The sequence below is a fragment of the Caloenas nicobarica genome, chromosome 3 (assembly GCF_036013445.1).
Source record: "Caloenas nicobarica isolate bCalNic1 chromosome 3, bCalNic1.hap1, whole genome shotgun sequence".
Classification (NCBI taxonomy): Eukaryota; Metazoa; Chordata; class Aves; order Columbiformes; family Columbidae; genus Caloenas; species Caloenas nicobarica.
The window spans coordinates 607911-1123183 of record NC_088247.1 but is presented as its reverse complement, the minus strand read 5'-3'; the positions used below and the strand labels follow the sequence as shown (position 1 = coordinate 1123183).

The 515273-nt window shown below is 56.9% G+C and overlaps 16 protein-coding genes, 2 non-coding genes and 1 pseudogene across 38 annotated transcripts; 5 read left to right on the top strand and 14 right to left on the bottom strand.

Moving 5' to 3' along the window:
- Positions 1–6965: 6965 nt before the first annotated feature.
- Positions 6966–8775, bottom strand: LOC135987242 (interferon-induced very large GTPase 1-like; annotated as a pseudogene).
- On the bottom strand, positions 8688–15982 carry LOC135987241 (interferon-induced very large GTPase 1-like). The gene is made up of 2 exons (XM_065632016.1): positions 15875–15982; positions 8688–14804 (listed from the first exon to the last, which is right to left on the bottom strand). The coding sequence occupies exon 2, from the start codon at positions 14800–14802 to the stop codon at positions 8908–8910; it is 5895 nt and encodes a 1964-aa protein (XP_065488088.1). The 5' UTR covers positions 14803–14804; positions 15875–15982; the 3' UTR covers positions 8688–8907.
- A 7004-nt stretch (positions 15983–22986) lies between these two features.
- Positions 22987–25220, bottom strand: LOC135987133 (interferon-induced very large GTPase 1-like). The gene has a single exon (XM_065631838.1). The coding sequence runs from the start codon at positions 25175–25177 to the stop codon at positions 23921–23923; it is 1257 nt and encodes a 418-aa protein (XP_065487910.1). The 5' UTR covers positions 25178–25220; the 3' UTR covers positions 22987–23920.
- Positions 25221–25237: 17 nt separating this feature from the next.
- On the bottom strand, positions 25238–32510 carry LOC135987132 (interferon-induced very large GTPase 1-like). The gene is made up of 2 exons (XM_065631837.1): positions 32313–32510; positions 25238–31242 (listed from the first exon to the last, which is right to left on the bottom strand). The coding sequence occupies exon 2, from the start codon at positions 31238–31240 to the stop codon at positions 25346–25348; it is 5895 nt and encodes a 1964-aa protein (XP_065487909.1). The 5' UTR covers positions 31241–31242; positions 32313–32510; the 3' UTR covers positions 25238–25345.
- Positions 32511–36965: 4455 nt separating this feature from the next.
- On the top strand, positions 36966–48122 carry GTF3C2 (general transcription factor IIIC subunit 2). 2 transcript variants are annotated; one of them, XM_065630937.1, is made up of 18 exons: positions 36966–37147; positions 37940–38321; positions 39058–39367; positions 39890–39984; positions 40629–40706; positions 41052–41150; positions 41323–41550; positions 41777–41888; positions 42028–42145; positions 43951–43982; positions 44196–44325; positions 44853–44997; positions 45236–45397; positions 45842–45929; positions 46186–46314; positions 46507–46638; positions 47217–47349; positions 47449–48122. In XM_065630937.1, exons 1-18 carry the CDS (start codon positions 37015–37017, stop codon positions 47997–47999), a joined length of 3057 nt encoding a protein of 1018 aa, XP_065487009.1. In that variant the 5' UTR covers positions 36966–37014; the 3' UTR covers positions 48000–48122. The 2 variants fall into 2 exon arrangements, with proteins under 2 accessions (XP_065487009.1, XP_065487010.1); XM_065630938.1 differs by having other exon boundaries at positions 47242–47349; positions 47449–47754.
- An 800-nt stretch (positions 48123–48922) lies between these two features.
- On the bottom strand, positions 48923–53338 carry SLC30A3 (solute carrier family 30 member 3). The gene is given in 9 exon segments (XM_065631625.1): positions 48923–49068; positions 49178–49312; positions 49614–49719; positions 49863–50067; positions 50629–50782; positions 50853–50999; positions 51070–51225; positions 53058–53235; positions 53237–53338. Coding segments are annotated over 9 exon segments (1329 nt in total).
- Positions 53339–55064: 1726 nt separating this feature from the next.
- LOC135987004 (uridine-cytidine kinase-like 1) lies at positions 55065–66990 on the top strand. Its single transcript, XM_065631624.1, has 14 exons — positions 55065–55462; positions 55790–55896; positions 56032–56202; positions 56740–56811; positions 57099–57288; positions 57397–57458; positions 57938–57954; positions 58714–58812; positions 64855–64948; positions 65048–65110; positions 65319–65441; positions 65518–65625; positions 65712–65868; positions 65997–66990. The coding sequence occupies exons 1-14, from the start codon at positions 55210–55212 to the stop codon at positions 66068–66070; spliced, it is 1590 nt and encodes a 529-aa protein (XP_065487696.1). The 5' UTR covers positions 55065–55209; the 3' UTR covers positions 66071–66990.
- A 644-nt stretch (positions 66991–67634) lies between these two features.
- DNAJC5G (DnaJ heat shock protein family (Hsp40) member C5 gamma) lies at positions 67635–69765 on the top strand. Its single transcript, XM_065631737.1, has 4 exons — positions 67635–67913; positions 68002–68215; positions 68316–68469; positions 69059–69765. The coding sequence occupies exons 1-4, from the start codon at positions 67801–67803 to the stop codon at positions 69133–69135; spliced, it is 558 nt and encodes a 185-aa protein (XP_065487809.1). The 5' UTR covers positions 67635–67800; the 3' UTR covers positions 69136–69765.
- A 1861-nt stretch (positions 69766–71626) lies between these two features.
- On the top strand, positions 71627–75106 carry TRIM54 (tripartite motif containing 54). Its single transcript, XM_065632415.1, has 10 exons — positions 71627–71910; positions 72204–72376; positions 72739–72910; positions 72984–73079; positions 73188–73421; positions 73741–73763; positions 73879–74003; positions 74309–74410; positions 74728–74766; positions 74968–75106. Exons 1-10 carry the CDS (start codon positions 71743–71745, stop codon positions 74976–74978), a joined length of 1143 nt encoding a protein of 380 aa, XP_065488487.1. The 5' UTR covers positions 71627–71742; the 3' UTR covers positions 74979–75106.
- A 4919-nt stretch (positions 75107–80025) lies between these two features.
- On the bottom strand, positions 80026–80325 carry UCN (urocortin). Its single transcript, XM_065633008.1, has one exon. It carries the CDS (start codon positions 80323–80325, stop codon positions 80026–80028), a length of 300 nt encoding a protein of 99 aa, XP_065489080.1.
- A 3022-nt stretch (positions 80326–83347) lies between these two features.
- On the bottom strand, positions 83348–92791 carry MPV17 (mitochondrial inner membrane protein MPV17). Of its 2 annotated transcripts, none has more exons than XM_065633079.1 (7): positions 92707–92791; positions 87608–87723; positions 86864–86956; positions 86406–86501; positions 84378–84410; positions 84105–84157; positions 83348–84029 (listed from the first exon to the last, which is right to left on the bottom strand). In XM_065633079.1, the coding sequence occupies exons 1-7, from the start codon at positions 92768–92770 to the stop codon at positions 83960–83962; spliced, it is 525 nt and encodes a 174-aa protein (XP_065489151.1). In that variant the 5' UTR covers positions 92771–92791; the 3' UTR covers positions 83348–83959. The 2 variants fall into 2 exon arrangements, with proteins under 2 accessions (XP_065489151.1, XP_065489152.1); XM_065633080.1 differs by lacking the exon at positions 92707–92791 and adding an exon at positions 92575–92639.
- A 36-nt stretch (positions 92792–92827) lies between these two features.
- On the bottom strand, positions 92828–107367 carry CAD (carbamoyl-phosphate synthetase 2, aspartate transcarbamylase, and dihydroorotase). Of its 2 annotated transcripts, XM_065633075.1 has the most exons (45): positions 107233–107367; positions 106831–106970; positions 105567–105696; positions 105208–105350; positions 104892–105033; positions 104231–104402; positions 103965–104150; positions 103782–103894; positions 103529–103674; positions 103314–103445; positions 102938–103171; positions 102616–102837; positions 102082–102270; positions 101549–101673; positions 101323–101456; positions 101136–101248; positions 100786–101036; positions 100468–100714; positions 100245–100343; positions 99935–100159; positions 99672–99854; positions 99380–99598; positions 99117–99284; positions 98864–99046; positions 98688–98792; positions 98364–98612; positions 98060–98141; positions 97703–97869; positions 97401–97565; positions 97187–97318; positions 96914–97115; positions 96639–96829; positions 96426–96566; positions 96240–96335; positions 96030–96171; positions 95853–95900; positions 95341–95385; positions 95102–95256; positions 94902–94976; positions 94602–94814; positions 94261–94386; positions 94019–94174; positions 93849–93950; positions 93650–93744; positions 92828–92951 (listed from the first exon to the last, which is right to left on the bottom strand). In XM_065633075.1, the coding sequence occupies exons 1-45, from the start codon at positions 107318–107320 to the stop codon at positions 92849–92851; spliced, it is 6774 nt and encodes a 2257-aa protein (XP_065489147.1). In that variant the 5' UTR covers positions 107321–107367; the 3' UTR covers positions 92828–92848. The 2 variants fall into 2 exon arrangements, with proteins under 2 accessions (XP_065489147.1, XP_065489148.1); XM_065633076.1 differs by lacking the exon at positions 95853–95900.
- A 367-nt stretch (positions 107368–107734) lies between these two features.
- On the bottom strand, positions 107735–107898 carry LOC135987829 (U1 spliceosomal RNA). Its single transcript, XR_010606064.1, has one exon. It is a non-coding gene; the product is annotated as a U1 spliceosomal RNA (small nuclear RNA).
- Positions 107899–109519: 1621 nt separating this feature from the next.
- On the top strand, positions 109520–109683 carry LOC135987828 (U1 spliceosomal RNA). Its single transcript, XR_010606063.1, has one exon. It is a non-coding gene; the product is annotated as a U1 spliceosomal RNA (small nuclear RNA).
- Positions 109684–110155: 472 nt separating this feature from the next.
- Positions 110156–118637, bottom strand: MAPRE3 (microtubule associated protein RP/EB family member 3). 4 transcript variants are annotated; one of them, XM_065632324.1, is made up of 8 exons: positions 118542–118561; positions 116408–116596; positions 113019–113146; positions 112783–112928; positions 112499–112700; positions 111708–111859; positions 111435–111587; positions 110156–111182 (listed from the first exon to the last, which is right to left on the bottom strand). In XM_065632324.1, exons 2-8 carry the CDS (start codon positions 116413–116415, stop codon positions 111114–111116), a joined length of 858 nt encoding a protein of 285 aa, XP_065488396.1. In that variant the 5' UTR covers positions 116416–116596; positions 118542–118561; the 3' UTR covers positions 110156–111113. The 4 variants fall into 4 exon arrangements, with proteins under 4 accessions (XP_065488396.1, XP_065488398.1, XP_065488395.1 ...); XM_065632326.1 differs by lacking the exon at positions 116408–116596 and having other exon boundaries at positions 118542–118637; XM_065632323.1 differs by lacking the exon at positions 118542–118561 and having other exon boundaries at positions 116408–116795.
- A 2427-nt stretch (positions 118638–121064) lies between these two features.
- Positions 121065–130428, bottom strand: DPYSL5 (dihydropyrimidinase like 5). The gene is made up of 12 exons (XM_065630818.1): positions 130168–130428; positions 128395–128553; positions 127393–127572; positions 127234–127302; positions 126830–126874; positions 126602–126677; positions 125280–125436; positions 124493–124634; positions 123967–124109; positions 123675–123882; positions 122109–122277; positions 121065–121150 (listed from the first exon to the last, which is right to left on the bottom strand). Exons 1-12 carry the CDS (start codon positions 130426–130428, stop codon positions 121065–121067), a joined length of 1695 nt encoding a protein of 564 aa, XP_065486890.1.
- Positions 130429–138871: 8443 nt separating this feature from the next.
- On the bottom strand, positions 138872–186849 carry DNMT3A (DNA methyltransferase 3 alpha). Its single transcript, XM_065632398.1, has 23 exons — positions 186738–186849; positions 178215–178446; positions 173535–173639; positions 162325–162664; positions 158066–158112; positions 157351–157497; positions 150428–150640; positions 150157–150315; positions 149973–150080; positions 149354–149510; positions 149032–149181; positions 148738–148782; positions 148073–148152; positions 147786–147898; positions 146721–146904; positions 146043–146127; positions 145607–145752; positions 145237–145327; positions 144981–145129; positions 144790–144875; positions 143704–143773; positions 143399–143517; positions 138872–143297 (listed from the first exon to the last, which is right to left on the bottom strand). Exons 2-23 carry the CDS (start codon positions 178281–178283, stop codon positions 143156–143158), a joined length of 2805 nt encoding a protein of 934 aa, XP_065488470.1. The 5' UTR covers positions 178284–178446; positions 186738–186849; the 3' UTR covers positions 138872–143155.
- A 10407-nt stretch (positions 186850–197256) lies between these two features.
- On the bottom strand, positions 197257–378972 carry DTNB (dystrobrevin beta). 13 transcript variants are annotated; one of them, XM_065632399.1, is made up of 22 exons: positions 378777–378972; positions 378111–378189; positions 367940–368007; positions 363257–363337; positions 360544–360757; positions 355675–355760; positions 346619–346773; positions 340967–341072; positions 333279–333445; positions 325684–325808; positions 303920–303997; positions 288470–288583; positions 281183–281270; positions 266190–266275; positions 264011–264124; positions 259697–259793; positions 252155–252175; positions 214717–214876; positions 209479–209568; positions 206832–206885; positions 202150–202185; positions 197257–200244 (listed from the first exon to the last, which is right to left on the bottom strand). In XM_065632399.1, the coding sequence occupies exons 3-21, from the start codon at positions 368004–368006 to the stop codon at positions 202181–202183; spliced, it is 1908 nt and encodes a 635-aa protein (XP_065488471.1). In that variant the 5' UTR covers position 368007; positions 378111–378189; positions 378777–378972; the 3' UTR covers positions 197257–200244; positions 202150–202180. The 13 variants fall into 13 exon arrangements, with proteins under 13 accessions (XP_065488471.1, XP_065488472.1, XP_065488477.1 ...); XM_065632400.1 differs by having other exon boundaries at positions 206832–206882; XM_065632405.1 differs by lacking the exon at positions 367940–368007 and adding an exon at positions 362049–362151.
- Positions 378973–391143: 12171 nt separating this feature from the next.
- Positions 391144–501390, bottom strand: ASXL2 (ASXL transcriptional regulator 2). 3 transcript variants are annotated; one of them, XM_065632394.1, is made up of 12 exons: positions 501151–501390; positions 476225–476307; positions 460663–460771; positions 455576–455726; positions 428301–428416; positions 418846–419011; positions 410348–410488; positions 408792–408955; positions 404585–404681; positions 403018–403123; positions 401035–401740; positions 391144–399287 (listed from the first exon to the last, which is right to left on the bottom strand). In XM_065632394.1, exons 1-12 carry the CDS (start codon positions 501388–501390, stop codon positions 396942–396944), a joined length of 4425 nt encoding a protein of 1474 aa, XP_065488466.1. In that variant the 3' UTR covers positions 391144–396941. The 3 variants fall into 3 exon arrangements, with proteins under 3 accessions (XP_065488466.1, XP_065488467.1, XP_065488468.1); XM_065632395.1 differs by lacking the exons at positions 428301–428416; positions 476225–476307; positions 501151–501390 and having other exon boundaries at positions 460663–460749; XM_065632396.1 differs by lacking the exons at positions 428301–428416; positions 460663–460771; positions 476225–476307; positions 501151–501390 and adding an exon at positions 456371–456422.
- Between the last annotated feature and the right edge of the window lie 13883 nt (positions 501391–515273).

The following is a 515273-nucleotide window of genomic DNA, read 5'->3' as shown; positions in this document are numbered from 1 at the left end:
GAAATCCAGGCGGGCTCAGCAGGCGCAGTGATCTTCCAGCAGGGCTGAACTGACCAGCGCCTGCGTCCCCCTTGTGTCACCTCTGCCTGGGAGCTCAGGTGTGACTTCAGAGATCCCCCGGTAGAGAGGTAACTAACATAAAATTTCCTCTTTGCAAATGCATTCGTGGCCTCTGGCTATTCTTGTGACGTGCCTGCGTATGTGTACACACACCCCTTCTCCACCAATAATGATTCCCAGCCAGCAAGGACTCATCAGAGCCTTTCTGGGGTGCTCACCAGACGAGGGTTTCACCTGGGACCTTGTGCTGGTTTGCACTAGGACAGAGTTAATTTTTGTCTTAGTAGCTGGTGCAGTGAGGTGGTTTGGATTTAGGAGGAGAATAATCTTGATAACACCACGATGTTTTAGTCTCTGCTGAGCAGGGCTCACACAGAGTCAAGCCCTTTCCTGCTCCTCACATTACCCCACCAGCAAACAGGTACACAAGAAGCGGGGAGGGGACACAGCTGGGACAGCTGACCCCGGCTGACCCCAAATGACCCAAGGGATATTCCACACCATGTGACGTCATGCTCAGCATGTCAACTAGGAGAAAGCTGGTAGGCTCATTTCTCAGGGAAGGGCTGGGCATCAATCAGTGGGTGGTGAGCGATTGCATTGTGCATCACTTGTTCTGTACGTTATATATTAATATTGTGACCATCATTATTACTTTCTCCTTCTTTCTCTCCTTTTAAACTGTCTTTATCTCAATCCACAAGATTTACCCTTTTGTGCCCAATTCTCTCCCTCATCTCATGCAGGAAGGAGAGCAAGGGAACGGCCACGTGGTGTTGAGCTGCCTGTAGGGTTAAACCGGAATATTCTAAGCCCACATACCCATTGTGTACATTAGCCCAGGGACAGAGGCAAAGTAGGAATCTCCTGATGCAGAGTCTCTTCTACACATAGCTAAAGATACCCAGGAGCAAATCAGGACAGGGCTGAACGCTTGTGCACCACAGAGCAGCCACCAGCAAGCGAGGGACCATGGCCCACACCGGCTTTCTCAAGGGGAGAATCACAGAATCCTTTTGGTTGGAAAAGACCCTCAAGATCATCAAGTCCAACCATTAACCTCACACTGCCAAGTCAACCACTAACCCACTTCCCTAAGAAACTTATCTCCATGTCTGTTAAACCCCTCCCCTTCCAGTGATGGTGACTCCAGCACTGCCCTGGGCAGCCTGTTCCAATGCCCCACAGCCCTTTGGGGAAGAAATTGTTCCCTAGATCCAACCTCAACCTCCCCTGGCGCAACTTGAGGCCGTTTCCTCTGCTCCTGGCGCTTGTTCCTGGGGAGCAGAGCCCGACCCCCCCTGGCTCCAAGCTCCTTTCAGGCAGGTCAGAGATCAGAAGGTCTCCCCTCAGCTCCTGTTCTCCAGCTGAACCCCCAGCTCCCTCAGCCGCTCCCATCACCCTTGTGCTCCAGCCCCTCACCAGCTCCGTTCCCTTCTCTCAACTCGCTCCAGCACCTCAAGGCCTTTCTGGGCGTGAGGGGCCCAGAACTGCCCCCAGGATTGGACGTTTGGCCTCCTCAGTGCCCAGCACAGGACGGTCACTGCCCTGGGCCTGCTGGCCACACCAGTGCTGGCACAAAGAAGCAGCTGTGGAAGGATGGAGAGCAGGCTGAAGGATGCAGAGCCGGCTGATCTGTGAGAGCAGAGCCTGGACACCAGCTCCAGGCAGGAGGACTCAGGCTGCCCAGTTAATGTCTGTGCTCTGCACTCAGGCTCAGGCTGCCCAGGCAAAGTTTGGGGGAACAGCACTGACAATGGCGCAGCACGTGCCCCATCCCACCACTGGCCAGATCATCTGCTGCTGTGGGTGAAGCTGCAGCCCCCAGAGAGAGGGGGAGAAGCACCACGGGGGGTTAGTCCCCACCAGCGACTAAGCCCCCACCAGCAGCTCGTGCACTCCTGCCAGTGGAATAAGGGTGAGAAGTGGAAAAGCAAAAGCAAGAAACACTCCTGGGTCGGAACAAGGAGAGCTGAGGAAGCAGCAAAGGCTGCGCACGCTCACAAAGCAAAGTAGGGTGTTTGTTCCCCACTGCCCATGGTCGGGCAGGTGTCCAGCCGCTCCCTGGGAAGCAGAGCCCCAGCGCGGGACGGCTGCTTGGGAAGGGAAACGCCGCAGCCACCAGCAGCTCCCCTTCCTCCTCCTCCAGCACAATGCTGCTCGTTACCCCAGTGCTGCCACGCTCTCTAACGAGCGGCACAGCAGACAGACACACCACCCAAGCTGCCCGCGCTGCCAGCCCGAGGACGGCACCCCAGCACCCACTGCTTCTGCACCCCCGTTAACGCTGACAGAGAGCACGCCACAGAAGAGGTTTTTACCGATGATGTTCCCCAAACTATCCGTTCAGCTCCCGAGCCCACGGGCTGCCGTCCCACCTGCCCTTGGCCCTGAGTCTCGCTCGGACACGTCCCAGCCCCGGCCCTGTCTCCAGAGCGGGGAAGCAAATGGCAGCAGGGTGCAGGAGCGTGCAGAGCTCCCGGCCCCCGGCACGGCTGGGCTTCAGGCCGGCGCACCCTCCCAGTTCAGCCCCCGCAGCACACACTGCTGCCCACAGCTCCTCAAACGGGACGGCGAGCAAAGGCTGCTTCCTCCAGCCACACTCACAGCACAGACCACCCACCTCCTGCCCAAAACCCCTTTTGTCCTTCCCTGGCATCTCTCAATCGACAGGAAAACATGTGAACTACAAAGCAGAAGACAAATGAGACCCCTGCTCTGTGCTGATCCCCGGCTCCCCCTCCCACAGCTCATCCCCGAGGTCCTACCGTCTCCCTCGGGTGCTCGGCAGCTCTCAGGCTGATACCAGCCCCAACCCTCTTTTATAGCCCCCAGTCTCTTGGGTAGGTCATGGTTTCCTGTCAATAGATGCAGCAAGAAGAGCTCCAGTCTTCCTGGGAATCACACCATTGGCCAGGGCAGTGTATGAGTATCAATATCTATGATTTTATGGTTATATGATTCTACGAAAGTGAAAACTGCAAGTTGCTGGGGCTTAGCCAGGCAGGTCAGAAGGCAGCAGCACCTCCAGGCGCCCCACAACAGACTCCCAAATGCTGCCCTGGGCTCTGCATAGGGGTGCCCACTGCACCCATCCAGCACTGGTAGGGTGCTGGCAAAGCTGCTGCCCATGACTGGGGAGAAAGGCAGCAGGGGCTGGGCAGCACTTAGAGGTCTCAGCTGGGAACACTCCCAACCTGCTCATCACACCCCCAAATCAGCGAGTCACAGAATGGCTTCGGTTGGGAAGGGACCTTCCCAGCTCCCCCAGTGCCCCCCCTGCCATGGGCAGGGACATCTGCACCAGCTCAGGTTGCTCAGAGCCCCGTCCAGCCTGGCCTGGGATGTCTCCAGGGATGCTTCAGCCACCACCTCTCTGGCCAACCTGGGCCAGGCTCTCACCACCCTCAGCACAAACAATTTCTTCCTCATGTCTGGCCTGAATCTCCCTCCTTGAGTTTAAAACCATCACCCCTTGTCCTGTCACTACAGGAGCAGAGGGGCAGAATCCCCCTCAAACCTGCTGCTCGCTCTGCTGGGGATGCAGCCCAGGACACGGGTGGTTTCTGGGCTGCCAGCACACATGGCCGGGTCATGGCCATTCTCTCACCCCAGCACCCAAGTCCTTCTCCTGGGGGCTGCTCTCCACTCCTCCAGTCTACCAGTCCATGGGGCTGCATCCTCCTGCTGCCCCACAAGAGATGCTCCAGACCTGCAGGTACCTGTCCCAGGGGCTCTGGGAGCACTGAGAGCACCCACCTGGCTGGTTCCTGACAAGAAGGCACCTCTCAGCTCCCTCCATCCTTGGGAAGGGTTTGGAGGATAAACTCTTGACCTGAGATGAGAGAAATGAGGGGTTTTACCTGAAAGCACATGAACCTGAGGAGCAGTTTCAGTTCCGTGGACTACCTGAGCCTTCTCCAAGAAAGGCTGTGATTTCTGGGGAACACAGTGACAGCTGAGCCAAGCACCAGCCAGGAGAAACAATCACAATGATCTTTGAACCTGCCCAGAGTCTGTGCAAGGAGCAGCAGCCCGGGAGAGCAGACGGCAAACTGCTGCTTGTCTGTTCACAAGGTCATGGCTCTAGACCCACAGCCTTCCCCATCCAAAATTAACAGAGATGGGGGCACTGCGATTAGTTTCTCCCTTCGCTTTTGATTCCCTCCCCTAGTCGGGGTGGGGTGGGGAGTGAGTGAGCAGCTATCATGGTTATATCGCTAGCTCAGGTTAAACCATGGAAGTAAAAACTCTTGATCTGAAAAGACAGAATTGAGGGGTTTTGCCTGGAAGCACGTCAGCCTGAGGAGCAGTTTCAGTTCTGAGCCTTCTCCAAGAAGGGCTGTGATTTCTGGGAAACACAGTGACAGCTGAGCCAAGCACCAGCCAGGAGAAACAATCAAAATGATCTTTGAACCTGCCCAGAGACTCTGCAAGGAGCAGCAGCCCGGGAGAGCAGAGGGCAAACTGCTGTTTGTCTGTCCACAAGGTCACATCTGCAGACCCATGGCCTCCCCCGTCCAGAGTTCACAGGGATGGGGGGTCATTACCATCACGAGGGGGCTCTGGAAGCCTTCCTGTAAATGTGTGTTGGCCTTTTCTCTGGCCCAGGGGCAGTCAGCCAGGGCCTTGTTATTTGATGGAATGGCACAAGGGGAGCCCTGTCAACACCCCAAGGCAGGAGGAGGAACAAGGGGAACAAGTTGCTGGAGAGCAGCTCTGCAGAGAGGGATCTGGGATTCCTGGTCATCAGCAAATTGAACATGACCCACCAGTGCCCCTGGAGCCAAGAGGGACCCGTGTCCTGGTGCACCCAGCACAGCACGGCCAGCCGGGCAGGGAGGGGATGGTCCCGCTCTGCTCTGCGCTGGGGCGGCCTCCCCAGGGCTGGGGACACAGGGTAAAAGGAGATAAAGCTACTGCAAAGGGTGCAGACGAGGCTACGAAGCTGGTGAAGGGTTTGGAGGGGAAGCCGTGTGAGGAGCGGCTGAAGTCCCTGGGTTTGTTCAGCTGGAGCAGAGCAGACTGAGGGCAGAGCTCATGGGGCTGCAGCTTCAGCAGGGGAGCAGGAGGGGCAGGGCTGAGCTCTTCTCTCTGTGACAGGGACAGAACCCAGGGAATGGCAGCAAGATGTGCCAGGGAGGGTCAGCTGGACATGAGGAAAAGGTTCTTCACCCAGAGGTGCTGGACACTGGAACAGGCTCCCCAGGGAGGTGTCCCGGCCCCAACCTGACCGTGTTCAAGAAGAGACTGGACAACGTCCTCAGACACACGGGGTGACCTGTGGGGTGTCCTGTGCAGGGACAGGAGTTGGGCTCCATGATCCTGTGGGTCCTTCCAGCTCAGGACACTCTATGACCCACCACCCGCCTGACACCTCAGTCTGGACCTGAGACCCCCAACTCGCCCGCTGGTCCAGCTGGAAGTTTGCTGGTGGGTTCCACACACACCCCACGCCCCCCGGTTTGGGGGACACAGACACTCGCTCCCCCCCAGCAGCCGGGACCAGCACGTGGGCTGTGACCCACGGTCCTGCCCCAGCTGCCGGTGCTCAGCCCGGCGGGTGCCTCCCTCAGCGCCAGTCACTTGCCCCAGTTGCTGCACTGGGACCCCAGTCACTCCAGTAGCTGCATTAGGACCCCAATCACTTGCCCCAGTTGCTCTACTGGGACCCCACTCACTCCAGCGGCTGCACTGGGATGCCATTCACTTGCCCCAGTTGCTGTATTGGGACCCCAGTCACTCCAGTAGCTGCACTGGGACCCCCCTCACTCCAGTGGCTGCACTGGGACCCCCCTCACTCCAGTGGCTGCACTGGGACCCCCCTCACTCCAGCAGCTGCACTGGGACCCCCCTCACTCCAGTGGCTGCACTGGGACCCCCCTCACTCCAGTGGCTGCACTGGGACCCCCCTCACTCCAGCAGCTGCACTGGGACCCCCCTCACTCCAGCAGCTCACACCACAGGCCAGGGGCACCCAGAGCCCCAGTCTGACTCCAGTACCTGCCCCAAACCCACTCACACACCCACAGGCCTCACCGGTCCCTGGCCCTCAGCCCTTGCAGCTCACACTCACAACGCCCAGGTTTGGTTCCTGCCCTTGTCTCCATGGACGCTTTGTCGGGATCCTTGGGTTTGGTTCCCCTTTTTCCCTCAGTTTCCCAGCTGACCAGCTCCCCGCTCAGATAACCTCGCTGGAATAAACCTTCTCAGCCTCCCACCCACCATCAGTGGGACTGACCAGGCTGGGTTCCCACCACCGCCTCCCTTCTCATTTGTGGGGCAGATCTGCCTAACTCCCTGTTCTTGTTTGTGGCTTCCTCCCCTTCTTATTATCCCTTGAGACGCTGAAGAAGGTCCTGGAGCAGACACCCTGAAAGGAGCAGACGCTCCTTCCACACACCTTTCCACAGACCATGGCCCAGCTGCCACCTGCCTGTCTTCACAGCCCAGACGCTGAAGTCACACACAACCGGGGCTCACCTGAAAACAGAGGACACAGAGACCAGCCCTGTCCAGCTCGACTACTTTATGAGCAAAGACTACGGGGGATTACACTGAACCACCACTTTGGGCAGCTCTCCAGGAGGGCTCGGGCCTTGGCTTTGCAGCGGCGTTGCAGGAACTGAGCAGCAAAAGCCTCCGACCACCCCACGGGTGCAGTCCAGCTGGTTACACGTTCTCCAGACCGCGGCTCCGTTGCCACCAGCCTGTCTTGGCAGCACAAACACTCACGTCACACACTGCCGATGGCTGCTGGGGAAGCTGCAGAGGAACGTAATTCTCCACGTTGGTCAGACAAAGGCTTTTGCTCAACAGCAAAGCCAACGGCAAGAGCAGTTGCTGTCCCGGCGGGGAGCTGGAGGAAAGCTCCCCAGGTCCAGGCACCTGTGTAGGAGCCCCAGCACATGAAGTATAGCTCATAAACCCTTAGACACACGGTGTGAACTGTGGGGGTGTCCTGTGCAGGGACAGGAGTTGGACTCCATGATCCTGGTGGGTCTCTTCCAACTCAGGATGTTCTGGGATTCTATGATTCTGTCCCACAGCCCTTTCTTTAAGTGCGACAAGTACTCTCTGCAGGAAAACTATTGTTTTGCCAGTGTCACTTATCTTTGCTCTTCGTCTGGCTCTTGGTCTTAATCTTGGCCGTACGACTGCTCGCTGCAGGAAGGTTTTTCTATTTTGCTCTAAGGCACAGCAGAGGTAAATATTTACAGCAAGAAGGGAAGAGGATTCTGAATTTATATTGAAGCAAGGGAATTTCTGAGCAATGGCAGGAGTAGCACACCTTATTTCACTCATCTTTGGGAGCAGCTAGATATAGTTTTCTTAATGTGGCTTGAGGTCATAGTCATTATAACAATATTTTGTGGACAGGCTTGTATTATGTTTTTCTAAAATGCAAAGCAGTTGTGATTCTTCACATCGACTTGGCCTAAACCTTCTCCAGTTCATCAAGCGCTTCCTGCTTTGTAATTCTCTGCCACGACGCAGGGATTTCTCCTGTGCCATGAAAATTCTTTTTGTGTTGTTCTTCTATCTCTGTCCTGAAATGACACACAAACCATTTCCAGTATGCTTGCACGGATGGATTGGGAGGAATGCTCCAAGAGGAAAAAGGACGTCCTGCATCCCAGTATCTCTTGTAGGGGATCCATGTGTCTACAACAATCCTGAATCGACAGTCACTTGCAACACTATTAGAACAAGTATCAATGGCCGGATTGTCTGTATGATGCCACCACCATCCCTTCAAACCTTCTGGACGATGGTAGACAACCCGATGGTCTCCATCGTGATTCGGCATGGTGTTTGTGCAAACCGCCCCACAGAAGGGACACTGCTCCCAGCACCCTGCAAACTGCTCAGCCAGGATCGTGTGGGGCTGCCTTTCAAACCGGCTCATATCAGTTCTAACAAACTCTTCCCTGAGCTGATCGTTCAGAGGAGCCAGTGCTTCTGCCATGGCATTATTCAGGAACTCTATGTCTGTTACCTCCTGATGCTCAATGCCCTTCAGGTCCCTTCTGGGCAAGCTCAGCACCTCTCCAAGTGCCCTGCAAAATTCATCCAGCCAAAGAGAGGTTTGGTCTTTTCTGTCTTTTCTGTCTTTGACAACATTGGTTGACGCAGAAACAGCTGACTGGATGCTCTCATAGCAGCGAGTAAGGGAGTCATCTAAAAACTTCTCCAGCCTCCTGTTCTTGTCTAAACAGTAGGTCTCAACATGTGTCTTAATGTAACTGTGGAAAAAGTCTCTTGGGAAATAAAGGTATGCTTGAAATTCTCAAACTTTTCTTCTTCTGCCAGGTATCTCAGGATGCAAACTTCCAGAGAGGATCTATTGCCATTGAAATCTGGGATTGTACCCTTCATGTCTCGAGCTATGGCCAGAGCTGTCCTCTCATAGACCGCCTGGCGAAGAGCTGGGCCAATCTTTTCACACAGGAAAGCAGCAAATGTTGTGACAGAAGTGGCTCCTTGGCAGGAAATCTGGAAACATGTGAGGAAATCTTCTTTCTTGCTCTCCAGGTAGACGGCTGGATCGTTTGCTCTTTGGAACGCTTCGTGCATGGCTTTAAACCTTCCTGCTGCCATTCTGCACAGATACAGTGATAAATCTATTCGGTAATCTTTATTAAAACTGTATTTTGCATAGCTATGGACAGAGTCCATGCCTTTCTCTACTGCACGCAGTATTTTATGAATAAAACTCGGACATTAATCCCTTTTCTCCTTTTCCTTTTTCTCAATATTTGCCTGCACACGCGCTATGATGTTATCTGTAATGCGGTGTATGCTGTTCTCATCAGCATTATCCAAACTCACAGTCCGGAGTCCTCTCTATTTTTTTTTCTTAGCGACATGTTTCTCCAAGTCAACAGAAAACTTTGGATGTTTGGGAAATTTCCTGATTCGTTCATGGAGGTGAGGCTCCTTAAAGCGATCTAGAAGGACATTTTCTATTTCCACATCGATATCAACCTGTTCTGGAGGGGGAGTAGCAGAGGAGACTTCAGCAATCCACTTTGCCCATAGAGACATGAAGTTGTCTCTCAGTTCTCTCTCACTCAGGCTCTTGCCTTTCAGATGCAGAGCCAACTGCCTGCTCCTTGACAGGAGCTCGTTTTCATATTCTGACCTCCTTTCCTCCAGTTTACCCTGGCTCTTCTTCAGTTCTATAAGGTGCTGACACTTCTTTCTAGTCTCAAGAAGAAGAGATTCTTTTAGGTCTTTCAGCTTCAGTTCCGTGTTGCCTTTCCACTGGACCAGAATCTCACAGTCTCTGTCTTCACTGAAAAACTTTTCCATGTCTTTAGTAATGGCATCACTTGTCTCTTGCACTTGATTTTCAAGGTGTTCTCTGCCGACCTCCTGCAAGTCCCCGTTCCGAATTTTATTGTCCAGCTTCATTTGCAGGTCTAAGAAGTGACTCCTCAGCTGCCAGGCCCACTGACTAAATGCGGTTTCCAGTTTCTTGTAGGCAGCAATCTCCACTGAATTCTTGAAGCTGAAAAGAAAGTTTTCGTTCAGCAAAGCATTCCAGAGGTCACTAATTCGAACTTTCAAGCCCGAGAGCCTCAAAATGCTGCCCTGTGCCTCCTTCTCGGCTGCTTGGAGAATTTTGCTCTTTAATTCCTGCACGTTCTGGCTGTAGGTGGGATTGGGTGCTGCCATTGGGGGGTTTCCTTCCCACAGGTGGGCAAAGTAATGGATGTGGGTGTTCACGTCAAAGCGGATGACATCGCTGAAGGAGGAGACATCACAGAATTCCTGCTGGGCAGCTGTCTGGGTCATTTCATCCAGCTTTTCCTGCAGATGTCTTTGTCCTTCCATGTTCTGCTCCCTGGCAGTTATTTCTCCCACATTTTGGTGCACAAACAGGCAGCCTGGAGAAAGTTCTACTTGCTTCATCCTCAGAAAAGCCTGCACAGCAATCTGAAGGACATCTTGCATTTCTGAAGGATTTTCTCCAAAGATATTGATCAGAGTCATGTTGCCGATGCCAATGACAAAGGTGGCCAGCTCGTTGTCATGATTGAGGGACTGTTTATTGGCCCCCTCTATGGCACGGAGTCCCTCCGTGTCAACAACAAGCATGTAATCAAAGCCCAAATCCTGTTGCAGCGCCTTGTCCAATTTAATTAGCTGCATGAACGCTCCCCGGGTGCATCTCCCTGCACTGACGTTAAACTGAAGACCAAACATGGCATTCAACAGGGTTGACTTCCCTGTGCTCTGGATGCCAAGCACTGAAAGAACAAATACTCGTTTGTCCCCCAGCTTCTCAATTAATCTGTCAAAGATTGCTCCGACCCATCGTAATGGTACGTAAGAAGCATCACCATCCATCAGCTCGATGGGATACCCGGAAACCATCAGATCAGCTGCAATTTCAGGTAGTTTGACAACATATTTATCCTTTGAGTTCATTGATTCCAGAGCTTCATAAATCTGCCCGACCTCTCTCAAAATATGCTCAAGGCCAATGGATGAATCATTAATTTTAGTGGAGAGGGCCTCTAAATCTCTCTCCAACTGTTGTTTCAGATCATTTTTTTCATTGCTCTTCTTTATCGCCAGGACTTGAGACCATAACTGATGATATTGTCTCTTCAGGTCGTCAAGGCGATCGGAGGACAGCTCATCCATAAAGACCTTCATCCACTGCAGGAAGTATTTCTTGGTATCTGCTGGCTGTGACTGGAGAAAGACAAGGACTGATTTCATCAGAAGATTGAGGGGGAATGCTTTCTCTAGTTGCTTTCTTCTTATCGACAACTTCTTTGATTCAATTTGGCTCCGATGATGCTCTATGCTCTTGTTCCCCTCTTCCTGCAAGCGAGTGAGTTCTTTGTCACTTTTGCACCACTCATACCACAGTTTTCCTTGAAGAGGGAGTAGCCGGGACTTGATCTCAAACAACCGTTCTTTCTTCAGAAGCTTCACCAGCGCCATTGCCTCTTCTTTGGCTGTCACACACGCCTCTGCATCTTCATCGACCAAGAACCCACGCTTGCGAGCTTTGTCCAGGCAGGCGTGGAGGCTGAAAAGTGTGTTAGACCCTGCCAGGAGATCCCTGATTGTTCTCGTCAGCTCACCTATTAAGTCGGTTTCATTTCTGTTCTTGATACCAATTCTTATGTTCTGGCTAGATCGGCCAGCTGCAACATTCTCCTTTTCAGTGAAAAGACAAACCAAAGGCCTTTGCGACTGCCACAGCTCACGTAAAATTTTCATCCCTTTCTTGTCACTCTGATCAGACTCAGATACGAGAGCCACGGTCACAGCAGATATCTCCTGTAAAAACTGTAGCTGTTCTTCGTGATCCCTTGCGTCTCCATGCAGGTTACAGAAAGCAACACAGCGGTCAAAGCTGTCATCATCACTACCCCAGGGACAGTACCAGGAGATCTCCACAACACCTTTCATCAGCAAACAGGCTTTGGTGCTGCCTTTGCAATGTCGGTGGAAAAAAGTGTCGTGTTTTTGTTTGTTCAGCAAAGCATTCAGGATCTGAGACTTGGAAGAGCAGGGAGAACTGCCGATCCGTAGGAAGGACACGATGGGGGTCTCGGCCTGATAAATGAATTTGTCATTGTAACTGTTACTCCGGACCTGCTTTCCAAACTTCGTGACTTCTTTCCAGCTCCTTTTGATTTGGCTGAGGGACCAGAGGGGGAACTCTATCTGTGAAGTGCACGGGTTTGGGACCAGGAGGGGCAGTGCAAACTGGCAGAAGGCAAGCTTTGTTGCAATGTACTGTCTCATGAAATCATCAGCGCAATGGAAAATGGCCATCTGGAGGTCCATGGGGTGCACGTGACTCTCTCTACTGGCAGATTCAGGGGCTTCTCTCTCCAAATCCATGAAAAAGTCATCAAAGGAATCCAAGGGTTCATGCTCTTGCTCTGCGGGTTTTGGCACGGGTGTGAGTCCTGGGTCGCTCTCATCCTTGCAAGTCAGGTACCTCACCCGATAATCCACAGTTAATAGCTTTTGTAAGAAGTAAAATGGTAGTTCATTGTCCTTGCTGGGCTGGCTGTCATGTAAAGATGTCTTGTATATGACATGGAAATCTTCTGTCCCCATTTTTCTTGGATAGCGACTTTCTAGTCCAAGGCGCTTAAGTAAGCGGAGGAACTCTTGGTTTGCAATGGCTTGATTTCCTCCAGATTCGCTGCTGTCTGACTTGGATTTGGACTGACTAGAAGGCTCTATTCTCTGAAAAATGTCTTCCATGTCTTTGGTTATATTCTGTTTCTTCAGATCGTCACATGTGTCTTCCACGCGCCCGTCGATGAAGGAACGCAAGTCCCTTTCCAGCATCTCCCAATCTTTGCATGAACTGTGCTTTTCAAGGAGAGTTTTTACCTCTGTGGTCCATAAGGTTTTCATGTGATCTTCCATGAAAACTAGACGCTCAGTCTTCTCCTCAGGGGACACCCCTTTGTAGTTGGGTGTTACAGTCAGGCCCGTCAGCAGCAGGAAGGCCTGAGCTCTGTAAACATCCTGCTCCTTCAGACTCAGATACTCTTTCTGCCCATTTTCCATTTCATTTATCATGAAGTTCAGTTCTGGATATCCAAGGAGGGGCTGAAAAGTGCCCCTTTCCACCTGGTATCCTGTGCTGGTTGTAATTAAGAGCACCAACACTTCCATGTCTTTCTGTGCCCTGTCCCGGAGAAACTGGAGTAAGGAATAAACAGCTAGGCTTGCAGTCACGGTGGCTTTTATCTTGGCTTCATGAATGGCAGATGCAGAGGTTTCTGGCGCGTAGGTGACTTGCTGGATGTGGTCCTTCATTTGCAGCAGTGTCTTGGTGAGATCTTCAGGCTCAGACACACTGGCAGTTTCAGGAAGCGTGTGCTCGGTATGGAAGATCCATTGCATAATGACGGAAGACTTGGGGAAGTCCTTGACAGAATAGCTGTGAGGATCCAGGAGGCACCGCAACAGAGACTTGATGTAGATGGTGTTTTCTGGAGGTGACTTCTGGCAAAACTGAACAGTATTCAGCAGGAACTCCTGCAGCGCTTTGTCTGACAGGCACACGTTGATCCAGACACTGTGGCTTTTGGTTTTTTCGTTCAGACTCCGTTTGAAATCTATCAGCATGAGCAGTTTGCTTTCATCCCCCGTCACCTCCCAGGCCTTCACGTGCTCCATGAACGCTCTGGCCTCGTCCACCGCACTGACCAGTTCCTCCCCAAACATGGTGCCGACACGGAGATTCGTCAGCGCTTCGTACGCGGCCCTGAGGCTGCTGCTCACTTGATAGCTGGACTTAAAATCACTGCTGTGATTGGACAGGATTATATCCCACACCGGGATGAGCTGAAACCCTCGGTTGATAACAGACCAGGTTCTGTTGTTACTTTCAAGTCCCGCTTTCCACTGAGCAAGAGAATCCGTCTCAGATGGGCCCCCTGTGTTGGTCACATAGAGCTGAACATCTGTCTGGACATTTCCTCTGTCTCTTCCCTCACAAGAAGCCTGTGAGCTGGATTTTGAGACACCCACACTGCCACCGAAGGTGCCGTAACTGGCCCCAACGTAGGAATCGAGTGCTTCAGATACTTGTTGCTTCATCTCTTCCCGATGCTCAGCTCTGAATCCTTCCGTAGATGCTTTCCACCAGAATATTCCCCCAAAGTGGAGGGGACCCTGGTTTACGTGGGACCCAAACCTCTCGAAGAAGCTCCCACACCTGCTCTTCAGCATGTCGGGCCGGTCCGCTTCCTCAGTGATGCTCAAAAGATGCTCGAAGTTTTGCAGCTCCCGCAGCGCCCCATCCGAGAGGTGAAGCTGATGCTTTTGGAAGTAGCAGGAGGCCAGAGGGATGTACTGGTACTTGGTTTTGCAAATGTAGCTCTGCTCAGAGTGGGACTGATGGGTGTCCTCCGACTGTGAGGACTTTCTGTGATCTGCACCCGTTTCAAAATTAAACCCCCAGAATCTACCCTTGGCAGAAACGCTGAAGCTGAACCCCAGCTGCTCCATGGACTTGGTGAAAGCGGCTTCTGCTGCAGAGGAGGAGAATTCCTTCCTCTCAAGCAGCGACCCTTGCTCCGGACCAGCGAGCTTGAATCCACTGGGAACCCTGATGAGCTGCTCTCGCTTTGCCAGCACATCTGCAGCTCTGCTGGTTTTGTAAATTCCCTGCAGGGCCAGTCCCCCCGACGCCCGCATCAGGACCTCCACGTCCGAGATGTTCTCAGCCCTGCCCACTGACGACTCCTGCTGCTCCAGCTGCCTCTGGATGTTCCCCAGCACCTCCATCATTGACTTCTCCGGTGGGGCCCAGTACTCTTTGGGAATCTCCATGGCTTTCCACAGAGCCTCCTCTTTCTGTCTTAGAGCGTCCTTGCTGTGGCTGCGGCTGGCGTGCATTTCTTTCAGCTCCTTCAGGAGCAGCTTGGCCGCTTCTTGTCTCTCCTTCATCATCTCCAAGCGCTTCTTCTGCAGCTCCTCAGAAGCTGCTTTTTTGTCTGTTAGTTCCAGGAGTTTTTCGAGTGCCTTTGCTTCCCAGGGGTACCGCAATTTGCTCTCCAACATAAGGTAGTCTTCATATTGCAGATGTTTCAGGGCTTCTCTGGAGTTCACTCCCAGTATCTCCGACAGTTTGGGCAGCCAGTATCCAGCATCCAGTCCTTCCTTCTCACATGCTTCTGCCAGCAGTTTCTTAGCAAGACGTGCCTTTTCCTCATCTTTGTGTGTGTCCTCCTGTGAAGCCATGGCTGTGGAAGAGGAAAACAGACTGTCTTTAAGGTATGTTACGAGAGGCCATGGCCTCTTACAAGAGGGCTCTCCAGCTGCAGGCCCAGGGGATTCCTCCTACCCGGCTGCTGGAGCCCAGCCGGGGGCACCCCAAGACCTGGGGGTCCCCATCCCCAGACTATGCATGTTCCTGCTGCTTTCCCATTTGCAGGTTCAACCCGTAATGGAGCTGAGTGTGTATCCCAGAGACAACACACGCACACACAGACTTGGCCACACAATGTGTCATGGGCAAGGTGCCGCCTTCAGCAGCCCCCACACGTACCCAGCAGGACTCATGAATACGTGGGTCCAGACAGCCGGAGCAGCCCTGGAGCCCTCGAGCACCAGCACAGCCCCTCTGCCCACCCCACGGCCCTGCCTGCATCGCGCACCCTCTCACCAGCCCCACGGGTCTCCTCCTGGCTGGCTGGCCCAGCTTGCTGCTGGCCAGCAGAGCCACACGCTCACGCACTCGTCTCACGGGCACCCCACACTCGCAGGACACACTGCCCCGAACACCCGGCCCCGGGCACACGGGCTGTGCCCTGCGGTCCCGTTCCCGCTGCCGGCGCGGAGCTCCTCACTCACCTCACTCACGCCCGTTCCCCCAGGAGCGGGTTCTCAGGACACACATCGTTCCCACCCCGGCGGATGGGAAAAATCCAAGTTGTCCCTGTCCAGAGCTGTGCCTGGAGCATCCTCTTGGCCCCTCATCTGTGACTGGAGACTTCGGTTCTTTGACCTTGTCTGCTGATGCTCTCACTCTACATGTGCCTTTACTCCTTTTTTTTGTATTATAATACAAACCTACTAGTTGTCTCTGTCTCAATTCAGATGGATACTGAAGAGATTCCTTCAGTGCACAAAGCCTTCCCATGCATTCAGCTCTTGTCCCATCAACAACACGAGACTCTTACTCAGCCTTTCCAACACTGATATTGAGCCAGGGGGCTTGAGACCCTTTCAGAGAGAGCCTTTAGTTTCAGCTTTTCCTTAAAAGCCATCGAAGATTTAGGCAATAACTCCAGGGCTGTGGGGTCTGACTCACCTCACCTCACGGCAGATACTCCGTTTGGTCAGGCGCTTGACTTTCCAGCGCACACAGGCAGCCAAGGTCCCCAGCTCAGCTGGCACAGCGCACCGTCACCTGGCAGGCCTGGGGGACACGGCTGGGGTCTTCAGGAGAAGATGGGGACCACCTCAAGAACTCGGGAGGAAAAACAGCAGGAGGGAAAGGCCCAAAATCCTAAAGGAGAAGACCAGAGAGTCAGGAGGTGGCTGTTGCAGAACAAGGTTAATCAAATGAACTCTTACATTGTATTTGATTCCTTTAGCTCTGTTCCTTCTCACATGAGTAGGCAAACTGAGCATGATTGGCCGGGCTTGCTGGAATTCCAGGCAGCACGTTGTGAACCTGTCATGACCTGGTCACTTGGTGATGGAAGCGTGAAGACCAGGACCTGCAGATAGAGAGGAAACCCTGTCAGCAGAGGCTGCAAACCATCAAGGTAAGAACAGTAAAAAAGCTGCAGAGAAACAGAATCTAAAAAGAAACACAGAAGCCCCAGACCCAGAATTACCCTTGGACCAAAAGGTGCATGGACAGTGCATGAAGGACACGTGAAAAGCAGGTGCAGAGATTGTGCGGGTTGAAAAGCCCAAACCTCCTTTGCCTTGGGGTCCTTCCCCTTGACAGGCACCCAGTCCAACTGTTTCTTGGTTGTACCGTTCCATTTATTTTTTATCATCTTTGGATTAAATTACTTTTTTAAGCACAGACAACTGAGACTCTGCTACAGGAAACCTGGGGTGAAAGGCATTTCTTTAACAATGACGACCCATCCATGGGGAGGATTCACTCCAGGGAGCAGTGGAGGCCACCCCTTCTCCACCAGTGATGATTCCCAGCCAGCAAGGACTCATCAGAGCCTTTCTGGGGTGCTCACCAGATGAGGGTTTCACCTGGGACCTTGTGCTGGTTTGCGCTAGGACAGAGTTAATTTTTGTCTTAGTAGCTGGTGCAGTGAGGTGGTTTGGATTTAGGAGGAGAATAATCTTGATAACACCACGATGTTTTAGTCTCTGCTGAGCAGGGCTCACACAGAGTCAAGGCCTTTCCTGCTCCTCACATCACCCCACCAGCAAACAGGTACACAAGAAGCTGGGAGGGGACACAGCTGGGACAGCTGACCCCGGCTGACCCCAAATGACCCAACGGATATTCCACACCATGTGACGTCATGCTCAGCATGTCAACTAGGAGAAAGCTGGTGGGCTCATTTCTCAGGGAAGGGTTGGGCATCAATCAGTGGGTGGTGAGCGATTGCATTGTGCATCACTTGTTCTGTACGTTATATATTAATATTGTTACCATCATTATTACTTTCTCCTTCTTTCTCTCCTTTTAAACTGTCTTTATCTCAATCCACAAGATTTACCCTTTTGTGCCCAATTCTCTCCCCCATCTCATGCAGGAAGGAGAGCAAGGGAACGGCCACGTGGTGTTGAGCTGCCTGTAGGGTTAAACCGGAATATTCTAAACCCACATACCCATTGTGTACATTAGCCCAGGGACAGAGGCAAAGTACGAATCTCCTGATGCAGAGTCTCTTCTGCACACAGCTAAAGATACCCAGGAGCAAATCAGGACAGGGCTGAACGCTTGTGCACCACAGAGCAGCCACCAGCAAGCGAGGGACCATGGCCCACACCGGCTTTCTCAAGGGGAGAATCACAGAATCCTTTTGGTTGGAAAAGACCCTCAAGATCATCAAGTCCAACCATTAACCTCACACTGCCAAGTCAACCACTAATCCATGTCCCTGAGAACCTCATGTCCGTCTGTCCAACCCCTCCCCCTCCAGGGATGGTGACTCCAGCACTGCCCTGGGCAGCCTGTTCCAATGCCCCACAGCCCTTTGGGGAAGAAATTGTTCCCCACATCCAACCTCAACCTCCCCTGGCGCAACTCGAGGCCGTTTCCTCTGCTCCTGGCGCTTGTTCCTGGGGAGCAGAGCCCGACCCCCCCTGGCTCCAAGCTCCTTTCAGGCAGGTCAGAGATCAGAAGGTCTCCCCTCAGCTCCTGTTCTCCAGCTGAACCCCCAGCCCCCTCAGCCGCTCCCATCACCCTTGTGCTCCAGCCCCTCACCAGCTCCATTCCCTTCTCTCAACTCGCTCCAGCACCTCAAGGCCTTTCTTGGCGTGAGGGGCCCCGAACTGTACCCAGGATTGGACGTTTGGCCTCCCCAGTGCCCAGCACAGGACGGTCACTGCCCTGGGCCTGCTGGCCACACCAGTGCTGGCACAAAGAAGCAGCTGTGGAAGGATGGAGAGCAGGCTGAAGGATGCAGAGCCGGCTGATCTGTGAGAGCAGAGCCTGGACACCAGCTCCAGGCAGGAGGACTCAGGCTGCCCAGTTAATGTCTGGGCTCTGCACTCAGGCTCAGGCTGCCCAGGCAAAGTTTGGGGGAACAGCACTGACAATGGCGCAGCACGTGCCCCATCCCACCACTGGCCAGATCATCTGCTGCTGTGGGTGAAGCTGCAGCCCCCAGAGAGAGGGGGAGAAGCACCACGGGGGGTTAGTCCCCACCAGCGACTAGGCCCCCACCAGCAGCTCGTGCACTCCTGCCAGTGGGACAGGGGAGAGAAGTGGAAAAGCAAAAGCAAGAAACACTCCTGGGTCGGAACAAGGAGAGCTGAGGAAGCAGCAAAGGCTGCGCACGCTCACAAAGCAAAGTAGGGTGTTTGTTCCCCACTGCCCATGGTCGGGCAGGTGTCCAGCCGCTCCCTGGGAAGCAGAGCCCCAGCGCGGGACGGCTGCTTGGGAAGGGAAACGCCGCAGCCACCAGCAGCTCCCCTTCCTCCTCCTCCAGCACAACGCTGCTCGTTACCCCAGTGCTGCCACGCTCTCTAACGAGCGGCACAGCAGAGACACCACCCAAGCTGCCCGCGCTGCCAGCCCGAGGACGGCACCCCAGCACCCACTGCTTCTGCACCCCCGTTAACGCTGACAGAGAGCACGCCACAGAAGAGGTTTTTGCCAATGATGTTCCCCAAACTATCCGTTCAGCTCCCGAGCCCACGGGCTGCCGTCCCACCTGCCCTTGGCCCTGAGTCTCGCTCGGACACGTCCCAGCCCCGGCCCTGTCTCCAGAGCGGGGAAGCAAATGGCAGCAGGGTGCAGGAGCGTGCAGAGCTCCCGGCCCCCGGCACGGCTGGGCTTCAGGCCGGCGCACCCTCCCAGTTCAGCCCCCGCAGCACACACTGCTGCCCACAGCTCCTCAAACGGGACGGCGAGCAAAGGCTGCTTCCTCCAGCCACACTCACAGCACAGACCACCCACCTCCTGCCCAAAACCCCTTTTGTCCTTCCCTGGCATCTCTCAATCGACAGGAAAACATGTGAACTACAAAGCAGAAGACAAATGAGACCCCTGCTCTGTGCTGATCCCCGGCTCCCCCTCCCACAGCTCATCCCCGAGTCCTACCGTCTCCCTCGGGTGCTCGGCAGCTCTCAGGCTGATACCAGCCCCAACCCTCTTTTATAGCCCCCAGTCTCTTGGGTAGGTCATGGTTTCCTGTCAATAGATGCAGCAAGAAGAGCTCCAGTCTTCCTGGGAATCACACCATTGGCCAGGGCAGTGTATGAGTATCAATATCTATGATTTTATGGTTATATGATTCTACGAAAGTGAAAACTGCAAGTTGCTGGGGCTTAGCCAGGCAGGTCAGAAGGCAGCAGCACCTCCAGGCGCCCCACAACAGACTCCCAAATGCTGCCCTGGGCTCTGCATAGGGGTGCCCACTGCACCCATCCAGCACTGGTAGGGTGCTGGCAAAGCTGCTGCCCATGACTGGGGAGAAAGGCAGCAGGGGCTGGGCAGCACTTAGAGGTCTCAGCTGGGAACACTCCCAACCTGCTCATCACACCCCCAAATCAGCGAGTCACAGAATGGCTTCGGTTGGGAAGGGACCATTAAAGCTCCCCCAGTGCCCCCCTGCCATGGGCAGGGACATCTGCACCAGCTCAGGTTGCTCAGAGCCCCATCCAGCCTGGCCTGGGATGTCTCCAGGGATGCTTCAGCCACCACCTCTCTGGCCAACCTGGGCCAGGCTCTCACCACCCTCAGCACAAACAATTTCTTCCTCATGTCTGGCCTGAATCTCCCTCCTTGAGTTTCAAACCATCACCCCTTGTCCTGTCACTACAGGAGCAGAGGGGCAGAATCCCCCTCAAACCTGCTGCTCGCTCTGCTGGGGATGCAGCCCAGGACACGGGTGGTTTTTGGGCTGCCAGCACACATGGCCGGGTCATGGCCATTCTCTCACCCCAGCACCCAAGTCCTTCTCCTGGGGGCTGCTCTCCACCCCTCTAGTCTACCAGTCCATGGGGCTGCATCCTCCTGCTGCCCCACAAGAGATGCTCCAGACCTGCAGGTACCTGTCCCAGGGGCTCTGGGAGCACTGAGAGCACCCACCTGGCTGGTTCCTGACAAGAAGGCACCTCTCAGCTCCCTCCATCCTTGGGAAGGGTTTGGAGGATAAACTCTTGACCTGAGATGAGAGAAATGAGGGGTTTTACCTGAAAGCACATGAACCTGAGGAGCAGTTTCAGTTCCGTGGACTACCTGAGCCTTCTCCAAGAAAGGCTGTGATTTCTGGGGAACACAGTGACAGCTGAGCCAAGCACCAGCCAGGAGAAACAATCACAATGATCTTTGAACCTGCCCAGAGTCTGTGCAAGGAGCAGCAGCCCGGGAGAGCAGACGGCAAACTGCTGCTTGTCTGTTCACAAGGTCATGGCTCTAGACCCACAGCCTTCCCCATCCAAAATTAACAGAGATGGGGGCACTGCGATTAGTTTCTCCCTTCGCTTTTGATTCCCTCCCCTAGTCGGGGTGGGGTGGGGAGTGAGTGAGCAGCTATCATGGTTATATCGCTAGCTCAGGTTAAACCATGGAAGTAAAAACTCTTGATCTGAAAAGACAGTATTGAGGGGTTTTGCCTGGAAGCACGTCAGCCTGAGGAGCAGTTTCAGTTCTGAGCCTTCTCCAAGAAGGGCTGTGATTTCTGGGAAACACAGTGACAGCTGAGCCAAGCACCAGCCAGGAGAAACAATCAAAATGATCTTTGAACCTGCCCAGAGACTCTGCAAGGAGCAGCAGCCCGGGAGAGCAGAGGGCAAACTGCTGTTTGTCTGTCCACAAGGTCACATCTGCAGACCCATGGCCTCCCCCGTCCAGAGTTCACAGGGATGGGGGGTCATTACCATCACGAGGGGGCTCTGGAAGCCTTCCTGTAAATGTGTGTTGGCCTTTTCTCTGGCCCAGGGGCAGTCAGCCAGGGCCTTGTTATTTGATGGAATGGCACAAGGGGAGCCCTGTCAACACCCCAAGGCAGGAGGAGGAACAAGGGGAACAAGTTGCTGGAGAGCAGCTCTGCAGAGAGGGATCTGGGATTCCTGGTCATCGGCAAATTGAACATGACCCACCAGTGCCCCTGGAGCCAAGAGGGACCCGTGTCCTGGTGCACCCAGCACAGCACGGCCAGCCGGGCAGGGAGGGGATGGTCCCGCTCTGCTCTGCGCTGGGGCGGCCTCCCCTGGAGCATTCACTGTGTGCAGGGCTGGGGACACAGGAGAAAAGGAGATAAAGCTACTGGAGAGTGTCCAGAAGAGCCTATGAAGCTGGTGAAGGGTTTTGAGGCGAAGCCGTGTGAGGAGCGGCTGAAGTCCCTGGGTTTGTTCAGCTGGAGCAGAGCAGACTGAGGGCAGAGCTCATGGGGCTGCAGCTTCAGCAGGGGAGCAGGAGGGGCAGGGCTGAGCTCTTCTCTCTGTGACAGGGACAGAACCCAGGGAACGGCAGAAGATGTGCCAGGGAGGGTCAGCCGGACATGAGGAAAAGGTTCTTCACCCAGAGGTGCTGGACACTGGAACAGGCTCCCCAGGGAGGTGTCACGGCCCCAACCTGACCGTGTTCAAGAAGAGACTGGACAACGTCCTCAGACACACGGTGTGACCTGTGGGGTGTCCTGTGCAGGGACAGGAGTTGGGCTCCATGATCCTGTGGGTCCTTCCAGCTCAGGACACTCTATGACCCACCACCCGCCTGACACCTCAGTCTGGACCTGAGACCCCCAACTCGCCCGCTGGTCCAGCTGGAAGTTTGCTGGTGGGTTCCACACACGCCCCACGCCCCCCGGTTTGGGGGACACAGACACTCGCTCCCCCCCAGCAGCCGGGACCAGCACGTGGGCTGTGACCCACGGTCCTGCCCCAGCTGCCGGTGCTCAGCCCGGCACCCGCCTCCCTCAGCGCTGCCCAGGGAGCTCACGGGCAGGAGAACATCCCCAGCCCGGGGGTGAAGAGCCCACTCGCTCCAGTGGCTGCACTGGGATCCCCCTCACTCCAGTGGCTGCACTGGGACCCCCCTCACTCCAGTAGCTGCACTGGGACCCCCCTCACTCCAGTGGCTGCACTGGGACCCCCCTCACTCCAGTGGCTGCACTGGGACCCCCCTCACTCCAGCAGCTGCACTGGGACCCCCCTCACTCCAGCAGCTGCACTGGGACCCCCCTCACTCCAGCAGCTCACACCACAGGCCAGGGGCACCCAGAGCCCCAGTCTGACTCCAGTACCTGCCCCAAACCCACTCACACACCCACAGGCCTCACCGGTCCCTGGCCCTCAGCCCTTGCAGCTCACACTCACAACACCCAGGTTTGGTTCCTGCCCTTGTCTCCATGGACGCTTTGTCGGGATCCTTGGGTTTGGTTCCCCTTTTTCCCTCAGTTTCCCAGCTGACCAGCTCCCCGCTCAGATAACCTCGCTGGAATAAACCTTCTCAGCCTCCCACCCACCATCAGTGGGACTGACCAGGCTGGGTTCCCACCACCGCCTCCCTTCTCATTTGTGGGGCAGATCTGCCTAACTCCCTGTTCTTGTTTGTGGCTTCCTCCCCTTCTTATTATCCCTTGAGACGCTGAAGAAGGTCCTGGAGCAGACACCCTGAAAGGAGCAGACGCTCCTTCCACACACCTTTCCACAGACCACGGCCCAGCTGCCACCTGCCTGTCTTCACAGCCCAGACGCTGAAGTCACACACAACCGGGGCTCACCTGAAAACAGAGGACACAGAGACCAGCCCTGTCCAGCTCGACTACTTTATGAGCAAAGACTACGGGGGATTACACTGAACCACCACTTTGGGCAGCTCTCCAGGAGGGCTCGGGCCTTGGCTTTGCAGCGGCGTTGCAGGAACTGAGCAGCAAAAGCCTCCGACCACCCCACGGGTGCAGTCCAGCTGGTTACACGTTCTCCAGACCGCGGCTCCGTTGCCACCAGCCTGTCTTGGCAGCACAAACACTCACGTCACACACTGCCGATGGCTGCTGGGGAAGCTGCAGAGGAACGTAATTCTCCACGTTGGTCAGACAAAGGCTTTTGCTCAACAGCAAAGCCAACGGCAAGAGCAGTTGCTGTCCCGGCGGGGAGCTGGAGGAAAGCTCCCCAGGTCCAGGCACCTGTGTAGGAACCCCAGCACATGAAGTGTAGCTCATAAACCCTTAGACACACGGTGTGAACTGTGGGGGTGTCCTGTGCAGGGACAGGAGTTGGACTCCATGATCCTGGTGGGTCTCTTCCAACTCAGGACGTTCTGGGATTCTATGATTCTGTCCCACAGCCCTTTCTTTAAGTGCGACAAGTACTCACTGCAGGAAAACTATTGTTTTGCTGTGTCACTTATTTTCTCGCAGCAGCTGATAAAACTGGTACTTTCTAATGCTGCCTTTGCTCTTCGTCTGGCTCTTGGTCTTAATCTTGGCCATACGACTGCTCGCTGCAGGAAGGTTTTCCTCTTTTGCTCTAAGGCACAGCGGAGGTAAATATTTACGGCAAGAAGGGAAGAGGATTCTGAATTTATATTGAAGCAAGGGAATTTCTGAGCAACGGCAGGAGTAGCATTATTTCACTCATCTTTGGGAGCAGCTAGATAAAGTTTTCTTAATGTGGCTTGAGGTCATAGTCATTATAACAGTATATTGTGGACAGGCTTGTACTAGGTTCTTCTAAAATACAAAGCAGCTGTGGTTCTTCATATCGACTTGGCCTTAACCTTCTCCGGTTCATCAAGCGCTTCCTGCTTTGTAATTCTCTGCCACAACTCAGGGATTTCTCCTTTTCCATGAAATTTCTTTTTGTATTGTTCTTCTATCTCTGTCCTGAAATGACACACAAACCATTTCCAGTATGCTTGCACGGATGGATCGGGAGGAATGCTCCAAGAGGAATAAGGACGTCCTGCATCCCGGTATCTCTTGTAGGGGGTCCATTTGTGTCCATCGGTGCTAAATGAACAGTCACTTGCAACACTACTAGAACAAATATCAATGGACAGATTGTCTGTATGATGCCACCACCATCCCTTCAAACCTTCTGGACGATGGTAGACAACCTGATGGTCTCCATCGTGATTCGGCATGGTGTTTGTGCAAACCGCCCCACAGAAGGGACACTGCTCCCAGCACCCTGCAAACTGCTCAGCCAGGATCGTGTGGGGCTGCCTTTCAAACCGGCTCATATCAGCTCTAGCAAACTCTTCCCTGAGCTGATCGTTCAGAGGAGCCAGTGCTTCTGCCATGGCATTATTCAGGAACTCTATGTCTGTTACCTCCTGATGCTCAATGCCCTTCAGGTCCCTTCTGGGCAAGCTCAGCACTGCTCCAAGTGCCCTGCAAAATTCATCCAGCCAAAGAGAGATTTGGTCTTTTCTGTCTTTTCTGTCTTTGACAACATTGGTTGACGCAGAAACAGCTGACTGGATGCTCTCATAGCAGTGAGTAAGGGAGTCATCTAAAAACTTCTCCAGCCTCCTGTTCTTGTCTAAACAGTAGGTCTCAACACGTGTCTTAATGTAACTCTGGAAAAAGTCTCTTGGGAAACGAAGGTACTCCTTGAACTTCTCAAACTTTTCTTCTTCTGCCAGGTATCTCAGGATGCAAACTTCCAGAGAGGATCTATTGCCATTGAAATCTGGGATTGTACCCTTCATGTCTCGAGCTATGGCCAGAGCTGTCCTCTCATAGACCGCCTCGCGAAGAGCTGGGCCAATCTTTTCACACAGGAAAGCAGCAAATGTTGTGACAGAAGTGGCTCCTTGGCAGGAAACCTGGAAACATGTGAAGAAATCTTCTTTCTTGCTCTCCAGGTAGACGGCTGGATCGTTTGCTCTTTGGAACGCTTCGTGCATGGCTTTAAACCTTCCTGCTGCCATTCTGCACAGATACAGTGATAAATCTATTCTGTAATCTTTATTAAAACTGTATTTTGCATAGCTATGGACAGAGTCCATGCCTTTCTCTACTGCACGCAGTATTTTATGAATAGAACTCGGACATTAATCCCTTTTCTCCTTTTCCTTTTTCTCAATGTTTGCCAGCACACGTGCTATGATGTTATCTGTAATGCGGTGTATGCTGTTCTCATCAGTATTATCCAAACTCACAGTCCGGAGTCCTCTCTATTTTTTTTTCTTAGCGACATGTTTCTCCAAGTCAACAGAAAACTTTGGATGTTTGGGAAATTTCCTGATTCGTTCATGGAGGTGAGGCTCCTTAAAGCGATCTAGAAGGACATTTTCTATTTCCACATCGATATCAACCTGTTCTGGAGGGGGAGTAGCAGAGGAGACTTCAGCAATCCACTTTGCCCATAGAGACATGAAGTTGTCTCTCAGTTCTCTCTCACTCAGGCTCTTGCCTTTCAGATGCAGAGCCAACTGCCTGCTCCTTGACAGGAGCTCGTTTTCATATTCTGACCTCCTTTCCTCCAGTTTACCCTGGCTCTTCTTTAGTTCTATAAGGTTCTGACACTTCTTTCTAGTCTCAAGAAGAAGAGATTCTTTTAGGTCTTTCAGCTTCAGTTCCGTGTTGCCTTTCCACTGGACCAGAATCTCACAGTCTCTGTCTTCACTGAAAAACTTTTCCATGTCTTTAGTAATGGCATCACTTGTCTCTTGCACTTGATTTTCAAGGTGTTCTCTGCCGACCTCCTGCAAGTCCCCGTTCCGAATTTTATTGTCCAGCTTCATTTGCAGGTCTAAGAAGTGACTCCTCAGCTGCCAGGCCCACTGACTAAATGTGGTTTCCAGTTTCTTGTAGGCAGCAATCTCCACTGAATTCTTGAAGCTGAAAACAAAGTTTTCGTTCAGCAAAGCATTCCAGAGGTCACTAATTCGAACTTTCAAGCCCGAGAGCCTCAAAATGCTGCCCTGTGCCTCCTTCTCGGCTGCTTGGAGAATTTTGCTCTTTAATTCCTGCACGTTCTGGCTGTAGGTGGGATTGGGTGGTGCCATTGGGGGGTTTCCTTCCCACAGGTGGGCAAAGTAATGGATGTGGGTGTTCACGTCAAAGCGGATGACATCGCTGAAGGAGGAGACATCACAGAATTCCTGCTGGGCAGCTGTCTGGGTCATTTCATCCAGCTTTTCCTGCAGACGTCTTTGTCCTTCCATGTTCTGCTCCCTGGCAGTTATTTCTCCCACATTTTGGTGCACAAACAGGCAGCCTGGAGAAAGTTCTACTTGCTTCATCCTCAGAAAAGCCTGCACAGCAATCTGAAGGACATCTTGCATTTCTGAAGGATTTTCTCCAAAGATATTGATCAGAGTCATGTTGCCGATGCCAATGACAAAGGTGGCCAGCTCGTTGTTGTGATTGAGGGACTGTTTATTGGCCCCCTCTATGGCACGGAGTCCCTCCGTGTCAACAACAAGCATGTAATCAAAGCCCAAATCCTGTTGCAGCGCCTTGTCCAATTTAATTAGCTGCATGAACGCTCCCCGGGTGCATCTCCCTGCACTGACGTTAAACTGAAGACCAAACATGGCATTCAACAGGGTTGACTTCCCTGTGCTCTGGATGCCAAGCACTGAAAGAACAAATACTCGTTTGTCCCCCAGCTTCTCAATTAATCTGTCAAAGATTGCTCCGACCCATCGTAATGGTACGTAAGAAGCATCACCATCCATCAGCTCGATGGGATACCCGGAAACCATCAGATCAGCTGCAATTTCAGGTAGTTTGACAACATATTTATCCTTTGAGTTCATTGATTCCAGAGCTTCATAAATCTGCCCGACCTCTCTCAAAATATGCTCAAGGCCAATGGATGAATCATTAATTTTAGTGGAGAGGGCCTCTAAATCTCTCTCCAACTGTTGTTTCAGATCATTTTTTTCATTGCTCTTCTTTATCGCCAGGACTTGAGACCATAACTGGTGGTATTGTCTCTTCAGGTCGTCAAGGCGATCGGAGGACAGCTCATCCATAAAGACCTTCATCCACTGCAGGAAGTATTTCTTGGTATCTGCTGGCTGTGACTGGAGAAAGACAAGGACTGATTTCATCAGAAGATTGAGGGGGAATGCTTTCTCTAGTTGCTTTCTTCTTATCGACAACTTCTTTGATTCAATTTGGCTCCGATGATGCTCTATGCTCTTGTTCCCCTCTTCCTGCAAGCGAGTGAGTTCTTTGTCACTTTTGCACCACTGGTACCACAGTTTTCCTTGAAGAGGGAGTAGCCGGGACTTGATCTCAAACAACCGTTCTTTCTTCAGAAGCTTCACCAGCGCCATTGCCTCTTCTTTGGCTGTCACACACGCCTCTGCATCTTCATCGACCAAGAACCCACGCTTGCGAGCTTTGTCCAGGCAGGCGTGGAGGCTGAAAAGTGTGTTAGACCCTGCCAGGAGATCCCTGATTGTTCTCGTCAGCTCACCTATTAAGTCGGTTTCATTTCTGTTCTTGATACCAATTCTTATGTTCTGGCTAGATCGGCCAGCTGCAACATTCTCCTTTTCAGTGAAAAGACAAACCAAAGGCCTTTGCGACTGCCACAGCTCACGTAAAATTTTCATCCCTTTCTTGTCACTCTGATCAGACTCAGATACGAGAGCCACGGTCACAGCAGATATCTCCTGTAAAAACTGTAGCTGTTCTTCGTGATCCCTTGCGTCTCCATGCAGGTTACAGAAAGCAACACAGCGGTCAAAGCTGTCATCATCACTACCCCAGGGACAGTACCAGGAGATCTCCACAACACCTTTCATCAGCAAACAGGCTTTGGTGCTGCCTTTGCAATGTCGGTGGAAAAAAGTGTCGTGTTTTTGTTTGTTCAGCAAAGCATTCAGGATCTGAGACTTGGAAGAGCAGGGAGAACTGCCGATCCGTAGGAAGGACACGATGGGGGTCTCGGCCTGATAAATGAATTTGTCATTGTAACTGTTACTCCGGACCTGCTTTCCAAACTTCGTGACTTCTTTCCAGCTCCTTTTGATTTGGCTGAGGGACCAGAGGGGGAACTCTATCTGTGAAGTGCACGGGTTTGGGACCAGGAGGGGCAGTGCAAACTGGCAGAAGGCAAGCTTTGTTGCAATGTACTGTCTCATGAAATCATCAGCGCAATGGAAAATGGCCATCTGGAGGTCCATGGGGTGCACGTGACTCTCTCTACTGGCAGATTCAGGGGCTTCTCTCTCCAAATCCATGAAAAAGTCATCAAAGGAATCCAAGGGTTCATGCTCTTGCTCTGCGGGTTTTGGCACGGGTGTGAGTCCTGGGTCGCTCTCATCCTTGCAAGTCAGGTACCTCACCCGATAATCCACAGTTAATAGCTTTTGTAAGAAGTAAAATGGTAGTTCATTGTCCTTGCTGGGCTGGCTGTCATGTAAAGATGTCTTGTATATGACATGGAAATCTTCTGTCCCCATTTTTCTTGGATAGCGACTTTCTAGTCCAAGGCGCTTAAGTAAGCGGAGGAACTCTTGGTTTGCAATGGCTTGATTTCCTCCGGATTCGCTGCTGTCTGACTTGGATTTGGACTGACTAGAAGGCTCTATTCTCTGAAAAATGTCTTCCATGTCTTTGGTTATATTCTGTTTCTTCAGATCGTCACATGTGTCTTCCACGCGCCCGTCGATGAAGGAACGCAAGTCCCTTTCCAGCATCTCCCAGTCTTTGCATGAACTGTGCTTTTCAAGGAGAGTTTTTACCTCTGTGGTCCATAAGGTTTTCATGTGATCTTCCATGAAAACTAGACGCTCAGTCTTCTCCTCAGGGGACACCCCTTTGTAGTTGGGTGTTACAGTCAGGCCCGTCAGCAGCAGGAAGGCCTGAGCTCTGTAAACATCCTGCTCCTTCAGACTCAGATACTCTTTCTGCCCATTTTCCATTTCATTTATCATGAAGTTCAGTTCTGGATATCCAAGGAGGGGCTGAAAAGTGCCCCTTTCCACCTGGTATCCTGTGCTGGTTGTAATTAAGAGCACCAATACTTCCATGTCTTTCTGTGCCCTGTCCCAGAGAAACTGGAGTAAGGAATAAACAGCTAGGCTTGCAGTCACGGTGGCTTTTATCTTGGCTTCATGAATGGCAGATGCAGAGGTTTCTGGCGCGTAGGTGACTTGCTGGATGTGGTCCTTCATTTGCAGCAGTGTCTTGGTGAGATCTTCAGGCTCAGACACACTGGCAGTTTCAGGAAGCGTGTGCTCGGTATGGAAGATCCATTGCATAATGACGGAAGACTTGGGGAAGTCCTTGACAGAATAGCTGTGAGGATCCAGGAGGCACCTCAACAGAGACTTGATGTAGATGGTGTTTTCTGGAGGTGACTTCTGGCAAAACTGAACAGTATTCAGCAGGAACTCCTGCAGCGCTTTGTCCGACAGGCACACGTTGATCCAGACACTGTGGCTTTTGGTTTTTTCGTTCAGACTCCGTTTGAAATCTATCAGCATGAGCAGTTTGCTTTCATCCCCCGTCACCTCCCAGGCCTTCACGTGCTCCATGAACGCTCTGGCCTCGTCCACCGCACTGACCAGTTCCTCCCCAAACATGGTGCCGACACGGAGATTCGTCAGCGCTTCGTACGCGGCCCTGAGGCTGCTGCTCACTTGATAGCTGGACTTAAAATCACTGCTGTGATTGGACAGGACTATATCCCACACCGGGATGAGCTGAAACCCTCGGTTGATAACAGACCAGGTTCTGTTGTTACTTTCAAGTCCCGCTTTCCACTGAGCAAGAGAATCTGTCTCTGATGGGCCCCCTGTGTTGGTCACATACAGCTGAACATCTGTCTGGACATTTCCTCTGTCTCTTCCCTCACAAGAAGCCTGTGAGCTGGATTTTGAGACACCCACACTGCCACCGAAGGTGCCGTAACTGGCCCCAACGTAGGAATCGAGTGCTTCAGATACTTGTTGCTTCATCTCTTCCCGATGCTCAGCTCTGAATCCTTCCGTAGATGCTTTCCACCAGAATATTCCCCCAAAGTGGAGGGGACCCTGGTTTACGTGGGACCCAAACCTCTCGAAGAAGCTCCCACACCTGCTCTTCAGCATGTCGGGCCGGTCCGCTTCCTCAGTGATGCTCAAAAGATGCTCGAAGTTTTGCAGCTCCCGCAGCGCCCCATCCGAGAGGTGAAGCTGATGCTTTTGGAAGTAGCAGGAGGCCAGAGGGATGTACTGGTACTTGGTTTTGCAAATGTAGCTCTGCTCAGAGTGGGACTGATGGGTGTCCTCCGACTGTGAGGACTTTCTGTGATCTGCACCCGTTTCAAAATTAAACCCCCAGAATCTACCCTTGGCAGAAACGCTGAAGCTGAACCCCAGCTGCTCCATGGACTTGGTGAAAGCGGCTTCTGCTGCAGAGGAGGAGAATTCCTTCCTCTCAAGCAGCGACCCTTGCTCCGGACCAGCGAGCTTGAATCCACTGGGAACCCTGATGAGCTGCTCTCGCTTTGCCAGCACATCTGCAGCTCTGCTGGTTTTGTAAATTCCCTGCAGGGCCAGTCCCCCCGACGCCCGCATCAGGACCTCCACGTCCGAGATGTTCTCAGCCCTGCCCACTGACGACTCCTGCTGCTCCAGCTGCCTCTGGATGTTCCCCAGCACCTCCATCATTGACTTCTCCGGTGGGGCCCAGTACTCTTTGGGAATCTCCATGGCTTTCCACAGAGCCTCCTCTTTCTGTCTTAGAGCGTCCTTGCTGTGGCTGCGGCTGGCGTGCATTTCTTTCAGCTCCTTCAGGAGCAGCTTGGCCGCTTCTTGTCTCTCCTTCATCATCTCCAAGCGCTTCTTCTGCAGCTCCTCAGAAGCTGCTTTTTTGTCTGTTAGTTCCAGGAGTTTTTCGAGTGCCTTTGCTTCCCAGGGGTACCGCAATTTGCTCTCCAACATAAGGTAGTCTTCATATTGCAGATGTTTCAGGGCTTCTCTGGAGTTCACTCCCAGTATCTCCGACAGTTTGGGCAGCCAGTATCCAGCATCCAGTCCTTCCTTCTCACATGCTTCTGCCAGCAGTTTCTTAGCAAGACGTGCCTTTTCCTCATCTTTGTATGTGTCCTCCTGTGAAGCCATGGCTGTGGAAGAGGAAAACAGACTGTCTTTAAGGTATGTTACGAGAGGCCATGGCCTCTTACAAGAGGGCTCTCCAGCTGCAGGCCCAGGGGATTCCTCCTACCCGGCTGCTGGAGCCCAGCCAGGGGCACCCCAAGACCTGGGGGTCCCCATCCCCGGACTATGCATGTTCCTGCTGCTTTCCCATTTGCAGGTTCAACCCGTAATGGAGCTGAGTGTGTATCCCAGAGACAACACACGCACACACAGACTTGGCCACACAATGTGTCATGGGCAAGGTGCCGCCTTCAGCAGCCCCCACACGTACCCAGCAGGACTCATGAATACGTGGGTCCAGACAGCCGGAGCAGCCCTGGAGCCCTCGAGCACCAGCACAGCCCCTCTGCCCACCCCACGGCCCTGCCTGCATCGCGCACCCTCTCACCAGCCCCACGGGTCTCCTCCTGGCTGGCTGGCCCAGCTTGCTGCTGGCCAGCAGAGCCACACGCTCACGCACTCGTCTCACGGGCACCCCACACTCGCAGGACACACTGCCCCGAACACCCGGCCCCGGGCACACGGGCTGTGCCCTGCGGTCCCGTTCCCGCTGCCGGCGCGGAGCTCCTCACTCACCTCACTCACGCCCGTTCCCCCAGGAGTGGATTCTCAGGACACACATCGTTCCCATCCCGGCGGATGGGAAAAATCCAAGTTGTCCCTGTCCAGAGCTGTGCCTGGAGCATCCTCTTGGCCCCTCATCTGTGACTGGAGACTTTGGCTCTTTGACCTTGTCTGATGATGCTCTCACTCTACATGTGCCTTTACTCCTTTTTTTTGTATTATAATACAAACCTACTAGTTGTCTCTGTCTCAATTCAGATGGATACTGAAGAGATTCCTTCAGCGCACAAAGCCTTCCCGTGCATTCAGCTCTTGTCCCATCAACAACACGAGACTCTTACTCAGCCTTTCCAACACTGATATTGAGCCAGGGGGCTTGAGACCCTTTCAGAGAGAGCCTTTAGCGTCAGCTTTTCCTTAAAAGCCATCGAAGATTTAGGCAATAACTCCAGGGCTGTGGGGTCTGACTCACCTCACCTCACGGCAGATACTCCGTTTGCTCAGGCGCTTGACTTTCCAGCGCACACAGGCAGCCAAGGTCCCCAGCTCAGCTGGCACAGCGCACCGTCACCTGGCAGGCCTGGGGGACACGGCTGGGGTCTTCAGGAGAAGATGGGGACCACCTCAAGAACTCGGGAGGAAAAACAGCAGGAGGGAAAGGCCCAAAATCCTAAAGGAGAAGACCAGAGAGTCAGGAGGTGGCTGTTGCAGAACAAGGTTAATCAAATGAACTCTTACATTGTATTTGATTCCTTTAGCTCTGTTCCTTCTCACATGAGTAGGCAAACTGAGCATGATTGGCCGGGCTTGCTGGAATTCCAGGCAGCACGTTGTGAACCTGTCATGACCTGGTCACTTGGTGATGGAAGCGTGAAGACCAGGACCTGCAGATAGAGAGGAAACCCTGTCAGCAGAGGCTGCAAACCATCAAGGTAAGAACAGTAAAAAAGCTGCAGAGAAACAGAATCTAAAAAGAAACACAGAAGCCCCAGACCCAGAATTACCCTTGGACCAAAAGGTGCATGGACAGTGCATGAAGGACACGTGAAAAGCAGGTGCAGAGATTGTGCGGGTTGAAAAGCCCAAACCTCCTTTGCCTTGGGGTCCTTCCCCTTGACAGGCACCCAGTCCAACTGTTTCTTGGTTGTACCGTTCCATTTATTTTTTATCATCTTTGGATTAAATTACTTTTTTAAGCACAGACAACTGAGACTCTGCTACAGGAAACCTGGGGTGAAAGGCATTTCTTTAACAATGACGACCCATCCATGGGGAGGATTCACTCCAGGGAGCAGTGGAGGCCACCCCTTCTCCACCAGTGATGATTCCCAGCCAGCAAGGACTCATCAGAGCCTTTCTGGGGTGCTCACCAGATGAGGGTTTCACCTGGGACCTTGTGCTGGTTTGCGCTAGGACAGAGTTAATTTTTGTCTTAGTAGCTGGTGCAGTGAGGTGGTTTGGATTTAGGAGGAGAATAATCTTGATAACACCACGATGTTTTAGTCTCTGCTGAGCAGGGCTCACACAGAGTCAAGCCCTTTCCTGCTCCTCACATCACCCCACCAGCAAACAGGTACACAAGAAGCTGGGAGGGGACACAGCTGGGACAGCTGACCCCGGCTGACCCCAAATGACCCAACGGATATTCCACACCATGTGACGTCATGCTCAGCATGTCAACTAGGAGAAAGCTGGTGGGCTCATTTCTCAGGGAAGGGTTGGGCATCAATCAGTGGGTGGTGAGCGATTGCATTGTGCATCACTTGTTCTGTACGTTATATATTAATATTGTTACCATCATTATTACTTTCTCCTTCTTTCTCTCCTTTTAAACTGTCTTTATCTCAATCCACAAGATTTACCCTTTTGTGCCCAATTCTCTCCCCCATCTCATGCAGGAAGGAGAGCAAGGGAACGGCCACGTGGTGTTGAGCTGCCTGTAGGGTTAAACCGGAATATTCTAAACCCACATACCCATTGTGTACATTAGCCCAGGGACAGAGGCAAAGTACGAATCTCCTGATGCAGAGTCTCTTCTGCACACAGCTAAAGATACCCAGGAGCAAATCAGGACAGGGCTGAACGCTTGTGCACCACAGAGCAGCCACCAGCAAGCGAGGGACCATGGCCCACACCGGCTTTCTCAAGGGGAGAATCACAGAATCCTTTTGGTTGGAAAAGACCCTCAAGATCATCAAGTCCAACCATTAACCTCACACTGCCAAGTCAACCACTAACCCACTTCCCTAAGAAACTTATCTCCATGTCTGTTAAACCCCTCCCCTTCCAGTGATGGTGACTCCAGCACTGCCCTGGGCAGCCTGTTCCAATGCCCCACAGCCCTTTGGGGAAGAAATTGTTCCCCACATCCAACCTCAACCTCCCCTGGCGCAACTTGAGGCCGTTTCCTCTGCTCCTGGCGCTTGTTCCTGGGGAGCAGAGCCCGACCCCCCCTGGCTCCAAGCTCCTTTCAGGCAGGTCAGAGATCAGAAGGTCTCCCCTCAGCTCCTGTTCTCCAGCTGAACCCCCAGCCCCCTCAGCCGCTCCCATCACCCTTGTGCTCCAGCCCCTCACCAGCTCCATTCCCTTCTCTCAACTCGCTCCAGCACCTCAAGGCCTTTCTTGGCGTGAGGGGCCCCGAACTGTACCCAGGATTGGACGTTTGGCCTCCCCAGTGCCCAGCACAGGACGGTCACTGCCCTGGGCCTGCTGGCCACACCAGTGCTGGCACAAAGAAGCAGCTGTGGAAGGATGGAGAGCAGGCTGAAGGATGCAGAGCCGGCTGATCTGTGAGAGCAGAGCCTGGACACCAGCTCCAGGCAGGAGGACTCAGGCTGCCCAGTTAATGTCTGGGCTCTGCACTCAGGCTCAGGCTGCCCAGGCAAAGTTTGGGGGAACAGCACTGACAATGGCGCAGCACGTGCCCCATCCCACCACTGGCCAGATCATCTGCTGCTGTGGGTGAAGCTCCAGCCCCCAGAGAGAGGGGGAGAAGCACCACGGGGGGTTAGTCCCCACCAGCGACTAGGCCCCCACCAGCAGCTCGTGCGCTCCTGCCAGTGGGACAGGGGAGAGAAGTGGAAAAGCAAAAGCAAGAAACACTCCTGGGTCGGAACAAGGAGAGCTGAGGAAGCAGCAAAGGCTGCGCACGCTCACAAAGCAAAGTAGGGTGTTTGTTCCCCACTGCCCATGGTCGGGCAGGTGTCCAGCCGCTCCCTGGGAAGCAGAGCCCCAGCGCGGGACGGCTGCTTGGGAAGGGAAACGCCGCAGCCACCAGCAGCTCCCCTTCCTCCTCCTCCAGCACAATGCTGCTCGTTACCCCAGTGCTGCCACGCTCTCTAACGAGCGGCACAGCAGACAGACACACCACCCAAGCTGCCCGCGCTGCCAGCCCGAGGACGGCACCCCAGCACCCACTGCTTCTGCACCCCCGTTAACGCTGACAGAGAGCACGCCACAGAAGAGGTTTTTACCGATGATGTTCCCCAAACTATCCGTTCAGCTCCCGAGCCCACGGGCTGCCGTCCCACCTGCCCTTGGCCCTGAGTCTCGCTCGGACACGTCCCAGCCCCGGCCCTGTCTCCAGAGCGGGGAAGCAAATGGCAGCAGGGTGCAGGAGCGTGCAGAGCTCCCGGCCCCCGGCACGGCTGGGCTTCAGGCCGGCGCACCCTCCCAGTTCAGCCCCCGCAGCACACACTGCTGCCCACAGCTCCTCAAACGGGACGGCGAGCAAAGGCTGCTTCGTCCAGCCACACTCACAGCACAGACCACCCACCTCCTGCCCAAAACCCCTTTTGTCCTTCCCTGGCATCTCTCAATCGACAGGAAAACATGTGAACTACAAAGCAGAAGACAAATGAGACCCCTGCTCTGTGCTGATCCCCGGCTCCCCCCCCCACAGCTCATCCCCGAGTCCTACCGTCTCCCTTGGGTGCTCGGCAGCTCCCCGGCTGATATCAGTCCCAACCCTCTTTTATAGCTTATGGTCTCTTGGGTGGGTCATGGTTTCCCATTAATAGACGCAGCAAGGAGAGCTCCAGCCTTCCTGGGAATCACACCATTGGCCAGGGCAGTGTATGAGTATCAATATCTATGATTTTATGGTTATATGATTCTACGAAAGTGAAAACTGCAAGTTGCTGGGGCTTAGCCAGGCAGGTCAGAAGGCAGCAGCACCTCCAGGTGCCCCACAACAGACTCCCAAATGCTGCCCTGGGCTCTGCATAGGGGTGCCCACTGCACCCATCCAGCACTGGTAGGGTGCTGGCAAAGCTGCTGCCCATGACTGGGGAGAAAGGCAGCAGGGGCTGGGCAGCGCTTGGGGGTCTCAGCTGGGAACGTCCCAGACCTGCTCCTCACACTCCCAAATCAGTGAGTCACAGAACGGTTTCGGTTCGGAAGGGCCCTTCCCAGCTCCCCAGTGCCCCCCTGCCATGGGCAGGGACATCTGCACCAGCTCAGGTTGCTCAGAGCCCCGTCCAGCCTGGCCTGGGATGTCTCCAGGGATGGTTCAGCCACCACCTCTCTGGCCAACCTGGGCCAGGCTCTCACCGCCCTCAGCACAAACAATTTCTTCCTCATGTCCAGCCTGAATCTCCCTCCTTTAGTTTAAAACCATCACCCCTTGTCCTGTCACTACAGGAGCAGAGGGGCAGGATCCCCCCAAACCTGCTGCTCACGGGGCTGGGGACACAGCCCAGGACACGGGTGGTTTCTGGGCTGCCAGCGCACATGGCCGGGTCATGGCCAATGTCTCACCCCAGCACCCAAGTCCTTCTCCTGGGGCTGCTCTCCATCCCTCCAGCCCCAGCCTGGACCGATACCGGGGTTGCCCTGACCCAGGTCGCGGTTCATCCGCTCTCACTCCCCACCGGGTGCCCCCTCGCTCTGGGGGTCCCTCCCGCACTGTCCTGCTCACACCCTCATGCTCACGCGTGGACGTGCCCGGTTTTGCCGGGACGGTTCCGCCTCTCCGTGCCCCGCCCGCTGCGGGCCGCGGAGCCGCGCGCGCTCACGGACCGCTAGGGGGCGGTAGAGCATGGGAACAGTGTCGCTACCGGCGCTTCGTCATCTCCCAGCGCCGCCGCCGCTTCCGTATCCGCCTCGCTCCTTGCGGCGCGGCCCCGCAGCGGGGAGGCGGCGGCGGCACCGGGAGCTCGGCTGGAGCCACGCGGATGGCGTCCAGCTCCTCCCGCGGGCCGCGCTGCCGGGAACGGAGCCGCCGGGGCCGTGCGGGACGGGGCTCGGTGCCCAGCGGCCGCAGCCGGAGCCGCAGCCCGGTGCGGGACGGGGAATCCCGAGCGTTCCGTACGTACCGAGGGACGGGCGGGGACCGGGACCGCTGCGGGAGGGAGCCGCTCACCGCATCGTGCCCCTTGGGGACGGCGGGATTCGAACCCCTGACATCGCATCGTGCCTCGGGGGGACCGGCGGGTGCTGAGGGGCCCGGGCGATGCTGGGTTGGGGGTTCGAATCCCGCCGGAGGCACCGCATCGTACCTCGGAGGGACGGCGGGATTCGAACCCCTGGCACCGCATTGCACCCAGGGAGGACGGCGGGATTCGAACCCCCCGCACCGCAGTGTGTCCCGTGGGGACGGCGGGATTCGAACCCCCGGCACTGCATCGTGCCCCGTGGGGACGGCGGGATTCGAACCCCCGGCGCTGCATCGTGCCCCCGGGTGGACAGCGAGATTCGAACCCCGGGCACTGCATTGTGCCCCCGGGTGGACAGCGAGATTCGAACCCCCGGCGCTGCATCGTGCCCCCGGGTGGACAGCGAGATTCGAACCCCCGGCGCTGCATTGTGCCCCCGGGGGGACAGCAAGATTCGAACTCCCGGCGCTGCATTGTGCCCCCGGGGGGACAGCGAGATTCGAACTCCCGGCACTGCATCGTGCCCCGTGGGGGGCGGTGGGATTCGAACCTCTGGGACCGCAGTGTGTCCCGGGGGGACCGGCGGGTGCTGAGGGGCCCGGGCGATGCTGGGTAGGGGGTTCGAATCCCACTGGAGGCACCACGTCGTGCCCCAGGGGGACCAGCAGGTGCTGAGGGGCCCTGGAGTGTTTTTATGCGATTTCTGGCTTTTATTTTTGGGCAGGGGAGCTATCACCGCTGGGAGAACCGGACAGTTTGAGTCATTCTGAAGATGGAGGAGAAGGTACAAAATCTCAGCTGAAAACCACCCAAAAGCCCAAAGACCAAAATGATCCTTGTGGTGCCAACGGCCAAGCCCCCGCAGGGACCGAGGCGCAGGGTGAGCCCTCGGTGACGTCGGAGAACGGGTCGGTGCCGCCCCGCAAGGCGCCTGGGAAGCGCGGTCGCAAGCCCAAGGCAGAGATGCTGCTGCTGAAGCTATCACAGGACCTGGAGTGCCCGGCCCCACAGCCCCTCTGCCTGCAGAAGGTGCTGGGGAGCAGCGAGGCGGAGGACGGTCCAGAGACACCCCCCGGCGGGCGCCCCAAGAGACGGGCAGCCAAAGTGTGAGCAGGGGCAGCAGGTTGGGAGGGCCAGGGTCACAGAGGAGTTTGGGTGGCCGGGCGGACGCCGCTCTTGGAGCGGTTCCTTGAGACCTCTGCCTTGCCTGAGGGGACTCGGTGTCCTTCTTGAAGGACTTGGTCTCACATTGGTGGGACAAACTGATTCCTCATGCAATGACCTTTTCTTGCTTTGAGAGAAAGTGTTTGGGTCCAGGAGGAGGGGATGGGAGGACAGCAGGGACCGTGGATGGGCTCGCGGGGGCTGCGATGGGCTCACAGGCAGTGCTGTCTGGCCGCAGTGGTCTGTCTGCAGTGGGGAAGAGGTTTCCCTGGTTGCCGGCAAAGCCAGGAGAAGGCTTATCCAGGGGGGAGCAGGACACATGGTTGGGGTCGCGGTGCCCCGGTCCCCTCGTGCTGCTGCTCAGAGGGAGATGCAGCACCGGCAGCGGGTGCCTGGGGCAGGAGTTCCCTGTGCTGAGGGCACTCGCAGGAAGATCTCTGGTTTTCTTGCTTTCTGGCTGGCAGAGGGCTGCAGCTGCCTTGCCTGCTGGGTGCGTTCACCGGGGAGGGGCAGGGGACGCTGGCTGACCCCCTGGCTGGCCTGGAGGCTGGCAGTGCATCCAGGTGGGCTCTGCCGCAGCCCAGCAAATTGCTTGCCCAGACCTGGAGCCAGAGGGGGGCCTGGCTGGCCCTGCACGGTCCCTCTGTTCACCTCCGGGCGATGCCTTCGGTGTCCCAGGGCTCTGCTGTACCTGCAGCAGCTGGCGGAGGAGCTGTCGTCTGTGTGCCAGCCTCCAGCTGCCACCGAGGGTGCCCAGGAGCCGGTGCCAGAGCTTGAGCGTGTCCAGAAGAAGCGTCGGGGCCGGAGGAAGAAGGAGAAGGAGGAAACAGATAGCGATGATCCTGCAGGAGATGCTGATTTTGTGCCCTCGAAGGAGGTGTTGCTGCAGGCGGAGGAGGACGAGGGGAGCGATGCGCCGCTCAGTGAGGTGTCGGAGCCAGAGCTGGAGGTGCTGCGAGGACAGGGAGGGAAGATGTCACCCACAGGGGTAAGGGCAGGGTCCCTGCCATGGCTGCTTCCTCCCTTTGGCCTGGCAGGAACAACACAAAGTGTCTGAGCTGTCATGCGGTGTCCCCACCCTGGCTGTTCAGGGCAGGACAGCCCTGAAGCAGGACTTGGGGACAGCACAGTCCCCGTCAACCGCGGTCCAGGCGTGAGCTCTCTGGGCTGAACTGCATGCAGAGGTGGGATGGGGACAGCAACAGGTACTCCTGGGAGAGACATGTGGGGGTCTTGGGCTCTGCTGGAGCCCGTGGGAGGTGAAGGCGGGATCCTGGGTGCTGTCCTGTAGGTTGTGCAAGTCCCCAGAGTGGGACTTTGTGTCTTTAGCCCAGCACAACATGGCCTTGGTGAGGGCTGTGGCTGGGGAGAGCTCTGTGCCGGTGGGCTGTGTCGGTGCCGTTTAGGACAGGCGGGTCCCCGAGGGGCTCGTGGGAACATCTGGGCAGGCAGAGGCGGCCGGGCCGGGCCCTCGGGCCAGGTACCGCTCTCAGTCTGCTCTTGTACCCAGAGATCCAAGCCCCTCTGCCGCGGCCTCGCTCCCAACGGCTTCCACAACTCCGTCATGGCCCCGGTGGAGAAGTGCTCCAGCCTCACCTGCAGCCTGTGAGTGGGGCTTGGGGGGCTGGGGGGAGCAGTGGCTGCTGGTGCCCTGGGTGCCATCGCTGTCACAGTGTCCCCGTGCCATCGGGAATGTCGGCATTCCACCGGCAGCTGCTGTGGATGGGCTCTGTCACCTGCGGGGGGCCGCCTGTGCCAGGGGCAGGGTGCGGGGGGCCGCCTGTACCGTGAGCAGGGTGCAGGGGGCCGCCTGTGCCAGGGGCAGGGTGCAGGGGCCACCTGTACCATGAGCAGGGTGCGGGGGGCCGCCTGTGCCAGGGGCAGGGTGCAGGGGCCACCTGTGCCAGGGGCAGGGTGCGGGGGGCCGCCTGTGCCAGGGGCAGGGTGCAGGGGCCACCTGTGCCAGGGGCAGGGTGCAGGGGCCACCTGTGCCAGGGGCAGGGTGCGGGGGGCCGCCTGTACCGTGAGCAGGGTGCGGGGGGCCGCCTGTGCCAGGGGCAGGGTGCAGGGGCCACCTGTGCCAGGGGCAGGGTGCGGGGGGCCGCCTGTGCCAGGGGCAGGGTGCAGGGGCCACCTGTACCGTGAGCAGGGTGCGGGGGGCTGCCTGTGCCAGGGGCAGGGTGCGGGGGGCCGCCTGTGCGCGGGCAGACGGGGAGTGGGGCTGTCGCTGAGGTTTGGCACGGCTGCAGGCGGGACCAGCAGCACTCGCGGTGGGAGTTTCCCGACTGGATCCCACTGGCGCACAAGTGGACGTGTCTCTCTGACAGGTACGCAGGGAGGGGCTGGGGGCACACGTGGCACAGGCGCTGCCTGCGCGCGGGCTGCGCGATGGGGCAGGACCTGGCGATGCTGGGGGCGAGCTGGGGGAACGAGGGCACGGTGGGTGCTGAACCCCCTGTCCCGCTGATGGGATCAGACCCCAGCATGGCGCTTTCTTGTCATGGGCTTCGGGGGTCTTGTGGATTTGGCCATGGAGTTTCAGCAGCCCTGAGGGTGGGCAGTGGGGGGCAGCTGGGCTGTGCGGGGCTGGGACGGGTGCTGGGACATGGCGCTATGCTGGGGGGTGACAGGGTGGGGGTGGGGAGGTGTCCCCTCACCTGCTGCCCCCCCAGCGAAGCTGCCCCGTACCTGCCAGCAGAGGAGAAGTCTCCCCTCTTCTCCATCCAGCGGGAGGGCATTGAAGACAACGGTGTCCTGTACCGGGTGAACAGGTTGGTGACGGCTGTGCAGGGACTGCAGGGCGGTGGCCGTTGTGCTGGGACAGGCCGTAGCCCCCAGGGCGGCGGGACCAAGGGCAGTGGGGGGCCTGAGCAGCCACCCTGCAGCCTGCCCGGGTCCCACCGGCCCCCACGCACCCCACAGTTCTCACCCACCCTCCGGCAGGTTCAACTCGCTGCAGCCCCACGCTGAGCGCCTGGACGTCTCTTTCTTCGTGGGCGGCCCCGTGTGGGCCATGGAGTGGTGCCCGTCCCCGGAGGGCTCGGCGGCCGCGCAGTACGTGGCCGTCTACTGCCACAGGAGCATGGAGGAGACGCACAGCGTGGCCGGGCTGCACGGCGGCCCCGTGCTCCTGCAGCTCTGGGGCCTGGGCGCGCTGCAGCAGGAGCAGGGGTGAGTAGCCTGGCTGGGGACGGGCTCCTGGGGCCGGGGCAGGGTCCTGCTCTTCTTCCTCCATGGCCAAGCGGGTTCATCCTCTGCTAGTGCCACCAACCACAGCCTGAGCCCCGCGGGGGCCTGTGCTGGTGGCCAGCTTCGCTTCTGGTGTATACTGGAGCTGCTGGTGTATACTGGAGCTGCTGGGCTCCCACGTTCATCACGGCTCAACCCGTGCCTGCAGCTCTGCCGACAAAGCCGCGCTGGCCTACGCCATCGCCGCCGACCACGGCTGCGTCTGGGACATGAAGTTCTGCCCCAGCGGTGCCTGGGAGCCGCCCGACGCTGCCAGGCAGGTGGGTGGGCTGCAGCGGGACCCCCGGCCCTGGGGGCTGCCCTTGGTTTCCCTCGGGGTTCCTACGTGTCCTCGCTGAAGCCCGGCCTGCCCAGGCAAGGGGCAGTGGCCCCGGGCTGAGCCCCCGTGTCGTCCTGCAGCACCCGCAGATGAGCCGGCTGGGCCTGCTGGCCGTGGCCTTCTCGGACGGGAAGGTGGTGCTGTACGCGCTGCCGCACCCCGGAGCCCTGCACCGCGCCAAGAGAGCCCAGGTAAAAGGTAGGAAGAGCCGCGGCGCCGGGCAGGGCCGTCCCGGCCCCCTCCCACCGTGCTGGGGGGCAGCAGGCGAGCCCGGGGCCAGGGCCCTCTACCCGTGCTGGGGGGAGGCTGTTGTGCCGAAGGGCCGAGCTGGGGCATGGCCATGGGGCACGGCTGTGGGGCAGCCCGCAACCACCCAGTGCAGCGGGACAGCAGCCCTGGCACGCTGGGCTGGGACCAGTAGCTGCTGCCTCTGGCACAGGCACGGTGGCAGGGGGAGTGGGGCTGCGTTTTGATGTCAAAGGACGTCAAAGCGCTGCTGACACAGAGGCAAGCTTGGTGTCCAGGGGACACTGCCACAGCCCAGCTGGGGACAGCCCTGGGGACAGCCCTGGGGACAGCCCTGGTGAGGCTGGGCCCTGGAGTTGGGGGGGGCTCTGGGCAGCATTGCTGTGCCTGCAGCGGGGTCGCAGCGCGAGGCGTCGCTGCCGTGGCGTGTTCTCCAGCCTTTCCCCGCCGACCCGCTTGCTGCTGGGAGCACGTCTTCTCATGGCAGAGCTGCTCGTACCAGCCCGGCTTGAGCTGTTTGTCATGGCAGGGACCTGGGGCTCGGCGCGCTCGGCTGCTCGGGCTAATGGCGCTTGTAACGGTCTCATCTGCTGGGCGCCGGGCGAGATTGATGGCCTGTGCGTGCTGCCCGTGGTCAATCAGCCGCGGCCGACAGCCCGCACGTCCATGGCTGACAATGGAAATGGGTTCTCTGCACCAAGCGTGGCTGCTGACCCCCGTCGCCACGTCGTGCCGCTCTCAGCGCGGCTCTGGATGGTTCGTGCCGGCTGCCGCAGGCCCCACGTGGGCAGCTTGCGGCAGGCGCGGATCCTTCCCAGCCCGCGCAGCTCCTGCGGCTGGGCCGGGTCTGGTCACGTCGCGTCTCCCGGCTGCGGCTGCACGTCCTGTCCCTGTCCCTGTGCCTCACCGGGCTGTGGGTTTGCAGGATCGGTGCCAGGCTGCGGCGCTGGGTCCTGCGGGAGCTCCCGGCTCGGCTGTGCCGGCATCACCGGGGCTCCCCATACCGCAGCGGGGGATTGTGCCTGGCAGCACCGGGGCTGCTCTCCGTGTCGAGCCCCAGCTGCGGTGGAGGTGCCGGGAAGATGCACGGCTGCTGCATCTCAGTGTGACACCGCGGCTGCCGTGCTGCGGGTGCGGACGTGCCGCACTGGTGCTCGCTGTGCCTGAGGACAGCCCCACACAGGGGGACGGGGGTCAGACCCAGAGGTGTCTCTGGCAGACAAAGCTGGTGCCTGTGGTCCCACAGACACCTCGTCCTGGGCACGGGGGTCTCAGCACAGTCTGTCACCCCCGGGAGCAGCTGCCCGGGCTGCTCCAGCCTGTCACCGCTGCCCTGGCCGCCCTTAGCAGATCCGTCCATCCCACACGGCTGCTCCTTCGCTCCCGGGGCAGCCGTGGTCGGGTCTGGCCCTGTGTGCCACTGGGTCCCCTCAAGATTGGTGAAGGATCTTCCATCAAGGCAGCTGGGTGTGGTGGGGGAAGATCTCTGGGGTGGGGAGAACATCAGCCCTGCCCCGTCTCTGCCCGGGGCACCTTTCGGGGTGTCGCTGCCTCTGGCGCAGGCAGCTCTGGCTGCGGGAGCTCCTGCTGCCACCTGCTCTTGGTTTTCCTGCTCCCTGCACTGTTTTCTGCTTGTGGTGGGGATGCTGGTCGGACGGGTGGCAAGACAGGGCCGCCGAGCGCTGAGCCACGCTCCTGCCACAGGGAGCTTCTGGGAGAGCTGGCACCTGTCCTGACCGTCCTCTGCTCTCTTCTAGATGGGCCCTTCCACAAGCACGTTATCTGCAAGGTCAGTGTCCCCCACCAGCGCGGTCCCAGCGGTGCTGGCGCCCAGCGAGTCTCCAGCTGGGAGAGCTGGGGGAGCGTGAGGCTGCGGAGCCCGCTGGCCCCAGGGTGTTCGGGGTGGCAGAGCAGAGCTGTGCCCCAAACCTGGGTGTCCCTGGCTCTTGGGACGCGGTGGCACCAGCATGGGCTGCGGGTGATGCGTGTCCCTCGGCCGCAGGTGCAGTGCATCGCCACGCTCCAGGTGGGCTCCATCCAGGCCGGGAACGTGTCCGAGTGTGGGCAGTGCTTCAGCCTCTCCTGGATGCCGTCCAAGCCCCATCATCACCTCGCAGCGGGTTTTTATGACGGTGAGTCCTGCATGAGAGGGACGGCGTCCCACGGCAGAGCCGCTGGGGATTGATTGGCCCTCGCCCTGTGGCCGGCAGAGATCGAGCGGAGCTTTGTGCTCCTGCAGCCTCGCCCGGGGGAATGGGGGGGAAGAAGATGAGGAGGGGGAAAGCATCAGGGTGAGCAGCAGCCAGGGGCAGGCACCGCACAGGAACCTCTGCCCGCTCCCGGGACAGGAGAAACACTTATCATGGGCAGGCCATGAGCAACCTCACATACCTGTCGGCTCCAGGACGTGGCTCTGGCTTGAGCCCCATCTGTCTGATTTGTTTGTGTCTGGCTTGGGGCGACCTGCAGCTCCGTGCGGGACCTGCTGTACCTGAGCCAGCCTGTCCTGCTCTAAACCCTGGCCCTGGCTCAGCTGCTGCCTCGCAGCTCCTGCAGCCCCTGCCCGTCCCGCTGCCCCGGATCCCGCAGCACTGGGCACCCCCGCAGCACCGGCACAGCTGCGGGGCAGCTCCTGACGGCCGCGGGTCTCGTCCTGCAGGCACCGTGGCCATCTGGAACCTGCTCACCAAGTCCCTGCTGCAGTGCATGCGCCAGCCCGACGGCTCCCTCAAGCTCTACCCGTTCCGGTGCTTCCCGGCACACGACCACGCGGTGCGGAGCATCGAGTGGTGCAAGGCCGACAGGTGCGGGCGCTGCCTGGGGGATGAGGCTCCGTTGCTGGGGTGGGCTCCAAGCACTCGATGTTGGTGGCATGGGACACTTTGAGGCACCGAAGAGGTTGAGTTGGGCTTTGTGGGGTGAGGAGGGTTGAGCCTGTGGAGCAGCGTGGTGCTGTGGGACCACGGCCACCGTGTCCCTGCAGCGAGGACGGGGCACGGCTCTGCACTGGGGTCTCAGCGCTGCTTTTCTCCTGGTTCTCAGCAACGTCCTGGTCACGGCAGGGAACGACCGCAAGATCAAGTTCTGGGACCTGCGTCGGCTCTACGAGCCCATCAACAGCATCAAGCGGTTCCTCATCACCGAGGTGGCCTGGCTGCTGCCCTACAACGGCGTCACGGTGGCCCAGGACAACTGCTGCGCCTCGTGAGTGCCGGGGCCACCGTGCTGCCCACTCTGCGCCCAGGGCCAGCGCTGATGCTGGGGGCTGGTTGTGCCTTGTCCCACGTGTCCCCAGTGTCCTTGGGGCTCCCTGTGGTCTCTCCTTCCCCGGGAGCGTTGGGCTGTGCCGAGGGCTCTGCCCACGCTGGGTCATGGCACGTTGTCGGTGTGGCCGGGGGGACGCTGTCCTGCGGCTCCTGCATGGCCTCGGGCTGACATGAATTGGCGGAAGGGTTCTGGGGTCTCAGTGTGTTCTCAGCCTCCAGGAGCTGCCCTGAGCTGCCTCGTGATGCTGTGACACAGTACTAGAGTGAGGGGGGGCCTCCCAAAACACCCAGGGTCTCTGGGGAGGGGGGCTGCTGCCTGGCTCACTCTGTCTTGGGGCGGCAGCACGGAGCTCCGTCCTCATCCCTTCCCCTTCTGCTGCAGCTACGGGCTCTGCGGGATCCACTACATTGACGCCGGGTACTTGGGCTTCAAGGCATATTTTGTGGCCCCTCGCAAGGGGACCGTGTGGGTAAGAGGCTGCTGCAGGGTGGTTCTGTCCCGGGGGTTGCGGTGGAGGGGTTGGTGCCTGTTCCAAACCCAGCTCGCGGGGCAGGTGAGGCCCTTGGGGTCACCCTCTGCCCCCAGACAAGGGACGCTGGCACCTGAGTGAGGTGGTGTCCCCACCCACATACGAGCTGGCTGCACCCACAGGCCCGTCCCTGCCCGGGGTTGGTGTTTGTGGTGCTGGGGAGGGACCCCATGCCCTAAACCCTGCGTTCCTGCAGAGCATTTCTGGCTCAGACTGGCTGAACACGGTGGCTGCGGGGGACATCACCGGCGAGCTGGTGGCTGCGGTGCTGCCCGACCTGGCTGTCAACCCCCGCAACGTCAAGCGCTCCTCGGACCGCAGATTTGTAAGGGGAGGTCGTGTCAGTGACACGCGTGGTGCCCTGTTTGTCCCCTGCCCCTACAGCAGCACCTCCTCCCTCTCCCCCACCCCAACCCCGCCATGCTGTGGGGCAGGACAGGGCTCCCGGGCCCCCAGCCCCGCTCTGCGGGGAGCACTGGGACCCCCCGCCCTCCCCTGAGCCCCGTCTCCCCCACAGCCGGTCTACAAAGCCGACCTGCTGCCCTGCAGCCCTGCTGGGCCGGAGGGCGCCGAGCAGGCGCTGCCCAAGACCAGGCGCTACAGCGAGATGGTCACCAAGAGCTACATCAAGTTCCGCGACACAGACCTGGTAGGAAGGCAGGGGTTGGGGGTCCTGACCAGGGGCAGGACTGTGGGGTGGTCACAGAGTGGTGGGAGCAGGGCCGGAGACTGTGGGGCTGTGGCGGGGGGGTGGGAGCGACAGGGGCAGGGGAGCTCAGGTGCTGGAGCAGCCCCCCACTCCGATGGAGCCCAGGCTGGCAGCCCTGAGAGCAGGGGATGGGCTGCGCTGCCACTCGGCCTCTGCGGAGACCCTCACCAGTGCGGGCTGGGGTCCCTGTGGGCAGGCAGCCCCAGTCACTGGGCAGTGGGGACCACGGCTGTGGGACAGAGTTGGGGGTCTCAGCTCCCCCTGTGCCAGGCTAGGCTGTGCCCAAGGCCCCAGGAGTGGGGTCCCGAGTCTGGGTCCGAGCTGCTTGGGGCCACAGGGGGATGGGGTGGGCTCTGCCACGCTCCAGCCGCCCTGCCCAGGGCCTGGCTCTGCTGCCCTTTGCTGCGGGTGACCCTGAGGGCGAAACGTGTCCCCTGGGCGAGCAGCACCCACCCGTGCCATGGTGCCGGCGCTGCCAGGGCCGCTGTGCGAGCAGCGCTCCTGCCCCGCGCACACAGCCATGGCGGTGCCGCCGCTCCACAGCGCAGCTTCAGGAACCTCCCCAGCCGGGAGCCCATGCGCAGGATGCACCGGCAGGAGGGGACGGCGGAGCTCAACCTCGACCGCCTGCAGCTGGAGTCCCTGCACAAGGTGAGGGCGGCGTGTCCCCACAACCTGCAGCCCGGGGCGACCACGGCGCAGGGTCCCGGCACCACAACCCCCTCCCTCGCACCCCCTCTCCCCCCACAGGTGCGCTTCAGCCCCAACCTGGACTCACAGGGCTGGCTGGTGTCGGGGGGACAGGCGGGCATCGTGCGGGTGCACTGCCTGGCGGGACTGTCCTCCGGCGTTGGCCACGAGCTGCTCCTGGAGCGCCGGGCCCGCTTCAGCGCCCTGCACGGGGCCGAGCCCGGCAGCCCCCGACCCACCGAGTGCTCCCCGCTGCCGGCAGAGTAGCGCCGCGGGTCCCTGCTGCCGCCACACACGCCCCGAGCAGGAGCTCGGGGCCGGCTGTGCTGTCCGGGGGGGCTGTGCACCCCTTCTCGGTGCTTCTCACCCTCTGGGCCCCCCCATTGGGAGAGGGACGGCTGCTCCCAGCCGTTACCTGGAACGCTCAGGACACTCGTGCTCTGGGCCCAGAAAGTTCCTTTTGCGCTGTTTCGTCTGAGCTGGTTGCAGGGAGGGCGGTGGGACCAATGCGTGTCCCTGGGTTGAGCTGCGGGTCTTGGGGCCCGATGCCGGGGAAGCCCCCGTGGGCCCCCCCGTGGGGCTGTGCTTGCTCTTGCCCTCGTGCCCCCTGAGCCCCCGTGCGGGCACAGGCAGGGGCCGGGGACCACCCTGTCCTGGGCAGGGTGCCGGGAGCTCGGGAGTTGCTCACATTGAGCCTGTGTTCAGCTGTGCAGTAAACGTGGTTTGTTTTTTAAGGGCTGGTTGTGGTGCTTGCACGGGGCGGCCGTGGCTGCGGCACTCATGGGGGGCCAGGGCCGTCCCCCGTCCCCCTTCCCCGTCCCCTCCTGGCTGCCTGTGCCGCTGCTGCTGCTCTCCAAAAAGTTTATTGGCGCCATGGGCTCGCCGCTACCCACGGGGCTCCTTGCACAAAGAGACAGACAGACAGACAGACACTCCATGGGGGCAACAAACACAGACTCACAGCACTGGGGATGGGTCAGGCCAAGATGGGGGGGCGGGATGGGGGCAGCCACGCTCGGGTTGAGCCCCATGTCCCTGCACCCCCCTGGGGCAGCAGCAGCTCCCTCGGCCCACAGCCCATGGCCATGGGGCAGCCCCTGCTGCCATGGGGCACAGGAGCATCTGGGGCCACGGCTAAGGCTGGGATCCCCCCCAGGGGACGTCCACTCCCTTCCTTGGGCCCTTCGGCAGCTGCTCCCTCCTGTCCCCTCTCCTGCAGGGGACAACAGGGCTCTGCGGGGGGACGTGTTGTGGGGCTGGTCCCCCTCTCCTTTGGGGCTGGTGCCCTCCCGGCACAGCTGGGGGTGCAGGTTCCCAGGGGAGCCCCTGTGCTGCAGGGACCAGGCAGTGTGTCCCTCTGCCCCGGGCCCCTGCACCCTCGGGGGCACTGTCCCCCGCCCGGTGGGTGCAGCACAGGGACACCCCGTGGCCATCCCCACTCCTGCGCTGCACCCCCTGCTCCAGGGGCAGTTCCACTCGCCCACGGGGTGGGGACCGGGCCAGGCCTGACCTGGCTGTGCGGCGAGTGGGGGGCTCAGGCGCGGGGGTCCTGGCAGTGCCGGCAGGCTGCCATCTCCTCCTGGTACCGCTCCACCTGCACCGTGCACGCAGCAAAGCCGAACTTGCTCTGCAGCTGGCTGGTGGCTTCCCGCAGCACCGTCTCGGGGTCAGTGCTGGCGTCTGGGGACAGCAGGGCAGCGCGGCTCAGCCCTGGTGTGTGGGCAGCCGGCGGGTCCCCCCGGCTGTGCCCGGGCCTGTGGGAGCTGGGGGGCTGCGTGCGGGCACTCACCGACAGCCACGTGCACCGACACGGCGTGGTGGCTCAGCGTCAGCGCCCAGAGGTGCAGGTCGTGGGTGCTCTTCACCCCGCGCACCCCCAGCAGCGCTTCCTTCACCGTGTCAAACTCGATGCCCCTCGGTGTCCCTGCCAGCAGCGCCTGGTCACGGAGGGACCAGACCCAGCCCCAGCCACCAGCGGGGTCACCAAGGTGGGGGCTTCCCCAGGCTGGGGACGGTGGCTCCAGGGTGAGGCAGCTTCTCACTACAGGGCCGTTTGCCTGGGCTGGGGGGTCTCGGGTGGCCGGGGTAGGACAGAGGGGAGCACTGGGTGGTGAGGGGCTGTAGCAGCTGCAGCCCTGAGGAGCTCCTGTGCCCCCCACCAGCTCCCTGCACGGCCGCCGGCCCCTTGCACCCATGGCCCCACGCCGTCCTTGCCCACCGCTCACCTTCCATGAGGACTCTGAAGACATCCCTGAGGATGGTGAAGGTGGAGCCGAGGACAAAGACCGAGAAGAAGAGGGTGCTGATGGGGTCTGCGATCTTGCACTGGGGCTGGAGGAAGCAGGGGCTGTGTGAGGCTGAGCACAGTGTGGGGTCGGGGGGCAGAGGCTTGGGCTGCCAGTGCCCCCCAGCACCCTGCATGGGGCTGGGGGAGGTGTTCCAGCAGGCAGTGCAGGGGAGTCCTGCCCGGGCACCTTGAAGTAGATGATGGTGGCAGCCACAAGGACACCGAGGCTCTGCAGCAGGTCCCCCACCACGTGGACAAAGGCCGCACGGACGCTGGTGCTGCCAGGCAGGGGGGCATGGCTGGGCAGGCAGCCCCCAGCGCTCTCCAGCTGCTCGTAGCCCCCCGCGCCGTGGCCGTGGCCGGCGGGGGACTGGTGCAGGATATGGGCCATGCTGGGGAGAGCAGGGCTGGCTCAGCGCCGCGGTGCTGGCCCTGCCTCCACCCACACGCAGGCAGCAGTGCCCACACAGCACAGGCAGAGGGGACACGGGCAGGGACACCTGCGCCCCAGGAGGGTGGAGAGGTGTGGGGCAGAGTCCTACCGTGGGGCAGGGCTGGAGGGGCAGCAGGGACAGGGCAGCCGCAGCACCCAGTGGAGGTTCGTGGGGCCAGGGCAGGGATTCTGACCTGCGGCATGTGCCGGGGCTCCGGCTGGGCATGGGGCAGGGTGGGGGGTGTTGCTTTCGGGGGTCCGGGGGACGTGTGGCTGGAGGATGTATGGACACAGGCTGGGAGCATATGGCAGATAGGGAATAGGGGAAGGCAGTGCTTGGGGACACAAGGCTGCTGCACAGGGACAGAAGGTGACCTGAGAGCCAGGGCTGGAGGTCTTGGGGTACCAAGGGCACAAGTGGGACAGGGCTGTGGGAGGGGAGGCCAGGGCCAAGGCCGGGGGTGTGCGGGGGAACACGTGCGTGCACAGCCGTGTGTGCACAGCCCTGTGTGGGACATACACCAGGTTGACGCCGACGGCGCAGGCGGATGTAGCCAGCATGGCTCGCGCCTCAATCTCGTAATCGTTGCTGACAATGCGGGCAGCCGCCAGGTAGACAAGGGCCCCGGTCACGACCCAGATGGAGAGGACAGAGGCCAGCGCGCCCAGCGTCTCTGTGGGATGGGAGACATCAGCACCCACCCCAGCGGTGGGGGTCCCACAGAGTCATGCCCCCCGGCTCACCCGAGCGGTGCCAGCCGAAGCTCATGGTCTTGGTGGGCGGGCGGGTGGAGACCCAGAGGGAGAAGAGGCTGACGGACATGCTGCCCACATCCGTCAGCAGGTGGGCTGCGTCCGTCATGATGGCCAGGCTGTGGGCCAGGTATCCGCCTGTGGGCGCAGAGCAGCTGGCACCCTGTGCCCCGGCAGCCCCCCGTCCACATCCCTGTCCCGCCGTTACCTATCACCTCCCCGACCATGAAGACGCAGCAGAGGGTGCAGGCGATGCTCAGCTGCCGGCGGGCCTGGAGCCTGCCCTGGCCGGGGCTGGGGTTGAGGGGGCTGCAGCAGCAGTGGGGAGCCGGGGGGCGCGGCGGTGCCAGGGTCTCTGGGGAGCCTGCAAAGAGACTGGGGGCGAGGGTCACAGCTGCCCGCACCAGCTCCCGGTGCCCCTGCCCGGGACTCCCAGTAGCCACAGTCTGGCCCGGGGCTCCCGCTGGCCGGGCCGCTGCCGAGCTCCGGGCACACGGCACCGCCTCTACCGGTACCCTGGCCCGGCTCGTGCGACCCCGGCGGAGGTCCCCCGGTGCCCGGGCCGGTCGCGCGGGGCCGCGCCGTGTGCCCGCCCGAGCCCCGCCGCAGCCGGTAATAACGGCGGCGGCTGCGGTCCCCGCGGGCTGCGCCCCCGCCCCGGCCCACCGGCGGGCCCCGCTGCCGCACCGGGCTCTGCGGCCGGGCCTCCGGCGGGGCACCGGGAACGTACGGGGGAGCCGGGCCCGCGGCGGACGAGCGCCCGGTCGGGACGGGCAGCCACGGGGCCACCGGTGGCGGTGGAGAGTCGGCGCGGGGCTCCCGGGGGGTCGGGGCCATGCTCGGGGGACGGTCCGGCCCCGGCCCCCATTGCTGGAGCTGCCCGCCTCAGCCCGGTTGTGCGGCGGCTCCGCGGGGAGCCCGGACGGGGCCGGGGATGGCGGGGCCGGGGCCGGTAGCGCTGTGGGAGCGAGTGCCTGCGGCGGAGGTGCCGGTGGGACCGGGATGTCTGGGGCCGGGCTGCTGGACGGGGCGGCGGGGCGGGGACGTGAGGCGTGGGAAGCGGGGGGCGAGCGGGGGCCGGGGCTCAGGGCGCTGATGGACTGTGTGCCCGTGTAGGGAGGCGGCGAATGGAAGGTACCGGTGCGGGGAGGTGATGGATGGACGGTACCGGTGCGGGGAGGTGATGGATGAACGGTACTGGTGCGGGCGGGTGACGTTTGGGTGCCGGTACCAGCCGGCCGGACACCCGAGGAGGATTCACGGGGGGATGCTGGTTCCGCTGGGATGGAGTTGCCGGTACCGGGGAAGGGGTGGGTGCCGGTGCAGGGGGTGCGGGTGCCGGTGTGGGCTGGCAGGAGGTGCCGGTGCACAGACGGTCACGGCTGGCTCGGAGTCTGCGGAGGTGCGGGTGTCCGCGACAGATGGATGAGGGTGCGGGGGCTGGCGGGGACGGACGTGTCGGGGGTGCCGGTGTCGGGGGGTGGGAGGCGTGGGAGCTGGGCAGTGCTGGACGTGCCGGGGGCTTGCGGGTCCCGGGGTGTGGGAGCTGGCGCTGCCGGGGGTGCCGGGAGTGCGGGGACCGAGGAGACCGGGAGGATGGGGGAACCGGGGGTGAAGTGGGAGCCGGTGCCGGCAGTGCGGGTGCGGGGGTATTGAGGGTTACAGATGCAGGGGATGGTTGAGGTGGCTGTGCCAGGGGTTGTGGGGGCACTGGGGGTAGTGGCGCTAGCAAGGGGGTGATGGGGTGCCGGGGATGGTAGTACCAGACTGATGGGGGTGGTGGTGCGGGGGTTATGGAGGTGCCGTGATGGAGGTGCTGCGGGTGTCGGGACGATGGCGGTGCCGGGATGCGAGTGATGAAGCTGCGGGTGCCGGGCGTGATGGGGGTGCTGAGGGTGCTGGGGGTGCCGGGGCGACGGGGTGCCGAGGGTGGTGGGGGTGATGGGGGTGCTGGAGGTGCGGTGCCAGGGCTCACGGAGGTGCCGGCAATGGGTTGCCGGTGCCGGGAATGATGTGGGTGCCTGTGATGCAGGTGCCGGGGCGATGGGTGCCGGGGGTGACGGAGGTGTCGGGGAGATGGGTGCCGGGGGTGATGGGGGTGCTGGAAGCGCTGGTGAAGGAGGTGCCGGAGCGATGGGGTGCCGGTGCCGGGGGTGATGGAGGTGCTGGGGCGATGGGTGCCGGTGCCGGCGGTACCTCTTGAGGCGCAGGCTGCTGTCGGCGCGGTCGCCCCGCGGGCTGACCAGGCGGGCGCTCTCGGTGCCGGTCGGTGGCTCCATGCCGGGAGCGGGCAGCACCACGGGCACCCGCCGCCGGGACGGCCGCGGCCCCGCCCCCTGCCGCGGCCACGCCCCCTGCCGCGGCCACGCCCCCCCTGCCGCGGCCACGCCCCCTGCTGTAGCACCGGGCACACAGACCCACACGACAGAGGGAGAGCGGGGCCGGGGGCGGGGCCACACCCGTGGCCACGCCCCCATGGCCACGCCCCTCTCCGGGGTGGGCGGGACAAGCGGGGCGGCCCCGGGGGGCGGGAGGAGCCGGGACCCCCCGGGCTCCCCAGGGCAGGGGGTCCCACCCGGCCGTGCCGCCGCCCCGGGCACCGGGGTGGGGTGGCGGGGAGAGCCCAGCCCGTGGTCCCACAGAGACACCAGCCGAGGGCACGGGGGGGCGCGGGGGGTGACCCCGCGGGGCGCTGCAGCGGGCGGCAGCACCAGCCCTGCCGGGGGTGCCGGCGGCCAGGGCAGTGTGGGGGGCTCTGGTTGACTTGTACCGGGGGGTTGGTGGGGCTGCTCGGGCACGGGAGGGCTGCCTGGACATGTGGGAAGTGTTTGTGTAGGGGGGGCTGCTTTCATGTGGGGGCTGTTTGGGTGCAAGGGGACTGCTCAGATATGGGGGGACAGTGCAGGTACAGGGGTGTCCCCCTCACCTCTGTCCGTGGGAAGGAGGTGGTGGGACAACTAACCTCAGGAACCATTTCTAAGCACAAGAAGGCCATCAGGAGAAGTCAGCCTGGCTTCAGCAGGGGGAGGTCACGCCTGGCAACCCGAGCACCTTCCGTGGTGAAACGACAGGGCTGGCAGACGTGGGGAGCACAGTGGACATTGTCTACCCAGACTTCAGGAAGGCTTTTAACACTGTCCCATGAGATCCTCCTGCAGAAGCCATGGCCGTGGGGCTGCATGAGTGAGGTGCATTGAGAACTGGCTGCACGGCCGGGCCCAGAGCCTGGGGATCAGCAGCACTAAGTCCAGTTGGAGGCCAGTAACCACCAGTGTACCCCGGGGTCAGTACTGGGTCCAGTATCATTCAACATTTCCATTAATGATCTGGAGAATGAGGCAGAGCGTACCCCCAGGAAGTTTGGAGGTGACACGGAGCCGGGACAGGGGGTCGTGCTGCTCGGCAGTGCAGACGGGTCTGAAGAGGCTGGAGAAATGGGGGGGCAGGAACCTCGTGAGGCTCAGTGAGGGGAAGCACAAAGTCCTGTCCGTGGGGAGGAACAACCCCAGAGCACCTGTACGTGCTGGGGGCTGCCCAGTTGAAAAGCTGCTCAGCAGAAAAGGCGCCCGGGCTGCTGGTGGGCACCAAGTTGACCGTGAACCAGCCTTGTGCCCTTGCTGCAAAGGTGGCGAATGGTGTCCTGGGCTGCACGAGCAGTGCTATCAGGAGGGGGAAACAGGGGATGGTCCTTCCCTCTGCTCAGTGCTGGGCCCAGCGCTGGGCTCCCCAGTACAGGAGGGTCACGGACAGACTGGAGAGAGCCCAGTGAGGGGCCACCGAGGGGCTGGAGGGGCTGGGGCTGCTCAGCCTGGAGCTGGGATGGGATGGGATGGGATGGGCTGGATGGAGTGGGATGGGGTGGGGTGGGGTGGGGTGGGGTGGGACGGGACGGGACGGGATGGGGTGGGGTGGGGTGGGGTGGGGTGGGATCCAGGTGTGGAAGCACCTGCCGGGATGGAGGGCAGAGGGAGCCGGGCTCTGCCTGGGGTGCCCAGAGACGGGACCAGAGGCCACGGGCACAAACTGCACCCCGGGCGGGTCCCTCTGAGCACGGGGACACGCTCCTTGGTGGGGGTGACACGGGCACAGGGAGGTGCTGGGGGCTCTGTCCCGGAGCCCCATGCCGTGGTCCTGGGCAGCGGCCGGTGCGGGGGGCTGGCCGGGGGGTCCCCAGCGGGGCTCGGCTCCACCGGCCGCGGGCGGGGCGGGGCCGCGGTGACCTCGGCGGGGGTCCCGGTCCGGCTGTCCCGGCCGCGGGCGGGGCGGGGCCGCGGGGGCCGCCGGGAGCCGCGTTCGGCCGCGTCCCGTCCCGGCAGCCCCCGCGAACCGGCCCGCCCGGCGCGGGGAGATGGCGGCGGCGGCGGCGGGCGCGGAGGAGCGGCGCGGAGCCTGGGGCGCGGCGGGCGCCGAGCGCGGCCCCGGCCCGCTGGGCTCGCTGCTCAGCCGGCTGCCCCTGGGCCCGGCCCCGCGGCGCCGAACCGCCAGCCAGTGCCAGCCCGAGCCGCCGCTGCTGCGCACCAGCAAGCGGACCATCTACACCGCCGGGCGGCCGCCCTGGTACAGCGAGACCGGCGCGCCCGTGGACGAGGCCTTCGTCATCGGTGAGCGGCGGGGCCGGGAGCGATGGAGCCGGGGAGGGGAGGGATGGAGCCGGGAATGGTGCCCGGGCCGGGATGGATGGAGCCGGGGAGGGGATGGGGCCGGGGAGGGGATGGGGCCGGGGCCGGGAAGGGGATGAAGCCCGGGGAGGGGATGGAGCCGGACCCCGGGGAGGGATGGAGCCCGGGCCAGGGAGGGATGGAGCTGGGGCCGGGGGAAGGGCCGGAGCCAGGGCCGGGCTGGGAAAGGGCCGGAGCCAGGGCCGGGCTAGGAACGTGAAGCCGAGGCTGGGCCATGGCCGCCGCGGTGCCACCACCCGCTCCCCCCAGGCCTGTGCGGCGGCAGCGCCTCTGGCAAGACGACAGTGGCGACACGGATCATCGAGGCGCTGGACGTGCCTTGGGTCGTGCTGCTCTCCATGGACTCCTTCTACAAGGTGAGGACGGGGTGGGGGCAGCGTGGTGCTGGCGGCGATGGGGGCCATGAGCTGGGGGGCTGGCACGGTGCTGAGCAGTGGCGGTGCCCGTGGGTTGGGGTCCGGTGTGGCGCTGAGCGGTGCCGGTGCCCACAGGTGCTGGACGAGGGGCAGCAGGCGCTGGCCGCCCGCAGCGACTACAACTTCGACCACCCTGACGCCTTCGACTTTGAGCTGCTCGTCAGCGTTCTCCGCAAGCTCAAGAAGGGCAAGAGCGTGAAGGTGCCGGTGTACGACTTCACCACGCACAGCCGCCGCCGCGAGTGGGTGGGTGCCGCAGGGGAGCCGGGCCGGGCGCCGGGCGGGCTGGACGCTGTGGGGACAGCCCCTGGCAAGGGACAGGGGGGACACACTCGTGGGGCAGGAGCAGGGAGTGTGGGCGCTGTGGGGCCTAGCGGGGCAAAGGGAGGGAGGGGCTGGGGGCCATTGGGTGTGGGGGTAACTCTGGGGGAATTGGGGGTGTGGGGATGGGGAGGGAACACGGGGACATGGGGATGGACGTGGAAGCAGGGGGCAGTGCGGGGTTTGGGGACAGGCTGCAGAGTGGAGGAGGAGCACGGGGAGACGCGGGCTGGGGGAGGGCGCTGGGCAGACATTTGGGGTTCTGGAGCAAAACTCAGGGTTCTGGGTCGGTGCCGGGCTGGGGTGCCAAGTGCAGGGTGAGGGTTAAGGGCCCTTAAAGGTTGGGTGAGGTAGGACGGTTATGGGGAGTCCCACCCATGGGGGGCTGTGCGTGCCAAGCATTGGCGTTGCTGCAGTGTGTGCGAGGCGGGCAGGACGAGTTCTGCTCTTATCTGCCCGCAGAAAACGGTGTATGGAGCCAATGTCATCGTGTTTGAAGGGATACTGGCTTTTGCAAACAAGGAGTTGCTGAAGGTATTGCTGCCTGATGCGGCCAGTGGCCCATCTCGGCGCATGGCGTGGGAGGAGGTGCATGGAGCTGCGCTGTGGGTGGTGAGGACACTGTCCTGGCCCAGCCCTCGCCACTGCTGGGGGCTGCGGAGGGGAGGTCACCTGCTGCTTGCTGGCAGAGCACCTCGGTGTCAGAGGATTCGGGGTCAGCACTGGATGCCATCGCTGCAACGGTCAGAGCTGGCTGGACTGTGGGCGTGGGGAGTGAGGTGGGGCTGCCGAGGGGGTGCTCACCCCTCCCAGTTTTCCAGCTCCTGGACATGAAAGTGTTTGTGGACACGGACTCCGACATCCGGCTGGTGCGGCGGCTGCAACGCGACATCATGGAGCGTGGGCGTGACATCGTGGGCGTCATCAAGCAGTACCAGAAGTTTGTGAAGCCGGCCTTCGAGCAGTACATCGAGCCCACCGTGCAGGTGGCCGACATCGTGGTGCCCCGAGGTGAGGCTGCGCCGGGTTTGCCGCGCCTGATTTGAGCATTGGGAGCGGGTGTCCTGGGACGGGCTCGGCTCGGCACGTGTCTGACCCGGCTTCTCCGCTCTCGCTCAGGTGGGGAGAACTCGGTGGCCCTGGACCTCATCGTGCAGCACGTGCACAGCCAGCTGGAGAAGGTGAGAGGGGCTGGCTGGCTGCTGCTGGCCGGGTGAGGAGGAGGAGGGTTCTGTGCGCGGAGGGGAGGGTGCAGCTGCTTGCAGCCCCGTGCTCCTGGGGCACCCCGAGGGTCTCATTGTCACCTCTATCTTTACAAAAAGCCTCAGCGCAGCTCTCGGGGCAGGCAGAGCCATGACACGGGGTGTGGGGAAACGGGGACGAGTCTGGGCGCAGTGCCCGCCCCTGCAGTGACGCCTGGCCTTGTTCTCCTGCTGTCCCCTCGGTCCCACTCAGCTCTCCCGATCCCAACTGTCCCCACCCCGCTCGCTGCTGGCTGCCCCCCAGCAGCCCACCCTGGCTGCGCCCAGCCATGGTTTAGCCCCAAGAGAAGGGGTGGGAGCTGGCCGGGGTTGCCGGTGGCTGTGCCAGGCCGGTGCAGTGACTGCGTGTCCTCTCTTTCCCCTTGTGCTGCGCGGGATGACTCTGCTCTGCCGCCCAGCGTGAGATCACCGTCAGGTACGTGGGGACGTGCCGGTGCAGAGGGGCCAGTGCCGGGCTTGGCGGGGCTGCCAGCACCCGCTCCTGCCCGCATCCTGCCAGCACCCACTTCTCCCCAAGTCCTGCTTCTCTGTCCCTGTCAGCCAGAGCTTTGCAGGGACACCTCGGTGTAGTTTCTCCTCCTTGGCTGCTGTGGTGGCTGCTCCTCCATGCAGCTCCTTGGGGGTTGTCTCGCCATGCCCTGTCCCACCGCAGCTCGTGTGACTGGCTCCCTGCGCTGCTCCTGTCCCTTTCTGAGCACAGTTACTGCCCTGAATGTGGAGTCCCTCAGGCTGCTCCTTTCTGTGGGAGCAGTGCCCTGGACAGCCCAGCCTCCATTCTTGGGAACACTATGCAAGCAGCCCCGCTGGGACAGTCCTCATGCCCCAGTGTGACCCAGTAGCCCAGTCCCAGGGCACATAGCCGGATCTTCCCTGTGCAGAGCTGCTGCTCCTGGTGCTGGCAGCAGCTGGTGTGTGCAGGGGCTGTTGCGGTTTGTGGTCGGGGGAGGTTTGCCCCAGTTTCACAGAGTGCTCCTGCTTTGGGATCTCATACCTGGTACCAGACGTGGGGCATTCCCAGGGACTGGGGCGGGAAGGCCAGGCGCTTTCTGGTGTCCAGCCCATGCAGTGGGTTCTCCAGGAGGAGGTCAGGGGACACATCCTGCTCTGGGGGGTCCAGCGTGGTGGCTCTGTGGCCATGTGCTGTGCTGCTCTGACTGCTGCTTCCTCGTTGCAGGGCAGCTCTGGCCTCTGCCCACCAAGGGCAGCCGCTGCCAAAGACACTGAGTGTGCTGGAGAACACGCCGCAGGTGCGAGGCATGCACACCATCATCAGGTGGGTCCCGGCCTCCCTCGGGGTTTCTTCTGTGTCCCTCACAGAGGGGCTGGTTTGTAGGACTGTGCTACAAATCCCAGTGTGGGTTTTCCCTACTCTGCCTTTAGGGCTTCAGGCGCAGGTGTTTCCTCAGAGCAGAACTGCTCTGGCCTACAGATGCTTTTTTGGTGACAAGACCTTGGCACATCTGCCCCAGCATGACTTTTGAGCCACAGGAAGGCTTTCTTCACGATGAGAAGAGGCTGTTTAGCCTCTCCGAGCTGGAGCACAGCCCAGGAGCTGGTGGCACGGGGTGAGGTGGCCTTGCTGTCCCCCTCCCGAGGCTCTTGGCTTTACAGCCAGCTGGCAGGAGGGATCAAGGCTGCTGCATCCTGGCTTTGCCGCTCACTTTGTCTTTTCATTCCCAGCAGTGCTTCCTTTTTCCCGGTGACAGCAGTGTTAGCGTAGGGTCAACTTTGGAGGAGATTTGACAACATCCCTCCAGTGTCTTCTTGCTCCAGTGCTTTGGCAGCAGCTTCTTCACGGCCTGAGCAGATTTCTTGTTGTTTGCTCACAAAGGAGCAGTTTTCCCTTACTGGGGTCATGCAGGGGGAGAAGAATGTGAGTCTTTGTGCACAACCTGCCCCGTCTGAGCCATCCTGTTACCTGCGGCTGCTCCCGTTCCCTCGGCAGAACCAGCACCGTGACGCTGCCGTACGCGGCTCTCGGGGGAACGTGAGCTGGATCCATCTTCCTCCTTGAAGTCTGCGTCCCTTTGCTGGCCAGGAATAGCCTGTTGTGCCTTCGTCTTTATACCACAAGCATCCAATAACCTTAATCTGCTTAGACTTAGGAGTTTGTTCCGGGGGCGGGAGGGGATGACCCCGCGCAGGCTGTGCCGGAGCCCAGCGGTGCCGCTGAGCTGGGTCGCTGTAAGGACGCTGCGCGTCCCGCGCCGGCACAAGTGGCAGGGCTGGGGAGGGCGGACTTTGCCTCTTCCAGATGGTAAACGAAAAATACCACATTTATGAGGGGGTGTTGACTTGGCCTGTCAGCCACCCCCTCAAATCCTGCCACAGCCCGGGAAAGCACGGGAACTGCAGCAGCGCTGTCACCGACGTCTCTGAGCTGAGGAGCTCTCCCAGTAGAAAGTTTCTGTGTTTGGTGACAGCAAGGCAGCTGGTATTTCTGGTGCCTGTAGGTGATACTTGACAGCGCCCGTGATTTCGGTGTGGTGTGGAATTGTTAATGCTCCTCATGTGTGACCCTCTGGGCTTCCTCTGCTCCAGAGACGCTGCTCCCTGCCTGGGGGGATAAAATACACGCCCTTTGCCAAGCTTCCTGCAGCCCCGTACGTGAAGTTACTGTGTCCTGGCAAATCTGATCTCTCATCTTCATCCCTTGCGGAGGGCTGTGTTCCCCCCAGCACTGCCTTTCGGGTGCCCTGGCACACCAAACCTTGTGGCTGTGCCAGAGCAATGAGCCAGCTTCCCGCCCCGCTTCCCTCTGTCCGTCCTGCCGTTCCCAGCGCAGCCTGTCACCCTCACTTGCCAACGGTGTTTCCCTGTTGCTTAATACACTGGAGGCTCCTCCGCGCTCCAGCCGTCTGTCCGCGAGGGCCCTGCTGGAACATGACGTTGTGGCAGCAGATGAGCATCTCGCTGAGTGTAGTCGTGGCAGATCCAGACTTGGCATCTCGGGGAGAAGTGGTTTCCAGAGGGATTTTCTGTTATTGCGGAGAGGCGGAAACTGAAAAATAGTCCTGCACTAGAGCGGCTGAATGATTTTATTCATAGTCAGCCTGAGGATGGGCAGGCTAATAAGGGTATGGATCATATCTTCCAACTTACAAGATGCTTTGGTATCAGGTATAGATCTCCAGAGTCAGTAGGAGCAGATCACGGAATCACAGAATGTCAGGGATTGGAAGGGACCTCGAAAGCTCATCCAGTGCAATCTCCCCGCCGGAGCAGGAACACCCAGATGAGGTTACACAGAAGGTGTCCAGGCGGGTTGGAATGTCTGCAGAGGAGACTCCACAACCTCCCTGGGCAGCCTGGGCCAGGCTCTGGCACCCTCACTGGGAAGAAGTTTCTTCTCATATTGAAGTGGAACCTCCTGTGTTCCAGTTTGCACCCATTGCCCCTTGTCCTATCACTGGTTGTCACCCAGAAGAGCCTGGCTCCATCCTCCTGACACTCCCCCTTTCCATATTGATCCCCATGAATGAGGTCACCCCTCAGTCTCCTCTTCTCCAGCTCAGAGCCCCAGCTCCTCAGCCTTTCCTCACACAGGAGATGCTCCACTCCCTTCAGCATCTTCGTGGCTGCGCTGGACTCTCTCCAGCAGTTCCCTGTCCTGCTGGAACTGAGGGGCCCAGAACTGGACACAATATTCCAGATGCGGCCTCACCAGGGCAGAGCAGAGGGGCAGGAGAACCTCTCTGACCTACTGACCACCCCCTTCTAATCCCCCCAGGTCCCATTGGCCTTCCCGGCCACAAGGGCCCAGTGCTGGCTCATGGTCACCCTGCTGTCCCCAGGACCCCCAGCTCCCTTTCCCCTACACTGCTCTCTAATAGGTCATTCCCCAACCTATACTGGAATCTGGGGTTGTTCCTGCCCAGATGTAAGACTCTACACTTGCCCTTGTTATATTTCATTAAATTTCTCCCCGCCCAACTCTCCAGCCTGTCCAGGTCTCTGGATGGCAGCACAGCCTCCCAGTGTCAGCCACTCCTCCCGGTTTGGTGCCAACAGCAAACTGGCTGATAGTACACTCAATTCCCTCATCCAAGTCGTTGATAAATATATTGAACAATACTGGTCCCAGAACTGACCCCTGAGGCACTCCACTAGATACAGGCCTCCAACTGGACTCTGCCCCATTGACCACGACTCTCTGGCTTCTCTCCTTCAGCCAGTTTGCAGTCCACCTCACTACCCGATCATCCAGTCCACACTTCTTCAGTTTAGCTGTGAGGATGCTGTGGGAGACGGTGTCAAATGCTTTGCTGAAGTCAAGCATGTGCCAGGGAGGGTCAGCTGGACATGAGGAAAAGGTTCTTCACCCAGAGGTGCTGGACACTGGAACAGGCTCCCCAGGGAGGTGTCACGGCCCCAACCTGACAGTGTTCAAGAAGAGACTGGACAACGTCCTCAGACACACGGGGTGACCTGTGGGGTGTCCTGTGCAGGGACAGGAGTTGGACTCGATGATCCTGTAGGTCCTTCGCACTCAGGACATTCTGTCATTATGTGCCACATGTCAGGACCCTGCAGCACCCAAACAGCCCTTCCTGCCTGCAACAGCCCTGAGGCACCTTGGGCTCCCTTTGCGGCAGGGGACAGCAGTTCCTTTCCACTGCTGGCTCTGGGTACCCACCCGCTGGGGGAAGGTCGTGGGCCGTCCCCTGGGCCACCCGCCTCTCCTGGCGACTCAGCTCTGGCTGAGCCATTGGACTTTGTGCTCTGGCAGGACGTGTCGTGTGGCTGTTGGTGCCTCAGCCAGGGGCAGAGCGACGTGTTCCCTGTAGGCAGGGACATTGTCAGCCCAGGGGCCACGGTTCAGACATGAAACCTGTCCGAGCTCAAGTGTCCCGGGGTCTGAAAGCGATGGCTGCTTCCAGCTGTGGGTGCTGTGTCCGCGAGCTGAGCCGACACCGTGTTCCGGCTCCAGCCCGACGCGTGCTGGTCCCTGCCGGGCCACCCCATAGTTTCCTGCCATTGTCCCCTGCCCAGTGTCGGGGACAGCGAGGTGCTGGCAGCGGCTGCTGCAGCTCTGCCGTGCCCAGTGCCGGGGTCCCGGCTCGGCGGTGTGCACAGTGGGGGCGCGAGCCCTCGGGCTGGGCCGGGGCCATGCAGGAGGGTCCGAGCCCTCGCCGTGACAGGGGTTGAGTGGGCCCGTCCCCTCTGGACCGCTCTGCCAGCTGAAGAGACAGGAGGATGCTCGACGCGGGGACACGGCTGGAACAATCCTGTGCTCTGGGCACCGTGGGGAGGGTCCTCAGCTGCTGCAGGGCGGTGAGGGCTGCCCTGCTGTGCAGCCCCCCCCTTCCCTTTGCATTGCTTGCTTGTCCCCTGGGTGAGAAGTTCCTAGGCATCTTCACCCCCTGCACAAAAAGGGAGGCACTCTGGGGCCTTCGGTGCAGGGACCGAGGATGTTCCTCCATCCCCAGGATGGCTACAGGGGAACCTGCCCCTGCGGCAGCACCCATGGGCCCGTCCCCCCCGGTGACCGATGGCCGGTCTGGCAGAGCAGCCCCGGGGCTGACGGCTGGTGCGCGGCTTGTCACCGGTGTCACTGCGAGAGGCCACTCGTGACGCCGGGCTGCGCGCCTGGAGCTCAGCCCTGGCTTCCCCGAGCCGTGGGGGAGCATGAGGGTGAATCCCACCTGTGGGGGAATCCCACCCGCGGGGGAGCATGGGGGTGAATCCCACCCCTGGCAGAGTGTGTGGGTGAATCCCACCCGTGGGTGAATCCCCCCGTGGGTGAGTGTGCATGCTGACAGCCCACGCTGAAGAGCTCATCAGCCGGGCGCCTGCTTCTTCCAGACCAGAACTGATTTTCTGACTTCTCCAGGGGTTCCCCGCTGTCCCCAGGCTTGCTGGAGATGTCCCCGTTAGCCGGGTGTTCTGCTCGCTGCAGAGCTCGCGGGCGCGAGCTGCCCGGCTCTGGCTGCACAAATATCTCGGGATAGTATTGACTGTTTATCCTTCTCCCGAGCGCTGTTGCCGGGGCTGTCTGTCATCGTGGCGTGATGTGAGAAGTGGCAGATGATATCCTAAAATACAGAGTAAAAATATTCAGTATCCTTCTGCCTCTTCTGGACTCTTGCCAGTCCCACCTCTTCCATTTGGCAACTGGCAAATGTCTGTAGGGTTCCTTTGTTCCTTACGCTCTCCGGAAAACACCGAGGGTATGCGCAGGCCACACTGCTTCAGACACTGGTCACAGGCAAGAAAACAGATTTCTGCCCCGTCTTGTTAAGCACAGTCCTTCGGTGTCCGGCTGCATCCTGGTTATTGCTTGGCCAGGCAGCCAGAAGCTTGTTCTTGATGGTTGTCCGGTAAAATGGCACTTAAATTACAACGCGCTGCTTATTCTTTTGCCAAAGCAGCCACAGATTGCGCGGGGTATAGTGAGACATTGGTGAATTCATTGGTGATAACACCAGGTATTTCAGACTCTGCCTGGTTCCTGGCAGTAGTTTGTTTCTACCTCGGTACATAAACAGAGAGGAGGTGAGAACATGTGAGATGTTTTCCGTTACGGGTGTCAGGTCGCCCAGCTGCTCTTGGCCGTGGTGCGGTCTGGTCTCTTCCACCTCGCGGTGCTGCCGGAGCTGGTAGTCTGTCCCACCGGGGTCTGTCCCACCGTGTCGGTGTCTGTCCGGCCATGCCGGGGTCTGTCCTGGGTGTGCTCACATTCCTCCCCATGCTCCCCTGATGGGGCCCATGCAAAACGCTGCTCACTCCTGAGTTGCTGTTGCCCCAAGAACCGATGGTGCTGCCTGACATTGTGCCGCTCCCGCCCCCGTTCTGCTCCGGGCTCTTTCCGTGCAGTCAGCAGTTACATCCTAAACCTCCAGCCCTGCAAATCTTCCCGCAGAGGTTCAGCGGTGATTAGCGGTGGTGCTCAGGGCGAGGACGCGGGGCCTCCGTGCTCGCTTCTCTCTGCTCAGGGTCAGGCTGCGCTTCTCCGCAGGCTGTGGATGTTTTGCTCACCCCTCCTTTTTGCAGCCGGCTTTATTCACTTTGCCAGCCTGCAGAGGCAGCTCTGAACTGTCCTGTGTCCCCAGGAGGATGGAGCAGCCTCGCATGGCACCCTTTCACTATCCCATCCCAGTGACCTGCTGCAGGCTTCGTGTCCCCCTTGCAGGGGACCCCAACGCATTTCTTGACCATGTGGTCCCTTCTAGGCAACGCCCCAGCTCTGTGTTGCACTAATGATCAGTAATTGTTCACACAGGCTGCTCCGTCCATGCCGGGCGGTCTCTGGAGCCCCGTTTGCAGGGTGGCGCGGGGGCTCTGCTCTCGTCTCACACGTGTCCTCCCTCAACAGGAACAAGGACACGACCAGGGACGAATTCATCTTCTACTCCAAGCGCCTGATGAGGCTGTTGATTGAACACGCCCTCTCCTTCCTGCCGCTGAAGGTGAGTGACCGCACCTCGGGTACGGCCCCGTGCCCCCCCCCGGCCCCGGGACAGGCAGGGCCTGGTCCATCCGCCCCCCTTCACCTCCCCTTTCTGCAGTCGGTCACAGTGGAGACGCCGCAGGGGACAACGTATGAAGGGAAGCGGTTCCACAGGCAGAGGGTGAGATGTTGTGCTGGTCCCTTTCTCCCCACAAGCACGTGGCTGCCCCATCTCAGGCTGCACGGCGTGGGAAAACCCGGTGGCTCCCGGGGTCTGTCCCTGTGCAGACGAGCTGCTCGGCGGGGCTTGTTCCCCCTCCCGCGGCACAAGGGCAAACGCCGCCAGGCCTTGCCCCAGAGAGGCAAACGTGTCCCCATCCCTTCCCCAGATCACAGGCGTGTCCATCCTGCGCGCAGGGGAGACCATGGAGCAGGCGCTCACGGCCGTGTGCAAGGACATCCGCCTGGGCAAGATCCTCATCCAGACCAACCTGGACACGGGGGAGCCCGAGGTGAGCGGCCCCTCCTGCCCCAGCACGGAGCTCCGGGAGCCACGCGATGGGTGACCAGCTCTCCTTCCCTCCGCAGCTCCACTACCTGCGCCTGCCCAAGGAGATCAGCGAGGACTACGTCATCCTCATGGACAGCACCGTGTCCACCGGCGCCGCGGCCATGATGGCCGTACGCGTGCTGCTGGTGAGGGCGGGGGGCTGCGGGCACCGGGGCGGGGGTATGCGGCTCTGCCGGCACTGGCCGGGCTCTCACGGCTCAGCATCCTGCAGGACCACGACGTGCAGGAGGACAGGATCTTCCTCCTGTCGCTGCTGATGGCGGAGATGGGGGTGCATTCCGTGGCCTATGCCTTTCCCCGCGTCCGCATCATCACCACCGCCGTGGACAAGAGGATCAATGAGGAGTTCCACATCATCCCGGGCATCGGTGAGGGCGGACGAGGGCACCCGCTGGGCCACCAGCCCCTCACCCCGGGGTGCCCCCCGGCCATGCTGGGGGGGAACCACAGTGGGGCCGGCGCTGCCATCGCCTCACTCTGTCCCCTCATCCTACAGGTAACTTTGGGGACAGATACTTTGGCACTGACGGCCCCTCAGCCTGGTGTGAGAGCGATGGCATGGACTGCTGAGCTGGCTGGCCACGGAGCCGCCCGCCGGGCTGGCCCTGGGGCCGGCCCCTGCCCCCAGGAGGGGCTCCCCGTGCCTGCCCCCCGGCACGGTCCTGCCTGCAGGATGAGCCCCTTGCTGCCACCCTCTGCCTCACAGGAACAGCCACCGGCGGGGCCATCGTCCCCTCCAAGGAGGGATGGCAGCCTACCGGAGTGGGGGGTGTTCTCGCCCCCCGAGACCCCTCTCTGCACCCCAGCTGGCTGTGCCTGCGGGATGGGGGGGTTGGTCTCCCCGAGGCATGTGCCTGAGGGGCCGGTCACCCTCGTCCCTGGGGAGGAGGGGACGGGGTCCTGTGCCCTCGACGCTTCCTGCGGGCCCTGGCTGGGGGGCCAGGCAGGCTCCCTTGCTGGAATCTGTATTTATTTGTATTTATTTTGAGCAGCTGCCCACCTGGCTCTCCGGCGGGGCAGCCCAGCTACTTGAAAAACATCAGGGATTGGGGATCTCCTCAAGGAACCACCTTGTCCCCACCGATCTGACACTCCATCCCCTCCCTGTCCGCATGGGGGCCCCGAGCAGGCTCCGGGCTGGCACAGGGAGGGCAGGGGCTGCCTTGGACCGCCCCCCGTGCCGGCAGGGGGGTTTGATATTCAAACGTTCTCCCGCTGCTGTCCCAGCCCTGCGGGGGCCATCCCCAGTGCCCAGCATCCCTGGGGGGGTGAGGGGGCCGGGGCTGCCCCCCCACTGCTGCCCCTGTTGCTCAGGTTCTTTGAAGGGGCAGCAGCAGCTTCGCCTCCCGCTCGGGGAACGGGAGCAGCAGCGGCTCCGGAGCGGGTGGGGGTCCAGGGCCTGGCCCGTGCCCCCCCTTGCTGGCTGCAGAGGATCCGCTGCCCCGTCCCCGCTGCCCCCGCTGCCTTGTTTTGTACCCAATAAAGGAGCAGCGTGAGCCCGGGCTGCTGCCTCTGGTTGGGGGCATGGATGGGGGGGACACTGCACACCTGTGGGGGTGTCACCTTGCGCTGAGGGTGTCACTGTGTGGGAGTGGTAAGCATGACACTTCATACTGGGGGTGTGTGCTGGGGGTTGTCACCATGTGCCAGGGGGTGTGATGGGGATGTCAGCACAGACTGGGGGTGCTGGGCTGTGTGCTGGGGGTGTCACCGTACATATGGTGGTGTTTGCTGGGGTGTCACTGTGTGCGGGGTTGTGTGATAGGGGTGTCACCATGTGCGTGTGGGAGTGGTATGGGTGATGCTTCATGCTGGGGGTGTCACCGTGTACCGTTCAGGGTGCGTGGTTGGGATGTCGCCATGTGGGGGAGGGTGTCCCCGTGCCGGGGGTGTCCCCGTGCCGGGGGTGTCCCTGTGCCGGGGGTGTCACCGTACCGGGGGTGTCCCCGTGCTGGGGGTGTCCCTGTGCCATGCTGTCCCCGTGCCGGGGTGTCCCCGTACCAGGGCTGTCCCTGTGCCGGGCTGTCCCTGTGCTGCTGTCCCCGTGTGGCACTGTGACACCGCTGCCACCGCGTCCGGTGCCGCGGGGGGGCCGTTCGTGCGGGCGCGTGCGCAGAGCGGCGGGCAGGGCCGGGCTGTGCCGGGCCGAGCTGTGCCGGGCCGGGCTGTGCCGGGCCGGGCTGTGCTGTGCCGGGCCGGCCTGTGCTGGGCCGGGCCGGGGCGGTCGGTGCCGTCGGTGCTGCAGGGCCGGGCCGGGGCGGTCGGTGCCGTCGGTGCCGCCGTCCCGGGGCGCGGGCGCCATGGCGGAGGCCGGGAAGCCGCAGCGGAAGCTGTCCCGGGTCGGGGAGAGCCTGTACCGCGTCCTGGGGCTGCAGAAGGGCAGCTCCCCCGAGGAGATCAAGAAGGCCTATCGGTGCGGAGGGGCGCGGGGCCGGGGCGGGGGGCGGCACGGCCGGGGCGGGGGGCGCCGAGCGGCCCGTCCCACGGCCCGTGTCCCGCAGGAAGCTGGCGCTCCGGTACCACCCGGACAAGAACCCCGATGACCCGGAGGCGGCCGAGCGCTTCAAGGAGATCAACAGCGCCCACGCCACGCTGAGCGACCAGGAGAAGCGCCGGCTCTACGACCAGTACGGCTCGCTGGGGCTCTACGTGGCCGAGCAGTTCGGGGACGACGCCGTCAAGCACTATTTCCTCCTGTCCAAGTGGTGGTTCCGGGTGAGCTGAGCCCTGCCCGGGCATTGCGGGGGCTGCGGGGCGGGGGTCCGGCCGGCTGGGACTCAGCGGGCTCACCGGGGCCGCCGTGCCGTCCCCGCAGGCCCTGGCTCTGTGCTGCGGTGCCCTCACCTGCTGCTGCTGCTGCTGCTGCTGCTGCTTCTGCTGCGGGGCGTGCGGCCCGCCCAAGGAGGACGAGCCCTACAAGTACGTCGACCCCAAGGACCTGGAGGCGCAGATGCGCGCGGAGGACAGCGGTGAGTCGGGATGAGGCCACCTGGCTTTGTGTGGGGCTCCCACCGTCTTGTCTTGCGTGGGGTTGAAGCTCTGGCTGAGGGCTCAGACCTGACTTAGCTGCATCTGTTGCTTAACAGCCAGCCCTCGGTGCTTCCCATCCCGACTGGGGCTGGTGGAGGGAACCACCGCGCAGACCATGGGGATACCTTCTCCTTCCTCGTTTTCCCTTGGGCAAGGGCTCCCTGAAGCCCCTGCAAGAGTCTATGACCGAGAGACACTTGGGCCCGTGCCCTCTGGGGCATGGATTATGTGACAGCAGCGTGCTCCAGGCTGGCTTCATTCCCTGGGTACTGGCCATACTACTGCCTGTGGGGACTGCCACTGGGTGGCTTTTCACAGAATCACAGAATTTTAGGGATTGGAAGGGACCTCAAAAGATCATCAGGTTTCTGGGTGGGGGGACACACTGCTGCATGGCTGTGCGCTGGCAAGAGGTTTGGGAGCTTTGGTCTGGGGGAGCCTTCATGGGGTGTTGGGATGTGCCAGATCCCTGCTCGTCGGCATGGTGGGACAGGACTGAGCCGCTCACCTGCAGCTCTTCTTTTGCAGATCCACCCATTGTGGCGCAGCCTCCGCCAGCCGGCGCGGAGCCCTTGCCGTCTGCCAGCGCCAGGACCGATGCCTGAGGCTGGCCTCAGTCCCTGCGGCTCCCTCAGGTCACTGGGCAGGGATCCTCCTTTGGGACTGTCACTTTCCGGGACCCCCGTCATGCCGCCCATGGTGGCTCTCCAGCCTCAGGGTGGCTAGAATCTCAGGTTAATTTGGCCAGCATCACTGCAGAGGCTCTTCTGCCTCTGCTCGAGCAGCTCCAGGGCGATGCCCTTGTCCCCCAGCACTGGTGGTGGGGGTGGCCTGAACCCCCCACTGCTGCGCCCCGTCCCCAGTGCCAGGCCCGCTGCTGTGCCCCCGCGTGGCACCAGCAGCCAGCCCGAGCAGGGACCTCTCTGGGCCAAGCTCCACGTCTCCCGAGAGGGAGCCGAGCGTTTCCAAGACCGTTAGCACTGTAACCTCCGGGGCTGGGCTGAGCCCGCTGCCCGCCCTCACGGGGATCCTCCTGATGGGTGCTGGGTGCCAAACACTACTCATGGGATGGGGGTGACACCTGCTGTGCCCCATCCCTCTCTGCCCTGCCACGGCCCTGGGGCACTGGCTGCACCCCACACTCACTGCTGGCAGGTTTCCTGCAGGGCTGCGCCCAGGACAGGCACTTTCCTTGGGTTTGTATAGGTTTTATGGGCACCATTAAAGGATGAGAGGAGGGGAGCGCGTTTCTGTGTGGTCTCTGTCTCAGCAGGGGCTGTCCAAACACTCCGCAGCCTGTGCCTCGTGCTGCCCTGTGCTGGGGGCTGTGGCTGTGGGTCCTGTGCGGGTGGTGGGCTGAGTGGAATGTGGAGTAGAGAATCACAGAATCATTTCAGTTGGAAGAGACTCTCAGGATCATCCAGTCCAACCATAACCTAACCAACTCTAGCACTAACTCATGTCCCTGAAAACCTCATCTCCATCTGTCCAACCCCTCCAGGGATGGTGACTCCAGCACTGCCCTGGGCAGCCTGTTCCAATGCCCCACAGCCCTTTGGGGAAGAAATTGTTCCCCAGATCCAACCTCAACCTCCCCTGGCGCAACTTGAGGCCGTTTCCTCTGGTCCTGGTGCTTGTTCCTGGGGAGCAGAGCCCGACCCCCCCTGGCTCCAAGCTCCTTTCAGGCAGGTCAGAGATCAGGTCTCCCCTCAGCTCCTGTTCTCCAGCTGAACCCCCAGCTCCCTCAGCCGCTCCTCATAAGACCTGTGCTCCAGTGGGGCCTCACTCACACCCCGCACCAGTGGGTTGTGACTGGTCAGGGGTTGCTTCCTCGAAGAGGTGAACATCACTCTGTCTCCTATCACGTTCCTGGGACAGTGCTGGCTCCCACGGGGCTGTGCTTCCCCCCATCACTACCACAGTGCATGGGGCAGCAGCAGCCTGGCTGAGCACCCTGGTCCTGCTGGGGTGTCTGCAGGGCCTGTCCCTGCTCCTGCTGCTGACGTGCTGTGCAGCCCTGTCCTTGTCGCTCTGCTCTGTGCACTGCACCCGCAGGGAGCAGCTCGCCTGGCCCTGGGGCTCTTCCCGCGCTGTGTGCTGGCTGATGGCGCGGTGTGATGGTCCTGCTGTGATGTGCTGCCCCTGAGCCCTGCTCCCCGCTCAGCCACACTGTCTGCCTCCTGCCCTGCTCTCTCGGGAGATGTGGCAGGGTTGGATGGTGCCACCGCCTCGCAGGGGGCAGAGGCACAAAGGGGACGCAGTGATCCCTTGGCCCTTCCGTCCCGCTGCCCCAGGCAGCAGCCTTTGTTTGCAGCTGCACAGGCTCTGTCTCACTCCCTAAATATAGCCAGAGTGTCGGGGTGAGCGGCAGGATGGGGATGTTCCTGGCACTGTCCCTCCCGGGCACCCTTCCACGCTGCTGTTTGGGGGGCTGGCGCTGGACGGGGTCCGTGGAGCCTGGGTGACCCTGGCCTGTGCCTGCTGCCTGCGGGAGAGCCCGGCAGCTCTGCCCTGCCAGGCCTTGCTCCATCCCGGCTCTGCAGACCCCGCACCCACCTGCCCCGGCCACCCAGGGTCCGGTGGGATGGGGTCCCAGCCCCTCATCCTCCCCAGGCAGGAGGTGGCGGAGGAGCCCTGTGGAGCCCCGGGAGCAGCGCTGCTCGTCCCGGGGGAACGGGGCTCTGCCCAGGCCGAGGGCTCAGGGGTGGTTTGGGATGGGATGGGCACGAGGAGAAGGTCCCCCGGTGGGGGTGGTGCGTGCCTCAGCCCCTCCTGCCCCGGCCGCCTCCTGAGCCCACTTGGGCTGCTGGTCCCGGGGATCAGCCAGTCCCCAGGGGTCAACTGGTCCCAGGGGTTCAGCCAGTCCCACGGGGTCGGCCAGCCTCCGGGGGTCAGCCAGGCTCGGGGGGTCAGCCGGTTCCGGGGGGTCAGCTGGTCTTAAGGGGTCAGCCAGTCCCGGGGGTCAGCGAAGCCGGGTCGTGGGGCCGGGGGCGCCGGTGGGGCCCCGCTGAGCGCGGCACCGTGACTCAGTGTCACCCGACGCCGCCGACAGCTGCGGCGGCCCCGGCGGGGCGGGGGCGGCTAAAATTAGCGCGGCGCTCAGCGGGGCCGAGGCCGGGGCCGGGGCAGAGCGGGCACCGGGCGGCCGGGGCCGGAGCCGGAGCGGGGCCGTGCTGGGCAGAGCCGGGCCGGGCCGGGCCGGGACCGCGGCGATGAACTTCGCGGTGGGGCTGAAGCCGCTGCTGGCGGAGGCGCGGAGCATGGAGAGCCTGGAGAAGCAGCTCATCTGCCCCATCTGCCTGGAGATGTTCACCAAGCCCGTGGTCATCCTGCCCTGCCAGCACAACCTCTGCCGCAAGTGCGCCAACGACGTCTTCCAGGTGCGTCCGGACCAGCCCCCGGCCGGCGGGGGGGCTGGAGCCGGTCCCGGCCCCAGGACGAGCCGCCGAGACCCCGAGACGAGCCGCTCCCGGCCGGTGGGGACTGCCCGGTTGCGTCGAGCGGGGGGGGTCGTGTCCGTGTCCGTGTCCGTGTCCGTGCCCGCACGGGGGATACGGGGCACACGGCCGGGGCGGGGAGGGCCCCGCGGGGTGTCGGTCCCGGCGGCAGAGCCCTGGAGGGGGCTCCTGGGGGGCTGCGGGGGTTCCGCGGCCGTGACCCGCCGCCCCCCCAGGCCTCCAACCCGCTGTGGCAGTCGCGGGGCTCCAGCGCGGTCCCGTCGGGCGGCCGGTTCCGCTGCCCGTCGTGCCGCCACGAGGTGGTGCTGGACCGGCACGGGGTGTACGGGCTGCAGCGGAACCTGCTGGTGGAGAACATCATCGACATCTACAAGCAGGAGTCGGCCAGGTGCGGGGACCCCACGGGGGCGCCGGGGAGCCCACAGGGGAGCGAGCCCCGGGGGTGACAGGGATCCCACGACGGGGAAGGGGAGGGGGGCTGCAGGCGCAGAGCTGGGGCGGGGGCCCACCTGGAGCATGGGGGTAACAGGGACCACGCAGGGCTGGGGGTGTCCCAGGGGTCAGGGGTGTCCCAGGAGGACGGGGGTGTCCCTGGGGACTACAGTGTCTCTGGGGCCAGGAGTGTCCCTGAGGCCAGGGGTGTCTCTGGGGTCAAGGGTGTCCCTGGGGGACCGCAGGTGTTGCTGGGGCCAGGGGTGACCCTAGGGGGCTAGATCCACCAGTGGACAGCGCTGCCCGGCCCCCCCACAGGCCCCTGCACGCCAAGGCCGAGCAGCACCTCATGTGCGAGGAGCACGAGGACGAGCGGATCAACATCTACTGCCTGCGCTGCGAGGCGCCCACCTGCTCCCTCTGCAAGGTCTTCGGGGCGCACAAGGACTGCGAAGTCGCGCCGCTGCCCGCCGTCTACCAGCGCCAGAAGGTGGGTGGCCTTGGGGGGGCTGGCAGGGGCCGCCCACCCAACTGGCCCTCACACCCATCCCATCCCCTCCCAGAGCGAGCTCAGTGATGGCATCGCCATGCTGGTGGCGGGGAACGACCGCATCCAGGCCATCATCACGCAGATGGAGGAGATCTGCCACACCATTGAGGTGGGGGCCAGGGGTTGTCCCTGGGGACTGCGTAGAGCCCCGGGGCCACGTGCCTGTGGTGGGGACACAGCAGGACCGTGGCAGCCCCTGAGCCCGGTGGTCCTGCAGGACAACGGCCGGCGGCAGAAGCAGCACCTGGGGCTGCGCTTCGACTCACTGTACAGCATCCTGGAGGAGCGGAAAAAGGAGCTGCTGCAGAGCATCGCACGGGAGCAGGAGGAGAAGGTGCAGCACGTGCGGGGCCTCATTCGCCAGTACGGAGACCACCTGGAGGCCTCCTCCAAGCTGGTGGAGTCAGCCATCCAGGCCATGGAAGAGCCCCAGATGGCAGTGTACCTGCAGGTCTGTGCTGGTGGGGGCCACGGGGGTGCAGGGCTCAGGACTCTCTGGGGAAATGGGGCTGTCCCCAGGCTGTCATGGGGCACCAAGGGAGGGGCAGGTCCCTCCGGGGGTCTGTGACAGCCCCAGGGCTGTGTGGTGGGGCCGTGGGTCCCTCTGAGGGCTGGGGCTGCCCCTCAGGGCTGGGGGAGGAGACTGTGGTCACTTCGAAGGATGTGGAGCTGCCCCCGGGTTGTGCTGTGATGAGGGTGATGTCTGGTTGATGAGGTCTCAGGTCCCATTGCTCCAGGGTGACATTGACCTTCCCCACTTTCCTCCACAGCACTCCAAGGAGCTACTGAAAAAGTGAGTGGGACCAGGGGGCAGAGGGCTGGGACATGGGGGGCAGAGGGCTGGGGGCGCAGGAGCCACGTGGGTGCTGGACCCTGGCAGCTCCCGGGGGGGGTCTGCCTGCCCGCAGGATCATGGACATGTCCAAGGTGACGATGAGCAGCCGCCCAGAGCCTGGCTACGAGAACATGGACCACTTCTCCATCAACGTGGACTATGTGGCCGAGATGCTGAGGACGATCGAGTTCCAGACAGGTGCGGCACTGGGACAAGTGCTGTTGTGCCCTGGGGGGTGCCAGGCCCGCTCGGGGTGCCCGGCCCTCGCACGGGCAGAGCCCCACCACTACTTCATGCCTGCATGGATGTGCGTCCCCTTGTGCACAGGAATGGGACATGTGGCCCCGCGTCCGCTGCCCAGGGACCCTGTGGGCTCAGGCCTGCCCCATGTCCCCTCTGGCTCACGTCCTGCTGTGTCACATGTGCCCCCACCCTGCGGGGTGTCCCCAGGCTGCCCACGCTGGGGAGGGAGAGCCCTGGCTGACCTGTCCCCTGGTCCGCAGAGCCGCTGGGCGAGGATGACGGGGACGGACCCGGGGACGGCAGTGAGGCCGCGGGAGATGAGGACCGGCTGGACAGCCTGGAGGCACCCGAAGCTGTGGAAGGTGAGACCCACCGTGCCGTGCCATGCCGTGCTGTGCTGTGCCATGCCGTGCTGTGCTGTGCCTTGCCATGCCGGGCCATGCTGTGCCATGCTCTGCCATGCTGTGCCATGCTCTGCCATGCTGTGCCTGGCTGCTGTGCTTGTCCCCAGGGCTTCAATTGCAGCACAGGGCACAGGGGCTGCCATGCCCATGGTGGGGGCATGCTGTGCCGTGGCCAGCCCTGTGTGGCTGTGCCATGGTCGGCCTGTGGCTGCACAGGTCCTGCAGCATGCCGGGGTGTCCCTGTCTCCAGCTTGTCACTTGCTTTCCCCCTGCAGATGTGGGGACGAGGCAGAAGCCAGCGAGCTCCCCCCATGGTGAGACCCTCAGCAGGATGGGGGATATGGGGCTGGGGCCAGGCCATGGGGCAGAGGAGGCAACTCCTGGGGACAGATGGGGGAGTGGATGGGGATGTTTGGGGAGTCACACCTCGGAGCACCCAGGCCCTCCCTGTCCCCCAGCCTGCAGGGCCTGGGGGGGTCTGCGCCACACGGTGCTGAGGCCACTTTCCCACACAGGTCAGCACTGAGCCGGCGCCGTGGGGCAGCATTGGACCCCTGCCTCATCGCTGTCCTTGGCACCCCCAGCGAGCCTCTGCCCCTGTGATTCCCCAAACACCGGATCTGCTTCTGTTGGACATTAAACCCTGTGTGAGGATGTCATCTCCAGTGTAGTGTGTGGGCTGGGGTGGGCATGGGGGCTGCCCCACCACAGCTCTGTGCCCATTCCATGTGGTCCAGCTGAGGTGCAGGCCCAGCCCCCCCACCCCAGCAGTGCCCCGGACCCCCCGTGAGTGGTGGGTCCCCAGGGAGCCTTGGTGCAGCTCAGCTCTGGCAGCCAGGGCAGCATCCCTGCCTGCATCCCTGCCTGCATCCCTGCCTGCACCTGCCCCCCAAGCCCCGCCAGCCCCCCTGCGGTGCTGGACACTGTCTGGGCAGCACTGTCCCCTGGGCACACCGAGCAAACAGTGCTGGATGAGCTGGCTGAGTACACAGCCGGGAGCCGCCATCGGCGCCGTGTCGGGGCCTGCGCCCCCCACCCCGCTGGCCGAGCCCCCCGGGAGCGCCGTGGCAGTGCCAGCTGCGTCACCCGCCTCGTCCCGCGCCACCGTGGCGTCAGGGCTGATGCAGCAGATGATGCACATGGTGAGGGGCTCCTCGTGGGGCCAAGGCTGGGGGTGTGCAGGTCCCCTGGGGTGTCCCCAGCTGCCACCTCTGCTGTCCCTGCTGAGGGGCAGCAAGGGCCCCCCAGTACCCAGAAGACCCGAGCACCCTGCACCCAGCTGGCCGGGGTCTGGGGTGCAGGACGGGCCCACAGGGGCACCAGCATGTGGTAGGTCCTGGTGATCCCAAAGCCGGGCCAGCAGCTGGGCCTCAGCAGGGTGTCCAGGAGGCTGGGGGTGCCCCAGCAGCCAAGGAGCCCCCCGTGCCTGGGCTGTGCCAGCAGGACCCTTCCCCTGCTGCCGGCTGGTTCCTGGCTCAGTCTGGGTCCCCGGGAGCAGACAGGCAGGGACACCTGGCCAGGCAAGGGACACAGTGGGGACAGGAGCTGGGGGAGAGGAGACCCCACAGCTGCCTTACGGCGTGTGGGGATGTGGGGCCGGCCTCCCGTGCAGGGTACAGGGACAGTGTAGGAGCTGGTGACACAAGTTGCAGCAAAGGAAATTCCCATCAAGTACGAGGAAAAACTCCTCCCAGGAGCAGGGCACCCATTAAAAAGGGGCTGGGGGGGCCACAGCAGCTCCCCAGTGTGACCCTGCCTGGGGAGGGAGGGGGGACAAGAGGGACCAGTGCATCAGCTGAGCCCACCACGGTGTGGCACCGCAGGTGCCAGGGATCAGGACATGGCACCCATGGGACACAGCGCCATATGTCCCCCGCAGGGGACATGGCCCAGCGCTGGTCCCTCCCCATGGCCCCATGCTGGGCTCGCTGTGTCTGTGGGTCGGGCTCTGACTGCTCAGGCTGGGCTTTGCCTTAGTCCTTGTAATGTCCCCACTGGAGGCAGCTCTGCCCTCCAGCAGAGTGACTGGTCTCTGCGGATTTGGTGGTATCTGTGAGCTTGAGGATTTGGTGTTATCTGTGATCGTGAGCGAGTGCCACCCCAGTGCCCCGACAGCAGGTGACCCCAGCGCGGTGCCCTGCGGCGCTCGCTGGCCACCTGCCCCCAGCACAGCACTGCACCCACCCGTGTCCACCGGCCAGACCCCACGGCCCAACACGGGGACATGTGCTCAGCCCTGGTTGGGGACAGGCTAAGGGACATCGCTGCTCTCCCGTGTCCCTGAGCCAATGCTGCTGGGTGGGGATGGACCCTGTGGCCCAGCCTGGCTGCTCCCAGTCATCGTCGGCTCCTTCACGTGCCAGAAATGCACCCTGGAAGGGCTCGCGTGGTGCCTGGGGTCCGAGGTGAGGCTGGGTGGCCTCTTCATCTCTGCCCCTGCCCTTTGGGGCCATTTGAGGGTGCAACATTTGCCCTTCTCCACGACTCAGGGACGTTCCCCTCCCTCCATCATGTTCCAGAGATGATGATGAGCGGCTCACAGGGACCTCAGCAGCCTCTGGGCACCCTTGGCCACCACTCTTGGGGGCTGAGGTGTCTCAGGAGAGCCCCAGCTTGGTTCCCCTCTATTTTGAGTAGTTTTCTTCCTTGAGTCCCATCTCCACACGCTGGCCACCTGTCCCTGCCATCCCCAGCCCCAGCCTGTCCCTTGGGCAGCCCCTGACCACACGGGGTGGGGTGGACGCTCCCCTTGACCTCATACACCCCAGCCGATCTCTGGCCGCCTGACATCCTCCATGCACACCCAGACAAGGTTTGAAAATTCCTCCTTTGTTTGTCCTTCCACGCGGTCATGTCCCTTCTCTCCCTGTGCTGGATCCCCACCATGGGTTCCCAATGTCTCCAGGCCACCCCCCAAGTACATCTGTGTCTCTCCCAGTCCTGGTAGGCAGCTCTGCCTTCCATCCCTGCAGTGCCCCTGGGCTCTGGGGACCCATCTGGAGCAGAACCTGCTGAGGGATGTGAAGGGCAACAGCTACAAACAGCTCTGGTGACACCGAGCTGGGGAGGAGGCAGCACTGTGCTCTCCCAGTGGAGGAGCCAGTGGCACCGCGGGCTGTGCAGGGGAGCACTGGTAGTGTGGGGAGGTTGTGCCCGCAGAGCCCGGGTCGAAGGCAAGTGTAGAGTCTTACACCTGGGCAGGAACAACCCCAGGTTCCAGTATAAGTTGGGGAACAACCTATTGGAGAGCAGTGTAAGGGAAAGGGACCTGGGGGTCCTGGGGACAGCAGGGTGACCATGAGCCAGCACTGGGCCCTTGTGGCCAGGAAGGGCAATGGGATGTGGGGGGGATTAGAAGGGGGGTGGTCAGTAGGTCAGAGAGGTTCTCCTGCCCCTCTGCTCTGCCCTGGTGAGACCTCATCTGGAATATTGTGTCCAGTTCTGGGCCCCTCAGTTCCAGAAGGACAGGGAACTGCTGGAGAGAGTCCAGCGCAGCCACCAAGATGCTGAAGGGAGTGGAGCATCTCCCGGGTGAGGAAAGGCTGAGGAGCTGGGGCTCTGAGCTGGAGAAGAGGAGACTGAGGGGTGACTCATTCATGGTTATCAATATGGAAAGGGGGAGTGTCAGGAGGATGGAGCCAGGCTCTTCTGGGTGACAGCCAGTGATAGGACAAGGGGCGATGAGTACAAACTGGGACACAAGAGGTTCCATTTAAATTTGAGAAGAAACTTCTTCCCGGTGAGGGTGCCAGAGCCTGGCCCAGGCTGCCCAGGGAGGTTGTGGAGTCTCCTTCTCTGCAGACATTCCAACCTGCCTGGACACCTTCCTGTGTAACCTCATCCGGGTGTTCCTGCTCCGGCGGGGGGATTGCACTGGATGAGCTTTCGAGGTCCCTTCCAACCCCTGACATTCTGTGATTCTGTGTGATTCTGTGAGGATGTGCCCCTGCTGGAGTCCAGGGAAGGGTCACAGCCATGACGAAGGAGCTGGAGCATCTGCCGCATGAGGGGAACTGGGTCTGCTCAGCCTGGAGCAGAGACAGCTCGGGGGGGTCTGGAGCCGTGTGTGTATGTGTCTGATGGGAGGGAAGGCAGACAGAGCCTGGCTCTTCCCAGTGCTGCCCAGTGACAGCACCAGAGACAATGAGCACAAACTGAAACAGAGGAGATTCCACTGAAACTTTTTTCCAAAGTCTTTTTTTGTTTCAGTTTGGATTTGTGTTCTGTTATTTTCTCAAAGAAACCCCATACTTTTTTTACAGTGATGCTGATCAAACAGGTTGCCTTGGGAAGCTGTGGCCCCCCACTCAGGAAGGCATCCAGACACACCGAGGGGGGGACCGGCCTCTGGAGCTCCCCCAGTCCCAGCTCAGGCAGGGCCAGCTGGAGCAGGTTGTCCAGGTCTGTGTCCAGTCTGGTTTTGAATATCTTCTAGCGGGGAGATGCTCTGGGAAACCTCTTTTATTATGGTCTTTCTTGCCAGTACAGTCTTCCAGTTCCAAGTTTCTCGTGTCCAGATGGACTTTCCTCTTTCAAAGCCGGGATGGACACAGCTCTGAGCAAGTGGCTCCAGCTGCCCCTGCCCTGAGCAGGCGTTGGAGCAGGAGATCTCCTGAGGCCCTTTCCACCCTCAGCCATCCTGGCATCCTGTGACCGCTCTGGAGCTCATCCTCACAGGCCTCCTGGCTTTCCTCAGCTCCTTTGTCCTTTGTCGCTGCCTCCAGCCACCTACCAGCTCACTGAAATCAGCTCACATGAAATACGGGGGCTGCACCCTGCTGCCTGCATCCCTGCCTGCCCACGCGTGCTGCCCTCCTCCGCTCCTGCACAGGCAGCCATGTCCCCCCAAAGGGCCTGTGTCTGTCCCCACAGCCCCGGGGGCTCTGACAGCAGCTCTGAGGGTTGTCACATGCAGAGCTCTGGTTTCCCTCCTGCCACGTCCCTGGCTGCCCACATGTGGGTGCAGCGCCCCTTTGCCCTGCTCCTCTGTGGCGAGGCACCCACTGCTCCCATCGCTCTGGACCCCTCGCTTCCCACCGCGCCCACGGCTGCCTCACCTCAGGGGCTGGGAGCCCCTTCCGCCACGGAGACCACGGTGTGTGCCCCACCAGGGACACACGCAGCCCTGTCCCCCACTGGTGTGCTCGGTGCTGCCTGTCCAGCTGCTCCCGCATGGGCCCGCCCGAGCTCTGCTCAGCCCGGCCCCTGTCCCCGGTGCGGCTGTCCTGCCGTTCTTGATGAGCCTGTCCCGTTCCCGGTGATCCTGTGCCCTGTTCCCGGTGAGCCCGGCGCCCCGGCAGCCCCGGCCGCCCCCCGCGCCCCGCACTCGCTCACACCTCGGGCTTCCACCACGTTTTATTACAAAAGGAGAGCGGGCTCGTCCCGGGGCTGTGCCGGGGCCGGTACCGCGGCTACTTGCCCCAGCGCCGAGGATGAGGCGGGTGCGGCGGGTGCAGCCGGTCCCGGTGCCGCTGCCGGTGAGTTTGCCGGTGCAGCTCACGGCGTGGAGGCCGAGGCGGTGGCCGGAGCCCGGCGCAGCCCCGGCGGGGCCCCGGCACGGCCCGGGACGGCGCTCAGCGCCCGACGGCGTCGAGGATGAGGCGGTTGCTGTCGGCGCGGGCGCGCTGGCTCTGGGCGCGGGCGAGCAGCAGGAGGTGCCGCAGGAGGTGGAAGGTGAGGTCGATGGAGAGCGGCGGCTCGTCCCGCCGCGCCCGCCACGGTTCCGGGGGCGACGGCGCCAGCGGCGGCCAGAGCGGACGATCCCCCGCCTCGGCCGCGGCCGCCGGGACGGAGCCGTCGGGGCCCGCGGGGCGGGGGGCGGCGGGCGGCGGGCGGGCCAGCAGCAGCAGGAGGGTGAGCAGCGCCCGCCGCATCGTCGGCTCCGTCCGCATCTACGGGGCGGGGGGCTCAGTGCAAGGGGGAGAGACGGGGGTACCGGTGCGGCTGAAGGGAGCGGGGAACCCGAGGCGACGGTGTACGCGGCAGCGCGGGGACCGACCCACCGTGGGGCCGCCCGGGCGCGGTGCCGCCTCCTCGGCAGCCTGCACCGTCCCGTACGCTCTGCGCCCTGCCCGGTCCCCTGCACCGGCGCCTGCTCGGTGCGCTGCCCCCGTCTCGTGCATGTCCCCGTACCCACGCGCCGTCCCGTACCCGGTGCGCTGTCCCCTGGCCCCTCCGGTGCGCTGGCGGTGGAGCGCAGCGCCGTCCGTCCCGCGGGAGCTGAGCCGGCGGCTCGGCCGGTGCTTATATAGGTCCGGGAGCTCGGGCTGACGTCAGCGCCCGGCACGCACCGACCGGCGGGGGGCGGGGGCGGGAGGGGCACCGGGACGGCGGCGGGGAGCGGGGTACCGGCAACGGGGCAATGAGGCGACGGCGTTGGCCCTGCTCTCCCCGGTCTCGGGGACCGCGACCCCCGTTCCGTTCCGGCGCCCACTCAGAGGGGCGCGGCGGGGCCGGTACCGGCAGGTCCCCGGGGCCGGGAGCCGCTGGTTCTGCTGCCTCCCGGTCCCCGGCTGCTTCCGACGCCCCCGCTCGCCCCGCACCTGTCCCGGGCCCGGTGCCGCTGTCCGCGGTGCTGAAGCGCCGGGACCCGCCGGACGGTGGGGATCGGGGCACCGGGGGCGGGCGGGCAGGTCCCCGCGGCGGGCAGGACCCCGGGGCCGGCCCGAGCCCCGAGCACGGGCGAGCGGTGCCGGTCCGGCGGAGCGGGCTGAGCGGCGGCTGCTCGGCATGAGACCCTCCGGGTGGCCTGGGCCAAGTGGCCGCGTCGAGCAGCAACGGACCGGGCAGGCACCGAGCGCAGGGCCTGTCCCGGGGTGGAGGGTCACACAGGACGGGCACGGGTGGGGCACACACTCGTGGCTGTGGCGGAGCCTGGCGGCACTGCGCCCCGGGCAGAGCTCGGGGTGCTGAGGTCAAAGCACCAGGAGCTGCAAACAGCGTGAGCGGTGAAAGCACCACCAGCCAAATTCCGTGACTCATAGAGTGAAGCTCCGGAGCCGGCAGCGCTGTGCTGCATGCAGGATGTTCCAGCCCAGGGCACCAGCCACCACTGCCAAAAGGTGAGGTAGCTGTGGGTGCACCAAACCACTGCCAGCAGAGCCCCCTCCCCAGCAGTGCTGCGGCCCTGCCTGCCAGCCCCGTGCCGCTGCCTGCGGGCAGGGAGAACTGCGCTGACACCCCACGTTGGTACTGCTGCTGGTGCCCAGGTGGGCCTGGAGCAGCCGTGTCCACGGTGCCAGCGTTAGGCAGAGCCAGGGCAGGGAGGTTCAGCTGGTCCCTCACACAGCGCATCCCACTCCAGGCACAGCCCTGCCCGCAGTGAGGCAGCACACGGTGCCATGCACCCGTGACGTGGATCCGGCGTGAAGGCTGGCACCCGGCACCACCTCCCCGCGGCTCTGGGGCAGAGCCCTCAGCAGGGGCTGGGATCAACCCCCCGTGCCCTGGCAGCCCTGGCACCATCAGGCTGGCGGCTCCCGGGGACAAGCACCCGGTTTGTGCCATGCTCACAGCTCGCTTGCTGCTGACACCCCAGCGCCTTCCGCACCCCTGGACAGAGCTGCGAGAGGCTCAGCGCATTGGGGCTACGACCTCCTGTCATCCGCAGCCTCTGACCAGCAGCTCCCACTCCACAGGCTGTGGGCTGAGCCCCACAGCTCCACATGGTGCCTGAGGCCAGGCTGGGCCTGGCCCCCAGAGCCCTGGTGCCATCCCTGCACAGCCCCAGCACACGGCCTCAGCCCTGCAGCCAAGTGCTCCATGGTGCTGTCTGGTGGCTTCAGCTGCAGCCTCTTCCCACCCCTTGGGCACTGAGAGCCAGGCAGGATCTGCAGCTCCATCCCGTCTAGGTGCACCAGGGTCCTGTGCAGGTTTCGGCTCCCCCGTGCTTTGGGTTGCACCCATCTGCCTGGAACTGGACCCACACCGGGGCTGGAGCAGGGCCAGCTCTGTACCCTCTGGTACGAGCCGGCACAGGCGGATGCACAAAGGCAGCGCGGAGCAGGAGGAAGGACGGTGCATCCCCTCAGGCGAGTGCCACGGCTGCAGCTGGTCAGCAGCGCCCAGCACGGTGCTGGCAGTGCGCAGGGATGGCTCAGTCCAGCTGCCCCGGGCTGTGGTGGCGCTGCCAAGTGGGCTGGGGCTCTGGGCCCTGGGCGAGATCAACCACCGTGGTTCCACCAGCCCCGTTCCGAGCAGGACACTGTGTGAGCCGGACCGCGTCTGCTCACTGCCCGCGTAGGACGAGGCTGGGTGCCCGTCTCCAGGACCAGCAATGCAGGCAGGCGGCAGCCTTGTGGGACTCCTCGCAGGCAGCATGGGCAGGCTTGTCTTGGACAAGGCACAGGTAGATGTGGCCTTGTCAAAGCCCCATCTCCAACCGCCACCCAGACCCTTCCCACATCCCCTTTGATGCGCAGCCCCGCACCGAGCACGCCGTGAACCCCGGGAGGATCCTGCACCCAGCGCCTGTGTCCCGTGGGTGCAGCTCACCCTGTCCCACTGCCCAGCACTAGTGGAGACACCATCACACCCCATGAAACAGCCACAGTGGGACCTGGTGACCCCCTAAGGCTCCATCCAGCCCCTGCCAGACCCCCTCCCTGCACTGACCCAGCCGGGGTAGCCCACACCCAGCAGCCCGCACCACTCAGCACTGCGGTGCCGCAGCCCCTTGCCACATCGGCACCACAGCCACGCACTCGGGGAACAGAGAGCAGAGCTGCTGTTCTGCCCCACAGCCCTGCTTGCCTGCCTGCGCCTGAGACAGCAGCTCGGGCCCCCCACCCCACCGAGGGACAGAGGGCTGCCAGCAGCTCTGCAAGCACAGGAATGATTGGCCTGAAACCACAGCCCCTGGCACAGGATGGAGAGCCACAAGCATCTAGAGGGAAAAACAGCATTTATTGGGTGCTCTCACTGTCCACAGCAGAGCTACAGAGAAACCCGTTTTCAGGAGCAGCGCACCTGAGCTGCGGCAGCAGGAGCTCAGGACAGGCAGCCCGGGATGGGACAGGCAGCCCAGGAAGGGACAGGCACCACCAACCCCAGCTCCGAGCAGGGCAGTGTCTGACACATGGCACCGCCAGCCCAGGGCCTGCACCAGCACCTGCCGCTCCGGCTTCTCACCCTCCCTGGGATGTGCCACTTGGGAAGAACAGACCAGTTCTCGGGGCAGGAACACCCCTTGTGTGAGGCCAAGGGCCGAGAAGTGAGCACAGAAGCACATCGAGGGCCAGAGCTGCCCCACGGCACAGCAGGACTCGGAGCAGCCCCGCGACCGACCTATCAAACCAGATCCGTCACCATCGTCTCCTCTGCGTGTCCCTGCAAGCAGCAAGGGCCGTAGCTGCAGGCGATGGGGTTCCCGAGGACAGAGCAGGACGAGTGCTGCCAGCACCCGCGTATCCTGGCCCCATCCGTGGCCACAGGCGCCTCTTCCAAGGGCTCCAGCGGTGGGGCAGAGTCAGGCGGCTGGGGGGACAGGGAGGGGACGTGGCTTCTCCCTCACATCCGATTTGCTTTCCAGGAGAGGTAGCAGTTCCACACGATGGCAACGCACTGGACGACAGCCAGCCTGGGGACAGAGGGCACAGGTCCACAGCCACGGGCTCTGGGAGCCAAGAAGCCAGGGCCACGGCCGTGGTACTACCTGTGCTTCAGCGGCACGAAGTAGAAGTTTGCGATTTGCACTGGTGGCCAGATCTAGGCAGAGAAGGAGACAATGGTGAAGGGGCCCTGCTGGCACCCCCATCCCATGCCCACCTTTGCCCAGGCGTTCAGGGTGTTCAGCCAAGCCTGCGGCAGCACCCAAGGTAGGGGACATGGGTGCAGAGGAGCCTGGCGCAGCCGCCCTGCCATGGACACTGCCAGCACAGCACCAGGGCAGGGGGTGCACCTGCCCACGGCCGCCACCAGCACTTACACAGTAATTGGTCATCAGGGCGTCTGTGTAGTCCTAGGGGAGAAGGGAGGTCGTGAGCACCCAGAGAAACCTGCTGCCAGCCCCGGCTCCAGCAGGGCAGGCCACGGTGCTGAGGGCGGCTCCAGCAGCCGAGCCCACAGCTGGCACTGGCAGAAACAGCACAGCAGCATCGCCAAAGACACCGTGACTCGAGGTGGCAGCAGGCTGGGCTGCAGGCAGGGGCTGGGAGCACAGAGAGCTGCTGTCCCCTGCTGCCATCCCCCCATTCCACAGCCACTCCAGCTGGGCATGGGACCCCGCAGCCCCTGCCTGCTGCCTGCCTGCCTGCACCCTTCCCAGCACCGCGCCTGCGTGGGGTGAGCGTGGGCTGGCAGAGGGAGGGCGGCCACCAAGAGCCCATTCTGCCAACACCACCATGCGGTGCCACCACATGCCACCCTGCCTAGGCAAGCCCAGGAGCGGAGCAGGGGCAGGCGTGGGGCAGGATAAGGTGCTGGGAGGACAGGCAGTGAGCTGTGGTGCCTGCAGCAGACTGGTGCAGAGTGGGGAAGGCAGGGGCCATCAGTTCCTCTCCTTGGCACTGGTTGTGAGCCCCCATCCAGCCCCGTGTCCCCTGAGCCACCCCAGCACCGCGGGGCAGGGACAGAGGGCACCAAGCTGGGGAGCCTGATGCGCTGCCCTGTCCCCGTGCCGCAGCCCTGCCCAGGCAGCAGGATGAGTCCCCATCCAGCCTGGCCGTGACTCAGCCGGGGCCCGGCCGCCCGCGCTGGCTGGCAGCCCAGGACAAGAGAGCGGGCGCAGGGGTGACGGATGTTCTGCTGACGCTTCCTCCGCGTGGGGAGGGATGGAGGCACCCTAAGCCGGGGGTGAAGGTGGCTGTGGTCCCTGCTGCTGGCCCCCACCCAGCCCAGCCCCCTCCCAGCAGCCACAGCTGCAGGAATCTATGATTCTGTGATTCTAATCACCCACCACCGTGCCCAGGTCCTGGTGGGGAAGGCAAGGCAAGGTGCACAGCACGACCTGGTCAAGTGCCGCTGGGGCGGATGGGAGCACTCAGGAATGCCGAGGACCAGCCTACGAGTCCCTCTGGGGTGTCTCAAAACACCTCGTACCCAAATGCTGCTCTCGCAAAGGCAAGAGAAGGATGAAGTAGCTCAGTCCTCCCCCAGGGTTTGCTCCCAATGCTCCAGGGCAGGACGAGGGGCAGGAACGGTCTCTGCCGGCACGTATCCGCAGCCCAGCGGCAGCTGGCCGGTGCCTGGTGGGTGCTCCCAGACTGAGCTCTGGGTGATGCACCCAGCAGAGCTCTGGCCGGGGGCAGCCGACAGCCCAGCTGGGGAACACCCCAGCTCACAGCCTGGGGCACAGGGCCCGGCTGGGCCGGAGCCCTTCACGCAGCCCCGGCAGCATCGGTGTGCGAGTGCCGGTGCTGTGCACGACCCCCGGCAGCCACACGACCACCCCCGTGTGCCTCATCCCAGTGACTCATGCTCCGGACACGCTGACTCAGCTTTTGCACTGATTTCCAGCAACTGCTGCTAACAGGAGCCATCTCAGTAATGGCTCTGGAGAGGCAGCCAGGAGCCTGCACAGCACAGGGAGCCACGGGCCACCCTGGCACCCCAGAGAGCCCCGCCAGACAGCAGCCCTGACACCAGCACTACGGCACCAGCAGCACCAGCCACCCGGTGCCCCCAGAGCCCTGGGACCCAGTGCTGAGCCCATACACCCCAGACAGGCAGAGGGGCCCTGTGCCCCACAGCCAAGGGGCAGACACCTCCCCACTCGGGTGTGGGGCACCCACGGAGCCGGCTCTGTGCGTGGGGTCTCATGGCACAGCGGAGCTGCAAGCCGGGCTGGGACAGGATGGCGATGGCAGAGCCGGGGATGAAGAGGTGGTATTGGAGAGGGGTGGGTCTGGGCACGACCACAGATGGGAGCAGCTGGCAGCGCCGGAGCACCGGGAGGAGCTGCCGAGACACCGCGGCTGCCGTCAGCCCCATGCTGCCCCAGGGACGCAAGACATACCTGCTGGATCTTGGACCAGTTCTCCTCCACCGACAGCCCGTTCATGGTCCCCGTGATGGCGAGGAAGCAGCCGAGGAAACACGGTGCAAAGGCTCCCTGTGAGAGAGGAGCCGGGGCTGGGGACGCCGCGGTGCTGGGAGCCGGACCAGCAGCGCGGGGCGAGGGGACAGCACTTGCCCGATGCCCTGGGGGTATTTGCTCGCTGCTCCCCAGCACAGAGATACATGGAGGGACAGGCACCGCCATGGGGCCAGTGGAAGGGTCCAGGGCCAGGCCAAATGCAGCTACTCTGCCACTCTGGCCCCCCGCAGCCCCACACCGCATCAGGACTGGCCCTGGCCATAGGAGCTGGGGCTCTCTGAGCAGAATAGATACTTGTTCACGGATGTGCAGCTGCACCCACCGCCCATCCTGCTGCCCCTGCCCCACACAGGGACCCCCACCCACACGGCACCGACCTGGTCCAGGACCATCTTCTTCACGGCCACAACTTTCGAGGTCCCCGGGATGAGCCGATCCAGGATCCTGTACCAGCCGCCCACGACGGGGCCCTGCAGGAGCCAGGTGGTGAGAGCAGCGTCCGTCCGCCGGGACACGGGATGTCAGGGCTTGGGGGTCCCCAGAGCTGGTTACATGGCCCTGCCCTGGGACAGAGGGACCAGGGCCTGGCCTGCCTTCCCTCCCGGGCTGTGACGCCATGGGGCAGCCCCCCTGCATGGGGTGGATGCAGGGATGCCCACAGTCCCCTGCACCTCCTGGAGCACTCTGCAGGCAGCACTGGCACTGGGCAGCACCAGCACTGGCACTGGGGCCCAACACCCCCCCGGAGCGCAGGAGCTGACGGGCAGGATCCAGCCTTACCACACACAGCAGAGCAAAGCGCGTTTGCACCCCTGAGTGTGGAGTCACCCTCCTGCCAAGGGACACCTCCCCAGGGGCCGGCAGGGGCAGCAGGGCCGGGCACGGGCGCCCTGGCTGCACGGACAGAGGCTGCTGGGCCCGGCTCACCCACAGCAGAGCCAGGGGTGCCCAGAGCACGGTTGGGACAGGGACAGGACGCAGGGCGAAGGGACAGGGCGCGGGGGACCCCAGTCTGCCCACAGCTGCAGAAGATGGCACGAGGGGCTCAGCCTGCTGACCCAGCCCTCCCGCCCACCCCACCACGCGCCGCAGAGCCCGGGTGTCGCTGTGCTGGCACTCACCACGAAGCAGAAGCCGATCGCCATCATCTTCAGCGTCCGTGGCCCCTGGTGCCCGTGCAGCCCCCGCCGCTCCACCAGCTGCTGTGCGATCACGTCACCAGCTCCCATGAGGGCCCCTGTGACCAGCACGGCCAGCTCAGGTGGCCGCGGTGTCCTGTCGACAGCTGGGCCCTCCTGCCTGTGCCTGCCCGCGGCCCCGGGATGGCCCAAACCCGCCCCGCCCCCGCAGGTCCACCCCGGTGCGCAGCTCCCCCAGCACCCATGCCAAGCCTGCCCGCTCCCGCCCCACGGCACAGGACCCCACAGCAGCCAAGCGCCTCGGGCTGCTCTGAGAACAACATAGCATCTCTGGCTGAAACAGAGATGTGCCACCTCCCCATGGCCTGACACGATCTGTCACCCAGGGCCACAGTGCCTTGGGCTTTTGGGGCAGAGCCCACGCGCACGGTGCCTCTCCTGCGCCCAGGCTTTGCGCTGCCCAAAACCCTTCCCTGAGCACCGTGCAAACTCTCGACTGCAATCCCCATCCTTGGAAAGCCGCTCTCCCGCTGCGCTGATCCTGTCCGGCAGCATCGCCGGCACTGGGAACAGGCAGGTGAGGCCACCGGGTGCCGGCCCCGCTGGCACAGCCCCTCGCCTTGTTTCCATGTCAGTGTGAGGGACGTTCTGCTGTGCAGGTCCCCGCGGGTGCCGCTCAGCTGGGCCTTTGGCAGCTCCCGCTCCATCCTGCACCCCTGACCTCTCCGACGCAACTCGGCTGGCCCAGCGCTCCTGCCCCGGGCTCCGGGGGCTTCCTGCGTCCCCCCCGCACCTCTCAGGACAGTTCCCAGGCAGGTCTCCAGCCCCACTACTGTTCTGCTCCATTCTTGGAAACCCTGAACCCAGCAAGCCCTCATCTCGGGGAGTGGTGTCCCCAGCGTCCCCGCAGCCCCACCAGCTTGGAGCCAGCCCTGCCCAGAGGGTTGGCACCAGTGGTTCCTCACTGTGTGGTGGGATGAGGATGCTCAGGGCAGCAGAGCCCCGGGTGTGCCCAGCAGTGCCAGCCCCTGTCCCCCGCTCCCTCCCCAGAGCTACCAGTCTCTGTGACAGCCCCAGCATTACCACGGGGTGCAGCTCCCAGCCCAGGGGGACAGACCCCAGCCAAGGGGGACAGACCAAAGCTGTGCCAGGGGACCATGGCTGCCACCTCCCCAGTGCCCACAGCTGGATCGCACCTTCCCGCAGGCACCATCACCATCCAGCACGCACCAGGGCAGGGGTGCAGCCCTGGCCCCCCAGCCCCTCACCCCAGCCATGCAGCCCAGGGCACACCGTGGCCCCCCGGACCCCGCAGGCAGGGGCAGGACCCGGCCCAGTGCGGCTGCCGTGGCTGGCAGAGCCTGGAGGTGGCCCAGGAGGCCAGGCGGAGTCGGGGCCGCAGCCAAGGCTGGGTGGCTGGATGTGCCCCAGCAGGGCTGGCCCCGTCCCTGCAGCCCCATGGAGCTGCTGTGTTCCTGGCAGCACCTCCTGCCACCACGTCACCAGCTCCACCTCTCACCCCGGTCCAGCGCAGCCCCCAGGGGCTGAGGGTCTGGTCCTGAGAGCCACTGCACCCCATTGCACAGCAGAGTGGCCCCCACCAGCCCACGGGGCCGCAGCAGCGAAGGGCAGGGGGTGTCGGCAGGAAAAAGACCCCCGGCTGGCATGACTGATCGCTGGCTCCTGCGTCCAGCGGGCAGCGATCCCGCTCAGCACAGCCAGGCTCCCCCACACCGCACTCATTGAGAACTCAGCCAGCGTTACTCAGTGCTGGGGGCTCTGGGCACAGTGCCCAGTGGTGACAAAGCAACGCCAGGGCTGCCAGGGGACGGGACAGGACAGGCCAGTCTGTGCACCCTGGCCTGGGCATGCAGATCAAGCCCCTCACAGCGCCTTTGCTCGCCTAGGGTGACACGGCACGAGCCTCACGCCATGAACATGCAAACCAGCTCCCAGGTGACTCCCGTAGACCTGCTGCTGCTGCTGCTGCAACACCCTGCACTGGGCTGGGAGAGCCGGGTTGCACGGCAGCACCGTGGCAGTACGGGAAGGCTGGACACACCGGCGATGGCGAGGGCTGCCCGGAGCTGTGGGGATGCACTTTTGGTCTCGGTGCAGAGCAGTGCCTGGAGGCAGCACACAGCCCCCAGCCCAGCCGGTCCCACAGGCTGCTGCTCCCGCCAACAGCGGACTTGGAAACCGGCCCAAGCCTAAGTAGGCCAAACCGTCTGCGTCCCCGCAGGCCGGCAGCTGGAGGCTGCATCGGCACCACGGGAGCAGGGGCTGCTCTCCGCAGAGCAGGGACAGCGAGGTCACGGCCAAGGGCACGTGCTGCTGCCCGCTGTGCCCAGCCCCGCTGGCATCCTGGCCCCGGGAGGCAGGAGGCAAAGCCCTGCGTGACCCCGCGGCTTTCACCGCCCAGCGGGACCGAGATTCAGCAGGCGAGCGCGGCTGGATGCGCCCGGCACAGCCGGCTGCCGGCAAACCTCCCTGGCCCGGCCCCAGCTGGCAGCTCTGCCCAGCCCGGGGGACGGCAGCACCAGGGGATGGCAGCGCCAGGGAAACAGCAGCACTGGCAGCACTGTGAGCAGTGAGTGAAGGCAGAGCTGGAACCAGCACAGCCCTCCCGTGGTTCCCAGCGCAGGGCACAGCGCCAGGGCAGCCTCCCCAGCATGGACCGTGGCACAGCCAGCAGGGTGGGGCCGAGCCTGGCCTCAGGCAGAGGAATCATTGCTGAAGCTGCATGGAAAGCAGGATGGCTCAGCCTCTAGCAGCGCTGCCCCTGCCCCGCAGAACAGCCATGCTCCTGCCGTCCCAGCCCCACACCGTGGCACAGGGCTGGACTCCCCGCAGGCAGGGAGACCCAGGCCCACGGCTGAACCTCTTCTCAACCGCAGGAACCACATCCAGTGCCGGGCGGCTCTGCACTGCACCCCCCAGGCACGCCACTGCACTCCAATGGCCTCCAGGGACCGGGGGGCTGTGATGTGAAGAAGCGACAGGTAGAGCTGGAACCCGGAGCTGCAGCTGCACAGAGGCTGCCAGTGCAATGGGCAGGGGCTGGTGCTGGGGAGCTCCCCCGGCTCCACCTCGGCCTCCCTCCAGGAACCAGGGAGGGATGCGCAGCACTGTGCGGCGGAGAAGGTGCCAGGTAACAGACTCCATCAGACCAGATAAAAATAACAGCAGGAACAGCAAGGTGGCCTGACCCGACTCCAGTGGGCAGCAGGGCCAGCGGCTGCACAGTGAGTGGACCTGCCCTGGAACCCCCCTGCACAGCAGGGCATTCCCAGGGGTGGTCAGTAGGTCAGAGAGGTTCTCCTCCCCCTCTACTCTGCCCTGGTGAGACTACATCTGGAATATTGTGTCCGGTTCTGGGCCCCTCAGTTCCAGAAGGACAGGGAACTGCTGGAGAGAGTCCAGCGCAGCCACCAAGATGCTGCAGGGAGTGGAGCATCTCCCGTGTGAGGAAAGGCTGAGGAGCTGGGGCTCTGAGCTGGAGAAGAGGAGACTGAGGGGTGACCTCATTCATGGTGATCAATATGGAAAGGGGGAGTGTCAGGAGGATGGAGCCAGGCTCTTCTGGGTGACAACCAGTGATGGGACAAGGGGCAATGGGTGCAAACTGGAACACAGGAGGTTCCACTTCAATATGAGAAGAAACTTCTTCCCAGTGAGGGTGCCAGAGCCTGGCCCAGGCTGCCCAGGGAGGTTGTGGAGTCTCCTTCTCTGCAGACATTCCAACCCGCCTGGACACCTTCTGTGTAACCTCATCTGGGTGTTCCTGCTCCGGCGGGGGGATTGGACTGGATGAGCTTTCGAGGTCCCTTCCAATCCCTGACACTCTGTGATTCTGTGACAGGTTGATAGCACCTCTCAACCCCAAACCAGCGATGTGTTAGGGAAATTAAATCACCCGGGCCAGGCTCTGGGAGCTTTTTGGGGATGGGGGCTCCCCCAGCAGCTCCTCAAACCCGTCTCATGCCAAGGCCTTGGCAGCTCGGCTGGGGGAGACTCAGCCCACTGACCTCCCCGTGCCATGTCCCAGCACCCATCCCTGCCCAGGGGGGTGCAGGTCTCCCACGCAGCTTCCAGCATGGGTTTTGGGGTGAGCCCTCGAGCTGTGGGAGGTCTCCTCCCAGCCCCACATTACCCTCCTGGCTCCAGCACAGGCCCCCAACGCAGATCTCCTGAGCCCAAAATGCGTCAGGGCCCTTCACGCACTGGGACGCGTGGCGGTTGCCCAGTCCCTGCTGAGCCGGGGGAACGGCAGCACCTCCTCCCCCTATGGCACCGGGAACCCTCCCGGCTGTGTGGCTCCTGCTCTGCTTCCCACGGGGGTGACAGTGCCCACAGCAGCGGGGCAACAGGGGCCTGTGTTACGGTGGTTAGGGGCTAGGGGTGGGGGGGGGAAGGAGGGGTGGGAGGAGGAGGGGTGGGGGGATGAGGGGGGATGGGATACGGGGGGATACGGAGGGATACGGAGGGATGGGGGAGAAGAAATATGGGGGGATATGAGGGGAATGGGATGAAGAAGGGGGAAGATGGGGGGATACGAGGTGAACTGAGGATGTGGGGGGATGTGGGGGGAGAGATGTGGGGGGATATGTGCGGAGGGACACGGGAGAGGGGAACGGGACATGGGAGAGGGGAACAGAGGGATCTGAGAGTACATGGGGGGAATATGGAAGGGGGAATGGGGGGAATATGGAGGGGGGAATGGGGGGAATGGGGGGAATATGGAGGATATGGAGGGGGGAATGGGGGGAATGGGGGGAACGGGGGGAACGGGGGGAATGGGGGGAACGGGGGTACACGTGGGGCTGGGCGCAGGAGGCGGGGGCAGACGGGGTGACAGCGTGTGCCCAGCGGCAGGGGAGGGGCCAGGCCCGGCGCGGCCCTTACCGGCCGTGAGCGCCGGTTCACCCCCAGCCCGGCGCGGCCCTTACCGGCGGTGAGCGCCGGCCCCAGCCCGGCCCGGCGCGGCCCTTACCGGCGGTGAGCGCCGGCCCCAGCCCGGCCCGGCGCGGCCCTTACCGGCGGTGAGCGCCGGCCCCAGCCCGGCCCGGCGCGGCCCTTACCGGCGGTGAGCGCCGGCCCCAGCCGCGGCCGCAGCCGCGCGCAGCCGCTCCGCAGCGCCGCCATGGCCCGCGCGCCGCGATGACGCGCTGACGCGCTGACGCGGGCGGCGGCAGTGACGCGTTTATTGGCGGTGAGCCGCGGTCAGTAGCGGCCCAGCACCGTGGCCAGCAGCGCCATCCGCATGTACATCCCGTTCTCCGCCTGCCGGAAGTACGCGGCGCGCGGGTCCGAGTCCACCTCCACGCTGCGGATGTGACGTCAGCCCAGGGCACCGCCCCCCGGGCCCCAGACACCGCCCGAGCCCAGCGGGGACCCCGGCACAGACACCCCCCTCTTCCCCTAGCACAGACCCCAACACCCCCAGCACAGACATTCCAAACTGCCCCCCCAGATCCCAACTGGGACCCTCAGCCCAGATACTCCCCACCCCAGGACCCCCAGCACAGACACCCCCCAAACCCCCCGACACCCCCAGCACAGACACCCCCCAAACCCCCCGACACCCCCAGCACAGACACCTCCTGAACCCCCGAACCCCCCGACACCCCCAGCACAGACACCCCCCAAACCCTCCGACACCCCCAGCACAGACCCCCCCCGCCCAGGACCGACAGCACAGACACCAACACTCCCCTGTCCCCCCGGGACCCCCGTGAGGCTGAGACACCCTGAACCTCCCCATCCCTGCCCAGCACCCCCAGCCCCCCGAACCCCCTTGTCCAGCATCCCTCAGCCCCCCAAGTCCCCAGAGCCTCCCTTCCCAGCCCCCCATATCCCCTAGAGTCCACATCGCCACCCAGCACCCCCTAACCCCTCAAACCCCCCAGAGTCCCCCTTCCCAGCACCCCTGAACCCCCCCCCGAGCCCCCCCCCCCCCCACCCAGCACCCCTGAACCCGCATCCCTGCCCAGCACCTCCCACTCCTGTCCCCCCCGTCCCCACCTGATCTCGTTGACGCGCGGCAGCGGGTGCATTACCACCATCTTCTCCTTGGCCCGGGTCATGATGTGGGGTGTGAGGATGAACTGCCCAAAGCACTGCGGGGGGGACACAGCGCTGAGCCCCCATCCCACGCAGGGCAGAGGCTGCTGCCCCCCCAGCCGGAGCCAGGCCCGGGGTCCCTCCCGCCCCCCACACTCACGGCCTCGTACTCCTCGGCGCAGGAGAACCGCTCCTTCTGGATGCGCGTCATGTAGAGCACGTCGGTGTCGGGCAGCGCCTCCTCAATGCTCCCAAACTCCTCCTGTGGTGGCACCGTCAGCGGGGCCGGGGCGGGGGGCCCAGACCCTGCCCCCCGCCCCACCTGCTCACCTGCTTGATGCCCTTGGAGGCCACGAAGCCGGTGATGTCGGGGGGCATGCGGAGGCCGGGGGGGGTGACGTAGCGCAGGTTGACGCGATACAGGGTGAGCAGGCGGGCCAGGGAGTGCACTGTGCGCCCATGTTTCAGGTCGCCCACCATGGTGATCTGGGGAGAGCGGTTAGCGCAACCCCCCAGAATCCCCCAGCACCGTGGTGGGGGTGGTCACAGCCCCCCAGCCCCTAGTGCCTCACTGTCATGCCGTTGACGGTGCCCAGCTCCTCGCGGATGGTGAAGATGTCCAGCAACGCCTGCGTTGGATGCTCTCCCACCCCGTCCCCGGCGTTGATCACCGGCTTGCGGCAGTGCTTGGCGGCCAGCTGGGAGCACAGGCAGGGCTGAGCGCGGGCAGCACCCAGCGCGGGCAGCACGTGGCCCCCGCCAGCCCCCCGGGGCAGGACCTGCCCCCCCCCCACCTTGAATTATAATCCCTTGGCATTTTGGTTGCCTTAATTTTGCACTTTGAGATCAAGGTAAATGAACCATCACGAGTCCGTCACCGAATGGACCGTGACACCTCCCAAGCCCCTCTCACCTCCACGGCGCCGGGCTGGGGGTGCCGCAGCACCAGCACGTCGGCGTAACAGCACATGGTCTGCACGGAGTCGGCCAGCGACTCGCCCTTCTGCACCGAGGAGGTGGCCTCCGAGAAGGCCAGGACGGAGCCGCCCAGCCGGCTCATGGCTGCGGCGAAGGAGCTGCTGGTCCGCGTGCTGGCCTCGTAGAACATGGATGCCATCACCTTGCCCTGCGGGGGCCGTGCCGTCACCTCAGGGAGCGCCAGGGGACTCGCGCCAGCATGGGGCTCCCGGGCAGCCACCCCTGCCCTGCTCACCTTGAGGATGTCCAGGCTCCGCTCCTTCTGCACCAGCATGCGCAGGGTGTGAGCCACGTTGAACAGATGCGACAGCTACGGGGAGAGGTGGCTCAGCCAGGGCACACGGGGCACAGAACGGGGACAGGGCGCATGAGGCACCGTGCCCCCACACTCATCCAGGTGCCCATGGCCCCAGTGTCCACCACCAGCCCGGGCACCTGCTCCTTGGAGAACTGCCGGACGGAGAGGACGTGCTGCCCGACAAGGGGGTGCAGCAGCGGGGAGGTCTGGAAGTGGGGGACACCCTGGGGGGATGCCTGGCGCGGGAGGGGACCCGCTGGGTAGAAGTAGCCGTCCTGGATCACAGCCGGATCTGCGGCACCAAGAGCAGCCGGTCAGGCTGTGGGGTGGTCCTGGGGAGCCCAGCCCACCCACCACAGCCCCCCGGGGCACTCACCCGCCTCCGCCGCCTTCCTGCCGGCCTTTTCGCGGGCATCCTCGGCTGGGAGAGGGGAGCGGTGGTGTTAGAGGGTGCGGATGGCTGCGGCACCCCAGGCCCCGCTCCCCTGGGGTTCTGCCAGTGCAGCACAGCCCTCCAGCAGTCACAGCACCGGGTGAAAGCACTGCAGCACCCAGTGCTGGGGCCATGGCCACCTTGACACCGGGCCAAGCCCCAGCGCGGTGCTGCTCCCTTCTTCTCCCCACGCACCCCACAAAACCCGATCGGACGCAACCCGAATCACACTGGCAGGCGAGGGGTCCCCGAGGTGCCGCACGGGCTGGGCGGGGGGAGCAGGCGCAGCTGTGCCCTGTCCCAGCACCCGGCGGGGAAAGGGGCCCGTGCCGGGGCGGCACGGGGAGCCTGGGGCCAGCGCGGCACCTGGGGGAGGGGATGCACTCATGGGCTGCGGTTAGTGCCATTAGTACGGCCGCGTCTCATTGTCTGAGTGAGTCCCCCCCCGACATTACCGGTGCCTCGGGCGCCCGGGCGGTGCACGGCTCCCAGCCTCCGGAACGCTGAACGGGACACAAGGGCCGGCGTCAGCGGGGCCGCCCAGCCACGGCCCCAGACCCGGCCCTGGGCAGCACACTGGCTGCCCACCATCCGCCCACTGTGCTGGCCCTGCTGCACCACCGCCCCCCTACCTGGCAGCCCAGGGTCGGAGGCGCGGTGGATGCGGGGCGGGAGGTGGAAGCGCCCGTCACCCCCAGGGCCGGCGCGGCGAGGGCTGGAGGCTCGGCTGCGCAGTGTCTCGGTGGCCACCACGTGCCGGGGCCGCTCAGGGGTCTGCAACAAGAGGCTGAGCTGGAGCCAGGGGGCGGCAGCGAACCCCACAGCCCCATGCACCCCAGTACCTTCGTGCTGTCCTTGGTGGGGGCTGCATGTGGTGCCAGCACAGCTCCTGAGGGCCATTTCTTCACGTCCTGCCCGTAGCCAGGGGGCACCAGCACCTACAGATGCGGAGGTGATGGGGTTGGTGATCAGAGACCCCTGGGCTGGGGGAGCCCCTGATGCAGAGGGAAGGGGACCTGGGGCCTCACCTGCCCGTCGATGTAGGCGACCTCCCCACGCAGGACCACCCTCCGCACCGTCCCCTTCACCTTCATGCCCTCGAAGGGCGTCCAGCGCGCCTTGGAGAAGGCCGTGTGGCTGGGGACGATCCACTCATGCTCCAGGTCCACCTGCCAGGAGGGCAAGTCAGAGAGGGGGGACCAGGATAGGGCTGCATCCCGAGTGGACATGCAGGAACTCACCTCCACGTAGGTGTCCTCCTGGGCAGGGAGCCCGAAGATCTTGCGCGGGTTCTCGTAGAGGCGCTGGACGATGTCCTCCACGGTGAGCCGCCCCTCAGAAACAGCCGTCAGCAGCAGCGGCAGCATCGTCTCCAGGCCAGGGTAACCAGGGGGCGGCTCCTGCCCCTGCTTCTCCTCCAGCGTGTGGGGGGCTGCGGGAGGGGCTGGTCACCGGGGGACCCGCTGCCGTCCCCACCCTGTGCTCCCACCCCACAGCGCAATCCCCCAGGGCTCACCGTGGTCCGTGGCGAAGCAGTCGATGGTGTCCATGTTCTCCCAGAGAGCCTCCAGGTCCTGGCGGGTGCCCAGTGCCGGCCGCACGGCTGCCCGGCCCTCCCCGAGGCGCCCCAGGTCATCCCGGCACAGGAAGAGGTGGTGTGGGGCCACCTCGCACGTCACCAGGATCCCCTTCTGCTTCGCTGCCTTGATGAGGAGGATCTGGGGGAGCCACAGTGAGGGGCTGCCCCAAATGGCTCCGCGGCCCACTGCCCGCAGTGCCCCCCGCTCACCTCCTCCCTGCGGGCCACGTGGCAGATGTGCACGGGGCGCTGGTACAGCTGGGCCACCATCAGGACAGCGGCCACCGTCTGCCGCTCCGCATGCGCCACTATAGGCAGGTGCTGCGGCCACTGCTCGAAGTGCTGGGGGGACAATGCGGCTGGTGGGTGCCAGCACCAGGAGCCGGGTCCAGCTCTGCGCCAGCCCCTGCCCACCACAGCTCACCTCCATCCACAGTGACACGTCATCCATCCGCAGGCTGGAGAAGGTGTCGTTCAGGTACATCTTGAGGCCAGCGGCTGCCCCAGCCAGGGCGCCCAGCGAGCCAGCGTTCTCCGAGGACGCCCCCAAAAAGAGGGCGAAGTCGCAGCGGGCACCGGCCTCAGCCAGCTGGGGGGGGACAGGCGGTGGGTGCCGAGGCGGTGGGTGCCGGGCCAGGGCCAGCCCTGCCATGGGCAAGCGCACCGCAGCCGGCACCTGGGAGGGGACATGGGCAGAGGGGCAGGTGGTGGCAGCCCCCACCTCACCTTCTGTGCCAGGGCAAAGGAGGCGGCATCAGTGACAGCAGGGCTGGTGTTGGGCATAGCGCACACCAGGGTGACCCCCCCAGCCAGGGCAGCTGCTGTGCCTGACGCAAAGTCCTCCTTGTGGGTGCCGCCCGGCTCGCGAAGGTGGACGTGGACATCGATCAGGCCTGGGGAGCAGGGCAGCGTCAGCACATGCAGCCCTCGGCCACGGGGGACACAAGACAGCCCGCAGCGCAGGGAAATGTCTCGTCTCACCGCAGCAATCCCAGAGCCCCTGACCTGGCTCCCACCACTGCCCCAGCTCTGTGCTGCACTCTCGGAGCCCCTGGTCCCTGCTGTGGCCCCTGTCCCACCTACCTGGCAGGCGGATGAGTTTCTGGGACGTCATGCAGTCCACGTGCATCTTCAGCGGGGGGGCTGCCCCGATCTGGCCCAGCGCCTGTGGAGACAGAGCAGTGAGGCAGGACCCGTCTCACAGGGGCATGTGGGGCCAGAGCTCAGCAACAGGGCCAGGGCGATGATATCTCCCCAGGCTGCACCCCAAAACTGACCCTACCGCAGCAATGCCCACATATATCACCCCACAGCATCCAACACAAGACTGTCCTACACCAGTTGCCCCTTCGCTTCCTCACTTGCACCCCAGCGCGCCCCAGCCCACCTCCACAAAGAGCTTGGTGCACTTGATGTCAATGATGAGCGGCACGGAGTAGTCAACGGCCAGGCGGCGGGTGCGGTAGCCCTTGGTGACGAAGGAGGAGAGCCGGCGGCCGCCCGAGTTGCGCATAGAGAGGTTGATGACCATCTCGAAGTGGTTCTCGGCCAGGTAGTCCAGGATGCTGCGCTGGGTCTCCCGGGCGCCAGCCTCGCTGCCGTCCGTCTCCTCGAAGTGCCAGTCCACGGCCATCACCTGCCGCAGCGACACCCGTCAGGGCCCCGCGCCTCCCCCGAGGGCACCCCCAGCCCTGCAGACCCCCAGCCCCACCTTGATGCCGTGCTCGGTGTAGAAGTCGGCAGTGCCCAGGCTGGCGTACAGGTTGTAGCCAAGGCTCTCCAGGGTCCGCACCGTGGGCAGCAGCTCGCTCTTGTTCTGCAATGACCCCGTGGGCTGGTCAGAGGGTGGTAGAGAGGACCCCCGGCCCCTGCCCCGGCCCCACGCACCTTGTAGCTGCCGATGGTGAGCAGGATGTTCTTCTTGGGGATCTTGAAGCCGGTGCTGAGCATGGCCTTCAGGTAGGCCTCGCAGCGGTTCTCCCCGAAGCAGGCCACCTCTCCGGTGCTGGTCATCTCCACCCCCAGCACCACGTCAGCGCCCGCCAGGCGCGAGAAGGAGAACTGGGGCACCTGGGGGCACCGGGGGGCTCAGAGGCTGCCCGGCCACTATCCCCGCCTGGTCCCTGGGACCCCCACTCACCTTGACACCAACGATGCCCGTGCCCGTCATCAGCCCCACGGGCTCCACGTCCTCGCCCATGATCACCTGGCTGGCCAGAGCCACCAGGTCCACCCCCAGGGTCTTGGAGACGAAGGGGAAGGAGCGGGAGACACGGACATTGCACTCAATCACCTTCAGCTGGTCGTCCTGGGGGAGAGGGGACGGCGTGAGGCTCATCTGGGGCACAGGGTTTCCCCCCACCGGCACCGTGCCAGCCCGGTGCGGCATTCCTGGCTGGGTACCTTGGCGATGAGCTGCAGGTTGAAGGGCCCGGTGACCTGCAGCTCCTGCCCCACAGCGTGGACGATAGCCTTGATGCGCTCCAGTGTCTTGGGGGTGATGTCCTGAGGGGGTGTCACCAGCGTGGCATCGCCCGAGTGCACCCCGGCATTCTCCACGTGCTCTGATATGGCGATGGCCACCACCACACCGTCGCAGGCCACCGCGTCCACATCGATCTCCTGTGAGCACGGACACGGTCACAGCCCAGCACTGGCATGGGGGACGGTGCTCTCGTGGGGAGCGGGGACAGACCTTGGCCTCCTGGATGAACTTGGAGATGACAACGGGCTGCTCCTTGGACACGGCCACGGCGTTGCTCAGGAACTTCTCCAGGTCACTATCCGAGTAGGCCACGTTCATGGCGGCACCGCTCAGCACATAGGAGGGGCGCACGACACAGGGGTACCCCACCTTGCCGCAGAACTGCTTGGCCGACTGCAGGAGAGCCAGCACCCTCAGGGGACAGGTCCCCCTGGGTCAGTCCCATCATCCCCACCGACCTCCTGTGCCCCCACCTCCATGTCAGAGAGCTCCTTCCAGAGGGGCTGGCTGATGCCGATGGAGTCGAGCAGGCGGGAGAACTTGAAGCGGTTCTCGGCTGAGTCGATGGCCTCCGGGGAGGTGCCCAGGATGTGGCACTGCTGCCGGTGCAGGGCCATGGCGATGTTGTTGGGCAGCTGCCCCCCCATGGACAGGATCACACCTTCGGGGTTCTCTAGCTCGTAGATGTCCATCACCACCTGTGGCACGGCATGGGGCAGGGGGTGGCTGGGACAGGGGACACAGGGGCCACGGCAGCCCCCCCCCAGCCCCAGCCCCACTCACCTCGAAGGAGATCTCATCGAAGTAGAGGCGGTCGCACATGTCGTAGTCAGTGCTCACCGTCTCAGGGTTGTAGTTCACCATGATCGTCTTGAAGCCCATCTGTGGGGTGGGAGGGATGGGGTGAGGCCAAGGTCTCCCCGGGACACCCCGCTCCTCCACAGCCCCGGCCCCTGACCGGAGACACCCGTCTCCGCAAGCCCGCGGGGTGCTGGGCCCAGCCGACCTTGCGGAGCTCCTGGATGCAGCCGACAGCGCACCAGTCGAACTCAACGCTGCTGCCGATGCGGTAGACGCCAGAGCCGATGACCATGACGTGGGGCTCGTGGAAGGCCAGGTCGTGCTCGGTGCCGTTGTAGGTCAGGTACAGGTAGTTGGTTTGGGCCGGCCACTCCGCCGCCACCGTGTCAATCTGCTTCACCACCGGCAGGATCTTCAGGTCCTGCCGCATCTTCCGCACGGCCAGCTCGGTGCTGCGAGGAGCAGGGTGAGTGCCGGGACGTGGGTTGGGGGGCAGACCGGGGCCGCCCCCTCCCCGTGTTACCTGAGCACGGCCAGGGCCACCTGCTTGTCCGAGAAGCCGAGCTGCTTGGCCCGCTTGAGCACGGCCGGCGGCATGGTGCTCTGCTCCTCACGGTATGACTCCAGCAGCACCGCGTGGTCCGTGATGTTCTTCATCTTGTGCAGGAACCAGCGGTCGATCTTGGTCAGCTCGTAGAGCCGCTCGATGGAGTAGCCAGCTCGCAGCGCGGCCGCCAGCACAAAGATCCGCTTGTCTGTCGGCGTCTCCAGCTCCTGCCGGGCCGGGGGGTGAGCGGGGCTGGGAGGGAGCACAGCCGCCTCCCCCAGACTGCACTGGCAGCCTGACCCCCACCCCAGACCCCCAGTGCTCACCACGTCTGAGGCTGGCTTCACGGTGTGGTCAAAGCCCATGCAGTTCTCGTCCACCATCCTCAGTGCCTTCTGGAACGCCTCCTCGAAGTTCCTCCCGATGGCCATGACCTCCCCTGGGGACAGGGCTGTGAGCAGCCGGACCCTGCGCCCACCAGGCTGCCCGGCCCCTCGCCCACCCTGTGCTCACCCACGCTCTTCATGGAGCTGCCGATCTTGGTGCTGACACGCAGGAACTTGCTGAGGTCCCAGCGTGGGATCTTCACCACGCAGTAGTCCAGGCTGGGCTCGAAGTTGGCCGTGGTGGAGTTGGTGACGGAGTTCCTGGGGAGGGGACGGGGTCAGTGGCGGGGCTGTCCTGCTGAGGGGGCGGGAGGCCGGCCAGGGCAGCCCCCATCCCATGCCGCTGCTGTTACCTGAGGAGGGGCAGGGGGATGCCCAGGGCCAGCTTGGCAGCCACGTAGGCCAGTGGGTAGCCGGTGGCCTTGCTGGCCAGGGCCGAGCTGCGGGAGAGCCGGGCGTTCACCTCGATGATGTAGTACTGTGGGACAGGGGGGCAGTGTCAGCGGGTAGCACAGGATCGGCCCTCACGGCACGAGGCTGGGCACCGGCACCACCATTCCCTGCTGCCCGGCTGGCGCCGAAACGCCACGAGCACATGGAGGGCACAAAGCAATGGGGACACAACATGAGGGCAGCCAGCAGCGATGGCTTCAGTGGGATGAAGCTGCACAGAGACCACCTGAGGACCATGTGCACATGGCACTGGGATGAGACCCAGCGCTCGCAGCACCCCCGGGGCCACCCCGGTTGCCACATGGCGAGACCCCATGTCCCCAGGGACACCAGGCGCTGCAGCCGGGGAGGTCAGCGGAGCAGAGCACCAGGACAGCGCAGGGCAGGACCCAGACCCAGCTCCCCAGGGGTTTCGGGACGGGGCTGCGCTCACCTGCTCCGACTCGGGGTTCAGGGCAAACTGGATGTTGCACTCGCCCACGATGCCCAGGTGCTGCACCACCTTCACGGCCGTGCGGCGCAGCAGGAAGTACTCGGTGTCATTGAGGGTCTGGCTGGGCGCCACCACGATGGACTCGCCCGTGTGGATCCCCAGCGGGTCCAGGTTCTCCATGTTGCACACCTGGCAGCAGGGGGGGTCACCGCTGGTCCAGACCCGCCTACGCTGCCCACACAGGCTCCCGGCGGGTCCCTCCTGCCTCCCACCCCTCCCCGACCCTGGGACCAATGAGGGGTCCCCTGAACACAAACCCCTGGGATACCCCACGTGTGGCAGCCTCCCCAGAGCACGGGGGGTGCAGGAGGCCTGATCTGGGGGCACAGATCCTACCAGCCACACTGGCACCACAGGAGGGGCTGGGGAGCCCTCCTGGGGATGGGGTCCAGCAGGATCCGCTGACTCTCCCCCCACACCCGCTCCTCCGCGGATTCCCCCCCCCAGACACCTAGGGGTCTCCCCATCCCGTACCGTGACACAGTTGTTGTAGGCGTCCCGCACCACCTCATACTCGATCTCCTTCCAGCCCTTCAGGGACTTGTCCACCAGGACCTGGGAGGTGTGGGTGAAGGCCTGGCTCACCAGTGCCACCAGTTCCTCCCGGCTGTTGGCAAAGCCGGAGCCCAGGCCCCCGAGGGCGTAGGCGGAGCGTACCAGCACCGGGTACCCCAACCGCTCCGCCGCCGCCTGCGCCTGCAGAGAGCAACGGGGTGACAATGGGAGCAACGGGGTGACGACGGGAGCGGGGAGAACAGGACCCTGCCCCACAGCCACCCTCCATCCCACCCCAGACCTGCTCCAGGGAGGCAGCGGCCTCGCTGGGTGCCACGTGCTCCCCGATCTCCTCCATCTTCTCCACAAAGACCTTGCGATCCTCCGTCATCTCGATGGAGGCGACGGGGGTGCCCAGCACTCGCACGCGGTACCGCTCCAGCACGCCCGCCTTGGTGAGCTCCACGCCGCAGTTCAGGGCCGTCTGTCCCCCGAAGGTCAGCAGCACTCCATCAGGACGCTCGTTCCGGATCACCTGGGAGACACGGGGCGGTGGGGCAGGGACCCACGGCAGCCCCACAGAACATGCCCTGCGCCCTCCAGCTGACACTGTGCCTGTGCTGCCCCCCAAGCACCCCCCAAACCCCTTCTCCCGGCCGGCACCCCGGGGTGCTCACCTGAGTGACATACTCGGGGGTGATGGGGAGGAAGTAAACCTTGTCTGCCAGCCCCTTGGACGTCTGCACTGTGGCGATGTTGGGGTTGATCAGCACCGTTTGGATGTTCTCCTCCTTCAGCGCTTTGATGGCCTTATGGAGAGCAGAGGGGGTCATGGCTGGTGGCTCCGGACCCGCACCCCGCCCCGGTGACCCCCACCACCCGCCATGCTCACCTGCGACCCCGAGTAGTCGAACTCGCCCGCCTGCCCGATGGAGAGCCCGCCGGAGCCCAGGATCAGCACCTTGCGGGGCCGGGCCGCATCCTGGCCCCCCGTCGGCACCTCGCCGTAGCTCAGCCAGTCCTGCAGCCGCTGCCGCACTGCGGGGGACGGGTCACGCTGGGGATGGGGCCACACACACCCGCCCCGTGCACAGTCCTGGCCCCACAACCCCAGCCCCGGCCACCCCTTCCCTCCCCGCACCCACCGGTCCGGGCGCCGCCGTCTCCGCTCTGCAGGTCCCGCGCCGCCTCCATGAAGACATCGAAAAGCCCCTCCAGGTCCGTGGGGCCAGCGCGGTGCTCAGGGTGGAACTGGACACTGCCCAGGGGGTCAGACAGGGCGCAATCCCACACCCCCCCAGCCCTCCCTGCCACGACCCTGCACCCACCTGAAGAAGGGCTTGTGCTGGTGGACGAGGCCCTCGTTGGAGCCATCGTTGGCGTTGGTGAAGAGCGGGGCCCAGCCGGGCGGCAGGCTGCCAGCCTCCACCGCGAAGCCATGGTTCTGCGCCGTGATGAAGCAGCGCCGCGTGTCCTCGTGCAGGCACGGCTGGTTGTGCCCGCGGTTCCCATACCTGGCGGAGGGGCAGACGGGTGTCAGGCAGCTCCGGGCGGCGAGAACCCCATGGTGACCTTGACCCCAGACCCCACTCACTTCATCTTGTAGGTCTGGGCGCCGATGGCCAGAGAGAGCAGCTGGTGCCCCAGGCAGATCCCGAAGACGGGCTTGGGCTGGGGGGCATCCAGCACCCGGCGCAGGTTGGACACCGTCTCCTGGCAGAGCTGCGGGTCCCCGGGGCCGTTGCTGATGAACAGGCCATCGAAGTCTGGGCCGAGACAGCAGCAGGGTCAGAGCGGGGCCTCCCCCGTCCCCCCAGGGCCCGCAGGGTCACGGCATAGCCCTGGCTACCAGCTGCATGGCATCCCAAGCCCACACCCCCCTGACACTCCCACAGGGTCACACTGAGGTGCCCTGACCCCACACCCCCCATCCTGGTGGCAGCAAGGTCCCCAGTCCCACAGCCCCCATTCAGGGTCACATCAGGGCATCCCAATGCCATGGGCCAGAGCCCCCCACCCCAATCACAGCAAAGCACCCTGAGCCTGTGCCCCCCATCCCCACAGGGCCCCACCAAGGGTGCTGGGCCCCCAGGAAGGACGACACTAGGGCTCCACAACCCCACAGTGCAGAGCAGGACATGGCTCCCCGCTGTCCCCAGCACCGGACAAGGAGATGGAGATGACCCCTGCTCTAGGTCCCGTCCCCACCCCTCAGCAGAGCCCTGCAGGGGGGGGCCCAGCTGCTGCTACTCCACCTGCGGTGTCCAGCGGATGGTCCCAGGGCACCACGGTGACGGCCGCCCCCCGCTCGCACAGGCACCGCACTTGGTTGTACTTGATGCCACAGTCGACTGCCGTGATGCGCAGTGACCCGCCGGGGTTGAACACGTGGGGCGTCTGTGGGAGAGGGGAGCTCAGTTCACCCCGGACCCCCAGCTGGGGCCAGCACTCCATGGCAAGGACCCCCGCAGCCCCAGCTGCCCCTCCAGCCACCTCCCCATGTCCCCCTGTCCAGTGCCAGCCCCCTCAGCCACCCCCACCCCCTCACTACCCCCATTCCCCCAGCCCCACCTTCAGCGACACCTCCTGCACCAGGTGCCGCTTGTTGGGGTCCTCAAAGGAGATGCTCTTCTCGGGAGTCCCATCTGGCACCAGCTTCCCCAGCAGCGTCCCCTTCTCACGGATCTTCTTCGTTAGGGCCCGAGTATCCACTCCTGGGCATGGCCGTGAGACACAACCCCGTGGCCCTGTCCCATCCCAAGCAGGACCCCGTGCCCTGGTAACATCGTCACCCCCAACCGCTGACATCAGTTTGACCCCCTGGGAGGGCAAATCCCGGCGCATGGACAAGTCTGGTCCAGAACCCACTGCCCTCCAGCCACCCCCCAGCTCCCACCCCAAACCCAACCCCACAGTCTCCCCGGTCGCACCTTCCAGCCCGGGGATGTTCTGCTCCTTCAGCCACTGGTCGAGGGAGCGGGATGCGCTCCAGTGGCTGGGGGTCTCCGAGCACTCGCCCACCACCAGTGCGGCCACGTGGATCTTGTTGGACTCGAACCACTGGAGGAGAAGCAGGAATAATGGCCGGGTGTGGGGTCACCAGCACAGGAGAGGCCCCGTGTGCCCCTCAAGTGCCCGGCAGGGACATGGGAGAGAGCTACAGCCCAGGGCTGGGGGAGCCCCACAAAACAGGGACCCCATCCCTGGCCCACAGCACAGCACCAGCCCCTGCTGCCACCCCACACAGCGTGCGGGGCTGCCGCTGTCCCCTGCCTCACCCCACACCCAGCCCTGCAAGGGCTTGGTGCAGCTGAGCCCCCAGCTCCAGGAGCCCCAGGATGGGGTGACCAGGCCCACGTGCTGCTGGACCACAGCCCCCTGCCCAGGGGCTAGCACTGGCCACACCGTGGGACCCCTCAGCTCGGCACAGCCGCAGAGTGAACCAGCACACGGGAAAGCATCGCTCCCTCCAGCCACAGCCTCCCTGGGGAGCCCCAAACACCCCAGTGTGTCCTGTCCCATGGGATGGGGGCTCTAGTTCCTGGGAGCTGGGTCTGTGGGGCCACAGCAGGGACACACACACCCCTGGCCCAGAGGGAGCTGCCCATAGCGAGAGCGGGGCCAAGGGCTCCCGGCCCGCCAAGGAGGAATGGAGCTGGGCAGGATAGACCCCAGGGTCAGCATGGGGAGGCCCCACACAGCATCTGCAGCAGGGCCTGGACTCTGCCCCAGGGGCAGGGGTGGCCCTGGGATGGGCAGCGCAAGGCCAAGGGGCTGGGAGGGGTCTGAGGCCTCAAGCAGGCAGCAGGGTCTGCCCTGCCCTGGGAGGCCTGGGACCCCCCATCCTGCAATGGAGCCCTGGCAAGGACAGACACACAGCCCTGTTCCCCATGTGCTACAAGGACACCCCAATCCCAGTGCAAGGGGGTCTCCTCCCTCTACCCAGCTCCTCCCGGGAGTACAGTGGGCTGGAGCATGCTGGGCCCCATGGCATCGGTGTCAAACCTCCGCCTGCCGTCATGTGCCACAACGGCACCCAGCACTCCCCATCCTGGCACTCTGTGCCATCTCGCCCAGCCACATGCTGGTGGCCCGCGGGCGGCTGGGTTTGGCAGCTCCGTGTGCTGCAGCAGCACCCCTGCTGGGACACGCTGCCCCATGCCCTGCTGCCTGGCCCCATCCCCACACACTCACCCTGCTGAGGCCGAAGGGGTCGGTCTCATCCCGGGGGACCCCGTAATTGCCAATGAGCGGGTAGGTGAGCACCAGGATCTGCGCCTTGTAGGAGGGGTCGGTGAGGGCCTCGGGGTAGCCCACCATGCCGGTCTGGAACACTGGGAGCCCGGAGAGAGGGGCTGGGACAGAGCATCCCGGCCGCCCACCGTCCGGCCGACGGAGGCACCCGAGCCTCGGGCACGACCGCCCCCATCCCGCAGCGCCCCCGCCCCTGCCCCGCAGCGGGGCGCCGAGCAGAGGAGTCCCGGTACCGGGCCGGACACCCCCACTCCCGTCCCTTCCCCTCGCCAGGCTCGGGCCGCCCCCCGACATCCGCCGCCGTCCCGGACCTCATCGTCCGGCCCCGCCCGCCGCACTCACCGACTTCGCCGCCGGCGGCGGCCCCGACGGCCCCGAAGGGGCGGCCCCACAGCACCGACCCGTCCTGCAGCACCAGGCGGCAGCCCATGGCGGCTCCACGTGCGCTCCGGCGGCTCCGCGGCGGCAACCGAGCGAGGCGCGTGCAGCGCGGCGGCGGCGGCAGCGGGAGAATCCGGGGCGGGCCCGGGCCGGGCCGGCCCCCGCGGCGGGGCGGGGCGGCGGCGGGGCGGCCGCGGCACCTGGCGCACCGAGCGGCTGGGGGCGCCGCGGGGCAGCGGTCGAGCGGGCAATGCGAGCAGCGGCTCCGGCGTCTACAGCGGGCCGAGCGCGGGGAGAGCAGCGCGACCGGAGGGACCGGCTCTGCAGGCGGAACGCAAATGCCGCACGCCCGTCAATACCCGCACCGCTCCTCAGGGCGGCCTTTAAAACACGGACCTGAAGTCACTTGTTATCGGAAACACAATGTGGTGTGAGATCCCATCTGTTTTTAAAAAACAATTGCCAGGGGAGAGCGCGAACGCAGTCCCCCACTACCACAAATTATGCAGTCGAGTTTCCCGCATTTGGGGAAATCGCAGGGGTCAGCACACCCGGAGTGCAAAGGATGAGCCTCGCCCTGGGAAAACCACCTGCCTGATCATGGTGTCTCCCCTGCCAGGTAAGTATGCCCACCACCCGCGCCCGCGCCGCCCCACGCCGCCCCGTGCACCCCCAGCACACGGACACCCCCGCGCCGACACCCACGCACGGCCCACACGAGGCCCCGGCCCGCGCCCCGCGTCTCGCCCTCACGCGGCGCCCACGCAGCGCTCGCGCACGCCCGCGACCGCCGTGGTCGTGGCGCGGGAATCTCCCGGCATGCCGCGCGGGGATTGATCTGCATGGCCACGCCCCACTCTCAGGGCCCCGCCCCTTCCCGGTCGGAACGGCTCTGCCGCCAGCGGCGCGAGCTGCGCGGCCCCTCCCCCGCCCGCAAGGCAGCGCCACCAGGCGGCGGGGCGGAGTGCTCGCCGCCCACCCGTGCCCGCTGCGTCCGTGACAGTCGTGACAGCATCAGCGTCACATCTGCAATACCGGCCACAGCGCCGGGAGCCCCCGCCGTGCTCGGGCACCGCAGGGGGTGGGCAGACAGGTCAGCAGGAAGGGTGATGGGGGGCGCGGCCATGACCGAGCCCCAGAGACAAGGCTGGGCCAGGTGAAACCCCGTGGGAACTGAGTGGCTGGAGATGACAGAGACCACGGGCAGGAGCTGTACACAGGGGACCTGGTGGCACAGGAGTGGCAGAGGCACTGGGCGCTGTGTCACCCCAGGCTTTGGGTCCCAGTGCCCAGGGAACGGCTGGAGGAGGGTCGATGCCCCAGATAGGGATGAGGGCAGGGAACGCTGCAGCAGATGGGACACATGCGAGTCCCCGGCCCCAGCGGGACGCACCAGGTGTGTCGCAGGAGCTGGCAGGGTTGTCGCAAACCACCGTCAGTGATCTGTGATCAGCCACGGTGGTGGCAGGGGAGCCTGAGCGCACAGAAAGGCAAATGTCAGCCCGTGCCACACGCAGCCAGCCCCAGCACAGGAGCAGCTGGGCCCGACAGCGGCACCGGTGCCCGCGAGGCCTGTTGGGAGTGTCAGCTCCGCGGTGGGTGCCCAGGGACAAGGACAGACGGAGGCCGGCTGACCCCCGGCCAACGCAGGGCAGTGCTAAGCACGGCCGGGACGGAGGGGCCAAAGCCGCAGGGGCAGCCCCGGCCAGGAGCCAGGACGACAGCCGGAGCGGAGCTCAGCGCAGCACCGACCCAGGGGCTGCCGCGGCACCGCTCCCGGAGCTGCGGGATGGGTCCCCAGGAGGCCCGAGGGTCCGGCTGGGGCCGGTGACAGCGGCAGCGAGCCGGGAAGCGGCACGAAGGGCCGGCCCCGCCCCGCCCGCCCGGTCCGGCCGCGTCCCGCCTGGGCCGCCCGGGAACCCCGAACCGGGGCCGCGCGGGGCCGCGGGGGTGGGGCCGCGCAGCTCGCGCCGCTGGCGGCAGAGCCGTTCCGACCGGGAAGGGGCGGGGCCCTGAGAGTGGGGCGTGGCCATGCAGATCAATCCCCGCGCGGCATGCCGGGAGATTCCCGCGCCACGACCACGGCGGTCGCGGGCGTGCGCGAGCGCTGCGTGGGCGCCGCGTGAGGGCGAGACGCGGGGCGCGGGCCGGGGCCTCGTGTGGGCCGTGCGTGGGTGTCGGCGCGGGGGTGTCCGTGTGCTGGGGGTGCACGGGGCGGCGTGGGGCGGCGCGGGCGCGGGTGGTGGGCATACTTACCTGGCAGGGGAGACACCATGATCAGGCAGGTGGTTTTCCCAGGGCGAGGCTCATCCTTTGCACTCCGGGTGTGCTGACCCCTGCGATTTCCCCAAATGCGGGAAACTCGACTGCATAATTTGTGGTAGTGGGGGACTGCGTTCGCGCTCTCCCCTGGCAATTGTTTTTTAAAAATAGATTGGTGCTTGTTACGGTTGTTTTATTACGCGTTTGCTGCTTTCAGTAGTTAAGCTTGGACACAGTGTAGTGTTTGCGGTTCAAGAGCAGCAACGATGGAAACGTCGTATTATTGGGTGGGAACTGGAGGCTCAAGCGGCGCGGCGCTCCCGGGAGCCGGGGCGTCAGCAGCGGAATGTGAAATAAAATTCCGAAGCAAAAATCAAACAGCCTCTCCTTGCCCCGCAGCAGCTCTGCAACCTCCCCCCGTGGCAGCTCCCACCCTCCAACAGGGGGTTTCCGAAAGCACGAAGAGCCCCTACCTAGGGACCCTCGGATCCAGCACAAGGGTCTGGGGGGACTGGCACCCGCAATGTTCCTCCGCCCCCTCCCCAGTCACCCCCCGGCGCAGGGACAGCCAGGCACTGCTCGCCATACCCAGCCCGGAGCCAGGCCAGAGAGGGGCAGGACAACGTTTTACCACACGAGTTTATTTTAAATAAAACTTAACACAGATGCAGGCTTTGCAACCGGAGTGACGGACCAGACAAGCGATGCGACAGGGAGATGATGGCCAGGACAGGTGCTGCGTGCCGCTCTCGGCAAACCCGCCCCAGCGCCCCATGGGGCGGGACACCCGGCTGGCCTGGGGGGTCCTCGGCGGCCGTGGGCAAGGGGAAGGCACCCACAGCAGGGACAGGGGTACCACTGTCCCCATGCCACAGCAGAGACAGGCTCCCACTCCAGGATCCTCTGTCCCAGCCTGTGGTGGCCAGGTCCCCCCCACTGCCTGCACCTGCCCGAGCAGGTGGGCAGCCGTGTCGTCAGCCGGGCTTGGGGTTTCTTTTGCATCTTCCCAGTAACCTGAAGCAAAACCTCCCTCCTCCGAGCTGCGTCCTCCCTGTCGCCCACAGGCTGCCGGGCCAGCACTGGTCCCCATGCAGTGGTCCCAGGGCTCCAGTCCCAGTCCCCGGGCTCCAGGGCTGGCAGGATGCAGGCAGCGCAGGCAGCACACGAACACGCTCCATCCACCCCAGGAAAACACCTTGAGGACTCGGTCTTTCCCTCTCGCTCTCACACAGCGGGGCAGGCAGGGACACCGGGGCGGCCATGGCACTCACACCAGAGGGGACAACGGAAATAAATATGGGGTGGGGGTGGCGAGGGCCAGGCCCCCGGTGCGGTGGCCACAGCCTGTCCCCACCCCCCAGCCCCTGGCGCAGGTAGAGCCGTGCTCCTCGCTGGAGGGACATCTATTTATTATGGAGACTGTGGCTTCTACCAGCGCTGCTGGCCGCCAAGGCCATGGGCTTGGCCGCCAGGAACCGTGATGGTGTGTGACAGTGCAGGGCGAGGCGCACAGGCTCAGACCTCGAATGTCTATGGTGGGGGAACGGCGCGGGGCGGCACGGGCACAGGAGGTGCCGGGGCTAGTACTCGTCCTGGTCCTCTGGCTGCTGCTCCTCCAGCTCGTCGTCCTCTGGCGGGGCGAAGCCCTCCTGGCCAGGGGACACGTGCAGCCGTCAGCCCCGGGGCCACATGGGGTGGGGGGTCCCGCTCTCAACTCGTCCCCACAGCCCCTCCCGGCATGGTGCAAGAGCCTCAGCAAAGCCCAATCTCCCCCCAGGCACCCCAGAGAGTGAACGTGGCCAGAAGCCAGAGCAGCCTCGGGGATGGGGGGCTCATCCCAGGGAAGCCCAGGGAGCAGGATGGGCTGGGGGTCCGGGAGGGCAGCGGTGCCCAGCCCTCACCTCTGTGGCGTAGAGGACGCTGATGATGCCGGCGATGATGGGGCTGTTCTCATTCTCGTGCTCCTGGCAGATCAGCTCAATGTCCCGCAGTTTGCTGAAGTAGAAATCCCGCTCCTTCTCCAGCCCGTCCACTGTCAGCTTCAGGTCCATCAACTGCGGGGGGGCCGGAGCCTTCAGCCCGAGGCTCCCTGTGCCTGGGGGGGCTTGGCACCATCCCCTCTCTCCCACACCAAGGTGTCCCCCAGCCCTGTGGCGGGCATGGCTCCTGCCTACCTGCTGGTTGAGCTCCAGGATCTGTGCATCGGCCTCGCTGCCCCCGTTGCGGGTCGCAGGGGAGTTTTTCCGGAGGATGCCGCTTGGGACGTTGCTGAGCCGGGCTGGGTTCGGCGTGTTTTTGGGGCCTGTGGGAGAGGTCCTCTGGGGGACTTGACAGCAGACAGGGACCAACGGGTTAATGCCAGCCTGGGGGGCTGCCCGCGTGGACCCCCCCCCCCACATCGTGCGGGGTGGCAGGGGCCAGGAGGCAGCAGCAGGCAGCAAGGGCAGGCAGAGCACTTGGGGCTGCCCTGCCTTCAGCCTCCCCCCAGCCTCAGTTTCCCCCAGCAGATCTCACCCCCAGTCCCCCTAAGGGGTGCTTGTGGCCTGGCCAGGGTTTGCTACGGGACACAGGGATCCAGCCCTTGAGATACCCGCGTGGGGCCGGCACAGGGAGCCCACGGTGCCCACAGCGTGGAGAGCAGCCTGGCTGCACAGCAGCACGGCAGGGGATGGCAGCTGTGGGGGGGTCTGGGGGACAAACCACCCCAGACCCAGGGAGAGCAGGAAGATGGAGGCAGCTGAGCCCTGCCCGGCTCCCTGCCAGTCCCTCCGCCGTCCCCTCCGCCCCGGGTGTCCCTGCAGACCCGCTCGGCCCCCCCCGGTCGCAGGCAGGCAGGCAGCAGAGCGGGGCGCAGGCAGGGGCGGGGGCGCTGGGGGGACGCCTGGCCGCAGCCAGAGCGACGTGGGGTGCAGGAGGCCGGGCGGGAGGGCGGGGGGCAGCGCTCGCTGGGGGACCCCGACATTACCTGCAGTGCCAATGGGTTTCTTGGGTTTGTTGAAGATGTGATCACCTGGGTTTGGGGGAGGCGTGACGTCCTGGCCCTGCCGTGCCAGCAGCGGGTTGTACTCCTTCCCGTCGTAGTTGGCGTCGAAGAACTTCTTAAACCACTGGATGAACTCGAAGTTGTCCTGGAACTTGCCCTTCACCAGCCTCTCCACTGCGATGATCTTGGGGGGCACAGAGGGGTTGGGGGGCTGCCCTGCCAGCACAGCCCCTGCCCCTCTGCACCGCCCCACCCCATGGACCTACTTTGTCCACTCCCATCTTCTTGAAGGCGGCCTGGAGCACCTTGAAGTTGTGGATGTACTCATGCTCCAGCTTGGCCTGGAACTTCACCTTGCGCAGGTGGACGCAGCCGGGGAACAGCATGTCCATGAACTGGCAGTAGGCAGCGCCTGCGCCAGGCACACACCGCGGTGTCACGGGGGGTGGTGGCACCGTGCCGCCGTCCCCTCGCATTCTTCCACCCCGGGACCCCGGCCCACCTGAGCAGAGCTGCTCGATCTTGGTGTAGTTGAGCTGGAGGGAGTCGTTGACCCAGGCGAGCATGTCATGGCGGCTCAGGTTCTCGCTGGTCACCGATGTTGAGTACACATTGACGGCCATGCCCCAGCTGTCGAGAGACAGAGGTCACGCCGGCGCTGCCACCGCCACCCCCCGTGCCCCCCAGCCCAGCCCCGGGGGCGGCAGGACTTGGGGTGCCCATCCCACCCAGGCTCCAGCACCGGGGACACCGTGCCCAGGCTGCCACGGTGCAGCCCATGGGACCCCAAACCCCGGCTGCACCCCCAGTGTGGTGGGAGCACAGCAAGGTGGCCACAAGGGTCTCCAGCAGCCCCTGGTGTCCCACCCCTGCCCCGAGCAGGGGCACCTGGCAGCAGGCACGTCCCCAGGGTGCCACTGGAGCGGGACCCACTGCAGGACACAGACGCGGTGCAGGATGCGGCTCAGGGCAGGGGGTCCCAGCGGGGTGAGGCTCTGCCCCTGTGCCAGGGCACAGCTCCTCCCTGCTGCGTGGCCACAGGGCTCCCGGGGGCCAGTGCTGGCCCATAAGCAGCTTACAGCCCCCCCCAGCCCTCACTGGCGGCCTAATCTGCCGGGGCCGGGCTCGGGGTCCACGAGCGCAGGCTTAGAGGGGCAACATCTGCCGGCAGCCGCACCCCCCCCGCAGATGGCGGAGGCTCTGCGTGGTACCGCGGGAGCTGAGACCCCCCAGTCGTGGCCATGGCTTGGCAGAGCACCGGGGGGTGCTGGAGGGGGGCACCGAGACACCGCCAGAATGCTTTGAAGAAGGCACCAGCACCACTGCAAGAGTGGGGTCCCCGTCCTGTTGCCCCCTCCCTGAGTGTGGGGGTCCCCATCCCACTCTCTGTCCCAGAGCCTCCCCCCGCGCCCCCCCCCGCAGCAGCATTAATCCGCTTCCCCCCTCCCCCGGGCTCAAGCCCAGCTGCCAGGCAGGGGCTGGGGGGGGGGGCAGCCCCCTCCCACCCCCCATCCCCCTGTGGCCCCCCCATCCTCCCCGTCACCCCCCCCGTCCCACTCTCCTGCTGCCGCAGCCCTGGGGCCGGCAGAGGGGGCAATGCCTGCACCCTGTGCCTGGGGGGGACACCCTGGGCAGCATCCCCTGTCCCCAGCCTCGGCGCAATGAGGGGGGTGGCCGGGGGGTGCTGCACCCCGGGCTGCTGCTTGTGAAGGGGGAAGGTGCCGGTGGCCACAGCGCCCCCCACTTACAGCCTCGCTGTTGCCGTGACTCAGCACCGGGGATCCGCCGTGGCACAGCCACGGGCCCGCACGGCTGAACCGCCACCGGCAGCTGAGCCAGCTGGGACCCCGGCACCCCGTCCCCTCCGCCTGCACGGTGCCGTGTCCCCGGCGCACAGCGGGGGTTCAGGAGTTTTAGCCGCCGGAGCAGCTGGAAACGAGGCCCCTGCGGCCACCAGCAGCCCCAAGTCCCCGGCACGGTGTGGGGGGCACCGTCCGCTCCCCGGTGAGGACCAAAGCCACCCATCGTGCCGGCCACAGCACCCATCCAACAGCCTAACGCTGCCCAGTGCAGGCGGGGGTGCGGGCAGGGGAGCGGGCAGGGGAGCGGGCAGGGGCAGAGGAGCCAGCAGGGGTACGGGCAGGGGAGCGGGCAGGGGCAGGGGAGCGGGCAGGGGCAGGGGAGCGGGCAGGGGCAGGGGAGCGGGCAGGGGAGCGGGCAGGGGCAGGGGAGCGGGCAGGGGAGCGGGCAGGGGAGCGGGCAGGGGCAGAGGAGCCAGCAGGGGTACGGGCAGGGGAGCGGGCAGGGGCAGGGGAGCGGGCAGGGGTATGGGCAGGGGAGCGGGCAGGGGTACGGGCAAGGGCAGAGGAACGGGCAGGGGTCCCCTCCCTCCGGCAGCCCCGAGCTGAGTCATGCGCGGCGCAGCGCCAGAGCCCCGCGCACTGCGGTGCGGCCGCCGCGGTGCAGTCGGGAGAGCGGCGGCGCTTGCCCGCGGGCGGAGCGGGCGGGAGGCGGGGGGGCTGCAGCGGGGCAGGGGGCTGCCTGCCCACCCCAGCGAGCTGCCGGCAGCCGGCTGACCCCCCCGCATCGCCGGCCTTTCCCGAAATAGCCGGGAGCAGCTGCCAGCGCCCTGCGCACACGGCGGAGCCGGAGCAGGGCTGGGCCGGGCGCCGGAGCCTCCCTGGCAGGACCTGGGTGCCACGCTGAGCCGGGGGGACAGGTCTCGCCCCGCCTGAGTGGGGGGCTGCGCGGTGCCCAGACCCGGCACATGGCTCTCCTGCCTCTCCCGGCGCTTGCCATGGGGAACGCGCCATGGGGAACACGCCATGGGGCACATGCCGCTGCCACACATGGGACCAGGCACATGCTGCCAGCACCGTGCTGGGCACAGCCCCACACACGACCCCCCAGCACAGCCCCGCAGTGCAGGACCCCCTGCACAGCCGGCTCTGCCGGGACCCTCCCCACGCCGCTGCCCGGGGGCCAGGCAGGTGACGCACCCGCAACCCCTCGCACCTGGGGTCTCCACCACGCACCCCGGCAGCCTGCCGGCGTTGGTGCCCCACGCCTTGGTGCGGCCACAGCTTCCCCTTTGCCGAAGCAAGCCCAGGCCCATGCCGGCAGCCGCAGGGACAGGTTTCACAGCGAGATGACTTGGGGTGTCACTATGACAGCCGCTCCCCGGCGTGCCGCCGCCAGCCGCACCCTGAGTCTGGCACACATCACGATGCACCCTGACCCCGCTCCGGCACGTGGCACCACCGAGCACCAGCACGTCCCGTCCCTGGGCAGCTGGCGGTGTGACGGGGCAGCTGCGAGGGGACGCTCACTGGGGCACGCGGTGCCACCCAGCTCATTTCCACCCTCTGAAACACCGCGCGGGGTTCAAAGCCCTCCACCACAGCGCTGAGCACGCCCCGGCTAATGACAGGGATGGGAGCGGTGGTGGAGCCCTATGGCCAGGGCAGGGCTGGCCCCGCTGCCCACGGTGATGGACGCACCCAGGGCAGGAGCCTCCAGCCCGGCCGGTTTGGACGCTGCCTCTGCCACCAGCTTTTGCAACAAAAATTATCAAAATAAGACTTTAGCCCCGATTCCCAGCAAGCTGTGGGGAGAGGAGTTGTTCTGGCGTGGGGCTCAGCACACGGCTGGGCGAGCGCCGTCCGGCTCTGCAGGCACCGAGTCCCCGGGGAGCCGTGGCGAGCTCGGGCAATGCGGCTGCTGCCCTTGACGCCGGCTGTGGCTCTGTCGCACAGGCAGCACGCAGGCAGCACGCAGGCAGCGGCAGGGCAGGGGGACGTGGGGGTCTGGGGCTCAGCCCCCGCCATGCAAGGGAGCCCCCCCACGCCGGGGACGCAGGGCGCCTGGCCAGCCGTGCCGCGGGACGCTTACCGCTGCATTTTAATTGTCCAGCCGCCAAGCTGCTAATCGAGGCCCAACGGGGAACAAAGCGCTGGGGCACGTGTCCCTGCCCCGTCCCGCCGGCGCTGCCAGGGCACTGAGGGGTCGTCCAGCCCGGCTCCTCACGCTGATAGTGGGTACCAGCGTCCCACGCCGCAGCCCTCGCTGGGCCACCGCGCTCTGGCCAAACAAAGCGGGAGGAGAAGGAGGCCGGCAGTTGCGCTGGACGTGTTTGCTCAGCACCGGGGCGATGGTGCCAGCGCCGGCTGCCAAGGCCAGGCACCGGCTGCACGCCGCTGCGGCTGCCCACCGAGACCACGGGTCGGTGCCGGCCCCTCGCTGCCTGCACTGGCCCAGCAGCACCGCTGTGCTGCGGCGATCTGGGCTGCTGTGACTCGCAGCTTCTATTTTGGGAGCTGTCCCGGTGGCTTCTCAAGTGACAAATACACGAGGGGGGCGGCAGACAACCTGGCGGGGGCTGAGCACGGCGCGGAGCCGCTGCGGTGCTGCCCGGCTGAGCTGGCAGCATCACCCAGGTGCTGGCAGGGGTGGCCACTTGTCTCTGTCCCCCCAGCCATCGCAGCTGTCCCCCCCGGTGCCATGTCCCCTGACCCCAAGGAGCATCCCCACACCGTGCCATGCCACACCGGAGCCCACGCATGGCAGACAGGTTTGCCCAGGCCAGGCAGCATCCAGCTCCTCGCTGGGTCCATCCCCTGGCACCGTTTTTCCTGGCTCTTTAGCAGGTGGCAGGTCCCGTCCCAGCCTGTGGCAACGGCAACCGGCCGGGGAGCTCATAGCACCCAACTGCGGCGTTCGGCACAGCCACGGCACCTGGGCACACGGTGCCCGGCTGATGGGGATGCAGGGGACCACAGGCAGGGTGGCCCGGCCTCGCGGGCTCTCGCTAACCTAAATAACTCGAAATAGCAGTGGCAGGAGCATGTGCAGAGCGCAGTGCTGCCAGCAGCGTCTCCCACCGCGCCTGCTCCCCCCTCACCGGCATCCTTATCCTGCACAGCCTCCCTGAAATATTAATGCCGGTGCCTTTTGATGATACAAATTGGGTGGTGGATGAGCTGGCGCAGGGAGAGCCACTCCCCGGCACCCCACAGCTGGACCCCCACACTGGCTGGTCCGTGCCGCAGCAGAGCATCCCCCGGCCGGGCAGCCCCTCGCTGGCCGGGCCCCCCCAGGACAGGCCACGCGTGACCTGGCCACGCCAGCACTGCTCGACAAGAGCTGTCCCCACCCCGTCCCCACCCGTGTGTTGGAAGGGAGCCACCGCGGTGGCACACAACATCCCCGGGGACGCCAGCGGCACCGGGGGGTGAGAAGGTCACCAGCAGGAGATGGAGCTGGATGTTCCCTGGGGAGAGGTGGGGACGGAGCCCCGGGAAGGAAACTGTCCCCCCACCCTGACATGCACCCGTATGGGGATCATTTGGTGCTGCCATCCTGCCCGCCCAGGGCTGCCCGTGTCCCGCTGGGCCCCACCGTGGCACCGTGCCGTGCCGTGCCACCATGGGGACACGGGACAGGAGCGCATCCCGGTGTGGCGGGTCACCGAGCCCGCCCGGGAGCATCGCCCCGCACCGCCACAAACCCCGCACGGCGGCGGCCCGGGCCCCGCTTGCAGCCCGCGGTGCTCCCCGGTAACCGGCGGCGATGGCCGGTAACCGGCGTTGCGCGGTGCCGGGCGGCCCCGCCGGTACCGGGACTACAGCTCCCGGCGTGCCGCGCCGTGCCGGGCCGCGCCGGGGCCCTGCGGGAGGCGCAGCCGGGGCGCAGGGGCGGCCGCCGCTGAGTCAGGCCGGACCCGCCGTCCCCGGCACCGCGGGACCCCCGGCCCGGCCGCTCCCGCATCCCCCGGTCCCCCCGGCCACGGCCGCGCGATCCCGGGGGCCCCGGCTGGCGGGCCCGCTCCATCCCGGGGCCCGCACACCTGTCACGGCCGCCCCGGACGGACACCCCCACCCCGCCGCTCCATCACCCGAGGCCCCGGCAGCTCCTCCGCCCGGTCCCGGGGGGCGGCGCCAGCCGGTGCCGGGATGCGGGCGATGGCGGCGGCCCGGTTCGGCCCGGGCCCGTCCCTCCCCGCCGCGCGGTGCCGGTCCGCACTCACCGCGCTCGGGCCGCGGCCGCTCCGGCCGCCGCTCCGCACCCTCCGCACCGCGCCGGGCTCGCCGGGACCGGGCCGGGACCGCACGGGCCGCCCGCGCATGCGCCGCCGCCGCTGTCCCCGCGGGCGGGACCGGCCGCTGCTCCGCCCCGCCCCCGCCGCCATGGCAACGCAGCTGGCCACGCCCCCTCTCGTCGCCCCGGCAACGCCGGCCGCGGCGCTGCGTCACTCACAGCGCCGCCTGGGGGCCGCCGCCACGCCGGCCCCCCCCCGCGACACCCCGGGACCCTCCGGGGTCCGCCCGGGGCCTCCCGGAGCCCCGCAGTGTGCTGGGGCATTTGGGACTGCCCCCTGGCGGCCGGGGATCCGCAGAGGCCCTGTGGCACAGCCGAGAGACCCCAGGGGCTCCCGGGATTCCCCAGCACACCCAGCACCTCCGGGGGTGTGGGGACCAGCACAGCCCAGGGCCCCTCAGGACCCCCTGCACCCCCTGCACCCCCTGCACCCCACAGACCCCCAAACCCCGCCTGCACCCCATCCCCACCCTGCAGCCCCCCTGCGCCCATGTGCATGGTTGTGTGTGTGCAACCTGGCAGCACGTGTGTGTGTGTGTGTGTTTGTGCACACGTGTGTGTGTGCACACGTGTGTGTGTGTGTGTGCACACGTGTGTGTGTGTGTGTGCAACCTGGCAGCACATGTGCGTGTGTGTGTGTTTGTGCACACGTGTCTGTGTGTGTTTGTGCACACATATGTGTGTGTGCAACCTGGCAGCACGTGTGTGTGCACACGTGTGTGTGTGTTTGTGCACACGTGTCTGTGTGTGTTTGTGCACACATGTGTGTGTGCAACCTGGCAGCACGTGTGTGTGCACACGTGTGTGTTTCCGCACACATGTGTGTGTGCACACGTGTGTGTTTCTGCACACATGTGTGTTTCTGCACGTGTGTGTGTGCACACATGTGCGCGTGTGCCCCGGCCCTCCTGCTGCAGAGGCGCGTGACCTGCACGGGTGCCGGTGGCTGTGCCGCCAGGCTGCCCTGAGCCGTGTGCTGGCAGGGCCAGCTCCATGTCCCCACACCCGTGTGTCCCCACGTCATGCCTGTGGATGCTCCCAGGTCCCTCCTTGCCCCCAGTGCCGCAGCCATGAGGGCCCAGCCCGGACGTGGGACGGTGCCAGACCTTGACAGGTTGGGGCGCAGGTGCAGGAGGTGGGGATGACGCAGAGCCCACTGCATGCCCTACCCCAGCCCAGAACCCCCGGCCCCCAAAAGCAGGCGCCGAGGCTGGGTGCTGTGAGAACTGTCTTTAATGAGCAAACAGAAACGTACTGCAGGTTCCTAAAACGGCCAATATGCAACTACCCGGGGGCGGGCAGGACCCCCGGCCCTGGGCTGTGCCCACCCGGCCCCCCCGCACACCTACAGGGACCATCTAGGGGAAAAGTGCACAAGGAACAACTCACATCTGACACCACCCCGGGGACAGCTGGGGAGGGGGAGCGGGGCCAGGGCGCCCGCTGGATAGCACCAGTGCACGGCCCCAGGGGGACGGGGACCCTGCTTCACCGGGGCCACATGCACCGGGACCCGCACCCCACCAGCCCCCACCGCCCGAGCTGGGCGGCACCAGCCCTGGCACCCCTGGGGTCTGCAGCAGCCCCCGGCACGACGTGAAACAGGGTGGCCATCGTGCACGGAGGGATGGGGACGTGTGCGCAGACACCTGCTGAGGAGTTCTCATGTGCACTGCGAACATCTTGCTGAGCCCATGCACTGTGCGACACGTGTGTGCACGCGCATGTGGCAGTGAGGGGCCTGCTGGCACTTTGCATGGAGGGATGCACATGCGTGTGCCAGCACTTTGCACAGAGGGATGTATATGTGTGTGCATACATGTGCCAGCACTTTGCACAGAGGGATGCACGTGTGTGCATGCATGTGCCAGCACTTTGCACAGAGGGATGCACGTGTGTGTGCACGTGTGTGCTGATGCTTTTGCACAGAGGGATGCACACGTGTGTGCACACACAGGCAGCTGCTGGCACCATGCTGGTGTGGGAGTGTACGTGCCATGACACTGCTCACTGCCGGGGTGTGGGATGGGCTCACACGTCCCGCGTGGGGTCGGGGCCAGGGTGGGTGAAGAGGTGGGGGCCAGCGGAGGTGCAGGGATGGGGGGGCAGAAGGGGGGGTGGGGGTCCCTGCTTCTCCCCTAACGCTAGTGACACAAACCACTTCAGAGTATTTCCACGTGATGCACAAACAAGTCAAAAATTCACTGATCCAAACCCGACGTGCAAACAGAAAAGGGCCGGGGCAGGTCCCCCCGCTGCCCCGTCCCCTCCTGCCCGTGGCCCCCGGCCTCCCGCACGTGGCTGCCGACGGTCACTGCCGGCACAGCCCCGCGGGCAGGCCGGGGATGGGCAGGGCCCCCCGGTGCGAGGGGAGCCCCCCCAGAGCCGGGGTCCCGGGGGGAGCGGCGTGGGGCCAGCGCCTGGTCCTCAGTTGGGAGACAGGTCCCCAGCTCTACCAAATGCCACTCGACCGGCCTCCGGGGGGAGCGAGAATCCGGGCCGAAGCTCGCTTTGGAACGTGGTCATCGATCTGAGAACCTGCCGGACAGACGGACGGACAGGAGTCAGGGCCACTGGGGCAAGAGCCTGACGGACACCCCAGTACCCCCAGCCCTGCCACCAGCACCACAGGGACAGCAGGTCCTCCATGTCCCCCTGGTGCCTCCAGTCCTGCCCTCAGCACCGTGGGGACAGTGGGTGCTCCGTGTCCCCCTGGCACCCCCAGCGCTGCCGCCGGGCACCGCGGGTCAGTGGGTGCTCCGTGTCATAGAATCACAGAATGTCCTGAGCTGGAAGGGACCCACAGGATCATGGAGTCCAACCGCTGTCCGTGCACAGGACACCCCACAGTTCACACCTGGTGTCCCCACGCTCCCCCACAGCCCAGCCTCGGCTGTGCCGCACACAGCGGTGAGCACCGGAGCACCGGCACCTCAGGCAGCACCGGCCACGCTGGGACCGATGCTTGTGACCCCCCAGGCCCCTGCGTCCCACCCAGGGGGTCACAGCGGCCCTGGCCCGTGGCTGCCAGCCCGGCACAGCCAGCACCAAACCAGCAGAGTGCCGTAGCCGGGGGAGCAGGACGTGGCTCGGTCCTGCCCGGCGCAGGGCACATGGCGGCTGCGGGATGGGATGGCACAGGCCAGCTGGAGCCGCTGAGATGTTTCCATCCCTCCAGTCCCGCTCCTGGGGACAAAGGGCCAAACACAACGCGCGCGCCAGCTCAGTGCTGACCCAGCTCCCCCCGGCAGGCGCAGCCACGCGACGGACGGTGCACGGAGGGACGGGCGAGGGCTGGAGGGGCTGCGGGTCCGGGGAGGGGGTCGTGCCCTACACTGCTGTGGGAGCACCGGGGCGGTGCAGCCCCCTGTCCGGGAGACGGGGGTGGCACCTCAGGGTGGCAAGTGCCCAGCTGATGCCAGACAGCCGCCGGGTGTGGGGCTGCCGGTGAGCCCCGGGGGGGCTGCCGGGACCCTCGCTGCGGCCCCGCTCTTACCGGACAGGCTGAAGCTGGACTCGTGGAGGTCCCTCATGCCCCCGTGTCGCGTGGCGGGGCGGGTGGGCGTATCGGCCAGGGGCGTCCCCGTCTCTTTTTTCCCGGCATGCACAACCACGGCCACATCCCCCAGGTACGGGGTGCGATCCACACCCCGCAGCTTCAAACTCTGCCGGGAGGGAAAGAAAAAGCAGAGAGAGCATCAGCGGGGGGGGGGCGCAGGGGGAAGCACGGGGGTGCCCCGTGGTGTGAGCGGGGTTAGGGGTGCAACTGCCTTACAGCGGGGTGCAATCAGCCGGGTGCGGGGGGGAGGAAGGGGCCAGGGATGCTGCGGCTGGCAAGGGGGCTGCAACTGGGGAGGGGGCTGCAACTGGGGACAAGAGGCAAGGAGTGGGATGCTGGAGGTGGCGGCACAGGGCAGTGCCAGGGCAGGGGCTGGGGGAGGCGGGTGACTCCAGCGGCGCAGCCCCACAATCCCGGCGGTGATGCCAAACTGGTTCCCCCACAGCCAGGCAGCAGCAAGCGCCCGGAGCCATCCGTGCAGGCAGGCGATGCCCCGCGCAGGACCCTGCCCTGCGCCCCCCGGCGCTGCCCCCGGCCACACGTGGCTCCAGCCAGGCACTGGGCTCCCCAGGACTGTGCTGGGACCCCCAGCTGTCCCCTTCCCTCACTGCACCAGCACCACATCGAGCCCCCCAGCACGTCTCCCATGTCCAGGCAGGTACTGGTGAAAGGCGGGGGGCACAGGGGGGTCCCCGGTGCTGGGGTCTGCCAGAACTCCAAGGTGTGACGCCGAGGGAGGGGGGTGGTGGGGTGGTGGCCGTGCCCCACGCCCACAGTGGGTCAGAGATGGGGCGCAGGGCCAGCGCTGCAGGATGGGTCACTGTGGGGGACAGGGAGAAGGAGAGGGGCTTCTGCAGCCCCAGCGAGCACAGGCAAGACCTGCCCCACAGCCCCGGGGATGCGTGCCCCGGGGTCCCCTCCTGTCCCAGCCATGGGTGCCCGTGCCCCGGTGCACGTGGGGTCACTGAGGGACCACCTCGGGGGGCTGCAGAGGGGACACCCCGACCCAGCAGAGGGCGGAGGGCCCAGGATGCTCAGCACGTGCCTCGCGCATGTGTCAGGACAACTGCCAGCCCCAGCAACACGCGGGGTGAGTGTCCCCAAACCCTCTGCGCCGCCAGCACGCAGGCAAGGGCAGGAGCTCAGGGGGCTCCTCCACTGCACCCCCTCCCACAGGGACCCCACCGCCGGCGGCGTGGATGTCCCCACTCGCCCCCGGCCAGGTGCTGCCACTGCCGTCCCCCCGTCCCCAAAACAAGGCACACTGTGCTCCCGCTATGCCAAGCGCCAGGTTGACACCGACCGCGGTACAGCATGGCATCAGGCCAGCACAGCACTCTGTGGCACAGACCCATCCTCCTGGCACCAGTAGCACCGACCCACGCCACCAGGACCACCATGGCCGCCACCACCCTCACCCCCCCCAGCAGCCAGGAGCCAGGCACGGCACAGCCCTGCCCCACACCGCGGCACAGCGCTGGCACAGCCCCACCGCCCCCCTACCTTCTCCCGCTGCACCAGCTTCTTGTAGACGGAGTCCGGGAAGGAGCGCAGGGGGCAGAACTTGCCGGTGCCCTCGGCGCACATGAAGACACCATTCTCGTAGACCACGCGCCCACGGCTGATGGTGACCAGGGGCACCCCATGGCACCGCATGTTCTCGTACAGGTTGATGTCCCCCCCCTGCACCTGGGTGCTGGCTGAGATGGTCCTGGGTGAAGGGACGGGGCGGTGAGAGGGCGTCCAGTGGCACGGGGAGCCCCCTCCCTGGCACCCCTCCACCGGCTGCACCTACTTGGTGGCCTCGGGGTCCCAGACCACGACATCGGCGTCGGCCCCAGGGATGATCCGGCCCTTGCGGGGGTACAGGTTGTGGATCTTGGCAGCGTTGGAGCTGGTCACGGCCACGAAGCGGTTCTCATCCATCTTGCCCCCGACCTGGCGCCAGAGTGGGGGGCTGAGGGTGTGCCAGGCCCCATTGTGCCCCAGCGCTGCCCGTCTGTCTGTGCCCCGCCCTCGTGCCCACCCCAAGCCCCCCAGTGCCTTGGGGGTGCTGCTGGTGCTGTGTCCCTTGCTGGGACGCACTGGATTACACTGGGGAGCACCTCACCCCCATCACGCCAGAGGGCAAACCCTCCATGGGATGTCCTGTGGGACCCGGGGAAAAGGTCCCCTCATCCCAAAGCTGGGGCCAGCTCAGCCCACACTGGACCCACTGCTGAGCCCCTGAGAGCCAGGGGGGCAGCTCCATCACAGCCCCATCACAAGCCCACCCCAGCCCATCCTGGGGTGCCTGGGGCAGGGGGTGTGGGACCCCGTACCACGCCTCGTTCCCAGATGATGTTCATGCGGTCCTGCACGCCGCTCACGCCGTGGGGGATCTTGGTGAAGTCCTCCTTGCCCATGGCCTTCTGCTTGGTGCTGAAGGGCCGGTGGTCGGAGGCCACGATGTTCAGCGTGTCGCTGCGGGAGGATGGGGCAGCACTGCTGATGGCACTGCCGGGGTGGCTCGGCCACAGCCAGCGGGGAGCGGGGTGCTCGGGGAGCTCAGCACCCAGGGAGTGGGGTGCCCAGGAAATGGGGCATCCATGCAGTGGGGGAAACAGGGAACAGGGTGCCCAGGGAATGGGGCATCCATGCAGTGCGGGGAACAGAGTGCCCAGGGAATCGGGCATCCATGCAGTGGTGTGCCCGGGATGCTCAGCATCCAGCAGCCTGGGCACTCAGCGAGTGCTTGGGAGGTGCAGCACCCACAAAGTCAGACCGCGAGGGAGAACAGCGTCTGGGAAGCACCCGGCGCCCCAAATGTGAGGTGCCAGGGACATGGGGTGCTCAGGGGCGAGCCTGAGGAGCAGGGTGCTGGAAGGATGGGGTGTCTGCAGAACACAGCAGCGGGCAGCAGGGTGCCTGGGAGCAGGGTGTCAGCACACACGGTGCTGAGGTGATGGGGCAGCCGGACTGCACGGCACCTGGGAGCAGGATGCCTGGACATGCTGGACACCAGGAGTGCCCAGTGAGCACCATGCCCTGGGACACAGCAAGCGTGGCAGCTGGGGAGGGGGTGTGGGGCAGCACGGCCCGCGGGGAGGGGTGCCCAGGGTGCCTCACTTGGCGAGCAGGCTCATGAGGTAGGCGGAGGTGTTGGTGTCCAGGCGCAGCGGCGGCACGGTGACGTAGGCGGCGGCGTGGAACCAGTCTTGGTGGTAGTAGTGCAGCCCGGTGAGCGTGGCGTGCGCTGTGGTCGTCTCCGCGTACACCACCTTCCCTGCCGGGGCGGAGGAACACGCGTGGGGCTGGGGGCAGTGGGGCAGAGGTGCACGGGCAAGCGTGCAAGGGGTGCGTGTGAGCTCTGCCCATGGCAGTATCTCTGCAGGCAGTGTGTGCCCGTGTCTGGGCATGACGCTGTGTCCACGCGCGTGCCCATGTGTACTCGTGTGCTCGCACCTGTGTTGTGTGTCTGTGCAAGCGGAGCTGTGGGCCCACGTGTGCACCTGTGCCTTAATTTTGCGCTTCGAGATCAAGGTAAAGGAACCATCACAAGTCTGTCACCAAATGGACTGTGACAAAGGGCACGCCTGCACACCCACACCCCTGCTCTGTGCCTGTGTGGCTGTTCCTGCCTGCGTCCCTGTCCATGCAAGAGCCCACGTGTCCCCAGCCCCATGACATGCACGTCCACACCTCTGCATGTGACATGTCCCCGCATGTGCCTTTGTCCCTGCCCCTGCGAGCCCGTGACCTCCACACACAGAATCACAGAATCCCAGGATGTCAGGGGTTGGAAGGGACCTCGAAAGCTCATCCAGTGCAATCCCCCCGCCGGAGCAGGAACACCCAGATGAGGTTACACAGAAGGTGTCCAGGCGGGTTGGAATGTCTGCAGAGAAGGAGACTCCACAACCTCCCTGGGCAGCCCGGGCCAGGCTCTGGCACCCTCACCATGAAGAAGTTTCTTCTCATCTTTAAGTGGAACCTCCTGTGTTCCAGTTTGCACCCCCTGCCCCTTGTCCTGTCACTGGTTGTCACCCAGAAGAGCCTGGCTCCATCCTCCTGACACTCCCCCTTTCCATATTGATCCCCATGAATGAGGTCACCCCTCAGTCTCCTCTTCTCCAGCTCCAGAGCCCCAGCTCCTCAGCCTTTCCCAGTGCCCACATTCACCCTGCGTGTGTCCCGTGGCTGTGTCCTTGTCCACAAAGGTGCCATGTGCCCACACGCGTCTGCGTCGGTGTGTGTCTGTGACCCCACACAGGCTCACACCTGCACACTCCTCCATGGGTGCATCTGCCCATGTCCCTGTGTGTCCCTGCATGTCCCTGCGTGTCCCTGCATCCCATGGGTCCATGTCCAGCCTGGGGCGGGGGGTGGGGGGGGTCACATCCTGCCCTTGGACGGGGCCATTCCCAGGGGTGCCCATCCGAGCCCCCTACCTTGCATCTTGGCAGCGGCGATGACGTCCCCCGCGGACATGCTGGAGACGTTCACCAGGTAGACAGGGCAGTGGGTCTGTGGAAAGGGGGTCAGTGACACCACCCCTGTGGCACCCTGGCTCCATGGGGGGGTCCCCGCGCCCCAATAGGGGCGCGGGGACCCCCCCATGGACCCGGGGCACCCACTCCCAGATGCAGCAACTGGCTGCTGGGCTGGGGACCACTCACCCTGTTGGCGATGGTGATGACGCGGTGCGTGGCCTCAGCCTCCAGCTGCGGAAAGAAGGGCAGTGAGACGTGTGGCACGGCACGGCACCGCGGCTCGGGCACGGTGTGGGGTTGGGCCCGGTGGCACCGATGGGTGCGTGGGTGGGTGTGCAGATGGGTGCACAGACAGGAGTGTTGGTGCACAGACCGGTGTGCTGGTGGTGCAGGGACGGGTGTGCAAATGGTTGTGCAGATGGTACGCGGATGAGTGCACAGACGGGTGCACAGATGGGTGCATGGGTGGCACAGATGGGTGCACGGGTGGGCACACAAGTGGTGCCAGCCAAGAGGATGCCCTGGAGCATCCCAGCCACATCCTGGGCCACCACCTGTGTGGTGACTCAAGGACACGTGCAGTCACCTACCTCTTCAGGCCGGCTGATCTCGATGCCCTCCGGCCCCGTGATGCCCAGGTCCAGCGCCTCCTTCGCTCCCTGGGGAATGGGGGGGTGTCAGGGTGGGGGCAACACTGGGGGTCTGCCCCATCGCTCTGCCCGTGGGCACCCCCAGTCCCCAGCGCTCACCTCGGCCACCAGCTCGCCGTTCTCGGCGTGGACGCGGGCGATGGCCCCGATGTCGCGGCAGGCCCTGAAGACCTGGTAGAGCTCGCTGTCCCGCAGCATGTACAGGTCCTTGTAGGTCATGAACATCTGAAAGGAGTTCACTCCCTTCTCCCGCACCAGTGTCTCCATCTCCACCTTCACCTGCACCAGGACAAGGGGTCAGCATGGTGAGGGTACACGGCAGTTTTGGGGTGCGCAGGCAGCCACGGGACATGCTCCCCACACCACCAGGCAGGCGTGGGGTGAGGTGCCCCCTGCCATGGGGCAGGGACCAACACTTCACCCTTGGGGGTGTGAGATGCAGGATTTGTGCATGTGCCCCAGGGTGACCTGGGGAGGGACAGATGCTGGCAGGGGGGAGCGGGGGGGATTTTGCTCGCCATGTCATGCCATGATCTGGTGCTAGCCTGGCCGAATCCTCAGTGTGCTGGTGCTGGGCTGCACCCTGGGGACACCTGCTTCGCCCCCTGCTCTGCCTGGGGAGGGTCTGCCCGGGCGAGGGGGTGCCCAGGGCTGGGGTCTCCTGCAGCACAGCCGGGAGCTGCGCAGCTTGAGCCGGGCCAGATTCTGCTCCGGCAGCTTTGGTGGCAATAGCAGGGGCTGAGCATGCTGTGGGACAAGGTCCAGGCACCGAGCAGGGGTCAGTGGCCATGGCCACGGGGATTGTGCTGCAGGACTGGGTCCCCCCATGCTGGGACCACCCTGCCTGGGCACCCCAGTCCCTTCCTGGAGCAGCAGCACCTTCCCCACCCCGGCGAGGGGCTCAGCCCTGCCGGGACCCCCTGCCCCACTGAGCCGGGATCAGGACAGCTCAAAAGGCAGCCGGGGGGCTCAGCCCACCCCAACAAGCAGCTAATGGGATCAGCGGGACGGGAATTATCCCTGGCCACAGCAGCTGCTCCCGGGCACTCGCGGTATTGGGGTTGGAGCCGCGCTGTGCCAGAGCCACACAGCCAGACTCACCTTGGGCGCCCACCAAGTGATGCCCATGTGCAGGGCATAGTCGCAGCAGACCTTGGGGTCAGCCAGGCTGCGGCACTTCTCGTAGGCGTCCAGCAGCGAGGTCTCCTTGTCGGGCAGGACGTGGCCGATGATCATCGTCGTCCCTCCCACCAGGGCTGCCTGTGGGTGATGGGGACAGTGGCGGTGGGGACGGCAGGATTTGCCCGGCTGGGAATGGCCCCTGGTCCTGCGATGCTGCCCGTGCCATGGGCAGTGACCCTGCCACTCGGGGCATGGCATCGTCCACAGACAGGTGGGGGCCCCGGGCTGGGCCCTGTTGCAGACAGGGATCCCCCCACATCACCCCAGGGTACAACCGCCCCCTGCAGCGCCCTGGCCCTGCCCGCGGCTGCCTGGCTGCAGCAGCACATCTGGGCACACATCTGGTCAGCCCTATCCTGCCGCCCACCGGGGCACTGACTACCCCCCCGCACCAACCCCTGGGTTCGGGGTGCCGGGGGGACACCCTGCCTGGGCACCACAGCCCCCCCAGCTGCACCCCCTGCATGGGGCCCGGTCCGGGATGGGGCTGCCCAGCCCAGGCAGCACAGGGGCCGCAGGGAGAGCCCCCCCGCTGTGGCATGCGTGGGCAGCAGGGCAGGCGCCAGCGCAGCCGGCGGTGTCCCCGGCTCACCCGGCCCAGCTAATCCCCAAAGCTCCTTTATCAATTGGTCCTTGCAGGCTGGCGCGGGCCGGTGGTGCCGGCGTGGTGCTGCCACACACCCTGGTGGGACAGGGATGGGGTGCAGGCATGGCATGGGGCACCTGCAGTCGCTGCACCGTCCCCCTGCCTTGCGGCACATCGCTGGGCCTCTCACTGTGCCGGGGCACGAGGCTGCCCCCAGCTCCTGAGCCCTTTGCCGCAGCAGCCGTGGCAGAGCCGAGCCCCTGCCCAGGGACGTGGGCTCCCTGGGGCCAGGCACGGCCAGCACCAGCACAATGGCTGCTCTGTGCAGCAGGATGGAGACAGCCGGCCCCGGCTCTGCCCCTGACAAGCTTGTACCGGCCCCTCAACACGCCCGGGCAGTGGCACCCGGTGCACGGCACCGCCGGCCCGTGGCAGGGCCCTGCAGCACAGGGAGAGCCCTGAGCCGGGCTGGCACTGCGGAGCATCCCCACGGCAGCCTCGCTGCTGGCGGCACCCTGGCTGGAGCTGGACAGCAGGGTCTGTGGGCACCGAGGGTTCCCCGGGCACCGAGGGGTCCCCGTGCGGGACAGCACCTTTGCTGCGGGTGGAGGGGCTGCACCCACCCCCCTGCTCACCCTCCCGGGGCCAGCAGCGAGCGCGGCTGGGTGGGAAGACGGGCTCCCAGCAGCCGGGGCTCATTGCCGCAAAGTGGCATCTGTCCCTCACTGCATCAGCAGTAGGCACAATCGGTGGCACATAGGGAGCTGTGGGGCTCTGTGCCGGCACAGAATGCCATGGCCCCGGTGAGGGGGATGCTCACAGCAAGGGGACTTGATGGATGGGGACATGGGGACAGGCGGTGCAATGGCAGGCTGCCGTGGAGCTGGTGCAGCCACCTTCCCGCAGTGCCGGGGCAGAGAGCCTGCCTGCACCGGGCAGCTGCAGCCACCAAGCGCTCCTGCCTGGCCGGCGTCCCCCTCGGCTGTGGATGCTCCACACAGCACCCGCCAGCACCCCAGGGGCCAGGAGCTGGGAGCAAACCCACCCACCAGGGCTCGGGGTGCAGGCAGAGCCAGGAGTGCCAGGGGGGCCGTGCCGGGCGGTACCTTGGTGCCGTGGTAGAAGTCATCCACGCAGGTGGCGTTCATGAAGGTCTGGTGGAAGTGGGTGCTGGTGTCGATGCCGCCGGGGATGACGAGCTTGCCGGTGGCGTCGATGACCTTGGCCCCGCCGGGGATCATGAGCTCGCGGCCCACTTGCTGGATGATGCCGTTCTCGATGTAGACGTCAGCCTCCAGCGTGCAGTCATCGTTCACCACCTTCCCCCCCTTGATGAGGATCCGCATGGTGGCCGCGTTGGCCAGCATGGTGCTGCGAGGGTAGGCGTCAGCGCTGGGGCGGCCGCGGGCAGTCCCTGTCCCACACAGCCCCCCGGGGCCGGGGGGGCCTCAGCCCCATCGCCCACCCTGGGGGTCCCGGGCTGGCACAGCGCTGCCGCCACGCCTCAGCGCGGGCACCCGACGCGGGCAGCCCCGCGGCTACGCACCCGCCATGCCTGTCCCCGCCCTGGGCCGTGTCAACACTGGATTACCCCGGGAAATCCGCAGAGAGGGGGGGCCGCCCTGCCGAGCTCCCCTGCTCTGATGACACGAGCCTGCACCCCGTGCAGCACTGCCCACCCGCAGCCCCGGCACCCGCAGCCCCGGCACCCGCAGCCGGCCACAGAGTGGGGCTGCCGGACCCCTACCCCAGCCCCACGCGCTGCCCCACCTTGCTGCGGGCAGGGACACCGGGCGAGGGAGGGGGCCAAGCCCCGGCTGCTGGTGCCGCATGTGCCGAGGGGACACTGCCCGGGCTTCTCCCTGGGGTGCGAGCACCCCTATTCGGGGCAGACTGCCGGCCTCTGCCCCACAGCCCCATGCGGTGCCAGCTCTGCCGGAGCCCCCCACGCTGCCCCTGCGCCGCCTTCGCCCCCTGTCAGCGAGGGGCATCCCCAGACACGATCTATAATTCATTTGGTAGATGAAGGTCAAACGCGATCGACCGGTCTGAGCACGGCCGGCACGTGCCGGCGCCCCGGGAGCGTGTCCCCCCGTGGGGTGGGCTGGGACCCCGCCGGGGCCTGCCGCTGCTCACGTGGGTGCTGGGGCCGGGGCACCGCTCCAAAGGGACTGTCCCCAGCACATGCCAGCAATTTTCAGCCACCCAGCAAAACGCCAGCTCGGCAGCAAATGGCTTCCCCGCGCGCCGGACCTGGCGGGAGCCACGGCAGCCGGCAGGGCTGAGCTGGGCCTGGCCAGCAGCTGAGCATCCCCAGCACTGCGGCCAGGAGCAGCTGCCTGGGCCGGCGAGTGGCACCGCAGGGCCACCACCGCGCTGTGGGGCACAGGGAGTCCCTCCCGGGCCAGCTCCTGCCCTGTGGCTCTGCGATGGCAGTGCCAGCCCTGCCGTGGTGCCAGCCTGTGCCTTGTCCGCTCCTCTCACCCTGGCACAGGAACACGGCAAGCACCTGCCAGGGGTCCCACCAGCAGCCGCCACCATGGAACATGCTCCTGGGGAAGGCGGCCCCCGCCCTGCCAGGAATGCCACCGCCATGCACAGCTGCGCCGGCTGCAGAATGATGGCGGAGGAAAAGAGGTCCCCGAGGGGTCGTGGTGGGATGGCAGCGACCCTCCTGCCAGCAGCAGCTCCTCATGCAGCGAGCCAGGCTGCCATGGCATGCTGGGCACCGGCACCTCTGCCTCTGCCCACCCCTGCCCCCCGCTGCCCCCGAGGAAGCCGCTGCCCCATGCACGGGCTGCCCTGGGGGAACCCAGCCCCACGGCTGCGCTGCCGGGACACGGGGAGCGGCCCCCAGACCTGCTGACCCCCCGCGCCCCAGCAGCCGGGATGGGGCGAGGTGTCGGGACAGAGACCAGCCGTGGTAGGCGAGGGACCACAGGAGGTGTGGTGGTGCCCACTGCCCCCCCAGGCCTGGCACCCCAGGGCAGGGCTGTGCCGGGCAGGACGGTGCTTGCGCAGCGCAGGAAAGGGGGTGCGGCAGGGAGGTGGTGTGTGACACCCCGACATGAAAGCAGGTTGCTGTGACGGACGGATCTGGAGCACGGCAGCGCACGGGGAGGCAGCCCGTGCCGGCTGCCAGCGGTGCCGCATCACCCCCCCGCCGTGTGGTGCAGGCAGGGTCCCCCAGCACAGCCACGTCCCAGCCTGGCCTGCCCCGCTCCCCACAGCAGCTCATGGAGGGGGTGACTGTCCCCCCCCCAAGTCACTGTGTCTCCGCTGTGCCCGGTGCTGCACAGATGGGGATGGGACTTGACCTGCTGTGGAGTCCCACGCAGCCCGGCCCCCCCGGGGTTGTGCAGGCAGGACCGCACTGCCGGACACGGCCCGGCGGGCAGCTGGATGCTGGAGCTCGGCACAGGCAGGCGGGTGGGCTCAGCGGCCCCACAGCCCCGGCCCTATGGGTCTGGTGGGGAGAGGGAGGCTGTCATGGGCGTGCTGGAAGCGGGTGAGCGTGGCAGAGCGCGGTGGGCAGGCAAGGCGCTGGCTGAGAGGACGAGGCATTGCTCAGGGACACAGGTGAGGGCGAGCCCGGCGTGGGCTGGACACAGTGCACAGACAAGGGCTGGCAGCTCGACACGCTGCCCGCAGCCTTGGCCACCACGGAGCCACCCACACCACTGCCACCACACTGCCACCGCCCTACTGCGCTGGGCCCCCTCCTGTCCCCTCCTCGGGGACCCAGTCACCCCCAGCATTGTGCCCCCAGGAGTGGGCATCGCTGCCCCCACCTCCTGCGCTGGCAGCCACCACTCCACCCATCGTGCTGGTCCCCGTGCCCAGCTCAGGCTGCCCGCCATGGACTGCCCGGCCCGCCAGTCCCTCCCAGTTCCTCCCAGTTGCCCCCCAGCTCACATCAAGCATCCCCAAGGGCTCTGTCCCTCTGTTCCCCAGCCTGTGCTGCAGTGCCAGTACGGCACAGCCAGTCCTGGAAACACCCGGGCTCTTGCCCATGCCCTGGCGAGCCGCTGCGGTGCGGTGGCACAGCCGGCACCAGCGGCTGCTTGCTGAGGCAGAAAGCGGGAGGTTTCTGCAAGACAACAGGTTCCCCAGGTGGGGCAGAAACACAGCGTCAGCACTGGGGGGGCCATAAGCATCCTTGGGGACCCCCACCTGGCCCCACCACCACAGCCAGCAGCCCTGCCCCACAAGCCCCCAGCCCGGCCATCCTTGGGCGCTACCGGTAGCCTGGGAGGTGAGGGGCTGCAGCGGCACTTCCCGGCATACAAAGCAGCGCGGCCATCTCGGGGGGCTTGTGGCCCCCCCAGCGCCCACCGCCTGCTCGCCGGCCCCGAGCCGCAGGGGCTGGTGGGGCGGGAGCACAGGGACAGCTGTGACCCCGGCAGGACAAAGAGACCCCTGCCTTGCGGGGGCTGCCGGGGGGCACCTGTTGGGGCTGGGGCGGCCGCCGGGCCCAGCCTTTGTGCCGGGACGGTGGGGCTGCGGCACGGCCGCACACAGAGCCGCATTGTGCGGCGAGGCGAGGCCAAGGCCTGCCGCAGCCCCTCTGCCGCCCCCCCCGGCTTTTGTCTGCACCGGTGAGAACTCTGGCACCCCCCCTGCCCGGCGCCCCCTGCCAGCACCCCCTGCCCCCTGCGCCCTGGCTGAGACCCTCCTTTGTCAGCTCCTGGGCTCGGTGACTGTCCCCTCCTCAGCAGGACCAGCCCCGCCAATGAAACCAAACCACAACCACCGCCTGTCCCCAGCCAGCAGTGGCAGCTGGGTGGGCATCACCCCCCACCCTGGAGATGCCTCCCGGGGTCCACGACCACCACGTCCCCCCAGCCCTGCCCTTCCCCGGCTCCGTTTCAGACACAGCCAGGCCAGGAGCCGCTGACCCGCTCCGATGCTGCATGAGAAGCCTGGGCTGCCCGGCCCCGCTGCCGGGGTCCCACCCACCGTCTCCCCAGCCGGGATGACCACCAGTGCTGGGGTGACTGAGCCACCACCGTCGGAGGACAAGGGACACCCGGACAGCCCCACGGCAATGGAGGGACCATGATCCATAGCTGAAGGGCAGGGATGCTCCGGCAGAGCTGGACACCCGTGCTGAGCCCAGAATGCTGTGGGTGTGTGAACAGCCGGTCCTCGTCCCCGCGGGCACCTTGGCACGGCACGCTCCATGGCACACCGCACACCATGGCACAGCCACACCCGAGCGAGCGCAGGACACGCTGCCGCAGCACAGGGGTGCCGGCTGCCCGGTGGGACCCCTCGCCCAGTTACAGGGTCCCCCTTGTGCCCCAGGCACTAACCCCGGGATGGGCAGTGGGTGCAGCACGGCCGGCACTGCGGCACCGAACCCGGGGCCCTGCCAGCCCTCGCGGGGGGGCCCGGCCGGGGCTGCAGGGAGTCCCCAGGCAGAGACCGGAGCTGCTGGGGGGGTCCCCGGACTGCCTGCCCCGGTGCGGGGTGCTGGGCAGGGCGCAGCCCCGGGCAAGGTGCGGGGGCGGCGGGGCGAGGGGCGGCCCGGGGCGGGGGTGCGGCGGGGCCCCGGTGCCCGGCTCGGGGGGGCGCGGCTGGGTCCAGGCCCCGCCAGCCCCGGGGCGGCCCCGCAGACAAAGCCCCGGTGCCGCCCAGCACAAAGGATGCTCCGAGCCGGGGCGGGGCCGCCCGGGAGCCCCCGCGGAACAATGAGCCGGGCCCGCCGGGACCCCCGCCCGCGCACCGGCCGCCCCGGGGTGGCCGCTCCTCCGCGCACCTGCTGCTCCGCGCCCGGTCGCGACACGGCGCCGACGGGGGAACCGGGCCCGCTCGCGCGGGGTGGACCCGTCGCCACACCCCGCCAAAAAGAGCCCGTCGCGCTGTCGCGACACAACCGCCCTGTCGCGACAGGTGACTGGCCGTACGTGGGCGGGGGCCAGACGCACCCTTCCCGCCCCGCGATGCGCCCCGTCTGTGCGCGTATATGGGGCAGAGCTCCCCCCCGCCTGGCGGGACACCCTCGCCTGCCGCGATACGCGCACCTGCCGCAATTGTCTCACCCGTCGCGATACAGCCGCGACAAATCAGGTCCCGCCGGTGCGGGAACGTGCGATAGCAGCCCAGCCCACGCCGTCCCCGCCGGTACCTCCGGCTGCGCTCCCGCTCCGGCTGCGCCCGCCGCGCTCCCGTCCGCGATCGCCTCTCACCCAAACCTGCGCGGCGGGGGCGGGGCCTCACCGCGGCCTCCGCCAATCTCCGCCCGCTTTCTCCGCGGGGGCGGGGCCGGTCACCCAGCAGGGTGGGCTGCGCGCAGCCTGACTGACAGGCGGAGGGGCGGGGCCGGCGCCCAGGGCCCCGCCCAGCGGCGCCACCTGCCATGGTTGCCATGGTGACCGGAGCCGGCACAAAGGCGCGCGGGGGCGGCCCCGAGTAACCCCGACCCTTGTGACCCCCCCGTGACCCCCGCATGGGCCGCCCCGTGGGGCCCCCGGCACCTCCCCATGGGCCCCCCCGAGCCCCCTCGGGCCCCCCATAGGCCCTCCCTCCACGGCCCCTCCCGACAGCCCAATTTTCCCCCCGGGTTACCATCCCGTGACAACCCCCATGGCACCCAAAGGGCCCCCCGACACCACCCCATAACAGCACATCGCTGCCCCATGGCCACCCATGGCATCCCCATAAGGGCCTCCCAGCAGTGCCCAGTAACACCCAGTACAGCCCAGTAACACCATAAGGGCCACCCAGTACAGTCCCAGTAACACCCAGCACTGCCCACCAGTGCCCAGTAATGCCCAGTAACACCCAGCACCCAGTACAGCCCAGCAGTGCCCAGTAACACCCAGCACCCAGTACAGCCCAGCAGTGCCCAGTAGCACCCATCGCCCAGTACAGCCCAGCAGTGCCCAGTAACACCCATCGCCCAGTACAGCCCAGCAGTGCCCAGTAACACCCAGCACCCAGTACAGCCCAGCAGTGCCCAGTAGCACCCAGTAGTGCCCTGTACAGTCCAATAGTGCCCCACTCAGCCCAGTAGTGCCCAGTACAGCCCAGTAACACCCAGTAGCACCCAGTACAGCCCAGCAGATCCCATCAGCACCCAACACAGCCCAGTTGTGCCCAGTGACACCCAATAATGCTCAATAGTGCCCAACAGTGGCCAGCACAGACCAGCACAGCCCAGTAACACCCAGCAGTGCCCAGTAACAGCCAGTAGTGCCCAGTATGCCCCGTCAGCACCCAGTAACACCCAGTAGTGTCCCGCACACCTCACTGGCACCTGCTCACACCCAGTAGTGCCCAGTACATCCCAGTAGTAGCCAGTAAAGCCCAGTAGTGCCCAGCAGTGTCCTAGTAGGGCTGAGCAGTGCCCAACACTGCCCAGTAACACCCACCAGCTCCCAGTACAGCCCAGTAACACCCAGTAATGCCCAGTAGTGTCCCAGACCATTCCAGCAATCCCAGTTACACCCAGCAGGCCCGACACAGCCCATCTCAGCCGCCCCAGGCTCCCAGCCTGTGAGGATGGGACACTGGAGGACATGGGGCGCTGTCCCCCCAGTCCCCTGGGGGGCTGGTGGTACCAGGCACCCCCTGTGCAGAACATGGCACTTGGTGTCCAGCAGTGCTGGGGCAGGTGCACAAGGTGGGGACATGGGGTGGGGTTAGGGGTGCTGGAGGGACCTGCTGCTCCATCCCTCCCCATCCCACCCCATTCCATCCCACCCCATCCCATCCCACCCCACCCCATTCCATCCATTCCCCATCCCATCCCCATCCCACCCCACCCCATCCATTCCCCATCTCATCCTATCCCATCCCATCCACTCCCCATCCCACCCCACTCCACCCCATCCCATCCATTCCCCATCGCACCCCATCCCATCCCATCCTATCCACTCCCCATCCTATCCATTCCCCATCCCACCCCATCTCATCCCATCCATTCCCCATCTCATCCTATCCCATCCCATCCACTCCTCATCCCACCCCACTCCACCCCATCCCATCCATTCCCCATCCCATCCATCCCAGCTGTGCTGTCCCACTCTCAGGGACACCCTGGGTCCCCTCATCCTTTACTCCTCCAGCTGAACCAGCCCCAGCCCCTCTGTCCCCCCGCCCCAAGCTTTGCATCCCCTGAGCATCCTGATGGCTCCAGCTGAGTCCCCTCCTGGCTTTTGTGTCCTCCTGCTGTCAGAGGACACTGGGGGTTCCAGTTCAGTTTGTGTCTGCCAGGACCCCCACGTCCCGTCCAGCAGAGCTGTCCTCAGCCTGTGTCACTGCCGGGCTTTCTCTGCCTGGGGCAGGAATTTCTGTTTATCCTTGCACGGTCCCCACTTGTCCCCTCCTCCAGCCTGGCTGGGTCTGGCTGCTGGCAGCTCTGCCCTCAAGCAGAGGCACCGGCCCTTGCAGATTCAATTGTCACAGGACAGTTTGGGTGGAAGGGAGGTTCCCAGCTCCCCAGTGCCCCCCTGCCATGGGCAGGGACATCTGCACCAGCTCAGGTTGCTCAGAGCCCCGTCCAGCCTGGCCTGGGATGTCTCCAGGGATGGTTCAGCCACCACCTCTCTGGCCAACCTGGGCCAGGCTCTCACCACCCTCAGCACAAACAATTTCTTCCTCATGTCCGGCCTGAATCTCCCTCCTTTAGTTTAAAACCATCACCCCTTGTCCTGTCGCAACAGGCCCTGCTCAAAAGTCTGTCACCATCTTTCTTCTCGGCCCCTTTGAAGTCCAGAAAGGCTGCACTAAGGTCTCCCCGGAGCTTCTCTTCTCCAGCTGAACCCCCCAGCTCTCTCAGCCTGTCCTCCCAGCAGAGCTGTTCCAGCCTCGGGTCATTCCTGGGGCTCCTCTGGCCGCTCTCCAGCAGGTCCATGTGTGTCCTGTGCTGGGGACCCAGAGCTGGCCCAGCACTGCAGGGGGGTCTCACCTGTTGGGGGCTCACCAGGACCTCAGCAGCCCCTGGGTGCAGCCCCTGGGGGCTTGAGGTGTCTCAGGAGAGCCCCAGCGTAGTTCTCCATTTCAGGCAGTTTTCCTCCTCCAGCCCCATCTCCAGGCAGTTGTCACCTGTCCCTGCCCACCCCAGGCCCAGCCCTGGGGACCCTCACCCCGCCAGCCCCTCTCCAGGGCTCCATCCCACGAGGGGTTCCCTGGATCACATCAAGACCCCATCACCCCAGGGTCTGGCATAGGGACCGGGGGGGGCTCCAGGGGTCTCAGCACTCACCCGACGCTGCCCGGCTGGAGGGGAAACTGAGGCAGGAGCTGCACAGGGCATTTCCCGGAGGGTGAAAGAAATGGGGCAGAAATGTGTGGTCTCACTTTGCTGGGATGAGTGCACAAGGAGCAAAGCCCCTGTGCCCCAAACTGGGACCCCAGCGTCACCAGGATCCTACCCCCTGCCAGAGCCCCATCACTTGCTGGGACCCCATTGAGACCCCACTGCCCCACCAGGACCCCACTGGGACCCCCCACTGGGGCCCCAGCATCGCCAGGATCCCACCACTTGCTGGGACCCCATTGAGACCCCACTGGGACCCCACTGGGACCCCAGCACCTGCATGGAGATGCCAGCACCTGCACGGGGACCCCTCTGCCCACCAGACCCCACCACCCATTGGGACCCCATCGTCACTGGGACCCCTCGAACTGCTCGGAACCCACTGTCACCAGGACCCCGCCACCCACTGGGTCCCCATCATGTCCCCCCACGCCGGACGCCGGGCGGACACAGAGCACAGAATCACCAGGAGCTTTTTTCCTGTTTTTTTTTTCCTTTTTTTTTTTTTTTTTTTTTTTTTTTTTTGCACAAAAACAGTACATTTATTCAAGTGTTCTCCAGCACAAGTACATTAGAAAGGAGCTCGTCTGTATTATACTCTTCTGGGCACCAAAGAAAAAAAAAAGGAGGATGGGATGGAAGCGGAACGGACAGACTTTCTACATCTGCTGCACGCATTGACCTTTAATTAGTTCAGAACAGCTATGTCACGAGCAATACTTACACAGATACGACAGAGTGCCGGGCAAGCCCGCGGGCCAGAACCATACGGTGAAATGCACAGTATTCAGCGGCAATAAATAGAGAAGCGACCCTAAAAAAACAAACCAACAAAAAAAACAAAAGGAACGAACCGAGAGAAAAGTAGAAAATAAAAGGGAGTTTCGGGGGGGGCAGCTGGGGGCACTGGGCCGGGGTGGCGGCGGCGGCGGTGCCGGCGCTGCCGGGAATGTGGCGGTCGGGCGCGGGCTGAGCCAAATCAAGGAGAGGAGGGTACCGAACTCTACGCGCTTATTCCTCGGTATGAGTACATGATTCCCCACAAATAGTTAAGCGTCAGCTACTTCAATGTCTAGGCTAAAACACATGAAATCTCTCATTTAGTTTTCAAGTACAAAGTTAAAATGCCTTTTTTGTTTTTATGTTTTTTTTTCTTTTTTTTTTAATAATAATATATAAGAGTAAAATAATAGTGCTCTTTGAAACTCCACTACAAGAAAACAAAACAAACAGTCATTGTCCAGACAGCAGACTTAATTTAACAATATATATTTTTAATAAAATGTTTTAGCACCGTGTTTGTCACCTACTCCCTCGGCGGATCTTAAGGAATTTAGGCTTTTTTGTTTTGTTTTGTTTTGTCTTTACCGTTTCATGTAGGGCTGTGCAACAAAATTTGTCTGTTTTAAAAAAAGATGTGAGTCGGGTACGTTAAAAACTGAACTCTTTCCCCAGGCGTCCCCACGGTCCCCACCACCGCCGGCGGCCGCCGCGGAGCTGCCAACGTGTCCCCGGCACCACCGAGCCGAGCCCGGTGCCTTCCAGTTGTGCCGGGACAGGAACCGGTGTCGCGCCGGCACCGCTCCGGCCCCGCTCCGGCCGTCCCAACCACGGGCGCCCGGGGCGGGTGCAGGAGCTGCCAAGGACGTGCCAACACTGCACTGTGTGGCACCCGGCTTGCCAAAAGCACCGCGGGGCCGAGAGGGGCCCAGGGAAGCACCGCGGGGCCGTGCCAGGCCGGCACGGTGCAGCCGGGCCGCGCGGGACCTGCAAACACTGTGGCAGGACCGCGCCAGGCTCGGCAGTGCCGGGCAGGGGTTGCAGCCGGTGCCGCGGGGCCGTGCAGGACCCGCAGCCAGGGCTGCGCCAGGATGGCTGCCGCGGTGCGCAGCGCTTGCAAACGGTGCTGCAGGACCGCGCAGCACCAGCACCCAGCGCCGCGGGACCACGGAGCGTTTGCACCTGGCCTTGCAGGGCCATGCAGGACCTGCAAACGCCACTGCAGGGCCGCACAGGATTTGCACCCAGTGCCGCAGGGCCATTCGCGACCTGCAACCGCCGCTGCAGGGCCACGCAGGATTTGCACCCAGCGCTGCAGGGCTGTGGATCACTTGCATCTGGCACTGCAGGGCCATGCAGCGCTTGCAAATGGTGCTGCAGGATTGTGCAGCACTAGCACCCAGCGCTGCACGGCCCTGTAGCATCCGCACCCAGTGCTGCAGGCCACGCAGGACCAGCACCCAGCACCGCAGAGCCACAAGAGACTCGCTCTCAGTGCTGCAGCACCACGCAGCCAGCGCTGCCGGGCTGTGCAGGACTCGCACGTGGTGCTGCAGGGACACACAGCACTTGCAGCTGGAGCTGCAGAGCCATGCAGGAGCTGCAGACCGGGCTGCGCAAGACTTACATACAATGCTGCAGGCCCTGCTAACAGGGGCCACGCAGTGCCTGCACCTGGTGCTGTGAGCCACGCAGGACCCGCAGACAGGGCTGCAGGGCCGTGCAGAACAAACAGCCAGTGCCGCGGGGCCGTGCCAGACCTGCACCCATCGCTGTGGGACCTGCGCCATCACTGCAGGGCCACTTAACACTTGCACCTGGTGCTATGGCCACGCAGGACCTGCCGACAGTGCGGCGGAGCCGTGCCGGGACTACTCCCGGCACTGCCACAGCCGCCCTGTGCCAGACTCGCCCCGGTGCCGTGGGGCAGCGCAGGACCCAGCCCTGGGACAAGACGGAGCCCACAGGCATGGCCCAGCACCACGTTCCGCCTCGCCTGCCTGGCCGCAGCAGAGCCGGGCCCCGCGGTGCCCCCACCGCACAGCCCAGCTCCCCGCGCCGTGCACACCGACAGAGGGGCCCCCGGACCCCGGTAGCACCAGGCGCCGTGGGGAGGTGGGGGGCCCTGGGGCCGCCCCCCGCTCGCCCCCGCCACCATCAGTCCCAGCACCTCTCAGCACCCTGGGGCCGCCGCACGGCTCGCTGCCAAATAGCCAGCACCCCGCACCGAGCGGCCGGCGGCCCCGCAACCCCCGGCACCTTTCACAGTTAGAGAAGAGACGGCGAAGGGGCAGGATCCGCCCGTCCCCTGTGCCGTAGCACCAGTCCCTGGCCCCGCCAGAGCCCCTCCGCTCCGGCACCGTGCAGTGCCCCGCGCTGAGCCAGACCCACCGGCCTCCGGTGGCACCACGGCTGCCGGACAAGTAGCACCATCCACAGCAACGCCAGCACCTGCCTGCGCCTTGCCTGCACGCACCATGGCTCCCCTCCGCACCGCCAATGCCATCGCAGCTCCGGCCCCTGTGGCCGTGGCTGCCGGCCCTCAGCACCAACACCGACACCGCTGCCTCCACGGCACCCCCGCCTCCACCGCACTCCTCATGGGCACCCATCACCCAGAAAGGGGTTTGGGGCCACCCCCAGCACGGGGCACCGACAGGACACACATCGCTCCAAACCCACGCTCAGGCAGAGGAGCGATGCCACAAGCCCCCGGCACACGAGACAACACCACGGGCGGCACCGCAGTCCCACCCGGGCTCACCGGGCATCGCCCTCCCGCCGATGTAGCACCAGGGCCTGGGGACCCGCAGCTGTCCCCGTCCCACACCAGCAGCGCCCAGCCGCGCTCCGGCACCGCTCCGTCCTGCACCCACGGCCCTGCCGGCACCGCCACGGCTTTTGGCAAGAGCCCGATTCACAGCACCCGCGCCCCGCGCCGCCCCGGCAGGAGCACCCGCCGCCGGGTCGGGGGGGGACACAACCAGCACCGGCCCAGCCGGGGACGCCGCGTACGCAGAAGAGCACCAGTACGCTTGTGCGCGGCGCGGGCAGGGCGGGCAGCGCGGGCAGGGCGGGCGCCGCCGAGGGAGGCGCTTCCTTTTAGGACAGAAAAAGGTTATTGCATGACTCGGGATGGAGACGCTTCCCGCCCGGCCGCCGCCCCGGCCCTGCGCGCTCGGAAAGGCCCGGCACGTAAGGCAACGTGGAAGCTGATGTCTGACTCACCCCGCTGTTTAAAAGCACCATTATGAAGTCAGGTTGTACAGTAGTAACAGTACCTTTTATATATATATATATCTATATCTCATATCTATCATATATATATAAACTGTAAACAAGAGGTAACAGCGGCTTCTAGAATTTGCTTTCTTCAAGGTTTCCCGTGTGGTAGGCACCCAAAATACTGTAGAAAAGGTGTGTGTTGTGGTGTGTGTGTTCTCGGCTTCCCTGCCAGTCGGGTTGGCTCCAGGTCACCAGTGCCGGTGCTGGTGGAGCAGAGCGAGGCTCAGTTGCTGGGTGCGCCGGGCCGGGCGCAGACGGAGCGAGCGGGTTCCCCTTGGCCTCGGCCGCTCCCGGCTGGGCTTTTCCCACTGCTGTTTCCCCTCCTCCGAGAGCGGAGCTGGCGACTGGCGTCTCGTCTCGCCCGCTGCTCCGAGAAGCAGAAACCAAACCAACAGAAAAACCCAGCCAGAAAAGAGCGGAAAACTAAAAGGTTACCCCCCCAAAAAAAGGTTTTGGTTGTTTGTTTTGCTTTTTCTTTTTTGTTTCGTTTTTGTTGTTGTTGTTGTTGTTTTCGTTGGTGGTTTTTTTTTTTGTTTGTTTGTTGTTTTTGTTTTTAAATAGGCTAAAAGCTGAACATTGGAAATTCAGGAGAGGACACCGAACCCTTTCGCTCGGGGAGACGTGTGCCGGGTTCCCGTTGGGCCGCGAAATCCCGTGTCTCTTCTGGGTGCTGACTCTTCTCTCATTCCGTGTTGTCACTTCTCTTGGCGTGGATGGTTTTGTTTCTGACTCGCTCCGTGTCACCAGTTCCTGTCCCGTCTCTCTTAAACGCAGGCGAAGTATTCCTTCAGGGGAGCGAAGAGGTGGCGGATCACCGGCACGCTCCAGGATCTGCCAAGCAGTCTCTGCCGGGCCAGGCGGCTCATGTTGGACACGTCTGTGTAATGCACTGGGAAGCCGAAGACCCTGCGGGGACACGGGGAGGGGACGGGGAGCAGGTCAGAGGGTGGCGGCCCCAAGGGACGCGGTGCTGCGGGTCCCCCTGGCACGCGGCGAGCCCCCGGTACCTCTCCATCTCCGTGCACCACAGGATGTCCTCCTTCTCGTTCATGAAGACGGGGAAGTGCTGGTCCTTGCCCTGCTTGATGGAGTTGGAGCGGGTGGTGATAGTTCGCACTTTGCTGAACTGCAAGAGGACATGTCTCGTCATGCTAGGGGAAGCAGGGGACCCCCCATCCCGGGGTGCCAGTGCCACCACTGTGTCCCTCCTGCACCCTCCCGAGACCTGTCCCCTGCAGCCCAGGGGGTGCGGGACACCCAGGGTGGCCGTGTCCCACCCACCGCCGCCCCCGTCCTGTGTGCCAGGGCTGACCTTGGCTATCCGGCCATGCTCCAGGCACTCCTGCAGCTCCAGCTTGTCGTTGACTGTGGACGCGAGTGGCCTGCGGGACACAGACAGGGTGGGCACGGGGTGGCAGCCCCACGTCCCCACCCACCTGGGCACAGGGCCACTCTCCAGCGGGGTTTGGGGCGCAATGGGTGGCCAAGGCTGTTCTGAGGGGCTGGGGCAGGAGCAGCTGATCCCCATTGGGACCTGCCTGCGGCACTGGCCACGTGCCACCGCGGCCCCCATTTAGGAGGGAGGGCAGCTCCACACCACCCCCCAGCACAAGGGAGCCAGAACAGGATTGGGCCCCTCTGTAGGGGTCACCGCTCTGGGTTTTTGGGTGTGCTGTCACCCAGAGTCACTTGTGACCCCCTGCCCTCGCCCAGCAATGCCTGGGGCAGGGGACCAGGGGAGGACCCTAGAGTCCGGTGCTTCCTGCAGCCCCCGGCAGCGCCATCCCCACCAGCCCATCCTGGGGTGGATTAGAAGGGGGGTGGTCAGTAGGTCAGAGAGGTTCTCCTGCCCCTCTGCTCTGCTCTGGTGAGACCTCATCTGGAATATTGTGTCCAGTTCTGGGCCCCTCAGTTCCAGAAGGACAGGGAACTGCTGGAGAGAGTCCAGCACAGCCACCAAGATGCTGAAGGGAGTGGAGCATCTCCCGTGTGAGGAAAGGCTGAGGAGCTGGGGCTCTGAGCTGGAGAAGAGGAGACTGAGGGGTGACCTCATTCATGGGGATCAATATGGAAAGGGGGAGTGTCAGGAGGATGGAGCCAGGCTCTTCTCAGTGACAACCAGTGATAGGACAAGGGGCAATGGGTGCAAACTGGAACACAGGAGGTTCCACTTAATTATGAGAAGAAACTTCTTCCCAGTGAGGGTGCCAGAGCCTGGCCCAGGCTGCCCAGGGAGGTTGTGGAGTCTCCTTCTCTGCAGACATTCCAACCCGCCTGGACACCTTCCTGTGTAACCTCATCTGGGTGTTCCTGCTCCGGTGGGGGGATTGCACTGGATGAGCTTTCGAGGTCCCTTCCAATCCCTGACGTTCTGTGATTCTGTGGGATTCTCACCAACCTGTTCATCCCGGGAAGGTTCCCCCAGAAGTACCGGGCCCTGTGCGCCGCAGACACTTCTTTGGCATCGATCATGACGGGGTTGGACTGCGAGAAGGGCGAGAGGCTGGTCAGCGGGGCCGGGCAGCCCCACACGGGGGCAGGACCCGTGGGGTCCCCGGGGCTGGGGGGCAGCGACCCCCCAGCACTCACCTCCAGGAAGCGTGAGATGTCCCTCTTGTCGCTCACCCCCATGGCCACCACGTTCTCAAAGAGCCAGAAGAAGGGTCGGTCGTCGCCCTCCTTAGGCCGGGCTTCGTGCAGCAGGCGGTAGAACTCGAAGAAGAGACGCCCGGTGCCCTCTGGGCAGGAGAGAGCAAGAGGGGCCGGTGTTGGCAGCGCGGGGCCAGTGTCAGCAGCAGGGGCCCGGTGGCGGGGGCCAGTGCCAGCCCCACAGAGAGACACTTACCGTAGAGCCCCTTCCTGGCCGGGTTGACAATGGAGAGGTCATTGCAGGGGCTGCCCCCAATCACCAGGTCGAAGGGGCCCCACTCCTGTATCTGCAAGAGGGACAGACCCCGGTGAGCCGGGCACCGGTGCCGGATACTGCTGCCTGCCTGGGGACAGTGTGCCCGCTGTTGGGGACAGCGGGTGGGTACACGGGGGATGGATGGCAGCCGAGCCCCGCAGCGGGATGGCCAGGCTGTGCCGGTGAAGGCAGCGTATGGGGAGGTGCAGGACAAGGACAAGGGACCGGACCCATCCTGGGGACGCAGGACTGAGCTCCGGGATGCCGTGGGGAGGGGGGAGGCATGGGGGGGCTGGCCAGCAGCACGTACGTGTTTCTGGGTGACATTTCGGACGTCCCCGACGTACATGATCTTGCCCTGGTGCCTCACCATGCCGACGGTGATGGAGTCCTCACACACCTCGGAGGCGATGTACCGGTCCACCTGGATGCCCAGGTCTTTCAGCACCAGCAGGCCTGCGGGGAGCGGCACTGGGGTGACGATGGGCCCCCCTGGCCCGGCCCACCCCACAGCACCCCCAGCCCCACGCCATCCCCCTCCCCGGCCTCCACCAGTGTGGCCCCCCCAGGGCAGCGGAGACGTGGGGGCTGCCCAACCTGCCCTGACACCCTGATGGGCGCTGGACGCCCCTGCTCCAAGGCTCTGTGGCTGTGGGGTGTGCGTAGGCTGCTCACCCCACGCTGATCCCAAACACACCCCAAGGAGGGTCCCTGCGGGGGCTGTGGGGCCGGGGACCCCCACCCACCTGTGGCGATGCCGTCGAAGAGCGAGAGCACCCGGATGGGCTTCCTCTTCTCTGCCGGCACCGGCGGGTACACCTTCGGCGGGTCCTGTGGCCACGGCGGGCGTCAGGCAGGGAGGGGACACGGGGCAGGGGGGACGTGGGGCAGCAGGGAGGGGGGACGCGGGGCTGTGGGCACTGGGAAAGGCTGAGGGAGCTGGGGCTCTTTAGTTTGGAGAAGACCGAGGGGTGACCTCATTAATGGTGATCAATATGGAAAGGGTGAGTGTCAGGAGGATGGAGCCAGGCTCTTCTCGGTGACAACCAGTGATAGGACAAGGGGCCATGGATACAAACTGGAACACAGGAGGTTCCATTTAAATTTGAGAAGAAGCTTCTTCCCAGTGAGGGTGCCAGAGCCTGGCCCAGGCTGCCCAGGGAGGTTGTGGAGTCTCCTTCTCTGCAGACATTCCAACCCGCCTGGACACCTTCCTGTGTAACCTCATCTGGGTGTTCCTGCTCTGGTGGGGGATTGGGCTGGATGAGCTTTCGAGGTCCCTTCCAACCCCTAACATTCTGTGATTCTGTCACACGGGACAGCAGGGAGGAGGGACATGGGCGTATGGGGAGGGAGGACAAGGGAAGGGGGAACACGGGGCTGTGGGGAGGGGGACACGGGGGTCCCGCTGCAGGGCCACTCACAAACTCCTGGTCGTGGTTGTTGGCGAAGAACATCTGGAGGCGCGAGGGCCAGTCCTCCCGCCGGCGCAGGAGCCCGTAGACACCCTTGTGGCCGCACATGTAGCAGTTCCAAGGATCCTCCTTGATGGCTGCCTGCGCCGCCCCCGGCCCCACCAGCAGGTCCACACACTCCACGCAGAAGCACCTGGCAGCACCGGGAGCCGGGCTCAGCCGCGGCGCAGGGGAACGGTGCCCCCAGCACGGCCCTGCTGTCTCAGACGGCTGACCATGCCCCTTGGAGGCCGGTGGCTGGGGGAGGTCACCGGGACCCGCAGACCCATGCCAGGACCTGCCACCTGCCCAAACCTCCACCAGACCGACACAGACCCACAACTGGGACCTGCAGCATCACCAAACCCTCCCCAGCCCCACGCCAGGACTGGGGCATCACTGGAACCCCCACACTGGAACTGTGGTACCGCCAAAACCTCCCAGCCCCTTGACAAGACTGGGGCACCACCAAAACCTCCCCAATCCCATACCAAGACTGGGGCATCACCGACACATCCCAGTCCCAAACACCAGCACTGGCATCCCAAAATTCCCATGCCAGGACTGGGGCACCACCGAAACCTCCCCAGCCCCACGTGGGACTGTAGAATCACCACAACCTTTGCAGGCCCTGGCCTGGGCTGTGGCATCACCAAAACTTCCCAGCCCCATGCCAGGACATTGCCAAAAAATCCCCCCAGCCCCATACTGGGACTGGGGCATTGCCAAAATGCCGCATGGGGATTGTCGCACCACAACAACCTCCCAGTCCCATACTGACACTGTGGCATCACCACAACGTCCCAGCCCCACACCAGGACTGGTGTCACTGAAACCCCACGCCAGGAACGTGGCATCACTGAAACCCCCACACCAGGACTGGGGCATCACCGAACCCTCCCCAGCCCCGCAGCAGCATCGGGGCATCGCCAAACCCTCCCCAGCCCCACAGCAGCACCGGGGCATCACCGAACCCTCCCCAGCCCCACAGCAGCACCGGGGCATCACCGAACCCTCCCCAGCCCCAGGCCTGACCTGCAGCAGTTGTTGTTGCCGCACATGAGCACCTCGCGGCCGCCGCAGCAGATGGTGCAGTAGGACTGGTAGCCGTCGTCGTCATACTGGTACGCGCACTCCAAGAAGCAGTTCTGGGGGAGAGCCAAGGCATGAGTACGGCACAGCCCAGGCCTGGCACCAGGGCCACCGGGATGCCGCTGCGGGGCTGCCGGGGTTGGCTCCTGGCAGAGGGAGACCCCTGGGACGGGGTGTTTCGGGGGAACCCAGCCGTGCCTGCCTGGCACGGGGGCTGTGCCATGCCGTACCTTGCAGTTTTGGCACATTCCTCCAATGAACAGAGGGTGCTCCAGGGTGACGTTGAGGCTCCCGCAGGAGATGCAGATGTCTGGAGCAGGAGGGGACACGATCTATTACCCCCAGGCTCTGCCACCCCCAGCACCCCACACCGGGACAGGCGAGCCCAGCGCTTGGGAGTTGCCTGAGCCATGTCCAGCTGCCCCCCCGGCAAATGCCCACCCCGGGGCTGGGTGACACCAGCTGCACCCCCCGAGCCCCAACCTGCCAGGACAGCCACTGTGCTGTGACAGGGACCAACCCTGGGGACAGCGGGGCTCCCATCACCTAGCCAGCCCCCCGCAGCCCCCAGCCCTGCCCCGCTCCATGCCCAGGCTCAGCCCCAGCCTGTGACAGTGACCCCAGCCCTGGGCAGTGTCCCGGGGGTCGGTCACCATGCGGGGCAGACCCCCATCATGGCTGCTGCTGTCCCTGCTGCAGGATAGGACAAGCCCGTCCTCTGGCCCCTTGCCCTTGGGACCCCCTCTGCCCCTCTGAGCTCCCTCTCTGCCTCCTGCCTCTGCAGCCACAATTGGTCCAGACCAGGAGAGACCCCCCACCCCAGCCCTGTCCCGGGGGCAGGACGTGTCCCAGCCCCACGCCGGGGGGCAGGACGTGTCCCAGCCCCATGGCTCACCTTCAATGTTCCTGCATTTCTGCCGGACCTCGTACACGAGTCGCTCTGGGAAAGGACAAAGGTGTCAGGGTGGGGGGGTCCCACCCAGCCAGGTCCCCTCTGCGCAGCCCCCGCAGGGGAGTGAAGGGAGGGGACCTCCAGGGAAGGTGCCCAATGGAAAAGGGCACCTGGTCCAGAGCAGCTTTCACCCCATGGCCCCTCCAGCACCAGGACCAAGCCCCGGCAGGGTCACGGCCAAGCAAACCCCGTGGAGTGGGGTGTGCATGGGGGCAGCCCTGACTCCCCGGGCGGTACCTCGAGTGCGCTCATCGATGATCTCCTTGACCTTGGGCTTCTCCGTTGTGCTTTTCCTGGGTTTTTTGGCAGGTGGGGGCGGCGCGTAGGCAGCTGCTTCTGGCTCGACCCACATCTCCGTGTAAACTTCTTTGTAGGGGTTGCGCTCCTCTGCAAGGGAAGGGCAGGGGACCATCAGCAGGGTCCCCTCAGCCCCCCAGGACCTGCCAGCCCCATGGCGTTTGCTCAAGCTCGTGCCACCCTGGTGATGCCAGAGCCAGTGGCCAGGGGTCCTGGAGGACACTTGCCGAGGCCACCGAGCGGGTCCCCATCCCCCGCTCACCTTCAGGGGGCTCCAGGCCCTTGGGGCCAGAGGGCTGGAAGCCGCCCAGCGCCCACTCGATCATCTGCTTGTTCTGGATCTCCACCACCTTGGAGGTGTCGGTCTCGTCGTTCTCGGGACATGCCGGGAAGATCTTCCCCGCTCGGCTGCTCGCCACCTGCGCAGGGGGGTCACAGCACAGCGTCACCCACCCCCTGCCGAGGGGTCGCCAGCCCCAAAAGGACCTCCATGGCCAGATCCCTGCCATGAGGAACTCCCAACACCTCCCAGCACTGCCCAGAACCAGGAGCTGCCCAGCATCGCCCAGCGGGGACTTCGGCAACTCCCCAGAGACCCCAACGTCCTTCCAGACACCCCTGGCTGGGACAAGAGACCCCCAAAATCTCCTTGGAGAGTCCCCTGCATGTCCCCCGCTTTTTCAGAGACAGCCTGTGCCCCCTGGGAGGCCGCTGGGTGCAGGAGGAGGCAGGGCCCGCTCCTGGCAGGGCAGGGGGGCAGCCGACTGCTCCCATACACCTGCCCGGGGCACCGGTGTCCCCAAGAACTCCTGCAGCCAGGGGGACGGTGCAACCGTGCAGCTGGTGTGACCCGGCGCCACGCCGCCGCCACCGGCGCTCACCTGTAGCACCTCGTAGATGGCTTTGCGATACATGGGCTGCTTGTTGTAGGTGGCCTGGTGGAAGGCGCTGGCAAAGGAGCTGAGCGGCAGGAGCTTCTCCACACAGACCTGGGGGACAGGGACGTGAGCCCAGGGGATGCCTGGGGATGGAAGGACTTCCCCGAGCCCCATGGGTGTCACTTACCACTGAGAACTTGCCATCCCCGAACCACATCACCCAGCGGGTGCCCTCGGCCGCGCGGCTCCGGCCCGTCATCCACCAGGAGACGATGCGCCCGGGCCACCAGGAGAAGCCGCGCAGCTTGCCCCACACCAGCTCGCCGATGCCGAAGCCTCGGCCATCCTGCGCCGGGAGAGGGACAGGGGACGTCAGAGCCCGGCGGGGACGAGGTGCTCGCGTCCTCGGGGGGCAGCAGCCCCGCAAACCCCGCTTCCCCGGCCGGCCCTGCCCTCACCTCGTACTCGGGCTCATCGTCGGCTGACTTGGAGGTGTTCTTGTCCACGGCGTCGGCCACCACTGGCTCAGGCGTGGTGGCCACGTTGGGCGAGGCCGGGTCGGTGGGCTGCTGCGAGGCGGGGGGACTGGCCTCCTCCTCCTTCTGGGGCTCTGCCCGCGGCGTCTCCTCCACCACGTTCATCACGGCGATCACCTTCGCCTTCTTCTCCGCCTGCAGAGGGAGAGGGGGAGAGCGGTCAGGGCAGGGTGGGGGTGTCGAGGCGTGGGACAGGCAGAGCCCCCCAGCACCTGTCCCAGGGACCCGCCCGGGGTGCAGCTCCGCCCCCAGAGGGCACCCCAACAGCCACTGCCTGTCCCGGGGCACAGCGGCAGGGCCCCAGCGCCCCCCAGCCCGTGTCACCCGCTCCGAGTCACCCGCTGTCCCCGGGCTGGCTGTGCTGAGCTGCACTGGCCGGGCCGAGTCCAGAGGCTGAGCCGAGCCTGAGCAGGGACCGGCCTTGCCCCAGGGCAGGGAAGTGCCAGGCTCCGCCGGACCGGGCCAAGCCGAGCTGTGCCGAGCTGAGCCGCCCACCTACCCATGCGGGCTGGGCGCCGCAGCGGGCCGGGCCAAGCCGAGCCGAACTGAGCCGAGCCAAGCCAGGCCGAGCGGAGCCGGACTAAGCCGAGCCGAGCCGAGCCGGACTGAGCCGAGCCGGGGCGAGCGGAGCCGGACTAAGCCGAGCCGACCCGGACTGAGCCGAGCCAAGCGGAGCCGGACTAAGCCGAGCCGAGCCGGACTGAGCCGAGCCGGGCCGGACTAAGCCGAGCCGAGCCGGACTGAGCCGAGCCAGGCCGAGGCGAGCCGGACTGAGCCGAGCCGAGCCCGACTGAGCCGGGTCGGGCCGCACTGAGCCGAGTCGGGCCGCACTGAACCAAGTCCGCCTAAGCCAAGCCCGCCTGAGCCGAGCCGGGCCGGGCCGGGCCGGGCCGCGGGCAGGGCCGGCGGTTCTTTGTCTGGGATCCCGGGTCACATGGTGCCTCCCGGCCCGGCTGGTTGGCTGCGGCGGGGAGGGGCCGCGCGGCGCCGAGGGGACAAGCCCGGCCCGGCCCCCCCGCCCGCGCCTCGGCCCGGCTCGGCTCCGCTCGGCAACTCGGCTCCGCTCGGGTCGAGTCGGCAACTCGGCTCCGCTCGGCAGCTCCGCTCGGGTCGAGTCGGCGCCGCTCGGCAACTCGGCTCGGGCCGGCTCGGCTCCGCTCGGCAACTCGGCTCGGCTCGGCCCGGCTCTCTCACCGTGACCCGGTCCTGCTCGGCTCCGGTGTCTCCCCGCAGTCCGGTCCCGTGCAGCCCAGCTCGGCTCCGCTCGGCTCCGGCCCGGTGCCTCCCGGCACCGTCCCCGCTCCCCAGGCCGTGCCCCGGGGCCGGGCGGCAGCAGGGGCCCGGGGGGTCCCCGCTCACCCGGGTACTCACCGGCCCAAAGGCAGCGATCGCGTCCGGGCTGGGCTGGGGCCGCCTCCCCGCCGCGGGGCCGCTCGGCGCCGCCTTTTGTCCCGGGGCCGCGGCCCCCCCGGCCCCTTTGTGCTGCGGAGCGGTGGGACAGGGCGGGGGGCAGGCGGCGCCCCGGGGGCCTCCCCGGCACGGCAGGAATCCGCCCGGGGGCTCCCCCGCCCCCTGCCTGGCTGGCACCGGACCAGTCCGCCCCGCTGGCAACCAGGTGGGGACTGGCTGGCTGGCACCGGCCCTGCGGCACCAGTGCAGCCCATGGGCACACACCAGCACGGGCCTGGCTTGGGTCCCATCACCCAGTTCAGCCCATTGGCACAGACCAGTACAGCACTGGTCTTGAGACCACATCACCCAGTTCAGCCCACTGTTACATACCAGCACGGCACTGATCTGGGAGCACGTCACCCAGTTCAGCCCAGACCACACGGCACTGATCTGGGAGCACGTCACCCAGTTCAGCCCAGACCACACGGCACTGGTTTGGGAGCTCATCACCCAGTTCAGCCCAGACCACACGGCACTGGTTTGGGAGCACGTCACCCAGTTCAGCCCAGACCACACGGCACTGGTTTGGGAGCTCATCACCCAGTTCAGCCCAGACCACACGGCACTGATCTGGGAGCACGTCACCCAGTTCAGCCCAGACCACACGGCACTGGTTTGGGAGCTTGTCACCCAGTTCAGCCCAGACAACATGGCACTGGTTTGGGAGCTTGTCACCCAGTTCAGCCCAGACCACACGGCACTGGTTTGGGAGCTCATCACCCAGTTCAGCCCAGACCACACGGCACTGGTTTGGGAGCTCGTCACCCAGTTCAGCCCAGACCACACGGCACTGGTTTGGGAGCTCGTCACCCAGTTTAGCCCAGACCACACGGCACTGGTTTGGGAGCACATGACCCAGTCCAGCCCAGACCACACGGCACTGGTTTGGGAGCTCATCACCCAGTTCAGCCCAGACCACACGGCACTGGTTTGGGAGCTCATCACCCAGTTCAGCCCAGACCACATGGCACTGGTTTGGGAGCTCGTCACCCAGTTCAGCCCAGACCACACGGCACTGGTTTGGGAGCTCGTCACCCAGTTCAGCCCAGACCACACGGCACTGGTTTGGGAGCACATGACCCAGTCCAGCCCAGACCACACGGCACTGGTTTGGGAGCTCATCACCCAGTTCAGCCCAGACCACACGGCACTGATCTGGGAGCACGTCACCCAGTTCAGCCCAGACCACACGGCACTGGTTTGGGAGCTCATCACCCAGTTCAGCCCAGACCACACGGCACTGGTTTGGGAGCACGTCACCCAGTTCAGCCCAGACCACACGGCACTGGTTTGGGAGCACGTCACCCAGTTCAGCCCAGACCACACGGCACTGGTTTGGGAGCTCGTCACCCAGTTCAGCCCAGACCACACGGCACTGGTTTGGGAGCACGTCACCCAGTTCAGCCCAGACCACACGGCACTGGTTTGGGACCACACCACCCAGGTCAGCCCATCTACACACACTAATACCAGTACTGGACTGGTCTGGATCCAACCATCCCAGTTCATGGTTGTCTCCTGGCTGCACCCCAGCCCAGGAGCTGTCCTCCAGCAGTGGGATGTCCCCAAAGAGCCCGATGTCCCAACACGCAAGACTGATGCACCCCAAAACCCAATGCACCCCAAGTCCCAATGTACCTCAAATCCCGCTCCCCCAAGTCCCCCGGCACAGCCCTGAACACCCAGACACCCCCCGCAGCCAGAGTATGTGTCCCCTGGCAGCCAGATGCCCCAAGGGACGTCCCCAGTGGTGGGACTGCCTGTGCCATGCCGCGGGGCCAGCCCTCTGTTCCTGGCAGCCAGGCCAAACCGGGCACTGCTGGCTGTGGCTGTGCCGGTGCCATGAGGATGGCATGAGGTGGCCACAGCCTGTCACCCACGGGCTCCACCATGTCCCCTCTCCCTTCCCAGCACTGGCGGCAGGAGCAGAGTCCTGTGGGACCCCCAGGCAGGGCTGCGGGTGCTGGTATGAGCCCTTCGGCAGCGCCCAGGGTGCCGGGCCGAGCCGCGGCACGGCTGTGGCAGGTGCCAGCATCGCCCTCCTGCCATGGCGAGTGTTGTGGGGAGCGAGTCTGTCACGGACACCCAGCAGAGCGAGGGGCCCACGCAGGAGCCACAGCCCTCAGCTGCGAGGGGACATGTGGGGTGCCTGGCACCCCAGGCCGGACCTGCCAGCCCTGCGGTGGGGGTCCCTGGGACCCCAGGCAGGCACTGTCCTGCAGAGCGGTGGCACCAGGACCCCTTTGTGTTGCAGAGTGGAGGGACAAAGGGACAGATGGTGCCACCCCCGGGCGTGGGAGGTGGGAGGGCTGGGGGGGGGTGGCAGCAGAGCCCTCCTGCCCTGTGACCCCCACCCTGCCCAGGGGTGTCCAGGCCCATGGGGCAGCACCTTGGCCAAGCCACCTTGCCCAAGGCAGCCCCTTGGGACCCCAAACACTCCCCAGCCAGAGGAGGGGGTGGGTCACAGCGTGGGGTGCACCCGGGACCCCGTGGTGAGAGGCATCCAGGCACTGCGGTGCCATGGGGGGGCGGGGGCGCCCACTGGAGCTGTGGGAAGAGCCAGGAGGGACCCGAGGGGTCTGTGGGTGAGGGGGGACAGGGCAGGGAGGGGACAAAGCCCCAGCACAGGCCTGGGCCCCTGGGGAGGTGACAAAGCTGCCGATTCCTGCGGGGGGGCTCCTGCTTTGTCCCCGGGGAGGGGGAGGAAATCTCCCATTGAGGGTCGTTAAAGCGATCAGGGGGATCTGCAGGGATTGGGACATTGTGACAATCAGCCAACGCTCCTGCCCCCAGGCCACAGGCAGCTCTGCCAGCCCTGTCCCTGCTCCTGTCCCAGTCCTGCCCCTGGCCCTTCTCTGTCTCCGTCCTCATCCCATTTTCTGTCCCTGTCCCTGCTCCACCCCCATCCCCAGCCTCATCTTCACCCCCATCTCCATCCCCTGTCCCTGCCCCATCTCATGTCCATCCGCATTTCAATCCCCATTTCCCTCTCCATCTATCTGTACCTCCATGTCCATCCCATCTGTCTCCATCCCCTGACTCATCCCCACCCCATCCCTATCACAGAATCATTTTGGTTGGAAAAGACGCTCAAGATCACTGAGTCCAACCGTTCCCCCACCCCTGGCACTGCCCCATGTCCCTGAGAACCTCATCTCCGTGTATTTTAAACCCCTCCAGGGATGGTGACTCCAGCACTGCCCTGGGCAGCCTGTTCCAATGCCCCACAGCCCTTTGGGGAAGAAATTGTTCCTAATATCCAATCCCGTCCCACACAGCGGGCAGCAGCAAGGGCCCTCGGGGCTGTGGTGGGTGAGGAAGAGGAGGGAAGGCCAGTGGGGTTGGGGCCCGTCTGTCCCCGTCCCTGTGGGCTGTGCCATGGGGGGGCCCCTTCCCAGGGAGGGGTTCAGTCCCCGAGCTTTTGGGGACCCTGGCACCCCAAAGGAGCCAACCCCTTCAGGGCACAGCCAGTACCGCAGCCGGCACGGGGAGCTCACTGGGGGCAGGGAAGGGACACGCAGCCACGCGGGCTGTGGGTGGCACGTCCCATCCCCGGGGACCATGTCGCTGACACCACCACCACGTGACAAGTGGTGCTGGGCACGCGGCTGTCAGCCGGGATCGCAGGAGAAGGCTGATCCAGTCAGAAAACGACCGGCTTTCTCACCGTAATGAAAAGAAAACACTTGCTCTTATTAGAAAAATAATGGAATTATGTGCAGCTGGTCCAGCATTGTTTGAGAGTGAGGCTCCTCAGAAGAAATATCTTGATTTTTTTAGCATTTTTTCCCAATTATTTTTGGCTGACGGGCAATTCTGGCTGACCTGAATCTGCATTTGTTTTGGCGAGCGAACTGTGTGTTGGAAAATTGTTACTCGGCGGCTACAACCACCAACCTCCCCAGCTGTGCCGAGCTGTGGTTCGCTCAGCGCGCAGAGCGCGGTGCGGCACGGCCGGCAGTTGCCTGCGCTGCCTGGCACACGGTGCGGGCAGGGGTGCCGGGGCAGCACCACCAGCCCGTGGCCGGAGCCCATGGCACAGGGTCCCGTCCGTGGCGCTGCCGGCGGCAGCGGCAGGGCCTGCCGGCAGCCAGAGTGCGGCTGCACCGGGACCTGCACCAGGACCTGAAAACATCTGCATTGCTGGTGCCCCGCACCAGGCAGGGGCAGCAAACCCCAACCGTGACCACACGTTTGGCAATCCGCAGCCCACCCATGCCTGGGGGTGCCCACCCCGGCTGGGGTACCTCAGGACACCCCCCGGCTCTGCCTGCCCTGTGCCTGCCAGAGCCTCTGCCCATGGGCAGCAGCCACACACAGACCCCGGGGTCTGGCAGTGACCCCCATGTCACCAGCTGCCACCCTCCCGGGGCAGCGGGACCCCGGTGCCTGCACTGGCCACCACAGGAGGAGCTGATCCACGAGATCCCCCGGCACAGTCACCCCAGCCATGCCAGTCCCACACCCCACGGGGACATCGTGGCTGTCCCAGCCATGCCCTGTACCCCACGGGGACACTGTGGCTGTCCCAGCCATGCCCTGCCGGACGCCCTGGCCATGCCAGCCTCGCCCTGTCCCTGTGCGGTGCCATCGTGCCGGAACTCGGCGGCGCAGGGCTATAAATAGCACTGGGGGCGGCAGCGGCACGAGGGGACCCGTTGCCATGGAGACGTGCTGGCAGAGGGGGCCGGCGCAGAGAACGGGGTGGGGGGGGTGGTGGGGATGGGACCCCCCCGAGCCCCTGCCTCACGGCACCCCCCGAGTGGCTGTTGGCACCGTGGTCTGCGCCAGGCCCCACCGCCCCCAGCCCCTGCCGCAACCCTCAGCTGGGCCGATGGTGGCTGCGTCACGGCGCACGCTGGTTCCCCGGGAAACCAGCAGGAACGGCACATCCCGGCACACCCCGCGGGAGCAGGAAGGGCCCCGCGCTGCCCACACCGGCGGCTGCACACACCGGGGCCCTGGCCCACGGCTTCTGGTGGCCCCAGGCGGGGCACAGGCGGGGGAAACGAAGCCGCCAGTCCTGGCTGTGCTGCAAACCAGGGTGTGGGCAGGGCGGTGGCACCATCGCCGCCACCATCCCACGGGGAGTGCCGGCTCCACAGCCAGACGCACGGCACAAGCCAGGGTGCCTCGCAGCAAGGCCACCCACCTTAGCCCCCCCGTGCTGACTGTGCAGCCAGTCACCACGGCACTGCCGGCAGCCGGCAGAGCGCTCTGCGCATGCCGCGTTTTGCCGGAGCCCTGCCCGCCATCGTTAGCGACACTGCAATTAGCCGTGCGAGCCTTGGAGACGAGACACCGCGGGGCCTAGGCCACACAGCGTGGTGCAGCCCGCCCCATCCCGGCACCACCACCGTGCCACGGTGCCCCCTGCCCGCTCCGGCTCTCACCTCCCTCTTCCAGCGCGCCAGCCACTCGTCCCGCTTCCTCTTGCTGATGTAGTAGGGGTCCCCGGCCTGGAAGGTGTGCCGCTGCATGGGCCGCTGCCGCAGGCTCGACTCCCAGCCCAGCCCGCCGCGCAGCCGCCCGCGGGAGCCCTGCGCCGGGGAGAGAGCAGGCTGAAGGCTGCGGTGCTGGTGCTGCCGCAGGCAGCGGGGACGGCAGCACGGTGGGAGCTGTGGCCTGGGACAGGCCAGGCTCTGGGGGACAGCAGGGGGACAGGGAGACGAGCTGTGCCGGGGGCTGGGGGTGGCACCTGCTGGGACTGGCCAGGGAGGCGGGGATGGGGGGCACAGCCTGCCGGGGGCACACACACGCCCTGGCCCACGGCTGCACCAGGACCAGGATATACCAGGGCCGGGCATCACGCTGTGCCTAGCTGCACTGGGATGGCATCACCGGCACAATCTGCCCAGGCAGCTGGGGAGGTGTGGGCTCTGCCTGGGGAAGCACCATCCCACGGCAGGGGCGGCACCGCCTGGCCACAGCTTGGTGCCACCTGGTGCCCTGCTGTGCCGGTGCAGGAGCCCCTGACCCCCATCCCACCGGGGACCCCGCGGCTGCTGGTGCTGAGGGACAGGGGTGCCCATTCCCCCGGTGGGCTGTGGGGCCATGTCCAGCGCCGCTGGGGGCCGTGGTGCAGCCCCCACCCCACCCCATACTTGCCTCCATTTTCAGGGTGTCGAAGTTGTTTTCCTCCTTCTCGTCCTTGCCTGCACACAGAACAGAGAGGAGCCATCAGTGGGGGCAGCTTGGGGCTGTGGGGCTGGGGCGGGAAGGGGTCCCACCTGTGACCCCCAGCCTGGCTGGGCGCTGGCCCTGGCCCGGGGAAGGGCCTCCATGGCCACCGTGCCAGGCCTGGGCTGCGCTCCCAGGGACGCCGGCTACTCTTGAACCCCCTCCCTGCACCCCAGCCCCGGGGTCTGGGGGTTCGGGGGGTGCCGGGGAGCAGCCCCGCTGGGGCCAGGGCGGCAGGGGAAGCACGCGGAGCCCCATCGGCTTCCTGTGCTATCAGCACATCTCGTGTGCTGCAGGTACGCGCCGAACCGCTGCCGGGAAAGTGGCTAAAAATAACCCCGACCGTTCCCTGGCCTGCAAACCTCCGCGCACCCCGAGCTGCCGTGGTCGGAGTGGGGGGCGCGCCGGTGTGCGCATGCGGGGATACCCCCCCTCCCATGCCTTGCCGCGGCAGTGCCGGGCCGGTGGGACCCTGCAGCAGGGCGGGCACCTCCATCCCACGTGCCATCGGCGTCCACACTTCGCCCTGGCCACCCCGGCACAAAGAGGGGCCACAGGGTGAGCTGGGGGCTTGGCCAGGACCCCCAGTGGCCCCTCGCTGGCTGAACATGCTGTTTTGCTGCAGGGCACGACCCCTGGTCACCCACCCAGCCCTGTGTGACACCGGACAGTCCCTTGCAGCACATGGGGACCCGACCCCTGCAGCAGCCGGCCCAAAGCCCAGAAGCAGCGAGGCCAAAGCAGAAGAGCGGCCCGGAGCCCAGTTTGGAGTGCTGGGGACACTGGGGGGCACTGGGGACACTGGGGACAGAAGCTTCCTGGCTCTGAGCTGGGGTAGGAGGGGTGTGTGCTCGGGGGTGTCTGGGTGACCTGCCCTCCCAGTCCTGCCTGCAGGCATGGTGATCTCAGGTGGGGAAACTGAGGCACAGGTGAAGGAGGGGACCTGTCCAGTTCTGAGAGGCTGGTCCCCTCCAGCATCCCAGGCACCAGTATCACCCAAACTGGGGGACTCCAAGCAAACTGGAGGCCATACAGCTGGCATCCCCCCGCCGTGCTGCCCTGTCCTGCTGTGTGGCTGGGGGTGCCGAGCGCTGTGCCAGCCTGTTACCGGTGCCAGGGCTGCCACGGCCCATGGTGGCCCCATGATTACAGCTCCTGCCTGAGCATCCCGCACATGCCCAGCACAGCCAGGGCCTGGCACAGCCCCGGCTCCTGCCCGTCCCGGCACCCCACAGCAGCGCCGTGCCCTGTGCTGGCACAGCCAGGACACAGAGTCACTGACCGATGGCAAGATCCTGGCTGAGACCTTCCTCCCAAAGGAATTTCAGCAGGGACAGGACCGGGGGGCAGAGCTGATGGGGCAGCCGGGAAACGGTGCTTGGGCAGCGCTGGAAGAGCAGGACCCGGCCCCGGGCTGGGTTGGGGGGCAGCGAGGGGTGAAGAGCTGGTGGGCGAGGAGCGGGGAGCAGTGCTGGTGCGGGCGTGCAGGACGAAGGTGCGGGATGCTTGGGGAGCAGGAGGGGCTGAGGGATCCGGGAGCAGCAGTGGAGCCGGCAGGAGCCAAGCCTGTCACTGGAAGGTGACGATGGTGCCGCTAACCTCAGTGCAGACATGGCCGAGGCACTGGAAATGGCTTCCAGGGAAGGGCATGAGCTCCCGCGGCTCTCGCCGCTCCCCCTGACAGGCTCTGGGTACCCGGGGCTGCTGCTCCAACGCCATCACTGGGGCACTCATCGCGGAGCAGCACCGGGGCAGGCGGCACACGCCGCAGGCCGCGGCTGCATTTGCAGGAACGCGCCGGAGAGGAGGGGAGGGCAGGAAAGAGCCTCCGGGTGACGGGGCCGCGCCTGCCCGGCAGAACACGGGCTGTGCCGCTCCGCCTGTGCAGGGAGAGGAGCGGGAGGGCGAGCACCGCCAGGACCCTGCGGGCGCGTCACCGCAGGACGGGCTCTGTCATGCCGAGGGGAAAGGGCTGAACATCCATCCTGAGGCTGGAGGTGGGACCTGAGCTGATGGCGCCCAAGCTCACAGCACTGTGCCGGTGCCAGGGCACCGCGGGGCTGCCTGCACCCCACTCCGCATTGCTCCCCGCACTGGGGTGCTGCTCCAACCCGCTCTGGCTCGGCCCGGCTGGTCCTGCTCCCCTCGGCCACCGCAGCCAGCCTGGCACTGGGGCTGCGCCACGGCCCAGCCCGGCAGGCTCCTCCGACCGCCTGCACCGCTGCCGGCTGCGGCTTCTCCGCTCCCCGAGCTGCCGCCTCGGTGCCTCATGGCTGCAGCAGCGGCTGCGTCACTTGTCTCCAGCCCAGCCCTGCCCATCCCCACTCCATCAGAGAGCCATTTTGGTTGGAAAAGCCCCTCAAGATTGTTGACTCCAACCGTTCCCCAGCCCTGGCACTGCCCCCTGTCCCTGAGAACCTCATGTCCGTCTGTCCAACCCCTCCAGGGACAGTGACTCCAGCACTGCCCTGGGCAGCCTGTTCCAATGCCCCACAGCCCTTGGGGGAAGAAATTGGTCCCCACATCCAACCTCAACCTCCCCTGGCGCAACTTGAGGCCGTTTCCTCTGGTCCTGGCGCTTGTTCCTGGGGAGCAGAGCCCGACCCCCCCTGGCTCCAAGCTCCTTTCAGGCAGGTCAGAGATCAGAAGGTCTCCTCTCAGCTCCTGTTCTCCAGCTGAACCCCCAGCTCCCTCAGCCGCTCCCATCACACTTGTGCTCCAGCCCCTTCCCCAGCTCCGTTCCCTTCTCTCAACTTGCTCCAGCACCTCAAGGCCTTTCTTGGTGTGAGGGGCCCAGAACTGCCCCAGGGTTGGAGGTTTGGCCTCCCCATTCCCAGCACAGGACGGTCACTGCGCCGCTGTGGTTTGACCCTGCCCAGATGTGACCAGGGGGTCTGCAGGGGTGATGAGGGTCTCGCAGTGGGCAGGGGGGCAGGGCTGGGAGCCCTCCCTGAGCTGCACACATGGACCCACACCCACGCCCATGGACACAACACACCCGCGGGCCGGTGGAGCCGAGCCCCGCTGGGGACCCCCCGGCCAGCTCCCCGCACCAGCCGCTGCCCAGGACCACGACATGGGGCTCCGGGACAGAGACCCCAGCACCTCCTTGTGCCCATGTCACCCCCACCAAGGAGCGTGTCCCCGTGCTCAGAGGGACCCGCCCGGGGTGCAGTTTGTGCCCGTGGCCTCTGGTCCCGTCTCTGGGCACCCCAGGCAGAGCCCGGCTCCCTCTGCCCTCCATCCCGGCAGGTGTTTCCACACCTGGATCCCATCCCATCCCATCCCACCCCATTCCACCCCACCCCATCCCATCCCATCCCACCCCATCCCATCCCAGCTCCAGGCTGAGCAGCCCCAGCTCCCCCAGCCCCTCCAGCCCCTCAGTGGCCCTTCACTGGGCTCTCTCCAGTCTGTCCATGTCTCTCCTGTACTGGGGAGCCCAGCGCTGGGCCCAGCACTGAGAGAGAGAAGGACCATCCTCTCCCTGCCCTGGCGATGCTTTGCCCAGTGCAGCCCAAGGCACCATTTCCCTGCTGTGCCCAAGGACCTGCTGCTGCCTCACGGTCGGTTTGGTGCCCACCGGGATCCCCAGGCCCTCCCCACCGCGCTGCTCTCCAGCTGGTATGTCCCTGGCACATGCTGGTGCAGGGGCTGGTGCTCAGCGCGGTGCTGAGCCCACGGCCTCGCCTGCTCCCTGCAATGCCCAGGGCAGCACCGGCACCAGAGCTGACATCTCCTCAGCACCGGGACAGTGTGTCTGCAGGACCGCACCACGCAGGTGCCTCCCTCGGCAAGTGTGGGGCTGCCAGGCAAAGTGGCACAAGCACCGGCGGCGGTGGCGCACACCCGGGCATGCTCATGTGCAGGAAGGGGCACCAGCACGGGCTGCGCTGGCAAGACAGGGACTGAGCTCCCTGCCGCACCCCTGCCAGGGAGCAGAGCCCGGCGGGGAGGGGGACGTGACGGGACAAGCACGCGAGAGCAGCCCCTGCTCTGATCCACGCCTCCACCCCAAAGCCCATGAAGCACGGAGGGGCTCAGCCCTTCCTCCACTTCCTCCTCCTCAGCCCGGGGGCCGCCGCAGCCCGGTCCCCTCCTGGGACAGCGACAGGGCTGGGGGTCCCTGGCGGCACCGCGGGCAGAGCGCACCCCGCAGCCGGGAGCCCTCGGCGCTCAGGTCTTACTTTTCTCTGCGGCCTCCAGGAGTTTCCTCCTCCCGCGTTTCTTCTGGGGGTCGGAAGGGGCCAGCTCACCCTCATCGGCCGGGGCGTCCAGGCCCTCCTTGGGGGTGCAGCGGCCGTTCTCCAGCGCCCGGCCCGTCTCGCCGTCCGGCAGGCTGTCCGTCTCGTCCTCCTCGGGCCGCCCGCCCTTGGGGCTCGCGCCGCCCTCCTCCGCGCCCTTCCACGGGGCACTGTCCCCCTCCACGTCCCCGTTGGGCAGCGGCTCGGCAGGGCTGGCCTCCGGGCAGGGTGGTGGGCACTTGGGGACAGCCGCGGTGTCTTTGGGGGTGTCACTGCTTTCCACCTGCCGAGAAGGAGAGGGAAAGGAGTTGCGGCGGGCGCTGGTGGGGGAACACGGCTCCACCAGCACCGGACCCCACGGCAGGAGCCCTCGCACCACATTGTGCAACCCCATCCAGTCCCCGTCCCTCTGTCCTGATCCCACTTTCCACCTCAGACGGCACAGCAGGACGGGTGTCACCAGGACCGTGACACAGCGCTGTGACACAGTGATCATCTGGGGACAAACGTGCATTACACCAAAGAGACCACGTTCCACCTCCTGCATCTCGGCACACTGGGCTGCCGCTGCCTGCGGGTGGGACAGGGCTACAAGGGCCCCCTCAGGACACAGACACCATGAGGACCACCACACTGTGCCATGGGACCTGCAGAACCAGGACATATGGACATGACATCATCAGGAACAGGACACGCTGCTGTGACAGTCTCAGGATGAGGACAGGTTGCCACGGCATTGTCAGGACCAAGACACGCTGCCATGGGACAAAAGGACCAGGCCATGCTGTCAAAGCACCCTCAGGACCAGGACACACGGACATGACGGCCACAGGACCACGACATGCTGCCATGGCACCCTCAGGAACAGGCCATGCTGCCAGGACATCCTCAGGAGCTGAACACATTGCCATGACAGCCTCAGGAACCGGGACACGTGGCACACCCCCCTGAGGACCTGGACGCAGAGCCATGACACCCTCAGGACCAGGACACATGGTCACGGCACCTTCAGCACCAGGACACACTGCCGTGGCACTCTCAGGACCAGGAGGCACCACCACAACATCCTCAGGACCAGGACATGCAGCCACAGCATCCTCAGGACTGGGACACCATGGCGTGTCACACACGCAGGCAGGTGACCCCAATCACCCGTGACAGGTCCCTTTCCGTACTTAAAAGGGGCTGAGAAGAAAGATGGGGGCAGACTTCTGAGCAGGGCCTGTAGTGACAGGACAAGGGGTGATGGTTTTAAACTAAAGGAGGGAGATTCAGGCTGGACATGAGGAAGAAATTGTTGGCCCTGAGGATGGTGAGAGCCTGGCCCAGGTTGGCCAGAGAGGTGGTGGCTGAAGCATCCCTGGAGACATCCCAGGCCAGGCTGGACGGGGTCTGAGCAACCTGAGCTGGTGCAGATGTCCCTGCTCACGGCAGGGGGGCACTGGGGGAGCTGGGAAGGGCCCTTCAACACAAACCATCCTGTGGTTCGACGGTATCGCGGGCCACATAACATGATGATCAGCAATAAAAACAGAGCAGAGAGGGTTGGGTAAGTCTGACACCTTTTGCTCAGGAACTGGCACAACGTTGGCCTTGTTGGCCTCCCCCCAGTTCTTACCAACGCTCGGCCATGTCATCACCACCATGAAGCTCCAGTCAACCAAAGCAGCCCCCGACACACGGGGCCACCCCACCGCCTCTCCTTCCCGGCCTGTCCCTTCCGATGGTTCACAGCCACCCATGGCGCGCTCCAGGACCAGGACACACCGCACGGCAGCTCCGACACCAGGACAAGTGGCCAAGCCAACCTCAGAACAAAGACACATCGCAGTGACACCCTCAGGAACAGGACACGATGACATGGTACCCTCACACCAACACCACATTGACGTGACACCTACAGGAGCTGGACACATGGATGTGACACCTCAGGAGCGGGACACTGCACCATAGCACCTTCAGGACCAAGACACACTTCCCTGGCACCCTCAGGAGCAGGACACAGGGACATGGCACCCTCAGGACCAGGACCATCTTCCAAGGTGCTCTCAGAACCATGACACACTCCATGACACCCTCAGGACCAGGACACGGAGCCGTGGCATCCTCAAGACCTGGACATCCTACCATGACATCCTCGGGATCAGGAAAAACTGCCACGGCACCCACAGGACCTGGACACATGGACATCACAGAACAACAGCATCACAGAATGGTTTGAGTTGGAAGGGACCTTCAAAGATCATCCGGTCAAACCTTCCTGCAGTAACCTGGGACACCTTCACCCAGACCAGGCTGCTCAGGGCACGTCCAGCCTGGCCTGCACACTCCTGGGGATGGGGCACCCACAGCTGCTCTGGGCAGCCTGTGCCAGTGTCTCACCACCTCTTGTACAACATTTCTCCCCCACACCCAACCTAACCCTGCCCTCTCCCAGTTTAAAGCTGTTGCCCCTTGTCCTGTCACTCCAGGCTCTGGTAAAAAGCCTTTATCCATCTCTCTTAGAAGCTCCCCTAAGTATTGAAAGGCCACAGTAAGGTCTCCCCAGAAACAGGGTACACAATGCTATGGCGCCCTCGGGATGAGGACACAAGGATGTGACACTACGAGGACCTGGACACACTGCCATGACACCTTCAGGACCTGGACATGGTGCCATGGCATCCTCGGGACCAGCAGACATGGACACGACACCCTCAGGACAAGGACACAACAGCACAGAATCACAGAACTGTTTAGGTTGGAAAAGACCTTTAAGAACGAGTCCAACTGTTAACCTCACACTGCCAAGGCCACCACTGCCCCATGTCCCTGAGAACCTCATCTCCGTCTGTCCAACCCCTCCAGGGATGGTGACTCCAGCACTGCCCTGGGCAGCCTGTTCCAATGCCCCACAGCCCTTGGGGGAAGAAATTGTTCCCCACATCCAACCTCAACCTCCCCTGGCGCAACTTGAGGCCGTTTCCTCTGGTCCTGGCGCTTGTTCCTGGGGAGCAGAGCCCGACCCCCCCTGGCTCCAAGCTCCTTTCGGGCAGTTCAGAGATCAGAAGGTCTCCTCTCAGCTCCTGTTCTCCAGCTGAACCCCCAGCTCCCTCAGCCGCTCCCATCACACTTGTGCTCCAGCCCCTCACCAGCTCCGTTCCCTTCTCTCAACTCGCTCCAGCACCTCAAGGCCTTTCCTGTAGCGAGGGGCCCAAAACTGACTCCCAGGATTCAAGGTGCAAATGGCACCTTCAGGACCAGGACACACAACCATGACACCTATAGGACAAGGACACAACGCCATGAAACCCTCAGGAGCCAGACATGCTGTCATGACACCTTCAGCACAAGGACACGCTGCAAAAGGTCCTTATGATAAAGAAAACCAAAGCCATGGCACCTCCAGGAGCAGGACACACCGCCATGGCAGCTTCAGGTCCAGGCCAAGTGGCCAAGACAGCCTCAGGACCAAGACACCCCTCCACGGCGCGCTGGAGATGAGGACACCTCTGCCATGGCACCCTCCTCAGGGCCTGGACACAAGGCCACGGCACCCTCAGGAGCAAGACACGAGGAGACGACACCATGAGCACCTGATATACTGCCAGGGCAGCTGCAGAACCAGGACGGGTGTCCATGAAACCCTGAGGACCAAGACAAAATGGAGATGGCAGCACAAGGACCAGGACATAAGGCCACGGTGCCCTCAGGACCAGGACACAAGGAGACGACACCACGAGGACCTGGACACATTGCCATGACACCTTCAGGACCCTCCACCATGCCCTCAGGGCCAGGACGGCTGTGCGTGGTGTGCGTGACAGGCAGAGCCGGCCACTGTGGCGTGTGCGTGTGACAGGAAGGGACAAGGCGTGTGACAACCACACGTGGGTGTGCAGGGCAGCAGGGGCAGCTGTACGGGTGTTCCTGCACAACAGGCAGAGCCCGGGACTGTGACGTGTGTGTGGGCACAGGTGACAGGCAGAGCCAGGCCCCGTGACAACTCCGTGTGCACACGCCTGTGCCAGTGTGACACACAGCTGTGACACACTGTGAGTGTGAGAGTGACAGCGAGCGAGTGTGACAGGCACAGCCGGAGCTTGTGACGTGCACGTGTACCAGACAGGCACAGCAACACCCGCGGGGCAGTGTGTGTGTGTGACAGGTGGGTGCATGTGACAGGCGGGTGCGTGTGACAGCCGTGTGTGTGACAGCCGGGTGTGTGTGACAGGTGGGTGTGTGTGACAGCCGTGTGTGTGTGACAGCCGGGTGTGTGTGACAGCCGGGTGTGTGACAGCCAGGTGTGTGACAGCCGTGTGCGTGTGACAGCCGTGTGTGTGACAGCCGTGTGTGTGACAGCCGGGTGTGTGACAGCCGTGTGTGTGACAGCCGGGTGTGTGACAGGCAGGTGTGTGTGACAGCCGGGTGTGTGACAGCCGGGTGTGTGACAGGCAGGTGTGTGTGACAGCCGGGTGTGTGTGACAGGCGGGGGTGTGTGTGACAGGCGGGTGCGTGTGACAGGCAGGTGTGTGTGACAGGCAGGTGTGTGTGACAGGCGGGTGTGTGTGACAGCCGGGTGTGTGTGACAGGCAGGTGTGTGTGACAGGCAGGTGTGTGTGTGACAGGCAGGTGTGTGTGACAGCCGGGTGTGTGTGACAGGCGGGTGTGTGTGTGACAGGCGGGTGCGTGTGACAGGCAGGTGTGTGTGACAGGCAGGTGTGTGTGACAGGCAGGTGTGTGTGACAGGCAGGTGTGTGTGACAGCCGGGTGTGTGTGTGCAGGCGGCGCCTGTGCCCACAGGAACCATGCAGCCATCCCCGGCTCGCGGGTGCAGCGGCGAGCGTGCGTGAGCGTGACACCCAGGGGAAGGATCGGCTGTGTCGGCACTCACCAGCACTCACCGGCACGCCGGACCTGAGAGCATGTCTGTGCAACAAGCGGCACCAACGTGAGCGTGGCAGACGGCAAGGCCGCGGGGCTGGGGATGGCATCACCAGTCCCCTGCCACGCTGGCATCCCTGGGGGAGCCACACAGCACGGCACCGCGCAGCACGGCACGGCATGGCACATCATGGCATAGCACCGCACAGCGCGGCACAGCACGGCACAGCACAGCACGGCACGGCACGGCATGGCACGGCACGGGCCAGCAGGAGCAGGAGCGGGAGCAGGAGGGGCAGCGCAGTCAGAGCGAGAGGCGCAGCCGGCCCGGCGGTTTCCGTGGCGAAGGAGAGTGAAAGTGCTGCTGCGTCACTGCGACAGCGGCGCTGGGCACACGGCGCAGCCGCGGTACGGTGGGCTCTGCCCGCGCTGCTCGCCCGGGCCCCGGCCGCCCTGCTCCCCGTGCCCCCCAGGAGTGCTCCCCAGGGCTCACCCACACCAGCCCCGGGGGGCCCATCCCCAGGGCCTGGCCCTCGCCGTGCGGCACAGCGCAGCGTTCGGGCACCGCACCGTCCTCCCCAGGGTACACCGCCCGCGGGTGTGGGGCACCCAGCCCAGCTTCACGCCAGCGCCCCAGCCCCACGGCCCAACACCTGAAGCACAGACACCCGCCGTGCCGGGAGCTGCGGAGGTGACACCCGGCCCCACTTCCTGCGCCCCACGCTCGCCTCCGCCAGCTTGTGCCCCCCATCCCCACGCTCGGCCGCCACCCCGTCCCCCTGCCCCTGTCCCCCCAGCCCCACAGCGGAGGCTCCGCAAGAAGCCGGAAGCGCCAGGGGCTTTGCAGGGCCCAGGATGGAGGGAGAGGCCCCAGGTTTGCTCCCAGCCCAGCCAAGGCACAGCTGTGTGCACAGGGAGGGCAGGCAAACTCTGCCTGTGTCCTGCCTGTGTCCCTGCCTGCCCCCTGCCTGCGTCCTGCCTGCCCCCTGCCTGTGTCCTGCCTGCCCCCTGCCTGCGTCCCTGCCTGCGCCCTGCCTGTGTCCTGCCTGCGCCCTGCCTGTGTCCTGCCTGCGCCCTGCCTGTGTCCTGCCCCCTGCCTGCACCCTGCCTGCGCCCTGCCGGTGTCCCTGCCTGTGTCCTGCCTGCGCCCTGCCGGTGTCCCTGCCTGTGTCCTGCCTGCGCCCTGCCTGCCCCCTGCCTGGGCTGGAGCAGACCTCCCATCTCTGCCAGGGGGGCACAGAGAGGAGGTGGCTGCAGGGACCTTCCTGCCTGTCCCCAGCAAACTCCATGTCCCAGGATGCACCCTACGGTGCCAGGGTGCCAGGAGCAAATGCCACGCTGCCAGCCAGGCTTGGCGTGAGCCCACCCTCCCCTGCCTGGGGCTGCCAGGAAGGGGACACCAAGACATGGGGCAGGAGCTCAGGGTGGGTGGCAGGTGGGGAAGGAACCTTTGCTCCCCAGAGCTCCCCGGATCTGCAGCGTGTGCCGCTTACCGCGGTGCCTCCCCGCCGGCTGCCGCGCGGATCCCGTCCGGCTGCCGCCCGCCCGCGCAGGCGCCTCTCCCTGTGCTGGCGGCCGCGGCCCCGCGGTGCTGGGTGCTTCCTGCCGGCCCGGCCGCCCCGCTGCTGGCACAGCCGCTTCCACCGCTCACCGCCGGCCCCAGCCCCGGCGCGTGGGGGGCCGGGGCCTGGTGTGCCGAGGGGCCACCAGTGGGGCTGGGGAGGAGGGGACAAGCTGCTCTGCAACCCACAGCGGGGTTGTGAGGGGTTGTGAGGTGGGAGGGGGCGCTGGGGGCCGAGGGGACCCTCGCGGGGCGTCCAGCAGCACTGGTGGTGCCACGGCCACGCCAGCACGATGCCCGGCTGACTGCAGGGAACCGCTCCCAAACACGCTCCCGTTGTGCCGGGCTGGCCCCGCTCCCACCTGGGGACAGCGCGGCGGTGTCACTTGTGCCAGGGACATGCGTGCACTGGGGTGGGGCCACTGCACACCCAGACACCGGGGACACGCGAGCTGCTGCCGCCATTTCACAGGGCGCCTGGCAGCCTCTCCCTGTGCCGGCCGACAGCCTGGTCCCCGGGGAGGGCACGGCTCAGCCGAGCAGAAACCATTGCCACCGGGACGGTGGGCTGACGTGCCAGGCCACCACACCCGAGTGCCAGCCACGAGCGAGAGTGTGCGCGGGGAAATGAAGGCTGCAGGACCAACCCGGGTGTGCCACAGCCCCGTGAACCTGGCCCCAGCCGCGGTGGTGGGACAGGCTGCGGGGACGGCACGGTGCGTCTGGATGCGGCCCCCGCGTAGTGCCAGGAGTGGCACTGGCGGTGGCATGGACACCAGAGAGCAAAGTCCTGGCTGGCGCAGGGAGGGAGGCGGCAGCACCGCGGTGCCTGTGCTGGGAACCGCGCTGGCTCTGGCAGTGACTGTGCCGGAGCTGCCGGAGGGGGCTGAGCCAGCTGGGAAGGGGCCGCGGCAGCCAGAGCGAAGGGGAAGGAGGTTCAGGACAAAGTGGGGCCGAGGGGCAGCACCCCGGCCCTGCACCCCAGAGCTGCCGCCAGGGGCTGCACCAGAGGGACAAGCCGAGTCCTGCCCCACGTCACTCCTGGGAACAGACCGGGGGTCTCTGTCCCCACTGCAGGCCCCATGGCTTCCCACTGCGTCCCCCTGTCCCCCCACGCCAGCGTTTGGCCAAGCTGCCAGTTGTGGGGACGCCCGGCCGCTCCCAGCCCCACTCCCATCTCCCGCTCGGGGCCGCATCCTGGACATGGCGCCGACAACAATCGCAGGGGCCGCGCAGGCTTCCCGGAGGAAACGGGAATGCTGGTACACGCTCCGGATTAGGCGGGAGCTGGCGGAGGCACTGCTGCAGGGGGCTCGGTGGGGCTGCGGGGGCTCAGCCCACCCCCGCGCCAGGACGGGGCCTGGGGGCGGCGGTGGCCGGTGGCACACGCTCCCCTTGGGGCTGCGAGGCTGTGGTGGTGCCGGGATGAACTCTCACCGCGGGGCTGGGCAGCGCCACCGCACTGGCACCGCTCACACCCCACCACGGCCTGGCAGAGCAGATGGGGCTGCTGTGCCACCCTGGCACCACAGCCTTGCTCCGGTCCTGCCACAGCAGCCCCTTCCCACCAGCACAGAGACCCCGGCCCACCGCGCTTTCAGGAAATGGGCATCACCACGCCTCTGCCATGGCCCCACCGGTGCGGCACCCGCTCAGCCCCAGCTCCCTGGCCGCGCCAGGGCCTCCCAGGCTCTGTGGTGCTGCTGGACAATGCCAGGAATCCGTGCCGGGCAGGCGGGTCCCTCCGCGTCGCGGTGGGATGGGGCACATGGAGGTTAACCCCAGACAGGACACGCACCGCGTCCCCGCACATGATGGCCTGCCAGGATGGGGACACACAGCACACCCTGCGCTGCAGCCGGTGTGCCCCGGCACGGCACCCATCCCGAACAACTCCCACACCTCCAGCCCCTCAACAGCCGCCCTAGCCGAAGTTGGCACCGCAGCTCTGGCCCTGCCGCCGCTTCCCTACCTGGTTGGGACCAGACCCCAGCTCACCAGGCTCCCGGTGCCGCCACTCCGGCACGGCCGCCGGGCCAGGGAGGGGAAGGGGAAGCCGGGACTCAGCCCAGGGCCCTGCCCCTCCCGGCCGCCCCGGCGCCCGTCCCGTCCCCGCGGAGGGCCCGGCGGCCGGTCGCCCTTCCTGCCCACCCACCCGCTTCCTCGGCGCCGGCGCTGGGAACAGGCGCTGCCTTTCTGCCGCTCCCCCCTCCGCTGGGCCCCTGCCAAGGCCGCTGCTCCGCCGGGAGCCCCACAGCCCCGCGCCAGCCCCGCCGCCTCGCTCGCTGCCGGGGGGACGCCAGCGGGGCCTCGGCCATGCGCTGGCTGTGCCAGGGACATGTGCCCGTGCTGGGGACCCGCACCCATAGAGGGACAGGGACCCTGATGCACCGCAGCCCTGGCAGAGCCTCGTGCCGACCCCAGTTCTGCAGCACCAGTGGCAGCTCCAAACCCCGGGGGTCACGGCCAAGCCTGGGGGGACACGGGATGGGGCACCCCCAGGCCATGTCCCCTTTGCCAGGGGGAAGGTGCCGGGAGAGTTGCTGCCATCCACAGCACCGCCCATGGAGCCACCAGCCCAGGGGACATCCTGCTGCTGAGCCCTGGCCTGGCACGGTTTGGCACAGCGTGGTTTGGCACTGCACGGCACAGCACAACTCAGCATGGCACAGCACACCACGGGATGGCACCGTATGGCAGAGCATGGCTCACTGACACCCGTGACACCCCGTGACACCCGGCCTCGCACGCCTGGCTCACAGAGGAGCCGGTTACCGGCACCGGGCAGGGCTCCCCTGCTGCCCGTCCCAGCCCTGGCACAGACAGGCCTGCCTGCAGCAGGCAGCAGCATCTCCTCCTGCCCCGCTGCCTGCTCCTGCCCGTCCTCTGCCCCGCAGAGCCCCCGATAGGGTCCCCGGGCTGAGCTCCCCGCCCCACGGACACGCTGGGAAGGGCAGGTGGCTCCTCGGTGCCCAGAGCCCGCTGGCCCCACGTCGAGCCCCCCGTGCTGTCGAGCTGTGTCCCCAGGCAGGGCCCACGTCCTGGCCCCAGGCCGAGGTGGGTGCTCAGCACCCTCCTGCAGCACATCTGCCCGCTGGGTCCCTGCCAGCAGGAGCGTGGGGACCCTTGCGGGGTCCCCAAGGAGCCAGCCCGCTCCGCAGGGTCCCGGTGATGCGCACCAGCTCCCCTCCACGCCGGTGCAGTGCCCCCAGCAGGGGCTGCCGCAGGCGCGGGCACCGCGGGGCTCCCAGCGGGAAGGCTATTTTTGGCAGCTCACACCCAGCCGGGGCTCTCCCGGCCTCCTGGCAGTGCCCGCGGGGTTGCCAGCTCCCTGGCTTGGCAGCAGGAGCTGCCGGCCGGGTCAGCGCCGCGCACGGGCAGGTGCGGCGGGCAGGAGCATGCAGCCAGACAGGATGGGCACCGCTGCCAGCCGGCCGGGGGTGCCCGGTGCTGCGGCACCACTGCCACCCTGCTCTGGACCCACCGTGCCAGGGGGCACTCCTGGGGCTGCCAGCTCCGATGGCCAGAGACCTCCTGGTTCCCAGGCTCCGACTGTTCCTGACGACTTTCCCCAGTTGTTCCCGTGCCAGCATTGTTCTTCCACCGAAACGGCTCTCCCCGCCCCGGCACGTACCTCCCGCCCCGCCGGATTTACAGCTGGCGCTCGGAGCCGCCCGCTCCCCCATCGGCTCCCGGCCCTGTCGTGCCCCATCAAACCCCCGCCCGTCCCAGGCGACACCGGGCCGGCCTCCCCGGCCCTGCCGCCACCACGGCCGGGATCGGACAGGCAGGGGATCCGGAATCCGGACACGTCCAAGAGCAGGATTAACCCTTTCTGCAGCCAGAAACCTTGGCAAAACGGTTTTGCAACCCTCTGGCAGCGAAGCTGCCCTGGCGGGGACAGGGGACAGGGACACTGCCCAAGCCCTGCCTGTGCCTGGCCCAGGATGACCATGTACCTTCCCTCCGGAGGAACCTCTGCTCCTCCAAACACCGCATTCACGGTGGCACCGGCAGCCGATAGCGCAGTGTCCCAGCAGTCGGCGGGGAGGAAGCCACCATCGCTCCACAACCAGCACCATGATGCACCACGCGCCACCAACTCCACGAGAGCCCTGGCCCTGTGTGCCCTCTCCTGGTGACCCCCAGAACCAGCTGCCACCCAAAGTCCTGAGCACCCCGTCACCCCACAGCCCCTCTCTGCAGGCACAGCAGCCAGTGAGCACCGCGCTGCCCTCCTGTGCCGGCCCCCGGGAGCTCGCCGAGCCCCACACACATCGGAGCAGGCATCGCCTGCGCGGCAGGAGCTGGGGAAGCTGGGGGGACTTGGCCCTGCGTCCCCACATCTGCCTTGTTAGTGCAGCTGCTGGACTGGGCAGCTTCGCGGTGGGGACACGGGGGTGCCGGACTCAGAGAGCAAATGCGCGGCAGGGCCTCGACCGAAGCCGCAGCAAGGGGAGCGCTGCTCCCGCCAGGCACAGGAGGGGCTCGCCAGGGGCCGCGGGCGGCACAGGGGGCTGGGGAGGGGGACGCTCCCGTCCAGCCGCTCCGCTGCCCTCGGGCTCTGCTCCTGGCTAGAGGCTGCTGGGCCGCAATGAGCAGGGGCGGTGGGCCAGCCCGCGGCATGCCCGGAGCTGTAGTCTGCCACCAGTGCAGCACATTCACTGGGGCAGGACAGCCCCATGCGGGGACACCCCGCTGCCCCCGGCCCCCGCACCCGCTGGCTCACCTGGGCATGCTTGCGCTTCCGCCCAGGCCGCCCGGCTTTCCTCATGGGCGTCCCCGGCTCCTGCTTCTCCTCCTTGCTCTGGTTCTCCTCAGGCTCCTCTTCCCCCTGCGAGCCGGAGACAGAGAGGACGGTTACGGCGCCGGCCCCAGGGCCAGGCAGCGCGAGGTCCTGGGCACGGCTCCGCTCCTGCTCAGCGCTGGGAACGCCGGCACCACGGCTGCACCGCAGAGAGCCGTGTGTGGCTGGGCGCCTGGCTGGCGACTGAGGAGCACTGCCGGCATCACCGGGCCAGCAGCCCCCGGAGCACCATTAGAACAGTAATGGCGGCTCCTGCCAGCGCTTGGGCAGCGGTGCGAGCTGCCGTGGAGCCGGGCACCATCGCCGGGAGAGCCCTCCTGCACCGTGTCCCTGTGCCACGGCCGGCTCGGAGGGACAAGCCTGCTGCCATGGCCCACCAGAGCCCTGCGCGTGTGGGTCTGGGGGCTCCTGCATCGCGGCACCGCAGGGTGGGCCTGCAGGGAGCCGGGCAGCTCCCTGGGGACACAGGCAGGCAGCGGGAGCCCGGCTGCCCTCGGAGCAGTCACCACGCTGCCCCAGCGCGGGCGCTTCGGGACCCCACACACCCTCTCCGCGCTCTGCCCCGGAGCAGCTGCCAGCGCCCTGTCCCCCTCCCCGTGTCCCGAGGCCCACGCACCGGCACGGGCGGCACGGCAGGAACGCGGCCCCGGGAATGAACCTGCTCCCCGCGCGGGACCGCGGCAGCGCCCGAGGACCGCAGCGTGCCGGGGGCCCCGCTCCCACTCAAGGGGCTCGCGCCCGGTGCCGCGGCACGGGGGGGACGCGCGTGCGGGGCGAGGGCTGCGCGGGGCCCCGGCGTGTCCCGCGGCGGCAGCGGGGCTGGTTTCACCTGAGCCCCAGAAGCTCCCGCGGCGGCGGCCGAGGCAGGAAGAGGCCGCGGAGGGGGAGCGGGGAAAGAGGAGGCCGGCGGGGGCTGGCGAGGGGGAGGCCGGGGAGGGGATGCGGCTGGCAGCCAGACTGCGCCGCATCCAGCTGCAGCCGCGGCCCCGCAGGCACGGCGGGCGCCAGCCCCACCGCAGTCCTGCCCACCCCACCGTGGTCCTGCCCGCCGCTGCCTGCCGGCCCTGGGGCTCGGGTGGCCGCAGGCGGCACTGCCCCATGGGGTCCAGCTCAAAGCTCCTGGAGGGTCAGGATGTGCTGTGCCCCACGGCTGCTGTGCGCCACGGCTGCAGCCCCCCAGACCAGCTCCCTCCTAAGCCCGGTGTCCCCCTTGCTGCCGTCTCCCCCTGCCACGGGCCATACCTGTGGGATCACGTGGGAGCCACGTGCTGGTTTGCCCTCAGCCGCCATGGTGGCCACTGGGACCGCGCTGTCCCCAGCCCCATCACTGCGTGTCACTCCCTGTGCGCGGGGCAGCCCCCGGCCCCCCGCACCGACCCCGCGCCCCAGCAGCCCCGCAGTGACCGTGCCCAGCTCTGGCACCCAGGGGCTCATGCCTGGGCCCAGCCCCGCTCCCCATGCGGCCCCAGGTGCAAAGTTTTGGGACGGGTCCAAGGACGGTGTCAGGATCACAGTTCCAGCTCTGTCCCGGCACAGGATCCAAATGGGGTCCCCAGGGCGGGGGGTTCCTGCTCCCCTGAGTCCCTCAGCTCTCCTGGCCGGGGTGGAGTAGGGACCGGCGCTTGCCCGGGGCTGCGTGCAGTGAGCTCAGGCACGGCAGCCCTGCGCCAAACACAGCCGGCACACGCCAGGCACTGGGCACAAGCCGCTCCGAACCATCTCCTGCCGCCCAGCTGAAACCAGCCCCAGGATTCTCCATATCATAGAATCATCGAATTATAGGATGGCTTGGGTAGGATAAAGCTCCCCCAGTGCCCCCCCTGCCATGGGCAGGGACATCTGCACCAGCTCAGGTTGCTCAGAGCCCCGTCCAGCCTGGCCTGGGATGTCTCCAGGGATGCTTCAGCCACCACCTCTCTGGCCAACCTGGGCCAGGCTCCCACCACCCTCAGCACAAACAATTTCTTCCTCATGTCCAGCCTGAATCTCCCTCCTTTAGTTTAAAACCATCACCCCTTGTCCTGTCACTACAGGCCCTGCTTAAAAGTCTGTCCCCATCCTTGTGGACACTCTCCCTGTCCCCCTGGGGAAGCATGTCCCCGAGCCGTGGAGGAGCCACAGGACAGGTGGGGAGCAGGAGGGGACGGTGAGCTCAGCCTCCCCAGGACACGGCCCCGCAGGCCCCTGCACCCCCTGGCACCAGCGCTGCTCAGGGGGAGCAGAGCGGAGACCCCTGGCCGTGGCCACAGGGACCCCCCATGCCAAATCGTGCGGCGCCGCGTGGTGTCCCAGCGGGAGCTGTCCCCCTCCCGCAGCGCTGGGGTGGCCCCGTATCTGTGTCCCCATGGTGAGGCTGTGCTTTGTGCAGCCCCACGGGGAAATGATACGGCCTGGCAGCATCCCGTGGGTGCTGGCAAGGGGAGGGGCCTCTGAGGGGGTCTCTATGGGGTTCCCAGGCAATGCTGGTGCTCAGGGCTCCGTTCTGCTCCTCGTGCCGCTGCACATGCCTGGCACATGAAACATCAATGGGGCACCGGCCCCGGGGACACCGCAGCGGGGGCGCAGCGGGGGTCCCCGCTGCAGGGACAAGGAGCTGTCCCCAGCACACACGGGCACAAGGCGAGCTCCCTGTGAGCCATCCCCACTGCTGCGAACGCAGGGCAGCCCTGCCGTGGGGCTCCTGTGTCACCGAGCTGGGGGACACGGGGCCCTGGGCAGCACCGGGGACCCCATGGGGCACGGCTGGTCTCCCACACGTGGGGCAGGTGCAGGAGGAGCCGGGATACAGCCTGGGCAGGGCTGGGGCAAACGGCTGCGAGGGGGACCCGCAGCCCCTCACTTGGAGCGGAGTCATCTCCCCGTGAACTGCCCGGCTTCCCCTCTGCCGGGGCTGGGGCTGCACGGCACGGCCCCGATGCGCTGCGCTCCTGCACCGCTGCCAGGCAACAACCCAAGAGGGAAAGCACCGTGAGGAGCCAAGCTGCTGCATGACGCAGTGCTGGCTGCGCGGCACAGCACCGGGTCCCAGCGCCGGCTGCACTGGGAGCCCCGGGCAGTGGGGGGAACCAGGCTGGGGGGCAGGAGAAGGCGGGGGCAGAGACCCCTCTTGCATGGGAGCTGGAACTCAGCCTCGCCAGGTTGGTGCCAAGGGTGGCACCGGTGTGACCCACGGTGCCATGGGTGTTGGGGTACAGCCACATCCAGCCCCACAGGCAGCGCGCGTCCCTTCGGCAGAGGTGACCTCCATGTGTGGCCACGGGGGAGGCGATGCCGCATCCCAGCGGGGTCAGGCCAGGACAGCACTCGGCTGGGCGAGCTTGTGGCACAGCACGCTCGCTGCTGGCCCACGCGGGTCACTGGCACCCCAGGGACCAGCACCAGTCCTGCTTTTGAGGGTGAGCCGGGCTGCACCGCACGTGTCAGTTTCTCCCCCTGTGCCACGGCCCCGCACCCCACTCTCCAAGCTGGCTCTGCCATGCATCTCCAGAACTGCACCAAAACACAAGGTGGGCTCCGCGCCCGCCTCCTGGGGCTCCTGGTACCAGTGACTGGGTGGGCTTGGCCGCACGCACCTGCTGTGGTGTAACCTGCCACAGGGGACAGTGGGGGACCAACCAACCGACCCCAGGGTTACTCGCCATCCCGGCTGTGCCAAGAATGCACTGGGCACTCCCCAACGGGGCAGCCCCGCCAGCAGCCAGGAGCGATGGCCGGAGGGCCGGGTGTGCTGGCGTGGGGAGCAGCCAGGTCTGACGCGGTGCGGGAAGCACGGCACGGCCGAGCCAGCCCAGACGAACTCGGCTGACCCTGACCCCGCGCTGCCCGCGGCGGGACGGCATCCAGCTGGCCGCGGCCCCGGTCCCCACGCCTCGACCAGGGCAGGTCCGGCCCCCACGCCTGCCGTGACGCTTCTCTCGGCAGGAGCAGCAACGCCTTTGCTGGCACCAGCCACACCGGCCTGGCATGTCCTTGTGTGGCGGGGACACCCGGGAGCACCGCGGACACAGTCACAGCCTGCCCCCCATCCCAGTCAGGCCCCCCAAACCCAGCGCAGCCCCAGGGGGGAGCGGGCCTGGCACCAGGGCTCCAGCCTGGTGTTGGTGAGGCTGGGGCCACCGCTCAATGGAAGCCCCGTGTCCCCCTCCTGCTGCCCCACAGCCCAGGACACGCACCTGCCACCCACCCAGAGCCGGGGCAGCCGCAGGGACACCCCCACGCCGCCATCGTGGCAGCCCCCTCCCCACAGCCGGGCTTGCCCCAGCCCTGGCCACCGCCGGGAGGTGACAGCAGGTCTGCGCTTCCCCGTCCCCTCCCCGCGCTCCCGCACTGCCAGGAATAGCTCAATCCGTGCTAATCCCGGCCGTGGCTCAGGGCTCCCCACCACTGCGAGGGGGGAGCGGGGCTGGTGGGGCAGAGAGGACCCCGCACCCCCTTTTCCCACATGCCTGCCAGCCTGGAGCACACCGGACCCCCGGAGCCCACCCTTGCCCTGGTACCAGCAGGAGCGACGCCAAGCCCAGTGATGGGGATGGCCACAGCGCGGGCAGGTCCCCTGGCAGCCCCCCGCTTGCCGAGAGCCGGCAGAGCCGTGGCGGTCCCTACCTTGTGCGCGTCGGGCGCCTCGCGGTCCGGAGCGGGGCTGCTGGCGTCAAGGGTCCCGCTGGATGGCATGGTGGGGCGCGAGGGCGGGTGCCTGCGACTGTCACCTCTTCAGCACCAAAGCGGCCCGCGCCGCCGCCACGCTCCGGCTCTCTGCGCCGAGGAGGGGTCCAGAGCCTTCACCCACCGCAGCGGCCTCCCCTGCGTCCCGCCGCCTGCCTGGATCCTCCTGCCCCTGCGGGAAGTGGAGAGAGCTGGGGTGAGGGGGAGCACCGGCCTCGCCGCCCCCCGCACCGCGCCCCGGCCCCGGCAATTATTAACACACCACAACCTTGACTCGGTGGGGCTGGGCTGGGCAGCAGCTCCGGCATTGCCCCCGGGAGGTGGCCGAGCCTCGGCTCCCACCAGCTGTGGGGCGCAGGGCGTGGGGTGCAGCAGTGTGGGGTGCAGGGGCTGGGGTGCAGCAGTGTGGGGTGCAGGGGGTGCAGGGTGTAGCAGTGCGGGGTGCAGGGTGTGGGGTGCAGCAGTGCGGGGCACAGGGTGCGTGGTGCAGGTGCAGCAGTGTGTGGTGCATGATGCAGGGTGGGGTGTGCAGTGCACGGTGTGGGGTGCAATATGCAGGGCGGAGGATGCAGGGTGAGGGGTGCAGGGTGTGGGTCGTGGGGTGCAGGGTGCATGGCGTGGGGTGCAGGGTGTGGGGTGTCTGGTGCACAGCGTGGGGTGCACAGCATGGGGTAAGCTGCAGGGTGCAGGGTGCGTGCTGTGGAGTGCACGGTGTGGGGTGTGCAGTTTGGGCTGCAGGGTGAGGGGTGCAGGGTGCAGGTTGAGGGGTGCATGTTCTGGTGTGCGAGGGGCAGGGTGAGGGTGCAGGGTGGGGGTGCAGGGTGAGGGGTGGGGGTGCAGGGTGGGGGTGCAGGGTGGGGGGTGGGGGTGCAGGGTGAGGGGTGGGGGTGAAGGGTGAGGGGTGCAGGGTGAGGGTGCAGGGTGGAGATGCAGGGTGAGGGGTGGGGGTGCAGGGTGAGGGGTGTAGGGTGAGGGGTGCAGGGTGAGGGGTGAGGGTGCAGGGTGGAGATGCAGGGTGAGGGGTGGGGGTGAAGGGTGAGGGGTGCAGGGTGAGGGGTGCAGGGTGGGGGTGCAGGGTGGGGGGTGCATGTTCTGGTGTGCGAGGTGCAGGGTGAGGGGTGCAGGGTGGGGGGTGCCGGGTCAGGGGTGGGGGTGCATGGTGGCGGTGCAGGGTGAGGGGTGCAGGGTGGGGGTGCAGGGTGAGGGGTGCAGGGTGCGGGGTGCAGGGTGCAGGGTGCGGGGTGCAGGGTGAGGGGTGCAGGGTGCAGGGTGGGGGGTGCAGGGTGGGGGGTGCAGGGTGCAGGGTGAGGGGTGCAGGGTGCGGGGTGCAGGGTGCAGGGTGGGGGTGCAGGGTGGGGGGTGCAGGGTGGGGGGTGCAGGGTGGGGGGTGGGGGGTGGGGGGTGCAGGGTGCGGGGTGGGGTGTGCAGGGTGCGTGGTGCAGGGTGGGGGGTGCAGGGTGCGGGGTGCAGGGTGCAGGGTGGGGGGTGCAGGGTGAGGGGTGCAGGGTGAGGGGTGCGGGGTGCGGGGTGCAGGGTGGGGGGTGCAGGGTGGGGGGTGCGGGGTGAGGGGTGCGGGGTGAGGGGTGCGGGGTGCAGGGTGCGAGGTGCAGGGTGAGGGGTGCAGGGTGAGGGGTGCAGGGTGAGGGGTGCAGGGTGCGGGGTGCGGGGTCCAGGGTGCAGGGTGAGGGGTGCAGGGTGCGGGGTGAGGGGTGCAGGGTGAGGGGTGCAGGGTGAGGGGTGCGGGGTGCAGGGTGGGGGGTGCAGGGTGGGGGGTGCGGGGTGCAGGGTGAGGGGTGCGGGGTGCAGGGTGCGAGGTGCAGGGTGAGGGGTGCAGGGTGCAGGGTGAGGGGTGCAGGGTGAGGGGTGCAGGGTGAGGGGTGCAGGGTGGGGGTGCGGGCGCAGGCAGGGCCCCGCGGGGCTGCGGCGCAGGCGTCAGCCCCGGCACCTGTTGCTATGGCAAACGCTGCATTAGCCATGGCCGAGGCTGCTGTTGCCTTTGGCACCGGCGCTGCAATTTGTTTCTAGAGCTTTCCAGCCGCAGCCGTTCCCAGCCGCGGGGCGGGGGGCTGCGGGCGGGCAGGGCCGCTGCCAGTGCCGCTGCACAGCCCGCACCCCCCGGCCCGCCTGCCCGCCCGGGGCTGCCCGGGGGCGGGGGGGCCCGCGGGCACCGGGACCCTCGGGCTGGGGGGAGCGAGATGGAGGGGGGGCTCGGCTGTCCCTGCCCTGGGGCCCGAGGGGGGCGTGGGCAGGGGGTGCGGGCTGGGGGGCGAGGGGGGCGGGGGGTGGGGGCGTGGGGTGCAGGCTGGGGTGTGGGGTGCAGGCTGGGGTATGGGGTGCGGGCTGGGGTGTGGGGTGCAGGCTGGGGTGTGGGGTGTAGGTTGGGGTGCAGGCTGGGGTGTGGGGTGCGGGCTGGGGTGTGGGGTGCAGGCTGGGGTGTGGGGTGCAGGCTGGAGTGCAGGCTGGGGTGTGGGGTGCAGGTCGGGGTGCAGGGTCCACCCCGCGCAGCGCGGTGCCAGCCGGTGGGATGCAGGGAAGGGCTGCCCCGTCCCCCTCCTTCGCCAGCTGGGGGTGCCAGGGGGAGGCTCCGTCCCCGTCCCCATCCCGGGGCACCGGCCCTGCCAGCCCTGTGCCGCGCAGGGCCTGCCCGCACCCGCTCCCCGCGGAGCCCTTCGCCCCTGGCCCGGCACGCTCAGCCCTGTGCCGGCACTGCGGTGCCCCTTGGTGAGGGGCCGGCACCGAGCACCCACACGCCATCGCTTCAGGCACCCATCTCACAGCTGCACCGGGGCCGGCACCACAGCACGCTGCTCGGCACAGCACGGCACGCGTTCGGCACCGCACCTCGGCCCCGTGTCCCCCCCGCCAGGTGCTGCTCATGGGCCTGGGGCTGGTGGTGCCCCCGGCCCTGCCCGTGCCCCCGCAGCCCCCGCCCCGCTGCGCCTCGGCAAAGCCCCGGCTGCGGGCACCAGAGGACACGTGCCGCTTGGAACCACCCGGGGACACCCTGGCTGCACCCAGGCACCTCCGCGGCAGGGCAGCCCCGGCCCCCCCGGCGGGCACCCCCGTGCCCAGAGGCACCAGGGTGCTGGTGTCCCCGGTGTCCCCGGCATCTCCAGCTCCCGCTGCCCAGCGGGTCCTGCCTGCACGTCCCCACAGCCCTAGAAAGTGGCACAGGCAGCTCCAGCCCCCCAGCCTGGCCCCCCTCAACCAGGGTCCCTCCAGCGGCCCTGGGGGCGGGTGAGCCCCCCCGGCATCGCCGGTGCCTGGGGAGCGCAGCCGCAGCCGCCCCGCTTGGCGCTGCCGAAGGGCCAGCTCGGGCTTTGATTCGCTTCCAGCAAACATGGTCTCCAAACGCACTAAAAATAGTTGGGCTGCGGAGAAACCCCGCGGCAGCCCCGGCCGGCGGCCGCCGAACAAAGCTGGGGAGCAGCCGGCGGCCCCCCGGCCCCCCCAGCCCCACCGCGGGGTACCCGCGGGTATCGCCGCGGCCCCGGCGCCGTCCCCGCTCTCCCGCGCTCTTACCCAGCCGGGGCTCGCCCACCGCGGCACGATGGGACGGGACGGGGGCTGTGGCACCGTGTCCCCCCGTTAGGCCGCCAAGAGCCTCCTCCGGCAGCACCGGGGCATCCCCTCGCCGATGCGGCGGTGGCGGTGGGGGGACAGACCTTGGTCCGGCGCTCGCCGCCGAAGCGCGGGGAGGGACTCGCCGCCGTCCCTGCTGCCTCCCTATTTAACCGCTCGGGCTGACCTTACGGCTGACGGCGAGCGGGGGAACCGGCAGCCCCAGCCCGCGCCTGCCGCTCCCGCACGGCAGGGCCCCGGCGAGTCACGCTCGCCGCTCGGCAGAGGCGTTTCAAAGTAGGTTACCTGCGCTGGATGGATGAGACACGCGGCGTTGAGGGAAAGGGAGAAAAAAAAAAAAAAAAAAGGAAAAAACCCGCCTTTTTTATATTTAGGGACCTCGCCAGCTCCCGCCGTTGCTGTGCCGCAGCCGGGAACCCGCAGAAACCCAAACGGCCATTTTAGGTGATGGCGAACGGGGTCCCCCACAGCCCCGGTGCTGGCGGCTGGTGACACCTTCACCGCAGCCCCCCCCTCCTGTCCCAACGTGACCCCGCGTGCAGCGTCCCCCGGCGCAGTGACACCCACCGGGGTTGGACGGGGTCCCTCGCGTGCCTTCGGCGGTGGGGACGCACGAGGGACCCCGTCCAAACGCCTCTCCCGTGACAAGTGCCGCAGCGTATTATTATTGTTGTTGTCACTTTGAGTCACCGCCACCCCCAGGCAGCCGCGCTCCTCCTCCTCCTCCTCCTCCTCCCTCCCAGCGCCGAGGAAGAAGTTCAGGATTGACTCAGAGGGGCCGGGAGCTGCGGCCGTGAGTCACCCCCGCCCCCTGAGCCCCCCACACCTGACTCACGGGGGGCGCTCCCCCCAGGCCCCCCGCGCCGGGGGTGCTGCTGGCAGGGGCACCCGGGGACGGGTGGGTGTCCCTGGAGGCCCAAAATTCCTGCGAGCGGCAGCAGCTCCGCTGCGACCGCCTCCGACAGATGGTTGAGCCGAAACCACCGTCGCGGGCAGAGCGTTGACCTCATCCCCCGTAATTATCACTTACGAGCTAAATATTTGGCCATGCTGCTCGGGGCGCACGTGGCGGGCAGGGAAGCGGCCGCTCTCACCGCAGCCGCTGGGAACCGCTGCCGCGGCCTGACGGGGTGTCAACGGGACGAGGCGCAGGCAGCACGTGCCCTCTGCTCCCCAAAACAGAGCGGGGCGGACGAGGACCCCTGGGTTGGTTGGCACCACCAAACTGGCCTCATGCTGCACCCTGGGGAGCAACACACTGCACCACACTGTACCGCATCGTACTGCACCCCAGGTCAGTGCACTGCACAACACTGCACCCCAAGGAACAACGCACGGCCCCGCACCGCGCGGCCACGCCACAAGCAAACCGCCACCCCGGCTGCAGCCGCAACCAGCGCCAGATCCCACACAGCAGGAGCACCTGCGAGGGCCGAGGTCACACAAAACCACCCACGGGACGGGGTGGGGACATGTGGGGGGGCCCCCAGTACCAGGCCATGGTGGTGGCACACAGGGGAGCCCCCAGCACCGGGACATGGTGGTGGCACACGGGGGAGCCCCCAGCACCAGGCCATGGTGGTGGCACACAGGGAGCCCCCAGCACCAGGACATGGTGGTGGCACACAGGGAGCCCCCAGCACCGGGACATGGTGGTGGCACACGGGGGAGCCCCCAGCACCAGGCCATGGTGGTGGCACACAGGGAGCCCCCAGCACCGGGACATGGTGGTGGCACACGGGGAGCCCCCAGCACCGGGACATGGTGGTGGCACACGGGGGAGCCCCCAGCACCGGGACATGGTGGTGGCACACGGGGGAGCCCCCAGCACCGGGACATGGTGGTGGCACACGGGGGAGCCCCCAGCACCGGGACATGGTGGTGGCACACGGGGGAGCCCCCAGCACCGGGACATGGTGGTGGCACACGGGGGAGCCCCCAGCACCGGGACATGGAGCTGTTTTGCAGGCGGGACGGTGCCAACCCGGCAGGTTGATGAAGGAGCCGCGGCCGAGCTCCCGGAGTGCCGGGAACACTGCGCCGCAAGAGCCGAGGAGCTCAGCGTGCTCAGCTTATCGGGGAAAAAAAAGGCCAAGAGATGACGTGATCACGGTGAGCAAGTGCTGCTGCGGCAGAGCCCCCGGCACCGCGGAAAGCCTCCAGCTGGCAGAGGAGCAGGGCCGGGAGCAGAGCCGGGACGATCCAAACCAGCAATCAGGTACGAGCTTTGAACTGGGGAGGGTGGTTAACCGCGGGAACAGGCCCAACCGGCGGCGGCCGCTCCCGTGCGTGCCGAGCCCCGCGGCGGGAGCGCGGTGGGGAAGCGGGACGGCGGCTCCGCTCGATACCCCTCCTGGCCCCGGTTTGCCCGGTGTGACCTTGGCAGTCCCTGCCCCACGCCGGCGGCACCGGTCAGAGTTCGGATGGTGTTAAAAACCACCGCGCGGTCTCCAGGGCGAGCAGGTTCCTGCAGCAAAGCGGAGCAGACGACACCTCCATCCCCGCCAAACCGCACGCCCAAACACCGCTGGCTCCTCCCGAGGAGCCGCCGGGGCACGTGTGTGCTTGGCACACGCGTGTCCTGGCGCACGCACACGTGTGCCGGCGGTTACCTGGCAAGCCCACGCGCTGTCCCCGGCGGGCGCTGCAGGGAGCCGCACGCCCACTAATGGCACAGCCTGCCCGGGACAGGCAGGGGCGCAGGCAGGGACGCAGGCAGGGCTGTGGGAAGGCGCAGGCAGGGATGCGCAGATGTGCCGTCCTAAAAACACCCGTACGAAAAACACCACCTGAGGGTGCCCGAGCAGCCGCCCTGGCCCGGGCCGGGAAGCGGCGCGGTGGCCCCACGGCAGCCCCGGCGAAGCAGCGGCCGCCACCGGATTTGAGGCACAGACGTCGCCCGCGGCAGCAGCTCGCGGTCACGCAGGCAGCCGGGGCAAGGCCTGGGCCACAGCTTTGGCGAGCAGCGCAGGCACCGGCATCCCGCCTTTCCTCGAGAGGCGGCGGGCACTGCGTGTCACCAAAAGAGGCTCCGCTGGGAAGTTTCGAGCTGACTCAGCACGAAAGGCCAGAGCAGGCGCGGGAGCTGCCGGGAGCAGCCGCCGGGTACGACAACATCCACTCCTGCCGGCTCCCCGTGGCCACCGGCTTCGAGGGCTTCGCTCGCAGCTGATGCGGGTGCCCCGGTCGGGTGTCCCTGCCGGGGTGGGCGAGGGGCGCAGCCCCTGGGCAGGACGCGGGCACCCACCGTCACCGCCAGCTCCTGCCGCCGCGCACTCGGCGCAGCAGCGCGAGCACCGAACGCCAATCCCGTGGTGACACCGTCTACGTCACACAAAGGGAAGAAATAAAGAAAGAGGAACTGAGCGAAAAGGAAAATTTCATTTGCCCACAGGTTCGCGCACACGAACACATGAAAGCAAGGGGGGGAGAGAAAAAATAGAGAGAGAGGAAAGGGGGAAGCGAGCGGGCGGCCCAGCTGCATTGCCAACGGGACCGGGGGAGCCAGGCAGTGGGCAGGCAGCAGGGCATGGGCCAGTGCGGGCAGCAGGGCAGGCAGGCAGCGGTCGGAGCAGGCAGCAGACAGCAAGGCAAGCAGGCAGCAGGCAGGGATTGGGGCAGGCAGCAGAGCAGGCAGCGGGCAGGGATGAGGACAGCGGGCAGCAGAGCAGAGATGAGGGCAGCAGGCAGGCAGCAGGCAGGGATGAGGGCAGCAGGCAGGGATGAGGGCAGCAGGCAGGCAGCAGACAGTGGGCAGGGATGAGGACAGCGGGCAGGGATGAGGGCAGTGGGCAGGCAGCGGGCAGAGATGAGGGCAGGGATGAGGGCAGTGGGCAGGCAGCGGGCAGGGATGAGGGCAGGGATGAGGGCAGGGATGAGGGCAGTGGGCAGGCAGCGGGCAGGGATGAGGGCAGGGATGAGGGCAGCAGGCAGGGATGAGGGCAGCGGGCAGGGATGAGGGCAGCAGGCAGGCAGCAGACAGTGGGCAGGCAGGCAGCGGGCAGGGATGAGGGCAGCAGGCAGCCCTGCCAGGCCTGTGCCCCACGCCGCCCCCTCCCCGGCCGGGGCTGCGGCTCTCGCGCTGCCCACGGGAGGGGATTTTTTTTGGGTGCACAAAATAAAAGTTTCCGCAGCGCCAGCCCGGGGCAGCTCCGCTGCGGCCCGCCGGAGGGCAGCGCCGGGCCGGGGCTGCGGGCACCCCCGCTCTTCCGCAGCCGGGGCGGGGGTCTCGGCCCGGGGGTCTCCGCTGCCGGGCGATGGGCCGGGGCTGGGGGCGGACACACGGCGGTGACACCCCCGGGCGGCCTCGCAGCCCCGGAGCGGCCCGGGGCCCCGCGCTGCCCTTCAGCCGCCCGGCGCGGCGCTCAAGGACACGGCGGCGCCGCGGGGAACGGGCCCGCGGGCCCGCGCCGCCACCCCCGCCCGCCGAGCGGGCCCGGGCCGGGAGCGGGGGTGGCCGCGGGGCCGGGGGGGGCGAGCGGGCCCGGCCCGGCGGGAGGCGGCCCGGCCGCTGCCATGTTTTCCTGCTCGGCGCTGCAACCCCGGCCCGGCCCGGCCCGGCCCCGCCGCAGCCCCCGCCCGCCGCCGCGACGCCCCCGGGCCGGGGAGGGGGACGCGGGACCGGGCCGGGGGTGTCCGGGCGCGGGGCGCGGGGCCGCCCGCCGGGCTCCGCGGGTCGGGCCGAGCCGAACCGAGCTGAGCCGAGCGGAGCCGAACCGACCCCAACAGAGCCGAACCGAACCGAGCCGAGCCGAGCGGTGCCGAACCGAGCCGAGCGCTGCCGAGCCCAGCCGAGCCGAGGCGGGGGGTGCCGAGCGGGGGGCGCCCCGTCCCGGGGGTCCGCGGGGGCCACCCGTGTCCGCGCTGCCGCGGGGCCCTTACCTGGGCCGGTGCGGGCCCGGCGCGCCGAGCCGTGCCGAGCCGTGCCGAGCCGTGCCGAGCCGTGCCGAGCCGCCGCCGCTGCGCTGCCCGGCCAGGCCTCCTCCCGCAGCGCCGCCGCCTCCACTGCAGCACCGAGCCGCGCCGCCCGCCCGCCGCGCGGTCCTAGCGCCCGCCGGGCCGCGCTGAGCGCAGCCCAGCCCCGCCGCGCCGGGCCCAGCCCAGCCGGGCCGAGCCGAGCCGGGCCGGACCGGCGCTGCGGCAGGCGGTGTCGGCATGGGCTGTGCTCGTGGCTCAGCTGGGACGGGCCTGTCCGGGCAAGGCTGGGCCTTGCTGAGCCCCGCTAAGCCAAGCCGTGCCAAGCCAGGCTGTGCCGTGCCAAGCCGTGCCGTGCTGTGCCAAGCCAGACCATGCTGGACCAAGCCAAACCAGGCTGGGTGATGCAGTGCCAAGCTGAGCCGAGCTGAACCAGGCTGGGCCAGACGGGGTTGAGCCAATGCTGGCCATGCAGCGCTGAGCCAGGCCAGACCACAGTCAGCCAACCCACGCTGGACCAGGCCAAGAAAAGGCAAACTGGGCTGTGCCATGTCATGTTGGACTAAACTGGGCTGGGCCAAACTGGGCTGGGCCAAGCTGAGCCAAGCCCAACAGTCCCGTGCGGTGCTGGGCCAGAGCCACCCTGAGCTGGGCTGAGCCCAGCATCGCTGGAGCACTCTGGGTGATGCCGGGCAGATCCCAGCAGTGCCACGCCGAGCCAAGCTGTGCCAGCCCATGCCGGCAGTGCCAAGCTGTGCCAGGTAGTGCCATGGCGAGCTGAGGAGTGCGAGGCTGTGCAGTGCCAAGCTGTGCCATGCAGTGCTGGGCCATGCAGTGCTGAGTCACGCGTGCCGAGCCGTGCCATGTGATGCCATGCTATAAAGGCGATTGCTGAGCCAAGTGGTTTCAGGCCATATCGGGCCGTGCAGGACCATGCAGTGGCGTGCAGTGCCAGCTGGGGCTGGGCTGTGCCGTGCCAAGTCATGCCACGTCCCGTGGTTGTGAACCATGCCGAGCCATGCTGCGCCATGCTGACAGCAGCCACGCTGGTCAGTGCCGGCTGTGCCATGCAGTGCTGTGCGGACCTGGCCCCTGCTCTGCGCTGCGCATCCTGCAGAGCTCAGCCATGGGCACCACCCACAGACACCGGAGCGAGTTGAGAGAAGGGAACGGAGCTGGTGAGGGGCTGGAGCACAAGTGTGATGGGAGCGGCTGAGGGAGCTGGGGGTTCAGCTGGAGAACAGGAGCTGAGGGGAGACCTTCTGATCTCTGACCTGCCTGAAAGGAGCTTGGAGCCAGGGGGGGTCGGGCTCTGCTCCCCAGGAACAAGCGCCAGGAGCAGAGGAAACGGCCTCAAGTTGCGCCAGGGGAGGTTGAGGTTGGATGTGGGGAACAATTTCTTCCCCAAAGGGCTGTGGGGCATTGGAACAGGCTGCCCAGGGCAGTGCTGGAGTCACCATCCCTGGAGGGGTTGGACAGACGGACATGAGGTTCTCAGGGACATGGGGTGAATGGTGGACTTGGCAGGGTTGTGTTAATGGCTGATGATCTTAAAGGTCTTTTCCAACAAAAATGCTTCAATGATTCTTTGATCCTGGCGCTGTCTCATGACAGGGACCCCCCCTGTGCCCTCCTGGGGTGCCCAAGCCCAGTGCCCCCACCCAGGTCTGGTCACACATCCCTCGGCTCAGCCTGGGGCACCCAGGGGTTTCTCTGGGACCTTCTGCTCGCTGGCCACCCCTGCCCCACACCCCAGCTCCCCGCAACAGCCCCGTGCTGGTGGGCTGGAGGGACACCCCGTGTTCCTCGCCCAGCCAGGGGCTGCCGGAGTGACACCAGGGCCGAGCAGGGACCAGAGCATCCTGGGGGCACCTTCCCCCATGGGGCAGTGGCGTGGCAAAGCCTGGAGAGGCTCAGAGCCTGGCGACGGGCACGCATGCACCTCGGAGGCTCGGGAAGCAGCCAAGGGATCCGCGGCCTCGGCCATTGGGGTGTCCGTGAGTGTGGTGATTTGTGAACGCACCAGAGCTTTCCCGGGGGCTGATTCGGGTTCCTGCAGCTCCAGCGGTGCCGTGGGTGCTGGGGGGGACTGGTGAGACGGGCACGGCTGGGACCAAACCCCAGCTGGCAGCAGCTTTGGGGGGAGACGGGCTCTGCCCTGTCCCGGCGGGGAAGCGCCCAAAGATCGGGGGCTTGCGGCTGGGCTACAAGGGCACTGGAGACTCCAGAAGAGCCATGGGCCAGCACTGCACTGGAGGAGGGGGGTTCTGGGAGCTGGGAGGAGGTTGCTGTGTCCCCTCAGCCATGGTGGGCACCCGGGGATGCCCATTGTGCCACCTCCGACGCCGCGCGCGCTGGGCACGGGCTGCACGCCGAAAGCGGCGCTGACGGGTGCTGAGGATGGGGTGACCGCGGGGGGAACCGCCTGCCCCAGGACCAGCCCAGCACCACCCGGATGGGTGTCCAGGATCCCAGGCTGCCACCGATGGGCCCCCCAGGGCACCCCCGGCAGCTCCCGGCTGCACTTCGGCAGCCCCGCTCCTGCCCCCGCTGTGCTGAGCCACCGCGCTCCACCGCGCCGGCCGTGGCCCCCAGAGGAGCCCTCCCCGCCGGGGACCCCGCGCCTGCGCTGCTGGAAGGCTCCTAGTGCACATGGGGGCACTGTAAAATAAGACATTAATTAATAATAATAATAATTAATGTTGCATTCCCCTGACTTAACAGGGCTGCCTCCTGTGCTGCCGCAGGGACGGCTGCTCCTCCCGGCTCCCTCCAGGAGCCCCGCGGGTACCGCTGGCCTGGGCTGGAAGGGGCAGCTGCCCCCGGCCCGGAGCTGCCCAGCCCTGCCCGGCCCCGCCGGCTGCCGGTACCTGCCTGAGTGCAGCCGGTGGCAGTGCCCGCTGTGCCCGCTCCATGCCGGCAGCACCAGACCTGGCACAAGCATTTGAACCAGGGTCCGGTTGCTGGCTGGGCTGGGGCTGCCATGGCCCCACCAAACCTCACGGGCACGGTCCCACGTGTTAGCAGCAGTGCCAGCAGCCGATGGCTGCATCCCCGATGGCAGGGCCCCAGCACCGCGCTGGGAGTCACCCGGCAGTGCGGCCAGAACCCGGCAGCGTGCCATCGCCGCGGCACTTCAGGTAAGGGCCCTGCCCAGCTCTCGGCTGTGCCAGCGTAGCCAGGGCCCGGTGGCAGCTCAGCGTGTGGGACCCCTGGCCAGCAGCCCCAGCGCACCAGCACAGTGAGCCTGGCCGGCTGAGCCGCGGTTCTGGTGCTGTGCCGGGCTGCTGGTTGAACCCCGGCTGCCGCCGGCCCCGGGTGCAGGCGAAGAGCCTCGCCGCGCTCACTGCGCTCTCCTCATGCCCGACCCACGAGCGCTGCCGCAGCTCTGCCCAGCAGAAGCCATTTCTGCAGCTGCTCCCAGCGCCCCAGGCTGCCCTGCGATCCAGCGACGATCTGGCTGGAGCAGCGTGTGCCGCGGTGATGGCAGCTGCCGTCCCCCCTCCCAGCAGGTCTCCTCCGGTGCGCTGCCGTGCCGAGCCACGGAGTGAAACCGCGGAGCCTTCGCTCCCCCGGCCAGCGTGACCGTGGCCCGATGCCCCGAGCCACCGCACCCGAGGCGGCTGTCCCAGCCACGCCTGCTGGCTGCTGGTTCGAGATGCTGGCACCAGCCGTGCCCCCTGCACCCCCTTCTCCATGGACACCCCGCACCGCAGCCATGGTGCGGGCTGTGCCGGGGCTTTCCCAGCCAGCTCCCGCAGCCACAGCGAGGGGTGTCGGCAATGCCGGTGTTGCCACCCTGCTTGGTTTGCTGCGACTGCTGCACGTACGCTCCTGCTCCTGGCTCCAGTGGAAGCTGCCACGCTGCAGGGTTTTTTTTCTGTGTTCTGAAGCTCCAGCCTAACTGCAGTGCTGCTTGGCACAGCCGCACTCGCACCCCGGCACAGCCGCGCTCACACCATGGCACAGCTGCCCTTGTGCCCTGGCACAGCCGCGCTCCCCACATGGCAGGTGACGGTGCCGTGGCTCTCGTGCCGTGTCGCTGGCCGGCAGCCAGCCCGGCAGCGCCTGGGCACGCACCGCTGCGGTGCAGCACGCGCTGCCCGTGCCGCTGGAGCAGGCAGTGTTGCCCACGGCACAGAGCGCCGGCAGCTCAGCCACAGAGCCCACTGCAGCGCCAGCGCGGCAGGTAGTGCCGTGGGGGGTGCATTGCCACACGGGGTGCTGCGGGCAGGGATGGGATGTGTGCGGGCAGGTACTTGTGCGGGCGGGTACGTGTGCAGGCAGCCCTGGCTCTGTGCGGTGCGTCGTGGCAGAGCTGCGGCTCCCGCAGGTATAGCTGCACCTATGGGGAGCTGGGTGTAGAATCCCACATTCCCAGAATCCCAGGCTGGCTGGGCTTGAAGGCACCTCTGGAGATCATCCGGTCCAACCCACCCGCTAACGCAGGGTCACCAGAGCAGATCATATAGGTCATATATCATATATGTCTGCCAGTAGGTGTGTCTGCCCGTAGGTTCATCTATAGATGGGTCTGTCTCCATATGGGAATATCTGCATCTAGGTGTAGCTGGAGGTACCTATACCTGCACATGGGTGCACGTGGGTACATCTGCATGTACTTATGGCTGTGGGTACCTATGGCCACGGGTACTTATGGCTGTGGGTACATATGGCTGGAAACCCACCAGCACCGCGCTCCCGGTGGGCTGGGGATGAGACAGGAAGGTTTCTCACCCCGCAGTGTTCCCCATGTTTTCCGCACGGTTCTGCCGCGGTGGGTGCTGGCAGCTGGGCTGCAGCCGGTGAAGCGGCGGCACCGGCAGCTCCCCTGGCACCTGGGCTGCAGGTGATGGGGTCGCTCCCCTGTCTGTCCATCCGTCCGGATGGTGGGTGCTGCTCATCACGGCGCTTCCCGCACCACTCACCCGCTGGGATGTTTCACGCTGTGCCGGCTCCTGCCAGCAGCTCCAGGATGGCAAACAGCCCTCACACCAAAACCAGAACCGATTTGATCCCTTTTGCTGTGAAACCCTCACGGAAAAGGAAAAGCTGATGCCAACAGCATTCACCGGGTCTTGCTGCCGCTTCCCCGGACCAGGCCGGGCACGGGGGGCCGGGCTGTAAGGTGGCCCCCGCGCCGGCCGTGCCAGCGGCACCGCAAATGTCCCCGCTGCATTGTCCCCGGTGCTCCCGGTATCGTCCCCCACGGTGTCCCCACTGCTCCTGGCGCCACCCCCCGTGTTGTCCTGTGCTCCCGCATTGTCTCCCACATTATCCCCAGTTCTGCCACTATCCCCGCGGCTCCCAGTGTCAGTCCCCACATTACCCTGCACCGGGGAGGGGAACTGCACCCCCAGAACCACCACCAGCGCGGGGGAACGGCCGAGCTCACCGCTCACCGCGGAGCTGGCCGGCTCTCTGCCTCCTGCACACACCAAACCCGGCACCTTCCCGGGGCCGCTCGGTCACCAAAAGCAGCAGCTGGCACCGGTGGGCAGGAAAGCGGCTTTAGTGCCAGTGGCCGGTGCCAGTGCTCAGCGCAGGGGATGCGGCGTTTGCCGAGGGAGAGGGAGGCTGGGTGTTCAGTGAGGAGCTGTGAAAGCTGGACAGAAAATGGGTCAGGGTGAGGGAAACATGAGGAAAAGGGGATTTAAACACCTGGGAACAGGCAAAATCCTGGCAGAGATGCGGGACCATCCCTGGGTACAACACCTACCCCCTGCCTGCCCCTGCCTCACCAGCTCTGTTTTTGCTAATAGCTGCAATTATCCCGGCTTAAATCCTGGCCTGACAGGCAGGGCCTGGCGCTGGAGGGCAGCGGCTCCCGGCCGGGCCTTTCCCGGCTGTAAATCTCCCACCTGTGGATGGTGCAGCTCGGCTGGGCTGCTGCCTGCACTGCTGCCCGCTCTGCTGCCTGCACCGCTGCCCGCACCGCTGCCTGCTCTGCTGCCTGCACCGCTGCCCGCTCTGCTGCCTGTACCTCTGCCTGCTCTGCTGCCTGTGCCTCTGCCCGCACCGCTGCCTGCACCGCTGCCCGCTCTGCTGCCTGTGCCTCTGCCCGCACCGCTGCCTGCTCTGCTGCCTGTGCCTCTGCCCGCACCGCTGCCTGCACCGCTGCCCGCTCTGCTGCCTGTGCCTCTGCCCGCACCGCTGCCTGCACCGCTGCCCGCTCTGCTGCCTGTGCCTCTGCCTGCACCTCTGCCTGCTCTGCTGCCTGTGCCTCTGCTCGCACCGCTGCCTGCTCTGCTGCCTGTGCCTCTGCCCGCACCGCTGCCTGCTCTGCTGCCTGCACCGCTGCCTGTGCCTCTGCCTGCTCTGCTGCCTGTGCCTCTGCCTGCTCTGCTGCCTGCACCGCTGCCCGCTCTGCTGCCTGTGCCTCTGCCCGCACCGCTGCCTGCTCTGCTGCGTGCTCTGCTGCCTGTGCCTCTGCCTGCTCTGCTGCCCGCACCGCTGCCCGCTCTGCTGCCTGTGCCTCTGCCCGCACCGCTGCCTGCTCTGCTGCGTGCTCTGCTGCCTGCACCGCTGCCTGCTCTGCTGCCCGCACCGCTGCCCGCTCGGCTGCCTGCACCGCTGCCTGCTCTGCTGCGTGCTCTGCTGCCTGCACCGCTGCCTGCTCTGCTGCCCGCACCGCTGCCCGCTCGGCTGCCTGCACCGCTGCCTGCTCTGCTGCCTGCACCGCTGCCCGCTCGGCTGCCTGCACCGCTGCCTGCTCTGCTGCCTGCACTGCTGCCTGCACCGCTGCCTGCTCTGCTGCCTGCACCGCTGCCTGCACCACTGCCTGTGCCTCTGCCTGCACTGCTGCCTGCCAGGATCATCCTGGCTGGCTGTGGTGCTCACCACACCGCCTGTGCCGCAGCCCTTGGCAGAGGTGGGTCCCCGGGGTCCCCCCGTTAGAGCAGCTGCCCCCCGGCAGCTCGGCCTCGTCACCGCGAGGAGCAGCGGCACCGCGTCCTGGTGACAGGTGCCATTTGATTCACCTCCCTCCAGGGACTCGGGGATTGGATTAATTAATCTCGCCAAGAGGGTGGGTGCCAAACGAAGCCGGTGACACACGGTCAGCCGGTTCGTCAGCGCTGCCGTGGGGGGAGAGCAGCTGGTCCTGCCTCGGCGTGGGGGAGCCTGCGGCGGGTGCCGGGCTGGTGCGCAGCTTTGCCTGGGTCTGGACGCCCGTCCCTTCCCTTCTCCAGGCCCCATTTTGCTGCATGGGGGTGACGTGGGGTGACGAGGGCAGCGGTGGCCGTGCCGGCAGGGAGGGACGCCCGGGACAAGGCAGGGCCACTGGTGGGGTCTTGTCTTTGCCCCCAGTCCCTGCCGATGCTGCCGGTCCGGCCACCACTGCACTTGGGGCAGCTCCTGCCGCTGCCTCCGCCCCATCGCCTCCTCGCTGGGGGGATTTGCTCCATTTTGAGGTCCCTCTGTCCGGGTCTGAGCACCCCCAGACGAAGCAAAGCCTGAGACCCCTGACCTGGGGCCCACCCCACGGCTCTGGCCGCACGGCTGCTGTGGGGATACAGGTGTGATGCCACCACGGCCAGAGGGACCCCAAGGGACATGGATAATGCCACCATGGCCAGAGGGACCCCAAGGGACACGGGTGCGATGCCACCATGGCCAGAGGGACCCCAAGGGACATGGGTGTGATGCCACCATGGCCAGAGGGACGTGGCGGTGGCCCGTCCCCAGGGACACACAGCGTGTGGCACATGGCAGCGGTGCGCGCAGGGCACGCATGTGCGTGGCACCGGCCACCCCGTGCCAAGGTGGTGGGTGCGGTGAGGAGCGGGACCCCCGGGAGGGCCGCAGCCCCGCCCCGGGGCAGGCACCGTGCCGCGCTCCCGGCACCTGCGGCCGCTCCCTTGGCGTCCCACCCAGCGTGGTGTTTGCCCTGCGATTGCCCACCGATAACCGATATAACCGCGCTCGCCGCTCCCCTTCCTCCCCCATAAATCATGGGTGGGGAGGAGGAGGGGGGGCGCTGGTGAGGAGGAGCACGGGTCACACCAACATCTGGTGGTGGCGAGGGATGGAGCCAGAGCAGCCAATGCGGCCCAGGGTGGCCGTTAACCGGTGCAGACGCCGAGCAGCCCCAGGCTCAGCCGCTGACACCAGGCCCCGTCCCCGCGGGGGTCACCGGGTGTCCCCAGCCCTGTCCCACGTCCCAGAGACCACGCCGGGGGCTGCTCAGAGGGGTCCCAGGGCTGGGCCGGGTGCAGGGACCCCGGTCTTGGCCCTGCACTTCATGAGGTGTTGGGAGCCATGAGCACTGTCCTGGGTGCAACACGGGCTGTGCCGCGGCACCGGAGCGTGGCAGCGTGGTGGGCACTGCGGGCGGCCGGTTCGGGGCTTGCCTGGTGCCAGATGGATTGGGATGGCGGGGGCACCCGGGGCTGAGCCCCGTGGCGCTCACGGGGTCCCTGGGATCTCCCTGGGGTGCACAGAAACCAAGAGGTCTCCACGGGGCACAGGGAGTCACTGGGGTCTCTGTCGGGCACAAGGGGTTCCTGGGGTGTCCCTGGGGTGCACAGGGTCACCGGGGTCTCCACGGGGCACACGGGGTCCCTGGGGTCTCTGTGGGGCTGAGCCCATCTGCTGCCCCACGCCGAGCAGGACCTGACCTCCCACCTGGGGGTAATTGGGGTTAAATACCGCGATAATGAGGTGTGAAAATGTCACCTACAGACTAAACAGAGGGGGAAGGGGCCAGGGCCGGGGACACAGGTGCCACCCTGGCCACAGCCTGCACAGGTCCTGGCCCACACCCAGCACCCCTGTCCCCCTGGGCTCAGCACCCCCATGGGAAGGGGTGCAGGGCAGGGGGACCCTCCCTGCCCTGGGTCGCGGTGTCGGGGCCGTGTTGGGCGCAGCTTGGTGTCCCCGTGCCCTCCCTGATGGGAGCAGTCGGGACCAACGTGGTGGCTCCATGTCCCCAGGCGATGGCTGGCAGGGTGCAGGGGCAGGACCTGGGGGCCCCAGGGGGCGACACAGGGTGCTGCAGGACGGGACCAGTGCTGGGGACACGGGGGCAGAGAACCCACCACAGGGACGCTCATTTGCGGGGGCTGCGTGGGCGCACTGGGGAATGAGGCAAACAAATCCTCCCCCACAAGTGGGGACAACGTTCTGGGTGCAGCTGCTGGGGTCTGGGGTCTCCGAAGGTGCCAGCCCGGGGGGCGCACGGCGATGGGCAGATCGATGGGGCTGTTGAGGGCTGGGGGTGCTGCCGGGAGGGAGCGGTGGGGGAGGCCGGGGGACGACGCGGGGGGCACACGGGTGGCACCGGCACCTGGCACCGCCAACCGTCCCTGTCTCCGGGTGGTCCTGGGCAGCGCGGATGTGACACGCACCACTCCTCGGCACACACCGGGCTGGGAGCGGAGCCTGGCAGTGCTGGTAAGGCCGTGCTGGCCTCTCTGCCGCGCTTGGCCAACGCCTGCTCCCTGCAGAACAGGTGGGGTCAGCACCAGGCCTGGCAGCGTGCCGGTGCCGCGGCGGCACAGCCCTCGGTCCGTGCCCCTCGAAGCCGGGCTGGGCTCTCCGGGCATTTCTGGCTCCTGCTCCCCCGGCTGAGGAGCACAAAGCCGCCCCAGGCCCGGTGTCAGCCGGGACCCCCCTGGCGCTGGGAAGGGTCCGTGTCTTTCCCACCAACACCCCTAATCCCTGACACAAACGAGCCGGGTGGCCCCGTGCCAAATCGGGGCCGGGGAGCGGAGGGGACGCATCTGCGGCCATGGAGCCGCGGATTCCTGGGGCTAAGGTTTCCTCAGAGCCCAGCCCCGCCAGCGGCTCTGCCGGGGGCTCTGCGGGGTGGGCACCCCCAGAGCGGTCTGAGGGTCCGGCCATGGGTGCGATGCTCCACCAAATGGGGCAGCCCCCGGGAGAGCCGGTGTGGGCCGTGAGCCACCGCCGCACAGCGCAGCGGCGCTGGATGGGGCACGACCGCCCGCCATCTCCAGCTCCGCGTCCAGGGGAGCGGCGGAGACAAGGGCCCCACCATTGCAGGGGCCTCTGCCGGGGGGTCCGGCACCCGCCACCCAAACCCCGGCTCCCCAGGAGGGGACGGAGGCTCCAGCACAGGCAGGTGCTCCCACCCTGCTGACTCCCACCCTCCCAGCCCAGCCCTCGCCCTTTCTGCCAGATGTGCCAGGCACCGCAGGGTTTGCAGCGGGGGGAACATCTGGCAGGGCCGGAGTAGCCGGGCCGTGGTGCCGGCGCCGAGCCGATGGCACAGATGTGGCAGGCGCCGCGGCCCCCAACACAGGCGGCTCTGTCTGCTCGCAGTGACCCGCGGCCATGACCAATGCGGGTAATCTGCCAGCTCTGCCGCTGTGAACAACCGCGGCGAAGCGCCACAGCTGCTCTCACGCTGCGCACTGCTTTGGAGCGCTCGTATCCTCCTAAAAACATTTTTCTTTTTAGCTTTTTTCACGCAAACCTCTCTGCTTTTTTTTCATGCAGTGAAGGGACAAGACACCCCTTAGGGATGAGATGAATTTATTAAATATTTGGCAGGTGACAGAACATGGCTTCCAGTTCGTAGGGTTCTGTTAGACGCTCCCCACACGTCCAGCCCCGTTTGCCCGCTGCTCCCAGGGATGCTCCCGCACGCTCCGGCAGTGCCAGGAATTGGGAACCGCAGCTCGGTGTGGCCCCCAACGCCCTGGGGGTCCGTCTGCTGCCACGGGCACCTGGCTGTGGTCCTACCCCGGGAAAACTGGGGTTCCCTCTCCTGGCACGAACCCCGGCACCGGGGCACCGGCTGAGGATGCCAATGCAAGGACAGGGCTCTGTCACATCTCCAGGTGGAATTTTGTTTTTTGTTCAGGCGTTGCGGGAATTGCAAAGTTCCATTGCAAATTTGAATCTGCAGGGTGCTGCCTGTCCTGCCGTGCTCTGGATCCGGGCTCGGCCCTGCTTTTTGCTGGTGACTCCCATTACGGGCTCCTGACAAAAAATGACCATCCAGTTGCATAAAATAAACCCTCAAATTGGAAAGGAAAGAAGCACATCTGTGGTTATTTGTTTTCTACTGGCAGACTTTGGTATGCTGCACCCCGGGCAGGGGTGAGCCCGGTCCCGGTGCCACGGTGCCACCAGCCTCGGGGACCCGCACCCGTGCCGGGCTGCGGTGACACAGGACACAGCCTGGGGACAGGTATTAAGGCTTGGCCTGAACTGTTCCTCCCGGCGGGGTTAAGGCGATTATTCTGAAGGCAAACACTAGTTCATACACAGGTTTCAGGTCAGCCATAAGCAAGCTGGGGTGCCGGGTGGTTTGTCCCCTCCACACTGTCCCAGTCTGTCACCGGAGGAGGTGCCTGGTGTCACTGGGGTGCAGAATGGTTGTGGGCACCCTGCATCACCGTGCGCGGCAGGGTGCGGGTTACCGGAGCTGTGCCGGCAGCACCGCGGCCTTGCCAGGACCCTGTGGATTGGGGGGACACAGAGGTTCCCCGCTGCGGCGGTGACCTGCTGCGCAAACACCGTCCTCCCGGCAGCAGCCAGCACCCACCCACAGCCCCAGCCTTGCAACCATAGAAAACATCTGGTAAAACGCTTTTCTGGCTAAAACAAAGGGCACCGCGGGTGAGAGAACGCAGAGCTGCGGGACGCAGGGTCGGGTCGTCCTGTGCTGGGACAGGAGTTGGACTCGATGACCCTCGTGGGTCCCTTCCAACCCAGGGCGTTCTATACTTCTGTGATTTAACACATATCGACGATATCCCGGCTGCGTCTGTACAAAACCCTGTTGATCCCACCAGGTTTTCTGAACCGAGCCCAGATGTCCCTGCTCCCCCGGCTGTCACTATCCCTGTGACCGGCTGCAAGCCCCTGGCAGGGGCACTGTCCCCATCGTGTCCCCTCGAGTGCCTGGCCAGCCGCGGGGTGGTGGCCGGTGGTGGCCGGTCCCGGCGGTGCCACCTGCACCTCCTCTGGCTGCGGCCGGGCCGCGGGCTGGCACAGATGCCAGCGGCCGAGGCTTTGCCTCCCGGCCACGGTGGCAGCGAAAGCGAGAAGGGAAAGTTGCAGAGTGAGTAATAACAGGAAAAAAGCAGCAAACGTGACGCTCCGCTGTGATCCAGGCTTGTGCGCAACCTGCTTCCCCGACGGCTACGGGACACGTGTGCTCATCCCCTCCATCCCCTCCTGCGCCGCATTCTGAGCCCCGGCACCTCGAAGGAGGTGACAACTTCAGCCCCCGTCCCACACGCTGCTGGGGTCTCCCATCCCTATTTCCAGTGCTCAAACCCGTCCGCAGCCGCAGCCAAAGCTGCTGCTGGTGCCCGTTCAGCTGCAAGCGCACGGGGACGACCGCAAAACCCTCCCGATCCGCGAGCGCACGGTTTGCAGGTTATCATCACCTTCCTGTCCTTCTTGACAGCTCATTCACAATATTTATATCCAGCTAAAGCTGTGGCCAGCATGGCTGTTTATTTTCTCTCCCCAAGGGCTGTGGGTGCCCGACCAGCGCTCGCTGCCCAGCGCCGCGGTATCAGCTCCGGCAGGATGAGAAGCCGAGGGCTGGTTTCAGGGTTTATCACTCCTTCCCATTCATCACCCCTGATAAATATTTATAGATGCATTAGGGCACTCAGCTCCTTCCACTAAAAATAACATTCCTAAACACCAAGGAAAAAAGAAGTCACCACTGATTGGAAGTGATTACCGTGTTTTCTAAGCAGCTGTGGAAGCGAAGCCCAGCACGGCTCAGTGGTGAGCTGCCAGCCTCACTGCACAACCGGGTTATTTCTCTCAGTTTTGAACAAAACCGAACTTGACTCCTGAAAATGAACACAGAGATGCTAATCTCGGCCTAGGAGCGGTTGTCCCTGAATTCCCTGCTTGTAAAGGGACATTTTTTAACAGTCGGAAGAGCAGCAGAGCCAGGAACGCTGGAGGGCGGTGGCTGGTGGCCCATGGCCGGTGCTGCTCTGCCGGCCGTGCGTCCCTCCGGCCCCGCCAGGGTGACAGCGACACCGCGCACGGCGGCAGCCGGACACCGATGGACAGTGTGGTGTTGTGAGACGGTGGGTTTTTTGGAGGCAGAACCCCCTTCACGTCCCCGGCAAGGGCACCCGGGAGGCTCGACACCCGTTTTCTCATGCACACCGAGGGGCGAGAAGAAAGAACCAGCGTGTGACGCGACGATGACACCGCTTGGGAGGCGATCAAAACAGATCAGTACCTCAGCAGGAGCAGGGAGCATTAGCTTTCCTTTTGTGTTTTGGTTTTTTTTTCCTTAAACCTCCACAGATGTCTGCGTTTGACGGGGCATTGTCTGGTCGTCGTTGGTGACGGCAGGAGGACACTCGAGCATGCAGTGACCGGAGAGGCCGGTGCCCGCGGGGACGCCCGCTCCGGTCAGCAGGTGGTTGAGGTTGGTCACAGGCGCACGATGGTGGATGGATCAGCTGAAACGTGCCTCTTCCAAAGGCCGGGGAGACGTCTCGGGCGCCAGCGCGACCCTCCGTGCCTGCGTCACCGAAACACGCGCGGTCAGCGCCGCGGAGAGCCAAACCCCGGCCCCTGCGCGGGTCTGCGACCAGCTCCTGCGCGGCCACGGGGGACGAGCTCCTCTCCTGGCACCTCCTGAGCCCTCTGCTTGGGGCACGGTGCGGGTGGGCCAAACGTGCAGGATCCCCCGTGACCATCGAGCGTCCTGCTGAGCCCAGAGCTCCTCACCAGACCACCCGGGGGACAGAGGGAACCCCAGATCCTGGGGAGTGACACCAGGACACGGGGCACATGGGTCCCCAGGCCCTGCGAGCGAGGGCCCGTGAGCCGACACATCGACTTGGGAAGCCAAGGTGGGGTCGGTGGCCCAGAACAGCCCAAGTCTGGTGACAGAAATGCCCTGAGGACGCTGCCCATCCCGGTCCCTCCGTCATCTGTGGGCAACTGGAGCCACCGGTGCGGCTTGGCCGGCGCCACCGCCAGCCAGGCCCAGGAGGCCCCATCACAGCTCCCGGCACCGCAAACGGGAACGTGAGGAACTAGAAGAACCATGGCAGTTTAAAGGATTTTTTTTTCCTTTCACTGATGTGTCTTTTTTTTCATTCTTTCCAGAGGACAGAGAAACCCCAAAGTAGTTTTTCTCTCTTATACTTTCAGTTGTCTGTAGTTTAGCGCTCATCAGGACCGGGCTTTGGTGGCGCTGGAGGCACCGCTGGGCTTGTCACCTCCAGACTGGGGGCTCGCGGTGAGCGGGGACAGAGCCACCCTCTTCTCCAAAGCCATTCGAGTTAAAGGGACCTTCAGAAAAAGCCACACACGGGCAGTATAAACAGCTCTCCTCTGCTGGCTTCCTCTCTAATGCTGTAATTTCACTCCTCCTTGAGTTACCAGATTGTTTCCCAGATGAGGCAGGACTTGAATTTCTAATGTAAAAACTATCATCAGAAAAACTCTCAAGTCACTTTCGGGTTATCTCTATCCAGCCGTAGAATGGCAGGGAGGCAGAAAGGGGAAAATCCCTTTTTTTTTCTCCTTTGCAAACTACCTCTAGAGGACCACGGTGGTGGTTTTATCATGCAAAATTGTGTTTCAGATCCATCACGACTAATTCGTCTGGCCCAGTATCTCTGTGGGCTGGGTCTGGTAAGTTAAAGATCAAAGACTTTTCTCCTGTCTGGTTTCTACAACTGACCAACCTACGGTGGGAAGGTCCTAGAGAGGAGGTGACCCTGCGCTGGTCCCCATCCCTTTCTGGCTGATGACACGTGTGTCCACAGGATGGTTTTGTGCCAGGAGAACCCTCCGGGAATGGTGGATGATGGGTTTGTGGCCACGGCAAATCCCCAGCGAGGGTCTGGGGAGTGTGGGAACCCGACCAGCGCCTACCGCGGGCTTTTCAGGTGGGGAGATAAGGATCTTATTCAGGTTCTTCAGAGGCATTGTCACCAGGGGCTCAGGTATTGTCACCAGGGGCTCAGGCCTCCTCCCTTACCACTATAGCTGCTCTCCCACCACCTGTTTGTCTGCCCATCTGTTGTGCCTTATTGTAACTTAAAGTGCTGGCTTTTTGAGGGCAGAGATCATATTTTTAGTACATCTGGACAGTGTTCAGTGCAATAGGGTCCTATTTCCTGGCTGAGGCCTCTCAGTGTGGAAGTAATACTAATAAAATAGGAGATAATTCTGTTCTCGCTGAAGTTAATGGTGTTTTCCTGCTGTCTGCAGCAGGAACACAATTGGGTCTTCGCAAGAAAAACCTCACGTGCTTTTGAAGGGCTGTGGGGCGATGGGCAGGCGGGGAACATCCCTCACCTCGTGCAGAAAGAGGAGCTAAAGGACAAGGGCAGGAGGCGACCAGGGGCTCGGCACATTGCATTGCACCAGTGCCTGCAGAGATGGGAATCAAACATACACCTGTGCTTACCTGAATTGCTGTGCAGCTGGCGGCCGCCCATCTAACCTGCAACACAGGGCGAGACGCACTGTTAGGACGTGGGCAATATTTTTTCCTGTAAAATGAAACTTCTGCCCTCCCCATCCCTTATTGCCCCATGGGTAACGCTGCTCAGGACTGTGACAGCTCTGCAGCACGGGGATACATGGCAAGTCCTCGGAAACACAGGGCGGGTAAACAGAAAAGTGCTCCCGATCCTCCCGAACCCCAGCAGCCCAGCACCGCTGGACATCGCCCCGTCCAGCCCCGCAGGCAGGGTCAGGCTGCTCGGAACGCGGTCCCGTCAGGTTCTGGGTATCTCCAAGGATGCAAACCCCACAACATCCAACCTGTGCTGCTGCTTGACCACTGCTATGGTAAAGAAGTATTTTTTATGTTTAAACAGAATTTCCTGTATTTCATGTGTGCCCATGGCCTCTTGTCTTTTCACCAGGCACCACTGAGAAGATTCTGGCTCAGTTTCCTTTACTCTTTTCCATCAGGTATTTACACACATTGTTTTCCCAGCCTCTCCTCAGGGTGCAGATGCCTCAAGGCGTCCATCATCACCATGGCTCCTCGCTGAGCCCTCTCCAGTCTGTCCATGTCCCTCTCGTACTGGGGAGCCCAACACCGAGCAGAGGGCAGGACCACCCCCTCCCTGCCCTGGCGATGCTTTGCCCGGCGCAGCCCAGGGCACCATTTCCCTGCTGTGCCCAAGGACCTGCTGCTGCCTCACGGTCACCCTGGTGTCCACCAGGACGTTGAGGTTCTTCCCTGCAAAGCTGCTCTACGTGTGGGTCCCCTCCCGCATGTCCCGGTGCCCGGGGCTGTTCCCAGGACTTTGCACTTCTTGTTGAACTGCACAAATCAACCACAGAATCACAGAACACCAGGCTGGAAGGGATCCCACAGATCATCTGGTCCAACTTTTCCCTGGTCCAGCCAAGCTGACCCAGCGCCCTGTCCAGCTGAATCTTCAACGTGTCCAGTGTTGGGGAACCCACCACTTCCCTGGGGAGATTGTTCCAATGGCTGATCCTTCTCATTGGGAAAAATTTCTCTCTTGAGTCCAATTGGAATCTTCCCAGCAGTAACTTGTACCCGTCGCCCCTCGGTTTTCCCATGAGGTTCTCATCTCTCCAGCCTGTCCAGGTCCCCAGTGTGACCCTCTGCCGTACCAGCCGCTCCTCCCGGTTGGGCTCATCTGCAAAACTGCTGAGGACGGACTCTGCTCTGTCCTCCAGGAACTCATCACAGCTGTTCCAGTATGAGCTGGGGAACGAGCTGTTGGAGAGCAGTGTAGGGGAAAGGGAGCTGGGGGTCCTGGGGACAGCAGGGTGACCATGAGCCAGCACTGGGCCCCTGTGGCCAGGAAGGGCAATGGGACCTGGGGGGGATTAGAAGGGGGTGGTCAGTAGGTCAGAGAGGTTCTCCTGCCCCTCTGCTCTGCCCTGGTGAGACCTCATCTGGAATATTGTGTCCAGTTCTGGGCCACTCAGTTCCAGCAGGACAGGGAACTGCTGGAGAGAGTCCAGCGCAGCCACGAAGATGCTGGAGGGAGTGGAGCATCTCCCGGGTGAGGAAAGGCTGAGGAGCTGGGGCTCTGAGCTGGAGAAGAGGAGACTGAGGGGTGACCTCATTCATGGGGATCAATATGGAAAGGGGGAGTGTCAGGAGGATGGAGCCAGGCTCTTCTGGGTGACAACCAGTGATGGGACAAGGGGTAGTGGGTGCAAACTGGAACACAGGAGGTTCCACTTCAATATGAGAAGAAACTTCTTCCCAGTGAGGGTGCCAGAGCCTGGCCCAGGCTGCCCAGGGAGGTTGTGGAGTCTCCTTCTCTGCAGACATTCCAACCCGCCTGGACACCTTCCTGTGTAACCTCATCTGGGTGTTCCTGCTCCGGCGGGGGATTGGGCTGGAGGAGCTTTCGAGGTCCCTTCCAATCCCTGACGTTCTGTGATACTGTGTTCCTTGAGGCAGATGGCTCTACGGACTCCAGGTTTCATCATCATCAGTATTTCAAATTGGTTCTTTTTGGCCGAACAGATTTGATGGGGCTGCAAACTAAGTGCTTCCTTCCAGCCATTTGACACAGTGGATCACAGCTCTTCAGTCCCTTCTCTAGTGGTTTGGGGGTTACAAAATCCAAACAGCTAATACACGTAGAGTCTCATTTCAGGTGACATCCCCACGGGTTCAGCTCCTGGTCACCACCAGCAGCACGATGTCTGGGAGAGGGGCAGCAGGACCGCGGCCCGCAGGGATGGTGGGACAGCCCTTGCCGAGGGGGTGTCCCACCGGCAGTAACGCCCGTGCAATGGACGGACACGTCACAGCAGGTGCCACGAAGGGTGACCACAAAGAGCACCGAGGCTGGCTGAACGCCCTGGGGTGATGTCGAACGCAACTGGATGGAGGTGGCTTTGCCAGCTCCTGACCGGGCTTCTTCTGTGGCCTGCAAACCCGTGTAGGCATCTTCTCTGGAGATGCTGCTTGGTTTGTAATCCCAGCCAAAAACGACGCAGCCAACCTGGAGTCTTCACGAATCATTTCATCGTGCTAGAGCCATGTCACACCCCTGCTGTATCATGGAATCACAGGATGGTTTGGGTTGAAGGGACCTCCAGCGGAGAAGCGAGTTCTGAGGTTGATTAATTAGGAGAAATATGAAACAAGTTTGTGAGGAAAGTCACGGAGAAGCCCAAGGGCGATGCTGTCCCTAGGAAACACGTGGCAGCCATGTCCCCGTGAGGACCAGCGTCTCCTTGTCCATGCCGGTACAGAAGTTGGGGACACACGAGCTGCAGGTGATTTTTGTTCTTGTGCACTGAGGATGGGAGGAGGGAACGGGAGAGCTCTGCTGGGACGGGGATGGAGTCACCGTGCAGAGGCCGGACCGGCGTGGGGACCCCAGCGCCCGCAGTGTCCCGGACACGGGTCCCTGTAGGTGACACGGGGCTGAGCACGGACGCTTTGGTGACACCTGCCCTGGACGCGGCCACAGAAAGCCCAGAGCCCTATCACACGTGTGCGCTGGTCTCTGCAGGAGGACTCAGTTTATATATTGACCATTCCTTGATTTTTCTGCCGGAGTTTTATCTGACTAACTCTGTGGCATTAAGGAATCACTTACTCTCCGGCAGAGATAATATTTACATTCCACACAAAGGCTTTTGGACCAAGTTCTGCTTTTGGTTACACGTCTCCATGCCCCCCCCCAGACTCCAATGCTGCTGCAATGAGTAACAGAGCTGGATTTGTCTTACTACGTCTCCACTGCCATACATCATATTTCAACTCTTCAAAATCCCCCTTTCCCTGTTTCCCACGCAAGACACAATGCACATTTGGCAAAAAGCAGAAGGGGCATCTGCTAAGCATCTAAAATATTTAACTGAAGAAGAATGTTCTGGGGCAAAGTGAGCCCTGTGATTCAGAGCCAATACGATTCTGCTTTGAAAACTCCTGTTTCAGCTAAAATCAAACTCATTGCACTTCATCCTACAAACTTAAAATGTCTAATACTGATGCACTTCTCCATACAAACTTATAATGTGTAATACTGATGGACAAACCATCAGGAAACCTTTCCAAACACCCAAAGGCTTTGTGGAACTCGCTGGACAGGAAAACTCAGGAAAACAAGCTCTTCTGGTGAGAAACGTGAGCCCCGCCACTGCGGCTTCGCCAGGAGGAAAATGCGCGTGTAACAAGAAAAGGATAAAAAGTTCCAGTTTGTTGATGCTGAAATTAGTTTTGGCTCAAGTGAGGCAAACGCTTGGGCTGACTCAAACCTGTCCAATTCCACTTCTCACGCTTCGGTTTAAAGCAGAGGAAGCAAAAGCCGAGAGCCCTGAGCGAGGTCCGGGAGAGGCTTTGGTGCCGGCAGGAGGAGCCGATCCCTGCAGACCCCAACGCGCACGTCCCACGCCTGTGCTGGTGGCTCCCAGCCCCAAACAGCTCTGCTCGCACGTGTTGTGGGGCCACCAAAGGAAGACGTGATCTGGGGAGGATTGGCGGCCAGGTCTGCAGCCGGGGAGCTGAAAGGGATCCCCCGTGAAACCCCGCTCGGGCCAGGGCACTGCCCGCGCAGGATCGCTCAGCCGAGTCGCTCCCAACGCTTGTCCAGCCAAGGTCGCGGGAGGCAGCGGTTCCGCAGATGATGGTCCCACCGCTCAGAACTTCACAGGGAACCAGCCCAGGCTTTGGTTTCTTTTCTGACATATTCATCTGAACTGGATTTCTTGCAGCACTCAAAGCAACTCCCCCTCGCTTACGCGTTGCAAAGATCTGGGCATGACCTCTGCTGAAGGAAAAACAGTCCTAAAAGCTGAACACACAGGCTGGAGAAAGCCCGGCCACGATGTCAGCTCAAGCCATGGTGGATGTTCTTCATGAAAAGGGCTGTGGGGCATTGGAACAGGCTGCCCAGGGCAGTGCTGGAGTCACCATCCCTGGAAGGGTTGGACAGATGGACATGAGGTTCTCAGGACACGGGGCAGTGCCAGGGGTGGGGAACAGTTGGACTCCATGATCTTGAGGGGCTTTTCCAACCAAAATGATTCTGTGATTCTATGATTCTATGAAATGGAGCTGGGAAAGCGAGCTCCTGCAGAGCAGCAAGTCAGAACACGCCCTATAGCTCATCTACAGCTACATCCCCTTACCTTGGTCCTTTCCATTCTGCATTTTTTCTGTTTCTTCTTCGTCTTCTTCCTCTGCTTCAAAACAAAAGAAAAAAAGAAAAAAGTGCACATGAGACAAGTAGGTGAGAGAACAGACGCTTGGAGAATCTTTCTGGGGTGAGGAAGAACTGGCTTTCCAGGCACAGCTGACATTGGAGGGGAAGGAGGATGGGAGTTCGGGATCCCAAGGAGAACCCGGATGGACGCACCAACATCCTTCCCACGGCACGGTGGAAGAACAGTCCACACTCCATCCTGATCGGATGATTAGAAGTTGTGGAGTGTGGGCTGGAAGACAGGTGGGCAGGAGGTCACGGCTTTTATGCTGAGCTCAAACTAAGGAAGAAAACCGAAAATGGTTTATGGGGAGGTGAGGCCCTCGGAGGGTCCCTCCTGGTGTTGGAGGCTTTGCCCACGCAAGGTGTTCAGTGACAGCAGTGGGCAAAGCCACCCAGCTGGTGACAGACGAGAGCTGGTGGGTCATTATATTTAACTCTGGTTAAGCCGAAGGGAGTTTATGGCCAGGCTCATATTCACACAGCAGAGAGTGGGAGCAGAAGGTCACATTCTTCTGCAGATCGTGGCTCATATCTCTCTGCACAACATTTTGGTGAGCCCTGTGTAAACAGGTAACAGTCATCACGAGCCGTGATATCACCCCTGCCCACCTCACACGCTGGGGGAGCAAAGAGAAGGAGAAAACCTGCAATAAAAGGCACCATTTGAAAACCTGAAGCACTTTGAATTATCTGATCAAAAGGGATCTATAAACACTTGCTCTCTTTGTTGCTCTGACACCCGGGAGTCACACAACCCCTGCCCACCCGGTGACAGCCACCGACGCGTCCTTAACGCGAGGGCAGAGATCACTGGCCAAACCAAACGCCGTTTTAACAAGGGACGTGACCTGGAGCTCGGCAGCTGCGTCAGGTCCTGAACCTGCTCTGCAGGGCTGAGTCGGCCCCAGCAGCATCGCACCCATCCCTGGGACCAGCACCCTCCGTGCTTTTGAGCTCAGCTGGAGTAAAACCGGTACCAGCGCTCCGGGGGCAGCACCGGGAGCATCCACAGCACAGCACAGGAGGGGACAGCCGGGGGACAGTCGGAGCACCTCGGGAGGCCCCTCCAGGAGGGGGTAACCCCGAGCGGTGTTTCCTTCCCCAGGAACCCGTGCTCTGAGCTGGTGCAGAGGCAGGAGCGGCAGCTCGGCGTGGGCGCCGCACGCGCTGTCTCACCAGCGCTCCGGCACAATGCCTGCAGCTAAATCGGGGAGCCTGGGGCTGGAGGAGGTGTCTGTTCTCACAGTTACCTCCGGGACAATGTGCGTTCAATCCCACCGACTCTCATCAGCTGAGGATAACTCATGCTTTTCCTAATGTACACAAACGAAATGATTTCAGATACTTTCAAGGGAGCCTTTTTTAGTAGCTGCATATCCTCAAGTAGGAGACTGCAATTAATTCCATGCTCTTCCGCTGAAAGCAAAAAATCCATGACTGCAGGCATCTGCTTTGGGCAGAGGTTTGCTCGTGGGTTCCAGCCCAGAGAGAAGCGAGCTGTGCGTCCCGAGCACGGTGATTTACGGAAGCAACACCGGGCCCTTCGCCGCAATGGCACCGCGATGCTGCTGTCGTACATGAAAGGCTTTATTAACTCACAGCCGCCTCTGCAGCCACGGCACAGGGTTTAGACTCAGAGAATTTACTGCTTAGCAGTAAAATATCAACCCGGTTTATAACTGTGACTTCTCTGTTGAGGGCAGCGGGAACAAAGAGCTGAACCGGTTTTAATCCAGAGCTTGGTAAGTTTATTGGGGGGATTATGTGATGCAACGACCAGATAGAGCAAGGGGCTGGGGGTGGCACGAAACAGAAGCCATGAGCCTCAGTCTGAAAGCAGAACGCTTTACTTCTTTCCTAGGAGAGAAGGCAACACACAAACAACCTGCTGGAATCCTAAACGATCGTACACACCAGCACTGATGAGGCTCCAGAGCCACAGGACACGTCCCTGGAGCACAGCAGAGCTGCTCCAGTCCCATCGGGGCGTTCACCTCCACTGGCACAGCAAAAACCACAGAGGGAATCATTATCTGTTTTTCCGCAGCGCTGTTTAATCCTGTGTTGAAACTGGCCTCGCGTGTATTTACTAAATATTTGCGATTACGGCATCTAAGGGAGATTCACTGCAGAGGAGTCTCACCTGCTGCTCAGGCACCGCTGTCACTAATCAATAGTCTGGGGACACTCACAAATGTGGCTTCTGGTGTTAGGGAGCTCTGGCTGCCACACGTGGGGCTGGGAGGGGACACACGAGTGGCCGCAGGGCGCGCTGCTCGGCGCGGTGTCCCCGGCACGGAGCGGCACCAGCCAGGTTTGTGTCCGCGGAGCGTCGCCTCAGCGATCAGTGAGAAAATCAATGGCCAGCCTGTTCAGAAGGCATTTGGAGTTCTCCAGGATGTCAGCTATAAAAATGATTTTTCATTTTACCACTGAAAAAATGAACACATAATCTGGCATTACGCTTTAAAGAGGTTTTATAAACAATAAATCTGAAGACAAATCTCCAGCTTGTGGCTTCGAGCTCCCCTTTTTCTGCTGCGCATACGTGCTGCTAAATTAACTCCTACCTGAGTGAAGCTCCTTCACCAGCGACGACATGGTGTTGGTGATGGAATCGGCCGCTACCAGCAGGTCGTTGCGGAGGTTCCTCCTCGTACCTGCAGCAGAGCACACACAGCCGGGATCGCACCGTGCCCAACCTCCCGCACGCGACGCTGAGCCCCACGTCCCCCCCGGAGCCCCTGTCGGGACAGAGCTCGGCCGCCCCATCAGAGCAGCTCGGCTTGGCGAGAGGCGGTGATCTGCTCTGGAGCAGCCCGCTGCTGCTTGGCTGCCTGGTCGTCTGCCCTGCTAATTGGCGATCATGCAGCTCTGCGCCCTGACGAGGACATCGCTCGTAGGGCAGACGCTGCTTCCCCAGACCGGTGTCACCGGGTGCTGGTCCTGGCGTGGCTCATCCATCTCCTGCTTCGTGCAGGGTTGTCATCGCTGCCGGCTTCTCTGCGGCAATCGCTATCGCTGAGGCTGGAGGGGAACGAGCGATAACTGAACTCTTGTCTTCTGCGTGCTGGAGGAAGAATCCTCCTCCTCGGTGCGGGCACCGCTGGGGGAGCAGCTCTTTGCTGTCACCTGCAGTGACACCAACCCACCCAGGTCCAGTCCGGACACCCGGCCGGTGCCGTCCTCTGCTCGAGGGCCTTGCCGAGCCCCTTCCCTCCGGCACCTCTGCGCTGTTCTGCTTTGATCTGGAGGTTTGGTGCCGGGGGCCACGTTTCCCCCCGCGTGCTCTGGTGCCGCAGTGTCTCAGGTTGCGGAGCCGTTGGCCCTGAGTGGGAGCTCTGCCGGGAGCAGGTCCCTGCAGTGTCCCGTGTCCCCACCTCAGCTGTCCCCGTCCTGCACAGAAATGGCTTTAGGCGGCTGCCGTCCCACGCGGGCACCGGCACAGCCCCGGGAGCGCGGCTTCGACGCCGAGGGTCAGCCCGCGCCCTGGGATCCCGTGTGGGGATCCCGTCCTGTGTCTGCTCCAGCCGGGCCATGCAGATGACACGTGTGGCCTCGCAGGGACATGTGAGGGGACGTTCTGCAGCTGCACTGAGCTGCAGCAGCGACAACTGGACACGACACGTTTCCTTGGGTTTGAAATCAGGCGCCTCTCCCATCCCAGATGTGCTGCATTCGTCTCCCAAACGCGGCACCAGCTTTTGCTCCGTCCTCGGCCATGGAGCCTTCAGAGCTCCCGCGTTGCACCCGTGGATTTCAGCGCCGTTTGAGCGAAGTCTGAGCTTGCTGCTGGGCTGTTGCGCTTCCCACTAGCGTCCTTCTCCCCCAGGCTGGGCTGCCAACCCACCAGCATCGCTCCCGAGGCCCCGGTGCTCCTGTGCATGCACAAATGGTGTGCATTTCCTGGGGAAAAAATGCAGATTTTGGCCAAAACGCCTGGGACCTGTGACTGAGGGGACTCCTCTGCACCTCCTACACAATGGAGGCAACTTTATGCCAGTGTCTCGATGTCCCGTGCCTGCAGGTGACCGTGCGGCACGGCCACCACCCTGCCCAGCGCTACCTTTGGGAGAGAAAGGCTGGAAAATACCAGCTTGACTCCCCTGAGAAACAGATGAATAATGTTAACGAGCTCGTCTGGACATGGGCGTGCAGGAGCCAGCCCAAGCTGGCTGGTGGTATTCAATTATTTTATTATGTAAAAACATAGAAATTTTATCCTGTTTCCTGTGTTCTCCACTTGCCTTGAATTTGCCTGATTTTGCATGATTAATGTGAAAAAGCACTAATTGTGCAGATTGCCTTTCCGGAAGGTTCATTCCAGGAAACTTGTTACAGAGCCTGTTGGCCATTTTTTTCTTGCAATAATTTTTCTAGTAGTGGAACAAGCCACCACTGTGGTTATTGCGAGAGGAACTTCTACTTTCCTGTTGGCAGCAGTGGATCGTCTTCGCACCTGAGCAATCCTGAGGGACTGTTTTCTTCTCTTCCAAGAAGTATTAGTTTTCCAACGAGACAATGGCCTCTGTGCCTGAATATTTCAACCCAAATACCATCAGGGCATTTTATTCTAATAGTGTGTCGCTGCCTTCTTCCTCTGTCCAAGTGGAAGGCCAAGAGATCACCTACCGAGGAAACCACATGATCAAGATGGTCGCAAGTCCTCAGCCCAGCCCTGACGAATTTTATACAACACCTGGTACGTTGCAACAGACATTGGAGATGCTGTCAGGTGTTAAAAACCTGGGAAAAAAGCCCCCAAGTTTTCACTTCGGGTAATATCAACAGGTCCTGACGAAGCTGATCCCCTTCTGAACCAGGCACTCAGGTCCGAGGCATGAACGAACCCGCGATTAACCACATCAGCTCCCACCGAGCCAGGAGTGTGAGGAAGGCAGCGCTGAGGATTACAAACCGCACAGAGAGCTTTGCTTTGTCATGGCTTTGCCTGGATCTCCAAAGGAAAAAGCAGATGGACAGAGAGCAGATTGGGATGCCAAAGCAATACTGTAAAGCGAAAAAAAAATCAAGTAGGACAGTTAATGTGCTACTGTAATCACGCGTTCGTCACTCCCAGCAGCAGAAAGGAGATAATTTTGTCTCTTTGTGCTTTCCTAATTAAAAAAGGAAAGGGGAAAATGCTGAAGCAGATCGAGCAGGTTTTCCCAGCGCCTGGCAGGACTCATCGTGCTGCTGTTCCGCTCCACGCAGCCTGGAAAGAGCTGCGGCGGGGGCAAGGAGCAGCAGCTGCCGGAGGAATCAGCCGAGAGCTCCGCGCTGCACCAGCAAAGTTGTGGAGCTGGAGAGGAGGCGACCGGACCACCCACAGCCGCAGATGGAGCCTCGTGCCGCTGGCGTTTGGCATCCTGCCTCCGGGAAGCGATGCTCTGCTGCCGGCGCTGGAAGCGTTTACAGACACGAGGAGCTTGTTCCTATCACTGGGATGGGAAAAAGACGCGTCCTCCTCACGGCTGAGCTGTGGGGACTCCGCGTTTTGGGATGGACGTCCCCCACCGCCCCACCCGCTCACTGTTCTGGAGAACGTTCCCTCCACGGATCCTGCTGGGCTGCAGCCCTTGCTGGAGATTCCAGGCACCAAATACCCGTTAGAAGTGCTCACGGACCCTTCCTGCTCCCCCGCTGCCCTTCTGGAGCCGCTTCTCTCACCTTCTGCTGGCAGCAGCTCGTTCAGGCAAGGAAGACCTTCCTAGAAGGATGTATCCAATGAGCAGCTGATAAATGCAAATTGTTATTTAAAATTAATTAATTGGGCTTTGAGGTATATCATCAGTTCTGGGAAGTTTATTTTCCTGTTTTCTTTGTTTTGAAAAGGAGACCATCCATCTGTTAGTATTTGACACTAATATTAATGATATTCCCTACTCAGAATGAGAAAACGCCACCTCCAGCTTTGTGACTCCGTATGACACAACTCGCGTTCTTTTAAAGAAATAAAGAACCCGGCCCGTGCGGCGAGGCGAGGGCTCGGGGTTAGTGCCGAGGACGCTGCACAGGAGCCCTGGCGCCAGAGCTCCGTGGTGTCCAACACGCGCTGGGATGTCCCACGGGGCACCAAGAGGCCCACGGAAAGAGCCGCTGCCCGTCGGTTGCCTCTGCCCGCAAACAGGTGAAGTCCTGGCCAGCGCCCCAGGGACAGGGGGATCTTCTGCCCATCTTTCCTTGTCAATAAGAAGAACACAAATTACAAGTGGACATGCAGCTCCAGAAACATGGCTCATGTTCAGAAACAACCTGTGTGTCTGCTGGAGGGACCCAGGGACACCAGGTCCTGCTGCTGCTTTTCTCACAGCTCTGCGCCCCGGGATGCTTTGGAGTACTAAAGATGAAGAATTCTAGACCAAAATGAGCAAAAGAGAAGAAAAGAGCATGGAAAACCTGAGTGGCACCACTCCTGGAAACACGGAGCGTGGGCACCTGTTCCTGCTGGGGGTGGCGTCCCCCACCGGGAGCGGGGCTGAGTGGGCAGCGCTGCAGAGAAACCAGTTTCCCTCCCTTACTGAGATGGTCCCTGAAGGTAAAAATCATTCGCCAAGTTTCTGGCACGTCTGTCTGCGCCGCCTTCCCCCATCGCCGGGTGGCCAGCCCTCTCTGGTGTCTGCGGAAGATTCCGTCTCATCTGGCTGGCTTGAATCCTGGAGCCCTTCTTGAGCCGACAAGGGTTTGATGTGGAAAAGTTGGACTTTTTCGAAAAGCGTGACTGTAAAACTTTTTTTTTTTTTAAAAGAAGCAACAGCAACCGAATATAAACTCACACTACCTACAGAATTTGGGGAATAAAAATATGTATGTCAACTGCTGCCCTGATTTTCTTCGAAGCATGAGAAGCTGTATTATTCACAAATGGACAGTTTACCCGTCCGATCCAACCACACCGATTTTACCAAAGAACCGGAGGACACAGTGGACAGAGAGGAAAACAGCTGAAACCACCTGATCACGCAGTACTTCTCACGTCTACTTATGGAGCAGGCAGCAGCCATGAGTTAAGGCCAGAAAGTGATTTTTTTTTTTTTTCAAATGCAGAGGGGAGTAACATGTAGAAAAAGTGCAAAAGGAGCTCCAACCATCGCAGCAAGAAAAAGTTCATTGTCCTGTTTGCCCTGCTTCTTCACTATGGTCTTCCCCTCCTCTGTTCCTTCTCCTCTCCTCTCCTCTCCTCTCTTGTCTTGTCTTGTCTTGTCTTCTCTTCTCTTCCCTGCTCTGCTCTCCAAGAGGGCTGCTTGCTTTCCTACTTTTGCTCATCAAACTGCCTTTTTCCTCTTGCAAATCATAGCACAGTTCAACCACCACATTTGTAAATACGACCAGTTTTGAATTACTTGTGGACGTAACCTTCTGGGATGGAAGATCCCTTCCCTAGAGGGAAGATCATCACCACAGAAATAATTTCATTGAGTTGTAAAGATTAAAAACGTGCCTCTGACCTCCTTGGTCTGGAGCACAGGGAAGGAGTTTGTAATTATTTCATTATTGGCGAGTTGTGCTTCTGTTGCACATAGAATCACCAAATCATGGGACGGTTTGGGTGGGAGGGACGTCCCCAGCCCCCCCAATGCCCCCCTGCCATGGGCAGGGACATCGGCACCAGCTCAGGGTGCTCAGAGCCCCGTCCAGCCTGGCCTGGGATGTCTCCAGGGATGGTTCATCCACCACCTCTCTGGCCAACCTGGGCCAGGCTCTCACCACCCTCAGCACAAACAATTTCTTCCACGCACGCAGTCTGAACCTCCCCTCGTTCACACAGGATTGCCTCCAGCCGCGGTTCTGCTCGTTGTCACGCTCACCTGGTGTGAACGCGTCCTGCACGTCGCCCCCGACGCCGGGCAGCGAGTCCGGCGGGCCGTGGGTCGGGGTGGAGCCGGCCGAGGTGGATCTGACGGGCACGGGCAAGGGGCGGCCGGTGCCGTGGGTGGGCGAGGAGTGCGCCGAGCCGGCGGCCTGCGCCTGTGCGGAGACACGACACACACATCACAAACATTAAACTTTTTTTTTTTTTTTGGGTCAACGTCTAAAAATAATTCTGTAAAAAAACCCCTCAAAACCCAACAAGCTCAAGGAAAGACGCTTCACCAAAACTCTCCATTTGAGTAATACGTGACGCACGTGGGTGCCGTGGGAGGGCCCCGCGGTGGTGGCACGCTGGCGCCAGCGTCACGCCGCGGTGGCAGCACCCGGGTCGGGCTGCACGTGGTCCTCGCAGGGTCTGACCCGCAGCCCTGTACCGTGAGCTGCCCGTGTCACCAGACGCCGAGTTGGAATAAATCCCAGCACAGCCCAGAGTGCCTGTCCCAGCCCTGGGCTCCACAAGGACCCGCCAACCGCTCGGCGTCTGCTCGTCCTCCCCGCGGGCGGTGACGAGAGCACACAGCTCCGCGGTGCCACCCGGGCTCTGCTGAAGGTCCATCCCCTTTTCTACTTGATTTTTATAGATTCCATATATTTTTGTTTATTACTAAAATAGTGATTTTTAAAAGCTTTTTTTAAATTTTAAATTTTCTTCCAGCTGAACCCTCCCTGTCTCCACCGTGTTGCTCCAGGAGCCTCTCGAGCACGTTGCGCGGCGGGCGCCGGTGCCTCCCTGGAGCAAACCTCGGAGCTCCCTGCAGCCCGCGGACGGCGAGTGACGTCCCAGGGTCCTTCAGGTGCTGCCCATCTACTCAGAGTCCGCTGAACTTCATAGCAAATCGCAAACAAATAGACTAGATTTATTTTTTTCTCTGGCATTTGAAGGCTCAAAGAAAACCGTTGTAATATTCACTTGGGGAAAACTCTCCCCGGCTTCAGAGCAGCTGCTGCCCCAGCAAAGGCTCCGGAGCCCAACCTGAGGCTGATGGGCAGGGACAGGATATAAATACAGGAGATTACGACATGCACTTATTGGCTCCGTGTTTTCAAAAAATCATCTCCCTGAAGTGCTCTGCGCGTGGTGCCAGCAGGAGAGCAGGGAGGCGTTCACCGAGCAACGCTGGGTGTTGAAGGACATTTGCAGAGATGTCCCCACCTCTCTCGGGTCCCACCTCCCTCCTCATGGCAGAGGCCAGGTCCCCCCATCCATCCTCGCTGCCGGGGACAGAGATGTCCCCTGCCCGGAGCACCGGCCATCCTGACAAGTGCTTTGAACACGCACAGCACCATATTGTCAATAATCTGTTCTCTGCAGCCACTCGTGTGTTGCAACAACTTCCAGATCCTCTTGCTCCGGTGCAGAGGTCCCAGGGATCGGTTCTGGCTGCTCTGCCGGCACGGGTTTACGATCTGTGACCGTATTTATATTTCAGCACGGTCCCTGTGCTGCCCTTGATTAAAGGCGAGCTGCTCGTAACCCAGCGCACAGCGAGAGCCTTGCAGCCACGCAGCCCCCTGAGCAAACACCGGCTTGTTTGTGCCATGCGCTTTCTCGGCTTTTTTTAAGCCTGTTCATCGTTTGCTCCCTTTGACGTGCATCAGTTACCGGGGCAACCCGGCCGGCGCAGCAGCGACTGCGCGCAATGACACCGCCAGCACCCTGTGCATCGGTGACACCGCCAGCACTCTCTGCATTGGTGACACCGCCAGCACCCTGTGCATCGGTGACACCGCCAGCACCCTGTGCATCGGTGACACCGCCAGCACTCTCTGCATTGGTGACACCGCCAGCACTCTGTGCATCGGTGACACCGCCAGCACCCCATGTATCAGTGACACCGCCAGCACTCTCTGCATTGGTGACACCGCCAGCACCCTGTGCATCGGTGACACCGCCAGCACCCTGTGCATCGGTGACACCGCCAGCACCCCATGTATCAGTGACACCGCCAGCACTCTCTGCATTGGTGACACCACCAGCACCCTGTGCATTGGTGACACCGCCAGCACCCTGTGCATTGGTGACACCGCCAGCACCCTGCACAGCTGTTCCCCAGCATCCATCACTGCCACGTTTCACCGGTTCTCGCATCGGGTGCTGCCCGGCTCCAAGGTCCCGTGTCCCTCACAGGGGACACTGCTCGGGGTGGCCTGGGGACCATGCGGCTCCAGCTAATCCCTGTCTCCCTGCCAGCCCAAAGCTGATATTTGTATTAACATGAAAACCTAGTCATGTGTAAAATTGTCATTTTGAAACTGCATTAGTGATATGGGGACTAAAAGAAGTGAGTAAAATGTCCTTGTGACATGGGTGTCTGCAGAGGAGAGGGCTGTGGGAGGGAGATGACATCTGCCGAAGGTAAAATCATTAGAAAATGCACATGCAACACCAGCAACTTCACTGCCCTGCACCGAAACCTCAAACAAACCCTTTAAAAACGTCCTGAAAGTGCACAGAAACAGGCAGGAGTGCCTGAATTTGCATAAAGTTGTGTCACAAGCTGCCTGCCCGCTGCCCGGCACTCCCAGCCCAGCCCGTGAGACGCGGCGAAAGTGGCAGCGATCACCCATCCCGTGGCTTTGGTTTGGGGAACCGGCTCATCCCTCCCTCCTCCCAGACAGAGCATCAGCTGCTGAGACAAGGGAAAACAGCCCACGTGTAAACCCAGAGCGAAAACCAGGAGGAAACCCAGCGGCAGCGGCCACGCCGAGGCCGATGAGCCGGAGCTCCCGTCCCCAGGAGGCAGCCACAGGGGCCGGAGGGGTTTCTGTTTCGAAGTCCATTCCCCAGGCTGCACCTCGCACCCGAGACCCACTGACGGTGGCGGGTGTGAGAGGGATTGCAAACAAAAAGCCACCAAGAGAGTTTGTTACCTGGAAAAGCAAGAGCTCAGTTAATGGGGTAGGGCCTCCCTGCCGACCTCCTCTCTCCAAAACACACTTGCCCGTGCTGTGAGGGGACAGATTTCATCCTGCGTGGCAAACTCGACCCATCCCACCCATCTCCACATCTGGCCCGTGCTGGTTTTTGCAGATGTGCTGGTTCCTTGGGCCATGGGGAGACCCTGACCCCCAGAAACGCCCACGCTGGCAGCGACAGCGCCCGGACAGCCCCGCGCACACGGAGCCTTCGGGAGGGAAACCTCTTTTTCACCATCGTTTATCTTTGAGACACGCTGTCTCCATCTGTATTCTTAGAGTAAGTGCCCAAGCACTTGAATTTATTTTTTTTTAACCCCCGGCCAGGCAGATGGGCCACGGCGATTTGCATACGGCAGCCACCCAGGGGCTGGGAACGTCCCCCGGCCCCGCGATCACCCGGCTCCTGGGAACCGTCGGGATGTGGGGAACAGCTCGCGAGAGCACACACAGCGACACGTCCCGATACGGCGGCGTGTCCCAACACAGCAGCTCTGGGCAGAGCTGGGTGTCCCCCCGCGCTCACACACCGAGCCCTGCGGCGCCGGCTGTGCAGGAGGATCTGAGAGGTTTCGGTTCAGCGAAGTCTTGAAAATCACAAGAAACACATCTGGTCTGTCCCCAGCGCCAGCTGGGAGTGGGGCTGCTGCTGGGGACCGCAGGGTGACAGCTCCGCGGCCACTGGTGCTCCCAGAGCTGCACTGGGACCCCATGGGCTCCAGTTACTGCACTGGGACCCCATGGGCACCAGTATCTTCACTGGGACCCCATGGGCACCAGTAGCTGCACTGGGACCCCATGGGCACCAGTACCTCCACTGGGACTCCATGGGCTCCACTGCACTGGGACCACACTGACCCCAGTAACAGCACTGGTGGGCTGGTCCCAGGCAGTGACCGAGCCCCCACCAGCCGCTCGTGCTCTCCCCACCAGTGGGATGCGGGAGAGAACTGGAAAAGCAGAGCAAGCAAAGCTCCTGGGGTGACCTGGGCTGGAGCTCCTGGCCAAGGAGACCCGTCTCAGTGATGGGACGATGGATGAAGCTCCCGGCCAGCACCGACACCAAACTTTCTCATGTGGCAGCTGGGCGGGAAATGCCAGGGGCTCGGGCGAGCTGGCAGGGGCTGCTGCAAACCCTCCGCCTTCACGTCTCCAGGAGGAAAGAATCTGGTTGATCATGGACGATTCCTTGGGAGATCTGAGGCCACAGTCCCTATTGTATGGTGATGTTCATGCATGGAGATGACACCTGACCAGGTCTCAGATGCGTCAGGAGACCTGGACCAGTCCCTCTGGGCTGAACGGAGAACAGAGAATCCCTGGGGATGCCGATTCCTTTGTGCTCATGGCAGAACCGACGCAGCCGGAGCATTGCTGGAGCTTTCCCCGGCCCAACAAACCGGGCACCAAAGGCGTGGGGAGAAGCAGGAACCCTCACTGCAGAACTGAGACCCCAGGAGCAGCCCCAGCATCGCAGACACGACGGACAGGGGCTTTGGGGAGGAAGAAACAAGCACTGAGTCCACAGCAAAGCTGTAACCATGCATTCACCAAACTGCAAGCCAAAAAATGTCGATTCAACCTCAGCAGCAAGCTCAGGGTATGTGTGGGGTGTTCGCTGCTGCACACAGCTTGGGCGGGACCTTCTGAACAGACTCTGCAGGTAACGCTGAAGCAAAAAATGCTGTTGTCTGCAGGGGCTGGAGCTGCTCCCAGTGCAGGGATAGGCATCAACAAACACCCGCAGGACAGGGAACAGGCACTTGCCAGGGTCAGGGCTGCACATGGTTCTCTAGCACTTGGTAATTTCTGTTTTTCTCTAATTCCAGATAAAATTTAAAAAAATTATAAAGTTAAAATAAAATATAGCAAAATAAAATAAATATATTTTACATATTGATGTCTCTTCTCGTACTTTACATAGGGCATGTAGTCTTAACATGCTCTGCACTGAATGATGAGTCCTGTGGAAAAACGATGCACATGGAAAATGCTGCATGACCTGAGACTGTGAGGTGCACACCTACAGAAAGCAGAAATAAGAGTGTGTGAGCTGGCATTTCCATTTCCAGCCGTTAGAACGGCCCGTGCCCCTCGGCCCCTCTGGGACCCCAACGGCATCTCAGGCAGGAGGAGCCCAGGGGTGACCCCGAGGGGACACGGGTGAGAGCCGAGGACACGGATGGTGACACCGAGCCGCACCCACAGCTGGGCTGGCCCTGCACAGCCGGAAACCAGCCCTGTCCTAGAAAGCACTTCAAGGACCGAGCAAGCGTGACAGACACCTGGCGCGGAGGTGGAGGGAGCAGCGGGGAGCCCAGCCGGCCATGGCAGCCCCCCCACAAACGGCAGCCGCCACGGGCCAACAGCAGCCCCCACAGACCAACGGCAACTCCCATGGCCAACAGCAGCCCCCACAGACCAACGGCAACTCGCATGACCAACAGCAGCCCCCACAGACCAACGGCAACTCCCATGACCAACAGCAGCCCCCATGACCAATGGCAACTCCCACGGCCAACAGCAGCCCCCACAAACCAACAGCAGCCCCCACAGACCAACGGCAACTCCCATGACCAACAGCAGCCCCCATGACCAATGGCAACTCCCACGGCCAACAGCAGCCCCCACAGACCAACGGCAACTCCCATGACCAACAGCAGCCCCCATGACCAACGGCAACTCCCATGGCCAACAGCAGCCCCCATGACCAATGGCAACTCCCATGACCAACAGCAGCCCCCACAAACCAACAGCAGCCCCCACAGACCAACGGCAACTCCCATGACCAACAACAGCCCCCACGACCAACAACAGCCCCCTCGCACCGCTGGCGCTGCCGCGCGGGGCTGAGGCCGCGGGAGGGCCCGGCAGTGCAGCTGAGCCTCTGCAGCCGTGGGACGTGAACCAGGACAGTCCCGAGACAGCTCACGGACACTAACGGGCACGGTCAGGAACGGCTCCCGGAGCTGAATCGGAAGGCGTCAAAAAATCACCCTCACAAGCTTCCTTCCTTCCTTCCTTCCTGGGAGCTGGGGGTTCAGCTGGAGAACAGGAGCTGAGGGGAGACCTTCTGATCTCTGACCTGCCTGAAAGGAGCTTGGAGCCAGGGGGGTCGGGCTCTGCTCCCCAGGAACAAGCGCCAGGAGCAGAGGAAACGGCCTCAAGTTGCGCCAGGGGAGGTTGAGGTTGGATCTGGGAACAATTTCTTCCCCAAAGGGCTGTGGGGCATTGGAACAGGCTGCCCAGGGCAGTGCTGGAGTCACCATCCCTGGAGGGGTTGGACAGACGGACGTGAGGCTCTCAGGGACACGGGGCAGTGCCGGGGTGGGGAACGGTTGGATGAGCCTGAGGTCTCTTCTAACCAAAATGCTTCTGTGATTCTTTTCTCCAATGGTTGAAGGCAAAGAGGGTGATGGAAGGAATGGTGCAAGGTCTGACAAATAGCGGAGCTGAGGCTCTCCCTGTGGTTTCTCAGGCTGCTGAAGTGACCCTGTGTCAGGGCTCTTGTTCCAGCATCTCCTCTCCCAGCACAGGCAAGTGCTTCTGCGGCTTTGCCGGTAAAGGCACCGGTGCACCGAGGAGCCGCGCTCGGCTCTGCTGCTCCACGGCCACCGCCGCAGAGCCCACGGGACGGGAAACTCCGGGATGCCGCTTGTAAACAGAGCAGAGGTGGATCTGAATGCGTTTGTAAACTCCTCTCCGACTCTGCGGGAGGTGCAGCCTCAGAACATCCCGGGAGTTACTGACTCATTGCATGTGCTGCTAGAAACCGCACCAGGGAGGACACAGAAGATGGATTTCAATCTAGAGAAACAACGGAGGAAACCTCTGACCCAGCTCCTGAAATGTTTGTGAGCTGACTTCGATTTATTTGCCCCAGCTTATCAAGTCTTGTATACAAGAGTTGTGAGGTTTAACCTAAAAAGCCCTTAACATTTCCTGAAGAAAAGAGGCAGAGCTCTGGTCTGTGCACCAAAACCAGTCCAGGGCAGGCACAGGAGGCAGTGCCAGCTTGGAGCAGGTACCCAAAACACTGCTGCATCACCACCTCCCTTGTCCCAGCAGCTTAACTGGAGCTCCCCCACCTCTCTGGTGACCCGCCGTCAGATTTTCTGCCAGCACCACGACAGAGGAGAGTTTTAAAGGAGAACGGGATGACAGAAGCATTGGAAAGGAGCCTCAGGGGGTGTCCGGTCCAACCTCCTGTACCGAGCGAGGTCAACTTCAAAGTGTTGCTCAGTCTTCATCTTTGAGAATCCGCTGAAAGGGAGATCCCACCAGCGCCCAGGGCAGCCTGTTGCAGCCTTGAACCGCTCTCACGGGAGTTCCCTCCCGCCCCCAGCCAAGGGGTGACCGCCGCCTCTTGCTTTCTCTGGGCACCGCCGAGAAGACTCTGGCTCTGCTTTTCCCTTGGTCACCCATCAGGAGACAAATTACAGTTGGATATCCTTTTTGCTCCTCTTCTCCAGGCTGAACACAACCAGCTCACACGTCACCCTGACCAGAGGGTTTTGTAGGACACAGACACTGGGAAAAACTTCTCCACGGGGAGTCAGCACAGACGTACGGGACCTCCATCCTCAGTGGATTTCAAAGCTTTGCCTACGTGAAGCCAGACCTAACTTGATCTAGTGCCAGCAGCAGTCCTGCTTCATGTTTAAAGACGAGCTAAAGACCCGCAGAAGGCCCCACATCTCTACAGATGTTTACTGAGAAACTAAGAAATCCTGCTTTGCAAGAAATAGACGTTGATTTTAATGCATTTTGTTATGTAGCATGTGCCTATGAATAGATTAGAATAAAAGGGATCTTGTATATATCTACACCCAAAGAGCTAACAGTTTTCAGAGAAATTATTTAGACAAGAAAACATCTCATCATGTCTCAAATAACAAACTCCAGAAAACACAGCAGAAGCAGAACAAAACCCAGAATATGAACACATGGGCTACAACTCCCACTTTTTGTTCTGCATCCCTGCTGCAGGAGACAAAGCGAGTCCGAGGATGTCAAACGGCCTCCCAGAAAAAGCAGGGTCTGAGTTAGGAAGTGAAATGGCAACGGGCTTCTCATCTGCACACCGTGCACATTCAGTGTCTACTTCCCGCTCACCGCGCTCTCCGCTGGCTTCACCTGACAGCGATGGGATGGCTCTGGAGCCTCGCGCCAGCTATCACGGGCTCCAGAGCTTTCAGCCTGTTCTCTGGAAGGAACGGGAGCCCTTCCCCACGTGCAGGGGCTTTCTCGGGATCAAACGGCTCTCGCCCAGGTGTTCTCCCCATGCCGAGGCCTGGGGGGGCGCACCAAACCGAGCCCCTTGGAGCCGACGCTGCATATTTCACCAAAAAACCTGTCAAGTAGGAAATGAAGTTATTCTTTCCACGGATGTGTAGGTCATCTGTCTAGCCTACAGCATTTGTGTTTAAAATTTCACGCGTATACACAGCCCCGAAGCCGCCGTGCCCTCGCATTCCTCCGCGTGCTTTGGGGCTGAGCCAAGTTGAGAAACAGCATCGAGGAGCCTGAAGAACAACGAGCCGGGACGCTCCTTGTGCTGAGGTTAATCCTGTTTAGAAACTTCCTGAAATATTGGGGAAATTTAGGAGTGCTGGAGGGCGCACATGTTTTACCGAGCAGAACGCCGGGGCGCACGGCGGCAGGTTGGGCAGACAGCGATCCCCGGCCAGCGACCGCTCCAACCAGCCAACACGCCCAGAAGCTCTTAACAACGAGGAGTAAATGACAGAGAAATGGCAGATGTCGGACAAGTTGGTTTTGCTGAAAACAGGCCTTGACAAATAACACTTGATTTCCTTCCTTGAGAAGATTACGAGTTTTATTGATGAGGATAATTATGGAGAAGTAATATCCTTCATAAGGCGTTTGATGTAGTAACGTGTGACTTTGATGAAATAAGCAAGCAGTAGGCAGCGGCCGCAGCAAAAAAGCGCACTCTGCACACATCAGGCAAACGACGAATGTAAAAAAATGCACCACGACGGGCACGTCCCATGCGAGGTGGTTTGAGTTTGGCCTTGAGAACGAGGTGTTGCCCAAACCCTGCCCGTGCCGCGCACCTCCTCCTCCATCCTGACTGCTCGTTGGCATAATTTTCCCTATTTTTTGGCAGTTTGCACGCACACTTGGACGTCCTGCCTGTCCCCTTTGCTGCAGCAAGGGCGAGCGCCTCGTGCGCATGGACGTACCCAGCGTGCAGCTGGAGCACCTCTGCCGTCCGCGGCTCCTACAACCAACGCGCTGGACAGCTGCAGGAAATCTCGCGACTATTAGCACTGAAGTAATGAAAATAACCTGTGTTTGCTGCAATTTCAGGTGCTTTTTCTGCGGTCAGGAGTTATGCAAGCCGCTGTTGACGAAGGGTGGGCTGCAGGGAAATGCCGTTATTCGCTGACACAGAAATCAAGAGAATCCCAGGAAAACGCAGCTGTAAGAAAACACCTCGTCCACCCCTGTGCACCACAGCTGGATCCGCTCCTCATAATCCCCTCCCGACAGATGTTTATCCGACCCGCTTTCAAAAACCTCTTCATTCAGATTTTCCTAGAGTCTAAATGAAACGCCTAAGCGAAGTTTCCAGCAAGCGGAGCCCGCGGCCCGGCCCAGCCCCGCGGGGCAGGACGGCAGCTCTGCCCTCCTTGTGCCGTGACCTCTTCCGTGCCCGGAGCCCTCCAGCCCCGCACGCCGGCCCCTCGTCTCCAGATTAACAAAGCCGGGCCTTGCCGGGTGACCCAGCGGGTGGGCCGGGACGAGCTGCTTCGCCGGCCTCCTCGGGACCTGCCGCAGCTTCGTGTGGAACAGATCGACCTCCCGCCCCAGGGGGGACCACAGCGAGGGGCAGCGGGCGGGGGGCTGGTCTGGGGGGCTCGTGAACCCCAAAGTTGCGCCAGGGGAGGTTGAGGTTGGATGTGGGAACAATTTCTTCCCCAAAGGGCTGTGGGGCATTGGAACAGGCTGCCCAGGGCAGTGCTGGAGTCGCCATCCCTGGAGGGGTTGGACAGACGGACATGAGGTTCTCAGGACATGGGGCAGTGCAGGGCTGGGGAACGGTTGGACTCCATGATCTTGAGGGGCTTTTCCAACCAAAACGATTCTATGATTCTGTGATCTCTAGTTTTTCTTTTTTTTTTTTTTTGAATACCATGAGTGCATTGGCTCATGATCCACCACGGCCCCAGGTGCTTCCCTGCAGAACAGCCAGCCTTGCTCTGCATTTCATATTCACTCAGCTGATTTTCCTGCACACATACTGCAAACGTTCCTTCCTACATACTGAAATCCAAATTATTTTTTTCCTCCAAATATTCCCGCAATTTTTCAGGATAATTTTGAATTCTCATCCCCTTCTCCAAAGCCCCAGCGATCTCCTCCTGCTTGATGTCAAGAGCGAATCCAAGTCCCTTGCAGGAAGGCTGAATAGTAATTAATTCAGGACAGAAACAATGAACTACAGAGGAATTTCAATTTACACATCTTTCTATTTTAACCGAAAACCCTTGACGACTGATCTTGGAGAAAACTTGCCCAACCAAATTTATAGCTGCTTTGCATGAGGCTCATGTAGCCGACGCGGCTCCAGCTCCATGGGGTGAAACCAGAGTTTGCTCTGGAGCGGGGCTGCAAGGAGACGAGCAGAGGGGGATGCTCCTGTTGCTGCCTTTTCCTATTACACATTTATTCGAATTGCTTTAACCTGTGATAAATACTGGAATGCTGCTGAGCCGGTTCGGGGTGAGACCGTTTGGTCTTGTCGTTGCAGCTTTGGCAGGGGGACCAGGTCGGCAACGGACGAGCACAGCGACTGCTGCAGCTCCGGGTACCAAACCCCATTTTCCTGGGACGCAGCCGGAGCTGTCGCCCGTCCCCCCGCTCCTGCACCGCAGCCCCTGTGCCGTCGAACACTGCGACCACGGCCCCGGGGGCTGCCGCTTCCCTGCAAGGTATTTCTCATGAGTTTGGGTCTATATCACCATTTGCAGTTTTCCTTTTTACTAGTAATTTAAAAATAACTGATGTTAACCAGAAACGGAGGAGAAAAAAATCCTTTCCGTGTGCTGCAAATGAAAGTATCGCTGCCTCTGCCTGAATAATTCCAGCTTGACTGAAGCGTGTGCTAAAAATAATTCACCCCCCGCCCCGCAAATACTCTTTGATGAAAATATTTAAACCAGAAAAAAAGGTAACTAAATCAGAGCCCCCACCAATCGGTCCCGTTAACCTTATTCTTGTAGGAAAATTGAATTTTACTGTCCTCTGTGGCACATCAGCCAGGGCGCTCGGCTCCGACAGGCTTCGCGCTGCCCTTCTCCAGAACAACCACGTCAGGGAATACATGGAAGGCTTATTAGTCGGGTAGGCTAACGACCTTTCTGAAGCGTTAATAAAATCCCCTGACTAAAACGCAACGCAGGGCTGTTTGCGTGGCAGCAGAGGGAGAGAGACACGATGCCCACGTCCCCCGGCCCCGGCTCCCCAACGTCCCCCTGGTCCCCAGGTCCCCCCAGTCTCCCCAGCACGGGGTGGCAGCCGGGAGCAGCCGGGACGAGGTCCCTCCATCCCGCTGCGGCCCCTGTGAACGCACCGCGCTCCCCATCGCACACGCTGCTCCGAAACACGGCGCCAGAAACCCGCTCGGCACGGTCGGGGCGCTGCTGGCACCCGGCACCCGCCCGTGCGCCTGCACCCACCTATAGAAAATAAACGTGGATTTATACACGGGGGCTGGCGCGGGGAATGCATTACCAATGTACAACCACCACCTCCCGGCGCAGGCTGCTCCTCTGCCATCCCCGCGACGCCGACCCGGCGATGCCGACACGGCGATGCCGACTAACCCGGCGGTGCGGAGCAGGGGCCAGGCTGAGGCGACGGGATTACGAGACAGCACATTGCCCGTCGCACTGAAGGGTTTGTGTTTAATTGTTCAAAATCACATAATTAGATTAGACACACCAAACCGGGCGGCGATACGGCGTGGGCTGTGAGGCAGGCGACGCGCGGCGAGGCCGAGTGCGCCGGGGGGCACGCAGGGGGAAGGAGAGGGGGCCAGGCCGCGCACGGAGCAGCCTTCGGGTTTGAATCACAGGGTTAATTAACAGCTCCTCTGCTTGGGAAGAAGGCGTCTCTCCCCTCCTGCCGCAGCTGCAGCCCTGGCGAGCCGTGCAGCGGGCCGGGAGCTGCAGCCAGGCTGCGAAACCCCCACAGCCCCGGCCGAGACTGCCGGGCTGCAGCACAGCTATTAATACACTCGTCAGTGCTAAATTAAAACCGCTTCAGCAGAGGGCCCATGGCAAACGCCTGGGTCCAGGCAGGCCTGGCAGAGCCGCGGCTCCCGCGGCACCGGGCAGGACTCGGCGCATCCTCCTGCCAAGCGGGAGAGATCTCGCCGCAGCGTTATTCCCACCGCCGCCCTGGCAGCTGCCTGCTATTACTCAGCTCTTTTCACAACTTGCTTTTTCAGCTTTAATCCTAACGCACAGGTAACCCGTGCCTTCGGGATAGGTCTTTTATGCAGTTTCGCTGCCACTGCTAACGGCAAGTGAGTGTTTTCAGGTATTTTCAAACCCCATGGAAGGTGAGGAGCTGCTTCATGGCACTGCTGGATGTGACGGTCATGCAGGCAGCCCTGCCTTCTGCCTCCCCTGCCTCCCCTGCCTCCCCTGCCTTCTGCCTCCCCTGCCTTCTGCTTCCCCTGCCTTCTGCCTCCCCTGCCTTCTGCCTGCCTCCCCTGCCTCCTGCCTCCCCTGCCTCCCCTGCCTTCTGCCTCCCCTGCCTCCTGCCTCCCCTGCCTTCTGCCTCCCCTGCCTCCCCTGCCCATGAGGCCGGGCGAGTCACGCAGCAGAGCCACGCACACTCCTTGCGGCATTAAACACTGCATCTCATAAAGGAGAAGAGCCGTGCGGATGATTCTCCCCGAATTATGACAGGCAAAAGGAGGAGGAAGAAGAGAAAGCTCCACTTCTCCATTGGCCCCATCTAGAAGAAGCCATGTTTTCCAGCAGCTACCACCGAGCAACCCAATCCTTCTTTTATGGGTGCAATAAAGCAGAAGACGTGATCGGCACGGGCAGCTCCTGCCTGTTTCGCGGCAGTTGCCATCCTGAGAATGCCCCCTCTGCTCCTTGCTGTCACTTGGCTCTTTCTGAAATAAAAAGGCCTTGGGGTGCTGAGAGCGCGGCCGCAGCGCCCGGCCCCGCGGAACCGCGGCTGCCCCGTCCCCCGATGCTGTCTGAACTCCTCCATTCATGCAACGTTGTTTGTTGTCATTCCTCTCGCTCCCCCCCAGCTGTGGGACACAGAGCAGGGATCAGGAAACAATAAAATCTTGGTTACCACACAGAACGCCTCCTTTTCCCGAGCTCCTTTCAAAGCCTGACATTTTTGCTTTCATTCGGCATTTCCCCGCGCTGGGGCATGTGCTGCCGCCCCTTCCAGCGGGGCCCCCGCGGGGCTGCCGTCCCCGCTCCCCACGGCCCACATCGCTGCCTCCCGCGTCCCGCCCGCCCCCCGCGCCCAGCTGTTCCCAGCACTCCCGCGGTTTCGATTCCCACCCGATTCCCTCGCCGACTTGCGTTACAAGGGCTAAAAGCCAGTGTTATCTTTCAAAATTACCCGAGTTTTGTTTTCGGGCTTCTCAGCTGGCGCTTTTATCCCGATAAGTCATCAGTGTCGCTAAGGTGGCCGGAGAGCGGAGCTGGAGGAGCCCCCGGCCCAGCCCGGGGGGTCTGTGTGGGGTCAGAGCCAAATGTCGGGATCCTGGGAGCATCCAGAACCTATGAATACACAGACTTCAAGGACCTGACCACCGGAGCCGCCAGCTGCCCTGGTGGGTCGGGATTTCTCTGCTCCGCAGACGGTACAAGGGGACACATGAAGTGCCTCGGGTCCAATTTCCCCACCATTAAAAAACGGCCGGAAAAGTTCACCCAGGCTGAGGCAGATCTGCACGGCCCGGCGTACACAGGCGATCTGAAACGTCTGATGTCCCACGGCAGCGGTGTAATGAGAACGGCCCCGGCAGCGCCGTTCAGACGCGGGGGAGAAGCCGTCACCCCCAGAAAGCCCCAAGCCCCTGTCCCGGGAGCTGGTGGGTGCTGTTGGGAGCTCGGGCCCTGCACCCCAACCGCTCCACCAACACGCAGCCTCATCCAAGCGCCTCTTGGGATTCGTGGTCCTGGACCAGCTCCGAGCCCCCGAGTCAGGGCTGAGCAGCAGGAGGAACACATCCAGAGGCTGCAACAATCAGGGTATTGTAGAAAAACCTCATCTCCGACATCTTACCGCCCAAGATCAAGTTCCTTCTCCCTCCGCGCAAGCAGAACTGCTCTTAAGGAGAGAAAAGTCTTGCTTGTGGTGGTTCTTGGGCAGGACACAGGTACTATGATGATGGAAGCTTATGGGATAAGAACCAGAACCAGTGGGTTTCTCAACAGATCCAGCTTTTAAAGTCACCGTTGGAATTCTTCCTTGGTAATAAGAGCACGACGCTAAACAGACGGTACGTAAACAAGTCTGCACACGAGCTGCTGAGCAGGCGAGGGCATGCGGCTCGCGAGGAAGTTGGACAGGAACCACAGCTCTGTCAGACGCATGACAGCTCCCGACAACAAAGAGGTACCTCGGTAATCCCGGACGAGCTGTGTTCCCCTTTCACAGCCCAGAAAACAATCTCCCCAAGCTTGCAGCGTCTGGCGGCCGCACTGGACAAAAAGCCATGCGCGTAGAAGCATCCGCTCAGACGCTGCATCCAAAGGATGACGGCGTTCTGGTTAGCCCGATGTGATAACCATTGCCAAAGACACAACAAAGAGACAGATACGGGACACGGGCGTGTGAGGGGCTGAAAAGATGGATTGTCGACTTGTGACCATGAGGCAGGAGCGTGAAATCTTCGTGCCAGAACACAGAGTCGTTAGATGATGCTCAGAAAATGAGCTACCGAGGAATCTGCCCCAGGCGCCAGGCAATAACTGCAGGAGATAAACCTGGTATTTGGGGTTGTTCTCCAAAAGAGTTGTCAGCACAGGTGACCCGGCAAGGCACGGCTGTGATTTGTGGCTCCGCATCGCCGTGAAAGCGAGAAGCAAATGGGTTGTGCTGAAAGACAACCTGCAGGCTGGAGGATACAGCAGGAATTCCTCAGGGATCTGTCTATTTAATATTCTAATTACATGCACAGAAATAACTGCACTCTAATGAAACTTCCTGATGACATAAAGGTTGGGATGAATCATTAATACAGAGGCAGAGCAGCATATTGCACATGAAAGCAATGGTGTGGGGGACGCTCACGCACCCCGGAGAAGGGTTTCTGACGCCCACGGGACTGGGATTAGCGACTGGTTACCAGGCAAGTACCAGTTACTGGTTACTAATGCCACGCTAAGTACTAGTGAGCAGGCCAGCGTAGTCACGCAAGCAGCCCCAGGGCACAGGTTGAAGGTATTGCCATAAATCCATCCTCACCTCCCTCCCAGCACCCACAAACCCGCAGAGCAACGCCCGCGGTCCCGTGGGCCCTGCTCCAGAAAGGGGAATTTGAATGGAAAAGGAGAAAACAGGGGGACACACAAACTCTGGTTTTCACCTTAGCAGAAGCAAAAATATTATTGGTACCTAAGGACAACATTGTTGTGCGAAGTCACATATAAAAACATAAAAAGTCCCTTAGGCATCCAAAAGTAGGAGTCCAAAGGAGCAAAAACCTGCAGAAATCATGGTTAACAAGACGGTAGAAACCGATGGTGCTGCAACTGTGATCACAGAGAATGTGTGTGCTTGGCGTCTTAAAACCCAGCCTTTTCCTCTTTAGGAAAGGTGAAGAATGTAAAGAGAAAAAGATGTGGGTGGTGGCACATCTTAAATATTTTTCCTTTAGTTTTATCGTTAACCCAGAACTCCAGGCTCTCGAATGCAATGGATCCGTGAGATCACCGATCCGGACTAAGAGCACTAATGGAATTAAGCGTCACAGCGAACAAGGGGGCAGGTCCAGCTCTCCTTTAGCACCTACTCGCAAAGCCCAGAAGCAAGGTTGTGCAATTTTGCAGGATTTAAACTCAAGACGGATGTACAAGAGTTCCCCTAGGAGCCCTGCTAGTGTTCAGAAAGGTCAGAAATGACAGTTTTCTTCTACAAAGTGCACCATACCCAACATGCGATTATCATTGGACTTGAGGATGGTGAACAAAGATGAAATAATTGATGCTGGGGAAACCCATCATTGTTCTGGGACCAGATTTGGACTCGATTATAGCACAGTATTTCAGCATTCAGCACACTGTTCTCTGAAGATATTTATTTTTAAAGGCAGCAGGATGGATAACTTACACCTAAGAGTCCCTGAAGAGTGGCTCAAATTGGTTTTTGGCGTATTGATATCCATTTTCCATAAAGCTTGAAGCAACAGGGAAATCCATGGTATTCAGCATTTTCCTGGGTCATATTAAAAAGAAAAAGCAGAATGTTTGGGTGGCTAAGACCAGCTAGCCTAAGGTTAAAACCAGGCAAAACAATAGGAAAAGCTGATAGGAGATAATAATAACAAAAAATTAAAGGATTGTAGCTGATGACCATTAACAGGACCTTTCAGTTGGCTGCTGTGGCAAAAGAGGAGTCGATAAGTACTGATGGTGCTAATGGCGATGATACCGGGACAGCTGAGCAAAATCCTTTTCCAGACCACATTGTGAAACAGGGAGAGAGGAGGAGACGTTGCTCACAAGGAAAAAAGCCAAACAGAGGCATTAGTTATAAGATTTGAAAAGACCAGGAGACACCTACCATCTTAGGTTATCCAAAAGATAATGAAGAGCCGATGTTAGGCAGGTAGGTACATTCAGAGGATGAAAGTCCAGAATAGCAGAGATGTTTAAGCTACAAGGAAAAGTAAAATCAAGAGCAGCTGAAGCCAGACCCAGACATCCCGGGATGGAGACAACGCTTTTCAGCAACGTGAGATGCAGCAGTGGGACAACCTGCAATGCGAACCAACGGCTCCTTGGTGCCATCACGTTTTCACAGTAACATTACAGACATTTCTGGCTCAACAATTTAATACAGAACGGAATTTTACCGCATTCAAAACCTGGATTAACCAGGTGAAATGTCCCATGACAGAAAGGACGTCGGAGCAGCCGGTCAAACGGGCACTCACCTTCAGGAGCCTGCGACCTGCTCGGACGGGTCTCCGGGACGGACATCGGGACTTTTGGGCAAGAAACTCAAGTTCCAAGAGGGAAATGCAACAGTGTGAGGGGAAAGCCAGGAAATAACACCAGATCCCTTCCTAGAGCACCGTCACACAGCAGAGCCGGAGCCGCGGGTCGGGATGGGGACATAAGGGACCCGAGTCCAGCGAGGCGCTGTCCCCGTCCCAGGTGTCACCCGTCTGGGGAGCACGGGCTTGGGAAGGCAGAGCAAGCTCCAATCTCACACGTTTTCTATCTTGCGTGTTGCCCGTCGTCTGATCCTTCGGAGCAGGTGGAGTGCGTTAACCTAAGAGTGCCATGAAATCCATACGGGCAATGTAATTCTGACATTTCTGAATATCTAAGAACCTTTGCTATGCAAATGTAAGTGTCTTCTGAACACCAAGGTGTTCACTGAAAAGTGAAGTTCCTAGCCTGGGGACTTTTTTGAACAAAAAGAAGAGTTTTCTACATTTAGACTGCACAAACTTGCAGGAGTGCATAAAAAACAGTGGTAGGGAACAGTTGTCTTCCCAAGAAACTGAAATGTTTCAGTCATTTAAAAAAGGCTGCTTTGAGGAAAAACACCTGCTTTGTGGAAAAGATAGAAGACAAAAATGCATTAACAGAATATTGCTTTCAAAAGAGAAAATGGTTTCTCACGGTACCATGCAATTACGGAAAAATCTGATTCCTCTGAGCTTGCAACTCTTGCGTCACTCAATAAAGCCTGAAGGAAGCCAGCCAGAAAGGAGACTTCTCAAGTCAAAACTCTTCTTTTAGACCCAATAAACACCTACACTTCCTTCACGGTTTGGATCAGACTTTATCTGACCAGTCCTGACAGCCGCGTGAGAAGCTCCATATTTAAGAGCAACACATCTCTCCAGGAAGGCAAGTTCCTCTTGATGCACAGAAGGTGCCCAGCCCCGAGAATGCTGTTCCTCATGCGTATTTCTTACTCTGCTCTTATTTTATGTGTTACTCACTACGGAGTAACACTACATTGAGTCAACGAATGAATTTGCCATAGGGAAGAAGCCCCGAGCTGGGCTCCCACCCCCGGCACGCGGCTCCTGCCCGCCCTGGCTGCACCGGCCAAGCCCCACGGTTGAGGAGCCGGCAGCGCCTTGGCCAAGGCCAACCGGCTCCTGGGGCGCGTCAGCCAGCAAAGCCAGCGATGGAGCCGTCTTGGAGCAGCCTGTGCCAGCTGGACCTTCCAGCGCAGCCACCAAGATGCTGCAGGGAGTGGAGCATCTCCCGTGTGAGGAAAGGCTGAGGAGCTGGGGCTCTGAGCTGGAGAAGAGGAGACTGAGGGGTGACCTCATTCATGGGGATCAATATGGAAAGGGGGAGTGTCAGGAGGATGGAGCCAGGCTCTTCTGGGTGACAACCAGTGATAGGACAAGGGGCAATGGGTGCAAACTGGAACACAGGAGGTTCCACTTCAATATGAGAAGAAACTTCTTCATGGTGAGGGTGCCAGAGCCTGGCCCAGGCTGCCCAGGGAGGTTGTGGAGTCTCCTTCTCTGCAGACATTCCAACCCGCCTGGACACCTTCTGTGTAACCTCATCTGGGTGTTCCTGCTCCGGCGGGGGATTGGGCTGGAGGAGCTTTCGAGGTCCCTTCCAACCCCTGACATCCTGTGGTTCTGTGACTCTGTGAGCTGCAGCGGGCAGGGGCTGGACTGGGAGCTCTGAGATCCTCCCACCGCCGGGAGAACCGTCCGGAGATGTGCAGAGCTGGCTCCGGAGCCGGGAGGAAGGACCATCAGCGCTTCGCAACAGGCATCGCCGCTTGCCAGGGCTATGTAAGTGCTGCGTGTCACGGGGCGTAAACCCTCGTAAAGGGACCCACACGGCGTGGGGTGCAGGAGGAGAACGGCAATTCTGCTGCCAAATGGAGCCCTTGAGGCTCCACTGGCGTCTGCAGAGGAACAAAGGTGTAGAGGCGTCCCAGGGGAAGACTGATGTGGGGTAGTGATGGAAACAATTACTAACTGCGTCTGAGAATTAATCATTAATGATACAGCTTCAGATGCTGAAAAACAAGAAAACACTGGATGGATTTACGAGGTCGTTCATCTGTTATTGAGATCCTTGGCTGTCACATCGGAGAGGACATGTGAAAGCAACAGAGCACACAAGGTTTTTGCAGGACCTTAAAAAATGTTGCTCAAGGTCTGAGTCTTTTTGGCAAAAAACGAGAAGAAGCCAATGAAGACAGAATGTAGGCGAGGACAGAAAACTTGGGAAAATATTTAAATTCTTCATGGCTTCCATCATTTCCTGGAACACTCTCCCAATATTTTATGCAGTCCTCAAAGACACTGGAGACCGCACTTGGGAAGTTCTGTGTTGGTGACGAACGCTGCCAACACAGGTGTTGCTGCAGCTGAACCTGCTGCCAAAATAGCACGGTCCCGTGCTGTGCCATGGAAATGGCTGAAACAGGCACGATTAATTTAGAAATAAGGGCTGTGGCCACACGTGCACGTTCCAGCGCTGGCCCTGCAACAGGCCAGCAGGAGCACAGAGCACATGAAGGCTCCGCAACACGCTGCACACAGGGCAGGGACAGGGGCTGCCCGGAACGCGGAAAAATAATGTGTTATTCACCGGAGAGACGAGCACTGGGGCTGCAACCAACCGCGCCGGCAATCTGCAGGGACTCCCGGGAGCCGAGCTGGGAAGGTTCCGATGACTCCTTGGGCTCAAAGAGTCAAGATGTAAAATAATCAGATGTTCCCTCCTTTGGCCAGCTGTCCCTAGCTCAGTCTTACCTTTTTTGGGTGAAGCAATCAAAACTACGACAAGTTAGCGCTGGTGGAACTGCCACAGAGTCTCGGTGCTTTGTGTAGCGGAGGCACCGTCAGCAACCTCAGGGTCTGGAGGCAACATCTACAGAGACCACCAATGGTGACTCAGAAAACCCACCGGCTCCTTTGGTGCTGCCGAGAACTGTGCACAAAGCTTTTTGCTTTTTCACCCACTCCTCCTTTGAAAAAAATTTATGTGCCAAAAATGAAAAGAAAGGTGAAAACTACTTGTCAATGGACTAAGAATACACCGAGAGCTGGGGAGGCAGAGCTTCTTGCGAAGTTTGGTTTTGCTTCGTGGGGCCTGAGGTGATGCTGAAGTCAAAGAGGGACAGTGTCCTTGAAATCGGACTGAGAGCAGGAGGCTGGTTCAGCCTCTGACTTGCTCTTTGGGCCACTGACTCCAGAGAGAGTCACAGAATCAGCGACTCACAGGATGGTTTAGGTGGGAAGGGACCATTAAGGCTCCCCCAGTGCCCCCCTGCCATGGGCAGGGACATCTGCACCAGCTCAGGTTGCTCAGAGCCCCGTCCAGCCTGGCCTGGGATGTCTCCAGGGATGCTTCAGCCACCACCTCTCTGGCCAACCTGGGCCAGGCTCTCACCACCCTCAGCACAAACAATTTCTTCCTCATGTCTGGCCTGAACCTCCCTCCTTGAGTTTCAAACCATCACCCCTTGTCCTGTCACTACAGGAGCAGAGGGGCAGGATCCCCCCACACCTGCTGCTCACGGGGCTGGGGACGCAGCCCAGGACACGGGTGGTTTCTGGGCTGCCAGCGCACATGCCTGGGTCGTGGCCAGTTTTTCATCCACCGAGAGAGTCACAAACACCAGCTTCACCAGCTAAACTTAGCAGCTGGGAATACAGATCGTGTTCTTTGGGAAGTGCCGGTGTCATTACTGTGAGAAATGTGGAAATTCCCGATTCCACAGTCTCTGGTGGTTTCAGTGTCTGTGCTGAGCCATGTCTCAAGTCAGATGCTGAACGTCCTCTGCACCTTCTCACCCTGAGCTCCTCTCGGGCTAAAGACCTAAGTTCTCAGACATCCATGCTCCCGGACATTTTCAGTTGTGAAAATGGGTATAGATGGCAAAATATTGTTCCCCTCCTCCACTTAAAATGAATTAGACATGCTGGCAGTGCTCCTATCCCTGGATAATGAATGTACAGTGACGACCAACCTGCATTTCTCCAAGACGTGTGCAGGGAATGGGCTGCACTCGAGCAAACCACAAATACTACATGAGAGCATAAAGGGCCCAGAAATGGCCTGATGCTCCACCTCTCTCCTAAGCTCCTTCTCCTGCAACGCCACAGATGGTTCAACCCCCCAGAACATCCCACAGATGCTACGGGTGATGCTCCCGAGTTCAGCACAAGGACTCGCTCTGAAGGCCCCTGAGCAGGACCACGAATCCTAGAGTCAGGCTACAGTTGGACTTGATGATCTTGAGGGTCTTTTCCAACCGGAATGATGCTGTGATTCTGTTCTATGAATCACTCCAGGCCAGGGAGCTGGGCAGGGAGAGGACCATGGCTGAGGGCACCACGCTCTTGTCCAGGCTCTTCTTATCCTGTCTTGTTCCTTTGTCCCTTCTCCCTCTACTGTCCAGGATGCTCTCCCTGAAAGATGAGCGAGCTCACATGCCACAAACCCACACAGAAACCTCTCTGGCCATGAACTCTCTCAGAAAACATGACTTTTGTGAAGATAGCGAGCATGACACAACATGAACTAGCCCAAGACCCCACACGTTTGAGTCTCTGGTCTCCCCCTTCAAAACGAGGTCAGTTTGCTAAATGGTGGAGATGTGTATCTACAGCTCACAGCCACAGCCAAAGCCCTACCAAAAAGATCATTAGGAAGACGTATCTTTCACTGACCACAGACTAGCATAACACACACATCCTTCACAAGGATACCAAAATGCATCTTTTACTCTCAGTAAACTTAAGTCTACCCACTGAATAATAAAAAATGTACACGGTTCGACTTCTGTATCTAAATATTTTCTCTGAATAGCTGTAAAGTGGTTAAAATAGATTAAAAGATAAATGAAGTGTTTGATGAGAAGGATACAATACAACGAGGAGAACAGGCTAAGGAAAGCATGTCTCATTGCTAATGTAACATCATGAATTTCTCCAAAAATTGATCAAAGTACACTTTTAAACCCATTTCAGGAACACTGTGATTACGAATGAATATTTATTTGGGGACAGAGAAAAATTGCTATGCTATGATGAACTTTGTAGCTCTCTGGATAAACACATCTATGCCTTACACAGAACACAAAAGGCTTACGGTGCCCTTAACCGGTCACTCCCACTCTCTTTGAAGCCACGGTCTTATAAATTTTCATAGGTGAGTAGCAGCGGGCTCCTTAGCAACTCTCACTACTTTTCTGAAGCGTGCTACCTATAAAATTCTCAAGGATTTGTCACCCTTTTTTAACACACTTGGCTCCTCAAAGCAGCAATAACCAACGCAGACCAGTTCTCTGCAAGGCTTGTTGTGTGAGGATGCTGCAAACACTTTACAAACGGTCTGCGTGTGGGGTTACTCAGTGGATGCCCCCACTGGCAGTGGCCTACGCAAGGAGCAGGAAAGCGTGAGGAGATGACACGGGAAAGAGGAAGAAAATGAGCAGCGGGAAGGATGCGGGTGGGATTCAGGCTGGTCGAGCAGCCCCGGGGCGGGCAGGGGACGCACCGGTTCCAAATCCCATCAACGTGCTTTCCTGGACCGACAATCAGTAAACTGGATTTACACCTTCAGATTTCCTAGATCTAAGAGAGACAAGAGGAAGCAGCAGCCAGTCTAGATGGCCAGGAGAAGCATCAGCCGCTACACGAGTCTGAGACTGCAGAACTGCTCTCCCCAGGTTTGCTGAGAGCCCAGCAAGACCGCACGTTTAGCAGAAGGCGGTGGGTTGCTCCATGGCCTTACAGCTGCTGGAGGCATGTTTGCAAAAACAAGCTCCTCGCGTCCTGGCGAAGCTCCTTTGATCTTCGGAAGGAGTGGCTCGCGAGCTAATGAATAACACACGGACACGGAGCGCGAGGCATCACGAGAGCCTCTGATGTGATGCCGGGGTCTGCCAGGGGACTGCAAACAGACACAAAAGGAAGGGAGATCATCTGCGAAGCTGAGTCCTGGTGCTGGAAGCGAGCGGTGCCCAAGAACAGCCCGTACAGCTTCTCTCCACCCTCTCTGGACCGTGTTTTCTGACGGAAAACGCGCGGGCTGGTCCTTGAGCTGATGACGCCAAGCGCGCTGTGCTGGTGGCACAGAACATACCCTGGTGACTGGGGTCACATTTCAGAGTTGTGCTTCTCATAGGAAAGTACTTGCTGATTGAGAGCAGACCAGTCCCTGTAGATTTTGTTCCCTATGATGATAATCTGATTTGTTCCTTGTATTTTCCAGGAGCCTACACAGGAAAGTCAGCAGCAGAGATACTCCAGACATGGCACCTGGGAGCTGGAGGACAGTAAGAGACTCAACAAAGCATCACCACCCCAAACCTGAGACACAGACACCTCTTTTTGTGTCTTGGGTCATGCATGGAAAGAAAAAGTTATCTTTCTTCTTTGAAAGAAAAAACCCACCAGGAATAAAAACTGTGGTTAGCTCCTATCAGCAGCAACAAGCATATGCAGTTTTATAACAAGTTCATATGAGAAGCATCACTTGCGAGAAGAAGGACCACGAGAAGCACAGCCTGGCACGGGCAACGGCTTCTGCCCCTTCATGTCTGATGCCATGGGCAGAGCAGTGGAATTTCTTACGTTTCCTGCTGCCTCTTTCTCAGATGGCTCACAAAACCGGCACCGAATTCACAGAGCTGGCAGCTGCGCAGCCGGCAGCGCTGCGATGGCTCGGGCTGACGATCTCCGCTGTATTTGGGGTTTTTCCCTGTGGGCAGAGCAGCAGCTGCTCACGATGCTGCGAGAGCTGCTGGGCTTTGCAGCGGGAGCCGGGATGTCAGGCCGGCAGCACACGGACCCCCCGATAAACTCCACCTCCTTAAAAAGCCGCACTTTTCCCTTTATTCTTTTTTCTAGAGGAACCCACTGCATGCAGCCTCAACGTTCTACAGCATCGTTCTGTGCTACTCTTGGTTTCCGAAATGTCTCCTGCTGTCTGACCCAGCTGCCCTGATAACTCCTCGTTACCACCCCAGAGCTTTAAGAGTCTGAAAATCACCCTGCTCCGGTTTAAATAAAAGCTGGACTTGGCTGCTGGGGTCTGGCAGCTTGCAGATGGGGCCGCAGAAGAACTTGGGCCCTCATAGTCACAAGTTTTTTTTTCAGCAAATGGGTTTTCCTGCAGCAGCGACACATGCAGGGAGCGGGAATGGGGATGGGATGAGACACACAAACCCTGGCAGACGGGTTGAGCTCCCATCTCCAGCCATCTGAAGGTGGGTGGCTTGAAGCAGCGCGGCTGGACATCATCCACATTACCAAACCTCTTAAGAGGTTCCACTGATGATGACCAGGGCCACTACCAATAGAGTCTCCAAAATTCACAAATTCTTCTAATAATCTTCAGTCACCTGCTGTTTTTTAGGGTAGTACGGAGCTGGGAAAGACATTCTAGACATCAAGCCTGATCTCCTCTTATGGCCACATCAAGTAATTGTGCTATAAACCTACCAAGAGCTTTGGCAATGGCTTCCCTGGTAGGGTGGCGGGACATGACGGAGCTCAGAGCGCCAGCTTGTTTCCTCCTGACGGCCTTTGCGAAAGGCTGTTCCTGCCGTCAGAGGAGACGGCGATCCCACGAGACATCTCCTAACGTCACAGGTGACGTACTGTCTGTGACCATTCATGGCAAGGAAAGTAAGAATTCGGATTGGAAACTGATGGTGAAGATTCTGGACATCCTTGACATCAAGATGACGAAGTTCCTGCTGTCAGCCGGTATCAGCGGTGGGAGATGTGGGGACTGGGGGGTTCCAGGCTCTACACTGAGGACGAGGGACGTGTAAAGGGGTTTCTGAGGATACAGGCTGGGCTGGAGTGCCCCTGAGCATCAGCACCAGCCCAAACAGCTCAAAGCCAACTGCTAGGCCTGTACATCAACGGATCAGAAACACTGTAAAAACCTTCAAGAGAAATAACTGGAGCTAAGAATTTGGCAATGTGATGTCGCCGAGAGGGCAGCACCGACCGAGGTGCCACGGCTGGTCCAACCACGCGGAGCTGGGGTGTACCCGACATCTGGATGCGCAGCAGCGCTCCGCCTTCACACGCACGAGCGCCAAGAGCATGCACAACGGCGGAATCCAGCTTACAAGATGCAGATCTCCTGGAATTCTGTATTTTGTTCAATCTGATGAACTCGTTAATGCAGTCAGAAACACAGGATTAAGCTGCCAATGATCCGGAGAACCGAGGCCGCCAGGAGCCAACACGCGATGTTTTCAGATGAGCACCGACGACGGGGTTTGACGGCACCACGGCCGCGCTCCTGCTTTTGTTTTCGTCAGTCCCAGGTGGCTGCTGGAATCCAGATCTTTCTTACAGCAAGCACCCCCCTCACCTCCACTTGGGGAATTCATTTCAACAGAGAAAGCTTCAGAGAAAAGAAAATTAATATTCACATGAGCTGGGTTTTTTCTAAACTACATTAGTTAAAACACTGAGATTTTCCATTTCTCCGCTGTTTTAATTCTTTGTGGATTTAAGCCCATCTGCTTCATGCTTGCAGAATTGTAGGGATATTTACAGTAGTCAGACTAAATCACAAATACAAGCATTTCTCTCTAAACCTAATTTGGATTACATGATGATTTTAGTAGTTAGAACAACTTCCATTTCACTTTGATAAATAAAACCCCCAGAGGTTTCAGTCTGAAAGTACCATGAAAGGCCATATCTACAGCTGGAACAGATATTTCCTCCACTCGGGCTCTTAGGTAAGACTATTTTGATCTAGCACTAAGGATAAATTGATTCCAGGTATGGGTTTTTTTTTTCATTTCTGTAGTACAGTGTAATATTTACGCCAGTGTTTGACTACGTGTTTTGCTTTTTTCCAATAGCGAGGCAGTAAATAGGTGTTGTCACAGCACAGTAGCCATCACGGTACCAGAGGATAATGGCTACACAACACCTGAGTGAGCAAATGCTCAACCTCATCATTTCCAAGGTCTTTAATTCCTAATGTTTCTTTAATACTAAACAGCGCTGCATCTGTATTTTCTAGGTTTCTTTATCATACTTCTAGTGTGCTTCAAATCAGCTATAACTACCAAAAAAAAACCAAACCAAACCGAACACCAACGTGACAACGGCGAGGTAGACACCAGAATGCAAATCCTTTCCACAGGTGTTACACGCTCGCCAAAACCAGGCTCGCTGGCATGCAGCTCACCGGGGAACATCACGGAATTAGACTTTGGTGCCACAGATGCTGGTTTGAGATGGGACGTCGAGAACCCCTGCAGTGCTGGGCCAGCTCTGGGTCCCCAGCACAGGACACACATGGAGCTGCTGGAGAGCGGCCAGAGGAGCCCCAGGAATGACCCGAGGCCGGAGCAGCTCTGCTGGGAGGACAGGCTGAGAGAGCTGGGGGGTTCAGCTGGGGAAGAGAAGCTCCGGGAGACCTTAGTGCAGCCTTTCTGGACTTAAAAGGGGCCAAGAAGAAAGATGGGGACAGAGTTTTCAGCAGGGGCTGTTGCGATAGGACAAGGGGTGATGGTTTTAGACTAAAGGAGGGAGATTCAGGCCGGACATGAGGAAGAAATTGTTTGTGCTGAGGGTGGTGAGAGCCTGGCCCAGGTTGGCCAGAGAGGTGGTGGCTGAAGCATCCCTGGAGACATCCCAGGCCAGGCTGGACGGGGCTCTGAGCAACCTGAGCTGGTGCAGATGTCCCTGCCCATGGCAGGGGGGCACTGGGGGAGCTTTAATGGTCCCTTCCCACACAAACTATTCAATGATTCTGTGATTCTGTGATTGTGTTGACAATTATGGGATTGTGTCTTCTCATAGTGCTTTCATTTGCTCAAAGTCAGAGCACTAAAGTGTATTTGTGGGCTGGGGAAATAAAGAACAAATTGGAGAGAGGCCAATAACCCAGAAAAAACTACCAACTTCAAACAGATAAAAGTTTACAACGCAGTTAGTAAAAGAGTGATTTATGCCCAAAGGGATTATTTTGTTGTATCAAAACATACCTAAACCCTTGTGCTGCATATAACATGCTTTAACAAGATGTTTCAGGACTCCCTTTGAAAAAGACAACCCTTATAAAGACATGAGGTGGAAGAAGGGATAGCTTCTTACAAAGGAAAGGTCCAAAACGGAGCAATAAAGTCTGTGTAACAGATGATGAAACGAGTCCCAAATTGCTGCCATCTGTTAGCAACCTTTGCCCAGTGAAATGAATTTCATGTGAGGTCAAGAAATCCCAAACTGCCATTTCCTCATTACTATTAATAAGGGCCAGGTGCCACATAAACCAGCACTGGATCCAGATGTCCTTCACGTGGCTTTCATTACCCTTCCAGGCTTGGGCAACGCCAGGAGGGAAAGTCTTACAGACGCAGGCTCCGAGACACGTTCAGTATGAATTTCGCTGCAGCTGCCGGGCATTCGCGGCGTTAGCGCCCCGGCGCCCGCGGGCCAGCCGGTGGCCGGCGCCCTACGCGGGTCCTGCCGGAGCTACGGCGTCTGCACCGTCCTCTGGCTGCGTACGAGAAGCCACCCCTCCTACAAGTGACAGCCAAGACACAGGCGCCAGCTCTCATTTGAATTTCATCAGCATCTTCTTGGATAGTCTCAAATGTCTAAAAAAGTGTCGGTTTTCCGTGTCTCTGAAATGGACGCACTCGATTTAATTCAGAAAGATGTGAAAAGGTACGGCCATGTAGTTTGGTCAAGATTCAAATGCTGTGGGAAAGCTCAGCATACCCACTATTTATGGCACTGATCCGTTGCACTTGGGTGCCAAGCCAGTGCTACAGCACAGTAGAAGGAATTGGTAATTGCAGAGAATTAAGCATTCACTGGATCGTGTCCTGAAGGAGGAGTGTGCGTGCGCTGTCTGCACGCACTGAAGCTTATTGACATCCTAGAGCAGGTCCCTGACTACTAAGTGGAGAAAACATTGTTTTACCAGAGCCAGCACAGCTATGAAATTCGGCAGGGAGGCAATAACTATTTCACATCCTGGACTCTACAAGGATAATCATTTAACCAGTTACAACCCTGTGCTCAAAGAAAATACAGTAAAATAAATTATTCCAGAAATCTGTCTTCCAGCTTTCAGTCTTGCCAAACTCATCATCAGCATCACATTTCCCAGGGACTAAACAAACACCAAGTAAAACTAGATCTTGCCAAAACAAATGCAAATCCTTGTAGTACATTTCTCCAGTCATCTTAATATCTCCACAACACAAGCACAACATCCATAGGCTCATGAATATCTATCCCCAAATGTGGCAATGAATGCCTTGGTGGAAACATCTACGTGAAACTAAAAATACCACTAACGTGCTGCAGCCAAGTCCCACGAACAAGTGACAAAGGAGAGAAACACCCACATAGTCGGAGAGTATCTTCAACTACAACAAAAAAACCCACTGTGACCTCACGTATGAGATGTTTCACGGCGACTGATGAAACATTCCTATAGGATAAGCCTGAGCACTGAATTTGTGGTTCTAAATAACCACTGACCCTGGAGAGACACTGCCCATTGGCCTTTCTAACCTTCTGTCTGATCTGCCGTTGCACAAACGAGCCTTTTCTCCCACTGCTCCGAAGGGCACGTACCTCACCGCGTCCCGCTGCGACGCCCGCCCCGACCCGCGGGCGCTCACCACCCACGTTCTGCCACCGAGTTTCAACGACTGCCGCAAAAAGATCATCCTCAGGAACTGCATCCAGCCTCTTCCAGCTTGGATCACTATTTCTCGAAGTTCTGATGCAAGCTCAATGTAGGGGCAGTTTCAAGAGCTCCATCTTTGTTTTCTAGGAATGCTGCAGGACAATCTCAGTGCCCCGATTTGTACCACGGCCCCTCAAAACCTGCACACCTGGAATTGCTGGAGCAGTGAACACTGGCACAGGGAAAGGAACGCTTCAAGCTGGCTTTGCTGTCAAGGACGGCTTATTGTAAAGCTGAACCCTGGGCATTTGACAAATATACCTGGGTATTTGAAATATAAGCCAAGAAGGAAAATGTCTCATCAAAGTGACTTGTGGGGTAAAGCCGTTGTTTGCACGTTGTTTGTAGTCCCAGCAGGTCAGACTTAAGCTAAACCTGAGCAAAGCCACTGTACAAATGTGGGGGAACCGGCTGAATGTAATTGTCCTGAGGAGACCTACAAACCAGGTGCTACATGATATATTAAATGCAGCTTTGACACCCCTCCCTATATACAACCTCCCTCCAAAGATGCTCCCCAGGGCAGGGGTCTCTGGGGATGCGGTGGGATGGGGTGGGATGCGGTGGGATGGGGTGGGATGCGGTGGGATGGGGTGGGATGGGGTGGGATGGGGTGGGATGGGATGGGATGAGGATGGGATGGATGGGGTAGGATGGGATGAGATGGGGTGGGATGGGATGGGGTGGGGTGGGATGAGGTGGGATGGGGTGGGATGGGGTGGGATGGGGTGGGATGGGATGAGGATGGGATAGATGGGGTAGGATGGGATGGGATGGGATGGGGATGGGGATGGGGTGGGATAGGATAGGATAGGATAGGATAGGATAGGATAGGATAGGATAGGATAGGATAGGTTGGGATGGCCCTACAATTTCTGCAACGACCCAGGAGCCGGCAGGCAGGAACCACCACCAGAGCAGTGTGTGACCCAGCACCTCGGTGCTCCCACCCGAGTGAGACACACCGCAGAACCTTCCCCTCCACAACTGCGGCCGGCAGCACGGCCAGTGAGCGGTGGCGCTGCCGTGTCCAGGCGCACACAACGTGTTTTCCCAAAGCAAGGATGCTCCTTGCCTGCAGCCGCTGCGTTTCCAACTTATTAACGTCAAAATGGGGCATCAGAAGGAGGGGGAGAATGTGCTGGATATAGAAATAAGCTCTCGGGGCTCTGGGAGCCCCTCTGAGCACACATGGCACATGACCAAGCTTTGAATTTCCTTATAACCGCCCACAATGAATCCATAGGAACTGCTGCATGCAAGTACTGCGTGTCCTGGTGTAAACACTCTAACATCGTTTCATTTCTAACCCTATTTTCACAAATAATGCACATTAAAACAAACAAACAAAAAGCAAATAAACAGAAACCTGTAGAAGATAAAAACCGAAACATTTTCATGCTGGGCAGCCTCTTGACAGAGGATCTGTTTAGCAAATAAACCCAACCCCTTCAGCTGGTTTTGAAGCACAGTAGAACGAATAAACGTATTTTTCCCCCAAGTCAAAAGCAAGTGTAGCCACAATGCTTTTGCACAGAGCTTTGTTAAAAACGCTGGCGGCTCAGAAGTTGGAACTTGGCACATGAGTCTCCCTCAGCAAAGGCAGGGCTTGGAGGACAAGAAACCAAACAAACTCCTGCCTGTTTCTGGCCGTGCAATCCAAAAGGTGATTAAGCGCCGAGGAATGCGATTCAGGGCCGGCATGAATGGAGTGAACGCTCTGCACAACCCGTCCTGCTCGTCACGGGACAGCGGGAGCATCGGCAAAACCACACTTCTCCCCGGCAGCCTCCAAACTGCTATTTTGGAAAATCTCTCTGGTTCCTGCAATTCGGGATTAAAACCACCCAAGTGCTCTGTGCTGTTGCAGTTTGCCTGGTGCGTTTGACAGCACCGACCCCCTCGTGCTGCGTGCACACCCTCCGAAACGGGACGGAACGACCGGATCCCCCCGGGCTGACGGCAACTGCCCATCGGTCCCCAGCCGAGCGTCAGGAGAGGCTCCTGCACCCCCCCGAGTCACAGTGTGGCTTGGGTTGAAGGGACCTTCCAAGCTCATCAAGTCCGACCGCTGCCACGAGCAGGGACATCTTCACCCAGCTCAGGGATCTTCTTTCTCTTCAGACAGAACCAGGTCTGCTGCAGCGTCAGCTCCGCGTCTCGGTCCGCGTTTCACCGCGCTCATCCCACGGCGACAGGAAGCACCACCACACGATTCGGGGATTCGGTTCTCACCTCAACCACCACAGGACAGCGTGACCCACCAAAGCAAACAGACGGCCAAGAAAGTGATCCCGATGTGTGCCCAAGGCTGTTCCCTGCCAAGCCTTCCTCCTCGTATCCCAAAAAGTCACCTGCTACGGGCAGTGCCGCCCACTAAAGAGCAGGGTAAGGTCTCCTCCAGCACGCGACGGCAGCACAGACGCAGCCTTTGGTTCCGAATGTCTACTGATGGATAAACTCCAGAGATACGGAGGTCTGGTTCCCTACGTGACCTCAAATCTTTACCATCTCAATAGCTCTTGCAGGAGCCTTTCAGGTTTGATACCCTCCAGGAGGCCCACGGACACAGCTCTTAGTGAGGAGGCACCACCTCAAAGCCTATTCTAAAGCTATGTCTGTCTATATTAGTGAGTTAAACCATACCAAAGAGCGTTTCTGGCACTGGAACAAGATGATTTACAATATCTAAGTGTTAGTATGCTCCCTGGCAGGGCTGTGACACATTGGAGCTCCCAGACACACCACTCCCAACGCTGCAACCAGCCCCCGGCTCTCGCAGGCTGCGACAATGCACAGCTCGGAGCAGCACAGGATTGATTTTCCCGTGTGCATTTGCTGACACAGACGGGGCCTGGACCCTGCCACACTCGCCAGCTGAACCAGAGAGGGCATTAAGGCTGCCAGCACGGTGGGTAACCAGATTTGGTCCTCTTATTCTGTGTTACGCTATTTGGGCTGTCCACTCCTGCCCTCCAGACGGTAGTCTTCCACTTATTTCAGAAATGCTTGTCAGTTATGAGAATAAACAAATGTAATTCAAGGCAGCTGGGTCGCACCAGCTATGGAGCTGGCAGACACGATCCACCAACGCTGCGAGTTCGCCCGTCACCCGCAGAGCCCGGAGGGGCACCCCGCAGACGACCGGGGCCACGCGGTGTGAGAAGGCAGCGACTTGCAGCGTTAGGAGGAATTATTAATATTTTTGTTACAGTGCACCAGTATGTGACGGTGGGAGCCACCCAGACGCGCATCAGGGATCCACTCCAGAGGGGTGCACGGGACCTCTGGCTGACGCAAAAACGGGTGCGGATCTGAACGGCACTCTCAGATTCAGATATCAACACGATGAGACTTCTTCAGCTGTTCCAGGGCTGTTCAAGGTCAGGAATTCCCCACGTGCAGGTTTCTCCATCTCTTGGCAAGGGACGCAGGTATCGTCCCAGCTTGCTGTCTGGGCGCAGCCTTGCTAGAGCCCCCGGGTGAGAAGGTTCATCTCAGCAGAGGCGTGTGCGCCGCTGCCCTTGCAGCTCTCAAGCTGACTGAAATGCAGGTTGGACTCGATGATCTTAAGGGTCTTCCGACCACAATGATTCCACGATCATCTATACTCTGAATCACCTGAACGATGGGAGGAAAACAGGAATTCCTGTCTCCCTCTCCACTAAGGAGCGACCCTCCCACGATTGCCATGACCTCACGAGGATTGTTGGGTGGGAGCGTGTCCACTTTTTCTGATCGGTAACATAACCTCGGAATTCATGGGTCAAATCTGCTCCGCTGTGTCGCATGGTTCCCACCATCTTCTGAAAGGAAGACGCTTCCATTCCAGGGTTTAAACACTCCCATGTGAGCTCCTCTGCTGTGAAGCCATTTCCGTGCCTGTTCAGCATTAGAGAAGTTCTCTTGTGTTGGAGTGTGAGCGCTTGACGCTCCTCTGGATTTGTTGTATGAATTGTACTACACGCCAAAGACATCATCCATGTGATGTACATCTTTGTGAATTCCTTTGACGTTCTTCTGAATATTGAACACTACAGCTCCATTGGCCGCTCATTTGACTACAAAACAAAGAGGGTTTAATATTTAGCAGATTATTCAAGCCTCTCACCAGCTGTGACATGAAAATGGTCCTGTTGTAAATTAGGAGCTACGCTGGCAAAGATCTTTATTAGCTGGGACACAACAATCTTAGCAGTAGTAGAGAACAGTGTGGCGGGCTATGAATACCATGTGGCTGAACACTCCGTTACTGGAATAATGTCCCAAGACAAAGCTCTGTTCCTCAGGGGTGTGACCAGGACTGGCCCCACGGACTCCAAGGGACAGTTCTGCAACAGGAAAGACAGGACAGAAACTTTGCAAATCTTGACAGGAGATCTCCTCTGAATATGGGGCACAGAAGTTCTTTGACTTCCCTGTAAACACCAGGGTCAGGAATCACAGCTCTCTCCTGACACAAACTCCTCACAGCTTGCCATGATTTGCTGACCAAGACCGGCCAAGAGACACAGTAGCTTCTAGGACTTCTGAGGACATTCGCATGACTGGAGTTTGGTCTTTCAGATAGAATCCCAGAATCATTTTGGTTGGAAGAGACTCTCAAGATCATCGAGTCCAACCATAACTCACCCCTGGCACTGCCCCATGTCCCTGAGAACCTCGTGTCCGTCTGTCCAACCCCTCCAGGGATGGTGACTCCAGCACTGCCCTGGGCAGCCTGTTCCAATGCCCCACAGCCCTTTGGGGAAGAAATTGTTCCCCACATCCAACCTCAACCTCCCCTGGCGCAACTTGAGGCCGTTTCCTCTGGTCCTGGCGCTTGTTCCTGGGGAGCAGAGCCCGACCCCCCTGGCTCCAAGCTCCTTTCAGGCAGGTCAGAGATCAGAAGGTCTCCCCTCAGCTCCTGTTCTCCAGCTGAACCCCCAGCTCCCTCAGCCGCTCCTGGAGATGAAAGTCAGTTATCACACAATTTTCTGCGGTCACTTGGTGGTAACGTCAGCAGCTGAGTAACTTGTTATTAACCCCCCAGGAGCAGCAAAGATCTCTACTCAGTGCTTACAGATACAATCGCTGGCTGCAGATACACGATGAAGCTGACCCACCGGGTCGTGTCTTGCTGCACGTGGTGCCACGCCAGTTCCTGGTAACAGGCGAACCATCCACAACGGCCACACTAACGTGGGCACCGTCAGGACACAGCCTGTGTTGTCTCCATTAAATGCAGAATGAACAAGACAGCTTTTTGTCCTTGAAGGGATTTTTTTGCTTGCAAAGCAATTTGCTTGAACATAGCCAAGAAGCTGATCCTCTTTCACCCACCTCTGTAAACCCCACGGGTGATATGGAGAAGGTAGAATGGGACTTCCAGCTTCAGCAGCAAAGGGAAATCAGAGATTCCTACAGCAGATGCTGATTCTACTGCTCTTGATGCGCCGCTGCCCGTCCTGAACCCCAGGCTGTTATTCCACCTTAACACTGAGATGCTCGGGCCTCCACATCTTCCCTCATACATGGTCCTGCTGTTTCTGGCCTCGTCCATAGGCCTTTGTGAGGCACCAACCAGACTCAGCTCTTCTCCTTTAACTTCTTTTTCCAAGACAGACGCTTGTTGACCCAAGGACAGGGCTGGCTGAGCACACAGTAGCCGGTACCATTCCTAGCTACTGTGGGGTTTCACACACATGTAGAGGGAAGACGTGACTCTAGAGCCACCAAAACTGGTAGCAGTTCTAAAGGACAGTGGGATGCTTGACAATATTTTTGAAGTTCTTCAGTTGGTTGTGTTTCTTCAACCCACACTCTCACAGACATTCAGCCCTTTATTCAAGCATTTCTGTTACTGGAGTACACGTATGACCATGAAGTCCTGAAGATGTGTGGAAGCCACTGTATGGTCCAATGAGTTCTTCTGGTCTTCAAGCTGGAGATATGACACTACCTCCCCTCCAGAATAGCGGGGACACCAATACAGTGGGTGAGCGTAGGGTTGTTACCAGCCACACAAAGCCCAGCCGGAGGCCAGTTACCAGCGGTGTGCCTCAAGGGCCGATACTGGAGCCAGTGCTGTTCAACTTCTTCAGTAACGCCCCGGATGACAGGACAGCGAGCACCCCAACAGGTTTGCAGACAACGCAGAACTGGGAGAAGTGGTTGATACACCGGATGGTTGTGTTGCCATTCAGAGAAACCTTGAAATGCTGGAGAAACGGGCAGACAGGGACTTCGCCAAGTTGAACACAGGGTGCAAAGTCCCGTTCCTGGGAAGGAACAACCCTGTGTGCTCTGGGGGGTGACCGGCTGGAAAGCAGCTTGGCAGAAAAAGACGTTGGGGTCCTGCGGAGATGTTGAACATGAGCCAGCAAAGTACCGTTGAGCAAAGAAAGTCAACAGCGTCCTGGGCTGTGCTGGGAAGGGCTGGCAGCAGGTGGAGGGAGGTGGCCCTTCCCCTCAACCCGGCATTGACGAAGCTGCAGCTGGAGGGCCGGGTCCAGTTCTGGACAACCCAGTACAAGACAGACTTAGCACGAGACTGGAGCAAGTCCAAGGAAGAGCCAAAAAGATGATCAAGGAGCGAGTGTATCTGGCATGTGAGGAGAGGCTGAAGGAGCTGGGACTGTTTGGCTTCAAGAACAGAAGCCTCAGGGGGATCTTATCGATGGACATAAACCAGATATAAACAGAGCTAGACCCGTCCGAGTGGTCCCCAGCGAAAGAACCACAGGCAATGGAATGGAAATACAGGCACAAATACAGGAAATTCCATTTAAAAATAAAGAAAAAAACTTCCTTGCAGGGAGGGCACTGAAGCACCAGAACCCGTTGCTCAGAGGGGCTGTGGAGAGACTCAAAGCACGACGGGACAGGTTCCCGTGCAGCCCCTCAGGTGACGCTGCTTTGGGCAGGGGGTGGACACGCCGATCTCCAGAGATGCCTGCTGTGTGATTTCTGTGTGTTCCTCAGCCAACTGGAGCGTTGTATCCCAGGATTTCCAGCTTTTTCAGGCTGCATGTTTATAGTTAAGAGGAAAGCATTTCAAGCTACTTCGGTCCACGCAAAGGTAAGGATGTCAAGTTTCAGTTCCTACAGATCAGCAATGTGTCCTTTGGTTGGTCAAAATCCACCCTTCTTGAGTTTCAAATTCTTTTTGGCTCACCCATCATAGATTCCAGCAGAACGGGACTGGACAGAGTGTCAATGTGTTGACGTTATTTTAGCAGTCAGTTTTGGCTCTCTCGTCCTCCTACTAACATAGTGTTCCAGGGAAAGAAGAGAGGTAAAATTGGGCAAACTCTTCCTTTGATCTCGTATTTAACCTTCTTCTTTTTCCATAGTCAAGCTGAACATCACCACGCAGGAAAACCAAGCTAAAATACGCTGCATTTCCACGCAGATGATTATTCCTAGCAGTGACGCTGGGTAAGAGAATCACATAGGCTACAGAATTCCACCTGCAAGGTGCCTCGGCAAACCCAGCGACAAATCTGCACCGGCAGCATCGGCTCGAGAGGAACGGGGTTCTAACAGCAGATGCACACTTACCACCACCTTTTAAATTCACGACAGAACTTTAACAAAAGGCCAACCAGGAGTCACCAAAAGCCCATTTCAACACATGTAGCACTGAAGCACTTTCAGCAATAGAGTTACCCAGAAAGATATATTTCCTTACAAAACATAAGTGACCAGAATTCCCAACTGATGTATCAAATAGCCAGTTCGGGTATCCGCTAAACAACATGGAAAAACCGCCAACAATGGGAAACACAGGATTAGTCTTCCTTAAAGCTTTGTGTATAAAGACAACCATGTCGGAAAATGCTGAAAATCGGTTCTGCTGGAGAGAAGACATTGAACATCTGGCTGTTTCCGAGAAAAGCAAAAGGGCTCCCTCTGGAGTGGATTCCGAAACCAACGCAGGACTCAGGTTTTAAGAGGCGGACAGAGAAGATGAAAATCGGTAACAAAGCAAATGCATTCTTGTCTCTTGTTAGTTTACTCATCCTGTTTACAACGAGCATACTGGGACTAATTCAAGGAGACTATATCATGACTGAATGATATGGATCTCTGCCCAGAATATTAAGTCATTAATTAGTTTTCATGCATGGACTTGTATGTGGCAAGGAGGCAAATTAAAGGATTCCTGAAGAGACAAGAAAGCTTTCTTAGCAAGGAAAATACTCCAAAGAATCTCTAACAAAATATATTATGAAGCCAGCTGAGAATCCACATTTTCAACCCTGGATGATCATGCACAATTCTATAAAAAACTAATGAATACAGCCACCAGTTGTGTACCCATGGCAATAAAATTAATTTGAAAAGGAGAGAGGAATAACTTTAAGGACATACACAAAAACATGCTCTACTGGAAAATGATGAGGGCTGCTTTCAAATTTGTAAGTGTGAAAGGCCTCACATTCCCATGGTTTATTTGCATATAAGCCAATGAACAGAAAATAGTTTTCATGCAGAATGAAAAAAGAGTTGGATCACCTACAAACTGAAGTCAACTTACTGCCTGCTTTTGCTCTTCTTCCTATAACGTTGGCAAAAGAAAAAGGTGAAAAGAGAAACAGAAGAGATTAATTAGCACATGAAAAGGAAACATCTACACACACAAAATACACAACAGGGCCCATGAAAGAGCAGAACGTGGCAAATTGTAGGAACATCTGCAGACACGAAAGGAAATGAGGCCGTTAGATGTAACAGCCGTGGTGGGACTGCAAAGGCATCATCTGTTCCATCCTCAAAAGAAGACTCTTGTCTAAAATGGCCTTGAGCGTTGGCAAAAGCCGAATACATGGATGGTTGTCACAGTATGGATATAGGACAGGATACCCAACTGATCTCTTGGCTTTTACACAGAACCTTTACCGGCTTGTCTTCCTCCCCCGGGCTCGGAAATGCCTCTCGAGCTGTCCTCAAGGCAGGAGATACCAAACCTGCAGCCCCTAAAGCCTGGAGATACCACCTGGAGCCAGCAACTGCTGCGCGACATTCAGGTCCCTGTGTGCACAAACCTGCCCTGGGCGAGACCCAAACCGCCCCAGCCCGAGGGGCAAAACAGCCCCGTTTTGGTGCAGGAGTGCCTGGAGCCACTGGGCCCGCAGGGACCTCTGGCAAGTCAACCAGGTCTGGAAGGGGACGGGGGAAAGTGGGGGCAGGAGCACCAAAGATGTGGAGTAAGGAGACAGATGCACAGAAAACAATTCTGTGTGGGTCACTTCATTTGGAAGACCAAAAAAAAAAAAAATGAAATATGGATGACTTTATCCCCTTTTGAAGCAGAGAACTGTCCACTGTGGCCACGGACACGGTGGGGTCACAGTCTGACTCCAATTACATGAGCATTCACGGGAAAGACCCAAGTATCACGTAGTCGAGAGTTTCATAATTCGAAAGTTTTTGTAGATTTTGTCCTTGCTTATATAACAACCATTTCGAGTCCCATGGCAGCTGTGGTGCGGGAAGCAATGCTGTGCCGCAGGAAGAGGCTGGGAGCATGTTTTTGATGCCGCTCACATTCACAGGAATAGCGATTACAGCTTTTCCAGGGTCACGGCGTGTTCCCTCCAACGGCGGCTTCGCACGGGCTGCCAGCGCAGAGGGCACAGCACCGGGGAGCACGGCTCCCCAGAAATTCGGGTCATGGAACCCAAATTCACGGAATAAAAGCTCCTTCTGGCCTCAAATCTGAGGACCAATTGATCCACCTTCCCTCATTTATTTCCCATCAGGATTAACCTGAACTCTGTCCCTTAATTTAGAGCAGCTTCTTCTCACCAACCGCTGCAGTAAAAGATGTTTTTCTAACTGTGCACCGAGGGCATGGCAGAGACCTCTGGGACTGACGGCAGAGAACTCTGCATTTCTGGGCAGATACTTCTATTCTCCTCTCCCAAGCCCCGGTGCTCTCTCAGGTGTGTATTTTGGCACCGACGGACAGATGTTGGGGATGGCTCCATGGAACCGCAGCCCAACACCAGCCATGGGCTGCCCTCCCCACGCTCCCACTCCTTCCCAGTTGTTCCTCCCACCAGCACTGGGACTTGCAGGAGCAGATGGTGAGCCAGGCCAGGGAAAAGATCTTAAACGATCTCCACTCTACAAAAAAAGTTTGAAAAATGAGGCTTTAGCATTAACTACAGATGTGAAAAAAAAATCCCAAGAGGCGCGGAGCTTTGCTGGAAGGACCGAGCGGTTATGAGATAAATCATCAGATCGGCTGCTGAGGAAATTACCACTGAGGAAATGGAAAAAGTGAAATGGGATATGTCTGCTGAATATCCGTGTAGCTGAAAGCAAAGCCCTGCAAGCAGGCAGACATGGCCACTGCAGACTGCTCCCCAGCAGGGTGCCAGCTGTCGGCACTGGGTCTGTCACTGGAGCCTGCGGGGACCAGAGGAAACGGCCTCAAGTTGCACCAGGGGAGGTTGAGGTTGGATCTGGGGAACAATTTCTTCCCCAAAGGGCTGTGGGGCATTGGAACAGGCTGCCCAGGGCAGTGCTGGAGTCACCATCCGTGGAGGGGTTGGACAGACGGACATGAGGTTCTCAGGGACAGGGGGCAGTGGTGGCCTTGGCAGTGTGAGGTTAATGGTTGGATTTGATGATCTTGAGCGCCTCTTCCAACCCAAACAGTTCTGTGACTCTGTGACTGGGTTGGCCTCCTCCAAACCGTCCTGTGGGAAGGGGTTGGGGCAGCTGGTCCCCTCTGGGGATGGGGATGGTCTGGGCCAGCACTGGTAGCCCTGGCCCAACGGCACGTCAGTGCCCACAGCCCCAGCAGAGCAGGTCGGCGAGTGCCCGTCCAGGGACGTCGTTGGCACTAACGAGCCCCCCGGACAGAGCAGTCGGGGTCTCGCGAGCACGTGGGACGATACAGCAGGAGGTGCCAATGATGGCACTTAGGGACAAGCTGAACGGGCAGAACGTCTCCTTGGGGAAAACCACCAACAAAGTCCTGCAACCGAAACCTCCGCACAGGAGCGTCGACACATCGGCGAGAAGACATAGAAGGGCACTCAGTGCAAAACCCAGCCTTAAATCTCAATTGCAACTGTGCAGGCTGCTAAACATGGGAGCAGGATGCTCGTCACGGGGTTTTGATTGTCCTGCTCTGCTCCGAGACCAACGCTCATGGACACGGGACGAACCTCCAGAGAACAGCCCCGTCCCCACAGACAGACCCTGTGTACTGAGGGGCTGAGGCACCAAACGTTCACGTAACCCGAGCGGGGTACACGGCATCCAGCTCTACATGGTGAAATGAAGGCAGCATTAAAAATGCAAAAAGTACTGCATAAGAAAATGGAAAAAACACCATAAAAGCTTAACAGCTGATCTAAATTATAAATGAAAATTTCTGAACTGCACCAAACGACAAGAGAAGCTAAAACCGTGTGGGAAAACTTCGTGTCTGGCAGGGCCAAAGCCACCAAAGAGGAGACTTTGAAATGAACCCAACTATCAGAAAAGAAATCGAGCCTTGAGGGGGTGTGTACTGCTTCTTGCTAGTCATGGTAAAATCCTTAATATTTGAAGAGGAATTAGTATTTCTGTTCCGTATTTGACTAATAGTACTCTCCCCTTGTAGTTTCTGTCAGCAAACAGTGAAGTACTTTCCACTGCTAATGAGAAAAGGTGTTTAAAAGTGTCTACTAGAAATAATATTTTTAGATCAGCAGGCTGGGTAGCTTGCGTTGGGATTCTTAAAATCATTACATGAGGAGTTACCCAGTCCAGGGAAAGTAATTTTTAATAAATCTTGGAATACCCAGGACTGGAATGTGCTGTGTTGCACTGATATTCAAAAAGGGAGGTAAGAACTTAAATAAGCATAAACATCTTGCCCTGTCATTAATTTATTCCAAGTAACAGAAACGCTGATACAACTAATAAGTAACATATGAAGCATTATAGCTTCATGGAAAATAGATCTTGCCAAATAAATCTCATTTTGTTATATGAATGTATTACAAGTTTGGCTTCTAAAGGAACCGCACAGATGTAATGTATTTTCATATCTGCAGTTCCTCTAGAGGCCAAGCTTGTAATACATTGTCATTAACCAGTTAGCATTACACAAAATAAATAAAGGGCTTTGCACAGAGTCAGATCTGGATAACCGGCAGCTTTCACAGAGCTCTCACTGGTGCAGAAAGGCACAAAGAGGAAAACGGTGATGAAGAGAAACAAAACTCTTGTGACTCTCTGCAGTGTCACTGAGATTCAGAGAAGAATTCAACATACGGTTTGGTTTTGCCAATTAGAAAAATAATATTAAAAATCTAGAGAAGACAAACAAATGAGCCACAGAAAAGACCGGAGCCCAGGACCGCGAGCGGCTCAACAGAGCTCTACCTGCTCAGCAGATTTAGAAGCCGAGCCTGTGAAGTGCCTTCGCTCAGATGAGTAAGTATCTGTGTAGGAAAAACCAGGGGTGCTAAAGTGCTGCCTAATTTCATGGAGGGAGAACCACATGTACCAGAGCCAATGGGCGCAGACTGAAGCTAAAATACATTAAAACTGAAAATGAGGCATAATTTTTTAACTGTGCGAGCAAATTTGCATTGGCAGTGAATTTTCCACTTCTGATTTCTCCAGTTCAGGAGCAGATGTCTTTCTGGAAGACGCTTTAATCAGAGAGAATCTGCCAGGCTCCATAGGAAGCTCATCAGGGAAATGCAAAGAACCACATTATGCAACATGGAGAACGAAATGGCTACAACAGTCACAGGCTCCCGCGATAACTCGCGTTGGAAGGGACCTCAGGAGGTCTCAGGTCCAGCCCCCTACTCAGAACAGGGTCGACTTAATTTCAGACCTGGTTGTTTAGAGCCCTGTTCAGTTTGGTCTCGAGAACCTCCAGGCTGGAGGAGGCACAACCTCTCCGGGCACCCTCAGGGGGAAGGAGATTTTCCTTATACCCAGTTCAATTTGCCCTTATAGTTTTTAAACAATTTTGGGAACTGGGGGAGATAAATAAAAGATACTGAGTTTAAAAATGGAAAGCCTAGTAAGAGCCAGTTTCTAAGCTAGGCTTCTGTACAACACCGCCTAGAAGACGTCATTAAGGTTTCTGTCAACCTCAGAATTGAACTGCATGGTTCAACTTAGCAAACGGGTCCTAAAAACATGACTTTATCACATGTGAGTCAGCTACGGTTCCTTCCCTCTGCTGCAACCATCGAACCACAGGATGGTTTGTGCTGAACGACCTCCCCAGCTCCCCCAGTGCCCCCCCTGCCATGAGCAGGGACATCTGCACCAGCTCAGGTTGCTCAGAGCCCCGTCCAGCCTGGCCTGGGATGTCTCCAGGGATGGTTCAGCCACCACCTCTCTGGCCAACCTGGGACAGGCTCTCACCACCCTCAGCGCAAATAATTTCTTCCTCATGTCCAGCCTGAATCTCCCTCCTTTAGTTTAAAACCATCACCCCTTGTCCTGTCACAACAGGCCCTGCTCAAAAGTTTGTCCCCATCTTTCTTATGGGCCCCTTTTAAGTACAGAAAGCTCTGCAGGGTGTGCTGGGGTCACACAGGTTCAGAGCTGTGTGTCTGAGGAAGAAATCGCACCTGGGCTGCAGGTGGGAGAGCACAAAGTCAGGCCTGTCACAGAACAGCCCGTCACCATGAGGAGACGATGGCATTGACACCATGAGGAGACAGTGGCACTGACACCATGAGGAGACGATGGCATTGACACCATGAGGAGACGGTGGCATTGACACCCTGAGGAGATGGTGGCATAGACACCCTGAGGAGACGGTGGCATTGACACCCTGAGGAGACGGTGGCATTGACACCATGAGGAGACGGTGGCATTGACACCATGAGGAGATGGTGGCACTGACACCATGAGGAGACGGTGGCATTGACACCATGAGGAGATGGTGGCACTGACACCATGAGGAGACGGTGGCCTTGACACCCTGAGGAGATGGTGGCATAGACACCCTGAGGAGATGGTGGCATTGACACCATGAGGAGACAATGGCATTGACACCATGAGGAGACAATGGCATTGACACCCTGAGGACATTATGGCATTGACACCCTGAGGAGATGGTGGCATTGACACCGTGCGGAGACGATGGCATTGACACCATGAGGAGACGGTGGCATTGACACCATGAGGAGACAGTGGCATTGACACCCTGAGGAGACGATGGCACTGACACCATGAGGACATGATGGCATTGACACCCTGAGGAGACGATGGCATTGACACCCTGAGGAGATGGTGGCATTGACACCGTGCGGAGACGATGGCATTGACACCATGAGGAGATGGTGGCATTGACACCCTGAGGAGACGGTGGCATTGACACCATGAGGAGACGGTGGCATTGACACCATGAGGAGACGATGGCATTGACACCATGAGGAGACGGTGGCATAGACACCCTGAGGAGATGGTGGCATAGACACCCTGAGGAGACGGTGGCATTGACACCCTGAGGAGATGGTGGCATTGACACCATGAGGAGACGGTGGCATTGACACCATGAGGAGACAATGGCATTGACACCATGAGGAGACGGTGGCATTGACACCATGAGGAGACAATGGCATTGACACCATGAGGAGACGATGGCACTGACACCATGAGGAGACAATGGCATTGACACCATGAGGAGACGGTGGCATTGACACCATGAGGAGACAATAGCATTGACACCCTGAGGAGACGATGGCACTGACACCCTGAGGAGTATTTGGGAGGACCAATCTGCGAAGGGTACTGAGCGCTTTGCAGCCGCCAGGGCGTGCAGAGCCCCCCACACCAGAGCTCGTCACCACGCTGCGGATGTCCAGACTGATTTTGTTACAACGAGGCTCCTCAAACGTGTGCAAGGAAAATGCTCGGCCTGTGGGCACCTGAACCATGAAGAATCAAACTGTTTCTGCCGCAACAACTTTTAACACTTTCCCAAAACTGTAATTCAGTTTTGGATGCCCAATTTCAGAGACATCACACTTCAACTTGCAAAGGTTTAGGGTCTGAAGGTGAATTTAGCAAGTGATTGTCTCCCATATTTTTAGAAGACAGACATTAACAGGCTGAACAGGAAAAAATTAGAGCGTGCAGAACCGCTGACTTAAAAAAAATACTTCCCAACTATTAATACTAACTATGAGCTCATCTGCCCAGGGAAATGAAACAGAACAGCCCCTCTGAAGTGCATTTGATCGCAGCCCCTGGTACACACATTCCCATTCCAGAACACAAGCTTAATCTGATGAGTGCCTGCACTTGGGATTGACAGCTGATGTGAATTCATTATCACTTTCAAGTGCAGACAAGCTCTGAATTCTTCTGGAATTCTGAGGATGTGCCTGTAGCTGATCCGCAAACCGTGCGGCTGCTGCCAGGGTCACTGCTGCCATCTCGCTCCCACTTCTGCCATTTTCTGCTGCATCTTTATTGCATCTTGTCTTTGACCCAAACCTCTTTGAATAAGGACAATGTTTTGCCATTCACTTTATAGAGCGGCTCTTGTCCAGTTCAAAGAACAGAGAGAATAAACGCATAACAATATTTCAGGCTACGGTCATCAACTGTGAGCTCAACTCTAGCAAGACTCTATAAAAAAATGACGGACCCTCATCAGAAACCCCAACGATAACATGTCCCACGGCTCAGACCCAAACCCACCATGTTCTGAACCAAACCCCCGCCACTGCCGTGTCACCGGTGAACCCAGCACCGCGCCACGGCACCAGAGCTCCCAGTGCACGTCCCCGTTAGAACTGGGAGAACTGAACCAGCACCCAAACACCACGCGTTGATCCCCAAATCTCATACTTCTGTAAAGCCTTCCAAACCTGATGGGTTCTTGGTATTTTAACCAAAGCAGCAGCACATGAACCCAAAAACCCATGAACCACCTGCACCAACATGCAGAGCCAGTATGGAAATGACTTTTTGCAAATTCCTTCTGTTTCTCACGAGGTATTTCTAAGGGTATGACAGCAAAGTAGGAGTCTCAGAGCAGCAACAGGGAATTCCTGAGCGGGGAGGAGAAGAACGTGCAGCATTTCTGACTTACTTTGAGCAGCTTCATCAGCCCTTCCAGCTGCACCATCAGTTCTCTTCTGCTCTCTTGAAGTGCAGACATCCTCTGTTCCAGTTCATCCTTTCTCTGCCTGTTCAGGTTACACGAAAGAGTCAGAAAATAAACTGTGGGTATTTCACAACCCCTTCAGGAAATTCACCCATAGAACTGTGTCTTTGGTTTTCATCACTCCCCCTGTTTCCAATTTTTTAAAAAACAGAGCAAAGCACAGTACAATGACCATGAAAATTATTTATAACAATCAAGCTTTTCACTTAAAATCCCCAAACCTACACTCAGCACCCTTGGTAGTAGGATGCCCTTCTCAAGAGCACTGCATTTGGAGAAAAAAAGCCCATTTTTTTCCTTCTTTTAAGAACGTCCTCAGTGTCAGCCCCAGGCATCCTGCAGAGCTTTCAGACCAGCGGGAATGAACTCCGGGAGGAAAGAGAGACAGACAGACAGGAGGAGAAAAGGCTGCAGATGTTTGGAAAGGAAAAGCACCGGCCATCACCTGTCTGGACGGAGGCTTGGCAGAGCTATTCCTGTCCAACAAGGGGACGTATCACCTCTGACATATTTGCTGTTCCAGGACCCAGGTAACAAGAAGAGGAGATAAGAAGTGACCTTCCTCCTCTCAGCATCAGAAACCCACTGTATCTCTACAGATGCCTACCGCTGAGATATTTAAGGAAATACGACTGCATGGTTTTATTTTATACTTACAAAAAGAAAGGAGTGACTAATATGAGGAGAAATTCAGACAAGCTGTCAACATGTCAGAAGTTCAGTAACTTATATGATCTGAGAAATGCTGGGCCCCAGAAATCACAAAAACCAACCAAACCAAAACAGACTAGAAAGACTTATTTATTCATCTGCCATTATTTTTGTGGACATAATAATGTCTTAATCCAAAGTTAAAGGCACTACATATTACCAAGGGAATTTTTAAATGTCTGAGATTATATCTATGTTCTCACGTGTTATCCTATGGATAAATCACTCTGGGAATTTTAATATCCAACTGGTTTTAGAAACACCAATTGGAAATCAGAATCTGGAAAAGAAACAGGCCGTGTACTTCAACTGAAGAAATCTGTAGTGTGTGACTTGCTTTTCTTGTGGTGACCGTGGAAATCGCAGACCATGAGCACACACCCCAGCCGGAAAACTGCTGAGGCTACGAAACAGAATCCACTTGTTTCTACACGGTTCAGGAAGGACAGACGACTACAGAGTATTAACTATCCTGGGGATTTCTTTCAACATCTTTTTGTATTTTTAAGAATGTGGTTATTAGCTACTGCAACATATCACCAAAATAAGGCAATAAAGAGATGATTACACATGCCTGGTCACCTAGAATGTGTTAGAAACCCACCAAACGTAGCTTTATCTGTCTAATCCATCAAACTGTCCTTTTTCTCTCTCTAGGTCAGTTCAAAGTCTGTACCTTTTATTCTGTAGTTATTTAATATATCACTGTGGTTAACAACTACAAATAATGTACAAAATCAGCATATTAATTAAGTATGGCGCTGCAAATGTAGTTGTTAATGAAGAACCAACATCAACGTCTATGTCTGATTTCGGCTGACATTATTTTTTCCCGTGACCTCTGGTGCCGTTTGCCAGTGACAAGGGGTGTTCAGTGTTCCAAATGTTCAGTGTTTGAACTGCTGGAGACAGACACAGCGATGCAGCATGAGGTGGCCGGGGCAATCTGGGCCTTGTACCTGTGCGACCCAGTGTCCTGTGGGCTTGCGAGGAACCAAGGACATCTGCATCATGAGGCAGGATCCGTGGGGACGAGGGATCCGTGGGGACGAGGGATCCGTGGGATCTGTGCAGATGAGGGATCCGTAGGGATGAGAGATCCACAGGGATGAAGGATCCATAGGGATGAGGGATCTGTGGGATCTGTAGGGATGAGGGATCCGTGGGGATGAGAGATCCATAGGGATGAGGATCCACGGGGATGAGGGATCCGTGGGATCTGTGCAGATGAGGGATCCGTAGGGACGAGAGATCCACGGGGATGAAGGATCCATGGGGACGAGGGATCCAGCCTCGCCTCACCCCAGGTTCCTCCTGTCAGCCGCGGCAGAGCCGGCCCATCTCCCCGGGCTCCGTGGCTGCAGATGTTCCAACCCGGGACACGCCAATTTTACATGGATTAAGTTTTTCTTGCTTTTGCAGCCTGAACTCCACCCAGCAACTGAGCTCAGGTGGTGACATGAGCTGTCATGTCCCGTATGTCCCAAGGCAAGGTCACCACCGCCTGCTCCCAGGCTCGGGGACATCTCCTCGTCACCTCTTACTTTGTGGAAGCCCTTCAGGTCACAGATAACCTGCCCACGACAAACTTCTCTTTGGTGCCCCGCAGGCCAGGGAACTGACGTGCCCTTTGGATGTATTAATGGGAGCGATGCTGGTGGCAGGAAAGCTCAGGCTGGGGGCACCTGCAGCACCTGGGACCACGGCAGGTGCTGCCGCCCGTGACAGCGAGCCGAAGGACAGCTGGGGACTGGGAAACCTCCTGTGGGCAAACCGAAGGATTCTGAGTTGTTTACACAAGATGAGGTTAAGAGGGGAAGGAATCAAAAATCTCTAAATAGTCACACGCAAAGAGGAATTTTGAAAAAGATCTTTTTAGCTCAGCAGCCGAAAACGCAGGGAAAGATGAGACTTGGGAAGTGGCACCAGGCTGGTAAAGGTGAGAAATAACATGCACACGTTTAGTCAACCGAGCACAGACAAAGCGTAGAAATTAACCGACAATCACATTGACAGGACCAGGGGACGTGCAATTCGCCCCACCTCTAAAATGAAAGCTTGGACATCTCGCACGGATGCTGCTGCCCCGTCCAAAAGGTTCGGCAGGAGCGCTGGGAGGAAGAATTTCCCAGCTGTGCTACACAGGAGGCCAGACCGGGCAACCGCCGTGACTTGACATGCTCACTTCAGCCTTTTTTTCTCTATTTGCCAACGGCGTTCACCTATTTGAAGGCCAGAAGTGGCTACAACCATCATTCAGCTTTTTTCCTTCAGCAAAACAGAAGCCCTCTACTTAGCTCTGTTTTGTTCCCCGTGGCCCGTATTTCAGAAAAACATCTTCAGGGAAGACATCGAGGGCCTGAAAACTCTAGAACTGCTCTTGAGATTGTTGCCTCGCTTTAAAAAGCGTGAGCTTTACTAGTGGTCTGAATGCAGGTGGTTTCCAGTTTAAGCTCTTGGATCCCACAACCTCTTCTCTGCTGGGTCACAGAGCACATCACGTTGCCCTGCAATCTCCTTTTTCTCCACCTCTTGCATAACATTCTGCATCCCCTCCAGTTTTTTCAGCATTTTAAAAAAAAATTATACATAGCTATGTAAAGCACAGAGCTAGAAAATCGATGAGCATTAAGTAATAGAACAACAAATATCAGTGAAATGCACTCTAACGTTGCAGATTCTGTATGAAAAAGTAACGGAAGCAGTCAAAAGCCTTAGATTTTGGCATCTGGGGCCGGATGAGACCTGCAGACACTGCCCGCAGCTGCGGTAGCTCCATCCCAAGAGCAGAGGACTTCATGGAAAACCTTTAAACATTCCCGGGACGCACAACCGCGTGCCGCTTCCCACGAGTTTACCCCAAGGAACGGAACAAACACAGTTTGCGCAGCGCCGCTGCTGCCCAGAGCTGCCGTTTTAGAGCCTCCTGTAGATCACGGACGGCGTTTTTGAAGGTAGAGCTCTGGATTAACTACTAATAAAAGATGAAATAAAATATAGGCAGAGAATGCTCTGGTGACTACCCAAACTATGAAACACTTTATTCTATAAGTACTGACAATTTTTCCCTGTCACTTCAAAACGCAAACTTAATCAAAGAGGCTTTGAAGGTTGTTCTCCAACTTTGGGTGTATCTCTGACTATCTGAAGGTACAAACTTCTAGAGTTTCGCGGGCTAATCAAATAACTGACTTTTCTCTTCAACCCCACTCCTTTGGACAATAAATGACAAGCAGTTAATGCCATTTCTGCTAGTTTTTCCTATCGGTTTCCTCTTTACAAACAGCCTTCTGAACTATACAAACAGAATTAATTTTAAGAGACATTTTTAATTACCTCTAAATCCACTTCAAAAAAACCAAAGACAGATTGCAATATGCTGTCAGTCTTCGGGATTCAGCAGTTTAAAACAACAGTTGCAGGTGATTGGGGATATGCAGATATCTCCCTTTCCCCAACAACAGTCTGTGCCCCCCGGGCTGACCGGCCCTGAACCGAACACACACGAGCTTTAGATATTTCTCTTACCGTAGGAGCCTGAGTTCGGCCAATAAAGTTGGGTTCTGCTGGGCTTTCTCAGGGGTGGGCTGGGAGGCTTGCTCGTGTTCCAGCCGGAGACGCTGGATTTCTTGGAGTATTTCTCTACAGAAATGACAGAGGGAAGATTAAAGAGGAAAAAGGTCAGTTCCTGCTCTTCACCACCGTTACAGCCCTTCGAGCACTTTCTGTCAGTCTCCAGCCTAAGCACAGCAATTTAGTGCAGGTCTGACTGGCACAGGCTCAAAACCAAGACAGGTCAGTTAGAGCAGTCCTACAAACTGCTGTAATACACACAGGAGATTTATTACTTAATAAGAAGTACGAAATCACTTCTGTGCCATATGTGTCTCCAAAACATTTCATGTGGAAAGGGCTAAAGAGCTGTTTGAAGAGGAAAAAGCTCCATTTTCAGCACAGCCTGCGGTGCGCGGGCTGTCAGGGCTCCAAGCGGCACCGCCAGCACCCGCGGCTGTGCCGGCACCGGGGAAATTCCCACTCACCTCCCCAAGGGCTCGGGCAGGTCGGCAGGAACACGGAAAATAACAGCTCGGAGTGACAGAGACAGACTGGGGAGGTTTCACAAGAGGAAGGCGATCAGCCAGCAGCACAATTAAGGGCGCTGCGTTCTGTGTAGCCGGAGGTGAGGGAGCATAGCGCTGACGGCCAAGAACTCACTTATTAAAATGGAAACGAAAGCCTTTTGAGAGTGAAGATTATAATCTCTAATTCTCCCCCTCCTGCTCCTTCCTAAAACCGCTGAGCTGCTCTCCTTGCAAGGTTTCATACTTGCACTGATTCAGATCTCCCTTATCTGTGATCTCGACGAATAATTTCAAATACCTGCAAAGTCTCTTGGTAGTGTACTGAAGCTATGCTGTTTCCACGCTGCAAGGATTGGGCTGTTCTCCTGCTCTCCAGGAAGCGGTTCTCCTCCAAACTAACCGTAAGAAGTGTTTGTGCCGGTGTGCCGGGGGGGCCTCGGCACGGGGCGGTGCGGGCGGTGGGCTCTGCCATGCTGGCGGCTGAGCCGGGGCACAGGGAGCCCCGAGCGTGGCGATGGGGCCACCACGGCAGCGGAGCAGCTCCGCAGGTCACCCAGGGGCTGCCTGTGCCGCACAGCACACGGGGTTTGCAACCCCTCAATGGCTTGATCTGCAGAGCAGCTCCCTCCTGGGTTCTCAGCCAGAGAAACGGGAACTTGAAACGCGGCTGCTGATGGAGCAGGTAAGTGCAGATGCAATATTGTGATTAAAACAGAGCGATCTCTTAATGGCCCCTATGGAGCAAGAGGAATCACTGAATCACAAGGTGGTTTGGGTTGCAGGGCCCTCCCCAGCTCCCCCAGTGCCCCCCTGCCATGGGCAGGGACATCTGCACCAGCTCAGGTTGCTCAGAGCCCCGTCCAGCCTGGCCTGGGATGTCTCCAGGGATGCTTCAGCCACCACCTCTCTGGCCAACCTGGGCCAGACTCTCACCACCCTCAGCACAAACAATTTCTTCCTCATGTCCGGCCTGAATCTCCCTCCTTTCGTTTCAAACCATCACCCCTTGTCCTGTCACTACAGGAGCAGAGGGGCAGGATCCCCCCAAACCTGCTGCTCACGGGGCTGGGGACGCAGCCCAGGACACGGGTGGTTTCTGGGCTGCCAGTGCACATGATCAGGTCATACCTAGAAGAAAGAAACCTTCTCCTACAGCCCATCTGCTATTTCTTCCTGGCCTCCCAGTTTCTTCGGATTTGTCTTTCAGCAAAAGGAAAAAAAACCGCCCATTCTTCTCGAGCTGAGTTTCCCAGCCCAGCCTTCCCGCCTGCTTGCTCCACTGCAGCGCAGCCAATTTATTTTCCTGCTGCCTCCGGAACGGCTTATCCTGCTGCGAGAAGGTTGCTGGGCTTGCAGATGGCAACACAAGAGAGCAAGGCAGCTCAGTGCCGGTGAAGATGATTTTTAAGAAGATCAGCAAAGAAGATCAACCTGCTCCCCGGGGAACAAGGGCACGGCAGCTGCATCCGCCTGAGCTAATCGCTTAATGAGCCAGCTACACCTCTCAACAAAAGATCTAGGAAAACAATCCGGTTACTGTAATACAAAAGGTTAAAAACAAGACTGAAGGTTTTTCTCTCCTCAAATGTTTTTCCTAAAACAATCCTGATCAAAGCCGTTTTTACCTGTTTTTGTTTTCCAGCTCTGCTATCAGCTGCCTCTGTTGTTTGTTGGCATCGAAGCTGAACCCCAGGTCTGTTGGTGGGCGAGGCTGGTGGAAGAGGAACAGAGAAAAATCAGACCAAACATTCACTACCTGTTACCACAAACCACACGGTTGGGATCCAGCCCCGTATCTCCTGAACGCCACGGAATGGTATTTACAGCTATGAAACCTCGTGCAAACAGCGCTGGTGGGCTGCGGGGATGAGCCAGATGTGGTTTTACAGCTGGCTCGCTCCAAACTCAGGGTGGGCAGCTGCGGAAAGGGTGACATGGCTCATTGTCATCACTATCCGCCTGAGGAATTTCAATTGCCTTTTTTGTTAAAGACCTTCAGAAAAAATCACACCGTACCTCTCTGTTCCTAACGCACCGACGGGCCTCCCTGGGAAGAGATGCAGTTGTACCTTCATCAAAACGTCTTTTAGTGAAACATGGACCTTCCCATATGCCAACTCGTGAAGAAAAGTTGGAATAACTTGTAGCTTATGAACAGAGTTTTCACAGACATTACTTTTAAGCATGGTGACTGCCTCTGGAAAATATAATTCTTCTCAAGCCCTCAAAAGAATCAGCTGAAGAGAGCTGCTGAATAGACACATTTTCCCAGTGAGTCCTGGTCTTTGTGACCATTGTATGACATTTTCAGCAGCAGCCGGCACTACTACAGAGACAAGGACTGGGCCATTCAATGAGAATCTCTAGCTTTTGGGAGAACCTGTTGGCAGCTGGGCTGGATGGTGAAGACAGCAGATACATGGGGCAAGAAGCGAGAGGGAAGAATTACAGGCTCCTGTGCTGGTTCGGTGCATTTTTCCAGTGGAATCCCAAGGTGCTGCTTTGGAGGTCTAGTACAACTCAAAACTGGGCTGGACTAGATGATCTCCAGAGGTCCCTTCCAACCCCAACCGCCCTGTGAAAACTATCCTTCTGGCCAGCAGACACATGAATTTGTCCCCTCGGAGCTGCGGAAGCATCTTTTGTCATGGACAAGTCTCCCTGGCAGAGAAACGCCTGAGGAACGAGGCGGTGTGTGGGGTCTGCTTCTGACACCGGGTCATTACGGAACCACGGAACGGTTGAGGTGGGATGGGACCTCTGGAGGTCACCTGCTCCAGCAGGGCCACCCAGAGCCACCTGCCCAGGACCGCGGCCAGATGGCTCTGAGTATCTCCAAGCTGGGACACATCAGGGGTCTCCTAACGATGTGGAAATCACCTGGGTAAAAACCGCTCGGTAAGGCAGGGCTCAGGCAAGAAGAAACCAAACATCTTGAGAGTTCAAATGAACAGTGTGAAAAATAAAAATAAATCAACCCAGAAACCAAAGCGCAGAAGCACGGTTTATTGCAGCCGGGTCAGAAAACCCCTTTTGTCCCCCGGGCAGCGGGAGGAGCTGACGGCACAGGGTGGGCTCTGCTCCTCCCCGAGGAACGGGGCTGGGACGGACCTGTGTGGGGCAAACCCCATCGCTCATCTCATCATCTCATCATCTCGTCATCTCGTCATCTCGTCATCTCGTCATCTCATCATCTCATCATCTCATCATCTCGTCATCTCGTCATCTCATCATCTCATCATCTCATCATCTCGTCATCTCGTCATCTCGTCATCTCGTCATCTCATCATCTCATCATCTCATCATCTCGTCATCTCGTCATCTCATCATCTCGTCATCTCATCCCGCCTCCTCGACGCTCGGGGCAGGTGCATGGGGGAGGCAGCAGCACTGCCGCCACTCTTTCCATCTTGGGGTGACCCGAGCGGTGTCAGTGTAGGCGACACTGATCGGACCGGCTGGTCCCCAAAACAGCACGTCACAAAGCCGAGGTCCCGCACCTCTCCCTGCACCCTGGTACGACCGGCTACGGGGCCAAGCGCAGGTGATGTGCTTCCTCTGCAGCGTCAGGAGCCCCCCGAGCTCCAGGGCTCCATCCGAAGCACGTGAACCTTTGCTCCGCTGCAAAGCAGGACTGTGCCTATAGAAACACCATCTTGTCCTTCATCTCTTTCTTCAGAAATCCTGTCCAAAGCCTGAAATCACCCTCATGACCTAACGTACCCGAGTCCTCAGGAGCAAAGCCCAGCCTGCTCAGAGCGGCACACCCCTCGCGCCGCTCGCTTTCAACCACCGCCGGGCAGGACGCCTTTGGGAAACTGCACAGTGGCTGTTTCCTATGGCAATCCGATGTTCTCTTACTTGTTCTACTGCTTCCAAAAGCCCATTTGATTTTTTAACAACTCAGAATCACAGAGTCGTTTGGGTTGGAAAGGACCTTTTGAGATGGTCTAATCCAACCCCTGCTCAAAGCAACGTCAGCTACAGGCCGCTCAGACACTGGCCAGCTGAGGCCTGAACGCCTCCACGGGCGAAGAGGCCACGACCTGCTGGGGCGACCTGTGTTTGAGCATTTACAACATAAGAAAGGTTTTTCTTCTGTTTAACTGGAAGTGAGATGCGTCCATTGCCTCTTGTCCTTTCACGGGGCGCTACTGAAGAGAGTCTGGCGTCATTGTCTCACTTGCCACCATCAGGTATTACTATTATTATTATTAATAACACAAAAAGACCCCCACAAGTCTTCTCAAGGCTGTACAAGACCAGAAAAAAAAATCCCAGGCTGCTGATTCTCCACCAACATCTAAACCTTCCAGGTCCTTACACTTGGAAGGCAGCCGGTGCTCACCCGAAGGTCTGCGGAGGGGACGCCCTCGCTGGGGAGACAACAAGCACCGGGCAGAGGCACTGGAATTCCACCACCCGTGCGGTTAGATATTGGGCATGGCCTCTGCGTTATTTTCAGCCCAGACTAACGAGCTGTCTCGAGCAACTCTGAGCAGGTTTGGGGTTCGCCCTGCGCTGAGAAGCCCCTGCAGCGGGCGGTTTGTGTGCAGCTGGAGGGTGGGAGCGCTCCGTGTTCGAGATGTGGGCGCTAGCATTTCGAACGACTGCTCTAGATGAAGCCCAGGTGTCTGCCGTGCGCGCAGCACGCCTCTCACCGAACCTGTACCACGTGGGCTCGGGAGGAGAGGGATCTAAACTCTTGCATATCCAAAGCGTATCAAAGAGTCCCCTGAGACAGCACTGAGCCTGACGAAAACACCCCAGAGGTACGCGTGTCGTTGCCGGGCTCTGGGCCAGAAAACACCTGACGCCGGTCCTAGGTGGATGTGGCCTGGAACGGGTGACACGGGGCAGGTGCTGTGCTTGGAACAGGTGACACGGGGCAGGTGCTGTGCCGGTCCCACCGACCCGCGGTCCCGCCGGCTCCGTCCCTGCCACCAGCGCCGCAGGAGACGCGGCTGGTCCGGAGCAGCCCCGGGAGCCTGGGGGGGTTTATCCAAAAATCATCCGATGGTGGCCTAGTATCAAAAAACATTAACTGTCCAGGACACGCAATTTACAGCCTTGGGGTAAAACCTCAGATGAGAAAAAACAGACCGAAGACAACATGGATATTTCGAGTAGCTGGGGGACAAGGAAATTCATCAGAGTCCTTAGGTCTTGGTGCTTAAACAAACCTGACGCATCTCGGAGCTTTTGTGCTCATCTCCGAAAGCACTAAGCTCGGTAAGGGGTGGGAGAGGCTGCCCACAAAGCTGACACCTGGGACCAACGTAAAATGGAACTAACCACTGCAGACCAGCTTAACCTCAGCGCTTGGGGAAAAACACAAAATAAAAACACTTGTAAATACTTAGAAGATAGGCTAGGCAATAGTCTACATGGAGTTCTACAGAACAAATCACGCCAAAGCAAACTACTTTCCTTCCATAGTAAAAAATCAAATCCTGTGTGCAGCAGAGAAAGTGAGGACACAATAGACTTTCACCTCAGCAATGCTTTTGACATCCTCTTGTGGGGTTTTACAGCTTTTCTTTTAGATTTAGTACCATTGCATATTTTCATTAATATCACGGATGATGGAATCAAGTATTTGCTTCTTATACCTGCAGAGCACACAGTGCCGAGCTCCAACTGCTTTATAGGACAAGATAAAATATATAAAATATACCAAAATATAAAATTATTTGATAAATTGGAGAAATGGTTGGAAAAAAGAGGTTGTATCCTATTAAGATAACAAGCTAGGGAGCTTTCTCCTCTCTGTTTAGATCGAGTTTGGAAACACATCGTCTTCTGGTTCCATCCACAGCTGGAGCTCTCCCTGAGCACTGGTTCCTGTGCTATGGCCAACAGAACATTTTCCTCCGTCATCATCATCAACATCAAAAATCTCATCATCCTCCTCTTCCTATGTTAAAAAATCCCTAATTTTTCCTCTAAAATGCCCTCAGAATGTCCTGTAACTCATATTTCTATCAAATCTAAGATACCCGAGATCTTTCCCATTTTCAGGCTTGTGGACTAAATACCTGGTTATTTGAATCAATCACTTCCTATCTCTTCTGTTTTGATCCAGGTCATTTTTTCCCTTACCCTTTAAAACCCCCAAATCTGACTCCTCCTTTCTGCTCCCATCGCTGCTCAGGCCCTTTGATTACGTTTTCTCGATCGCTCTTCCTTTTTGCTCTTTTCTTGTTCTTGTTACCAGTCTTCATTCCTATTGCTTTATAAACCTCTAAAGACATGTGAGAAAATCCACGTTATTTCATAGAAACTAATGAAATAACTGACCAACACATTCCCAATAACAAAAACCTAAGATTAACCAAGAACTCCGTTTTTTTTCTTTTTCAGCTCCGTTGTTGGCGGGAAGAAGTCTTTGTGTTGATGTTGTATTTTTGGGTGGCTTTTCTGGCAGCTCAAGCGTTGCATTTATTTCCAACTGTTTTTCCCCCCAGCTCCCCAGAGCCTGGTTGTCTCACGCAGCTCAATTGGGTGGCGCTTGTACAAAATCTGCCGTTCTGCCCCCAAAACCACAGCTGGCTCCCAAGCACCCAGCGTGCTGGGCATCTTCTTCACACAAGTGGGAAGTCATCTAAGTAACCCAAAATGTCTTATCGGTTACTTTGCTCACAGGATCAGTCACCTTAATCTTTCCTTGATTGATCATTAATCAACGATCCCCCAAGCTCCTTTACGACCCACCGTGAGCTGTAAGGATTTTTTCTGTGACAATTGAGTATCTCGGTGCGGCTGGTATGAAACCACAACATCCTGATGAAGGAGTTTCCACTGGACACCCGGACCTGGAAACCTCCGTCGCGACGTTTCTCAAGCCCAGATGGCTGCAGGCTGTTCCACGGAGTTTACCCAACCCTGGCGCATCCTTTGCAGAGATTGCAGGGTCCCTTTACTCTTCTGAAAATATCAGATTTCACGGGTGAGGGGAAATATTCCTCAGGGTAAAAGGATTGTGAAGAACGACTGAGAAGCCGGTGGACATGGCGTGGGACCTGTTCCTGATCTAAGGGTTTCAAATTAAATTCATGCAAGTATCACGTTACCTCCTATGGAGGCGAGTGTTTCAAATGCATTTTCTAAATGTGACTATTAGGAGATAATGATAAAGTACGAGGCATCATTCAAACGTACAAACGCCATCCTGGGCTTCATGTTGGACGCTGGTAGGACAGACGGTATTTCTGCACAGACTGAACTGCTCTGAACACCGGGAAGGAATAATCTGACTGCAGTCGCTGCTCTGGTGTCTGCCCAGCACTTATCACCCCAGACCCTCCTGCCGCTGCCTGCGGAAGCGTTCTGGGTACACGGCACAGGACTGCGATGGCGAACGCTATTCTCACAAATCCAGGGAGACAGAATCCATTAGAGCATTTGCACGCTGCTGTTTGCTTCGACGAGACGTGCCTGTCCTCGCTGCGACATGTGGCTCCCAAAACCTCCATACTTAAAGAAACCAACCCAACCCAAACCATTCGTTTCCCAGTCAGCACTCTTAGGTCTGCGCTCCAGCTCACTGGACGGGTATGAAGGACTGCTGTCTCCCAGGGTTCACCCTGTAATTCCCGTCTCCGAGCCCAGCGCGGGCTCAGCCCCAGCCCCAGGGACACGGCCCCTTCTGCTCCGCTCCTGCAAAGGGCTGAACGCAGACAGCGCAGAGACCCGACCGCCTCAAACGTGAGGCCCTCACCATCACCACCGAAAAACGCCAACCAACCAACCCCCAAACCACATTTTCACACGTGCATGAGAAAATGAACAGAATTTACATTATTTTGTCCTCTGTGGCTTTCCTTCTCGGTAAGGACGCAGTATCTCAGGAAGACAATAGTCCTATATGATCTTTGCTTGGCCCTAGTGGATGCAGCTCCCAATTTTCTGAAATGACATGGCACAACCAAACCCCCAAACATTACAGATCCCTGCAGAAACCATTACAGGGTTTATTCAGGGTAAAAGGATTTTGAAGTACAGTAGAGCTTGAAAAGGAAAAGGACTTTTCGACAGAGTGAATTGTAATGTAAGTCTCTTGTTTTAGACCAAACAGCAGCCAGACTAAAGCTGAAGCTTTTTGAGCTGAGGACTAATACTTTAAAAGTTAAAATGTTGAAGTTGAAAAGCCCAGCAGAGTGTCCAGCAGGGCTGAGGTGTGATCACCATCGCCTGCGGCCGTTCTGAGACCATCCCAGCGCAAGCACCGGCCTCCCCCGGCAAGAAAGTTCATGAGACGATGATCGTAAAATCTGCTTAAAATCCTTAATATCCCATAGGAACAGTAAAACCTTCTAGCACTGTTCTTTAGTTTTCCTATGAGCAGGCCAGTAAAAGCGAGCAAGATTCATGCTGGAACCTCACGTCAGACTGGCGTTTGTAATAAGGAGCATTCAGACCTACCTGCAGTATATATTTTTTTGAGTGATACCCTGTTTCCCCAAAAATAAGACCTACCCTGAAAACAAGCCCTAGCATGATTTTTCAGGATTTTTCAGGATGCTCGAAATATAAGCCCTACTCCCAAAATAAGCCCTAGTTAGAGTTCATAAAAAAGTCAATTTAAATAGTGTCCAGGCAGCTATACATGTACAAAAGTAATAAGTTTTGGAGCAAAAATTAATACAAGACCCTGTTTTATTTTTGGGGAAACGGGGTAGCCGAGGATTTAACAACAGTTAAATCAAGCCACAAAAAGCCAGTTTTGCAAGCAGTTCACTCCTCCATCACCCTGATTTGGAACGAACTGCCAAAGAACGGTAAAACTTGCACTTAACGGGCATCAGCCGCCAGGTTCCTGGTGCACGGACCTCACGGTGCCACGGGACGGCCGAACCAGCACTTCGCTGCCCAGCACTGTGGTACCAGCCTCGTCCTTATGATCAACCGACAAAGAGGAAAGAGGTAACAAAAATAGTTCATATAACTGGTGTAACCAGGAGAAGAAGAAATGATCCAAGAAATAAGCTGCAGAGGTACCTTGCAAAGGAAATCTGGTTTACTTGTTCTTTCTTTAGTAAAAAAAAAAAAGCCTAATGCCTAAAAGAAAAGTTACATCAAGGGAGTATTACAAATATTATTTAGGTTGCAGGTATGGTAGCTTTAATTAGATGAGATGAGGAGAGGCTTTTAGCAGTGCTTGATGTTGAGGGAAGCAGAGCAACCACACAGTTCTCAAAAAGTAGCAACGTGGGCAAGAACCTAATTATCGTAACTCATCCACATAACTCAACCTAATTATCCAGTCATCCATAATTGACTATTATCTCATATTTATTAGGTGCTCGTGCTTTTCCTCACAGTGAGGCTGCCCAGGTCAGCAGACCCTGCCAAGAGATGGTCCCCATGGGCCTCTGCTCCCCATGGTGGGGCACTGCTCCTACAAACCAGCTGCCCAGGCCTGTCTGCGGGAATCCAGGAGGATCTGGGAACGTGCCAAGAGCAGAAGATGGGGGAAAAGAGAGCTGAGGGAGAGCAGGTGGGAGAGGAGATGGAGGAGGAATTGGATTGGAGAAAGGGAGCTGTTGTGTAGGACATTTGTAAAACCACAGGATGGTTTGGGTGGAAGGACCTCCCCAGCTCCCCAGTGCCCCCCTGCCACGGGCAGGGACATCTGCACCAGCTCAGGTTGCTCAGAGCCCCGTCCAGCCTGGCCTGGGATGTCTCCAGGGATGGTTCATCCACCACCTCTCCGGCCAACCTGGGCCAGGCTCTCACCACCCTCAGCACAAACAATTTCTTCCTCATGTCCGGCCTGAATCTCCCTCCTTTAGTTTAAAACCATCGCCCCTTGTCCTATCACAACAGGCCCTGCTCAAAAGTCTGTCCACATCTTTCTTCTCGGCCCCTTTTAAGTACAGAAGGGCCGTATTGGTAAAAGAGGGCCTAGGATTGCTTTATATTAATATATATGGCGCTGTAGATGTACGTTCACCTAGAATACATGTAACCAGCCCTTCTCTTAAAAGCATGCGGTCACCTTATGTGCAGGATGAGCAACATTCAAGTAACGAGGTGATGGTGTGTGGAAGGGATTTTATAAGGGGCAGCAGGGAAGGGGTCAGGGACACCCCAGGTCACCCTCGGTCCCTGACTTTGTCAAAATGATGGTGCTTGGTAGGAAATACCAGATATTTTTCCTTACCTCAGACTGATAATCTGAACAGATCAGCAGAGGGAGACAAACAGATGAAGTTGTGATTTTGAAAGACGTGATTTAAATGAAGTTTGGCTCACTTTACAAGAATTTCTTCACTTTATTCACCTGGTCACCTTCTGCTTCCCTCTCCTTGGCTTCCCAGGCGGCTGGGCTGGTGGAGCCGCCAACAACCGCATCGACGCTCAGCACGAGCGAGCCGGCGGCCGAGCACAGCCCTTGGCCACGGCACTCGGTAAAAGGGGCTTGTCTTCCGAAGAGCGGCTTGAAGAAAACCAGAGCAGCCCAGTCAGGGCTTGTTTGAGCCAACCCAGAGCAAGCTGCTGCCCGGCAGCGCAGCATCGCTCCATCCCACGCCATTGGCACCGCGCCGTCCCACGCCGTTGGCATCACTCCATCCCACGCCATCATCACCATGCCATCCCACGTCATCAGCATCGCTCCGTCCCACGCCACCATCACCATGCCGTCCCACGTCATCAGTATCGCTCCATCCCACGCCATCATCACTGTGCCATCCCACGCCATCAGCATCGTGCCACCCCACACCATCATCACCGCGCCGTCCCATGCCATCGGCATCACTCCATCCCACGTCGTCATCACTGCGCCATCCCACGCCATCGGCATCGTGCCGTCCCACGTCATTGGCAGCGCGCCACCCCACACCATCAGCATCACTCCATCCTGCACCATCGGCACTGTGCCGTCCCACGCCATCGGCACCATGCTGTCCCGTGCCATTGGCACTGTGCCGTCCCACGCCATCGGCACCATGCTGTCCCATGCCATCGGCACTGTGCTGTCCCACGCCATCAGCACCATGCTGTCCTGCGCCATTGGCACTGTGCCGTCCCACGCCATCGGCACCATGCTGTCCCGTGCCATCGGCACTGTGCTGTCCCACGCCATCAGCACCATGCTGTCCTGTGCCATTGGCACTGTGCCGTCCCACACCATCGGCACCATGCTGTCCCACGCCATCGGCACCATGCTGTCCCACGTCATCGGCACCATGCTGTCCTGCGCCATTGGCACTGTGCCGTCCCACGCCATCGGCACCATGCTGTCCCACGCCATCGGCACCATGCTGTCCCGTGCCATCGGCACTGTGCCGTCCCACGCCATCGGCACCATGCTGTCCTGTGCCATCGGCACCATGCTGTCCTGTGCCATTGGCACTGTGCCGTCCCACGCCATCAGCACCGCCTGCCTTGCTGAGAGACTCGCACACAGTGAGTGACAAATGGTGCCTTCTCCTTTCTTCTCCTCTCTCCCCATTTATTTTTCTTCTTTAAGAAGAAACAGGCATAAAGAATTGACTCAGAGATCTGCCTCAAATTATTTTGTCCCAGTAAGACATCAAGCTAAGGCATTTCCCCTAAAACTGTTGATGGAATGTATTTGCATTCATATGGCGAGTGACACTGGTTAGAGCAACAAGCTGCAAAAGGCAGTTTTACCATTTCAGCTAATTTGAGCAAAAGCAGAAGCTGATGGACTGAGTCAGAGCCATCGCCACATGGCCCAACGTACAATTTCCAGCAGTGCCCACTGCCAGCTACTTCAAAGAAAAGAGTAAGGAACTTTGCATGAAGCTGTTGCAGTATGAACAGTCTGTGTGAGCCTCTTCATTTCGAGCAGTTAGAGCACGTTAAAAAATAAAGCACATTATGTCTGAGAGGCAGGGCTGGAGAGCACTTCAAGAAACAACTCTGTTCACATCAACCTCTCTGGAGCGTTCCCAGCAGATCCTGGTCTATCTTGGTTTTAAAATCTCCACTGACAAATATTCCATAACTCCATCCTGGTGGCTTGTTTCCATTCTCCACTTCCATTAAGGTCCAGATTCATAAAAAAATACGGGTGGGAAGGAACCGCAGGAGGTTTCCGGTCCACGTGCTGCTCAAAGCAGGACCAGCTCACAGGAGGCTGCTCAGGAGCTTGCCTAGCTGAGCTCTGAACGTCTCCGAGGAGGAAGATTCCAGTTCTTCTCTGGGCAATGGCTTGGACAACAATCTATCGTGGTGAAAAAGTTCTTCCTAATATATAGTTGGAATTTCCCTTATTGCAACTCCTCTCTGTTTCTGTCACTTCTCGTCCGTTCACCGTGCCCCTGGCACGGGCCACCCTGGGCAGTTCTGCCTGATGCAAACAACTCCCTGGGCTCCTTCGCTGTGGCCCTTTCACTCCTCACCACTCTTCGGCACATCTCGGTCACCAAAAAGTCTCATCGATTCCCTAGTTAGATTCCTAATTTTGATGATACTGAAAATGTTTTTACCAGAGACTTCAGCATCCCTTGCGAAGTGCTCTTCACATTCTTCTCCCATCTCTGAATTTCCTGTCAACATGTAACCATCCACATTTACAGGCTTGCTTTTTCTTTCCGTTTGGGCAAGCTCTCGATTTCTTGAACACCATCCTTTCCCCGGGACATCCTCCTGAGCTTTCTTATTGATCCATGACAAGGGTTTTTTGTACAGTTTTGTTTTCTTTTTCAGTTTTGACACACAGATTTCCTGAGCTCATGATACAGGGGTTTTAATGACCTTCAGGCTGCTTACAGGCTTCCTGCTTTTTGGACGAATCCTTTGAGAATTCTTTCTAATAGTTTAATTTTTTCAGCACTTTTTTTTTTTCCGGTTTTGAGTTTCCCAGCCTCTAATTCACTCCCGTCTCTCTGTTTTAACACTATAAGAAGAGGATAAAAAGGACTGTGGCTGACAAATCTCAGCTATTCCATTTCCCACAGTGAGCTGTCCCGGGGTCCAGAGGGATGTGGGATGAGGGATGCGGGATGAGGGATGCGGGATGAGGGATGCGGGACGAGGGATGTGGGATGAGGGATGTGGGATGAGGGATGCGGGATGAGGGATGTGGGATGAGGGATGCGGGATGAGGGATGCGGGATGAGGCATGAATGATGTGGGATGAGGGATGTGGGATGATGGATGCGGGACGAGGGATGCGGGATGAGGGATGAATGATGTGAGATGAGGGATGTGGGATGAGGGATTGTAAGAGTCGGTCCAAAGAACAGTATTTGCCTGAACATCGCCATCAGGGACTTGGAGAACAGACGGCCTGATAGAAAGAATTGGACAATGACTTGGAGAGAGGTCTGAAGAAAGGAGTTGTGTTGTGCAGGTCTCTCTAGCCCGGAGGCTACAGGTAACAACGGCTGCTGTATGGACTCCACCTGCTGCCTGAAACAAACTTGCCCCCACCTCCTGAAAGGAATTGTGTTGCGAAGGCCTCTCTGACCTGGGGACAATAACTGCTGTCCAGAAGATGGATTTTCACCTGTTGCCTGAGCCAAACTTGCCCTCACCTCCTCCCTGTAACAAAGGCCAACGAAGAAGAGCATGCACAGGGGCTCGCCAAGGGTCTCGAGGTCACCCAACGGACCAGCAAGAGACCCCTGAACCGAGGCGACGCAGGTGCAGACGGGCTCTGGCAAGCGAAGCGGGGACGCTTTGGGACTGCGCGGTTAAGCCTGGATTGCGAAACAAAGGCGGAGATTGGCCTCAATGCATGGGAGCGAGGCGGGGTGAAGAAGCATAAAAGACGATTCCTGACTGGACATCGTTGAGATCTCCCCACTGAAGGATCACGGATCGTGACGGAGGATCAGCAGGATGCTGTATGGGACCTGAGACCACAGGGACGCCTTTGCAACTCGTGGTGGTAGCCAACCTTTTTTTCTTCCTTTCCTTTCCTTTCCTTTCCTTTCCTTTCCTTTCCTTTCCTTTCCTTTCCTTTCCTTTCCTTTCCTTTCCTTTCCTTTCCTTTCCTTTCCCTTCCTTTCCTTTCCTTTCCTTTCCTTTCCTTTCCTTTCCTTTCCTTTCCTTTCCTTTCCTTTTTTTTCTCTACTCTCTCTATTGCGTGCCGCTTTATGGGCAAAATAATAAAGTAACACTGTTTGATTGAATTATAACTCCTTGGCATTCTGGTTGCCTTAATTTTGCGCTTTGAGATCAAGGTAAACGAACCATCACGAGTCCATCACCAAATGGACCGTGACACGGATGCAGGATGAGGGATGAGGGATGTGGGATGAGGGATGTGGGATGGGGGATGAGGGATGAGGGATGCGGGATGAGGGATGCTGGATGAGGGATGAGGGATGCTGGATGAGGGATGCTGGATGAGGGATGCGGGATGGGGGATGTGGGATGAGGGATGCGGGATGAGGGATGAGGAATGAGGGATGCTGAATGAGGGATGCTGGATGAGGGATGAAGGATGTGGGATGAGGGATGCTGGATGAGGGATGCTGGATGAGGGATGCTCCTCCACTGAGCTGCAATGGCCACTGTGGACACTGGTCACACCAAGTGCTGCCTGGGAGGGAGATCTCGTGGCAAGAAAGAATTAGAACCTGCCACGACGTAGAGTGTTTGGAAGAGGGCCTTTAAACTCTGATTGCTCCAGAACATGAAAAACATCCCCATTTCAGCTGATTAGTACCAGGTCTGTGAATAAACAGTGTAGGCAGTCAATAACCTTTAGATTCTGTGCTGCCAAGCTTTGGTCGCAGTGGAAACACACGATTGTCACGCTGTTGTCCTTCCCCGCCACGTTTCAGTCCCCGGAGCTCTGTGACATCTGCCCTGCAACGGGACTCATTGGGATGAAAAGAAAGCAACGATTTGCCAAAGGTCTTTGCAAAGTCTCAATAAACTCTAAATGCTGCTTTCTTCGCGTCCAAATAAGATGCTTCATCTTTGACCTCTTTCAGAACTACAAAGTACCCACAAAGAAGTCGAGGTGACTTACAGATTTTTAAACAATCAGATTCTTTCAGGACCAATATTGTGACTCTCTAGTTTTTGTAATCCTTCTTTATTGCTACCAGAAGTAGTCATGAGTAAGAATTTCTTCTAGAGAGAAAATGATTCAGCACTTACTATCTCAACAACTTTAATTGTATATGAAGATTACACAGAAATGCCCTGCTTTTTGATCTAAACCAGAAAGTTTGCACTCTATCACTTTAATATTTCAACATGACCACAGTCCTAGTGAACTGAATGGCTTCAGAAATGCCAGCACCCCATTTGACAGAGAACATGGGAGCTGACAGTTAAAAACCTTTAAAAAGCATAAGTATCTTTTAGTAAAGTTTTACAAAAAGCAGATACCCACATGACAAAGTCAGATCATTGGCTAAGCATACACTGAAGGAAATTATAAGGAGGCACAAAGCTACCTTGCTGGAAAGGACTTACATACAGAATCAGAGAATCAGCAAATTGTTTTGGTTGGAAAAGCCCCTCAAGATCATCAAGTCCAACCGTTCCCCAGCCCGGGCACTGCCCCATGTCCTGAGAACCTCATCTCTGTGTATTTTAAACCCCTCCAGGGATGGTGACTCCAGCACTGCCCTGGGCAGCCTGTTCCAATGCCCCACAGCCCTTTGGGGAAGAAATTGTTCCCCAGATCCAACCTCAACCTCCCCTGGCGCAACTCGAGGCCGTTTCCTCTGGTCCTGGCGCTTGTTCCTGGGGAGCAGAGCCCGACCCCCCCTGGCTCCAAGCTCCTTTCAGGCAGGTCAGAGATCAGAAGGTCTCCCCTCAGCTCCTGTTCTCCAGCTGAACCCCCAGCTCCCTCAGCCGCTCCCCATCTGCCCCGGTATGTGGATGATAATTTGTTTTGCAGTAACGATCATGCAGAGCAGCAATGGGGGGGACGCTGGTGCAGCCCGTGCGGTGCTGCTGGAACAGGCCCCAGGACGTACAGCTCGGACAGACAGACAGAGCGGGGTCTGGGGATCTGTTAAGCTGCTCCTCAGCAGCATCCTGGGTGGAAATGTAGAAGAGCAGACACAACCGGAGGGAGATCCACCACTGTCCCGGCAAACACTGCTCTGCTTCGGCACGGATAAAGCAGCAAACGGACAGGCATCTCCCCACCCAGCTAGACCGCAATTATTCTACCGAATTTCCGTGAATTCTTAATTGCCATGATCTCCGATTGCAGTTTTCTGTTAAAGCAGCTTCTATTTTATACCAATTAAAAATTGGTTGGGTGTTTCTTCTGGTTTCTTCAATGATAAGAGACTGCAAACACAAATAACACCTTCCTTTCTCTCAGACTCATTCCCTCTGCAAAAAATATATTCCGTAACGTTGGTTCCATGATTTGTTTTCCTCAGACATCTACTTATTTATCTCTTCCCTAGACTAAGCAGGACTAATCTGCTTATTCTCTCGTCTCCTCTGACCTCATTTCTAATAATTTGTGCTGTTGTTTCCCCGCTCTCCCCCGCCGCCCGAGAACAACGTTATTTCTACTGAAAATGAGGCGAGCGTAGCGCCCTTCCGCATCAGCTGAATAAACCAAAAATGACAATTTCGCGCGGCTGTTAGCAGCGGGGTGCTAAGCGTGCTCTGCACGCCCGTCGGGCGGTGCGTGCGGAGGAGGAAGGTGACTTACGGCGGTCCCCGCCTCGGCGGCCAGGCGCGCGGCGTAGCGGGCGATCAGCCGGTGCTCCTCGTCCAGCCGGCCCGGGCTGTCCAGGACGCTGCGGGGAGAACCAAAACACCCGTCAGCGCCCGCCACACACACACAGCGCCCGTCCCGGGGGGCCACAGGGAAAAGCGCGTCTTGTTGTAAAGAGAGAGGGATGTGAAACAGAAGAGTCAGACTGGGAACGGTCTGGATCACCCCCCTTTTCATTCCTCTGCTCTCCAGACTTTCTGCCCGGTAGCGTTTCCTCCAGGATTCACAAACCCTGGTTTTAAATCATTAAAATAATTTGCTTTCAACAATCCATGCATAAACATCATTAGGATAAATTGAATTTGTTTCTAAGGAGCTTTTCTGCAAATGTTTTTGGTTGACTCAGGGTAAATTCAAGAGGGGTGAATATGTTGAAGGATGAAGCAGGAAAGCCCTCAGGAGACGGAGGACGACAAGTGTCCAAGTCAGGAGGTTTTCCGGGAGGGAGAGCGGGGGGAGCCGCGCTGACCGGAGGACAACAGCCGGTCACCGGGCACCACAGCGCACACCGCGGGCTGGGGCCAGCCTGGCGACACCCACCGAGCACCCCGACGCCAGCGGGGCCGGCCCTGCCCCGCCAGCGGGGGACGCGGCTCCAGCCGCCTCCTGCTGCCGCAAACACGGCCAAAGGCATTGGAAACACCTGCAGTCAGCAGCAGCGACAGCACCCCGAGGAGCGGAAGGAAGGGACGCGGAACGCTGAGACAGGAGAAGCGAAGCAGCGACAGCAGAGGCGGCGGATCCCCCAGCCCGGGAGGTGGAAACGGCACCTGGACCCCGCTCAGTTTCACAGCAGCATCATCCCCCCGTGCACATCAACCACTAACGTTAACCAAGTCTGGCCACCGGTGAGCGCCCAGGGTGCCGAATCACTTTCTGGCGTTCACAAATAAATGCCTTTTCAGCTATGAACACTTAGAGGGGCAAACACTGGTTTCCAGCTGGTATTAAGTGAGAGCAGCCAACACTGCGCTCTGCGAGAAGCTCGGGTTTGGGGGCAGAGCGACCCTGCACAGGGAGCGCGCAGGGAACAGCCGAACAAAAGAGCGGTGGTTAAACCAACGTCCAAGCCAACTGCTCAACACTGCCCAACGCTGCCCAACGTTGCCCAACGCTGCTCAACGCTGCCCAACGCTGCCCAACGCTGCTCAACGCTGCTCAACGCTGCTCAACGCTGCCCAATGCTGCCCAACGCTGCCCAACGCTGCTCAACGCTGCCCAACACTGCCCACCGCTGCCCAACGCTGCCCAACGCTGCCCAACGCTGCTCAACGCTTCCCAACGCTGCCCAACGCTGCCCAACGCTGCCCAACGCTGCTCAACGCTGCCCAACGCTGCCCAGCGCTGCCCAACGCTGCTCAACGCTGCCCAACGCTGCCCAACGCTGCCCAACGCTGCTCAACGCTGCCCAACGCTGCCCAACGCTGCCCAACGCTGCCCAACGCTGCCCAACGCTGCTCAACGCTGCCCAACGCTGCCCAGCGCTGCCCAACGCTGCTCAACGCTGCCCAACGCTGCCCAACGCTGCCCAACGCTGCTCAACGCTGCTCAACGCTGCCCAACGCTGCCCAACGCTGCTCAACGCTGCCCAACGCTGCCCAACGCTGCCCAACGCTGCTCAACGCTGCTCAACGCTGCCCAACGCTGCTCGCTGTGCTCCGCTGCACCAAGGGCTCTCCTCACAGCCTCCCTCCAAATGGGGCTCATAAACCAAACCATCATCAGCCCAAAACAACCAGGCTTTCTCTAAGCTTAATTTCACAGATTTGTTCTCATTGTTTAAACATCACATGTTTACCTTAAAGAACCTTTTTCACCTTATGTAAAGAACCAAATCCACATCGCACACAGTATGTTTATTTAAAAATGTAGATTTAGTTCCTTTTTTGTAATGCCAAATTGAACACCTTGATCTCTTTGAAGACCCTGAAAGTCTGCCAGACGATGTGCTTGAGACGGCACAGAAGCACTGGACTGGATTTAGTACACGTACAACTACAATTGACGCAGGTGGGGCTGTGAGGAGTACAAACTGCACTGTTCTCATTAGTCTGCTGGATAATAACCTGAAGATGTTCAACTAAGCAGCGCAAAGGAGGAAGAGGCAGCAGGTGAGCGAAACCAGTGGGAAAACAGATTGAAGAGAAGGAAAACCAGAGCTTTACACTGGGCTTGATGAATCTCTCACACACCTTCATGCTAATTCTTTTTTTAAATTTATTTTTTAAGGAGAACACTCTTTCCCATCCCACTTTCTGAATTTGATATTGTTCTTGTTTCACTTTCCTCCATAATTTTGTCTGTACAAGTTTTTCCTGCTTTCCCAGGAATGCAGATCATTCCATCCCCTTCATCCGCCCATAATCTGGTATCTTGCAACATCTCCCAGCTCCTGCAACTAGTGTGTCTTCTTACTTCAATGAATTAGAAAATAGTTATTGACAATGTTTTACTTTCTTGAAGAAGACCTGTCATTTAAAAATAAATGATCGTTTTGCGGGTGCTTTTAGTGGTGTTTTCCATGGGGAAGGGAGCGGAGCTCACGCACGCCTCCTGACCCTCCTGCGCGTGTCCCTTGCTGCAAACCACAGCGGGAACGCGGGGAGGCAGGAGACGCGTCCGAGCCGCAACCGCAGCTCCGTCACATGGACATTAAACGATCTATACATCACCACGGAATTCCTTACTTCCCTTCAAGACGGAAAACTCGCTTCCTTGTAGTTTCAGCTTCTGCGGAGACATTGCGAAGGGTTTCTGCCTGAAAAGCCTCTCTGGGCAGGAGTGAGCCGAGCGCCCCGTCCTTCAGGACAGCAGCAAATTGGGAATTTCCCCGGCTGAACCAGCCCCACTGCTGCACAGGGACCAGAGGACAGCGGCTCTGGGAGATGGGAGAGGTGAGAAGGGGAGGAATAAGCCTGGCTTAAGCCCAGAGCTCAGAAGGGAGCGGGGTTTGTGAGCAAGGGGTCAGAGGTTTTCCCAGCTGCAGAATTTTGCAAGGCAGAGTGATAGATTTCCCTGTCTTACAAATCCTGCACCAGGCTGGGCTACTTTAGCAGCATTGTGCTCCTTGTACAGCCCCGATGAGCCAGTCCCTGAGCTCTCCCTCCCCCGGAGATGCTGGTTTAGCTGGAACGTGGATAACACCGAGGGACGGGTCGGAGCCTGGAGGCGCCTCTCAAAGGGTGGTGAGAGCCTGGCCCAGGTACCCAGAGAGGAGGTGGCTGAAGCATCCCTGGAGACATCCCAGGCCAGGCTGGACGGGGCTCTGAGCAACCTGAGCTGGTGCAGATGTCCCTGCCCATGGCAGGGGGGGCACCGGGGGACCTGGGAAGGTCCTCCAACCCAAACCATCTGTGACTCGGTGATTCTGTGACGTGCAGGAGGCAGCATCATCCTCGGACCAGTCCGGCTCTGCCGCGGAAACACCGAGACAGAATCAAAGCGATGGGAGCCAGAGAACACGAGCAGCGCCAGGGTAGACGGGGAGGGTGAAGCGATGCTGGTTTTGAGGCATCAGTGGAAATGTTTGAGACAACGTGACAAACACATGCAGGAAATACAATTTCTGCAGTCACTGCGATCTGCCCCGAACGAGGGACGGCAGGGCGATGGGATGAGCCAGCAAAGGGACAGCAATCAGCTTAGGCCTGGCTTGACAAAACCATAACTCATTCTCTCCTGAGCCAGCTCAGCAAGCGGCTGCAAAATGTGGGGGATCACACGTGGGCAAGAGCGGGGGCGTGGGCAGGATGGACGGGGGAAAAACCAGCACCTGGGCTGGGCTGGGGCTCTGTGAAACCGTGCCCAGCAAAACCAGAGACACCGGTGCCCTGATGGCAAACACTAACAGAGAACCGAGCTCGGACAAGCCAAGTGTTGGTCAGGGACGGGCGATGAGGGGGTACGAGAAGATGGTGCCACACGGGGGGAGGTTTGAGATCTCGGGCTCCTTCCGAAACTGCTCGGGAATTCACAGTGCTGGGACGTGGCAAAGCCGGACACGGCTCATCCCTCCGGCACCCACCTGAAGGGCACCCAGTGCCAGCCGGGGGGAGCCAAGGGCGCGGATGCTGGGGACAGAGTATCTTTAAGAAAACGGACATTTTCCTTTTGTTCTCCTTTAAAATACTTTAAAGTGCTGCAGACAGTTGCAGTTTCAGGAAATTAAAGGAAACCAAATCAAACCAGCCAAGCAGCTCACTGCCATCCATCCACCTAGATCAGCAAAGGCAAAGCGCATAAATCCAGGGCCAGCTGTCTCCTGTGCAGAGCACGTAATACACAACTATAATGGCACTCCAGGCAGCGGTACTGCATTTTTCTGGTGAAAAGCGGAGCTGAAATTGAGGCTTCATGTGGACTGGGGAAAAACAGGCTTGCTGAATGATGGGGAACAAAAGTTATGAATGCTGAGCTTAAAAATATGTAACAAACACCCGTCCAAGTAATAAAGCTCAACTCCTCAGCTCCATAAGCTTTCCAGCTGCACACGGTGTAACTTGCTGCACCCTGCAGCTGGCTCTGCTCTGGCACATCCTTCAGGATGGGGATTTTCTACTGTTTTTTGAAAAGCCCTTAACCAATTGGACTTGTTACCACAATAATACAGCAGGTAGGTAAAAAAAGAAAAAAATATTATTGTAAGATGAATGAAGTCCACTGAGCTCTGTTTGCTACACACCTTACATAGCATGGATGGACTTTCTGGCTGGAGGACATCAGTGAAATACATAATTTTTAATATGATGAAAGATCCCGGGGATCCAGCCAGGCACAGCTTAGGGCTCTCAAAGTCTGGCTGAGAGACACGAGAAGACGCGGGGCGATAGAGCCAGGGGGAGCGTGCACAGCGCCGGGGACTGGAACCAGAGACAGGTCCGCTCAGATCTGGAGCAGAGCTCTTTGGTACAGGAGTCGGCTCAATGAACCACTGGGACAGGCTGTCAACAAAACGAGCGGCTTCTCCATGCGCTGTCCTCAGAAAGGCACAGCTTTGGAGAAACAAGGTGTCAGGTTCTGCACAGGGATGAACAGGGGCAACAGTTTTAAACTAAAGGAGGGAGATTCAGGCCGGACATGAGGGAGAAATTGTTTGCGCTGAGGGTGGTGAGAGCCTGGCCCAGGTTGGCCAGAGAGGTGGTGGCTGAACCATCCCTGGAGACATCCCAGGCCAGGCTGGACGGGGCTCTGAGCAACCTGAGCTGGTGCAGATGTCCCTGCCCATGGCAGGGGGGGCACTGGGGAGGGCCCTGCAACACAAACCGTCCTGTGATTCTGCAGATTGGACAGGGTGCGATAGGACAGGACAGAATAGAATATTTCAGCTGGACGGGACCTACAACAATCCTCTAGTCCAACTGCCTGACCACCTCATGGCTGACCAAAAATTAACGTGTGTTAAGGGCATTGCCCAAATGCCCCTTAAATGTCCGAATTCCCCGAGGCTGGTGTGAGACGCCAGAGCAGAGGCTCTGGCGGCGCCTCCGGGTGCCGACGGCTGTGTCTGTGGGGAGCAGCAGCCAAGGGAGGATGCAAAGCCCAGAGCAGAAAGCTGGGACGGGAGCTGCAGGGAAACGCTGCCCATAAACGAGACCAACTGCGGGCCCCAGCGCTCAGAAGCGGAGCTGGTCTGCCAGGGGAACACCGAGGGACCCGCACGGGCTGCCAGACACGGGATGATCTCCCGTTCCATGGGATTTTGGGGGGTGAAGATCAAAAGAAGCAACACCAGAGCACAGATGTCATCAGCCTCTTGTGCTGACTTGGAAGACGCTCCCGTGCACAGTGAAAATAAGGGTTTGGAGGATTTTCTTTGCGTTTGGCTCCTAAGGGGTACACTGTTACTCTGGGAACAGCACCAAGAGATGTATTTTAAATGTAAAGACCTAAAAGCCTGAGACCCTGGGCTCCAACTGACTGTGACGCGGCAGCTGCGAGTTACAGACAGCACAGGGTGTTTGCAAGAGATGGACCCAACGTGTCACAATTACACAAAAACTGACAAGCGGTTTAATGAGTTATCAAGTTCAGAAACCTTTTTATAACTGCTCTGTGCCCCCTGTGCCTGCTGTAGGGATGGGAAGAGTTTCATTCCTGGGTGGTTCGCGGTTGATGAGATATCGTGATCTCAAACCGGGTCCATCTTTTTGAAACACCCTGTATTTCAATCTGTCGTACAGTCTTCAAGATGCACTCCTTTGTTCCTCAACATCCTGTGATTATGGTAACTGAATGAAGGTGAGAGTCTGAAATGCCTTGTTTTTTATTGTCTTGTGGACATTATTATGGGTTTTCAGCTCATAGTAGGTGATAACAGACAGCAGTGATTCACGGCCAAGCAAAAAACCCAACTTTCCCCAGAGATCTAGACAGCCAGAACGCACTTCAGCAATACCGCAGCGGAATACAAATTTCTGCGTGACAGAGTGATGAAATAGGACTCTCAAAATATTATCCAGAGGATGACAACACAGATAGAGCACGACTTGTACACACAGCCTGCGGCTCCCTGCGCCTCCTTTCCCTCCCCAGCACCGCTCTGGCTCTGCAAATGCAGAATTTAACTAGGGCCAAAAGCAGAATATGGAAAACCTCCCGGCTACGGCCTGGGTTGAAATGGGAGAGCTGCGTTTTGGGGCTTTAGGGCAAAATTTCTCTACTTACAGGCATGAAATAAAAATGCACACAAATACTACAGCTGAGATAAAAGAAATTAATTCTTCAAAGCATTAACGGCTTTTGGAAAGGCACAGACAGAAAGAATCGTATCAAGCAGGTCATGCTGAGGGGATCAAAAGAGTTTGTTTAGTCCGAGTGACAAAGACAGTGACAGGAGGGGACATCGGTCCATGACTGCGTCTGGGTGGAGAGAATAAGGAGGAAGAAGAATAAGGAGAAAGAATAAGAGAATAAGAAGAAAGAACTGTCAGCATTACAGGACAAAGTTGGGCACAGGAACTGGTGGGCAAGAGCTGGCTGTGAAAAAACTGAAGGTGGAAATTAGTTTCCTGCTGGTGAAAGACGAGATTCGAGGATGGTCATGGAGAGAAAAGTTCTCTAAGTGATGTTATTCAGCTCCTGTATGGGATTCTGTAACACAGCGACTGCGATCAGGGCAGAACGGACACAAACCGATCCCTTCCTCCCTGATGGTGCGCGCAGGTGTATTGGTGTGTTCTCAGGAGATCGTGGGGGATGCTGGAGCCGCTTCCCTGTGAGTACCTGGAGCTGGGCCATCCCCGCGCCCCCCGCGTGCCGCGCTGGAGCCGGGTGACGTGGGCGGCGATCAGGGCGTGCTCGTCCGCTCCGGCGTCCGGGCTGCGCGCAGACCTGCGGCTGGGGAACACAGAGCACACGGCGTCACTCGACCTGCGGCCAGGGAACACAGAGCACACGGCGTCACTCGACCTGCGGCCGGGGAACACAGAGCACACGGTGTCACTCGACCTGCGGCCAGGGAACACAGAGCACACGGCGTCACTCGACCTGCAGCCGGGGAACACAGAGCACACGGTGTCACTCGACCTGCGGCCGGGGAACACAGAGCACACGGCGTCACTCGAGCTGCGGCTGTGGAACACAGAGCACACGGCGTCACTCGACCTGCGGCTGTGGAACACAGAGCACACGGCGTCATCAACGCGGCAATAACGGAACGGCTACAAGTCAGAACGAACGGAGGAATTGAAAATGTAAATGTGTTTCTGCAAGTCATGTGAAGAGGACACCTGCTGCGGTTAGACATGCAGATTAGAACTTGGGTACCTGTGCACGGAACAGGTCCAGCTGGGGAGCTCCCTGAGCCTGCTGTGCCCCGAGAGGCACCCCAAAGGGACCCCAGAGACACCCCAAAAGGGACCGCAGGGACATCCCCAAAGGGACCCCAGAGACACCCCAACAGGGACCCCAGAGACACCCCAACAGGGACCCCAGAGACACCCCAACAGGGACCGCAGCCTCGGTGGCCGCGGTGACATCCCCAGCAGAGTCGGTGTCCCCAGGGAACCCTGGGACCAAAATACCTGAAACTGCTCCACAGGACCCCAAACTGCTCTGAAATACGCCAAATCGCTCCAAAGGACCCCAAACTGCTCTAAAGGACCCCAAACCACTCCAAAATGCCCCAAACCGCTCCAAAATACCCCAAACTGCTCTAAAGGACCCCAAACCACTCCAAAATAGCCCAAACTGCTCCAAAATACCCCAAACTGCTCTAAAGGACCCCAAACCACTCCAAAATAGCCCAAACTGCTCCAAAATACCCCAAACTGCTCAAAAGGACCCCAAACCACTCCAAAATAGCCCAGACCACTCTGAAACAGCCCAAACTGCCCCAAAGGACCCCAAACTGCTCCGAAATACCCCAAACCACTCTGAAATATCCCAAACCGCTCCAAAATACCCCGAACCGCAGCGGGGTGCAGCTTTGTTATCATGTCTCAGATAGAACTGAAAGCACCCGTCCCTCCTCTTTCTCTCATTATCCGGTTCCACCAAACGAAACCCCGAGTAAAGTGATGGAAACCTACAAGGCAGCGGCAGGTACCAGCAGAACTGCCCTCTAACAGGGATTCATTCAATGATGCCGCATGGGTTTTTTTTCCTGAGGACTCATGAAAATAAAGCTGCTATAGTTCTGAATCTTTCTGCGTGCAATGGGGCACGAGGAGACGGAACCAGCAGGAGATGCCAAGTCCCGACACGAGATGAGAGTTTGTTTCCTAGAAAATGGCTCTTGAACACGTATCGCTATTATTTTAGCATAATATGCATTTCTTCCTAAAATACAAGTGTACACGAAGTTCCACTGTTCCTCCCCATGTCAGGTATTCACGCAGCTCTTGCAGTTTATAACCCCCAGTGAATTCCTTCTCCACACATCCAGGAAGCATTTGTTTCAGGGGCTTTTATGAACATGGCATTTATTGCTTTCAGCACCAATATACTGATACTAGGAAAACAGAATTCACATTTTTTAGACACACAAACTCTTTTCTGCTCTGTTATGTGCAGCAACACGTCAGGGAAATCTGCCAGAAGCAGAACAAGAACTTATAAAAAAGAGAAAAAACGGAATTACCCGCGTCAGCCCCTCCGGGCAATGACCAACCTTTGGAAGAGGAGCGAGCCTCGGCACCAACCACCGCGCAGAGGCATTTCCAAGCCGTGCACGCCCCGCGGAGCCCGGCTGCTGCAGCTGCTGCACAGCTGGCTTTGAGGTGCGCTTCGGAGCAACCGCTGCAATTGAGATTCCAAACCCTTTTCGACTGTAACTCGACACAGACGCTCCTTGAAAAGGAAAAAGCCCAGCAGAAACGACCACGGTTTTAGCTCCAAACGGGAACGGCCTTGACAGGGACTGGCATTCCTGGGTTTGGAAGGAAAACAAGAGTTCGATGAGGTGTACATGTGTCTGAGTGCCGCTCCCAGCACGTCTCTGACGTTCGTTCCCATTGTGTCCGCTACCACGTACCGGTGTTTGCTCATCCAGGAGAAAATCTAAGCGCAGGTGACCTTCGAAGGTCCCTTCCAACCCAAACTATTCAGTGATTTTGTGGCTCAGTGACGTTCTGTGGGCTGCACCAGGGCATCGCAAAAAATTTGTAGGTGTGTGTGTTGCCTTCCTAGAGCAGAAGAGGTACTAAACTCTAAAAGCTTGTGTAGGTAATCCTGGTCTGCACAACTCACGTAACAAGCTTCGTGGTTCAAAAAGCAGCGTTAGCTGGTACCGGGGGTCGCGGTGACACTGGCTGGACATGCAGCATCATCCCCAACCCTGGAGCGCCAGCTCCTCATTCAGAGATGCAGGACTGAAGTGATGCCGACATGTACATTTAACTCTTGCTTCCAAAGAGCTCGTCTTTTCCTGAATCCAGCTCCTCCGGGAAAGGCTGAGACGAGCGGTTCTGGGCTCCCTGGCTGCAGGAGGACGAGGAACGGGGGGAGAGTCGCCGTGACTCCCAGCTCGGCAGCGCGGGGGGAACACGCGGCAGCGCCGCGCCCAGGAACGGAATCACCCTCTTGTCTCTACACCCGCATCTCGAGGCCCGATGTCGATGCCACCGCTGCTCTGGACTCGCCGTGTGATGTCCCAAAGCCAAGAGAAGGGGGAAGTCACCACTATGGGACCGTTGTCCCAGCCGCCCTGGACACGGCGCTGCCCTCCCTGCAAACCCAACATCAGCATCATTCCCTTTTTTGTGGGAATTCGGTTGGTTTGCATTCAGCTCCTAATCCACTGCAATTCCCGGGGCACCTTTCAGCAACAGGCCCATCTAGTTGGTCATTCTCTATGTCTTGTCCATACATTTCTTTTTCTGTCACTCAACAACGTGTCTATTAATTCCATCGTTTTGATCTCCAGGACCATTGTGAATGAGCAGCCTGCCCACTGCAGGACCCCCCGCACGTCCCTGGCATCGCGTCGATATTTCTGTACCCGCGCTCCCTGTTCCATCGTGGAGCTGCCAAAGAATAAACTGACTGAACAGGGATAAACAGGCTGAACTGGGACCAGAGCCTGTGGGATCCCACCTGCCACGCGCTCCCTCCTTGGGAGGAAAATATTGATATTTTCTTTCTCTCACTGTAATTTGTCAACTGGTGTTGCTCCCACACGACAGTAGTGTCAGCCAGTCCACATCTGCCTCGTTTATTTATGAAAATACCATATGGGATAGTGTCAAAAGCCTGATGAGTCAATAGATGTAAAATTAGTGCTTCCCCTCCTTCCCGTTTCCATTCTTCCACACGACTTGTTCCCCACACAGCTACGCCAGCTATTTTTACCCCCTGCCCCTCTACGTGGGCGCGGACTGATTGTTTTACAACGTGTTCAGGGATCTGAAGGTGTCCCTTTGACTTTCAGACACGTATTTCGGCAAAAATAACTTCTTTACACAGCCCGGGAGCAGGGAAATGGCGACGTCGTGCCTTGACGCCACAATTCCCCTCCCTCTCCTTTCTCCCTTTGTTTTTTTCCATAATTACCCCGTAACAGGCTCAGCTCCTTGTCCGCACCGACAAAGGCGGCGGTGGTGGCCGGCGGGGACAGGGACACTCTGGCGCGGTTCTGCTGCAGATGCAGCCACAGCTGGATTTGCACCTCTCTGGGATTCCCTTGAAAACCTCAAGTCTGGGCAAGATCCTTGTTCAAAAAAACGCCTTTAGAAAGTAACTTTCTGTTTAACCGGCACTTTGAACCGTATCTACATCTTCCAAGAAAAGTTTTAAACGTGTCTGAGGGTCACGCCGGGCCCTTGCCGTGGGTCAGACATGCTGCAGAGGGCTTTTGTGCTGCTTTTAAAAATAATTAATACATCCCAGGTAGAGAAACTCAGAATTACACTGTAAACACGGAATCTTTTAGTTTTCAGAAGATGATATCAAAGACAAAATACCACCTCCTCCCCCCAAATCAGCCACATGCTATAACCCAATTCTCCAAAGCAGCATTAAAATGTAATTTTATAGTGTGTTTCCCACACTCTTCAGACGACAACAGCCACCACACAAAAAACCAGGTTACATCACGCAAAGCAACAGCCAAAAGACAGCAAGAAATAGCGATAACCAGGCTCCTTCCGAGGGCGAGGGGAGCGGCGTGAAGCGGGGAGAGAAAACCGAGAACAGAGGAACCTGCCCAGGGTGCAGGACCTTCCGTGTCCCATCCCGGGGTGCAGGACCCTCCGTATCCCATCCCGGGGTGCAGGACCCTCCGTGTCCCATCCCGGGGTGCAGGACCCTCCGTATCCCATCCCGGGGATCCAGGACCCTCCGTGTCCCATCTCGGGGTGCAGGACCCTCCGTGTCCCATCCCGGGGTGCAGGACCCTCTGTGTCCCATCCCGGGGATCCAGGACCCTCCGTGTCCCCATCCCGGGGATCCAGGACCCTTCATGTCCCATCCCGGGGTGCAGGACCCTCCATGTCCCATCCCGGGGTGCAGGACCCTCTGTGTCCCATCCCGGGGATCCAGGACCCTCCGTGTCCCCATCCCGGGGATCCAGGACCCTCCGTGTCCCATCCCGGGGTGCAGGACCCTCCATGTCCCATCCCAGGGATCCAGGACCCTCCGTGTCCCCATCCCAGGGATGCGGGACCCTCCGTGTCCCCACCCCGGGGATCCAGGACCCTCCGTGTCCCATCCCGGGGATCCAGGACCCTCCGTGTCCCATCCCGGGGATCCAGGACCCTCCATGTCCCATCCCGGGGTGCAGGACCCTCCATGTCCCATCCCAGGGATCCAGGACCCTCCGTGTCCCCATCCCAGGATCCAGGACCCTCCATGTCCCCGTCCCGGGGATCCAGGACCCTCCGTGTCCCCGTCCCGGGGATCCAGGACCCTCCGTGTCCCCGTCCCGGGGTGACAGGTGCGGGTCCGGGTCAGCGGGGACGGGTTCGGAGAGGTTCTGTGGCTCTGGGCCCAGATTTTACACACTAGGACTTGGCTCCACAGCTCTATAAGCAACTCAATAAACTACTAAGGTATTTAAATGGTGCTTTTGGTGTCTTCTGTTCTGAAAATCTACCAGGAACGCCAAGGAAAACAGTCAATTTATTTTAAAACCTGCAATTTATGGCAGGAAATCCCTGTAGACGCCTCTGATCCTGGCTCACAACTTTGCAAATCTCCACAAGATTGCGCACGGCTGCTCTGGCTACTGGGAAGGGAAAGCGCTTGGGAAAGAGCTGCCAGGACGTAATCGAGAGGGACCTCTTGGTTTCTGTCACATTATTTTCCCCCGGGACTGATTTAAATAGACGCCAAGGTCACAAAGGATAATTATCACCATGTTCTGCATAACCCGGGCGATGAAATTTAGCACAGTAATTTGGGGATCAACGCCGGGCTCCCGACGGCCTCGCGGCGCCCTGGCCAGACACCCGAGACGGGGACCACGGGGGAGCCGCCGCGTCCCCCAACACTCTGAACAACCTTTCGTTTCTCCAGATGCCACCTCCAGCCAGCACACGCAGGAGGGAGGACGGGGCGTCTATCTGAGCAGAAAACCACCCAATGGAACGCTCCAGGGGAGCGTAACGCAGCCCAACGGCAGCAGCACGCGGATGGTCATTGTTAAAGCAGAGAGAACGAGGAAAACACATCTTCTAACACCTGAATTTAAAGAGAGACAGGACAGGGAGGAAGGAAGAGCCAGCAAAGGGGCTGCAGGAGTGACAAAAATCCTTGGAGTGTCTATGCTGATGTTAGTTCCTTCAAAAAAAAAAATCGAAATCTTAATCAGGAAACTTAAACCAAACAGGTGGAAGAACATGTGGGAGTGTAAAAACAGATAACTCAAACAAAAAAGAATGCTTTAGCACCTGCTCTGCAATGAAGTTATCGGAAAATCCAGCACGAACCGGAGGGACGAAGAGCTGGAATGGCTGAGAAATATTGCTTCAGCGGCAGCACACGAGATAGACTGAAGCAGCGCTGCTGGAGAAAGGAGAAAGCACAGCAAAGGTGACCAGAGCCCAGGTGAGCAGCGGTGCAGGGGCACAGCACAGCTGTCACCGCAGCGCTGGCACAGGTGTGGGGCACAGAGGCACAGCACAGCTGTCACCGCAGCGCTGGCACAGGTGTGGGGCACAGGGGCACAGCACAGCTGTCACCGCAGCGCTGGCACAGGTGTGGGGCACAGGGGCACAGCACAGCTGTCACCGCAGCGCTGGCACAGGTGTGGGGCACAGGGGCACAGCACAGCTGTCACCGCAGCGCTGGGCACAGGTGTGGGGCACAGGGGCACAGCACAGCTGTCACCGCAGCGCTGGCACAGGTGTGGGGCACAGGGGCACAGCACAGCTGTCGCTGCAACCAAGGGTTACAGATGTGGAGCACAGGGGCACAGCTGTCGCTGCACCCAGGGGTTACAGATGTGGAGCACAGGGGCACAGCAAAGCTGTCACTGCACCCAGGGATTACAGACGCCACCAAAGCAGCATCAGGGTCTGCATCAGCCCCCGACCGTCCCCCTGCCAGCGCCTTCCACATCCAGGTTCCAAACCCAAGATTCCTTTTGTATTTTATTCCCGTTTTCCTCTTTATCTTGAATCTTATAGCCACTTATGCGTAGTGCATAAATCTGCTATCTACTCCCCTTGCTGATGCCTTCTGACCATTATTTCCTCCCCATCAAAATCCCCACACTCCCACCTTCCTCATAACAGACAGACTTACAATTGCACCCGGAGGATTTTAAACCACACGTTAAAAATAAATGCCTTAGGTACCAGTTTAAATAATAAGTACTGAAACACAGATTTTCTGGTGTGAATTTGTGAGATGGATTGATTACGCTGACCCTCATCCTCACCCTTCCTTCCTCCTTTATCTTGTTTTCATCCTGCTGTAAAGTGCCACAGCTCCACTGAGCAAGGTTACGTGTGAGCTGGGATCTCCCTCATCTCTAGACAAACATATTTTTATGGCTTTTCTAGAAAGAAAGTCTATTTTGGTACGATGTAGACATATCCGAGGTGTTCTGGTGCAAACATACCTGTTCCTGTAACAGCAACGGGGCAGCACCGGCTGCCACAACCCACCCGCTCGTGCCAGTGAACTCCTCCCCAAAACTTCCTGTGGCTGAAACTACGGCTAAAACGGATCTGGGATCTCTAGAGGTCTAAAAGGCCAAATACGAGAAAACAAATGTACTCCACCTGTGTCACAGAAAAATGGCAGAGCGGACAGGAACAGCGCTTTCAGTCACTCGCCGGTGGGACTGGTGACTGGGCAGCTGGAAGGGAACGTCACAGAGATGAATGCGGACACAGGAACAAAGGAGAAAAGAGGCACGCTGGAAATTGTCAGACGATAAATTAAGCTAACCAAGCAAACAAAAAGCGCTCCGGGTTACAGAACTTAAAAAGCCCAAGCAAGCAGAGGATGGCACCAACGACACAGCCAGGACACGGGCAGCGCAGAGCTGGGGCACGGCAGAGGCTCTGCAGCTCTCATCGAAGCCTGGAAACCCAGAGAGGGACGAACTCGGGCCATCGATGGGCTGCAGACAGCAAAGTTTAACAACCACGAAGGCGGGAGGAGCGTGCGGGACTGGGCAGAGCAGGTGAGCAGGGATGGTCGGAGCAGGAGACTGAAAAGAGTCCAAGTTAGAGTCAGTGCAAGGAAAACCTCCCAGACAGGAAAAACGTGGGTCTGGATGTTGGCCAGGTAGGTGACACGAGATCCCTTTCAGCTTCGCTTCTTAAGTTGCAAATAATTTTGTGTTCAGGCTGCAAGAACGTGTTTCACCTGACCAAATGTAACGTCTACAGTCTCTGGGCTCCTTAGCTGTAGAAATCGGGAAAAAAAGAATGCGACATTTTGTTGTATTATAGGTAGCAAATACAGTGACTGCTTTTACAGGCCAGGATTTCTGTTTTAAAGACCCTTCTCGGCCCAAAGCAGAAACTTTTGCCTCCCTGAGCACACAGGCCAGGAGGTTTCTCAACCTGAGCTCCCTGTCCGCACCCGCGTCCCCTCACACCCGCCCGCGGCCTGCAATGAGACGGGGACACGGTCCAGCCTTCTAGGACAAAACAGAATGATCATCCATCTTTTCACATAGTATATGCACTGACGAGACTGAAATACAAAATGCACTTAAATTCTGACGTGGATCTGCAACGTAAAAGATGCTGCATAACCTACAGGCCGCTGAGAAAACAAATGATGCAGAAGGGTATTTAAAGAGGGAAATACGTAATTAACCTAATTGGGGACAGGTTGTCTCTGGGAACAGAATTACTGAAAGAAGAATAGTGCACATTGACCACAACAGGAGGAAAAACATCTATTCCTGAAGTAATTTAAAATAAATTAGCTAAAACAAATAACATTCAATGGGCTTGGCCTAGTCTGACAGAGGAGACGTAATCATCTCCATTTATTTAGAAAGGCTCATCGGCTGGATAGACCAGAGAAATGCTGTGTTTTGTTGAATCACAGGTAACGAATACAGGCAAGGCTGCCCTAAAACTGCCCCTTTGTACACGTCCCAGTAAATGTCCGGAACATCCGTCTCCCACATCTGAACCCACACGATAAAGGTAAACACGCCACTGAATCAATCCGCTCCTTTCATTTGGAAACGCACATTTCACAAGATGAAAAATATCAAAATTGAAATGTTACCCAGGTAAATGTGAACAAACCCCAGAGCGGAGCGTGGCCACAGCTCCGGTCCCGTCCCCACGACTCCCCGCGTACCAGAACCAACTTGCTCCGACCTCGTTCTGCCCACAGCGTTTTAGCGGCAGCGGAAAGTTCCCTGCATCGTGCAAAATCCATTACAGACATGGTGGGATCTGAAGAGCTGGGTGTCCCTCTGGACGTGTCCCCTGACAGCAGAGGGTGAGGAGGCTGGAAACGACAGAGGTTCCACGGGAGACACGCAGGGCTGAAGAGCAGCATGGGGGGCTCCTTTGGCTTGCTCGTTTTTCGCTTCTCAGGGCACAAAACCAGTGAGCTCAGGCACAAAAATCCTGTTCTTTCAGCTCAGCCTTATTCCCAACACGACAACCTCCAAGGGAGGTTATTTTCATGGTTTTCGCAGCAGGGAATCACAAAAAGAGGTTTCGATCCTGCCCTGCCACGTTCATGGCATCCCGGAGGAGCGAGAAGCTCGGTGCTGCAGCTGGTCCCGTCCTGCTTTGGCACCACTTGTGCAATGAACGGCCACAACCACCGCAAGAACCACGGAATTACCAAATCACAGACGGGTTTGGGTTGGAAGGGACCTTGAAGACCATCCTAGAGAGACCCAAACCCTCCTACAGAGACCCAAACACTCAAAAGACCCAAACCCCACCTAGAGTGACCCAAACCCTCCTACGTAGACCCAAATGCTCCTAGAGTGACCCAAACGGCCCTAGAGTGACCCAAACCCTCCTACCAAGACCCAAACCCTCCTACAAACACCCAAACCTTCCTAGAGTGACCCAAACCCTCCTACAAACACCCAAACCCTCCTACCAAGACCCAAACCCTCCTACAAACACCCAAACCCTCCTAGAGTGACCCAAACCACCTGCGTGTGCATCTGCACCCAACGCATTAGAACTGGAGCAAGGCTGGTTTGCACAAATATTTTAGTACAATGCACAATTACGACTGAACTCCTCCTTTAATTAAAAACATTACTAGGAACCACACGAAAACAGCTTTTCAAACTACGTACATTAATCAGTACAGACTTCCACTGAGGTTCTGTGTCACCTACATGTGCCCCCACAGCTATATCTAATCTAGATCTATATGTATCATCTATGTCTATATCTGATCTATATCTAGATCACCTATATCTACAGGAAACCCCATGAAAAGCAACTTCCTAATGGTAGGCGGCTGCAATTAAAAAATCGCAGAGGCAGTTCTCTTTTCCAACAAAATCAGGTGCAGGTATCCTTTTACTATTCCTTCCAACTTTGCCTTCAAATAAATTCATCTGTATTTGCTCCATTTCTTGGAGAAGTAAAGCAAAACAAAAAACCTTACTCTGGTCTTAGTCTACTGGTGGAAGCTGGAATATTTTACTGCGAAGAATGAAAATCCAGTGAAGGTATAAACAAATGTAAAATACTCTTCCGAATGGGAAGGATGTAGGCAGGACACTACCTTTTGCTCACACTGTAATGTCACTATCACAGAAATCAAATATATTTCTAGCAAATGCTCCTGTGCTTTGCCAATGCCCTGTCATTCTCTTCCAGCACTGAGGACATTCAAAGGCGGGTTAAGCCCCATCCTCCCTGTTTTCAGGATGAATTTTGTGTCCCCAGACAGGCAAGCGTAAGTTCTAACATTTTCACGCATCATTTTCCAGGTATACAAACCACAGTGAATTTTAGGAGCAAATTCAGCGTTCACGAGGAAGCCAAGGCCCTGAGAAGGGGCCAGTTCGAGCAGCGCCAGCACGAGAACAGGCGGCTCCGGGCCCCGTCCAGGCCCACGGAGCAGCCCCAGCCACCCCGCAATCTTTGTTTCACCTGCCGAGACGTGACGGCGCCTCCGGCCAGGGAAACCGGGCCCTGCGTCCCAGTCCGCCGGGGTCTTTTCCATCACGGACTAACCTAGAGCAATAGCAACTGCAATAAATCTCGGGGAAAACACTGTAATCAGACATACGCGAACTGACAAAATAGAAATACAAGACATTTTCAAAGGGGGAAAAACCTGTTTCTCTTCCTCCCCGGCTCTGTTATTAACTGCTGACACCTGCGTGGTTTCCAGGTGTGAAGAACCGCAGGACACACAGACACAAACACGATTCTGTGCTGACAGATGGGTGACGAATGGGCCATCAATGCTCCAACGCATCCAGCGGCTCCATCAGTGCACTGAAAGCCTCAAAATTCTCAGAAATATTAATATTGTACCATATATGGGTGAGGACATGCTGAGACAAACACGGAGTCTCTCTCGAGCAGAGGCAAGCGCACGTGTTCGATTTGAGCTTTCATGCTCAGCCCTAAAGCCCCAGCCCCTGTAAGCGGCTGGTCTGGCCACACACGGGGGTTACGCAGGACCCGGGGAACCCTGAAATGTCGTTCTACACAAGGCTAAAAATGCCTCCCTGCTGGGCAGATCTCCGCGTGCAAAAACGTGTAACGTCGCGTCAGACCCCATCTCTACCTTCCCCACTGAACTAAATGCGTAACGCTCCTTTAACATCACATTTCCAGCTTTTAGATATTTCTGTGGCTCTCTTTTAATTAATTTTGCAATGATTCCGTATTCTTTTTGAAATATGTATACTCGACTCGAGCCACAGTTTTAGCAGTGTCAGGTCAGGGCTGGTAAGCAGCATTTCTCCGGGTGGGTAAGATAATCTGTGCTACTTCAGAAGCACTTTTCTGTGCAGTTCTACTCAGAAATGCCTTGTGGGGATGAAAACCGTTTGGAGCACAGAAACGCTACGATTGGAAATACTTTCAGTGTTCACGCCTTGCAGAACCTCGGCACAACAAGCAGAGAACTCTGATGGAGACTCGTGTTTCTCAGCGTTGTGTGATGAAAACCGACCTGACCCCGATTCGACTCGGGCAGGTGTATGCTGACACCACGACCGGGTGTTTTGCGAAGGACAAAGATGATCAGAGAGGATTTTGGCTTTCTAAGGGTACGTTCTGGCTGGGCTGTGCCAGCCCTCCCTTCTGCAGATGTCTCACCTCGCAGGAGGAGCAAACTGTGGACGGGGGATGACAACAGGGATCGTTCTGCAGGATCAGGTTGTTTCTTTGCTGTTTATTCCAAATTCCACCTTTTTTTCTTAGCCTTTGCTGGGGACGGTACCTGTAAGGTACATGTGCGACAGAGGTCTGCACCCTGAGTGACCCCGGTGCAGCCCTTGAATCTCCGCAGGAATGGCACTGAGCAGAGGACAAAAATGCTCTGGTTTGCAACGGGAAATCACCTGGAGCCACCTGCATGTTTTTCAACATCAGCACTGCTTGCAACCAGCTGGTATGTTGTTCGGCAATAACTGCGACCCAGGGCCGGTCTCGGTGGCTGAACTGGCTATGTTGACGGTTTTGTTCCCATCCAGCCCCTCCTGCCGCTCCCCCTCAGCGCCCGCCCGCAGAGCGCCAGGCCTGAGTTACCCAACCATAACTGAGTCTCCCCGGGAGCTTTTCAAGCGAGCCTCGGTAGCTGATGATCTCCGGGTGCGCGGAGGCACACGACGCGCCCCACGTCCAAACAGGTCTGATTGCTCAAGGTCCCAGTTTCTGAATTGTATTCGCTCTACCTGATCTTGCCTTGGCCAACAGACCGCAGAGACCTTGCTGCTTCACACACACAAAGGTGCTCCAAGCCCAAGGGTGTTGCTGATTCTAAAGCCCTGTTGCTGATCCTATCGTGTCCTTGTTAGTCAAAATACTCGTCTTGGCAGCACTGTTGAAAAGCTGTTTATGTCTCCCTTGCCCACTGCAGTTCCTACATCCAGGATTTCTGAGTTTCTTGTGATCAAATCCAGACCCCTGGACATCCTTGCCCACGTCAGAGAAGAGAAAGATTTCTCCAGCTCTCTGCCTTTGGGACAGTCTCTGCTCCCCAGAGTAGCCAGATCTTTGCAGCCCACACGAGCAGAAGAAAATGGGACTGGGACGCCAAAGTGGGCTCAGATTTGACTGTTCGGTGCAGTTCTGGTTGACCCGCATCAAAAAGAAACGTGAGTCACAGCTCACCTTCTGCGCCAGGCAGAACTTAGCAACAGGGACCCAGGCTGGGAGCAGGCGGGATATATACAACCTTCCACAGCGTGAAGAAGGTTACCAGGTGAATTTTACAACAAAAAAGGACGAGTTTTCTTACGCAGGTCATAACTGCATCACAAAATTGACTTGCGGATGCTGGATTCCTGAAGCAGAGCTCTGGATATACTGCAGATCAGGAATTCAACCGCTGGCTGCGCGATGGGAGCAAGTGCAAAAACCAAGCGCAAAACTTGACTTACTGACTCATACGTATTTTCCTGGCATTTTCTGTGGTGTCCCCCTTTTCACATGGAGGGAATAGGTAGGCGAGGCCCTGCCCATAGAGGAACAGAGGCGTAACTGGCAGATGATGATGTGAAAGACATATCCTGAACGAGATTCTTCATGTTGATATGGAAAACAAAAAAAAAAGGAAAAAGAAGAAAGAGAGAAAAAAGGGAAAAAAAGGAAGAAAACAGATGTTTCCTTAGGTAGAGTGCACTTTAGGATTGATACTGGTATGTGGCAATAAAGCCAATGCTGGTATCTTCTCATTTGCTCTTTTAGTAATGAAGTATTTGTTCCCGTGCACTTGAACTGAACCAGCAACTGCAAAGCGGATCTGGGAGGATTCCTCCCCTCCTCCATCGGAGGCCATCCTCCGCAACATCTGTGTATTTTGCACAAGTCTGTCTCCCGATATTTGCAAAGCAAGAAACACGGAGTTCCTTGCTGTGGATAATCCTGACTCCAGTTTCGCTGTCCCTTCCTCCAGATCAGACACGACTTTTCTAGATAACACAGCAGACACGGCCTGAGAAAGGAAGGAAGGAACCTTGGAGTGGGGAGGAGCAGATGGACGAAGGGACATGGGACGAGGCGGCACCATCGCTCCCAGTGACCAGCACGGAAACTCCTCACGGACCGGAGGGCGAGAGCGAACACGATGGCGTCGGGACCCTCCCCACCAGGCCAGTGAGGTGGTCTCGGTGACTGCGGAATTAGAGATTTTTTTAAAAATATGAATTGTCCAGTTTGGATTAAGAGAACGGGAAAAGGTGGTTAAACAGAGAGGTGGAAACTGAGGCCGGAGGTGATGGCTCGGAGCGGGAGCTGCCGGAGGGTTGGACCGTTCCGTTCCGTGAGGCCTTTTCTGCCAGAGCACGAGGAGGTGCCGGAGAACCAGGTGGGTGCTGCTGCTCGGGAAATATTCCTGCTTGTGTGCACAGAGGACACGTGTGCCTAAGGCAGGACCTGCTCTGACACAGACCTGAAGACGATTGTTGTTTGCACCACAGCGAACAAACCTGGACCCCAAACAGAGGCTGAGAGTGGAGCCAATACAAGAGACCTTGCGCTTGAAACCCACCAAACCAGAAGATGTTATGGCTCACGTTGCTTAAGGATTGCCTCTAACTCAGCAACAGGTGTCTTTCATAGGATCACAGAACAGCCCAGGTTGGAAGGGACCTCACAAGATCATCTGGCCCTGCCTTTTGGGGAACGGGAGCCTGGATGCCATCATCCAACACCGTGTCCTCGGCCTCTTGCAAACCTCCGGCCATGGGGACGCTCCCACAGCCCACAGTTGAAGTCACACAGTCACTGCACGTTGAAATACTTTTAACATAGCCAGTTCCAACCTGCATACACAACTGGTTTATTTTGCCAAGGAAAGGAGAGGGAGAGCGCAAGGATCTCCACTCCGTCCGGCTCCAAGGACAGCTGTGGAAACCCAGGGACCTGTTTCGCCGCTGGAGTGCCACCTCCTCGCTGGAACAGTGACCGTTCGGCTTCCCATTCCCTGCAGGGAATAGCTATTAATTCACGGCTTGGTGCAAGCAAAGTCTCCAGGGAACCAGGCTGCTGTTCTCCCTGGCACATCTCAAAGAGAAAGAAAGGTGCAAATACGGGATTCAGGTAGTTTATGCATGTTTACATACGTACACCCATACGACAACTTATGTATACATAACTAAGTAAACATAAACCCAAATTCAGCTCCAACCTAAGTGCCTCCAGTAGACATGTGCAACTCGACAGACCGTGGCAGCTCAGCCGTGAGTGGTGTGAGAACACGAGGCACCAACGGCAACGCAGTCTGGTCGGTGTGTGAACAGAGTAACCCCGTGGAAGCGGAGCAGCCCGTCATAGAACAAACCAGCCTTTCTCAGAGCAGCTTTGCAAGTAACACTCTACTTAAAAAGGAAAACAAAAACCTCTTCAGCGCTCTTCAGATATTCTTTCAGTCACACTCATGTAATAACATCAATTCCAACAGAAGAAAATCGCTCCTCAGAGAGAACAAAACAAAGCAATGCAAACAATTCCTTACATTACGAAAGCCGCACGTGCATTTTGAAGTGGCAGTGTTATCTGAGATATACTACAAGAGTCCCAGTGATATTCAGTCCATACTGTGTCCTTCTTCCCCTCTCGGAAACCGAGACGCGCTGTTGCGGGGCACACGTACCTTTTGGTGGGTGTGGGTGCTCCGGAGGAGATGTGGGTCACCACGGCGTCATTCATGTTAGTCAGAGGCCGGGGAGGACTAGAATAGAAATATTGGTTCCAGTCAGTGATTTAAAAAAAACCCAAAAAAACCCAGAAGGAAACAAGCCGAACGCTGGGGAAAAGGACATCCCTGTCCCGTGACAACACCAGGCCAAAGAGCAGCAGCAGCAATGGTTTGCACAAAGACACATGAAGAGCTTGGGCTGCTCTGGTCTAATCGCTTTTCACAATTCATGTGTTACACTAAAACGAAGGTAAACCCAACATTTGTCATGACATAATGGACCTTTGGCATCATCTAGTAGTTCAACAAATGTAGGAACCGTTCAAATTAGGGCAATTATTTGAAATGTTTAAAGAAACTGAGCAAAGATTTATTATAACAAGCAATCATTTATACAACCACCACATATACCATCTGTTTGATTTTTATTTTAACAGGTTAAAATTATTTGGAAAAAACCAAATTGATAGAGCCTCATGTTCCTTACCGCTCTATAAAATACAACCACGGGCTGGTGCTCCCATTATTTGCACTTTTAAAGGCTGAAAGTTTCCCGACGGTGCCGGCCGCGGCCGTGCCGGGCCCGGGGGACAGGGTTTGCGCACACGGGACATCCCGGGCAGCGCTGCCCGTGAATTCAAGCGCTGGGAGAGAAGAACTGCAGCCAGTGCTACGGCGAAATCAATATTTGCCCGCGTTGACCCTCCAGTGACACCCAAACGCACCCGTCGCGCTGCAGCAGCCGTGCGGCACCGCGCAGGGCTGTCTGCGCGGATAAAAGCTCCGCTCGCACGTCAGACGGATCCGAACGGAGGAAAGCGCCACGTTCCCTGCACGCTTCCTTGGAACGTGGTCACACTTTTCACAGGTTTGTATTTGCCGTCGTCTCCGCCTGCGCTCCCCGTTAGATGTGCTGCAGCTAATACAGGAATGCACCCAGTCTCGCAGCAGGCGCTGCAGAGGCCTCGCACCCACCAGCCTTCGTGGCTTTGCCTCCCCAACTCCATTGAACAACTTGCAGAGCCCAGTAATCCAGAGAATCAACAAGTGCGAAAAACCAAATCCCCTGGATGTCAAACACACAGAATCTGTTCCCTGTAGGGCTCGCGGTGTCCCTGCTCCGGGCGGGATCCGAGCGCACAGCGCTTCAGTCCTCAGTCCTCGCTCAGGACGGGTTTGCACAGAAATAATAATTCTGCATGATTAACGTTAACGTTGCTCTAAATGTAACATTACACGGAGAAGTGATTTGGTCATAAGATATTGAATGAATGTGCTCCACTGGAAAAGGAACTTCTTGCTGTACAAAAAAGCAGAAATGGGATTGTAACGCGCTGGAAAGCCGATAGCTGTGCCACAGCACGCTGCCTTTGGAAGCCATTCATTTCGCTAGTGAAAATGCAAATCCCTGCTGTGGTAGGAGCAGTTAATGCACAGCGCTCCCTCTGTCCTGCTGCTCCCGAGCTCCAGGGCTGCTCTGTGCGCACCCCCTGCAAACCCCTTCCCCGAGGATTCACTCCGGGTTTGGGTTCTCCTGCCGCACCCGCAAAAACGGGCAGCTGAGAAACAGCCCCAACAAGCAGCGTTTGCAAACAAAACGGTATTTTCAGCAACAGCTCCTGTTTCACAGTTCCTGTGTGCGTGAGCTGGGCATCCATGAGACTTATACAACAGACGGTACGAATTTTCACACAACTCATTTTACTTTAAACAACCAATTTTACACGAGGGCACATTTTCCATGATCCCACAGAAGTTCATCCACGTGGGTCTGCTCTTTCGAGCGAGGGATAATCTGTTATTCTGTTACAATACTGCTTTTATATGACTCTTCTAATAAGGAAGCGGATCTAATTCACCACTTGCAATCTGGTTTTAGCATCATTATGAGAAATTTCCACAGGCTCATTCCCGTTCTGTAAATACCAATGTCCACAATTTTCCAGGTACGTCCCTGCTGACAACGATAAAGGCAAAGAAAAAATTAAATATGAACATCTGGTTGAAAGAATTCTAATTGCACAGTTTTGTTTTCTTTATTATGTACAAAAAGCCTTTCCCAGTCCAGAGAATTTCTTGAGGCCGTTTTTCCGTTTTTAGGTAATATCTTCACAAAGCGGTAACCATGTGAGATGGCAGCGTGTCTGCTCGTGTAACCACGGCAGACACCCGCGCTGTTTGTGAAAGCGGGAGGCCGCTGCAGCCCCGGACACAGCGCCGCCGCAGGAGCAAGAGCCCTGCGAGGAACCGGGACTTTCAGCGCAGCTCAACCCTGTTTTACCAAAACCTCTGGTTTAAAAGGAACAGAACTGCATTCCCCTGCCGAGATGCTCGGGATAGTTGGCACCTGCTGCAGCCTATCAATGTAACAGAAAAAAATAGAAAAAATATTGAATCAGCTACTGAGAAGAGATATTTTTGCCTTGATAATCTCACTGGAAAACAACTATCCGGACACCCGAGACAGGACAAACCCCAAAGCATCGCTGGCAAAGGAGCTCAGGAGACGCGCCACAAGTAACTCCTGTCCCACAGCTGAGATAGCAGAACAACCAAGGGACATGGATGTATGTCAGGAACAGCCCACAGCCTCCTTCCCAAACATCCTCTGTTTTCTTCGGTTACATTTTTCAGGTTTAAGGTGTAGTTAATCAGCCCGGGGTGCTCTCAGGACAAAAAGCTCTTAAATAAAGCAGCGTCTGCAGAGAAACCCTCCGGTACCCGGGGGCTGCGACAAGTGCGGCAGCCACAGGAGCTGAGGAATCGAACTCCTTAAATTCTCTTTTTTCACACTGCTTACAAAAAGGGACATTAGCCAAGGAGCCGGGCGGCCGGGGATCAGCCTGTGCCGGGGAGCATAAAGCAGGACACGGGCGATCCTATTCCCCACACATCAGGACACGGGCGATCCTATTCCCCACACATCAGGACATGGGCGATCCCTGTTCCCAACACACATCAGGAGACAGGCCATCCTATTCCCACACATCAGGACACGGGCCATCCTATTCCCACACATCAGGACATGGGCCATCCTTGTTCCCGTCCCACGTGGGAGGTCTGAGGGGCATATTGCATGAACTTTGAAAAACACATGAAAAACACGACAGCACCCTTTGCAAAACTAAAATAATTATTGTAGCTAGCGCATCACTGGTTGGCGCTGAAGCAGGCGTTAGCACCTTCGGTCAGCCGTCATGTTGGAAACATTCTCCCTGTTCACACAACCAGAGCTGGAACTAATAACTGGGGCAATAACAGCCCTGTGGGCTCCAGGTCTGGCTGGGCTCAGCGGGACCCTTGTCCCGGGAGAAGCACCTTTGGGTGCTGCTTTGGCCAGGGCCACGCAGAGGAAATCTCAGGGCTTCGGGAACCTCTGGTGGAGTCCTCGGGTGTCACCGAGCCAGACCGCGCCGAGGCCGCGCGCTCCCCAGCACCACAGACCGTGCAGCAGGGGCTGAACACAGATCAACAGAAACAAACAGAAATTATCACAAATAAACCCTCCTCTCTGTGGAGGGCTTGAAAACAGGGGTCACGAGAGTCCTCTGCATTCCGCACAAAGGTGGGACAGCAGGTGTAAAGACGGGACGGAACAACGCCAGGACACCACCATTTGGGAGCCATTTTAAACTATTTACTCACCCACCTAGTTTTATTTTATTTTTTTTTTTACACACAGGTCATAAAGTGAATTCTGAAGCTAGAATACCTTAAATCATCTTTCTAGAAGGTATCACAAGTTGAGCTCTCCAGCCCTAGTACTTGTTTATCTTCCTTTATTTTTCCCAAATGCACTCACGTGTGAACGTTCCCCCCATCTCCTGTGCAGGGACCAACTCCCGCTCTAAGTGTCTGGTTTTGGCTCCTACTGGAAACAAGATATTGGGCTAAACAGCATTTTGGTCCAACCCAGGATGGATGACACGTCGTTCTTAGACTTCCCATCATCTTCCTAAACATGTCAACAAGCTTTTATAGGTAACTGCCATAATTCTAATAAAATCAGCAAAGATCTTAACTTCTCTCTATCACTAGTATTTACTCTTATTAACTACTGTCTCCTACCTGTAGTAAAACCTACGAGATCCAGATGTAACTGAAGTTGCTGCCACATCTGTTCTCAGTGATCTTGTCTAAATATGACAGTAATCTTGTCTATAAAGGAGAAATAAGAAATAGATTAGTCATCGCTATTTCGTGTCAACAGTTTTCCCTAAGTCAACAACTTAGGCAGGAAAATCAATCATTATGCATTCTGCAGAGCAGCACAATTAAGCCTCAGCCTAATTACTTGCTTGTCTACCGTCAGACGTGGTTGATCAAGTTCCAGAACAAAACAAGGACAATTCTGAGACTTCTGAAGCCTAAAACCTCCATGAATAAAAGGAACTTGAGACTTTTTGCTGTGCTGGACAATCATCCTGCAAAGGGACTTTTACCAAAAAGCAACAGTAACCAAAATTTACCAAACTGCTGTCTGCTCGAAGCAGTTCTGCTATCCGAGATCGCTGATGTGCGGCAAAGCAACATTATTTATTTGATTCCATCAGAGTACGGAGACTCAGAAAACGCAAAGTCCTGGGAAAGCAAGCTGTACTTGAGGGGTAACGGCTGCCACAGCGGCCAATTAAAAAAAGGAAAAAATAACAAAAAAATAAAGAATGCTCCATCAGTCAGCTCTGGAGTGGAGGAGTCCGAAGGTGAAGACTCACACCTGGAACTGTGAAAGCTGCCAAGTGTCCCAGCGCCTCGGGCAGGACGATGGAGCCGGGGACTCCCAGCAGCGGGAGCTGAACGCGTGGCCCTGGCAGAAGCGCCGCGGGAACATCTCCTACTCCTGTTCCATGTTCTGTGCGTAGGAACCAGTGCGTACCCCCCACCCAACAAACAAAGGACAGGATTTTCCAGGTGCACTGATTAGCACTGTAATAAGTGTCACTATTTGTTTCATTGTCACATAATAATGCCCGGAATTAAGGTACTTTTTAATTAAGGATGGAATTAATGGGGATAACTGCATGATATCGATCAGTGTCTTTTGTTATTTTTTCTAAAACTGTAGCTATTGTACTCAGCTACAAACTGAACAGCTATATATTTGCTAACCCTAGAGCTGAGTTTTTCTCTGTGACCTGAGAACTTCTAAACAAATTAAGATTTTACACCAGGTATTATTAGTCTTTGTGACGTTCCTCAGGAACCCCACTGACATTCCAGCTTGTGTTTCTTTGTGCAAAGAGAACTACAAAGAATTGCAACTAAGGCTGGGCCGACCCTTGACGGTAGGCACAAATCAAACAATATATTATATACATATATAAAATACATATTATATATGAAACTGAAAAATCATACTGGCATTACATCACACCACCCTAGAGAGTGGTTGACTGTTGTTATTGTTATTGTTATAATGATTACTAGTACTACTGTTATTACGATGATTATTTTCCAGGCACGCTGATGGCGTGTTGAGGAGATCCAAAGGGAACAGGCAGTCCTGTGGGCGTCCGCAGGTGAGGGCTGAGCAGAGGCGTTTCCAGGTCCCAGGCTGCAGACACCGCAGCCCAGACCTCGGTATTGTAAGAGAGATCTGCTTCAAGTTCAACAGAGGGATTGTAACACAGGAACAGCCACAAACCCACAGGGAACCCCAGCTCAGCTTATTAACTGAAAAACGCCACCATAAATGATAAATAACAGCTGATGAAACACAGTTGCACGAAACTGTGAAAATAAAACCATCCCAGCTGGGCTGATAGCCCTTCTGCTTTTCTCCGATAAGGTGTCAATGGAAAAAGCAATGAAGTGAGACTGATCCCTTTTTCTGGGAACTTTACTACTCCGGTGCAGCAGTTTAGGAAGCACAAATGACCGGAATTTGTTACAATGGTTCGTTCCTGACGACACACGCACCATTAACAAAGCGACAGCAGCCCTTCCCACACGGTGTTCCTGCCAGAACCGCGTCAACCCATGCTGGAAAGAGCGGGGTGCTGGTACCCGCTCTGGCTGAGCCCAAGAGGATTCCCCCGGGACCCGCCCCAGCTGGCGGTGCCACCGTCCCCTCCCCGCGGCAGGACCCCCCCAAAAATACACATGCAGTGCTCGAAGGGGCAGCAGCAAGGTTGTGCCCCCAAAACCATATTCTTCCTTTCCTCTTCCGACAGCTGATTAAATAAGAGATTGCCTTTCCTTTGCCACTCTGACTTGCTGGCCACCACAGCTGGGTACCTCCACAGACGAGGCTTTGATTATTTAAGGCTGCAAACCCGTACTTTGCTCAATGCACACACATACGACCACAGGCCGTGTCTCACAGAAAACATGAATCAGAGCACGGCGTGTTGCCCTGCTCAGCTCACTCACGTCCTCCGGCACCACGGGCCTCACCGCGGGCAAACCGGCGGCACCGCAGGCAAACCGGCAGCAGCACCGGCCCGGGGAAACCGCGGGGTGGGATGGGAGCCCACGCTCGCTCAGAACTCCCATGAGCCGCAGCCACACCTGAGGCCACATCGCTGAGGACGCTGCACCAGTCCATTGCACTAACGAGAGCTCGGGCCACATTTCAATAATCCCGGACTATTACCCGCTGCTGTCGCCACCTCCTCCCCTCACAACAGCCCAAATCCTGCGGGGCTGAGCTGGGCAGAGCTCTGGGCCGGGACCTGCAGGCCCAGCGCTGCCTCCTGGTACCTGCGCGGAGAGCAGGAGCTGAGGGGAGACCTTCTGATCTCTGAGCTGCCTGAAAGGAGCTTGGAGCCAGGGGGGTCGGGCTCTGCTCCCCAGGAACAAGCGCCAGGACCAGAGGAAACGGCCTCAAGTTGCGCCAGGGGAGGCTGAGGTTGGATCTGGGGAACAATTTCTTCCTGGGAAGATATCAAAACCACCCAGCATTTAATCAGAAATGTGCCAGAGGACGGTGTCTGATGAGCGTCAATGGCCCCGGCAAACCCTGGCATCAGCGGTGGCAGACAGGGAGGCGACAATCCCGAGTTAAGCCATGGGTTCTGGCACTGCTTGACCGCCCTGCCCAGCATCTCGCAGCAGGTTCCCGCAGCTGGGTACCGGACAGGACAGATCGCTGAGCTGGGAAGGCACCTCCTGAGCTGAGCTAGTCCCACCTCCCCGCCCAAGCAGGACCAGGCAGCGCAGGCTGCCCAGCTGGGCTCCTAATATCTCTGGGATGGAGACTCCACCGCCCCTCTGAGCAGCCTATGCCAGTGTTCGAGTCCCCTCGCACATCCAACATCAGCAGCCTTTCCTTTCTCCACCCGAGGTTTTGAGCAGTCTGACACGGCTGATGTGCCGAAGCAGCGCGGTCTGCACCGAGGCGCTCACTAACACCAACGGAGCTGGCTCGGTGATCCCGGTGGATCCCTTCCAACTCGACATCATCCACGATCCTGCGATAATAAACCTACACGTGCTCGGGAGGCAAGTGGTGAGCGAGCAGCTGGGAAGGTTCATTCACTTCGTAATGGCCTTTCAGGCCTGACTTCAGGCAAGCACTGGCTGCTATCTATCCAAACCAGCTCTAGCTTAAAGAATGTCTACAAGAGAAAGCTTTAACCCATGCTAGGCAAGAGAACATGGCTTCAGTGAACGCACTGATACATATTTCAGAGCTTTCTGTGCAAATGGCAAGGACAATGTGCATAAACGCGGGCTAGCGGCGCAATATAGACATTAATCCCACCAAAAGAGGAGCTTCACAGTAGCACACAGAGCTCCTTTTAAACAAGATGAGGCGAAAACTGTTTCAGATTTCTTACACGTTGCCCTTGCTATTCCACTCCTGTGCCTGAGGAGTTCAGCAATGACCTGAAACACCCCTGGAGCTCATTGGGTCAGACTCCCCCCTGGTTCCACGTCCATCGGCTCTGCTGCTGGTGGGTCACACCACACTGACAGCAGCCAGCACCAATTTCCTGCCCAACGCTGCCCCTTCCCATCTGGTCTGATACTGAAGAGGGTCATTCTTTCACTGTTATTTGCTGTATGAACTCTTATTCTCTAACTGCTCAAAAACGATCATTAAGTAGGCGGGCATGAAAAAATTGCTTCTTTTGTACAGTGTATTATATATAACCAAAACCATAAATAAGGCCCTTTATTAATTATTCAAATATAAATTACGATCTCCTGCTGCCTTTTCCTGAGTAAGTAGAATATAAGATCAATACATCTGCTCACAGCAGACCAATGAAGAAAAGGAAAAACTTAAAAATGCAATAGCTGATAATGAGAGCTAAAAGTTCACAACAGAAAACTAAGAAGGCGGTGCTAGAATCACCCTTTTCACAGAATTAACCGCCTGGGGACACAGACGGGCTTCGCCTTGGGCAAACGGCTGTAAAGGGCAGGAGGGCTCGTGGTTTCCAGCTCAAGCCAACCAGGCAAGCGCAATAACCACGGGCCAAAGGCAAAGCCGCTCTGGGAACAGGGGCCTGAGAATACTGATGGAGTCACGTTCAGTTTAGGAACTGCAACTCAAGAGGGAGGCTGGAAAGCAGGGATGGGTCAGCACAGAGACACAGGAACAACCAGGAGCTGGAAACATGCTTTTCCCCGAGAGAATCATCACTCCGGACCTCCTAGTTAGCAGACAATTGTGTGGTAATTTGATGGCAACCTACACATCAATTTATTTCTAACAAAACCGAGCTGCAGTACACAAACAAGGACGGAACGAAACCCAAAGCGCAGAACCTGCCATGCCCGAAGCACACGAAGCAGCCCCGGCCGCGGCGCCTCCGCCTGCTGGAAACCCCCGAGCTTTTCGTGAACTCCCTCGGTTGTGTACTTTGCACAGAAGTCATTCAAACAAACCTTCCGATCTCTGTTCTATCTGTGGTTCTGTCGTGATTCACCTGGACTTCATGAACACTGAATTAGGAAGTAATTGTAGTAACTTCTGCGTGGATGTTCTGAGCCCTTTCACCTAAAAGTGCGAGGGAAAAGCCTCACAGCAGGGAAAGTTCTGGAAACACTTGTTTGCCACGTATACACATGTGATTTATTTCAATGACTGAAGACTAATCTATGACACGAAAAACCCGTCAGACGCGACTGTAAGAATTAGCGGCCAAACTCCAGAGGTGAAGGACGGAGGCTCAGCGACCCTGTGGCAGGAGCCGAAGGTCCCTGTCCCCAAACAGCCACCGAGGGGCTGGAGGGAGCGGGTTGTGCAGGAAAACCCCTCCTGCACACGCCGGGTGCCGTTCTCCTACCCCGGCACCTCCTCTCCGTGTGACACACCGTGAGAGCATCGCAGAGACGCTGAATTTGCACAGCCACAAAACGAGCACGGAACGATGCAGCGGGAAGACGCTGCAGAGCGGGCAGAACAGACCTCAGAAACAAACCCACCGCATTTTAAGAAGGGTTTCTTCTTTTTCTTCTGGGCTTTTCTTTGCTTTTCACCACCTGTCCATCGCACCCAGCAGCCCTGGCCGAGGCCCAGCGCCCAGGTCTGGCCCTGCGGACAGCGGGTCCTGCACCGTACTTTGGGTTTTTTTTAATCTTGGGTAGGACTTTGGATTAATAAACAAGAAACTACCTCCTCGCTCCTTATAGAGGAGGGAAAGTGGTGAAGGATGGAAAGCAGCAGCGGACGTGAGGAAACGGCCTCGAGTTGTGCTGGGGAGGTTGAGGTTGGATGTGGGGAACAATTTCTTCCCCAAAGGGCTGTGGGGCATTGGAACAGGCTGCCCAGGGCAGTGCTGGAGTCACCATCCCTGGAGGGGTTGGACAGACGGACATGAGGTTCTCAGGACACGGGGCAGTGCCGGGGCTGGGTTATGGTTGGACTCGGTGACCTTGAGGGGCTTTTCCAACCAAAATGATTTTATGACTCTATAAATAGCTTAAGAGTCTTACTCTTACTTACATTAGGAAACCCTGACAAATAAAATGTGCTGCTACAACCAGAAAAATGTAAAGAGAGTTGAATTTCTGGAGTTCTATTTCTGTTCTGAAACTACTTCTGATTAGATTTCTCTTATTTCAAATAAAAAGGGCGTTCTGCCGCACAGCCAGGTAAGACTTGGAACCAAAGCATCCCAGTTTTATCGGATTCGTGCTCTTGCACAGAGAGCAGTTCTGCTGTTGGGGCCAAGTGCACAACCCACTCGTCTGCAAACGTCACGGCCGCACCAAACTAACGGGGTAAAGGACCAGAAACGCTGATTTTTATTGAAGAGATAGAGCTGTGCCGGCACTGAAGCTACAAACACAAGAATGGAACACCAAAGGTGAAGGTCCAAACGTGGAGCACACGGCTCTGGGTTATCCTGGTGGCAACGAGCAGGTCGTGCACGGGGAACGTCAGGGACAGACTCTGCACTGGAAAACAGACTTTTAAAAATGTGACTAATTGAGCTCCAGTTCACAGACCCCAGCGTGGCTGGGCGTCAGGAGCTCTGCAGATCCCCAGCCCAGCGCTGCTCACGCAGGGTCACCAGAGCAGATCACACAGGTCGGTCCAGGGGGTTTGAATGTCTCAGAGAAGGAGACTCCACAGCCGCTCTGGGCAGCCTGGGCCAGGCTCTGGCACCTCCCAGCAAAGAAGTTTCTCCTCGTGTTCACATGGACCCTCCTGTGTCTCAGTCTGTGCCCGCTGCCCCTCACCCTGGCGTTGGGCACCACTGAACAGTCTGCTCCATCCTCTGACACCCACCCTGAGATATTGAGCCCATTGAACAGATCCCTCTCAGCTTCTCTTCTCCAGCTCAACAGCCCCAGCTCTCTCAGTGTCTCCTCGTCACAAAGATGCTCCAGGCCCCTCTGCAGCCCGCGGGTTCCCGTGCTGGAGGTGCGGCTGCCGGGCTGCGCCTGCGGCCCCAAACCCGCGGCAGCCCGTCCCTCAGCCCTGTCCTCAGCCGCCGGGACAGCGGGGCCAGGGGGGAGCGGGGTTAGTCCTTGGCTGTGACGGGGCCTTTGAGAGCCCCCAGGAAAACGCTGAAAACCCCCAGCGAAACGTGGGAAGTGGTCACCCATTATATCCGCCGTTAAATAGCAAAGAAGGTCTGTCAGAGTCAAAGTGCACCTCCAGCAAAGAACAGACATCTCTGGTACCACTTACTCAGCTCCTGGTACTTAGTTTCTTTTCTGAGCAGGGAACAAAAAAACCCAACCAAATCAAAACCAACCAACCAACCAAAGCACAAACAAACCAAACCCTAAACAAACAGGGGTAACCTGAAGTTCTGGGACATGCAAACCAATTAATTGGTGGAACAAACCTCAGGATGGAAACGCATTTGTGGCTGTCCCTGAATGGCAGAGAACCAGATGTAAAATGCCTTGCAGCCCTTTCCCAGTTCCTTAAGTAATCCAGATTACAGGAGTGTTTAAATATATCCCAAGAATTATTTCATTCTAATGAAAACGATGTGTCTGCCTGCAGCTCCAGGACGGCACTGAACACTCACCCTGCAAAACTCCTGTAAAATTCCGCACACGAGTGCCAGCAGCTCCTCTTGGAACACACCGCTTTCTGACAGCGGATTTACAAGAAAAAATTAGGAATTGTTTAAAAATAGCTGCTGACACTTCTCCAGTGAGAGCACCAAGGGCAAAGCCATCCACGGGTATGCTGAGCCAATGCTTTTTTCCCTACAAAAAGGGAACATAACAACTGTAATATTAAATTGGATCTCACCGCCCCATACTGGTGCAAATCACCCGAGCAACTTGCAAGAAAATGTGCGTGTATATATTCCAGAGTAATTAGTCCTTTTTCTCTTTGTTATTTTAAGCAGCAGAAAATGGCCAATTCCTGTTCTTGCACTATTCACGAGTGGTTTTTTATTTGTGGACCAGGAATGAGAAATGTGGTCTCTGCTTCCCTTTAAAATGTTTTGCTCAGTTTTTCTACATGCCTTGATGGAGCTTTTACAGCTTTTTTTAACTGGGACTCATTTTTTACTCAGTAGTAAAGCAGCCAAAAGCTATCATGATGCAAAGGAAGGCAGAAAACATAATTAACAACATATAATACAACAACTATTTAGGTTAAAAACGTGTAATTCAAAAATAGCAGCCTAAATATTTGCCAAAGGGCAACATTTTAAACATGTTTGGATAAGAAAATGTTTCAGTACCTGACTCAGGACTAAACGTGGGATATGCTGCTGTTAAGATGATGGGAAACAAGTGAGACATGCTAAGAAGTTAAAAACCAATTGCAAACCTGAAAATATATATGGATGTTGGAGATTTTACAAAAAGATGAGTACTGAGGAAAATAAATCCCTGAGCACTATAACACCTAGTGAAAATATGCACAATGCATTGTTTCTGAGCAATGTCAAAACGAAGTCTCCACAGTTTTTTATATAACAGCCAATTTATTTGTGTGCAATACCTCTAACAAAACCACTCGGAGCATTCCTCGGCTGGCCGCTGTCTCCAGCACGGAACGGAACAGCAGTAACTGACACAACGGTGAGCTCCTTATTATGCTTATTTGTTTCCAGTAATTTGCAATACACGTACTACTTATCATGACAAAATGTCAGGGGAAATTCTGCTGTTTTCCACTAAAACGTCACGAGTATGAACGATCTATTAATAACAACTCTCACTGTAAACAAGGCGTCAAGCACGATATCATTTCACCGTGACTTTGTTGTTGCCCTGCTCACGGTGACGAACAGGACGGCGGGACCCACCACGCGTCCCCGCTCCAGGCTGTCCCTGCAACGTCCCTTGTGTCCCCGCGACGTCCCTCACTGTCCCTGTGACGTCACTCACTGTCCCTGTGACGTCCCTCGTGTCCCCATGAAGTCCCTCGTGTCCCTGTGACGTCTCTCGTGTCCCTGTGACGTCCCTTGCTGTCCCTGTGACATCCCTCGTGTCCCCCCTCGTGTCCCTGCCCACACTGTCCCTGTGACCTGCTCACAGCCGCCAGGAACAACCGCCACCTGCACACTCGCCCAGAACAGGATTGCACGGGAACAGCGTTCCGAGAGTTAACTCAGCTGAACACCGCGCTCCCCCGCATGCAAGGACCCAGCAAACGTTTTTCTGCTAAAGCAAAAAGCTGGCGAGGAAGGGAAACCCGGCAAACCTGTGTGGTTGTGGCGAACGCCTCTCCGGTCCCGGCCCTGCACCGCGCTGGTACCCCGGGGCGCAGCATCCCGAGGTGCAGCATCCCCGCGCAGCATCCCGAGGCGCAGCGTCCCGACACGCAGCGTCCCGACACGCAGCGTCCCCGCGCAGCATCCCGGTGCCGTCTCTAAGGAAACGGGGCCGCCACGTGATGCAGCATCTCCTGAGCACAAGGGATCTTATCCGGCAAAATGTTCTTCACTCGGATAAGGCAGCCAAGGGTGAACTGTCCAGCTGCAAAAGGACTGAGGATGTTTTTTCTTTTTTCTTTTTTTAATCTAACCCATTTTGATGTGTTTTCAGGCAAAGGGACGGCTGTGCCCTGCCAGCCAGCAGCACACGGACACACATGTGAAGTTTTGTAACACACAAACAATGCTTCATATTTCACTGCGTTCCTCCCCTTGAATTAATGAATACAGAAGTGCAAAACTTACCCTTCAAAACACAATATTCATCAAGAGAAGCACAAACACAACAAAGGGAATGCCCCACTGTGATCAAAGCGCTGGCTTTTAGAGGCAGAACGAGGACAGGGAGAGCAGCACAGAGGGAAACAGAAATAAAGACCGAGTAGAACGGAAGCACAGATCTGACCAACACGCACACACTAAAATGCAAACTCCTCTACCTTCTGAACCGAAATAAAAATGAATATATGGTTCATAAATTAGTAAAATAGAGATGATTCTACCACGTAATCTGACCTACTGCATATAAAAATAAACAAAAAAACAAATTAAATTTCACCCACTTACTCCAGCACTGAGACAAATTATTCACGTTTGTCTAAAGCCCAATTTAAACGAGTGCAGATCTAAGGCATCAAAGAGAAATAGTCACAACAATTTCCCTTGGTTCTTTATTCCATTACTATCTTGATCAAAAAAGCAGATTTTTAACTGAAATTTGTTTGGCTTCAGCATCAACAGCTTAAGGATTAATCAAAAATCTCAGCTCCTTTTTCAAGTATAAAAGGAATTATAACTAATGCCCCATATTCTGTCCCAGAATAACAGCATTATTTCCAGAACCACAACTGTGAATACAAGTATTATGAGAAATTATTATTAAGTAAATATTGACAATATCCCGTAACTTGGTGACATAACGTAGTACCTTGATAATATCCCCTTGTCAAGGAACAGGCGAGAGCTGCTTGCCGATACTGTAAAAAGATCATCACAGGACTGATGTACCATATGAATAAAAAAGAATTGAAAATAGAAAAAAATACAGAACTGGATAGTATTAAAATCCTACTAACCTTCTGCCAGCCTGAAATCAGTAGATGTACTCAACCAGCAAAAACGCACGTGCTGACAGCCGACCGCAGAAACAAACCAAAAGAATCCAAAATAATGGAAAATTTTGTTCTGTCATGGAGAATCAAGACAGTTTCAGCCAAGTATATCATCCAAGCCTTTCTGCTCTGAACTCTTCAATTGTAATAGCAGCCAAAATGAAGAAAAAACTGGGCAAACAAGCCCAAAGTAACGGGGCCGCAAGGGATGGCGGCCCCAGGACCACAGGCCGTCACCAACCTCGGTGCGGAGCTCGTCCGGACGGGCGCTGTCCGTGGAAACGGCAAAACCATCTAGGAAGCAAAGGTCAGGAATCGTCCCAACCCCCAGAACAGCTCGCTCTGCACAGAAGGGTGAAAACCCCGCAGGATCCCCCGCTGCCCACGCGGGAGGGAACCTCGGTCCAAGGGCACTAAGAAAATGTTCATGGGGTATCGGCCGAACCCGCCCGCCGGTGCAGAGATACCCAAAACCAGTTTAATTCTGGAGGAGCTGCTGAAGACGACTACAGAAAATAGAGAAACGAGCTTCTTTCTCTGGAAATGAAGGAAAATTCCATGTGGCAGGTGGTGTATTCAAATGCAAAACCTAACAGAATACCAAATGAAGGAAAAGATGCATTTCAAACGTGTTTAGCTTTAGAAGTCTTTTATAAAATAAGATGTAATCTGTTTTCTGTTAAACATCTTTACATTTCTAAATGTATATTTATGTAATTTTGGTAAAATATGCCTGTAATGTGACAGAAGCAGCCACCATTCCTCAGCAGCGATGGAACAAGCATGAAAGTCAAAAATAAGCCGTGGTATTCCAGCAAAACAAATTCATAGCAAATGCTTAGGCAGATCTCAGAAAAACATAGGAATTTTCAAAAAAATTGCAAAAATATAAAGACAACAGGATGCCGAGATCTCACAACCACGTGCAAGCGCCTAACCAATGGTGATAATTAAGATGCTTTTCAGTATCTGTTCCTGCTGGTGCCGAGAGCAGCGCCAAGGGATCACGGGATCACGGAACCACGGGCTGGTTTGGGTGGGAAGGGACCATTAAAGGTCGTCTGCTCCCCCCCTGCCATGGGCAGGGACATCTGCACCAGCTCAGGTTGCTCAGAGCCCCGTCCAGCCTGGCCTGGGATGTCTCCAGGGATGCTTCAGCCACCACCTCTCTGGCCAACCTGGGCCAGGCTCTCACCACCCTCAGCACAAACAATTTCTTCCTTGTTTCTAGTCTGAATCTACCTCGTGGAAAAGGCCCTGGGGGTGTTGGTGACAGCGGCTGAACAGGAGGAGCGTGTGCCCAGGGGCCAAGAGGCCCCGGCATCCTGGCTGGGACCAGCACCGGTGTGGCCAGCAGCCCCAGGGCAGTGACCGTCCTGTGCTGGGCACCGGGGAGGCCAAACCTCCAATCCTGGGGGCAGTTCGGGGCCCCTCACACCAAGAAAGGCCTTGAGGTGCTGGAGCGAGTTGAGAGAAGGGAACGGAGCTGGTGAGGGGCTGGAGCACAAGTGTGATGGGAGCGGCTGAGGGAGCTGGGGGTTCAGCTGGAGAACAGGAGCTGAGGGGAGACCTTCTGATCTCTGACCTGCCTGAAAGGAGCTTGGAGCCAGGGGGGGTCGGGCTCTGCTCCCCAGGAACAAGCGCCAGGACCAGAGGAAACGGCCTCAAGTTGCGCCAGGGGAGGTTGAGGTTGGATGTGGGGAACAATTTCTTCCCCAAAGGGCTGTGGGGCATTGGAACAGGCTGCCCAGGGCAGTGCTGGAGTCACCATCCCTGGAGGGGTTGGACAGACGGACGTGAGGTTCTCAGGGACATGGGGCAGTGCCAGGGATGGGTTACGGTTGGACCCGATGATTCTGAGGGTCTCTTCCAACCAAAATGACTCTGTGATTCTACAAGCTGGCTAGCATGTGTCAGCCACATCATCTTCTGTGCAAAGTATTTCCCCCGCCTTCACTGTATTGCAGTAAATACTAGTGATATTAGTCCATATTAGTCAATATAACCGATGGTGTGACACGGCAGCTCCGCAGGGCCGAGCCCAGGCCTGGCTGCGGTGCCCACACCCCGGGCCAGCTGGCAGGCACCCAGGGCTGGGCTTGCGGCCGCGCAGACCCCAGCACCATGACGATGGTGCCAAACCGGCCGGGCCGGCAGGGACCAGCACACCTGTGGTCACACCAGCAGGTCACAGCTACATGACACCCCGGCTGAGCTGGGGCCACCAAGCAACCCCCCAGCTCCCCTCTGGGGGCAGCTTCTACATACCCCAGGTTATTACTCCCTCAGGATACTGGTCCTGCTGCCCACGAGGAGAGCACATTGCCACACGCGGGACAGGGTCCCAGGCTTTATTTGTTGCCAGCCCTGCCAGCAGGAGCACGAACTCTCTGTGCATGCCTGCAAACGCCTCCTGGTCCCATCGCTTCCCTGCTGAGGGCTCAAAGCAGCATCTCCAGTCCTCAAACACCAGAAACTGCCTTTGAAATACGCCAGGGACCTTTAGCTCTCCGTGGCTTCGCACACTTGTCACCTGGAGAGACTGTGACCCGCAGAGTGGGACGTACGTTCCCTCTTCAGCTGTCACAGCACAACTCACCAGCATGAAGCCACCGCCACCGGGTCACGCTGAGCTCCCCGGGCTGGGAGGTGACACACGCCACGTTCTGCCCCCTCTCCCGTGCTGACCCCGGGGTCTCGCAGGGAGGACGTTGCCACAGCCTCGGGTGACACAGCCCATCTGTCAGCACAGCCGCGGCCGCGCCGCCAGGAACCGCCACGCGCAGCAGCACCAGAACATCCACGTGTGCCACATCCACCGCCGGTGACACCGCAGGGGTGGCTTTGGCTGGGAAACCCACCTCATCTCGGAACGGTCATTCTTCACAACCTGTGCAACAGGGTTTTGTCACCGAAACGACCCATCTCAGATCAAATTTTAAATGAACGTTTTGGGAGGAGTTTGCAGTTGATGGGTCCAGAGCCAGGGGAAAACGGTCAAGTTATAACCTGAAATCACAGCCCAGCGAAGGAAAACTTTAAATGATTTCTCCCAGGAAACACAATCTATGTCAAATACAATCTCTCCTTTATCAAACATAAACTAAGAAGCATTTTTTAATGCTTAATATTATTTTCCCCATCATGTAAGACTGTAATTCCTTAAAAAAAGGAGAAGTCTTCGGAGCCTGTGGGCTCCAGCAATCGTTTCCAGAAAGCCAACACCTAAAGGAGTGTGACTCACGGGATCCCTGCACGGCCAGGACAGCCGCACCTGCACACAGCTTACAACCCGGAGCAGCCTGCGGGAGAGGAGGGGCGAGAAGCGGAATGCACCCAAAGCGCAAGAAAGAGCAGGAAAGAGCAGCGTTCCCGTGTTTTCCACTCCCGAGCCAGCACGGCTGCAGGAATGCCGGGGAGGAGAGGGAGAGGCAGTTCTGCAAACACTCGCTTCTTTTTGGAAAGCCAGGTAAAGTGAACCCGTAACTGCGTGCCAGAGCGCGCGGTGCTCCAGCAGCGGGTTCTGCACAGCCCCCGGCGCTCACGCCACCTAACACCTGTGTGTTTTCCACATCTCCTACTGCTGTAAGGACACGGTGCAGTACCCGGGCTGCCAGCAAACACAGAACACAGGACTGACTGGAACTCTGATTTTAAAATACTCTCCTCTTGGTTTTAAAGTCTGAGTGGTGGAAATTCCACCCTCGCTTTTGATTTTGGTAACCTATCCTAACAATTATTTATTTACATTCACTATTAAAAACATATTTCTCATTTTTATTCTGAATTTGTCTAGCTTCAACACCTGCTCTGTGTCTTCTGTCAAGGCTACCTGCTAAAGCTCCCTGGGATTATATTTCATTTCTCTAGGAGAGCTATTGCTAGAAATGTCAGATCATTCCTCAGCCTCTGTGTGACATACTCACATTCCTGGTGATTTTGGATCACAGCTCTGCATCTTCCCATACCTGCTTCGGTCCTTCAAAACACACCTGATTCCACCACCTTCTTCTTGCGGCTGCACTGAGGATCACGAGCTAAACAATTCTTTATTCCCACCTGCTGTAGTATATGTCCTGCATTGATTGTTTTGTCAATTATTCAACGCTCATAATAAATGCATTATGCCAACAATATCACTTAGTTAATCAAAATTAACCTCATACAAAAAGGTACAAGCTGAGTCTTACTATACCAAATTGCCAAAAGCCAGTGCCTGATTGGCACAAGTTACCTTTTTATTTACTGATCACCAGAATCGCTTATCTACTGCTCAGTTCTTTTATCCATCCCAGCCACGCTGGCAAACACAACATGTCAGAGATTGCCCTGCTCGACTTCGTTCCCCTCCAAAAAAACAAATGAGATCATCCGAATTTTCTTCCAGCGCTCTGGGAACTTCCCAGCGCCCTGAGACACACCAACAACCAGCAGCTGCTCTCCAAATTCAGGAATTCTTTTGAAATGCGGTTTGGATGCGAAGGAGCTGGCGCGACCTGCCGTCCTTCTGGATGGTCTCTGGACACACGTCAGCGTTGGGCCGCGCTGCTGCCCGCGCCCACCGGACCTGCAAACTGCCCCAGAGCTCCCAAGCCATCAGTTTGCATTCCTTGCTACTGATTTCTGGCTGTTCTCCTTCCCTTGACAAGCGGAGCTGGGTTCATTCCCTCCCAAGCCTTGCTCTCCCCGGAGCACTTGGCCAAGTATTCTTCAACTGTTCCTAGTTATTAATATTTTGATGTTCACATGATTTACTCAGCTGAAGTCGAGCTGAGCTTTATGACAGCCTCCTCTAGAGCACCAGGTACATGGTGACGGGCACCTCATCTACATGAAACAACTGTAATCCAGTCATGATCACACCTGAATAACGACTCACTGGGGCCCTGGGCAGTTCCTCTGTGTGAGCCGAGTTCTAGCACAGAATCTCCGCTGGCTACGGCACCTTTCACGCTTAGAAACTATGGGGCTTTTTTGGTGTGCCTTTTAATTTTTTTTTTTTCAGTGGTATCAATTATACAGAAAACCCCAAAGGTCTTATATCACTTATATATAAAAACCCAGTAGGTCTTTCTTAGTCCTATGTTAATTTTATTTTCATGTGGTTTGGTGTTTGATATAAACCATCTACTTATGCTATTTTTACACCAGACCATCATCTGTTGTTCCCACAGTCGTCCCTGTCAGATTAGGCAGGATTTCCCAATACTTTGGGTTTTTAGGGTGCACCCTCCAGCCCACCTTCCCCAGCCTCCCCTGGGCTCAGGACAAAGCCGGGCTCGGGCCAAAGCCGGGCTGCGAGTCCAGGTTGAGTCCGTCACCGGGAGCACAAGGCAGCTGCAGAGGCAATTCGCCAGCAGCACGTCTGCCGAACACAAACCCCCACCATCCGCCACTCGCTTTCACCTTCCCCGTTCCTCACCTGGAACTGGTTTGACCCATTAACAAATTAACGAGTCCCAGCAAAAGAAAGAAGTAACTCGGCAATCTTGGCAATCTGTGCCGGAGTAAAGCTTTGGCTGGTGGTTTTGGGTCTGGTTCCGGCACCGGCCTGTGCTGGCAGCCAAGATCACACTGCCCGAATTACTTACATACACTGCACTCATGCAATCACGTCTTCTTTTATTTTTTATAGAAGTATTACACTGTAAACTACTGGTCTGCTCTGGTGAGTGTTAGTGCATTTCAACATGGAAGCAGCACACAGAAAAATCTAAAAAGAAAAGTGCGGACGGGTTAACGATCTGGTAAAATTTTGAACACGAGATTGTCGACCCTGCGGCCGAGCGGCGCCCTCGCTACGGAAACCCCGGCTCCAGCGAAGGGACGAGCTGGACCGCAGCTCTGGCCGGGGCACGGGGCTCGCCCTGGGGACAACGCGCACCCTCGTCCCCACGGGTCCGACACGCTGTTCGTTTAGAACAGGCTCCAGCTCCAAACTGAACCGCAGCAGAACAGACAGGTTTCCATTAAACCAGACCAACTCCCCTCACTGCGCAGGACTAAAGCAAGCCTTATAGAGGTTGGGAAATATGCAGCGGTGCAAGAACTGGAGCAATCGCCCAGCTAAGCAGGAATGGGTGAAGCTCAGAATGCTGTTGCTGAGGAGCCGAGCACCCAGCCGCTCTTCCAGGCCAAGAGGCGCATCTGCTACGCCGTGCACAGCACAAGGCCACACGAGTGTTGGACCACGCTGCCATGAGCTTGGCGGTTCTCAGCTCGCCAATAATTAGACAAGCCGGCTGCCCGCTGGCTCCTAACGACCGCCACCACCAGTACCGAGCGCACAGAAGAGCCGGTCGCGGACACCCCGCGGCACCGGGGACAACCGAGCAGCACGTCCCGATGCCGAACTGCCAGGGGCTGAGACACCCGCACCTGGACACCCTGGTTCTCCGCTCAGAAATCCTGGCACAGAAAACAGCTCGCGAAGCAGCTGGTATCGACGATAACACCAAAAGCGAACCAGAGGAGCATCAACTCCACTTACCCTCAGAACAGCAACTGACCCAGACGCAATGCAAACGGGAGTTGTTCATTTTCCATCAATTACATCCCTTCGCTTTGCTCCTCACTCTACAGCACGTGCTTAAATTCAGACATATGAAAAGACTGAGACTCCTCCTCACGATTCTGTAGGGCATTAAACCAGATCTATTTGGGGGCTTAGTTTATTATAGACACACAGTAAGGAAATCTGAGAGTTTTTTTGTCTCAGGTTTTACTTTTGATGTGAAAGCTGGCAAATCAGGGAAGCAGACTCATTTCAAGTTTGTTCCAACCAACACCAGTACAATGGTGTTTCATCAAAACCACTTTGTCAGTTCGACTCTAACGTCGGAACGAAAGGGTTACAATAAACACACAACGATCTCGCAGACAGAGAAGGATGTAAAGCCAACACTCCCTGACAGCAGCACCGCGCTAAACCTCCTACTGCTCATAGCACGGAACATGAACCAGCAAGTAAATGTGTCCCCTACTTAACATTGGTTTGTTTATATAATTTTAACCTACAATAAGGGAGAATATAGAGTCTCACCCATTATGGTGATGTGCAAAGGGTATGTAGTACTCTGAAATGCTACTAAATGCAAGTAAAATATATAGCCAGGTCTTAGCCTAGTGGCACATAAACACATTCTGCATCCCTTTTCTTGGTAGCAAGATAGTCTCAACAGAACAGTATGTTTCAAATCATTTTTCAGAGAAACACAACATTAACAGCATTGCAACTTGATAATGCTAATCTAAAGGCAGCGAGTGAGTGAGCGAGATGCAAGGAGATACTCACACTATGTGTGCGAGATCCAGCGGCTTCTCGGGCTGCTCGGGGAAGACGGGCCGGGGCGGCTCCCTGCTGGGGACGCAGCCCAGGGACTTGCTGATGGCGTGGCTCAGCTTCTTGGCAGGGGATTTCTGGGGGAAAAGAATGATAAAACACGCTGGCTGGCAGGAAGAGCAGGGCGGTGTGCGCGACCAGCTCCCAGAGAAGTGTAAAAAGCCACATCATGCTAGAATATTTAGAAACATCCTTACGTTACACCATACCTGAGGAATTAGTACAGACACTACGCAGGTGAACAAGCTTTGTGGGGTCTTTTTGTGCTATAACATTGAAAAAATGAAAGGAGTTTAACAAAAGCATGTAAGATGAAGAAACAAGCCAATTGTGTGGTGCTTCTATGAGGCATTAAACCATGGGGCAATCCCATCCAGGTAAGTGGTTTTGAGAGACAACTGCCAATTTTTTTGTTCACTATGGGCAAAGCCAAGGTGAAACAATGTTAGGATGGATATGAACAACCTGTTCCTTTATTTTCTTTCACCAATTTGCTTGGTTGGGCTAACTGGGAACATCTAAGGAGGGAAAGGCCGGTGCAAGTGTTGCCGAACACAGAGCAATGGCCCAAGTCATGCGCTTCAAATGTGTGTTCAGTCCCATGTTGCCTTAGAAAATTAAGCCCTAAAACGTGATAACATCCCCCAAAGCCAGGCAGCGATGTGGGAGGCCGGATAGCGCTCAGAAGTCACCCGGCAGTTGCGTTTTTCTGACCTAACTCACGGTCCATCTGTGTGTATCCAAATGGCTAATCACTCCTATGCAATTTTTTACTACCCCGTAGGACATTGCAAGGTGGAATTAGGACCAATGCTCAAGGCACATTCAAATTAAAATCTGGATTGACACTGATCTCTCTCTCAATTTGTTCTCCGCTTCTCCCTTTAGCATATATCCTGCTCTAGCCTTTACTCTGTTTGTCTTTTGGTGTCTGCACTGACCATCCACTCCCCGTGTGCCTTTGCCATCACCTCCCCTTTGCAGTATTTTTAGGCTAATTTAAAGGGGTTTTTTTCCATTGTGATAACAAACACTATATCCCAATGTGCTACCCCACGATTTATTTGATCAAACAAATGCCGTGCTGTCTAGAACGCTGTACAATGGAGCCACTAGTGCAGCTTCACTTTCTGAAAATTACAGGGGAAAGATAATTTCCATTGATCCCGACTTTCCGATAATGCTTCTGGGTGCGGCTGTCAGCGAAAAGAGCTCGGCAGGTTGAATGGACATGCTGCTCCGCCAGCACACGTACTGCTGGTGGGGATCCCCTTTCCCTGAGAAATGACTATTTTTTCTTTCGATTAGCTAAGTCTTGCTTTATACATTTCTAATAAAACCCACCTCTCTCTCATTGTTGCTAAGCTTGACCTCCTGACTGTTTGCTATCATCTGTAAGCACCTTTGCATTCTGCAAAGATAGAATCACAGAATCATTTTGGTTGAAGGAGACCCTCAGGATCATCGGGTCCAACCATTAACCCACCCTGGCACTGCCCCATGTCCTGAGAACCTCATGTCCGTCTGTCCAGCCCCTCCAGGGATGGTGACTCCAGCACTGCCCTGGGCAGCCTGTTCCAATGCCCCACAGCCCTTTGGGGAAGAAATTGTTCCCCAGATCCAACCTCAACCTCCCCTGGCGCAACTTGAGGCCGTTTCCTCTGCTCCTGGCGCTTGTTCCTGGGGAGCAGAGCCCGACCCCCCTGGCTCCAAGCTCCTTTCAGGCAGGTCAGAGATCAGAAGGTCTCCCCTCAGCTCCTGTTCTCCAGCTGAACCCCCAGCTCCCTCAGCCGCTCCCATCACACTTGTGCTCCAGCCCCTTACCAGCTCCGTTCCCTTCTCTCAACTCGCTCCAGCACCTCAAGGCCTTTCTGGGCGTGAGGGGCCCAGAACTGCCCCAGGGTTCGCGGTTTGGCCTCCCCAGGGCCCAGCACAGGACGGTCACTGCCCTGGGCTCGCTGGCCACACTATAATAAGTAGTTAAAACTAATAAAAAATTTCAGACTTCAAAAAAGGTTGTGCGCATCCTAGAGTTCAATAGATGGTCCTATTTATCTTCCCATTTAGACAGGGAAATGGTCTGGTGCGCCATTATTTTTGAAGGCTTTCAACCCATAACATCCGCAGGCACCGCTCAGCACCGGCCCCTCTGCAGCGCTGGGCCCCGCGGCACCCGGCCCGGTCTGCTCCCGAAAACCCCGGTACAGGACCCAGTGGCGCTCCCGGCGCTGCACCCCTTATATCCGGCCGATGGAAAGCGCGGGTGATGATCCAAAAACCGTCAGGCACGTTCTCAGCGCTCGTTACCTGGACACGACGTTTCCGCACCCTTCCCCGACCCGGCTGCCCATGGGTTTGGTTTCCTCCAAAGTGCCGAGTCCCACAGCAGTTTTCTCTGCCCGTTTCCTGGCCGCCTCGTTGCCAAGGTGTCCATGCCAGGTCTCTTCTCCGCGCGACCCCCGGAGGTTCCCGGGCTGCAGGTGCCGGCAGTCGTGAGTCCATCCCCAGGACAGCAGCGCTTCCCCCCAACTCCCGCTGCACAGCACAACCGCTCTTTTCATTAACATAATAAACTTCACAGCCTTTCTGAGATTCCTTCTTCAGCAAACTCTCTCAGCCTTTTACATGTCTAGACCTACCAGTGTGCAGATAGTTAATTTTTTTCGCAAGTCTATGGACAAATATTCAAAAGAAACAGTTTCTGCTTCTCTTTTGTCGTGCACAGAATAAGTAAACTGGTGAGGAACGTTTGCCACCAGTTACCATAAGTGTCTAAGGAATCAGTGGAGCTTCTACGTAGTTACGATTGAGTGTGCTGTTCCCAGACACCCCAATGCATCCGCTTCCTTCTGAGCTGCTATTTGACGTGGACGTTTTTGGGGTTCCTGTTCTCTGAAACACTGAGTTCAGCGGCAGGCGACTGAGTTAGGTATGAACCCAGGTGTTTCTATAATGCCAATTCCACCATTGCTTTCTCAATGATAGTTTTAATAAAATTTTTCCACTGAACAACAAATGGAGGTGTGAACAGATGAGGCTCAAAAAAAGGAAAATAAATACTTCAGAGAGTCTGGAATGTTTGTTCTCTTTTGTAACATATAAAGTCGGTGACCCTGCTCTGCACCGTGCACTCCTCAGGTGACTGGACATTCCACTTGCATAACACAAAGTACGTTAAAATACTATTAACCACCGACTCGCTCTCCCATGGCACTCACCCTCCATGAGCAGCAAACGCAAACCAGCCACCCGGGCTTTGGTTATTGCAGTAAATGTGTCATCGATCCATCAGCCAAGGGCTGACCTGGATTCTAGGGGTTTATTTCATCAACAATCCTGTTTCTATCCCGCTCAGTTATAAATAAAGCATAAACAAACCCGAACTTACACGGCGATGCCTGCACAGGTGTGGACCTCGCCTGGGAGTAAAAGTCACGGTAAGTGCGAGGAACAACCACTCAGGGCCTTGGCCAGAGAAGCTGCAGGCGGAGGGAGCACACGGCTCACCGGGCAGGGGACAGGGGCACTGCGCACAGCTGGAAACAACGGCCACAGATGGAAATGGTGCGCACAGCTGGAAACAACGGCCACAGCTGGAAACGCTGCGCACAGCTGGAAACCCTGCGCACAGCTGGAAACCCTGCGCACAGCTGGAAAATCGACCACATCTGGAAACACTAGTAACAGCTGGCTACATTGCCCATAGCTGGACACACCAGCCACAGCTGGAAACACTGTCCACGGCTGGTAACACCACCCAAGGCTGTATACACTGTCCACAGCTGGAAACACTGTCTACAGCTGGAAACACCACCCAAGGCTGTGTACACTGTCCACAGCTGGAAACACCACCCAAGGCTGTATACACTGTCCACAGCTGGAAACACTGACCACAGCTGGAAACACCACCCAAGCTGTGTACACTGTCCACAGCTGGAAACACCACCCAAGGCTGTATACACTGTCCACAGCTGGAAACACTGACCACAGCTGGAAACAACATCCACAGCTGGATACAACACCCACAGCTGGATACTAACACATTTTTGACCAATAGCACTGATAAACTGTGCTAAACCTGCAAAAGACGTGAGAAGTTATCAGTACAATGCACCTGTGATGTTCCACATGTGTGAAACCCCACTGCACCTGTGTGGAGTATTGTCAGATCCTCTCCATTTCTAAATGGTTCATAGATCCCATCTCTGCTCCCCTGCCTTCCTGTCAGAGGTTACAGCTGGTAAAAAGTCATAATTCCATCATGGAATTAAAAAGCTGGACACTACAAACTACATAATCCAAGTTGTCTTTCTACCTTTTTCTAACTGTCTATTTATAAATCACACCCACCTCTCCCAAAAGGGCCCGGTAAGCACTTGTCACATGTGCTTAGAGATTTGTAGGCAATAAGAACTGAGTTGAAACATGGATGGCAAAAACATTTGTTTGAAAATTAACATCCTAAAGTTATCTGTTTCTATCTGCCTCATTTTACTGATACTACTTGTAATATCACAACTGTCAGCTGCGCAGGGTGTAACCACAAAGTCAGGCAGTATATTCATCTGTCTTCTGTACTGAAAATGGGTAAGTGAGCAAAAATATCTGCACCGTCAGTGCACAGGGAACTCGTCCCCTCCCCTCCTCCCAGCAGAGAACGGGGCTGAGCAGAGTGGGGAGCAACAAGGAGCCGAGAGGTGAGGAGAGGAGAGAGGGGGACTCGGATGGGGACGGGGAGAGGGCAGCGCAGACCCAGCTCGGGGGGCAGAAGGAACAGGGTCCCCCATGTCCAGCCCTGTGACCCGTCCCCCATGTCCAGCCCTGTGACTGTCCCCACGTCCAGCCGTGTCACTGTCCCCCACGTCCAGCCCTGTCCCCGTCCAAGGGCCGCGTGCCCTCTGCTGGGAATCTCGGAATTACAAAAGGAGTTTTTCATCTCCTGTGACGGTGAAGTCACACCGAACATGACATGATGGGGACACAGAGCACACGCTCTAATACCCTGTGCCCTTTAGGCTTGTTTCCGGGGGACTGAATAAAAACACGTTCAAAAATTGTTAATAGCTTTAAAGTAGTCTAAATGGGAAATTAAAAGAATCAGAAATACAAGAGATGTAATTTTGAGAGCAAAACGTTATCACCAGCTCCTTTCAGCACTGCTAGATGTGAACTGGCAGATCGAGGGGTCTGCTTTCTGTTTCAGACCCGATCAGTACAGCGCAAGCACTTCCAGCGGAAGCTGTCCAGGTATTCGTACAGGAACAGCAAACATTTGTTGCTGTGTTGACACATAATCCAAAGCCACCATGTGAAGGGTGGTTACAAATAACCAACGTTTTGTTATTTACAGCAGGAGGAACGTTCCAACTCAACTGCAGCTGATAATAAGCCATCAAAAACTATCCCCGAGGGAACACGCCTGGAGGGTAACTTGGCTATTTCAACATTTTACTTGAAATTCATAGATGCCAGAGAGTGCTTAACTTTAGCAGACTAGACCAAAAATAAACAAATAGAATGAACAATAACTAATTTACACACTTTCAAAATGAACTATTTGATTTTCAGTCCTGCTGCGCATACGTAACTAAATGAATTAGTGTTTAAGGCTATTTAATAAAACCAAAATTGAAATAGCCCAGAAGGAAAAATTTGCGAAGTGCGAGGTTGTTTTTTTTCCTGGAAACAAGTCCCAACAAGTTGTGTTCGTGCAGCAGAACTCCTCTTTCAAAAAAAGGTTTCTACCTGAACTTACATATATATAATCTCTCTCTATGTATCTCTCTCTCTATATATATCTCTCTCTATAGCATGGAGGGGGTCGGGCTCTGCTCCCCAGGAACAAGCGCCAGGACCAGAGGAAACGGCCTCGAGTTGCGCCAGGGGAGGTTGAGGTTGGATGTGGGGAACAATTTCTTCCCCAAAGGGCTGTGGGGCATTGGAACAGGCTGCCCAGGGCAGTGCTGGAGTCACCATCCCTGGAGGGGTTGGACAGACGGACATGAGGTTCTCAGGGACATGGGGCAGTGCCGGCGGTGGGTTACGGTTGGACTCGATGATCTTGGGGGGTCTCTTCCCACCAAAATGATTCTGTGATTCTATAATACATATAATTGCTACAGTAATACGTATATACTTCTCTACATATATTTTAAATCACTATATGATGTGATTTATAGTAGCACAAAATTATCAAAGGCACTTCAGAATTTCAGGAAAAATAACTTCACACAAATAGCTATTAGCAATGCTTATTCTGGGTCTTAGGGCTCCAAAGCTCTGAAAACACACCATTCAAGCCTGAACTAGGTCTGGCTAGATTGAAAACCCAGAAAAATCGATTTCTTTCTTGACCGGATCAGAGCAGCAGCTCCTCTCTGCAGCCCTGCTCAGCGGGACCCACTGGTCTTCCCTCCAGGTTCCCACCTGTTCATATCATTATTTTCTTTCATATATTCTTTCATTTTGTTCTGTAAAACCCTGTTTCCCAATACTGTTTCCCGTAAACCTCTGCTTCACATTTATTGTTTATTTAGTGCCGCTTCTGTGTGTGCAATTCCCTTGGTGTCTGCCAATGGAGAGCAGCAGTTCGCCACCTGCTCCTCCAATTCACGGCGTATCTTAAAATCAACTTATTCCATATGGCCCAGTAAGAATCAAGTGCCGCAGAAGTCGATGCCGAACACGATGGGATGAAGTTTCCATCAGAGTTAGAGCTACTACTGAGATATGTCTTTGTATGAAACAATGCAGATTGGATTTGTACATACTTAAGGGGATAACAATCTACTGGTAGTTCACCTTAAACGTTCCAGAAGTTTATTACCCACACAGTTTAAAAAAGGACAATATTTGAGACCAAATTGTCCTGTCTTCGCCTTCCAACTACTGAATGGTATTAAGCCCCAATTTTCGAAATTAAACGGTCATACTATAATGACTCTTCCTCGTGAAGATAAGTACTAATTGAGTAGTCATTTGAACTTCTCTTTGAATAAGTAAAAGGTTGTGCTTAATCTTTTGCCATAAAATAGGCTTTTATATGTAAAATTGTCTATTATTTCTTGAGATGTGATTATCATATAGTGACCTAACTGAATGTTATTTCTCAGATAATTTATTTAAAGGCTTTTTAGTTAAGAGTTTCCAATGTGTACATTTACAGTTGTCAGGAGAATGACCATACTCATTTTTTCTCTTAAAAAAATGCTGTCTTTAAGGATGTCACTTGGATAAAGTTCCTTTCTGGAGAGAAGAGGGATTGCAGCCTTTCCATGCTTAAGCTAGAAGAGAGGAAAATGTAAGAAAAGTAGGACTGATGTGAAGAGGGGAAACGACCACACATTAAGGTCTTGAGAAGGACAGTGCTGTCTTGTGTGCTTTAAACAGCGCTGAACACAATGACAACCATCAATTCAATAGCGTTACCCGTAATAAAACCAGTCGGGTTCACCTGCTGACACGCTTTTGCTACGTGAAACCCTCCAGAGGTGCTACCGCGCAGTTCTACCGTGCAAACCCGCGCCGGGGGTGCCGCGGGGCGTTACCCAGGACGAGTGCTCCTTCATCTGGTGCTGGTTGCTGTGGGGGCCGCTGGCGTGGCCGCGCCAGAAGCACGTCTGGCACAGCTGGTAGTTGTGGCACTGCTGGCAGCGGTACCGGAAGCCCATCATGCTCTCGCAGCGGCAGTACGAACATTCCACCGGGTGGAAGACTTGGGAGGGAGGGGAAAAAAGAAGAAAAGTAATAAGTGAACTTTAAGAAAACCTCGCCCATCACATTTCATTGGGGCTTCCAACCCCGCCGGTTCTAAAGCACTAAACCAACCTGTTATTCTGGCAGGTCATGACTTTGGAGTGCAGAACTGGTAAATTCAGTACAATTAACCACATGTTTAAGGTTGATGATTGTGTGAACCAACGGAGGCACGTCGCAAGAAGAGCCAGAGGCCACAAATGAATTTGCAAAGAGCAAGTTTTATGTTAGTTACCTCTCTACCGGGGGATCTCTGACGTCACACCTGAGCTCCCAGGCAGAGGTGACACAAGGGGGACGCAGGCGCTGGTCAGTTCAGCCCTGCTGGAAGATCACTGCGCCTGCTGAGCCCGCCTGGATTTCAAGGCTTCGGGCAGGTGCAGCCTCCTGCTCTTGCTCACAACAAAGCAGGAATCGCAGACATAGTGATAAGGTGCCTGGAATTTCTCACAGGCCTATGTTATCTAACAGAGAGGTTCTGCTCATCAAGCACACAAGGTCAGTAAAACAATTACTGTGATGTATGTGCTTTTTCTACAGACAGGTGCAAGTCACTTGAGTGTATTTACATTTAACCAACCTCCTCGCCGTTCTTCCGCTATATTCCCATACAATGATAACACAGCAGTTCCCTCCGACACATTCAGTACTTCTCCCTCCTCGGTCCGCTCAGCCCCAGGAGGCTCCGTGCAAGCCCAAGGCCCCTGGGAACCCGTCTGTGTGGGCAGGGGAAGCAGAAGGTTGTGCTCACAGAGGTTTGTGTCTGCCCCAGATCCCCTGGCCCGGTGTCGGCCCCCAGCTGCTCCCAGGAGGGGATATGGGAGCACGGTGCTGGGCACCTGTTGCGGGTCCCCCGCCGAGGAGCCTCAACCCTGCCCGGCAGCTCCATCACCCGCCTCGGCTCCGTCGCTGAGCCCCAACCTCCCTCGCAATCCTGAGAACGGGAACATTCAATTAAAACACACAGAGGCACCATCAGAAGCGGACCAGAACAACAAATAAATGTTTCTTCCTTGTTCCACCCGTGAGCAACCAGCCGCAGGCTTGCTCCGTTTAAGAGGAAAGTCTTCAGAACAAACAACAGAGCAACGCGGGCATGAGGCGTAGGAGACACCTTCCTTTTCAAAGGCATCTCACAAGGCGAGGCGCAGCAAACAGAATGGAAGGATGAAGGTGAAGGTGAATTACAGGAACAAATAGCTGAGCGTTGCTGTGGTCTAGAGCACCAGTAACACCAGACACCGGGAACAGCCGTGCTGTGGAGAGACGGAGCAGCTCACCGGCCAGCTGGATCCTTAGACACGTCTGTTATCGGCTGCTGAGACATGGACGAGAAACATCTGGAAAGAGTCTGAAGTTTTGATCTATGATAAAAACTACGTCTTAGCTGTTGCGAGCGAGACTTGGTCTAATAACGCAGGGAGCAACAAAGTGAATTCAGAGGGAGGTCTGGCTGGTGAACGTCCCAGGACAGCTGCCACCGCCAGAGCCGGCACGTGTGCCCGAGCTGCCCAACACGGGAAATGGCCACGGCAAAGGCAACGGGAGCACCGACCCGCTCGCGAATGCAATGGGCAACTGAGACAGGGCAATCGGGTGGGTGACGCTTTCCTGCAGCACGCAGGAACGCTGGACAAAGCAGACGACTTCACTGCAGCCGGCAATTTCAATATACGAATATACAAATGCCCAGTGGGAATGGACTGTAGAGGAACCGGTGATTTTTTTTTTAATAGATAAAGCGATGAAAAGAAAGACTTCTAGGTTTGTATCACATAGTAGAAAAGAAGCAGCTGATAAAGGTGATGACAACTGATCTAAAGTTGACAAGTCAACAGAGTAATTCTGTGGATTTTGGGAAGCAGAGGAGAGAGAACGTGAGTTCAGCACAGCACATTTCAGCGCACTCGTGAGAAACCCTGGGGAGCCACAGGAAGAAACAATTCCACAGGAAAACCAGGTTAAAAGAACTGTATGCTCCTTAAAGAAACGCTGCTAAAGAAACAAGCGTGAACCACCTCGGAGCAGAGTAAAGAGCGGGCTGCAGGAAAACACTCATGTGGCGAAAATAAAGAGCACCCTAATAAGCTAAAATTCAAAAGGAAATCTACAGGAGCAAAAAACCAGGACACGTTATTAATGAGGGCTAAAAGAGTAACTCAAATATTCCAAGAGCAAGTCAGAAAAACAGAACGATGGAAAACTAGCTGGGGATTTAAATAGGCCATGACAAGAATGGTAATGATGATCCTTAGATGGGTGTGAAGTTACACGTATGTATCTATGGACTTCCCATGTTATTTTAACTTGTAGAATACACACCAGAACAAATCACAGAGCAAAGTGCTGTGAGCACCTGAAGAACAGAGGAATAAGCCACGGACAACATTTGCCACATCAACCTAATGTCTTTCCATGGCACAGTAACTGACCTTGAAAAGAAGAAACAGGCATCAAATGCCATCAATTTTTCATTTTACTTCAGTAATTCTTACAAAATTGGTCTCCCATGATATTCTCAGGACAGAGGGAAACACAAGAGATGACAGGACGGTAACGTGGACGTGAATCTCACTGGAAAAACACCAATGAACAGATAATTGTCAAAATGGGAAGACCTGATGAGCAAAGGGCTTTACTCCAGGACACACACTGGTCAGTACTTTTCATAAACACATTGAGTGATCGTCAAAAATGTCTGATTTGGGGCATCACTTTCCAAGGAAGACGGGGGAGAAAGCACCAGAACGGTGTGAGCGGTATCTAGCGGAGATGTTGGCTGGGAGCAGAGCGGGAAGGGATCGCCAAACACGCCGGGGTCCCACCGAAACAGCAACGGCCTCTATGCGGCCAGAAACCGGCACCTAAGGCCTCACACCGCAGTAAGAAAGCACTCGGGCTAGAAAATTAGGAAAAAGAACTCAGTGGCAGTTTTGCTTATTAAGGCTGGCAGGGTAATTGTGTGAAAATAGCAAACTGCTTCAATGCCTTTCAAAAGATTTTCACTCACCTCATGGTGAAGTTTCCCTACACTGTAGTTCACCTCATTAAATAACACTGAATTCTTCTGTACAAATCCTTTGGTGTGCAGAGATTACTACCTTGCAAGCAAGTGTTCAATGCCACATTATACGTAACTGTCCTCTCCGATTTTTCTCTGCTCAGACTATGGTCAGGATGCAAGTAAAGTTGATTACTATTGCCTTTCTTGTCCACTTTCCCCTCAAAAAGATTATTTCATTTTTGTTTAGACTGAGTTTCACTCTGAGATTCTTTCAAGGCTGATCTCACCCCAAGTCCAAGTGCAGGGAGGTGCTGAAAGCCTTTGATGGAGGATTTTGAGAAGCAGCGAGGCAAATCTCGCAAGAACATTTACACGCATTCGAGTTTGCGTCACAACAGGCCCTGCTCTAAAGTCTGCCCCCACCATTCTTCTCGGCCCCTTTTAAGGCCGCACTAAGGTCTCCCCGGAGCTTCTGTTCCCCAGCTGAACCCCCAGCTCTCTCAGCCCGTCCCACAGCAGAGCTGCTCCAGCCTCGGGTCATTCCTGGGGCTCCTCTGGCCCCCTCACTCCAGTAGGCCCATGTCCCCCGCGTACTGGAGAGCCCGGCACCGGGCCCGGCACTCCCGCTGTGCTCTCGCCAGTGCTGGGCAGAGGGCAACCGCATCTCCCCCGCCCTGATGGCTGAGGATACTCTCAGGACACTCTCAGCCTTTCCTTCTTCAGGAGGGCGCTGCTGGCTGATGTCCCATTGGTGTCCCCAGGACCCCCAGGTCCTTTTCTGCCAAAGCGTTCCCCATTCGGTCAGCGCCAGCGCCCCGGGGTGGGTCCTTCCCAGGCACCAGGCCCCACACCTCCCAGGGCTGACATTCCTGAGGCTCGCGGGGAAAGAGACAGGCAAGAGTCTTTTTAAGAGCTCCCATGCCCATGAATCTGCACTGGGACAATCATCAGATACATGTCCGGATACTTGAATACAGCCTCGCAAGTCTGTTCTGAAGAACCAGTCCAACACCTTTAGCAAAGCATCCGCAGTAAAAAAACCAACTCTGTGTAACACAAGAGAGCGAAGCTTCCCTTGAGCAGGGAGGTTATTCACCACGAGCTGTCCTTCAGTCCAGGCTCTGCCTCTGCGCCTCAAGGATGCACCTTTACAACTCCCACTGGTGAAGGTGGGAGGGTTTCCCAGTTCTCAGCAGTTCTGGCAGCAGAGGTTCAGCCCTTGGTGGGTGTCGGTGCCCTCCGGTGCCGGCTGCGGATTGCCGTTCACACTGGCTGCGAGAACCTCTCGCCGAGAAATCGCACGGCGCTGAAACAGACGTGCCAGCTGTGCCTTAGAACTTAAACACCGAGTGTAGCAAATTCATTAAGGGCCCAACCCAATGCCTGAAACTTAAGCCTTATCAATAATTGCGGAACACTTTCTGAAACCACTCCGGTACTTTGCCGGGGAAGCCGATGGCTCACATTTCACCCCAAGGGCGCCGCAGCGGCCGCGGTCCCACGGTGCCCATCCCGCCCCAGAGCCCCCCGCGTGGCCCCGGCCGCTGGGGACCCGCAGCGGGACGGACTCGGACACGCGCCGGGGCAGCAGCCGGGACCGGCAATGGATGGACACCAGAGAATCTCTGGGGCCAACTCTTTCCTCCAAACCCAGGACAGGTTCTGGCCTGCGAGGCTGACAAAACTCTGACTGCAGGCGCGAGTACAACGCGCCATCACACGCAATGAAAAGGTGATCCTGTTTTAAATCAATATTTATTTCTGTTTCTTTTATGGTTTTGCCTGTGTTCTAGAAAAGTTTTCAACTAGAAGGAGATGGACATTCCTGTGACCTCCTACAAGCACTCATTTCAACAAAATCTATGATTTTTTTAATATATACAGATAGTAAAACATACACAACCCTTACAAAGTAACTTCACATTGATTTAGTGACAGGATCCACAGCAGTAGCCATTGTCAGCGCAACCTTCACATCTTCCATCTTCTGCTTTTTAAACACTGCCAATGACCACTTCCTAGGAGACGTTTACCCGTGGCGACCACGAGCTCTCGCACGTGGCCCGGCCCCGACTGCGCACGCCAAAGCTCCCGGCTCGGCCCCTCCTGAGCGGGCAGGTCCGTAGCCAGAGCTCAGTCTTCCCCCAACATTGCTCGTCCCTCCGCATGCCCCAGGAATCCCAAGCTCCCTCCTCCTACTGTCCCTATCCTTCACACTTGCTATTTTTCCCTTCCCACAGTCAGGCCCCCAGGGCCAGGCCTCCCTTAACTTCTTTGACTGCAGGGACATAATCCAGCCCAAATCTCGCCCAGCTAAGCCTGCTGTGACTTGCCACATACCTCGGCACCTCAGCTGCGAGGATTTCCCATCAATGCTTTCAAGCTACCTGACTCTGAGGCAAAAATACCACTTGCAACACCATAAAAGTTTCTGAGGAAAAAAAAAAGTTGTAATTTAGAGGGCAAGAACACTGGTAGAAATTATTGCTGGTAACATAATCCAGCAAGCAGCTGTAGAAGAGGGTGACAAGGATTAGAAATGTAATTTTAATGCCACAAACATTGTTACCCTATCGAGTTATCTGCATGCCAAACCGATGTGTGGCGAGACTGCGATGCGTACGACAGGATGAAGCCTGGGGACGGGTTGCAGATCTGACGGATGGGGAGCAAAAGGGGCACTTCTGCAACTGCTCGCACAGAAGAGGGACGGGTGGGGATGCGCCTGCTCTGGAGCCGCCACATGGCAGCAAAGTTGCCCGGTAACGCAGGAACGCACGCACTGATCTACAGCGATGGATTGCTCTGGGCATCCAGTAATTCCCTCCAGGTACCTTCAAGCAGAAAAAAAGATCAGACTGTGGATTATCTCAGACCTTTCCACCACTTCTGTCCAAACATGATGTTCAAACATTCGATCCTTGTCTGAGCTCTGTGCAATTCTACCCTGGCCTGTAACTCACACAAACATTTTGACTGCTCGTTTCCTTGCCATATTTATTCCACCGTGTGTGCTTTTCTTACAATATGGGTTTATAAGAACAAGAGGATCAAGGATGAAGAAAGCACCAAGTTGCTGCTGCCCTTGTCCTAGTGCAACCTGTCACAGAAGGATGGGAACACAGTGCAGTGCTTCACCCAATATTTGAACTACATCAACCCCCGCAACTTTTCTCAGTTTTCCCATAAGATTTGTCTCCATGAAATTTCTCCCCTTGAAATTCTTTTAAAAATCTCTTTAAAATAAGACCCATAGTTATCAGAAAATGTGTGTAAACATACAGAGCACCTGGGAACTTCTCGTGTCGCAATACAGAAGCAAAGGCCCGTGGAGCACCCGGCTCCAGCCCTGTGCGCTGCGGAACAAACGCAGGGTGGGTTCACAACCAGATGAGCTTTGCAAGAGGATCGACAGAAGACGATGAAACAAACGCCAAAAACCAGCATATCAAAACCACAACAGCACTTAACCATGTCATAGGCATGGATGTCAGGAAGGAGAGAACAGAATATAAACCCTGCGAGCTGAGCTGGAGCCAGGCTGGGGCTGGAGTTTATCGACCTGTGTCTTAAAGGGGAGAAGCTTGTACACCTTGATATGGCTACAGACGCACTAGGTGGAAGAAGACGTAACAACTAGTAGGGCTGGGGTTTTGAAGGATGACAACGTGATTTTACTCTGTGGGGAAGGAGACAAAAGCTGAAGTTTAGTTTATGGGTGGAAAAAAAAAAAAAGAAGTTTGGTTTGGTTTTGTTTCTAGAATTCACATACAAAACATCATACACATATACTGTGTGCGACTGTACAATAAAATAAACACACCACCTGTTTGGCCACTAAACCCAACAAATAGTTGCGACACCCTTGCCCAAGCTCCTGCAGGAGCCCTGGTGCCCCGAGCCCCATGCGTCCCTCTGGGGCAGGGGACTCTTCCATCACTCGCTGTTCATCTCCAGTTTTCCACCCCTTAGTGCTCCTTCGATACCTTCCGTAGGCAGCAAAGCCAGGACATTTGAGCTGAGGAAAGGTGCGGCAGCGAGGGGAGCGTGGCCTGACCTCCACGGCCAGCACTGCAGGTGCCAGCAGCTCTGGGAGCCGGTGACCGGCAGCCCGCGGCAAAGCACAGCTCAAGGGGAGTTTTTAAAAGCTTCAGAATAAACATGAACACGTAGAAAATTCTGGTTTTTCTGCTGCTTGTTTTTTTTCCATCTTCTACCACCAGTGACGCTAGAACTCTAAGATTAATCTTGTTTTGTATTGTTGCTGATGATTTCATAAGGACTCAGCCTTCACCCCTGAGGTGTTTTCACTCTAACAAAAGTCTGGGCTTAAATGCTCTGGGACCAAGACGGTCGCAGTGGGAACAATGAAAGCATTAAGTGCTTCATTACGTGAGACGGAACAGCATATTTACACGTGTTGAATGGAAACCCCGCTCTGACCAGATGTTTCAAATGAGAAAATATTCCATTTACCATTTTCAACGTGGGCAAGTCTGTGCATGAGAGGCAGCCACACAAGGCACTGAGGAGGCGGGTCAGCCATCAATGTGTCTAAAAACATGTTTAGCATGATCTTTTTCTGCAAAGAAAAGAGAAATAGAACTTAATTAAAGGAAAATTTTCAATTTTATACACCAAAAACTACTTCAACCTTAAAACCTCTCTCTGACTCAACTTCTGTCTACCAGGAATATTGCATATGCTATAAAGAGATTAAAATCACAACTTCTTTGCTCAGGGAGTTTCAACCTATATTAGGCAAACAGTAACAGCACAAAAACATATTAGTATAGACATGATATAATCATATAAAAATAAATGATAAACAGATGAACGGAAACCTCCAAGGAACGGCGGACTAGTCAGCCAGGATTGGCTCCTGAGCTGCAGCTAAAGATTCTGATTTTGAAGAGGAACACAACCAATGTGAGCGGAGCTTATTTAACGGTGTAGAAAACAGCATTTCAGACATCCAGACAGCACTGAAAAAAGCAGACACGCATTAAAGAGTAATTACAACTTATATACATAGACAATCCATACAGGAAATGCTTTTTGAAGGCAAAACAAAAAAAGAGGCAAGGGGAGACCTACGCTAAGATTTTTTTAAAACTGCCAATAAAAATGAAATTGAAACGAAATCATTAGGAGAAGGAAGTCAGGCAAGTTAAGAGTCATATTTTCTACGGTTAGAAATTCAAGCGAGCAAGAGAAAATTTCCACTGCAAACGCAAACGGCTGGAGGTAAACGGTACGAAACGCAGCTCCGAGGGCGACAGGTGCGGCGGGAGGAGCGGGGCGCTCAGCGGCACCCCGAGGAGCGCTCAGCGGCACCCCGAGGAGCGCGGTTGAGGACCCGGGTGCCGAAAATCAATGCGGGGGTTGGCTGTGGGTTGCTTATGTCTTTTTAATTAAAGTTTTATATTTAAAGCATCAATATTTTTGTGATTAATGGCAAATATATACATCTACTGCCTCTGTAGCTAACTATCCTGGAGAGATAACGTGAATGATAACTATCCCAGTTGCCATTAAGGAAAATTCTAAGAAATATTGAATCTTTCTTCTTCCGACTTTCATCAGGTGTCTTTGTTCCAGTCTCTCTGCCTAGTAACTAAAAAGCTTTTCCTGACTAGTTTGAACTGCAGCTCGAGGGCGTCCAAGCCTCTCGGCAGCCGCCGCACAGCCTGGCCCGTCCGCACACCTCCCTGCCCAACCGGCCTCTCCTCTCGCTGGGTGGAAACATCCCAAATCCTTTCACCAAGGCACGTCTGGGTCGGGCCATGAACCACTCTGCATGTGCTGAACCCGGCCTTCTGAGAGAAGAACCCCCCGGTTTGTAACCGGGAATGAAGCGATGGAGCTGTGTGATGTCCCGGAGCAGAGAAGGCTGCTCGCGTAACGAGCCGCTGTGCTAATGAGGTTAAACAGCATCACTGGCTGTAATCAACAGGCAGATTGGATGTTGCCAATCTTTACATAATTACCCAGTCGCTTACTCGTGCAGGTATCGTGCAGCTTTGGGAAAATGCCTCCAAGGCTCCCTGCTTTGCCATGGTTCCCATCTCACCATTTCATATACAAGAGTATGAGGTTACTCCAAATGATAAACGCTGCTCACAGACAAGTTCTCTGGAGACAAGAGGTGGGATCCACCGCACATCACACCCACTTCCACAGGTGTGACAAAGGGAACCCTGGGAACAACTGCTCAGCCTCACTCCCACATCTGCTCCGGTCATGGAGCAGATCCCCTGGAAAACAAGTCGAAAGGCAGGGAGAACAGGGAGGTGATCAGAGACACCCCGCGGCCTCACCGCAGACAGGTCTCACCCGACCAGGCTGGTGGGCTTCTCCGATGTGACTCCATCGGTGGACAAGAGCTACAGATGGCACGTACCTGGGCTTCTGTAAGGCCTTTGATAGAGTCACCACAACATTCTGGCCACTAAATTGGAGAGACACGGGTTTGATGGACGGACTGGCAGCCGGATGAGGAACCGGCCGGATGGCCACGTCCAGAGAGTTACAGTCAATGGCTCCATGTCCAAGTGGAAACCAGTAACAAGTGGTGTTCCCCAGCGGTCCATACTGGGACCAGCACTGGTTAACATCTGCATCAGTGACAAAGACAGTGGGATCAGGTGAATGCTCAGCAGGTTTGCAGGTGACACCGAGCTGAGCGGGGCAGGGGACACAGCTGAGGGACGGGATCCACCCTCATGAGGTTCAACAAGGCCAAGTGCGAGGTCCTGCACCTGGGTCGGGGCAACCCCGGTATCGGTCCAGGCTGGGGCTGCAGGGATGGAGAGCAGCCCCAGGAGAAGGACTTGGGTGCTGGGGTGAGACATTGGACGTGACCCGGCCATGTGCGCTGGCAGCCCAGAAACCACCCGTGTCCTGGGCTGCGTCCCCAGCCCCGTGAGCAGCAGGTGTGGGGGGATCCTGCCCCTCTGCTCCTGTAGTGACAGGACAAGGGGTGATGGTTTGAAACTCAAGGAGGGAGATTCAGGCCAGACATAAGGAAGAAATTGTTTGTGCTGAGGGTGGTGAGAGCCTGGCCCAGGTTCCCAGAGAGGTGGTGGCTGAAGCATCCCTGGAGACATCCCAGGCCAGGCTGGACGGGGCTCTGAGCAACCTGAACTGGTGCAGATGTCCCTGCTCATGGCAGGGGGGCACTGGGGGAGCTTTAATGGTCCCTTCCCACACAAATAATTCTGTGATTATATGACTCTACAACTGGACAGCAATATATGATACACACAGCGGCAGAAGAAGCCAAGCCCAGCAGAAGAGCTTCCTTCTGCCACAGACAGGGATGTTCCTCAAAGAAAAAGCTGTTTCCCTTTCAGCACCAGCTGTCAAAGCCGCTGTACAGAGTGATGCAGAGTCCATGTAGCTCACAAGAGGGCAGCAGGGACACAGGCTGTGGGGTTTTTTTCCACTTTTAGGTAGGAAATTTTGCAACTAATTGACCAGAAAGAATTCTGCAGCACTGCCAGTGCTCCCTCTTGTCCGCCTGGGCACGGGCATCCTCGGTGACGGCAGAGTAGGCAGGAAAGCAAACCGCAGTCTCCTGCAAATGATGGATGTGTCAGAGAAGGAGCCTGGATCAAGCCCTTTCTTGTGGCTGGTATAACATTTCCTGCTGGGTTCAGAACCCAACCACAAAAACATCCCTCGGTCCCCATTTGTGATGCAACAACAATGAAACAATCTGCCAGCAGGTTCCAAACTCCAAGTTCATAAACTGAAAATTAATAAATGTGAAGGCACAACGTTCATGCGGGTCAAACGCTCCCGGGGAGAACAGACGCTTTTCTGCACAGGTACTTTCTGTAATCACCTGCTTCCTCTCCATCCCGTTCAGTGACTGTTTTCGGTGCCTGCTGCTCGCACACGCACTTGTCGCAGCAGCTCTGTCCTCAGCTCTGCTCGCAGTGGGTGCAGTGGCAGGTTATTCCAATGCCATTTGTATATTTAGAAGATTAACACAGCTCAGCTGGTTTTATTGTTACACTGCCAACATGCTTGTTTCAACAAGACGCTAATGCATATACTTCCCCACAAAATACTGGCAGGAGACCACACCACCTGAGCCGACACAACGATATGTAATTTTTAACTCTGCAGTGATCAAAACAAGTTAGACCAATGTGAGCAGCTGTGCATGAGACCCTGCCTGCACCTCTAACTGCCCTGCGTCTCATGCTTGAACTGCAGCTCTCAGAGCACGCTGACACCATCCTTTATACACGAGACCATCCTGCCTTTAATAAATAATGTCCTCATTTACAATACCTTACATCTGTGGAAGCCCCCACTTGACCTAGCACACTAAATTATTACTGGAAGCTCTCTACACACCTGGGAGCCATCACAAAGAATGCAGCTCTGGCCAAAAGCATCCCAATCAACTCCACGTAGTGTGGGCACCAAGCGTGAACGATTCCGCGTGTGAGCCCGGCAACGCAGCAGAGCTGCGCAGCGGGGACAGTCCCGGGCACCCCCGCGCTCCCGGCCCTTTCACCGCCACACAGCAGCGAAGTCCCAGCCCGTTGCCCCTCAAAGCAGCTCCCAGACCTGGGACCTCCCTGCGGGGCCAGGAACCACAGCTGGCCAGGGAGGACTTGGCTCTTGGGAGTTTAAGTGCCCCCAGCACTAACACTCAATCATGCAGGATTTCACGTTATTAAACCTGTGCCTGGTTTAACCGCTCACTCTCCCAAATGATTCCTACATCCAGATCAGTGTTAATATCACCTAGGATCGTTTTTAATGAACAGGTTCCATGTAACCACCCTGCTTGAGGGAATGAGAGAGCTGAGCAGCATGGAGGTGGTCAGACTGTTCCAGCTGGCCCCAGGAGCACAGCCCAGCTCAAGGCCCGGTTCAGTTAACTGGTACAGATGTGGCTTACGTGTCTGGCACAGAAACGCCAAAGTCTGAAACCCCCAGCTTTACCAATGCCATCTGGAGCGAATTCCAGCAAACGGACAGGCTGGCAGAGGAGAACAGCACAGAAGTACCTCTGGGAAGCTTATTTTCAAAGCTGGGAGGCATAAGAAAATGAAATTAAATCTAAGAGAGTTTACCCATCTACGTCCCAGGACCTGTTTGTTTCAATGTTTCCAAATACATGAAAGAACTGTCTTCAGGTACAGTGTGCACCTGGATTAATTAAAAAAACATTACCACTCTCTACAAACCTGCCCTTACACTGGGGATTTTGTTATGCTGAACAAAACTAGAGCAAAGGTATTTCTAAAAATGAATCAATATGAAGAATTAGCCTCGTTGTTCATGGGAGCCAGAGCGCTAAGACATGCTGCAGGCGAGCTGCGTGCAAATCGTAGAGTTGTTGAATCGCTTTGGTTAGAAAAGACCTTTGAGATTGAGTCCAACCGTTAACCTCACACTGCCAAGGCCACCACTACCCCATGTCCTGAGAACCTCACGTCCGTCTGTCCAGCCCCTCCAGGGATGGTGACTCCAGCACTGCCCTGGGCAGCCTGTTCCAATGCCCCACAGCCCTTTGGGGAAGAAATTGTTCCCCACATCCAACCTCAACCTCCCCTGGCGCAACTCGAGGCCGTTTCCTCTGGTCCTGGCGCTTGTTCCTGGGGAGCAGAGCCCGACCCCCCCTGGCTCCAAGCTCCTTTCAGGCAGGTCAGAGATCAGAAGGTCTCCCCTCAGCTCCTGTTCTCCAGCTGAACCCCCAGCTCCCTCAGCCGCTCCCATCACCCTTGTGCTCCAGCCCCTCACCAGCTCCGTTCCCTTCTCTCAACTCGCTCCAGCACCTCAAGGCCTTTCTGGGCGTGAGGGGCCCAGAACTGCCCCAGGATTGGAGGTTTGGCCTCCCCATTCCCAGCACAGGCCGGTCACTGCCCTGGGGCTGCTGGCCACACCGGTGCTGGTCCCAGCCAGGATGCCGGGGCCTCTTGGCCCCTGGGCACAGGCTGGCTCGCACTCCCGAGCAGTCACTGCACCTCACTTGGCTGCCACGGTGAGATGTGCATCGGGCCTCTTAGAATCCTCAGTCACTCACCCAAGTCCAGCCAGGTGCAGCACAATTAAAGCACAATGTTAGCGAGCAATACAGAAACGCGGGTATGGAACTGTTACCTGCTGCGGGAAGCAGGTCCGGACGGAGTGCTCGGTGTATCCAAAAGAAGGCCCCTCAAACACAGCTGTCGGCAGCTTTAGAACTTCTTTCAAAAACTGATCAAACTTTGTGAATATCATTAGTCCATTTGAATCTGATATTTGAGAGAAAATATCTGTAAGAAAATATAATAAAACCCTATGGTAAATACATGCTTACTACAGAAAATAAAAATTATTTCACAATCCATTTAAACCCCAAGAAATTTCTTTTTGTTTTATTCTGAACACAGTCTCTTATCCACTTGCTAGCAAGATAAAATTAATAAGTGAACATATTCAAACATGCTGGGATATAAATCTCCCTGTGTCCTCCATCCCATCTCGAGGTGGAGCTGCCCGGCCTGAGGAGACATTCTGCCGGCACATCAACTGTAACGGCAGGAAAGCAGCAGCTCGGAGGCACCGTAAAAGCTACAGAATCTCTCATCATGTTTGCACCTTAAAAACAAATAAAAGAAAAAAAATAAATAAAACTGTCCTGGGATCCAAAATCTCTCTGGAAAAGAGGAATCTCTCAAACAGCTAACCTGGGGCTCTGCGAAGGAAGGTTTCGGTAAAGCAGCACTAATATTAGTAAGACCGACAATTTTCCAAGACGTGATAGATACCAGAATTCTTCACTAAAGAGCCACTGAATCATCTCTGAGGTTATTTAGGACACCATCCGTAATTAAACATCGGAGAGGATATGGTGACAGAAAATGAGCTTAATTTAAGTGATCAAAACCAGGTCTGCAAAAAAAAATAAAAGACTATTTCAGACAGGTGTACTTCTAGGAAACTAGAGAAATCACTCCAGTGTCCTGAACGAAGGAGCTCCTGGAGAAACCCACAATAAAGCCCTGCGCTAAGGGGGATACAGCCACCGGGAATCCGTTCCAGGGGCTGAGCACACAAGCTGGAAGTGAGGGTCTGAAGCCCGTGTGGAATAATCTTACAAGGCACATTAGGAATCACGAGGGGAAAAAAACATGAAAAAAATAAAAAGAGAAACGAGGGTCAGGGGGAACACTGTATTTTAGAAAATGAACTCATACAGAAAAAATAAATTTAACCTGAAAATTGAACATGGAAGAAAATTTCAGATCAAAATGCACACAAATGAGAACTATGGAAATAACTAAAACTAATCAGAGAGGCAAACTGCCAGAATCCTAATCAATTCTGGGTCAGAATCACTCCAGAACCAGCACACGCACAAAAACTGAAGGTCTAGTAATAAATCCGTCAGAGTGGGACTGGTAGAACATGAGTGGAACATGACAGCACTTGTATTTAAGAAAGGACAGAAATCTGCTGGGTAAATACAGTCATTAATCCAAACTCAACAGTGTGCAAGATTGGAACCATTTCAGGGAAAAAGTAATTAATGCTATGGAAATAAGTTGAAAATGAAATTAAAATAGAACAGGCTATATCAAGGGCAAATTTTAGAAAGCCCCACTAACCTACATCTTGCTGTCATAAAAATTGCTTTGATAGTTCAAGTGAAGTTGAACTCATTTACGCAGGAAACTTCCACATGGGAAATTAGTAGTGAAACTGGAAAAGATAAAGATTAGTGGGCTATAACGAGACAGTCGCCTGCCCTTTTAACGGGCAGCAAATTCCCCTCAAGCGGACAAAGTCGAGCAGGGCGGTGGCCGAGGGGTCACAGCTGCAGAGCCGGGCCCGGGTACAGCCCCCTCCTGCCCGAAGCCCTCCTGCCCGAACCCCTCCTGCCCAAAGCCCTCCTGCCCAAAGCCCTCCTGCCCGAAGCCCTCCTGCCCGAACCCCTCCTGCCCAAAGCCCTCCTGCCCAAAGCCCTCCTGCCCGAACCCCTCCTGCCCACCAGCTTTGCATTTACGCTGCAGTTCTCACCTACACGTTCAGGTCAGTGTTACTATGCTAAAATAGTTTTAAATAAAAAAATTCGGAACTACAAGAAACACTGCTCAGCCTCAAAATACCAACATAGAACGGTGCAACATGCGATTTCCTGTTTTCAAACCCTTGTAGTAAAACCTTTACATTAAGAAGCGAGCTCGTGATATCATGTTAAATCAGTCCAACAGTTCCCTTGAGAGCTTCCTTTCACTCATTTACCACTGCCGAAGTTGCCTGGTCTGTGCTTTCTAACCAAAGCCTGATGCTTTGTACCATTTCTCCGATCAGGTTAGAAACAAAGCGCCAAAAACCCAGCACCCTCGTTTTACAGGATCTTGACCTTGAGTCCAACCTCTGTCTCACAAGTCCTATGAGGTTGTCCATTTTTACCATACAAAGTCATAAACTATTTGTTAAACACCACATTTAATAGCAGTAAAAGTCAAGAAAATAGATTTAAGAGATTAATTGGTTTGGCTGTTCATCAGTGACCCGGCTGAAGGGACGGAGCGCGCCCGCGGGCAGTTTGCTGCCGATCCCAGGCTGGGAGGAAGGGCTGACACAGCAGAGGCTGCGCTGCCGTCAGAGCCCTGGCCAGGCCGGCTGGGCAGGGCAGAACCCCATCAAGTTCAACCAGGGCAAGTGTGGGGTCCTGCCCCTGGGCAGGAACAACCCCCGGCACCAGCACAGGGTGGGGGGACCTGCTGAAAGCAGCTCTGCAGAGAGGGACCCGGGAGTTCTGGGGACAACAGGGTGGCCATGAGCCAACAAGGTGCCTGTGGCCAAGAGGCCACCGGTGCCGGGGCTGTGTGAGGAAGAGTGTGGGCAGTAGGGCAGGGAGGTGAATCCTCCCCCTCTGCTCTGCCCGGGGGAGGCCCCGTCTGGAGTTACTGGGGCCAGTGCTGGGCTCCCCAGTTCAGGAAGGACCAGGAATCACTGGAGAGAGTCCAGGGAGGGACACAAAGATGCTGAGGGGTCTGGAGCATCTTTGTGACGAGGAGACACTGAGAGAGCTGGGGCTGCTGAGCTGGAGAAGAGAAGCTCAGAGGGATCTGATCAATGGGCTCAATATCTCAGGGTGGGTGTCAGAGGATGGAGCAGACTCTGTTCAGTGGTGCCCAACGCCAGGGTGAGGGGCAGCGGGCACAGACTGAGACACAGGAGGGTCCATGTGAACACGAGGAGAAACTTCTTTGCTGGGAGGTGCCAGAGCCTGGCCCAGGCTGCCCAGAGCGGCTGTGGAGTCTCCTTCTCTGAGACATTCAAACCCCCTGGACCGACCTGTGTGATCTGCTCTGGTGACCCTGCGTGAGCAGCGCTGGGCTGGGGATCTGCAGAGCTCCTGACGCCCAGCCACGCTGGGATCTGTGACTGTGCTTTTTGGGGGGGCTGTTATGTGCCAGATTTTTTGGCATTAATCAAAGTGTGTACTAAGGTCAAAGGACAACCCAAGGAAATACAGGCCAGAAACCTTCAGTTCCTGGGAAAATCATGGAGCAAATCTTCTTGGCACACATGGAATCATGGAATGCTTTGGGTTGGGACATTCCTGGGCACACAAAAGAAAAGGTGACCAGGATCTGTCAGTACGGATCTACTGAGGCTAAACCACACCTGACCAGCTCAGCTCTCCTCTGTGATGACTGCATTTGTGTGTATCGTTCAAGGCTTTTCACTGTTTTTATCCCACAATATTCCAGCATCCAACCTGGAGTGCCAGTCTGGGTGAGTGAACAACCAGGTGGGCGAGTAGTAGGTCGATGATCAGGCTTGGAGGGTGGCGGATCGTGGGCAAATCCCATGTGGAGACCAGTAGCAAGCGGGCAGCTGCTGGAATCTGTCCTGGACACGTCCTGCCCAATGTGGCTGTCGGTGACCTGGGAGACATGCCCGAGTGCGCTCTGGTTGGGTTGGCATTGATGCCAAACTGGGGGGAGCAGGTGACACCCCTGAGGACACGGGCTGCCCCCCAGCAGGACCAGAGCGACTGGAAGAACAGGCTGGCAGGAACCGTACAAAATTCCAGGACAGAAGTCCTGCCCATGGGAAGGAAAAGCCTCTGGCAGCGACCTGGGCTGGGATTGCCTGGCCAGGGAAAGGTCCTGGCGGGTCCTGAGCGAGAAGCTGGACACGAGGCAGCAGCGCGTCCTGGCAGGATGCTCGGCATCCTATGAGGAGGGGCTGAGGGAACTGCAGTCGTACAGCCTGGAGAAGATAAGACACTGAGAAGACCTAATAACGCCACCCAAACATCTACAGGGAGATTGTGAAGCTGCTTTTTGGGGAAAATTTAGTGATGAGAGTTTGAGAGGCAAGTATTAGAGAGGCTGTAAGTCTGGGAGAGATACCGGAGAGACCAGGGGATCTAAGAGTTGGGTTAACAGTGGGACTCGATGATCTTGAGGGTCTCTTCCAACCAACATGATTCTGGGATTCTAAGAGGCTCCAAGGACCAGCTATGAGAGAGACGAGCAGCTAAGGCCAGTCCCTGGAGGGATCCACACTGCACAGGCATGTGCATACATGTATATGTATGTATATACGTGTGTGTGTATATATATACACACACACATACATACAGACTGGCATCCTGATCAGGAAAAGGGGGGAACAGCCCCAGGTCGCTGGTGCTGTTCGCATTCACGTGGCTATTTTCTCTCGGTGTTGATTCATGTGGCTGTGCGTGTGTTCCTATTGGGAATTATTACTATTATTATTACTACTACTACATTGGTCCACTGACTAGGACTAAAACAAACAACTCCCCTTTTATCTCCACTGTTCCAAAAAACAAAATACCCTCTCCCTCAAATCAAAACCCCAGTTGGGCTAAGTCATCTACATTTTCAGGGCCTTCAGTATGCAAAACCTAGTACTTAGCAACCATACCTGCAGGAATGTTTAGGGTGAACTGCAGTAAGCACTACAGGCTATCAGAGCCCATGGGGAGGGCAGAAAGGAGCTGTGAGGAGGCAGCCAAGCAGCAGCGGGCAGGCAGGGCCAGTCATTACAGGAGTCAGCCCTTCGAACGAGCACACCGGAGCCTGGTCTACTTGAAGGTCTGTTTGTAACTCACTTGCAGAAAGGACACGGAAGCAAGCACTAATTACTTCACAATGAATCTACTGGAACGCCAAAACAAAGTCATCCAGATCCACAAAACTCAACATTTTTATGTGGAATTTCTTCGGCTTAAAAAGCTACGACAAAGCCCGTAGCAGTAGGCTGGGTTTACAACTCCCACCTCGCACACCACATACGGGAACTCCTTTGCAAGGAGTATCGTGTCACGGGAAATGTGTCTCTTTGCCAGAGACAGCCAGGTGGTGTCACTGAACAACTCCCGCTTCATATGTGCTGTCAGACACTGGATGGACTGGAAAACATGCCATGTGTTCGCATTTGCACAACTAAAAAAAAAAAAAATCAGCCTGTACATATGCAAGCACAGAGACCAAGCTACTACCATTCATATAAATTATGAGATGGGCAAAAAAAGCATATTTACAACTTGCAGGATTTCCAGAAAGGCTGGTGTGGCAGCTGAGCCTGAGCCAAGCACCTGCTTAGGACAGGGAGCCGAGTGAATCAGGAGACCGAGTGAACTGGGAACAGAAGAAGTTCATGATGAAATAGGTCAGTAACCAGAGACACAGGTGGGGAACACAGAAAAGGGAAAAAAAAAAAAACCACCAAGACAGCATATTGCTAAGGATGAGAAGCAGCAATAAAGTCCAAGAGCACAGCGAGGCAGCATCCATTCAATGCACAAAGACCCCATGGATTTACACAGTGCCTTTACCTCCCTTTGCTCCTCACATCCTTCCCCTCTGTGACATTTCGTGGGTTTTAGCTGTTACTAAACAGAGCGTCAACATGTTCTGAATAGCTCCAGCATCTCTCATCCAAGCACCAGCTTCCCCAGGTGACCTTTCTGTGCGTGATGAGCCCTGACTCCTCCAGCACAGCCCACCCCGCACGTCACGCTGAACCTGCTTTGTTCCACTCAGAGCTGTCAGATGATACTGCACTCTCCACTGTCTCAGCTCTTACTGCACTGATTTACTTCATCTCAAATTGTCACAAGTTCAGGTGTCAGTTTGGGTCCAGCACTATCAACCTATCTCAATACACAAAAAGGATCTTTATTGCTCTTTTTTGTTCCTTTTAACCAACCTTCTACCTGTGCAAAGACTCCACTTTCCATCCCTTTCATCCAACTTAGATGCCTTTAAGCGTTTGATAAGGAACCTTCCTGAATGCCTGTCAGAAATCCAACAAGTCTGTATCACTTAGAACTCCTTTGCCCATCTTTTTTTTTTGCCTCCTTTAACAAACTCCTATGGTTTTATAATGCACCCCTTCACAAAAGCCATTTCCCCCAACAATAAAATCTCACTTATCCATGCATCAACTAATTCTATTCTGCATTGCAAGCGGCTTGTCCAGCAGGTGTGCAGGTACCCGGGCGTGCAGCTCCCGTCTCCCTCCAAACTTCACACGACGTTTTCTTCTCCCCATTTCCCCTGAGGAGGCTTTCGGAACGACGGGTACCCAGCAGTGAGCAGCTCAGCCGCCGTGCTGCTTTCTGGAGCGCTGCTGATGCTCAGGCACGGACTCCACTAGCAGCACAACACACCTCTTCTTTCTGCCCTCGGAGGGTTCACAAGATCCCACCACCCCAACCTCAGATCCACAGAAACCTGTCCCACGGCCTTGTCTGAAAAGCCAACAGTCCAATTCTAGTCTGCTTTAGACAAAGCTTTTCCCTCCTGCACAGATTTCCCGTACTCCTAAAATCTCAATTCTGAATTAGCCCAAATCCCCTTTTCCTGGACAATTTTGTCCATGGTGCAGTGAGACTCTGTCTCGGTGTCTAACCCTGCTCATGGCACTGCAAGTGTTTTAGAGAACAACAGCGAGGTGGCTCCAGGCTTTCACCTTCTCTCCAACCGAGCAGAGACACGAACAAGCACACGAGGGGATGGAGGAGCGTCCAGAAGTGACAGCGGAGCGTCCACAGCAGATGGAGGACACGGAGTCGGTGCCACCACCCTGGGAAGCAGCTGCAAATCAGCATTCCTGTTACGGCTACGGAGAAAGACATCTGTGTTCCTCAGCTGACTCACAAGATACTGTGCCTGCCAGAACAATAAAACCCCTCAGCAAAGGCAGGTTTTCCAGAGGTGCGCTCAGCAGTCTATGTGCTGTCAGGTACTGGCCCCGACACACTGAATGGTGGGGAGTCAGCGTGAGCGACACACCGAGACGGCAAGGAGAGGAACTGAGGCTTAACACGGAACTGCAGAAAGGACAGACTGTCCAAAACATGCGGAGTACAGAGCCCCCGCTCTGAAAATGATGCTGCAAGTGCGCCACGGAAAAAGGGGCAGGAGACAGCGGAGGCCAGACCCAGGACCAGGATGCAAACTGAAGGTCAGCTGGTAAGATACAACAAACAAGCCAAACGCGACAACCAGGACACGGCCAGGCTGCAAACGCAGCCAGGAGCCCGTCCTGCAGCGGGTGGGAACTGCAGCCAGGGATCCTGATAACGGAGGAAGGTACGGGAGCCAATGGAGTAAGAAGAAAAAGGAAACCACAAATGCTATGAACGAAAACAGACATTGTGAAAAAAGAGAGAGAGAGAAAGAGAGAATGGTACACGAAATGCACAAATTTAACTTTTCAGACTAGACATCTCTGTCAAATAAGACTATTAACCTAGCTGTGCTCAAGGTGAAAGCATCTTAACCAGCCACCTATTGAATCAATAACTGAGGCTTAACGTAACTTCTAGAATGATATCCAGGTCTTTATCTGAAAACATCAAAAGCTGCCTGATCCCTCTAACATTTAACTGCAGTGGTTAATTGCCTTTTCCACCAAAAGGTCACATTGTCACTCTCTTGATGTGCATTGTCGTGCCCATTCCAGAAATAACGCCCCTTTTCCGTCCCAGGCCTGTGCTGAACGGCTCGTCTACTGTAATCTCCTCCAATCTCACCCTCGTTCAACCCAAAATGGAATATTTGACTGAGGAGATAAAGTCTCCATCTTTTTTCCCCAGTATTTGATCTTGCGTATTTTATAGAAGTAACGCATTTGTTAAAAATGCTTAACAAGTCTTAAAGATCCTCTGCCACAGATGCCTTTTCCCTTTATTTAACACCCATCTTTAGTCACCTGCAGCTCTGTTTTTAATTGAAGAGTTTCGTAGGTACTACCAGATTATAAAAATGGTATTTCCTGGTACTGAAACATGTGCAGCTTTAATATTAACATGTGCATGCAGTGACTTCTCACTATTTTCAGACCTTGTCACGTTGTTTAATTCAGCACACTAGTATTTCACGTTGTTTTAAAGCAAATATCATAAAGAAGCTTATTGATGTAGAAAATTATAAAGAACTATTTACAGCTGACAACCACGGAGATTAGGAGGAATGAATTATTACAAGATAACTTTCATAAAGGGAATTTAGGGTGAGGTGAAAATGGCAAGACCTGAACAATAAAATCTGGCCCTGACAGTAAGATGAACTTCCCAGCTGCTCAGGGTGGAAATGAAAAAACGCCCACAACAGCAGGGCACCTTGTCGCTGAGAAAACCAGGAATTAATCCCAAAGGACAAGACCAATATCCATGGGTACCGCCGGTTCTCTACTGACACAGCACAAGGCTCATGGAAACAAGAGAAAAAAAAAGGTAGTAAGATTGATGGAAAGAGAATAAAATAGTTCAAAAATAGGAACTGAGGAACTGAGAAGCTGGAGTTACAGAGTGAGAAGGTGCAGGGAGCACCCCAGATGAAGCAGCAGATCTGCAGAAGCTCCAACATCCTCAGAACGGGGGACACGGCAACAAATTTGCCATTGCTGTCCCAAAAACCAGATCTGAAGTTTGGCAGGCAAAGGAGTGCCCGAGCATTTCAAAATGAACCAGGCTTGCAGAGGCTGCGGGTGACAGACTGCGCCGGGCCCCGGGCAGCAGCTGGCGCGGGGGACAAAACCCGTAACACGGCAGCTGCGGTTCACGAGAAACGTTGCTGAACCAGCAAAACAGGGAGCCTGCAGAACTCAACACCATCAAACCTGTGTAACGGAAACAACCACTGCATCGAACGGTGCGATTTGCAGATACTCACATCTCAGTTTGTCCAGTATCTTCCCACCGCACATCGTCGCTAACATGGCTTTCACGGAAAACACCGTCAGCTTCCCATGGCCCTCGCTGCGGAAAACAACATGTCAGGAATTAATACGAGGAACGAGAAGGAACAACACCACGCGCGGCCTAGGAGGGAGACGCACAAATGCACTCCATTAACTCCTAAGATCTGCCAAACCCATTCAGTACAACATTCAAACAGTGATAACACCAGCATTTTTCATATCTTGGAAGAGTTAACATGTGTCTGATCACAAATCAAATTTTCTTGCAGAATTACAAAACCCACACAGATAAAGAGACTCCCATTTGTCTTGTTCATCCCATAACTGCCCTATAAAAAAGTAACTGGTTAATTTAGTTTTTTTTACATTAAAATACATTTGTTCACTGTAAAAATCTCATTTTTTTCCTCTGCTCCCCTTTGTTAGTTGCTTTAAAGTTTGACTCCTTGATTTAAATTCTGATGTTCAAATACACATTTCATTCTAAAAACAGTAAAGTGATTGACAGCTAACGGACAAGTTGTATGAAATCCTGAATATACCACACAGAGCAGGAATAACACGAACAATGCTTTATTCTCATTTAAGTTCATAAAACTGCTGTGCTATTGGAACAGGTGGCACATTTGGGGAATAATTTTCTAGGATCAGCAAGAGAAAATGACTTTGTCTCTATGGAAAGTACAAAAAAGCCCATTCAGCTTATATATAGAAATTGCGTTATTATTGTAGAAATATGTATTATTCCTGCTACTGGGAAGACAGAAAAGGATGAAATTGAGAGGGAACTAAGTCAGCAGAAGCACAAAGGCGGCTCGCTGGGTTAAACAAGTCAGGAACCTCCAGTACGGGATGTTAGAACAGCCACAGTGTGACGATCTCACTGTAAATCCACTGTTGCCATGAAGCTGGTTGCACGTTGGTTCAGTGACGCGTAGGGCAAAAGAAACACGTGTGAAGCTGGGGGAAACTTGTTGGAATTCTGAGCAACTTATTGCCAAACAGGAATGTAGCAAGTCATTATCCTGACTGCAAACAGCCAGTGGTACAGGCTGATAAACCACCAAGTTCAAGTCACATAGGAAAGGAAAAAAAGGATTAAAATAAGTTCAAGTAACTGTAACTAAATGTATTGGACAGATAATTCGTACTGTCATGGAAAATACGGTGATGGGGAAAATCCATGCTGAGTGTTGGGAAAGGTCTAGAAAACCTCTCAAGATGGACATTTACTGTTTGTGCTGGGACAGCTGGCGTTGGGGAGTGTCAAGAGCAGAGTTACTCCCAGTAAATGTTGGCTCATGGTACTGGAGCACTGACAAGGTCCACCATCAGTGACAGACGAACAACCAGATGGAGGCATCAGGAAGTCACCAAATCACCTTCTTTCCCCTTTCACACTCGGAGTTAATATGAAATATTATCTTCTGGTATCATTTCATGCTCCACGGTGAGGCGAATGCTCTCAGCCTTTCTCAGGCTGAAAAGGACCCGAAATGTAATTTGCTGTTTCTCTAATCCAGGCTCAGAGACCTTTCGGAGGTCCCCTGCAGCAGAGGCTGTGGGAGCAGGGCACTGAGAGGAGGGCGATGCAAAGGCTGTGGGTACCCAGCTACCTGCCTGAGAAACCAGACTAAGGGAGAGAACTAAACACGTCGCATAGTTATTTCAAGCTATATAAAGGTAAAGATCTCAGCTATCCTATTTTGTTTCTTTTCTCTTAAACGGTTTTCTCAAAGGAATAAGTTGAGACTCCTTCCATGTGTTAAAGACTTGACTACATCTGGAATCGGCTGTGAAAGGTTCATCCTCCTCAAGCCTTGCCCTCCACTTTCATCTGAGCAAATCTCACCAGCTAAATCAAACCTCCTTAAGTCACAGTCTCCACCCATATCCCCCTTTTCTTTTTAATAAACATTCCTTTTCTCTCAAAAGAGTTCAGCTTTGAATTGATTTCCAGAACACATGACTGAAGCCATCCATACCTCCTCACAGGACACAAACTCATCCTTGCAAAGGTATCCTATGGTCCCTTCAGACACCAGGTCTGCTTCTGCTGACATTCTGCTCATCGATCAAGGGGAAAAAAGCAAACCTCCTCCCCCTGCAAGCTGGTGGAGGTGCACTTATTAAGCAACTTGCCCAAATTGATTTTTGTACCCATGCTATTCAATCTGAATGCTAGTCAATCTGCTGAATTCCCTATCGAAAGGAAAAGGGGCAAAACTGGAAATAGAATCACAGAATCATTTTGGTTGGAAAAGCCCCTCAAGATCATTGAGTCCAACCATAACCTCACACTGGCACTGCCCCATGTCCCGAGAACCTCCTCTCCAGCTGTCCAACCCCTCCAGGGATGGTGACTCCAGCACTGCCCTGGGCAGCCTGTTCCAATGCCCCACAGCCCTGTGGGGAAGAAATTGTTCCCCAGATCCAACCTCGACCTCCCCTGGCACAAGGCAATTCCAGGGCAGACCAGAGCTCTGCGCACCCCACGTCAGGGGCAGCTTCCCCCACCTGTCCCTCCTGTTGTGGAACCAGCCCCAGTTCCTCCCATTGCTCCCCGTGCCCGCACACCAGTGCCCACCACTGCAGAGGCTCCCGGTCCTGCTGGGTCCCCAGAAAAGGTGTGAGCGCTTTCTGCATTTCCCTACGTGCGTGTGTGCCTGAAGCGAGTCCCCCAGCGCTCTGACAGCGGGGTTCCTCCTCATCACATCACCCACACTTCGCTCACCAACTCGCTTCCTCACGTGTTTGTTGTCATCCCCCCCTTACCGCACGCTGCTTTGTTAGCAGCACGGTGTGGTTTGATACCTACAATTTAAAAAGAAAAAAGAAGTTGAAGCCACTAAACCCACTCTCAAATTAATTGTGATTTCTAGAAACAATTAAATAAAAAGTAACTCCAACTGCTCTGAAACAGGCTGAGGGAAGGAGCCGTGACTCTGGGTCAGGGATTTGGGAAAGCCCTGAGATGTTCTTGGGCAAACCGGAGCAGGAATAAAGCGCCAAAGGCCCACGCAGAGCTCTGCGGAGGGAGCGACACCGCGTCCCACGTCCGCTGCCGTGAGGTCCGAGCCGGCAGGGCTGGGCCGCGGGTCACTGACAAAGCTCTAACCCCAGCATTTCCACCGGGAAGCCAAGACCTTGGTTCCTGTACCTGTGTGGTGGAATTGGTGGGTTACCACCAGCAGCGCCCTGGAAGAAGCTACTGAACGACATGGATTAAAGCAGCCACACAGCTACCAGTGATGCAATCCCAGCCCAGATGGATCTTTATTTCTAAAGAAATGTGTGCCATGTCGCTGAGCTCCTGGAGAGGGAGCCTGAGCCCTGCCTGTCCTCTCACTCTGGGTTCTCTCTCCCACTGCACAGCTCCCACCGCACAGCTCCTCTCCATCCCTTCTCTCACCACACAGCTCCCACCGCAGCTCCTCTCCGTCCCCTCTCCCACCGCACAGCTCCTCTCCGTCCCCTCTCCCACCGCACAGCTCCTCTCCGTCCCCTCTCCCACCGCACAGCTCCTCTCCGTCCCCTCTCCCACCGCACAGCTCCTCTCCGTCCCCTCTCCCACCGCGCAGCTCCCGTCGCAGCTCCTGTCCATCCCTGTGCCAGCAGCAGACGCCATGAGAAGCTGCTGTACCGTGCTGGGGTCACACACGCTGCTTGGGTTCCAGAACAGGCAGAACATGCAAGCTTGGGGGAGAAAGCCATCTCTCTAAAGCCTCAGTCTTTAGAGTCAGCCCCCCAAACATGACCATTTCTATGTTTAAATTCTGTATTTTTCTAGTATGATCGGTCTCAGAATAGCTAAACCCATCAGTTCACCCTCACAACCCAATCTCACAATGCACATCAAACCAGAACTAAACACAAAAATACATGTTTGATTCTGTTGTCCTCCTGCTCCAAGCTTTGTGGTGTTTTATCTGTCCTTAGTGAGATGGATTGTTCTGAGGTCTTGGACTTTTTTAGGGAAAACCAGCTTCTGTTTGGCAACAGGAAGAAGTCACATTAGGAAAGGATCAAAGTCTGGGCATTACAAACAGAACAACTATTTGGCATATTCAGCGCTGCAGATTGTCTTGGGTAAAACACGCAGCTCTCGACTGCTCGGAGAGGGGGCAAAGCAGGAGAAAGGTGAGACCAAAACAATAGCGCACTGGGAAAAAGAGACCACAAAAGGTAAGAAGTGCTAAAGAGCCGTGAAAGACCTGCAGGTGCCACAGAACCCGCACAGACAGCTACTCCAGAACATTCACAGACCAAACCCTGGAGAAAGAGGCTGCGAAAGGAACTCGTACAACTGGACACAAGGAAACACCTTGACAGTGCCCTGACCATGAAATGAAGCTTTTCCAGCCACAAAATGAGAATTTGCCTTTCTGGGGTCACAGCATGTTAGAACAGGACCCAAGCTGACTGTCAAAACGAGGCAGTGTTAGAAAATGGTTTTGCTGATGAAGATTCAGTAACACACTTTCAGTTTTTCAAAGAGCGCTATACCAGCACGAGGTTAACATGACATTCTGTCCGTGCCCGCGGAGCTTGGCTCAGCTCCCCTCGGCCAGCCCCCCGCCCGCAGCAGTCTGCAAGGCCAAAACAACAACCCATCTTTGTCAAGAGAGCGATCTGTCAGACACCGCCTTGGTGCTGTGCAAGTGACATCTCTGCAGGTGCTACTGCGACAGTAAATATACACATGTGTGTGAGCAACACACGATTCCATGAATTCGAGAACCAGCATGCGGACAGTTTGCCAGAGGCTCGTGCAGTTGTTGGCTGCGTTCATCTGACTAAAAGAGAAAATTAGTTGAAGAATACAAGCAGGAGTTACTAGCCTGTCGTATGCTGCTATCATGAAGTTGAGGAGGAGGCTGATGGATTGCTCTACACTGATTTGGTGAGTAGAAGGAAGGCGTTTGTTTAGCTGGTAGTAGATGGATGAAATGATTGTTTCTAGTCGAGACACGTTGATCTCTGTGTTATGATCCAAAGTGTTAAGGCCATTATCTCGGAAGGCTTCAATCATATTCCAGATATCAACAAGATGAACTAAAAATAAAGGAAAAAAAATTAACTTCTATTCTGTAATGCATGCAAGTTTACTTTTATGGTACAGTTTCTGAATAGTATGTTAGCTTTCATAGTGGAACAGTTACTTATTTGTATTCAAAGTGAGAGACAGACTCTTGCTGTTGATGCTCAGAGCCCATGTCAGCCGGTGACAGTCACAGAGCAGAGCGCAGACACCTCGTGTGCCCGCCGGTAAATTCCACCCCTCAGCACCTGGGTGCTCCCACAGGAAAACCGACACAGAGGAGAACAGTGACCTCCTGTCATCCTGCAGCACATTGCAGCAGAGTTCGGTATTTTCATCTGAGAAAGACATTGGCCGTAGTCTAAATCCACTCCAAACCGGTGACAGAAATTTTGAACATCCTCACACTGACCAGTAGCTCAGCACTGAGGGAGGAACTTGATGTTCCAGTTCAACTGTGACTGCTTCCAGTTGATCCAGTTGCCAAGTCCAGAGCATAATACTTTGTAAACACGGGTTTAGCACTGCAAAGCAAATTACCCTGCCATATCTTAGCACATATCTAAGAAGTGCTAATGATGTAGAAAAAAAAAGATTTCCAAAACCATGCCAAGTGATCCGTAGAGCCACATTAAACACTATTTTAAAGCGTTCCAAAGTTGAAAGGTGTGTGTGATAGTGGGAGATGGCATCTAAGGATCAGCCCAAACCCACAGCCCACGCTGAACATGATCTCACAGGTACCCAGGCCAGGCTTATTTGCTAACTCCGCAACCTTGTTATCTTCCTTAACGTACATAGAATGGTCTCAAGTAAGAGTGTCACCTTTAACATTTCTTACATAAAACTAATCTTTCTATTTCTCACGCAAAAGCCAGACAATAATAAATGCCAAGCCGAGCACGTGCACCTGGACCACGGTGTCCAGACGAGGCTCCCAAACGCGCAGCCTCACCTCGACATCCGTGTACGCCGTGGGTTACTCAAGGCAGGTGCATCAGCCATTTGGGCCCAGAGCATGCAATGGACTACAATTAGCATTTTTTAATACCTCTCTACTCCTTAAGAGAGATTTTTTAATTCAGAAGCACGACCGACAGACGAGAGTTAACCCTTTCGCACAGGAATGAAGCAGCTCCAGGCCATCCCCGGCAGCGCTGCGGGACACGCGGCCCGGGCCCGGCTGTGCCACGGGGACAGGACTCGCAGGGGCAGCTCCACGTGTCCTGCGCGGACCCCCCGCTCTGCTCTGCCCTTCCACAGCACACACACGGATCCTGCCCCACTGCCTGTTTCTGTGCTCACCTGCTCCGCATTCAGCTTTGTGTGGTTCAGCCCCGGCAGCAGAGTGCGGAGGGTGTCACCTCCTGCGCCCCGGGCTCAGCTTTGCTCTGCTGCACCAGCCAAGCTCAACAGACCATGGAAGAGAACGAGAAAACTTACACTGACTAGTGTGGCATGGAATCACAGAATCTGTTGGGTTGGAAGACACCCTTAAGATCGAGTCCAACTGTTCCCCACCCCTGGCACTGCCCCATGTCCTGAGAACCTCCTCTCCGTCTGTCCAACCCCTCCAGGGATGGTGACTCCAGCACTGCCCTGGGCAGCCTGTTCCAATGCCCCACAGCCCTTTGGGGAAGAAATTGTTCCCCACATCCAACCTCAACCTCCCCTGGCGCAACTTGAGGCCGTTTCCTCTGCTCCTGGCGCTTGTTCCTGGGGAGCAGAGCCCGACCCCCCCTGGCTCCAAGCTCCTTTCAGGCAGGTCAGAGATCAGAAGGTCTCCCCTCAGCTCCTGTTCTCCAGCTGAACCCCCAGCTCCCTCAGCCGCTCCCATCACCCTTGTGCTCCAGCCCCTTCCCCAGCTCCGTTCCCTTCTCTCAACTCGCTCCAGCACCTCAAGGCCTTTCTTGGCGTGAGGGGCCCAGAACTGCCCCCAGGATTGGAGGTTTGGCCTCCCCATTCCCAGCACAGGACAGTCACTGCCCTGGGCCTGCTGGCCACACCGGTGCTGGTCCCAGCCGGGATGCCGGGGCCTCTTGGCCCCTGGGCACAGGCTGGCTCATGTTCAGCTGGCTCACAGCCCACATGCACTTCCAGAATTCCTTCTGGTTGCCACGTTACACATACACCACCACGAGCAGACCCAGACACTGAGCACGTCGTGGTCCCCAAAGCCGGGCTGTGCCGAGCTGCCGGGTGCTCTGTGCCGCACACAGCGACCGGCGGCTCCGACAGCTCCACGCTGCACCCAGGGAAACTGAGATGTGTCAGGCTGGCCCACATATTGAACACTTTAGAAGCATTAAATAATAAACTGGAAGATACTATAGAGTATTGAACAAAGATCATTACTTCTTTTTAATTAGATATTTAATCTCTATTTAAGTAACAACTACCACTATCTGATAAAATATTTGTTTTTGTTGCTGTACTTAAAATTCACACAGGTAAAGTACTTGAAACAATCATGCGTGAGAAATTTTTGAACATAAAGTGTAATTATAACTTACGATTACATCTTTTTTGTACAAACCGCAGTTTACAGGCTGTTCGATACGTTGAAAGTCTGATGACATCAAAGTTCTGTGCTCCTATGAATAAAAAAAAAGGTTGTGTTTTTCTTTACTCTGTAACATTCGGCTTATCTGACAGAATTATTTCAAAACTGGCATGAGCGTTTCCTCACATACACCATCTTCGTCATATGAGCATGACAAAGATTTTCATTAGATACCTCATGGTAAAGTGATTTCCACCAATGTGCTATAAAGTGACCTAAGTTTGAGACTGATACAAGTACCTTAAAAGGAAGCGAGAATTAAGCGCTGGGTGGGAAGGCAGAGGATTGCGCTGACGCTGGGACACACACGGAAGAGACGAGACACGGAAAGGGGGTTGGAGCTCCTGGCAGCCCTGCACCACAGCCCCAGAGATCTCCAAACAGATCCCAGGCAGGCCAGAGGCAGGAGAAAAAGCAGAGAAGCAGAAGAAGGAGAAAAATCTTCACCAACACCCTCCCACCTCAAGCTGTGTTATGTACCTTCAAACACCACCACAAAAGAGCCGAATGCTGCTGTCACCAGTGCGCACCACACCTCCCACTGCCAGCAACGACTCCGACCATCACAAACTGGAGCCGTTGCAGAGAGCTGTGTGAACCCGCTGCCAAACGGGCCTGGGTGCCTCCTACACGGACTGAACAAACAGAACCACACAATCCCAGCGTGGCTGGGCGTCAGGAGCTCTGCAGATCCCCAGCCCAGCGCTGCTCACGCAGGGTCACCAGAGCAGATCACACAGGTCGGTCCAGGGGGTTTGAATGTCTCAGAGCAGGAGACTCCACAGCCGCTCTGGGCAGCCTGGGCCAGGCTCTGGCACCTCCCAGCAAAGAAGTTTCTCCTCGTGTTCACATGGACCCTCCTGTGTCTCAGTCTGTGCCCGCTGCCCCTCACCCTGGCGTTGGGCACCACTGAACAGAGTCTGCTCCATCCTCTGACACCCACCCTGAGATATTGAGCCCATTGATCAGATCCCTCTGAGCTTCTCTTCTCCAGCTCAGCAGCCCCAGCTCTCTCAGTGTCTCCTCGTCACAAAGATGCTCCAGACCCCTCAGCATCTTTGTGTCCCTCCCTGGACTCTCTCCAGTGATTCCTGGTCCTTCCTGAACTGGGGAGCCCAGCACTGGCCCCAGTAACTCCAGACGGGGCCTCCCCCGGGCAGAGCAGAGGGGGAGGATTCACCTCCCTGCCCTACTGCCCACACTCTTCCTCACACAGCCCCGGCACCGGTGGCCTCTTGGCCACAGGCACCTTGTTGGCTCATGGCCACCCTGTTGTCCCCAGAACTCCCGGGTCCCTCTCTGCAGAGCTGCTTTCAGCAGGTCCCCCCAACCTGTGCTGGTGCCGGGGGTTGTTCCTGCCCAGGGGCAGGACCCCACACTTGCCCTGGTTGAACTTGATGGGGTTCTGCCCTGCCCAGCCGGCCTGGCCAGGGCTCTGACGGCAGCGCAGCTTCTGATGATACAATGATAAATGATGTGGGAATGATAAATGATACTGTTTTAAAGTTCAGCACCGACCATTTCTAATTTGGAAGCAGCCAACAAGTCTCGAAAAACCCATTAATCATAAACCAAAATGCCTTTTAAGCAGTGGACATTTCAGCAGCGTTAGCAGCTACGTCCTATCCAGGCGCAGCCAGGAACAATCCCGTGGCGGGGGCACTGGCGTGGACACACGTGGCTCCCCTCGTGTTCTCTCAGGAGGGCAGAGAGCAGGGTCTGCCGCAGCCCGTCACGCCTCTCTCAAAAGCCAGAGCCTGGATGAGCAGAGAACTGAGAAACGGGGATAACCGGGACTAACAGAATCCAGATCTCTAACAGATACTTAAAAACAAACCCTCATAGCCACATCCTCCTGAAGCAGGCATCTGATTATATCTGCAGCTCTCGCTCAAAGGTGAGAAGTTACTTCCTCCTACATTCTGAATTCAGAGCTTGCAGACACCTCATTTGAATTACCTTTGTGTGTGCACCCACTGACTCACAGCTGCAAACTGAAGAAAGATTCTTGTCATTTTGATATTCCACAACCATTTCACAAACGCAATGCCAAAGCACCTGCACACACGCCAAAGCACCTGCTTGTTCTTAGAGACATGTGCACTGTCTTGAAAACCATGTCTGAGGATCATTTCTCCCGGTCGCTGAGGCAGCACACGAGGTGCAAAGCCCCTCTAAGCTCAGCGAGGGGCGGATGGATTTGCTAAGCCAGGGCTGCCCAGGCCAGCTCAGCCAGGGGTACCAGGCCCACCAGGGCCCAAGCAGAGTTCTGCTGGATGCTGCGGTGCCACAAACCCAAGGGATTATTTCACAGGCTCAGCTTCAGAAAAAAAACCAGTCTTTGGTACATTACAGGGAAGTACTTGGCCAGGTGATATAAACTGGAGTATTCAGATCCAAGACTCCAATAAAACAGCTCATTTTGTATTTTCTATGCACTCAGAGTTTTGAAAGAATATTGCATACTTCTGTCTTTCAAACCACAGAACGCACTCCCGTAGACCAGGAGTCATCACAAAATGCTTTGTCTATATAAAATACACATAAATAAATGCATATAAAATACGTGTGTGCGTATACATAGACACACATCCACATAAAAGGTTATTTAACAGCTAGAGGCAAAACCAAAAAGTCATCCATTTTCTGTTCTTGTCTTCCTGTGTCACGTTACCACAAAAGCTTCAGCGGGTCATTTCTCTCAGCCCTCTGTAGCCCCCGGGGATGTGTTTCCACAGAATCCCAGGATGTCAGGGGTTGGAAGGGACCTCGAAAGCTCATCCAGCCCAACCCCCCGCCGGAGCAGGAACACCCAGCTGAGGTTACACAGAAGGTGTCCAGGCGGGTTGGAATGTCTGCAGAGAAGGAGACTCCACAGCCTCCCTGGGCAGCCTGGGCCAGGCTCTGGCCCCTCACTGGGAAGGAGTTTCTTCTCATATTTAAGTGGAACCTGCTGTGTTTTCTGCAGCTCAGGCTGACTGAAGGCAGCCCGGCCCCACAGGGCAGCGATATCTGTGAGGATGGACACTCCACGGCTCCACTCAGCAGCCTCTGCCAGGGCCCAGCCACCGCACAGCAGGGTTTTGCTGACACTCCGGCAGAACTGGCTGTTTCAGGCGGTGCCCGTTGCCCTGTCCCCGGGCTGAGAACAGACTGGCCTCTTCTCCTTTACACCAGTCCATGAGATAACTCCCTATGTATCCTGCAGCGCAGAGAACCACAACAGCTTGCACAGAACTCCTGCCTGCCAGACAAGACCAACAAACCTACCGCAAAGCCAGCAAACGCATCCTGGGCAGCATGTCCTGTGGCGGTGAATGCCAAGGCCTACGCTTGTCTCACAGGAGCAATTATCCAAATACATTGGCAAATTTGTATGTTGAACAGCAACAAGTGGTCACTGAAAGCATCAGTTTTCCACCCACGCACCTATTCTGTGCATGAAGCTCACCTAGAAAGGCAAACACTCATGTGTGCAGCTTAGAGTGAAATATTCCAGCACCGGGCAGGTGAAGCCTGAAGCCCTCGGATTTCTCACACTGCTGTGCCAAAGAGCCTCCCAGAGAAACGCAGTTTGGAATTCTGAGCACCAGCACTTCCACTGGTAATGAACAGCAAGAACCACAGCTGCAAAGAGACACCTTGTACAATCAGAAGAATTAGTATTTTTAACAACTTAGCCAAAGCTAACAACTAGCAGGCTCGTTTCTGTACTAAAGGATCACAAAGCCAAAGTGTTTCTAGAGAAGTGCTGCGGGCATTGGAGGTTCTAATGAGATTTCATCCAGGATATGCCACACAATTCCATCACCTTCGCTCAGCAAACCTGAGCAGAGGAGCGCAGGAGCCGGGGCCGCAGGAAGCAGCCAAAGAGGGACAGGACTGGCGACTCCAGCGCCAGCTGAGGAGGTGGGAAGCGGGGCAGCAATGCTGTTCCAGAGCGGGAAAAAGATGTCAATTAGCCAGGAACTACACTGTCCCTGACACTATCAGGTGCTTATAACCACGGCAAGAATGTTACTCCGGAATTCCTTCAGTAAAATAGCAGGAATATACTATTGGCCTAAGATAGACCTTCAGCTGTAATTGGAATTATAGGACATACTTGCCTACGGTCTTGTGTTCCCAGAGGAAAGTAAAATCACATGATGCCATGCAAACATACAATAACTGCACGTAACTTTTTTGAAGGCTGTTATGTCTCTTTCCCTTAAATTATGTTCTCTCTGGACAGGCATTTGACTTCTAATAACAATTACAGCTTCTCTTTCAGACAATGGGCCTGTACAAAAAACCACCCCCCAAACGGTTTCTCTCCTGAGTCACACTCGTATTGTCGTGCCTTTTTTTTTTTTTTTTTTTTAAGGTAAAAGGTGATCTGTTTGCTGTCATTATTTAATAGCTGGGCACTCACTTTAGCTATTGCCATATATGAGGAATGTGGATGCTCCTTCGCAATGCGGAAATGACTGACTTTGGGGCAGCTGAGCCCCCACCCAGCAGCACCCAGGACGCTGTCACTACACGAGGGAACAGGCTTGTGGAAACGAGATCTGAATGATCCTGCAGAACCATCAAAGCAAAGCTCTCAGTAAAGAATACACGACATTATGTCTTCAAATTTCTTACTTACTCATTTCCATGAACAGCTGTCTCTTCTCTGCCATTGTCCTCCTCCTCTTCCCACTCTCCTCAATCATTCTGAAGACAAAAACGGCAAACACTGTTTGTGCTGGAATTTCTGTTACACGAGCAACTTACTGTGAACAACATTGTTTTACCCCTCAACTGAAACAGGTTGATTTGAGTTGGTAAATGAGAAGACCAGCAGACAGACAGACAACTCTTGATAACGATCGTATTCCGTAACAGAGATACACCTCACATTTGTTCAATGCCTTTTAAAGCGGTGCGCGGTACAGGAAACATTCGCTCTAAACATTTTTGCTGCTAATCTTAAGTTTGCAAAGCTCAGAGATGCCTACATATATCTAGGGATATCATGTAAAGAATTCCGTTCTGTTCAAAGAGATTGTGTTTGCAAACAGAAAGCAAGAGCCCTCCGTGGGCAGCCAAGCCGAGGCAGCCAGGGCCCTACAGGCGTGCACGTTGGAGGCTTTGCGGTTAAAACGGGGAAAATACGTAGAATAACAGCCCTTTCCGTGGTGCCAGAGGTTCCAGCGCCGCTCTGCCTGCCTGGGGCTGAGGCTTTGGGGTCCTGTCATCTTTGAACAAAACGTGTAAGAATTCACTTAACTTTGAAACCTGATGCCTGAGCTCAAATCATCTTTGTCAGGGAAGTAAGGATCTCAAATACAATTAAGGTGGGGGGAAAAAAAAAAGTATAGTTTGGTCACTCAGCCCTTTCTCAGGAAAACAGATTAAAGAAGTGGCAGCAACACAGCGGAACTTACACCCCAAGGCAAGGAGGCGTAGGGACAGTTTAGCAGCTCTTACACTTACTGCACTATGGAGTCCTAAAAGACAGACACTAAATTTCAGCCAATGTCAAAGAAAAATAAAAAAGGCAAAAATTCAGAATCAGTGTAAAATTTCACTTGAAATTATGACGTTATTTTTTTGTTACCAGATTCACCAACTCATTAAATACAGTTTTTAAATGCCTAAAAAGAGAAAAAAAAAAGGGGGGGGGGCGGGGAGGGCAAAAGTCCCCAACAATGATCCTGCAATGGCAGCAGGCTCTAAGGAGCCCCTGGTCCCGCAGCTCCCCAGGCTGGCAGGACGGATCTCACGGGGCTGAAACGCCACCCGAGGAAGAGCGAGCCGAGCCCTGGCACCGAACAGACCGCGATCCCAGTTCCACAGCAGTTGGCAACGCCTGCTGGTAACTCGCTGCTGAACAGTGCACAAGACGTATTCAGCTTGAAAGTACCAGAACCTTTTGTCTTAGCTGTTCATAGGAGGAAAATAAGTGCATGGTGGTATATAGCAGTTTGCAAATATACTTTATTTCCTTATTTTTTCCTACTTTAGGGAATCTTAGACTCAAGAAGCAATGTGCTCCTGGGTTGTGGTGTTTTGTTTTGAAGGAAGAACCTCAAGGGCATTTTTTGAGATATGCAAAAGTTACCTTTTTTTCAATTTCCTAAAATAAATCCATGTTATTAAGTTAACGTACATATGCAAAAGGAGTGTCTTATCCACTCAGCCAAGGATCTGGAGGATGCGGTAGCTCGAGCTGTGCTTCCCTGCAGACCAGAGCAGCTGTGCAAAGATCGGGCACTGGGAATCTCTGCCCGTGCAATTCACCTTGCTCACCCCCAGCCAGTTATCCTCACACTGCCTCAGGCTTGGAGGCTTCTGGAACTAACTCTTTATTTCCACAAGAAACGTGCATGTCAGCTCGACGAATGCCAATTACTGTTCCAGTAATTAGCTTTATTTGCAGTGCTAGTCCCTCTCTAAATTCCACAACAGATGGACTCCAAGGGGTAGATAGAATCACAGAATCGTTTTGGTTGGAAAAGACCTTTAAGATCATCGAGTCCAACCATAACCCACCCCATGTCCTGAGAACCTCATCTCCGTCTGTCCAACCCCTCCAGGGATGGTGACTCCAGCACTGCCCTGGGCAGCCTGTTCCAATGCCCCACAGCCCTTTGGGGAAGAAATTGTTCCCCACATCCAACCTCAACCTCCCCTGGCGCAACTTGAGGCCGTTTCCTCTGCTCCTGGCGCTTGTTCCTGGGGAGCAGAGCCCAACCCCCCCTCACTACAGTTATTTGATCTTTTAAATTGCTTTTAGTAGAGACTATTTTGTCAAGACATATGGGACAACACCACTTGAATCTTCTGCAACACCAAAAAAACCCAGTCCTAGTACTACTAGATCTCCTAGTCCTCAGGCTCCAGGTGCACATGTCCTTCACTCCACCCTCCCAAGCCCCACTTCTAAGACAACCCCATTTTTTCCAGCTCTAGAACCACCTGCATATTAAGGGCTGCAATTCATTTTGCTGCTGCCTGGTAAGGTGCACATTTAAAGTCCCGATATTACCAGGACATCAATCCCTTTCCCTACAGGCACTAGTGCCCTTGTGGTGTCAGGGCCGGAGGTTTTTCAGAGGTCACAGCCCACGCCATAGAACAGTACTGTACACAGCTCACAGCTGACGGTGACGCTGACCTCCACACACGGCTCTCAAGTGGTAAAGGAGCAGCACTGCCCTTCACGCTCGCTGAAAGGCAATGAGGGAGTTATCTGCTCAGCAACGTCCTTGAAATGAGATCGGAATAAGTAAACTGCTCTCTCCGTGGTGTGAAGAGCTGCAGGGACACACCAGCCAAGGCTGAGGAACCTGCAGCTCAGGAATCCCCTTGTACAGATTCTTCAGGTATGGTCACAGGAAAATCCTGTCCTAAGGGATGTTCTCTTAGGTCCTCCGCCAAGCGTCTTGTCTTGAAGGAAGCAAAAGATTTTAAATTTTCATTAGATGAACAGCTCAGCAATCCTGTACCTGGTCACCAAAAAAAAAAAAAATTTCAATGTTCCTGTTGAGATGCTCTCCTTGCTGACTCTCCTGCTATTATCTGTGAGGTGGCAAACACCCAGGAAATTATCTTCCTGGGCCAGAGTTACACATTGGAAAGACAAAGAGAGCAGACAGAGAAGAGACAAACTGGCAGATATGTGGAACAGCGGTGGAAATGACATTAGTCACATGAGGTCTATTAGAATAATTGACACCCCCATTTTTAAAGCCTGACCAATGCGATGCAGAAGGATCCCTTCCGGATGGAGCTGGGAAGAAGATGCAGAGCCTCCTCGCCCTCCCCTTCCCAAGCTCCCTCCCGCACCCACGCATCGCACCCGCACAGCTGGCTGGATAAACCCAGGGAGACACAGAAACACACCACCTAACGCCTGCTTGCCCCGAGCTGCCGGGCCGGGCTCAGCCCGAGCGCCCCAGCCCCACATCTGCGGTTCTCCAGCCGCTCCCAGGCCAATACTACAGGACCCGTCTTAAAAGGTTTCGCTCTTCTTGGAGCTCATCAGCTGTAGGTAACGGCCTAAAGCAGCAGCTTTTCCTCCGCAGCCGGGATTTGGGACACAGAGCATCATTAACTCGGCTGCAACAGCTGCCTCCCTGCGCCTGGACTGACGCGAGCCGCCCTCCCAAGCCCCACTGCTGTCCCCACCTGCCGCTATGGTGACTTCCCACTATAGAGGCTGGAAACTTTACATTTTGTCATGCAGGTTCCATATCTGCAATTTCAGGTGCTTCCTTGTTGCTTTTTAAAATTAATTTAGTCACTAAATCAGTTAATTAGCCAGAAAGTTTTTTCCTTTAAATGGCCAATGTTGTTTTCTTTCGTGTTTCCATAGGAAATCCTGATCTTTATGATTCGAGAACCATGGTGTACATTGAAACGCAGCCTCATCCGCCAAGCAGAAGAACACAGAAATGCAAGTTAATTTCTGAATTCTTCAGCTGGAGCTTGTTCAGATTCTTGATGTCACATTTTATCAGCAAAAATAATACTTGATATCACCAATGAGATGACTGCAGTTGCTGTGTGAGCGTAAAATTGTGTTTATACCTATTTATGTTCACAAATCACTTGTAATGAAAAAAAATTCAGAAGACCATCTTGGGGCACATGTTGATCTTCCACATACTCGATCCACAGTGGAGGAAGCTCAGTAACTTTCTGCCAGTTCTCTAATTAGAAGGAAAGCGTCTTCGTGGGTGGTTTAAAGAAAAGCTTTCATCCCTTGTCAGTTCATTCACTTTTAAAAATTTGAATGAACCCGTCATTGAGATTAAGATATTGAACAAAAATTCAGGGCATATCTGTACTTGCAGAAAAAGTTTTGGTGGAGCGTCTGGTTTAGCACTTCAAGCGTTTGGTTTGGATTTCTGCATGGCTTCAACTATCGTTGGACTGAAACAGCTTTAAATAATTTCCGAATCATCATAAATGCTTTGTTAATTTTAAAGTATATAAATTTATTCATGCTATAAAGGTGCTTACATTTATTCATCTTAGATTTCAGTAAAAAGATGCTGAAGTATTTTTACTTTTTCTTTACTAAGAATTAGAACAAAAAATTCCTCAAGATTGATTTCCTTCCCCCATCTCCCTCTCAGTCAAACATTATTCTATGTAATGGATTAAAAGTATTCCTGCTCATTCCCCTCTGCCTCTCCCTAGGGAAAAGAAAGAGACCTACAAGTTATTTCAGGGGGACACATCTAATGCACTCAGACCAAAACCCAGGAAGATAAAAGAAAAGCCTTTGACACTTAAGCAAGTAGACTGGCCGCATCCTCTTTTAAAAGTCTATTTTAATGATTTCTGATAATTCTCCTAGTTTAACTTAAAATTTCACACTCTGTTCCCATCACTGTATGGGAAAAGTAATTGAAGCGTAAGTGATTGTGCAAAAAAGTATTAAAAACACGTTAAATATTACTTCTGTATCTACAGCAACAAGAATAACAGAGCATCTTTGAGAAATAATGTGCACCTTCTAGTAGCATAGCTTCCTAGAAACTCCACTGTCGGGATCTCACAGATTTGTAGGATCAAGCTTTCTTGCAGGTCTGGCACTCACAGACTCTTTTCGAGTCAGAACTACCTTGAGTCTAGAATAAGGGCACAAGTGAAAAAAACCACTAGACTAAGACCAAGAGAATGGATCATAACTTTGCAGTGAAATTCTATACAAGTCAACGGTTCCTTTTTTTTTTTTAGCAAATACATTGGATCAAAACCTACTCTTAAAGAAGATTTTGCAAAAACATGCAGATATTGTCCAGTAAACTTTCTCGAAAATGAGTGGGCAATCAAGCAGATTAGGAAAAAGAAATAGTACTAAGAACAAAAGCTTTCCCTGCTCCTTGCCCTGCCACTTCTGTTTAAACCGTGAGCTGTTTTGAAGCCTCCAATGCCACCCGTGGTGTCTGCACAGGCCATGGGTGCAGCAGCACAGCCGCAGCCAGCCCCAGCGCTTTGATTCACTGTCGTGGAAAACGAGCGCTGGTCGAGCCCCGGCGCGAGCCGGCGCCTGCTCTGCCCGCCTACACCACACTGCTCAGATTGTACTAGGTACAAGCCAAACAAAGATGGAACAAGTAACACTACTTAATCACACGTTTCTTTCAAAACCTTCCAAAGCTTTTAACGCTAATTTTAAGAAGCAGCTCCAGATTACCTCAAGGCAAAATAGAAAAAAATCCAGCTGCAGGTAGAGTTCCAAAGCAGCCGAGTGACTGTGACACAACAAGCTTTCAGTTCATGTAGGAACTATCTGTTCAATGCCCATAACATAAAGAAATCCCTGCCCTGAAGAATTTCCAGGCAGAGCTGGAGCCGGGTTGATGAGGCTGACCACGGGGACCCTGCGTTTGGAGCCTACTGCTTGGGAAATTCAAGTCACAAAACCAAAGAAAGCTTTAAAAGAATACTACAAGGCATTATTTTAGGTACATAGAAACCTATATTCATTTATAGTAAGAAGGAATTGTCAATCATGGGGAACAGGAAAACTACTAAGGACAGCACAGGGTATTTAAACACATATTGCACAGTCAGACCTGGTTTCCAGCAAACTAAGAAGTCAGGACACACAGTGCCTGGGGTACAAAAATGCTTTTCTTCAATAACTGGAGAGTCACCACAAACTCTTCCATTTCTTTATTGCCCAAAGGCCTGAGGAACAGCAATGGGGTTTTACAGCCTGCCCTGTTGATTTGGATGCTGGAGTTAAAAGTAACATCTATACATAAGATTTAGCACGAGCCTGCAAATATGGCAGTTTAAATTGTTTCCTTAAAATAAAGCAGCGTTAATGTTAGATAAATGAAATATTACACCATGATTTTCAAACAATAAGAAGTTGGAAGCATCCTAACTAACAGCTTTCCTCTCCTCATCTCTAACGCTGGAGGGTATTTCCGTGCAGTCCACGCTGCCCGGCTTTCACGAGAGCCTCACAAACCCTCCTGCTCAGTCCAGTCCGCAGCGTCCCACAGCTGCTTACTAGAGCCAACAGACAACTCTACCACTGCCTCTTCACCAAAAGGAAACATTGATTAGGAAATGCTTTGCGTTCCATTTTTTGCCCTCTTCTCTGTTAACCTGGACGAGCAGATGGAGCAGGAACAGAGCCAAGAATGCAGCACCACAGGGTAACATCCATCCATGGGCAGACACGACGACACCCTCGGCTGGGGCTGGCAGGTGATGGTCTAGAGCATCAGCACTTCTCTGCTCCCCGTCCGGCCACAGCAGCAGAACATCAAACCACTTCCAGCACACGTCACCAGCTCCATATCTCCATCACCTGCCACCATCTTCACCAGTCAAGCCATCCCTGCCACACCTGCCCTTCCCACCTCATGCAGCTGTCACCACCATACATTGTCAGCCCAGCAGAAGTAGCAGCGTGTAAGAGTACAGAATAAGGAATTTACATTAATCTAAACTTTAAGAGTGTATCTGCCATTTGCACAGCCAATGGGAAGTGAACGTATCTATAGTCGCAGGTACGAGAAGCCAGAACCAGCCCATACCTCCCTCATCCTCAACACCAGCAGTGCCTCCCTGCTGCCTCGGGACTTCCTTTGATATGATCATTCTATTCAAACAGAAATAAGTAAAAGACTAACACACAATAATTAAAAAGATAAGACTCCATAAGCACTGAAAAACAAAAAAAAAGAAAAAAGAATGTACAGAAAGCGGCTCCCAGCCTAGTGCTGCGCTTCCCCTCCACCCAGCCGTGACGCGCACACAGCCCCAGCTCTGTGCTTTGCTCATCTTGTGCCATATGAACAACCCCAAACCATATTTTGGTTGCATCCACTAGGCAGCCAGGGCAAGAAGCATTTTAATGTGCGTATTTCACAGCACACCTCCAAATAATTTGCTCTCTGCTGTGCTCTATCTGTACGTACATCTGCAGACCACAAGCACAGAGTACGTTAACCGATACTGCTACCCAGGCGAGTTTCCTTACTGTTTGCCGCTGCCATAAGTCTCTTCTCACGATCTATTCGGCTGTTACAAGAACCTGCCCCACCAGTATTAACACAGAATAATCAGAGGACAGCAGGACGTTTCATCCCTACCCTGCCTCCCATCTAGCTGCTCTTTGCAGACTATGTTCAAAAACTCCCTTCAGGATATTGAGCCCGCAGCACTCAGCTCCACGTGCTCTGTCCCGCTGCTCCCACCTAACACAGCCAGAACTGTCACCTTGTCAAACCATCCACCGTTCCACAACATGCCAAACATCTGACCAACTGTGGACAACAACGAAGATTTTTCTCTCTTTAAGGAAAGAAAAACAAAAGCCAATTGTAAAACTGTACTTTAATTGCTCATGCTTGCCACCAGCTTCTGTAAAACTAAGAGCTTTTATCCTTTAGCTTTATCACTGCCTGTTTTTACAGAAATTTAAATGAGGGACTTGGCTCCTCACTGTTTGCTTTATGGCAAAACACTCTCCTTGTTCTCCCACCTCTGAAATGAAGTAAAAAGCTGCACTTGAAAGCAGCAGGACTGACAAAGACTACACAATACCTCACACTTGCAGGCAGTTAACTACTTACAGCACAGTTATTAGCATTTTAAGTGTTTTGTAACTACAGTACTCACTTTCTACATCCCATCTTTTTAAAATTTAGGTATGAACTGGGACCCGCTGTCATAATTCCATTCATTTGCAAAGAGATAAAACCGGCCAAATCAAATTCCACAACAGATATCACATTATGAAGATCTCCTGCCATTTCTTCCAGATTTAGGTTGCCTGAAAATCTTCATTGGTGTAAGTATTTTTATAAATCTGTATCACTTAAGCATAGGTGATGTTTCCAGGAACTACAGCGGTAGTGTCAATGCTACAGACTGAGAGAATTACTTAACTTTCCTCTTAAAAGAAGTTCTAGGAAGTACCTCGTTTGAACGCATCATTTGGGTTCTACAACAGCCTGTAAGGGAGCAGCACCTGGACCCGACTCCAGAACGTGCAGACAACGCGCTGTGCGCTCTGGGTAATGCGCCAACTAATCCCCAAGGCGTTGCTTTCAACTGCAAGACTTGATTTTCTCCCTCTTCAGAAACTGTCAGCTTGCACAACACACCACAGATAAGACACAACTACGGCTACAAGAATCCTATGTTGTCCCTCTTAATGGCACCCTGTGGTACTGAGTGTGTAAGGTAATGAAAGTGACAGGAAAATTCTGGCTTTAGGATACTGCAAAAGCCCCTGTTCTTCCACTACAGCTTCTTCCTGAGTTTGGTATACCATCCATCACTTAACTTCTTAAAATTTATAAGGAATTCACAATTCTAAATAACTTACAGCCTAAGAGCAGTAGGGACAATACTGACTTGGCTTCAGTATTCATCACAGCCAAATCTTCCCGACCCACTAGGGGTGTGACAAGGTGGTGACACGGAGGTGCCCTGGACGTGCCCTGTGAACTGTGAGATCGTGTCACAAGTAGGCAACGAACCCTGGCACCCCAACACCAGAGCAGGACTGCCCGCTGGGCACTGAGCAGGACCTCAGCAGCACATTACAGATAAAACACCAAACAGCTACCAAATGAAGCCAAGAATCCTACGTATGGTAACAATAAGAAGCAGAAACCCAACAGGATTGAAATAGGGTGAAGGTGATGAGCTAAGCCAGCTGCCTCTGGAGCAGCGGCCTGGGCAGATGTAAGCACAGCAAGAACAGAAAGGTCCAGGGAACGATGGTGCTGGTAACACATGAACTGACTGATCTGGAAAAGAATGTCAGAAAACACTGCAGCACAGGCCAGGGCCGACCTTCAAAAACGGACGTGCTCTGGGGAGAGAAATCACGATGCACCCTGCCCCACACAGTGATTAATTCTCTTCTTTCCAGCTTCCCTAAAAAGAAGTCTTCAGGTCAACAGCACGTTTGCCCTTTTATCTAAATTCCCCATTAATTCAAAATATCCTTTGGAGAAAAAGAAACACAAAAAGCAACAGTCTTAACCCAATGCTTTTGGGGTCCCTCCTCTCCTTCAGGTGTACTTTACGATATCATGTAGCAGCACAGGATCATATACACCTGCCAGGGGAAAAAAAAGATGCGGGGGAGAGGAGAGAAAGGAAAAAAACCCACCAAAACACCACAATTCTTTGGTCCAGCATTTCCCAACTTTTAAACCTGGAACTGATACTTCTGACTTTTTAAACCACTGGTTCTGGCACATGGAATATTTTGTCACTGGGCAGCCGCACCAGACGGAGCATCAGACTTTATAGTCAGGTTTAGGAATCAGAGCAAGAAAAGAAAATTGAAAGTACAAAGCATTTTTAGAGGGCAGTCACGCACAACTATTGACCAAATTTTAACTTTAACAAATCAGATTCTATTAGACATGGAATTTCAAGCAGCACAGAAACAATTTTCAAAGTATCTTTGTGCTGTCCAGCCCATTCTCAAGGGATCAACAACCCCCTCTGAAAGGAGAAATTCCAACACTGGTGCCCTGCGGACCAGTGAAGGTCTCTGTGAGAATATCCATCGGTATCACTTTCCCCAGCTCAGGGATCTGTTGCACAAGAACGTAACCATGTGGGGTTTTTTTAAAATACAGGACTGCATCTCACATAGGAATATTTTACATGTCCAATACCTAACATAAAATGCAGAATTCACTGCCTCATACTGGAAGCTTGTCATAAATGAAAAATTTTGATCTCAGTTATGTGAGTGGGACACACGGGTGACTGAAATCAGTTACATGATACAACTTTTTAAGTTCAATAGTCACAACAGACCACATTACCTGAATTACACTGAGAGGTCTCTCAGGGCAACTTCCACTTTCCTGGGCTCAGTTCCTTCTTCAAACATTTAAAGACAATCTAAAAAGATGGAGGGAAGAAAAATAAAAATTAAAAAAAAAAACCACCACCAACTTTTTTTTTCCAAGACAGACATGGTTTTCCACAGGAAAATAACAACTCCCTCCATTTTGCAGTTACAACTATGGTGATGCTACTTTTGCCCAGATTGCGGCTCCCGTTAGTCCCGCACAATCACAGCCGCAGACGCCGCGTCCCTGCGAGCACCTCTCGGCTGCCGGAGGAAACACCGAGGCACCGCAGAGCCTCCGGGGCCGCTCCAGCCGAGCGGCTCCACAGAGCAGGAGGGGCCGGGACCCCCGCCAGGCTCTCCCCAGGGCACCCGGGGCCCGCTCGGAGCACCGGCCGCTCCCCCCGCGCCAGGCCCGGCGCCCGGTGAACCCGCCAAACCCGCCACCGCGCCGGGCTGACGCGAGGGGCTCCGGCTGGCGCTGCCGCCAACACCCCGCGGGCGGGAGGGGCGGAACGCGGGCCTGCCGGTCCCCGCGCCCGGCCCGGGCGCCCTCCCACCCGCGGGCGGTAGCGGTGCCCGCAGCGGGCCCGCCTCAGCCCCGCCGGCGCCTGCCCGCGTCCCGCCGAGCACGCACCTCTCCCGCGGGCGGCGGTCAGGGAGCCCCGGGCCGCCCGGCACGGAACGCGGGGTCCGGGCGGGCTCCGGCCGCCGCTCCCGCCGGCCCCACGGGCACGGGCGGCCAAGCGCCTCAGCCGCCCCGCTCCAACGGTCCCGGCCGCCTCGCGGCGCCCAGCCAATCCCAGCACGCCTCCGCAGGCGCGCGCGCACTCTCGCCAATCTGAGCCCGCGCCCGCCCCACCTCCTCCGCCGCCGCCAGCCAATGGGCAGCCGAAACCGTTAACCCCGCCCCTCCCGCCCCGTGCGGCACCTCCTGGCCGCCAATCACGAGGCGGGCCCTCCTCCGGCGGCGGACGTGCGTGAGCTCACCTCGCGCGCTCCCTCCTCCCCTCAAGCCAATCGGCGGCCGAGGCCAGCGGGCCCTCGGCGCGCTCGCGCTCTCCAGCCAATCGGCGGCCGCCGCCCCGCCGCCTCGCGCGCTCCCGCCGCTGCCCCAGCGCGCGCCGCCGGCGGCTCGCAGCGCCCCCGCGCGGGGCGGAGGGGCGGAGGGGCGGCCCTGCCGGGAGCGCCGTCACTGCGGCCCCGGGGAGGCGGCGGCGGGAGCCCGGGAAGCGTCTGCGGGTAACGGAGGAGACCCGGAGGGAGGCCTGGCCGGCGGCCGGGGGAGGCTCGGCTCGGGTAGAGCGCTCCGCGGTGCTGCTGCAGCGCCTCGGGCCTGTTAGCGGCGCTGTGGGAGTGGAGCATCTCCCGTGTGAGGAAAGGCTGAGGAGCTGGGGCTCTGAGCTGGAGAAGAGGAGACTGAGGGGTGACCTCATTCATGGGGATCAATATGGAAAGGGGGAGTGTCAGGAGGATGGAGCCAGGCTCTTCTGGGTGACAACCAGTGATGGGACAAGGGGCAGTGGGTGCAAACTGGAACACAGGAGGTTCCACTTAAATATGAGAAGAAACTTCTTCCCAGTGAGGGTGCCAGAGCCTGGCCCAGGCTGCCCAGGGAGGTTGTGGAGTCTCCTTCTCTGCAGACATTCCAACCCGCCTGGACACCTTCTGTGTAACCTCATCTGGGTGTTCCTGCTCCGGCGGGGGATTGGGCTGGATGAGCTTTCGAGGTCCTTCCAACCCTTGACACTCCGTGACTCTGCGGTTGTACCTCCAGCAGCCTGCGCAGGCTGGGAGGGCAGCTTGGGCTTCTGAGGAAACGTGCACTTGAAGGATGTGTCACTTGTTCCCCAGGAGCCTTCTGAGAGCACCCGCTGCATCCCACAGCCGCCCCAGCACAGGAACAGCAGTTCCCAAGTGACAGTCTCCCCTACTCCGTTCTTTTGCCATCGGTGCCTGGCTGGATAATGCTATTGCATAGTGATCGGCTGTCGTAGAGATTCACAGAATCATTTCAGTTGGAAGAAACCCTCAGGATCATCAAGTCCAACCATACCCAACCAACTCTAGCACTACCCCCGTCCCTGAGAACCTCTGGTCTGTCCAACCCCTCCAGGGATGGTGACTCCAGCACTGCCCTGGGCAGCCTGTTCCAATGCCCCACAGCCCTTTGGGGAAGAAATTGTTCCCCAGATCCAACCTCAACCTCCCCTGGGGCAACTTGAGGCCATTTCAGCTTGTCCTATCACTTGCTACTTGGGAGAAGAGACCAACAGCCTGGCTTGCTGGCCAGGGCATTTTACAAGCAGTGACAGCGATGACGAGTCCGTGAGTGTTTGTAGGCAGACTGGCCAGGCCGCGCGTGCTGCTCCCTCTGCTCAGCCTCCCTGGGTGGAAATGCTGTGGCTGCTGCAGCAAAATGTTTTCTGTGCCCCTGGGGAAGGAACAAGATTCTTACATCACACGTGGAGAGGAGGTGTGTGTGGGAGGGAGATACTTTGCCATGAGGGGAGAGGGAAATGAGAGAAAAAAGTGCTGCTTAGACATTCTAGCTTGTGCTGCGTTAATGTTTATTCTGAGCTATATATAAGTGATAGTACGTGTTTTTTTCCCCTGAATCCTGGAGTCAGGCCCACGAGCAGCAGCAGAACCAGCCCAGGCAGAGGTGCTGGGGAGGGTTGTTTCTGCTGCTGCATCTACGCTGGCGAATTCTGTAGCAGCAGGACATAGGCATTGACACTGGGATTTGATGGTACTGTTTAACCATTGAAACAGTTAAGCAACTCATGTATTTTGGTGTGTATATACAAGCTCCAGCCCAATTACTGTTCTCCCAAAGCTCCTCCAGGCAATTCTCCTGTGGGACAGGGACCCTTCCTGGTTGGCAGTTTGGATGGAATCACTGTTTTGTGCAGGCTGACAGGGTTTGGTGTGTAGGGTGCCGTGCGGCCTCACGCCTGTGAATGACTGGGGTTGCTCCTCCCGAGTGCAGGACTTGGCAACTTTGCACTTGACAAGGTTCCTCTCCACCCATTTTTCCAGCCTGTCGAGGCAATTCTAAATGGTGGCACCAGCTTCTGGAGTATCAACCACTCCTCACAGTTTCATATTCTCTGCAGATGTGCTGTGGTTGGACACTGTCCCGTCATCTACGTCATTAATCATCGAATCACAGAATAGTTTGGCTGGCGAGGGACAGTTAAAGCTCCCCCAGTGCCCCCCCTGCCATGAGCAGGGACATCTGCACCAGCTCAGGTTGCTCAGAGCCCCATACAGCCTGGCCTGGGATGTCTCCAGGGATGGGGCATCCCCCACCTGCCCCCTTATGAAGATGTTATCCCTCTGGACCCAGTACCGACCCCCATGGAACTCCACTAGTGACCGGCCTCCAACTGGGCTTTGTGCCACTGATGAGAACCCGCTGAGCCTGGCAGTTCAGCCAGTGTTCAGGCCACCTCGCTGTCCCCTCATCTGCTCTGCACTTCACCAGTTTTTTGTCAGTGTGTTATGGGCGAGAGCTTGAAAAGCTGTGCTGAAGTCCAGGCAGACATCTGCCCTCATCATACGTGGCCCAGGTTGGTCATTTCACTGCAGAAGGCGATAATGTTGGTCAGGCACGATTTTGTCTTCATTGGCTACTCTTAATCACCTTCTTGCCTTCCTTATGTTCCAGAATGGTGTCCAGACTCACTCATTGCATCGCTTTCCCGAGCACTGAGGTGCGGCTGGACCTGCCGTGCCCTTCCTGAGGGCACAAGTGACATTTGCTTTTGCCCAGTCCGCAGGGACACCCCCGATCCCCACGATCTCTCAGCCAGAGCTGGGAATGGCCTGGCGCTGACACCAGCCGCTCCCGAGTCCTCTGGCGAGGCAAAACAGACTGTTCCTTTCTCACATGCTGTGGGTTGCTCAGCAAAAACAGGACAATATAGTCATGCTACTGTGTACTTAAGTCTCTTGGCTTAAAACCTTTCTTTAACAGAGGGGAAAGCAAGGCTGGGCTCTGGCCCAAACCAAAGTCACCGCCTGGGACAGGAGATTAATGGGCACAGTTTGCACAAAACTCTTTCCATTCCCTTGCGGTCTGGCAGTACAGTTGCCCCCAAGATGCCCAGTATTGCTCAATTCTCAGTCACGGCCTCTCCAAGCCATTCCAGGGAAAAGATACAAAAAAAAGAGGAACTGCAGCAATAGTGCAGAGGATATTCCTGCAGCCAAAGACAAACAGCAGCGGAAAATGTGCAGAGGGCACGTCCTTACGTACAGTACATTGATGTAGTCTCAGGAAAGTGAGCTGAGTATGATCAGCGCACGCAAGAGAGGTTTGTGTCGGGCTGTGAAGGCGGCAGCAGCAGCTGCCGTGCCCCGGCTGGGTCTCTTCGTGGGATCTCAGGATGCTCTGGACACAAAGCATTTTCCTCTGCTTGGCCTGAGGGCCGGGAGCCACTTTCTAACATGGACTGGAAATTATTCCATTAGATAAGATAAAAATTTAAGCAGCTGCAGGGTTAGATAAGGGGTTTATGGGTGCTAACAGTGTCATGTTGGCTGAATAAAGAGACTTTTGAATGCCTGTATCTTTGTGAATCGAGCCCTCTGAGCAGGATTCTTATCAGCTGGCTTGAGAAATCTTAAACTGAGATAAATCAGTCTGATGTGGACACCCTGGGATCCCTTCCCACTCAGGTAATGAGGCGCCTTCGGGCAGCAGTTCATAAGCACCTGCCTTGTGGTGACGTGTCCTCTGGATTCTGTCTGTCTGCACTGACTGTGGGGAAATCCTTGCTCGTTCAGGTGTGGACATGGAAGTTAAAGGTGCCAGAGTTCTGGCCGGAACAGCTCCTGAAGGACTGCAGCAGGCACCCACATCGACACAGCTATTCTATTTCCTTGCCGTGCGGAATTTCAACATCAGGTACCTGCAATTAATCGATGTGCTCCTGTAAAACATTGCGCTGTGCAGTGCTACATTCAATCCCATGAAGTGACAGCGTTTGAAAAGAAATACTGTCGCGTTGAAAGTGGATTGAGACAGAGCAAAGCCCAACAAGTGTTCCATGAAAAGCAGAGGAAATGTATGAGCTTGAGGAGAGTCCTGGCTGTGTACGCAGTGCGCTGTGCCCCCCGTGACCCCCGAGTGCCTTCAGATCCAGGTTTGCTGCTCTGCAGTCCGTACATTTAATGAGCAGTCCTTGTATTTAACGAGCCAGAGAGTAATTTGGGTGAGAAGGAACCTCTGGAGCTCATCCTGGTTCACGTGGTTCCTCGCGTGAGGACCGGATCCGTAGAGGCAGCTTTAAAGTTACATCAGACTGTTCCAGTTTGGTTTTAAAATAGTTTTCTCCCTCTAGAGTTTCTGGTTTATTTAAGATACAGATTTAAATTTAAAACTTAAATTAAGCTAATAAAGAAGGGGAGCAGCTGTTTATGATGCTTGTCACTCTTTAGCAGTTTGTTAGAAAATGGTCAAGTCTCTTCTGGCTGATGGATTTTTCTTTTAAAAAACCCCTCGGGCTTCTCTCAATAATAAAGCAATTTGGTCCTTTCTCGTCCATAACTGAAGGAGATACTGTTTCCCAGTGACATATCTCTCTGTTTCATGTTCTTGTAATGAAATCTCATTTCTTGCTTCCTTAGGGGAAAAAATAGGAACAGGAACATATTCCCATTTTAAGTGCCAGAAAATCAGATGAATTTGTCGGTTCTGAGTAGTGACATAATGCACAGTGTGTCTGTATGTTTTGGCGTGGCTGGGATGAGGCCTCAGGACCTGCCTTGTGCACACATGCAGTCGTTGGGTACAAATGTATTTCCTCAGTTTTCTCTGTGAAAGGTGCCAGCAACTGGAGGAAGTGGAATTCAGCGTTACCATTTACACTTGGTGACACACACTTAAAAGCGTCCTGTATGGCTGAGAATTAAGTTTAGCACCACCAATGTAAAATTTATGCTTGTTCAGTAAATTGCTTTTTCCTGATGCTGCTACTTTGTTTTCTGGACCAAGGATAACAAGTGTTTGCAGAACCTGTTTATGTACAAATTAGTGAGAGGCAGAATATGCTGCACTCAAGAAATAAATATGCAGGAAGTACCAATGCTTAGAAATGCCTCACTGGCATTTGCAGCTGCTTCCCATTGTTACAGCTTGAAAATGCCTGTCTATGGAATCTAGATAAAAAAAATGGATGTTCCCTTCAGTTTGTGTACATGCAAATTCTTTTTGTATTTGTGGGCAATGGATATGTGCATCAAGAGGAGAGTAAAACCCTACAGATCCGTCCTAATTCCAAATATTCTCTTTAAGTGGCGAACAAGTGGATTGGAGCTGGTAATGTCAAACAGCTCTTGCAAGCCCCCAATATTCCTCTTTCAGATGCAGAAACAGCTGCATAACAAAAGCAGAAGAGGCTGCAGACATTCTTCTGTAGGAACGTGCTTTGTGATTCAGTCCTGACAGAAGTTTCATCAGAAGGCTGTACTTAGCATTCCCGAGTAGTGGTCCTCATTTAAAAATAACAGGAAATTGGGCACAGGAGATACTTTCCTTCTCATTGACATCTTCAGCTTCAGTGTCACCACGCGTCATTTCATCCAGTCGTGAACTAAACACGACAGTAAAAGCAAACCTCAGATTATGTCACCGCAGATCTGAGCACAAGATTGAATTTTGTGTTTTGGGGCTGTTGCAGAGATGTTAAAAGGAACAAAACCAAACACAAAAGTAGATAATTGTAGATGTTGAAGGGTTTTAATATTCTTTAATTTTGTATTCTTGTAGGAGAGCATCCTACTTGCTTGGAATACAGTGTTCATGGTGCACGGAACAGAAGTTGTGAATGGAGCTCTGTGTGTCCTGGGGGAAGAACAAGTGTGATGGGAGCGGCTGAGGGAGCTGGGGGTTCAGCTGGAGAACAGGAGCTGAGGGGAGACCTTCTGATCCCTGACCTGCCTGAAAGGAGCTTGGAGCCAGGGGGGGTCGGGCTCTGCTCCCCAGGAACAAGCGCCAGGAGCAGAGGAAACGGCCTCAAGTTGCGCCAGGGGAGGTTGAGGTTGGATGTGGGGAACAATTTCTTCCCCAAAGGGCTGTGGGGCATTGGAACAGGCTGCCCAGGGCAGTGCTGGAGTCACCATCCCTGGAGGGGTTGGACAGACGGACATGAGGTTCTCAGGACATGGGGCAGTGGTGGCCTTGGCAGTGGAGGTTAATGGTTGGACTTGATGATCTTAAAGGTCTTGTCCAACCAAAATGGTTCTGTGATTCTCTAAGTTGCATTATTTGTCAATGAGGAACTGATGTTGGTGCCAGGTTAAAAACGGTTTCTGCGCCCTGGTTGGGGAGGACGAGCCCTCGGTGGGCTGCAGGGGGAACACAAGAGCTTTTGGTCACACTACACTGCGCAGCAGGAAGATCATGCGAGGTGTGGGGAACCCTTCCAATGAGGAACAGGGACGAGTGCATGGCAGGCGTTACTCACATTTACAACACATGGCTGGGATGGAACAGCAATAATGTGATATAACAACATCCAATGAATAGAATAGCTGAAAAAGCAGTGCCAAGGACATGACATCACTTTTAATGCAGGCGTGACAACGAAAGGAATATTTTAAACGACTCAGAATTATTGAGCTCTAAAATGAAGTGGTTTATTGAAGGATATTATCTGGACATTCCTGTTGACATCTGAAAAAAATTAAGTCTTATTTAGGAACACAGGACTGTCAAGGGCTTCGTAGAACATAAAGCCCAAGCTCAATAATGTACCATCCCTCTAGCCCCGTGTGTTCTCGGCTGGTTCACTTTTTGTCGAGCAGCAGCCGCCTTCTGGTCTGTGAGCAGAGTGCCTCCGCTGGCGCGTGCCCCTCGGTTCCTGCCGCGGGGCTGCACAGCTGCGGCTCCCCACGCCGGTTATCCTGCTGTCAGCCAGGATCGCCCTTTCAGCTCTGGGGTTCTTAACTTCTGGGCATCTTACCGTGCAGAGCTTCTCCCTGCTGGTGTGCAGGTCTGTCAGTGCACTTGTTCAGTTCCAATGAGTCTTTCTTGTGGGCAGATCCCATCTTGTGCACGTCCCGTCACCTTCCCTGATCCACTGATTGCATCTCCGCTGGCACTGCGGGGACTTTCAGAATTGCTTTTCCTTCCTATGGCTACATCCCACAGACAGCTTATAACCATGGGGTCTGATTAATTAATAAGTCCAGGGCCTTCTCATCCTGGTTCCAGTTACTGCAGCCTCAGTCCCAGGGCAGGGGTGTTATTGCCCCTGAATAGCCATGGCCCCGTGGTACGGGCTGGACGCCGCTCACAGCTGCTCCCGCGTTGCACTGTTCCGGCTGTTCCAGGCTGTTCCGGGCTGTTTGGGGCTGTCCAGGCTGTTCGGGGCTGTCCAGGCTGTTCCAGGCTGTTCCAGGCTGTCCAGGCTGTTCAGGCTGTTCGGGGCTGTCCAGGCTGTTTGGGGCTGTCCAGGCTGTCCAGGCTGTTCAGGGCTGTCCAGGCTGTTCAGGCTGTTTGGGGCTGCCCAGGCTGTTCGGGGCTGTCCAGGCTGTTCCAGGCTGTTCCAGGCTGTCCAGGCTGTTCAGGGCTGTCCAGGCTGTTCGGGGCTGTCCAGGCTGTCCAGGCTGTTCAGGGCTGTCCAGGCTGTTCGGGGCTGTCCAGGCTGTTCAGGCTGTCCAGGCTGTTCAGGCTGCCCAGGCTGTTCGGGGCTGTTCAGGCTGCCCAGGCTGTTCGGGGGTGTCCAGGCTGTTCAGGCTGTCCAGGCTGTTCAGGCTGTTCAGGCTGTCCAGGCTGTTCAGGCTGTTCAGGCTGCCCAGGCTGTTCGGGGCTGTCCAGGCTGTTCAGGCTGTTCAGGGCTGTTCAGGCTGTCCAGGCTGTTCCAGGCTGTTCAGGGCTGTTCAGGCTGTTCAGGCTGTCCAGGCTGTTCGGGGCTGTTCAGGCTGCCCAGGCTGTTCAGGCTGCCCAGGCTGTTCGGGGCTGTCCAGGCTGTTCAGGCTGTTCAGGCTGTTCAGGCTGTTCAGGCTGTCCAGGCTGTTCAGGGCTGTTCAGGCTGTTCAGGCTGTCCAGGCTGTTCAGGCTGCCCAGGCTGTCCAGGCTGTCCAGGCTGCCCAGGCTGTTCAGGCTGCCCAGGCTGTTCGGGGCTGTTCAGGCTGTTCAGGCTGCCCAGGCTGTTCGGGGCTGTTCAGGCTGCCCAGGCTGTTCGGGGCTGTTCAGGCTGTCCAGGCTGTTCAGGCTGTCCAGGCTGTTCAGGCTGTTCAGGCTGCCCAGGCTGTTCGGGGCTGTTCAGGCTGTTCAGGCTGTTCAGGCTGTCCAGGCTGTTCAGGCTGTTCAGGCTGTTCGGGGGTGTCCAGGCTGTTCAGGCTGTCCAGGCTGTCCAGGCTGTTCAGGCTGTCCAGGCTGTTCGGGGGTGTCCAGGCTGTTCAGGCTGTCCAGGCTGTTCGGGGGTGTCCAGGCTGTTCAGGCTGTTCAGGCTGTTCGGGGCTGTTCAGGCTGTCCAGGCTGTCCAGGCTGTTCAGGCTGTTCGGGGGTGTCCAGGCTGTTCAGGCTGTCCAGGCTGTCCAGGCTGTTCAGGCTGTTCGGGGGTGTCCAGGCTGTCCAGGCTGTTCAGGCTGTTCGGGGGTGTCCAGGCTGTCCAGGCTGTTCAGGCTGTTCGGGGGTGTCCAGGCTGTTCAGGCTGTTCAGGCTTCCCAGGCTGTTCGGGGCTGTTCAGGCTGTTCAGGCTGTTCCAGCTGTTCTGGGCTGTTCAGGCTGTTCAGGCCGTTCCCAGCTGTTCCAGGCTGTTTGGGGCTGCTCCGCGTGCACATCTGTCCCAGCTTTGTGGCACCAGGTGATTTTGCTGGGATGCTCATGGCTTTTGGCGCTGGTATCACTGACGCGAAGCTTGAAAACCATCCTGTTCAGCCCGACCCTTGAGGAGCTGCACTGGGCTTCTCCGCCCAAACCCATTTCCCACTTGTAGTACCATCTGTGTTAACCACTTTTGAACCAGTTTTTACTCCATTTCATCTTCATCTGCTCAAGTTTTATTACCCATGTATCCCATTCTTTTATGATTTTTATTACTGAAGATATACCTTATTTTATGTGACAAGAAACAGTTTACCAACAGAACACACTGAATTAGCCTGCAAACCTTTGGCGAGATGCTGTTGCTTTCTATCCCATCCATCGGCATGCCTTCAGTTAGTCTTTACACCAAAACTTCCAGAGCCTTGCACATGAATTATGTAATTTTCTCTTATTCTTAAATACAAATAGAAAAAAAGCTGTACCTGAACTAGAGCTTTTTGCATCAGCTCTCTGCAGCCTGTCCTGGGTGGCAGTGGAATGCGCATCCTCAGCGAGCACAGAGAAGCGCATCTTTCATCGGGGCCCGTTTGGGGCCATGCCTGCAGACCACCTCCAATCACCGTCTCTGCTCTTTTCCTCTTTTTGTGTTTTTTTTCTCCAGGAGGCGGTAGAATTTGGGGGCTTTTTTGCTACAGGCTGCGAACTCAAACTCAGCTGGACTCCTTGTATTTGCTCTTTGCTCTACGACACGTTTCTTCACAGATCTCTCCTCCGTGTCACGCTCCCTCGTTGCGCTCTGGCTGTGGTTATTCCCAGCAGTAACCGCACAGCCCCTCCCGGTTCCTTTCCACAGAGGCCGCTGGTGCTTTGGACGCCCCCGTGGAACACAAGCCCGGGTTGCCCCGCAGCCCCGGGCACCTGGGTCTTGCTGGTCTGAATTAAGAGCATCCAAAGCTGACCTGGCAGCAGTCAAGCTGTTTGGGTCCCTGCGCTGAAGGGCAGTCAAGCTGCAGCCACTCCGTCCAGGTTTGTTTCCGTTTCTGTTTCCCAAACCGCTCGACGCCCTCAAAGTGTTTCAGGACCCCAAGAACTGAGGCTTGAAGTGCGGAGTGTTGCTCAAGGCTTAGTATTAAACCAGAGTTTTCCCTTTGAAATGTGTGGAAGAAATTTTACAGATGTCCACGGCTTATGAAGCCAGAAAAATGTAGTTTGCTATTGTTTATCAGGGTCCCATGAGAGACAAAAGGTAATCATTGAAAAATCAACACTAGCAGCACTAATGACCATAAAATCATGTGCGTTTTATTTAACATAAAATTAAACATTTAGATAAAATACACCTTTGTCCGTGTGCTGAAGAACTACTGTATTTTACATTCATTTATAAAGCAGGTAGTTTTACATGACAAAAATGAGAGGAACAGAATCTGCAGTAAGACACAAGCCACGGGGCTGGCTTTGCTTGTCGAAGTGCTGCGATCTCCTAAGGGCTCAGGGCTCTGCAAGTGACGCGCCAGAACAGGCTGTTTTCAGCTCTCCTCAGGTCCCTCTCAATGCCGGTGAGAAGCTCAGGTGGAACCTTACACAGCAAAATGGGTGAAAACTTGCTGCCAAAGCCACCTTTGCCGGAATGCAGAGCTGCAGAGGCCGGACGCGCTCAGCCCTGACGTGTTGCTCCTCTGCCGGACCCACCTGTGCGGATTTTAAATACGTGCGGGTCACTTGGCTGAACTACAGCTGCTCTCTTCCCCTACAGCCCTGGCCACGCTTCTGGTGCGGATCTGCCGTTGCCAAGGGCCTGCGACGGTACGGGATCGCGGGGGCCTGCGGCAGCGCCAGGCGCCGTACGGGCAGCGTGCGGCCGGGGGTGTCCCTGGGTGCCCCTCTGACCCCCCCGGCTGTTACCCGAGCTCGGTGACACCCGTCCTGTCCCATCGCAGGTGGGCAGAGAGCACCCGCGCGGCGGGGCCGCCCGAGCCCTGCAGCACGCTGGGTGCCACGGGTGACGTTCCCGGCGCTGGGCATGAGCACCCCGGGGGGCTGCCCTCCGGAACGAAACCCTTGGCGCGGCTTTTCCAACAGGAAATCTCTAGTGCAGCATCGGGGAAGTCTTGACTGAAAGGTACAAGAGACCAATTGGGTTTCAGTTTTCAGTGGAAGGAATGAGAGATGCAGCAGTACCAGGGGAATAAGGAATGTTTTTTTAAAAAGCGCAGCAGATCAAAACACATTGCTCTTATGTATTTTGTCTAACTCATACATCTTAAATAGGAAAACATCAAAGCTGTAATTCCGTCTCAGGGCTGTGGTAACTTTGCAAGGCGTAGTGTCACCAGGAGCCTGGTCCTGCTGTGAACACGCAGCTAAAACATACCTGCGTGTAGTACGTACGTACAGCTGCACAGCCCCATACAGACCATACACGCACAGCCCAGCAGCGGGACTTCGAGTGCAGCTGCTTACGGAGTGGAACCCCCGCGTGCGCCAGGAGCAAGGCTGGACAAGGGACTGGGTGCGGGGTTTGTGCTTTCAAGAGATTCCAATAATACCTGGACCAGGATAAAAACACCAGTTGCCTTTGCAGGTTTTGGTTTTGTACTTTTACAACTTGACTTGTGAATGTTTCTTCTGTTCCCACATTGTTTCCTTCCGTGTGAGTCCCAGCGACAGAATTGCTGTGAACACCTCCAGCTGGGCCTGGGATCCCTGCACCTGCTTGTTGGAGCAAGAGAACAGCAGGAATCTCGTTGGAGAGTCATCCCCCCCTCTCTCCACAGGGATTTGTGTCCCCCTCTCTCCATAGGGATCTGTTCTCACTCCCCAGGGATCTGTGCTCTCCATAGGGATCTGTGCTCTCCCCAGGGATCTCTGCTCTCTCCATAGGGATCTGTGCTCTCTCCCCAGGGATCTGTGCTCTCTCCATAGGGATCTGTGCTCTCCCCAGGGATCTGTGCTCTCTCCCCAGGGATCTGTTCTCTCTCCCCCGGGATCTGTGCTCTCCCCAGGGATCTGTGCTCTCTCCATAGGGATCTGTGTTCTCCCCAGGGATCTGTGCTCTCCCCAGGGATCTGTGCTCTCCCCAGGGATCTGTGCTCTCTCCCCAGGGATCTGTGCTCTCCCCAGGGATCTGTGCTCTCTCCCCCGGGATCTGTGCTCTCTCCATAGGGATCTGTGCTCCCCCCAGGGATCTGTGCTCTCTCCATAGGGATCTGTGCTCCCCCCAGGGATCTGTGCTCCCCCCAGGGATCTGTGCTCTCTCCATAGGGATCTGTGCTCCCCCCAGGGATCTGTGCTCCCCCCAGGGATCTGTGCTCTCCGCCCTGCTGTCTGACCCGCTCCGCGGCTGCTCTGGCAGCATCCCCCAGCCCCTTGCTGCCCGGGGGCACCTCCGGGATCCCCTTCCCTGGGGGCGTTCGGTCTCCAACAGCTGCAGACGCGTCGTCCTGGGCAGTGCGTTTTCACCAACATTCCTACAAAGTTCAACACGATCTGCTTTGATAGTGTTTCCTTGAAACCACCGGACTTCGGGCATGTTGTTTGAATCCCCCAACAGCACCGTAGGATGCTCACACAAGAAATCAAGCTGTTTATTACAATTCCAGTGGCACAGCAAATCGGAGCAGCTTGGGGTTTGGTTTTGGTGAGTGGCTTCGGCAGCGTCTCTTTGGCTGTAAAGGCAGCGGCGCCTGGACAGAACATCCACCTCCACTTCTGCTCACAGGTTATTCTGGGCGGTTTTGAGGCAACGTGAACGAATATTAACGGCAACACAAACAGGAGACGGGACGGCAGAGCGTTCTGTGTGCTCTAAAACCGCCCAACTCTTCCACGCCTGCCCTGCTGCTGATCCGGCTCCCGGGTGCCCGCGGCCCCAGCGGCACTCGCGGCCTCTCCCCCTTCTCTCCTCTTCTCTTCTTTTCCTTTTTTTATTGAAACATTATTGCATGCTCAATCCAACCAGCTCAAATACTTTTTAATACATTGAAAATGTAAAATAAAGAATATATGAAGTACATACAGTATATATATACAGATTTCAAATACTTAAAATTCTTATGTAAAATATGATTTTTCTATATTATTTGTGTAAAAATACATTTTAAAATGGTGTCAACTTGATTTTTCTGTACATACCCTCTATTCCAATTTAAATCCCTTTTAAAAAGGCAAAAGACAGACAAAGGTTTAGTATCTTCTAAACTGTGTTTACAGGCCTGTTGTCAAAACAAGAAAAGCACGTAGTAAACAGTATTGGATTTCTTCTTTTTAAGAATTCCTGGTTTTATTGCATTAATGGAAAAAACTGAATCTTTTCAGTTCTCCTATAATAAAACTGGTCTTGGCCTTGCTGAGAAACCGCACGCTCCCACTACCCTGTTTGTCTAGTTCATAAATCATCCTTTGTCCATTTGTTTTTTTACAGATACTAAAATATATATTACTTAAAATATATTACTGTAAGCTCTTAAAATTGATCTTCAGTTATATCAAATGTATAGCATTAAAAAAAATAAAAACAAATAAAATTCTGGCTATCATCGTCCCAGGGACCGCTGCAGCTGCCGGCCCTGCGGGCCGGGCGGCCCCGACGCGGCCGAGGGCGACGCCGGCGCTGCCGCCACCAGCGGCTCCCCCGCCGCAACCCACCCGCGCTAATTGCCAGAGGTAATTACACACCGGCCGTTCCCTTCGGCTGCCCACAGCGCCAGGCCTGGCTTTGGGGGTTCCAGGACCCTGCTCTGCCCCGGCCCTGCCGCAGCCCCCGTGGGTCACACCGACCGTGGGCCGGAGCCTCCCGTGGGTCACACCGACCGTGGGTCACACCAACCCCCTGGGGACTGTCCTGGCGGGGGTGGCTCCACCAGAACCCGCTGCCCCACCAGCTGGTTCTCACCACCATCAGAACGACCCAGGTCCCCCGGCCAGCGTGGCTGCCGAGCACCGTGGTCTTTCCTTCCATTCAAGAACGGACATCAAGATTTGACACAAAATTCCTTCCCTGGGCTACCAATCTCTCTCAAGCCCTCAGCTCGTTTGTCGAGCTGTGTTCGCGCCTCCAGAGGTTCCACTTAAATTTGAGAAGAAACTTCTTCTCAGTGAGGGTGATGGAACACTGGCCCAGGCTGCCCAGGGGGGTTGTGGAGTCTCCTTCTCTGGAGACATTCCAACCCGCCTGGACGCCTTCTGTGTAACCTCACCTGGGTGTTCCTGCCCTGGCAGGGGGATTGGGCTGGATGATCTTTCGAGGTCCCTTCCAATCCCTAACATTCTGTGATTCTGTGATTCTGTGATCTCAACAACCTGCACGGGGGGATTTGCGCATTGGAACGTTAAACTCCATTGACCTGTATTTCTAGTTCTCACGCTGCAGGACTTGGACGTGGCCTGAAAGGGAAAATTTCAATCCAAGTATCTTTTCTTGCTCAAGTCGCTTTTCCTGCCACAAACATTGTTTGACATTAGACTTTGAAAACATTTAATCTTGGATTTTATGTCAGTATTTACTATAGTGCTATTAAATGAATACCTGGGGAGCTGAAGGCTGATGTTTTGAGCCACGTCGCGCCACCCCCTTGGTGTGTAACTCCGGGGCTGGACGCTGGAGGAGCGGAGCCGCGGCAGCTGCAGGATTCCCCTCCCGAAGCCATACCCGCTCGCCAGCACCGTAACACACGCGCAGCCTGCCGGGCTTCACCCCACCCGCACTTAGCCAAGCGCTTATTACACTGAGCCCCGGTATTTCTAAGGATTTCCTAACGACTTAATGCCCCCTTGCAAACCTGCGGAGGTTGTTCCATCAGGTTGCACCTAGCGGCTCAAAGCATTTGTGAAAACCAAAGACATGCAGTTAAAAGAATTTATTGTCTTAAGAAGGAATAGAACAAAAGTAGTCCAAGAAAAGTGCTGATCCGTTAAAGATCCCTAAGGCACTGAACGAGCCGAGACCCCCGTCACGCCGCGAGGCGCCTGCACGGTCCGACACGAGTCCGGAGCCACCGCGACCCCGTGGTCACCTCCCGGGGCACAGTGACGGCTACACCGGCGCGACTCCTGCGGCCACCTCGGCAACAGCTGCTGCTGCGGCCCCGAGAGCTGCGGCCGGTGTGCAGGGTGGAAACCGAACCCCCGCACTGCAGAGGCTGGTACAGATCAGCAGGAGGGACGGGCTGGAACTGCAGCCGGGACCGGCTGAAAAATGTGAGAGGAGCCGGGGAAGAGCCTTTCCCAGCAGCAGCCCGTGAGCGCGGAGAACAAGCCGGCAGGTCCCAGCCCGCTGCTCCCTCCTCTGCTTCGTGGTAAAACTGCTCCAGCCTGGAGAACAGGAGCTGAGGGGAGACCTTCTGATCTCTGACCTGCCTGAAAGGAGCTTGGAGCCAGGGGGGTCGGGCTCTGCTCCCCCGGAACAAGCGCCAGGACCAGAGGAAACGGCCTCGAGTTGCGCCAGGGGAGGCTGAGGTTGGATCTGGGAACAATTTCTTCCCCAAAGGGCTGTGGGGCATTGGAACAGGCTGCCCAGGGCAGTGCTGGAGTCACCATCCCTGGAGGGGCTGGACAGACGGACATGAGGTTCTCAGGACATGGGGCAGTGCCGGGGGGGGTTATGGTTGGACTCCATGACCTTAAAGGTCCTTCCCAACCGAAATGATTCTCTGATTCTATGATCTTCTCTTTCCCCCTTTAATGCAGCCTTGTCAGGCAAGAAAAATTACAGCGACCAAAGCCGAGGTGTGAACAGAATTGATCCAATTGTGCCAGCAAAACCTCTTCATTCTCAGTTTGGGCAAGAACAACTTTTTCAGTTTAGTTTGTAACAATCTTGAACTGGGACTATAGCGGGGGATCTGGACAGGAGTGATCGTGTGTGTCTGGGGATCTCGCGGCTGAACTCCCGTGCCCGGACGGGGCTGAGGTGCTAAGGGCAGCGCACAGGGACGGCAGCCGCCAGCCCGGGGGCCACTCGGCCCCCCAGGGCTTCCCAGGGTACAGCCCCCCCGCACCGGCACGGCGTGACGGAAAACCCGGGAGTCATTTTGGTGTAGGGCTTGGGGGTCGGTTTTCTTGAGATTTCAGTTACAGATTGAAAAAAAAAAAGGACTTTATTTCTAATCTTTAAATGCTCTCTGCCACCAGATGGCTGAGCAGAGATGCAGAGTTAGAACGCGGGGGTCACTGCTCCCCCCGGATTTACGATGAGCACAACAGCCCAAGACGCGGCAGCTCTGGCTGACTCACCCGCTCACGCTGCCCGGGAGGACCCCGCGCTGCGCTGGACGGGGAAGGAAACGTGACGGGATTAACTCCGCGGCTCTCTTTGCTTTACCATCACCGGCTCCTTGGACACGCACCCTCCTTCAGCGGCTCTGGCTGGCATCGCCGGCAGCGCGGGCTCCGGCGAGGGGCACAACGCCGCGGTGCAGCCCACGGCAGAGAGGAGGAAAGGCTGAGGAGCGCAAACTGCTGTCCCACCTCTCCTCTTAATATTGCTTCATTTTAAAAAGGCCTTTGGATTAAAAGTGAATTCAGTGCTTTTCCATCAAAAAGAGACGCAGATCTGTCACCTGACCGAGATGCAGCACGGCCCCAGCACAGCGACGACGCGGGACGGGAGGGGACCGGTGACCCTCCTGTTGCTTCGGAAGAGAAACGACACCCAGACCCTCGGCGAGACACGGACACGTCGCGACACATCAAACCGCAGCTCAGCGCGTGCTTCCTTAGCCAGCCTGCCGTCCGTTCTGCCCGCTGGAACCGAGAACCGCTTTGCACCGGCTTTAATTCCGATTAATCAAAGGGGATGACGTGTGAACACAGAAAGCGAGGACGAGCGTCACCCTGCGTGTCCCACCACGGGTCGGCGCAGCCCCGGACCCCGACTGAGCACAAGCCACGCTGCGCCAGGCCTGGTTCGTATTGTTACACACACAGAGATCCACTGAGGGCTGCCGGGGAGGCCCAGCGAGAACGTGTTCTCCTTCCCCTGTACTTCATTAAACAGAAAACCTACAGAAATGAGAGGTCTGACTGCTGGGGGCTGCTGGGGCACAGGAACCGTCCCAAGCGCAGCGGGACCGCGGGTGACACCTCTGCCCGTCACTGCCACCACGTGCGGTGACGGCGGGGGACGGCGCTTCCCAGCTCGCCGAAATGCCCCCGAAAGGAGGTTCCTGCCGGTCCCGACAGCCCAGAAACGCGACGCGGCTCAGCACGTGCGACCTCTGCTTTAAATGGATCTGGGGTCACTGGTATCAGTCACAGGGTTGGTTTAGTGATTTAAATTCTGGAATCCTATGGTTAGTACAGTTGCCTTTTTCAGTATTTACCACTAGCGAACCGGGACATGACCCTCCTTGGCACAAGGTCAGTGCCCTGACTCGGAGAGGAGAGGATACGCAAACCAGAAACACCAGCCGATATTGCACAGCCCGGGCGCCGCTGGGACAGCCCGGTCACAGCCCAACGGCGATGACGGGAAAGGCTGGGACAACGTTAATGCCTTCCGATCGGAAACATTTCAACTAAAATCCAGAGCAACAGAGGTGAGCCCCTCCCGGGGCTCCGCTGCTCTGCCACCGGTCACTACAGACACCTCATTTCTTGATTATCCAGCTCTTCTCTTTGTCCAGAGAAGACAAAAGGCTACGGTTTGACCGGGGGCTCTTACCCCCATCTAGAGCAGAGCTCAGCAAACGTGCCGGAGAGCGGGCTGGGCTTAATCAGACTACAACTCGAACACTATCTCTCCTAAGAGACTGAAAAAATATTTTTAAACAAAATAATGTGACATATTTACAGAATTCCTTAAGTGCAAACTCTTGTCACAATTCACGTAGTTGAGCGCAGTTTAGACTCACTGTACAAGAAGGTGCTCTTTCTTTAATGAAAGAAGGACTCTACTCTCTATTCCTGATTCAGTAACGTGTCTCTTGTGCAAGGCAGTAAGTTTCCTGTTTCTTCCCAACGCAATTCCGAAAGCAAACCCAAAACTCGAGCCGTCCTCTTGCCCGCGCCCCGTCCCGGTTACCGCACGACGAGGCAGGAGACGCAGAGCTTGGAGGGGCCGATGCAGTCATCATGGCAGAAGGCGCCGCAGCCCTTGCACATGATCATGGCTTTCAACCTGCAGTAACATTTGGAAGGGGGATCCTCCGCGCCGCCGTCCTCCGCGAAGGCCTGGCCGGGGACGGGCTGCCCGTGGCCGCCGGAGCCGGCGGGGATGGCGGTGACGGTCACGGAGAAGGACATGACGTTGGCCATGCTGCTGGCCAGCTGGTTGCAGTCAGCCAGCCCCGTCATGAGCGAGCCCTGGCTCACGTCCGGCCCGGTGGACACGTTGATGGTGCCGCTGTAACTGGGCGCCAGGAGCTGCGCTGCCGCGGTCCCCGGCAGCTTCGGCGGCTGCGACAGGGAGAGCAGTGGCGGCTGTGCGGGGTCCGGGGACGGGGCAGCGGCACCGAAACGCTCGGGGTTGCTCAGCGTTTTCCCCCGCATCGCCTGTGCCACTTGCTCTTGAGCGGCGTGAAGGAAATCTCGTGCCAGCGCGGTTCCGTCCAAGGCCTGCCTGTTCTCCTTGCTGACCGCTGCTTGCTGAGAGGTGGCTGCGTCCGTCGCCACTCCCTTTTTAGCGAGGGGGCTGTAATCCGGTGCATTTATGCTGTATGATACCTGCCCTTTTTCACACTGGCCAGAGCCCTGGGGCTCCTCTTTTACACTGACCTGCTCCCGTTCGTCGCCGCTGCTCTCGTCACCCTCCTCCCCTTCATCGCTGCTGCTGTGGCCGGCCAGCCCCTCGCGTTCCCCAAACTCTGCTTTTGGGGCATCGGCGGGGCTGTTCAGACACACGCGGCTGTCGGGGTTCAAGAAGCCTCTCCTCAAACTCTCCGAGCCCCGGCCATAGGTGGAGATGTTGAGCAGGTAATGCCCAGACATAGCGGGCTTGGACGTCCTCCTGCCCACGAAACCCAGCACCAGTCTCTGGCTGGGGGAGCTGGTTTCTAACTGGAAGCCGGAGCGAGGGAGGCTCAGCTGGGAAGGCTGAAGGACGGGCAACAAATTCTGCCTCTGGACTCTCTTGATGAGGGTCTGGAGGATCTGCTCCTGGGTGGCTTTGCTGAGTGCCTCGTGGCACTGGTGCTGGTCCAGACCGGGCTCCTTTCCCGGGGGCAGCGGAAAGGTCCGTGGAATGTGCGGCAGCGGCCTCTTCTGGCACAAGATCTTCCCGAGCTGCTGCGGGGGGAAACTCGATTGTCTTTCCCCACCCTCGGCTCCAGCGCCGTTCCCGGCTACGCTGGAAGCACTGGGTGCTGCTGCTGCCCTTTTTTCTTCATGAGAAGCTAACGGGACGGTTTTCATCTCTGCTTTGGTGAGAGGCTTGGGCAGGATTTGCTCCAGAGGGACATTCTTGCCTTGCAGAAGCTGCGTGACCAAAGGGTTGTTGGCAGGAATGCTGGAGCTGGCTTTTGGGAGGGCCCCACTTGAGCTTGAACTTGTGTGAGTTTTAAGGCTTGGTGCTGCTGACACAGCGTTGGAGGGTGGGACAGATGTGACCGCAGCCCCGGCCTGGGCTCCTGAGCCAGTGGGTGCTCGTGAGGACACCAGGGGGGATGGACATTTGCTTCTGGGGACATCTGAGCCGCTCCCTCCCACGGCCGCGGGTGCCACCTTGGTTACGTTGGTGCTGGTGTTGGCCGCGCACGCCGTGGCGCCGGCTGCTCCGTCCCCAAGGGCTGGTGCCCCGCAGCCCTGGCCCGGGGCACACAGGGCTTTCTCTTGCCTGTCCCCGCTACCAGCACGCGAGGAGCCTGGAGCCGGGTTCGCAGCCGCGCCGGGGGGGCTCTGCTTGGTTCTGCCCACGTTCTCTAACGCCGACGCGGAGGAGCACGAGGAGCCGGTGCCTGTGCCAGCGGCGGGAGCTCCGGGCTGCAGCGCGGGGGTCTGCTGTAGTTGTGCTCCAGGACTGCGCGGTGCTGCCTGCTCCGCGGCCTGGCTCTCCATTTGGGTGGGGGTCCCTGCGCAGTGGGGAAGAAACCTTCTCGAACCTCCCCCGCTTCCAGTTCCTGCCAGTTCCAGTGCTTTTCCTCCAGTTCCAGTTTGGCTGGTTCCCCCCGTTGCTGCGTTACTCTTCTCTCCTCCGCCGCCCGGGGGGGCCCCCCCGCCGCCCGGCCCCGGCCCCGGCACAGCCCCCCCGGCCGAGGCGGCGGCGGCGGCCGCTGCTCGCTGGGCCCGGGCCTGCTGGGCCTTGGCCTTGATGTCGGCCAAGGTTCTGGCCCCTCTGCGGCCCGGACTGGTGAGCGAGAGCGGGAAGCGCGCCCTGGGAGAGACCTGGCCCGCGGGAAATGGCATCGGGGAGATCCTGGAAACGGGGATCTGCAACGGAGGAGAAGAGCACAGCTGAGACACGGGCAACAACGCACGGGCTCAAGGGTTTACGTGTGCACAGTTTAGCCCCAGAGAAACCCCTGTGAGAACCCCCCGTGCCCCCGGCCGAGCTGGATCCCGCAGCCGCGCGACCTCCCGCAGCCCCGCACGCCGCGGAACCCCACTGTCCCTCATCCCAAGCTCCATCCTTTATCCCTATGTCATTTATATCCTTTTCAACAGCCAGCGTTCTGCTCAATTTTGCGCTGCTTTGCCACCCCTGCATGGTTACACTTGTCCCCTCAGTATCTTTATACAAAGTAATACTAATCTATTATCCATAGGTAAAATGCCAATATTTTAGTCCTTCTAAACCACACCCTCCGCTCCCCGCATGGTTCCAGTTCCCTTGCTCTACGTTTGCTCTCCCTGGAACGTAAGAGGTGAGAGCTGGGCACTCAGGTTTGTGCTCTTCTGTCTCCACTGCAAAGATTTAAGCGAATCTGTTTTAAGGTCACATTTGTGTTCGTCTGTCCGTAACACCTCGCTGCCTCCCGCTGTCTCCTGATTAACCAGGTCACCACTTGCTTTTTTTTGAGGAATGACAGCTCTTCTACCGTACAGGAGAAACTATTTTCAATCACCCTTAAACTCACTCTATTATTAAATTAAATCCCATTTTTATTACACTGGAAGGTCAAACATTCTTCCTGTACAGTATTTCAATTCTCTTTTATAGAGAGTTTTCCCCCAGTTTTGTGTCACTAACAAATCTTATTAATGCTTTCCTCCCTTCGTGCTGTACTTACTAACACAGTGACAATAATGAACTGGTTTTAAAACACAGTGTTTGTATTCTTCCTAGTCTAAAAGAATCTTAATCAGAGAGATGAATTCCTAGGACATACAGAAACAGAGGAATCCTGCAGTTTTCCATTTACAACCTCTGCCTCAGGCCCCAAACCAGGGAGCTGAACGTTCACCAGAGCAAATTCTGGTAGAAAAATCGCAGGCCTTATTCTGCAGAAACCAAACGGTCTGTCCGCCCAGTCACACGTGACTGTGCAAACCTTTTCTGCTGTGGTTCACCCGCTCACTGTCACTGCTCAGTGCCACCCGCACTCGTGTAACCTCGACACCACTTTCTGGGAGGGTCGGAATGCCCGACTCGAGCGTCTTGTTGTCGCTTTCCCTTCCTATCGAGGTTCTCGCTAAGACTCAGCAGCTAAAGGGTCTTTGGAATCGAGATGTTCCCTACAATAGCCTGCTAGTCTGGCACCACGCTGCGTTGGGGTTGTGGAAAGCAGAACTGCTGTGTTGCTACATGGTCTTTTTTTGAACACAGGTAAATAATATAGTTTGTGGGCCGGTACAACAGAGGAAGCTGCTGAGAGCGTTCCTTCCGGACCAGTTTGCTCCTGTGCCGCTGGGGATACTGGCACACCTGCACGGTTTTGTTATCCGCAGCTCTCCCGTTTCCAGCGAGAACTCCCTGTTACACTCAGCCTTGGGCTTCTGCACAATTCTCTGAGCTTCCACCCAAGAGATCTTTTAACAGATGCACGTGTACAAGGAGACTTAGAGCCAGCAGATTCCCCTTAGCAAACAGCTGAGCTTTTACACCTTGGCATCAAATATTTCCATCACTCTAATAAGCAGGTAACGCAATTACAAATGTAACCAGAGCTGACGGTGCGTTTCTGTGCGAGCGCCGGCCGCGCTGCCCCGCGTCGGGGTCTCTCTCCCCGTTTCTCACCTTGAGCGGGGGCACGCGCGGCCCCGCGGTGCCGGCGGCAGGAAAGGGCTGCGGCTGGCTGCGAAACGCCGGCGCCGGCTGGCAGTTCTCCGAGACACGTGGCTTCTTCTCGGGAGTGCTCAGAGCTCCCTCGCAGCTATCTGCCTTCCTCTTAGGGGCCTCAACGCTGACCTCCATGTCCTCGCTGCCAGGGGACGCCTTCTCCGCTGGTTCTGGACTTTTCGCGTTCGCTGCCACTTCACACGCGTCGGGGCTCTTTGGTTTGCTCGGAGCCGAAGCTGAGGTGCTGCCCGGCTCCTTGGCTGGCGCTGCCTGGGCCGCCACGTGCTTTCTGTCTTCTTCTGCCTTCTGGCCACCGGCAGCTGGGGGTTTCTCTTGAACGGCTTCTCCTTGGACCTCCTCTTGCCCAGGGCCAGCGTGGCCGTTGGGTTTTGCTGTGCTCCCACCCGGGGCCACCGAGGCCTCTGTGGCTCCGGCTGCTCTGGGCTGCAGGTCCTCCCTGCTCTCCTCTGCTCCTCTTCTCGTGGCTGCCGCTTCCTGGGCCGCCGCTGCTTCAGGCTCTGGGCGCGCAGCCGTCTCCTCGCGGGCCGGTGCCAGCGCGGCCGTCGTGCATTTTGGCTGCTCAGCTGCGGGATGTTCGGGCTCCGGCTCGGCAGGGCTGGTGTTCGCTGTCAATCTCTTGGACTCTTCAGGACTTAGTCCAGAACTATCAATAAAGCCAGAATTTTCATTTTCTAAAATATTATTGCAAAAAACATACTGTCTTTATGAGAACTTAGAGAGGGTTCTATGTACCACACCCAACATAAATGTCTCACACACCTAATTCTACACCATGATCTTTGAAAACCTTCTGTACTGTTAGTACCTCCACATGAAACAGAATTTAATAGCAAAGTTTAAAACAAACTAAATGAGATACATGGAACACAGGTTCGCTCCAGTCCTCTAACCGGATACAAATTTCCCAGGTTGCAAACCACACGGATTGGGCCAACAGTCAATATTCCCTTTAGGAGCCAGCAGGACGTGTCTGTGCAGCACGGGACACCCCGCACAGCCGGCGCTGACGCTCCCAGGGTGACATGTGCAGACAGGGACCCCGAGAAGTGTCCCCAGGAACGCGGCTGGTGCCAGAACCGCCGACGGCCCCCGAGCTCAGAGCCCACGCTGCTGCCTCCCGGAGCAGTGCCTGCTGTTCTCATCTTGATTTGTGAAAGAAAAGAACAAGCTGGGAATCTAATTCCCAGAGTGACGTCTGGTGTAGGACTGACATCATCCACCCCTCTTAACCTGTTATCAAATCTGGTTTTTTGCCCAAACATGAACCCATAGAGCTTGCTGAAGCCAGGCTGATGAGACGAGCAGAGAAGTTAACCGCCAGGACACAGGGTAACCAAGTCCTTATTAGTTATTCATATGTGTCTGTTCGTTTTCAAGTTTCTTAGTATATATATTTGCACCGAAACCTGAAATCCTCTACGGAGCAGGATGGGAAAATTTTAAAGCACAAAAGAAACAGCCGAATGACAGACTGGCAGATGTGGGAGTTCAACCCAAGTTGTGTCTGACGGAAGCTGCGGGAACCACACGAGATTTTAGGCAGGAGGTGATGACTGCAAGGGACAGGAGACACGCTCGGCCAGCACAGCCCATGTCTCTGGAACCCCGACACCAGGAGAACGTCCGGGAGCGTCTCCAGGTGTCACAGGACGGGGTGGAGGAGGTGAGGATGGAAATCTAAAGGACGCCCTCAGCGGAGGGAACCAACACTGCCCGCCCTGGGGAAAGGGTTAGAAACCACGACAGCAAACACATCGCTCTGACCGAGATCCCTCGGGCGCTTTCTCGGCCCCGTAGCAGCAGGATGAAGCCACAGACCTGCTCCAGGTTGCAGGACTGAGGAGCAGGAATTTCTTGAGGGACAGCACACGACAAACACAGCGACAGCTACGTCTGGACAGGCAATGCTGGCAGTCTCACCTCTGACCGTAGTAGCTCTCGAAGAAATGTTCCTTCCACAGCTCGACCTTCTTTTCCTTTTCTATTTCTTGCCGTATTCTCAGCTGCATTTCTGGTGTGAACTCACCTGCAAAAGGCAATAAAGGATATCTTCAAAACTACGGATAAAAGGGATCAGAAGAAGCACAGGAGCCCTCACGCTTGTGCTGTCTCCCAGGAGTCCCCTGCGCAGCAGGTGACACCGCGGCCCTGCCCGCGGGACTCGGCGTTTCTCCTGAGCTGCAGGAGCTGCTCTGCCACCCACCCCTTGCACTGCGGGGGCAGCAGCTTTATGTGCGACAGTCACAAATCACAGAACTGGGCTGGGTGGAAAAGACCTTTGATCATCGAGTCCAACTGTTAACCTCACACTGTCACAGCTCCTTTCCCCGTCAGTGTCCACTCTGGTGTCAACAGATGCTTTCTGTGAAACAGCGCTTATTAAATGAATACAAATCTACACTCAGGACATTGTAGATATGCATGCACTATGCGAGTGCCATTTCCCAAAGGAGCTGAAGATATTGGCAAAGAAATGGTAAAGAAATCATAGAATCATTTTGTTTGGAAAAGCCCCTCAAGATCATCGAGTCCAACCGTTTCCCCAGCCCTGGCACTGCCCCATGTCCTGAGAACCTCATCTCCGTCTGTCCAACCCCTCCTTCCTTCTAAGAAGCATTCAAGAGAAAACACCAAATGATGGTGGTCAAAACCAGGAGCGGTTTTAACAACTGACCAGCTCGGACCGCTGAGCTCTGCCCCTGCCTGCTCACTGGCACAGACACATCCAGAACCCACACAATATAAAGAGCTGTCCCTCCAGAACAGGATACGTTTGCTATGGAAAAGCTGCTAAAAGTCAATCATCTGGGCACGGGGAAATGGTAATTCCTTCTTCTTCAAGTGACTCCTGAAGGGCGCCGTGGTCTTGGTGAGAACTGCGGCACAGCCGCGCGGTTCAGCTCTGCAGACCAGGAGCGAGAGCGCTGCTGCCCGCGGGACTGCCAGCCCCGAATCCCCCACCTCTGCGTTCAGGCGCCGAGGCTGCTGAAGCTGCAGGAGCCCCGTACAGCAGGGAACGCTGATCTTATGTTACAGAAAAAATGACACTCAAAGGACTGACCACACCAGCTGTGCCCAGATGACTTGGCTGGTGACAAAGTGCGGTACTCTGGGAATATAATTTATCTCCTGAGCTCAGCAGTGGGCTATATTGAGCTACCCCAACTTGAGAACAGCAGCTTTACTGCCATTTCAGCAAGATTTTAAGTGCATTTTTCCTTCTTTTCTCATTTCTTACAGACACTTGCTCGTTTTTCCACATGTTAAGTTCAAAACAGAATTCCTTACTGCAGCCCTCTCTGTGATCACGAGATTAGATAGTTCTAAATCACATTTAATCTCAGGGCTGTACTGACTACCGCTGGCCTCGCCTAGTAAGTCACTGCAGTGCTCCAGCCTGCACACAAAGTCTCTTTTACACATTCCCCAAGCACTGACCAGCTGAAAGCTTTCTAGTGTTTTGCTCTGTTGTCTGGGGCAGTTTTACCTTCTGACAACCTCTCCTTCCAGCCTTGGGCAGCCGACGTGAAGAACTCGTTGTTGAGCGCAGAGCCATTCAGCTTCATCAAACCATCCGCCCCGACCTGCAACACACGGCAAAGCAAAAGGTATTAACTGGCTGGAGAGACAAACGTCACATGTTGCCACATGGGATCTGAAAATGAGCAAGAGTCTCGACATCGCCACAAATCTCTCTGGGATCTGCCTTTAACCCACTCAGAAGAAAATAAACAGCCTCGTTAAGCCAGTGCTTAGCCAAGTCTGGGATCCAGGAGGCCATGGTAAATTTTCCTCATCATAGAATCAGAGAATCGTTTTGGTTGGACAAGACCTTTTAGATCATCAAGTCCAACCACTGACCTCACACTGCCAAGGCCACCACTGCCCCACGTCCCTGAGAACCTCCTCTCCGTCTGTCCAACCCCTCCAGGGGTGGTGACTCCAGCACTGCCCTGGGCAGCCTGTTCCAATGCCCCACAGCCCTTTGGGGAAGACGTTATTCTTGATATTCGGCCCAGTTCTCCACAGTCCTGCTGCTGCACAAACATGCATGAGCAGCAGCCGGTCCGGGTGGCAAGGAGAGCTCAGCGAACGGAACAGCACGGGCTCGGAAAAGCTGCAAACCAAACGCGAGACATCGCCTGGGCCACCAGCTCCGCTGCCTCCTGCCGAACAGGAAAAAGCACATGAAGGAAAAGGAAGGACAGAAAAGGTGTCATAGAAATGTAACTTGGAAATGTCTATGACCATATTCATGCCCGATCCAGGACAAACAGGGACAAACAAAGCTCAAAACCCATTCTGTCTTCAAGAGCTGGTTCACCAAAGAGGGCACTCAAGCTACAGAGTTGGGCAAAAATGAGAAAGCGTGAGGTTCAGAGCGGAACGTGGCATGGGGGAAATTATAACCAGAGTGATAAAACATGGATGAGGTTTGCTTTGCTCTTTATCCCACAGAAGAAAATGTGGAATTTCACTACCAGAAACACAAACACACACATATCATTCAGAAAGTCACAGAAGTTCGCAGTGGGCAAAACTGCTGTGCTTCCATTTCAGGCATAAATAATACATCTGAACAAACAAGCAAAATCCAACTGCTCAGATGTAGGATGCATCCGATTCCACGGGGAGACGTGCGCAGCAAATGTTCAACGGTGCAGGGTTTGGTAAGAGAAACAACACCCTTTTCCTGAGGCAGGTAATTCAAATGATGGAAGCACCTCCCAGAAGGTTTGTTAGGTGAGATTTACTGAGAGAGCTTTAAGTTTTGGGCTAGGGGCAGCCATTATGGGGAGATACAAAACCGGAGATTTATTTTCTAGTCCAAATCTCTATTGATGGCCTACAGTGCGCAGAATCCACCGCTCGTTGGTGCTGCCCACTCCCCGTGCCGGGGACAGAACCGCTGCAGGGTGCGGGGACAGAACCGGGGACAGAACCAGCACAGGGTGCGGGGACAGAACCGGGGACAGAACCAGGGACAGAACCAGCACAGGGTACGGGGACAGAACCGGGGAAAGAACCAGGGACAGAACCAGCACAGGGTGCAGGGACAGAACCGGGGACAGAACCAGCACAGGTTGCGGGGACAGAACCGGGGACAGAACCAGAACAGGGTGTGGGAACAGAACCGGGGACAGAACCAGCACAGGGTGTGGGGACAGAACCGGGGAAAGAACCAGGGACAGAACCAGCACAGGGTGCAGGGACAGAACCGGGGACAGAACCAGAACAGGGTGTGGGAACAGAACTGGGGACAGAACCGGGGACAGAACCAGAACAGGGTGCGGGGACAGAACCGGGCACAGAACCAGAAGAGGGTGCAGGGACAGGACCGGGGACAGAACCAGGGACAGAACCAGAACAGGGTGCAGGGACAGAACCGGGCACAGAACTGGGGACAGAACCGGGGACAGAACCAGAACAGGGTGCGGGGACAGAACCAGGGACAGAACCAGAACAGGGTGCAGGGACAGGACCGGGGACAGAACCGCCGCAGGGTGCCGGGTCCAGCAGAGCAGCCGCCTCCCGTGCCCCGCAGCAGCAGCGGTGCCAGCTCAGGTCAGTCACTGCCCAGCACAACACCAGAATCGGGACCTTTCCCAACCAGCACGTCCAACGCCTTCAGCTCTTCTCCTCTTGACCGCGGCAAAGCCTGACGTTTTTTAAAGCACGCATCCACACTTGATGTGGTGGGCTGCTCTAGGAGATTTATTGCAGCAAAATGTAAAATTTGTCCTCTCTGGTGCCAAGAAATATTATTTAGCTAGTCAAAATTTGTTCTCAGTCCAACTCTCATTCAATGTAAGGACAACTAAACTTGAAAGTCAGGACAGAAATGCCTTGCCATCTGCTGTGACGTTCTTGCCAGTAAACTCCACCTGCAAACTCCATCACATCATATTTTGACACATACCTAGTTATTACAAAGGCCACGGGACTTATAAAACAATTCCTTCAAAAATCTATTGGCTCAGCCTTGGACTAACAAGTCCCTGATGAATGCTGATTGAAGATTAGAATTGAAGAGACAACACAAAATGTTAGAACCCCTCCTGACTCCAAAGGAGCAGGATGTGTTTGCAAAGCCTCCCCTGTGACGTGGAGCCCGGTGCTGCTGCCAGGCCCGACACGTTACAAATGGTCAGGGAGAACCACAGGAGCAGCGCCGGAGATGGATGCGACTGCACGGAACAGGACGCCTGTGCCAAGTGCCTGTGTCTGACCCGTGTCCCCTCACAGTCTATAGTGAGGGAGTCAACTGAGAGCGTGGAGGTCGGGACTCGGTTCATCTCGTCCTGAAGCCAACACCTGGATCTGGGCACAGGCTCTTGGACCGACTGGATTTCCACTCTGTGAGAGGAGCCCGGAGGCACCAGCTGAGATGCAGAGCCCTGGAGGCGACCAAGCTGTGTGAACACATCCAGCACTGACCTGAACAGCGCACAGAAAGTATCTTCAAGGGACCTGCAGATCTGAGACGGGACACGCCGAAGATTTCCATCCGGAGTGGCATCTTGAAGCCAGCTCTGATGTCTAAAGAACATTTCAAATGGCCTAGGCACATAGCCAAGGCGTCTAGATGAACAGCCTGTGGCCAGAATGCCGGGGCTCTGAACCCGCCGCCGTGCTGGAGACACAACACACGGGGAAGGTCAAAGGAAGGAAGCATCCTCGTTCTAGCTACAGCTTTTCTGGAACTGAGCATGAAGAGAACGAAATTCACTTCCTCAACTTAGTGTTTTTACCTCCTTTTACATGCAAGTGCAACATTTGTTCTTGTCTCTTAGTCCCACCCGCCTTCCACAAGCTGCTGAAGGAAACTGCTGTGGGGTGCGATTGCTTCAGGCTGTTCTTTCATGTGCCCCTTCAGAAATTTATCCGATCCGGCTGAGCTGCAATAACTGGCTCACCAACAGACGCCCCGAGCTGTCCATTCAGTGCTGCAGGTCGAGTTCTTACCCCTTGTCACTCATGTTCATTGTTCCTGTTGTCACTGTTCAGTGAAGAGCTCATGAAAACCTTCGCTGTTCCTGCTGTGCCACTCCCGGAGCACATGAACTTGTTCCTGCTTTTCTGCTTTTCCAGACTTGTCTCTTCACACACAAAGAGATCTTGGACAGACAAGCCACAAAAATGCACTGACCCTGCACGCTTGGAACCTTCCATCTAGCGTGTGTCGGGACAGGACACGAGTGCTTTGGAGCAGGTCAGGTCTCCTCGGCAATCTGCACACGCAATAGAAAACTCATTTGGATTTCGCGTCACTAAATCCAAATGTGGCAGCAGTTACACAAGGTCACGAGGAACAAGAACGCTGGAACTAAACGGCCGCAGCAGTTCAGGCGTTCGGTGGGGAGGCACTGGGCTGAAAGCTGTGGGGTTGATGCTGTACCGAGGAGCCTGGGGAGGATGGAGAGGACGATGGTGACGCCGCTGCGTCCTCGTCACTCCTGGCTGTGCTCAGGTCCAGTGTAACAGAAACGCGGCTCTGGCCGGAGCTGGGAATACAGAGCTGCTCAAACGGACGAAGCCACCGGTTTAACAAACCTGAATCCTTTTCTGGTAGCAGCAAATACCTGAATGAATTACTGAAGAATTTTCCAATTTTTTTTACACTGTGCAGAGAAGAAAAAGTCTAACCCATGAGACACAAACTGAGTATCTGACGGCGGCGCTGGCTGACGTACCTGCCGGTCCACCTCGGGCAGCAGCAGCAGCAGGCGCTGCTGGCACTCGGCGGGCAGCACCGAGAACGTGTGCTTGTTGATCAGCGCCCGCAGGTTGGTGTTCACCAGGATGGAGTCGGGAGTTTCCACGTCGATCTCCGCACACTTGGTCCTCTTCAGCTGCCCTGCAATGAACCACAGCCGTCAGTAACGTCTGACCCAGGGAAGGGTAGAGCCTCCTTTGGACTCACTGCACCCGAGGTTTTCAAAGTGCCGCCTCAGTCAGCCGTTTCAAACCTGGACTTGAAATACACGTTTTACCTTTGCACGTACAGTTAAAAACCAAATGTGAGAGGTCCCTTCCAGCACAGAAAATTTCCATACCCAATGTATCGCATCCCGTGTCAGTTCACTTCTGTGGGAACCTGGCTGTCTGGGGACTGGTACAGAGGCTTTTTCAGGAGGGTTCTAGAACTGCTTTTAGCTCCATCAGTTTGCTATTTTAAGCCTCCAGTTAAGGTCAGTTTGTTCCTCGGGATTTCTTTTTGGACTTTCCTACTTTGTTATCAGCAAAAGCGTTTCAGAAAAATTCATCAGCTCATTTCTTTGTGTAGAAACCACAACACCAGACAAAGCTGTAAAAATGCATAACTATTCTCTCTCCTTTGCTGTGTTGGAAAGGCAGTAAGTCCAACACGAACCCTCACGCTACAGCCAGTGCCAGGTATGTGCTGCAAATTCAGAGAAGAATAATGCAGAAAGCATTTGTACTGTGTGCTTTGTTTCCTTCAGGGGCATTCCCTGTCTGGTACTGGCAAAATCCCATGTGTTTCAAAGCTTAGATTGAAGGGTGTTATTAGCAAAAAGGGTGATATTTAGACAGACTCTGCTCCCCCTGGCTACAGGGATGACAGCAATTGTTTTTAAGGTAACGGTACCTAACAAAATAAACGTTTCATTAGAGGCAGTCTGCACTATTGGAAGTGACTCAGAAAATGGCTCAGCAGTTTATAATCTACTGAAGCTACAGAATTTCCTCATTAGAGGAACCAATGACACATGCCCTGACAAGTGCCCGTTTCCACCAGAGATAAGGGCGATCTGGGGTGATTAGAGACCCCAGCACGTCCTCAGGTTCCCCGAGGTCCAGTCACTGGTGTATGAGAGAAACCACAGCGGGTCCGGGGGCTGAGAAGGACCCAACCCCAGTGAACAGGAAGGGCCTGAAGGATGAAGATCTGGGAAGGAATTTCTCTTTTTAACGTTTATCAAAGTGTCTTAAGCACATTAAAAAGCCTGCTAAATAATGCAAGTCCTTCTTTGCTTCTCAAACAGCAAGCCGCAAATTCACAGGTAGGAACCCCTGATGATAAGAAATAAGAAGAGGTTTATTTGCATATGTAAGGTTTGAATTGTTTATTCTGATTCACACTGCATACTAGCAGTACCTTCCAGAGTTGTCCAGAAGTCACTTTGGCAATGGAATTAATTACACATTTTACTCAATTTTGCTACTTCGGCTTTTGTTTGTTATCAGAGCAACCAAATCTCTGTAAGCAGAAAAATAAATCTCTTACTTGCATGGAGCCTGTCAGATCTCTGGAATGGTTTCTTCCCCAGCCCTGGCAAGGAGTTTTCCAGCTTAACAGAGGGAGAGGAGCTGGAGGTGGAGTTGTGAGGGCTGCTCGACCGCCCATCCGACTGCTTTCCGTCCCAAGCTGCGCAGGAAATGGAGACAGTTAAACACAGGGATGGACAAAGAAATCTTACAAGACACATCTGCTTGGACTGGAATAGAGGTTCCTCAACGCGCGTATCCTCATCCCGGCAGCTCTGGGACACCGATAGTCCTTCACTCTGGCAGCAGCAGGTCCCTCTGCAGCGGTGACACTGCCACAAAGGGACCAACAGCCGTTTCACTCATGCTTCAAGTCTGTTCCCCAGTTAGTCCCACCGTATTTCCAGCAATGATCTTGTTAAACCTTCCTTTCAGAGGCAGCTTTAGTTTCTGCTAGAGTTGACTGTCAGAAAAAGATCTCTTCATACTTTCTGTGTGCTTTCTAAATTTTAACCTACTATTGTAGCACCTGTTCTTTTAGACCATCTCGGTAATTCCTCCTCCTCTTTCAAATACTCCAGAGATATTTCCGTGTCCCCCCCCAAAGTCACTACTTAGCCAAGCTAGACAGATTTCAGCACCACGATTTCTCCTTACGAATCACCGCCACCCACATTCTCTTCCATGTGGCAGTGTGTTCCTGTGGTGGGCACAGCTCCCTCCCCACATTCTCTGGTTTCCTCGCCCCCTCTGCTGCAGTCAGATGAACAAGAACACGAGCTGCTCTTCCCTCTGCCCTCTTTGGGTTTAGTGTAACCACAGGTACTCACTCAGGTATGGAGAGGTTCTGAAGTCCCAGCCCTCAAAAGAGAAACTCCACCGTACACGTGATGAAGTGACAAACCAACCGAATGCTGGCTCTGATTAACGATTGGCACTAACCAGTTCCTTCAGCCAGCCCGTGCCAGCTTTGTCCTCCATCTGCCTCTCTTGCTCTCTGCCTGGTTCCTTCTCCTCCTTGCACTGGCTGTTCCACTTCTGAGCAAACACATCCCTGACCTGTGCAATTACTGCCTTGCTTTGTCAGAATATCGCGCTCTCTCCGCTTGTATGTTTAATTTACTTTTCCACCTCACTATATCCCGCTGTCCAGCTGTGAGTTGTTTCCATCTGCTCTCACACGGGCAGGAGGGGAAAAAGGACTCCCTGGCTGCTGACAAAACCATACAAACACCACTCATGTTGCAGCTTTTACAGAGACCACCGCCCAGCCTACCCGGGGCGGTACAAACACACACCGTTCCTGCCCTAAACCAGACCAAGGAGCCACAGCAAAAGCTGGGGAGCACGGTTTCCTGAAAGCACACGTGAAATCAGCTCCACCTGTCATTTCCTTCTGTCCCGCACAACCTCTCAGGCAGGAGAGCTCAGCGGGCTGGGCGCTGGCGTGGGGAGACGTCAGCTCTTTGGGGAGGACAGGCCAAGAAGGTCATCTCTACCCACACAGGCCCGTGGGACCCCACGAGCTGAACCCGCGGGTCCTGGGGAGCCCAGCCCGTCCTTACGAGTCTTCTCTCTACCAGCTCACAGAATCACAGAACCACAGGATGTCAGGAGTTGGAAGGACCTCGAAAGCTCATCCAGCCCAATCCCCCCGCCGGAGCAGGAACACCCAGATGAGGTTACACAGGAAGGTGTCCAGGCGGGTTTGAACGTCTGCAGAGAAGGAGACTCCACAACCTCCCTGGGCAGCCTGGGCCAGGCTCTGGCACCCTCACCATGAAGAAGTTTCTTCTCATATTTAAGTGGAACCTCCTGTGTTCCAGTTTGCACCCATTGCCCCTTGTCCTGTCACTGGTTGTCACCCAGAAGAGCCTGGCTCCATCCTCCTGACACTCCCCCTTTCCATATTGATCCCCATGAATGAGGTCACCCCTCAGTCTCCTCTTCTCCAGCTCAGAGCCCCAGCTCCTCAGCCTTTCCTCACACGGGAGATGCTCCACTCCACTCCACTCCACTCCACTCCAGCTTGGAAAAGAAATGAAGATCGTGGGAGATTCTTTACAACTAAGAAAGGCAAACATTGCACCCATCTTCAAAAAGGGCCAAACAGACAGCCTGAGAAGGGCCGGACTGGTTCGTCCCACTGTCCTCCCTGGGAACTCACGGAGTGGCCCTCCTGGAGCACTTCTGGTCACACGAAGGGGACAGTGATGACTGGAGTAGTCAGCATGGACTTAAATCACACCTGCCTTCTGTGACCAAGCTACGGGATCTGTGGATGCTGTAAGAGGGGTGGGTGCCATTCACCTTGACTTCGGCAAGGCGTCGGACATTGTCCCACGATGCTGTCCCCAAGCCGGGACGTCAGGGATGGGCAGACATGCAGCTGGGTGAGGGCGGGCGAGGGGCAGGCTCAGGGTCACCTCTGTACACGCTGGGGGGCTGGACACGAGTGGGGGTCAGGGCACCCGTCCCGCTCCTCTTCTGGGTCTGGGGGAGGCACTGGAGCGCTTGCTCCCGTCTGCAGGTAATGCCGGATTTGTGGGGAGCAGGGGGCTCCCGGGGGCAGAGGGAGATGAGCAGGAGGATGGACCCAGGCTGGTCACAGGGGAACAAGAAAAACAGGCAAGAGCCAGCAGGATATAAGGAAAAATTGTACCCCCACGAGGACAGTGTGCAACGGGGCCCAGAGAGGCTGGGTCATCTCCAACCCTGCAGGTTTCCAAGACCTGACTGGCCAGAGCCCTGAGCGGCCCAGGGGAGGCCAAGCTGGGCCTGCTCTGAGCTGGAGTCGCGACTGGAGACCTCCCGAGGTCCCTCCCAACGTGAATGGTCCTGTGATCCTGTCGTGTTTTCAGAGGAGGACCAGAAAGGCTGGATGAGTTGACACGTAGAATGAACAATAGCTTGCAACTGTCGTGGAGTGGCAAAATATGGGGAAGTCAGAGAGAAAAAAGAAAAAAATTAAACAGAGATGCTGGAAGAAAATAGTTCACCTATGAATAAAGTGGATGTGGCAATAGTTTGGGAAACATGAGACCAGAATCAGGAGAGAAACACCAGTGCCACGACCTCCCGGCCCAGCGGGACACGCGTGGTGGGGAAGGGCCAGGCAGCAGGTCCCATGCCCGGGGTCCTGGCCATGCCCAGGAAAGGCAAAAGCCTCCTTAGAATCACAAAAATAAAGACATGGAGCAATACTTTATGTACTCTAAGACAAGTTCGGATCACTTACTCCATTAGTCTGTTTTAATGATTACTCTGTGTTAGCTAACAACCTTACAAACTGTCCTGCCCGTTCCAGTCCCTCGCAGGTCTCCCTGTTCCCCATTCCCGTCCCTCGCAGGTCTCCCTGTTCCCTGTTCCAGTCCCTCGCAGGTCTCCCTGTTCCCCGTTCCAGTCTCTCACAGGTCTCCCTGTTCCCCGTTCCCATCTCTCACAGGTCTCCCTGTTCCCTGTTCCAGTCCCTCACAGGTCCCCCTGTGCCCCCATTCCCGTCTCTCGCAGGTCTCCCTGTTCCCCCATTCCCGTCCCTCGCAGGTCTCCCTGTGCCCCCATTCCCGTCCCTCACAAGTCTCCCTGTGCCCCCATTCCCGTCTCTCGCAGGTCTCCCTGTGCCCCCATTCCCATCTCTCACAGGTCTCCCTGTTCCTCCGTTCCAGTCCCTCGCAGGTCTCCCTGTGCCCCCATTCCCGTCTCTCGCAGGTCTCCCTGTGCCCCCGTTCCAGTCCCTCGCAGGTCTCCCTGTTCCTCCGTTTCAGTCCCTCACAGGTCCCCCTGTGCCCCCATTCCCGTCTCTCGCAGGTCTCCCCGTTCCCCCGTTCCAGTCCCTCGCAGGTCCCCCTGTGCCCCCATTCCCATCTCTCGCAGGTCTCCCTGTGCCCCCGTTCCAGTCCCTCGCAGGTCTCCCTGTGCCCCCATTCCCATCTCTCGCAGGTCTCCCTGTGCCCCCGTTCCAGTCCCTCGCAGGTCTCCCTGTGCCCCCATTCCCGTCTCTCGCAGGTCTCCCTGTTCCTCCGTTCCAGTCCCTCGCAGGTCTCCCTGTTCCCCCATTCCCGTCTCTCGCAGGTCTCCCTGTTCCTCCGTTCCAGTCCCTCGCAGGTCTCCCTGTGCCCCCGTTCCAGTCCCTCGCAGGTCTCCCTGTTCCCCATTCCCGTCTCTCGCAGGTCTCCCCGTTCCCCCGTTCCAGTCCCTCGCAGGTCTCCCTGTTCCTCCGTTCCAGTCCCTCGCAGGTCTCCCTGTTCCCCCATTCCCGTCTCTCGCAGGTCTCCCTGTTCCTCCGTTCCAGTCCCTCGCAGGTCTCCCTGTGCCCCCGTTCCAGTCCCTCGCAGGTCTCCCCGTTCCCCCGTTCCAGTCCCTCGCAGGTCTCCCTGTTCCTCCGTTCCAGTCCCTCGCAGGTCTCCCTGTGCCCCCGTTCCAGTCCCTCGCAGGTCTCCCTGTGCCCCCGTTCCAGTCCCTCGCAGGTCTCCCTGTTCCTCCGTTCCAGTCCCTCGCAGGTCTCCCTGTTCCTCCGTTTCAGTCCCTCACAGGTCTCCCTGTGCCCCCGTCCCTGCACGAAGATGCGATTCCCTGGGCAGGGAGCTCCGAGATGGGCTCCTCGGGACATTATCTGCCTGTTGGGATAGTGAACCATGTTGGTTTAATCCCAGTTAGCAGAGAAATTGCAAAAGGCTTTTAAACTACCATTTAATGCTAGAGACTTGATACACCTGGCACTGCGTTTTCTTAATACCGCCACGGGAAAGGTATAATTTTCTACTGGATGAATTCTGGCTTCCTTCTCATACCACATCAGCCTCGGCACAAAGGGCACAAGCACATCTTAGGGCTGAAATTCAAACAATCAGGATGATATTGACCTTTTTACCCATTTTGAAAGGGTCTGAACTACAAAGCTGGCTGGGAACATCAGGAAACCTCATCAACTCTTCAGCCCTTACTCTGCTGTTAAACGATGCCCCAAGTCCAGCTGACAAACGTGCCTGTTCCTTTCAGCTGGAGGATGGATGGCGCACAGCCATAACCCTGCGTGTGTCTGACCAGATGTTACCAGATACATTCCAGCAGTAAATAACCAGCAAGCCAGGACAGGCTGGTCTTGTTTGGGTTTGGATTTGTTTAGAGCTATTTGGAAAGGGAGAATAAACAAACACACTAAAACACAGAAAGAATTTTATACTAAAGCAAATCAGCGTGAGATGAGGAAACATCTCCCGTTAATGAAAGGTGGTAGGGAAAGGAAATCAAATAACCTGCACTGTGTCCATGGTGGATAGGCCAGGAAATCTTGGGTTTAAGCCCAAGGAAGCGAGAAAAGATTCTGAGTAGAGGCTAAGAAAAACATGGTAAGGATGAAGCTAATAAAGCAGGAAGGGCAAGACTTGCTGGGAGTTTTTGGTCTTTGCATCAACAGCATCTCTTGGAACAGACTGAGGAAAACACCCAGTTTCTGCTGGCTCTGACATTTCCCAACCTGACCACTGCATTTCAGCCAAACATTCACATCATCACGTGAAGAATAACCAAGAGCAACACGTTTTTCATGCCGATACTGTCTTATTGCTGTTGTATAGTCCTCTCTGGCTGCTTCTACACCAGCAAACAGCCGGGTGACATGGGGCACTCCCCTGGCCCCGAGAACAAGGGGCCCGATCCGGCCGTGGCCATGTCCTGACGCTTTCTGTGTCCCCGGCAGGGCTGGCCACGTTCAGATCAGATCACCCACAGGGAACAATGTCTGGCTGGACCCGGACACCAGGCCGTGCCGAGGAGGCTGCTGGCGCGTCCTGAGCCAAAGCTGCGCCAGGGAATTTCGCAGAACGGACTGACCGAGGGCCAGTTCCTGTGCCCGGTCCTGCGGCACTGGGTAACTCAGCAGCAGAGACGCAGCTTTTCTCTCCCCACACACCTCTGGTCCTTGGTCTAGGCACAGGCTCGTGGGCTGAAGGACTGGCTGCTCGGAACGGGGAGGAGCTGTGGGGCTGGAAATAGTTCGGTAAGGTAACGGTTCCATATTACCCATCTTTACCAAAAAGTCATTTTTAAGAAGACTGAAAATAGCTGAGGATTCGGGATTCAAGATGTAGTTCTGTTGCGATCTGACTGCTTTCTCTCCCTTTCTGCGGGCGTCATGATTGCCAGCCTCAGCCACTCCATCTGCGAGAGAACACCCAACAGTGGCTGCGTCTTCCTCAACGCTCACATTTTCATGAGCATCGTCTTCCTGAGATGAATCAGGACCAGTCAAGTACATCAAGGGTGAATGATGGAAAAGAAGGTAATTACTGAGAGGGAGGGAATTTCCACCTCAGAACTGTCTGAGTTTGACAGCACAGCATTTTACCCACCATAATTAGTGTAGCAGATGGGGAATAAGAGCAGGAGCTTCAGAAGTAGACACAGCTTCACCAGCCAGGGCCTGTGCGTGTTGCAGGGGAACAGGATCAGGACTGCGAAGCAGAGGAGGAGGTCGTCACTTTCTGGAAGCCAGGCCTCTTTTCCTCTTGTATGCAACACCACTGCTCCAGCTCCAAACCACATGTACCAACCCTGCGTACCTAAATTCTGCTTATTTTTAGGTGCCAACAGTCCCCTCCCCGTTACAGCGGCAGGAGGACGTAATGACAAAGAACGGCTGAGTGAAAAAAGAATGCGATTCCCTGTACAGAAACACAAAGTGATGTACAAAATGAACTCCCTTAACCTTACAGACATAGTGTTGGGCTCCTAAAATAGGAAATGACAACTCAGGAAAGAGTCTCAGAATCTCAACAGTTGTAGGAAAACGCCTGCTTTTGGTGGGGTCAACAAAAGCAAAGTGAACGTTAGGAATTGTTAAGAAAAGATGAACAAAATATAATCATAGAATCCCAGGTTGGAAGTGACCTCAAGGATCACCTGGCCCAGCCCTCCTTGGCAAAGCCCGGTCTAGCCAAGCTGGCCCGGCCCTGGCCAGCTGAATCTTCAACGTGTCCAGTGTTGGGAAATGCACAACTTCCCTGGCGAGATTATTCAAGTGGCTGACTGTTCTCATCATGACAAATTTTCCTTTGGTATACAGAACACCAAAATGATGCTGAACAGATTCAGAATGCACCTGCACCCTGAATACCGTGTACAGTTTTCATTCTCGACTACAAAAAGCAATAGAGCTTTCCACATGAGAAATGAGATCGTACGGTACGGCTCTTCAGACTGAAAAAGATGTCTACAGAAGCCACAAGTGGCAAAATTGTTGAATAAACACTAGTTGCTCATTGCCTGTTTGATAATTAGAAGGAATCAAATAAAGGCAGAAGGAGCCTGGCTCAAACCAAACAAAACCGAGTAGTTTTTACAGTGTGGTGTTTGCCACAAGGCACCAGCAAAGTCAACTTGCCCACTCTCCAGGTCAGGCAAACCCACTGAAGAAAATCCCACCCAGCCCAAGTGATCCTGAGCCCCATCCTGCTTGGGAGGTCCCTGAGCGCTACTGCACTCCTGCTCCGCTTTTACACACTCCCAACGCATGGGCTGTGGCAGCGCTGCACACAGGGCACCTGGCCAAGCGTGTCTGATGTCACAGCCCTGCTGCTCTGATTCCTGCCACAAGTACAATCCAAAGCAAACTGGTGTTCGGTGACCTGCGAGACGGTACAAGAGCCGCTACTGGTAACGGTTACGGATTGATAAAATAACGATGGTGTCAGTCTACAGAGTCATTTACCTGTATGACACAAAAATCAGTCAGTACAAACATGGAGGTTTGTTCAGCTTGGAGGAGACTGAGAGAAGAACTCATGGTGGTGACAGCTTCCTCAGCAGGGGAGCAGCAAGGGCAGGCACCAAACTCTTCTCTTTAGCGACCAGTGACAGAACCCAGGGAACGGCAGAAGATGTGCCAGGGAGGGTCAGTTGGACATGAGGAAAAGGTTCTTCACCCAGAGGTGCTGGACACTGAACAGGCTCCCCAGGGAGGTGTCCCGGCCCCAACCTGACAGTGTTCAAGAAGAGACTGGACAACGTCCTCAGACACACGGGGTGACCTGTGGGGTGTCCTGTGCAGGGACAGGAGTTGGGCTCCATGATCCTGTGGGTCCTTCCAGCTCAGGACATTCTATGAGTCTATGGAGGCTTTCAGGTCAGAACATACACCTTGGGAACAAGATGTGAAAGCCACACTGCAGAATGAGAAGCCTCTTAGTATTTCTTTTTTTCCAAAGTGAAGCACCACCTAATTTGCTTAGCCACGGGAAGTACCTGACCACAGCGTACAGGCAACTCCCAGGGAAGACATTTATCACAGAAAAAGCTTTTTAACCAGACAATGGTGCAATAAGATCTCTTTAGGATCTATTCTTAACTGAATGCTTTCCTAATAAGATCAAAGCTGGGAAAACAGAAGCTAGACTCTTTCAGAAACAAAAAGAACACCATGCAAAAAGAGAGCTTTCTTCTCTCATCCCCTAAGGACAAAAAAAGGCGAGTTGAAGCGGATGACAGGCCAAGAAAGCACAGGAGCGTCACCGCACGTACCAGATTTTGCAGGTGCGGAGTCAGCGGCCGCCTTGACGGCCTTGAGCAGGGCGTGCTGGCTGGTGGGCATGGCGGCCCGGCATTGCTGCTGCTGCTGCTGCTGCTGCTGCTGCTGCTGTTTCTGCTGCTGCTTCTGCTGCTGCTGCTTCTGCTGCTGCTTCAGGGCCTGCGCAGGAGACAGGAGAACGTGACCAAGGGAAGTGCAAAATACCCTCAGCAATCATTAGCACACAGTACAAACCGCTTGTTTTACGGCAACCGATAGCTGGGTTCTGATTCTAACTATGTCAAAAGTTCAAAACTTCCGAAACACATTCCATTCGCGTAGGACGCTGATCCTGTCTGTTTAAATACACTAGCAGACGGATCTCCTACCTTTGCATCTAAAGCAAAAAGTTAATGGCTGTGGAACATCTTAAGTTGTGTCGTTTCATGAAAAAAATGATCCCTAGAGAATGCAATGAGAAAGGATTCCAAATCTGGAGTTGGTTCAAGAAGTAATTATACAAATAACTTCGAAGTAAAAGTACCATCGTGTAATTCATTTCTGTCTCCTAGAGAAGCAAGTGGCAACTTAACTAAAAATCTTTAACGGAGACACTACCCATTAGGAAGGACTTTTTTAATTAAGAAAGTAACAAAGACTAAAACACCAAAGAGAAGAAAATAAATCTTTTGTTTCCAAAAAGCCTGTTAAGGCGACCATAACACAGTCTAAAGGGCACAGGGGGCTGAGCCAAGGAAGGAAGGCGGCAGCTTGGTTAAACTGCAGTGTTTACCCAAAGTGCCCATTTTCAAAAACTCAAATCCAAACCCAGATAAACTTAACAGCACAATAAATTATGACAGATCAAGTATACTGTGGAATTTCAAAATAGGAAGTAATGGCAAAGATTATGCTGCATATACACAAATGAGTGAGATTGTTAACTAGAGATCACCAGTATCTTAAATAACAATAATAACAATAATAAAACCAACAATGATAATACTAATATCAACAATAATAATACAGTTAGAACAAGGAGAGAGAATAAAAATATGCATGAACCTGCAGAATCTGCCACACGAGGAAAACAAAGCCAGACTGACTTCCAGTTTGTAAAGGCACAAACGAGGGAGACTGACAGCAAAAGGATACAGATCATGAACAGACACCTTAGATTCCTATTTTCCAATTTATTAAATAATTCTTATTTAGGCACTTCTACCATAGGTTTAAGGAGAGGAAAAAAAAATCAGCCAATCTGAAGCTCAGCAACATTGAAAATCAGTAAGAGGAAGAATCGTTCGCAATGCACAATTAACCCCCTGTTATTGAGATCAAAAGCTAAAAAAAAAAAAAAAAAAAAAAAGATTAAAAGAGACCTGGCATTCATATGAATAACAAAAACCCATAAGCAAGTTCAAGCAAGGTTTTACAAATTCTTCTCTGGTTTGAAGATGAACTGCAAAGTGAATGCCAAGAAAGTACCAGAGGGCGAAGATCTCTGGTACGTTCCGGGGGCTGGGTGAATCCCACGGTTCCATTATGCAAATCACTTCAAATATTTAAGGTTTGGTGTATTCAGTTCGCCCATTCTGTATGTCATTTAATTGCTGCATTTTTCTCGGCTCAGGTAAAACAACTCTGCTTTTGTTCGTTGTCACCTCAGCTGTCACTATGCAGCGGTGCCCACGCCAGGGGCGGCTGAGGCACGTGTGGGAAGACGAGGGGACAACTCCTCATTAGATACCTCTTTTTTAATCGTGCCAGCTTTGCCCTTACGTTCTCTGTTATACGCATTTGGGGGTTCTTCGGTCTCCAGTCCCACGTCCGGCCCAGAGCAGGCCCAGCTCGGCCTCCCCGGCTCGCTAAGGGCTCTGGCCAGTCGGGGCCTGGAACCCTCCAAGGCGGGATACGGCCCAAGCTCTGGAGCCCGCTCCACCGCCGGGCTGGCCTCGTGGGGAAAAACCTCCTCCTTTCTCCTCACACCCTTCCACTTGGGCCCACAGTTCCTCCTCATACTACATCCTTCACCATTTAGTGATGAGCCTGGCTCGTATTCTCAATAACCCCCTTGGAAGTACGGGCAGGAGGAGGGGAACAGGCCCAGCTCCCCCGTACCAGCCCACACCAGGCAGAGCTTCCCCACAACACCCTGGCACAGCCCAGCTCCGCCACAACACCTCGGACCAGGGCCAGCACCCCACAGCTCCCCGGAACAGGCCCAGCTCCCCCGGGCACCCTGTAACAGCCCAGCTGCCCCGTGCACCCTATAACAGCCCAGCTCCCCCATGCACCCTATAACAGCCCAGCTCCCCCATATACCCTATAACAGCCCAGCTTCTCCATACACCCTATAACAGCCCAGCTCCCCCGGGCACCCTGTAACAGCCCAGCTGCCCCGTGCACCCTGTAACAGCCCAGCTCCCCCATGCACCCTATAACAGCCCAGCTCCCCCATACACCCTATAACAGCCCAGCTCCCCCGTGCACCCTATAACAGCCCAGCTCCCCCGGGCACCCTGTAACAGCCCAGCTCCTCCACACACCCTATAACAGCCCAGCTCCACCATACACCCTATAACAGCCCAGCTCCCCCGGGCACCCTGTAACAGCCCAGCTCCCCCATACACCCTATAACAGCCCAGCTCCCCCATATACCCTATAACAGCCCAGCTCCCCCATGCACCCTGTAACAGCCCAGCTCCCCCGGGCACCCTGTAACAGCCCAGCTGCCCCGTGCACCCTATAACAGCCCAGCTCCCCCATATACCCTATAACAGCCCAGCTCCCCCATGCACCCTGTAACAGCCCAGCTCCCCCATATACCCTATAACAGCCCAGCTCCCCCGTGCACCCTATAACAGCCCAGCTCCACCATATACCCTATAACAGCCCAGCTCCCCCATGCACCCTGTAACAGCCCAGCTCCCCCATACACCCTATAACAGCCCAGCTCCCCCGTGCACCCTATAACAGCCCAGCTCCCCCGGGCACCCTGTAACAGCCCAGCTCCTCCACACACCCTATAACAGCCCAGCTCCCCCATGCACCCTGTAACAGCCCAGCTCCCCCGGGCACCCTGTAACAGCCCAGCTGCCCCGTGCACCCTATAACAGCCCAGCTCCCCCATATACCCTATAACAGCCCAGCTCCCCCATGCACCCTGTAACAGCCCAGCTCCCCCATATACCCTATAACAGCCCAGCTCCCCCATGCACCCTGTAACAGCCCAGCTCCCCCATGCACCCTATAACAGCCCAGCTCCCCCATATACCCTATAACAGCCCAGCTCCCCCATGCACCCTGTAACAGCCCAGCTCCTCCATACACCCTATAACAGCCCAGCTCCCCCATATACCCTATAACAGCCCAGCTCCCCCATACACCGTATAACAGCCCAGCTCCTCCATATACCCTATAACAGCCCAGCTCCCCCATGCACCCTGTAACAGCCCAGCTCCCCCATACACCCTATAACAGCCCAGCTCCCCCGTGCACCGTATAACAGCCCAGCTCCTCCATATACCCTATAACAGCCCAGCTCCCCCATACACCCTATAACAGCCCAGCTCCCCCATGCACCCTGTAACAGCCCAGCTCCCCCATACACCGTATAACAGCCCAGCTCCTCCATATACCCTATAACAGCCCAGCTCCCCCATACACCCTATAACAGCCCAGCTCCCCCATGCACCCTATAACAGCCCAGCTCCCCCGTGCACCGTATAACAGCCCAGCTCCTCCATATACCCTATAACAGCCCAGCTCCCCCATACACCCTGTAACAGCCCAGCTCCCCCATGCACCCTGTAACAGCCCAGCTCCCCCATACACCGTATAACAGCCCAGCTCCTCCATATACCCTATAACAGCCCAGCTCCCCCATACACCCTATAACAGCCCAGCTCCCCCATGCACCCTATAACAGCCCAGCTCCCCCGTGCACCGTATAACAGCCCAGCTCCCCCATACACCCTATAACAGCCCAGCTGCCCCATGCACCCTGTAACAGCCCAGCTCCCCCATACACCCTACAACAGCCCAGCTCCCCCATGCACCCTGTAACAGCCCAGCTCCCCCATACACCCTACAACAGCCCAGCTCCACCATACACCCTACAACAGCCCAGCTCCTCCATATACCCTATAACAGCCCAGCTCCCCCATACACCCTATAACAGCCCAGCTCCACCATACACCCTACAACAGCCCAGCTCCTCCATATACCCTATAACAGCCCAGCTCCCCCATACACCCTATAACAGCCCAGCTCCCCCATACACCGTATAACAGCCCAGCTCCTCCATATACCCTATAACAGCCCAGCTCCCCCATACACCCTATAACAGCCCAGCTCCCCCATACACCGTATAACAGCCCAGCTCCTCCATATACCCTATAACAGCCCAGCTCCTCCATATACCCTATAACAGCCCAGCTCCCCCATACACCCTATAACAGCCCAGCTCCCCCATGCACCCTGTAACAGCCCAGCTCCCCCATACACCGTATAACAGCCCAGCTCCTCCATATACCCTATAACAGCCCAGCTCCCCCATACACCCTACAACAGCCCAGCTCCCCCATGCACCCTGTAACAGCCCAGCTCCCCCCATACACCCTACAACAGCGCAGCTCCTCCAGCCCAGCCCACACCAGGTCCAGCATCCCCCAGCTCCCCCGCACCGGACCCAGCTCGTTGTCATTAGCACTTAAAAGAATGAATCCTGTCTGCAATTGCTAATCTAAAGATATATCAATCACTTCAGGTTTAGGTCAGTCTGCTCATATAACAAAGGTAAGAGTGGCTTGCAAAACACCTGATCACAAACTACAGACACTACTGATCTTGCAGCTTTAGACCCTTTGAAGCCCCACAATTAGTTGAGTATTGCTTCAACACATCCCCAGACTGCTGCACAAAGTGTCCTTCAGCTGAACATTGCTCATTAGACACTGAAAGGACTCTGTAATGCTATATGCAAATGTGTAACCAATTGGCTCTTTAGCACTGCCCTGAGTGTGATAAGATTTTGTATGTAACGGTTGGTACTTTTCTTTCTGGCATGCTGGCTTTATTCCAGCACCCAGGCTTGAGCAACTCTGTAATAAACTCTATCTCATCACTGTGTGCTAAATTTGGCTCACGTGTATGCACACGGGGTCAAGAACCCTGGTTTGGGACAACCACCTCCTCCATAATACCCCATAACAGGCACAGCATCCGTCAGCTCCCCACATCGCGCCCAGCTCCCCCGTGCCAGGCCCAGCTCCCCTCAGCTCTCACGGGGTCTCTCTCTCCAGAGACCCCAGAGCACGGCAAACCCCTCCAGCAGCACCAGCCCGTGACTCTCCTGTAACCCAGCCCCACATGGACATTCGCTCCGTGCCCATGCGCTGGTTCTTTTTGTTCTGTTTGCCATTCAGTTGCCCTTTGCTCTCCCTGGGTGCAGATGTTCCTCGGAGCGCAGTTTGCACAAAGGGCGGCTCTGAGGTAAACCCCGCTGTCAAGGGTGGAAACCACTTTATTCTGTAGAGCTGAAAAAGAGCATAATTCAAAACGGTGCCATTCTGTCAGTATCATCAGCACCTCCTTTAACTGTAATTTAAACACAGACTTCACGTCCCCAGCACACTCCTCCCTGTCCACTCTGGAACAATGGTGATGGCAGCAGGACCAGGAGCTGCTCCTCAGCACCCACCTCTTGCTCTGGACCTGCCTATGGTCTCTGGTAACGATATCAAAAACCCACAGGAACACACCTCATGGGGAAAAGTCTGTGTTGTACAGCTCTCTTCTTCACCCAAAAGGTGAGAACACGACTACTCACCATCAGAGAGCTTCTGTAGGGTGTAGCCCAACCCAGTTCCTGGCCTTATTCATCCCATCTGCGTGGCAAAGCGTACTGGATAATGATGAAAGCCAACAGTATAAACCTCATCAGAGGGTGAACTTTCTAATCTTAAAACACCATGAGCATGGACAGACTGGAGAAAGCCCAGTGAGGGGCCACCAAGGGGCTGGAGAGGCTGGGGGAGCTGGGGCTGCTCAGCCTGGAGCTGGGATGGGATGGGATGGGATGGGATGGGGTGGGATGGGATGGGATAGGATGGGATGGGATGGGATGGGATGGGATGGGATGGGATCCAGGTGTGGAAACGCCTGCCAGGAGAGCGGGCAGAGGGAGCCGGGCTCTGCCTGGGGTGCCCAGAGATGGGACCAGAGGCCACAGGCACAAGACCAGAAATTCCATCTGAATTCAAGATCCACTCTTCCTATGAGGTGAGCGAGCGCTGGCACAGGTTGCTAGCAGAAGGTGTGGAGATCCTCAGAAGCTGTCTGGACATGGATCTGAGCGGCCTGGCTTGAGCAGGGCTTGGACCCCAGAGGTCCCTTCCAGCCCCGACCAGCCCCGGTTTCTGTGGTTAATTCTGATGGCACCGGATGGCCGCTCAAGCCAGGTAAGGATGAGATGACGGTCAGTGGATTGGAGAGGGTCAGAGGAAACATTACAGCAGCACCTGCATTTTCCAGCAACGGGTAAGAACATCTTTCCATCCGTCCATCTTTCTGGATCTGGATTATAAATTTCAGAGTCTCAATGTGGTGGGTTTTTGTCTCAGCACACACTCATTGGAATGAAGGGGGTTTCTCCCCATGACTGTTTCATCTTTCCAGCAGGATGAGCACTGACATGTCTCTGCCAATTTAAATTCAGATACTGCAAACCTCTAGCTTGGGATTTTTCCAAATGACTGTAAGGAATGCAGCCATCTACTTAATTACTGTCCTGTGTGCTGACGGCACCCCAGGGTACACCACATTATCCGGCTGTATTTTACAGTTTTAACTCTGATGCATTTATGAACTAAACCCTGACCATTATTTCTTAAAGGACCTGACACCTATAGCCAGTATAGCAGCAGGGTGGTGTTCCAGAGCTCTCCCTGAGAAATCTGCTCTCTCTCCCCTCCAGTAATTTTATAATTACTCAGTGCTTAAGACGGTAGGGCTGAATCCAGCCAGCTGCCTTCTCCAGCGCACGCCAGCAAATAATCTGGGTCACAGACATAATTAAAAATACGAAACCTTTCTTTAATTCTTGTCCCATTCAGTATCTTTTTCCTACTACTCTACTCATAACGTTGCTGTCTCCTTCCTGCTATCTATATTTGTTCATTTTACCTACTTCTTATAACTTTTCCTGCCAACAGTGGCTACTGTGTTTAGGAAGAGGAAGAAGATGTGTTATTTGGTCAAAATGGCAGAATTCCACTGGAACTAAAATTAAGCAATGGATTTGGCCATGGATTCTTCTTAATTTGGTCCAAAGGCAGAGCACACCTGAGGAGGCAGGTAGGTTAGAACGACTGAATGGTTACGGTGTTCTTTGGCATCACCTTTTCTTCCTGTGTGCCTGGAAGGCAAATAATTCACGATGCTACAATTTGATGCTCTTCTCTGGGCCACAAGAGCCGAGTTCAGGGAGGAGAGCTGTCGTGATGGAAGATGCCGACCATCAGAATCAGCTTTTTGCCCTGCAGGGAGCTGCCGAAGCACCAAGTACCAACAGGTTCACTACGCAGACACCAAGGCCTCCACGTGGTTCCCTGTTTCTCTTTCAGGGTTTCTGCCTTTTTTTCCCCAAACCAATGATATTAACAGTGAAACTGAGAATATTGTCTCAATTTTGGAACTCACTGGCTGTGAGACATTTCGTGACATGTAGAGACAGCGCTGGAACAAGGAAGCTGACATCTCGGGGTTAGAAAGCTGGGGGTGGAGGAGGGAGAGAGCAGAGACAGAGGAGAATTAATATAAAGGTGGGGGAAGGCTGGTGGGAGCAGCATGGGGAATTCAGAGATAGAAACCAGAAAATTGACAGGCATGGAAGGACAGAGGCTGGGAGGAGAGAAGTAGATGGAGTGTAGGTTTGGAAATGGTGTGGGGTTGGGAATAGAGTGGGGTTGGGAATGGAGTGGGGTTGGGAATGGAGTGGGGTTGGGAATGGAGTGGGCTTGGGAATGGGGGCTGTGTTTCCCCAGAGGGCCCTTCCAACCCATGGTTCTGTCAAACAGGGACCTTCAGACCAGAGAGAACAACGAGGAGCAGCTGAGCTGAGGGAAAGAGGCTGTTTGTAACAAACCCAGAGCCTGTTTGGTCACTCTCTTAAAGAGAAAAGCCTTTGCGGATGTTGGAGAGAAATGACTCCCAGCCAGGCTTCAAGAGGGATGAGGAAGGGAAAGCAAAGTGTATAGTTAATATCTTGCTGAATTAGTGAGAAGCAATTTTCTGGGGATTCAAGTGAAAGTGGAGGCTTGACTCTGAACTTCAGAAAAAAACCTGCCTAAAGTGCCAACACAATCTCGCTGCTTTATTAGGGTTCTCAGCACAACAGCACAGTCACATCGCCACTCCTGTTGAGAACCAGCCAAGTGGGAAAAGAACGGAGCGAGAAGATTCCCTACAGCCGGCATCTCATCTTGACATCAACCCAGCTCTCTTGCTGGGAACAAAGCTCCAGTTTGCCCAGTGGCCTCATCCTCCTCTGTAATATTTTCCTCAATAACATCCCTGATTAGACCCTGCTCCCTCATGCAGCCCCCTTCCCAGGGCCGCAGGCAGCCCTGTCGGCTGGACGCCAGCCTGGGTGTTGCTGCTCAGCCAGAAGAGAGGCTGGAGAAGGTAAATCCTGTCTGGGACGCATCACGGTTTCATCTGTCTGTGACAAGCTGCTGTAACCCCTGGACTAGCACCTCCTCTGCAGCTCGATTCATAAGTCCTTACAGATTTTTACTTTACTAAAGGGTAAACCTAACCCTGATGAAGCTTTTCCTTTCTAAGGATCATGGAGAACTAAATAATGCAGCTGGGGAAACACCTGCGAACGAGCCGCTCCGGGGAATCATTCATCTTGCTTTTTTCATTAGGAGAAATAAAGCAATTGAAGTACAAAAACTTACCCAACTCCATCCTGCGTGCACAGAATTAACACAGTCTACGCAACAGTCATTCCCAAGCATGGGAAATCATCCCTCCTCCTCTTTCTCCCGCAGCACCCAGAGGGGTGCCACCCAGACTTGGCGGGTGCTCCTTCCCCCGCCCCTTCCTCCCTCTATCCAGACGCACGCTGCACATGTATGAAACAGACTGCAGAAAGCTAAGCACGCTCACCAAAAGGCTGGGTGAAAAGAAATAACATCTTATATCCGTTCTTTAAAATAATACTCATTAAAAATGTTCAGATGCTTATTTAGGGAAAAAGCATATAACTAAATACCACAATACTTCTCTAATCACCTTTAAGAGAGAGGGATGTTTTAGCAAAAGCCTGTTTATTATGAGACAGCCAGGAAGTCCTGAATTACTTGCCTGCAGAGTGCAGTTTCACTGAGAAATATCAGTTACCAGAGAAATAAAATTACTGCAATGAGCCTTAAAGTGGGTTCCCGCTTAGGCCACCGACCTGCTTGAGCGCCTTCTTGCTGTGCTTCTGGGACGAGGAGATGACTTTGCCGGGCTGGATGGAAGGCGATGGGCAGCCTGGCTGAGGGGAGGATGTCTGTGACAGTCTAGATGACACTACAAGGAAAAAAAAAATATATATATACGCATACATAAGCTGCCCTTTATACATCTGGCTGCAGCACGTTAGCCAGTCCTCACCATTTCAGATCATCTCAGGAGGCTCATGAAAACTGCACCTCCAGCAAATGTTACTTTCAGCATGAAGAATCATCCCTGTTTCCTCCCCGCCACCACGGCAGCTGTTTTCCTCTGAAAGCCAACAGCAGTTCTTGTGACCACCTCCAGTTTTTTCCTCTCTTGTCCATCTCTTTTTTTATTAATCTTGTAAAGAGCTGCTATTGAACAACGCTGCAGCTTGAGAAAATGCTCCAAGTTCACGCGGGTTTAGCCAATTCAAATCTAAATACAGACACAGGCAACGGTGGTTGTTCGTCTGGAATGAGCTACGGTCAGGCACTTAATTGACAGCAGTTGCTGACCAGAATTGATCTGAATCCCACGCAAGAGCGGGAAGAGAAATGACATGCCAAGGAAATGGAACATCACCTGCTCCTTTCTAAAAAGAAATATGGGAATATCCAGGATATCCCAGTAAATGAACACGTGTTCTCAGCAGCTGAGCCTGGGTGCTTCAAGAAATCCAGTCTTAGCCAGCAGAGTCCTGAAGCAAAGCGACCAGCTCCGGGTGATTCCGACTTTGAAATGGTCTCGTTACAACCAACAAACTGGGGATGGGAATTGAGTAAGAGCTGGTCCCGTAGCGTGAAGGTACCTGTTAGGCACAGAACACCCAAACACCCGCTCGGCAGCACTGGGGTGGTGGACGCGCGGCCAGCCAGCGAAACCGCTCGGTTCCAGCCCTGACAGCCGCAGGTTTGCCTCCGTTGTCCTGGCAAATCCATCCGGCACTGGGCAGCGGCCACGGTGAACCCACCTCCTGCACCTGGACACAAACCAGGGAACCCGCACGCCGGGGCAAGTCAGAGCTGTTCGGCTGCCGGGACTGGAACAGGGCAGCAAAACCAGACAGACAGCAGAACGACTCTAACTGGGACGGGCGGCACTGCGAGGTGGCCCGGACAAAACCAGACAGACAGCAGAACGACTCTAACTGGGACGGGCGGCACTGAGGTGGCCTGGACAAAACCAGACAGACAGCAGAATGACTCTAACTGGGACGGGCGGCACTGACGTGGCCCGGACAGACAAAACCAGACAGACAGCAGAACGACTCTAACTGGGACGGGCGGCACTGAGGTGGCCCGGACAAAGTGAACACCCAGAACATCAGCAAGATTCGGCTGCACCTGCCTTGAACCCTGAAGGCGCATCTGTGGGACTGGGCATGGAGGCAGGCAGGTAAAAGAGAAAACAACATAAATCAGCAAATTCATGCGCTGCATATATATCTGCATGTAAATTTGTGTAGATAATAATGGTCACTGTAAGATCAGGGAAAGAGTAAAGAGCAAAAGAACGTTTGTTCCCAGGACAGGGAGAACCCCTAGCATAAAGGATAATAAACGGATTCACACATGAACTATCTAAATCAGTGCTTCCTAAAGCAATTAGTTGCAGAATACAGGAGGTGACACTAGTATCCTTCTGCAACTGAAAGGAGTTCAGAGATAACGAGGCCAGCTCTTCGTTAACAACAGCCACAGTGCGACCCCGCTCCAAACCCCCCGAGGAGGGCAGCTCCCAAACCGTGCAGCAACGGCGAGCACCGGAAAGCAACGTTCCCTTCAAATGCACAGAATTAGTAACAACCAATTAGGGAAAGTAAAATTATCACACTTGGCATGGACGTTAAATGAAAAGAGCAAGTTTTTCAGCAGGCATACACAACAGAAATGCGTAATACCAGCCTCTGAAATATCATTAGAACAACAATAAAAGGGTATGGTAAGAAGCGGGAATTTAAAAGTCACTGACAAGATCATACCCAGATGATACATACACATGATCAAAGATGACGCAGTTGCACAGCAAGCAGAATTACCGCTTAAAAGGTAAAAAACCCCTGATGCTATACCAAGACCTGGAAAGCAAAAGTTGTATCTGCACTTTGAAAGCAATAAGAATGTTTGTAAACTTGCATTTGTTTCTCGATCTGGTTGAAATTGCAGTTCAAGAAGAATGCTGGAAAAGCTCAGAGTCCGCTCAGCACCTGGAGAGGAAAAGCAGATCCGACAATCTCACTGGAGTTCTCTCAACGCGTCCATAAAAAGAACTGCAAGAAAGTCTGTTGCTAAGAGTTCACTCACAGAGATTTCCAACAAAAGGCTTCTAAAAATTATTTGGCTATTGTTTAAAAAACAAAGAACTGGCATGACTCTGACACTGGATTGGAGAGAAGGCGAAGAACAGAATCAAATGGGAATCAGGCAAGAAATCGGGAAAAATTCTGCGAGGTCACATACTAAGCAGGGAGCAGTTCGTCCCCAGCGACAGGCTGGGAGGCAGGAAAGAGTGCAATATTAAATATTCTGGTTAGTTAAGGTCAGAGGGAGCTGTGTGGGAATTCAGAGAAATATAACCCACAGAACAAAAGACCAAAAAACCAAAGTAAAACATCAAAAAAGGAGTAAGTAAATTTTTGGAGGGAAAAAACCCAAAATACTCACAGAACCTGTAGCAATCTAAATGCACTGTGCCACCTCAGGAACGGGATCCGTTATGGCCGAGAGCCCAGTGAGAAAATGGCCAGCGAGATGATGCAATGTGTAAAGATGATGTATCTAAAAGTCTTACCAGAGAATCATAGAATCATTTTGGTGAGAAGAGACCCCCAAGATCGCCGAGTCCAACCATAACCCACCCCGGCACTGCCCCATGTCCTGAGAACCTCATGTCCGTCTGTCCAACCCCTCCAGGGACGGTGACTCCAGCACTGCCCTGGGCAGCCTGTTCCAATGCCCCACAGCCCTTTGGGGAAGAAATTGTTCCCAGATCCAACCTCAACTCCCCTGGCGCAACCTGAGGCCGTTTCCTCTGCTCCTGCTGAGCGATTTCACGCTGACCGTCTCACACACTGCAGCGCTGATCACACAACATTCCGCAAAACTTGATGGCACTCAGGTGAACTGTTAACTGGACAGAGATACTGAGCTATTTTGTGTTATTTTCAGGGGAAGGAGCACGAGTGAAGCAGCCAAGACGGAGGGACGCAGCTTCGTGCCCGGGCCCCGCACACAGCCCAACGCTGCGCCCCCTCCTCTCGCGCCAACCCCTGCTCGGAGCTGGTAAACACCGAGGAAACACAAGTTTGGTTTAACATCCAAAACCCAGGCAGAGAAACAGACTGGTTGTTGCTGGGTCTGAGACATTTGAATAGCAGGAACACAAACCACATCCTCTTTGCAGGCTATTGCTGCTGAAACTACGAGTTCTGCGTGAAGTAGGAACATTAAGCCGAATGCAGGCTGCTCTTCTTCACCCTCATATTCTAGTCACGTTTTCATTTTTATGCTGGCTTTGAACAAAGAAAACTCAGCTTTTCCAACCAGGAATGGCAGCACAGGCTAAACCCCTCACCGGGGTGAGAACTCATCCCCGGAGCAGATACCATAAAGCCGCATTATGGTTATTTTGCGCATCCTCCGGCTGTGTAAAAGCCCTCGGTGCCGCACCGGCCACGGCGCCGGACTGACAGCTGTAACCACAACAGGGCACCAAGAACAAAGAGCAGAACCTGAGCACGGCGACCACGGCAGAGCTGCGGAGCTCAGCGCTGGGCCCCAACGCCAAGCGGGGCCGGATGGGAGGACGAACCTGTGAGAACCCAGCCCCGGGTCCTGGACACAAAAGCTCACCATTTTACATCGTTTTAAGAACGCTGCACGCGGCCAAGCAGAGGTGTAACACACAGGTGTGCACGTGCAGAAGAACACTGAGGCTCCCACAAGGACGAGGCTTGACAAGCTGAGCTTGTTTCCTCTAGATTTAAAAAGAATTTCAGTGAAGTGAGTTCTGTCTTCACTTCAGGCTTTCCTATAATTTGAAAAATACGTGGAGCTGAGATTATACTTCTTGATGCCCTTAAACCCTAAGATCATTTTTGAAATGAAGCTGCAGAAATAATTACAGAATTCCGGTTGGACCCGGTGGTCTTGAGGGTCTCTTCCAACCCAAATGATTCTGTGACTCTAGTGTAAAGCAGTGGTCCAGTAAGACACTCTGATTTTCAAATGCTCAACAAGGTGCTTCGTGCTGTTCCTGTGTAAATAACGATTCCTTTGACCAGCTAAAGACTAGGGAAGACTCTGGGCTAGTGTCTGACAGAAACGCATTTCTGACTTGGTGAATTAGAGCATTCTTTAGAATTCTTACTTGGAATGTCATTGACACAAGGGCATCTCTTCTGAGAAATGAAATTACAACAGAACTTTAATTATGTTAAAGGTCAATTAAATGAGAAATTTCAGCCTGGCAAGATCTGATGACATTTTACAAGGTATTGGGCTTCCTTAAGATTTGCAAACCCTGAACCATTGGTCAATCAATTCTCTTACATACATTTATGAAGAAACTCTGCTAAGCAGCAGCACCAAGACTCGTAATTCTCAGCTGGTGTCAGGTGCCAGCACAGCTCTGTACACTGCATGAGACTGGAAATAACAGAAAGCTGAAGATGCCCAAAATATTTTTACTATTTTTGTTTGTTCTTGGACGTCTCGTGCACAGGTGTTTTATCCTTCAGGGTGTGAAAGTACCAGGATATTTGTTTGAAATCCCACTGGCTTCCAGTATACATCTGCTCACTTGCCTAAAATGATATTTAACAACAATATTCTGGCTAATGTTTGTCTTTCACAAACAACGTCAGATAAACAACAACGAGAAAATCCATGGATGTAGCTGATCCTGCCTTGGGGCAGCAGTATCCACTGTGATGCCCCGTGAAGCTCAACGCGTGTCTCCCACAGAACCGCAGAGATCTTGGCTCGCTCAGCCGATAATTGACCGTTCAATTTCTTGCTTTCTCGTGGCGCTGCCGCGTGGGGCGCAGCCGGACGGGGCTCTGCAGGCGCAGCCTCGCACAGCTGGAGCAGACGGAGGAGGGAACAGCGGAGCCGAGGGACATCTCACAGCACACACCGGGGGGACGACAGAGCTCGTTACCTTTTTGGCAGCCGCTCAGGCAATTCCTAAATCAAGACCGAGGTTTTCTTAAACTGATGTAGCAGAAATGACCGGCCAGGTTTCTCAGGCTTGTCTCACCAGAGATGCAAAGCATGCTGCTGAGAAAGCAAGCATGAAGAACCACCTTGCATTTACACAAGCTTTATTCCAGTGGCTCCAGAAGAAAATCACTGTTAGCGTCATCAGCTTAAGGTCAGCCTTGGCAGCTCACTTTACCAGATACATGCTAACTGTTTAACAAAATACTTTCAAATCAGAAGAAAAAAACACAGAGTCACAGAATGTCAGGGGTTGGAAGGGACCTCGAAAGCTCATCCAGCCCAATACCCCGCCGGAGCAGGAACACCCAGATGAGGTTACACAGAAGGTGTCCAGGCGGGTTGGAATGTCTGCAGAGAAGGAGACTCCACAGCCTCCCTGGGCAGCCTGGGCCAGGCTCTGGCACCCTCACTGGGAAGAAGTTTCTTCTCAAATTTAAGTGGAACCTCCTGTGTTCCAGTTTGCACCCATTGCCCCTTGTCCCATCACTGGTTGTCACCCAGAAGAGCCTGGCTCCATCCTCCTGACACTCCCCCTTTCCATATTGATCCCCATGAACGAGTCGCCCCTCAGTCTCCTCTTCTCCAGCTCAGAGCCCCAGCTCCTCAGCCTTTCCTCACACAGGAGATGCTCCACTCCCTGCAGCATCTTCGTGGCTGCGCTGGACTCTCTCCAGCAGTTCCCTGTCCTGCTGGACCTGAGGGCCCAGAACTGGACACAATATTCCAGATGCGGCCTCACCAGGGCAGAGCAGAGGGGCAGGAGAACCTCTCTGACCTACTGACCACCCCCTTCTAATCCCCCCCAGGTCCCATTGCCCTTCCTGGCCACAAGGGCCCAGTGCTGGCTCATGGTCACCCTGCTGTCCCCAGGACCCCCAGCTCCCTTTCCCCTACACTGCTCTCTAATAGGTCATTCCCCAACCTATACTGGAACCTGGGGTTGTTCCTGCCCAGATGTAAGACTCTACACTTGCCCTTGTTATATTTCATTAAATTTCTCCCCGCCCAGCTCTCCAGCCTGTCCAGGTCTCTGGATGGCAGCACAGCCTCCCAGTGTCAGCCACTCCTCCCAGTTTGGTGCCATCAGCAAACTGGCTGACAGTCACTCTAGTCCCTCATCCAAGTCGTTGATAAATATATTGAACAATACTGGTCCCAGAACTGACCCCTGAGGCACTCCACTAGATACAGGCCTCCAACCGGACTCTGCCCCACTGACCACAACTCTCTGGCTTCTCTCCTTCAGCCAGTTCACAGTCCACATCACTACCTGTTTTTGCAAAACCAAAACTGATCTGACAAGAAGAGTGTTGGTTGAGCTGTGGCTGGAGATCAGCCAACCCAACGTCCCCAACACCTCCAGGGCAGCAGCACCGCGGGGACCATGGGTTTGTCACTGCCGCAGCCTCGGTGACACACCAAGGGCACCGCGGGGACCATGGGGTTTGTCACTGCCGCAGCCTCGGTGACACACCAAGGGCACCGCGGCTCCTGGAGCTGTGGCTTCTACTGGATCTCTCACTCTTTATCTCCTAAAGATCAGAGCTAATTGTAGTTTCAAATACACTGTGCAATAAAAGAAACTCTCATCTTTGGGTAAGTGGAATCAAACTGTGTCAGAGTAATGGAACTGTTCTGCTAAATCTATCCAAATGTATGCAAATTCTACCAGGGATGAAACCCTTTTTGCTGGGTAAGTGCTTCAGGAACGTCACTTCACAAAGTGCTCCGGCTGCAGAAATCGCTGCCGCCTGATGAACGGGTAACGACCCTCACCATTCGCCCCACTCATCAGGAGTCGGAAATGGGTAATCCCGCTGCCAGCACGGATCTGATTTACCTGGCACAGAAGCAGCGCTCTTCTGTGCCGTATCAGGCACCAGATATCGGCTCTTTGCCTGTAGAAGAGCCCAAAGGCGGCGTGACGGAGACACGAGCGATGTCCCTGTGCCCGCTCCGGTCACACGGGGACACAGGACCAGGTCCCCGGCGCTGCGGCCGCTGCAGCCCGCGGGGAGGGCTCTGCGGGCTCCGGCTCTGCGGGCTCCGGCTCTGCGGGCTCCGGCTCTGCGGCTGGGAGAGTACAGTACGAAAAGAAATTTAAACAGTAGATCTGGAGTGCCTGCTCAACGGGTTGCATGCATTTCCATGGGGTTTTCTGCCTCAAAATCTACACGTTCAGAAAGAAAAGACTGCACTTTACTAATTTGGAAAGAAAGTACAGTCAAGCTGAACTAAAAATACAATTCCCCCCCTTCAGCTATGCGCGGTCATAAGCTTAAAATAACCTAATTTTAAACAGCTAATGGGATCCAGATGCATTCCATGAAAAACTTCTAGTGAAAGCCATTAAAAGGCATTTTGAGAAGCACATAAACGCTGCCTGTTAATCCAACGCCTTTCTTTTCTGCAGTGATGCGGTTTACCAGAATGAGAATGGGAACTTGACTTTGAATGCATATGAAAACAGCATCACAGGTCCAAGGGAGACAACCATTTCAGAAGAGCTCCCCCCCACAACCGCTCCTTGCTAAAATGAAGGAAGAAATAATGCCCCACAACAGTGCCCAATTGCAGCTCCCAGAACTCCCCTCCTGCACTGCCCCTGGTGAAAGTGAACCTTGTGCTGCTCTGACCAGGATTACACATTCCTCTCAGCAATTAAATCTTTATAAACATAAAAAAGATCAACTCTTTGCTTCATATAGAGAGACTGGAGCATGTGTTGCACTGAGACGCCAATCTGAAGTTTGTGTCTGATCGCTGTACATCTGCACGCCCCACTGAGCCCACCCAAGCTCTTGACCCTCTTTCTCTCCCAATTTAAAGCTTTCTTAGAATAAATTAGCCTGGAGAACAGGAGCCGAGGGGAGACCTTCTGATCTCTGACCTGCCTGAAAGGAGCTTGGAGCCAGGGGGGGTCGGGCTCTGCTCCCCAGGAACAAGCGCCAGGACCAGAGGAAACGGCCTCAAGTTGCGCCAGGGGAGGTTGAGGTTGGATGTGGGGAACAATTTCTTCCCCAAAGGGCTGTGGGGCATTGGAACAGGCTGCCCAGGGCAGTGCTGGAGTCACCATCCCTGGAGGGGTTGGACAGACGGACATGAGGTTCTCAGGACATGGGGCAGTGCCAGGGCTGGGTTATGGTTGGACTCAGTGATCTTGAGGGGCTTTTCCAGCAAAATGATTCTGTGATTCCATCTACATGCATTCTTGGTTACGCTGGGTAACTCCTCAACCCCAGGAAAGGACACCAATTAAATACTACCGAACACTTCAAGAAAGAGGGGGAGTGACAAAAGGAAAGATACAGCTCTCCAGCTTTCTGCTCTAGCGGAGAAACAGAACTGGCACCAAACAGCTTAACACCACGAAGAGCATTGGATTGCTTGGAGAACGGTCCGACAAGCTCAGCTGGGAACAGCAGCCAAACGTCCTCCATCAAATAGAGAAGACAGTGCCACCAAAACCCACGCTATGTGTCCAACGGCTCTTCAGCAGAGGTCACAGAGCCGCATCGTCTAACAAAGCCCAGGCTTATCTAAACCACACACATAGCTCTGGTTCCAGCCCAGGCCCCGGGAGCGCACAGCACAACGCTGAGTATTGGCAGCACATCCAGGAACACCAGCCGCAGGCTGGAGACCTCGCTGCAGCGTGTGCCAAAGCAACAACAAGTCCCCAGCCCAGCCTGCTCAGAATCTAACTATAAAACAAACAGAACTAAAAGAAGCACTCAAAAAACGCTCGGTAACTTGTACCCCACCGCTTCCTAAGTGCAGCCGTTTTCAAGTTTTCTGGAGGACACGCGGTGATGACAAAGGTGCAGCTCCCTGGGTGTGCAAGAAGTCAAATCCCAATCATCAAAACGTTATTTTACTGATTCAAACAGTATTTTTTCAGCTGTTGTACTGGAAGGAAGAAGAGAAATAAAGCACTTTATATTAACTCATTAAAAAATTACAGCTAAAAGTGCTAATTACCTCAGCTGACATCAAATTAGCTAACATCAATGAGTTGTTCTGTTGTTTGGGCTTTGTTAAAAACCAAACGTTACGGCAGATGTGAGCCTGTAGGAAAAGGTCAAGACTGCACGGTGAGTGGGAAATCCGAGTTATTCAGGACGCACTACAACAGCAGCAACGATTCATTGATAAACACCAACACTCACCGAAAGCCATTTGACAAGCACCCTCGGCAGCGGCTGCTGTCCGCTCTCCGCACATTACTGCAAACAGCTCGGTGTTTGCTTTTTCCTTTACCTAAAATACAAGTTTCCACACCAGGAACACTTCCCTAAAACACACCTTTAGAGCCCAAGGCACGTAGCGGTTCACCTAAACTTCTCCGCTCTTGGATGCTGAGAAGCAGAAGTGAAATTATCCAGGTCACGGGCGGCTGTGTAAAACCAAGAGCCGCCTGTGCGGGTCCATGCGCCAGCGCTCGCTGCCACGGGACGGGGTGCTGGTGCTCTGCTGGCAGCACACACGCACTTCAGGCCGGTCCCCGCAGCTCACCACGAAGCCGCTGGAGAAAACCCGTCCCAAATCGGCAAGTAGCAGCTGCACCACTTCACGGTGAGAGCGACAGCGAGGAGGATGTGCTGGCCCACCGGGAAAAACATCTTGTGATGGGGATGGTTTTATACGGCGATATAAAAGCCGGGAGAACATCCACATTGAAGCAAGGGGAGACAGGAGAATCTTCCTCTGAGCACACCAGTGTAAGAATTATTTTGAAGAAGGCCAGTATTTTACAGTCTCACACCAGAAAAGCTTCTGGCACCAACATTCAGCTGCTAACGTGGCCGGTTGTGACGTGACCGATCCCCAGGTGACAGCGCTCGCTCTCCTCTGGGCGCTCAGTGCGGAGGCGGCACCTGCCCCGGGAGCCACCGAAACCGGCCTGGCCACTCCTGGCGGGCGTTCTCTGGGTCTCGGCTGACGGGCACCAGCCAGAGAACGGCTGCCATCCCAACAAGTTGTTCCGTGAGGTCCGAGTCCTTTGGGAGGGATATTTACAACCTGCAGAACAGGCGCTGAGTCAGGCAGGTCGGGCAGGACGGGGACTGGGCCACGGCAGCACCTCCTGCTGCCACGCAGGGACACGGAGCAGGGCAGGAGTGGCCGTGCATCGCTTCGCCCTCGCTTTTCAGGCACTGCAACCACACCAGGAGCAAGAAAGGTGTCTCTGTGTCACGCGTGTGAAGGAGAGAGACGAGTTGTGCGGGTTGGCGCTGGCTGCCATGGCTGCGGGAGCAACGGCGGGCAGGTCGCGGCCGCACGGAGCAGCTGGCAGCTCTGCAGACGCGGTCGCTCGAAACCCGGCACCCTGCGCGCAACACACGGGCCCCAGGGTTCTGCGGCTCTGCTGATCCATGCTCAACATCAATGCTCAACAGCGAGGAGCTGAGGTCAAGCACATCAACACGCAGCCGTGGAAGCAGCGCCGAGGCAGATCTGAGGAGCACAAACCAGCACAAACGCCACACTCGCCGTTCAAACGTTCACCTCGCAACACCGGTCAACAGTTCAGTTCAGCAGCACCGAATTAACACCAAGAGAAAACACGGCAACCCATTTGCTCATAGGAAACTGCCGGCGCATTTGCACGCGTTAGTCGCTGCACTCCCAGGAACGCCTAGTTTAAAAACGAATCCAGCAGCACTTGCGGCGCACAAAGGCACCGCGGGCGCTGCTGCCCAGTGCGGTTTCCAGCAGTGCCGCCTCCCTCAGCAGCTGCTCAGAGCCCAGAGCTTCAGCTCCTGCTGCCCAGCGGGAGATGCCCACAAAGCTCAAGGCAGCTTCCATTGACCGGCAGAACTGGCATCATCGTATTTTTAGTAATAATTTATTTTTAAGAGAATCCAGTCACTATATAACTTGTTCTGAATGGGAGTATTTGCTCTGAAGAAGTAACATACACAGCTGCAACTGAAATGCACCCCTCCGCAACTTTGTTCCTTGTAAAGCAACCCCCTTTGGGCAGCATATGGTTGTGAAAAAAACAAACCAACTACAAGTTATAGTGAAGATTCTTCTTATGGCAGAATCCTTCAGTAAAATATCTTCTTTTTTGAGCACTACTTGTGAGCGCCCACTACCACCACAGCATCCTGGAGACACGTGCGGTCCTGAGCCAGAGCAACGTATCTGGAGCACAGCAAGTTTAGGGTACACGAGCAACCGAACTGAGCTAACGGTTTGTGCCGCCAAAAGCAGGTCTTGCGCCTCGCGGCCCAGACAAGCGGCTCACCCCTTCCCTCGGGCTGTCACAACATGCACCGGGTCCCTCCAGGAGCTGATCAAAGCGCTCACTGGGCACAAGGCTGACGGGATTTTTACCACGAGGCTGGTTTTCGCAGGGCCACCCAGACGTGCTGGCTGCCAGCGGGTCCCCGGGGCTGCCCAGGGCCGGTGACGAGAAGGGCCCCGAGTGTCCCGAGCAGCTCGGGTGACCCTCAGCATCTCCACGGCCAACACCAGCGGGGCCGCACGCTTTGTTTTGGGGTAACAAAACAGGTTTCTAGGTTGCTGACTCAAACACAGAGCAGATTAGAGGTGGCCCAACACAAACCGTAGGCGTTTGAAGAGGGGAAGACGCAGTCACGTTTCTCTGAACTCCGCTCCGGGCTCCTCGCCACGAATCACCCCGGCGCGGCAGCAGCGCGGCCGCCCTGCCCCTCCTGTCACCGCTCACTCCTTAGCTCTCCAGTCTCTTTGATCATTGCTAGTGCAGCTTGTCTCTGCCAAAATACATGTTAATAACAGAAAACGAGCAGGGTAAGAATCCCGTACCCCGCGGCAGGAGGATCCCCCACCCGGCTACGGAACCCGCTAACCCGCCCAGCCAGGGCTCGCTGCCAAGACACACGCCTGGAAAGCCGCCCCCGAGGACTGCGCGGGTGCCGGCCGGAGGATTATGTGATTACTGTGTGTTCCACGAGCGCCTGAGAGCGACAAGCAGCCAGGCCTGGACTGCGGCAGCGCTGCCGATGCGCCTCCTGCTGAGACGGCACCAGAGGCGCGGTTTAAGTTTGCGGAGAACCACAACACTGCAGCTGCCTGACTTTCACCCCATGAAGGAGCATTTTTCTTCATTGGTGGAACCACACAGTTGACCTGGAGTCAATTTAGACAGTTTAGGAATTCTTCAAATAACTTTTATGCAGAGAAACTGATGAATAGAAACCAATGACCACATTTAACAGCAGCTCTATGGTTCTTAGCTGGAATATAGGCTTGGGGGCCTAAACTACGGGTTAAAGTAGAGCCAGTATAGATGAACTTAAACTGTTCCTCTGTATTCCCATCTCTGCTTTTACCTCCTGGCACCGGGGAGAGGCGACTGCACCGGGTACAGCGCCCAGCGCAACAGCCTCTGATCCAGGACCAGGCGAAAACGGGGCTGTAACGTGGCCAGGTTTGCTATCGGAGAGCAGGAAACTCAGCTGAGATTAAATTCAGAGACCAGTTTCTAGGGACCACTGTCAAAAACAATCAAAATGAAACTATTAGAGCTCTTCCTCACACGTTTGGTTGTAATTAACTCTTCCTGATTCACCGCACCTGGGAATGATCGCTCAGGAAGGGCAAGGTCTGCACGTGGAATTAATTGTCAACAGCACTTCCAACTCACGCCCTAAACTAATTTTCATTAATTTGCAAATATACATTATAAACAGCAGAGAAACACTAAATCGTGTCAGCTGCAACCCCAGTGCCCACCGGGCCGGCCGGCAGCCAGGGCGGCAGCGGCAGCGCGGCCCGAACAGCAACTGCCGCTTCTGAGGACGGATCCCGCGGTGCGCGGCGGGACCCGCGGCAGAGCCGCGCTGAGCTCCCCGCGGTGCGCGGCGGGATCTGCGGCAGAGCCGCGCTGAGCTCCCCGCGGTGCGCGGCGGGACCCGCGGCAGAGCTGCGCTGAGCTCCCCGCGGTGCGCAGTGGGACCCGCGGCAGAGCCGCGCTGAGCTCCCCGCGATGTGCGGCGGGACCCGCGGCAGAGCCGCGCTGAGCTCCCCGCGATGTGCGGCGGGATCCGCGGCAGAGCCGCGCTGAGCTCCCCGCGATGTGCGGCGGGATCCGCGGCAGAGCCGCGCTGAGCTCCCCGCGGTGCGCGGCGGGACCCGCGGCAGAGCTGCGCTGAGCTCCCCGCGGTGCGCAGTGGGACCCGCGGCAGAGCTGCGCTGAGCTCCCCGCGGTGCGCGGCGGGACCCGCGGCAGAGCCGCGCTGAGCTCCCCGCGATGTGCGGCGGGACCCGCGGCAGAGCCGCGCTGAGCTCCCCGCGATGTGCGGCGGGACCCGCGGCAGAGCCGCGCTGAGCTCCCCGCGGTGCGCGGCGGGACCCGCGGCAGAGCCGCGCTGAGCTCCCCGCGGTGCGCGGCGGGACCCGCGGCAGAGCCGCGCTGAGCTCCCCGCGGTGCGCGGCGGGATCCGCGGCAGAGCCGCGCTGAGCTCCCCGCGGTGCGCGGCGGGATCCGCGGCAGAGCCGCGCTGAGCTCCCCGCGGTGCCGGGGAAACCGCCGGCGCTGCACAGCTCGCCTCTGCCCAGCGCCGGCCGCCACGCTCTGACCCGCGGCTGCAAACCGGCCGCCACGCTCCGAAATGCAGGCGAGACGTCGCGGAAACAGCAAATTGTTGGTTGGTTGGTTGGGTTTTTTTTAAAAGAAACTACGCAGTCAGATTTCAAGTCCTGGGCTGAGGCACTGCTGTCAGGAAGGACAGAGTCTGAAGCACTAATAAACAGATTTCATTTCAAAAGACCTGATTGCCCGCAAGCGATGAAAACATGAGCAAATCTGTCTGGCAAGAAAAACATTGCGAAGAAAGTGCAATTAAAAACTGCAGCTGGTTACAGAGACATTAGAGCATCAGCAAGTCGCAGGTAACCGCATTACCCATTGGGAATACTGAACAGGAAAATCCTTCTCCTGGAGGAGCAGCGAAGGAAGCAATTAAAATAAAAAATGTGTTCTAGATTGCTACGAGTCCTTCACGGTTGAGGATGACTACCGAGCTGGTAGTTACCCCTGCAGGTTAGAACTCTGTTGCTACTGATGCTGGAAATAGGAAGAGGCAGTTGCGTGGCCAGCGCTGATTCGCAAAGCAAGTGCAGGGACACGCTGGCTGCTCCGCGGTGAGTGCAGGGCAGGGCACCTCGCCAGCCCCTTCGGAACGCACCGTACCCATTGCTTAAAAACCACACTTCAGTGAGGCTAAAAACGTTTGTGTCCTCTGTTGGATGTTTTCGGTCACTCAGGGCAAACACTGTACAATACCCATCAACGCTTATGAAGATTCCTCACATCCCTACATTTCAATAGTGTGTGTATATATATATATAGTTTATACGTGGTCGGACAGGAAATTCAACCGAATTCAGCACGCTTGTGACAAACCCCATAGCATGGTCGAGTCCCACCAGAGACCCATCATTTGCATGGAGCCGGCGCTGCTGCCCGAGCCCGACGGAAAGCGCGGCTGAAACACAAACCGCGCCGGGCCCGCTGGCCACACCGCTGCTGGTACAAGGCAACCGCGGCCTGGAAACCAACAACGGGGACCCGCCACGTCCCGGGGACTCTGTTCCAGGGGACGATTGCTCTTACTGTAAAAAACTGCTTATGTCAAGATGAAACCTCTCCTGGTGCAACTTGCGCCCGTTGCCCCTTGTCTTCTCCATGCGGCTCCTTGTGAGGACAAAGTTGTATTTTCAAGTTCGTTTTGCCTTCTCCTGTGACACAGAGCTTAGAGGAGCGGCAGGTCACAGGTGACCTTTCTTCTAGAGAGGAAAGGCACCTGACAGATGTTTTTGCGGGTAAAAATGGAACATGACACAGTATGTGAGGCTGAAAGGCAAAACCACTGAGATTTTGTTTGACACGGAGTGACAGAATGAACTGCGAAACTCTCCAGGGCCAGCAGAGAAGCTGAAGCAATGAAGAAAAGAATACCCTGATGAGAAAGCTCATTCACAGGGCAGCAGCTAAAGTATTCCTAGTTGTAATGAAACATAGCTGGAAAGTCCGAATTAAAGGGAACGATGCATCAGTGCTCGGTGTCTCTTCGCAAACGTGCACGCGCTGGATTGTCCTCACCCCTGAGCTCGGAGCAGCGCCTGAGCCACCTGCGACCGCCGTCAGAGAGCGAAGCTCAGCTGAGACAAGCGGTTTCACTGCTGCTCTGCGGCCACACGCCGCAGCTTTCAATTCCTCTTTGCTCTCAAACCCCAGCCCTTTGGCTGAATCCTTCCCGCCCATCACACCGCCGCGGCAGGGGGATGTCCCCGGGGGTGCGGGGGACACCGCTCAGGACCACGCACCCTCCCCAGGTCCCAAACAGGCACCTTTGGGACCAAAGCCCGCCCGCCTGGGGGGACGAGAATCCCTGAGAAAACCGGCTTTTTGCTGAAAAACGCTTGCCGTATTAAATGGCTGCCCACGCTTCAGTTGTCTGCAAAACAAACTAGGGACTTACAAATCACATTTCCCTGCATTTCAGTGGAAAAAAAAGGGCAAGAAGGAGGACCCGGGCAACTATAGACCGGTCAGCCTCACCTCCATCCCTGGGACAGTGATGGAACACCTTATCCTTGGTGCCATCTTAAGACATGTCAAGGATAAGAGGGTCATCAGGGACAGTCAACATGGCTTCACCAAGGGGGAGTCGTGCTTGACCAACCTCAGAGCCTTTTATGAAGACGTAACAAGGTGGATTGACGATGGCAGAGCAGTGGATGTGGTCTGCCTTGACTTCAGCAAAGCATTTGACACCGTCTCCCACAGCATCCTCACGGCAAAACTGAGGAAGTGTGGACTGGATGATCGGGTAGTGAGGGGGACTGCAAACTGGCTGAAGGAGAGAAGCCAGAGAGTCGTGGTCAATGGGGCAGAGTCCAGCTGGAGGCCTGTATCTAGTGGAGTGCCTCAAGGGTCAGTTCTGGGACCAATACTGTTCAATATATTCATCAATGACTTGGATGAGGGAATTGAGTGTACTCTCAGCCAGTTTGCTGATGGCACCAAGCTGGGAGGAGTGGCTGACACTGGGAGGCTGTGCTGCCATCTAGAGACCTGGACAGGCTGGAGAGCTGGGCGGGGAGAAATTTAATGAAATATAACAAGAGAAAGTGTAGAGTCTTACATCTGGGCAGGAACAACCCCAGGTTCCAGTATAGGTTGGGGAATGACCTATTAGAGACCAGTGTAGGGGAAAGGGACGTGGGGACAGCAGGGTGCCCATGAGCCAGCACTGGGCCCTTGTGGCCAGGAAGGGCAATGGGACCTGGGGGGATTAGAAGGGGGTGGTCAGTAGGTCAGAGAGGTTCTCCTGCCCCTCTGCTCTGCCCTGGTGAGGCCGCATCTGGAATATTGTGTCCAGTTCTGGGCCCTCAGTTCCAGCAGGACAGGGAACTGCTGGAGAGAGTCCAGCGCAGCCACGAAGATGCTGCAGGGAGTGGAGCATCTCCCGTGTGAGGAAAGGCTGAGGAGCTGGGGCTCTGAGCTGGAGAAGAGGAGACTGAGGGGTGACCTCATTCATGGGGATCAATATGGAAAGGGGGAGTGTCAGGAGGATGGAGCCAGGCTCTTCTGGGTGACAACCAACAGTAAGACAGGGGGTAATGGGTTCAAGCTGGAACACAAGAGGTTCCACTTAAATTTGAGAAGAAACTTCTTCCCAGTGAGGGTGCCAGAGCCTGGCCCAGGCTGCCCAGGGAGGTTGTGGAGTCTCCTTCTCTGCAGACATTCCAACCCGCCTGGACACCTTCTGTGTAACCTCAGCTGGGTGTTCCTGCTCCGGCGGGGGGATTGCACTGGACGAGCTTTCGAGGTCCCTTCCAACCCCTGATATTCTGGGATTCTGTGATTCTGTGAAATATTTTGGGGGCACACGGTAAATTAGAAACACTGTGCTTATGGGAATAATCACCCCAAAGCGACTGCCCTCTTTGCATCGGTCAGGACATGGAGCGAGGCCCAAGGCTTCTGTTCACACACCAAACAGCAGCACGAAGCCACCGATCCCAAATCACACAGGAGCCCTCAGCACAGGACACACATGGAGCTGCTGGAGAGCGGCCAGAGGAGCCCCAGAAATGACCCGAGGCTGGAACAGCTCTGCTGGGAGGACAGGCTGAGAGAGCTGGGGGGTCCAGCTGGGGAAGAGAAGCTCCGGGGAGACCTTAGTGCGGCCTTTCTGGACTTAAAAGGGGCCCATAAGAAAGATGGGGACAGACTTTTGAGCAGGGCCTGTTGTGACAGGACAAGGGGTGATGGTTTTAAACTAAAGGAGGGAGATTCAGGCCGGACATGAGGAAGAAATTGTTTGTGCTGAGGGTGGTGAGAGCCTGGCCCAGGTTGGCCAGAGAGGTGGTGGCTGAAGCATCCCTGGAGACATCCCAGGCCAGGCTGGACGGGGCTCTGAGCAACCTGAGCTGGTGCAGATGTCCCTGCCCATGGCAGGGGGGCACTGGGGAGCTGGGGAGGTCCTTCAACCCAAACTGTCCATGAGTCCAAGAGCAGCTGCAGCTCCCGGCCCAGCGGGGCTGAGCTCAGCACCGAGGGCCGGCGGGTTCAACGGGCTCCGAGGGCAGCTCCGACAGACCAAGAGCGTAAGCCGAGCGAAAGCACCGCACGAGGTCACCCGGGAAAAGCCCAGACTGAAGGTGTCCTGCAGAAGACTGACCCATCATTTCTCAGTGAGCCTCAGGGGCTTCAGTTGCTGAGGAAATTTCATGCATGGGAATTCATGCAAAAAAAAGTTCCACTGTAGTTTTTAGGTTTCTAACCCATTTTTCTACACGTCTAAAATGCTTACCAAAGGTGCCTGTGCCTGTGGTTAGTGCCTGTGACCAAAGGTTAGTGCCTGTGACCGCAGCCTAATGACTGTTGCTCACGCAACCCCAAAACTCCGGTGCTCGCTGTGACATCTGATGGAAACACAAGTGCTCGGTTGGCAGAGAGCGAGGCCTCGGGGGCTGGACAGCCCGCCGTGCAAAACTACAGCGCTCTCACCATCTGCACACTGAGATATACCAGCCCAAATGGAAGATCCACTAACCTAACCAGAGGAAAAAGGAACGGTTTTGGCTTGGTGTCTGCAGACTCCTTGGTAAATTGCATAATGTGATACTCAGGAAACAGCTTCCGCCGGAGTCACGAGCACAAGCAGGAATTGCCTCTATTTAGAAAAGCTGATATTTCTACCAACTCTTCAGCAGGAAGAAACAAAATCACATAACCCAGAGTTCTTTTTAAAAAATGTTTTTGGCAGCTGCTATAGGCATGTGGCAGCAAAGCGTGATCAGCCACGGTCTTAATTAGGGAATTTCTTAGAGCAATACAGGTCATGCCCTCCAACCAGGAACAGACATTTCTGTGCATCCGGACTCCCAAGGTTTCCTCTACACTAAAAGATAATGCACAAAATTTCAGGTATAGAACAGTGTTTTATTTCTTATTCCTGTTTTCCTAAGTATGGGTTGTTGGCAGTGAACATACTGGAGAAGTTTAACTCCTGGTATTTTCCTTCACTGTCCTATTTCAGAAGAGTTTATGGTGATACCCTATTCTAACCTTAGTAAAATCTTCTAATCTATTTTCAGTACACAATGGTTGCCCAATATAGTTGCTTTTCACTTTGAACATTAATCTGGTCAAGCAAAATTCTGCCTGGGAGCCACAAGGACCCACCAGTTAGTTTGTTGTATAAAGAAGCAAGACAAGCTGGTCATTGGCTAATGGACAAGGATGGTCAATAATCTTGCCCAGCTTGTGTCCCTCTTTTCCCTTGAAGTTTACTTTATGTCCCCCCTTTTTTCCCTTTTCAACACATCAAGCTTCGGTTGGGTTTTGCTGGAGGAGACGTGTTGCTGCAGAGAAGTCAAACAAGATCCTTCTCTCTCAGGATGACTCCGATTAGAAGGGGTGCACCAGGGACACGGCAGAAATTGCAGAACAATCCCATTTCGACAGCCATTTCCATTGCCACAAGCCATGGCTGCCTGGGCAGCTCTACACTGGAACCAGGAGCGTTTCTGTGTGTGCTCCAGCCAGCCGGAGTCTGCAGCTCATCACAGAATCACGGCCCAGCTCCGCATGGTTTATCTGCAGACACCGTAAGGACAGACGGTATCAGTGGCCCTGGGCTCACAAACAGCCCGGGTGTGCAAACGAGGTGCACGCAGAGCCAGCGACAGCGAGCAGCTGAACACCACCGCCACCGAGCGCATGACAACGAACCGCTCGCACATGGTCCCACAAAACATTACAGCCAAAGGGTGATAAAAGCATCTGAAGTTGAGGCATTTGCACTTGAAGTTTCAGGATAATTTAAGACAACACAGAACTCAAGGAGTCTTGGCAGTACCGTTTCACAAGTACCAGATTCAAAAATTATTTCATTCTTATCATCAAACTCCACAGAAGGCAGCCGAGTCGCTGCTTCGAGGTCACAGAAAAGGCGCCCGTGTCACCTCCGAGCGGCACAGAGCAACCCCAGCCAGAAAAGCACCTGCTGCGTTCCCCACCGCGAAAACCTGCTGCAAACGGCATCTTACGGACAGGGGCACCGCACGGAGCTGGGGCACCAACATCGCTGCTGCGTCCCCAGCCCCATGTGAACATCGCTGCTGTGTCCCCAACCCCACAGGAACATCACTGCTGTGTCCCCAGCCCCACAGGAACATCGCTGCTGTGTCCCTAGCCCCACAGGAACATCGGTGCTGCGTCCCCAGCCCCACATGAACATCGCTGCTGTGTCCCCAGCCGCACACTGACACTGCCCTGTGACCATCGCTGCTGTGTCCCCAGCCCCACGCTGACCTGTGACCATCGCTGCTGTGTCCCCAGCCCCACGCTGACACTGCCCTGTGACCATCACAGCTGTGTCCCCAGCCCCATATGAACATCGCCGCTGTGTCCCCAGCCCTGCACCTGCGTCCTCGTCCTGCTCAGTCTCGGAGCTCCAGGCGATCGCGCCCGGGGCCGCTTCTCAAAGTCGCTCCCCTGCGCTCCGCGTTGGTCCCGAGTATAGCCCGTGTGGGGCTGCAGGCGCACAAAGGTTTCTGTCCTCTCCAAAAATCAAAGCGTCGGTTTTGCTGGTGTCAGAGCACTTTATTTTTGTACATATAAGGAAGTGGCTGTTGATGTTATCTGAATGCGCTTCCTGTTTTATATGTATATGAGCGAAAATAATGTCACGTTAAGCTAAACTGCAGTCTCAAAGAGCTCAAGTCAAAGCCTCTAAGCAAAATATCACAAGCACAGCTCATCTGTTTGCTGTCTGCCTCGGTCTGCATTCCCTTCATTGATTTTTATCAGAATTCTGTATTCTCACAATAAAAACCATCCTCCCCGGTACCTGCAAACAAGCCCAGAGCAGCTGCAGCGGCCCCAGCGCCGCTTCCCCCCGATGCCGCCGGGTCGCTGGATGCCGGCGGCCCCGCTCACCCGTGGCCAGCAGCCATGCAGTGCCACGAGCCAATTCTGGCTGAAATTCGGGCTCTTCTGGAGATTGAGATTGTTTTTAAAACAAGGAAGGAGGTTTCTGTGTGTTTCACGTGCACAAAGCGCAGGAAGCAGCTGTGTAGGAGTGCGGCATTCCAGGGTAACGCTGCACCGCTCAGCGCTGGAGAAACCTTTCAAATCGGAACGTAATGCCGTCCTGGTTACTGCAAAGGAGAAAAGAGCAGCACAAGGCACAGAGGCACCAGGAGCTGCCGGCACCAACACCGCGTCGTCTCGTCCCCAAGCCAGAACCGTCCCCGCCAGGAGCTCCCACAAGGTGCAGATCCACCCGCTGCCACGTGCAAACGTTCCTGACGGCAGAGCTCGGAGCGACCCGAACCTGCGGGCACTTTCTACTTTGGTGACGATTTTCACGGCAACTCCTCAGATATTCAATGCAAGAGCAAGATGATGAAACTTCAGGCTTTGCTAGAGGAAACCAGAAGAAACTTTTCAGATGCGTGGTGTGAAAGAATTACCAGGAACGAAAGCAACGTGTCTTCCCTGCGGCCTGCATGGCACAAGTGGGTTTTATACAACGCTCTCTGAGTCCAGCTGCTCCGCACTCCGGGAAACTTCAACTGGTACAAGTGTGGGATGCACTCAGTGAAAATCACTGAGTTACAGCGTGACCTAAGAAAGATGCCTTACAAATATTAGAATTTTAAAATGTTTCATGCAAAGATGCTTTTAAACCATTTACCATCACTGTACCTTACCTTAGCTCAATAAACGGTTTTGGATCATTTAGTTTTGGTGCAACGTTACATTACAGCCAGGAAACGGAGCTGGGAAGATAAACCAGGTGTCTTATTTAGTGACAGCTATCACGGAAAAAATAAGTAATGAGACCTGGAACTGGCAAAGCCCGATTTGCTGTATATTGATGTCCTGGCATTGATCGATATGAGTGTCTGCAGACAAGCTTCCGAAGCATCTCCTGCAGCCGGGGCAGCGGCATCGCCCTCGTGTACCCACGTGTATCCTCACACGGAAGCTCCAGTTCCAGCTCCAGCCCCTTCCAGGCTGGAGCAGCTGCGGGGCCTCTTCTCCCTGCCCGCCCACCGGCTGTTTGCAACACAGAAACGGAACGATCTTTGTAACCCCTCCAGCTACTCAGTTAAGTTTAGATGAAATCAGTTTCAAAAGCTACAGTTCGAAACCAGACCAAAATCAAGAGCTAAGCTTTGTTTCCCACCCCAAACCAAGCTGACATCCAACCCTGGACAGGCCGTTTGCGCAGCTCGGTGCAGCGCGGGCTGGGACGGGCGACACCGCCAGCCTCACGTCCAGCCGCAGTAACGCCCCAAAGAAACGAGCTGGTCCCAGGGCCTCTCAGCGAGCAGCCCTGACAAGGTTCCCTGCGCTCAGGTGCCTCCACAGCTCCTGCACCGCCACAGCCACACCAAACATCAGCCAGGTCCCGAGAGGAGGAACCGCCCAGACTGAGGCCGCATCTGGATTATTGTGTCCAGTTCTGGGCCCTCAGCTCCAGCAGGACAGGGAACTGCTGGAGAGAGTCCAGCGCAGCCACCAAGATGCTGCAGGGAGTGGAGCATCTCCCGTGTGAGGAAAGGCTGAGGAGCTGGGGCTCTGAGCTGGAGAAGAGGAGACTGAGGGGTGACCTCATTCATGGGGATCAATATGGAAAGGGGGAGTGTCAGGAGGATGGAGCCAGGCTCTTCTGGGTGACAACCAGTGATAGGACAAGGGGCAATGGGTGCAAACTGGAACACAGGAGGTTCCACTTCAATATGAGAAGAAACTTCTTCCCAGTGAGGGTGCCAGAGCCTGGCCCAGGCTGCCCAGGGAGGTTGTGGAGTCTCCTTCTCTGCAGACATTCCAACCCGCCTGGACACCTTCTGTGTAACCTCAGCTGGGTGTTCCTGCTCCGGCGGGGGGATTGCACTGGATGAGCTTTCGAGGTCCCTTCCAACCCCTGATATTCTGGGATTCTGTGTGATTCTGTGATTCTGAGATGTTCGTTTAGATGTGCTGCCATCGAGCATCCTCCAGGACCCGCCTGTTCCCTGCAGCAGCTGCCCTGCTCTGCTGTGGAACCCCAACCCGTGGACACGGAAGCCTCGACCTGCCCGTGCCTCCCGCCGCCCTCACGGCACCACAAATCCGTAGGTTGTCTCGGAAGGTCAGTGTATCTTTTCTTTTTTTAAAGATGTTTTTTGCAAAAAAGTCTCTTTCGTTTATGTCCTTCCTGATGTGTTTGTAACACCCCTCGTGAAGCACACAGGCTGACGCAGACCTGTGACATCTCACAGGTGTCCCATCCCAGGTGCTCGGGATACCGTGTCTTCCAAATGAACACCAGACGTCTGATGGCATTTATTCACTTGAATGCACCAAACACGCCTCATTCTTTCAGCTTTTGTGCTTGCACTTTAAATCTCCAAAGAAAATTTATGTTGCAGGGGGAAAAAAAAAAGACAAGACATTCCTACTGGTTCTTCTGGAGCATTTTTCGCTTGGAAAGGTGCTCGTCAGACACACTTCAAAGTACCGGAGCTTAATGGGTGCAGGAGTGGCAGCAAAATAAACACAAAACACAAACCAAACTGCTGTCTTCTTGGATACCAAAGCAACATGCTCATCAGCAAGAAGCCCTGAGGAGTCCCCGGGGATCTCGGCAGCCTCCTGGCGAGCGTGGTGGCAGAGGTGGCACCTGGGGACAGCCGAGGTGGCACCTGGAGACAGCCGAGGTGGCACCTGGGGACAGCCGAGGTGGCACCTGGAGACAGCCGAGGTGGCACCTGGGGACAGCCGAGGTGGCACCGCCGCTCCACAGCCCCACCGCGGCATGACGAGAAAGAGGAAAGGGAGAACAACAGAGAAAGGAAATATGTGCTGCAAAACAAACCCCCAAGAAACAGCTGGCACAGCAAAAAGTGCGGGGGAAGCCCCTGGTGCGGTCGGTCCCGTCCTGCAGCACATCAGTGACACAGCAGCACCGCAGGCGCCCAACGGAGCACAGGAATCCACCCTGCGCAGGGGACAACACGCGGATAACGCACGGATAACGCACGGATAACGCACGGATAACGCCCAGATAACGCCCAGATAACGCACAGACGAGCTGCACAAGCCCGTTTTGGTATCTTGCCGTAGGAGGGAGCTTGTCGGACGGCAAGTCCCGCAGCACACGCCTGCGCACAGCGCAGCGCCTGGAACCCGCAGGCTGGGGAAATTCAGCCCGAATCCAAGCTCTACGTGTGTGCAGTGCAAAGCCAGTGCAAAGCCAGCCGCCCACAGGTCCGAGAAACACAAGGCTGTGTGTTAGAGGAGAGCAGCTCCCCGAGCCAGGGTCCGCGCACGGGAACGTGTGAACGCATCTCCGGCCTCCCCCCGCAAAGCAAACCTCGCTGCTCACACCCCCGTGGGTCACACCAGATCACGAGCACACATTTCAGCAGGACCGTGTGTCCTTGTCCTGCAACACCCCACGAAAGCAAAGGTCGCTCACCTCCTCTCGTAACGTGATGTACTTATACCTTCAGTCTTACCCAAACTGCTCTAAAAACTCAAACCTCCCATAGCAAAACCTCTTAAAGAGCAAAGTACCAGGCAACTTATTTCTGCCTTTGAATGTTCTTTTGTGTAACACAGGGCAGAAAAATCTTATTCTTGCATGAAGCTTCTGATTTCTAGCTGAAATAAACAGGTTTGGTTTTAGGTATTTCTTTCCTATAAAGAAAACATTTATATCTACATTTTTTTGCTATATGTGGTGCCACACCAATACTCAACTTCCCAAAAAGGAGAACCATGCTGAAACACAGAAACAAGTTAAAAATAAATTAAAAGGAGCATCTGAAAGGGTAAAACATGTGCCAGTGGCAAAGACATCATTTAAATAAACCACAACAGATCCCCAGAGAAAGTGGCTATCACGTACCGAATACGACTCGGGAGTTAGAAATGAACTTGGCCAGTTTAGGAACAGAGTAGAGGAAACTACCGAAGCCTTGCAGATCTTTCCACGTGCAGATTAAGAAGTGGTTAAATGGAACGGGAGGCGGAACCAGCGGCACCCACAGGGTGTCCAAGGCAGCACGACCACCCCCAGCACCCGACACGGCTCGACTTGTTCTGCACAACAGATTAAACCTGGTTGCAGAGAACCGCAAAAGGAGCTGCCAGTTCCTCGCCAAGGGGCACGGGGGCAGCGGCTGGAACTCGGGGAACACAGAAAGCAACATAACGAAGGGCAACCTCAAACAGCCACCGCTGCTCCGGAAAGGATCCCAGAGCTGCCACGGATCAGACATCAACGCGCGAAAAAGCAAAGACTTGGCAAATAAGATGGAGGGGAATGAGCAAAAAATTCTTGAAGAGTTATTAGAAAATAAAATAAAAGCGAAGACAGACATCACCCCACGTATTCACAGAACACGCGTGGCTTGAAACGTATGTGCGCTTCCGCCCACCGATCTCAGAAGAGACACAGTACAAGCGGAAAAGATCCAGGAAATGAAATAAGACAACCAAGACGGTCTGCGCGTCCTGGCGCTGTCGTCCCAGAGCCTCGCACCGACCGTCCTGCGACGTCCCCGGGGCCGTGGAGGAGCCCCCGGGCTGCGCTGCCCGGACCGAGCCTCCATCCGTTGATGAACAATCTGCCCTATTTAGCACACAGTCCCGCCTCAAACGGAGCAGCGTGGCGGGGAAGCGGGCTTTGCTGCGAGCCGGGCGGCACAGGCTGCTCCACCTGCCCAGCAGTTATTGGCACTTCTAGAGAGTCTCAGCAGTTCCCGAGAAAATCAAAAAGAAAAATCAACCTAATGCTGAAAAGAAAAGCAACACGGTACATGGTACAACGCCAACAAGTGTGTCTTACTGGCCAGAACATTTTCCTTTTTCAGGATGGCCTCTACTGCCGAGGGTTTCAAAGAAAGCACTTCTTGTCACGTGGAAAGCGAGGAAAGTTGGCTGCAAAGAGGCTTCACCTCAGCTCTGTTAGCATCAGTGTTCAAACAAACCCTCAGTAACACTACTGACCAGAACTACTTTGTCTAACTTACCGATAATTTTTAATTTACTAATCACTGAAAGTTCAAGGCTTTCAGTGATTAGTAAATTAAAAATTCAAGTAAATTAAAAACTCAAAAGTTCAAGACCTTCAGCGCATTAAAAGCTATGAATAGACGCCCTTTATGCTACGGGTCAGAACTCCTGTGCTCGGGAAGCCCTGCAGAAGGAGCGCGAGTCCTTCCCCGTGTGCAGGGTGAAAGCTCCGTGCGCACGGGGGCTGCTCGGAGCCCAGGCAGCCCCGGGCAGCCCTGCCGGGCACCACTTCGCTTTCCGCTTTCCTTCCACACACCCTCCTCCTCCTCAGCCATTCGCTAATGCACGATACAAAACTTCCCTATACAATGTATACGTGTATTTCTACATAAAGACCTCACCAAAAAAGACATGTTTTATAAGTTCCCTTGCAGGTTTTTACATAGTGTCGTAACATGGGAGGTGTGGGCAAAGTAGGAAAAAATAGCCCCTTACCAAATATTTGAGAAGATTTGTTAGAAATGAAAATATTTTAGCCAGACTATTTATAGAGAGCAATGTATGTCACACCTCTGCACTTTATTACAGCTTTTTTAAAATTAATTCAGCTCCTGGTATCTACGCAGACATCTGAGCCGAGTTTTGAAGGAGGAAAGAACTGAGGCGACGCTGGTCAGATCAGCGGGTGCTGAAACTAGAGGCAGGCGAGACGGGAGCTTCAGTTTGTCACTGATCCAGGACGCAAATGTTGTAACGGCTGGTGGAGAGGTTTTGATTCCCTGGTTCCTGCAACCGCGACAGCGCGATGCAGCAGCACCCACAGGACACGCCGCGTCCTCGGAGCGCCTCGAAACAGCGAAATCCGCTCTTTCCTCTGCTTGGTGCCCTCGCACTGCCAAAAACATTCTGCTGTAGAAAACCCACAGTCTGGATATCCTGGAACCATCGCTGAAGTGTCCGACTTCAGAAACCACCCACATAGAGCAGCGGAGGAAAAAACAGTACTTTAGTGTATTATGTGAGGTTGTAAATGATTTAACTTTCAGCATTAAACAGGTAAACGCTGTCTGGTTTCTGAGGGCCGCAGAGCACAGCGGCTGAGCCCCGCGGTTCACACACAGGTTCAACCCCGACATTCTGAGCCCGTTCCGAGCCGGCGCTGCAGCCAAAGCACCAGGGGCCAGGAGGAAAAAGCGCCGTTTTCCTGGGAAAGCGGACGGATGGCGGAGAAAACCTGGAAGAAACTCATTCCCAGGTGGGAAGCACAGCCTGCTGGTCTGTGACTTGTGTCAAGGCCTTAATTACACTTAATTACAGGTGCCTTCTCCTCTTTGGTGCCTACGACAGTAAATCAACACTTGTGTCAATCCGCGAGCACCAACGGCAAAGGCAGATTTTAGGATTTAACTGCCTTTATAAGGCAACAGATGTGGTGGATAAAAACCTCCCGGTCCGACACAGACACAGACCGTGCTAAAAGTCATCGCTGCTGAAAAAGAAAATTACCTTTTCTTTTCCATCTGCTTTTCTTCCCATCTTTGTTACTGCACCCGTCGCTGCTGCTGCTGCTGTTCTCGGAGCTGGGGGAGTCGGAGTGGGCATCGCTGCTCTCCTCCGAGCCGTCAGACAGCTCCTTCAGCCCGTCCGGAACGTCCTTCTGCGCACGGAAAAAACAAACACTGTCACCCACTCCGCAGGAACTTCTCCCAGTTCTTAAAAGCAGCGGTTGTCCTTATTCACCAAGCACCGGCTGTGCAGCAACGTCAGAAGCGCTCCGCCGCTGGCCCCAAACGCTCCCGCCGCCTCCTGCAAGCCCAAATAAAACACCTCAGGCAGCCCAGCTGGCGCGCGTGCCGCGCCGCCCCGCCACCCTCCATCCCGAACTGCTCCTCCGCCCCTCAGCGCCAACGCTCATCCACCTTACAAGAAATCCAGTCCCTTTTGGAACTTCGTGATAGCAGAACACCAGTTTGACCAGGTAATGCTGTTTGTCCTGCCAGGTCCTTCAAAACCGGAGCTGGCGGGTGTTTCTCTGCGGTCACCTCCGAAAGCGAGACCCGCCGCGGGTTCCACCCTGTCCACACCTAAACCCAGACCGCCCTCTAGTGCTTACCCACATTTTAACCTCCTTTGGAAATCGGTGCTAATTAGCGACAGCAAACCACATTCTGGTGATGAGCTCTTTGGTTGTGGCCGTTAACGTCACCGCTGTCCAGTCTCCCAAACCCGCTCTGGACACCCGGCAGAGGCGCCAGCTTGTCCCCATGGACACGGGACCCTCACCCCTGCTGGCCCACGTACCCAAAATTATGCTGTTATCCTGAATTCCTCGTTAGTAATGTCACTGAAGCTTTAAATGTTCCCAGGGCAAACAGGGCAGTGCCGGTCAGAGCTGGCCAGAGAACAGGTCTGTGCGTCGGACAGAAAACCCTCCTGCTGCCACCCGCCGGAGAGTCCATCGAAACACCGCTCCTCAGACCGGAGACAACGCATCTCTCGTCCTTGCTCTGAAATTACAGCTGTGACTGATTGCCACACGTAAGGCCAAAACTACTTAAGACAACGCAAGTGTTGTCAATTTAATTAATTCCAGATTTCTTCCATCAGCAATGTGAGCTGATAGCTTCAGATATTCAATCGTATTTTCATCCTGCACTTCTGAAATAAAGTTCTTTTAACTGCACATTAAGAGCTACTTGTAAACCACAGTGGAAGAGAAGATATCACCCAAAGCAGGAAAGAAAAAATCTTTCTATTTATATGGAGTCTCAAAGCTGACGAAGATGGAACTTGCGTATTCCTGACGGCGACACTCCCTTCTTTAAACCTCCTCCACTGCTTAACCTTGGCAAAGATAATTCGGTCACCTGAGACGAAGCAATTACACATTTAGCTCTTGCGTTTTTTTCCAGATGTCTCTCTCAAAGTCTTCTGAGAGGAGCAGAACCTCGGTGGTGCCAGGCGAGGGGAAACAGGAGCCGCTGGCAAACCTGGGCTCGTTGGTTTTCCTGACTCGGCACTGGTGGGAGCAGGTAACGACGACGAGGCCAGAGAAAGGGCGAGAGGCAACGGGCACCAAGGAGACACATCAACCCCGCTTCCACAGCAGAAACACCTTCTTTGCTGCAGGAACGACGGAGCCCTGGCGCAGGTTCCCGGAGGAGCGGGGTCTCCATCCTCGCAGGAGCGCAGAACCAGAGCAGAACCGAACGCGTCCTGAGCGCTCGCTGAGCCCACGCTGACCGCAGGGTCAACCGGAGCATCCCCGTGCAGGAACACGGGGATCTGGGGGCGGGAGGAATGATGCAAAGCTTATAAAGCTTACAAAGGAAAGTTGAGAGGAAGGGTGTGGGGGACGATCAAAGTGGGGGAACGAAACAAAACCCCATCCCCAAAGCTCACCCCTTCGCAAACCATGAAAAATACCCCCTTACGAGAAACTCAAATGCCACAAGTCACCAGAAATTCCGCATTTTTCCTACAAGGTCATGGTAATTTGTTTTATTCTGTAGTATTTAGGAGAAGGTAGAGTTAATTTTACCCAGGGGACCAGCAGACTGTTCAGGCTGTACAAGAAACAACCAACACACCCTCGCTAGGGCAAATTACAAAATTACAGAACACCAGGTTGGATGGGACCTCAAGGATCACCTGGCCCAGCCTTTCTTGGCAAAGCCTGGTCTAGCTAAGCTGGCCCAGCGCCCTGTGCAGCTGAATCTTCAACACGTCCAACGTTGGGGAACCCACCACCTCCCTGCAGAGACTGTTCCAAAGGCTGATTGTTCTCACCGTGACAAATTCGGCTGCTGCCAAAAGTACCCCACACAGAGCAAAAGAGAAGGTGGTTCATGAGCTCAGACCTGGCCTCTCCAGGCCTGGAACAAACCTGTGCAGCTCAGAGGGGACGCAGCCGCGTCCCTGGAGAGCTCGGCCTGCCCGGCGCGCTGGCTTTGGGTCCTGCTCGGCGCCCCAACAGCCTCGGCAGCGCGACAGCGCCTTCCCAAAGCCGGCCAGCCCCTGGGATTACAGCAGGCCTGGGGAAAGGGGGTGACTACCCACTGGGAAACAAGGGCATGAAGAAGAGGCACAATAAAATCACATTAATAAAAATTGAGGTGAAGTTTAGTTCAATTGCTAGCTGCCACTAGGCATCCTCCTCCAGGGCATCTCCTGGCCACGGGCACATCTCCCGGCCTCCAAAGCACCTCATCCTTTGAACGGTACTTCGCAGAACTCACATACTCCATGGCTATCATTCTCTAACCTGTTTTAAACATCCTTATCATCAAGTCTAGGAAAAACAAAAATTAAAGGAAGATCCCGCAGCCTGCCAGTCTGCTTGCTACTCTGCTCAGTGATTCCGTAACCCAGGTCTGTGAGCCACCAAAAATCAAAGTGCAGCTCTGTGCCACCACCAAGTACTTCCCAGGACCCTTCTCTGTGAGCAGCGTGAACCCCGGCACAGCGCGCTCTCCCCGCGGTGTGACAGCGCGTTGCTCCTCAACGCGCTCTGCTTGTCATCGCTCCCTCAGCCGTCGCGTTTTGTTCGTCTCGGATCCTCCAAAGGGTTTCTCATTCAACGCAGCACCTTCACAGTTCCCGGGCTCCTCCTGGCACTGGGCTGGGACTGAACCGGGCAGAGGCGCCTGGGACGGTGCAGTGGGGCTGGGACGCCGGGGGCTCCCCCGACACGGCCCCGCAGCACAGGGGGCAGCGCACCCGCAGCAGCTTCGGGCACACGGGGCACCACGGGGAGTCCCTCGGCAGCTGCTCCAGCCTCCTCCTTCATACAAATCACTGCGCTTCATCTACGTGCTCCTCCACTCAGTTCAATCACATCGGAGTTTTGCTGAAGCTTAACACGATGAAATATCGTCAGTCTGAACTTGCAGATCTCATGGGCAAAACAAACTGAACAGTAGCTCTGCTTTGGTGCTCAAACGCACTTAAACTTGACCAGATTTCACCACTAGCCACCGAGGTTGCCTCAGACCTGCCCCACTGACAACGTGCTCACAATCTTTCAAAAGGGACTTTTTTTTTTTTTTTTACATCTTGAATCATGTTGTTCTTCTCTGAAGCTTTTCAGCACAGCTTTGCTGCATCATAGCACAGAATCCACTGCCAATGACTCAGTTCCTTGTCTGCCACCAGCTCTAAATCCTCTCCCGAGTCCCGATGTTCTGAAGGAACACTGCTTTCCCTGTCTGGACTCGGGCTCTGCGTTCTTTATTCCAAAAACGTAAAACATTCTGGGTTTGTGTAGTTAAAAATGGTGCAAAAATTAATCCAGTTTTTCTGCAAACAGATAAGCACCTTCCCTTGGTTGCTCGTTACACCTCTGCTAGTCCTTACCTCACACAAAGGTGTTAGCAAAATGGTGCTTTCTGTACTTTTCACTGAGATCGGGTCGACCTCTGCTTGGTACAACCATGTTCAAAGGAAGGAATTTGTCGGGTGTCCTGCAATGGCCTTTCTGGCAGCTCTGAGGATGTCGGTGTCCATGGATCGCACCCGAAGGGACCCTCTGCGGTCACATTCTGTACAAGAACCCAGGGAACAAGGTGCTTTCCCAGTGTCCGGGGTGGAGGGAGGAGATGGACAGAAATACATTTTTGACAATGACGAGGACATCTTTTTCTGGGCAATTCTGAGTCAATTCCCTTGGTAATCTAACTGGAATATTTTAGTATGTACAAGTATGAGTATGTATGAGTTTAGTATGTACGAGTACAAATCTCATCTTGGCAGTTATCGTTTCTGTGTATCGCGCAGGGCGAGACACCGGCACTGGAGAGGAGTCCCGTCTGTGAACAGCCCCCAGGGCCCAAGTCACGGCAGATCAGCAGCAGCGTGAGCTGGCCGCCTTCTAGCAGCTCGACTGGGGAAAAAGGTTCCAAATAAAGGCGATTTTTAAAGAAGCTGATCCGGTAAACCAAGGAATCCACACTTTTCCCCTACAAATGTTCCCTGCCTACTATTAACAGACTGAGGATAAGGTAATATTTCATTTATAGATACAAGTTGAGATTGGTGAAGATGACGTCTGCCTTTTAGGGCTAGAATTTCGTTACAATTATAACTACTCTTTTATTTCTAGGATAGTAATTAATATGAGCAAACTGCCTCACCGTGAATTACACTTCCGGCACACAGGGGCTCACTGCCAAGCACGGAGACTCGGTGGCTGCATTAGGAGGGCAAGTTCACGCCACAGTTCCTGCTACAGAGGGACAGGCCCCTCTTCAGGATTACCCTAATCAGCAGACTTCTACACGGATAAAAGTCAGCTGAGTGTTCCAACACAATTCCCAGCCGAGACAGGAGGTGTTGGTCTCTTCTCTCAAGTAGCAAGTGATGGGACAAGAGGGAACGGCCTCAAGTTGCGCCAGGGGAGGTTGAGGTTGGATCTGGGAACAATTTCTTCCCCAAAGGGCTGTGGGGCATTGGAACAGGCTGCCCAGGGCAGTGCTGGAGTCACCATCCCTGGAGGGGTTGGGCAGACGGACATGAGGTTCTCAGGGACAGCGGGCAGTGCTAGAGTTGGTTATGATCCTACGATAGAAACAATTCTATGATTCTGTGACACTCACCTTCAGTGTGTAGACGCCCATGCGGCCCGGGACCTTGTAGAAGATGCCCTCCTCCCCGCGGGAGTTGGTGTGCAGCATGGCGTTGAGGCACGCCAGCGGAGACGTCCCGCTGCAAACAAACACAGCGTTAGTGCCCGGCGGGCTCGGCCGCGCTGACCGGCCGGAGACAACCCGGCCCGGCACACACAGCCACAAAGCTTGCACAGCCAACTTCCATTCTCAACGAGAATACAAGTTAAAGCTGCCACAACAAGCAACAGTGAGGCCAGCGCAATGTACCTGCACTCCAGTCCCAGAAAGGGAAAAAAAAGCAAACAAAAAAACCCCAAGTTCAGACTCTCCAAAGCTTTTTTGCAGAACTTCAAAAGGGTCACACGCTTTTAAAGCTCTAGATACTCAGTGTTGCTCATCCAAACCTCAGAGCAGATTTGTCATGAGCTGACGACTGCAGAGATATTTAAAATAGTGAGATTTTTTAAAAAAAAAACCCACAGCATACTGAAATGAAGGCTGCAGGATAAAGAATGGAAGCCAATCACACAATTTTCCCTGAAAAGCAGAGATCCTCGATCCCAGCCAGGAGAACCGAGACAGAGGATCCGTGTTTCCAGCGGTGCTGGTGGGGTTTCTTTGTCTGGTTTTCTGACCCCATCCCGCTGCCGACAGGAACAAACTCGGGCGGACACGGAAAGACAAGTGACTCTTGTCCCCACTGCAGGGTCAGGCTCATCGCACCCTCTGCCAAATGGGTGTCCTCGCTCGTAAAGCATCTGGTTACGAGGGGAGGGCCAGTGGTGATGTTGCTGGATCTGACCCCATGTGTGCTGACTGCTCTGCAAACGCACAGCCAGACACTGCAGTTCTGGGGCCAGTGCTGGGCTCCCCAGTTCAGGAAGGACCAGGAATCACTGGAGAGAGTCCAGGGAGGGACACAAAGATGCTGAGGGCTCTGGAGCATCTTTGTGACGAGGAGACACTGAGAGAGCTGGGGCTGTTGAGCTGGAGAAGAGAAGCTCAGAGGGATCTGATCAATGGGATCAATATCTCAGGGTGGGTGTCAGAGGATGGAGCAGACTCTGTTCAGTGGTGCCCAATGCCAGGGTGAGGGGCAGCGGGCACAGACTGAGACACAGGAGGGTCCATGTGAACACGAGGAGAAACTTCTTTGCTGGGAGGTGCCAGAGCCTGGCCCAGGCTGCCCAGAGCGGCTGTGGAGTCTCCTTCTCTGAGACATTCAAACCCCCTGGACCGACCTGTGTGATCTGCTCTGGTGACCCTGCGTGAGCAGCGCTGGGCTGGGGATCTGCAGAGCTCCTGACGCCCAGCCACGCTGGGATTGTGTGGTTCTGTGATTTCCTACACACTCCCAGATCCTTTCCAAAGGCCTTGCCCCAGGCACAGCCTCCCCGCTGCGCCTTGTCGCTCCTGGATGCGATTTCTGCAGCAGACACTGGGATTTCTGCAGCAGGCACTGGGATTTCTGCAGCGGACACTGGGATTTCTGCAGCGGACACTGGGATTTCTGCAGCGGGCACTGGGATTTCTGCAGCGGGCACTGGGATTTCTGCAGCGGGCACTGGGATTTCTGCAGCGGGCACTGGGATTTCTGCAGCGGGCACTGGGGTTTCTGCAGCAGGCACTGGGGTTTCTGCAGCGGGCACTGGGGTTTCTGCAGCGGGCGCTGGGATTTCTGCAGCGGGCACTGGGATTTCTGCAGCGGGCACTGGGATTTCTGCAGCAGGCACTGGGATTTCTGCAGCGGACGCTGGGGTTTCTGCAGCGGGCGCTGGGATTTCTGCAGCGGGCACTGGGATTTCTGCAGCGGGCACTGGGATTTCTGCAGCAGGCACCGGGATTTCTGCAGCAGGCACTATCCCAGAACCGCACACAAGTGTCTTCTGTCCAGGCCCAGCTGTGCAGGACTCCAGAAATCCATTGCTGCTCGCCATCGCCCCTCCTGCCGCTGCCTCTAGCCAGTGCTCAGCCGTCAGTTTCTGTTCCTTTCCAGATCACCAACAGCAGGCTGGCCAGCACTGAGCACCCAAAGCATCCCCCTGCTCGGGAGAGCCCTGCCACAGACCTGGCCTTGAGCTCACGGAGTACCTGCCTTTTAAAACCGGTATCAGAGCAGAGTACCGGTTAAGCCAAGCATGTTACAGAGTCTGGGCAGAGCTGCGCCTTGGAAGCTCCCCAGGGAACGAAGCCCTGGCAGGACCCGTCTTTGCAACAGCGACACCAGTCTGGCACCCACACTGCTCCTGCCGCCTGATTCCACTTTAGCAGCTCATCCACCACTTCTGCTTCAGTTTTTATTCACGTTTACCCATCTACAGTTACACGCCTTCCTCTACGGGCTCTTCCAGAAAGCTGGCACAAACATAACACTATTCCAGCCTTTCGGAAAGCTTACTGCAAAAATTTTAGAAGCTAAAAATCAGTTGACAAGTCCCACCTAACTTTTTTTTTTTTCCAAAAGGGTTTGATTTGGGTATTTGACGCGTGGTCTTCACGTCATATTACATCTTTCTGCCTCCCTAGGGTGTCAGGGCTCCGGAGCGGGTCCCCCGGCAGCTGCAGAGCGGGATGGGGCGGCTGCTGCGGGTTCCTGAGCTGCCCCCCCAGCAGCGTCCGGCTCCGCTGAGCCCGCTCTGCATCTGACCCAGACCCAGCTGACAACAAACCCACGCAAGGGTACCCCAGAGCACGCTGAGCTGCCCAGGCAGGCTCGGCTCCGCTGAGCCCGCTCTGCATCTGACCCAGACCCCAAACTGACAACAAACCCACGCAAGGGTACCCCAGAGCACGCTGAGCTGCCCAGGCAGGCTCGGCCGGGGCAGCACAGCCGTACCCAACCGCTGCGGCCCCGCCAAGCACTTTGGGCGCTTTCCTTTGAGAAAAGGTGTTGCCGCGTTACTGCGGCTCCTGCCCCGCGGCTCCAACAGTTCGCTAACAAACAAATGTGCAGCGAGACTGGAGTTACGTTTATTCCTGGAGATGAAGCTTGTTCTCCTCTGAATGGAAAGATTTCATCCCTTGCTCATTCTTTGCTGCCCCTTCACTCAGAGTCCCCCAATATTCACTTAATACTTTTTCCAACTACCTGTGTTTTGCACACAGCCTACCTTTTGTTATTTTAAATGCAACAGGTGCCCAAAACTAGCCTTAGGAGCCAGCCATTTATTTTATGGCTGCCTTTTTTTCTTTTTTAATAACGAAGGCCACCTCCGCTTGCCAGGAACATGCACCAGATCATCGGCCGTGTCTGGCAGCTCCTGTCACTCTGCCTCAGAACCAGCAGCGCAAGAAGTAGATGAGCTGACAGACGAGCTCCTGCCCCTCCAGACCCATCGTTACCCACTAATTCACTGCAGCCCCTTCCATCCCACCCAAACCCGCCCTGCTCTGCACGCAGAGCCACATCTGATTCCGCTGACCATCGTTAACAGGACCACTGGTAGACCACAGTTAACGGGGCCGCTGACGGACCGTTCCTTCCGAGGTCTCAAAACAGACCCCATCCCTCAGACAAGACGAGGCGCAGCTCAGCCAGACTACGACGTGACTGCTTTGGAACTCTAATCTCCTTCACGTCCTGTTATGGGAAGCTGTACTGGACCTGAGTCGTAGAATCACAGAACACCGGGTTGGAAGGGACCTCAAGGTCCAGCCCTCCTTGGCAAAGCCCGGTCTAGCCAAGCTGGCCCTGCCCTGTCCAGCTGAATCTCCAATGTTGGGGAACCCACCACTTCCCTGGGAGATCTGTTAGAGGTCAAGCCCCCCACTCGATTTCTAAAGCTCCTGAACCGCAGTGTTCCCCAGCCTTGCGATCACGCTCATCCATCGCCCTGGGCTCTCAATAAGCTCAAGTTGTGGCTCTTGCCTTGAAGATGAGGGGTCGAGGTGCAGATGCACAAACCTGCTCCGTTTATGCGGCAGAAATCCCATCAGTGCTTTTGCGGGCCGTGTCCTCGCAGGCTCCCGTTCCACCCGTCATCCACAGCCAACGGGCCGACAGATTATCGCAGTATGGACGGACAGTACAGCACAGTGATGGGGAAAGAAAATTGTCCATCCACACCCAGAAACATCCGCTTCTCCCAAGGAAACCCGAGCAAGCATCGTCCCTTCCCCAGCTCCACCCACCACCTCCACCGCCCCCTCCCCATGGAGCCAGTTTGCATTTCACTGTTTCATTAAGAATCTCCCCAAATGAGCTAAGACCATTTATTACTTTTCCCATTGTGTTAAGTTTCCACACTCCCCCGTGCTCACAGACCACTCTGTTTTCACCCAATATTAGTGACCACTACAGAGCAGCCGCAAAGGGATCTCACTCTCGTAGTTAATGCGAGGTCAAAATATTTGGCCAGATGCTGGCAATTTGGTGCAAATTGCAGCACTGAAGGCACAGAGGACTCTCGGGTGTTTCGTACCCCAGGAATTCCAGAACAGCGGCTGGATTTGAACGTGAGCAGCAGAACATCCCGTAACCCCCGGCCCCGTCCATACGACACGTGGGGTGCGGGTTCTGGGGCTTTGGGTTAGTTCTGGAAACAAGGGACAGCTTAGGAATCAAAATGACATTTTCTCCTCCTAATTCACAGTCTGCGATGTTCTTATCTGGGACGGGATGGAGCCTGTTTAACTAAGCAGCGGGTACAACGCCAACTCAGGTTTACGGCACTCAGCTACAAGTTTTGATATCAACCAATGCACCGGAATGAAGATCTATATCTCCACAGGGCACACTCTGGATTTACTGAACTGCTCAGGTTTCCCCCAAGAACTGCCAGAAGAGCTAGGATGTTTTATTAAAATTAAAACATTATGCCACATCCTACATTTTTACAGCTAATTAGGCAGAATTCCAGCAAGTTTTTCAACCCAGATAAGTGCTTTTACATCGCACGCACTAACAACTAGTGTGAAAACCACCGTTTCCACGAGGCTGCCGCACACTGGGGCGCAGGGTGAGAGCTGCAGGGGTCACCGCTCAGTCCCGCCTCGGGAAAGCTCCGGCCTGAGCCGCTCCGTGCACCAGCGGCTCCTGCGTGAAGCTTTGTCCTGCGCTTCGGTGGGGGAAAAGCAAAATCGAACTCTCCCGGCTCCTGCCTCCCTTGTAACTCAGCTCACACCGACACTAGAGAGGCCCATCCCCAAAACTGCCTGCGCCGTTTTCATCCCGAACCTCGTTTTGCACTTAAAATAAACCACATGCACAGCCAAGGTGTTGTAACTTCACCCAGCCGTGCGCAGAGGCAAGCCCTTTGCAAACACACTCAGGTACTCCCGTGGTTTGTGCCAGTAACATACTCCTGTTTCATCAGGCCACGCTCCTGACGGCAAAAGCATGAAAAGAGGACAAATTGCTGATCTAAGTGACTCAGACGTCCCCCACCTGCAGAAGGGTCCTGGTGTCTTGACTAACGCTTCCAACAGTGCCTTTGGACACAGAGGTGGGCAGCGCATCCCTGCAGCCAGGGGCCAGCACGGCGCTGCTGCTCCTCTGCAAGTATTTCCCTGAATTGCACATTCGAGGTGCACCGGTGCACCAGCTGCGCTTGTGCTTCTGTGAGCGGAAAGGATTTTTAGCTGTATTTCCATTTATGCGCTCACAGCAGCGCATCACCTACACCTTTTATCGCACAAGGGAACAGTGTGTTAGCTGACAGCTCCAGCAGAACAGCAAACCTGCTGCAATTATCGTGGTAATAAACACGCTGCTCGCCTCTATCAATTATCCGGTGCCAGCCCACTGGCAAACAGACGGCACGGGCAGCAAAATCAAAATGTCCGTAGTGGTTCACATCCCAGCAATATTGGAGATGGTTCGGACCAGAACAAAGTTAATTCGGCCGATAAGCTCAGCTGATGTAAAGAATCACCTACATGCTCTGTTCATTGAAATGAGCTTGCATTAAAGTAAAATAAATATATTTGCAACGGTTTCGAAGATGCAAATGTAACTATAAAACCATTTACCAGGATTAATTTGGTTTCCGTGGTGTTATGAGTGCACACTGAAGCACTTCTCTAAAAGCAGCACAGCCTTTCGGTGAATCCGCCAAAAAACGGGCAGCAAACTGGGCGTAAATCAGACCTGTGGTGCCAGTGCAGTCACAATCCAAGCCCTCGTGCCCAGACCTGGAATCTTCTTCATAAAAACCCAGAAACACCCATTTGTTTGCCGTTTGAAATCCTAAATCATTTTACTTTCCCGTATCTTATGCATTATCCTCCCTCACAGTGTATTTCAGCTGAGAAAAACTGGGGAGCAGCAGAGCCGCCCGTTCAAACGGACGTTTATCAAAAGGGAAAGAAATGGTTTGGGCGCTGCCACGGGTTTTAAGCCCCAGCAGCAGGAATATTTCCCGTAGGGATGTGTGACACCAGCAGACCCCCCAGTACGTACCGGTGAGCACCACTGCCCGGCCGTGCAAACCCTGTCCGCCAAAACGCTGCGTCAGTCGCTGTTCCTTCCACCGCCTTCCCGGGTCACAACAAGCAGTTTCACAGATTTACGGGAACTTACGAACCTGTTTATACCTACAAACCTGTGACGGCTACATAAACTGTATTTTTTACATTGCTGACTAAGCAAGGGGGTTTGGTAGCTTCTAAGTATTTACTCTATCCTGAAAATGAACATTTTCCATGTCTGCGCTTCCATTAATAGATCAGAAAATCTATCTCAAAGTGGTGAGCAGCAAGGGACGGTCCCTCTGTCTGCAGAGCGGGCGCTTCACCCACTTCACCGCGCTGCTGGGAGGCTAAACCAGCACAACCACGAACGCTGTGGTGCGGAGGGCGCTGTGAGGCCAGTCCGCGGCACTACAAGAGATCCATGTGCTGAGCTCTCGCCCTTCTCTGAGCTACCTGACGTTTCAGACACGTACATACCGAATTTTCCTTCTGAGAATATCAAATTTAAGCCATCCTTAAATCATGGCATTTCAAACCCTTTGTCTTCTGCTCTAAACGGAAGCTTTAATATAAAGTGCATCCGACAGCGAGCGTCTTCATTTCACATGGTCACCGCACCCTGGGGTAACGGGATAAAAATGCCCCACTGAACTGAACTGGGTTGAAGGGCGAGGGGGTTTTCGAGCATCCCCTTCTTCCCCACCTGCCATTGGAATCAGACACTCACACAAACAGCTTTCTGTTTATTAGTATGTTAAAATACGATGTTTTTAAAAACCAATCGTTTCAGATCTACAGAAGTATCAGAGCAGAGATACTGTGAGCGGACACCACGGAATCAACTCCAAGCTGTTAAACACATTCACGATTTAGAAAAGCAGCTCGTTTTACACGTTAAATGTCGTGAAGCCCAACCTGCAGCGCCAGAAGCCCCCGAGGCAGAAGCCGCACAAGCACACGCCATGCAAAGCCAGCCCGCTGCGTGGGCACGGGTGACGGGGACGCCCCCACGCCGCCGCCCCCGATCCCAGACGTCACGCACGTGCACACGCGGGTTTGCATCGCGCCGCAGCGCCAATGCAAACACATGCAGGGACGGGGAGGGAGCAGGAGCGTTAGCACCAGGGAAGCCACCAGCACCAGGGGTCTGCGGCTGTGCCACACAAGCAGGTGCTCTTTTAATTAAGGCTTTTGCAGCTTGGGTTAACGGAGAGGAGCAGCTTTAGAACAATCAGCAGTGGTTCTTACCTTCTGGAGTTGGAGTGCAACCCAAAAAAAGGAGAGAAACACCCCTTTAAAAACTTGAGCACAACAATTGGCTGACCATTAACACGAGCCCTCCCCCCCAGCCACCAGAACCTCGTTTGACAGGTTTCGGGCAGACCTGCAGCAACACTAAGACCAGGTTATGTCAGACAGATATGGGGTGGGAAGATGGAGATTCTTTCAGGCTGTTTCCAAAGCAGCTGCCGCGCAGCCAGCATCCCCGGGGCGGCGTTTCCAACCTTCGCCAGCTAACGAACTTCTAACCATCACCTCCACGGGTAATTAACAACGCCAAGTGATGCACCACTGGCCTCGCTTCAGTATTGCCACAGGAGCGGGGCTGGGGGCAGGTAAAGTGTTTGTGCTATAAAGCCAGTTTGAAGCCGCCAGCACACAAAGTGCACAGGGACTGGTGCGAGATGGAAACAAGGGGAGCGCGGGAGCTCAGATGGAGCCGCGCTCGGACACGGGGTAACGGGGATCAGCCTGGAGACGTTTAAATTAACAGTCTATGATGCCAACTGAACCGGCCCGTGGAACACGAGCAGAGTCTGAGCCCTGGATAAGATGAAAACCCCCCAGAGAGCTCGGCTGACTGTCCTGGCCGCAATTTCCAGGTGGAACCGACACCTCTGGGTTCACAGCACTTCATTGCTCCCTGCCCCTGAGCATCCACAGAGATCCATGCTGGTCACACCCCCAGGGACCCTGCAGAAATCAGCATTTGCTGATTTTAAAGGAGGAATCCAGATAGAAGCATCTTCCTCTAAGGCTTTTGGGGCACAGAGTTGAAATTTCAAAGTATTTGGGTCCCCCCCCTTAATATATCTGCTACAGAACCACGAGCCAGTTCATACTGAGGATAAATCCTGAATTTAGGTATATTTTGAGACCTTGGCTCTGGTGTTTTCTAGAAGAGAGAGAGTCAGCCTGTTAGATTCCTGCAGTTCATCATTAGAGCATCTATTACAGCCCCCATTTCCCCCTGCAATAGCTAATACACTCTTACAGGTGACAAAAACAATGTGCAATTTTATTTTGAGGATATAGCAAAAACAGCGACAACCACAGTCTGGGACAGGATTAGAGAAGTGGAATATTTTATTAGTTATGGATTTGAAACCTTTATACAAGGGATACAGAAAGAGTCACCTAGTCAGAGTTTGTCCTACATAAAATAAATGCATTTAACGCTCCCTGCTAATGGTAACAACATGATCTTCTTCTATAACCATTCTCTTTGAACTGTTTTTTAAACCAACATTTGCCCTTACATGTATTATTGATGGCACCCACTGACTTACCTCCACGCTTCTGCACAGACAGCGAGTGGCACAGAAACCTGTGGTACGGCAACTTTTAGCTGAATTAATGCTAACGGAGCAAAAAAGAAACACAGGCTGTGAGGGTCTGCCAGACCCGTGGCGTCCTGCAAGATCAGCTCTGCGTTCTGTGACTGATGGGGGAGCAAAGCTCAGCAAGTCTGGGGTGACACCGAGCTGAGCGGGGCAGGGGACACGGCTGAGGGACGGGATCCACCCTCATGAGGTTCAACAAGGCCAAGTGCGAGGTCCTGCCCCTGGGTCGGGGCAACCCCGGTATCGGTCCAGGCTGGGGCTGCAGGGATGGAGAGCAGCCCCAGGAGAAGGACTTGGGTGCTGGGGTGAGACACTGGACGTGACCCGGCCATGTGTGCTGGCAGCCCAGAAACCACCCGTGTCCTGGGCTGCGTCCCAGCCCCGTGAGCAGCAGCTCTGGGGGGATCCTGCCCCTCTGCCCCGCTCTGGTGAGCCCCCCCTGCAGTGCTGGGCCAGCTCTGGGGCCTCAGCACAGGACACACATGGACCTGCTGGAGAGCGGCCAGAGGAGCCCCAGAAATGACCTGAGGCTGGAACAGCTCTGCTGGGAGGACGGGCTGAGAGAGCTGGGGGGTTCAGCTGGGGAAGAGAAGCTCCGGGGAGACCTTAGTGCGGCCTTTCTGGACTTCAAAGGGGCCCATAAGAAAGATGGGGACAGACTTTTGAGCAGGGCCTGTTGTGGTAGGACAAGGGGTGATGGTTTTAAACTAAAGGAGGGAGATTCAGGCCGGACATGAGGAAGAAATTGTTTGTGCTGAGGGTGGTGAGAGCCTGGCCCAGGTTGGCCAGAGAGGTGGTGGCTGAACCATCCCTGGAGACATCCCAGGCCAGGCTGGACGGGGCTCTGAGCAACCTGAGCTGGTGCAGATGTCCCTGCCCATGGCAGGGGGGGCACTGGGGAGCTGGGGAGGGCCCTCAACACAAACCATCCCGTGACTCAATGAAACCAGGCTGCCCGTGAAGCGTGAGCACTGTCTGCAGACACAGGCTCGCGACACGGAACCAAAAGACAAGGCGGGCTGGAGCTGGTGGCGGTCAAGGGGCACAAGCTGCACCTCCAGCTTTTCCCCACTTCAGGAAAAATCCCGGTCGGGAGCCCCTGCCCAGCGCAGAGCAGAAAATCCTGAACAAGAGGATAGTCACGAGTGGCCAGAAGAGACAACTCACCCAAAATACCCCTGGCCTCGTTAAATATTAATGTGTAACTGTCACTATGACTAACACCTGATAGCCGTTTGGCCAAAAATAGCTCTAACCTGTACTTGACAGCAGAGACTTCACACACAAATCCCACTTAGATATCAAGACACCAGGAAGGTCTCACAGAGAATACATTTGTAACTGAAGACCACCAGAACAGGGTAAGTTGATAACTCCTCATTTGCTCCAGAAAAAGCCAAATCCAACTTCCAGCTGACTAAAGGGGAAAAACTGCATGTAGCAGCATTTACGGCCTTTCCTGCTGCCAGCCCCTTCTCCTGAAGGTTCCAGTAATTAACGGAGCAAAGCTGAAGATGAGTCTTGCAATTAAAGCACGCATGCCTGCCAGGCTGGCCCTGAGGCACCTGCTTCCAGCAGGTCCCTTCTCACCGGGGGGGCAGCAGGAAAGAGCCCCAGGGTCCCAGCTGCCACTAACAAGTCCTGCACGTGACAACCCCAAGAGGTCAGTCACACTTTCATGGACACTTTTTAATTCCCATCTTCCAGCAGAATGAAAAAAATGAACTAGAGATATCTGAGGCAACCCAAGCATGCTGGTTCTTCAATAAGCAGCACAGATGTCCCTGCCCCGTCCGCCCCCGCACACTCTCAGCATTACCGATATCAAACCCGCGAGACGCGCTCAAGCTGCTCCAGCTCACTTGGAGGTCACCTTCAAAGCAGCTGTGGATTCAAGCACGTGTTGTTATCTAAGTGGCAGACAGCTGATGGCTGCAGCCAGCTCAGCATCTGCAACTTCACACCCTGGGAGCTGGAAAACCAAAGGTGTTCTGCATGAACAGTCCGGCGCGTTGGACACCCCGTGCCCCAGCTGCACAGCCCAGCAGCAGCCCTTTCCGCCGAGCTCCCTGACCACAAATAAGCCTGTTTGAGGTTCGCACCGCAGCCAAAGGCCACTTTGGTAAGGACCCTGGGGCTGGGCACCGCGACCTGCAGTCACTGCCACGGGGAGGAACCCGCGGAGGCCACCAGCCCAACCTCCCACCAAACGGGAGCAGCTGCAGCAGGTACCTCAGGGCCTGCTCCGGTCCAGCTCTGAGCATCTCCACAAGTCCTGCTCTGGTGTTCTAGCACCCTTATGGTGAAAAAAAAAAAAAGTTTCCTCTCATACCTAATCAGAATTTCCCAGCTTGCAGACTGTGTCCGTTGCCCCTCAGTCGAGCACTGTGAACCTCCACGCAGAGGCTGGCTCCAGGCGACAGGATTTTCTTCTTATGGAAGAAACGAACGCTCACCAGAAATGCCAACCACCAGCTTACGAAAAGCAGTTTTGGATGCAGCAGCTTTTAAACGCCCTGTTGTACAAAGGGCTCAGGCGGCAGGAGATCCCCGTGTGCTTAACTCGGGGCTGCCAGAGCAGGGAGCAGCTTCGCCTGCCCCCGGCACAGCCCGGTGGCGATCTGGCAAACAGTGGTTACCCGACCTCCCCACTCTGGGACACCACCAGGCAAATTTGATCAGACGGATTATTTTAAGAAGTTGTGAAAAGCTTTGTTTGAATAAATTAGCGCTGCAAACAAACCACGCGCGCCAAAGCCGCTGCCTGGGGCCCCGCCGCCGCCCTGCAGCACGGGCTCAGCTGCGGCCACCAGAACAGCTCATCTGGTCCCCAGACACAAGCAGAGGCCTCCAGGGAAGGCTGCACAGACGCGGGTGGGACAAACGGACAGGGCTGCCTGGCAGATTGCTCCCTGCAGCTCCGCCGCGCGGAGCACCGGCTGCCCCGGCCTCCAAACATCTGATCGGCACAACGCCGGCACGGAAAAGCCCGCGCAGACGTGAAGATGCTGCTGTTACGCTCTCTGCCAGAGATAAGGACTGGCGTGCTCCGCTTGCACTGGAGAAGCCGCGTGCTCTGCCGGGCTGGCAGCGGGTCAGAGGACGCGAGGAAACGCTAAAGCCGAGCTCAGCCAGGCGCCTGGAGCCGTTTTAAGAGCAACACCACGAGGGTCGCTCTGACCTGTGCACATCTCTTGGTCAGCGCTCGAGCTCTCGGTAACAGCTCATCAGTAAAAGCACGTTTTGTTCAGTACGATCTTGAGTTGCCAACGCACAGATCTTCATTAAGAGGAGACAGCAAGCAGACTGCACAGCAAAAATTGTTTCCTTATCGTTGTGACTATAGACATCAAGGATGAAGGCAAAACTCTGGACGTGCTTACTCCACAGGAAATCATCAAATGGATTATCAAATATTCTACCACAGTAATTCTGTATATTGGGCAAGAACGCCTAAAAGGTGGATTAACGGCCTACAGAAATACAGCAGGCTTCTGATTTCCAGCTAGCAAAGGGAGAAGAAATACAGGGAATCAGTGAAGAAAGCTGACGGAAGCCCAAGGTTCCGGTGCGGGCAGGTCAGCTGCCAAAGTTCTTTATGTTAGAGATTCCATGAATACTTGAAAAAAAAAAAAAAGTAGCCAGAGTACCATGTCCAGTTTCAGTTTTCACTGAGATTGAGCTAATGTTTACACGTATTTCATTGCTTTATTAGTACTAACGGCAAAAAAGTCATTGTGCTGGGGCAGAGATTCACAAGCTAGCATAGTATTTTACAGTGTCCCCTATAAAAATCCAAGAAATATAAAACGTCCATGGCTATCAAGAAAAAAGACAATGAAAGATATCTTCCAAAGACGCTAGCTCTTCAGGTACTCTCATGCTGATTTCAACATGCCCAAGGAGATAAATAAAATCCAACAACAAGTGAACAATTTTGATTTAACAAACTACTTCTCAAAGCAAATCCGAGAGCCAGATATGGTTTACGCTGCCAGTTCCTTGGGTGTTTATCCACATGTGGTTTATTTTTGCAGTTTGCAAGCAGTGACGTGTAGGCAGGAAAGGATCTCATGGGATTAGGGCAGCCAGTCAAAACAGGCAAAGAGAGAAAACGCGGATGACAGATCACACAAAAAGCAATAGTTCTGGTTTTGGGATACCTTAGATCTCCAAAACTGACACTGAGTACTGGTCCTGGGTTGACCTTTAAAAACCTCATTATTTGAGTACTAGGATAAAATTATAAAGGCAGGTAAGATAACGGGCCATTATCACCCAAGGTTTTTGTACTGCTACTACTACCAAAAAAAAAAATCTTAGGAAAGACCAAGTTGTGTCCAAACAGTCCGTTTGTCCTGCAGGCAGCAGCAATCGCTGTTGCCGTTTGTACTGTACGCGGCTGCTCCCTTCTTCCCTGCAGCTCCAAACCCTCCACAACAACGCAAGCAAAGCGGAGCTTAAAGACTATGTGTTTTGTGTAAACAGCTTACTACCTAAAGAACTGCCATTTTTATTTATTAAAAGCAAGCTGCGCTGAGAAACAATTCAAAACGCAAATACCTTGGCACGCACGCTAACAGAACAGCCCGCCGGGGCAGCCACACACGGGGACACCGCTGCCACCCGCGCCCAGAGGCTCGGACACCGCTCCCGGCCAGAACCTCCACACGAGAGCTCATCTGACAGCTTTGGAATCTTCTCTAACGTGATTCTTCCCCTAATAAATGCTGCTTTGAGCCCATCTTGTCACAGGCTGTGACTTATCAGAAGCCAAATCCAGCCACTTGTTCCTGAGACTGTCCAGAACTGCATTAAGGACTGACAATCCTTTAGGTCTTCACCTAAATAAAGGCTTATTACATCAACCTAACCCTGAAGGGGAAGGTCACGACACAGCACCCACGTGTCAGTAAGGTGGGTAAGGGAGCTAAAGAAATGGAGTTTTACACCTGACTGCTCCCACAAACGTCTTCTGGGATTTAAGACGCTGAGGAGTCCGCGCCGTCCTGATGCTCAGCAGCAGCTTTTTAGAGAGGAAAACAACTCACTATCAGCTCAGGCTAAATCCCCAAATCAGCTCTAACAGGACTCGAGGTTGAGAAGGACCATAAGGCACCACGGCGTTTCTGTTCCGAGTCTTTTTTCTGGCTGTCTGGTCAAAAATGTGGCCTGGCCAGCCAGAGCCTGGACCTTTGATGCCACATCTGAGCTCCTGCCGGCAGCTCTGCCCAAGAGAACACTCCAAGTTGCCACAACGGCTCCTGGCCAGGCGCCTGGCTGTTTGCTGGGCTTGTGCTTTGCCAGCAGCGAGACCAGCGGTGCGGACACACGGCTGCTGCGTGCAGACCTGCTCCTGATCACCCACAGCGTCTGATGCGGAGCTGGAGCTGCCCTGGGACGGGCCAGCCTTTGCTGGGACTGACTGCAGTGCGGCCCAAAGCAAAGCGCACGCTCAGGGCAGGGACTAAGCCCTGCTTTTGTCACCTCCTGATGAGCTAAATCAGTATACTTGGTTTCCTTACTTTTAGATAAACTGACATTTCCAAAAAGCAAACCACCTTCCCAGTGTGCACAGCTCGAGTGGGAGATCTTGCTATCGAGAGCAGAGTTTCTACACTTGGGCCCTCGACTATCTCTGCCAAAGCAGGTGGATTGCTGTGTGAACCTGGCAACGTGGAGAACACAATGAAGTCAGGCCCAGGATGGCTATTCCATTCCAAACAAATTGGCACATCCAGACCTTTTTCCTCTCCCTTTCTCTTTGCTCTTAGAAAAAGAGGAGTGTAAATAGATCGTACTTCCCATGGACAATTGTTCCCTACCTCAGATGCCCCTGCCCACCTCTGGGACACAGACGTCCCTCCGGAGCTAAGCTGCGGTCACAGCGGTTCGGGATGCTCCACCTGGGCTGCTCTGGTTTCCCAAAGCAGTCGGTACCAGCCCAGGCGGCCCCTCCTGTGCCCAGCGCCCCAGACCCCCCGTCTGCTCCTGGGGGAACAGGAAAACCTCCACAGCAGAACCACACTCTGCTCCACATAACACTGAAGGAAACGGTACGAGGCATAGAGTTCTCTAAATAGGGATTTGTAAGCAAGACTGCTTTTTTTATTTCCTGGATAGATTTAAGGTTTGGCTTAGGTCACTGCCATTAAACTGACTATTCACCCTTTTTTTTTAAAAAAAAAAAAAAAAGGTGAAATAAAAGGTAGTTAAGTTTGCTTCAGTACCTGGAGTCTGAACTACCTGAGCAGGTCTAGTTTATCTCACACAAGAGCTGCAGACAAGAAGCATGCAGCTCATACCTAGAAATTAAGTCTGACTTAAGATCTAGCTTGCTTGATGAAAAGTACCAGTGACTTGAGAGCTTGTTTGCAAATGGGACCCAGACTCCAGTTCTGCAGGTATTTAACATTTCAGTCCCAAAAATACTTATGAGATGGGGTTAGCAGTAAACTGAATTAAGTCAGAACCAAAGTATGAATGTGTTTTAGTGGGATGGGTACTTCACTCACCTGATTTCTTTGAGTCCTTCTTTCTGGATAACTTGAAGGATCTCTTTATGGCTCATGGGTGTATTAGGATACTTCTCCAGGACCTGCAAGCAAACAGAGATTGAGAGGAAGTTACTCATCTGCATTTTCTCTTTCATGTTCTACCGCACAGAAAACTACATTTCATGGTTTGGATGTCTCCAAGGACAAACCAAGGAAGAACTCCCAGCCTGCTGGCATTCATTGCCAGCCCTTCCATCTGGAGAGCACAAGAGCAAAGAGACTCTAGAACACTTGCTAGACGACTTATTTTAGTGCAATTCCCAGAGTTTATTTCAAATGTACTGCCCGTAGGTAACACTTCTTGGAGAATTAAATGCTCCACAGTAAGTGTGGCTTCACAACCATCAGCTTCACTTGGGAATGATTCAGGAATTCTCAAGGTCCCTCAGATATAAAACTTCCAAAAACCAAATCCTTAATGTTTGCAAAGCTGAAACTAATACTTACCAAACTGATCAGTACTTAAGTTACACGAAACCTGGCTTTTCATAACACTGTTATGATGCTTTGAAAATATCTGCATGCAGTTCAGGCTTAAAATGAGTAAACCTGGTCTAGGAAAACGCTTCCTCCACGGAGTTATCCAAGGCCTTGCAGCCCACACTGCAGCGCCCGGGCCACTCACCTCCCTTCCCAGAGGACCAAGATGCAAAAGCAAAACTCCCAATGGCGACAGAGGGATGCTGAAGGCTTCTGAAGGAGGATGCCGGTTACCAGACGTCATTTGGATATTTTAAGCAATATTTGTGCTGGGGGGATGGGCAGGAAATGCCTCGTTTCCTTCTTAATCATCCACTTTGACCCAAGGCCAGCACATCAACCCTTGAGCTCTGACTTAAATGTCTTTCACCAGAGAGCAAACCATCAGTTTGTTAAGTATAAAAACCCACAAGTGCCTTTGCAGAAGGAAATGACCAGTTTCAATTCCTCCGTTCAACAACTGTGCAGAAGGCACAGCTCCTCGTTCCCTCCGCAGCAACGAGTCATCCTGGGGCTGCAGGGGCAGCGCTGGGGCAGGACCTGGGCCAGGACCTGCTGAACTGCAGCATCTCTGCTTAGTGATACAAAGCCCTGCGTTTAGCTTGGGAAGCCCTAGCTGATGTCCCCATCGCATCAAAGCTCCTGTTTAAGTTATGCCAAAGCCTGACTTCCACAGCGCCTTAAGCTGTTCCTAAAGTCAGCAGTGCCTCGCCAAGGCTCCAGAGCGCAGCGCTGAACACCAGCACGGCTCTGCAGCTCCTGCCACTTCTTGAACTGCAGAGCAGCACATTAAAAAAAGTTTAAAACAGATTTAAGCAGAATTTATTTACACTCCCTCTGGTATCAGCCTCAGTGATTCATTCCACTTCATTTCTAGGTATACTGTAACTAAGGATGCCTGCAGTAAAACAATACAAAATTAACGTAGCTGCAGAGGGTTAAGCCAGATCACTGCAGGTTTTAGATTTATATCAGCACCTAATTCATGCTTGCTCAGCATTGCCAAAGAGTCAGTAAACCTTTATCCCACTAACGCGGAACAAACCTGGAAGTTTGTTCTGCACGGGAAGGCCCATGGAGGGCAAGAAGAGTTCAGGCCATCTCGGTTTCCATCCGCGGTGCCAACGTTTTCATTGCAGCTAGCAAAACAAAACAAGCACCACAGTAGTGCTACAATGCCATTAACAGGGAACTCTAGGGCACTTCTTACACACAAAAATATGTGTGTGCATTTTCCTTCTTGGGCATCGTTTTCCTCTTGACGTTCACTACACGGCCGTGCTCTTGACAAGTCCCATCTCGCTCCCACCAGAGCAGCAACACCACATTTCATTAGTTTTTCAGTAGCACAACCGCAATGCAAGCTAATAACCGTGTTTGACCAAAGAATCTCATCATTAAGAGCAGAAAGGAAGAAAAGCTTTGCTAATTACCCCGGCATGCCCATGAGATGCTGCTCTGCGTCCTCCCAGGTCACCCATCCCACCTGGGACCTTGTCCTGCAGCTGAGCTCAGTGAGATGGTCCCTCTGGCCTCTCTCCACACCTGCTCGGCTCCAAACCCTGATGGAACAACTCCTGTGCTCGGAGAACATCGCTCTTGAAGATCAACCAGCTCTCCTGGGTTTCTCTGCTCTCCAGGAGAGATCCCTGCAGGATCCCACGAGCAGCGCTCCCAACAAGCCACGGCCAGACGTTTCTATCCTTCTACTCCCTTGGTTTCCCCCAGGATCTCAGGCTCTCGTCTCGCGGTCGCTGAAACCGAAGGTGTCACTGTGAGCACAACTCCCCAAGGGCTGTCCTCGCCCTGCTGGATCTCCTCGGCCGCTCTGGCCAGCAGCTGCTGTGAGACCTTGTCCCCCAGCAGTCCCACCATCGCCTCCATGGGCCGTGCTCTGCCGCCTGGTCCTACGGCGGGCACTGGGCCGTCAGAACCCACTCTCCACCCGTGAGGCTGCTCCCAGTTGTCTAAAGAGTGTTCATGTTCTTCTGGATTAGCTGGCCTGCAAACACCCACCGTGACGTCCCCTTTGTCACCCTCCCCTCCCAACGGAGGCATCAGCGGCTGTACCGCACAGCTCTGGGGATTCCTAATGCTGCTCTCCAGCACAGAGGGCAAAAGCTTCCTCATTCTCCACGTGTCTCCTTCCACCCCAGGCCCTCCAACCGTCCACCCCTCCAGCCACCGAACCCCAGCAGCACCGCAGCCCCGCGCACAGCACGAGCGGGTCCGGAGGGAGCCGAGCGATCGGCTCAGGCCTCCCCATCGCCCCTGTCCCACCACACGTGCATTTACACACAGCGTTTGACCGGCCCAGGGGTGTGTGGGGGTACAAAGGTTCTTCTGGAGAAGTGGAAGCGTTTCCTTTGTCACGGACCGCCAGGCGCCTCCCTTCACCCTGTGCTTCCCTCCTGGCTTCAGGCTCCATCCCCAGCAAACCTCGGGCAAAGGCTCCGCACCGTCGGCAGCCGTGTTGGCAAGGATGCTTTTGTCTCCCTCCATCACGTGGCTCCAGCTCTTGCCATCAGTCGGCGCATTCCTTAAAGAGCCCCGTGGCCACAGAAACAAACACATCTTCAAGGATACGCACAAGCAGCCACGTACCACTAGGCTGTACCAAATCCAGCACTGAACAGAGACCAATTCGAGTTGTGTCACCCCTGAACCAAAGGGACACCAGGGTTTGAGCTGCTTGTTTCCCACCCACCCCAGCTGGAACCTGCTGCTCTGAACATGGGAGAGCACAGAACGTGTTGCCACACCTGTCGGAAGGCACCTGCGGATCACACGTGGTTGGAATTCACAGCTCTGCGTGGTTAACTGCAACACAGCACCATGCACCCAACAGAGATTGTATTGACTTAATTCATCCAACGTTCTCCTCAGAAATTCCTTATAAATAGGTATCAGTATCCCTGAAAGACAGTTTCACCTGCCAGATCACAGTGCAAACTCCAATTTCTTTTCCATTGGGCTGGATATACAAAAACATCCATGTGAGGACACGACTCCCAGGTTTCTAAGCAGAGAAGTATAGCATTTTGCTGGAGCTGCTAATGTAGCACCACGGGTCTGGGTACTGCAAAACCAGGTCAATAAAAACAGCCAGTTCTCAAACGTGCCAAAAAGCATTTGTAACTCCAGGTTAGCCCCTAACGCTGACTTCAAATTAATGCAAATCTGTATCTCGAGACACTCAAGAACACACAAGTAGCCAAACAAGCTGCCTGTCTGCTTGGAGACCAACATCTAGACCCTTCCTCGACTTCTGACCACAGGTGGTCAACAGATGGATGAGAAAATAAACTTTAGCCCTCTCCCCATGCCCCAATACACCAAAGAAGACAGATTGCATGGAATAAAATGTTTGCACTGAGGGTGGTGAGAGCCTGGCCCAGGTTGGCCAGAGAGGTGGTGGCTGAAGCATCCCTGGAGACATCCCAGGCCAGGCTGGACGGGGCTCTGAGCAACCTGAGCTGGTGCAGATGTCCCTGCCCATGGCAGGGGGGCACTGGGGAGCTGGGGAGGCCCTTCAACACAAACCAGCCTGTGATTCGATGAAATCAATCCTGCCAACAGTATAGCTTGAGACTTTTAAAGTGTTGCTTTGCTCAGCAAAACCAAGACAGGCACAGACAGACAGGAGGACGCCCAGCAGAGATCCAAGACCATTTTAAGGCACTGGAGCATCTTTTATATGATGAGAGGCCAAGAAAGCTGAGATGGTTTAGCCTGGAGAAGACAAGGCCCAGTGGGGTCTCAGCAACACGCAGACACCTGGCGGGAGGTGTTAAAGAAACCCCAGCCAGACTCTGCAGTGGTGTCCCCTGAAAGGACGTGAGGAACAGGCACGAACAGTGTGGTGCTGGTTTTTTGTGGGTTTGGGTTTGGTTTTGTTTTTTTTTTTTTTTTAGGGTGTGTTGTTGCTGTTGGTGCTTTTTGTTTGGTTTTGGTGGGGTTTGTTTTTTGGGTTTTTAATGAGGATGATGATGGTTCTGACAGCAGGCAAGCACTGCAAGCGGCTGCCCACGGGAGCGGGGGCTCTGCACCCTCGGCCAGGACCACGGCCCAGGAACGCTGCTGCGGCAGAGCGGCTGGACCCCTCACTCTCCAGAGGTCCCTTCCAACCTCAATGACTCTGATTCCACGATATAGACCCTCCTCAAGCAATCAAAAACTGATTTAGTCACTACAGGACTGAGGTCAAGTATCACCACGTAATTTTCTGTTCCTGACCAGGTTAAATCCACGGGAGGTGTTTCCCAAGCCAAGCTGTGAACCACTTGGCACGGGCTCTTGCGAGCGCTAAACAATGCCCAAAAAATGGCAAACTCGCAGAAAACCTTAACACAAAGTCAACACCGTCGCTTTAGGATCTTCATACTAAGACAGCTGGGAGAATACAGGGGGTGGAATATCACTCCACACTTAGCTTTGTTTAAGCCTTTTCCTCAAGCATTTGTTGTTATCTGTTGTCAAGACACTGCTATGATAGATGAATTTGATTAGACAATACAGACGTTCTTAAAACAATAGAAACAGCCTTCAGAAAGTACCCATGGATGTTGGGATCCGTGTAATCTCAGCAGCTACACAGCAAGAGGAGATCTCAGACTCCCACCTGAGAACTGGAAACGTGAGGAGGAAGGCGAGAAGGACACAAAAGCACACAGAAGGGAAAAAATCTCAAAAAGCTTTGCATCCTCATGCTGCTTTCACCTCAAACCACTGGAAAAACAAGCACATGAAGCTGCAAGTCTAAGAAAATAAAGCAAGTTATGGTCAGAAAGAAAAGCACAGATTCAAACTTGTGTGGATTTTAGCCTGAGTGGCTCTCTGTGACTTTGAGACTAAGGCACGAGTGCAGAAAAGGGTCCTCAGATCCGCTATTCCTGTCCCACAGAGAGCCACTGAAAACCCTCCCAGCATCTGCCGGCTCAAGAAGACGTCTAATGAGGAAAAATAAAAACCTGCCACTATTGCTAATCCATGCACGGGAACAGGTCATTGTCTAAAGGCTTTTGGATCACCAAAACCATTTCATCCAGTGAATACTAAAGCAATTAGATATGGTTTAAAGAGAACAAAATCATGAGAAGGGTCTAAGATTTGGGAAACACACCCGATACTTAAACGTAGTCTAGACGAGCTCACCTGGAAAAACCACTTACGTGGCCGAGCAGCCACGGGCTCCTCCAGCAGCAAACGTTTGCAGGAGAACTTCAGGGGTGTTTGGAGCGGGCCAGTGCGCCCCAGACACCCCGGAGCGCACGCGGCTCCTCCGGGACCCGCTCCCCAGCGGAGCCGAGGCCGAGCGGGCCGTGCCGAGGCCGGACAGCCCACCCCAGGGCTGCGGGGGCCCAGCCCCCGGCCCGTCTGCCCCGCCACGCAGCTCCAGCAGCACGGCAAGCTCTGCGGGGATCCAAACGGCACCATGAACATTTAGATGTGCAGGAGCCGCCACTGCACGGACACCGACACGCAACCGGCCGCTTTTACCCATGGTGACAGGAACCCAGGCGGCCAGGGCATTTTTTTAACTTCAGCTAATCCTGCACCAAGGAGCCAAGTATTTGTGCTGGGCAGCCAGCAGAGGTGAAACCGATAGAGCAACCAGCTTTGGCTACACGGGACCAAGACACATTTGCACCAGCCCAACAACAGTTGTCACCTCACGCTCTTTGAGCAACTTGCTCAGTACCGGCTCTCACCCTACTTAGATAAGCAAAGCAGTTCACACCTGGAGGTGCAGTAACAACTCTGTGCTGCTTTACAAGCTGATCCAGAAGAACTAGGTATAAGGAGATTAAAGAGACTCTTAAAAAAAATAGATACACCCTAAGTAGCTTCTTTTCTGTCTTCTGCCCATTTAATCCTATATCAGATCTTCCACTTGAGTCCTTTTTTAGTTACCGTGTGTAAATAAAAACTAGTACTATCCACCACAGAACTGAATTTGAGAGGCATTTTAAAATTAAGAGTCAGGATTTATAAATGACCTGTGTACTGCGCTCAGCATTAGCCAAGATGAATCCAAGGGGAAAAGCAGCAAGTGCCAACCCTGGGTACTGAAAGCGCCTCTTTGCTTGAACCTGGTCATTAACACTGCAAAGTGTCAGTGCCCAATATGGGCAAAGCCATATACTAGAGATGGTGTCACTGATGCTCTAATTATGTTGTGTTAGGTGTTGAAATATTCTTATTGGCTTATTATTAACGAAACCATCGATAGTTCTCTATTTTCTAGTAGATGTTGCTTTGCACCCTGCAGCTGTCCTGGTTTCTGCACAGGTTTCCAAGAAAACAAGATCATCAGAAGAGGAGATACTTCCTAATTTCACGTCTTGGAAGAAAAGATGTGAACGGAGGGGTAATTCTGAAATGTGCAATAAAAGCAGAGAAATGTCCAAGTAGACGACATTTCAAGGCAAGAGATACTATAAAAGTAAAGTAAATTTGCCAATAGAAATTACTTCAAGGTTCATGTCTCTTATTAGTTTCACCGCAGCCAAGCTCAAAGCCCATGTTCTGCTCCCGGGCTGAGCCGGGACCGACACGGCGCCAGGAGCCCTCAGCTCAGCCCACGCTGCCCACCCATGTTCCCCAGAAGGGAAAGGCAAGGGCTCCCGGCACGCAAAGCTGCATTGCCAGCTTCGAACTGTACGGCAAGGACCTGCCCACGAGCAAGCGTCCTCCTCACCTTAAAGGAAAACATTTCTACTACCAACGTGAAGACAAAAGTGAAGTGCAAATAGGAGGGGTTTAAAAGTTAAACACAAAATCAACCTCTGACCATGATTATCAAGGGTTGGCTGCATGGGGAGTAGCCTGGCATGTGTTTCCCGTCATGGTTAACCCCAAGCCAAAACAACCTCATCTCCGCATCAAAGGTTTCTGCTCATTTTCAGACTCTTTTCAGATGCAACGATCAGCCCCTGTGTCCAGGCCCCAGAACAGCAGGGTCCGTTCCCGGGGAGCCTCCCGTGTGCCGCGCTGGGTGAGCAGCAGCACAACGCCTGGAGATGAGACACGGGGGGCACGAGATCCCTGCCCACGCAGGCACAGTGCGTACCAGACCCCGGCACAGCAAGGATTTGCTCCGAGAACCCACCGAACACTGACCCGCACGCCACGCACACAAACCCACCAGTGTTAGCAGCGCTGCTTAAATGAACACGGGGAAGAGAAATGGCAGCGTCTTGGGCCACTGGATCTGCAAGAAGCGGAACATTTATCTCCTCTGAACTGCACCTCTGGTGAGTAGAAACCTTCCGTTATAGATTAACACCTTTGGTTTAACAGAGTTAAAACTTTGATGATACCTTCTCATACAATACTAGACAGACCAGACAATCTCCCCATTTTGGAATTTCATTCCTTTCTTCAACCCTTTCACAGAAAAGAAGGGAAACCTCAGAAAGAATCTTAAAGCATGAGAACAAGACAAAGGGCTAGGAATATATCGGACTGACAATCATCTGAAAGCAGCTTAGGCAAACAGCAACGAGGACCTCAACCCCTACACCTTCGTGGTCAGGGTGCAATTGTCCATAAAAGCAAGGGTGTTCACCTGGAGATGGAGTCAGAAGCTGAAGATCCAGGCTTAGCTCAGCAGGGATTTCCACACCGAGATTCTCCCTAAAAAGCATGCAGACTAAATTTACGGTTCCTCACACTCTGCGTTCTCCTACAGCTTCTTACTAGGTAAAGTAAAATTACTCTTCTTGTAGAGCTTATAAAGACACAGCATGAAGCCCCTGAAGCCAGCAGAAGATGAGAACTAAGCCCACCACGGCTCTTCCCGCCAGTTCCACAGGAACGGGCTCCAGTGAGTGGAGATTCCACCCAGAACACGGACCATGACGTGGCCGCCAACACTCCAGTGCACCGCACAACGATCCAAACAGCACCAACTGTTGGGAACCAGACATTTCTTTCCAGTTACCTACTGGAATACAGCACTGTCCATCCCTGAGCATCACTGGTCATAGCTGCTTCCCAAACATTTATCCCCAGTATGACCGTCCAAAGAAAGCGCAAACACATCCCTGCTCCCAGGAGTAACCGCGTGAGAGCGAGTCTGAGCGACTCAGAGCAAAGACGTGCCCTCTCCTGAAGCAAGGTTACTGCAGAGGGAAGGGCACAACAAGTAATTCAGCTCTCAAGAATTGAAAAAACCTGTTCTAACTGAAATGAAAAGCGAAAAACTCAGCTATGATAAAGCTACCAGCTTATCACAACTCGTGCTGTTCGAGAGACTATATTACCATGAGCATCTTCTGTAGTTGTATTTCTAGGGAGGACAAGTCACTGTATGACGGCTTTGTAACTCTGAGGAGAATTGATTATTCAGATGCAGGAAGACTTAGATGGTAATAGTTGCACAACTAATTTAAATGAATGTGTGTGAAGGAACAGGGGCAAGCAAGTGTTCATGCAAGAGGAGGTCAGACAGGACTTCACCTCCCAAGCAGCCCTGGAACAAGCAGGTCTGTCTTCAGCAAAAAAATCTCAGCGTGGGCCCCAGCAATGGTCTCTGTGTCAGATCACAAATCCAGAGGAGCTGCACCGTCCTCCCTTCCCATGGCCCCAGCAATGGTCTCTGAGCTGGATCACAAATCCAGAGGAGCTGCACCGTCCTCCCCATGGCCCCAGCAATGGTCTCTGAGCTGGATCACAAATCCAGAAACGAGCTGCATCATCCTCCCCATGGCCCCAGCAATGGTCTCTGAGCTGGATCACAAATCCAGAGGAGCTGCATCATCCTCCCCATGGCCCCAGCAATGGTCTCTGAGCTGGATCACAAATCCAGATCGTCCTCCCCTTCCCGTCTGCACCATCACCTCAGGGACCCCGAGGCTCCTGGACTGGTGTGGAGCCCAATGCGTGTTCCCACAGCCGACGCGTGGGTCTGCAGTGTCCTGCACGCAGTCAGAGCCGATCAGAGATGGTGTTACTGCTGCACCAAGCCTGTGCTGGACCAGCTCGCCAAACACCCCAGTGAAGGTTCAAACGCCTGCGTGACAGCAGGAGCTTCTGCTGCTCCTTTGCCCGGCACACGTGACACCCGTGGCTTCTTCATACCATCCATGCAGGTGCAGACAACACAATACCATTTGGTTTTCATTCTACCAGCGTGCCTGATGGGGATCAAAGGGCTGAAAATGCAGTTTCCAGGTACACCCCACCTATATTCACCTCTTACCTGCAAGAGGGAAAGCTCAACAAAAATCAGTGAGTACCTTCGGGATGTCCGTGGAGAAGTCTTGCATCCCACCATGCTCCCGTCTCCTTGTGCCGCAGCATTTGCAGAAAGTCCCCTCAAACAGCCCTATGCCCATTTCAACAGTCCTTCATCTACGACTCCTGATTACCTCGTCCTTGTTTCACATTGCAAGGCTCTAAATTTAACCGAGAATAAAACGGTAGCACCTGGGAATCTGCCCATCTACTGGCAGGAAGAGCAGAGCAAGAAAACCACAATAATTCTGGCAAAGCCATTTCAACCTCATCTGTCAGCACATCTTCCCCTTGCCTTTGAACATCCCCGCCGCCTTGCTGAGCTATTTGTGGCTCTCAAAAGTTGGAAGAACAGGCTTTGCTCAGTTCAGCTCAGCTTTCACCACTCCTCTGCGTGAAGCAGCTCTACAGTTCTCACTACGGTCTGGTATTTGACTGACCAGACAGACACATCCCGTTTCAGGACTGGCTGTGCCCAGGCTGGGTTTTGCTGGAGCGGGCCTCCAGCCCAGAGCTGCCCACAGGGCTCCATCCCAGCGCTATCTCCCATCTTTAAATGCCAACATGAAAAAAGTCAGTGGAAAACTGGAACAATGCTGTTGGAATATAGAATACGAGGTGGACGCGAGGCTTGGAACACTCCCAGCGCTGTGTCCTTCCAGCAATGACATCAGGAACCAGCTCCTTCCACCTGGTTTCAGTGCCAAGTCTTCAGGAAATTCAGCAACTGCCGAACAAAACTGGACATCTTTGCCTGCTTATCAGCCCTAAAAGGATGAACATTATGACAGGGAACCCTATCCAGCAAGGGTTAAGCAAGAGATTCTCCAAGACTCAAGAAGAAAGAGCACCTTAGTCCACTAATGTTTTCAGCAAGCTTTGGCAAAACTGCACTTGGGAATTCTTGATACTGATTACTCCTTTATATAAAGGGGAAATTAAAATTGAGCAACCTAATGCTGTAAATGTAACCATCACTTATACTTGGGCTTCTTCCTGGAAATAGAATTTAAACTTCCTAAAAGCCATGAGTCCAGAGCGACCTGAGGAGTTATTTGTTACCTCAGTGCCCCGCACGCTCCAGAGGCCGGGCAGCAACACCTGCTCTTTAGGTTCCATCTCAGCCTCCACCACAGACCTCTGACCTGCTGCTCATCGCCTTCTAGGGGGAGAATTCCAGCTACAAGAGCCAGCAATACTGCAAACTTCCTTATGCACTCCTTCAGCAAGAAATAATCTGTATGCGATGCAAACTTTTTACAGAGAAGTGGGCCAGCTATTAAAAAATTTTTTAAAAATCAATTTTAAAAAAGTGTATGTGAAATTCCCTTCTCAGCCCATCCCAACAGAAAGCAGCAGTGGGCAGAGGCAGGACACAAAACACCATTTCACTCTGGCAGCAACGCGAGGAGTGAAGGGGGGGCTGAAAGACTTGACCTACATTGCAACGTCTTTTCTACTCATCCAATTAGCCAAATGCTGGTCAAGGTTTTAACCAGAAATGAGGTCAAGAAGGAAGGGACAATTCCATGTCATTAGAAACCTGCCTCCAAAACGGTCCATATTTTGAATGTTTCGTTTTGAGGGTTCACGTCTGGATTTGTGAAGAGCTCGTCCAAGGCCAGACGAGGTGCCCACCCTGCCAAACTGCCGCCCAGGTGCCGATCAACGCAGCTTCGAGTGGAGAAATAACAGCTGGAAGGAAGCTCAACGGGATGACACCACCCTCAACCACTGGTAGGAGTTGGATGTCCAGAATGGGAAAACACCAAAGTGAACATCCCTATGAAACAACTCAAAGGCTCTGGATGCAGGGCTGGCATCCCTGAATTCGGAGAACGGCAGACAGAGCCGAACGGCCCCTGGCGGGGGGCCCGAGCACAGCGTGGCCTCAGCAACAACGCGTTTGGGGTGGGAGGGGCAGCGGCCCATGGTGGGACTGACACGGTAGCCTTTTCAAAAAACAAACAAAAAACCACAAACACACACCAAAAAACCCCAATGACACCCCCTGCATTCTCTCTCGAGAGATGAGAGGGCTGAGGAGTCTCACAGGAGCAACCTAAGAGTGAAATGAGAAGGCCACAATTAGCAAGAGACGATCACTAAGCAAGACTTGCTGAACTGCTCCTGGTTGATTCTGGCTGCCCCAAACAGCACAGGAGTTCAGGATTCCGATGCAAAATATTATAAAGTTCTCATCTTCGCACATACATGCTTTTTCAAATAGAAATGGCCTTAAGCTCCCGACGAGTATTTGTGGAATCAACATTCCGAGTTTAAGCCCTGGCTGGTGCCCACGTTCAGCCGGTGAAAGGAGCGCACGGGCCGGGCGGCGAGGGGGCAGGCTGGGGCGGTCACCCCTTCCCAGCCCGAAAACAAACAGCGACGCAGCTGGAGAGCAAACGGGTCAGAGGGCCAGAACCCGCGCCGAGTGGCACAACAGGGACATCTCCGAAATCCACAGTCCCCAGAAGCCACCCTGCTAAACTGAGCCCAGCTCCTAAACCAGGCAGCAGCCCAGGCCTACCAGGAGTGGTCAGTGTTTGTAGAGGAAAGCATGGGCATGTTAAAGCCAACACGACCAGCTACTAAACTTAGGCAAGTTATTTTACTTCCCTCCCTGCCATGAAACCGTGTTTGTCTCCAGCACCTGGACGTCCTATCAAAACCCCAGACCTGGGGGGTGAAGGGCCCGGGCTGATGCTGGAAGCCGGTCCTGCGCCCCTGGCACATCTCCCTTCCTCCCGTGGGCTGGCAAAGGGCTCAGCAAGAGCAGGGACCTAATCCGAGCTAAAAACAATTTTAGAAAGAAAAAAGCCCACCCAGAACGGTTGAATAACTGAGTTTGCCATGCAGCCTCGCACACTCCTGCGGCAGCAGCGAGGCAGGTGGAAGGGCAGAGCAGACACACACCACACACCCCACATCTGGCAGCAGCTGGAACGGCTCCCAAACCAGCGCTGGGCTGGCAACCACCCCCAGCACCGCAGAACAGGTACCTGCAGAAAGGAAAGCGAGAAAGGAGCGTTCCCGACAGCGCACGATACAGACATCGCCATCCAGCTTCACGGAGCAGCTCTGCGCATTTGTTGACCTGCACCTAGGACACCACACTTCTCCAAACGTCACCACTTGGTGCAGTAAGGTTTGAACACAAGATCACTGTTCACCCTCCCAGACACGCATTTTCAGGCCACGTTTCAACGCAAGGCGCTCGCTGGGAGCCAGAGCCACGGCAGCTGTTTGTACCCTGAGCACAGACCCTGCGTGCTCCTGAGACGATGAGTCTACAAGCTCACAGCAAGGACGGTCTGGAACAATCAACCTGATCTGCGTGCTCGGTTTCCAGAGCAGAGAGGAAACCTTACCACTCATTCTTTCCTCTGAGGACTGGAAAACATTGAGCTGCATCCAGCTCCAGAGGAGCCATCAGGTCAAAGACAGACAGGAGGGCTCAGAGGCCCGAAACATCAAAATAAAAGGCATTTGAAGTACATCAGCTGCTTGGTTAAGTACACTATTCATAGAGAACCGTAGAAATAGAAAGTTTGTTACTGGAGTTAAGTGCTCATCTACAACTCAAAAGCTTTGTCAGAGACATCAGAGTTTTCTGCCAAATTTGTATTTCCAGCAGGGTCAGGTAAGGTACCCTCGCAAACCTCCCCAGCGTAAGGAAAAGCACATTTCCAGCACGTTTCCCGTGGCCCGCCAGGGCCCCAGCCGGCCGCTGGCGGCACCAGGGCTCTGCGTGTGCCGCACGGCCCTCAGGCCAGCTCACCTCACAGCCCGGAGCCAGAAGGCCAAACCCAAAGATGCCGGTGTTCTCCGCTTCTGCTGCCTTTCCTAAACAGAGGCTTATTTAGTGGAAGAAAAACCATCCGAGTCCAGGCACGAACAAAAATCTTCCTGATTAAGAACAAATCCGTTATTGGAACAAGACTGCCGAGAGGAGACAATTATCTTTGCCATTTTCTGAACTCTGGTGTTCAACCTTTAAACAAGAACTGGGATTTGCAAGTTCAGATGGAATCAGCTGCGAGGAGGTGAGGGAAGAGACCCTGAAGACCTGCGGCTGCCTGTTAAGGACTTTAAACGCGAGACGCGGGCTTTTAACGTATTAACACACGCCATCACTTGAGAACAGGGATCACCTACCTCAGCGTTGAAACCTTCAAACCTTCCTATTCTAGCGGCAGACAGTCGTTCACACAACCCACACCAAAACAGTTTCTTTTTTTCCTGCCCGCTGGCTGCTGAAAGATAATTTAAGTGACATTATGACAGTACCACGAAACAAACGCTGACTTTCTCACAGCAGCAGGGATGGGATCTAACCTTGGTCAGGGAGAGCTGAATTAGTCCTGGCTCATCCAGCCACAAGCACACTCGGGAGGGCAACAATCCTGCCCTTTAATTCCCATGACTAAGTGCAGAAGAAGTTACTTGCTGACCACCAGAAGAGCTACATCCACATTACATAAAGACAAAGTAAACCTCCAACGCAGTATTTCCAGCTGTACACCGATACCGAATAAGACTGCAGCTGATTTTAAAGGAGGAAGGGAAGCGGATCAGCGCAGCCCCTGCTCTGCAGGCTCTCCTGAGCACGACCTGCGGAACCCTGTTTAGATTGCACCAGCCACCAGGAACCGCGAACCACGAACCCCCAACACGATCCAGAAAGCACAGCGGGCAAGAGCAGCAACTGGGTTCTGTTCATCTCAGGGGACAGTGTGTTGGGACAGAGTACAGACCAAGCTCAGGAAAAGCTTCTGAACAGCTAAACTGCAAGCCTAAGAAATTGTGTTTATCGCTGCTTCTCGTAATGGGTTTAAGAACAAATTCAAATTTCCCCACATAAAAAGTAGGGAAAAAAGAATTCTTCCCAGCAGAATGAAGGTGACATGACTTGTCAGAAGAAGAACAGGGACATCTCTATGAAGTGATCGCATCAATTCCGAGCCCAGAACCCAGTAAAACAGGAGCGCACTCTGACTCCAGCAGAGCAGTGCAGCTATCAGAAGGAAAGACAGCGTCTCACATCTGTAAAGCCACTGAAAACAGCTTTACAAGAACATCCAGTTACCAGCAGCGGCATGGAAGTATTTTGTGCTCTTGAAAATAAAACCGTAATCTGTCCCAAAGGGAGAAGTTCAGCGGCTCAGCTCCTGCCCAAGCTGCATCACTGCAGTGACATCAGGAGCGTGTCCTGGCTGACGTGACCAGATGTCACATCGGTTCGGCCCGGAGTGAAAAAAAACGCATTTAAGCAAGGATTCCTTTGGATGCTCTTGTCTGGAAGTGCTGCAGAACCACATACACGCACAATATTGTCCGTACGTGAGGCGGGTTTGCGCGCGCGGCGCAGCATCAGACAGGAACCGCTGCTGCCCTTGGCTTCACCGAGATCTCACTCTCAGGTTCTTCAGTTAAAGTTACCTGGAGATAAAAACAGGCTGAACCTACCAGAGAGCCAGCAAACACATCCTAACCCTGCTGCTACTCACTTATGTAGATATACTTCAGTAGTTTAAAATCATACATATCTCTCGGGATTTAAACAAAACTCACATAAGTCCATAAGCTAGCTGGGTGAATAATTTCATGCACGCGTCCTGAAGCTGCAGAGTCTATAGGTACGGACTTGGTTTGAACCAGGCAAATAAATCCATGCTAATTTGAGAGACTGAGGAAGTTTATCATGCACATTTATAATCACACCAGAGACACCTTCAGAAGAGCCAATGCTTATCTATTACAAAATTAAACTACATTTCAGTATCTCAAAGATACTCAGCTCCAAAATGATTGCCCACACTGGCCGTCCCCACAGCCGCGTTCTCCTCCATGCACGAAAAAGCAGGTTCCAAAGAGTCTGTCCCACACGTTCCCAAGGGCCCAGCTGAGGAGGACCAGCCTGTGTCCCCGCAGCTCTGGAGATGACGGGACACGCTCCCTCTCCCACTCAGCAGGAGCCTTCCCCACTCACCACAGCCCTCTACGGACAATAAAGAACCAACCTGCAATCGCATTGGCCGGTTCTTCAGGAACCGGGAAAACCTTTTGTTCACACAGAAAAGCAGGAAACTGTTCTAGCGGTCTGAAGTTGAACTAAACACTGAAATCCCAGTCCACATAGGGCCATAGCAGAGCTTGATGGGCCCCGTGTGCAACCATCCAGCAGCCCAACAGCCGCTCTCCCACTCCCCACGCTGCTCAGGACTCACGAAACCCGAGGAGCTGCCGGGTACCCAGCGCCCCAGGTACCCAGTGACCTATGCACGGTCTCCAGCAGCCCACGCCGGCCTCCAGCACCCGCAGCGCCCTGCAAAAGCAAGTTCTGCAGTTCGCACCTCCTCCCGAGCACGGGGCTGGCGGAGAGCACCGCGACCTCGGCTTCTGCGCTCAAACACTCGACGCTGCAGCGCTGGAGCTTCCTCTTCTGTTTTTAAAGTATAGTCTTACCGCCACAGCTGGCAAGTGATAAGCTTAGTCCTCCAAATTTTCCTCTGTACTCACCTCCACAATGGTAACACAACAGCGTTCTGTAGCATCTACAGAACATAAGTGATTGGCATGATTATCCAGCTTTTCACATTTATGTGAAAATCTACTTGGTAACAATGAAAAGTATTTTCAACATGTCCTGCTGAAGCTGCCTCATTCAGGACATGAATTCAGATCAGAGCTCTGCGAAAACCCCACAGCTGGTTACAGCAAAGACACAGGGAAAATTAGACCAAATGTCTTGGCTGGTTTGGCCCCCTATTTTTACTCCTCCAAACAGTTTAAGCTAACACCATAAGCACAAAACCTGACAGTCATGAGGAAAAAGAAAACACACCCCCCCCCACAGATACATCAAGCATCCCCTTCTGGTGTATTTTAACCTGCACTGGAGGGAACAGACGCACACACAGAACTGATCCAAGATGCCACAGGATGATCTTCATCCAGCATTGGTGTATTTGGGCAATAACAACCACCTCTCGCGTCTACGTAGCGGCACTTTTACCTCTGACCGGCAGGGCGCTCAGGCTGGCAGCTCTAACTTGTCTCCAGGTGCCTCAGGTCCCAGTCTGGAGCAGCCAGCGGAGAAGGCACCAGGTTCCCTCTGGGTGAAGCCAGAGGAGCAGCTGCCAGCCCGGGGCACACCCAGAGCACCCCTGTGCTGGGCACTGGGGACCCGAACCCCCAACCCTGGGGCAGTTCTGTGCCCCTCACGCCCAGAAAGGCCTTGAGGTGCTGGAGCGAGTTGAGAGAAGGGAACGGAGCTGGTGAGGGGCTGGAGCACAAGTGTGATGGGAGCGGCTGAGGGAGCTGGGGGTTCAGCTGGAGAACAGGAGCTGAGGGGAGACCTTCTGATCTCTGACCTGCCTGAAAGGAGCTTGGAGCCAGGGGGGGTCGGGCTCTGCTCCCCAGGAACAAGCGCCAGGAGCAGAGGAAACGGCCTCAAGTTGCGCCAGGGGAGGTTGAGGTTGGATCTGGGGAACAATTTCTTCCCCAAAGGGCTGTGGGGCATTGGAACAGGCTGCCCAGGGCAGTGCTGGAGTCACCATCCCTGGAGGGGTTGGACAGACGGACATGAGGTTCTCAGGACATGGGGCACTGCCAGGGCTGGGGAACGGTTGGACTCAATGATCTTGAGGGTCTTTTCCCACCAAAACAATCCTGTGATTCTGTGACCTCAAAGCAAACCCTGCAGGAGCCACAGCACCGATACAGACTCCTCCTCACCACCCAGCCCCTCTGCAGGGTGATTTTTCAGTCCATGCTCCTTGCTAAAGCAAATAGCACTCGGTGCACAAAAACACAGACAGTAAGGCATGGGTTTTAAGCACAACATATTTGAATTTCCCCCTTCTTGTAGAAAAAGTTTGCATGATATACAGAATCCAACTACATTTTAGTAAAAGATGATTTATTTCTTTAGGACACCAGACGATGTGCCGGTTACTACACAATGGTTGGGTTCATTTTAACCACCTTCAGCAGATGCTGCAAAGACCACATCCAGGAAACAAAACCAGCTTTTGTTCTCAAACATTCTCCCTTGGAAAAGCATCACTCAAAAACCACTCAAGACCCAACTGCACACCTGCATTTCTCAGCTGACTTGAAAGGAGACCACAACTTTTGCAGAAAAGCCATTTTGACGCTCTTGCAGCTTTAGAGACCAGCTCGCTCAAGGAAGTCTGCGTGACACCTTTAAATCCTTCCGTGCTAAAATAAAGTTAACAAGAGACTCCAAGGAAAAGTATATCTAAGCTCTCTAATAAAATTAATATCTAAGCTGCATTTGTTTTAAATAAGAACAGAAAAAGAAAACATGTTTGAGATCCTTTACAGAATCACAGAATGGCTGGGGTTGGAAGGGACCTCTGGAGATCATCTAATCCAACCCGCCTGCTAAAGCAGATTCACCAGAGCAGATCACACAGGAATGTGTCCAGGCAGGTTTGAATGTCTCCAGACAAGGAGCACTGAATTTTTCTACTGGAATACGGAACGAGGCAAGGAGTTGCCCAAACCTCCAGCCCCGAGCTCGCTGTGAGAGGCTCCGCGGGCAGAGCCGCGAGGCTGCACAGCCGCTGGGGGTTCCCCGTCTGGTCCCGCTGCTGCCGCGGCCTCGCTCGCCCTTCAGTCTGCACCCTGCTCTGTCGGGAAAACACCCCCAGACTCTGCCAAGCGCACCGAGGCTCTGGGACAGACGGACTCCAGCACCCTCAGGCCAATCATAGAATCACAGAACGTCCTGAGCTGGAAGGACTCACAGGATCATGGAGCCCAACTCCTGTCCCTGCACAGGACACCCCACAGGTCACCCCGTGTGTCTGAGGACGTTGTCCAGTCTCTTCTTGAACACTGTCAGGTTGGGGCCGGGACACCTCCCTGGGGAGCCTGTTCCAGTGTCCAGCACCTCTGGGTGAAGAACCTTTTCCTCATATCCAACTGACCCTCCCTGGCACATCTTCCTGCCAGTCCCTGGGTTCTGTCCCCTCCAGTATCTCTGAAAAGAGGTTAGAATCACAGAATCATTTTGGTTGGAAAAGCCCCTCAAGATCATGGAGTCCAACCGTAACCCACCCCGGCACTGACCCATGTCCTGAGAACCTCATGTCCGTCTGTCCAACCCCTGCAGGGATGGTGACTCCAGCACTGCCCTGGGCAGTCTGTTCCAATGCCCCACAGCCCTTTGGGGAAGAAATTGTTCCCAGATCCAACCTCAACCTTAGCAAACTCGAGCTGTGCTACTACTAATAAACGAAGCCCACGTGGCACAGCTTTGCACCGCCAGCCCAGGCTGCTGAGCCCCGGGCAGGGCGAGCAGGACACGGTGCCGAGCAGGAGGTACCTGCACATGCAATAACCCACCGGGATTTTGACACCTTTAAGAGGTTTAAGCTCCTCCCAGGAACACAGGCTATGGCTTGGAAATCAGGTTTTTTAAATGGCAGGCAAATAATTGGATTACTGGGATTAGAAGGGCAGATTCTGCAGTCTGCCAGTTTGCTACTGCAGCTATAGTAGACTACTCCTCTACCTCATTCTTTCAAAATTCTATTTCCATATTAAAACCAATTTTTTAAGCCTCTACTTCCCTCTTACAGATTACCAAGATGAGTTTAAAGCAACTTTCAGTTCACTAGAAATTTCAGTATCCAGAAGAGTAGATAAAGAATACCACCAACACTGTGCCAAAACAGCAGTTGCTCTCCACATGTGGACTCCAACTTTAAAGTCCTGAAAAAAAAAAAAATGAAAAGATGCAAGAAAAATGCATCCAAGCTCTGCGGTCAATAAGAGACACGTATGGGTAAGCAGCAAAGAAAACTGCAGTTCCCTATTAACATGTGACAAATTTGTGCCAACGTTTGCTCAGTCTTGTGCAGCCACAAGTTTGTTTCTCTGGAAACACTGCCAAGGTATTTTCCTGGCACGCAGATACGTGGGTCTGTCACGCGGCAGGGGGACGCCCTGCGACGGCTCGGGCATCAGCACGGTGGCTGCGCCTGTCCCTGTCCCACCGGCCGCACCGCCCCTGTACCGTCCATGTCCCTGTCCCGGCGGCCCTGCCAGAGCGTTCAACGACAGAACAAAGCGACATCAGCCACTGCTACTTGGACTGGGCTGCGACCTGCACACACACTGAGAACGGGGAAGGAAGCTGTGATAATACTGAAAAAAACAAAACACCACAAACCCAAAACACAAGCAACCTTACCAGCCTCATCTACCAGCTCATTTCACAAGGTTTGATTAATCACTTCAGCTCCTCCAGCGCTACCTCGTTCCGTACCGCGCTGAAAAGGGAAAAGCCAGTTCTCAGAGGCATCAGGAGAGACCTGCTGTGCTTCAAATCGCCCTCGGATTTTCCCCGATGGAGCGATGGGACCTCTGAAGGACTGGTGAAACAAAGAAATCCATCTCAGACACCACTTGTACTTTGTACCCAGTTACACCAAATACTGCTCTTCTCTCGAAAAACCAACCTGCAAGCACACACCATTCAGCTCCTCCAGCCTATACACTACAAAGCTGTAACTGGGCACTTGAAATAACACAGCAGTAACATATAACAGCATCGTCTACCAGGCTGATCAACCTCGCAGCTTGACGTTTTACAGAACCCTCTGAATTTGTGCAGATTTTTGCAGCAGCCTTGGAATCCGCAGATTTTCAAGTCTGTATCTACGGGTGAGCAAATGGACTCGGGTACTTGTGGACAGGTGGGCAACTCCTACAGTTGGGGTCCTTCCAGCCGCTCTTCCGCACTCCTCCTCTAACAGCCAGCAGGGACACCAGGCATCCCTGACATCTCACCCGCCACCCCCGGCAAACTGCGCCCTCATGAACAGGACAGTCCTCACAAAGTCACCTTGCAAAACACACCATTTGTTTCCCAAACAAACAAGCTTTCTACTCGATTTTGCCTTTTGACCTCACAACATCATCTTCTGTTTGACACAGCAGACAGGCAGGCGAACACCCGATCAGATGGCACGTTCTGCGCTATTGGTTTCAGAGACGGTCCATCTTTTCCTTTTAATTCTTCGGCTGACACAAGCGATGCAAAAAACCCCGACAGCATAAGAGAAGCAGAGTTCACATCGCGAGAGCTGCACAGTAACTCCCAGCATCACGACAGGGCCCATCCTTGGACACCGACCCCCTCAGAGATGCCCAGCACAGCAGGGACGGGTCTCCATGTGCTCTCACACTGGATTCCAGCCTCCAGCCAGTGTGCCCCAGCACACAGGACAGCGCGCAGCTGCAGCGGCTCCCTCGCACAACCAGGCGGTGTAAAAAGCTGCATTTTGTGTCCCTGCATGGCCCGGCCCCAGCCCACATGCACACAGCCCCCATGCCTCAGCACTCGGAGGCTGCGCGGCAGAAAAAGGTTTTGTCAGGTCACACATGGGGACTTCCCATGAAAAACAAACACCAAATTTCTTCAAACTTGGCACATGACCTCGCAGGCTTTCCTCCAGGCAAACAAAGCACAGAGACAGCCTGTTTGTGGCTCCTGTCCAGCAACGGGACTTCTTGTCTGGCTCTGAGCAGGCCCGCACCGCGGCACGGCAGCCCGCTCTCCATCGCTCGGCAGAGCGGGGGGCGGCAGGACGGCACGCGGGGCATTCCACCGGGCTCCGGTCCCTCGTCAGCCTGGAAAGCTGCACCACAAGGACTGTGTTAAATAAGCAAGAGGAAGACCAACAACTGTGAGACCTGAGCAGTTAAACGCAGCACAGAACTTCTCTGTGGCACAACCAAAGTCCCATTGCCACGCACAACGTGGCACCATCATCTTCAGCTACTGTATCAGTTTATTAGGATGGTTTGGGTTGAAGGGCCCTTCCCAGCTCCCCCAGTGCCCCCCTGCCATGGGCAGGGACATCTGCACCAGCTCAGGTTGCTCAGAGCCCCGTCCAGCCTGGCCTGGGATGTCTCCAGGGATGGTTCAGCCACCACCTCTCTGGGTACCTGGGCCAGGCTCTCACCACCCACAGCACAAACAATTTCTTCCTCATGTCCAGCCCGAATCTCCCTCACAGGCCCTGCTTAAAAGTCTGTCCCCATCTTTCTTCTTGGCCCCTTTTAAGTCCAGAAAGGCTGCAATAAGGTCTCCCCGGAGCCGATACTATAATGATTACGCTTAACCAAATAGACCAAAGCAAGTACCACTGAATATTTGTTCTCCTCTGCCTGCCCCAGCTGCAGTTCTCCGATCACTGGGACGCCCGAGCGGGCACCGCACACAGCCCGGCCGCCCGCACCACGAGCACGGTGCAAGGTCCCCGGCACAGACGCGCTGCCCGGATCACAAGCGGAGCTCAGACACAGGTTCACGGTGCAGTTCAAGCACAGGCTGCGGCAGGCTGGCCTGACCGCAGCCATCCAGCGCCGGGGACGGAGGGTCAGCAGTGGGGATACGCACAACACTGTGAGCTGGCCTGGGGGCCAGGAAACAAGCCCTAAAACTGGAGTTCACCAGCACAAATGTGACCTGCATGTTCTAGTCTTCAGCTGAAGAGATAAATCACCTCTTTTCTTTAGACACACTGCCCGTCAGTGTGTGTCTGCAGTTTGGTTGTCCCACCACTGGATCTAAAGAGTACACTCCAGGCTAGAGATATACACAGTGTAGTTATTAATATCTTTAAATTGTGTACTATTATCTTCAACTTGTGTATTATATAGTATCAGCTTCTTCATGAAGTTTTTACTTTAACTGCAGGGACACCCAGCCACTGTCCCAAGAAAAGTCACAAGTTAACAGTCATCTGCAGCTGCAAATTGACTGAATGAGCCAGGAAATAAGAAGGTTGTTTATCAACAGTGACTTCCTCCCCGAACGCGCTGCCCGCTCGGGGCACCCTTTCCTTCCTTCACACTGCAGTTCTGCTCCGGTGAACAGTCCCGTACATCCCAATGAAGCGCAGCTCACGTCCCACTGAACCCACACACCCCCCAGGTCCTCTCCCAAGCAGAAAGGCCAGGCTCCCGCTGCTCACCGCCTTGTTTCAGCTAACCCCGAACTGCTACAACAGATTCAGCTAATGTAAGCGGAAATACCTCGGTGGTCTCCCTGCCCCACATTCCCACCACCTCCCTTGCACCAGAGGACATCCAGCCCAGTTAGGAAGACTAAACGGGCGTGAAGCCAGATCAGCACCGTAACGATGATTTTTTTTGCTGGTTTAGCTCCCTGAACTACCCAGTGGCACCAGCGGTGAGGTGACAGAGCAAGGGGGCAGAGGGGGGACACAGTCACCACCAAAACATCAGCTGTGACGACCTTGCGCTGCTGTTCAGGGCAGCTGGTCAGGACCGACAGCCAGGGGCCGTCAAAACCCACCACCCCAGCCCCTGCCCTGCAGGCCCACGTTGAGCTGGGACCACCGGGGCTCACCCCACAGCCAGCTCGGAGCTCCACGGGTGAACGCAACAGAGTGCGGAGACGCAGCACTCCGCTGCAGGTCAAATGGAAGGTTTCCTCCAGTTTTATGTCACCTTCCAGGAGCAGAAGAACAGGGCACTCGAGAGCTGCCACATTTCTTACCACAGTTTTATAACGCACCCTACAAACTCCAACCCCCAGCAGCTGGGAAGCCAAGAGGAGCACACATGCTAGGACAAGAATCAAAAGACATTATTTCAAACCAAAAATGCAGGGAAACTTTTTGAAGGTTGGAGCTGGAGTTTAACCAGAATATTTTAACATTCCCGCTGAATACACAAATATTTGCCAAAACTGAGGTTTTGGCAAGCCTTTACTCATGTTTTCCCAGTTTTGGCTGCCTCTGCCATGAATCCAGGTACACAACCCAGGGTAACATGTAACCTTCAGTTTTGATAGTTTTCAGTGCAGCTTTTCTAAATACACGTTTTAGCCTGGAAGAGATCAGTGGATGAATAGCAGTGCACATGGGCTGAAAAAGATCTGATCCCACTTATACCCTACACTGGAGATTCTTCCACTCTTCTTTCCAAACAAATTGTTTAAAAAAAGATACACAAAAACACACAGAGAAACCCAAGTGTCCACCTGTAGGATAGCATCTTGTATTCTTCAAGCAGCTAACTGCATCACAGCTCTTGAAAGAAGGGCGGCTGTTTTGATGCCTTTCAAACTGTAAATGCAAGGTCCAAATAAATTCCTATTTAGGAAAATAGTGCTTGCAAGTCTCAGCTGCAGATGCCTATTTACATTTGCTTCCCAGCCAGACTTTTCAAGTCTTGTTTTAACAGATACCTCTTTCAGAATGCTGATGATGGAACCTGAACTCCTCCCCCTCTCCACCAGGCAGATTTGAACCCGCACTGGAAATTCAGCTATCTCGGAAGCATGTGCTGCGCTCTCGCAACTCAACACTCTGTCCAGCTCCTGCAGGCTGCACTTGTTCAGTTTCCTCTCTCACACATCCCACCAGCCAACTTCCCTTTTATCCAGTCCCCAGCGTGCCTGACCCACACAGAAACTACAGTTAAGTCCACCTCAAATACAGTATAATAACAAAGATTGTCAGGTAAATTAGAAGATAAAAATTCTCCTTTCAGGGTTTGCAACTCACCGCCTGACCTGATACAGTCCAGCAGGTCCTACTGCAACAAGTTCTGCTGCATGAGAGACACTGATAGACTGAGAATACTAAAAACAAAAGAAAACCCCTTATGCACATGGTTTGTTTGCTAAAATTGCTTACATTCTCACTAATCACGGCATTTTGTAAACACGAAGAGATAACCCCTCCCTCACTAACATTTCCGCATAAATTTGTGCCTGAAAACGTTCAGCAACTGGAGAACAGGTCAGCGTTGAAAGACCTGCCGGCACTGGGCAGAGCGGTGGGCAGAGCCCGGGGCCGCACGGCCCGGCCAGCGCCCCCCGGGCTGCCCCGCACGGCCCGGCCAGCGCCCCCCGGGCTGCCCCGCACGGCCCCGCCAGCGCCCCCCGGGCTGCCCCGCACGGCCCCGCCAGCGCCCCCCGGGCTGCCCCGCACGGCCCCCGGGCTGCCCCGCACGGCCCGGCCGGAGCCCGAGTCCGCCCCGACCCCCCGGGGGAGCCGGGCAGCGGCCGCCCCCGCAGGAGCAGCATGGCCGGCCCGGAGCGGCGGCCCGCAGGCCCCTCACCCCCCGCGGCCGCAGGCCCCACGTACCGTCCGGGCGGCCTCTGCCCAGGTCCTGCCCTTCTTCCTGCGGCCCTTCTCCCTCATGTCGGACGCGACGGGGCGCAGCTGACTCCGGGGTACCCTGGGAGCTCCTCCCGCCCGGGAGGGGAGCGGAGGGCAGGCGGAGGGGGAGCCGGGGAGCGGCCCTAAGCGCGGGCGGCCCGGACCGCAGCTGCCCCAGCGCCCGCCGCTGCCATATTGGGATCCACTGTAAAGGGCCCGGGTCATGTGACCCCGCCCGCGTGACTCCACCTACTGTGCGGGCGGCCGGGGGGCGGGGCCTAGCATGGAGCCCCGCCCGTCGCCTGGCTGCGCATGCGCACTTCGCGACCCGCGGCTGCTGCCAAAGGGCGCGGCCGCCCCCCGCTGTGGCCCCGCCCCTCCCCGCTGTGACCCCGCCCCCCGCTGTGGCCCCGCCCCTCCCCGCTGTGACCCCGCCCCCCGCTGTGGCCCCGCCCCTCCCCGCTGTGGCCCCGCCCCTCCCCGCTGCGGTCCCGCCCCTCCCCGCTGTGGCCCCGCCCCTCTCCGCTGTGGCCCCGCCCCTCCCCGCTGTGACCCCGCCCCTCCCCGCTGCGGCCCCGCCCCTCTCCGCTGTGACCCCGCCCCTCCCCGCTGCGGCCCCGCCCCTCCCCGCTGTGACCCCGCCCCTCCCCGCTGCGGCCCCGCCCCTCCCCGCTGCGGCCCCGCCCCTCCCCGCTGTGGCCCCGCCCCTCCCCGGTGGGCGCGGAAACGGCGGCGGCTCGGCCGTGTCCCCAGGGCCGCCCCGGGCGAGCAGCGGCTGCTCCGGCCATCGCGGCCCCGCCACGGCCCGCCAGCAGCGGCCTCCGGCTCCGCCAGCCCCGGTCACCCGCCGCCCCCCTCGCCGCCTGTGCTCGCACTCGCCGTGGGGCCAGCAGCCCCTCCCGTGTCACCGCTGCCGCCCGCCGCCCTGTCCCGACACCGGAGCCGCAGAGCCCAGCTCACCCGCGGCCCCTCATGGCTTTGTCACCAGACAGGCCAAAGGACCTGAGCATGAGGACAACTAAAAAGTTAATATTAGACTAATTAAAGACATTAAATGTCTAGCGGTAATTAACATTCAATTGTACAGCAAAATCTATCCCGGAATTGAGAAGTCAGCCATAGACAGCTGATTATCGAGTGATCATCGCCAAATGTTGTGGGCGTGCTGAACCTAAGGTGAACTTTGCCCATTGTAATATCGTTTTAATCCAAACGCACAGCCCCGTGTCGGGGGCCGCCCGCGTCCCGGGGCAGAGCCCCGCTCACCCCGTGTGCGCGCTGGGAATTATGTGATGTAATATGCAAATACCGTAACCGATCAGCCCTGCAGGTGTGTGTGTATATAATACATATATTCTGTACAGGTGACTGAGACTTTGATATTGCTGGTACACTGGTTTGATCCAGCATCCAGACTTGTACTGCTCCGTAATAAAACCAGTACCTGGTCTGTGTGCAGAATTCGGCTCATTTGCATGCACAGCGGGTAGAGATCCCTGGTTATGGGACAGCAGCGTCACAGCTGCCCCCCGTGTCCCCTCCCTGGCTGCGCAGCCCTTCCCTCCGGGGTGGCCAACGCACCCCGACCAACCCTGCAGCCCCCGCCTGGTGACCATCCCTGTTCCCCAACACCCGCACCTGCACTCGGGGCTGCTGTCCACATCCTCTGCCGTCCAGCTCCACGGTTACCACCATCCCGGGTGCCATCTGCCTCTGCCAGCACCTCCACGGATCCCCAGCCTGGCTGGGCATCAGGAGCTCTGCAGATCCCCAGCCCAGCGCTGCTCACGCAGGGTCACCAGAGCAGATCACACAGGTCGGTCCAGGGGGTTTGAATGTCTCAGAGCAGGAGACTCCACACCCGCTCTGGGCAGCCTGGGCCAGGCTCTGGCACCTCCCAGCAAAGAAGTTTCTCCTCGTGTTCACATGGACCCTCCTGTGTCTCAGTCTGTGCCCGCTGCCCCTCATCCTGGCGTTGGGCACCACTGAACAGAGTCTGCTCCATCCTCTGACACCCACCCGGAGATATTGATCCCATTGATCAGATCCCTCTGAGCTTCTCTTCTCCAGCTCAACAGCCCCAGCTCTCTCAGTGTCTCCTCGTCACAAAGATGCTCCAGAGCCCTCAGCATCTTTGTGTCCCTCCCTGGACTCTCTCCAGTGATTCCTGGTCCTTCCTGAACTGGGGAGCCCAGCACTGGCCCCAGTAACTCCAGACGGGGCCTCCCCCGGGCAGAGCAGAGGGGGAGGATTCACCTCCCTGCCCTGCTGCCCACACTCTTCCTCACACAGCCCCGGCACCGGTGGCCTCTTGGCCACAGGCACCTTGTTGGCTCATGGCCACCCTGTTGTCCCCAGAACTCCCGGGTCCCTCTCTGCAGAGCTGCTTTCAGCAGGTCCCCCCACCCTGTGCTGGTGCCGGGGGTTGTTCCTGCCCAGGGGCAGGACCCCACACTTGCCCTGGTTGAACTTGATGGGGTTCTGCCCTGCCCAGCCGGCCTGGCCAGGGCTCTGACGGCAGCGCAGCCTCTGCTGTGTCAGCCCTTCCTCCCAGCCTGGGATCGGCAGCAAACTGCCCGCGGGCGCGCTCCGTCCCTTCAGCCGGGTCACTGATGAACAGGTCGAACCTCGGCCCTGCACGTGTCCCCTCGCACTCCCAGCTGTGCCGTTCTCCTGCAACGCCGCTCCGCAGGCTCCACGTCCCCTTCTCAGCACAGCTGTCCCCCAGCCCACCTTGCCCTCCGCAGTTGCAATCTGCTCCCGTCCTCTCTCAGCCAAAAGCTTCTGCCCTTGGAAGCCCCAGGAGCTCCCAGGTGACGCTCCCAGCCCACCCAGACTTGTCATTTTATTTCCATCGCCTCTCCTGTTAAAGGAGGGATGTCACTGACCGGATAGAAAAACTAATTACTGCACTATTTGAAAGCCAGCCTTTGTCACCCACCTGCAAAGGACGTACGTCTATGCAGCACCTCAAATGGTTCCTCTTTCCATATCGTGGTTTCATAGGAAAATGAGCAGCTCCTCACAGTGTGCAGCGTCGTATGTTCCTGTTTCTACGGGAAAAGAATGTGGAAAATCGTAGTATGTGCCTGTGTGGGAAAGCCACCGTCAGTGAGCACGGCGCCAGGGACACAAGGAGGTCAAGGCCAGTGTCCTTAAAGGTCTTTGTGCACCTCAATTCTCACAGCACCTTGGGAGGTTGAAGCTTCTGAGCAACAGTTAGACACCAACGCCGAAACAGAGCAATGGGCATAAATGTGCAGCATAAATGGCCACATGAGACCATGTTGAACTGAGCACCGAGGGAAAGGAGCAAGTTCTCATTATGAACTAGTCTTCGAAGAAAAAATAATCACTTACCAAGGCTGTGAAAGAGCATTAAGAAGTCTCTTTCAATAAGCTAAGGCAGCCAGCTCCCTCACGAGAGGTAAGCCCATCCAGGATCTAAGATCCAAAACCGCTTCTTCACCTCCTAAGTGAATCTCACACTGACTCGCAGAATCATAGTTTCCTCTTTTACCAAAATGTAATATGGCACATGCTCCAACCCCTGATGTTAGGGTGGCCCTCAGGATTTGTGTTGCGAGTCGTAAATGCGTAGAGGCGTTAGCTGGAAGAGACACCAGGATGATGCAATCTCTGGTGAGCTGATCATCTCTGGTGAGCTGATCATCTCTGGTGAGACGTCACCTGCAGCGCAGCATCCAGCCCCAGGGCCCCCAACAGCCGCGGGACACGGACCTGTTGGAGCAAGTCCAGAGGAGCCCCAGGAATGACCCGAGGCTGGAACAGCTCTGCTGGGAGGACGGGCTGGGAGAGCTGGGGGGTTCAGCTGGGGAAGAGAAGCTCCGGGGAGACCTTAGTGCGGCCTCCAGTACCTAAAGGGACCTACAGGAGAGCTGGAGAGGGACCTTGTACAAGGGGTTGTGACAAGACAAGGAGCGACGGCTTTAAACTGAAAGAGGGAGGATTTAGCTTAGATATGAGAAATAAATTCTTCCCCGTGGGGGTGGTGAGAGCCTGTCCCAGGCTGGCCAGAGAGGCGGTGGATGAAGCATCCCTGGAGACATCCCAGGCCAGGCTGGACGGGACACCCACCACTGCTCTGGGCAATTTCTCCGCCACGTCTGGCCTGAAGCAGCCCCTGCCCACCCGTGCCTCCGAGGAGCCGGGCTCCGGACAGGCCTGTCTGTCCAAAGCAGCTGCGGGAGCCACAGAACCAAACTGCTGGTATTTATTTCAAAAACAATCCCTCAATCCTCTTTCGATTCGTAATTCACCCAGCTCGCAGTGTGGCGAAAAGCAGAATGGCCGAAGTACAACGTGCAGCTTGCCGGAGAAGTTCCGGAGCGGGCGGCTCGGCCGGCCGGCTGCTCTCGGGGTCGTGCTCCTCTGCTCTAATTTTATCTGTGGAAGCTGCACAGGAGGAAGTGCAGCCGAGTTCATTGCCGGGGATCAGCCCAGCCCTGACGGACCTTATTGTACTGGAACACAGCACCAGCCCACTTTGTAAACATCAGGAGCAAGGTTATTACAATCAACTTGCTTTAAGCTTAAACAACTCGTATTTATTAAAGGGGAATCAATGCTAAAGCAGAATTGGTAAGTGTTTAAATCCTATTTTTAAACTCCAGTTCAAAGCAAGCAGTGAGCTGGTTGCTGGTTGGTACTTCCAGCCAGGAAAAAGAACATGCAAATGTCAGGTTGTTGAGCTGAAACAACGAGCAGATGGCCTTTCTCATGGGGGAGGGCTGTGGGGATACAGCTTCACAACAATTATTTTAAGTTCTGAAAGTGATACAAAAACCAGGAACCCAAATCTTTGTGCAAATCAGTGAATACAACCTCTAATGAAAAGGAGAAATATAACACGGGCGCTTCACAACACAGTGCTGTTTCGTCACATTGACTCTTGTCATCCATTGGCAGGAGGTCTGAGTTGCTGGGATGCAGATACCTGAGCTGGGCTTATGCAGGTCCAGCTCAGGTCTTTACTCAGGCAAAGCTTTATCCCCGTGAAATCCAAGCAGGCCTGTTGCAGAATCCCCTTGGAAATCTCCACACACTCCTCAGCAGTTGTGTTATTAAATCTGATATAAGTGTGAGTGGATGAACCACAGTGTCTCAATCCATGCGCCGCCTCTGGACTTGGGCTTTAGATTGTCTGGAAAATGAAACAGCAGGGAATGTGGTGCAGTGGCAATCAAGCTAAATATTTAGGAGCCAGTTTTGCTGCAAGAGAAGTAACAGCTGTATTACATCTGTAGATGAGGTTCTTAGGGACGTGGTTTAGAGGTGAACTTGACGGTGTGAGTTTAATGGCTGGACTCAAAGATCTTACAGGTCTTTTCCAACCAAAATGATTCTACGATTTTCCATCAGTTTTTCTTCCTCAGCAGAGGTACAGAGGCACTTTCTGTCTCCCTGATGAGTGCCTACCCAGGGTATCCTCACACTATAAGCAGCCTTGTAAAGTAGTCAGAGGCTTTTCTTGGCTCCTCATGCTTTCCTGGAGATACATACAAAGCAAAGGAGAGCATTCCCTTTGAAGTCTTCGTTTAGTACTGGTAAGGGCTTGTTAACTTTGAACTTGCAAGCTATCTTATGATCTTCCAGGCTCATCCCTGTACCTTGCAGGCATCCCCCTTAGTTACTAGGTGTGTCAACTGTTCACAAAATTCCCTGTCCCTTTCCCCGACTGGGTCTCAGCGTGGGCCACAAGCTCCTAAAGACCTTGTGCCATTGGCAAGTGGTGGAGGGACAAGCAGGCCCATTCCTTTGGTACCTGGCTCCTCTGCACTGAAGCATCAATCTGAAGTTACACCAAGGGTGTGAACGAGGATCCAGCCCTCCTGCCCAGCATCTCCTATTCCCAGTTATTCAGAAAAAAAAAAAGTTTCAGATGATGAACTGTCCTGGCAACCTGCAACCTTGAAGAGCTGGGTACCAGGACTCCCCATCCTGAAGGTCCATCATCAAATCCTGCAAGTCCTCCCATTCCAAACCCCTCTTCGATCTCTTCCAGGGAGTCTTCCTGCAATGCCTGTTTCGGGTGAAAGTCATTTTATCCCAAGCACTTACAGAATCGTTGTGACTTTATTTCAGGAGAAGCGAGTCTTCCTCCAGGCCATTTCCTGCCAGAGCGGTGAATAGCAGCTGGAGCCTGATTCTGGCCTTGGGGAGGCTGAGCTTCCTTGGACATTCAAGGGCGGAGCGGTGGCACAACCTGGGGCACAGGAGGAGACGGATGAGAAGAAATGCAAGTGGAGGAAGCAGATAAAGCGCACGGAAGGTGGCACTGCTGGGGACACGTGGCACGCATCGCTTCGTGCCAAAGGAGGCATCTCTGACCGGTCTGTGGCGGGTGGAGGAGCCACAGCGGAGCAGGGACACCCCAAAGGGGCTGCGGCTCCCGCACCACAGCAGGGCAGGTGCAAGAAGCAGCAGAAGAAAAGAGTAAGAAGCGAGGAGTGATGGACAGAAACCACAAGCCCTGACCAAAGCCGCGCTGCCCGTTGGCTCAGCGCGGAAAGGCGGGGAGCAGCAATTCATGGGGGTAAAGCTGTTGGACTGAGGTTCGGCCTGGGGCAGGGGGAGAAAAATAATTTCCCCAAGCATTTGCTGAATTGCTTGTCTTCTAGTTTTTCTCAATACCCAAATCGGTAATGAAAAGTTTACATGAGTTGACAATAAATTAAACGAAGTGAAATCCCCTGAGTTGAGACCATTTTGCCCACAGCAGCCTGTCGACCTGCCAGACATTTGCTTTCCTGCAGGGATTTATCCTCCCGTCAGCGTGTGGCTGATACGTCCTGGGATTCTGCCTGTCCACAGCATCAAGGATTTTCACAAAAGTCATGGAGTTACTGTGACCGAGCTACAAAAGGGGGGTTGATAACTCCCATTGGGAGATGCAGTAGATTAAAAAACCACCCTCCCTAGACTGACTCACAGGTGCTTTGAGACTCACCCTAGATCTTCTGAACATGGTGGTGTTCCGGGTGAATAAATTCAAGTTTCCTCCCTCAAGTTTTTCTAGCTGCTCTCCTGGACTCATCCTTGGGCAGGATTTTGCTGCTGCAGAAGTTGTTCCACGCTGGTTTGAAACGACGGCTCGGGCACACAGCTAGCGATGGGGCCGGTCAGTAACCCTGCAACGGAGCAGGCTCAGGGCACGGGGCAGAGCTCCCGAGCCCCAGGGGACAAGAGGAGGAGTGGGTGAGCACAGCTGCTGCACATGAACCTCAACATCTCAACGCAAAGGGAACCAGGGCTGCCCTCGTTTGAGACCAGGCTATACCAGCTGAGATCAAGTGCTTGTGTCAATTTGTCCCTGAGTTCATCAAAAGGGTCTGAATGCCAAATGAGCAACGGGGGAGTGAATCCACAGCTCAGCCCCCCAAAGAGTAGAAAATCTGGGCAACAAGCAGCAGGAGCTCTGAGGAAAGGAACAGGCCTGCCGGCCGGTCTCAACCTGCGTGTTCCTTCATGGGGATGAGGGGTCACAACGGAGAATGTGTGGTGGGGATCAGTAACGGGAATCATGTTTGGGTTGTGGTTCAACAGTGTATTGCTGCTTTCAGTACTTGTGGTGCGATTTCAGTTCATTGCTGTGTCGCCCTGCTTAATCAAATCACATGTAACATCAAGTATCTTCAAATAAATAAATTTGATATTAAACTTTAAACCCTCCATGTGAGGAATATCTATAAGATCCTGTTCAGAGAATATTGGACTCTCAGACTATAGATGAAAAAGTTGGCTTGGGTGTCCTGAGTCATTGAGCTGCCTGTAGGCACAGCTCCTCATGACAGACTTCACCTGAGGTTTCACTCTACTGGAATTGTCTAAATATCATTTACTAACCACCTGTTCCTCCAGACAATCACAGCTGTCTCTGCTGACTGCAAGTCTAGAACACGATATACAACGGAATGACTTCCAGTGTACTTTCATGATCCAAAATGACAGAAAAATGTGCCTCAAGTGCTTGGGTATGAGTTCATTTCCAACTATCAAAGCTCAGAATTGGTGATCTCACCTGTAATACAAGAACATAGAATCATGGAATCATTTCGGTTGAAGGAGACCCTCAAGATCATTGAGTCCAACCGTTCCCCACCCCTGGCACTGCCCCATGTCCTGAGAACCTCGTGTCCGTCTGTCCAACCCTCCAGGGATGGTGACTCCAGCACTGCCCTGGGCAGCCTGTTCCAATGCCCCACAGCCCTTTGGGGAAGAAATTGTTCCCCACATCCAACCTCAACCTCCCCTGGCGCAACTTGAGGCCGTTTCCTCTGGTCCTGGCGCTTGTTCCTGGGGAGCAGAGCCCGACCCCCCCTGGCTCCAAGCTCCTTTCAGGCAGGTCAGAGATCAGAAGGTCTCCCCTCAGCTCCTGTTCTCCAGCTGAACCCCCAGCTCCCTCAGCCGCTCCCATCACACTTTTATTCCAGGATGCAGATGCATCAACATCCTCGAAATCAGGGAGCGATGAGAGCAGGTCTGGGGTTTCACTCATGCACACAAGATTGTCCTACACGATAACAAACAATAAGATCCCTTTGTTCTATGTCCATCAAAGAAGGATGCAGACTCCATTTCCCTTTCCTTGGGAAGTGATGTGCTAAGCACCAGGTGCACGTTTCTGCAGCCTGGGCTCTGGAGCCTGTCGGTGGACGGCTCACTCCATGCAGCTGGACTACAGGACCCGTCTTCTGCAGCTGAGCTTTCCTGGCTGCCGTCCCCATGCACGGGAGGAGGAAGGGCAGCCTCAGCCCCACGGGCCTCCCCGGGGTATTATTTCTCCCTTGGTAGGGGAAGTCGATGTGCTGCTTTTCTCTTCTGTTCCAAACTTAGCTGAGGGATATGGCAGGGAGCAACATGAGTCATTGTCTTGGTGTCTGACATTGTCCCTGTGCCAGGGACTCTGCTGACTGGCTGCTCATCTCATCATCCCATCATCCCATCATCTCATCATCCCATCATCTCATCATCTCATCATCTCATCATCGCATCATCCCATCATCCCATCTCTCTCAGTCCAGCTACATCTTCCGCCAGCTCACAGCAGGGTGCCACGTGTTTTTTTGAGCAGAAAACCTTCCATCTAACCAAAGGGGCTGGAGTTATTTCCTGGTGAACATCCACCGCAGCAGCCTCCATTCAATTTATTCCACCTAACATTTTAAATTACTGCTGGGGCTGAAGTATGCTGAGATCCTCACTAGCCTCCTCTAATAAATCTGATGGCTGTATCTGCCCTCACCCCCAGGAGGAACGTTCCTCTTTTTTTTCCGTGCTTACAGGTTTGATAATCCCTCAAAGGTTTCCGCTTATTACACACAAGACTCCTTGGTGGTGTTCGAGCCTGATGTCATCTCAGTGGAGCTGTCGTGCAAGCCTTTGGCTATCCACTGTCTTCATCTTTCAATAAAGACAGACTTTTTGGTGGCTTTCACCACTGATAAGCTGAAGAGCATGATCAAAGTCTGTAAGATTGACTCTTCTTCTGTTGCTGTCAATTGGGACAATATTACTGATAAAATCCAGCCTAAGCTTTCATCCAAGGTTTAGTCTGAATCTCACCTTGCCAGAATATTGACCGTTCTTTTCCCCTGAGCTGCGTACACCGGGGGCTGATGCTTTCTGCGTGTGTTATGTGGGTGTCTCTGTTCTGTAGCGCGGCCACCTCGGCGTCTGCCCACACGTTAGCAGTAACTGCACCTGGTGCCACGCAGGAGGTCTCTGGGGCTGCTGCTGTCGGAAGGACGGTCCTCTGAAAACTCTGATGTTCTCCACCTAATACTTGGCCACTTAAAACTCTGATGGTCTCTTCCAGCTGTTTTGGGTGGTTCTGCTTCCATCCACAGTGTGAATTAGAATGGAGACAAACACTCATAGGAGAAAGTAAGTTTAACTCCTACTTCTTCCCTTCCTTTAATATTTCTTCTGGGATTGAGGGACCTAAGAGGGAAAGCACCTCCCGAGTTCAGACACGTGTGGGGAGGCAGAGCCCGCGGGCTGGCCCCACCAACAGCGCTCTGCAAGGACCAGCGCTCGCTTGTGGACGTACCCGCAGCATCACAAAGCACACAGGCAACACGTTTTAAGGCAGAGAAGCTACAAATGATGAATATGTCCTTCTGCTAGCAGAGAAGTTGGGACCGAGGGGACAAAGGACAAGTATGTTCCTCCAGACAAACTAACTGGGGAAGCCCATTGTGGAGGAGGCGTCAAATCACCATCATCGCAGCGCACAGACCGCTCGGAACATCTGAAACCTGCTGCTGCATCCCCAGATGTGCTGTGGAGCACGGCTGCTCACGGAGAGCTCTAGGTCACTCCGTCTGATGGCAAAACAACAAATGTTAGCAAGACAGCAACGCGCAGGAACAGAATATGCCAAATCATGTTAGTGACGAGACTCCCTTGCTAAAAGCCATTGAAAACTGAGCTAATAGCCTGGAGAAAAAGGTCACCAGAGAAAAATGTAGGGAAACGGAGTAGAAGAGCCATTAGGGAGAAAAAGAATGAAATTCTTAGGTCTTTGCATAGCCACAGTAGTACAGGGAAAAGTCCACAAGGTGTCATCAGAGCATCGAGGAACAGCAAAAAAAAAAATCAAACCCCAAACCCTTTCTGGAACAAAGGGAGGTGCACAGCTTTTGTCTTGGGAAGTCCATGCAGCTTATTTGTAGTGGCTGTAGTCACCTTTGTGCTGAAATAGTTTAAAATCTACTCAGTAGTAAAAACATTCAGCTCTTTTGCAACTTTTTGTAAAACATAAATCTCGAAGTACTTTGCAAAGATGATAACAAGCTTTAGCACTGCATTAGCAATTGGAAAATCAGGATTCAGAGGATGTTGCTCATCATGACTCAGGAGCAGGGTCAGGGGAGTGACGAGCTCCCCCGAGGCCAGGATGCTGATGGTCCCCGTCCCCTCTACGTGCTCCTGGGCCGGCGTGCGAGCCGCAGAACTGAGAGCTGCAGGGCAGGACTGAAGGAGCAGCAGCAAATGTTACTGGTTGTCTTGAATGAGATGGATCTGAAGCATTTGGTAAACCTTGCTTTGAGCCACCCTCTGTATCTCAACGACACGCTGCAGAGCTCTCAGAGACAAGTCACTGTCTGGGTGGCTCGTTTTTCGCACACAAGAGGAGAGCAAGAAGAAGAGGATCCAGGAGCTGTATAAATTTCCCCAAACACATCCTTCTGTCCTTGGCATGGAGACTGAGGGGTGCCCATGTCCCTCCCCAGCACAGGTGTCGTTTTGATGACCCCGGCTCTAGCAGCTTCAGACAGGACTGAATTCACATCACTGACCACATGAATGTGCCCAACGCCAGGGTGAGGGGCAGCGGGCACAGACTGAAACACAGGAGGGTCCATGTGAACACGAGGAGAAACTTCTTTGCTGGGAGGTGCCAGAGCCTGGCCCAGGCTGCCCAGAGCGGGTGTGGAGTCTCCTGCTCTGAGACATTCAAACCCCCTGGACCGACCTGTGTGATCTGCTCTGGTGACCCTGCGTGAGCAGCGCTGGGCTGGGGATCTGCAGAGCTCCTGACACCCAGCCACGCTGGGATCTGTGATTCTGTTGCTCTAAGACTGACTCTGGTCCAGAGACTAACACTTCTAGAACCTGCTCTGCAGCCATCCCATTCCAGAAGTCGCTGGCCGTGGAGGAACCCAACCCCTTTCTTGCAGAGGTCTCCACTCCAGACCTCTGCCCCGTGCCTGACACTGCAGGGAGCAGCTATGGCTCTGCCATCCGTGACCCCCGCCCAGCAGCTCTGTGCCCACTGAAACTGTCTTCTGGTGGTTTAGAAGCAAAGCTGGACACTCTTCAGGGAGATGCCATCACTTGTAGGCTGTGGAGCTTGCCTTGGTAGCTACCTGCTTTCATCCCGCCACACTCACCCTCTGTTGGAGACACACAAGCTTCTTGCTGGTTCTTCTGTGGGTTCTTCCACCTGGTTCTTCAGCCTTCTGCTGGTTCTTCTTGCTGGTTCTTCTGCAGGTTTTTCTGCTGGTTCTTCAACTCGTGTCTTCGAAGGGACTTCCATCTCCGAGAGAATCTGAACACTGGGGGTTATGTCAGGATTTATTTAAGTTATAATTATCTACCCTGCTCCTGTGGGCCCCTGATCTTCAGCACAACAAACTGGCCACCCAAGTGTGTACGGCGTGTTACGGCTTTGCTAGTTCAGCTTCTGCCTCTCCTGCTCCTTTGGTTTGTATTGAACTTGTGGCTCTTGGGTCCCTTGCATTTGAGCTTTTCTGTGTGGTACCAGGACAGAGGGGTCACAGAGGGACAATGAGTCTCCATCAGCATTTTTCTTCAAAGGTGGGGGGATGTAGATGTTTGGCCCCTTTAAAATTATCACTTACGTTCATCAGTGAAAATGTAAATATTGGCATATAGACCCATACAAATCTTAGGCATACATTCTAAATTTATGACAGAAAAAGTCCTATGAATTGTAGGAATAATAAACCCAAAATTGTTATAGTGAATTTATCTCAAATTTTCTGGATTTCAGTTAAAAATTCTAGTATTTTTTGAACTGTCAGTAGACGGGACATATCTCTTTAAAATCATATTTTTATAACCTGATTCAATATTCTCATAAAAGCTGCAGGGTTCTGTGTAATTCTGCAGGATGGCTGTTCCAGGGAAGCAAAGAGACCTTGAACCTGAGAAAAGACTCCCCTGGCTGCTAAAGCCACTGAATGTCATCATCAAAGAAACCGGAGCAGACGTTTGTAAAAAGACAAACCAACCCCAAAGAACAAGCACACAAATCACAGAGCAAAACCAAGCGGAGCTGGAAAACACGGTCACTCCTGGGGATTTTTTGCATTGAAAATGAGCTTGGATGATGAATATTGATGGTGCGCGGCGGCCGAGGCCGCCCCGGTGCTGCCCACGCCTTGCGCACGCTCGCTGGGCGCTCTGCCCGTGCCGGGGCCAGGCGAGAGGCACAAAGACGGAGGAAATATTCGTGTTCATCAAGCCCAGCGCGCAGCGGCTCCCCTGGCTGATGCTGCCGCGGGCGCAGGGAAATCCAAACCGCCCCGAGTCCGTAACGTCATGAACCGGACACTCCACAGTTTGCAAGGAAAGAGCATTGTTGGTGACTGGAGCATTTTTGCCTGCCTGCAGTCACCTTCTTGTCCCGTGGGACGTGGCGTGCACATTGCCACAGCTGACATTTCAGAATGGCTTTGGCAGTTCTACTTGGCGTGGAAAAATCCTTTGCCCTTCTCTGCAGCTTTCATGCGCGATTATTGATCGCCTCGGGAACAAGTAGAGCTCCTGACTGCATGGCGATGCTTATAATGTGACATTCGCCTCCCTTTTATTCTGTCTGTATTGCCTAGGGACCTTGCTTTCTGCTCTGCTCGCAGGCTGCCTCGGGTGGCAGCAGAGGCGTAAATCGAACATGGCAAAACCCCACTTTCTCCTTCCTTATCTCGCCCTCTCCAGTTCTTCCAGCGCTGCCCAGGGCTCGGCCGCCCTCCCAGGCACCCAGACTCCGGCCCTGCAGTGATTTCAAATCACAAAATCACCGAAAATAGGACTGGAAGAGATGGTCAGGGGTCATCCCGTCGTCCTTCACCCTCCGGTGCCACTAACTGCCTCAGAAATGGCTCTTGACAGCTGTCAGTCTGATCTGCACTTTAAACCTCCAGCGGCAGCGATTCTGTATCGCACGTGTGAACTATTCCAGTGCTGTGTTATCCTCGGGGGCTTACAACGGGTTTCCTAAATTCTAATCTGAATATTTCCTGCTGTGTTCTAAGACCAGAAATTCTTGTCCTGTCTCCTTTTGGCAGCTGAAACAGGTACTCCTTTCCTTTGGCAGTGCCTTTGGCAGTATTCGAAGATCATTGTTACCTCTCTCCAGTGTTCTAGCCCCTGGTGGAAACCCCCCCAACCCCATTTCTTTCAGTCTTCATGATTTTGCATGCTTCCCGTTGATTTCTTACCAACCTTTCCAAACGGCCCCTGTAGACACTTACAGATGGATTTTGTTGACCCATTCAACATCTCTTCAGGAGTTAAGTTAGGCTTTGTATATAATTCCCTGAATCCTCCTTTCCCCC

Coding starts and splice junctions, on each gene's coding strand:
- LOC135987132 (XM_065631837.1), bottom strand. CDS start 31,240: ATGGCTTCACAGGAGGACACATACAAAGATGAGGAAAAGGCACGTCTT.
- ASXL2 (XM_065632394.1), bottom strand. CDS start 501,390: ATGACCCGGGCCCTTTACAGTGGATCCCAATATGGCAGCGGCGGGCGC. Junction 428,417..455,575: donor AAGCAGATGGAAAAGAAAAG/GTAATTTTCTTT, acceptor TTTTCCTTGTAG/TGTCATCTAGACTGTCACAG. Junction 410,489..418,845: donor CTCCGCACCTGCAAAATCTG/GTACGTGCGGTG, acceptor TTTCCTGCGCAG/CTTGGGACGGAAAGCAGTCG.
- GTF3C2 (XM_065630937.1), top strand. CDS start 37,015: ATGGCGTCCAGCTCCTCCCGCGGGCCGCGCTGCCGGGAACGGAGCCGC. Junction 44,326..44,852: donor CGCAGCGGGTTTTTATGACG/GTGAGTCCTGCA, acceptor CTCGTCCTGCAG/GCACCGTGGCCATCTGGAAC. Junction 47,350..47,448: donor AGCTGGAGTCCCTGCACAAG/GTGAGGGCGGCG, acceptor CTCCCCCCACAG/GTGCGCTTCAGCCCCAACCT.
- DTNB (XM_065632399.1), bottom strand. CDS start 368,006: ATGATTGAGGAGAGTGGGAAGAGGAGGAGGACAATGGCAGAGAAGAGA. Junction 333,446..340,966: donor ACTTGCCCACGTTGAAAATG/GTAAATGGAATA, acceptor CTCCCTCCCAAG/TCTTCCACCCGGTGGAATGT. Junction 288,584..303,919: donor GCACCCACACCCACCAAAAG/GTACGTGTGCCC, acceptor TGTGTTCCCCAG/CCGCAGGTCTGCGCGCAGCC.
- DPYSL5 (XM_065630818.1), bottom strand. CDS start 130,428: ATGCTGGCCAACGCGGCCACCATGCGGATCCTCATCAAGGGGGGGAAG. Junction 126,875..127,233: donor AGATCAGCCGGCCTGAAGAG/GTAGGTGACTGC, acceptor TTCTTTCCGCAG/CTGGAGGCTGAGGCCACGCA. Junction 126,678..126,829: donor TCATCACCATCGCCAACAGG/GTGAGTGGTCCC, acceptor CCCTTTCCACAG/ACCCACTGCCCTGTCTACCT.
- LOC135987241 (XM_065632016.1), bottom strand. CDS start 14,802: ATGGCTTCACAGGAGGACACACACAAAGATGAGGAAAAGGCACGTCTT.
- LOC135987004 (XM_065631624.1), top strand. CDS start 55,210: ATGGCGGCGGCGGCGGCGGGCGCGGAGGAGCGGCGCGGAGCCTGGGGC. Junction 55,897..56,031: donor CCATGGACTCCTTCTACAAG/GTGAGGACGGGG, acceptor CGGTGCCCACAG/GTGCTGGACGAGGGGCAGCA. Junction 64,949..65,047: donor TCTCCTTCCTGCCGCTGAAG/GTGAGTGACCGC, acceptor CCCTTTCTGCAG/TCGGTCACAGTGGAGACGCC.
- MAPRE3 (XM_065632324.1), bottom strand. Junction 112,929..113,018: donor GATCGAGCAGCTCTGCTCAG/GTGGGCCGGGGT, acceptor TGCCTGGCGCAG/GCGCTGCCTACTGCCAGTTC. Junction 111,860..112,498: donor GAAACCCATTGGCACTGCAG/GTAATGTCGGGG, acceptor TCTGCTGTCAAG/TCCCCCAGAGGACCTCTCCC.
- TRIM54 (XM_065632415.1), top strand. CDS start 71,743: ATGAACTTCGCGGTGGGGCTGAAGCCGCTGCTGGCGGAGGCGCGGAGC. Junction 72,911..72,983: donor CCGTCTACCAGCGCCAGAAG/GTGGGTGGCCTT, acceptor ATCCCCTCCCAG/AGCGAGCTCAGTGATGGCAT. Junction 74,411..74,727: donor GGCACCCGAAGCTGTGGAAG/GTGAGACCCACC, acceptor TTCCCCCTGCAG/ATGTGGGGACGAGGCAGAAG.
- UCN (XM_065633008.1), bottom strand. CDS start 80,325: ATGCGGCGGGCGCTGCTCACCCTCCTGCTGCTGCTGGCCCGCCCGCCG.
- DNAJC5G (XM_065631737.1), top strand. CDS start 67,801: ATGGCGGAGGCCGGGAAGCCGCAGCGGAAGCTGTCCCGGGTCGGGGAG. Junction 67,914..68,001: donor GAGATCAAGAAGGCCTATCG/GTGCGGAGGGGC, acceptor CGTGTCCCGCAG/GAAGCTGGCGCTCCGGTACC. Junction 68,470..69,058: donor GATGCGCGCGGAGGACAGCG/GTGAGTCGGGAT, acceptor CTTCTTTTGCAG/ATCCACCCATTGTGGCGCAG.
- DNMT3A (XM_065632398.1), bottom strand. CDS start 178,283: ATGCCATCCAGCGGGACCCTTGACGCCAGCAGCCCCGCTCCGGACCGC. Junction 150,316..150,427: donor ACGATGAGCCCGAGTACGAG/GTGAGGGCAGGG, acceptor CTCCCGGCGCAG/GATGGCCGAGGCTTCGGCAT. Junction 146,905..147,785: donor GGCAACAACAACTGCTGCAG/GTCAGGCCTGGG, acceptor CGGTGCTGCCAG/GTGCTTCTGCGTGGAGTGTG.
- LOC135987133 (XM_065631838.1), bottom strand. CDS start 25,177: ATGGACTCTGTCCATAGCTATGCAAAATACAGTTTTAATAAAGATTAC.
- CAD (XM_065633075.1), bottom strand. CDS start 107,320: ATGGGCTGCCGCCTGGTGCTGCAGGACGGGTCGGTGCTGTGGGGCCGC. Junction 98,613..98,687: donor ACACCGAGCACGGCATCAAG/GTGGGGCTGGGG, acceptor TCGCTGCGGCAG/GTGATGGCCGTGGACTGGCA. Junction 94,977..95,101: donor GGCAGTTCTCCAAGGAGCAG/GTGCCCGGGCTG, acceptor CTCTCCCCGTAG/CTGTCGCATCTGTTCAACGT.
- MPV17 (XM_065633079.1), bottom strand. CDS start 92,770: ATGGCGGCGCTGCGGAGCGGCTGCGCGCGGCTGCGGCCGCGGCTGGGG. Junction 86,957..87,607: donor CGATCGGCTTCTGCTTCGTG/GTGAGTGCCAGC, acceptor TGGCTCCTGCAG/GGCCCCGTCGTGGGCGGCTG. Junction 84,411..86,405: donor ACTGGTCCAAGATCCAGCAG/GTATGTCTTGCG, acceptor CTTCTCCCCTAG/GACTACACAGACGCCCTGAT.